General features: G+C 48.1%; 2 protein-coding genes across 6 annotated transcripts; one reads left to right on the top strand and one right to left on the bottom strand.

The window, feature by feature from the left end:
- Positions 1-187,260: 187,260 nt before the first annotated feature.
- Positions 187,261-536,532, top strand: spag17 (sperm associated antigen 17). 4 transcript variants are annotated; one of them, XM_038801962.1, is made up of 55 exons: positions 187,321-187,338; positions 218,564-218,681; positions 218,872-218,995; positions 221,104-221,244; positions 222,461-222,520; positions 222,869-223,000; positions 224,110-224,290; positions 232,779-232,970; positions 241,108-241,289; positions 247,946-248,080; positions 254,768-254,828; positions 258,717-258,826; positions 260,454-260,591; positions 277,706-277,792; positions 278,451-278,579; positions 279,317-279,430; positions 292,371-292,521; positions 297,738-297,968; positions 309,841-309,924; positions 310,839-310,915; positions 315,527-315,637; positions 318,144-318,298; positions 324,595-324,794; positions 328,333-328,412; positions 334,525-334,773; positions 341,934-342,045; positions 345,043-345,177; positions 368,171-368,281; positions 371,805-372,016; positions 372,876-373,002; positions 374,877-375,055; positions 375,436-375,598; positions 380,190-380,386; positions 385,032-385,170; positions 392,423-392,577; positions 399,880-400,071; positions 413,221-413,348; positions 417,408-417,538; positions 419,686-419,819; positions 421,455-421,628; positions 429,329-429,442; positions 433,666-433,717; positions 444,396-444,492; positions 447,289-447,342; positions 453,902-454,004; positions 458,130-458,235; positions 464,469-464,594; positions 478,069-478,191; positions 484,770-484,889; positions 491,282-491,448; positions 506,961-507,157; positions 510,982-511,042; positions 526,713-526,857; positions 528,778-528,915; positions 536,272-536,532. In XM_038801962.1, exons 3-55 carry the CDS (start codon positions 218,897-218,899, stop codon positions 536,304-536,306), a joined length of 7,026 nt encoding a protein of 2,341 aa, XP_038657890.1. In that variant the 5' UTR covers positions 187,321-187,338; positions 218,564-218,681; positions 218,872-218,896; the 3' UTR covers positions 536,307-536,532. The 4 variants fall into 4 exon arrangements, with proteins under 4 accessions (XP_038657889.1, XP_038657890.1, XP_038657892.1 ...); XM_038801961.1 differs by lacking the exon at positions 218,564-218,681 and having other exon boundaries at positions 187,261-187,338; XM_038801964.1 differs by lacking the exon at positions 247,946-248,080 and having other exon boundaries at positions 218,564-218,995.
- A 21,210-nt stretch (positions 536,533-557,742) lies between these two features.
- Positions 557,743-569,717, bottom strand: hsd3b1 (hydroxy-delta-5-steroid dehydrogenase, 3 beta- and steroid delta-isomerase 1). 2 transcript variants are annotated; one of them, XM_038801230.1, is made up of 3 exons: positions 569,519-569,717; positions 562,549-562,716; positions 557,743-558,842 (listed from the first exon to the last, which is right to left on the bottom strand). In XM_038801230.1, the coding sequence occupies exons 1-3, from the start codon at positions 569,670-569,672 to the stop codon at positions 558,034-558,036; spliced, it is 1,131 nt and encodes a 376-aa protein (XP_038657158.1). In that variant the 5' UTR covers positions 569,673-569,717; the 3' UTR covers positions 557,743-558,033. The 2 variants fall into 2 exon arrangements, with proteins under 2 accessions (XP_038657158.1, XP_038657159.1); XM_038801231.1 differs by lacking the exon at positions 562,549-562,716.
- Positions 569,718-576,716: the final 6,999 nt, after the last annotated feature.

The following is a 576,716-nucleotide window of genomic DNA, read 5'->3' as shown; positions in this document are numbered from 1 at the left end:
ATAGCTTTGTCCCACTGAGACGAGGAAGGAATGGTAAGGTGAAGGAACCTTGGATGACAAGAGAAGTGGAGCTTCTAGTCAAGAGGAAGAAGGAAGCTTACGTAAGGTTGAGGAAGCAAGGATCTGATTTGGCTCTAAAGGGTTACAAGGTAGCCAGGAAGGAACTCAAAAATGGACTGAGGAGAGCTAGAAGGGGGCATGAAAAAGCCCTTGTGGGCAGGATTACAGAAAACCCCAAGGCGCTCTATACTTATGTGAGAAATAAGAGGATGATCAGAGTGAGAGTAGGGCCAATCAGGGGTAGTGGAGGGAACTTGTACCTAGAGTGTGAGGAGGTGGGGGAGGCCCTAAATGAACATTTTGCTTCAGTATTCAGTAGAGAGAGGCAACTTGTTGCTCTTGAGAACAGCGTGAACCAGGTTAATAGTCTCTAACAGGTTGATATTAAGAAGGAGGATGTGCTGGATATTTTGAAAAGCATCAGGATAGATAAGTCCCCTGGGCCTGATGGGATATACCCAAGATTACTGCAGGAAGCGAGGGAGTAGATTGCTGCACTGTTGGCAATGATCTTTGCATCCTCACTTTCCGCTGGAGTAGTATCAGATGATTGGAGGGAGGCGAATGCTGTTCCCCTATTCAAGAAAGGGAATAGGAAAATCCGTGGGAATTATAGACCCATCAGTCTTATGTCTGTGGTGAGCAAAATATTGGAAAGGATTCTCCGCAAGGCCCGACGCCGTCATGAAACCCGGAGAGGTTCACGACGGCATCAGAGGCCGCTCCTGGCCCCCTATTCTCCACCCCCCCCCCCCCCCCGGGGGGGGCTAGGAGCGCAGTGCCGTAACTCTCAGCTGCCGGGCCTTGTCGCTGGCATCAAGGCCCGGCGCACCGAGAACGACGCGGCCAGCACACCTAATGACGTCTGCCACGCATGCGCAGGTTGGCCTGCTCAAACCGGGCATGTGCGGCTGATGTCACGCTGGCTGACGACTCAAACCCGCGCATGCGCGGTTGCCGTCTTCCCCTCCGCTGCCCCGCAAGACGTGGCGGCTTGATCTTGCGGGGCGGCGGAGGGGAAAGAGTGCGCCCCTTTGAGACGCCAGCCCGACGATCGGTGGGCACCGATCGTGGGCCAGTCCCCTCCCGAGCACTGTAGTGGTGCTCACTCCCCTCTCCACCCTCCACAAGCCACAAAACAGCTGCTGGTGCCATGTTCACACCAGCAGCGACCAGGTGTGGTTGCCGCTGGCGTGAACCGGTCGGGAATGGCAGACCACTCGGCCCTTCCGGGTCGGAGAATCGCGGGCCGGGAAACAGTAGAGCAGGGTTTCCAACTGCAGGTCGCAATCCCAGTGGGGTCATGGGACAAGCTATTGAGGTTATGTGCCCCAAGACAGCTATGATGACTGAGGAGCAGAGACTCAAATTTGACAGCTCTGGGATCGGCTGTGAGGCAATTTAAATGTGCACATTTTTCTTTGCTTGTGGGCGAGGCCGAATCCAATGAGTGCTGAGGCTTGACCGCTGACACCAATGGAGCCTGGTAAATGGTAGGTGCCTCAGTTGATTTTTCTGTCTATATCCATGCTGTTTAAACCCTCCCCCCTTTCAACAATTCTTCCCCCATACCCCAATTTTTGCTCTGGGGCTGCATAAAGTGTGCACATTAAAATGGGAGAACAGCAGAAAACAGTTTGGGGGACACCACTGCAATAGAGCAAACAGATTTGTTATTTACACATCTGTAAAGTAACTTGGGTCATTTTTCTGCAGTGAAGAAATGCAAATTGCTGTTATAGTTCACAATTAAAGGAGGCTATTCCATCATTCCTCGAAATGTGTACACATGTGTACACATACAAATGTGTATTTGTATTTGGTTTCTTCAATGGTACATGGAATATTTTCCATAGAGCACCAGCCTAAATTCCAATCTGAAAGATCACCTCCAACAGTGTCGCACTCACTTCAGTACTGAACTGAAATGTTAGTCTATACCATATACTCAAGTTGAGTGAATCTTGAACCAATTGTCTTTGGACTTAGGCGAACATCCATCCCATGCTGGCTAACCCAATACTACCATACAAACAGCGAACATTCACATTTTTAGATTTTCATTTTACTGAACCCGAATGAAATGGTGCTGTGGCCTGTAATTATCTTTTTCCATGGATGAGAAATATTGCTTTAAAGAGCAATGTATAGGTTGTATATGAAACACAAGCATATCATTTAAGCTGTAAGGTATTGGTAAAACAATGTCTCCCAGTGATCATTCCACCAGAAAAGGTTTTCTGAAACAAAATTCAAGTTAATCTCTATTTATTTGTATTTTTTTCTCTTTCAGTCTCCTCTCGGAAATAATCTTTACATTTGATCTCAGCTGGGATTTATTACAGATTCTTATAGTTCGATGTCAAGTCACTTTTTACCACACACTTTCCCTTGTGACAGCATGTGGGCTGTAAATCTGGGAACATCTGTTTTTTCTGACTTTTTGTAGAAGAGCGGGCTGGAGGGGGGGCATTCCTTCGAGCTCCTGGTAGTTGCATTTTCAGCTAATGACTGCTGAGACCACAGTACAGGAAAATGTCCCTCAAGGTCAACTGGACATCCTGCTGGCTCCTTGTTTGGTCCTGGATGTTTTCTGCATATTTGCTTTTCCGAATTGAAAACTGCATGTTTTTGTAATATAAATATATCAGTGAGGCAACAATGTCATTGCCAGTAACAACCCATGAACACCTAATGAGAATAAACACTGCTCCAGATTCCAAACACGAATTGCATAATTTAAGTCAGTTTAGTAAAACAAACAACCAAATATTAGAATTAGAACAGTACAGCACAGAACAGGCCCTTCGGCCCTCGATGTTGTGCCGAGCAATGATCACCCTACTCAAGCCCACCCTATACCAGTAACCCAACAACTCCCATCAACCTTACTTTTTAGGACACTACGGGCAATTTAACATGGCCAATCCACCTAACCCGCACATCTTTGGACTGTGGGAGGAAACCGGAGCACCTGGAGGAAACCCACGCAGACACGGGGAGGACGCGCAGACTCCGCACAGACAGTGACCCAGCCGGGAATCGAACCTGGGACCCTGGAGCTGTGAAGCATTTATGCTAACCACCATGCTACCGTGCTGCCCACTTTCTGGATATGGCCCACTTTCTGGACATTTTTGACGTAGCTGTCTAATTTTTTACTAATTATAAAGAATGATGCAAAGTTAAATAGAGCCCCGAATGTTCATGACAACATTTTTTCGGTTACGTGAACATGGTATTATCATCCTCTTGGGGGAACCATAAACAATTTTGTTTTTTAAATTTAGAGTGCCCAATCATTTTTCCAATTAAGGGGCAATTTAGCGTGGCGAATCCCCCTACCCTGCACATCTTTGGGTTGTGAGGGCGAAATCCACGCAACCACGGGGAGTATGTGAAAACTCCACGCGGACAGTGGCCCAGAGCCGGGGTCGAATCGGGTACCTCGGCGCCATGAGGCAGCAGTGCTAACCACTGCGCCACCGTGCTGCCCCTTAAAAAAATTAACCAAATTTAGCAAATGACTTGCGAAGAAGAGATTACTAAGAAAGCTCCACTTTTTGGAGCTTTCACTTTAACTTGAGTCAGAACCAATAAACAGGTGAATGATGCTTTGACTAAAAAGGTAAATTTCACTTTAAATGGTCAATACAACAAAGTAACATCTTACGCAATCAGAAGCAACCCCATCACTCCATGCACAAATGTGGCACGACGCAGCTACACTGTTCCACAATATGCTGTTCTTTATTAACGCAATTAAATCAAGAGTCCCCTATCTGACAATAGCTCTCACTTCCAGTTTTACTGGTATGATTATTATCAGCACAACACACTTCTATGAACCCTCTCTCCCTTGAATCACCACAGTCCTGATGGCATAACTTTCCAGAGTTCAACTAACCAACTAATAAAACCCTGATTCACGGTCTGGCCACTTCTGGGAAAAGACCCAATAGCGTTTTAGAACATAGAACAGTACAGTACAGAACAGGCCCTTCGGCCCTCGATGTTGTGCCGAGCAATGATCACCCTACTCAAACCCACGTATCGACCCTATACCCGTAACCCAACAACCCCCACTTTAACCTTACTCTTGAGGACACTACGGGCAATTTAGCATGGCCAATCCACCTAACCCGCACATCTTTGGACAGCTTTTTCACTGTTTTCACAGCTTTTAAAATTTTTGACCAGTTTGCACAGTAGAGTGCTCAATCATTTTTTCAAATTAAGAGGCAATTTAGCGTGGCCAATCCATCTACCCTGCACAACTTTGGGTTGTGGGGGCAAAACCCACGCAAACAAGAACCTCTGTCTCCTTTTCTGCCAAACAGAAAAGTTGATCTTTACTTGAGAGTGATTTTCTTCTCCTCCTCACAAGTATTCTTGGTTCCTCTTTATGTCTATGTCTAATCTCTCTTTGTGTCTGCATCTGTGTGCTGATCCCCTGCACCCTACAGCTCCTCTGCTTGTAGCTCTCTCTGTGTCTGCAGGTCTCCTTTCTGTCTGGCCACACAGTATCAGAATCTTCACTTTCTTCCTGTTTGTACTGCTTCCAGGTTGGGAGTTGCAGGTCACATGGACCAATATTCATTATTATTCAAGAACGGTCCTTTTGCAATTGACTCCTTTACAATTGATACAAACTCTTCAAATGTAAATTTTCAAATATCCTTGAAAAGCAATTACAGATTCCACAGACTTTATTTTACTTACAATTTTTCTTACTGTTCTGCTTCTGCGTCATTACATCAGTGATCGACATTTGAATATTGGTTGACAGCTCTTTAAACCACAGAGGTAATAGTAGTTGCTTAAGTAAAATAGTTTTTATTAAAAAATAATGGCCACAGAATTATAATGGGTGTGATCCTGCGACCATGCTGCACAGGAAAAGCATCTCGCTGCGGCACAGCATGGCCATTGAAAGCCGGGAGACTCTATTCCTGCTCGCAACGCCTCGTGAGATTCAATGTAATCTTGGGAGACGTTGTGATGTGAATCCTGCCTTCAATGGGCAAATCTGTAAATTAGAGCAAGGCAGTAAGCCTTACTCTAACGTGCAGATTCACGAGGGTACCTGAGACTTTGCATCCAACCCCTTCGCCTCAGTGACCTTAGCGAGTGCCGTTTGGTACTTGTGCCGACCAACGGTGATCAGATGGAACATCAGATGTGGGGGTCTCTCAGGTGATCCGAAGCCTCCAGCTGCATGCCCTTTGGGCAGGGAGGTGCCCTGGCACTGCTGGTGCCATCTGGGTGTACTGGCAATGCCAGATTGGCAAACTGGCAGTGCCACCTAGGTGCCAACCTGGCATTTTTTGCGCGCGCGCGATTGAGCCGGGGTTGCCTGCTTGGGGGGGGGGGGGGGGGGGGGGGGGGAGGTGGCGGAAACTCTCCCATATTACATTTGGGCCTGGAGGAGGTTGAGGATTGTTTCAGAAGACTCAGAGATCAGACACTTTTTTAAAATGGCATCCCGATCTCTCGCTACAATGGGGTGTTCCGGCGAGCGGAGCCAGAACTCACTGTACAAATCGGGGCTATGTGCAACCTTGACCGTGGGTTCCCCTTTCAGGCCCCTTATTTAACATGAGTCACGTTGAATAGCCATGTGTTTCTCAGCACTGCGAGTGCCGGGAAACGCGCAGCTGAACGCGCTCACTAGGGGACATTGTTCCCTTTTCAGAGAATCTCGCCCATGAACTTTGGGGATGATTTTACAGCCCTGCTGTGCCTGGTGCAAATCCCCCTGTGTTGGAAGAATAGTGGGAGAGGCCCTAAATGGGGTCTGTGCTGGGCGTCAAACAGTGCATGATGCTCCTGGCCCGCTGTGGCTGACGTAATCTGATTCTCGCTCTTGCTGGGCGTGAAATAAATTAACATATTTAAATGCTAATTTATACATGCTGAGACTATTTGAAGCCCGATTTTCCCCTTCCCAGTATTTGCCCATGCGCTAGTTGATGCGCGATCAATAACCACTGAAACAAAGGAGTAGTCCGAATTGAAGGCTTTAATCTACAAGATGTTTCCCCAGCAGCTTGAGTACAGAAAGAATGATGGCTGCTGGGAGACATGGGTTCTTATACCCCGCCTCATTGGGCGGAGCTACCTTCGTCTTGACCAGTGGGAAAGCAACACTTGGGCCAATGAGCAGCGAGCCTTCTCCACCAATAGTAGCTCACACTCCCAGGTACCGTAGTACCTCTAGTCATACTACCACACTGGTGTAATGTGAAGCTGACAGTAATCACTACTGGTCTCCACTGGAGATGGGATGTAATAACTACCCTAGGGGCTCTGAGGACATTGTAGCCCCAAGGTGGTCAGGGGCATGGCAGGGCAGTACCTTGACACTACCTTCTGGCACATGGGCAGTGTCAGGTTGGCACTGCCAAGGGGCGGGCCTGAGAGGGGGTGGGCCCTGAAAGAGTCAGCGCTTGAAATGGGGGCATGATAGGGGGCATGAGGAGGGGCCATTTGGCAACCCTATAACATTGTGTTGCTCACCTGAAGGGGGTACCAGCACTGGTACCAGCAATTAGGGGGGTGCCTAAACCCATTGTGAGGGCCCCGATGTCCGAATGTCAGCCATTCGTGGCAGGAGACTAGTGAGGGTGTTGTTGCTGGTGAGGAGAGTGGGGGGAGGGGTGTGGGGGGGGGGGGGGGGGGGGGGGGGGGGGGGGGCTCTGGAGCCTGAGGGCAACGATAGGATTGGGGTGGAATTCTGATGCTGGTGATTGTGGTGAGAGGCCCTGGTGGCAATGGCCGGGGATGGGGGGGGGGGGGCTTTACTGATACACTACTGAGATCAGGGTGCCCTTTAAAAATGGCATTCCGACCTCTGTGAAGCTGACCTTTGCAGTGAATTTATCCCCTCCCCTCTCAGTGCTGGTGCAACACTCGAAAATATTTCTAAGTGTGGCTGGGTTGCGATCTGGATCGCACTGACCCATCCGCCGGGAATTGCACCGCAGTTCCTGCTGGAAACTACACTTGGAAATGTTTTGAATGGCTTGAGAAAATGTTGTTTTTTTACCATTCATGATCTATCAATGAGACAGTTCTATGGTGCACTGGTTGTGTCCCTCCCTCTAAGCCAGACGCTCCGGGTTCAAGTCTCCCATCAGGTCTTGATGGTTATGGAAGTTGCATTCATGATGTGGTCAAACAGGTCGATTGTCAGCCTGTAAATCCTTCCAATACGCCTGATGGCAGGCAGTAAGAGTGGGAGGATTTCCTGCGCAGCCATAATGTACAAGGCAACAGCAAACCACTGCAGTACTTTGCCAGGCATAAACATTGACTAACCCAATGGAAGCCCATGGTTACCAAAACCCACCTAGGGCATGGTACCTGGAGGAGGAGGAATATCGAGAGAAGATGGGAGAGGTTTTCAATTCAATACTGCTCTGGTATAATATATGCACCAATGCATTTAGTACCACAAATACTATACATGTTGGCTGTGGCTCAGTTGATAGAAATCTTATCCCAGAATCACAAGTTTCCCACTTGAGTCCTTGAAGACAATTATCTACGTCGGCACAGTATTGAGGGAATGCTACACTGTCAGAGGTGCTGTCCTTTTGTTAAGCCAAGTTCCTGCCAGTAAAATAACCCATGGTGATATTTTGAACAGAAACATGGAAGGTTCCCCGAGTGTCCTGGCCAACACTTATTCCTCAATCAATAACAAAAAACATTGGGCAGAATTCTCAATTTGAGAGACTAAGTGCTGATGCTGGGACTGAATCGCGAGTGTTTTACGGCCCCGAAAGTGACGGTGGTCCTGGAGCAATTCAGGACACGTTAATGGACTAGCACCGGCACCACGTGGAACTAGTGGAATTCCAATGCATGTCGGCGTGTCACACTAGGGGGGGTCGGGATCAGAACTGGAGAGCTTGACAAGCAGGAGCACTCCACCCCCCACACACACTCATCCCAGCCAAGAAGATGGCACTAGTTATGCTGTAGCATGCCTATCCCATTGACGGGTCGGCTGAGGCCAGAGGATAATTAGCCAGATGGCCTGAGGGGGGCACCCATATGGTCCATGGTGCTAGGTTCACAGTGGGCAGTCAACAGTGTGCACAGCTGCATGGCTGCCTTGCAGGCTGCAAAAATGGTGCTCAATGCCCAGCCACCCCAACCCCACGGCCCACCACCTGGCCACCCCCTGCTACTCCCCCAGGCTCTGGCAGATGCCCCCCCCTGCGCCACCCCCCCCCCCCCACCCCCACCCCTCCCCCCGCCGCCGGCCAGCAACACATCTGTCTGCACACTATAGCGATGTTGGACACTTTTCGTATCCCCGCTCTCTCCCTCAGCAATCATGGCACCCAGTTCCCGAATTTCAATACCACAAGTGAACCTTGCTGTCGGTAATTCCGCCTGGCGGAGGTGGAGCATCGCGAGGGGCCTGGGGAACGCCAGGTGGGGCCCGTTAATGACACGCCAATGGCTTTTACAGTACAGTTTACATGCCCACACCGGCGTGCGGCATGGAACGCATTCACGCCACTGTCGAGGTAACAGGAGGATGCTCTTTATGTTTTTTTTAATTCATTCAAGGGACATGAGCGTTGCTGGCCGAGCCAATTATTGCCCATTCCTAATTGCTCTTGAACTGGATGGCTTGCTGGGCTATTTCAGAGGGCATCTAAGAATTAACCACATTGCTATTGATCTGGATTCACATGTAGGCCAGACCAGGTAAGGACAGCAGATTTCTTTCCCTAAAGGACATTAGTGAGCCAGATGGGTGTAGGACCCTGTATATCTCCGGATAACAAAATATATCATTGTGACAAATCTGATCACAACTCCACTCTTGTAACATCAGATCTTAGATTCTTACGATATAGAAGTGTATTGATACGCTGTCAGACAACATTTAGTGATTCTGTACCAGGTATAGTTTGAATTTGAATAAGAAACTGATCAAACCAGTCACCATGATTAACATGATGAGAGATGACTGCTGGAAAATGGAACTACTTTCCATCTGTTCAGTTTCTGTATCCAATATCCTGAGGGGGGGAATTAACTAAGATTAAATTAAGAGAAAAATTCCACATGCACAACAGCAGTACCGTGTCTAAGTATTTCCGTTGTGCCAAAGGGATGTTATTTCTTATTTTCCACATCAGAAATACTTATGTTTTCTCATTCTGATGAGTATGTTTGACACTTCGACAAACTGGGTGGTGGCTGATCAAATGCATTTCACTTAGTTTACAAAACAGATAAAGAATATTTTTGTCCTAACAGTCTGCATGTTGAACACTCATTGCTCATATGCAAGGGTCACATTGTGGGGGATCGAACAATTGGGGACACTTTTGCCTCCAGCAGCCTTGATGTCCTCCATTATAATAATTCCATAGCATAAGAATAAAGACAAGGATGTTATTGGCATCAAAACTACTGGGGCGGGATTCTCCCATCCCCCGCCGATAGGGGAAACACCGGGTTGGGGGGGGGGGGGGGTGGCGTAAATCCCGCCCCGACGCCACCCGCGATATCATCCGGCCCCCCCCAAAAAATCCCGTCAACATGAATTGCACCGTGGGAGGAGGATCACAGGAGGGGCTGGGGAGGGGGTGAGGGAGGGGCTGGGGAGGGGGGAGGGGTTGGGGTAAGGGGTGGAGGGGCTGGGGAGGGGGAGGAGGGGTTGGGGAGGGTGCGTGTCGGGGAGGAGGGGGGGCTGCATTGGGGAGGGTGCGTACCGGGAAGAAGGGAGGGGGTTGGGAACAGTGCATGCTGGGGAGGAGAGGCGGAGGTGGGTGTTGGGAGGGTGCATGACGGGGAGAGGGGTGTTGGGGAAGGTGCGTGCCGGGGAGGAAGGGGGGGTTGGGTAGGGTGCGTGCCGGGGGGGAGGGGGGGTTGGGGAGGGTGCGTGCCGGGGAGGAGGGGGGGGGGGGTTGGGGAGGGTGACGGGGAGGAGGGGGGGTTGGGGTGGGTGCATGATGGGGAGGGGGGCGGTTGGGGAGGGTGGGCGGTTGGGGAGGGTGCGAGTCGGGGAGGAGAGGGGGCGTGTTGAGGAGTGTGCGTGCCGGTGAAGGGGGGGTTGGGGTGGGTGCATGATGGGGAGGGGGGGTGGTTGGGAGGGTGCGTGTCGGGGTGGGTGGGGTAGGGGGTTGGGGTGGGTGCATGATGGGGGGGGGTTGGGGAGGGTGCGTGCCGGGGAGGAGGGGAGGGGGGTTGCTGAGGGTGGGTGCCAGGGAGGAGGCGGGGGGGGGGGGGGGGGGGGTTGGGGAGGGTGCCGGGAAGGGGAGGGGGAGGTGGGTGTTGGGGTGGCGGGGGTTGGGGAGAGTGTGTGGTGAACCCCTGTGTACACCTGTATTAGGCGATGTAAGGTAGGACCTGAACTACAGGTTCACCGGTAGCCCCTGCCGGCTGGCTCTGCCCAGTAGGTGTATAAATATGCCTTGGACTGTGAGAGTGACCGTGCAGAACCCTCGGATCGGGACCTGAGAGGCCAGGGAGATCCGTTGATTGGCGGGATGGACCGCGAGGGAGCAACGCCTTACCGTATCCGGGTGTATGAAGCTTTCGGTTCTCCCGGAGTCCAGCAGGCAGGAGGTCACGTGGCCGTTGATTTTCACCGTTGTCGAAGCGGTGGCCAGGTTGTGTGGACGAGCTATCCCGGCAAACTCAACTAGCTCCCAGACGCCCTATCCCAAGGTACATGTGCCAGCGCACATGTAGATCGACTCGGGGCCCTACACGACAGCCTTTGTCACCTGGGGGTCACACGACTGTACCACCTTGTCAAGGCTTGCAACCTGCCCTACTCCGTCGAGGAGGTATGGACAGTCACCAGGGATTGCCAGGTCTGTGCGGAGTGCAAGCCGCACTTCTACCAGCCGGACCGTGCGCACCTGGTGAAGGCCTCCCGCCCCTTTGAACGCCTCAGCGTGGATTTCAAAGGGCCCCTCCTCTCCACTGACCGAAACACATATATTCTCAGTGTGGTCGATGAATTCTCCAGATTCCCCTTCGCCATCCCATGCCCGGATATGACGTCTGCCACCCTCATCAAGGCCCTCGACTCCATATTCGCTCTGTTCGGTTTCCCCGACTACATCCACAGTGACAGGGGATCCTCATTCATGAATGATGAGCTGCGTCAGTTTCTGCTCAGCAGGGGTATAGCCTCCAGCAGAACAACAAGCTACAACCCCCGGGGAAACGGGCAGATAGAGAGGGAGAACGGAACGGTATGGAGGGCCGTCCAGCTGGCACTACGGTCTAGAAACCTCCCAGCCTCCCGCTGGCAGGAGGTCCTCCCTGATGCACTAAACTCCATCCGGTCACTACTGTGCACCACTATGAATAACACACGCCATGAATGTCTTTTTGCCTTCCCCAGGAAGTCCACATCCAGGGTGTCGCTTCCGAATTGGCTCACAGCTCCAGGACCGGTCCTGCTCCGTAGGCACGTCCAACCCCACAAGGCGGACCCGTTGGTGGACAGGGTACACTTGCTCCACGCCAACCCCCAGTATGCCTACCGAGTTCCCCGACGGCCGCCAAGATACTGTCTCCCTCAGGGACCAACCAAACACACTTCCCCGCCCAGGCACCATCCTCCACTCCCCCGGCGCACCCAACATTAACCCCACCAGGCCCATCCCTCCTTCCCCTGCCCACGCAAGAGGACAAAGAAGATTTTGGCACGGTCCCGGAGTAATCTGACAGCAGGCCAGCACCAGCACCGCCAGCACCGAAATCGCCGCCACCATTACGTCGCTCCCAGCGAATCGTCAAAGCACCGGATCGACTGAACCTCTAACGGGCACCGGACCGTCAAAATTGACATTTATTTTCTCCCCTACTTCTTTTCTATGACACGGTACATAACTCTCAACACTGTATATAGTTCCACACCACCCCCGCCGGACTCATTTTTAACAGGGGGTGAATGTGGTGAACCACTGTGTGCACCTGTATTAGGGGATGTAAGGTAGGACCTGTATTACAGGTTCGCCGGTAGCCCCTGCCGGCTGGCTCTGCCCACTAGGAGTTGTATAAATATGCGTGTCCTCCATTGATCAGCCATTTCACCAGCTGCAGCAGGAGGCCATGCATCTGACTGCAATAAAGCCACAGTTGTACCCAATCTGAGTCTTTGTGCAATTGATCGTGCATCAGGGTGCGTGCTGGGGAGGAGGGGCCGGGGGTTGGGGAGGGTACGTGCCGGGGAGGAGGGGTTGGGGAGGTTGCGTGCCGGGGAGGAGGGGTCGGGGGTTGGGGAGGGTGCGTGCCGGGGAGGAGGGGCCGGGGGTTGGGGAGGGTGCGTGCCGGGGAGGAGGGGCCGGGGGTTGGGGAGGGTGCGTGCCGGGGAGGAGGGGCCGGGGGTTGGGGAGGGTGCGTGCCGGGGAGGAGGGGCCGGGGGTTGGGGAGAGTGCGTGTCGGGGAGGAGGGGCCGGGAGTTGGGGAGGATGTGTGCCGGGGAGGGGAGGGGTTGGGAAGGGTGCTGGGGAGGGGGGGGGTGGGGGGGTTGGGGAGGGTGCGTGCCGGGGAGAGGGGGGGTTGGGGAGGGTGCTGGGGAGGGGAAGGGAGGTTGGGGAGGGCACGTACCGGGGAGGGGGGGGGGTTTGGGGAGGGTGCTGGGGAGGAGGGGGGATTGGAGAGGGTGCGTGCCGGGGAGGGGGGGTTGGGGAGGGTGCGTACTGGGGAGGGGGGGGGGGGTTGGGGAGGGTGCATGCTGGGGAGCAGGGGGTGGGTGTTGGGGAGTGTGCGTGCAGAGCAGGAGGAGGTGGGTGTTGGGGAGGTGCGTGCTGGGGAGGAGGAGGTGGGTGTTGGGGAGTGTGCGTGCTGGGGAGGAGAGGGTGGGTGTTGGGGAGTGTGCATGCAGGGGAGGAGGAGGTGGGTGTTGGGGAGGTGCGTGCTGGGGAGGAGGGGGTGGGTGTTGGGGAGTGTGCGTGCTGGGGAGGAGAGGGTGGGTGTTGGGGAGTGTGCATGCAGGGGAGGAGGAGGTGGGTGTTGGGGAGTGTGCCTGCAGGTGAGGACGGGGTGGGTGTTGGGGAGTGTGCATGGAGGGGAGGAGGGGGTGGGTGTTGGGGAGTGTGCGTGCTGGGGAGGAGAGGGTGGGTGTTGGGGAGTGTGCGTGCTGGGGAGGAGAGGGTGGGTGTTGGGGAGTGTGCGTGCTGGGGAGGAGGGGGTGGGTGTTGGGGAGTGTGCATGCTGGGGAGGAGGGGGTGGGTGTTGGGGAGTGTGCGTGCAGGGGAGGAGGGGTGGGTGTTGGGGAGTGTGCCTGCAGGGGAGGAGGGGGTGGGTGTTGGGGAGTGTGTGTGCTGGGGAGGAGGGGTGGGTGTTGGGGAGTGTGCCTGCAGGGGAGGAGGGGTGGGTGTTGGGGAGTGTGCCTGCAGGGGAGGAGGGGGTGGGTGTTGGGGAGTGTGCGTGCAGGGGAGGAGGGGGTGGGTGTTGGGGAGTGTGCGTGCTGGGGAGGAGGGGTGGGTGTTGGGGAGTGTGCCTGCAGGGGAGGAGGGGGTGGGTGTTGGGGAGTGTGCGTGCAGGGGCGGAGGGGGTGGGTGTTGGGGGGTGTGCGTGCAGGGGAGGAGGGGGGTGGGTGTTGGGGAGTGTGCGTGCTGGGGAGAAGAGGGTGGGTGTTGGGGAGTTTGCGTGCTGGGGAGGAGAGGGTGGGTGTTGGGGAGTGTGCATGCAGGGACGGAGGGGGTGGGTGTTGGGGAGTGTGCCTGCAGGGGAGGAGGGGGTGGGTGTTGGGGAGTCTGCATGCAGGTGAGGAGGGGGTGGGTGTTGGGGAGTGTGCGTGCTGGGGAGGAGGGGGTGGGTGTTGGGGAGTGTGCGTGCTGGGGAGGAGAGGGTGGGTGTGGGGAGTGTGCATGGAGGGGAGGAGGGGGTAGGTGTTGGGGAGTGTGCATGCAGGGGAGGAGGGGGTGGGTGTTGGGGAATCTGCATGCAGGTGAGGAGGGGGTGGGTGTTGGGGAGTGTGCGTGCAGGGGAGGAGGGGGTGGGTGTTGGGGAGTGTGCTTGCAGGGGAGGAGGGGGTGGGTGTTGGGGAGTGTGCGTGCAGGGGAGGAGGGGGTGGGTGTTGGGGAGTGTGCGTGCTGGGGAGGAGAGGGTGGGTGTTGGGGAGTGTGCATGGATGGGAGGAGGGGGTGGGTGTTGGGGAATGTGCGTGCAGGGGAGGAGGGGGTGGGTGTTGGGGAGTGTGCGTGCAGGGGAGGAGGGGGTGGGTGTTGGGGAGTGTGCGTGCTGGGGAGGAGAGGGTGGGTGTTGGGGAGTGTGCGTGCAGGGGAGGAGGGGGTGGGTGTTGGGGAGTGTGCGTCCTGGGGAGGAGGGGGTGGGTGTTGGGGAGTGTGCATGCAGGTGAGGACGGGGTGGGTGTTGGGGAGTGTGCGTGCAGGGGAGGAGGGGGTGGGTGTTGGGGAGTGTGCATGGATGGGAGGAGGGGGTGGATGTTGGGGAATGTGCGTACAGGGGAGGAGGGGGTGGGTGTTGGGGAGTGTGCATGGAGGGGAGGAGGGGGTGGGTGTTGGGGAGTGTGCGTGCTGGGGAGGAGGGGGTGGGTGTTGGGGAGTGTGCATGCAGGTGAGGACGGGGTGGGTGTTGGGGAGTGTGCGTGCAGGGGAGGAGGGGGTGGGTGTTGGGGAGTGTGCGTGCAGGGGCGGAGGAGGTGGGTGTTGGGGAGTGTGCGTGCAGGGGCGGAGGGGGTGGGTGTTGGGTAGTGTGCGTGCAGGGGAGGAGGGGGGTGGTTGCGGAAGGTGCGTGCCGGAGAGGAGGGGGGGGGGGGTTCGGGGAGGACGTGTGCCGGGGATGGGGGGGGGGGGGTGTTGTCCGCCTAGCCACGTGCAAGCTGGCAACAGTCGCGACCATGCAGCCCATGGCACCTGGCTGTGGGGGAGGGGGTATGGGCAGTGATGACGTGTCACCTATCCACACCCCCACCACCCCCACCCCCACCTCCTGCAGGCCGTTATGTTTGGTGTTTGGTGATCAGCCAGCGATGTTGGCTGCCGTGGCGGGAGCCGCACTTCTACATGTTGCCCGGGGGGAGGAGGAGGAGGAGCGTGCCGGGGAGGCGGCGGAGGCTGCCGCAGAGGAGTGTGCCGCGTGGAGGCAGGTGGTAGGCGCCCAGGCTGGAGGGCTGGGCGAAAGGGGTTTACCCATTGCGGTCGTGGCTGATGACGACTATAGGGAAGCCACCTGACAGGACGAGGAGGAGGAGGAGGTGCCACGGCGGCGTGACACCCGATGAGGCCCCGTGTGTACCGGCCCCGCTCGTCGTACCGGGACCTCACGGACCGGGCATGCAGGAGGAGACTCCGGATGAGCCGGGAAACCGTCGCCCATATCTGCCATCTGATCGCACACCTGGCACCGTGTGGCACTGGGGGAGGACACCCTCTCCCCATGTCCTTCAAGGTTACGGTGGCCCTGAACATTTATGCCCCGGGTCATTCCAGGCACCGAGTGGAGACCTGTCCGGCATCTTGCAGGCATCGGTGCACCGGTGCATCCGGGCAGTGACAGATGCCCTCTATGCCATTGCAGACCGTTACATCCCGTTCTCTGTGGACCGGGCCAGCCAGGATGCCCAGGCAGCGGGCTTCGCTGCCATTGCCAGGATGCCCATGGTCCAGGGGGCGATCGATAGGATGCATGTCGCTGTGTGGCCACCTGCGGATAACGGGGCCGTGTTCACCAATGGGAAGGGGACCTATTCCATGAATGTGCCGGTAGTCTGTGACCACCGCATGAGGATCCTGCACGTCTGCGCCCGGTATACCCGGGCAGTGTACATGACTCATTCGTATTGGCGCAATCTTTCATCCCCACCATGTTCGAGGAACCCCCCCCCCCGGCTAAGGGGCAGGTTGCTGGGCGAAAGGGGTTTACCCATTGCGGTCGTGGCTGATAACGACTATAGGGAAGCCACAGACTGGCAAGGAGAACCGCTACAACGATGCCCATGCAGCAACCAGGGGTGTGATGGAGAGGTGCTTTGGGCTGCTGAAGATGCACTTCAGGTGCACGGACCGCTCTGGAGGGGCCCTCTAGTACCCGTTAGATATGGTCGGCCGCATCGTTGTGGTGTGCTGCGTCCTGCACAACATAGCCCAGCAGAGGGGCGATGTGCTGCAGGCAGAGGAGGGGGAAGGGGGAGCTGAAGACGAGGTGCAGAACTCCCCAGATGTGGAGGATGGGAGCAATATTCAGGACAGACAGTCTGGACATGGATGGGAAGCTGTCCACCATTACCGGCTGGGCCAGCGGGCACTGAACAGGCTGATAGCCGCCCGGTACATGGACTAGGGGGGTGTGGGAATCACCGAGTATGGGCACAGACTGCACAATACGGCACCAGCCTACCACCCTCACCCCACCCACCCAACACAAACCAGCCTCATCCCACCTGCATGCACACCACCCCTCCATTGCACATCCACCTGGGGCACAAGGGGCAGGGCTCACATGGTCGCTGGTGGAAGCATGTCTATTGCAGGCCATGGAGGATGATGACAACCCACTCTGCGATGGGCTCCGGGCTCTACATCGTTAGACAATGTCTGACCCATGGCCACAGTACCACCCTCCACCCGGACCATCCCTGCATGCAGCCTTGACACTGCAGCGCACAGTCCTGTCGTCTGCGCGGGGGGATGGCGAGGGCAACCCGGGGGTAGGGGGGGCACACTAATCTGAGGCCGACGTTCTATCACCCCTCACACGCACACACTGGCACTCACCTCACATCACACCCCCACACGCATCGGACAGAACACAGAGGCAGCTTCTGTAAGTGTGAAAGTGATTTTAATAATAAACAGTTCATACACGCGCCTTAGCCCCTATAACTAATCTGTGCCCTGCACCCGTGCCAACTTACTCAGTGTCTAACTTTCTGGCTTTGCGGGCCCTATGACTATGTCTAGGTGGTTCCCCAGATGGTACAGCAGAACTGGAGATGGACTCCTGTGATTCCTGCCCTGTGACTGGGGCCCCTTTGGCGGCCGCTTCTTGTGGGGGCCCGGCCTGGATGGGCCTGGCTGTTGCCCGGGAAACTAGGATGGCGAGCTGCCAGCCTGTCCTGCCCATTGCCCACCAGATGCACCTGGGATGGAAGGGGGGAGTCCGAGGTATTGCAGTGATCCGGGACCGCCCCTGCAGGGGTAAGGGCCCCAGCACCTCCTTCTCCCTTGGGGTGCCCGATGGCCCCCGGGGCTCTACATGGGTCGGGGATGCGAATGGACCGAGCATCCAACGCCCCCCCGACACCTGGCGCTGCCAGTCCTGGAGGCCCATGCTGGTATCGACAAGGGTCTGCAAGTTTGCAGCCATGGAGCTCAGGGAGACAGCACATGGGCAATGGCACCGATGCCCTCCGCAATGGCCTGCTGAGACTGGGCTATGTCCTGCTGAGACTAGGCTATGGGTTGCTGAGACTGGGCTATGGGTTGCTGAGACTGGGCCATGTCCTGCTGAGACTGGGCCACGGTGTTGAGCACCTCTGCGATCTGCTGCTGAATCTGGCTCATGGCTGCCTGTGAGACGACAGCCATGTCCTGGGCCACAGACGCCGCCTGCATGGAAAGCCCCAGGCCTTGCATACTGCTCCCCATGTCTGACACCGTCGCACCCATTGCCTCCACCGCGGATGCCACCCGTGCGGTTTTGGCCTGGGTGGCACGCATGACCGGCAGCACTCCCAGCTCCTGGACCCGGGTGCATCCCTCCACCTGTGTCTGCAGCCGCCACAAGCCGGCCGTCACCCCCTTCGATCGTCCCTTAGTCCGTGACTGCATCGGGTCTATGGGTGGGTGTGGTAACTCCAGGAACCTGGGACCCGTCTGGGCCTGCGTCGGGCTGCCGTCCGACCGCCCGGCCCCTCGGCTGCTCCTGCCTCCACTTGCTGTAGTGGAACAGCTGTGTTGTGCGCACCAGTGAGTGTCCCAGATGCCTCATCATTAAAGTGCCCGACCGAGGTGAGTGTCTCTGTGATAGTGGAGGGTGTTGGAGAAAGCAGTGGCGTAATGTCGTGCTTCTCATCCGACCCGAAGTCCGGGGTCCCTGGAGTGGTGTTCATGTCCATCCGTTCCCTGTGTGTGGGTGTTGTTTGCATCAGTGTCCTGGGCGTCGGTGTCCTGTGTGTTAGGCTCCTGTGTGTCCTGGAGGCGGCGTCCGCCTGGTGCTCCGAGTCTGTCCCTGGCTCGTGGGCACCCGGGCACGTCCTGGGGCATTGTATGCCTGATGGGCCGGGTCTGTCCCTGTCTCGTGGCCGCCTTGGCACGCCCTGGAGGCGGTCGGCAGCCGCGGGGACCGTTGGGTCAACGTTTTGTCCTGTAATACACAATACAGCATGCATGGTTAGACACGCAGACGGGGGAATGGGGGATGGGGGAAAGGGGGGATATGGGGGAAGGGGGATATGGGGACAGGGGGGATATGGGAGAAGGGGGATATGGGGAAAGGGGGGATATGGGGGAAGGGGATATGGGGAAAGGAGGATATGGGGAAAGGGGGATATGGGGGAAAGGGGGGCAGGCATTGCGGGGTCTCACTTGGTGGTGCGCCCCCAACCTCTGCATCCGCAACCTGCCAGTCCTCGGGTCCGCCTTCAAGGTCCAGGGCCCTCTCTTCATGAATGGTGAGTGGTCGGAATTCGGATGGACCCCCTCCTGTCCTCTCACGTTCCTGGTTGTTGTGAGCGCGCTTCTCCTGTGGGGGGCGGGAGGGTGGCAGGGATAAAGGGCAACTGCATGAGGCAGACATATACATGTGGACCGGAAGTTGTGTGTATGTTGGCAGAGGTTCACAACCCATCCTGCCAATGCAGCCTGCATCGGTGGGTGCTGCCATGTCGGTTTTGCCTCGGTCTGTGACGCCCATAGGGGTGTGGTGGGGGGGGGGGGGGGGGGGGTACTCACCCTGGCTGCCCTCACAAGGTTATTGACCTTCTTATGGCTCTGGACGCCTGTCCTGGCTGTTATGACCACGGCACTGACAGCCTCTGCCACCTCCCTCCACAGGTGCCGGCTGAGGCATGGTGTGACCCTGCAGCCGTGTCCAGGGTACAGGGCCTCCCTCCTCTGCTCCACTGTGTCCAGGAGCACCTCAATGTCGCGCTCCTGGAACCTCGGAGTTGTGCGGCGGGTGGCCATTTTGGCAGGTCTCCGGGGAGAGCTGTCTTTTGTGCTGTGACACCGCACGGCATCAATGACGGCGCGCGCGTCCATGACAGGTAACACCATCGCGAATGGCGTTATGCCGCTGCTAGCCTATTCCCGGCCAGAGCATTCGCGACGTTCCGGGGGGCCCGATGCCGGAGTGTTTCGCGCTGTGTTTGGTGCCGGCGTCAGGCCATCGAGCCGATTCCCGGAGAATCCCGTCCCTGTTTCCTGGCTGTTCCCTACTATATCCAGGCTGATGAGAGAGGTCATAATATTACCGAGAATATGTTGCTTCCATTGGGTACTGATGGAGCCATCAATTCACGAGACACGTGCTTTTAGATATGAACAGTGGTTTTAATCTACTTACTACAGAGCCAGCCTGTTACCCATTGAACTCTCGATGAACTGCAGGCTGGCTCTGGACACGGTTATTTATACAGCAGTCTAGGGGGAGTAGTCGTGGGCGGAGCCAAGGGTGGAGCCCTGTACAATCTCCTGAGCATTCCCAGAGCTACTCCCCCTAGTGGTCGGATAACGCTACTGCGCTTACAATGGTATTGGTAAATACAGTGTGAATTACTAAATTACATTTACCACAGGTACATAAGAACATAAGAACATAAGAACTAGGAGCAGGAGTAGGCCATCTGGCCCCTCGAGCCTGCTCCGCCATTCAATGAGATCATGACTGATCTTTTGTGGGCTCAGCTCCACTTTCCGGCCCGAACACCATAACCCTTAATCCCTTTATTCTTCAAAAAACTATCTATCTTTACCTTAAAAACATTTAATGAAGGAGCCTCAACTGCTTCACTGGGCAAGGAATTCCATAGATTCACAACCCTTTGGGTGAAGAAGTTCCTCCTAAACTCAGTCCTAAATCTACTTCCCCTTATTTTGAGGCTATGCCCCCTAGTTCTGCTTTCACCCGCCAGTGGAAACAACCTGCCCGCATCTATCCTATCTATTCCCTTCATAATTTTATATGTTTCTATAAGATCCCCCATCATCCTTCTCAATTCCAACGAGTACAGCCCCAGTCTACTCAACCTCTCCTCGTAATCCAACCCCTTCAGCTCTAGGATTAACCTAGTGAATCTCCTCTGCATAACCCCCAGTGCCAGTACGTCGTTTCGCAAGTAAGGAGACCAAAACTGAACACAGTACTCCAGGTGCGGCCTCACTAACACCTTACACAATTGCAACATAACCTCCCTAGTCTTAAACGCCATCCCTCTAGCAATAGAACATAGAACAGTACAGCACAGAACAGGCCCTTTGGCCCTCGATGTTGTGCCGAGCAATGATCACCCTACTTAAACCCACGTAACCCGTATACCCGTAACCCAACAATCCCCCCATTAACCTTACACTACGGGCAATTTAGCATGGCCAATCCACCTAACCCACACATCTTTGGACTGTGGGAGGAAACCGGAGCACCCGGAGGAAACCCACGCACACACGGGGAGGACGTGCAGACTCCACACGGACAGTGACCCAGCCGGGAATCGAACCTGGGACCCTGGAGCTGTGAAGCATTGATGCTAACCACCATGCTACCGTGAGGCCCCAATGAAGGGCAAAATTCCATTTGCCTTCTTAATCGCCTGTTGCACCTGTAAACCAACTTCCTGTGACTCATGCACTAGCACACCCAGGTCTCTCTGCACAGCAGCATGTTTTAATATTTTATCATTCAAATAATAATCCCGTTTGCTGTTATTCCTACCAAAATGGATAACCTCACATTTGTCAATATTGTATTCCATCTGCCAGACCCTAGCCCATTCACTTAACCTATCCAAATCCCTCTGCAGACTTCCAGTATCCTCTGCACTTTTTGCTTTACCACTCATCTTAGTGTCATCCGCAAACTTGGACACATTGCCCTTGGTCCCCAACTCCAAATCATCTATGTAAATTGTGAACAATTGTGGTCCCAACACGGATCTCTGAGGGACACCACTAGCTACTGATTGACAACCAGAGAAACACCCATTAATCCCCACTCTTTGCTTTCTATTAATTAACCAATCCTCTATCCATGCTACTACTTTACCCTTAATGCCATGCATCTTTATCTTATGCAGCAACCTTTTGTGTGGCACCTTATAAAAGGCTTTCTGGAAATCCAGATGTACCACATCCATTGGCTTCCCATTATCTACTTCACTGGTAATGTCCTCAAAAAATTCCACTAAATTAGTTAGGCACGACCTGCCCTTTATGAACCCATGCTGCGTCGCCCAATGGGACAATTTCTATCCAGATGCCTCGCTATTTCTTCCTTGATGATAGATATCAGCATCTTCCCTACTCCCGAAGTTAAGCTCACTGGCCTATAATTACCCACTCTCTGCCTACATCCTTTTTTAAACAGTGGTGTCATGTTTGCTAATTTCCAATCCACCGGGACCAGCCCAGAGTCTAGTGAATTTTGGTAAATCATCACTAGTGCATCTGCAATTTCCCTAGCCATCTCCTTTAGCACTCTGGGATGCATTCCATCAGGGCCAGGAGATTTGTCTAACTTTAGCCCCATTAGCTTGTCCATCACTACCTCCTTAGTGATAACAATCCTCCCAAGGTCCTCACCTGTCATAGCTTCATTTCTATCAGTCACTGGCATGTTATTTGTGTCTTCCACTGTGAAGACCAACCCAAAAAACCTGTTCAGTTCCTCAGCCATTTCCTCATCTCCCATTATTAAAACTCCCTTCTCATCATCTAAAAGAACAATATTTACCTTACCCACTCTTTTTTGTTTTATATATTTGTAGAAACGTTTACTGTCTGTTTTTATATTCTGAGCAAGTTTACTCTCATACTCTATCTTACTCTTCTTTATAGATTTTTTAATAGCTTTCTGTTGCCCCCTAAAGATTTCCCATTCCTCTAGTCTACCACCAATCTTTGCCACTTTGTATGCTTTTTCCCTCAATTTGATACTCTCCCTTATTTCCTTAGATATCCACGGTCGATTTTCCCTTTCTACCGTCCTTCCTTTTTGTTGGTATAAACCTTTGCTGAGCACTGTGGAAAATCGCTTGGAAGGTTCTCCACTGTTCCTCAACTTTTCCACCATAAAGTCTTTGCTCCCAGTCTACCTTAGCTAGCTCTTCTCTCATCCCATTGTAATCTCCTTTGTTTAAACACAAAACACTAGTATTTGATTTTACCTTCTCACCCTCCATCTGTATTTTAAATTCCACCGTATTGTGATCGCTCCTTCCGAGAGGATCCCTAACTATGAGATCATGAATCAAATCTGTCTCATTACACAGAACAAGATCTAGGACCGCTTGTTCCCTCGTAGGTTCCATTACATACTGTTCTAGGAAACTATCACGGATACATTCTATAAACTCCTCCTCAAGGTTGCCTTGACCGACCTGGTTAAACCAATCGACATGTAGATTAAAATCCCCCATGATAACTGCTGTACCATTTCTACATGCATCAGTTATTTCTTTGTTTATTGCCTGCCCCACTATAATGTTACTATTTGGTGGCCGATAGACTACTCCTATCAGTGACTTTTTCGCCTTACTATTCCTGATTTCCACCCAAATGGATTCAACCTTATCCTCCATAGCACCGATGTCATCCCTTACTATTGCCCGGATGTCATCCTTAAATAACAGAGCTACACCACCTCCCTTACCATCCACTCTGTCCTTCCGAATAGTTTGATACCCTCGGATATTTAACTCCCAGTCGTGACCATTCTTTAACCATGTTTCAGTAATGGCCACTAAATCATAGTCATTCACGATGATTTGCGGCATCAATTAATTTACTTTATTCCGAATACTACGAGCATTCAGGTAAAGTACACTTATGTTTTTACCTCTGTTTTGAATCTTAACATCTCCAGTTTTATTCCTTTTAGTATTACTGGGCCTATTCACTAAGCTCCCCTCAGTCACTGTACCTTGTACTGTCGCCCTTTTAGATTTTTGACTATGTCTTCTCTGCCTTGCACTTTTCCCCTTACTTCCTTTTGCTTCTGTCCCTGTTTTACTACCTTCCAACTTCCTGCATCGGTTCCCACCCCCCTGCCACATTAGTTTAAACCCTCTCCAACAGCTCTAGCAAACACCCCCCCTAGGACATCGGTTCCAGTCCAGCCCAGGTGCAGACCATCCGGTTTGTACTGGTTCCACCACCCCCAGTACCGGTCCCAATGCCCCAGGAATTTGAATCCCTCCCTCTTGCACCATCTCTCAAGCCACGCATTCATCCTATCTATCCTGACATTCCTACTCTGACTAGCTCATGGCACAGGTGTGGTTGCTGCCGTGGTGAAACGGGCGTGAAGGGCCGGCCGCTCGGCCCATTGGGCTCGGAGAATCGGCGTTCGCCGTGAAAAACGACGAGCGCCGATTTTTCCGAGCCGGGGGAGGGGGAGAATTGCTAGGGGCGCCAGGGGGCATAAAAAATGTCGGGAGGCCCTCCCGCGATTCTCCCACGCCGCATGGGGAGCGTAGAATTCCACCCACTACCTTTGAGGTCCTACTCTTTAGTTTAACTCCTAACACCCTGAATTCAGCTTGTAGGACCTCATCCCGTTTTTTACCTATATCGTTGGTGCCTATGTGCACCACGACAGCTGGCTGTTCACCCTCCCCCCCCCCCCCCCCCCCCCCCAGAATGTCCTGCAGCCGCTCCGAGACATCCTTGACCCTTGCACCAGGGAGGCAACATACCATCCTGGAGTCTCGATTGCACCCACAGAACCGCCTGTCTATTCCCCTTATGATTGAGTCCCCTATCACTATAGCCCTGCCATTTTTCTTCCTGCCCTGCTGCGCAGCAGAGCCAGCCACGGTGCCATGAACCTGGCTGCTGCTGCCTTCCCCTGGTGAGCCATCTCCCTCAACAGTATCCAAAGCGGTATATCTGTTTTGCAGGGAGATGACCGCAGGGGACACCTGCACTGCCTTCCTACTCTTTTGGTCACCCATTTTCTATCTCCCTCAGTAACTTTCACCTGCGGTGTGACCAACTCGCTAAACGTGCTATCCATGACCTCCTCAGCATCGCGGATGCTCCAAAGTGAGTCCATCCGCAGCTCCAGAGCCGTCAAGCCGTCTAACAGGAGCTGCAACTGAACACACTTCTTGCACGTGAAAGAGCCAGGGACAGTGGATGTGTCCCTGAGCTCCCACATTGCACACGAGGAGCATGACACAGGTCTTGGATCTCCTGCCATGTTTTAAACCTTAGGTAAACTTATACAACTACAATTTCAAAAAACGAAAGAAAAATAAATAAATTAGACAATGAAAAGAAAAATTACTTACCAGTCACTTACCAGCGTTAAAAAGCACCTCCTCCCAACCTAGCTTCAAATTCCCAAACTAACTCTTGGTTGTGCCTCACTCTGGCTGTGTCTTCTCTGGCTCACTGGGAGAACTCACCCAGGGTCTCAGATGCTCTCTGGTTCTCTCCCTTTTCTGATTACCTCACTGCACCAAATTACCAAGTTCCAACTTCCCACTCTGGATGTGCTTCACTCCGGCTGTGTCTTCTCGACTACCCCCATTGCCTCTCTAATGCTCACAGTCCTTTGTGGACTATGGCTAATTAATTATTTACTTACTTAGCGCAAATCAAATCACAAAATTCGGATCAGCTTGAATCTTGCTTTCTGCTCAATACTCAGACGTTTGAACTGTTACTATCAGTGAGCCAGCAGGACCCTGAAATTATTCCAACTCCTCAACACAGATGCATTAGAATTGTCACATTAGAGTTAGGAACCTTAACAATAATGGTAAAGTTGAGTGGCAGGAGAGCTGAGGCAGCCGTTGAAGTTTTGAAGTGTAAATTCAAACATTGAATTCTAAGGCAAGAGTATTCATTTTCATTGAAGATAATTAAAAGAAAAACAAGGAGGATAAACTCTCGCCACAGGCCACAAAGGACCAAAAGCATGAGAGACTTGGGGGTAGCCATTATCCAGAAGAAGCAACAAATTCTTGGTAATATGACCCCTATCATCAAGAATTGAAACAAGAGGGAGAACTTTGCTTGGGATTGAAGGGAATCCACTGGTAACATCATGGAGGTATGTAGGAAGTTTTCCAAATGAATCAGGCAGTCACCTCGGTCTCTTACACCTGTGTGAAAATAATGAACGTTCCTTGCAGGGTTATGGAAGAAGGCAGCAATGAGGACTAAGTGAGTGTTAGGTCAGCCAAGATCCTATTAAATAAATAAGTGTGTCATAATATACACCAGTATATCATGGTGCAGAACACACACACTGATTGACACACAGCAAGACCAATCAACACACGCAACACCGCAGCCAATCACCAGTTAGAGCACACTCACTATAGAGACAGAGGGCATCAGTTTTCCCGCTCATTCGGGATTCAGCCTCTCAGAAGGGCAGAGCTCACAGCTTGCAGCACAGATCTTCACCATGTGCTGAGTGCATAGACTGGTTAGGATAGGCATAGGTCTTTAGTTTAATCTAACATAGTGTCGACCCACAGTGAAAGTATGTTCAACAGTTTCTAGCTTAACAAAATAGTGTTGTACAATTTCAAGTGTTGGTAGCCTGTATGTGTTACTGCTGAGGTAAACGCAGTCTCCACGGATCCAGAGTACCCAACACATCATGGTGGAGCAGACTCGAAGGGCTGAATGGTTTACTCCTGATCCTATTTCTTATGGTCTTAAAATCCTGTCGGCCATAGCAGTAAGTAAGTCATCACAGTAAGTCCTCATTTTAAGGTGCCCCAATTTAAGTGGATTCTCTATATAGTGGTGTTTGTTTTATGTCCCGTCTCCTCATTTAAGTGCCGATTTCCATTATAATGTCTTCTCCTGATGCTCACATCATCGTCTCGTGCCCCATCAAGTCCTGTTGGGTTGGAGCCATTTTACTGTTTCTCCTGGATAATGGCAACATTGATTTTTTTTTTTAAACAGAGGTATCCAAAGCCAGAGTTCTGGGTGAAACTTTTCAATCATTTTTGAAGTTGTTCTTTCTTCAAACAAAAATTTTGAAGATTAAAATTTGATTTAAATTTGGGAGTTTTGCTGTAATTGAGACTTGTAAATCATTTTTAGACATGAGTGGTGATGGTATGCTTGCTGCTGCAAAGAAGTCAAAAAAAGTCATCCATTTAACAATGAAATTGGTTGTTTTAAAACGTCTTGAGGCTGGGGAATGACCATTGGATATTGCCAGAGTGCTTGGTCTACCCCGTAAGGTGCAACAGCCAAGTCTTCCGCCAAGCCAAGTGTAATGATGCACCCTCACAGACTTTGTCAGGAACACAAAGGTATTTATTAACAGGGAAAGGCTTCACTGAAGTCGCAGCTCCCCCGACCGCCCTGGAGCAGCCCACTGGCTGCCCTCAGTTCCTCCATGTCTTCTATATTTCTTCGCAATGCTTTCTGCCTAAGCGAGGATTCCACCTCTGGGGCACCGATTGGTTCCTCAAGCCAGGTAATCCTCATCTGCTGTGTTGCCCTTAAAGGGGCATTCGCTACAAATCACCACACCAACATTCTCAGCATCAAGGCTCTAAATCACTCAAAGCCAGTTCCACTGAAACGATTCAGGGATGTCCTCAAAGCATCCCTGAAAAAGTAAAACATCTGCCCAACCCATTGAGCCAGAGTGGAAGTAAATCATCCCTAAACCCGAGGGATTACCTGAAAGAGAGATAGATTGATCAGTGTTATCTAATTTGAATGTTTACTAGATTAATTCCATATTTAGTGATTTATTTTATTTTGCAAGTTCAACTAGGTGCTGCACAGGTATTTCAACATATTTCATTTATTTTTTCCAGGTGGGAAATATCTGACAGAACCTCAGTCCAGCTTCAACATTGATTTGTAAAAATTCATTTTACAGGCATGAGTATTGCTGGCTGGGCCAGCATTGGTTGCCTACCACGAGCCGCCCTCCATTTCAAAGTTAACCAGATTGCTCTGGATCTGGAGTTATCCTTAGGCCAGACCAGATAAGAATGGCAGCTTTCCTTCCCTAAAGGACATTGGTGATTTTTTTTTAATGACAATCAACAATGGTTTCATGGTCACAATTAGACATTTTTAATTTCAAATTTTTTAGTTGAATTCGAATTTCACCAACGTGGGGCGCGATTCTCCGATCGCGGGACAGAGTGTCCGTGCCGTCGTGAACACCGTTGCATTTCACGACGGCGCGAAACGGGCGCGGGCACGAGCGATTCTGGCCCCCACAGGGGGCCAACACGGCACTGGAGCTGGCAATGATTGTGACTCATCTGAGCCGACAATGAGAGAAAGAAAGACTAAACATGGGTAATCTTAAAAATAAATAGTTTATTCAAGAAAATCCAGAACGCAAAGAAAACCCCAAACTCAGATCACACCACACAATACCCCACGACTATGGGATGGGAACAAGAAACTAAAGGCGGCACAACATAAATTCTTACTTTTACACAATGTTACATCCAAACCATCCCACCTCAACAACCTGACCTAATTGGGGGTTTCTAAAGGCTGAGAAAGTATACTCACTGCTCCCGGAGCTGCATTAAGAAGCACAAAAAACATCTTCCCTGCTCCTTCTTAAACATGGCTTGACTTTTATACCAGTCTATTCCTGTAGTTTCATGTTTGTCTCAATTCTGTTGAATTTTTCTTGGAGTTTCGTGCAGTCTTTCCTTCCTTGATGCCTGTCCTGGTAGCCCCGGACTCTCTCTCAATTAAATCTCTGTGATTGAATCTCCTGAATGAATGTCTTGCATGAATCTCCTTCCAATTCTGTCCTGAGTTGAAGATTTTAAAGGTAAAATACTGAATGAAGTTGGCTGGCCCCTCCTATTGGTACGTTTCAGGACAAAAGTGCACTAATTGATCAGTTCCAACACAAAGGTCCCAAAATGTTTTAGGAGTCAATTGGGGTGAGATTCCAGGGGTCCCTCCAGGTGCCGAGTGGGGACCTGTCTGGGATCTCGCAGTCATCGGTGCACAGGTGCCTCCGTGCCATCTTGGATGCCCCATATACATACGTGGGCCAGTACATCCTGTTCCATGTGGACTGGTCCCACCAGGACTCACTGCCATCGTGGGATGTTCGGGCCAGAGGGTGATCGATGGCATCGCCCTATGCCCACCTGCGGATAAAAGGCTGCTCTACGCTAATAGAAAGACGTTCCACTCCATGAACGTCCAGCTGGTGTGCGACCAACAGATATGCGTCATGCACGTCTGCGCCCGGTACCCGGCAGCGTGCTTCACTCTTTCATATTGGCACACTCACTGGTCCCAACAGGGCTGCGGGGTTGGCTGCTAGGCGACAGGGGTTACCCGCTGTGGCCGTGACTGATGACGCTTATCGGAGGCCTCTGACCGACTCGGAGACATGATACCACGACGCCCTTACATCGACCAGGAGTGTGGTCAAGTGGTACTTCGGCATCCTAAAGATGCGCTTCAGTTGCCTGGACCGTTCTGGAGGGCCCCTCCAGTACGACGCTGTGAGGATCATCCGCATAGTGGTGGTCTGGTGCGTCCTCCACAATATAGCTCGGCAGAGGGACCATGTGCTGGAGGAAGAGGCTGATGAGGAGAAAGGGAAGGTCACGTCTGACGAGGGCCATGCGGTGGAGGGGGACAATGAGTGGGACATGGGACCCAGGCAGGCACCATCACAGACCCATACCCCTCGCAACACACACACCACCAAACCGCCTGCATGCACACCCACTCCATGACACACACCAGCGGCGCTACGACCTGGGAGCACTGGGTTGGCAGTGACAGCGGGTCTGGTCCATGGGGTGGAGGATGATGACAACTGTCTCTGCGATGAGCTCCACATCGTATGGCAATGTCTGACTCAGCAGTAGCACCTTCCACCTGGGTGATCCCTGCATGCGAGCTGGCCAGTCCATCACATGGTCCTGTTGAATCCCTGGGGTGGGGGTGCTGGGGACGGTCAGGGCAGGGGGGGGGGGGGGGGGGGGGAAGGGAGAGTGGGGAGCACGGTCCAGTGAAGGATCCAACACCGTATTAAAGTCCCCCCCTATGATCAGACCTCTCGCCTCCAGATCCGGGATCCGTCCCAACACAGACGTGGCCTGCACTCGTCACCAATGGTGTTAACAGGTGTTTATTGTGGAGAAATATATACAGTCTGTGCCCTAGCCCCAATTAAACAACTATGCCCTGCCCCCGTGCCAACTTAACATACGGGCCCTAACACAACGCCCAGGTGGTTCCCCAGATGGTACAGCAGGAGTGGAGGTGGTCTGCTGTAACTCCTGCCTGCGACAAGTGTCCCCGTTGGTGTATGTCTCCTGGAGCTATCCGGCCTGGATGGGCCCGGCCGCTGCTCGGGTGTCCCGGGTCATGTGGTGCTGCCCTGGTCTGCCCGCTGCCCACCAGATGCACCAGGGATAGGAGGGGAGGGGGGGGGGGGAGTCCGAAATGGTGCGCTGTTCCGGAACCACCTGTGGTGATATAACCACTGTAGTTATGTGTACTTGCAGTAGGGATGTGGTGATATAACCACTGTAGTTATGTGTACTTGCAGTAGGGATGTGGTGATATAACCACTGTAGTTATGTGTACTTGCAGTAGGGGGATGTATGCCTGTACCTGTAATACAGGTTCCTCCTGTAAGCCCCTGCTGGCTAGCTCCGCCCACAGGGAGCTTGTGTATAAATATGCATGTGAGTCACTCATACCTTAGTCTACAGTTGCAGATGGAGGAATAGCATCGCACAGCAATAAAGCCTCTATTGCATTAGTCTTTCGTCTTTGAGTATAATTGTTAGCGCTACACCTCCCCTGTGGGGGTCACCGGCATGGGCCCCTGCACCTCCTCCTCCCTCGGGGTTTCCGATGGCCACCGGGCTACTTCATGGGACGGAGGTGCAACCGGAGCCATCCCCTGAGGCTCCACTGCCACCAGGCACTGCCAGTCCTGGAGGCCCGCTCTGGTCGTGACCAGGGTCTGCACATTTGCGGCCATGGAGCACAGGGAGTGGACCATCTTCGTCTCTGACTGTACCACCACCCTGTGGGTCTGTGCCACATCAGCCAGTGACTAGGCCATGTCCCTCAGGGTGTGGGCCACGTCCCTCTGGGACTGGGACACCTCCCTCTGGGACTGCCTCTGGGACTGGGACACTTCCCTCTGGGACTGGGACACCTCCCTCTGGGACTGGGACACCTCCCTCTGGGACTGCCTCTGGGACTGGGACACCTCCCTCTGGGACTGCCTCTGGGACTGGGACACTTTCCTCTGGGACTGCCTCTGGGACTGGGACACTTTCCTCTGGGACTGGGACACTTCCCTCTGGGACTGCCTCTGGGACTGGGACACTTCCCTCTGGGACTGGGACACCTCCCTTTGGGACTGGGACACCTCCCTCTGGGACTGCCTCTGGGACTGGGACACCTCCCTCTGGGACTGCCTCTGGGACTGGGACACTTTCCTCTGGGACCGGGACACTTTCCTCTGGGACTGCGACATTTCCCTCTGGGACTGCCTCTGGGACTGGGACACTTTCCTCTGGGACTGGGACACTTTCCTCTGGGACTGGGACACTTCCCTCTGGGACTGCCTCTGGGACTGGGACACTTTCCTCTGGGACTGGGACATTTCCCTCTGGGACTGCCTCTGGGACTGGGACACTTTCCTCTGGGACTGGGACACTTTCCTCTGGGACTGGGACACTTCCCTCTGGGACTGCCTCTGGGACTGGGACACTTTCCTCTGGGACTGGGACACTTCCCTCTGGGACTGGGACACCTCCCCCTGGGACTGCCTCTGGGACTGGGACACCTCCCTCTGGGACTGCCTCTGGGACTGGGACACTTTCCTCTGGGACTGCCTCTGGGACAGGGACACTTTCCTCTGGGACTGGGACACTTCCCTCTGGGACTGGGACACTTTCCTCTGGGACTGCCTCTGGGACTGGGACACTTTCCTCTGGGACTGCCTCTGGGACTGGGACACTTTCCTCTGGGACTGGGACACTTCCCTCTGGGACTGCCTCTGGGACTGGGACACTTTCCTCTGGGACTGGGACATTTCCCTCTGGGACTGCCTCTGGGACTGGGACACTTTCCTCTGGGACTGGGACACTTCCCTCTGGGACTGCCTCTGGGACTGGGACACTTTCCTCTGGGACCGGGACACTTTCCTCTGGGACTGGGACACTTTCCTCTGGGACTGCCTCTGGGACTGGGACACTTTCCTCTGGGACTGGGACACCTCCCTCTTTGACTGAGACACCTCCCTCTGGGACTGCCTCTGGGACTGGGACACTTCCCCCTGGGACTGGGCCAACCTGCCCAGTGTTTGCACCACGCCGGCTAGCACCTGGGCAATGCCGCTGACATTCTCAGCCATGGCCTGCCGTGACTGGGCCACGCTGAGGAGTGCCGCTGCTATGTCCAGGAGTTTCTGGCGCGTGGCTGCCTGTGAGAGGGCAGCCCTGTCCTGGGCCTTTGACCCAGCCTTCATAGAATGCCGCAGCCCTTGCACACTCTGACCCATCCGACATCGTCGCCCCCAATGCCTCCACTGTGGACTCCACCCGTGTGGTATCTGCCTGGGTGGCATGCTTGACCGGCACCACCTCTGCTCCTGCACATGGATAGACTCCTCCACCTGCGTCCGCAAGTGCTGGAAGCTGGCTGTCATCCCCTCCTGTAGGCCCTGGCTCTCTGACTGCACCTGCACTATGGCTGGGACTGGATTTTCCAGGAGCCCGAGAACCTTCTGGATTGCAGCTGGTTCCTGGGGCCGACCTGCCCTCCAAACGTCCGGCCCCTCCATTGCTCCTACCTCCACTTATTGTACTGGATGCGATGTGTGGTGCGCACCTGAGAGTGTCCCAGGAGCCTCTTCACTAATGTGTCCAACCGAGGTGATAGTCTCTGAGATGGTGGAGATAACTGTGACGGAAAATCAATATCCTCTTCTGACCCGAGCTCTGAGGTCTCCTGAGTCTCGGGCAGAGGGCTGGTGTGCATGCTCTCCCTGTCAATGCTCGGCCGTCTGGGGGGCACTGGCTAGGCACTGCCTGGGGGCGGGGATTTCCGGTTGGACCGGACCTATCTCCGGCTGGTCCTGTAAGACGCAAGACAACATGTATGATTAGAGAGTGGGCAGGGTGTGTGTGTGTGTGGGGATGTTGTCCACACATGTGTCATGGGGATCCGCAACTAAGCAGGGTCTCACTTGCTCGCCTGCCGCCGACCTCCATTTCATCGACCTCCCTTTCCTCTGCTCGGGCACGGTGAGGGGCCACAGGTCTGGTGGTTTCCCTCCTCCCCCCCCCCCCCCCCCCCCCCAACCCGGTCTTCTTCCGCTCTCGTCGGTTGTGCACGGCCTTCACCTGAGGGGGGGAGAGGGGCGGCAAACACAAACAACGCCAATATTAGACATTCCAACACATGCAGCCAAGGGGTTGGGTAGATGATGGCATCAGTGGCCAGGGCACCCGGCCATTGCGGCTGGCATGGGTGCTGCCATGTGGGGCAGGGTGGGGGTTTGGCTGTCCCCAGGGGGGAGGGGCCGGGTTACGTATGTGTGGGGTGGGCAGGGTTAGTGCCAGGTCCATAGTGCTGCCTACTCACCCCCCTGTGAGTATGTGAGCCAATCACGGACCCGGCGAATCGGGCGGCGTTTCACATGGAACCGGTTGCGTTCCACGTGGCGATGGTGCTGGCCCACTTAGAGTTGCTGAATCAGTGCAGCTGTTGCGCCGTTTGTCCTGACCTAGAACACCACTGTTCCCAAGCCGGCGTCAGCACTTAGTCTCAGAAACGGAGAATCCAGCCTTTGATTGTTTCAAGCCAGTTGCTGGGAGCTGTTTTCCCATTAGTGGAGACAACATTTGTAAAGCTGGGGCAAAATGCCTTTGCCATACTCATTGTCTCACCTGCAGTTGATCAGGGCTATCAAAACCCTTCAGCATATTGTCAGTTAGATTTGCTTTGACTCATGGCTCCTTTTGTCTACGTCCTAGATGGGTCTGAGGGAGATGTCGGCCTTCTTGCAGCCATCTTGCCAGATTGTCTTGAGAAAGTTTCTGCCCCTTTTTCCTTAAAAATGTCAGTGTGCTTTATATAATATTGTCCAGGTGATGGATTGCTGTAAAATACACCCTGCATGTTCTTGATATTCTACAGGCAATATTAACTTGCCTGGCAGCTTTCAGACTCTATTTGATTTATTTGCGGAATATATGATAGTGGCAAACATGCAAGTGATCACAAACAAAACAGACCAAGCAAGCACGTCCATCGGTCAATCATTCCAAGCAAGATCTCTTTGCTTAAGTTAAACTGGATAGATTTAACCACCACACTGTATTTGGTGTGGATCTGGATTAAATATCAGGAAAGGCCAGAAGCGAGAGTCACGTCATGCATGAATCAGTTTGCTATCTAACTGGCCTGTTCCCGATGATGAGTTCCGGATCTCTCCCAAGTATGGTGTGCATATCATTAACCCTGATTTGCAATCATTTCCATCTCATTAGCGAGATTGAAGTCGAATGTAATGGCCTCTGGGGAATTAACTGGCTCCTCAGAAGGAATGCAGAAGTGGACGCCCGCGACAGCCAAGGTGTACAGCCATCGTTAGTCTTTCGTGGAGATGGTGGACTGCATGCGCCGCAAGAGACTGCGTCTCAACAAAGAGACAGTGCGGCACCTGTGCCACGTCCTCGCGGATTGGCATGCCAGGAAGGAAGTGGACACCTGTTCCCAGTGGCCTGAAGGTCATCGCAGCCCTGAACTTTTACGCAACCGGATCATTCCAGGGCTCCAGCGGGGATTTGTGCAGCATATCACAAGCGAGAGCCCGCAAGTGCATCCATGTGGTCACGGATACCCTGTCTGCCTGGGCACCAGACTATACCCCATCCCCGAAGTGCCAACCCTTCAACATGGGTGGCCCAGGTTCAGAGAGCAAGAGATGGCATGCACGCGCCATACGCACACCGAGGAATCATGAGTGCCCTTTATCATCAGGAAAGGATTCCACTTCCTGAACGTTTAACTCATGTGCAACCACCGCCTCTGTATCACGCACATGTGTGCATGCTACCCAGGAAACATGCATGACAGCATGGGGCACTCGGAGATCCCCGGCATAATCAAGGACTACCCCAGGTGGTCAAGGACCATCAGCCAGGATCTAAGCTGGTACTCATTGGCTCTTGGGAGATGAGCACCAGCTTAGATCGTGGCTGATGATGCCACTGCGGAGGCCAGAGACCGAGGCTGAGACCTGGTATAACAACACCCATGTTTCCACCCATGCTGTCATTGAGCGGCGCATCGGGCTGCTCAAGATGCGGTTCTGATACATGGACCACTCTGGTGGTGCACTGTAGTTCTCCTCCCCAGAGGGTCTCCCGCTTGGTGGTGGTCTGCTGTGCCCTCCACAACACACCCAGCAACAGGGCGACATGCTGGAGAAGGAGAGGAGGGACATGTGGCCCCCTCTGAGGAGGAAGCGGAAGAGGTGGACCAGGAGGGGATGGAGAATGAGCCCAGAGAGGACCCGCAGGAATAGCCAGACGATGGTGGACTGGCGATGGCAAGGATCTGGCATGCCCGAGGGACCAGGGAGGCCATCATCCTCACCCAATTCTCATTGGACAAGGGGTTTTATTCCTTAGTTCATCCCTTCCCCCATCCCTCATTCCCCCAATCCCGTCCTTCCCTTCATTCCCCTCCTTCCCAACTATTTCCTCATTATCCCCAATCCCTCCTTCCCCATCCCTCCCACCCCATCGCCCCCCATTACCCACCTCTCCCACACTCTCCCCCCGCCCCCCCTTCCATCCCAACAACCCTGTTCCATCTCCTTGGTGGCAGGTTCTGGGTTGGCCTCCAGCACTTCCTCCACTCTGATGATGCCCATAGGGCCTTAACGTCTCCATGGGATGGAGGGCAGCTGGAGTGAGCTCCACAGGCCTCATACATACGTACATAGAAACATACATAGAAAATAGAAACAGGAGCAGACCATTTGGCCCTAAAAGCCTGCTCTGCCATTCGTTATGATCATGGTTGATCATCAAGTTCAATACCCTGATCCTACCTTCCCCCCTATCCTTTGATCCCTTCAGCCCCAAGAGCCATTTCCAAATCCTTCTTGAAATTACATGTTTTGGCCTCAACTACTTTTGTGGGAGCGAATTCCACAGATTCACTATTTTCTGGGTGAAGACATTTCTTCTCATTTAGGTCTTGAAAGGTCTTATCCTCAAACTATGACCCCTAGTTCTGGACCTCCCCAACATCAGGAACATTCTTTCTGAATCTATCCTGTGTAATTCTGTTGGAACTTTATAGGTTTCTAGAAGATCCTCTCTCGACTCGTCAATGTGGCAGTCGAGAAGCATCCCGTCAATCGTTCCCAAAATGATACTTAGAAACATTTCCATTAAATCGCACCCTTAGAAATGTTTTGGTTAAATTGCACCCATTGTCATCTTTGTTAATTTTAATGCACGATTTGGAAACAGACTTCCTCCTTTGTAAGTTTACTGACAGTAGAGTTTTCTCGGCACATCTGGCGGTTTTTAAAAAAGCATGTATTACATCACTACACTCACTGGATTGAGAAAGTCTTCCCTTTTGGTGTCAAAAACAGTGGTGCAGTTATCCTGGTGATGCTTTACCTGTTGTTGGAGCTGTTAGTGTGGTAGTCACCACTGATGTATATATTGTATATAGAGGATGTCAATGTAGGTGCTTTATGGTAAGGCCCTGTACTACAGGTACGGGGGTAGTTCCCTGCCTGCTGGCTCAACCCAGTAGACGGAGTATAAATGTGTGTGCTCCCCATACAGCAGCCATTTCGTCAGCTGCTGTAGGAGGCCACACATCTTAGTGTAATAAAGCCTTGATTGCATCCAACTCTTGTCTTTGTGCAATTGATCGTGCATCAGTTAGTCATTAGTCAGGGGAATAAAACACCCTGAGTAAATCCTGACTTCCAGAGCCATTGCTTTAGGCAAGAACCTTCCAACTCAGCAGTGGCTCATTAAAGCTGTGTGACAAGGGCATGAAGTCACCAAGCTGGATATTTTACTGCATGTGAAAGCCACATGAAATGAATGGCAGGTGCATTACCATGAATCAACGACAGAAATTAATGCTAATTTAAACTTTATTTTTGTTTTACATTCTGTTCTGCATACTTATTCTGATAAAGGTCCATTAACCTTGCACCAGAATTACAGAGCTAACCCAAATCTATGCTAGTTTCTGCTACTTGGAATTGAACATATAACCTGAATTAACACGTTAGGGGTGGATATTTTAGGCCCCAATCGGGCTGAGTACAGAGAAAGGTAGGGGGCGGTGTAAATTTGTGCTGGCTTGCCAGTTTGCCGACTGCTCTCCTCTCTGGAACTATTGTCCTGCAGATCGTATGCGGGGAGAGGGAGTGGACAACAGGGGTGCACCCCTGCAAGTGTCAGGCTCAGAGGCCCTCTCCCACTGACTGGCTTAAACTGCAACTGCAGGCACTCTGTGGTTAGGTTTTTTCTCCACAATGCTGGCTGGTTACTGTGAGTATTTCTTACTATCAAGAAATTGTCTACCACTGCCTTAAAGATATCCAAAGACTGCCTCAACCCATCTTTTGAGGAAGAGAATTCCAAAGTCTCGCAACCCTCATCTCTGTCTCTAAAAGGCAACCTGTTATTACACTGACCCACTACTTTTGGATTCTCCTGCAAGAAGTAACATGCTTTCCAAAACGACTTGTCAAGACCCATCAGGATCTTATGGGAGGGATTCTACGCTCCCGTTTATAGGGGGGGGGCTGGAATGGCAGAGCGAGTGGATAATCACGTGGGAATCCCAAAACAGCTTTTCTTTTTTTTTAAATTTAGAATATCCAATTAATTTTTTCCAACTAAGGGGCAATTTAACGTGGCCAATCCACCTAACCTGCACATCTTTGGGTTGTGGGGGTGAAACCCACGCAGACACGGGGAGAATGTGCAAACTCCTCAAAGACAATGACCCCGGGCCAGGATTCGAACCCGGGTCCTCAGCGCCGTAGGCAGCAATGCTAACCACTATGCCACCGTGCCGCCCTTCAAAACAGCTTTTCTGCCAGCAGGATTCCCACCGATCAAATGCCCCCCCTCAATCCTGACTTTGAAAGTCGGAATCCCAATTTGCATCAATTTAAATATTATCAGGCTTTCACACCCGATAGTCCTCCCTCATTAAACTGTCCATTCACATTGGCATACCTGACGAGCACATCCTGCCAGAGGCGCAAAGGTTAGTACAGACCTCGGGGGGCATGAAGGGGAAGAGGGCGAACCGAGGAAGTATCCTGGCACTGCCCTGGCAGGGTTGGTGCAAGTGCCAATGGGGCAGTGTCAGGCATAGAGTCAGGCAGTACTGCTTGGGCCAGTGCCATAGTGCAGTGTCTGGGCAGTACCAAGGTGCAATGCCATTGGGGCAATGCCAGGGAGTGTTGCATTTCAGCAGGGGGGTTCCATTTCTGTGGGGGGGGGTGGTTTTGAGTTGATGGTGGGAGTGGTGTTTTGTGGGGGATGTGCTGGTCGGGGGTGGGGGGTCTTCCATGGTCGGGAGTATTCCATGGTTGGGAGGGGTGGGTGAGGAGTTCAGTGGTTGCAGGGGGCGGTGCCTAGATCTTTTAAATACCTAAGTTGCTGAGGTGGGGGGGCCTCAATCAGAGCCTGCCCCACCAGAATAATGTTGTGGGACATCCCCTTTAATTTTCTTGGCAAAGTGTTTGAAAATACAACGGGAAAACCCACCAGCGCCGTTGACAGGCTACCCTCTGATTTTCCCACTCGGACTGACACTTTGCCAAAAATTTAAAAACTACGCCCTCTATGTTTCAGTCAAGTAATTTCTTACTCTTCTAAACTCCAGGGGATATGTCCAACCTTTCCTTATGAGACGATCCACCCATTCCAGACATTAATCTCGTCAACCATCTCTAAACTGCTTCCAATCCATGTACATCTTTCCTTAAATAAGGAGACAAATAATGTAGTATAAAACACAGTACTTCAGGATAAACTTGGCCTTGGAGTACTGTAAAATATTGAGGATATATGACACAGTTAGAACGCATGAGGGCAGCAGGGTGGCACAGTGGTTAGCTCTTCTGCCTCACAGAGCCAGGGATCCGGGTTCAATTCCGGCCTTGGGTGACTGTCTGTGTGGAGTTTGCACTTTCCCCGGTGTCTGTGTGGACTTCCTCCATGTGCTCCGATATCCTCCCACAGTCCAACGATGTGCAGGTTAGTTGGATTGGCCATGATAAATTGTCCCTTAGTGTCCAGGGATATGTAAGTCAGGTTAAGGGGTTATTGGGAAAGGGTGGAGAAGTGGGCTTGGGTAGAGTGCTCTTTCAGAGGCTCAGTGCAGACACGATGGGCTGAATGGCCTCTTTCTGCACTGTAGAGATTCGATGATTCAAAGACATACCATACTTCTGATGAGAGGAAGAATTGAGCCCCTGATTATCTGTTCTGGTTCTTTTACTGGGAGTTAAAGATACCAAAACATTAAGTGAAAGGGAAATCAGAATGATGGTCCAACATTCATTCTTTCGTCAATGCTACTAAAAATCACATCATCTGATCATTCAATTTATTGCCGTATTCAGAATGACTGCCACATTTACCCACAATTTCCCTCCAAGTTAAAACTGTTACATGAATTCTCCATTCATATGCTGCCCTGGGAATTAAAAGCATTCCGAAAATGAGTGTGCAGGATTTGCACAATGTCATCCACCGTGGTCCCGTGAGGGTTTATCAGCCTCTCACCATCACTCCAGAAGGCCAGTGGTGAAGCCTCCTGCGTAATGACTGAAAGTAGCCATTCACAACATTCTGAAAGAAAATGATCCTCACGGCATAGAACTAACAAACTGGAGATCAATTCCTGGAATGCACATAAGCATCTCCTCCATTTACCCATATGTGACCCAGCACTGGATATAGCTAGGGCGCTGCACCCACACCATACCAAAGCAACATGCTAAGCTCAACATTATCCTCCTCGCCATGAAGACACTCAAACATGTGATATAAAAATACTAGGCTGTTCAAGAAAGAGTAGCCATTAAATATCAGAGCGGCCAACCAGACAAACCCATTTCCTGCAAGGCCAAAATAGCGAGGAACAGGATCAAAACAGGCTCAAAATAGAAAGATCTTTAAAATGACTTGATTTGGGCAGCACGGTGGCGCAGTGGGTTAGCCCTGTTGCCTCACGGCGCCGAGGTCCCCGGTTCGATCCAGGCTCTGGGTCACTGTCCGTGAGGGGTTTGCACATTCTCCCCGTGTTTGCTTGGGTTTCGCCCCCACAACCCAAAGATAGAACATAGAACATAGAACAGTACAGCACAGAACAGGCCCTTCAGCCCTCGATGTTGTGCCGAGCCATGATCACCCTACTCAAACCCACGTATCCACCCTATACCCGTAACCCAACAACCCCCCCCCCCCCCAACCTTACTTTTTAGGACACTAAGGGCAATTTAGCATGGCCAATCCACCTAACCCGCACATCTTTGGACTGTGGGAGGAAACCGGAGCACCCGGAGGAAACCCACGCACACACGGGGAGGACGTGCAGACTCCGCACAGACAGTGACCCAGCCGGGAATCGAACCTGGGACCCAGCCGGGAATCGAAGATGTGCAGGCTAGGTGGATTGGCTATGCTAAAATGCCACTTAATTGGAAAAAATTGATTGGGTACTCTAAATTTTTTTTTTAAATGACTTGATTTATTTCCTAGTGGGACAAAGGTGAGCAGGATTGTCTCTCTGGGCCCCACAGGAGAGCTCAGTCTTGCCCTGTTGCAGATTCCCATCGCAGCCGACTTCCCAATTATGAGACCTCGGCTGGATGGTCCTGCCGGACATTCCTGCATTTGTTGTTCACACTGAATGCTTTCTGCTTTGGAGATTTTCCATGGGTTCATCGGACTGGCGGCTAGAAAATCAGTTGACATCATTTAAACCGGACCCAACAATTTTCTTTTTCCAAATTAAGGGTCAATTTAGCGTGGCCAATCTACCTACCCTGCACATCTTTGAGTTGTGTGAATGAGACCCAGGCAGACACTGGGAGAATGTGCAAACTCCACACAGACAGTGACCCGGTGCCGGGATCGAACCTGGGTCCTCGGTGTCGTGATGCAGCAGTGCTAACCACTGCCCCACCACCCCAGGATCTAACAACTGAGAAGTCTCATCTGCTACAGGCTGGTGTGATGTTAACCTGCCAGCGCAATTTCCAGCCATAAACTCGGGAGCATCTAGAATCCAGCTCTGCTAGGAAAAGAATTGTATTAAGGTTCCAGCACCTAATAACATTGTGCTTTCAAGTTACAAGAAATGTAACAACGTTTGATGGCACATAGTCAGCTTATATCACAGAATTATTACAGTGCACAAGGAGGCCATTTGGCCCAATATGTCTACACCCGCTTGGTTAAAAAAGGGATAGGACTGGCAGTTAAATATTCCAGGATATAGGTGTTTTAGGTGAGACAAGGAGGAAGGTAAAAGAGGCGGTGAGTTGCGATACTGGTTAGAGAATATATTACAGGTGTACAGAGGGAGGACACCATGGAAAAATCAAGTAACGAGGCACTGTGGGTAGAACTCAGAAACAGGAAGGGGGCAGTCATTATGATGGGGGTATACTACAGGCCTCTCACTAGCCCATGGGAAGTTGAAGTACAGATACGTAAGCAGATTCTGGATAGATGTAGAAATAATAGGGTTGTTGTATTGGGACACTTTAATATTCCTCACATTAACTGGAAATCCCTTAGGGCTAGGGGTCTGGATGGTGAGGAATTTGTTAAGTGTGTCCAAGAAGGTTTTTTGGAACAATATGTGGATAGTCCGACTAGATACTGGTCCCAGTACTAATGAAGGAGACCGGCTGGGTCATCAAAGTTGCAATGGGGGAAGATGTGGCGAACAGTGACCACAATGCCGTAAGCTTTCGGATACTCATGGAAAAGGACAAGTATTGACGGAGGGTTAAGTTGCTAAATTGGGGGAAGGCTAAGTACAACCAGATTAGGCAGGATTTGAAGGCTGTTATTTGGGAGAGGCTGTTTGAGGGTAAATCCACATTTGGCTTGTGGAAGTCTTTTAAGGAGCAGTTGACGGGAGTGCAGGACAGGCATGAGCCGGTAAAAAGGAAGGACAGGAAAGGCAGGATTCAGGAACCATGGATGACCAGGTAAATTGCAAATCTTGTCAAAAGGAAAAATGATGCATATGTGAGGTACAATCAACTAAAAACAGATGAAGCACTTGAAGAATACAAGGAAAATAGAAAAGAGCTCAAGCAGGGAGTTAGGAGGGCAAAAAGGGGTCACAAAATGTCCTTGGCAGACAGGATTAAGGAGAATCCCAAGACATTTTATACGTATATTAAGAACAAGAGGGCAGCTAGAGAAAGAATTGGTCCACTCAAGGACAAAGGAGGGAAATTATGTGTAGAACCAAGGAAGTAGGTGAGTTCCTCAATGAACATTTTGCATCGCTATTCACAAAGGAGAGGGACACGTTAATGAGTGGTGTCTCAGAGCAGAGGGGTGAGTACACACTTTAGAACAGGTTGAAATTATGAGGGAGGAAGTGTTAGGTGTATTAAAAAGCATTAAGACAAGTCCCCAGGGCCAGATGGTATCTATCCCAGATTACCGAGAGAGACAAGAGATGAAATCGCTGGGCCTCTAACAGAAATCTTTGTATCCTCATTGGCCACAGGTGAGATCCCAGATGATTGGAGGATAGCCAATGTTGTACCATTATTTAAGAAGGGTTGCAAGGATAACCCGGGTAATTATAGGCCAGTGAGCTTGACGTCAGTGATCGTGAAATTTTTGGAACAAATTCTCAGAGATAGGATCTATGCACATTTGGAAGTGAATGGTCTTATTAGCGACAGACAGCATGGTTTTGCACGAGGGAGGTCATGTCTCAATAATTAATTGAGTTTTTTGAGGAGGTGACAAAAATGATTGGGGAGGGAAGGGCTGTGGATGTTGTCTACATGGACTTTAGTAAAGCATTTGATAAGGTCCCTCATGGCAGACTGGTGCAAAAGATTAAATCACATGGGGTCAGGGGTGAACTAGCTGGATGGATTCAGAACTGGCTTGGCCATAGAAGACAGAGGGTAGCAGTGGAAGGGTGTTTTTCCGAATGGAGGTCTGTAACTAGTCGTGTTCCACAGTACTGGGACCTCTGCTCTTTGTAATAAATTACTTGGAATAAAATGTAGCGGGTCTGATTAGCAAGTTTGCGGATGATACTAAGATCGCAGGAGTTGCGGATAGTGATGAAGATTGTCAGAGAATATAACAGGATATAGATAGGCTGCAAAATTGGGCAGAGAAATGGCAGATGGAATTTAACCCGGACAAATGCGAGGTGATGCATTTTGGTAGATCCAAATCAGGTGGGAACTATAAAAACAATGGCAGAACCATCAGGAGCACAGAGACACAGAGATATCTGGGTGTGCAGATCTACAGATCCTTAAACGTGGCAGCACAGGTGGAAATGGTGGTAAAGAAAGCATATGGCATGCTTGCCTTCATAGAACAGGGTATATAGTATAAAAGCTCGAAAATTATGTTACAGTTATATAGAACGTTGGTTAGGCTGTTCAATTCTGCTCATTGCACTACCAGAAGGACATGGAGGCTTTGGAAACTATACAGAAAAAGTTTACCAGGATGTTCCCTGGGATGGAGGGTATTAGCTATGAGGAGAGATTGAATAAACTGAGATTGTTATCCTTGGAGAGACGGAGGCTGAGGGGCGACCGGATAGAAGTTTATAAAATTATTAGGGGTATAGATAGGGTGAACAGTTGGAAGCTTTTCCCAGGGCAGAATTGAAAATTACAAGGGGGTACAAGTTCAAGGTGAGAGGGGAAAGGTTCAGTGGAGGTGTGCGGGGGGGGATGATTTTTACACAGAGGATGGTGGTGGCCTGGAATGCACTGTCAAGTGAGGTGGTGGAGGCAGATACGTCAGTGACCTTTAAAACGTATGATAGGCACATGAACAGACTGGGTAGAGAAGGATACAGGTGGGTAGTCCAGATCGGACATGTAATTGGTGCAGGCTTGGAGGGCCGAAGGGCCTTTTCCTGTGCCGTATTGCTCTTTGTTCTTCGTTCTTTGTTCAAATGAGTAATTCACCTGGTGCCATCCTCCTGCATTCTCACTGTAAACCTGCACATTTTTCCTTTTCAAATAACAGTATAAATGCCCTCTGAATGCCTTGATTGAATGCACTCCTCGGCGCCAGGAATCCGTACATTTGCTTGAATTTTCACTTTCGAATTTTCTGCACACCTGACGCGGCAGAAAGTGCCCTGCATGGTCTGATTTTTGTTCTGGTGGGGATTGGGGGGGGGGGGGGGGGGGTTAATGCAATCAAGTGACTGACCCCAGAAAGAGTGTGGATGCAGCCACAGAAGCTTCTGGATGTGGAGATGGGCTCTCTGAAAGGCCTGCCTTTTGTACTCTGGCACTTTGATCCAGTTAATAAACAAAGGAAAGCCCTCTAGCCCTCACTCCTCACACTCCCTCACCTCTACACATTCCCCTGTCACCCCATGTCTTACCCAACCACTCCCCTGGCCCATCATATCTCCCATGCTAATCTATGCAATTCTAGCCACCCCATGGCCCTTTATAATTCCTATACCAATTTGGTGCTAAATTATACCAACCCATGTTCCCCCACCCACTACCCTTTGCCCTTACACCCTCCATGCAAACGCACCCAATATTCACCATTGCAAGGCCTCAGGATTCATGCTGAGATGAAAATAAATTAGATTCTAAGTGTCTGTTGATTATTTAAAAGACTTTTCAGTGATAAAAACCCATTCACTACATGTAATTTCCTTCAACTACTTAGGGCATGATCTTCCCAAAAGGGAACAACATCCCCGAGCAAGCGCGTTTAGCCGCCTGCTTCCCGGCACTCGCGTTACCAAGAAACACATAGCTATTCAACAAGGCTTGCTTTGAGTAAGGGGCCTGAACAGGGAACGCATGGCTGAGGCCGCACGTAGCCCCATTTTGTACAATGGGGAGCTTATCTCGCCGGAATTCCCCATTGTAGCGAGAGATTGGGAGGCCGTTTTTAAATCCCAATCTCTGAGACCCAAGAAACCACCCCCGACCTCCCCCCCCCGCCCCCCCCGCCCCCATCCTCCCAGCCTGGACACAACATGGGAGGGGATTTCCCCCTCCACGACACCCACACTGAGCAATGCTAGCCTGATCGCGCTCGCACAAAAAATGCCAGCTTGGCAATGCCAACCCAAGTAGATCCCGGGAGCGGGGTCTGCCGGCTTTCACCAGCCATTCTGCGCCGCGGCAAGCTGCTTCTCTGGCGCAGCGTGGTTGGTGATCTTGCCCACTTTCTCTAACGAAAACAAGCAGTTGTACTTATAGCTCCACATTAAGGATGTTGGGCATGTTGGCCAACAAATGAATACACAGCCACACGTCCACCGCACCTCCCACCCCCACCCCGCCTGCCCCCAACCATCCCTCTCCATAGCAGCGACATATGCAGTTCAGTAATGCATTTGATCTTCGACCACTTATAATTACAATGTCAAAAAAATGAATCTGAGGCAGAATTTAATGTAATTGGGTTAAATTAGTTGATTATAAATTAAATTGCAGCAATTGATTCTAAGAGGATTTAATTTAATGAAAATTGTTTTTAAAGGTTTTTTTTATTACATTAGGAATGCTAAGACCGAACATCATTGAAAGAAAAAAGTAATGAACAAATATCTGCCCAAGTGCCAGCCATATGTTCCTCAGACTCCAGATACGTACCTCGTCTTCCAAAGGGTCTGTTTAACATATAAAAATCCATAATTGTAGGAATGTTCCAACTCTGCAAAAATGTGGAAAGCAACAGGAAATGAAAAAGCAGTAGATACTGTGCAGACCCCTATCCCCCGAAGCTGATGCTGCCACCAAAGGTCTGTATGCTGCTAGCTGATTTACACCCCCTCATATAGGTTTTATAGCACACCCTCCATTCTCTGGAGAATGGATTTACTTATTATAGGCTTTTCAGACCCTCTGCTCTCCCATCTGCCTGCTGTAATTTGTACCTTTTTTTTGTCTTTAGTAGAATCATAAAACACTCCAGTTTATTAGAAAGATTGTTTAGTAATAAAATTCAAACTACGATTTAATGTGAATTTCTGCACCCCCCCCCCCCCCCCCCCCCCCCCCCCCCGACCGCCGCCACACACGCCTTCGTTTTACTTTCCTGTGCATGTGCACTTAATTATCAACTAGTAATTAAATGTTAAAATTGTTTTTTGGTGCAGTTTATAGTTATAAGGATATCAGTGTGCATTTTAATGAAGTTAAATCTGATAAACGCTTACACGTCAAATTTAATATTGTGTGTGTGATTTTCTTTCCTCCTGGTATCTCACCCTATCCCAAAGGGTTTTTCCCAAAGGGTTTTCTCCAAGGCCAGTGGGGTTACATTTCCCCAGACACTCCAAATGTCTTGCAAGAGTTACCTCATCTTTTTATTAAAGTTCTTTCCCCTCCATTATCTTGCAGATCATTAATTCCTGTTAAATCACTTTTCCACTTTTAGAGACATGCAAAGAGAGTGAAGAATCTGGTAATTCTATTCTGGGTTTTAAAACATGAAAACAGTGCTTAATAGAGTGTCATTACAGTCAAGGTGCTTCAGAGAAGCTCAAGTCGGAAGAGGCTCACTTGTCATAAGTGGTTCCCATTGATGTTTGTAATATTGTAATGTCTGTAATGTTCTTGCTCTCGAGAGAGTACAGCGAAGGTTTACCAGACCGATTCCAGGGATGGCGGGACTGTCATATGAGGAGAAATTGACTAGGTTGGGATTGTTCTCGCTGGAGTTCAGAAGAATGAGGGGGGATCTCATAGAGATTTATAAAGACAGGGTAGATTCAGGGAAGATGTTACCAATGATGAGTGTGTCCAAATGCAGGGGTCACAGTCTGAGGATTCAGGGTAAACCATTTTGGACAGAGATAAGGAGACATTTCTTCATCCCAAGAGTGGTGAGCTTGTGGAACTCATTACCACAGGAAGTAGTTGATGCTGAAACATTGCATATATTCAAGAGGCGGCTGGATATAGCACTTGGGGAGAATGGCATCAAAGGCTATGGGGAGAAAGCAAGATTAGGCTATTGAGTTGGATGATCAGCCATGATCGTGATGCATGGTGGAGCAGGCATGAAGGGCCAAAAGGCCTCCTCCTGCTCCTATCTTCTATTTATCTCTGTAGCAAGCAACCAGCAAGTTGGCAATTAGCTTGGATATTTACATTAGGAATGTACTCAACCACAATTGATATCTACACAGCACCTATAATGTAGGAAATGTCCCAACGTGCTTCAGGAATATCAGCAATCAAAAATTGACACCAGGCTACAGGAAGAGATATCAGGGCAGGTGAGTAAAAGTAAGTTGAGAAGATTTTATGGAAGGTCTTAAAATAAGACATAGAGATGGAGAGACTAAAGTTTAAGGAGATAATTCCAGAGCTTAAAGCTGAACGTATAGCCATCAAGGTGGGTGAAACTTTGGTGGAGGTATCGAGAGCAACACTCCCCAAACATTTTCCTGTTGTGATCCGATTTTAATCCGATTTGGTGTCACCTCTGTCCCCACACACCGCCAGGATCGTCCAGTCCTGACGAAAGTCAATGAACTTTTGGCTGGGCCGCCACATCCCCCTGCGGAGGTCCCTGCCACGACGGGACTGGCAAAACGCAGCCTTGAGGCTGCCTGTGGGAAGCTTGTTCATTCTCCTCCTCTCCTAGTGAACTGCAAGAAGGGAACAAACATCGGCTGCATGTGTCATGCGACCTCGGAGCCAGGACTTTCCTGACTGAGACTACATTCCATGGCCTCCATTATGGCCTCCGGGCTCGCAACCCCAAAATCTCAATCCATAACTATATCGCGATCCACAGCTGATCTGGAGGACTCAACGGGCTAAGGGTTGGAGGTGATTGATGGAGGTCAAGGAGAGATTTGTGCACAAGAGTAAGAATTTGAAAATGGAGGGTTCGGTAGGCCGACAGCCTATGTCAATTTATAGCAGGGGAAATGAGAGGTTGACTAGACGAGCATTGGAATATTCAAATCTTACTCAAAAGACAGGTAGAAATGCCTTCTCTAAGACTATAGAGTTGTGTATAGAAGAAACAATGATAAATAGCGGATAAAACAAGATTACAATATTATTTTGAAAACACATATATATCTGTTTCAGAAATATGGTGCAAATATGAGTGTATGTCCAGCATCCGATGGTTATTGAAAGGGCAGGGCTAACTGAATAATGTACAAGCAGGCCAGTTTCAAATACTTCATCATAATTGGTACTGCCTGGGGGACATATATCACATTTCACATGTTCCTGATATTTTCAGTTCATACAATATTTACAAGCATAAAAGGAGCATTAAAAGTTGCAAAAAAAAATGAAAAGGTTCACCTTGAGGAGGTTATTTTTACTGTAGCCTCATAAACATCATTTTCTTTCTCAAGAAATGTTCAGAGCCCATGTCACTAAAATTTTGACCAGTGCTGAGAAACCATTATCTTTGCTCACTCCGATATTTCACTGAAGTCAGTGAACTTCAATCCTTTCTATCACCTCACGGGAGACTAACAAGTGGCAATATGCTTAGAGAAATATTGGATGCTGCAAGTAATGATTGAGAGAGATTGTGTATATCATACATTTCCATAGGCAGGAAATTCTCAGTTTAGTACAGTCTGCTGCCGGAACAAAGCAGGGGAGTTAAGTAAAAGTTGTAGCACCACGTTAAAAAAAGCAATAGTGAGTGGAAGGCAGCATTTTCCTGGCTAGATCCTGTGAGCCTGCATTCAGTTGTTGCAGTGCGATCCTGGGCTCCAATAACCACTTGATCAATATTGGCAATAATAATTGTATTCACTGAGTATATCATAGCCCTGCATATTACATCACTTGGACCCCACACAGACAACAATAGCTAGTTTCATGTAAGTTGTTGGTTTGTAATTGATAGCGTTTGTGAGTATTTGAACCAATCAGGTATGTATGATATACACTTTCTATGTGTGACACATATCAGACACTGGGCACAATCTTCCCAAAAGGGAACAAAGACCCCTAGCAAGCGCGTTTAGCCACGTGGATTCTGGCAGTGCCAGTCTGGCACTGCCAGGGTACCCAGGTGGCACCAGCAGTGCCAGGGCACTACCTTGCCCAAAGGGCATGTAGCTGGGGGTCTCCAAGGGGATTGAGGATTCAATCCCTTTGCCTTGGAGACCTCGGGCGAGCGCCGTTTGGTACTGGTCCCCACAATCCCCTTGGAGACCCCCATGGGTGTTGTTCCGTCTGGTCCCCGTTTGTGGGGACCAGTACCAAACGGCGCTCGCCCGAGGTCTCCAAGGCAAAGGGATTGAATCCCAAAATCTCAGGTACCTTGGGAATCTGCACATTAGAGTGAGGCTTACTGCCTCGCTCTGATATGCAGATTTGCCAAATACTGATCCCACCCATTGTGGGCGGGATTCACCTTGCACCGTCTCGCGAGATTCAACGCAATCTCGCAAAGCATTGTAAGGTGGGTGGATTCCCAAAGCGGGGTCTCCCGACTTTCGCCAGGCATGCTGCGCCACGGAGAGCTGTTTTCCGGCACAGTGCCAGGATTATATAGGTCAGGATTCTGCCACCCCCCCCCCCCCCCCCCCCCCCGCCCCCTGCCACCCATTGTCCGCTAACAGGATCTTCCGTTCTCACCAAATTCTGTGGCTTTTGTGTGGCTTGCCCGCTTTGGGGGGGGGGGGGGGGGGGGGGGGGGGAAGAGGGGGGGGGGGGGGGGGCACTGAAAGACCCCGCCTATAAGCCGGGCTGGAAAATCTTGCGCGCAGTTAATAAAAATTGATTTATATTTTGATGTTTTTTGGTTTAATAGTTGAAAATAAGCTATCTGAGACTTTATAATCACAAAAAAAATCACTAATTGAAGTAAATAATTTTCATATTAATTTTGTATCGTTCAGTGCCCAGGTCTTTCAGACATCAGAATTATTTGATTGGTTAACAGTGAATAATAATAATCATCTTTATTATTGTCACAAGCAGGCTTACATTAACACTGCAATGAAGTTACTGTGAAAAGCACCTAGTTGCCACACTCCAGCGCTTGTTCGGATAGGCAGAGGGAGAATTCAGAATGTCCAATTCACCTAACAAGCACATCTTTCAGGACTTGTGGGAGGAAACTGGAGCACCCGGAGGAAACCCACGCAGACACAGGGAGAACGTACAGACTTCGCCCAGACAGTGATCCAAGCCAGGAATCGAATCTGGGAGCATGACGCTGTGAAGCAACAGTGCTACCCACTGTGCTACCGTGCTGCCCCAATACAACACACTCCTCAATTCCGTTTGGAAGTTATGCAATTGGGAGAATTGTCACCAATAACATCATGTTGCCCATTGCACAGTTCTCACATCACTTCTCTATGGCTGTAAGGCACGGGCAGCCTACTGACATCACATAAGGGGCAGTTAGATGCACTTCGCCACTGCTGCTATATACATAATCAAGTGTCAGGACAAAATCCCTCATACCAAAGGTCTTGGGTGGTGCCACATACCTGATATCCTGAGCACGCTCATTAGAGCTCAGCTTTGCTCGATTGGCTATGTGGCTTGCGCAAAGGATTCCCATACGCCAAAAGTGGCATTTTACAACTCGCTGAACAATGGAACCTGCACCGCAGGATGTCCAAAACTTAAATACTAAGACATCCTGAAAGTCAATCTCAGAGTCTGCAGACTGGACCACACTACATAGGTAAAAACAAAACAACTTTGGATCAAAGTCTCTCTCATGAAGCAATCTCAACATTTCAGCAGAGCAGAGGCAAGTGCCTGTCGGGCAAGCAAAAACACCCTAATGCCAATGCGTTCACCCACCCCACCAGCAGTAACTTCATATGTAATATTTGTAATTGATGCTGCACATCAAGATTTGGATAAACATCACATATGAGATGACACCAACCTAGATGGTGAACAGATAGTCCCCTTACTGAACATTCATCTGTCCAAGAAACAGGAAAATCCATCAAACAACTTACACATTCAAATTGATGTAACACAATTCTAAAAGTGTTAAGCATTAATAATTTTTACTGTAAAACATGTTAAATACATAAAATGTGGTTACTCGTATGTCACTGTACACCATTTCTATTAAGAGAAATTTCTCTAATATATTTCCTGACAGTTTAAGTTACAAACTGAGACCTCTTTGTCACATCGCCCCACATACGCACCCTGCTGCTCTGGCAGTGAAGTCAAACAATAAATTCATGGTCACATATAAATACACCTTCTTCATCAAGAAAACACTGCTCTTACACTCTGTATTTCTAGACCATCTTTCTGCATATTCCACAACAGAAAATTATAATCTCATTGAATAATCCAATATCGAGCACCTGGATCTGATTTACAATGTGCTTGAGGACTCTTGACTTACTAAGTGACAGAAATATAATCTAACTTAGCGCATTCACATTCTTGAAGATGTACTTTAATTTATAGATTAGAATTAAATTCTGTGAAAAGTTAGTGGTCATATGTGTAATCGATGTGCAGAAGAAATTGGCTTTCGTGGCATTGAAGCATTGCAAATGGAAAGCTGCAGAAACATCGACAATAGGAGCAGGAGTGGGCCATTCAGCCCTTCGAACCTGCTCCGCTATTCAGTATGATCATGGCTGATCATCCAGCTCACTAACCTGTTACCGCTTTCCCTCCATATCCTTTGATCCCTTCAGGCCCAAGAGCTGTATCCTTCTTGAAAACATACATAGAAAACAGAGGATGTTGTGCTGCAATGCAGTTATAAAAGTAATGAACATGGAATAGTTGTGTTGGCTACATAATGGTGGGATTTTGAAGGAGTGCTTCTCCCCTTCCATGTACCTCAGCCAAGTGTTGTGGAATTCTCACTTGTACAACTTAAGCAATGTGTTTGACTGCAATAAATAAAAGTCTTCTGAGCACATTCATCGCCTCACAACTGTGTCTGCATGTGCCCAATCCATTCTTTCAGCTCTGGCACCAGCACTCTGAAACAAGAGCAGCTGTTGATTGATGATTCTGTGATAAGAAATTAATTCTGCTCGTGGCGCAGGTGAGTTAAATCGCAACCAAAAGTGGAATTTGAAATGTGGGGACCTTTGGAAAATGAGTTCAACACACTAGCACTGAGACCCACAGAGCAAGGAATGAATGAAGGTGCACAAAATCACAACATAATGACTGATTAGGAAGGCCATTTGGTTTTGAGTTATCTATCAACCACTCTATCTGGAAGTTTATTCTACAAGTTAATCACTCCTTTAGGGATGAAGCCATTTTTGATGTGTGATAGTTCCTAAGGCATCCAAAAGTACCCCTTTCTAATTTGAACCTGCGTCTCATGTTCTAACCCTGTAATTTAATTTAAAATAATATTCGGAGCTCTTTTTATTCATTCATGATATGTGGGCATCACTGCTAATCCAGCATTTATTGCCCATCCCTAATTGCCCTTGAGAAGGTGGTGGTAGGATGCCTTCTAGAATTCTGCTGTCCATGTGAATGTTTGTAGATGGGGTGCCAATCAAGCAAACCGGAATGGTATTGAGCTTATTGAATGTTGTCATCCAGGCAAGTTGAGAGTGTTCCATCACACACCTGACTTGGGGGACAGACTTTGGGGAGTAAGGAGATGAGTTACTTGTTGCAGGGTTCCGACCCTCTGACCCATTCTTGCAGCCACAGTATTTATATGGCTAGCCCAGTTCAGTTTTTGGTCAACGGTAACACCAGAATGTTGATAGTGGGGGATTCAGTGATGCCCCAATGTCAAGGGGCGATGGTTAGATTCGCTCTTGTAGGAGTTGATCATTGCCTGGCACTTTCATGGCATGAATGTTAGTTGCCACTTGTTATCCAGATCTTGCTGCCTTTGGATATTGACTGCTTCTGCATCTGAAGAGTCACAAATGGTGCTGAACATTATGAAATCATCAGCGAACATCCCACGTCTGACCTTATGATGGTAGGGTGGTCATTGATGAAGCAGCTGAAGAGGGCACTATTCTGGGAACTCATCCAGTGATGTTCTGGAACTGAGATGATTGACCTCCAAACATCAGAACCATCTTTCTTTGTGCCATGTATGTCTTCCCCCTGATTGCCATTGCCTCCACTTTTGCTAAGGTTCCTTGATGTCACACTCGGTCAAATACTGCCTTGATATCAAGGACATTCACTCTCACCATGTCTGGAATTCAGTCCTTTTGCCCATGTTTGAACCAAGGCTGCAATGAGGTCAGGAGCTGAGTGACTCTGGTGGAACCCAAACTGAGTGTCTGTGAGCAAATTATTGACAAGTAAGTGCCACTTTATAGCACTGTTGATGACACCTTCCATCACTCTACTGATAATGGAGAGTAGATTGATGGGGTGGTAATTGGCAGGGTTGGATTTTACCTGCTTTTTGTGTTCAGGACTTTCCTGGGCTATTTTCCACATCCCCGGGTAGATGCCAGTGTTGTAGCTGTACTGGAACAACTCAGCTCGTGGCAGAAAGTTCTGGAGCACACGTCTTCAGTACTATTGCCGAAATATTGCTGAGACCCGTAGCCTTTGCAGTATGTGATGCTGGTGACCTTCTCTGCACTGCTTCCAGCTTCTTGGTGACCAGAAATGGATGCTGTTACCAAGGTGTAGTTTTACATGAGAACTATATAGCTTGAGTGTTACTTCCTCTGTTTAGGCTATATAGTTCAACATTCTGTTAGCTCCATTGATTGCAGTTCCACATTCATTGAACATGTTTAATGTTGAATCCATTAAGATTCCTTGATTTCTTTAATCTTTTTATGAGCTATTTCTTCACCATTCATAGAGTTTGTGTGATGTCTATATTTTATTCGTTTGCATCTACTAATTACTTTGCACGTGCCCACATATCTGCCATTTGTTATTATTCATCCCACCTCACGAGCTCCAATATCCAAAAAAATATGCCATTCTGAGGTATTTGGAAAAACGGGAGGGCTGATGAAAGGACGCTGGGTAGGTCGTTGAATCATAGAATCTCTACAGTGCAGAAGGAGGCCATTTGGCCCATTGAGTCTGAACCAGACCCCTCAAAGAGCACCCTACCTAGGCCCAAGCCCCACCTATCCCTTTATCCCAGTAACCCCACCTAAAGTTTTGAACATTAAGGGGCAATTTAGCATGGCCAATCCACCTAACCTGTACATCTTTGGACTGTGGGAGGAAATCGGAGAACCTGGAGGAAACCCATGCAGACACAGAAATGAAATGAAATGAAATGAAAATCGCTTATTGTCTGTTGACCGTTCTGGGTTAGTGTGCTTAACACTCAATTTGGCTCTGTTTCTTTACTTAGCTCTGGAGCTGCCAGGTATCGTTAAGATACCGCCACAAGTTTCAAGGTGAAGTTCAAAGCAATAAAACCATACACCAATTAGTATGTTCAAACAACTGAGTTTATTATAATACAATTATAAAACTACCCATGCACACGCTAAGAGGATTAAACTATTCCTACCGCTAAATAAACAAATACTTATCTCGAAGGAGCTGCTGGATCGGGGGGGGCAAGGCCTCTTGCTCTGCTCTGGTCTGCAGACTTCAGGTTGGTATAGGTTAAAAAGGGGTCAGGAGTGTCTATCTCTGGAAGCGATCGTTGTGAGACACTTACTTGCTGGCGGCTGCTGTCCCACTTTCTCTCCTCTCTCTCGTTCAAGGTCTTCTTGGCCAAAGCTGGTCGAGGTGCTGGTCCACAGAGGAGGGCTGGTCAAGGAGAGAGGAGGGCTGGACAAGAAGAACAAACTAAGTGTGGGACCTGTCTTTTATAGGTCCCAGGGATCCCCGCCCCTTTGGGCGGACCCCTTTACCTGCTCGGAATCGATTGGGTCTCTTCCCAATCGATATGTTTGAATCCCCCCAATACTGAGGCTGTTCCTTGGCTACTGGGTGGGCTTTCAGGTGCTTTGTTTTTGGACCCCGCTGGTGCAGGGATGTCTGGTATCCTATACAATGTTGCAGTTACTTCCCCATTTGTGTCCATTGTCTCTGGGATCGTTCCATTACTATGTTAACTATCCCGGAGATTGCCTCATTAGTATGCGGAATGTTCGTTTCGGTGCTGTCTGCTCTCTTAGCAGACAGAATCCACATTTGCTTGGTGCAGCCTGCTGGTGCTGCAAACATTGTCCATTTTAACCTGTATGCTTTGCTTTCCTCCATTTTGTATTTAGGGAATGGCCAACCTCAGTGGCTACATGTCACAAGTAGGCTTCAATGAAGTTACTGTGAAAAGCCCCTAGTCGCCACATTCCGGCGCCTGTTTGGGGAGGCTGGTGCGGGAATTGAACCGTGCTGCTGGCCTGCCTTGGTCTGCTTTAAAAGCCATCGATTTAGCCCAGTGTGCTAAACCAGCCCCTGGTAAACAGGGAAAACATGTAAACTCCACACGGTCACCCTAGGTCGGAATTGAATCTGGGTCCCTGGAGCTGTAAGGCAGCAGTGCTAACCAATGTGCCACCGTGCTGCCCACATGGTCACATATGAGAAATACTTTGTGCCACAGTATCAACACTCATTTTTAGAGGCAAAGATTAAGGTAATTCTCATGCAAAGCCTCTGAGGCATGTGGATGGCTGACTAATGCTTCCATGAAGGCATTCCTATCAGTATGCCATGCTTTTAGTAGTACTGGATGTAAGTCAGTAGCAAGAGTGAAATGCATAATAGGACTATTAATGAATCATATTGAGTAACTAAAGGAAAATCGAGCCACCTGAAGTAATAGAAAAGTGGTTGAATTTAAATTTCTACCCGCCCTTCAGTAGACTGAAATCCTTACTGAAAATTGGAGTATAAAGTAATTACGAGTGTACTTAGTAATTGTTTCAGTAGAGATATAAGTAGATGGAAACAACCAATTTTTAATATGTTACTAAAAAAAAAGCACCAGTTATTTATCAGAATTTGCACTTTCAGAACAGAAAGTGCAGTACCTGATGTAACGACATTGAGATTCAAGGCAAACTGAAATCCAAAATGACATTTCACATTAGAAAGGTTTATAATATTCAACTGTGCAGAAATCAAGAGAAACAATTGATCAAAGTATAACTGATTTAAGATCTATTACATCGACTAGTCTTGTATTCAATTGAATTTAGAAGTTAATTTGTGATCAAATTGATGTGCTTAGGATGAGCATTAAGTAGCTGCAGGCAGGATGTCTGCCCCTCACTCAGGAGGAAGCCGCACCTTAGAAAGCTGCCAGACTCTCTGATTATCCGAACAGCTCTCCAGTCACTGCATGGACAGCGCTGCAGTGGACAGAAGAAATGCAAGAGGGTGTCTGAGACTAAGCACGGGAACCGGAGGCCCAGGTAACTTTAAGCTATTCCAGGGGACAGGAGGGGGTAGAAAAAGCTTGGGTAGGGGACACAAAGGAGGGCGATCGGAGTCCCAGGAGAGGTGCCGGGGGGAGGAAAGTCCTGAGGCCACTGGAACTGAAAGGAGCAGCACAGTGGCACAGTGGTTAGCACAGCTGCCTCACAACAGGAACCTGGGTTCAATTCCAGCCTTGGGTGACTGTGGGGAGTTTGCACTTTCCTCCGGGTGCTCTGGGTTAGGTGGATTAGCCATGCTAAATTGTCCCTTAGTATCCAAAGATTTGCAGGTTTGGTAGGATTATGGAGGTTGCGGGACTAGGGAAGAGGATTGGGTCTAAGTAGAGTGCTCTTTCAGAGGGTCAGTGCAGGCTCGATGGGCCGAATGGCCTCCTTCCGCACTGTAGGAATTCTATGATTCTATGGGGTCAGAGAGCCTGTGTTTTGAAGGGGGCTTCCGATGCATGTATCTCACCCTCTTCAGCCCCTTCGTGCCCGAGACATAACTCTGCCGGTTTTCGGCCTTCTCCCAGGCAAGTTCAATCCTCCCACCAGCCAATAATTGGCCACTGAAGGACATCAAATGGGGGAAGGCTGGATTTCCCATCTGAGGCCTGCCCGCCCCAGTGTAAAATCACTGTAAAGATTGAATGGGTGGGAACTGGAGGGAATCCAGTCCCTTCAATTTCCAACTCCATTCTCACACTGCCTAAAATTCTGCCAGTTCAGTGTGGAAAATGTTTACTGTGGAATAAGATGGCTTTCAGATGATATGCTTGAAATTAAAAGTAATTTGATATTGAGCCGCATGTCTATGACATTCCGAGGCACTCTTTATAATTGACCACCCAACCTGGTATACTAAGCAAAGTCTGGAGTTGTACACTAGGAATGGCAAATCCTAGTGCCACTAGGAATGGCAAATCTTCCACCTAGCCCCAGATAACCCGAACCCAGGGTGGCCTTAACTGAACAAACAGCATGGAACTTACCAGTGAACTTTGCTCTTGTGGCTCTGTAGGTAGCACTCTCACTTCTGAGTTGCAAGGTACAAGTTACACTCCAGCACAGCAGTCTAAGCTGACACTCCAGTGCAGTACTGAAGGAGTGCTGCCTTATTGGAGGTGCTGTCTTCTGGATGAGGTGTTTAAACATGGAGGTGTTTTTGCTCTCATGTGCAAAGCAGCAGGAGTCATCCCCAGTGTCCTGGCCAATATTTATCACCCAATTAACATTTCAAAAACTGATAATCTGGTCATTGTCACATTTGCTATCTGTGACAGCTTGCTGCTTTGCAAATCGGTTGCCATGTTTTCTACACTACAACAATGAACGCACTTCAAAAAGCGCTTCATTGACTCAAAAGCACTTTGAGATCATGGGTGATTGTGGTAAGCATTCCTAAATGCAAGTCTTGCTTTCTTTGCCAATCTGCATCAAAAGTCACTCGATTTAGTTGTGTGTGGAGGGTTTGGGGCGATGGTGATGAAACTCTAGCTGTATGTTTTTTTTTTAATAGGTTGATGTGATGAGTTTTAAAGATGGTGACAAAGTTGTCTGTGTTTCATACACTGGCTGACCAAAAAAAGATTTAAAAGTTCTACCTCCCTCACAGAATTCTTTTGCTTCAATCAGCCAGTATATTGGATCTTGGCACTTCATAAATCTGTTTTGTTAACGGTTCTTTCTTGCTAACCCTAGTAATCTCTATTGTGCATTGCAAGACAGGATGCTTGATGTGGTAAAACAATTAGTAAAACGCCTGGGAGACCGCGAGGCATTCCTAATAGGGGCAACGAGAGCAGAAGCCAAAAGCTGGGCAACTGTTTTCTTAACTAATTGGCAAGTGCTGCCCCTGTGGTGGGTTGTCGGGAATCCCAGCATGATTCTGATACGGGGTCATTCTGTTGACAAGTAGAAGCAAACAGCATCTGCATTCTAAATACAGTATCAGCATGAAGAGTGGTTCTAACATCTGATGGAGCATGGGGGTCCACAATCTGAACTTTAACCTTTGTCTAACTTTAATGACCATTTGACTGAGTGGAGGTAGTAAATGCATCAGGGTTACAGGCTATAGGTCATCAGACATTTCAATTCTGAAAATCAGCGGTTTTTGATTGCAAACTAAAGAGTTCTAAAACCCATTTGAAATCTATGTCAATAAATCTGACCGAACCCCACCTTGAATTTATTTGAAGAAAACTACGCTTGGGCCAAGTGAAGAAAATTATATTTTCATTGGACTTGCTTGCTTTAAGAAAAGTCCATGTGTATCTGGAATATCAAATTCGACCAGAAAAGGGCAAATAATTTTGAAATCTTTCATCTAATTCTCAGAAATCACTACATGCTGACATATTTGAAAGTATTTCAGCAATATCCACTATTTTCTCTCAGTTGCAAGCATTATGTCAACGGATACTCATACTGTTGGAATATTGTGCACCGCCAGGGTCCTGTTGAGGGGTGGGGTAGGGAGGGTAGAGTTGGAGCGCAACTCCTTATTGGGCTTCGGAGGGCAGATTTAGATCTTACTTAATTGAGAATGAAGCACACGAGTTAGGAAAAAGGGGCAAAAGCAACTGAAAGAAAGATAGATTTATTCATGTCCTCCGTGTTGGTGGGGGGGGGGGGGGGGGGGTTGTGGAGCACGCCATAGAGTTCAGAAATTAGCAATAGGTTTATTTCCACGGCCTCCGACTCTGTGAACAGTCACAGAAATCATAGAATCATAAAGTTCAATCACAGAATCGTTATAACATAGAAGTAGACCACTTGGCCCATTGAGTCTGTGCTAGCTCTCTGCAGGAGCAATTTAGCTAGTCCCACACCCCATAAATGAGCATAAATGCTTATCCAATTCCCTTTTGAAAGCTAGCACTGAATTTGCCGCCACTGCCTAAACAGGCAATGTCTTCCAGATCACAGCCACTTCCCACATTTATATGTTTTCCCCCATTGCCACTTTTGTGCCAATTACTTTCAGTCTATGAGCTCATCTTTCTGCCAATGGGAATGTTTTTTCTCTATCCACTCGGTCTCAATCCCCAGGATTTTTATCACCTCTACCAAATCTCCTCTCAATCAACTCTGTTCTATCGAGAGCACTACCAGCTTTTCCAATCTTTCTTTCCAGGTTATATTTTAATTTTGATCAAGCAATTGAAACTAGAAGGAACATGATACAGGTTTATAAAATGCTGAAAGGATTGTGTGAAGTCCATACAAGTGAGTTATTTAACGTGAACTATGAGTAGCGACCTGAGCAAAACATTAACAAGCATCATGCAACACTTGAAATTAGAAAGATTTGTTTCCACAGAGAACTGTACATGCAAAATATAGTTGAGCAATAACAATAAATTTTCTGTCAATTATGATTTTATAAAAGGTAGGTCACTCTATGTTTAGGAAGGTGATTGAAGGAGTCTCTCTCCAATCTTCATTGGATATGTGAATGTATCTTCTCTCATTATAACAACTCCAATCACATACATCTTCTTATCACTTGGGTGGGTTTTTACCATGACCTTATAAATGGCACTAAACACTTTGGGCTGGATTCTCTGTCAACGGGATCCTCCATTTCACTGGCAGCGCACTCACGTCCACGGATTTCCCGACGTTGTGGGGGTGGCCACAATGGGAAACCCCATTGGCCGGCTGCCGGAACGGAGGATTCCGCTGCGGGCGGAGAATTCCGCTATATGTTTTATGCCGTGTGTATCATTGCTCTTTGCTCTGTCTTGCTTTTCAATTATTTTGCTACTAACATCAATCCTAAGCAAACTAAACCTTGTCCAAAGAGCATTTTTAAACAATTGCTCATAAGATGAAGAACCTGTTGTAGACTGTAGGGTTATTGTTTAGCCTTTGTTAAAGTCAAACATGGAAATTACTGCCGAGTAGAAAATACTTCTGTAAAGACATCTTCAGAATCTGTACACTTCTTTCTGCGACATCATTCAATGTTGGGTGATATGGTGATATTAGACTGTATTTTACTCCACTCTTCCTCAGCAATATTTCAAACTCTTCTGATGTAAATGATAGACCATCACCTGACACCAATACCTCTGGCATCCCATGAATGGCAATTCAACTTGTCAGAACCTCAATAGGTTTGACACTTGTGGTATTTGACATAGACTCAGCATTTTTACACTTGCTAACGTTATCAAACAAAACAAGGTACTCTTTCCACCTCAAAGAAATCAGCACGTACTCATTCCCATGGTTTTCTTGTGTTTGACCATGGAATGAAAGGAATCTCGGTCGAGTCTTTTCTCATTCTGAGACACACTTCACAACCTTTCACTTTCTTAATTGGCCCTGATTTTATAATGCATTCAGTTCTTTATTTACTGCTCCTAACCATGCATAAGGCATTGGTCTGGCCTTGCAAAACATCTGATGGTACATTGTAACTTATCTTAACTTTGACCTTGTGATACCTAATTTTATCATTTGGACCTCCTTGCTCAAAGGCTACTTTGTGCTCTATTAGCAATTGCTTATTGACACAGTACGTGCTCTTACTGATCCCTACTATAAATAACTCAACCCAGTTTAACCTACCTTCTTAAGCCAATTCTTTCTCATCAGGGAGACTTAATTCCCTCCTAATACAACCAATAGCAAATATAAGGAAGCAGCACCGTATTCCAGCCGAATGCTAACTTCACCTAGCACTGGAATGCTGTTATTGGAATAACCAGTCAGTTTCACACCAAAATGTACTTGCTGTTCCCACCTTCTGGGCTAACAGCCATAGCTGCAGCTGGAACAGATGATGAAGTAGATTGTGAATCTCTGACTTTCATTTCTACTGTGCACGCTGGAATTTTATCTTCAGCCTTATAACTCTCATCTTCCATGTGCTGTTTTTCTTGCTTTCTGACTGAACATAATTGATCTTCCTGCTTGATAACACCAACTTCTGTTTCCACATCTATTAAATGCACATTTAAGGTTTTCTATACTCCTCACCTAGCTTTAGATCTATCACAACCGTGACCTGGCAGCAACCTGGAGTTTTACCACGACCTGGAGCATTAATGTTTTGTCTACTGCTGCATGCTGTCTGGATACGACTAACTTTTTCACTTTGACTAGAAATGGGGCATTTAAATAGTTGCGAGCGAACATGGCCATGGTAACATCTAAATTTCTGACTCTGAGACTGAACTTGGCTGCAGTGGTCTGGACATCCATGAAATGCAGTGAACCTCCCCTGCTGCCTCAGTAAAAGAACCTCTGTTGCAATTTGCAACAAACTTTCTGCCACTTCCATGGCTGTAGCCTTATCACAGGCCTCCTTCCAGCTCAGTTTATTACCTTTGCTCAAAAGCTTGGCCAGCTGGATTTTATTGTTCTTTAGGCCGCTTTCCATGTCTAAGGTTAATTTCTAAGGTTGCGACATACCCCAGTGACAAGAAAGTTTCTTTAATTCAAGAATGTAATCTGCAACAGTCTCACTTGGCAACTGCTGCTTTTCACAGGAAGCAACTCTCAGTGCAATCTCATTCTCAGTTATGCCATAATATGAGTCCAGAATGTCATTAATTTCAGCATATTCCATCAAACTGGGATCGCTCAGACAACATTGGTGTAAAAACCAAATCCTCCAGTCTCCAAATCATCAGAGACCAGGCATGCGCCCCAAGATCAAGGTGAGACCCCGTGGATGTCCTGACACGTTGACCTCCGTGGGAATTACCTGGGATGTTTCAACTTCCAATAGGAAATTTCCATGCTCCCCACAAACCTCTAGAAATGATTCTGACTCGAAGCTAGATTCAGAAGGCTGAATTGTCCCAGAAATTGGCAAAGTCCGTTTACGGGTGGGTAAAGTGGCGTTTGATCCGTCAATGCCAATGGCGGCTTTTTCCACTGTATTGTGCGGGACTTTGATTAAAAATTGCAGAAGCAGGGGTTTAACGTTGGATTGCTGACACGTAGGTTTGTCCATTCTGCCGTGACCTCAGGCCTTCAGTAATCAAGGCGCCATATTGAAAGGGTGCCCCTACACAGAGCTAGCACTCTGCAAAGGATAGGAAACTTCGAGAGAAATACCCAATCTGCAGTTCAATTGAGGCTTGGTGAAAACCCCACCACATGACAGATCAATGCAGCTGAGGGTGCTAAATTGTATATTGTGCTCTCAGCACAAGGGCAGGCATTAGCTTAACCTGCACTCCCAGGCTGAACGGTTTGCTTGGACTATGAGGGTTAATATTCCACACCTATATAACTACCCTGCTGGGTGTTCGCAGTGCCATCCTCAGTGAGTGATCCATGCCCACCTACCAGTTGCCCAATGGAGAATAGCCAATGTTGTTCCTTTGTTTAAGAAGGATAGCAAGGATAATCCATGGAACTACAGGCCGGTGAGCCTTACATCATTGGTAGGGAAATTACTGGAGAGAATTCTTCAAGACAGTATCTACTCCCATTTGGAAGCAAGTAGTCGTATTAGCGAGAGGCAGCACTGTTTTGTGAAGGGGAGGTCGTGTCTCACTAACTTGATAGAGTTTTTCGAGGAAGTCACAAAGATGATTGATGCAGGTAGGGCAATGGATGTTGTCTATATGGACTTCAGTAAGGCCTTTGACAAGGTCCCTCATGGTAGACTGGTACAAAAGGTGAAGTCACACGGGATCAGGGGTGAGCTGGCAAGATGGATACAGAACTGGCTAGGTCATAAAAGGCAGAGAGTAGCAATGGAAGGGTGCTTTTCTAATTGGAGGGCTCTGACTAGTGCTGTTCCTCAGGCATCAGTGCTGAGACCTTTGCTGTTTGTAGTATATATAAATGATTTGGAAGAAAATGTAACTGGCCTGATTAGTATGTTTGCGGACGACATAAAGGTTGGTGGAATTGCGGATAGCAATGAGGACTGTCAGAGGTTACAGCAGGATTTAGATCATCTGAAGACTTGGGCGGCGAGATGGCAGATGGAGTTTAATCCGGACAAATGTGAGGTAATGCATTTTGGAAGGTCTAATACAGGTAGGGAATATACAGTGAATGGTAGAACCCTCAAGAGTATTGATAGTCAGAGAGATCTTGGTGTACAGGTCCACAGGTCACTGAAAGGGCAACACAGGTGGAGAAGGTAGTCAAGAAAGCATACAGCATGCTTGCCTTCATTGGCCAGGGCATTGAATATAAAAATTGGCAAGTCACGTTGCAGCTGTATAGAACCTTAGTTAGGCCACACTTGGAGTATAGTGTTCAATTCTGGTCGCCACACTACCAGAAGGATGTGGAGGCTTTAGAGCGGGTGCAGAAGTGATTTGCCAGGATGTTGCCTGGTATGGAGGGCATTAGCTATGAGGAGCAGTTGAATAAACTTGGTTTGTTCTCACTGGAATGAAGGAGGTTGAGGGGCGACCTGATAGAGGCCTACAAAACTATGAGGGGCATAGACAGAATGGATAGTCGGAGACTTTTTCCCAGGGTAGTGGGGTCAATTACTAGGGGGCATAGGTTTAAGGTGCGAGTGGCAATGTTTAGAGGAGATGTACGAGGTAAGTTTTTTACACAGAGGGTAGTGGGTGCCTGGAACTTGCTGCCGGAGGAGGTGGTGGAAGCAGGGACAATAGTGACGTTTAAGGGGCATCTTGACAAATACATGAATAGGATGGGATTAGAGGGATACAGACCCCGGAAGTGTAGAAGATTTTAGTTTGGACGGGCAGCATAGTCGGCGCAGGCTTGGAGGACCGAAGGGCCTGTTCCTGTGCTGTACTTTTCAAGGTTAACATTGCAGGAGCAACCATTGGCACTGTCAGTAATTAGTGTTGGGTGAGTGGGCATAATTGCTTCAGAAGTCAGATTCCAAGCACGTCACTGCATCCAATATGGAATTGTTTCAGCTTTGGTGAAATGCTTAATCTTGGAATGTTCTGCCAATTGCATGGCCTCGACAGCTCTGTGATGGAGGGATGTAGCATTCTGCCCTTCCTGTGAAGCCGGGCTCAGAAGGCCCGGCCAGAAATGTGGAGCAGCAGGAGAACATTCAAATGGAGCAGCAGTCCAATGATAACAGCCCTTCCACAATGTTCTGGGCTTTAATTAAAAGCATCTGGCCCCATTATAGAGATGAAAATATTTACTTTATCCTCACCTTCTATATTTTTCAACCAATGTGCAACCTTCATTCCTAATTGCACCAGTTCTCTTTGTTCGGAATGAGTTCCCCCAATTGCCCCCAAACTTGCCTTTAATGCTATTTTTTTCAATTGCACACCACGTTGACTCACTGTGTACCTGAACACAATGTACACATGGAACAATCTTTCTCATTGCTCAAAAATCCTCCAAATCAAGTTCAAATGGTCCAAATATCTGCCACAATGCTCTTCAGTCCTTTATTTCTCAAAAGAAGTGCAAAAGAAAATTCCATCCCAGCCTCATCGTCAGCTTCCAATTGTGTATTGCACTGAGAAAAGATTAACGTGTGGCAGTTATTATTGAACTAAATTTATTTACACTTCCTCAAAAAGAGAGGGCAGTAGAAAAAATTGCTCAGATCTTGCAATATACTACAACATTTACCTTCTCATTCACATCACAATCACATCCACAATCAACTTAACCTTCAGTTGTTGGGTGGTATTGAATGTTCTTGCTGCAGGCGAGTCAAGGGCCTAATATACATAAATGGGAGTCCTATTATAAATGGGGCCCAACACTGGCAGTGGCTTGGAAACTCCCAAACACCAACCAGACAGTGATTCCTGTCTATATTGAATGGGATACTCTCCTCCAATATTGAAGTGAGGTCCAAAAGTTAAAATTTCTCAGCCCTCTCGTCGCACTGGATGTGACCTTCAGCACCTTTGCAATGCATGAAAATTGGAGCTTTAGTGCAGATCAGAAAAGGACTTCAGGTTAATGAAAATAGAATTTTATCACAATTAAATCCTTGAATCGGGTTGGAATCACGGAATCTCAACAGTGCAGAAGGAGGTCATTCGGCCCCGGTCCCTGGCACTGTGAAGCAGTAGTGCTAACCACTGTGCCACCGTCCCGTCCCGTCCTGTGTTGTCTTTTTTCTATAATATGAGTACTTTGATATATTTTTGTTGCTATCGTTGTGAGATTGACGAAGCAACATGAAAACAGCAGTCATCCACAAGCTGCACGCGTTTGGTTCCCAGTAAATGAAAACAAATCCATTGGCACACCTCTGAATTTAGCTCAATATAACATTCAACATTCAAAAAACACATTGGGACACTGTCATATAGAATTAAGATTATCATCTTGAAGTTTCCAATGAATGGGAACTTGCAAACCAGTGCTTTAAACAAAGATTAAACTATACCTCCTGTGTTTTAATACGAAGAAATTGTTCCATTTTGATGCTAAATAAATTATGGCGCCACATTTGTTGTTCAAACAAATCCCAATTGTAAGAGAATCTACAAGAGTGAAGCTGAAAAAACACATTAGTAAACTTCTGAGGAAACAGTTGAAATAACCCTTTTAGACGAGGTTCAAGTAATTTCAAATCGCTAACCTTGAGCTGCAAGGGTATGGCTTTCTAATTGTAACCAAGGGGATCTAGGGTGCAAATGGAGCAGCTAATGAAGTTATCATTCACTCACACAAGGCAGTAAATTCTGGCCAGTAGATCAACTCCAGTACGCACAAGCACAGCACAGATTTCTCCCTTGCCAGAACTCTCATTACCAGCAGGGAGGGCATTGGGAAGGATGAACATATTTCAATCATGCGATGCCCAAACCAACTCTTCTGATTCTGATTCGTCAGACGGTATCCAATGAACATCATTGCTTCAACCCCTCCAACAAATTCTATTAGCGGATTATGTCTCCATATTTCCATCACAGACTTCAAACAAGTGAAAAATTGTAAATAATTTAAGAGTCACAAATTTGATTAAATGTTTTCAAAACGTAGATCGCTGATCCAGTAATATTTCATGATACAAATGCAAGGCATTGTCGCACAAGTTTAGTGATAAAATCTAAGAGTGTTTCAATGCTACAGCTGTAACATTAATGCAGCACTTCATTCTTCCATGAACATGCTTGACGATGGCGTGAGTGGAACTAAAGTCGAATTGAAATTTTGTTGAAGATGAGTGCAAACAGGTACATCAAATTTGCTCATTTACTTTTATTAGTTTGTGATGTTTCACTTCTATCTCCTTGGAACTTTTTCATGTAGGTATATAAGGACTGCAGAACATTGAATAATAACTACATGAAACAGGCTGGCAGATTTTGCTGAAAAATGAATGAGGTTTGAAAAATAAACACCACAATGAGTCTCATGAAAGCAAAATACTGCAGATGCGGGAAATCTGAAATAAAAATAGAAACAGCTGAAAATACGGAGCAGGCCTCGCAGAATCTATGGAGAAAGAAACAGAATTAATGCTTCAAATCAAATATGGCGCTCCTATAGCAGCATAATTAATGTACAATTGCAGCGAGGAGGAGATAGTTTGTATACTGTGAGTCGCTGGTTGGTTTGTGCTGCTCCACCAGTAACCTTGTGAAAACACCAGGTGGAATTCTCTGTCGCGCCAGCCCCATTTTCAGATGCGGCATGGTCCCTCCAACAGGAGGATTCTCCCTCCGTTCCTGCAGCTGGCCAGTGGGGTTTCCCATTGTGGCCACCCCCATGCCGTCGGGAAACCCACGGGTGTGGGTGAGCTACCGGCAAAGCGGAGGATCCCGCCGATGGAAAATCCCGCAGAACATCTTAAGCTCCCACAAATTTCTTGAAGTTGCCATATTTGCACCTTAGTTATCCATCAAATTCACCACACATAGTTAAGCCAAGTAATTAACAACTAAGTATCCATGCTTTTAATGGCCTAATAACTGTTAATTACTCATTATTAACCTCCCTTGCCCAGAAAGTAAACAACTACAAGTATGGGCTCTCATTCCTTCAGGTTGTGTATTGCTTTCAGAGAATTTAATCATGTCAAACTTCTACAATGAAAGCAAAATAATTTTAGCTTTTCATTTCTGTCTCTTATTTCTCTCTATGAATCCAATCTTCTCTCTCCAAGAGGAAGTTTAGTGGAGACGTTCAAAATCGTGAGGGGGCTGGGCAGAGGAGATAGGGAGAAACTGTTCACACGCATAGAAGGATTGAGAATGAGAGGGTACAGATTTAAAGTGATTTACGAAAGAAGCAACTGTGATGTGGGGGAATATCTTTCTCACACAGTGAGTAGTTCGGCTCAGGAATGTACTGCCTGGAATTGTGATGGAGATTAGTTCAAATGAGGTATTCAGGAGGGCATTAGATGATTACTTGAATAGTAACAACATGCAGGGGTCCATGGAAATGGCCAGGGAAGTGGCACTAAGCCATAATACTTGTTTGCAGAGCTGGTGCAGACACAATGGGCCAAATGGCCTCCTTCTGCGCTGTAACAATTCTGTGATTCTGTTTATTTCTTTCTGTATCTGATTTAAAATGAAATTCGCCTTCTCCAATTCGCTGTCTCCCTCAGCATTTCCTGTTTGTTTCTCAATCTTTTAACATTACCAGTTAAGGAGACATATTATTAGTTCCATTGTTCCGCAAGGTTTCACATAACCCACTGTCTTCAATACATCATTATTAACTGTCACTATCCAGTTACTTTGTGAATATAAAGTTGTCAAACCCAAACACGCATGAACAAGTCTAATTAACAGACACACTCGGGCAAAATCAGCCCATGTTTTCTTGGAATTCAACAGCATAATTTGATTGTCTGTCAGACGCAAGGGGGCAGCAGGACAGCCTCACAAAGGCAGAAAGAAGACAGGAGAAGCAGTAAATTAGTACAGGCAGGAATCCTGCAGGATCCCTGACTTATTCCCACCATTGGCTGATGTTTCCAAAGGCGGCCAGTATGGCAAATGGATGGTAAGCTGAAAGCAGGCGGGAGGCATTTTACATAATGAAGGGGGCAATAGACCAAGACTTTACTCGGGAACTTCAACCTAACCAAGGGCGCACAGGAAGCATGGAGGCTGGCCAGGCAAAACCAGACAGGAAATCAGCCAGCACTGGCATGAGGGAAGGGCCAGTGTTAGCTGCTTCTGGAAAGGTGTCTGCAAGATCCTAAGAACTGACTGTAGGCTGGCTGAAGGTCAGTAGGAGCACCAAAGCAGTGGGTGAGCGTGGTGTTGGGGTGGGGGTGGTGTTGGGGTGAGAGTGGTGTGGGGGTGAGGGTGGTGTAGGGGTGAGGGTGGTGGGGGAGGGCATTGGCGCACGTGTCACGGGGAACTCTACAGGGTCTCACTTCCTCCTCCGTGACCGAGTTCCACCTCGGGGTCCTCCCTTTCCTCCGGGCCGCCAACCATGTCCAGAGCCCTCTGCTCTGCCACGATGAGGGGCCGTAGGTCCGGCTGTCCCCCTCCTGTCTTTTCCCATTCGACAGAACAGAAAAGGACAGTGTTAGACAGTCTGATGTATGTAACCCAGGGGGTTGGTAGCTGGTGCCCTCAGTGGCCAGGGCACCTGGCCATGGTGGCTGGTATGGGTACTTGCATAGGGGCAAGGTGGGGGTTTGGCAGCCCTCTGGGTAGGGGGTGTGTGGGATGTGGGTTAGTGCCAGGGGCACAGTGCTGCCTACTCACTCTGGCCACCCTGAGGAGGTCGTACAGTTTCTTCCAGCACTGCTGGCCCGTCCGGATGGCGTTACTGATGGCGGTGACCACGTCTGCTACCTGCGCCCAGGCGTGGAAAACGGTGGCAGCTGGCAGCCCCCTTCCCGAGCCGGGATACAGGGTCACCCTCCTCTACTCTACGGCATCCAGGAGGGTCTCCAGCTCAGCATCGGTGAAGTGTGGAGCTACTCTCCTTGCTGCCATCTTGTTGGCTAGGATGGTGTGTGCGGGGAGTGAAGTGTGTATATGAGGCTGCTGCTTGACAGCCTCCTGAGTGTCAATTGCGAAACCGGCGAATCCTGCACTGTTTTGCATTAGAATCGACTGTGTACCACCTGACGCCGGTGCTAGCCCCTTAACAGTAGCAGAATCGGTCCAGGTGTGGTGCCCATTTTGCTGTCATGAAAGTCCACGAATTCTGCATTGGCATCAATATTTTGTCTCAGAAACGAAGAGTCCAGCCGTTTGTCTGTACAGAGCATTTTGTCAATGGTTTAAACCTCTGTATTATGCAGATGGGTATCTCCTTGCCAAATACATCTGTCCACTGTTGCCTTCATCGAATGCATTTTGGAAATTAGTACAGAGTGTCATTTTGAGTACAGAGTGTTCTTTGAGCCTTTCTCCTATGTAATTGTTTTCCTGGCATTTGTTGGGAGTTCTGAGCAAGCGTGGGTTTTGGTGGATTTTCCGGTCTGCCACAGGGTGACCTGTAAGCAAGACCTGTTTTACTAGAGCTCCTGTTTTCATAATTATTACTGTTACTACAATTCTACTGAGTTACAGTTATTGCTAAACTTAGTTATTTATTTATACAATGAACTTCCCAATGAACCCGCAAGAGGGAGAGGCAGAGCTGGAAGGGCTGCCATTTGAACAGGCCTGACACAAATTCCGCTACCTGGGGATCCAAATCGCCCATGACAGGACAGGGATCCATAAATGGAACCACCTCGGGAAGGGGGCTGTGGCATTGGGAGTTGGTTTTACTTTCGCTTTGGTTTGGAGCTGGTTTATGACTCTGAGTTTTCACTTGCGTTTTCACATTTGGCTGCTGTACTCAGACAGAGAAGTATCTTGGCCTGTCTCTCTATTTTCAATTTTAAAGAGTTATTCCAAGGAAGAAACCCAATGATTATACTTACCTGCTGTTTTTGGTAAAAAGGGGTTTTTGGTTTACGGGATCTTGTTATTAAATTGGAACAGTTGAAGTGGGAATTTATTAAGGGTTATACATAGAGTACTGTAACTGTGTAGGGTCTTTATGTTTGTAGTTGATAATAATTCTTACTGTGTGTGTTTATACAAATGTTAACTAAATTCATAGAATAAAGCTTGTTTTTTGATTAAAAGCGTGTAAGACCTCTGTTGGATAACACCTGAAAGGCAGGCTTTTGAGCTCATCATAACCAAAATCTATAAGCAGTTATAGGTCAGGTGGACTCCATGACATACTTTGGAGTTTTCCAAACCCTGGCCCATAACACATTCATCAAGCCCAGTGGTGATGGCAACACTCTGGTCGTGGAACCAACTATGACAGCACTTTGGATCAACCAAAATGTCCATTAAGGCCCCCATCTGTAACAGCCACAGGTTCACACCCGTGACAAAGGATGCCACTTTCAAAAGGTGGAGACAGGACGGACGGACAGCGACAGTTAGGGACTTCTACAGTGACAACAGACTGACAATGCTCGAGGAACTAACAGAGATGTTCCAGCTGATGGGGGGAAAGGAGCTAAGATATAAGCAGGCCAAAAACGTCTTACGTAAGGAAACAAGGACATATCCATGACCACCGCAACAATCGTTGTTAGAGGACCCACTGGATGTGGGCATCTTAGGGTGGAGAATCACTCCCAAAGCTGAAATCACGGTAGGCGACCGATTTGACCCCAGGTCGTGATGCTCCTCCCCCTCCAAATCGGCGTTATTGCGACGCGCGACGCAAGTATCTCATTAGCAGGCCCACCTGCAATGCTCCATCTCCAGTTAGCCGAGTTCCTGACGTCGCAGGCCATGTGTGGTCTCAAAAGTCGTGAACCTGGCGTGGTGGCTACGGAGAGACAGAGGGAGTACGGACAGTGTCCAGCACCTCTATACTTCGCCGACAGTCATGCCGCTGGCCAGGGGGCTTCTGCCAGGGCTGGAGGGAGTAGTAGGGGGTGGCCAGGAGGTGGGCTGTGGGGTCGGGGTGGATGAGTATGTGGCGCGATCGGTGCGATTGTGGGAGGGTGTATAGTGTATGCGTGAGTGTCCATCATGGACCCGGCGATGCCCCCACCATTTTCTGCGGGAGTTCCACATGGCGGCCGTGCTAGCCCCTCATTGGTAGCGGAAGAGGTGCGGGTGTGGCACTGATTTTTCTGTCGTGGAACTCCACGGATCCTCCGTTGACGTCAGCGCAGAACAGAGAATCCAGCCCATTAAGTCTATTCAGATTTTTCATTCGCCTGCTCCACTCATTCCTGTCCTTATAAATAGTGGTGCAGTGGGCATATGTGGTGACTACAAGCTCACCATTAATCAGGTTTCCAAGTTAGATGCTTATCCCTTACCAAGGGTGGAAGATTTGTTTGTAACTCTTATGGGACGCAAGATGGACGTCAGCCGGGTATATTAACAATTTTTTCTAGAGGAGGATTTGAATCAGTACGTGACCATCAACACGCATAAAGTGTTCAAATACAATCATTTGTTTTTTTGGCGTATCCTCCAGTCCAGGAATTGCTGGCCAATTGGTTTGGATTGTGCATCATTGAGCATTGCTGGGACTGCAACTCGGAACAAGAAGAAGGCCCATGGATTCCAATAGCGGATAACACCATGGTCTTGGGCATAGAGGGTTTGTGCAGCATAGGGAGGGAGGGCGGCGGGGTGAGGGGGTGTGTTTTATGGGTAGGAAGAAGTGTCTTGGGAGAGGGGGCTGCTCACCAATTTGAAAAGTGCACCCATGGGAAATACCCCCTCCCTTCTCGCCCTTTGAAAAGGTTTTTTTTTAGAAAAGCAGATTGCCCACTTCTGCCACACTGCCCATGCCAACCATGTTATGGCACAGGCAGCATATTATCTGGATAAATTGGCTTTAACATGACCATGGCCCTTGACTATTTACTTGAATATGGCATGGAGGTTGCCAAATTTGACACCTGCCCAGTCCCAGGATTATGAAGGTGGGCAGAAAAGATGATTGGGTGAATATGACAGTGCAATATGGAGGGAGTGCTGCACTGTTGGAAGCATTACCTTTCAGATGGGATGAGAAATGAAGGCTCCATTGTCGCTCTTTAATCGATGTAAAAGATCCCAAGGGCTAAATTTTACATGTGGTGGGGGAAGGGGGGGGGGGGGGGGGGGGGGGGGGGGGGGGCAAGAAAGGATAGTGACGCAGTGATCAACACTCAACAAATCCTCCCTCCAGCAGTAACGTGATGCGGCTGGTCTTAAGCACTCCTCAGTGGGAGGAAGTCCTGCCCTCGGGAGCTGCCTGCCAATCCGATTGATCAACACCTCTAGCAGTCCCAGCAACTCCAGAACTCAGACGTGGATGCGCCTGGGACTCCAAACAGGCCAATGGTGTCTGAAAAGAGGAGCGTCCTGTGGTTTTAGGGCAGGAAGGGATCGGGCAGCCTAGGGGAGCCCAGGGGTTGGGGTTTGGAGGCAAGGTGGGAATGAACAAAGAGGGAATAACATGTTGGAGGGGAGTTTTCCCTGATGCGTACAGGACACTCCCAAAGTTACTTCTTCCCCCCCTTCTTTCCCACCTTTTAACCAGTTAAGTTTAAAGAACTGCCTTCCCACTGGCCCACACTAACCATATTATAGTGTGGGCAGAGGAATACATGAGTCAACTGGCTTGTTAACAATCTCAATTACCTGTTAATCATCCTTTTTAAACTGGCGGGCAGGCAGCCAATTCCAGCACCTGCCCACCTACTGTATTATGGGAAACGCTCGTAGATGGATGGGAAGGCGGTGGGCAACCCACCCATCATGCTTTATGCAGCGCCATCTCACACCCCCCCCCCCACCAAAACCACGGCCCATGGGGCTGTAAAATCTAGCCACATATCACTATTTTGAAGAGGAGCAGGGGATTTGTCTCGAGTGTCCTGACCAATTTTTATCCCTCAATCAACATCACAAAAACAGGCCATCTGGTCAATATCACATTGGTGGTTGTTAAAGCTTGCTATGCACAAATTTTGCTGTTATATTTCTACATTACAGCAGTGGTTGCACATCGGAAAAAGTAATTCATTGGCTACAATGTACTTTGGAACATCCTATGGTGTGAAAGGTGGTGTTTGATTTCTTTCTTGGAGGCTTTAGTGTGCTTTTCTTGAACAGCTGTATCAATGATCATAACAGTCTTCCTCAATCTGACAACAGCATCTTCAGGATCAAAGGCCGAGCAGATGGACAAGGACAAGTCACCTGGAGAGATAAAATAAAGGATTTCTGTTCATTGACTCTAATATGCTTTACAAAATTGTTCAAAGAAACATAAAAGCAAAAATGTACACAGTTATTAATTATTTATAATTAACATTGTACATCCACATGTATGTAAATAGTCCTGTATCCGAAAGGCGATTGAGCAAGTAATATTGATCCATTTACCCTGTTCTACTGCTTGTAAGATAATACCCAAATTCGTCTGCATCATAGAAATTATGTACTGGAATACATTTGACCATTGCAGTTAGCACTTGTCCCTCGCACTAATCCCAATCCCAGCGAGATATTTATCCAGCTATTTTTTAAATGGAATCTCTCATCTGATTAAAGGCTTGTTAATCTTCAATCTTTGTTGACTATTTCTGTACTTAAATCAAATGGCCTGCTTACATCTATGCCTCTTGGCATTTTAAATATTTGAGTCCTGTCAACCTGCAATCTCCATTTTTGCAATAAAAATACGTTCAGTAAAGCGAGACTTTCTTCAAAAGTTCGAGCTCTAAGTTCCTGAGACAACTTTGTAACTCTTTTAACCTTCCCCAATGCAATATGTCCTTTTGAAGTTTGGACATCTGCAATCGTCAACGCTATTTTGAATGGACCATTAATCCAGGCTAGAATAACTTTTTGGGTTTATGGTAAATGCCCTTGAGATGGGTTCTAATATTTAACGATAAAGTAAAACTTTATATTGTTTGCATATATAGGTTCTATGATAATCATTGCTTCCCAGAACCTGAAGTGCGGGGGCAGGTGTTGGTTTACTTGCACAGAAAGTGAAAGAGTTTCAGGATGTTTTGTTTGGCAGACGTGTTATCAGCAATACATGTAAGGATGTTTATGGGGCAATTTTTCAACTGTACAACTTCCATGTGATCTACACACTTAAAATTGTTGATGCGTGTAGACCGGGTCATCACGTGACTACGTGATGATATGGTCACAACTCGTGTCACATGGCGGGAAGGTGCCAGATTTTCCCTGCATAGTTAAATAAACTTGCTGTCACTACAGTCCTTGTTGAAGTCAGTGTTACAGTGAACAACAGTGAACTACAATGTGGCTTCTTTGCTCCTGTCATCCCAAACAAGTTGTAAAGTGTGAGCAGCTGTCAACTTGCAGAGAAGGGAGCAGAATGTGAAACCCCATTTTCTTGCTCACAATGCAGCACCATTGCTGTCAGCACCAATGCCAGGATGCGCAGTTTCAAAACTGCTAGAATGCAAGAAACTGGACTATTTCATCCATTTGCAGGAACAAGGGTTCTATACAGCAGGACAAACACAGAAGTATAAAGGAATTAGATAGGCTTGGCTATGACTGAATCATTTTAGAGTTCACTGAAAATGTGATTTAAAATAATACTGCCATGGAGAACTAAAACAGGAATTTCCTGTGAGAAATTAGGGTTTTCTAAACATTTCTGACGGCATTTTACAAATTACAGATGGATCCTTTGCCCATTAAAGTCACCACTAAAATGTTACATTAGAGAGGAAATGACAGCTATAAAATATCAGCTTGGAAATGTTTTCAACAGGAATTTACATTTCCAACATGAGAATTTTGATCTTAATTTTTTTCTTGTTCCAAAGAGATATAGTTTTCTGCTTGTCGAGTGAAATAAATCTGAAACATTTATCGACGATATGTGATATTTTCCTTATCAGTGGGAAACGTTTCAGCGGTGCTATCCCAGAAACCACAAGGATGTCAACACTCCATGGATGTCAATTTAACACATTTGAGAAGACACCATAGACTGAGACACATGCTCAGGCAAAAACATAAGCAACGGTTAAAGTGTCTCACGTTTATTCATGGAACGGTAACCTTTGAGCATTGTTGTTTCTTTGCAAAAGTGCACATCTTTTAAAATTATTGTCTGAAAATATTTCTATGCAATTACTGAGATGAGATTTTGCAGAGTAGCATCATGGATTGTATATAAGTCAAGAATATCTCTGAAATCCAAGCCTGTTTGCAGTAAAATGGGGATTAAAACATTTGCTTATTTTTATTCGGACATTAGTTTTGAAATGCTGCAGCAATGCTCATGCTGCAAATACTCCCAGTTATTCCGTGCAGAATTTATTAGTATTCTTCAGGTTTCCATCTTGGGTCTCTCTGGTCTTGGCACTAAACCCTTGGCCGTGAGCGAACCAGTGTTGCTTAGTTTCCTGTGCCTTGCCCACGTGAGCTGTAACTCAAACTTCAATGTTCTCCTCCAGCACTGTGGTGTGAGTTTCTTCCTTTGTTAAATGCAATTCATGCTGTTCTGAGGAAATCCCTTCGGTCAATTTCTTGCTGTTTTCTTCAAAGTCAGCCTCAGTCGCTTCAGAAGTGATTGATTTGCATCACAGGAGCAAATACTCGGAAGAATATATCTTTGCTTCAAGATAGGTTTTCTCAAAACAAAAATATCCTCAGAAATTGAAATGTATTTAGTCATAAAAAATAATCTGTTACGTGGCTGGAATTCTAACTCTTCTAATATTATTCTATATTTTGTTTAGAGGCGGTTTTAAGTAAGGCCGTAAACAATTCTGCAGAATTAAGTCTTGTATTTCCGTGGTCAAATGTCTCTACAATGTCAGGTTTGTACAGTCCATTGAAGGCATTGGATTTGCTGAAAATTCTGCATCTCCAATAGCAGGACACAGAATTATAAAGAAATACAATTTGATACCCCAGCATTGTACTATGCCCCTCCCTCTCATAAGAATACCTTCTATTGCACTAGTTGGATGGTGTTACTTATTACCTGACTGTAGAGCAAAAGAGCACAGATGTATGAAAGCCACCGTCAGATCAAATAAAGAAATGGGAAGGAACTGCTTTGCAGAGAGCAGTGAGAATGTAGGACTCAGTGGAGTGATTGAAGTAGATTGCGTCGATGCATTCAAGGGAGGCTTGAATCACACATGAGGGTAAAGAGAATTGCAGCATGTGAGGGCAGGGTGGGAAGAGGTCATTCGAATGAGTCTTGTGTGCAGTAAAAATGCTGACATAGTTCAGATGGACCGAACTGCTTGGCCCGGTCTCTGTACTGTAAAACCTATTCAAAGAACTAATTCCATGTGGCTTCGAGGTATCGCCTTTGTGTATTTTGTATTTTGGACCCACTGTAATTCAGTTTAGACTATTTAAGTCATGTTACATGGGGCCCTCACAATTAAAAGACTGCAAAAGCATTCATCCAACAATATTGATTGGATTTTATTAAACGCCAGAGGTGAACTGGCTTTTACTGAAAGTTTTTCTGCAAGGTGTCAAGCCCCCAACCCACTGGCCCTGATTTTAAATGCCTTTCCCAGCAGAAACTGGACAGGAGACATCTAAACTAAGAAAAGGCACTTACCTCCTCAGATGCCACTGTCTTCCCACCATCTCTGATTTTTACCTGCTCTTTTGAGCAAGCAAGGACACCCACAGATAGGAAGTGGCATTCTACCCTGGTATGCAGATTTTGTTCAATGATGGTCTGAAGACGTGACCTGCAATTTGAGTTGAAGGCCCTTAGTAAGTTTCAGCTTCCCTGACAGAAGAAAAACAGCGTGAGCCAGAAGTGGCCCAGAGGTGACATTTAATCGGCCCTTTTATGTTTCCTTGTGGGCCAAAAGGCAGGAAGTTACCTCAGAAGGAAGCTTGGGGCCTCCCTTGCACCAGACCCCCCCTCTGATTTTTTTCAGTAACCCCTCCCTATTCCCGGATCACTAAACAATATTCTCCCCCCCCCATGATCTTTGACAGAAACTAGCACACCTCCCCTGCCAGCAGTAGCCCCCCACCCGCCCTCCCCCGATCCAACAATCTTTAATAAAGACTCGCAATCCACTGACCTCTGAGCACCATTCCGAAGAGTTCCTGGTTGTACCCTCCTGCCCAGGTTCACCCTCACACACCAACTAACCAAGTGGTCAATCTGGTTGGATGTCGAAGAAGACTATCCAAAAATGTATTCAAATGAGACTCTGTCACTTAGCTCAGCAAGGCCTGCATCTCTCTGACCATGCCAGATCCATTGCTTGCCCATGACCCATGCAACTTTCACAAGGTACCACAAAAATCAACAATCATGTCAAAGAAAGGAGAGATGCTCCCATAAGTGAGTGACAGAAGTCAATGGAAGCGACAGAAGGGCCAGGAAAACCGATGCACAAAAGCATATGCTGTCTTAATAAAAGGATGTTCGTTCAATGTATATGTTAGTAAATAACTTTCTTCAAAAAACTCTATATATAAATGGGAGGAAGGAAGTGATATCCAGGTGTGGTTAATCAGCAGGTAATATGTTTGAAAGAATATGATCAGTTCTGATACAATACACTGGAGGGCACTCCTCAGGTCCAGCTCTATTGCTCAGACCAGGTTTTGCATAATTTTGTCATTTTTAGATTACCCCTTCTGTGAACGGTTAGAACACGATAATAACTCTGAAAACCAAAGGGTCTGCCGAAAGATTGTGACTGCATGAGTTAATGAGTCTTTTTAAGGTGAAGCTACTTAGTGAAAGAGAATTAACTTACTTACAATTATTCATAGGGAAAACAATGCCACCTTTTTGAGTTAGCAAACTGGATTAAATATTTAAATTGTAATTTATTGTCTAACCCTTAGATGTAATGTACACTCGACTTAAATACAATGTTTTGTAAATGCAGTGAAATCCTGTTTTATGCAATAAGCTGGAATATGCAAACTGTTTTTCGGGCTTGCACATTACAGAGAGGCAAATGTAAATCCTTGTTAACAACAGCAAATATTACTAATTATACAAACCAATGCAAATCAATTTATCCACTTGCGTTTTCGTTTTGTGCCATGCGGAGTATCACATATTGGAGTATAATAATTTTGACTTAATGGACTAGCTATACTATTATCCATAACATACTCATAAACATCAAGGCATGTCAGGTCACTGTCAGGAATTTGTATTTTTACAGATTGAATGCAGCATTTAAGTATGAATGTGTTATTTTGAATCAGGTCATTTCCAAATGTTTATCTTTTCACTTTATTAATTGTCATTAGACTGTTGTGGTCTGCGGGGAGGTGGGAGTCGGCATTGATTTAATTGGGTGCTGGAGAAAACCAATTTGGTGTACTGAGTTGTAATCGAAAGCTGCTGTAATCCTTATTATTGTATTTTTGAAAGGTGCACAACTGGAAACTTCATTTGTAAACTTGATTTATGGAAATTAAAGGTTCAGCACCACTTTTTAATGCAAGATCATTTGCAGTTCACCAAACTGAGTGATTTATTTAAAACAATAAATGTTGATTTGTAAGTTTGCAACTTGTGGAGATGTTGCAGCTTTCACAAAGAGCACCGGAACGTTACATGATATTTTTAGAACATGTCCTTTGTTTGCCATGGATTAAAAGTATCCCAATTAAATTTACACGGTGCTTCTTGAAACTCCACTGCTCAAAACGGGAAATGAGTGTGATTAGTGCAGTAAAAGTTATGGCTATCATCCTATATTTATTGTAATGTTGTGAGTGCCTTTCCACTTTAATAATTCATTAAAGCGTCAAATTCAATCATCTGCAAAGCATAACCTTCAAGCACATTACGTGACCAACAATCTGCACGTAAGATCCTTTTTTAAAGAGGCAGATGGAGCAATTTCCTCCGCAATATTGCTGTTGATTCGTTTGTCTGGGGATGTATAGGATTTGCTTCAACAGTGCAAAACACCAGTGAACTGTAATCCTGCAATGTTAATTACTTAGGGTAAAGTTGTCATTAAAGTTTTAATGTGACCACCAAATTAAATGGGGCCAATTGCATTGTTATCAGGATTTATTTATTATGCTGAATACTAGAGATGAGAAACACAGCTTTGATATGGTCATGAGAAAGATCACCATAATACAGTGGAATAGTCACCATTTTATCCGAGATAAGACATCATCCCTTAAACCTAATGTAATTAATTTCCAGACTTCAGCTAAATTTAAGAATCACCGGGCGCAATTCAACAGAATCATTTCCAAGTGTCATTTTGGGCGCGTTTGGTGGGGTGATTCTCGATGGCTCCATTGGCGAGATCACGGCCCGTATTCAACTGCACTTTGTGCCGAAAATGAGCCCCTATGTGAATCTCATCATTACTGGCTGTCTCACCGTCTGTTCGCCTGGGGGATCGCCATCCAATGTCATAAGAAGACCAATCACCTCCACCGAGCTGCAAGGGTAAGTTACCACCTCTCTCCTGGAATCAGTTCCGCCTGCCATCCCTCAAATTGCCAAACCGCCTTGCCCACTGATCACTAGCTGACACCTCGCACCCTCCCAATACCGATCGCTGTGCTTGTTCCTCAGCACCCCCTGGCACACACCAGCACAACTCCTTCATGTCCCTCACCCACCTCCCACAGCCCACGGGAATCTCCCGACCTGGAACGTTTCATTCAGCACCCCCAACAAGACCCAGTACCTCTGAGGAGTTCCCCCTCCCCCCCCCCCCCCCCCCCCCCCCAAGCACTGGGGCAGCAGCTCCGGTGCCCTTAAGCTGCATTCCAGAAAATGGAAATGGCCACTCACCTCCTCACTTCCCCTCAGCAGCCATTGCTCCAGCTTCACATTTTAAAGAAGAGTACGAAACGGCGCCCGCGTGATTTCTCGCTGGCAAGTTGAGTAATTTCTGGGAGGTCGCTGCACTCGACTTCAATCTCGCTAATGAGATTCAAATAAATGCCACTGAGGGTTAACAATATTCTCGCCACCTTTGGGTGACATGCTGAAGTTGTCAGCGGGAGCAGGCTGCATGAATTGCCAACTAGTTCACGCCCGACACAAATCTCGATTTTGGCCTTTCTTGCAATTAACCCAGCGTGCCCAGGTCCGCGCTGACACAACGCGATGGTTGAATCATGGCCACCATCTCAAATTGCAGAAACAAAAAGATTGATATTACAGGTAGAAAAGTAGAGGGTCATTTGCACCTTCCCCAGAGAGAATCCAGGCCATATTCTCTACTGAGTAGCAATACACTCTGTATCCTCCACCCGATGTCTATGTATTTACATTGTGTATCAATTATATGTCCGATGTTTTTCATGTATGGGACGAATTGTCTGGTCTGTACGCAGAACAATACTTTTCACTGTGGCTCGGTGTGCGTGACAATAAACCCAATTCTAAATCCACAAAATTCAGCTCTATAGCGCTCCTCGTTGGAGGGTGATGACATCCAGTTTGATAAAAATATGGCGGGGTGCTGAACCCACCTGCTTTGGCAGTCGTATTGAAAAGAACATTAGCTCAGGCATCCAGTGCATGTGCTGGAAATATGCAGTCGGTGATGGTGAGGTCAGCACCGAACGCTGACTTGCTGCACAGGCAGCCATTTTGACCTTGCCTCGCTTATTAATGTTCTCATGGAAATACTCACAACTAGAAATGTATTCAGCCTCATGGACAATGCTGCCCCACTCCACCACAACCACCCCCCCCCCCCCCCCCCCACCCTACACCACCCCAACAACAGCATTATTAAAGGAATCCTGAGGTAACCTTGAAAACATGCTTGAATCCATTATTAAGGAAGTCTTAACAATGCACTGAGAAAATCATAGTGAACAGACAGTCTGCGTGTCTTTACGAAAGGAAAATTTGTTAAAGTTAGTAAATTAGTAAAGTAGATAAAAAGGTTTCCATCTGGCGGGATCTTCCAGTCCTGCTGATGGCGACCCCCTGCGGTGGGTTCCCCGGCGGCACAGCCGAAAAACAACGCAAAACGCCGTTGGCATCAGCGGGACTGAAATGTCAAGCTGACTCCGCAATCGGAAAACATGCCAGTGGGGTGGGGGGCGGGGGGGGGGGGGGGGGGGGGGGGGGGGGCAGGGGGTTCGACGCGGCACGGTCGACTGGCTGAATTCCCGCCAGCGTGGTTCACATATGGTTCCACCCGGTGGGAGCTCGGCGTCGCGGTTGCGGTGGCTGTCCTGGTGGAGTGGGGGGGGGGGCGGCAGGATCACTCTCCAGGCGGGGGCCCCAACGATGGCCAGGCCTGCGATCGAGGGCCACCGATCGGCGGGCTTGCGCAATCTGGAGGGGCCTACCTTCTTCCACGCCGGCCAACTGTGTGGATCCGCCATATCACAAGGTGCCGGCGCAGAAGCGGCTGCCGCACGCCTGCATGGGCCCACGGCCAGCAGTGCAGGGCTGTATATCGGCGGCTGGAGCAGCGCTAAGCACTCTGGCGCTGTGCTGGCACCCTGTGGGCCACGGAATCGCTGGGCCAAGAGGCCCGTTGACCCTGGCGTGAAACACTCCGGTGTGTACACCGGCGTCAACACTTAGCCAGGATTTTGAAGAATTCAGGCCACGATCTCTGAAGATTGCCTGATTTTCTCTTTTTTCTCTCTGGGTAAATTCTTGTTGCAATACAGTGTATGACCACATGAGGTTGATATAGAGGCCAGTGCCGTGGATTTTCTTGCTTCCCTAGAGGCCACTGTTACAGTCACAGCCAATGACACAGCCTCCAGCAGCGACTCCTGTTTCTACAGCACCCGTTCGGCCAGGTTAGTCAGCACCTGCATTTAGAACTAACGAGTTTAAAAGAAAAATCAATTCTCTTTCAATTTCTTTGCTGCAGATACTCCTTCTCGACAGTTAGTTTCCTGTCGCATTTCACGCTCATTTCTTCCAGGCTTGAATCTCCCACCCAAAACCAAATGACTATTTACTGGAATTTTCTTTTTATTCGTCGCTGGCTGGGCCAGCATTTATTGCCCAACTTGGCAGCATTTAAGAGTCCGCCGGCCATGCCCCTAGTCAGGGAACCAGGAAGCTATAAGACCTCCGTGCACGATGACCCAGGCGCAAACTTTGTGTGGCCTCCTGTGGCTGTCCGGGCCCCAAGCCCTGCCCACCTTGGCCCTTCTCCCCATCCTTTTCGTCGGGCATGGCCTGGAGTTCGTCCTTCCCCTCCAGTATATCGCGCCTCAGCCTCAGTGTTGTGGAGGACACAGCAGGCCAACAAGATGTGCAAGACTCTCCTGCGGCTCTCCTGGAGGGCCCTGTTCTGTTCTTGTACAGAGGCAATTACTGAGTCGGCGTACTAAAGAACATTTAGTTCAAGATGAGTTAAATTTATTATAGTATAATAAACTGTGGGCAGGAAACTAATGCTATAAAACTGGAACTAATATAAACCTGACTGACCATGATGGTTTCCCCTCAAGACTCCCCCCAGGCCATAGTTTCACATGCTACTACGTACCTGACACCTACTGGTTGGAGGCTATACATATTTACACATACACTTGTTAATGCTTATCACTACATGCCCCTCCAGAGCGGTCAAGGCACTTGAACTGCATCTTCAGGATGCCAATGCACCGCTCTATCATGCACCTGGTCATGGCATGCGTTTTATTTTAATGGGTCTCTGCATTGATCTGTGGTCTCTGGATAGGCATCATCAGCCACAACCGCGGTGGATAGCCCCTGCCGCCTAATAGCCAACCTCTCACCCGGGTGAACACCTCGAAAGTGTCGGGTACCGTCGAGTGTGCCAGGAAAAAGGCATTGTTGTTGCTACCTGGATAGCGGGCGCAGTTGTGCATCTCATGGTCACACACCAACTTCACATTCATGGAGTGGTATCCCTTGCGGTTCCTGAAGTGCACCCCCGAATGCACCGGTGCCCGTAGGGGGTCATCCTGTCAATCACCCCTAGACCTGGGGCATCACGGCGATGGCGGCAAACTCTGCTGCCCGGGCAACCTGGTGCACTCGGTCCATAGTCAGCCTGATGTATTTCACTGCCCGGACATACAGGGTTTGCTTGATGCTGTGGATCCACCTATGCACCGAATTCTGGGAGAACCCAGAGAGGACCCCACTCGGTGCCTGGAAGGACCCCATTGCATAAGCGTTCAGGGCGACTGTCACCTTGACAGCCACCAGAAGCAGGTGTCCTGATCCACACCACTGCTGTTCCAGGTGCGCCATGATGTGACAGATATGCCATACGCTCTCCCTGGTTAGCTCGGTCCGGGGGGGTCCTTGAATTAAAGACGCTGCAGGTACACACGGGGCCTGATGCAGCACCACCTTCCCTCCTCTTCCTCGACCTGTTGGACGGCCAGCTCTCCATCTTCTCCAGCTGGTCCCTGTTTCTCGGCAACAGACTCGGCTGCTGCAGGGCCCTCCCTGACCTGCTTCTGCTTGTGCAGCCTCATGGCATCCGCCAGGGCTGCGGCTAGACAGATGCCAGCAACTCCTGGTTGGATACTGAATTCCATTGCCTGTAGGGGTGAAGGATGGACTTATTAGCATGGCTGCTACCGCCATGCCCAACCGCATCCATCAAGCTGCACAGTGGCCCCAGCCTGAATTGCAGCCCCTGCCCCCATGTGTCCCACCATTCCCATCCCCACCCTTGGCTAATCCCCCTGATGCACTGCCCTCCGCGTCACACCCCTGGTCCCTTAGGTGCCTGACACTTGGGGGAGGGGGTGCTTCTGACTCCGGCACCCATTCCTGCCAGCAGGGGTACCAGTGGCTGGCGTAGCCTATGCCATTGGTACTCGCCGCAGCCCCTGTCCTGTGCCCTCCTGTGGGGTCTACTGTGGACATCCTCCTCGGGTGGGCCCGCGATGCCCCACCAGCAGGGTGGCACCCGGTTGTGGGGTAGGGGGCAGTTACGGCCTGTGGGCGGTCAGTGGGGTGTGCAGCCGAATGGCTGCCTTGCAGGCTGAGGCAATGGTGATCCGTGCCTGGACACCGGGGGGGGGGGGGGGGGGGGGGACCCCACACCGCAGCCAATGAAATGAAAATCCCTTATTGTCTCAAGTAGGCTTCAAATGAAGTTACTGTGAAAATCCCCTAGTCGCCAATGCCCTGGTCATCCCTACTACACTGATTGATGCACCGCAAAGCAGACCCCCCACCCCTGCATTGCCTGGGTGTCCCTCCTTCCCTCAAGTATGGAGATGCCCAGACACCCCCCCCAGACTCCCTGATGTGAGAGAGCCCCCCAGACTCCAGTAATAGGAAGATCCCTCAGAGGGACCCCTGTAATAAGGAGAACCCCTACAGGGACCTCCTGACGAAAGAGACCCCCCATAGGGACCCCCAGGCTACACAGATCCCCCCCCCCCCATACAAGGACCCCCCCACCCACACACACACACACACACACACACACAGAACAGCGACCACTGTCTGGAAGCTAGAGGGTAGCCCAGAGCAGTGAAAAAAATTACAACTGCAAAACTTACCTTGATGCTCCACGTGGTTTGATCCCGGCCACGGGTCACTATCCATGTGGAGTTTGCACATTTTCCCCGTGTGTGCATGGGTCTCACACCCACAACCCAAAGATGTGCAAGGTAGGTGGATTGGCCATGCTAAATTGTTACTTAATTGGGAAAAGTTGGAAAAAAATTAAAAACTGAAAGCAATTAAGACAAGCCAGGGTAAGCTGAAAAACTAGAGTATGAAAATGTAGAGGATGAAATATCATATATGTCTCCTCATTCAAATCTAGGCTATTGATCTCCCTAATGAGGCTGCCATATGGGGATTCCCAATCACAGCTGGATAAATTGTAGAGAAAAAACAAATAGAAATAGTCAATTATGTCTGGTTCCACAATTCTGTAACATGTTCAGCTATGTATGTTTGAACTTCGTATGCTTGAACTTTAACAAACTGTGAAGATGATGTGTGAAAGCGACTGCCAACTTTTCAGTATTGTAAACAGGTTTTGTTAATCTTGTGCCCTGCTCTGTGCTATTGGATTGTTTCATACTTGGGCATTTGTATTGTCTTTTCTTTATTTGCTACATGTTTAACATGGAAAACATCTTTAATAGTTAAGCCTTAACAAAGAGTAAAGCTGAATCTCGACAGGAGGGGAATTCCTGGAGCCCACAAGAGCGTGTGAGCTGGAATTTATTTAGGTGGGATGTGAAATTTCCATTTTCCAATGGCAAGTTGTGATAGTGATAAAGTCAGCAGAGTGTTTGTGACAAGTCGAGCATTATGCCAGCCTGTGATGAGGGGGGGTTCCCACATGCAAAGCAATTGAATGCCATGAATAGTCATTAGAATCCGTAGAATCCCTTCAGTGCAGAAGGAGACCATTGGGCCCATCGAGTCTGCACTGACCCTCTGAAACTGTCCTGTCTGCACTGCACAAGACCCACTGCACTGTCCTCTTCCCCATAACGCCACCTAACCTGCACATCTGTGAACTGCAGTAAACAGTTTTTAATAACCTGACTTCAGGTTAAAGACAGCGACACATGCAGTGATATGCATCACTGTATATACACAATGGGTTAATGTAAATACACTACAACTAAGTAACCACTAGAGGGAGCACCATAGATGCATTTAATAGACAAACAGGAAGTCAAGGGGCACTCTTCACAGGAACAGCAGCTAGTGAGCAGGACACAGACAGACAGCTCGCATGTAACATCTAGTATAAGATTTGGAGAGAGAATGAACTTACACAACAAAGCATCTACTTCAACTGTAAGGCTACGAGCTTTTTTCAGACACAAGGAATAATACGTGGTACGAGAACTGGCTTCAGAACGCTTACTAGAAGATTACACAAGATTCAGACAAAAGAGAAGAAAACTCGTAACGACATTCGACGTGGGGAGACTTCACTGATTTGATGGAGCTCATTGGAACTCCACCGCAGCTGAAAACAATCAGTAATTTAAAGTCATGGATGGAAAATTATTAAACAAATGTTTGAAATATATATCATAGCTAATGATTTGAGCATGGCCTCTGAAGAAACAAAAATAGCACTGCTACTAGCAGGACATGAAGCTAGAGAAATCTATAACTGCTTTAATTACTTGAAAGGTGAAGACAGCACCAAATTAGAAGTAATACTCAAAAACTTGAAGATCACTGCAACACCAGTAACTATACTGCTTTAAGACATTCAATGCTTGGAGACCAAATTGCACAGGGACTGAGTGATGCAAAACTCAAACAATCATTATCAGAACAGAAAGGTTTAACGCTGGAAATCGCGATTGAAAAGTGCAGATAGCAAGAAAAAAATAATAATAGGTTTTTACCAAGAAAGAACGGCGAAAAGGTTCTTCGCCATGGGTCTAAAGAAGTTAAAATGGTGTTTGAGCACATTTTAAACTGCCCGGGGAACAAACGATGCAAATCTGCTTCTGCGCATGTGCAGGAAACCGCAGCCACACATGCTCAGTTGAAAAAAGACGTTTTGGATGCAGATCATTCTGTGCATGCGCAAGTCGCTCATGCGCAGTCAGAAGCAAATCAAACACCGTTCGAAGATGGATCTGTGCATGTGCGAGCTGCATATGCGCAGTTGAACAAAAAGAGCACACCATTCGAAGACGGATCTGTGCATGTGCAAGCTGCGCATGCGCAGTTGAAGAATAAGCACACAGTAAGGAAAAAACGATGTACGTATGCGCCATCAGTTCCTACGCTTTACAACACAAGCGTCATGACGTCGGAGGACTCAGAACACGGCCACTTAAAGGGGAAATGCCCGAAAATCACAAACAAGACTCGTAAAGGGACAAAACCAAAAAATTCAACCTCAAAAGGCACAACATTGCCTGAACTTCTACCATAGTGAAGAGCACAATAACAAATTCGAAACCAAAGAAGATGATTTGTTTATCGAAAAATACTACTCAGACATTCGGATATGATGATCATAAAAGCATCAGCGACGTGGTTGAAAAGCTCAACACGACTCTACTCATGGTAGATGAATCCAATACCATGATGCAATGGCAGATCGTCGATACATTGGATGACAGCAACCTGTCAAATACCCAAGAAGAAAACGCTGCCACACAGCGAGTACTGACCGACTCCGTTGAGAGAGCACAGATTGACTCCACAGCAAGAACACTGCACAACTCCAAACAGAGAGCAATGAAAGGCTCCACAAATTGAGTGCGCAAGCCTCCACAGAGAGCTCGTTGACAGACTCAAGAATGGAAGCAATTAAAGACACCAGAGCAAAATCCATGCATGAAGAAGACTATGAAGGTCTATCCACCTTATCTGAGCAACCAGAAGCAGACTATGAAAGTCTACCAAGCTCACTGCGCTAATCCCCCTTTCCCACAACGCAAATGTTGATCCCCCCACTGACAATGGGATCGTCCCCAAATCATCATCAAGGAGGGGTATCCTCCCCCTCCACCACGGATTAACAGGTTATCCCCTCCCCCCCTCCACCAAGCACGCATGAGGATGAGCCGACCTCCCCCACCCGAACCGCCCAGTCCCCACTCCCCCTTCAGCCACCTCCTCCTCCCTCAGCCATTCCCCCTAGGGCCTCCCTCCAGGCCCCCATTCAGGCCCTGCCCCTGGCAGTGCTAATGGGGCGTTGCTCCCTGGCACCCTGGCAATGATACCCTGAAGGTAGATTGGGATCAGTAATCTGGTCAAAGACAATCTACCAACTGTGCAGAGGCCACACAATTGTCCTATTTTGTGTGAGACATTGAAGAGCAATCTGGAGTCAGGGCATAGATGAAGAGCAGTCCAGGTCTGAATGGGCTGAAGATTAATCCAGAGTCTGCATGGAGGTTGAAGAGCCAGTGATCTGTGCAATGGCTGGAAAGACCGTGGTTGTTGGATAAACCAGAGAAGTCGCAGTAGGAGATAGAGGGCAGGATGTTCACTTTGCCATGTTCCACGAATCTTGGACGGTAGTTGTAATTTACTATTTTCGTTCTCCAGCCCAAGCAATCCAGTTACCTTATCTTATTTGTAGCCAATAGTACCCAGAACCACAGTGTGGTCATTCTATAAGGTATAACATCAGTTTGTCCAGCAGAAGTAAAGGCACCTGCATAAATGGGGATGCCAAGGATATGGCCATACCGAGGGAGTTTTGGGCTCTGATCCATGAGTGTATTCTCAATAGTTTCGCCTTTCTGAGGCATCATCTGGGCACACCTCACACATGTACAGGTAGACGAGGGTAGAGCAGTTGATGTGGTGTATATGGATTTCAGTAAAGCGTTTGAAAAGGTTCCCGACGGTCGGCTATTGCAGAAAATACGGAGGCTGGGGATTGAGGGTGATTTAGAGATGTGGATCAGAAATTGGCTAGTTGAAAGAAGACAGAGAGTGGTAGTTGATGGGAAATGTTCAGAATGGAGTTCAGTTACGAGTGGCGTACCACAAGGATCTGTTCTGGGGCCGTTGCTGTTTGTCATTTTTATAAATGACCTAGAGGAGGGCGCAGAAGGATGGGTGAGTAAATTTGCAGACGACACTAAAGTCGGTGGAGTTGTAGACAGTGCGGAAGGATGTTGCAGGTTACAGAGTGACATAGATAAGCTGCAGAGCTGGGCTGAGAAGTGGCAAATGGAGTTTAATGTGGAGAAGTGTGAGGTGATTCACTTTGGAAAGAATAACAGGAATGCGGAATATTTGGCTAATGGTAAAATTCTTGGTAGTGTGGATGAGCAGAGGGATCTCGGTGTCCATGTACATAGATCCCTGAAAGTTGCCACCCAGGTTGATAGGGTTGTGAAGAAGGCCTATGGTGTGTTGGCCTTTATTGGTAGAGGGATTGAGTTCCGGAGCCATGAGGCCATGTTGCAGTTGTACAAAACTCTAGTACGGCCGCATTTGGAGTATTGCGTACAGTTCTGGTCGCCTCATTATAGGAAGGACGTGGAAGCCTTGGAACGGGTGCAGAGGAGATTTACCAGGATGTTGCCTGGTATGGAGGGAAAATCTTATGAGGAAAGGCTGATGGACTTGAGGTTGTTTTCGTTAGAGAGAAGAAGGTTAAGAGGTGACTTAATAGAGGCATACAAAATGATCAGAGGGTTAGATAGGGTGGACAGCGAGAGCCTTCTCCCGCGGATGGAGGTGGCTAGCACGAGGGGACATAGCCTTAAATTGAGGGGTAATAGATATAGGACAGAGGTCAGAGGTGGGTTTTTTACGCAAAGAGTGGTGAGGCCGTGGAATGCCCTACCTGCAACAGTAGTGAACTCGCCAACATTGAGGGCATTTAAAAGTTTATTGGATAAGCATATGGATGATAAGGGCATAGTGTAGGTTAGATGGCCTTTAGTTTTTTTCCATGTCGGTGCAACATCGAGGGCCGAAGGGCCTGTACTGCGCTGTATCGTTCTATGTTCTATGTTCTATGGTATCCGCAATCTGAAATGAAAAAATGAAAGTCGCTTATTGTCACAAGTAGGCTTCAAATGAAGTTACTGTGAAAAGCCCCTAGTCGCCACATTCCGGCGCCTGTTCGGGGAGGCTGTTACGGGAATTGAACTGTGCAGCTGACCTGCCTTGGTCTGCTTTCAAAGCCAGCAAATTAGCCCTGTGCTAAACAGCCCCTCAAAGTAGCTCTGTCATCTATCCTGATACAGATGGCTATTTATGGTGAGAAAGAGCCTAGTATTAAGGGCATGATAGGAAGCGTCCCCAAGTTGTGGATTTGGGTTACGCAAATGCATGTCGCTCTCCGGTGGGAGCTACAGAATGACATCCCATGTGACAAGCAGGGGGTAACTGCTGGCTTCCAGCCATCCCATCAAATCTTTTGTCTTGCATGAACTTCTTCAGATTTTGAGGTTGAAGGCTCCTCCAGATTTCATAAAGAAACGCATGCCCTCCTACCCTGGACTCCCCTTTCCTTCCTTCCCATGATACCATCCTGAAACTGTTCCCCACAACCCACCTTCATATTGGCAGGTAGCCATTGCCCATCTTGTTTCCTGGAGGCCAGCAGTTGCCTCCTGCTTGTCACATTAATGAGGCTCGGGAGTCAGAAAAGCCCACATCACACATTTTCTCTGGTAAATGCATTTCACACTTGCTCGATCTCCATCCAAAACCCATTCCAAATTAAAACTGATCTCTATGTTCTTGAAAGAAATGTACAAGAAATGTGCAAATGGTTTTAGTTTTGAATTACAAATTAGCCCTTGGCAAGAGAAAAAGGGTGACATTAGGACCAAAGTAGCTTTCAGAATATGAGCACAGTTGAAATGAACATGAATAAATGTAATGAGTAACTACAGTGATTAAAGTGCAGATGTGATTCAGGAATGTAGCCCCTGAATAGTTCAGTCTGTCATTTGCCTTTAATAGCATTCTAGCAAATTAAGCTTAAAATCTCAGTGCCGTGTAAAAAGTTGGAATATTGACTTCTGATGGGATTTCTGACATTCACCTTCCCATTCAGCATCTGAAATCTAACAACAGTCATTAGTAATTTCACTCAGCACATGGCCTATCAGATTCAGCTGTTTAGACTAATTACTCGACATTTCCAAACTGCTTTCCTCACAGCTCAGATTTCACTTAATGATTAGTTTCTTGAATATATCAGTCAACAGAGAGCGGACATGAAAACCACATAGCAGGAGGCAGTCAATCGGTCAGGCTCTCTGACTGGAAACAAATTCAAAACAAAACCAAAGCGGTCCCATATTATAGCATGCTTGTCAGCTTTTATAATTCTGAACAATCTGCGGATAGTCGTGCTATTCTGAAGCATTGCTTAATGGGGCATATGGAGCTGGATTCTCCTTTGCGGGACACTGAAATCGTGTTCGGCAATTGAACGGAGAATGGGCTGCCAATGCTGAAATCGGGGCCGGCGCCAGTTTGACACCAGTCAGCCATGCGGCATCGGGACGTGTGGCATTGCAACGGTGCTGGATCATCCACCTACGAGGCTCCGCCCCGATAGCCCAGGTTCCCGACGGCGCAGGACACATGTGGTCTCAGCCGTGTGGGAACCTGGCATGGTGGCAGCGGTGTCCAGCACCGTCACACTCGGCCGTGATCCATACCGCTGGCCGGAGGGGAGGGGCTTCTGAAGGGTTGGGGGGACTGGTGGAGGGTGGCCAGGGGTGGCGAGGGAGTGGGCTGTGGGGTCGCGAATGGCGGGTCGGGTCCGCGCACAGGCGGCGCCATGTTGTGCGGTGCAACCGCTGAAGGTCATCAGCCTTGCGCATGCACAGCCCAGGACCCAGCCATTCTCCAGCCGTTTTCAGCGTGGGAGTTTCATCCGGTGCCTGTGCTAGCCCCTCACCGGTCCCGGGATCGGTGAGGGTTTACAGCCGATTTTTTGGTCGTAAAAGACCACACATGCTCCGCTGGTGGCGGCACTTAGCCACTGAAGCCAAGAATCCAACCCCCGATGTTTATTATATTAATGTTTGTACCATCACTGTTGCTTGTTTTGCTCTCTTCTTAAATGTGTAAGTGAACAGAACATTTTATGCGAACTAATCAAGAAAAATTTCCTAATTGGTAACTACATTTTGTTGGCTTGCAAAGACTGCATATGTGATACACTGGGACACAGCAGTAGAATATATTGAAAGTCAGTTACTGGTTGTACAGAGAAGGGATGGAATGGCAAAGTGTTGTTCTGCATTGAACCATGCAGATGTTAGTTGTGGTATTGCAGCCAATCTCACACAGGGCAAATGGCTAACCTCAGCTATATTTTTGAGGAAATAGCAATTGATTACCAAGTCCTTTCCTACAGTGAAGGAGGCAAATTCAAAGATAGAATCAACCAGAAACCAATCTTCTGTATCTTAAAGTATTTAGTTCAAGCACAAATATTGGAAAGAATTCACTTGCCCTTTCTCTCAACCAATGAAGAGCTCAAAATAATAAAGCAAGTTACAGGTGAGAGGAGAAACAATAATTGGTTTTTTTTCTCGAAACTCTCAATACTATCCACTGCACTGGTCTATGATCTGGTAATGATCAAATATTTCAATTTTTCTAATTACTATTCAAATGTCATTCCTTAACAGATTTTTCACTGCTCATTTCCAAGCACTTTGCCATTAGAATGATCAAGATCTAATGTACTGCGAGTCTTCAGAATAAACGTTTTAATTTTCTGAAGTAAGGCATTTTGTCGAAGCTTTTCATCGAACACTCATCAGGACAATCGCAAGAATACCAATGTCAGGGGAAATTACAACTTTATATTGTATGAGAAGAGAGTGCTGAGTGGTTGGCAAGTCCACTCTGATTGAGAAAGGCCTTGCCATAGAGTTAATGGTGACTGACAGTGATCTGCCAAGCATGGAACCCAAGAAAGATGTTTGTGAGAGTTGGGCCGAGCAGGGATCCCATGGAAAAACCATTTATTTGAGCAGACCTGGTCTTTTTTCAACAATACTCAAATTCTTTGCTATCTATTGACTATTTTTAATTTTCATCATGGGGAAGCATTTACCTGGCAGTGATATGGCTGTGTCTGACTAATACTACATTGTCACCAGGGATGCTTCATTTTCTACCTTTATTTCTTTTTACTTCATTCATGGGATCTGGGCTTCATTGGCTGGGCCAGCATTTATTGCCCATCTCTATGGGGCTGTGGATCTGGAATCACATGCAAGCCAAACCATGGCAGATTTCCTTCCCTAAAAGACATTAGTGAACAAGATGGGTTTTCACAACAATCAACAATGGTTTCATGGAAATCATTAGACTTTTAATTCCAGTTTTCTTAATTCAAATTTTACCATCGGCAATGGTGGGATTTGAACTTGGGTCCCCAGAGCATTACCCTGGGTATCTGGTTTACTAGTCCAGTGACAATACAACTATGCCACTGCCTCCCCATTTACATGAGAACTTACTTACATCAGAAAAAAGCGTGCAATATTAATATAAATATTGTTCAAATTAAAACCAATCCTTGTCTTGGCAAAGACCCATAACTTGAATAAACGTTCTTTGCAAGGGAGCAAATGTCTAAAACCTAGAATAATTTCATCAATATTACAGTTTCCAATCTGCATTCTCGGCAGAATTATGTCCTGAATCCAAAGTAAATTTTGAAATAACGATCATAATTATAGAAAACATTTATACACATTGTCGTTCACAGCATTTGTCATAAGTAGTCAGGCCCAGTTTTATATCAGAATAATCTGACTGAAGGACGGAATCTCATTTAAAACAAGTCTATTTGAACACTCTTGTGCAATGATACTGTTTATTTAATGACACACAATCCTGCATTAACATTTTGTTTCTGCAATGAAATCCTCAACACTGATTGTTTCAGAATCAACAAAGTTCACGAGTTTGACTTTTGGGTTTCAGCATCAAAGAAATGAAATCTATCGTGTGTGTTTCGAAAGACTAATTGGATTTCAGATTCCCCAGACGTTCATTGTCCTCTCTGTCCATTGTTGGGTCAGACTCCTCAAACAAGCCCAAAACAGCCAATGATCTGTGTGTGCTAGAATAGCAAACTCTTTGGGGAATAATTGTTTAAAATGCATTTATTTTTAATTAAAGAACAAAAATTGAAAGCTAAGGTCACAAAATGGTGAGAAGGGCAAAGGGATAAGACAAAGCAGAAAATGGCGATTAGGTAACGCCAGATTTGGGTCATGAATGTCTAAAGACTGAAGGAGGGAAGAAGTTTAATTTCAAGATGCTTTGAAATAAAAGTTGAAGGAAAATAATGCAATGGGCATCTATTTCAACATAGTGAGGATCTAGGGAAGAGAAAGTGTACGTATAACAGAGTAGTTTCAATTTAAAACCATATTTTAATTAAACAAATGTGCAGGGGCGAAATTCTCCGACCCCACGCAGGGGCCGCCGAGAATCCCGCTCCCGCCATGTCCAGAATTCTCCAACCCGCCAGAAATCGGCGTGCCGCCAATCCCGCCGCCCGCCTCGGAGAATGGCTGGGGCCGGCGGGATGCAACGGTTTTATGTGCTGCCGTTATTCTCCGGCCCGGATGGGCCGAAGTCCCGCCGGCGTGGCCATGGGTCATGTCGGCGTTAATCAAAGTAGGTATTTAACGGCGTCAACCAGTGCTGGTGGTTGACGCCGTTCAGCGTGGAGGTGGGTGACAGGCCGGGGAGAGAGAGAGAACTGACAAACTGCGAGTGCCGGTGGGGTGGGTGGGGGGGGGGGGGGGGGGGAGAGAGAGAGAACTGACAAACTGCGAGTGCCGGTGGGTTGGGGCGTTGGGGGGGGGGGGGGGGGGGGGGGGCGAGAAGAGAGAGAGAACTGACAAGCTGCGAGTGCCGATGGGGTGGGGGGGGGTGACAGCTCAGGACACAATCCTATTCTGGTTTGAACTGGTTTACACTTGTAGGGAGCCCTAGTAGGGCGGCAGGTAGCACAGTGGTTAGCACTGTTGCTTCACTGCGCAAGGGTCCCAGGTTCAATTCCCGGTGGTCACTGTCTGTGTGGCGTCTGAATGTTCTCCCCGTGTCTGTGCGGATTTCCTCCGAGTGCTCCGCTTTTCTCCCACAAGTCTCGAAAGACATGCTGTTAGGTAATTTGGACATTCTGAAATCTACCTCCCACCCGAACAGGCGCCGGAATGTGGCGACTAGGGGCTTTTCACGGTAACTTCATTGCAGCGGTAATGTAAGCCTACTTGTGGCAATGAAAAGATTATTATCATTACCTATTCCAGGTAATACTAAATTGGACTCATTTGTGACATAGAACATAGAACATACAGTGCAGAAGGAGGCCATTCGTGCCATTGAGTCTGCACCGACCCACTTAAGTCCTCACTTCCGCCCTATCCCCGTAACCCAATAACCCCTCCTGACCTTTTTTGGTCACGAAGGGCAATTTATCATGGCCAATCCACCTAACCTGCACGTCTTTGGACTGTGGGAGGAAACTGGAGCAAACCCACGCAGACACGGGGAGAACGTGCAGACTTCGCACAGACAGTGACCCAGCAAGGAATCGAACCTGGAACCCTGGCGCTGTGAGGCCAAAGTGCTAATCACTTGTGCTACCGTGCTGCCCGAATGGTATTGATGTCCATTCTGCCTTATGCTGCTCACATTGATGTTTGATTTTTTAAAAAATAATTTTTATTGAAAAATTTTGTATTTATATAACAACAACGAACGGCAATAAAATACCAACAATAACAATAATGATAGCAGTCATAAACATTCGCCCATTTGATGTTTGATTTTGGGTGCAGCAAGCATCAAATGGTCAGAACAGTGATTTATTTTGTAGTTCTTTCGCTTCACCAATTACCCTTTTAGCAGTCCCTTTATGGAGAAATGAGCACATCTATATATACACCCACATGTGCTATTTATTTATATGAACTCCACGTCAGTTCTCTGTCCCACTCCTGCTGTGACTGAAGTATCATTTTTCGGCCTAGGTACAGCTCAGGTACATTCCTGTATCCTGACACTGGTATGGATTAGTAACATATTCCGAGCTCATATTTTGCCACATCGTAGTAATTATACCCAGTGAGTCAGAACTTCAAAGGGAAGAGAATTTCAGTTTTCTTTTATATTGTTGTTTGCAGGAATTAAGCAGGATTGTGCTTTCTCTAGCATGAGATCAATACTGTGAAATACTGTAGTTGTCAATAGTCTAATTTACAGAGATGTGCAGACAGGTGGCGAGAGGCACTGCGCACCATTTCAAAGAGAAGCCAGATTATTTTGAAACAAAAATTTGTGGTGGAGGAAACAATCAATGTAGATTTGATGACGTAATCTCTGTTTATATTAGTCGTTAATGAGTGTCTCAAGCCAGGTATTGGGAATGTGGTTTGCCTAATGAGTATCATAATTTCTGCCCCTGGTGCATTGAAGCCAGTTCAAGAAATCAGCACAAACTACATTATTGGGTGAGTGAAAGGGTTGCGGTTAGAAAGAATGAATGCAGATTTAGCAACAAGGAATAAGACCAGTGCTTACGCACACATTCTATGATCTGCACACCCGCACTTTGTCAGGACCAATCATAGATTTTAACGCTGTAGGATTCCCAGTGATGCTTTATGAGATTTATTTATTTTTACTTACCTTTTCCTGGCCTTGAACTGCTTGCTCCACCTGGCATGCTTCTTCTTTCAGCACAGAGTGCGAGGTAATCCATTCTCTTGGGAGGAAGCACTCTACATTTCAGTGCTCCAGCCACCCTGGGCAACAAAGGCTGAACCCTGGCTGGTAAAGGCAAATAAATTGAACCGTCAGTCAAGATTGAGAATGGAACTGGCATCTCTCTGGACTGTAAGTCTGACATTATGGTGGTTAGGTTTTCATTTTTCATTCCAGCTGCTCCTCTCTATTCTACTATCAAAGTACCAAATATTGCATCTCCATTCACAAGTCAAACCACCCTAAATATATTTTTTCTACAATTTCACAGTCTGTTGACTGTCCACGTTTGAGCTTCCAATGCAGATTTATTTCTGCCCATTGCTTTTTGTACTTCACTGATAATGTTTTACATGTTTCTCCTCCTCCTCCAGCTCGTTTTCCACAGGACAGGAAAAGCTAGATGTTTGGATCACAGGTCTATAGGTTGCAGGCTGCCGACACCACAGTTGTGAGTATTCCCCATGGGTGCTACTTGTTGAGAACAATCGTCAACACAGATGAAGCTAACACAGATTACAGTGACTAATTACATGGTTTGAAAAGAATACAAAACTGCACTTAAAGGGGTTGTATTCTTGAGAGCTTTGCACTTGTACAAAAGAGCTGGGTGTGGAATGGGCATAGTTGCAGTGCTTTCCAGTTGTATCACCCAGTGGTAGAATGTTGATGCTATCATTGGGATGTGCTAATGAGTATCTGTAACTCTGGATCCTCTCCGTAGACTTCAAGAGGGATATTACTGATTCAAGAGCCACTCTGGTAAAGGCCTGGATGATAATTTGCCTGCCCCCCCCCCTCCCCCCTCCCCCCACACCACCGCATCTTCACCAAGGAATGTTATTTGCTGCAGGTAGAGCCAGATGGGGTGAATAACAACATAAAGAGGAGAAATTGTGAAACATTGGGCGTGATCTTCTGGCCATGCCGGAAAAGCATCTTGCTGCGGCGCAGCATGGGTGATGAAAGCCGGGAGACCCCACACCCGGGATCTACCTGGCTCGCAGCGCCTCGTGAGATTCAACGCAATCTCGTGAGACGTTGCAAGGAGAATCCCGCCCACAGTCGGCAGGATCGCATTTTGGATAATCCGCATATTAGAGTGAGGCAGCAAGCCTTACTCAAATGTGCAGATTCTGGAGGTACCTGAAGCTTTGGGATTCAATCTCTTTGCCTTGGGGACCTTGGGCGAGTGTTCTGGTCCCCACAAACAGACAGCAGATAGTATGGCACTTGTGGAGGTTCCAAAGGGAGCGGAGACCCCCAGCTGCATGCCCTTTGGTAGGGTGGAGCCCTGGCACTGCTGATGTCATCTGGGTACCCTGGCAGTGCCAGCCTGGCACCCTGGAAGTGCCACCTGGTGCCATCCTGGCACTGCCTTGGTGGCACTGCCAACTGGTGGAGAACTGCCATGGTGCCAAGATGGCATTTTTTGTGCATATGTGATTGGGCAAGGGTTGCCCACTGTGGGTGTTGGGGGGTGCGAGGGGGGGGAGGCTGGGGGCCACTCCCATGTTGCGTTCTTGCTGGAGGAGGTCGGGGATTTTATTTGTGGGTCTCGGAGATCAGGATGCCATTTAAAAATGGCCTCCCGATCTCTCGCTACAACGGGCAGTTCCGCCAAGCGGCGCTCCCCGTTGTAAAAAAAGGGTCTATGTGCGACCTTGGCCACTCGTTTCCTGTTTCGGCCCCTTATTCAAGACGAGTAGAATTGAATCGCCATGTGTTTCTCAGCACTGTGAGCGCCGGGAAACACGCGGCTAAACACGCTCGCTAGGGGTCTTTGTTCATTTTTGGGAAGATCGCGCCCATTGTGTACCTGATGACTTTATCTTAAAGTGTCAGCTTTGTTATTGCTGAAAATATTACCTGATCGTTCCTAACAAAGGTAGACAGCTTAAAATGGAGGTCCAATGGTTTCTGTTATATGAGAGATATTTTGAAACATTCGCAAAGGAGCAGATTCCAGTCAATCTTTGGCACAGCCATTAAAGTAAAGAACTGGCGATGACAATAATCCATCCATCAGAAATCTTGGAGATAAATCATTTTTATTAATTTACATGTACAAAACACATTGACATACTTCTCCTGGTGATCTGCTTTGTATTGCGCTGAACAAATAACAAAGAAAGAACAAAGAAAAGTACAGCACAGGAACAGGCCCTTTGGCCCTCCAAGCCTATGCCGACCATGCTGCCCGCTGAACAGAAATAATTCTAGACCCTGAGATTGTTCCCTGTCCTAGAGCAGCCCATTAAAGTATTGTTTGTAAGTAGATGTACAGGTTTATTAAAACTAGAATGGTAACGAGAGTAACGTCAAACAGCAGTTGTAGTTCCACATATTGACCTTACAGCTTCATTATATTTAAAAGAAAGGTGACCCCTGAAAGAGGAGATGTCATTCCATTGAAAATGTCTAACTTTGCCCTGAATAATTGTTTTATTCAGAGGTCAGGCATTTAATATTATTACAGGATTGCTACCCGCTTCATGGCTTCTCAACCACAGCTGGTCAGACCTGTCCGTCAATAAAACTATTACAGTCTGCTGCCCAGCCTGATTGAGAAACACATGTCCTTGACCTGAAACTCACCACATAACATCTTCTTTTCCATGTTAAAGCACAATGAACGCATTTGACAGAGGAATGGAATGGCACTCAAATAGTGACCGAATATTTCAAATGTCCCCAGGAACCTTAAATAAATTATAATCATGAATAAGTTACCGAGAGGATCTTTTGTTTCCCTGTAATACACTGCTGGGAAAAACCCGATGTAACAGTATGTGTCACATAATGCATTCCCATCACACACTTTCAGTTCCTGTACTACTGTTATCTGCCATATTCCTAATACTCACGTCATCTGTACTCTGCACAATGTCCTCTGCATAATTATAAGAAAAATAAAATATAATGCTTCATAAGTTGTACGGCGTATAAGTAACGAAAAACTGGTGATTAATTTAAGGCAGTAATATGATCTGAGGCTTATGCTGACATTCATAAAACAGCCAGATGTCAGTCAGTCTTGTGGTTTATGATGTGATTAGACTGTTGAACTGAATTGCTGTTTTGTTAGTCAATGCACTAGCTATTAACCTATGTTTATTAAACATATAATATTGTTATGTTCACAACCAGAATGCAGGTGTGGATCAGTGGAAAACAGAAAGACTTTCACATATGTTTGAGATTAGGGGCTAATGCTGACTGCTGGATACAGTGGTTCACTGATAACATGTGACCACTCGGAAGCAAATCAGAGAGATGAAAGTCATTCACAGGAGAATGTTTCCCGTATACCACAAACATATCCATTTACTGCAGGGTATAGGTATCCTAATAATTACTGCAGAACAAAGGTGATGTGACTTGAGATTTTTCCACGTCCATTAGTGTGCACGTTCTGGTTGTCATTCCCATGTCCATCACTTCAATCTCCACATTTTTCTACATTTTTTACCTATTTTCTGTTTACCTTTTGTAGATACCTCTCTCTTGTCATTATGTCTCCTTTAATTTCTTCCTTGTAGGTCACCCTGTCTTCCCTAATCCCTACCCAAAGGCTTCAGCATTCCTCACACCTCCAACTCTCCTGCCACCTTCCTGGACTTGACCCCTCTTATATAAGTTTTCAGATTCCTTCTGGGTCTCTCTTGATAGTGTCCGAAGGCATTGAGGCACTCATGATTGTCCCCTTTTGAACATCAACCTTGAAGTGCCCTATTCTCCTGTCTTGCTGACCTTTCTGCCCAGTGCAGAGGGTTAATCTTTCCAAACTTCCCCTCGCCCAATTCTCTATGCCTTGTACTAACACTGTGGACCATGCCAGAAGATCAACTATCACTACCTCTCTCCTCGTCTCCCTCCCAAATATTTGTTCACCTGTGAACAAAGGTGGCTTATTGCACTTGATGACATCAACATAATGGCGGCCTTGACAGACACCTGGCTAAGGGTGATGATCCTTTTTGCCTCCCCCCACCTGACTTTAAGTTTTACCACTTGCTTTCTGTTTTTTTGAAGTAATGATATGACACTCATCACTAAATCACACCTTGGCTTGAATCCCTACTCCACTGCACTTTTTCCTCCTTCGAGCTTCTTACCTTTTATCCCCTCACTTAAAATCATCATCCTCCACCACCCACCTAAGTACCATAAAAATGCTCTCACTGAGATATCTTCACTGATTTTCTACCTCAGGCTCCACACCAAGCAATTTCTCAACCTCAGTGATTTCAACCTCCTTCTCAACTCATAACACTACCTCCCCCCTTATCTACTCTCCAATATTTCCACATCGCAACTCTATATCTTTTTGTGTCCACCGCTGGAAAGAATCCTCTCCCAATTCCCTCACCACTTACATGATTTTCTTGGGTATACTTTAAACTCTAATTCTACAATTTTGCTTTGCTTGTTCATATGAGACTTGAAACCATTAGGCAACAGCCGGCAGTCTGGTGAAGTAACTCAGGCAACTTGACTTAAGTTATAAAGTAATACTTAACAATATAGGGCAGTGACTTTAGGAGCATACGGTTCTTGCTTCCCGATTTGCTTAGGGCATGGGTCAACCCTCGGACTTCCTTTGATCAGTCCAGGCGATGCGTGATTGGACTCTGATTGGCTAGGTTATGCACATACAGTGCATGGGGCAGCATTGTGGCACATGGTTAGCACTGCTGCCTCACAGCACCAGGGACCCAGGTTCCTTTCCAGCCTTGGGTGACTGTGTGGAGTTTGTGCATTCTCCCCATGTTTGCGTGGGTTTCCTCCCACAGTCCAAAGATGTGCGGTTTTGGTGAATTGGCCATGATAAATTGCCCTTAGTGTCCAGGGATGCGCAGGTTAGGTTATGGGGTTACAGGGAAAGGGCAGAATGGACATGGTAAAAAATGTCCTTTCGAAGGATCGGCGCAAACTCGATGCACCGAATGGCCTTCTTCTGCACTGTAGGGATTGTATGATTCTATGGTCGCTTACTGAATACTTTGAGCTCATTGTCTCAGATTTTTAAAAATTGTATGACTTCCTATTCAGACATTTACCTTATTGTGTCTGATAATTAAATCAGCAACTTATAAATGACTGTGATGTGACTTTGTATTCGGAATAAGCGTTTTAACTTTGAAAACAAATTGCAAAGTTACTTATAAATTTAAGCAAAACAATGTTGAACTAATGAAAAATGAAAATCACTTATCGTCACAAGTAGGCTTCAAATGAAGTTACTGTGAAAAGCCCCTAGTCGCCACATTCCAGCGCCTGTTCGGGGAGGCTGATACGGGAATCGAACCGTGCTGCTGGCCTGCCTTGGTCTGCTTTCAAAGCCAGCGATTTAGCCCTGTGCTAAACAGCCCCTGCAGGGGTTTACACAATAGATAATGCTTAAAAATCTATATAGAGTGTGCATTGCAATAATCTGTGTTTAAGAGGCGAGGTAGTGAAATATCCATGTACATTCAGTTAATACAGCCAAGAATAGCAATAATCAGCATAGTGACCAAATATTGCTCATTTAAACTTGAACGATTGCACGCCTCACACTGATAGAGCAGCAATCTGCACTGTCTGCTTATAAAATAAGAGTCATGTGATACGAGGTTACGAAAGTTTAATCGATTAATACACTTTGATTGTGTAATTATAGCTAAACTAAACTAAGCATTAAGCATCACTTTCCCTGCAAATTATGCTTTCAAAATATCTGGCCTTTGACCCTCCATTCATCCCGACATTTCCACGACTCTCTCTCTCACCCTGGCTGTTCTCTCTGCTACAGGTCCTCATCTTCACTTTCTTAAATCCAAGGGACGCAGCTTTAACGGACTTGGCAGAGAACTGGTTTAGTCATTCACTGTCAAATATAGCCAGACCTCAGAAAACTTCTAAAGTCCTGCTCTGAGCTGCCACAACTGTTCACTATTCCAGGAAAAATTGGATAAAACTAATCCTCAGATACTCTTTTTCCTCTGCTCCCTATTATCATCCCCTCTTCTGCACCTTCCTTTTTTTCTTTCCTGCTTTAAGCCATTCCTTAAAACCTACTTGTTTGTGCCATTTTCCTTCATAGCTTTGTGCCATTCTGTCTCAAATGTTGTTTGATAACGCAGCTGTTAAATGCCTGGGGATATTTAAGTACATTGAAGGTACTTTCTGAATGCACGTTGTTGTTAAGTTAAATAGTAGTAAGTAGATCGTAAATTTAACACTCAAACAAATACACAATGTTATTAAACACTGATGAGAACTGATTGTATAAACTGACGCAGAACACAGATTTGGGCTCGTGCCAGATGTTTCACTAGTGGGTGCACCTCTGGTGCTCCCTGCTGACCTTGTTCTATAATGCAAGATAAGCACACTAGAATGAATACACGGTATTCCGGATGGACAGGACATGGCACGTTGGCAATGTTACAGGGACAGGAAGTGGTTTATCAGCACTTTGGCACTTTGAAGCTGCCTTTAAGGAATCGCTGGTTGTTTCTAAAGATGCCCTGCAATCAAACAACAGGCCTGACAGTGAAGAGTCGCTCTCTCTGGAAGTGAGGGTGATCCTAAAGTAAAAAACAGGCTCAGTGTTGGCAGGATTTCTTTATTAGTTTAGGGGATGTGGGTGTCGCTGGCCGAGTCAGCAATTATTGCCCATTTCAGAGGGCACTTAAGAGTCAACCACATTGTTGTGGATCTGGAGTCCGGTGTAAGGGTATGTATTCTGTCAGCAGGTAAGGGTAACAGATTTCCATAGTGTAGTAATCCAGGAGGCATGAAGATAGAGGTTAATCTAAAATTATTTTTACCTCAAAAGTAAATACACACCCGCGACATACAACACTAGTGTCCCAGCCAGGGCTAACAGGAACTCTCAATCCGGGTCTAGGATGGTATTTAAAAGGTTTGATAACGAGTACCAGCTGGACGGGTGTCCGCCCATTACCATGGGAACTCATACTCAACAAGGGGGGGTTTATACTAATTAAGCAGGGGGATAGGAACCTAAATTGTAGTCCCAGTGTACAGGATGTTGAGAGTAGTGAGGTCAGGGATAGGGTTAAAAGTTCGAAAGAGGGCACTGGCAAGGAAGACGCTGGTTTGAAGTGTGTCTATTTCAACTCCAGGAGCATCCGGAATAAGGTGGGTGAGCTTGCAGCATGGGTTGGTACCTGGGATCTCGATGTTGTGGCGATTTCGGAGACATGGGTAGAGCAGGGACAGGAATGGTTGTTGCAGGTTCCAGGATTTAGATGTTTCTGTAAGAACAGAGAAGATGGTAAAAGAGGGGGGGTGTGGCATTGTTAATCAAGGAAAGTATTACGGCGGTAGAAAGGACGTTTGAGGACTCATCTACTGAGGTAGTATGGGCTGAGGTTAGGAACAAGAGAGGAGAGGTCACCCTGTTGGGAGTTGTCTACAGACCTCCAAATAGTTCCAGAGATGTAGAGGAAAGGATTGCAAAGATGATTCTCGACAGGAGCGAGAGTAACAGGGTAGTTGTTATGGGGGACTTTAACTTTCCAAATATTGACTGGAAATACTATAGTTCGAGTACTATAGATGGGTCAGTTTTTGTGCAGTGTGTGCAGGAGGGTTTTCTGACACAGTATGTAGACAGGCCAACAAGGGGCGAGGCCACATTGGACTTGGTACTGGGTAATGAACCCTGCCAGGTGTTAGATTTAGATGTAGGTGAGCACTTTGGTGATAGTGATCACAATTCGGTTATGTTTACTTTAGCAATGGGCAGGGATAGGTATATACCGCAAGGCAAGAATTATAGCTGGGGGAAAGGCAATTATGATGCTATTCGGCAAGATTTAGGATGTATAGGATGGGGAAGGAAACTGCAGGGGATGGGTACAATTGAAATGTGGAGCTTTTTCAAGGAACAGCTACTGCGTGTCCTTGATAAGTATGTACCTGTCAGGCAGGGAGGAAGTTGTCGAGCAAGGGAACCGTGGTTTACTAAGGAAGTTGAAGCACTTGTCAAGAGGAAGAAGAAGGCTTATGTTAGGATGAGACATGAAGGCTCAGTTAGGGCACTTGAGAGTTACAAGTTAGCCAGGAAGGACCTAAAGGGAAAGTTAAGAAGAGCGAGGAGAGGACACGAAAAGTTGTTGGCGGATAGGATCAAGGAAAACCCTAAGGCTTTCTATAGGTATATCAGGAACAAATGAATGACTAGAGTAAGATTAGGGCCAATCAAGGATAGTAGTGGAAAGTTGTGTGTGGAATCAGAGGAGATTGGGGAAGCGTTAAATGGATATTTTTCGTCAGTGTTTACACTGGAGAAAGACAATGTTGTCGAGGAGAATACTCAGGTTCAGTCGACCAGGCTAGATGGAATTGAGGTTCACAAGGAGGAGGTGTTAGCAATTTTGGAAAGTGTAAAAATAGATAAGTCCCCTGAGCCTGATGGGATTTATCCTAGGATTCTCTGGGAAGCCAGGGAGGAGATTGCAGAGCCTTTGTCCTTGATCTTTATGTCGTCTTTGTCGACAGGAATAGTGCCGGAAGACTGGAGGATAGCAAATGTTGTCCCCTTGTTCAAGAAGGAGAGTAGAGACAACCCTGGTAATTATAGACCTGTGAGCCTTACTTCGGTTGTGGGTAAAATGTTGGAAAGGTTATAAGAGATAGGGTTTATAATCATCTTGAAAAGAACACGTTGATTAGCGATAGTCAACACGGTTTTGTGAAGGGTAGGTCATGCCTCACAAACCTTATTGAGTTTTTTGAGAAGGTGACCAAATAGGTGTATGAGGGTAAAGCGATTGATGTGGTGTATATGGATTTCAGTAAGGCGTTTGATAAGGTTCCACACGGTAGGCTATTGCAGAAAATAAGGAAGTATGGGATTGAAGGTGATTTAGCGGTTTGGATCAGTAATTGGCTAGCTGAAAGACAGAGGGTGGTGGTTGATGGCAAATGTTCATCCTGGAGTTCAGTTACTAGTGGTGTACCGCAAGGATCTGTTTTGGGGCCACTGCTGTTTGTCATTTTTAGAAATGACCTGGAAGAGGATGTAGAAGGATGGGTTAGTAAATTTGCAGATGACACAAAGGTCGGTGGAGTTGTGGATAGTGCTGAAGGATGTTATAGGATACAGAGGGACATAGATAAGCTGCAGAGCTGGGCTGAGAGGTGGCAGATGGAGTTTAATGCGGAAAAGTGTGAGGTGGTTCACTTTGGAAGGAGTAACAGGAATGCAGAGTACTGGGCTAATGGCAAGATTCTTGGTAGTGTAGATGAACAGAGAGATCTCAGCATCCAGGTACATAAATCCCTGAAAGTTGCCACCCAGGTTAATAGGGCTGTTAAGAAGGCATATGGTGGGCTAGCCTTTATCAGTAGGGGGATTGAGTTTCAGAGCCACAAGGTCATGCTGCAGCTGTACATAACTCTGGTGCGGCCGCTCCTGGAGTACTGCGTGCAGTTCTGGTCACCACATTATCGGAAGGATGTGGAAGCTTTGGAAAGGGTTCAGAGGAGACTTACTAGGATGTTGCCTGGTATGGAGGGAAGGTCTTACGAGGAAAGGCTCAGGGACTTGAGGTTGTTTTCGTTAGAGAGGAGAAGGCTGAGAGGTGACTTAATAGAGACATATAAGATAGTCAGAGGGTTAGATAGGGTGGACAGTGAGAGTCTCTTTCCTCGGATGGTGATGACCAACATGAGGGGACATAGCTTTAAATTGAGGGGTAGTAGATATAGGACAGATGTCAGAGGCAGTTTCTTTACTCAGAGAGTAGTAGGGGTGTAGAACGCCCTGCCTGCAACAGTAGTAGACTCGCCAACTTTAAGGGCATTTAAGTGGTCGCTGGATAGGCATATGGATGAAAATGGAATTGTGTAGGTCAGATAGGCTTCAGATGGTTTCACAGGTCGGCGCAACATCGAGGGCCGAAGGGCCCGTACTGCGCTGTAATGTTCTATGTTCTATGTTCTATAAGCCCCACAGGGAGACCAATGAGTGATCACGAAGCTTATGACAGAATCCCTAAAGGGCATATTAATAAACCAGATGGGTTTTACAATAATGGTTTAATGGTTATCATTTGACTTTTAATTCCAGATTTTTATTGAATTCAAATTTCATAATCAGCTGTGGTGGGATTTAAACCCTTATCACCAGATCATTACCCTGGATCTCTGGAGTACAAGTCCAGTGGCAATATTGCTGTACTACTGCCTCCCCTGCATGCAGGATACAGGTTACAGAACAAACACATAAAGCAAATATTGTTCCACCTGAGGTCTAGTTGAACTCAGGAGCAGGAAGATGAAGTTTGCGTTCATGCAAGGTCATTGAAGTAAATGGTATTAATTGCTCATTGTTGGCTTCCAATGTAATTTTGTTGTCCTTTGATCAGAGTGGGCAAATTAAAACATAGGAAGAATGCACTACAATTTGTTAACTGTTTACCTTTCTCAAAATACATGGCCATTTTACTTGAGCGAGCTGTGTAATTTTGCCACATTAATGTTCTAGCCCATAGCCCTTTAAATGTAGTAAACATACATACCAAGCAGAAGGAAATGGAATGCTGCACATTTGCATATTTTCACAAGGTGGTTCGTGGCCCGGTGAGTTGGAAGATAGGACAGACTTTTCTGTGAATCGGTAAGGAGGGGAAGACAGGACCCACCATCCCGAGGAAGTGGGTGGCACGGTCCATTCCATGTCTGTGGTAGTCACCACTGATGTATATATTGTATACAGAGGATGTTGGTGTAGGTGTTTTGTGGTAAGGCCCTAAACTGCAAGTAGTGGGGTAGTTCCCTGCCTGCTGGCTCCGCCCAGTAGGCGGAGTATAAATATGTGTGCTCCCCATACAGCAGCCATTTCGCCAACTGCTGTAGGAGGTCACACATCTTAGTGTAATAAAGCCTCGATTGCACCAAACTCTCGTCTTTGTGTAATTGATCGTGCATCAATTTATTACACTAAGTTTTCAGAAAATGGACCTCCAACTTTGGACTTTCAACATTGGCTAGCCTGTTTCGAAGCATACATCGGGTCTGTGCCAGACCCAATTCCTGAGGCTCAGAAGATTCAGATCCTCTACACGCGACTGAGCTCCAACGTCTTTCCGCTTATCCAGGACGTGCCGACCTATGCAGAAGCCATTGCGCTACTGAAAGAAAACTATGCTCAGCAGACTAACACGCTCTACTCCAGGCACATCCTCTCCACTCATTTTCAACTTCCCAGTGAGTCAGTGGAAGGTTTCTGGCATGCCCTGATTCCCCTAGTTAGAGACTGTGACTGTCAGGCCATCATGGCCACGGAACACTCGAACTTGCTCATGAGAGACGCTTTTGTCACAGGGATAGAGTCCGATTACATCCGACAGCGCCTCTTAGAAGGGGCCATGCTCGACCTCGCGGAGACTAAAAAGCTAGCGCTCTTGCTTATGGTCGCTTCACGCAACATCCAGGCCTACGCCCCCAGCCGCACGGCGCACCCCACCTGCGCATCGTGGACTCCACAGACGGCCGCCCCATAGTGGACCTCACCAGCGACCCCCCTCAGCCAACCCCACGCCTGTGCCGCGCGGCTGCCAACCAATCCCGGGGGACCCAAATGTTACTTATGTGGGCAGCCTAAACACCCCCGACAGCGCTGCTCGGCCCTTTGCAAGGCCTGCGGCAAAAAGGTACACTTTGCTGCAGTGTGCCAGGCCCGCGTAGTCACCGCTATTGTTCCGACTCCCTCCACGTGCGACCAGTGGGCGCCGCCATCGTCCCCTCCTCGGACCACGTGCGACCAGTGGGCGCCCCCATCGTCCCCTCCTTGGACCACGTGTGGCCCGTGGGCGCCGCAATCTTGTTCAACCCCCACCACGTGCAGTCCGTGGGCGCCGCCATCTTGTTCTCCCCAGGATCATCAGGCGCCGCCATCTTTCCTTCCTCATGACACATGTGGCCCGTGGGCGCCGCCATCTTACCAGGACCCATGCCACCCGGGCACCTCATCGTCTGCCACGATCGGCAACCAGCCGCGTCTCACCTTGGTCACGATTGACCAGTCTCGCCCACACAACCTAGCAACTGCTTCCACCAATGTGAAAATCGATGGGCACGAGATGTCCTGTCTGCTGGACTCCGGGAGCACCGAGAGCTTCATACATCCCGATACGGTAAGGCACTGCTCCCTTGCGGTACACCCCGCCCACCAGAGAATCTCCCTGGCCTCCGGGTCCCACTCCGTGGCGATCCGGGGGTACTGCATAGCCCCTCTCACCTGTCCAGGGCGTGGAGTTCAGCAGCTTCCGCCTCTACGTCGTCCCCAACCTCTACGCTGCCCTGCTACTCGGCCTAGACTTCCAGTGCAACCTCCAAAGCCTAACACTGAAATTCGGCGGGCCCCTACCACCCCTTACTGTGTGCGGCCTCGCGACCCAAAAGGTCGACCCACCTTCCCTATTTGCAAACTTAACTCTGGATTGCAAACCCGTCGCCACCAGGAGCAGACGGTACAGCGCCCAGGACAGGACCTTTATCAGGTCCGAAGTCCAGCGACTGCTGCGGGAAGGTATTTTCGAGGCCAGCAACAGCTCCTGGAGAGTCCAAGTGGTAGTGGTGAAAACTGGGGATAAACGCAGGATGGTCGTGGACTACAGCCAGACCATCAACATCAACAGGTACACGCAGCTCGACGCATACCCCCTCCCACGCATATCTGATATGGTCAATCAGATTGCACAGTACCGGGTCTTCTCAACTGTGGACCTGAAATCCGCCTACCACCAGCTCCCCATCCATAAGGCGGACCGCCCATACACTGCCTTCGAAGCAGACGGCCGCCTTTACCACTTTCTCAGGGTTCCCTTTGGCGTCACCAACGGGATCTCGGTTTTCCAACGGAAAATGGACCGAATGGTTGACCAGTACGCACTGCGGGCCACCTTCCCGTACCTGGACAATGTCACCATCTGCGTCCACGATCAGCAGGACCATGACGCCAACCTTGCCAGATTTCTCCACACCGCCACTCTCCTCAACCTAACTTATAACAAGAAGTGTGTATTCAGCACGAACCGCTTAGCCATCCTCGGCTATGTGGTCCAGAACAGAGTTCTGGAGCCCGATCCCGACCGCCTGCCCCCCTCATGGAACTCCCCCTCCCCCACTGCCCCAAGGCCTTCAAACGATGCCTGGGGTTCTTCTCTTATCACGCCCAGTGGGTCCCAACCTATGCAGACAAGGCCCGTCCACTCATTCAATCCACTCTGTTTCCCCTGACGGCCGAGGCTCACCAGGCCTTCAACCGTATTAAGGCTGACATTGCCAAGGCCACAATGCACGCAGTCGATGAGACGTTACCATTTCAAGTCGAGAGCGACGCATCAGACGTCGCTCTAGCCGCCACCCGCAACCAGGCAGGCAGGCCCGTGGCATTTTCTCACAAACCCTACACGCCTCTGAAATTCGGCATTCCTCCGTCGAAAAGGAGGCCCAAGCCATCGTTGAAGCTGTGCGGCATTGGAGGCATTACCTGGCCGGCAGGAGATTGACTCTCCTCACTGACCAACGGTCGGTAGCCTTCATGTTCAACAACACACAGCGGGGAAAGATCAAAAATGATAAAATCTTGAGGTGGAGGATCGAGCTCTCCACCTACAACTATGAGATTTTGTATCGTCCTGGTAAGCTCAATCCCGAGGTACATGTGCCAGCGCACAAGTGGACCGACTCTGGACTCTGCACGACAACCTCTGTAACCCGGGGGTCACACGTTTTTACCATTTCATCAAGGCTCGCAATCGACTCCATCAAGGAAGTCAGGGCTATCTCCAGAGACTGCCAGGTGTGTGCGGAGTGCAAACCGCACTTCTACCGGCCAGACTGTGCCCGCCTGGTGAAGGCCTCCCACCCCATTGAACACCTCAGCGTGGACTTCAAAGGGCCCCTCCCCTCCATCAACCATAACACGTACTTCCTCAGTGTGGTCGATGAATATTCCAGATTCCCCTTCGCCATCCCATGCCCCGACATGACGTCTGCCACAGTCATCAAGGCCCTCAACACCATCTTTGCTCTGTTCGGCTTCCCCGCCTACGTCCACAGCAACCGGGGATCCTCATTCATGAGCGATGAGCTGCATCAGTTCCTGCTCAACAGGGGCATTGCCTCGAGCAGGACGACCAGCTATAACCCCCGGGGAAACGGACAGGTGGAGATGGAGAATGGGACGGTGTGGAGGGCCGTCCAGCTGGCCCTATGGTCCAGAGATCTCCCGGCCTCCCGCTGGCAGAAGGTCCTTCCCGACGCCCTGCACTCCATTTGGTCGCTCCTGTGCACCGCGACTAATGAAACACCCCAGGAACGTCTCTTTGCCTTCCCTAGGAAGTCCACCTCTGGGGTGTCGCTCCCGACTAGGCTCGCAGCTCCAGGACCCATACTCCTCCGTAAGCACGTACGACTCCATGAGGCGGACCAGTTGGTTGAGAGGGTACAACTACTTCACGCCAACCCAAAGTACGCCTATGAAGCATACCCTGACGGTATTATCGAGGCTAGCAACAGTCCCTGGAGAGCTCAAGTAGTGGTTGTAAAGACCGGGGAGAAGCATAGGATGGTCATCGATTATAGTCAGACCACCAACAGGTATATGCAGCTCAACGCGTACTCTCGTCCCCGCATATCTGATTTGGTCAATTAGATTGCACAATACAAGGTCTTTTCCACGGTGGATCTAAAATCCGCCTACCACCAGCTCCCCATCTGCCCTAGCAACCGCAAATACAGATGGGTGGCTCTACCATTTCCTAAGGGTTCCCTTCGGTGCCACAAATGGAGTCTCGGTCTTCCAATGGGAGATGGACCGAATGGTTGACCTGTACGGTTTGCGGGCCACATTTCCGTACCTCGATAACGTCACCATCTGCCACCACGGACAGCAGGACCACGACACCGACCTCCGAAAATTCCTCCATACCGCAAAAATCCTTAATCTAACCTACAACAAGGACAAATGGGTGTTCAGCACCGACCGTCTAGCCATCCTCGGCTACGTAGTGCATGATGGAGTTATAGGCCCAGATCCCGAACGCATGCGCCCCCTCATGGAGTTTGCCCTCCCCCACTGCCCCAAGGCCCTGAAATGCTGCCTGGGATTTTTTTCATATTATGCCCGGTGGGTCCCCAACTATGCGGACACTTCCCGCCCACTAATTCAATCCATGGTTTTGCCCCTGTTGCAGAGGCCCGCCAGGCCTTCAGCCGCATCGAAGCGGACATTGCAAAGGCCACGATGCACGTAATCGATGAATCCCTTCCCTTCCAAGTTGAGAGTGATGCGTCCGACGTAGCTCTGGCGGCCACCCTCAACCAAGCGGGCAGACCCGTGGCCTTCTTCTCAAGTACCCTCCATGCTTCAGAAATCCGCCATTCCTCAGTTGAAAAGGAGGCCCAGGCCCTAGTAGAAGCTGTGCGGCACTGGAGGCATTACCTGGCCGGCAGGAGATTCACTCTCCTCACTGACCAACGGTCGGGTGCTTTTGTGTTCAATAATGCACAGCGGGGCAAGATAAAGAACGATAAGATCTTATGGTGGAGGATCAAGCTCTCCACCAACAACTATGAGATCTTGTATCGTCCCGGGAAGCTAAACGAGCTTCCTGATGCCCTATCCCGTGGCACATGTGCCAACACACAAGTGGACCGACACCGGGCCCTCCACAAGGACCTCTGCCACCCGGGAGTCACTCGATTCTTCCATTTCATCAAGACCCGCAACCTGCCCTACTCCATCGAGGAGGTCAGGACCGCCACCAGAAACTGCCAAATCTGCGCGGAGTGCAAGCCGCACTTTTACAGGCCAGAGAAAGCGCACCTGATAAAGGCTTCCCGTCCCTTTGAACGCCTCAGCATGGACTTCAAAAGGCTCCTCCCCTCCACCGACTGCAACACGTACTTCCTGAACGTGATTGACAAGTACTCCCGGTTCCCATTCGCCGTCCCCTGCTCCAACATGACCGCAGCCACCGTCATAAAAGCCCTCCACAGTATCTTTACACTGTTCGGTTTCCCCGCCTACATACACAGCGATAGGGGGTCCTCCTTTATGAGCGACGAACTGCGTTAATTCCTGCTCAGCAAGGGCATTGCCTCAAGCAGGACGACCAGTTACAAGCCCGGGGAAACGGACAGGTAGAGAGGGAGAACGGAACGGTCCAGAAGACTGTCCTGCTGGCCCTATGGTCCAGGAATCTCCCAGTCTCCTGCTGGCAGGAGGTCCTTCCGGATCCTCTCCACTCCATCCAATCACTGCTGTGCACCACGACCAACCAAACACCTCACAAACATCTCCTTGTCTTCCCTGGGATGTCCTCCTCCGGGATCTCGCTCCCAACCTGGCTGGCAGCTCCTGAACCCATCCTGCTCCGCAAACATGTGCGTGTGCACAAGTCAGACCCATTGGTTGAGAGGGTACACCTCCTTCACGCTAATCCTCAATACGCCTACGTGGCGTACCCCGACGGCCGACAGGATACGGTCTCCCTACTGGACCTGGCGCCCGCTGGATCCCCACCCACACCCTCACCACCAACCCCACCCTCCCACCCACCGGCGCACACCACAGCCGCCCTTTCCCAGGTGGATCGGTCCTCCCACCGGTCCCATCTAGGGGTGATGAAGCTGCCGAAGAAGCCGAAGCCATGCTCCCGGAGCAACGGATGCCCGAGCCAGCGCCTGCATCACTGCCGAAACTGCGACGATCGCAGAAGACGACCAGGGCCTCCGATCGACTAATTGCTTCATTTTGAATGTAAATAAATACTGTAAATAGTTGCGACATGTAATGAGGCAAAACACTGTACTAATATATACCGGGTACCACCATAACCTCAACCTCTACCACTCTATAACGCGAGACCACCACCCCCGCCGGACTCTTTCTTTTAAACAGGGGGTGAATGTGGTAGTCGGTATTAGGGGTATTACGGTACCCAGGTTGGTGCTGTAAGACCATTGGTGTGGGAAGTACCTGAGACAGCAATATCATTGGTGAAGCCTGCCAGCTGGTTCCGCCCAGTAAGGCGGAGTATAAGAGCCTGTGTCTCCCTAGCAGCTGTATTCTGTACCTGCGCTGCTGGGAGAGACATTTAGTCCATTACAGCCTTCAATCGTCATCCAATCTCGCTTCTGGAGTCATTGATCGAGCTTCACCTCCATCAGGCCCCTCAATTCCAGTTGCTGCAGATGGTTATCTGCTTCTTCATCATCCTCCTTGTGATGGGATTCCTTGCATTCCACAAGACCTACTCCCTCTTTGAAAAGTGGAGCAGGTAATCACAACGCAGGAGATACTCTTTGGGGCCTCCGCCCTAAGATTCTTCCCTGGGATCAGAAGCAATCTCTTTAATGGGTAACCCTTATCATCAAGAATCCATCCGTAAAGATGTGGGAGGGGGTGTGGGGGGGATAGAAATGCTTGGGCACTGGGGAGTGCCTAACTATGTAGTGAGTAGAGTAGTGAGCAGCCACCTACAGAATCCATTGGCAGTTATTGCAGATCAGAGCCTTGATGGCCACCTACATGCCATCTATGAGACGTTGGGAGATCCAGCGATGGTATAGAATCCTCTGGCTCTCCCAGCCTGACTGTCCACATCAGTTTATTGACGTATTAACTGGCCCTCTTGGAGACAACATCTGTTACTTCTTTGATGCAGTGATGTGTGGCTGTTTGGTAAATGCTGCACGTATCTCCAGTTGCCACGGTAATCTGAAGTGGCACTGACATCAGATGCAACTGGAGCTCACGTCCTTCACCATCATGACACACAGATCAGTCAGGCCTCTCAGGAGGTGCACATTCTTCAGTGACACTGCTTTACCAATATCTGGAGCGAGCTCATTTTCTGTCTGTTCAACCTTGCTTCAAAGTTATCATCTCCTCCATGCTGGTGCTTCTCACGGTCCCCCTCTGACTTTCACATCCTGAGGTTGCCGCTGCAGGTGGCCAGAAGATTGCTGTTGTTTGGATCCCTGTGCCCACACTACCCTCCCTCTCAGCTTCTCCTCACTGGAATACCCGCCTCCTGAATGGACAATGCTTAAGGCACTTGGGAACTGGTGGCCTGAAGGGCCACTCTGCCAGCGATTTCCACAATTTAGCCCACACCAACCCTCTCTCATTCTCCTCTGGATTGATCCACATGCCAGGAACTAAATGGCATGATGGAACCCGAAACCAAAATCCTTGGCTCAGTAGCTCCCCCTCCTCAATGGAAGTCACTCTGGCAGCATTGCCACAGCTTTCCTGTGAAGATAAACTGATCCCTTGGCTGCCCATTGCAGAAATGTCATCACCTTCCACACTATTACTGCCTTTAAATACCTGCTGGAACGCTGATCCCCTCCCCATGTAGAATTCCCATGAAATTTCAACCAGGCCTATAAAATGCCATTCAATTGGATGTGTTATCAGCTTAACAAGCTCTCAGGTGTGATTCTAACCAAAAACAAATGTCCGTTCTGGCTGGAATTAAAGGGGTCATTCCTGGAGCTCATAGTACCGCGAATGATGCCGCTATCGAATGGCACTCTGTTTTATCTTTGAGTTTTTAAGCTCACTGAATTCTGTGCCCCACCCATTGTTAGATCGCGCGAGGCGTAACAAAGGTCAGGATCTATCGGGATCATCCTGTCCCGATTCCGGCGAGACTTGGCCGGTAAATTGCGTCCCTCAACTGCTGTTTTCTGAAAATGCTGCAATTCACAGTTGGCTTGCCATCCATCACTGGTAAAGTGTGGACTAGCATCATAGTGTCGGCACTGCACCACGCAATTTTACTTCCCTCACCCTGTCTCTAAAGCCATCGTTACAGGACCGGAAAATTCCAGTTATATATTCTTCTTTACAACAATTGTCCCTTTTCTAAGGAGGCTGGATGTAACAGAGTGAAGCGCGTGCAAACCTGTGTGTGACTCTTGTATCTTTATGAGGAGAGGGACATGTGAGTTCCTGAGTGTGAGGGAAATTAAAAGCTAGGGCAGGGGTAGGAGAAGAGCTCAGAGGCAAACGCTAAGTCCTTAGCTTGTATCTTTTGCTTCTTTATTCTTTCTGTGTTTGTTCAAAAATGCACTCTTTTACACATTCTGAGGCCAATTAACACTGACTTTACTGTGAAGGCCTTTTGACCATCTCAGAAATCTCACCACTACCTTCTGAAGGGCAACTAGGGATGTACAATAAATGCTGGCCTAACCAGCGACGCCCACATCCCGTAAATTAATATTTTTAAAAATCATCCCATGGAACTGAAAATCACCTTCGAAGCCAAAAGTGACAGTGCTGCCAACACAATTGTGTTGGGGATAAAACCCAATAACAGAAAGGTTGAAGCAGCCGTGACCTTCAGCTACCCACACATTTCCTGATTTATCAAGATGGCATGTCCCAGGCTCAGCACTATCAGCAGGTGGCAAGCTCATGGAGATTTCACAGCTGCTGTGACCGCTGAACAGCCAAACTCTCACTTTCACATTTTATCCCAGCTATAACCTCAGCTCAACCATGGAGCTGGCTTGACTCGGGCTATCCAATCTCACTACCTGGAATTCAAGAGGCGATAGCGTTACAACGACATATCCCCTTCAAGTTTCAGGAATTTATGTCCATTGGTGCCGGAGACGATATTTTTGATTGCGTTTATGTGTTGGCGCCCTGGTGTGAAGAGTTTGCCATCAACTGCATATTAATCTTGTCAACATTTTCTGCGAGTAATTTACGCTCTCATCAGCTTTTGTTTTTTAAGAGCAAAATCCAAACTGGCACCAGAGGCCCTTGCTGTACTAAACCTTTGCACCCTGAATAGCCAGCTGAAATTTCACACATTCAAATTATATTTAAACACCGCATGACAACTTTGAGGTGGTGGAAGGCCTACTGTCATCTGAATTTTTAATTACAACAAGCTGCTATTTAAAAGTTCACTCTGCTCCATGATCAGCCTGCTGTCTGAAACCGTCAGCCAAAAGTCAATAATAAACAAAGATTCAAGTCAGACATAGACCTGGCATAATAAAGTCATACTGATGGATCAAAAATCACTGAATAGATTGGAGAATATGCCTGACTTCAGGTTACATTGCTCTGATGAGAGTCAAATAAGGACTCCATGTTTCTTCAGTTGGCAGCAGTTTGTAGGTACAAAGTCATATCTGTCACTTTATTTCCCCTTTCCTACTCTCTTCGTCCCAGTTATTAATCTTTATCTACCTTTTTCTACTTTTTTCCATTGTGTTTGTCACTTCTTCATTCAGTGTTTCCTCCAGTTGCTTCTTCATTCCTGTTTCATTATTTTCCTACATTTCATTTTTCTCTGTTCATTACCTTTAATGTTTCCAATTTTAATCCATGCTTTTTGTCAGCGTTTGTTTTTTTTTCGCAAACTTTTCTTTCCATTTTCATTCCAGTTTGCTGCATTTTTTTGTTTAGCTCAAGTCAGAAGGTTTTCCATCAATTCCATAAAAATACACAACTGAAGTGTGTGGAAGCGGACTCAGACTAATACACAAATCAAAACAAAATTAAAAACTGATTGGAACATTTTAGAGCAAATTAACAATTCAGAAAAGAAGTAAATCACAAATTTTAAATAATGAGATTTTATTGCGTGTCCCAATTCTCAATATATCCAAAATGCTATAGAATAGAATATAGATAGCTTGGTGGGTTAGCATATTGCATTTTGTCACCTGGATTCCAGGTATGAATCCAATCCAAACTGATGTGCACCTCTTTCTGTCACTACAGGCGTTTCAATATTTAAGAGTCTAAGTGTTGCATCTCTTCCCATTATTTCAGCTTGTATCGAAAACACAAAATCCACGCTCTTATTCATTCTGGATCCCGTTATGTTGTGGTGTTAATATTTTGAATAATATGGCCAAGGCCTATAGTGCTGAATACCGCAATGTGGAATTAGATTAATAGTCCTAACTGGTACAAGTCCAGAGAACACAAAAGAAAACAATCCATTATTCACTGCAAGTTGGCAGTTACTCTTAAAGTTCAGGGTGAGATGGCTGACCTTCCCAACACTTCCATTGTCTTTGCTACATTTCTAAAAGCTAGGAGTAGAAATGTGGTGTGTTTTTTCCTGACATGTGCTTTCGACACTTCTCCTGCCCTGCTGTTTGGCTACAAACAATGAGAAGCAGCTGCCTAAAGACTTGTTATGTTTCAACACCTGCAAAAGATGGCAAGCCTGATCAAGGGTACCACATGTTAAATTTTAAAACGGCTTCAAAGTAATCTTTTTTTTAAAATGCGTTAAATGGAGCTCATGTAATTTTGTTTAAGTCATGTTTTAAAGGCAAATCATTTGAATGAGTTTAGCAAAAAAAACATGTCAAATGTAAGTGTCTCGTAGTGTCAAATCCTAACAGTTGGTCCTGCCAATCTACTGTGCAGGAACGTTATCCTCAGATAGATTCTGGATCAGAAATAGTTGATGTCAACTTTGACATTATGCTGTAATTTAATTATTAACTAATTACCTTATTCGATGTTCCCAACACATCACAGCCATGGGCATGAATTTGAGAAGGAAGAGGAAACTGGCTTTGAAGCATTTGAGTTCAGTGCATTAAGGAAGGAAAATAAAGAAAGGGGAAGTAATTTGTTACAAATATCCAGTGGGGGTGGAATGGATAGCACACTCCATAAGGGCAATATTCTTTGATCTTCGAGATCTGGATTCAGATCCAACAGATTACTCATCCTTGATAATTATTCACTGGCAGATGGAGCTGAAGTTATTCTTGTTCACCACAATGCATTTTCAAGTTTGCAACATTAAATCAATTCAATTTAACAGTTGAGCTTGTTATAATCAGTGTAAGAAATTAAAAATTGTCACCATCACATTAGAAAAGGAAAATATAGCTTCCCAGAAACGAAAAACTCAGAAAATCTTTTCAATGAGGAATAATTCCCAGTGGATAAGCAGAGAAAAGTATGCTTTCTGTAACATGCAGAAATTGACAGGTGAATGGCATATAGATTTGCACACCAGCCTTTTGCTTTTAGTATCTGGAACAGGCCCCCGTGGTGATTCTCCAGCCTAGCAAATGGAGCGAAGACTCCTTTGTTCGTTTGGTTGGAAGGATCCAATGTGAAATGCGTTTGACCAGTTTCAGCCCAGTTCCTAACTAACATGAATCCATTGCAGAAAGCCACCCTAATTTGGCAATGCCTGGCACAAAAGTGACACTGACGTGTCAAACTGGTACAGTATAGTGATATCCCGAGTGTCGGGTTAAATTATATTCTTGGGGCAATTCAAGTGGCATTTGCTCTGCGTGTAATTGCACCATACATGGACTGAAAAACATGCTTCTGACAATAGTTGCTTAAAAGGAGATGTGTTTAGTTTCTCATTATTTGTATTCTGCAATTGATCACCATGTTTTTGATAAAATACAAATTGTGGAGAGTTTTGCCGATGTATGATATAGGTGTCTGTTTCCTAACTGCAGCGCTTAAAGAACCTAGATATTAGGGGTGGGATTCTCCCTTCTGGGGACTAAGTCCCCATGCCCGACGGAAAACGAGCACGAATCACTCCAGACTTTTTCCACGAAGGTCCGGGGTGATTCTCCATTTTCCAGGAGGCTAGCAGAGCCCCAGCATGGATCCTGCAGCTCTGGCTGCTGGTGGGGCCCAGCTAGCCAGACCGTGTGGCTGCCCGCGCATGCGCACAGCAGTCGTAAGCGAGTCCGCGCATGCGTGCGGTGGCCCACCTCGGCGCGGGCGCCGCCAACATGGCGCAGCCACACGGAGGAAGGTAGGTCTCTCCCAGATTGCGAAGGCCCGCTGATCGGTGGCCCCCGATCCGGGCCTGGCCACCGCTGAGGCCCTCCCCTGGAGTCAGATACCTCCTGTCCCCCACCAGGACCCCCACCATGGCCATGGGTCCCAGCTCCCGCTGGGTGGTCGACATGTTAACCACACTGGCGGGAGTTCGGCTGGTCGACTGCAGAGAATCGCCACGGGGGCCTGTTCCAACAGCTCCCGACCGGCGCCACGTTGTCCGCGTGCGCCGGAGTTCGCGGAAGAGCCATCGCGCTGGATTTCCAGCGTGAACAGCTATTCTCCGCCCCCGCGCCGGGTGCGATTGCGATGCGGAGGGTCGGAGAATATCGACCTAGATGTTCCAAACACATAGGCACTTTGGTGATATAAGCACCCATCTGTTCAGTTAACTGCATGATGGGGGCTGGTTTAGTTCAGTCAGCTAGAGAGCTGGTTTGTGATGCAGAGCAACGCCAATAGCATAGGTTCAATTCCCGTACCGGCTGAGGTTAGTCATGAATAATAATAATAATAATAATAAAAATAATTGCTTATTGTCACAAGTAGGCTTCAATGAAGTTACTGTGAAAAGCTTCTAGTCGCCACATTCCGGCCCCTGTTCAGGGAGGCCAGTACGGGAATTGAACCCGCGCTGCTGGCATTGATCTGCATTACATGCCAGCTGTTTAGTCCACTGTGCTAAACCAGCCCCTGAGAAGGCCGTGCCTTCTCTTTTTTTTTAATACACATTTTATTGAGGTATATTTGGTATTATAGCAACAACAAAATAAAAAATGTACATGAAACTATAAACATAGTGCAAAAGCTATCTCCCTCCCTTACAGGTCCCACCTTTATTAACCCCCTACTCAAAGCTAAACTCATACCCCACCTTTTGCTGACGATTAATTTTCCGCGAAGAAGTCAATTAACGGTTGCCACTTCCGGGCGAACCCGAACAGTGACCCTCTCAAGGCAAACTTGATTTTGCCCTCTTGACCGGCCCATTTAACCCTCGAACATTTCAGGTGATCAACCTAGTTGGGGGGTTCATTTCCCCCCCCCCTCGCCGATCAGCCACCCCCTTTATTGGGCCCGCCTCCAGCCCATGCTTTGTGCCTCCACCGGCACGCCCCTGGGCAGCCTTCACCCCCAACCTCCTCTCTGTCCCTTATACCAAGCCCCTCCCTCATCAGCAGAACATTTACCCACCTCCCCACCCTAGTCACAACACTCTGTAATCCAACCCCTTTACTAAACCTAACATATGCACACACCCCGCTTCCGTGAGCTCGCCCGCCCAGCTAGTTTGGTGATCCCATCCCTGGCACCGGATAGTCTCCCACCTATTATTCCCTCCCTATCATCCCCCCCCCCCCGTTCATACAAACATACTCCAACATCAAACAATCCCCACACAATTGCCCGAAAGAAAAACACCAAGATCTAAACAAGCACACCTCCATCCCCCAACAGTGCAAATGAAAATCTTAACTCACTCAGCTCTACCGCTTGTCCCAAATCAATACAAAAGGCATTACAAACAGCTTCCACAAAACGAAAAACGAGAAACTTTTTTTACAAGAACAGAAAAACAAAAAAAAAGCATGAAGGTTGTAGCAAATTTCAAAAGTTCTCAGCCCACCACCAGTCCTTTCCTTTTCGCAAAGTCCAACGCGTCCTCAGGCGACTCAAAATAAAAGTGCTGTTCCTCGTGCGTGACCCAGAGATGGGCCGGATACAACAGTCCGAACTTCACCTTTTTCTTTGAAAGGATCAACCTAATCCGGTTGAAGCCTGCTCTTCTCCTGGCCACCTCCACACTCAGGTCTTTGTAAACCCGCAGGATACTGTTGTCCCACTTACAGCTCTGTGTCTGCTTGGCCCACTGTAGAATGCGGTCCGTATCCAAGTACCTGTGGAATCTCACAACCACTGCCCTGGTCTCCCAGCATCCCCACCTCCAACTCCACCGCAGTTTGATGTTCCTCCTGCTCAGCCAACACCTTCTCCACCTTCTGATCGCTCGATCTTGGGCGTCCAATCTAAGCTCCAACCGCTCAATTGACTCTTTTATCGGGTCCAAGCAGTCCTGTTTCTGCTTAGCAAAGCTTTCCTGAATAACTTGCACCAGCTGCTCCATTAACCACTGGGTCGACAAACCAGAGGTCGGGTCCTCCGCCATGCTATCTCCTGCTGCAGCTTCTGTCTTTCTGTTTCTGCCTTTATGAACACTTCTAGTCCTTCTCTCCATGCACCGATGTGGGAATTCAGTACACAATTGCCTCTGTCATCAGTTTTACAATTCAAGCCGGTAGAAAATCGGGGGGGAAAGGTCCAAATGTCCGACCTGAGCAAGAGCCACCAAATGTGCGACTTACTCCTTCATAGCCGCCACCAGAAGTCAGGCCTTGCCTTCTCAATCTTGTCCCTCACCCAGGTGATCCTCAGGTTAAATCACCATCAGTGACAACTTATGGTCACCTGGGATTTACTTTTCAGGTTTACTTTTCCTTTTAACTGTGTGGCGGGTAGGAAATAGATCAAGAATAAAATGGTCAAAACTGCATGATAGATTTTGATTGTAAGAGGCAGGAAACAATTACCTGGGGACGACATCCATTATGAATCATTTGAGCCAGCCTACATCATATTAAGTGAAAAATATTGTCTGCGAATGTGTTCCGGGGCTGGTTTAGCTCACTGAGCTAAATCGCTGGCTTTTAAAGCATACCAAGCAGGCCAGCAGCACGGTTCGATTCCCGTACCAGCCTCCCCGGACAGGCGCCGGAATGTGGCGACTAGGGGCTTTTCACAGTAACTTCATTGAAGCCTACTCGTGACAATAAGCGATTTTTATTTCATTAAAATCATGGCTAGATTTTTGTGGTGTCGTGAAGACTCTGAGGATGTTTAAAATGGCAGATGGGATCCAAATCCACAAGTTCCTCCCCCATTTGTGGTAGATCCCATTTTTGCTGGTAGGGGAAAGGTGCATAGGTGCAAATTATGAATCAGCGGGGTTATTTGTCTGAGAGAGCAAAATAATCTGATCCAGTAGTTTCAATAGATGTTTATTGACATAACCCATAGATGCTAACACTCCTTGTCCATTAATGCTTCTTGACTGTTTCCACAACATGTCATTATCAGAGTGGGAGCTGTAAATTCACTGATTGATTAGCAGCTCCAATTGGCTATTAAAGGATTAGTTGGCTTTGATGTGGAGATATGAATACAGATTTTTTTTTTGTACAAAGGATTAATTGGTGAGGGCATTTAAATATATTGAATGAGCCATCATAAATGATAGTTTTATTTTTATAAAAGTAATAGGTACTTAGAACTTTATTTTATTTAATCTCTGTGTGGCTCCTGAGATCTGCCCATGGTGCATGCTGGGTGAGTTGACATGGAGGGTATAAAGATAAAGGGTGGTTAATGGAGGGGGAAACATGAATCAGCACTAATTTTGATAAATGCCATAAAGGGCTATGGGGATAAGTTGGGGGCTTAGTTTGGAATGGATGGAGAATGGGTAGTGGATAAGGGGGGTGTGGGGGATGAGTGCTGGAGAGCCTAATATTTATATGGGTGGCATAATGGTACTGTCACTGGACTAGTAATCCAGAGACCTACGTTAATGCTCTGGGCATCAGGGTTCAAATCCCACTCTGGCACATGATGAAATTTGAATTCAATAAATTCAATCATGCAAATTTGAATTAAAAGTCTTCCATTGTTGATTGTCATAAAAATTCAACTGGTTCACAAATGCCCTTTAGGGAGGAAAATCTGTCACCTTTACCTGGTCTGCCTTATATGTGACTTCAGATCCACAGCAATATAGTTGACTCTTAAATACCCTCAAGGATGGGCAATAAATGCTGGTCCAGCCAGCGGTCCTGCTTCCCATGAAGAAATAAAAAAGAAACTGGACAAGATTCCAGAGAACTTTTAAACTAGACAACCTCGACTGCCCCTGTTGCCATCTCTGGTCTCCATCTGGGGGCATTGGGCCCAAATCCGTCCTGTACACGGCTCCCCCAGAATGAAAATTGTGCCATTGGGGGCACTTTTTCCAGAGGTTCCCAACTCTGCGCACTACCTCTAAGATAAAATAACCCAGCCTTAATCTCAGATTTCACAAACTCTGGCAATGAATTATTATTAGCTGCCCTCTAAAATTAGATCATTTCAAGACAGGCCTTGAATTGTATCAGAAATCTTTGTTGTTTGTAAAACTAAGTTGGACCGAATATAACATGAGCGAGGCAGTGGCATAGTGGTATTGTCGCTGGACTAGTACTCCAGAGACCCAGGGTAATTGGTAAATTTGAACTGAATAAAAAATCTGGAATTAAAAGTCTAATGATAACCATGAAACCACATTGTGGATTGTTGTAAAAACCTATCTGGTTCATTAATGCTTTTTTAGGGAAGGAAATCTGTTCTCCTTACCTGGTCCTACATGTGACTCCAGATCCACAGCAAGGTGGTTGAATCTTAAATGCCCTCAGTGATGGGCAATAAATGCTGGCTCAGCCAGTGACCCCCACATCCTATGAACTAATTTTAAAAAAAATAGAAAGCCAAACAGCTCTCGACTGGTTTGTGCTGCCATTGTAGGTGACCGTACCCCACTATAAGTTGTCAGGCTGCAAGCACAGAAGCAACTAAAATTCTGAGGACCTGGATATTACAGTACAGTCAACTCCTGTTGTAAAATTTAATTGAACCGAATATAATATGAAGGAGGCAGTGGCATAGTGGTATTCGCGCTAGACTAGTACTCCGTTCCCACGAAATGTCACAAAGGGTGGAATTGCAAGTGGTGAAGTCATGCAAGCACAGAGACGATGCACGAGCAGTGCGGCTATGTGGGAAGGACACAGGAAAGGTGAGGGTTTAACATGGGAGTCTAAATCATGGACGAGCAAAGTTTTGGGACCATGACCACATTTTGGTGTAAGTACACATTCGAGCAGAGAAACAAATTTGCGATAGAGGTAGTTGAGAATGATAGGAGTTGACTGTACATTCTTGGTCACTTAGTTAATTCTCACTTCACCAGTTTTCCACCACTACTCTTGATTGCCATCAAAATTCTTCCATTATTCTTTTATATTTGTGTAATGCAACAAACACTAGTTATCCACAGCAAGGTTAACCTGTTCATTCACAAAATGCCTCCCCATTTATACAAACCAGCTCAGACACACACAACATGGCACTTCGCAGAAGCTGCATCCACACTTGTGCTGGAAGAGATTTGCACTTCTTTGCTGAAAGATTATGTGAATTCTCCCAGCCCAAGTGATAGCCAAAACAGATTTGTTAAAGAGTTGGAAAGATCTGTTTAGCACAGACTGGAGTTTATCACCAGCTAAACCTACACACCATTCTCTTTTAAATGCCCAAGGCTTGTCAAAGTGGCACTATATATTTACATCCATAATAAGTAAAAGAAGATGACAGTTCTGTGGCAGGAACACCTTTCATCTTTAGTGGGGCTCTCTGTGCTTGTAAAATAAAGAGGAATCAAATCACTTGCACTTAATTGAATGAATCAAATTCATTTTGTGAGAATGGAACAAGTCAGACTGTTGGACTAGTAAACACAGTGATAGAGAAAAATAATCAACAAAAACAAAAATGTGAAATGTTGGGAATACAAAGCAGGTCTGTTAACATCTGAGGGGAAGTAGCAACCCTTCATTAGACCTAGAAAACAAAGTCAAAGCCGATTTTATTTTCAAACAGGGGATCACTGCCCTACCTCTCCAAACCATTAATCCTAGGTTTGATTGATATTTAGGTTCATTAAGCCAAACAAGCCTACAGTGCTTAGCCTGGCTGCAAAATGAAAGCCTGCACGGTACCTCTGATCTGCTGAATAGATTAAGGGAGGAAGCATGGTATCTGGGAGAACCTATTAAGAGGACAAATACTTTGGAAGTTTAATTTTCAAAGCAGGTGCAATGTCACACAACCATTTATACCAGCCAAAGTCATGCAGATCAAACTCTTTCAGTGGTAACCCAAATCTCCAAAACAAGGGAACAGAGACTTGTATCATGTAGGATGCGATAAACTTGCCTGTTTCAGCACAAGTCAGAACACCCGCTACCAATTTTTCAACAATTGTGATCTGTTTTGCAAATGAATTTAGTTGCTTCAGAACAAATTGCCAACGTACACAATCACAGCTATAGCCCAAGGGGGCTCACTTGTGGTCCAAATTGAGCAGTTTGCTTGTGGAAAACCATCTATGGCTTTGGTGATAATTCAACAAGGAAATGGTTAAGCACGTGATTGAAAAAGGCTTAAAATTTTGTGGTTATGGAAAGGAAAAATATTGTTTGATTGAATTCTGAACTGGATAGGTAAATGAGAAAGGCTAGTTTCATAATTGTCTCGCCGATGTCTGGGACTTCTGGAGGCTGACTGTTCGGAGGGATGTCGGTAGAGGTGAGTAGAAATGGAAACCTCAGTTGGCCATAAAGAAGACTCAGAGCAAAGAAAGGCCATGGAATCCTGCACCTTCTCAGGTCACTACCATCATCTGTAGCAATGTATGGCATGCAGAGACTGTTATGCCAAAATGTAACAGATGAACCATACCAGGCAATGTTTAAACACAGAGTTGACCTCAAAGGAGCAAACCATCATCTCATGACATGGAAGGCTGCCAGAATTGTCTTTTAATTTTACCATCAGTAGCAGAGAATGGTTTTCTAAGAAGGATATAGGGCGGGATTCACCCCTACTGGAATCTATGATTAAGGAAGTGTTAAGAATACGCTTAGGATGTGAGTGAACAACCTTATCGCGCCGGACTTGGTCATGCTTTGAGGCCATTAAATCTCACGAGAGGCCTCTCATGAAATGTCCGACACTCAGAATGCCTCACGATCTGGATCTCGCCCTCGCTGGGTGAGATCCAGATTTATATACTGCTCACTTAAATATGTTGGGACCCAATGCTCCCAATGCCCAGGAATGAATGCCACACCTGGGAGACCTCAACCGTGGCGCCATTTAGCATTGGTCTACACAAAGGTGGGCCAAGCATAATGGCACCTGTGGGGTCTCCCAAGGCCTTAGAGGCCCCCGGTGGTCGGACTTTAGGCAGGGTCGTACCCTGGCACTCCTGCTGCCACCCTAGCACGTTGGCACTGGCAGTCTGGCACCTTGGCACTGCCACCTGCTCATCCTGGCAGTGCCACCCTGCCTGGGTATGTCTGGCAGGGGCACTGCCAGAACGACAGCCTGGCAGTGCCAAGGTGTCCAGGTGCCAGGTTGCCTTTTTCAGGGATTGGGACTGGCGATGCTCTGCCCTTATGTGGTGGGGTGAGGAGGAGGCTTAACGACTCCCTAATAGATACGTTAGGACATTGGGGGAGGGGGGGCGGGGTGGTGGTGAAGGTTGTGGTGGTAATGCCGATGTGTAAAGGTGCCCAAAACGTGACTCTGTGTTTTGAGCCCATAGAAAAGCATAGTATTATCAGAGCAAGTCACTGAATCATACAATCCCTACAGCGCAGAAGGAGGCCATTTGGCCCATTGAGTCTGCACTGACCCCTTGAAAGAGCAACCTACCTAGGTCCACTCACCCGTTCACCTTGTCCTATCTCTGTAACCCCATAGCCTAACCTGCACATTCCTGGACACTAAGGGGCAATTTAGCATGGCCAATCCACCTAACCCGCGCATCTTGGGACTGTGGGAGAAAACCGGAGCACCCGGAGGAAACCCACACAGATATGGGGAGAACGTGCAAACTCCACACAGACAGTGACCCAAGGCCGGAATTGAACCCAGGTCACTGGCGCTGTGAGGAAGCAGTGCTAACCACTGTGCCACCATGTCACCCATGAGTTTACTAAAGGGAAATCCTGTTTGACAAATGTACTAGAATTTTTGAGAATGTAAGCGGCAAGATAGATAAAGGGGAACCAGTAGATGTGGTATACCCAGATTGCCAAAAGACTAATAGGCAAGATATGTGCTCATAGAGTTGGAGGTACTATGTTCGCATGAGTAGTGGATTGATTAACATATATTAAGCAGAGAGTGGGCATTAATGTGACTTTTTCAAGTTGGTATGTAGTGAATAGTGGAATACTATATGAGTCAGCTATTTACAATCTATAATAGATTAAGAGACAAAAAGTAACATCTATGTTTGCTGATTATAAAAATATAGGTGGAGAGGTTAGCTGTAGAGAACACAGAGAGGTTGAAAACTGATATAGACAGGTTGAGTGAGTGGACAACAGGATGGCAGATGGAGTATAATGTTGGGATTGTGAAATTATTCACTGGTCAAAATAATAGAAGAGTTGAATATTTTTAAAAGGTTCAAAGAGTCTTGCATGTGCTTGTGCAAGGAACACAGGCACTTTACAGCCACAGCAAGCAATTAGGAAGACAAATAGCTTCATTAACATTTATGGCACGGGGATTGGAATACGAGAATAATACTTGATAAAGTTGTACAGTGTTTTGGTGAGACCACATCTAGAGTACGTTGTGCAGTTTTTGGTTTCACATTTAAGATATATTTGCATTGGAGGCAGTACCACTTCACTAAATTGCCCCCTGGGATGACTGGGTTGTCCTATGATGAGAGGCTGAGCAAAATGGGTTCATTTTCTCTGGCATTTAGAAGACTGAGACGTGATCTCATTGAAACATGGAAGATTCTGAAGGAGCTTGAAAGGATGGATGCTGAGCGATTATATCTGCTGGTCAGGGAATATAAAACTCTAACAGACTCTGGATAATGGGCTGATTATTTAGGACTGAGATGAGGAGACATTGCCTCACTAAAAGGATTGTGAATCTTTGGAATTCTCTACCCCAGAGGTTGTGGGTGCTCCATCATTGAATACATTTAAGGCTTGGGACAGACAGATTTTTGGTCTCTCAGGGAATTAAGGGCAATGCAGAAAGAACAGGGAAGTGGAGTTGAAGCCCATGGTCAGCCATGGTCATATTAAATAGTAAAGCAGGCTCAAAGAGCCATATGGTCTACTTCTATCTTTTGTGCTCTTGTATTCTATTTCCCTGTAACACAATTAAATTTTTCTCTAAACAAGTAAACAGGCTTCCAATTTCTACAACGAATAGCACATTTTTCACAGGCTAATAGAACACTGCAGTTCACCATGTCTTTAACTGTCAAATCCAATGGAGTTGAAATTATAATTTATTGATACAAATAATCCTCCATTGCTAATAAAACATAGAAGCTCTGGGTAAATGTAAAAAAATGCCATTTTTCTGAGATATACAGATTAAACCGCTTCTAATTGGCTTCTTCATTTATTCTGAGTTAGCTATCTCCAGCTGGAGTTGAACAATTGGCTTTAAAAAAGGGGGTAATCAGGCAGCTCCTCGTCAGTGTGTTATGCTGGGCCATTCTCATAAGTGGGCATCACATCAGGGAGAATTAGACTTAACTATGATGTCCCTCCCCCATGATTAGGTAGTTCACTGATGTTCAGTATTATTGTGTCCATATTTTACGCATTAAATCAAGATTGGGGGATTGACTGCGGGTTCCGATCTCCAGTTCTTGATCATTCTGGAAATGGGTTAGTTGTAAATTGGAATCCAGTGACTTCTAGATGTGCAGGGCATTAGATGTCCAATTAGAAACCCAGCTCTCCAGTTTAATACAAATGAGAGGCCTACGACCTAATTTTGATCAGACTTCAGATCAATACCCTCAGATGTTCGTTCCAATTGCATTGACCATTTGAATTTCTCCACTGTGTAGATTCACGCATGAGGAAAGGGTATTTGGATAAAATCCCAGAGGCTTCTGAGAGTCTCAAAACTGTGCCCAGCATGTGTCTCTGACTTCACTAGGAAAACAGTATTAAAATCTGGGAAAATCTGCAATAGGCAAACCGTATCCACATGCTTTATACTTTACATCTGGCTCTTTGGAATTATTGCCTCTTCTGTTCTATAAATCTTTGAGTTCCTCCACCCCCCCCCCCCCCAACCCCCCCCCCCCCCCCCCCCCCCCCCCCCCCCCCCCCTCCAAATCAGCACAAAATTTAATTAGAGTGTGAAAAAAAATCAGCATTTGTGATTTGTTTTGTGTGAACTATTGACCATTAAGTCTTTAAACGATGGAAATGATTCACCTATTGCTACTTTGATTCATAGTTTCTTTAAGGTACCCAGATTCAAGCATGCCAATCAGGATCTTATTTTAGGGCAGTTCTGGGGTCCGATTCATCAATTACAAAGCAGTCAGAATGATGGGTAAACAGTCTCGAGCTTATCATTTCTACTAATATTTAATGACATTTTCACTTACGCTCAATTAAATCTTTGCTCAGTTTATTTGGCCAACTGGTCTGCTTTTGAGCTTTTTGAATACACCTTCGATACTGGAACTGGTGATAATCATTTGTAAGGGTTACTTTGTGAGTCGAGAAACCTGCTTTTGCTTCCAATGGGTTTGGTGCTTGCACTGTCATTGAGTGGAGGATAAGAACGGGAATCAAGTTGGACTCCAGGGAGCTGCAACTTGAGAAAGAAGAGAGAGTAAAAGGCAGCTGTCAAGAGACCAGGCCTCACTCATGTGCCCTTGCTGACAACTCTTTATGTGCAGACTCACACTTTGCCAAAGCCCAATTACTTCATCCTCTTCCCCATGGACACTATGAAGAGGAAGATAGGCTGTGGAGTTGCCAGGATTACAGATCTCCTCTGCTCGCACTATTTTGCTGATTGCTCCGAGAGGCTGATTTAGCACAGCAAGAGGCTGGTTTAGCACAGGGCTAAATTGCTGGCTTTGAAAGCAGACCAAGACAGGCCAGCAGCACGGTTCTATTCTGTACCAGTCTCCCCAAACAGGCGCCGGAATGTGGCGACTAGGGGCTTTTCACAGTAACTTCATTTGAAGCCTACTTGTGACAATAAGCGATTTTCATTTCATTTCATTTCACATAATCTTGAATACTGGGAGCTGGTATGATACCTTCATCCTGCTCCAGTTCTCAAGCCCACCCTCTCTTTTACCCTGATCACTGGATCAGAGGCTGGTGGCTTGGACAAAAGACCACCCTCCCCAAAACTGGCTAATCGATTGGGCACAGATACACAACTAGTTCCATGGGCGCGATTCTCCGCTCCCCACGCCAGGTGGGAGAATCGCGGGAGGGCCGGGCGACTCATTTCAGGCCCCCCTGATGCCCTCCCGCGATTCTCCCACCCCCCGCTTGGAAGAATCGCCGCTCGCCGTTTTTCACGGCAACGCGCGATTCTCCGGCCTGGATGGCTCCACATCTGGTCGCTGCCGTCGTGAACATGGGCGCCAAAGGCCCGTTTGAAGCTTGTGGGGGGCGGAGAGGGGAGTGAGCGCCACGGCCATGCGCGGGAGGGGACTGGCCCGCGATCGGTGCCCACCGATCGTCGGGCCGGTGTCTCAAAGGGATGCACTCTTTCCCCTCCGCCGCCCCGCAAGATCAAGCCGCCATGTCTTGCGGGGCAGCGGAGGGGAAGACGGCAACTGCGCATGCGTGGGTTTGACCCGTCAGCCGTCGTGCCGTCAGCCGTGCATGCGCGGGTTGGAGCCGGCCAACCTGCGCATGCGCAGCTGATGTCACATAGGCGCCGCCATCGCGTCACTCTCGGCGCGCTGCCTGGTGGCCGAGAATTACGGAGCGCCGCTCCTAGCCCTCCTGGTGCGGGTGAATAAGGTGAGAGGAGCGGCCTTCGAGTCCATCGTGAAACTCGGCCGAGATCATGACGGCCTTCCCGATTTTTCCCGGGAACACCAGGCCTGCCGTCTAGGATCATTTCCCTCCCACCATCCCTGCCCACAACAATCCCCCAAATCACAGAGCCCCCAGAAGTAACAAGAAATGTCCTTCCATCCATCCCATGTCACTGCACCCTGGCTTTCCCTCACTGCCTCCCTCCCTTCCTCTTGTAGTCTGTCTTCATTCCCCAGACAGCTTCTCCCCCTTCGACCCTTCTCCTGCATCCTGTCTTCAGCTATTGTCAGCCCCTCCATCCCCCGCCTGTTTCTCTTGTCCAGCCTTCACTCTACCCTACCCCATCCTTCACCTGCCTCTCATGTCCAGCCTTACACCACCCTTCATCCTTTAGCTTGCTTCCCGTGTCCAGCCTTTGTACAACTTGTGCTACCAGCCACCAATATGAGTCAAGCTGTGAGCGGCCCCCAAGGAGGCCATGGCACCATCTACAAAAGTCCTGGAAGAACTGAAGCTCATCAGATGCACACCACTTATGAAGAGCCGTAAATGTGAATATTTTAGTTTCATGCTGGAGAGGAACTTACTTCCGGCGAGGCGGCCTTTTAATGAACATGCATGACATGCTAATGCATGAAAAAAGACTTCCAAACATTATTCGTTTTAACCCACCTTTAACCTATTTTTAAAGTTCCGGGAACAAATGCCAATGTTCGTTGGGAAACTGCGGTGGGATTTTCTAATCCCGCAGCAGAGTGTCTACGCCATCATAAACGCCGTTGCTTTTTACGACGGCGTGAATGGGCCGGCCCGATGACTAATTCTGGCCCGAAAAAAGGGGTCAGCACGGGCGCAACAAGAAGCGTGGGGGGGGGAGTGGCGCCAGACTGGCGTCATTCGCACAATGCCCCAGCGCCGCATCAGGTCGAGGAGAGGAGGGCGATCCAGCGGCGTCCGACGGAATTGGCGTGAGGTGGGCAATGCCGTAAGCGTGGTGAGGCACACCGCACTGACGGGCGAACAGTGCCGCAAGAAGATCCACGACCTGACGAGGACACCAGGGTGAGTACACCGAGACGTGCCCCAGGCACCACCCAACCCCTACTACCCACCCACACATGAGGCAGTAGCCCCCCACCACCCCAGGGAGGGGTGCCAAACCACCAAACCCCCCACCGGACCCACATGGGCTGAACACACCCCTGAGGGCCGCCGTGGCCGGGTGTACAGTGCACCCATGCCATCATCTAGCCAACATCTGCGCAGGATGCTGCGTACCGCCTAATTCTGATGCTTTGCAGGAGAAGAACGCCCACAACCACAGGGAGCGTGCGAGAACTGGAGGGGGTTCACCTGTACTGCAGCCCTCACAGTACACAAGCAGAGGGCACTGGACCTCGTTGGTGGATCCGGGGACTGGGAGGTTGCCCCTTGCCAAATCGGAGGCACACCAGCGCCTGCGCCGCCCGGCAGCCAACCAACCCCGGGGAACCCAAATGCTACTTCTGCGGACAGTCAAAACACCCCGGCAGCGCAGCCAAGCACGTAGCATGCTCTGCAAGGCCTGTGGCAAGAAGGGACATTTTGCCGCGGTGCGCCAAGCCCGCTCAATCGCCGCTATTGTCCCGGAAACCACTACGTGCGGCCAATGGGCACCGTCATCTTGCTCTACTCACAATACGTGAGGCCTGTGGGCACCGCCACCTTGCCTGCCTCAGAACCAATGGGCGCCGCCGTCTTGCCTGCCCCAGGACACGTGCAGCCTGAGGGCGCCGCCATCATGCCTGTCTCAGGACATGTGCGGCCCGTGGGTGCTGCCATCTTACCTGCCTCAGGACCCCTGCCCGTCGGGCACCTCATCAGGCCGCTCATCGCCTGCAACCGCCGACGACCAGCCGCGTCTCCCCTCGGTCACGATTGACCAGTCTCGACCGCACAACCTCGCAACCGCTTTGACAAAGGTGAAGGTCGATGGGCACAAGATATCCTGCCTTCTGGACTCCGGGAGCACTGAGAGCTTCATCCCCCCCGATACGCTAAGGTGCTGCTCCCTCGCGGTACACCCCACTAACCAAAGAATCTCCCTGGCCTCCGGATCCCACTCTGTGGCGATCCGGGGGTACTGCATCGCCACTCTCACCATCCAGGGCGTAGAGTTCAGCGGCTTCCGCCTCTACATCCTCCCGAAGCTCTGCGCTGCCTTTCTACTCGGCCTGGACTTCCAGTGCAACCTCCAGAGCCTAACCCTGAAATTTGGCGGGCCCTTACCACCCCTTACTGTTTGCGGCCTCGTGATCCTTAAGGTTGACCCGCCTTCCGTTTTTGCAAAGCTAACCCCGGATTGTAAACCCGTCGCCACCAGGAGCAGGCGATACAGCACCCAGGACAGGACCTTCATCAGATCTGAGGTCCAGCAACTGCTGCGGGAAGGTATTAACGAGGCCAGCAACAGCCCCTGGAGAGCCCAAGTGGTAGTGGTGAAAACCGGGGAGAAAAACAGGATGGTCGTGGACTACAGCCAGGTAAACGCAGCTCGACGCGTACCCCCTCCCACGCATATCTGATTTGGTCAATCAGATTGCACAATATCGGGTCTTCTCGACAGTGGACCTGAAATTTGCCTACCACCAGCTCCCCATCTGTAAGGCGGACCGCCTTACACTGCGTTCGAAACAGACAGCCCCCTTTACCATTTCCTTAAGGTTCCCTCCGGCGTCACCAACGGGCTCTTGGTCTTCCAATGGGGGAATGGACCGAATGGTTGATCGGTACGGACTGCGGGCCACTTTCCCGTACCTGGACAACATCACGTATAACAAGGAGAAGTGTGTTCAGCACGAACCGATTAGCCATCCTCAGCTGTGTGGTTCAGAACGGAGTTCCAGGACCCGACCCTGATCGCATGCGCCCCCTCATGGAATCATGGAACTCCCCCTCCCCCACTGCCCCAAGGACCTCAAACGATGTTTGGGGTTCTTTTTGTGTTATGCCCAGTGGGTCCCAAACTATGCGGACAAGGCCCGCCCACTCATTCAATCCACCGTTTTCCCACTGAAGGCCGAGGCTCATCAAGCCTTCGACTGTATCAAGGCCGACATCGCCAAGGCTGCGATGCACACGGTCGACGAGATGCTCCCCTTCAAAGTCGAGAGCGATGCATCAGACGTCGCTCTGGCCGCCACCCTCAACCAGGCAGGCAGGCCCGTAGTATTCTTTTCCCGCACCCTTCCATGCCTCCGAAATTCGGCACTCTTCCGTCGAAAAGGAGGCCCAAGCCATCATTGAAGCTGTGCGACATTGGAGGCATTACCTGGCCGGCAGGAGATTCACTCTCCTCATCGACCAATGGTCGGTTGCCTTCATGTTCAACAACACACAGCGGGGCAAGATCAAAAATGATAAAATCTTGAGGTGGAGGATCGAGCTCTCCACCTACAATTACGAGATTTTGTAAGCTCAACAAGCCCCCGATGCCCTATCCTGAGGTACATTTGCCAACGCACAAGGGACCGACTCCGGACCCTGCATGACAACCTCTATCACCCGGGCTCACCCGTTTTTACCACTTCATTAAGGCCCGCAATCTGCCCTACCTCATCGAGGAAGTCAGGGCTATCACCAGAGACAGCCAGGTCTGTGCGGAGTGTAAGCCACACTTCTACCAGCCAGACCGTGCGCGCCTGGTGAAGGTCTCCCGCCTCTTTGAACGCCTCAGCGTAGACTTCAAAGGGCCCCTCCCCTCCACTGACCGAAACACGTACTTTCTCAGTGTGGTCGATGAATATTTCCGATTCCCCTTTGCTGTCCCATTCCCCGATATGACGATATGACGTCTGCCACCGTCATCAAAGCCCTCAACACCATCTTCGCCCTGTTCGGTTTCCGCGCCTACGTCCACAGCGACCAGGGATCCTCATTTATGAGCGATGAACTGCGCCAGTACCTGCTCAACAGGGGCATTGCCTCGAGCAGGACAACCAGCTACAACCCCAGGGGAAACGGGCAGGTGGAGATGGAGAATGGAACGGTCTGGAAGGCCGTCCAGCTAGCCCTACGGTCCAGAAATCTCCCGACCTCTCGCTGGCAGGAGGTTCTCCCCGACGCACGTCACTCCATTCGGTCACTCCTGTGCACCGCGACTAACGAAAACCCCATGAACGTCTCTTTGCCTTCCCCAGGAGGTCCACCTCCGGGGTTTCGCTCCCAACCTGGCTGGCAGCCCCAGGACCCGTTCTGCTCCGTAAACATGTGCGACTCCACAAGGCGGACCCGTTGGTTGAGAGGGTACAGCTACTCCAAGCCAACCCGCAGTACGCTTACGTAGCGTACCCCGACGGCTGCCAAGACACAGTCTCACTCAGGGACCTTTCACCAGCTGGTTCCCCACACACCGCCCCCCCCCCCCCCCCCCGCCCCAGCGCCACCCTCCCTTCCCCTGGCGCACCCCACCGCAGTCCCCGCTCCAGTTCAATCCGTCCTCCCCTTGCTCCCACCCGGGGATGAAGAGGATTTCAACACGTTCCCGGAGTCACCGAAGACCAAGCCAACGCCGGAGTCGCCACCAGCATTGCGGCGCTCTTGACGACAGATCAAGGCACTGGACCGCTTTAATTTGTAACATTCTCTGTGATTTTTAAAAAGCAATTTGTATGTATATAGTTCTCCACCACCCCCGCTGGACTCATTTTTAACAGGGGGTGAATATGGTTGTCACCACTGATATATTATATGGTATATATGGGTTTTACAGTAAGGCCCCTGTACTACAGGTACGGGGGTAGATCCCTGCCTGCTGGCTCCGCCCAATAGGCGGAGTATAAATATGTGTACTCCCCGTACAGCAGCCATTTCGTCAGCTGCTGTAGGAGGCCCCACATCTCTGTGTAATAAAGCCTCGAATACATCCTTCTCTCGTCTCGTCGTAATTGATCGTGCTTCACAGCCGTACCGGTACAGCAGGTGGAGGTAGGAGCAGCTGAGGGGCCAAACAGTTGGAGGGCAGCCCAGCCCCAGCAACCAGCTGCCGCCCAGACAGTTCCTGGGTTCCTGGACTTTCCAGACCCGCCCATAGACCCGATGCAGTTAGAAACCCAGGGACTAGACAACGGGATGACGACCAGTTTCCAGCAGCTGCAGGCGCAGGTGGAGGAGTCCATCCGCTTCCAGGAGCAGGGAGTGGAGCCGGTCATGGCTGCCACCCAGGCCGACACCGTACGGGTGGTGTCCGCGTTGGAGGCAATGGGTGCAACGGCTTCGGCCATGGGTCAGGTTATGCAAGGCGTGGGGCTTCATGTGCATGCGTCATCCATGGCCCTGGACAGGACTGCCCTCTCACAGGCAGCTATGTGCCAGAGCCAGCTGAACATCTCAGCCGCGCTACGCAGTCTGGCCGTGTCTCAGCAGGCCATGGCCCAGTCTCAGCAGGCCATCGCTGATAGCATCGGCGGCATTGCCCAGGCGATGGCTCAGTCTCAGCAGGCCATCGCTGAGAATATCGGTGGCATTGCCCAGGCAATGGCTCAGTCTCAGCAGGCCATCGCTGAGAGCATCGGCGGCATTGCCCAGGCGATCGCCCAGTCTCAGCAGGCCATCGCAGAGAACATCGGTGGCATTGTCCAGGCGATGGCCCAGTCTCAGCAGGCCATCGCTGAGAATATCGGTGGCATTGCCCAGGTGATGGCTCAGTCTCAGCAGGCCATCGCTGATAGCATCGGCGGCATTGCCCAGGCAATGGCTCAGTCTCAGCAGGCCATCGCTGAGAATATCGGTGGCATTGCCCAGGTGATGGCTCAGTCTCAGCAGGCCATCGCTGAGAGCTTTGGCGGCATTGCCCGGATGCTGGATGGCGTCGCACAAGCCCAGAGGGCGGTAGCGTAGTCCCAGACAGGGATGGCCCACTCCCTGAGCTCCGTCGCTGCTAACGTTCAGACCCTGGTCGATACCACAGCGGGCCTCCAGGATGGCGGCGCCAGGTGACAGTGATGCCTCGGGGCTTGTCTCCGCTTGCACCCCCGTCCCATAGAGAGGCCCAGGGACCATCGGGCATCCCGAGGGAGTAGGAGGTTCTGGGGCCCGTCCTGATGACTCCTGCAAAGGATGTCCCAGAAAACCGTGGATCCTCGGACTCCCCCCGTTCCATCCCTGGTGCATCGGGTGGGCAGCGGGCAGAACAGGTGGCACCACACCATCCAGCACACCCGCGGAGCAGCCTGGCCCATCCAAACTGGGCTGCCCCAGGAAACGTGAGCCAATGGGAAGCCAAGTCGCAGGGCAGGAATGTCAGCAGTCCGCCTCCACTCATGCTGTACCATCTGAGGAAACACCGAGACGTCCATATCCAGCCCCCATGTCGCGTCTGTTGCCCCCCTCGTCCCCATCCTCCTCATCTGGGGAGGCATCCCCTTCCGTAGGCCCACCCTCTGCCTCCTCCTCCAGCACATTGCCCCTCTGCTGGGCAATATTGTGGAGGACGCAGCAGACAACAACGATGCGGCCGACCCACTCCGAATGGTGCTGGAGGGCCCCTCCAGAGCGGTCCAGGCACCTGAAGCGCATCTTCAACAGGCCGAAGCACCTCTCGATCACACCCCTGGTCGCTGCATGGGCCTCATTGTATCGGGTTTCCGGGTCGGTCTTTGGCCCCGTATAGGTGTCATCAGCCATGACCGCAACGGGTAATACTTGTCACCCAGCAACCAGCACCTCAGCTGGGGGCGGGCGTTCCTTGAACATGGCGGGGATAAAAGATTGTGCCAGGACAAACACGTCATGTACATTGCCCGGGTACTGGGCACAGACATGCATGATGTTCATGCGGTGATAACAGACCACCTGAATGTTCATGGAGGAGGACACCCTCCTGTTTATGAACGCGTCCCTGTTCTCCGCTGGTGGCCGCATGGTGATGTGAACCCCATCAATCGCCCCCTGTACCGTGGGTATCCTAGCCACGGCTGCGAATCCCGCTGCCTGGGCATTCTGGTGGGCGTGGTCCACTGGGAACTGTATGTACCTGTCCGCGATGTCATACAGGGCGTCAGTCACTGCACGGATGCACCTGTGCACCGATGGCTGGGAGATGCCACACAGCTCCCCACCCGGAGACTGGAACGACCCCGTTGCATAAAGGTTCAGAGCCACCATAGCCTTGATGGCCACCGGGAGAGCATGTCCTCCCCCAGTGCCACACGGTGCCAGGTGTGCCATCAGGTGGCATAATGGGCGATGGTTTCCCGACTCACCCTGAGTCTCCTCCTGCATGACATGTCTGACAGGTCCTTGAAGGACATGCGCCGCCGGTAGACACGTGGTCTCATGGTGTGCCTCTGGCGTCTTGGCACCACCACCACCTGCTCCTCCTCCTCATTCACATCAGTATTGTCATCCTGTGCATCCCCCTCGTTGTTCTAGTCCTCGTCCTCTTCCGCCTCCTGCGCCAGTCGTGCGGGCGGCCCTGCAGCCTGAGCGGGTGCCACCTGGTCTGCTGCAGCCTGTCCCTCTGCTGCAGCCGCCACTGCCACAGCCGCTCTGAGCCGCCTACGCCGACGCTGCCCCAGGGCCACATGCAGGGCAGCGGCTCCCGCCACGGCGGCCAACATTGCTGGCTGGTGCCCAAACATTGTGATCTTCAGGGGGTGGTGGGGTGTATAAAACACCCCACCACCCCCTGAACATGGAGGCCCTGCCCCCCTGAACATGGAGTGACCCACCCCAACATGGAGTCCCCCCCCCAACATGGAGACCCCCCACAACATAGAGGCACCCGCCCCAACATGGAGGCCCCCGAACATGGAGGCCCTGCCTCCCCAAACATGGAGGCTCCCCCCAAACAAGGAGGCAACCCCCTTGCCCCCTCGCCCCCAGCCCCGGCCGTGACCGTCCCAAGAGACTCAGAAGCGCAAAACGCCGGCCGCTCACCTCCTCTCCCGCATCGTCAGCCAGCACGACTGGGACCCCGGTGAATCACGGGCCCCCTCGGCTGATTCTCCTGGGCATCGCAGCGCTGTTCACGATGATGCAGTTCACGCAGGTTCAGAGAATGGCAGAACGGCGTCGGACCGGTGTCACGTACAAAAACGGCGCAATCGCCGATCCTCCGAGGCGGCTCTGCCTGAGAGAATCCCGCCCCTCATTTTTGGACACTCAGCAAATTATCCTTCTTGCTACTGGAGGAACTGGAAAAGTCCACCCTTGAACTCTAAAGCTACCCATTATTGTGTATAATACTTCACAGATATCTGATCGTGCAAATATTCATTCACGTTACATGCTTGTGATTTTCATTTTCAGGAAAAAAAGGTTTCCTGAATCCAGAAGAAAGCTGAAATAACAAACAAAAAAGTCCTGGAAACACACAAACGGACCATTGACGTTTGCAAATAAAAAAGACAGGTCAAGATATTTTTTATTTGAAACACTGTCAGAACTGATTCAGGGAGGAAGGAAAATCTTTTTATAGGATGGACCAGCACAAAAAAAGAGAAGAGCATCAGGTAAAATGCAAAGAGTAATGTAATCATTGAGGGCAATGAAGTATCCATGAAGGCTGTTCCTCACAGTGATGGGTGTATACATTTCTCTGGAAAAAGATTACTCCAGCAAAATTTACCTTTTAAAAGACTATCGTATGTCTGCTTATGTGAACGTGCTTGGGCATTTTTTTTTACTAATTGTTAATTATAGCAGAGCGGGCTTGGAGAGTGTCCTGAAACAGTGAAACCTGATCACAGGAGATTTATCGTTCAGAGGGAGATTGATTTGTGGCAGGCAACAGCTGACAAGAAAACAGGGTGCCTGGCATGCAGCTGTTTTTAAATGCTTGACTTTTTCCATAATACCAGGGTGAAGGGCAATCAGATGAACTCAGGAAATAATGTTGCGTGCCGACAACACATACCATAATTAATTGGAAAACTGGGATAGTCTGCAATGAGTTCCTGGGATTTGGGTCTACACAAGTAGGATTTGCAGGGATGTTAAATTTAGGAGAGGGATCTAGGGCCTGGACGGGGCCTGTGACCTAACAGTTATATTATGCAGCTCCCTGCTTATGCCATCACTCTGTAGCAGAGAGAGTGTTAAATCTCATTGCTCTGCACATTTTGCAATCTTTTTTACATTAAAAAGGTGCTTTCAAACTTCTGAATTGTTCATTTCGGTTCTGTTATCTTTCACCTAGTTTATTTTTCTTAATTCAGTTACTACAACCACTGCTGTTTCAGTTCCTTGGCTTTTGTTTGAAGAAAAAAAACAGGTTTCCCTGAATTATGACGGCTGGCCCCGATCACGGGCCAGGCCACCATGGCCCCCCCCCGGGATCGGATCCCCCCGCACCCCCCTGAGGACCACCACTGCACACTCACCTGCCAGGTCCTGTCATGCGTGAGGTGAGTAATTCACGCCAGCGGGACTGGCCAAAAATGGACGGACGCTCGGCACATCAGGGCCCGGAGAATCGCCCGGGGGGGGGGGGGGGGGGGGGGGGGGGCGCTGTCAACGGCCCCTAACCAGCGTGGCGGGAATCCCGCCGCTGCCCAAAAAATGGCCCGGCATTGGGGCGGGGCTTGCGCCTTCCCCCAGGGATTCTCCGGAGAATCCCGGCCCTAGTCTCTACATTCCGGTATCTGTTCAGGTCACAGAGGGAGAATTCAGAATGTCCAATTCACCTAACAGCACGTCTTTCAGGATCTGTGAGAGGAAACCGGAGCTCCCGGAGGAAATACACGCAGACGCGGGGAGAATGTGCAAACTCTGCACAGACAGTGATGCAAGGGGGAATCGAACCTGGGACCCTGGCGCTGTGAAGCAACAGTGCTAACCACTGTGCTACGGTGCCACCCAAATACCTGCATATGTAACTTTGGAACTAACTGTCATATTTATGATGATAATTGAATGGTTGAAAAAACATTTTATTATTAAGAATCATATTTGTAATACAGTGATCCATTATATATGTGTGTTATACAGAAAAAAGAGAATATCAAAGTTTGTTCTTTGTAGAGTTTCTTGTGCATGGAAGATCTCCCTGAATGTGTTATAAAAAGCTCACCAATCTTGTGCAGAGTTTTAACACTGGCTACAAGTTACTCTCCCTAACAAAATTCCATATTTGTTGTTGACAACAGCTGCATTTATATCGTTGCCTTTCATGTGAAAAAATGTTTGAATCTATCTCATGGAGGAGTAATCAGACAAAAATGGAAGCGGAGGCAAAAGAAGAGACATCAGGACAAGTGGCAAAAATGTTAGTTAACGGGGGCTTTAAGGACGGAGAGTGAGGTAGCGAACAGAAGGGGTTTTTGACAGGAATTTGACAGCATACATACTGGACAGCCATAAGTGATGGTGCAAAGGCAGGAGGGACAAAAGGCTGGAGTTAGATGAATGGAGAGTTTGGAGGGGGCAATGTAGATTTGTAAAAGGATACAGGCGTAGCGAGGGGTGAGGCCATGATGAGATTTAATTACAAGGATGAGAATTTTAAAAATTAATTGACAGGAATAGGGCATCAAAGCCAACATTTATTGCCCTCAATTGAATGGCGTGCTGGGTTCCTTCAAAGGGTTCAATCACATTGCTGGCAAAGAGATCATACCAGATAAGATTGGCAGATTTTCTTCCTTAAAATCATCAATGAACTCAGTGGATTTTTATGGCAATCTAGTCGTTGCATCACCATTATTGTATTTATTTGCTCCAAATTTACCAAATTTTAAGACTACCTGCTGCTTTGTTATCAGCAGTCCACAATGAAATCTAAATTCCCCAGCTGCCATGGTGACTCTGGGTCATTAATCCAGATCTCTGAATTAGTGGCTCAGTAACATAATCAATCTGCTGCTGAGAAGAGTTGGGGGACCCGGAACCAGCAAGAACAGAACTAAGAGGTGAGTGAAACCTGCCGGGGGATTTTTTTTTTCATTATTCTTTCATTTAATATGAATGTTATTGGCAATTAAGGCCAGCATTGATTGCACATCCCTCATTGCCCTCGAGAAGGTGGTGGTGAGTTGTCTTCTTGAACTGCTGCAGCCCATCAAGTAACAGCTTGCAACAAGTGAGTGACTGGCTCGGCCATTTCAGGGGGCAGTTAAAATTCAACCACATTGCTGTGAGTCTGGAGTCCCATGTAGGCCAGACCAGGTAAGGGTGGCAGATCTCCTTCCCTAGAGGGGGTGAGTGAGCCAGATGGGTTTTAATGACAATCAGCGATAGTTTCATGGTTACCATTAGTGAGGCTAGCTTTCAATTTCAGATTTTATTAATTGCAATGGTGGGATTTGAACCCATGTCCCCAGAGCATAAACCTGGGCCTCTGGATAATGACTGTAAATAGAATGCAGACTGAGATGGTGTTTTTTTATGTTGTGCAGTAAATGTCTTGGGGGCTCACCCGAAGGCTGAAGAGGGCACTGACACTGAGGCAGGTGCTAAAGGTAAAAACTTCAGATTTCTTAATATTTAATTGGAGGAAATTGCAGCTGAATATGAGACAAGCAACCTAACAATATACAATCGAGGAGTCAAGAATGGTGGTGGATAGGTAGAGCTGGCTGTCACTAGCAATATTCTGTCAACAAAGGCCCTATTCTTCCAAATGCACAGACCATTTAATTTCTTTGTGCGGTTGCGCATGCATATATTAAAAAAGGTTAATTTGTGCTTGGCCTGCACAGTAAACTATAAAGGTTATAAAGGTCACAGCACTAAATCGCTGGCTTTTAAAGCAGACCAAGCAGGCCAGCAGCATGGTTCGATTCCCGTATCAGCCTCCCCGGACAGGCGCCGGAATGTGGCGACTAGGGGCTTTTCACAGTAACTTAATTGAAGCCTACTCGTGACAATAAGCGATTTTCATTTTTTTCATTTTCAATAAAAACTTTTCTATCAACAATCATAGAATCATAGAACCCCTACAGTGCTGAAGGAGGCCGTTCGGCCCATTGAGTCTACGCTGGCCCTCTGAAACATCACCTATCTAGGCCCAAACCTCACCGTAACCTTACCTATGGCCAATTTAGCAAAGCCAATCCACCTAACCTGCACATCTTTGGGCACACCCAATGACAACAATATTCTGTTTGGAGTAGTAGATATGTTTCTGGAAACAAAGAACCAAAGTGAAGAGGTTTTGTTTTTTCCTGATTGATCTAAAATAAAGCTACAAAATACATCCTCAAGATATTGTCAGCATATTTTTGCAAGATCGATTTCTCTTATGTTAATCTGTTTCATTCTTTAACCTGGTTGCCTGTGCTAGTTCGCCTCATGGTCACAGATGTTACTAGACAGCTTCCTGCCCTTGGCCCTCTTCGTCCTGTGCAGCCAGTGACTGCCCTCCAGGTCATGGAGATTTGGCCGCCTCCATCTTTCTCACAGCATTTTGATTCAGGGTGATCGGGCTCAGCAGCCAGAATCCTGATCAACCTCTTGGGGCAAGTGAGTATGTGTGAATGGCCATGGTCCACTCTTCCGCCTGCGCCTCTGCTGTCATGAAGAACATGTTATTGGCCATCAATAGGAGAAGTGTGTTCCAAGATGGAGGGAGGCGGCGATAGGTGGGAGGTGGGAAAGGGGATGGGGACAAAACACTGAGCTAAAAGTTCCAGAAAATGGTTAAACAGTAGTTTTATTGATTCACCCAGCCAGTACCTAGGAAGATGAATATACTCACATACCGACATAGGAATGAGGGGCAGGAGTAGGCCATTTGGCCCATCACGTTTTCTCTGCCATTTGACTGTGATGTGCTGATCTGATTGTGGCCTTAACTCTATTTTGCTGCCAACCCCCATAACCTCTGAATCCCTTGTTAATCTAACTCAGCCTAAAAAGTATTCAATAACCCTGCCTCCACTGTTCTTTGGAGAAGATAATTCCACAGACTAATCCGTCTTAAATGGGAGACTTTGACCCTAGCTGTAGATCCACCCCACCAAGGGAAACATCCTCTTGGCATCTACCCTTGAGATTCTTAAATGTTTCAATACGATCACCTCTTATTCTTATAAACTCCAGTGGAAACAGGTCTAATCTGCCCAAACTCTCCTCACAAGATAATCCCTTTATCCCAGGCATCATCAAGCATGCGGCTCGCAATGCCCTATCTTTGTCCCTGCAGGACAAGATAGCCCGTAATAAACGGGAAAGGGACCAGATGGGGAGATAGTTAAAAAAATCTGAGTCCTCACTCCCCTATGAGGAATGGGCCCTGGAGACCATGGGGTTGCCTGAGGAGAGAGCAGTGAGCAGCACCAAGGTTGGCCAGCACCAGAGAGATGAGGAACCCCTTCAACCAGATGACCTGTCTCAAGTGAGTTGTTGAAGTCCCACAAAATTATCCTTCCCTCTCATTGATCACATGTCCATTATCTCGCAGGTTCACCATCTGATGAGGCCTGCCCACCCGGAGTAGTTCCCGCCTCATCACCCAAGAGAACACCTTGGAGGAGAGCTCCGAGAAGAACACCGGTGATGCGTCACGCCTTTCACTCGCGCCCTCCACCAGCGCAGAGACACACACCTCGGTGGGTGACATTAGTGGACTGGTTTCAGGGCACTGTCTGGTGAGCACCACACAGTTGCTGATGCTCATCAGGAGGAGGCAGAAACATCCAGGGGAGGCAGCAGTCAGAGGTCTACTGGGCCACAGTTAGATGCCGAGCCTCTGGACAAGATTCTCCCAGAGCTGATGCAGATGATAGGACAGAGCCGGTAGATTCAGGAGGGATCATCAGCAACATTCCAGCGACTGCAAGGCCGATTGGAGGTGTCCCAAATCGTCCAGGCGCAGGAGGTGGTGTTGACAATGTGTGGCACTGAGGCCAACACTGCTGGGTGGCGACCGCAGTGGAAAACTTGGAGCACGACATCTGTGCCTTGAGTTCAAGGCATGGTTGCATCCATGACGACCACGGCTGAAGACTTCAACATCATGCCCCAGTCGATGTCCCAGACACAGATGGACATTGCCAAGGCACTGCAGAGCATGGCTCAGTTGCTGAGAAACATTGTTGAGGGTTTCAACACCACGGTACTGAAAATTGGGAGCCGCCAGGATTGACGGAACCAGATTATTGAGGGGCCTCTGGAGCTCAATACAGCTGCCTCTCCATTCTGTGGAGGCACCCAGAGTCCTACGGGCATTGTCAGGGAGGAGGAAATGCCGGAGGCCAACCCGGGGCTTGCCACCAAGGAGATTACGGTGGTCTCCAGTTCTTCTAATTCCCCACCTACTGACACTAGTATATCAAGGGCAGAGCAGGGTGCCATGGTGATGCCTGTCGGCCGAGGTCCTCCGGCTCCAGGCCTACCAGACGGTGTCCCCCAAGGGTATCAAAGGCCACAGGGTCTAGAAATAAGCAAGCTGCAGGATCTCTGATATGCATCCTGGGCATACACCTAGACGTAACACTAGACCACAGAAGATCAAGATGAATGAGGAACATTGAGTGGACACTGGTGAGGTTGCTATCTGTAGCTAGGGGGAATGTTAATCTTTCACATTAAAATGTTCACTATTAAACCTCAATAAAGGTAACTGTGGTGATATGAGAGCTGGCGCTGATGGACTGGAAAACATTACTGAAAGGAAGGACAGTGGACAGGCAATGGCAGGCATTCAAGGAACGAATAGGTGTACTCCAAAAGTTGTTAATTCCTATTTGGGTTAAGAGTAGAAAGGCAACTGTGGCCCAACCATGGTTTAGAAGGGAAATTAGAGATAGTATTAAATTCAAAGAGGCATACAAATTAGCAAGAAAAAGAAATAGACCTAAGAATTGGGAACAGTTTAAAATTGAGCAAAGGTGGACCAAGGGATTGATTGAGAAGGGGAAAATACAATTTGAAAGTAAACTGCTGGGGAGCATAAAAACTGATTGTAAAAGTTTCTATAGGTATGCAAAGAGAAAAAGATAGATAAAAATTAATATCAGCCCCTTACAGTCGGAAACGGGTGAATTCATAAGAGGGAACAATGAAATGGCTGAACAACAAAATTCGTAGTTTGCTTCTGTCTTCACAAAGGAAGACATGAATAATGTACCAGAAGTTCTGAGAAACATAAGTTTCAATGAGGAGCTCAAGGAAATTAGTATGAGTAAGTAAATGGTTTGAGGAAAATTAATGCATTGAAGGCAGATAAATCTCCAGGGCCTGATAATCTTCATCCCAGAGTACTGAAGGAAATAGCCCGAGAAATAGTAGATCCATTGGTGGATTTTTTCCAAAATCCTTTGGATTCTGCATCAGTCACTGAAAGTAAGCGTGCAGGTACACAGGTAGTGAAGAAGGAAAATGGTATGATGGCCTTCATAGCGAGAGGATTTGTGTGTAGGTTTAGAGATGTTTTACTGCAATTGTATACAGCATTGGTGAGGCCACACCTGGGGCGGGATTCTCCGCCCCGCCGTGCCACATTCCTGCCCCGAACCGCCGCCGGGATTCACCGTTACGCCAGCCGGTCAAAGGGGTTTTCCATTGTGGGGTAGCCCCATCCCGTCGGGAAACCCCCGGGCGCCGGCAAAACGGAGATTCAAGCCAGTGGAGAATCCCACCCCTGGAGTATTGTGTGCAGTTTTGGTGTCCTTATTTGAGGAAGGATGTTCTTGCTATGGAGGGAGTGCATGTTTCATGGAATTACCCCACCTAACCTGCATATCCTTGGACACTAAGGGGGAATTTAGCATGCCCAATCCACTTAACCTGCGCATCTTTGGACTGTGGGAGGAAACCGGAGCACCCAAAGGAAATCCACGCAGACACGGGGAGAAAGAGCAAACTCCACACAGACAGTAACCCAAGGACGAAATTGAACCTGGGTCCCTGGCACTCTGAAGCAGCAGTGCTAACCACTGTGTCACCATTCCGCCCCTTTGCCTCATCAGTATTTACTTCATCAATATACTTCATCAGTTTACTTCATCAGTAAATTGATGGAAGGAGTCGTTAACAATGCTATCAAGCAATACTTACTCAGCAATAATCTGCTAACTGGTGCTCAATTTGGGTTCCACCAGGGTCACTCAGCTCCTGACCTCATTATAACCTTTGTTCAAACATGGACAAAAGAGCTGAACTCCAGAGGTGTGGTGAAAGTGACTACCTACAAAGCAACATTTCAACAAGTATGGCATCAAGGAGCCCTAACAAAACTGGAGGCAATGGGGATCAGGAGAAACATTCTCCACTAGTTGGAGTCATACCTGGCACAAAGGAAGATGGTTGTGGTTGTTGGAGGTCAATCATCTCAGTCCCAGAACATCACTGCAGGAGTTCTTCAGGGTAGTGCCCCAGGCCCAACCATCTTCTGCTGCTTCATCAATGATCTTCCCTCTTCCTATCAACAAGATGCATCACAGGAAATCACCAAGGCATCTTAGACATCACCTTCCAAACCCACGAGCAGCTAGAAGGACAAGAGCAGCAGACAAATGGGAACACCATCAACTGGAAATTGCCCTCCAAACCACTCACCATGCTGACTTGGAATATATATCGCAGTTTGTTCACTGTCACGGTCACTTAGTTAAAATCCTGGAACTCCCTCCCTAACAGCACCACATGGACAGCAGTGATTCAAGATGGCAGCTCGACGCCACCTTCTCAAGGGCAATTAGGGATGGACAATAAATGCCAGCGACACCCAGATCCCATGAATGAATTTTCTTTTTAAAAACCTTTCCCAAGTGATTGGAATGTTTTAAGTTACCTTTCATAAGATCCAGGAGCAGGATTAAGCAATTCAGCCCTCAGGCCTGCTCCACCATTCGATACAACCATGGCTGATATTCTGCAGCTATCACTGTAACAGTCACAAACCATTTCTGTCAATCTTTTTTTTATTCTTAAGAGAGATTTAAGGTGGGATAAAACTTGGAGCAGTCTCTCCCCAACAGTGTTAAAAGTGGTACTATTTGTATTGTCTCTGGCCTGTTAGTCAAATCTGTTGCATCCCATAGTTTTGCCATTGCAAGTGGAAAACAGCCAGTTCTGCCAAATATCGTCTTTAATTTTGACAGGAACTGTAAGAGGAACATTAAAAGTCATTTTGAATAATCCAGTTTATTTGCTTTCCTATTCAGTGGTCTTTTCTATCTACTTTCTACAGCTCTGAATATTTCTGTATTCCTCTTTCAGGCACTGTGGCTTACCTCCAGCTCTTCAAAACTCGATCTCCATTCTACTTGTTGCAAGCTGAAATAGTACAGTGCTTCCAATAATGATATAATAATGTAATCTCTATTATTGTCACAAGGAGGCTTACATTAACACTGCAATGAAGTTACTGTGAGTACAATTTATTTATTAGAACTGAATGCAACATGACTCCCCGGTCTGTGCCTCATGGCAGCAGTCACATGACTGTGGCAAGCCAGGTAGGACATTTAGTACATGATTGCATTTCAATCCAAACAATATGCCTGTTCATCAGCATTCTCTTGTATGCCTCCCCGTTGATGTTCCCAGCTGAGTCCCCTGCAGCAGAACCCTCCTGTGATTTAGCCTAAGAGGAGCTGGCTGAGAGAGAAACTACCCTTTCCCCTAACCTGGTAACAGTGCCCGAATGTTTGGTGACTCACCAAGTGCAGAACCCAACTTTGCACTACCCTCAAAATTTTGAAGACAATGGTGTCTAAGCTGGTGTGTAGGAGTGTCAGATCAAGTGATAGTACTTCTTTCTCAGAGATTAGTGTAGGTCTCTCTGTTCCTTCTCTGGTTGAGCAGGTATCTGAGAGCATAACTCAGAAGTTTGGTGGGAGAAGATGGTGGTACATATGTTGTGATGCAGAAAGGAATGAGGTGGGAAGCAAGTGTTTGATGGTTACACCATCAGCAGCTTGCACTTCATGTGTCATAGCAGACGAGGGTGAGGCATGAGTTGAGGAAGGGCATAAGGCAGGGACTGAATATTGAACATTGTCCTGAATATTCACACTGACGCCAAATGCTATAGACTATGGGTGGACTTTACTAGCTATTCACAACGGTAGGATATTCCAGTCCAATCCCGCGACGGCACATGGGACTGGACCAAAAATTCCCGCTAGCAGGCCACCTCCGCCGCCAAAATACATGTGGCAGGTTGCAGGGTCAATAACACCTAAATTTCAGTCAGCTCCATGATGCAGAGCACTACCTCCTCGATCAGGTTCACAGGATGGTGTGCTTGGCCTCCCTCTGCTCCTTTATATTTATAGCCAATTTATCCTGCAAGAGAGAAAGCAGAATTTCAGTGACTGTGTAGCAATGCATTCAAGGGATGTACCCGCCACAGTTAAATAGCTGCAGGCCATGGTGGATTAGAGGGGCCCCGTGCTCTGCATCGTTTTGCCTCCCCCCCCACCCCCATTCCCCTTATCCAATGGGGACCACCCCCTGCAATCTCGAGCAATGAAATAATTTAATTGGATAAAACTGATTAATAAGTTACCAAGGGAATCAAAAATCCCCAAGACAGCCCACAGGATGGAATGAAAGTATCATATTTAGAATTTGTTAAACTCCCTGAAGTTTGGTTAATTTTTGAAGTTATTGCTCGGTGATACATTGAGAGATGAGGAGGAATTGGAAAGCCTGTGGAGTAGGTTGACTGAAGCACCAACTTCTGGGGCAATGAAGGTTTTAATAAATCACACAAATATAAACATCCTTCCCATATCTTTACAATACTTAGATCAGCAAATTACCAATTTGTAGCTGGGCTGCCTGCCCTATTAAACTTCCAAGCTAAAGTGTATGAAAAGGTTTAACAATTTGAGACTAAGGGCAGCACGGTGGCGCAGAAGGTTAGCCCTGCTGCCTCACGGCGCTGAGGTCCCAGGTTCGATCCCGGCTCTGGGTCACTGTCCGTGTGGAGTTTGCACATTCTCCCCGTGTTTGCGTGGGTTTCGCCCCCACAACCCAAAGATGTGCAGGTTAGGTGGATTGGCCACGCTAAATTGCCCCCTAATTGGAAAAAATTAATTGGGTACTCTAAATTTATTTAAAAAAAAACAATTTGAGACTAGTTCACCTGTGATTTTAATTTTGAACTTATACTCATGGCCACATCCCTGACACATTCAGTCACATGTTCACAATCACACACAGATACTAGGAATTCACAACTCTTAAAAATCTTGCGACATTGAACCGAGTACAAGATTAAAGTGTATGAGCCTGACACCACAACTCTATTTTTGCTATTTTTCCCTGAATCCCCAGCCACCAGCTGGTAAAACGATCAGACCGTGAGGGACACACAGAGAGGGATAGAGGGACAGAGAGCCAGGGACTATGTTAGAGAGGGACACAGAGAGAGAGAGGGACACAGGGAAAGAGAGAGAGGGACAGGGAGAGAGTGCGACATGGAGAGAGGGGGACACAGTGAGAGTGACACAAAGAGAAAGGCAGGGAGAGATGAACACTGAAGAAGAGGGACACTGATGGAGAGGAACTCTGAGAGAGAGGGACACTGAGAGAGAGGGACACAGGGAGAGGGACACTGAAAGAGAGGGACCCGGAAGGAGAGGGGCACTGAGAGAGAGTGACACTGAGAGAGTTAAAGACAGGTCAAATTGAGTGGTTAGCACTGTTGCTTCACAGCGCCAGGGTCCCAAGTTCGATTCCCAGCTTGGGTCACTGTCTGTGCGGAGTCTGCACGTTCTCCCCGTGTCTGCGTGGGTTTCCTCCGGGCGCTCCGCTTTCCTCCCACAAGTCCCGAAAGACGTGCTGTTAGGTGAATTGGACATTCTGAATTCTCCCTGTGTGTACCCGAACAGGCGCCGGAGTGTGGCGAGGAGGGGATTTTCACAGTAACTTCATTGCAGTGTTAATGTAAGCCTTCTTGTGACAATAATAAAGATTATTATTATTATTACAATGAACAGATACGCTCCTCTCACTGTGACTTTAATCACTGACACTTTAATCGTTAATGTTAAACAAGAGTGTGTGCCTTGAATGTTACATTAACTGGTGATCATACCCAATTATTGCTGCTTTCCTGAACAATTGCGTGGTGATACTGAATGGCAGACAAATCCAGCAGGATCTACTTCCACACACCCCAACGGGTTGGATTTGACAGGTCCGGCCTTTTAGAAATCCTGATCCTCAGTCTTCCTCTCATGGATAGAGAAATCCAGGATCCACCAATAGGAACAGTATTGTGAAGAAATAATTACCATGCAATCTGCTAGACTGGGAGGGAGATGCACAGTTTAATGCAATGGGATCCCTGAGGCAGTCCAGTCCGATACATTCCTGGTGAAGAGATCTAAAATTAGCAGAAGCGATCAGAAGGGAAAATTGTCTCTTAGATATCATGGTTGTAATCCAATGATGTGTAGATACATTTAGAAAGAACCACTCGACTTCCAGCAGTATGTGCAACTCTTGAACAGATAAAACAACATTCTTACAAATGCAAATATATAATAGTCTCATTGAGAACTACTCCCCACCCCCTCCGATATGCAGCCATACACATAGATATCCGCTGATTAACACATAAGCAGAGGCTAATCTTTGGTTCAAATTAATAAACAGCAGATCAGAAAGGGGTGAATTTGGCCTGACTCTGTACGATCTTCCTCCACAATTTCCCACTGTTAGGTGACAGTGCCCAGAGCAGCTGAAACCTCAGCACAACTTTGGTTCTATTTACTTATCACACAGGAAGGTACCATGGGAAGCTGATAGGTGGAGAGACAGGCCGGTCGGAGGCAGGGTTAACCCCCAGAACCAGGCAATCAAATGCCTTTACCAAGGGTGTGAGGTCATTAAACTTCTTCCAGCATTGCTGTCAGGTCTTTGTGGCCACACTCTAGAAGTCCCATTCCCTTCGAATGCAGTCCTTGACAGCACCATGTGGAAACATGGCATTTCTGTTCTCCTTGACTATGGCCTCCAGTGCTGTATTTCTGAACTGCAATTTTATCTCTCTGCCATGGTGCTATATTTCCCTTCTCTTCATTTGTAGCATTGAAAACCATCAGCAGCCTCCTTCCAGGCAGTGCAGCATCCCTTCAAGAGGGATACATTCCTTCTAGAGCAGGACACCATTGAAACACATGCTAGCCTTATGTGCTGTTAGGCTCCATGATGTGAGTGCAGCCTGCCAGAAATGTGGAGCATGTTGGCCACACACAGATATTATTGAAATGAAGAGGCAGCACAAAATTTATGAGCTATCTACTTCAAGGGTCCAAGTTGAATTTTTCCTCCCATATCATTTAATAATCTAATCTAAATGAACTCTATGATGCACGATCAATTGCACAAAGACTAAGGTTGGGTACAACTGTGGCTTTATTGCAGTAAGATGTGTGACCTCCTGCTGCAGCTGGCGAAATGGCAGATCAATGGAGGACACGCATATTTATGCCCCTCCTACTGGGCGGAGCCAGCCGGCAGGGGCTACCGGTGAACCTGTAATACAGGTCCTACCTTACATCGCCTAATACAGGTGTACACAGTGGTTCACCACATTCACCCCCTGTTAAAAATGAGTCCGTTGGGGGTGGTGTGGAACTATATACAGTGTTGAGAATTATGTACAGTGTCTTAGAAAAGAAGTGGGGGAGGAAAGAAATGTCAATTTTGACGGTCCGGTGCCCGTTAGAGGTTCAGTCGATCCGGTGCTTTGACGATCCGCTGGGAGCGACGTAACGGAGGCGGCGATGTCGGTGCTGGCGGTGCCAGTGTCACCGATGTCGGTGCTCGTGGTGCTGGTGCTGGCCTGCTGTCGGGTGACTCCAGGAGCGTGCCAAAATCCTCTTCGTCCTCTTGCGTGGGCAGAGGAAGGAGGGATGGGCCTGATGGGGTTAATGTTGGGAGCGCCGGGGGAGTGGAGGATGGTGCCTGGGCGGGGAAGTGTGTTTGGTTGGAACCTGAGGGAGACAGTACCTTGGCGGCCGTCAGAGAACTCCACGTAGGCATACTGTGGGTTGGCGTGGAGCAAGTGTACCCTGTCCACCAACAAGACCGCCTTGTGGAGTCGGACATGCCTACAGAGCAGGACCGGTCCTGGAGCTGCGAGCCAAGTCGGGAGCGACACCCCAGATGTAGACTTCCTGGGGAAGGTAAAAAGACGTTCATGGGGTGTGTTATTTGTAGCAGTGCACAGTAGCACTGTACCTCCTGCCAGCGGGAGGCTGGGAGGTTCCTGGACCGTAGGGCCAGTTGGACGGCCCTCCAAACCGTCCCGTTCTCCCTCTCTACCTGCCCGTTTCCCCGGGGGTTGTAGCTGGTCGTTCTGCTGGAGGCGATACCCCTGCTGAGCAGGATCTGACGCAGCTCATCACTCATGAATGAGGATCCCCTGTCACTGTGGATGTAGGTGCGGAAACCGAACAGCGCAAAGATTGTGTTGAGGACTCTGATGACGATAGCAGACATCATATCAGGGCATGGGATGGCGAAGGGGAATCTGGGGTACTCATCGACCACACTGAGGATATACGTGTTGCGGTTGGTGGAGGGGAGGGGTCCTTTGAAATCAACGCTGAGGCGCTCAAAGGGACGGGAGGCCTTCACCATGCGCATATGGTCCGGCCGGTGGAAGTGCGGCTTGCACTCCGCACAGAACGGCAGTCCCTGGTGACTGTCCATACTTCCTCGACAGAGTAGGGCAGGTTGCGAGCCTTGACGAGATGGTACAGTCGAGTGACCCCCGGGTGACAAAGACTGTCATGCAGGGCCCGGAGTTGGTCTACTTGTGCGCTGGCACATGTACCTCGGGAGGGCATCTGGAGGCTCGTTGAGCTTGCCGGGGTGATACAAAATCTCACCATTATAGGTGGAGAGCTTGATTCTCCACCGCAAGATTTTATCGTTTTTGGTCTTGCCCCGCTGTGTGTTATTGAACATGAAGGCTACCGACCGTTGGTCAGTGAGGAGAGTGAATCTCCTGCCGTCCAGGTAATGCCTCCAATGCCGCACAGCTTCAACGATAGCTTGGGCCTCCTTTTCGACGGATGAGTGCCGAATTTCAGAGGCATGAAGGATGCGGGAAAAGAGCGCCACGGGTCTGCCTGTCTGATTGAGGGTGGCGGCATCCCGGCCTTGGCTATGTCTGCTCTAATACGGGCGAAGGCGTGCTGTGCTTTGGCCGTGAGGGGTAATGTTGTCGTTCCTGCCCCGTGGGGAAGACAAGGTGGCGGCGCCCATGGGCCGCACGTTAGTGGAGCTGGACAAGATGGGTCACACATGGACTGAGGGGAAGAAGATGGCGGCGCCCACTGGCCGCATGTGGCCCGGGAGGAGAAGATGGCGGCAGCCATTGTGCATTTGGCAGAGGGGAAGAGGCAATAGCGGCGACTGCGCGGGCCTGGCACACTGCGGCGAAGTGGCCCTTTTTGCTACAAGACTTCCAAGTGGCGGCGCGGGCCGGGCAGCGTTGGCGGGGGTGCTTCTATTGGCCGCAGAAGTAGCAGCGGGGACCCCCGGGGTGCGTAGATTGGCATGTGGCGCAGGCGTATTGGCTAGGCAGGGCCCCAACTGGGGGGGACGTTTGCGGGGTCCAGGACGGATAGGAGGGGCGGGCCGCACGGTGAGAGGGATAGGTCTGAACATTACGGGAGGCGACCATCATGGAGAGCGCTAATGTTTTTGTTTCCACTAGGTCGAGCGTAGTCCCTTCCAGCAGTCATTGTCGGATGAGGTCCAACCCAATCCTTATTACGAATGCATCGCGCATGAGGAGATTAGAATGTTCGGTGGCTGTAACAGCCTGACAGTCACAGTCCCGGATGAGTGGGATTAGGGCCCGCCAGAAGTCTTCGATGGACTCACCAGGGAGTTGAGAGCGAGTGGCGAGTACGTTCCTGGCGAAGAGCGTGTTCGCTTTCTGCGCGTAGTTCTCTTTTAGGAGTGCCATGGCTTCCGCGTAAGTCGGGGCGTCCTGGATCAACGGGAACACGCTTGAGCTCAACCTGGAATACAGGACCTGTATCTTCTGAGCCTCCGTCGGTGTGGGGTTCATTGCATTGATGTAAGCCTCGAAGCAAGCTAGCCAGTGATTAAAGTCCTTTCTGGCGTCGGGCGAGTGCGGATCCAGCTGCAGGTGATCTGGTTTGATTCTAATATCCATCTTGTTGAAAATCTGACTGCAATAAATTGATGCATGATCAATTGCACAAAGACTAAGGTTGGGTACAACTGTGGCTTTATTGCAGTCAGATGCGTGGCTGCCTGCTGGAGCTGGCGAAATGGCAGATCAATGGAGGACACGCATAATTATACTCCTCCTACTGGGCGGAGCCAGCCGGCATGGGCTACCGGTGAACCTGTAATACAGGTCCTACCTTACATCGCCTAATACAGGTGTACGGTGGTTCACCACACTCTATGTTAGTTAATAATCCTCCCTCATCAGCCACTATCCCATTTAGTAATACTGCCCCATCTAGCTCCTTAGCACATTCGATAGTGGTCCATACTTTTCCCTGTGGAAAGTCAAAGCCTTTTTATTTGTTCAGTCACAATCCTGTTGCAATTTTCAAAATGTAAGGAACTCAGAACTAGACAAAATATTGTGTGTCTCATATTGAGATTGGAGCAGGTGTGGGCATTTGGCAGTTAAATGGAGAATTGGAAAAAAACTTACTTTGGCTTTGCTAAACAAAATAGTATTTGGGAGCAGAAATGGGTTTGATGGACCTCAGTTATTTTTAACAGCTGGAATAAATCAACAGAAATCCCTGAGCTTGATGGCTTTTTTGTCGTCATAAATCTGAAATCAGATGTAATTTCCTATTTTATCATGGTCAATTTGTTTCAACCATCAACAGCAAGTAACCAAATGATAACATTTTACATAATCACCACAGATGTACGAATTCAGCATTCCTCAGGGGATAGTGTGGAGGATGTATTTTAACTTGTACAGAGGTAGACTGATCTTATTAATTGTGAGACGTAGCTCTGTGATCGTTCTAGAATTAGCTCGGTGATATTAATGACCAAACTGGAGGTTAAATTATTAATTTCCATAGAATTAGATGATACAGAATTATTAAATTATGCTTCAGCTCCTTGCCTTGGATTTGAATGCCGCTCAAACTGATGGAAAGAAAGTGGGCTGGATTCTCCTCCGACGGGATCCTCCATTTCGCCAGCATGGGACTCATGCCTGCAGATTTCCCAATGGCGTGGGGGTGCCCACAATGGGAAACCCCATTGGCCGGCTGCTGGGACGGAGGATCCGCTGCCGGTGGAGGCACACCACACCAGAAAATGGGTGTGGCTGGACAGAGAATCCCACCCAGTACTTTTTGTTGATGTGACCATAAACCCAGAGCACTAGATTGCCCCTATTTCATTATCAAATCCATTACTGGATTTCATGTCGTCCAATAGCATGTTAGTAAACTCTTCAGAATACCATTTAGGACAACCATAGGCAAACATGCCAACTCCACTGTCTCCTAAAAAAAGAGACAAACTCTTAACAAGAGATTTGGTGTAAAAATCATGAGGCACGTTTTTCAAGGTGGTGCTGGAGGGAGGCTTTAGATTCTTGGGACTTTGGCTCTGGAGGAGATGGAACCTGCACAGACCAGATGGGTTGTGCCTTAATCGAACCGGGAATGAGTTCTTTTGCGAGGAGTTTTGCAGGTGCTATTGGGACAGTGTAAACGAACTTAGCATTGGGTGTGGGAACCAGGAAATAATATCACAGAGGAATACAAGACACACAAAATACCATGAAAGACAGATTCCATGAATGAGGAATAATGGGCGAAATTCTCCAACCCCCCCACCGGGTCAGAGAATCAGCACGGTGCCGCGGGAATCGCGCCACGATGCACCGCGCCGGGACACAATTCTCTGCAATGAGGAGAATCGGCGCCATCGGTGCTGGCATGTTCGGGGTATGCGCTGACTCTCCGGCCCGGGTCGGCATGGGCCGGCGCGCTGATTCTTCGGGCCGGATGGGCCGGGCGGCCATCAACAAAAAGCCGTGTACCGCCGGCGCCGTTCTAACATCCTCTGAGCTGGCAGGACCTCAGCGTTGAAGGGTCCGGCTGCGGCCTGTGTGGGGGGAGGGGGGGGGTCCAACCCCGGGGGTGTGCCTCCGTAGTGGCCTGGCCCGCGATCGGGGTGCACCAATCGGCAGGCTGGCCTCTCTGCCCCCCGGCCTCCTTACCTCCGCGCCGGCTCCTGTAGCCCTGCGGCATTTGGTGGCGGGGCCGCCGCGGGGAAGAAGGCCACTGCACATGCGCTAGTTGGTGCTGGCTCAACTGCGCATGCATGGCCCCCGCGGTGCCAGGATCGGCAGCTGGGCGGCGGAGGCCGCTCCAGCACCATCCTAGCCCTCTGTGGGCCGCAGAATGCGGTCCCGAAACGGGCACCGACGCCGGAGTAAAACACTCCATTTTTACTCCGGCGTCGGCACTTCGCCGCCTGTTGGGAAAATCCCACCGAATTACTTTTTAAAAATAAAATTAAAGTGCCCAATTCGTTTCTTTCCAATTAAGGGCCAATCCACCTACCCTGCACATCTTTGGGTTGTGAGGGTGAGACCCACGCAAACACAGGAGAATGTGCAAACTCTACATGGATGGTGACCAGGGATCAAGCCTGGAGGAATAGAAACTTGATCGGTGAGATCAGGGTAAGGGAGAAAGCAATAAAGTCTAAATCAGGGTTACTGGGCATGTGGAGTGTTGTACATAATATTATTGAGTTACAGGTGCAAACTACTGTGTGAAGAAAAAATGTTATAGCTCTTACAGAGATGTAGCTCAAAGTAAGGCAGCACTGGGTGTTAAATATTCCTGGACATGAGGTGTTCAAGAGAAATAGGAATGGAAGAAAAGGAGATGGGTGATGGGAGTGATAAAGGAAAGAATTGCAGTGTTGGAGAAAAACGATGTCCTAGAGGGGTAAAGGACAAAATTGATTTGGTGAGAGTGACGGAATAGAAAAGGTGAAATTACATTGTTTGGTGTAGTCTGTAGACCACCAACTCATGGGAAGGATAGAGAAGAACTAATATAGGAGACTTTTATTATCCAAATATAGACTGGGATGATAGTAGTGTAAAGGGCAAAGAGGAACAAGATTATTTGGAGTATGGTCTGGACAATTTTCTCCAGCAGTCTGCTCCAGTCCAATGATAAAGGGGACACTGCTAGATCGGGCTCTTAGGAATGAGTTAAACCAAGTGGATCAAATGTCAGTAGGAGAACATTTATGGGACAGTGATCGTTGTATCGTACGTTTTAATCTGACTGTGGAAAGGGGCAAAGAACAAAGAGTAAAAATAATTAACTCGGGGAAAAGCCAACTTCAATGGAGTAAGAATGGATCTGGGCCAAAGTCTCCTAATAGGTACATAAATAATAAGAGTGGTAAAAGGAGGAGCAGGGTTGATAGGGGACAAAAAGGGGGAATTGTGCATGGTGACGAAGACATAGCTGAAGTATTAAATCAATGCATTGCACATGTCTTTACCAAGGAAAAATATGTTGTCCAGGTAATGGTGAAAGAGGAGGCAATTTGGACACCAGAAGGGTTTGAAATTTATAATGAGGACGTGTTGGATAACCTGGATGAGATGCATCCAAGGATACAAAGGGAAGTGCAGAGATTGCAGGTGCACTGACCATAGCCTTAGACTCACGGGTGGTTCCAGGGAACTGGAAAATTGCTCACAAATGGGTGTTAAGATCAACTCAGTAACCACAGGCCTGTCAATTTAACTTTGGTGGGTAGAGAAACCTCTATTAATAAGGCTCCACAAATTTCCCCATCCTCAATGATGGAGGAGCCCAGCACATATGTGCAAAAGACAAGGCTGAAGCATTTACAACAGTCCCCAGTCAGAAGTGCTGAGTGGATGATCCACCTTGCTCTCCTCCTGAAGTCCCCAGCATCACAGATGCCAGTCTTCAGGCAATTTGATTCACTAGAAATGATATTAAGAAAAGGTAGGAGGCACTCAAAACTGGAAAGGCTATGGGCCCTGACAAAATTTCAGCCATAGTACTGAATATTTGTGCACCAGAATTAGTTGTGCGTACAGCCAGGCTGTTCCAGTACAGCTACAATGCAGACATTTACCCGACAATGTGGAAAATTGTCCAGGTATGTCCTGTGGATAAAAAGCAGGACAAATCCAACAACCTCAATTTCCGCCCCATCAGTCTACCCTTCATCATCAGCGAAGTGATAGAAAGTGTCACAGACAGGGCTATCAAGTGGCACTTACTGAGCATAACCTGCTCACTAATGCTCGGTTTGGGTTACCCAGATCACACAGCTCCTGACCTCATTACAGCCTTGGCCCAAAGATGGACAAAAGAGCTGAACTCCAGAGATGAGGTGAGAATGACTGTCCTTGATAGCGAGGCAGCATTTGACTGAGTGAGGCATTGAGAAACCCAAGCAAAACAGGAGTCAATATGAATCAGGGAGGAAATTCTTCAGTGGTTGGAGTAATACCTGGCACAAAAGATGATGGTTGTGGTTGCTGGAGATCAAACATCTCAGTTCCAGGCCATCACTGCAGGAGTTCCTCAGGGTAGTGTCCTCGGCCTAGCCATCATCAGATGCTTTGTCAATGACGTTACCTCCATCATAAGGTCAGAAGTGGAGATGTTCGATGCACAATATTCGGGACCAGCCGCACCTCCTCAGATACTGAAGCAGCATGTGTCCTATGCAGCAAGAACTGGATAACATTTAAGCTTGGGCTGACAACTGGCAAGTAACATTCATACCACACAAGTGCTAGGCAGTGACCATCTCCAACAAAAACAATTCTAATCATCTCCCCATGATGTTCAAAGGCATTACTTTCACTGAATCCTTCACTATCATCTTCCTGGGGGGTTACTATTGACTAGAAATTGAACTGGGCCAGCCATATAAATACTGTGGTACAAGAGCGGGTAAGAGGTTGGAATTCTGCGGAGACTAACTCCCCTCTTGATTCCCCAAAGCCTATCCACCATCTACAAGGCACAAGTCAGGCACATGATGGAAAATTCTCCACTTGCCTGTAATCACTGTTTTAATCTCTAGCAGATCAAAGCTCTTCATAAAAGCATGAAAAGAATCCTACCTGTTATCCCCATGTCCATGTTAAGAAAGTATCTGCTCTCCCAACTGCCTCTCTGTGTGATGAAACCTAATCCATGAGACCCAGCAATGCATTAATGCATAAAAATACCTCTATCTACCCTGGAGTAACTATTATCACCACTAAATTTGAATTATTCAAACTAAAATACTACTACTAATAATAATAATCTTTATTAGTGTCACAAGTAGGCTCATATTAACACCGCAATGAAGTTACGGTGAAAAGCCCCAGAGGAGTTCAATCACGCAAACTTAAGAATGATAACTGACTGGTAAAGCATCTCTGATTCATTCAGTCTAACCCCACACAATTGCAAAATCTTGTACGGTTATATATAAATTCCCCACACGTGACATAAAGATTCACTGGTCCATTTTAATGATTTTTATTTGCAATGCCTTGATATAACTTAATATAATGAATTGACATGGTGATTTCAAGTAATAGATAATTAATGGACAATATCGTGAGGTCTGTCGTTTAATACCAATAGGCAACAATTTGCAATTCTATGATTTGAAATCAAGGAGCACATCCCAAAGTGCTTTGAACTGTGCAAAATAGTAAATGTGAAGCAGAAGGGGAAAGATTAACAATAAAGAGTAAGTTGAAAATTTAAGGCACAACAGAAAGAAAGTGTTTTATGAGGCATTTTCAAAGCAAAGATGGTGGGAGAAACTGAATAGGGAGAACAAGGCTGTAGTGGCTAAATGAGGGGTCATCGGACTTCTGGTGCCATCCTGTAGGTGAAGGTCACACGTTAGGTGTCCCCTGCTAGAGTCTCTGGTTTTTGGACTTTTATGCCGGTTTCAGGGGTAGCTTTTAGATGAGTTGGTGTGGAAGCCATAAAGAGGTTGGAGAATGTCAAAGTCCCAGAAGAAAGGTGCTGGAAATAAGGGGCGAGTGTAAGTCCGCCGGCGAGTGAGGATGTGAGTCCTGCAGGAAGAAAGATAGTGGGGGCTGGGTCGTCGGGTGAGGCCGCTCCCCTCACGGTGGAAACTCTGAACGAGGTGATGCCAGTGGAGTTTGAAAGGCTGTTTGCCAAGCATTTGGAAGTGCTTCAGAGGGAAATGATGGCTTCACTGAAGAGTGGGTGGAGGAGGCAATTGCCCCGGTGGAGCAGGCAATTGCCCCGGTGGAAGAGGCAATTGCCCCAGTGGAAGAGGCAATTGCCCCGGTGAAAGCAGCAGTGATGAATACGTCGGTCAAGGAGGCAATTAACCGGGTAAAGGAGGCAGTGATGAAGATGTCAGTCGAGGTACGGGAGCAAGGAGAGAAGTTGAAGGGGGAGGAGGAGGCTCTGTCGGCACAGTGACCAGTTCACCTCAATGGTTTTGGAGCTGTGGAAGGTGGTGGCGATCAACAAAAGGCTCAGAGCAATGGTGCTGGACCTGGACAACAGGTCGAGGAGGCAAAATTTGAGGATTGTGGGCTTGCCCGAGGGGATGGAGAGGCCAAGGCCAATCGAGTACTTTGCAAAGATATTTGCTGAGTTGGTTGGAGGGGGGGGAAGAACCCTCCTGCTACGAGTTGGTCAGGGCACATCAGCCACTCAGGCCAAAGCTTAAAGCAAATGAGCCACCAAGCGGGTTACAGTCTGCTTTCACAGCTACCAAGTGAAGGAGAAGATTTTGAGTTGGGCAAAGCAGAGAGATGTGAGGTGGGAAGGCGTTGGTATATGAATATACCAAGATCTGATGGCGGATCTGGCGAGATGGCGGGCGGCCTTTGGACTGGTGAAGGTAGCATTGTATGGCAGCGGAGTGAGATTCGGAGCGGTCTACCCAGCAAAGCTGAGAGTGACTCACAATTCAAGGGACTTTTATTTTGAGACGGGGAGGCGGCAGAGGCGTTTGTTAAGACTGAAAGACTGGGACTGAGATGGGAGTTCGGGTTTAGACTTGGCTGGTGGGGGTGGGAATTGTTTTTCTTATTGAGGGTTTTCTATTTGGATTGGGGTTTTGTTTCGGTCTCTTAAATGGGGGGGGTTATTTACATGTGTTTTGGGTTTTTTCCTTAAGGGTGCGTTTCATTTTTGTTTCTTGACTCGAGGGAGGTGGGTTTTGGGTACGTGGGTTACTGAGAAGGGGCTGGGGAGGAGCGGGGGCTCTAGCAGGGGTCACCACGCAAGCAAACAAAGGTTGGCTAATGAACGGGAGTATGGTGGGGGGAGGGGCCACAGTGATTGAAGCCTGGTCGAGCAGATTACGATGGACCCGAGAGGAGTAAATGGTGGGTGAGGGGCTCGATAGCGTGAGGTGTTGCCAAGAGGAAGTGGATAGGGGAATTTTGGGAGGGAGGAGGGGGTCGACGGTAACTAAAGGATGGGGCGGTTCCAGCCGGATGGGTGGGGACTGGGATAATGATAATGACGGTTGGGAGGGGCGTGGTGTGGGTGAGACTCCCGGTCAGAATAATGACGTGGAACATGAGGGAGTTAGGGGATCAGTGAAGAGAGTGAGACGTTTTGTGCATTTGAAGAGTTTAAAAACCGATGTGATTATGCTGCAGGAGACCGATCTGAGGGTGAAGGATCAGGTGAGGCTGAGGAAGGGGTAGGTGAATCAGGTGTTTCATTCTGGGGTCGATAGTAGGACTTGAGGGTTGTGATCTTGGTGGGCAAGCAGCTGAGGTTTCAGATGGAGAAGGTGGTGGCGAATCACAGGGGTAGGTACGTGATTGTTACGGGTACATGGAGGGAAGGCTGGTGGCACTGGTAAATGTATATGCCCCCAATTTAGATGATCTGGAATTTGTGAAGAGAATGTTGGGTGCCATCCAGGATCTGGATACCCATGAGTTGATAGTAGGGGGGGATTGGAACACAGTACTGGAGACGACCCAGCCACGTTCACTTGAAGTTTATGCTGTCCCTAACCTCTTTAGTTGTCCATAGCTGTTCCTTTTTTGTGAAGTGGTGCCTTTTCCTCTCAGGGGTATATCGTTAAATGTTTCTTTAAATATTTTCCACTGTTCGGTTGACCCATTAACAGAACTTCCCTGTTTACTGTGGATGGTCTCTGTCACATCCTGTTAAAGTCAGCCTTACCCAAGCCTAAAATTCTAGTAGCTCCAATGAATTCAATCATGTAGTGATCACTATTTGATCAATGTTCATGCACAGTTAGGTTACTAATTACATTTGGCTCATTACCCATAGCTAAAGCTAATATTCCCTGTTCCCTTGTTACATCTGGAACATATTGTTGCAGGACACTATCCTGGACACATTCCAGAAATTCACTACCTTTCTAACAGGTGCTTGTCTGCCTCTCCCAATCTGTGTGTAGGTTGAAATCCCCCATTAATACTACTCTGCCTTTGCTACACACTTGATTAGTTTCTGCATATATAAGTTCATAAGATATAGGAGCAAAATTAGGTATTTGGTCCATCGTGAATACTCCGCCATTCTATCATGGCTAATATGTTCCTCATTTGCTACCTACAATGTTACAGTCCAAGAGCTGGATTGCAAAATCAGCCAGACCACCTCCTCCCCATGAACACATGAGCAGGAGTAAGCAATTTAGCCTCCCAAGCCTAACACCCTCAATGTGATCATGGCTGATCCCATCCTAGCCTAAACTCCACCGTCCTGCCCGTTCTCCATAACGCTTCAACCCCATACTGATTAAGAATCTGTCTATCTCCTTCTTAAATTTACTGACTGTCCCAGCATCCACCGCACTCTGGGGTAGCGAATTCCACAGATTCACAACCCTTTGGGAGAAGTAGGGCGCGATTCTCCGCAAATGCGGCGAGTCGTAAAGGCTGCCGTGAAACTGGCCGTGTTTCACGGCAGCCTCCGCGCCCCCTCCCGGGACCCGATTCTCCCCCCCGGGGCGGGGCTAGCAGCGGGGCCCCGTGAACCACGGCATCGCGGCCTTAGCGACCATCGCTAAGTCCGCGCGCCAAGCGTCACGCCGGCTTACGCGCACGATGACGCCAGCCGCGCATGCGCGGATTGGACGGCTCCAACCCGCGCATGCGCGGGGCCATCATCTCCCTCGGCCGCCCCGCCGACTGATCCTGTGGGGCGGCGGAGGGAGAAAGAGTGCGTCCGTAACGGACGCACTTCCCGCGATCGGTGGGCACCGATCGCGGGCCCATGTCCCCCTTGGCATGGCCGTGGTACTGCCGTGCCAATCGGGGCCCTGGATGCCCAGAACGGGCATGTTGCGGCCGTTTTTACGACGGCAGCAAGCAGGTGTGTTTGCTGCCATAAAAATGGCCATAAAGGCCTGGGAACTCGGCCCATCGGCCTGGGGAGAATCGCTGTTCGCCGTAAAAAATGGCGAGCAGCGATTCGTGTCGTGGGGCGGCTGTGGGGGGGGGGGGGGAGAATAGCGGGAGGGCGGGAAAAATGTCAGGGACGCCCTCCCGCTATTCTCCGACCCGTCGTGGGCAGCAGAGAATCGCGCCCATAGTGTTTCCTCAACTCTGTTTTAAATTTGCTACCTTTTATTCTACGATTATGACCTCTCGTTTTAAATGCCCCACAATCTAACAACTCAGAACTGCGACCAGGGGTTGATACGCCATACCCATTACAGGTTTAGATCATTTTCTGTTCCTCAGTTCTACCCATATGGGGCGCGATCCTCCCAGCCCTGTGGCGGGCCGGAGAATCGCCGCAACTGCGCCATGCCACCCTGACACCGACTCACGATTCTCCAAGGTGCGGAGAATCGGCGCCATTAGCGCCGGCGCGTTTGGCGCGGCCCCGGTCGTGGGCTGCCGAGCGGCCGCGCGGAAACGGCAGAGTCCCACCAGCGGCGTTCACCCAGGTCGCTGCTGGCAGGAACTCTGTGCGAAGGGTCGGGGGCGGCCTGTGGGGCGGGGAAAAGCGATCCTTCACCGGGGGAGGGGCCTCCGATGGGGTCTGGCCCGCGATTGGGGCTCACCGATCGGGCCGGCCTCTCACCCCCCCAGGCCTATTTTGTTTTGCTTCCGGCCCCAGAAACCCCGCGGCATGTTGCGTCGGGGCCGGAGCGTTGATGAAGTCCCCCACACATGCACGGGTTGGCGCGGCCCAACTACGCATGCGCGGGTGGCGCGTCGCCCCTTTGGCGCCGGGAAGGGTGGCTGGAGCGGCGTGAACTGCTCCAGCGCTGTCCTGGCCCCCTGTGGAGGCCAGAATCGGTAGTCCCAGCACACATTTCACGCCGTTGTGAAACGCGACGGTGTTCACGATTGCGCGAACACTTAGTCTCCATTTTGGAGAATCGCGCCCAATGTCTCTGCTGGATGCTTTCCCTTCATTATATCCTCCCTCACCATTGAGGTGATAATATTTCTAATCAGTAAGGCTACTCCACACCCATTGCCGCCTTCCCTGTCCCTCCTTTATAACCGGATATATTTAGCACCCAGCCCCGACCATCCTGCAACCATGTTTCTGTAAAAGCTACTACATCATAATCCTCAACTTGAATTTGTGTCTGCAGCTCATCTAGTTTTTTTCCTTACACTCAGTGCATTAGTATATAGAACTCTGACTTGGGCTATACCCACCTGTACCTCAGCACTGATGCTTTGTTCACTTGTTTATTATTTTTCTCCTCTGGTTTAACCAGTATATTTCTTGTAGTTTTGCCCTTACCTGCAGATCCTGAAGTTAGATTCTTGAATATGTCTTCACTCTCTGCCCTGCTACTTGTTTTTGGAACTGCATCGACCTGCCCTGAGACCTCACCTCCCCCCACACCCTCTCCCTCATTTAATAGTTTAAAGTTCTTATGGTCACCCGATTTATCCTTTCCTCTAGGACACTGGTCCTAGATAGGTTTAGATGGAGACTGTCCCAAAGGTATAGTTTCCTCCTGTCCCAATACTGATGTCAGTGCCCAATGAAATGGAACTCCTCTTTCCCACACCACTCCTTTAGCCACGTGTTTACTTTCTTGATTTTCTCATGCCTATGCCAATTTGCACATGGCTCGGGTAATAATGCAGTGATTATAAACCTTGAGGACCTGTTGTTTAATCATTAATTTTGTTCCTAGTTCCTGATATTCCCCAAGCAAGTCCATAAGCATTGCTTATGGTGTTTGTCCCAACAAGGACCACAACAGTTATGTTTCCACAGGGCATCTCTCTCTTCCTTTTTCTGCGCTCTCTCATGCCCTCTGTCCTCCAGTGTAGGTGCCAGCCTCATAAAGGAGGCCAGAGGTCAAGATGGCAGAGTGGGCTGGGGAGGCCATGAGGAAAAGCAGAGTAACAGCAACAGCGATGTCCAACCACCAGCCCAACCCCATGCATCTGAAGTTCCAGGCAGCTTGGAGTAAGGAAATGCGCCCCTTCTCAGTGTCCTGATTACCTCCTCAATAAAGAAGGAATCAAAGGTTGTTGACTCTGTGCTGCAGGCCATTGGAGCAGTAGCGTTCTGCTCTATGCAGCTGAAGATCTGAAGTTGTACCTGTATTTGGTGTTTAAGTATAAACTTCAGAATCCAGCGGAATGGAATCTCAGAAGATAAGATTGAAACCCTGAGAGGTGAGCCATTGTTGTTGCCCCCAAGGCTGGTCAAGAAAAGACCTAAAGACCCAAGAAGGCAGCTGATGAGTGGTGACTCTGTGCTGTGGGCCATTGGGACAAAGGTGCCCCTTTGGAGCAGTAGTGTTCTGCTTGGCACAACTAAAAAGCTAAAATTGTTCTTACAAGTTGATGCATGAGTGTGGACCTGGGAATCCAGGGAAACAGGATCTTTGGAAACCTGATTGAAACAAATTGTGAGGTGTGCCATTGTGAGGGCATCCGAGTTAGAGTGCCTTTTAGAGAGTATTCCAAGGGAAAATATTCAATGGTGAAGATCAGAAACCCTTGTGAGAGAGACTAAGTTTCAAGGAGATTGATTAACACAAAGTGTTACGGACATCTGGATGGGTTGTTGAGAAATCCATGGAATCTGCTTCGGTTGCATTTTCCATTTATTATGCAAAGTGGTGCGTTCGACCACAGTTAGTCTATTAATACACATGTACTTCACACTTACCCTGAGTGCTAGAGTATAATAAGATGGATATGTAAATTGGTTAATCTCACTGGCTTTGTATAGTAAAGTTTATTTTTGCTTGTTTTTTTGACTGAGCAAATGTCTTGAATCTCAAACTTTTTCTACTTTAAACAAAATGTAATTGATCATTAAACAGATAGTACCAACAAATTAGGTGTCTACCCAAGGATCATAACACAGTTCACAGTTTGATTGACAACTTCAAGTGCGTATTAAGTCTTTGAAGTGGGATCTGAATATGAATGCTTGTTTTTGTATATAGTTAATTAGAGTTTTTCCATTTTTACAAATAACGCAACAAACTCTCAAAACAGTACAAATGCTTCTGTGTAAATGAAAACAGAAAAAGACAGGAGAACACCAACGCAGTTGGTTCAGCTTAATCATTAAACTTGGTGCCTCCGTTTATACCTGGAGAAACAGTGAACAGATCAGCCAGAGAATGGGAAGAAGATAAAACCATGAAAACATGGTAAAATGGTGCACACCTCCACTTGTAATGATTGTTCACACAGCCAAAGACAATATAGGATAGGATTTTCACTCCTCATTCAAGGATGCACCAAAACATACCTTCTCCAACTCCAGTTATACCAGAGGCACCAGAGACACAATGTAATATATTTTTCTCGGTTATGCGACCTGCCTGTACCTTTGCAGGAGTCAGTCTCACCTTGCTGCTGGAATTCTACTCATGTATCCATGCTTGGACAAAGAAGCTGCACTCCGAAAGCTAGTGATTCCAAATAAACTTGGTGGGCTTTAACCTGGTGTTGTAAGACTTCTTACTGTGCTCACCCCAGTCCAACGCCGGCATCGCCACATCATGGACAAAGGATGTAATGAATTCTGGATGCGAGTGACCATGATGGGACACAACTGGACATTGATGAGCAGTTCATAGCCAGGTGTCACTTGATAGCACTGTCAATGATGACTGAGTGGTCTGATGAGGAGTAATTGGCTGGATTGAATCTGCCCTCCTTTTTGTGAACAGGATATACCTGGGCTATTTTTGACTTTGTAAGATAGATGGCAGTATTGTAGCTGTACTGGAACAGCTTGGTGAGAGGCACAGCTGGTTCTGGAGCACAATTCTTCAGCACTACAGTGGGGATGTTGCCAGGACCCATAGCATTTCAGTATCCAGTGCCTTCAGCCATTTCTTGATATCACATGGAGCGAATTGAATTGGCTGAAGACTGACATCTGTGATGTTGGGGACCTCCAGAAGCAGCTGAGATGAATCATCCTCATGACACTTCTGGCACAAATGGTTTCACATACTTTTATCCTTTGTGATGGAATCACCTAACTCTATCACGTGCTTCCTCCACTGTTTATCATGCATCTGATCCTCTGTTGTAAGTTTACCAGTTTGGCATTTCATTTTTTGGTATGCCAGGCATTGCTCTTGGCATGAACTTCTACACTCCTTGTTGAACCACAGTTGATCACCTGGCTTGATGGTAAAGGTAGAGTGGGGGATATGCAGAGCCATGAGGTTACATATTTTGGTTGTATACAATCCTAGTGATGCTGATGGCCCTCAGCACTGCCTAGATCCCCAGTTTTAAACTTCAAGATCTGATCTGAATCTATCCTATTTAGCACCCATGTCATACAAGAAAATGAAGGGTGACCTCAGAATGAAGGCAGGACTTCATCTTCTATAGGATTCCTACCAATACTGAGATACATCTACTACAGGTAGATCGGTGAGAATGACTTTTTCCCTCTTGTAGTTCTCCCACCACTTGCCGTAAACCACTTCTGGTTGCTATGTCCTTCAAATCCTGGCCAGCTCAGTAAGAAATAGTGCTACCAAACCACTCTTAGTGATAAACATTGAAATCCCCCATTCAGGGTATATTCTCTGTCCCTGTTACCCTCAGTGGTTCTTCCAAATGAGGTTCAAAATTGAGGATTACTGATTCATTGACTACTGAAGAGCAGAAGGTGGTAATCAGCAAGAGGTTTCCATGTTTGACCTGATGCCATGAGACTTCATTGGGACCAGTATTAATGTAGAGGACTCCCAGGGCCACTCAAGGAGCCAAATGAAGTACTCTTGCTGCTAATTTAGAAGTGCAAATGTTCACTCTCACCAGAATCTACAGCATTGTGTTGCCTGCTCTGATGGATCTGTCTTCCCACTGGGTCAGAACAGACTCGGAGATGATGATGGAATCTGGGACGTTGACTATACAGTATGATTTGATTAGTATGAGTATGTCAGGCTGATACTTGATTAGCCTGTGGGACAGCTTTCTCAACTTTGGCTCAAGTACCCAGATATCAATGAGAAGAACTTTGCAACCTGACTGGGTAGAATGTGTTTTTGTGGTTTCCAGTACCTAGGTTGATGCCAGATAGATTGTTCAGTTTTATTCATATTCAACTTTTTTCAGTTTGACACAACTGAATGATTTCCTAGGCCATTTCAGAGGACATTTAAGAGTCAACCATATTGCTCTCCAGTCATATGTAGACCAGACCAGTTAAGGATAGCAGATTTCCTTTGCTAAAGGACATTAATGAACGGGATGGGCTTTCAGTGACAATATGGTTATTTCATGGTCACCATTACTAATACAATGTTTTAGTCCAGATTAATTTCATTATTTGAGTTTTAATTCCCCAGCAAACATTAGTTCAGGCCTCTGAACTATTAGTCCAGTAATGTAACCTTTCCCTGGTGTGTGTGATTATGAGGAAAAGATGTTGGAGTGAAGTGCTTGTGCTGATTGTAGGCGAGTGAACTAAAGCTGGAGGGAATATTGTGAGTATTGAGGCCATAAGCAGTGAAGATATGAGGAGACAATAATTGAGGTGAGAGTAAGACTCTTACCTTCACAATTCTGATAAGGTTATTGAATCCTTTCCTGCATTACATCCATATGTCCGTTGAGCCAGGCTCCTGACATTGACCTTACCAGCAATCCATTTCCATTGGTGGTGGAGGTATTTTCAGGAGGGCTTTCTGTCTCCTAGGAGCAACAGTGTTCATAGAATCAATCATCATAGAATTTACAGAGCAGAAGGAGGCCATTCGGCCCATCGAGGCCATTTGGCCTCACGGTTAGCATCAATGCTTCACAGCTCCAGGGTCCCAGGTTCGATTCCCGGCTGGGTCACTGTCTGTGTGGAGTCTGCACGTCCTCCCCGTGTGTGCGTGGGTTTCCTCCGGGTGCTCCGGTTTCCTCCCACAGTCCAAAGATGTGCGGGTTAGGTGGATTGGCCATGCTAAATTGCCCGTAGTGTAAGGTTAATGGGGGGATTGTTGGGTTATGGGTATACGGGTTACGTGGGTTTAAGTAGAGTGATCATTGTTCGGCACAACATCGAGGGCCAAAGGGCCTGTTCTGTGCTGTACTGTTCTATGTTCTATGTTCTATGAGTCTGCACCAGCTCTTTGAAAGAGCACCCTACCCAAGGTCAACACCTCCACCCTATCCCCATAACCCAGTTACCCCACCCAACACTAAAGGCAATTTTGGACACTAAGGGCAATTTATCATGGCCAATCCACATAACCTGCACATCTTTGGACTGTGGGAGGAAACCGGAGCACCCGGAGGAAACCCACGCACACACGGGGAGAACGTGCAGACTCTGCACAGTGACCCAAGCCGGGAATCGAACCTGGGACCCTGGAGCTGTGAAGCAATTGTGCTAACCACTATGCTACCATGCTCCCCATACTGTACTCTTCCTCCTGACCATCACATGGACCAGAACCTGCAAAGTGGCAGGGGAATATTTAGGGACCTGATCATGCAGCCCTTGCAGCTATTTCTTTCTTTACAAGCAATCCCTGCTATCGCTAGCCTGACTGCACGTCCCTTTAAGAAATGTTGAATACCTTTAAGTAGTGTCAGTGAATTCCATTTTCTCACATGTCTAAAACAGACATAACCAATGAATAATGAGAGCAGCTGGTTGCGTGGCTGAGTCATGATGGTGAGCGAGCAGCACTCTGACCAAGCAGTCACATTTCTTGGCTGCTACATTAACCATGTGACATGTCTGTGCATTTGATCAAAAAATATCCTTGAGGTTTCAGATGCTGAACAGGTTATCATGCACCTGTCAAAAATAACCAAAACAATTATTTGAACTGCTGTAACATAACCCCCAAAATTGAGCTCACCTTCTGCAAGCAGTAAAAGTTCCAGATTGTTTACAGTCATTTATCTTTTTCCTCTCTTGTTCTGCCTCTCTCAGTTCACAGACACGTCATTCACAAACATGATGAATTGAGTAGCTGTCTTATCCTGTCTGGAAATTTCTTTGTCAGAATTTCCACACAGCATGAAACCTAAAGGATAACAACCTAATCCATCAACTATTGGTGAATCAAACTCGCTTAACCAAAAATAGGTTTTAACTAGCTGAGCAGCAACTCACATTTCAAATTGTAAAGTTATTGGCACTGGTAATTTTCAGTTCCTTTGGCTATAGATTTACCTCCTCTAAGGCCTGTGATGTGTATATGGCCAGATTCTCCATTCCTGAGACTAAATATTGACGCCAATGCAGGATTTGTGGAATTCTACGACAGCAAAACTGGTGCCCCGCCTGGACTAATTACCCAACCGTTGATGGGCTAGCACTGGCCACGTCTTGAACACGATCAATTCCAATGGAAAAGTGTGTCGGACTTGCCAGTGTTGGGATTGACACTCGAGAGGCTGACAACCTGCAGCCACATAATAGCACTCCATTCCCCACACACACTCATTGCAGCCAGCAAGATGGCACTAGTTGCGCTGGAGTGCACCCAGCCCATTGATGGGTCGGCTGGGGCCGGAGGGTACCTAGGAGGAGTGGCCTGGGAGGGCACCCATACGACCCATGGCGCTAGGCTGACAGGCAGTCAGATGCTTGCGCAGCTGCATGGCTGTCTGGCAGGCTGCGGCAATGATGTTCCATGCCTGTCCACCCCGACCCCAGAGCCCACCTCCTGGCCACCCCCGCTACCCCTGCCCCCCCCCCCCCCCCCCCCTTACCCCGGCCGTGGCAGAAGCCCCCTGGCAAGCGGCACAACTGTCAGCAAACTATGGACACTTTCCGTACCCCCTCTGTCTCCCTCAGCAATCAAGATGCTGGTTTCACCATTTGTGAAAGCACAATCTTGCCGTCGGGAATTCCCCCCAGTGGAGGCGGGGGATTGTGGAGGCTGGAGAATACGGATCAGACCTGCTAATGATGTGTGTGCGGAGTGGAATGCATTGACACCGCTGTCAAGGCAGCAGAGAATTGCGATTTGGCGTGAACCTGGCGCCAGCCACGATTCCGGCATCAAAACTGATTCTCTGCCCAATCGCATTTCCCAATTTCAGCATCGGCCGACGAAGAATCCTGCCCATGATTTTTATCTAACATGATACAATTAGAAATCCATTAACTTCAAATGATCAGAAACTCAAGGGCAATGTGTAAATTAATTTTTAAAATGGTTCAAACCCATCTTCAGACACAACCCCATTGGCAACATGAATCGCCACACCAAAACTGATGAGCAAGAGGACCAAGTCAATCTGATCATGAGGACGACAAAGAGTAAGCTAGGCTACCGAAGGGGTTTGGGAGGGTATGATGTCTGGTAGATGCTCATTGTTTTAATGTGGCACGAAGAGAAACATTGCTTCTATTACTCCATATTCAAGTGGATTTTTTTATTCATGTTCAAGATTGTTGAGAAATGAAGGAGGAATAAAGCACTGTGGTTGCAGTCATATGGAGACTATTTGCGAATGTGGTGAGGTTGACTTAAGAGACGGTAAATGGAAGCTTTAAAGTCTGGTCATTGTGAAAGTACAATTGCAAACGAGCTGGAGGAGTGCTTTATCCAGGGGTGAAAACAAGTGGACGTGAGGTGGGGAAGAGGTTGAGGATGTGGGCGATGATGGATCAATGGTAATGTTCGGAGTTAACTTTTCAGTGATTGAGTCATCAGAATGGAGAGGTCACAGGAGCTGGGAAGCTCAAAGGTGGCCTGAAATATGGTTCGAAGATTTTGACTACGGAATGAGATTTAATGAGGACAGAGGACATGAGTACAGAGAAGAAAGGGCAAGTTGAGCTGAGATGCAGATTGAAATAAGGATGAGGAGAAACTCAATTCCGGGACTGAGGAAAGAAAGGAGAAAGGCTTTCTTTGAGATAAAGTTACATTGAGGCTTGAGGAATGGCAAACAATGATAATGTTATAGGAAATTTTTAAATGGTGGAAAGAGGGGGTTCCTTACAGGTGGAAGATGTGCCAGGGTTGTACAAGAAAGGTTCCTCTTTTCAAAAATGTGATGAGTGTCTTAATGGACCCCAGAGAATTCCAAGTGGGGCATTTGAACTTATTCTGATATGAGCTCATTCAAGGGCTATTGATGCCAGGGATAACTGCAAGGAAGTACGAAGGCAGTGGAGGAAGTGGCATTTGGGAGGGTTTGACAGGAGTGCCGAAGAGAAGAGAAGTGAAAGGTGGTATGACAGGGTGAAAAGAAGGAGCAGGACGCAGGACAGAAGCAGATCCAAGACAAATATAAGGGAAATTGAAACAGTGGGATGGCATCCGAAGCACAAGTACAGTCTTCGACTTTAGCAGAATTAAGGTGCATCTTCATTTCAACAGGACGTCCACCTTCCATAAAGAGACACCACTAAGCCCAATCAATGTTACAGTGTCATAGAGATCATAGAACAGTACAGCACAGAACAGGCCCTTCGGCCCTCGATGTTGTGCCGAGCAATGATCACCCTACTCAAACCCACGTATCCACTCTATACCCGTAACCCAACAACCCCCCCCCCCCCCTTAACCTTACTTTTTAGGACACTACGGGCAATTTAGCATGGCCAATCCACCTAACCCGTACATCTTTGGACTGTGGGAGGAAACCGGAGCACCCGGGGAAAACCCACGCACACACGGGGAGGACGTGCAGACTCCACACAGACAGTGACCCAGCCGGGAATAGTTAGTTGTTCAATAAAATCGAGTTACATTTTTTCAAGTGTTGGAAGCCTGTCCCTCTCACCACTGCAGTAAACGCAGTCCTCGCGGACCCAGCTTACCCAATACATCAACATCAAAACGAAATGATTTTATGTCCAAAGCAAGATAACTGGAGAAGGAGTAGAGAGAAACAGCTATCATCATAGACACACCCAGCTGTAGAAAGCAGACTCTCCCTGAAACAAGTTATTGCTAAAAGGCTGCTGTTTAAAATCCAAAACTTGAACAGAGAGGATTATTCCTTGGTTGAAACTGAAGCCAGCTTTCCCAAGCATGAACAAATAATCTGCGGGTAGAAACTATCTGCTGGATTTAACTCGTAGAGTTCTATAATATTGGATGTTCTTTGGGGGAAAGGGGGTGTTTCTCAGAGTTCATGAGTTGGAGGTAGTTGAGAACAAGAGGTAACCTCATGAGATGCTGTGTGTAAAACCATAATTGTAGTTAAGTGTACTGTTGTAGTGTATTGTGGTCCTTCCTGTTGTGTGTTTTCTTTTAAGTTAATAAATATTCTTTATTAACAAATCACAAAATAACTGTTCTATTTCTTCCTGGTTTACACATCTTTTCTCACATTATACCAAATTGAAAATATACACCACTGTCTTGTGAGAGTAGCTTTAAGATATGGGTGTTTAGCAAATAGCTGCTGTGATGTCAGAGTGTGTGGAGTGGGGCTGTCTGTCTGTTTTTACTTTTGTTTTTGAGCTGGCAGCTACAGTGTGTGTTTAGTTTCGTTTTCAGAGTTGGAGCTGCATCCAGCCGAACAAGGTATAATTTTGATCTCTCTCTGCATGAAAAGAATGTTTTCAGATCACTTGCTAATTTAAAAGTGTTAACTGCTCTCAATAGAGAATTCAACCTGCTGTCTTTGTTAAAGAGGATATTTGTCTCATGGATGTTACTAGGAATGATTAAGGGTTACTTATAGAGTACGGTATTCTTTGGGGGAAGTATTTGAGTTGATAGTTGCTAAGATATTTACTGTGTGTTTATAAAATGTAAACTGGATTCATAGAATAAACATTGTTTTGTTTTAAAGGTACTTTAGATATCTGTTGCATCACACCTGTAGAGTGGGCCCTTGTGCTCCCCATAACCAAAATCTATTAAAGGTCGTGGGCCAGGTGAACTCCATGATACACTTTGGGGCTCTCTAAACCCTGGCCCATAATACCACTAAGAGCTAATATTCCAAGTCACCCTTCTGGGTTTTGGAATATCCTCAAATTTAACATCAGCGGGGTTCTTAACAAATCCCTTCAGCTTAGTGATATGTTTCTCTCATTTGGTGATTATAACAACACACTTGCCTACTTTCATCAAGAAAACCTGGGAGTATGAGGTACTAGCAGGTTGTCAACCAATTAGACCATGGCATCACATTTCCTGTCTGTGTTACCCCAGGGAGTCAACATAACTAAAGTGGAATATCTATTAAAGTCATAAATGTATTAGTTATGTATTAATTTATTTATGTGTGTATATAGTTTATATAAATATTTTTCCAATGCTTGTATATTAAGGGATAGTTTCAGTATATATTTGAATGAATCCAATCCCATTCCATGCCTGTTCTATATCCAGTAATCTGTTGAGCTGGTTGTTAACTAGTGTTAAATATTCCTTGGAATTCAATAACATCCGCAGACTGTTTCAAAATAACTGGAATGTATTGACAACAAATTTCCTGTTCATCCTGTCTCAGAGCCACAACATCCTCTCCCCCCGGGCATACAGAAAATCTCTGAGTGCGAAAGTTGTCAGCTGTAATAACTAATGGTCTGGTGCTGACACTTTGTGAGGTGTGAGGTGATCTACAGATGAATTATTAGTTAATCAGAGCAGTGAGCCCAAGGGAGTAATCATAATTTACCTTACTCTGCGAGAATAAGGGTATTGGATTGGTTGTATACACCCTTCCCAGTTTTACTTTGCTTTGAAGTCAATGGGGTTAAAATTTGTTTGCATTTTGCTGCAGATTCTGCAGTCTGTGTTTCTTCTTGGGCATAAAAATTGGGAGAAATGTAAAATAGGCTGCCAATTTATTTTACACTGCTGCATAAAGCCAAAGTTATCAACTTTGTGTGTGAGTGTTAGCACATATCCCACGTTACAGCCTTATATGTTTACCAACTTCATGCAAAGTACAGACATGGATATCATTGGCTGATCTGTGCCTTTTCTACCATAAAGATGTAACCTTCAGTGGCAGTGAGGGCCATATACGCTCTCAACTTTCTTTCTGGCATTTTCCTGAATCCTACACTGGTCTATTTTGGGAAGGTTTCTCTTGGCTGTGAAACAGAGTAAGCTTTTGTCAGCTATGTGTTATGAAAAGGAGGGGGATTAATTTAAACAGCCTCTTACTACACATTTGTAAACAAAACAGTATTTTTGATAATTGATTTTCCCCTTTATAAATAGTGGCGTATCTTCCCCAGCCTTTAAATTTGGAATGTTCCAGTCCTGTATGAATACCTCGCACAGCAAACTCGAGATAAGATAAAATAAATAGTTTGGTTTATTTCACAGAAACCCGACATTGCAGGAGGCCATTCAGCCGATCTAGTCTGCACCGACCCTCTGAAGGAGCACCTCACCCAGGCTCACGCCCCTGCCCTTTCCCCACCAAACCTTTTTTTTGGACACTAAGGGGGAATTTAGCTCGGTTAATCCACCTAACCTGTGCATCTTTGGACTGTGGGACGAAATCGGAGCGCCCGGAGGAAACCTAACCAGACACGGGAAGGATGTGCAAACTCCACACAGACAGTTACCTGAGGCCGGAATTGAACCTAGGTCCCTGTGGTTGTGAGGCAGCAGTGCTACCCACTGTGCCACTGCGTCGCGGGCACACACAAAATGCAGGAATGGGGTTTCATAGCATCCGCCCCTTTTTGCACTCACAATAAAAGAGGGATAAGGGACAGAAATGGGTACAGAGCCAAACCACAATAAAAATACAATTGATGGTTTTATATGAGCCCAGAATCTGGAATTAAAAGTTTTCAGCGGGTACATTGTCACAGGGTAATTCATCTTTCTGGAGGTAAGGAGGGAAGATAGAGTTGAATTAGTCTTAAAGGCACCAGCTCCAACGTTCCAGTATTTCTCAGTTTAAATGAGGGCCAAACAATTGTACTTGCAGCAACTTCTGCTACTACTTGTTTGATGGTAAAATGATCGACAGTGACCAATTATTTACCTGGATTCCTGTTCACTTCGCAGGTCAAAAAAGTGGCTGAGGATAACATCGAACAGCTTATTAATTATAGAAACTCAGCTCAAGTCTCGGTCATCTGATAGTATATTTTTGGGTTGACTAACAATTCTCCTGGTTGAAACCCAATGTGTTTGGGAGCAGTTAACGGCTGGGCCATTAACCCCACATTGGATATTAAAAGTCACAAATGGTTGCCGCAGTTGGCAATCTGAAATCAGAAAATAAGCTTTGTGCAGCTCCAGGAACGGGGCATTGGCACCTGGTTTAAAGATAACGGGACTCTGCAGTAATGGATAATTTTGCACTTCCCATCCAATCTGCTGCACTTTGCACTGAGCCAAAGCAACAAAATCCCCAAGCAGGGAAAAAGGAATGAAAATACAGATTTGTCTGAAGGTTAGAAATTTGAGTCGTGGCTGGTCAGGGTAAAGCCTTGCCACATTTTTTTTAATTATACTTTTACGGTGTAGCCCAATGGATGTAAATATGTATTTATAGTTTCTGTCCTGCCAGAACCAGTGCACGTTGCTGGTTTGTACAGGGGAAAGTACTTACATCCTTTTTAATGCTTAAACTCGTCCCCCATGGACTCCATCACTCCCTAATATGTGTTCAATTTACTGAGGTGACAGCCTCTATTATATGTGCAAAATGTGCTTTCCTGAGCCTTTGACAGTATGAATCTGGAGGTCACCATAAATAGTTAATATGAATCAATCTTGGAAAATTGTAAAACATTATCCTTGGTGGAAAATCAGTGGTATTATACCAGCTATGTATTTATGTTTCTGGTGTATGGTTTATGTGGTGCTGTGTCACAGAAAGTTATCAGCAAGCAATAAGGAAGGTAAATTATATGTTAGACTTTATTGCAGGGGGTTGGAGTATGAGTGAAGTCTTACTGCAGATACACAGAGCTATGGTGAGACCAAACCTGGAGTACTGTGTACAGTTTAGGTCTCCTTACCTGTGGAAGATTATACATGTCTTACAAAGGTTCACTCGGTCGATTCCTGGGATGAGAGGATTGTTCTGTGAGGAATGATTGAGTTAAAAGAGCGTATATTCTCTGGAGATTGAAAGAATGAGGCTTGACAGGAGCTAGGGGTTATAGTCTCAGAATAAGAAATTGGCTATTTAGGATTGAGATGAGAAGAAATCTCTCTCCTCAACGGGTTATGAATCTTTGGAATTCTCTACCCCAGGGGGGCTGTGAATCTTCAGTTATATTCAAGCTGAGATCAATAGATTTTTGGACTCTAATGGAAATCAAGAGAGTTGGGGATGGGGGACTTGGAGTTAAGGTCGAAAAACAACTATGATCTTAAGACTGAGCACGTGCAAGGGGCTGCCTGGCATACTCCTCCTCCTATGGCTAATGTTTTTTACCAAATCTATACACACACAGGTACACAAAGTCAAAGATGTGGGATTAATGGATATAGAAATAAGTTATGAATGGCTGCTTCCAATTGGTGCACAGAGGCATACTGATTCCTAAATTATGTGTTACTTGGATAACTTACTCCTAGATCACTACCCTCTCACAAACCTCAAATTTATAGTGCGTCCGTCTTCCATCCCCAATGTGACTTCCTTTTCTTCTCCTCCTCTATGAAGTTATGTGGACTCAGGCTATCTATATTTAGCCTTGTATTTCATAAATAACAAATGGAAAAAGCCATAAATCAACATTTAAAAAAAAAAGAGTACATGTTGTGCATTGTCAAATGTGGCTGGAGTGTTCTGATAAAAAGCCTTAGACACTGTCAACTGTCAAGTGCCTCTGCATTCCTCTGAGACCTGTGATGGAACATTTACTAATGATCAAAAGGTGGCCTGCAAGGGAGGCTGCTTTCTTCATTAAACATGTGTATAACAAATTCTTTACATTGGCAACCTTCCCTTTTCTTTCTCAGCCAATATACTGTCTGGATCAGCTTGCATGTGGTTGAGCTGTCAGTGAGGCCTAGGAAATGGCTGCACCTGCCCAGGCGTACAGAGCTCTGAACAGCAGGTAATCAGGATGATGTCATGTCCCTCTCCACAATGTGCACTGTATATGAGTTAAAACATTGGTCTTGTGGGAGACATTGCGAAACAACACATAGCCAAAGAAGGAGTTTTTAATTTACTTTATAACCAACTTAAAAATTATTTTGTTGCGAATCAAGAACTTGAACTTATTCATTTGAGGAAAAGCAGCACATATGTAAACCATAACAGGTCTTATATTGAATCAGAATAGGCACTGTGAAAATTGGATCATGATTTACACACACAAACTTACACACAAAACTAAACACATGAAAGATTCCTACCCATTGGTTGTCAAAGCCGACTTGTCTTCATTTTTGAGTGGGTCACAGAGAAACAGATACTGCTCTTGTACAAACAGGAGAAACAGTTTAAAGTATTTGAATTAGGGTCCCCTGGACTCGCAACATGATTTTTGTGGAGCAATAGGATTATGCATGCCATTGGACCCTGGCCTGACCAATGGTCCTCATTAGGACACTAACATGCTGCTCCAAAAACATCGAGGATTTTTCCCTCTGCTATTTTTGCTGGTCCAGGAGTAGACCCTCATGCCCTAAGGTCAGTCCTGCAGGTCATCTCAGTGTAGGAACCAGATCATTTTAAACCCTCCCTGGTGATCGAGCGATCACAAAATGCCCATCTGATGCGAACAGCAATTTGGCTGCATGTTAGTTAGGTTTGACCATGAAGGTGATTTGGGTATCTCAGGTGGCTGGAGCTAGAGAAAAAGAAACAGTCACAAAGGCCCAGATCGAACCAGCAAAGGGCAGTGGGTAAGTATCCATCCCCTCCCCTCCCCCCACCCCTCCATCCCACCCCCAGGACAGGGCAGTGGGTAAGTATCCATCCTCCCCCCCCCCACTCCCACTCCAACTCTCTGACAACCCCTCCATGACCAAATCTCAAACCCATCTCTGGAAGTTTAAACTCTCAGGCAAACTTTTGTTTGCTGCCTGTCGACAGTTGCTTAGAACAGAAAGAACCAGCTGTCCATTGGGTGGGAACATTATACCAGATGGCAGAAATCAGCAGCAACAGAAGCCAAACTTACCTTAAATGGCACCTTCTGGTAGCAGAAACTTTTCCCATTGTCTTCTCCTGGCAGGAAACCAACAAAAGCTTCATAGATCAAAGTTAAAATTGCAGTTATTGTCCAATGATGTAATTGGACCATGATTTCCAGCTAGCTTCATGTATAGGCGGCACGGTAGCACAGTGGTTAGCACTGTTGCTTAACAGCGCCAGCGACCCGGGTTCGATTCCCGGCTTGGGTCACTGTCGGTGTGGAGCCTGCACATTCTCCCTATGTCTGTGTGCGTTTCCTCTGGGTGCTCCAGTTTCCTCCCGCAAGTCCTGAAAGACGTGCTGTTAGGTGAATTGTACGTTCTGAATTCTCCCTTTGTGTACCCGAACAGGTGCTGTAGTGTGGCAACCAGGGGATTTTCACAGTAACTTAATTGCAGTGTTAATGTAAGCCTACTTGTGACATAATAAAGATTATTATTATATTTTTGTTATTATTAACCACCTGCTCAGAAAACCAGGTTAAAACTGGTGGGTGAGATCCATGCCAGACTTGGCAGCTAAGTCACCTGGCTGATTTTAACTGGTCATTCGTCTGGTTTGTGCCAGGATGGTAGGATTAAAGTTGCCTCTGGAGGAACTCATACACATAGACACGCAGAAACATACACCGCCATGAACTCACAATCACAAGGATACACATTCAGATTGTTGACATAACGTCTCACAATTACATGGCCCAAAGGTTTTATTGAAATATGTGAAACACCACTTTTGTGCACACCAAAGACTGCTTGCAACCAGCCATCCGAGCAGGTCTGCTGTGTCCGATTGCTGATTTAATGCCAATTGATATTGATAGCTCTGTGCTGCCATTTCATGCTTATTACAATTAGGTTACGACTGAGCTAAACTTATATGTATGTATATATATTTGCATTCATAGTATAATTTGCCTTGATGGACTAAACTTTACTTGTGCATACATCATTGAGAATAATGGGCGTGATTCTCCGCACCCAGGAGAAATTGTGAAGCTGGCGTCAAAAACGGGCGGGTTTGACGCCAGCCTCCGCCTCCCCGACCGGGAACCGATTCTGGTCCCCGGTCGGGGCTAGCATCCCGCGGCCGTGAACCCCGGCATCGCGGGCTTAACGAATTTCGTTAAGCCCGCTAGCCAGAGTTAGCGACGGCTGACATGTCAGATGACGTCAGCCGCGCATGCGCGGATTGGACGACTCCAACCCGCGTATGCGCAGATGACATCATCACGCATTTGCGTGAAACCCGCGCATCCACGGGCCGGTATGCCCCTCAGCCACCCCGCGAATGGATACAGCGGGGCGGCGGAAGGATAAAGAGTGCGCGGGGTAAGTACCCGCTGCCCGCGATCGGTGCCCATGGCACCCTCGGCACGGCCGTGGTACTGCCGTGCCAATCGGTGCCATGGTTCCCCAGATTGGGACTTTACGGCCGTTTTTACGAACGGTCAGACCAGGTGTGTTTGACATTCATAAAAATGGTCGTAAAGGTCTTGGAATTCGGCCCATCGGCCAGCTGAGAATCGCTGCTCGCCGTAAAAAAACAGCGGGCAGCGATTCATGTCGGGAGGCGGGCGTGGGGGGGGGGGGAGAATAGCGGGAGGGCGTCGGACCAGCGTGGACGTAAAAATTTACGCCGCCCGCTATTCTCCGCACCGTCGTGAGTGCGGAGAATTGCGCCCAATGAGTCAATTGCAAAGGGTCTTGCAAAGAACCCAGTGATGGTGTCATTCTTTTTCCTCAATTTAGGAGTTGGTTATTTTGCTCCCTCCATCTTCACAACGTCAAAGCAAAATACCGAGGATGCTAGAAATCCGAAATAAAAACAGAAAATGCTGGAAAAATGCAGCGGGTTTGGCAGCATCTGTCGAGTGAGAAACGGAGTTAATGTTTCGAAGTGAAGAGTCATGGGGACTTGAAACGTTTACTCTGTTGCTCTCGCCACGGATGCTGCCAGGCCTGCTGAGCTTTTTTCAGCATTTTCTGTTTTCATTTCACAAAGTCAAGTTTGATTTTTATAATTCAAATTACCTCAGAATTAGGATGGATAGTGAATCCATATTGCATCACTAGTGACCGTGAATGCTTCCCTTTAATACCACTTGGCCTTTTCAGGCAATGACTGTTAGCTCTCAACTCAACATTAATGGCATGACATACCCTTTGAATATGCACATGGATACATGCATTTTGGCAGCAATCATTATCAGCAGCAAGCACTTCACCACATAACTCGCCAAGAGGCAGGGCATCATTGATTATGCATAGTCAACAATCAGTAAATGATTAGAAAGGCACATTTAATGATTTTGCTATGGGTATTCAACTCATAGCTTCTGATTCCTTTTTGAAAAAATATATTTAGCGTACCCAATTCATTTTTTCCAATTAAGGGACAATTTAGCGTGGCCAATCCACCTCCCCTGCACATCTTTGGGTTGTGGGGGTGAAACCCATGCAGACACGTGGACAATGTGCAAAGTCCACACGGACAGTGACCCAGAGCCGGTGCTGAACCTGGGACCTCAGCGCCATAAGGCAGCAGTGCTAACCACTGTGCCACCATGCTGTTCTAGCTTCTGTTTCCTTTTAACATAAAATATACCTAATATACAAGTTAGGCTTCAGAATTTTACACGTATGATAGGTGTGCCTGATCTGTGCTAACAGTACACTAGATAGTGTGTGCTTTAGATCTCGGTACAAACTTCAGCTGGAGATCAGTGCAAGTCACACCTCTAGTGATATGGTTGTGTTGTAATTCACCGAATGACCACTAGGAGACCCCTCAGACTGGGTGGAAGCTGAAGGGACAGGTTACTTGTGGTTGTTCTTCCTGTTACTCAGCTGTAGTTTTGTACATAGTTTACCCACAGTTAATGTTAATAAATCATTTATAGCTTTAGCTACATGTGTTCTTGTAATATAACATTTAACATATACATGTGTTCTTGTAATATAACATTTAACATATATATAACATTTAACATATAACATATAACATATATAACATGGGTCCCAGGTTCGATTCCCGGCTGGGTCACTGTCTGTGCGGAGTCTGCACGTCCTCCCCGTGTGTGCGTGGGTTTCCTCCGGGTGCTCCGGTTTCCTCCCACAGTCCAAAGATGTGCGGGTTAGGTGGATTGGCCATGCTAAATTGCCCGTAGTGTCCTTAAAAACTAAGGGGGGGGGTTGTTGGGTTACGGGTATAGGTGGATACGTGGGTTTGAGTAGGGTGATCATTGCTCGGCACAACATCGAGGGCCGAAGGGCCTGTTCTGTGCTGTACTGTTCTATGTTCTATGTTCTATGTTCTATAAATCCGGCCATCCGACAAGAACATTACATGGTACCAGGGTTGGGTGGTATTAAACACTGAGAAAAAACTATCAGCCTGCCACGAGGTGCACAGAGATTTAAAGATTTTGCAGGCTACCAGAATGAACCACATGGAGTCATTGAAGACACTAATGAGTCTCAGATTTCATGGTAATGTTAACAGCAACTGGCATGTTTAAAATAACAATTTAATCTGTTTCTTACTGCAGTAAATTTAGAAGATCAATCAAATTTGCGTACTGTAGCGATGCTCCTAATAGTGGCTGGGCCTAAAACAATTGTTGTGTCTAATACGTTTAAATTTGCAAACGATGAAGGTAGTAAAATTTTTAATGAAATAATTCAAAGATTTGTTGCCCATTGGAGTTCAGAAAGAATGAAATTTATGAACGCTATGTGTTTAGATCACGTTTACAGCAGACATGGGAGTCCTCGTCCTGGGATCCATTGCATTGCATTGCATTTGTCTACCGGATGGAGGGGGATAGAACATAAGGGGAGGTAGCACAGGGTGTCCTTAAATGTGGATCATCTGTTATTTAATATTACGGACCCAGGCTGCACATGGTGCAGTGGTTAGCACTGGGACTACGGCGCTGAGGACCCGGGTTCGAATCCCGGCCCTGAATCACTATCCATGTGGAGTTTGCACATTCTCCCTGTGTCTGTGTCGGCTTCACCCCCATAACCCAAAGATGTGCAGGTTAGGTGGTTTGGCCACGCTAAATTGCCCCTTAATTGGAAAAAAAATAATTAGGTACACTAAATTTATAATAAAAAAAGAAAAAATATATATTACTGACCCTCTCTCCAACATGGGGGAGATAATGGAGCTGCTCAGAAAGTTTGGCTCCCTTTTGGGGTACAAGCCAAATCTGGGAAAGAGACTCCTCAGGTTTGTAGGATGTTTTTACAAAGTGATTGGAGTTGGGGGTGGGGGGTGGGGTTTGGCACTACCCAATCTTTTATGCAATTACTGGGCGGCAAATAATGATCAGGTGAGGGGGTGGTTCAAAGATCTGGACACCATATGGGGGTGGATGTGTAGGGCCGAGTCTGAGGGCCCTGGTCACCTCCTTTTTCCCTGCTAGATTCTAGTCTAGCCCGTGGTGATAGCCACTTTGAGGATTTGGAATCAGTTTAAACAGCATTTTAATCTGGGCTCCATGTCTCTGTTGGCTCCGATTCGCAGAAACCTTTGTGCCAGCTGGCTTCGATTCATCGTTTAGGGCATGGGAGAGGGAGGGGTTGGGATGTTCAGAGACATGTTTCTGGAGGGTATGTTCGCCAGCCTGGATGAGTTGTTAGAGAAGTTCCAGCTCCCAAAGGTGAATGTATTTAGGTGCTTTCAGGTGCATGATTTTGTCCATAAAGAACTACCTTAATTTCCTCTGGTCTCATCACCTTCGCTTATGATCATGTTCTGTCTGTGGCTGCGTTAGGGGAGGGTAAGATTTCGGACGTTTATGAGCAGATGTTGGTGACAGAGCAGACGCCGTTGGAGGAGGTAAAGAGGAAGTGGGAAGATGAGCTGGGTTTGGTCTTTGAGGGGGTAGTATGGAGTGAGGCTCTTCACAGGGTCAACATCCTCTTGTGTGAGGTTAAGCCTGATCCAGTTACAGGTGGGGCATGGAGTGCACCTTACTAGGGCACCTATGAGTGGGTTCTTCTTGGCAGCATGGTGGCACAGTGGTTAGCACTGGGACTGCAGCACTGAAGACCCGGGTTCGAATCCCAGCCCTGGGTCACTATCCTTGTGGCGTTTGCACATTCTCCCCGTGTTTGCGTGGGTTTCACTCCCACAACCTGAAAGATGTGCAGCTGAGGTGGATTGCCCATGCTAAATTGCCCCTTAATTAGAAAAATAAATAATTGGGTACTTTAAACTTTAAAAAAATGAGTGGGTCTTCTTGAGAGTGGAGGATAAGTGTGAATAGTGCTCTAGGGGGCCAGCAAATCACAAGCACATGTTTTGGTCTTGCCTCAAGCTTCTCAGTTTCTAGTCCCCTTTTTCGATACAATGCGAGGGATTTTTGGCATTCAGCTGGAGCTGTGCCCCTTGGTTTCTATTTTTGGAGTATCGGACTCACCGGTGGTGCAGACAGGGATAAAGGGAAACATCTTAGCCTTCACCCCGCTTATAGCCCAGAGGCGAGTTCTGCTTGGGTGGAGGTCCCCATTACCGCCTAGGGCCTCAGCTTGGTTGGGGGACCAGATGGAATTTTTGCACCAATAAAAGATTAAGTATACCATGAGGAAGGTCGATGGGAATGTTCTACTGGAGGTGACAGCCTTTCATCTCCTTTTCCAGGGAAGTGGTCACTGTCAGCCTCTGGGGTGTGGTCATCTTTTTAGTTGGGTTTAGGGTTTTGTTTTCTTTATGGGGGGTGAGGAGGGCTTGTGGGGATTGGGCGGGTGCATTTTGGGAATAACATGGGTTTGGGGTTGATTGTATTGTTGTGTTTGTTGTAATGAAAATTTTGTTTGAATAATAATAAAAATATTTTTAACAAAGTGATATGGGGGAAGGCAGGATTAGGCTATTGAGTTGGATGATCAGCCATGGTCACAATGAATGGCGAAGCAGGCTCGAAGGGCCAATTAGCCACTGCCTGCTCCTAGCATAAATGCTTCACAGCTCCAGGGTCCCAGGTTCGATTCCCGGCTGGGTCACTGTCTGTGTGGAGTCTGCACGTCCTCCCCCTGTGTGCGTGGGTTTCCTCCGGGTGCTCCGGTTTCCTCCCACAGTCCAAAGATGTGCGGGTTAGGTGGATTGGCCATGCTAAATTGCCCGTAGTGTCCTAATAAAAGTAAGATTAAGGGGGGGGAGTTGTTGGGTTACGGGTATAGGGTGGATACGTGGGTTTGAGTAGGGTGATCATGGCTCGGCACAACGTTGAGGGCTGAAGGGCCTGTTCTGTGCTGTACTGTTCTATGTTCTATCTATTTCTATGATTCTATTGCACTATTTTCTGGCCAACCACCCTATCTTGCTCCATTGGTCATTCAAATTGCCCATACCCTAACTCGCACCAGGTCCCTACGCTTTCAGGCCTACATTGGCTCCTGGTGTGACAATGTTCTGATTTTAAAATTTGTATCACTGTTTTGAAATCCCTCTATGACTTTGCCCATCTCTATCTCTTTAACCTCCACCAGCCCTACAACAGAGTTCTCTGTGTCCCTTAATCCTGGCCTTGCATATCCCTGATTTCCATTGCTGGACCATTGGCAGCTGTGTTTTTGAAGAATTCTCTTCCTAAACAACTCACTCCTGTTTTAAATCACTCCATAAAATCTACAGAAGATCCAGCTTTCCATCGTGTCTTAATATCTGTTTAGCACAGGGCTAAATCGCTGGCTTTGAAAGCAGACCAATGCAGGCCAGCAGCACGGTTCGATTCCCATAACAGCCTCCCCAAACAAGTGCCGGAATGTGGCGACTAGGGGCTTTTCACAGTAACTTAATTGAAGCCTACTGGTGACAATAAGCAATTTTCATTTTATAATGCTCTTCATGACCATAGGATTGTCTCAGATGCTTTGCAGCTAATGAAGGATTATTGAAGTGTGATCACAATCATGTTGCTGTATTTATTCTGTCTGGATGGCTGACTCACATGTTTCCAGCCCCACAGACACAATGCTTTGAACAGGGAAATATTTCATTGTTCAGAACTTTCTCCGTGTAATATATCCTGCTCGCCGCTGGGGGGCGCGGCTCGGCGGCTGGAAACCGGCGGAGAGCGAGCGGCCGCCGGGTGGCGCTGCGGGCGGAGGACCGCGCCGCTGGCGGCCTTTACACCGAGAGTCTGATTGACAGCGAGAGGCAGGACTGAGAGCGAAAGGCGGGGCTCAGAGCGGGAGGCGGGACTGAGAGCAGGGGGCGGGGCTGTGAGCAGGGGACGGAGCTGAGAGCGGGAGGCGGGGCTGAGAGCATGGGCGGGGCTGATAGCCGGGGCGGGTCTGAGAGCAGGGGGCGGAGCTGAGAGCAGGGGGCGGAGCTGAGAGCGGGAGGCGGGGCTGAGAGCAGGAGGCGGGGCTGAGAGTGGGTTGTTATGATGGTTGCCGGGGTAACTGAAACAGCCAAACAGCGAGAGTGAGGAGTAGCCGAGAAGAGGTAGGGAGAGACCGCAGAGAGGGAGACATGGGGGGGGGTCGTGCAGCTTGGGGAAGAACGGGGGCTATGAAGGACAGAGTGGTGGGGGCTGGGGGGAGAGAAGTGGTGAAAGGTCACCCAGGGAAGGTGGGGGTGGTGCTGGTGCTGCGACTGGATCAATAATCCAGACGTTTTGACATGGCGGACACATCACCTGAGGGTTCCCAGACATGCGCGCACATTAAAGGAATGTGTTTCCTTCTTAGGAAATACAGATGAATGGTTGTTCTTCATAATCTTTATTATTGTCACAAAGTAGTCTTACATTAACACCGCAATGAAGTTACTGTGAAAAGCCCCTAGTCGCCACATTCCAGCACCTGTTCGGGTACACGGAGGGAGAATTCAGAATGCCCAATTCACCCAACAGTACGGCTTTAGGGAGTTGTGGGAGGAAACCGGAGCACCCGGAGGAAACCCACCCAGACATGGGGAGAACGTGCAGACTCCGCACAGGCAGTGACCCAAGCCGGGAATCGAAACTGGGGACTCTGGCACTGTGAAGCAACAGTGTTAAAGTGACCACTATGCTACCGTGCCGCCCCACGCTTCAGCCTTAATGATTATCAGGTTGTCAGGTCTGTTGCAGTTGTATGTTGGAATTTTAAACACTTTCCGGAAGCAAAAGCTAATGAAATCCAACTGGCATAGATATCCTATTTTGAAATAGTTGTTTGTTTGGAGGACATTACAAAGTATCAACACATTTTGTAATTTGGGGCAGAATTTTATGTGCACTATTCAGAAGGCTATTCCTCCCGCTTTAGCGGGGAGGGCGGTGGCACAGCGATATTGTCGCTGGACTAGTAATCCAGACACCCAGGATAATGATCTGGGGTCCTGGGCCCGAATCCCACCATGGCAGGTGGTAGAATTTAGATTTCAATAGAATATTTGGAATTAAAAGTCCATGAAACCATAGTCCATTGTTGTAAAAATCCATCTGGTTCACTTCATGTCCTTTATGGAAGGAAATCTGTCGTCCTTACCTGGCATTTGACTACACGTGATTCCAGATCTGCACCAATGTGCTTGACTCTGAATGCCCTCTGAAATGGCCAAGCAAACTACTCAGTCGTATCCAATCGCTACAAAACACGGAAAAGGGATGAAACTGGCCAGACCATGCGGCATGGACCCAGGCTCTGGAAATGACAACGGCAAACTGAGCCCTGTCAACCCTGCAAAATCCTCCTTTCTAACATCTGGGGGCTGGTGTCAAAGTTGGAGAGCTGTCTCACAGATGAGTCAAGCAACAGCCGTATCATACCGTATACACAATGTCCCAGACATCACGATCACCATTCTTGGATTAGTCCTGTCTCACCAGCAAGACAGACCCAGCAGAGATGGTGGCACAGTGGTATACAGTCGGGAGGGAGTTGCCCTGGGAGTCCTCAGCATCGACTCTGGACCCCATAAAGTCTCATGGCTTCAGGTTAAACTTGGGCAAGGAAACCTCTTGCTGATTACCGCGTACCATCCATCATCAGCTGATGAATGAAAAATGAAAATCGCTTATTGTCACGAGTAGGCTTCAATGAAGTTACTGTGAAAAGCCCCTAGTCGCCACATTCCGGCGCCTGTTCGTGGAGGCTGTTACGGGAATCAAACCGTGCTAACAGCCCCTGTACTCCAGTACTCCACCATGTTGAACACCACTTGGAGGAAGCACTGAGGGTGACAAGGGCGCAAACTATACTCTGGGTGGGGGACTTCAATGTCCTTCACCAAGAGTGGCTCAGTAGTACCACCACAGACTGAGTTGGCCAGGTCCTAAAGGACATAGCTGCCATACTGGGACTGCAGCAGGTGTGAGGGAACAACAAGAGGGAAAAAGAGACTTGACCTCATCCTCACCAACCTGCCTGCTGCAGATGCATCTGTCCATGATAGTATTGGTAGAAGTGACCACTGCTCAGTCCTTGAATTCAAATTTCACCATCTGTCATGGTGGATTCGAACCTAGGTATCCAGAACATTGCCTTTGGTCTCTGGATCACTAATCCAGTGACAATACCGTTACGCCACTGCCGTCCAGCCAACTGTCTTGTAGATTCTTCCTTTCAGTTTCAGCTGCAGTCTTCTATCACATAACTCTCCACTGCACTTTTTCCAATTACTCCCAACAAGAGCTAATCCATTGCTTTACTTGCATTTCTATACTTTGCACTTCTGCCAGCATGATCACAGAATCATAGAATTTACAGTGCAGAAGGAGGCCATTCGGCCCATCAAGTCGGCACTGGCTCTTGGAAAGAGCACACTACTTAAGCCCACACCTCCACCCTATCCCCGTGTCCCAGTCACCCACCTACCCTTTTTGGACACGCTGGGCAATTTATCATGGCTAATCCACCTAACTTGCACATCTTTGGACTGTGGGAAGAAATCGGAGCACCCGGAGGAAACCCACGCAGACACGGGGAGAACATTAAACTCCACGCAGGCAGTGATCCAAGCCGGGAATTGAACCTGGGAGCCTGGAGCTGTGAAACAACTGTGCTAATCACTGTGCTGCTTTGCTGCCCGTGCTGATCATAGGTACCTGAAACTACTTACTTTCTCCAAGTCTTAACCTATAATCTTTACACCTTCACTTTGATCCTGTTCCCTAAGATCAAACTGGCAGTCCATAAATTGGGTATTTATACTCTGGCCTACTGACCTTCATGTCTCTGCCTTCTTGTGCTTTTCTCCAGTTCTCCAGATACTCAGTCATGTTCTCAATATCCCTTCCACATAGCTCAATCCCATCTACAAACATCGTTGGCCATGGAGCTTCCTGTCTCACTTGCTCAGTTAGAACATATACGACAATCAGGAAGCAGAGGGGGCTCAAAGTCAATCCTTGGTGCAATCCAACTTTGGCTTTGAAATTCTCACTCTCCCCGACACTGCTTGTTACTTTTATCTGCCATTCCTCCTACATGTCCTGTAACAGTTGTACGTACTTCTCGGGCAATTCTAGCACATCTCCAGACTTCCACCCCAGGCACCCAGTCGTAAGCCTTCTCTAGATCGCTAAATACAAATTTCATGTTGCATTGGATTTTGATATTTCATGTATATTATATAGTTCCTGATATTTCTCATCACTCTCTCAAAACAGAATTGGCTTAGATATTGGTGCTTCTTTCAGGCATGACTCTGAACTGACCTTCATGGATTCCCACTATTTTTCTCAGTCTCTGGTCCTTGATTCTATCTAATATCTTGAAGGTATGCGGTAGATGTTTAATTCCTCGGTAGGTTTTGCAATTTTGAATGTTTCCCTTCCTTTTGAATATTTGGACTAAACTACTTTGCCTCCATATCCTTGGGATTTTCTCTCATTTCATAACATAATTGAGTAGCTTGTTGACAGCCTGGTCCCCATATTCACCTGGGCAGGTCCATACTTCCGCTGGTATCTCATCCAGTCCTACAATTTATTTCCCCCCATTCCCTTCCCGTACCAGCCTTCTCGAACAGGTGCAGGAATGTGACGACTCGGGGATTTTCACAGTAACTTCATTTGAAGCCTACTTTTGACAATAAGCGATTTTCATTTCATTCAGTACTGTTCTGAATTCTTCCAGGTAAATGCTAATCATCACTCCTTGTTTTGCAGCTACCACTTCTGTCTTTGTTCTCAGGTTTTCTCCATCCATAAGCCAGTTAAAGTATTGACCCCAGCTCTCTGCGTTTTCATCCTTCTACACGGTTAATCCACCTGCATCCTTTAGTGTATGTATATTTTCCGCAATGTTTGTTAACCTTTCTAAAAAGATATCCTGAAGATATCTTTTTGTTTCCTTTGGTATTCAGGTTTTCATATATTTCTTTCATGAGATTTTTCTCGAACAAACTCTTTCTTTGCATTCCTATTTGCGTTTTTGTACTGTTCTTTATCTTTTAGCCCCGATTGTTCCCACTACTTTAACAGCTCCTTCCTATCTTTTACTGCGTTTTGTGAGTTAAGTCCACCATCTTTTTTCCTCCCGGCCTTTCTCTTTCTGATGATCTTTCACACACTTCTTCACTGATTTTCCCAAACAAGTTTGCCACCGAGTTCCAACGGTCTTCCACGGTGTCTGCTGTAATTTCTCCTATTTCTCTTACCTCTCCCTCCATCTGCTCTCTGAATTTCTCCTCACTTTTGGGCTTCCACCACCTGATGATCTGTCTACACCTTGGCTTCTGCCATTTTGTTCTTTTTCAAACAACTCTGCCATCAGCATTCTAATTTGGCTGGTCAATGTCTCACTTGGGCACAGTAAGAAGTCTTACAACACCAGGTTAAAGTCCAACAGGTTTGTTTCAAACACGAGCTTTCGGAGCTCAGGTGAATCACCTGAGGAAGGAGCTGAGCTCCGAAAGCTCGTGTTTGAAACAAACCTGTTGGACTTTAACCTGGTGTTGTAAGACTTCTTACTGTGCTCGCCCCAGTCCAACACCGGCATCTCCACATCATCACTTGGGCAGACTTTGCAGTTTTTTTTGGCTTCCTTTACATGTTCTTTTCTAATCACGGAGGCGTCCAGTTGGGCTTCCTTACCACTGTTATAGGTTATAAGATGGTTTCTTCTGCATTTTTGGTATTATCAGTTGGTATGACACCAACTCCGGGATGTTGCTTCATCATTTGCCTCTCCAAAATCAAATCCACCATGATAACCTCATTTCCTATTCTTTCTCTCCCACATGTCCATCTAGGTCACCACTATTCTGTCACTCGTTGGTATTGTTTTGAATTATGTTGTCCATCAATTCCCAGAATTCTTCTTTCTCCTTTGGTCCACCCCACCCTGCGATGCATAACAACTAACTCTGCCCCACATTTCACCCCCGGATTTCAAGCTTTATTTTGACCTTGCTGTTAGTAATCCTGTCCACTGCTAGCACCTTATTTTTTTATTTCTGTATTTCCCGGTGGTCAAATTTCTTTCCACTACCAGTTTCTCTGTTTTGCTGCCCTTCCACTGGAGACCAATAATTTGTATTTCTTCTCTCACCATCAGGTCAGATACTTCATTGCTTCTCCCTATCAGGCTATCAGCATATACACTTGTTATTTGGAGTTCGGTAACCTTTTCACCTCCTTCTGGCTTTTTACATTAGCCATCCTTCTGTATTGGATGGTAACCCTTGCTCATTCCTCACAGGGATTGGGCAGGACCCCTGTGCATCGTTTGCATGGTTAGCCCTGTCAAGGGTGCCATTTCCATTCATATCAACCATCATTTGGATTTGGCAGGGGTTTTACAGCTGGATGCCCCTCCTGCTGCTAAATCTCCCGTTTATCCAGGCTGGGGACTGGCACTGATGCACACTGACTTGCCTCCACCAGAGGCCGGATTTCTGACCAGTAATGTCTATTGTTGAAAATAATTCCGGGGGCCTCACGGTAGCATGGTGGTTAGCATCAATGCTTCACAGCTCCAGGGTCCCAGGTTCGATTCCCGGCTGGGTCACTGTCTGTGTGGAGTCTGCACGTCCTCCCTGTGTGTGCGTGGGTTTCCTCCGGGTGCTCCGGTTTCCTCCCACAGTCCAAAGATGTGCGGGTTAGGTGGATTGGCCATGCTAAATTGCCCGTAGTGTAAGGTTAATGGGGGGATTGTTGGGTTACGGGTATACGGGTTACGTGGGTTTAAAGTAGGGTGATCATTGTTCGGCACAACATTGAGGGCTGAAGGGCCTGTTCTGTGCTGTACTGTTCTATGTTCTATGTTCTAATTCTATCAGTAATGAATATAGAAACAAATCAAATGACAGATATCTTCACATCCTTGTGAACCACAGGCGTGGTTCCAGGGGATTGGAGAATAGCCAATGTTATTCCCTTGTTTCAGAAAGGAAGCAAGGGCAATCCAGCAAATTATAGGCTGGTGAGACTGACATCAGTGGGGAAACTTTTGGAAAAGATACCGAGGGACAGGATGTATGCTCATTTGGAGGAAAATGGACTCGTTACTGACAGGCAACATGGTTTTGTACGGGGAGGTCATGTTTCGCCAACTTGATTGAGTTTTTTGAAGAGGTGACAAATAAAATTATTGAGGGAAGGGCTGTGGATGTAGTTTATGTGGTCTTTAATAAGGCGCTTGACAAGGTCTCCCATAACAGACTGATACAAAAACTAAAATCACATGGGATTCGGGGTGGGCTGGCTAGATTCATACAGAACTGGCTTGGTTATAGAAGACAGAGAGGAGTGGCGGAAGAGTGTTTTTCAGAATGAGATCTGTAGCTAATGATTTTCCGAAGGGATCAGTGCTGGGACCTCTGTTGTTTGTAGTATATATAAATGATCTGGAGGAAGATGTGAATGGTCTGATTAGTAAGTTTGTGGATGACAGAAAGATTGGCGGAGTTGCTGATAGTGCTGAGAATTATCAGAGGATACAATAGTATATAGATAGATTGGAGACTTGGGCAGAGAAATGGCGGATGGAATTTAATCCGGACAAATGCAAGGTGATGCATTTTGGAGGATCAAATCTAGGTATGAATTATGCTGTAAATGGCAGAACACTGAGGAACATTAACATACAGAGGGATCTGGGCGTGCATGTTCACAGTTCCTGAAAAGTGGCAACAGAGATGGCCAAGGTGATTAAGAAGTCATACGGCATGCTTGCCTTCATCAGCCAGGGCATTGAATACAAGAGTTGGGAAATCATGTTGCAGCTATATAAAACCTTGGTTAGGCTGCATTTGTAGTATCGCGTGCATTTCTGGTCACCACATTATCAGAAGGAAGTAGAAGCTTTGGAGAGAATGCAAAAAGGTTCACCAGGATGTTGCCTGGACTCGAGGGTGTTGGGTATGAGGAGAGGTTGAATAATCTAGGATTGTTTGCACTGGAAAGACGGAGGGTGAAGGGAGATCTGATAGAGGTCTACAAAATTATGACAGGCATAGGCAGGGTGGATAGTCAGAGGCTTTTTCCAAGGGTGGAAGTGTCAATTACAGGAGGCACAGGTTCAAGGTGAGAGGGGGAAAGTTTAAGGGAGATGTGCGAGGTAAGTATTTCACGCAGTGAGTGGTGGGTGCCTGGAATGCGTTGCCAGAGGATGTGGTGGAAGCAGGCACATTAGCAACATTTAAGAGGTATCTGGATGGGTACATGAATCGGGAGGAAATAAAGGGTTACGGACCGAATAAGGGCAGAAGATTTGTTTTTTAGTTGGGGCATCATGATCGGCACAGGCTTGGAGGGCAGAAGAGTCTGTTCCTGTGCTGCACTTTTCTTTGTTCTTTTTACCATGTATAATTTTTTAAAATATACAAAATACAAAAGGACGACCCACTGTCCGAGACTAATCTTTTCTACAGATGGGACAAATAGAACATAGAACAGTACAGCACAGAACAGGCCCTTCGGCCCTCAATGTTGTGCCGAGCCATGATCACCCTACTCAACCCACGTATCCACCCTATACCCGTAACCCAACAACCCCTCCCTTAACCTTACTTTTTAGGACACTACGGGCAATTTAGCATGGCCAATCCACCTAACCCGCACATCTTTGGACTGTGGGAGGAAACCGGAGCACCCGGAGGAAACCCACGCACAAAGGGGGAGGACGTGCAGACTCCACACAGACAGTGATCCAGCCGGGAATCGAACCTGGGACCCTGGAGCTGTGAAGCATTTATGCTAACCACCATGCTACCCTGCTGCCCCAATGTTCATGTACATCTTGTCCTGGCTTCACACAGTAACTGCAGCAGGCGAGAGAGGAAAATTGTGTGGGTAGCTCCTTGATACCAGTTTTTGTTCTGTGATTTCCTGCTAGCAGTGAACAGTACATGTGGCTACATTGTATTGACAAACAGGACAGGAACTTGTTATTTGTGTCATGGCTACACTAGAAATGTTCGTGCATCCAATTGTGCATTATTGTTAAGGAAATGTGATATACCTTCAATTCACTGAGAGGCAGTGAGAACGAGTGAACAGTAGGCTTTATTAGTCATGAACTTCCCAAGCCATAACCAGTATTACAGATGAATGCCGCCCACAGGAGGCCGGCCTAGATATGGCCCCGGTGTGGGTGGAGTCAGACGCGGAGCCATACAGTACAGTACCTGGAAGCAGTTCATATGACGGGTGAAAACAGAACTAGGGGGCATAGCCTCAAAATAAGGGGAAGTAGATTAAGGACTGTGTTTAGGGGGAACTTCTTCACCCTGGGAATTCTTGCCCAGTGAAACAGTAGAGGCTCCATCATTAAATGTTTTTAAAATAAAGATTGATAGTTTTTTGAGGAATAAAGAGATTAAGGGTTATGGTGTTCAGGCCAGAAAGTGGAGCTGAGTCCACAAAAGATCAGCCATGATCTCATTGAATTAAGGAGCAGGCTCGAGGGGCCAGATGGCCTACTCCTGCCCCTAGTTCTTATGTTCTTATATCACCACTTCCAGGTCATAGGTCACAGGTTATGGTATTATGCATGCATTATGGTGAATACATTCACCACATTCACCCGCTGTTAAAAAAATCAAGTCCAGCGGGGGTGATGTGGGGTCATTACATATTCAGTCTATCTGGAGGCCGGATCGTTCTCTTCGACCTCCGCTGCTCTGGCGGTGCGGCGGGCACAGTTGTTGCAGGTGGTGACTCCAGGGGCGTTGTCTCTGGAGCTTGAGCCTCAGTCTGGGGTGTCGGAGACGGATGGGGTGCGGGGGTAGGGAGGGGGGTGATGGGTGGCGGCAGTGTCGGCGCGGGACAATACAGGAGACCCAGGGGAGCGTACGGGGCACTGTCGGTGGCGGCGGGAAGTGGGGAGGGGGGGATGTAGGCGGGGGGGGGGTGCGTTTGCGGGGGAACCAGCTGGCGCCAGGTCCCATAGGGAGACCGTATCTTGCCGTCCGTCCTGGTGCACGATGTAAGCATACTGGGGGTTAGCATGGAACAGCTGGACCCTCTTCACCAGGGGGTCGGTCTTATTTCTCCTCATCTGCCTCCAGGGAAGGACTGGTCCTGGAGTTTTCTGCCAGGATGGAAGCGAGACCCCGGAAATGGACTTCCTGGGGAAGATAAACAAACGATCGTGAGAGGTCTCGTTCGTGGACGTGCAGAGGAGTGATCTGATGGAGTGGAGGGCATCAGAGAGGACCTCCTGTCAGCGGGGGATTGGGAGACTTCTAGACCTAAGGGCCAGAAGAATGGCCTTCCATACCGTCGCGTTCTCCCTCTCCACTTGCCCGTTTCCCTGCGGGTTATAGCTGGTAGTCCTGCTCGAGGCGATGCCTATGTTGAGCAGGTACTGATGTAGCTCATTTCTCATGAACGATGTACCCCGGTCGCTGTGGACATAGTGAGGGAAACCGAACAGTGTGAAGATGCTGTGCAGTGCCTTTATTACGGTGGCTGAGGTCATGTCGGGGCAGGGGACGGCGAAGGGGAAGCGGGAGTACTCATCGATGACAGTGAGGGAAGTATATATTCCAGTTGGTGGAGGGGAAGGGCCCTTTGAAGTCGATGCTTAGACGCTCAAAGGGCCGGGAGGCCTTTACCAGGCGGGCCTTGTCTGGCCGGTAGAAGTGCGGTTTGCACTCCGTGCATTCTTGGCAGTCCCTTGTCATGGCCTTGACCTCCTCGGTGGAGAAGGGCAGATTGCGGGCCTTAATGAAGTGGGTAAGGCGGGTGACAGAGGTCATTGTGGATAGCTCAAAGTCGGTTATCTTGCACGCTGGCACATGTGCCACGGGGACAGGGCATCTGGGGGCTCGTTGAGCTTCCCAGGACGATACTTGATATTGTAATTGTAGGTGGAGAGTTCGCTCCTCCACCTCAAGATTTTATCATTTTTTTATCTCGCCCCGTTGTGCGTTGTCAAACATGAAGGCTACCTATCGTTGGCTGGTGACGAGGGTGAACCTCCTATCGGCTAGGTAGTGCCTCCACTGCCGCACGGCATCCACTGTGGCTTGTACTTCCTTCTCGAACGAGGGGTGTTGAATTTTGGAAGCGTGGAAGGTCTTGGAAAAGAATGCTACTGGCCTGCCCGCCTGGTTGAGTGTGGCGGCCAGTGCGACATCTGACGCATTGCTCTCTACCTGAAAAGGGATGGACTCATCCACCATGTGCATTGTGGCCTTGGTGATGTGGGCCTTGATGCGGCTGAAGGCCGCGCAGGCCTCATCCGTTAGGGGAAAAGTGGTTGTTTGAATAAGTGGGCGGACTTTGTCCGCATAGTTGGGAACCCACTGGGTGTAGTGGGAGAACAGCCCCAGGCTCCTGGTGGCGATGAGCTTACAGTCAGGGGTGAGATTCGCAAAGAGTGAAGGGGGGGAGACGTTGAGGGTCGCGAGGCTGCACACCGTGTGGGGGGGCAAGGGTTCGCCGAACTGTAGGGTCAGGCTTCGATGGTTACATTGAAAATCCAATCCAAGCTGTAGGGGTGCGCAGAGGTGGGGGAGGACGTAGAGCTTAAAACGAGCGTACTCTGCGTCCTGCATCACGCGATTGGCAATACAGTACCCCCAGATCTGAACCGAATGAGACCCGGACGCAAGGGAGTTTGTTTGAGAGGCTGGGTAGGTGTGGAGGGAACAGCTCCTTTCCGTGTCGGGGGGCAAAGCTCTCCGTGCTCCCAGAGTCGAAAAGACAGGGGGTCTCGTGCCCGTTGACCCTGACGACCATCATGGAGCTCTACAGCTGTTTTGGCTGCGAGTGGGCGAGGGTGACTGTGCCCAGCTTCGGGTAGTCTGTGTGGTCGGTGGAGTCACAAGATGGCGGCCCCCATGAGTCGCACGTGTCGGTCGGTGTTGGGTCTGGCGGCCAAGATGGCGGCCTCCACGAGTCGCATGATGCCGATGACGCATCTGACGGGAGCATTCCGGGCAGGCACGCAGCCGCATTGCGGGGTCTTTGGGGCTGCGAGTCCATGGGTCGACCTGGTGTGTTTTCGATTTCTGGGCCTTAGGTCGGCCCAGACAGACTCTGGCGAAGTGCCCCTTTTTCCCACAGTCGCTGCACGTTGCTGTACGGTGTGGGCAGCGCTGCCGGGGGTGTGGACCGTGGCTGCAGAAATAGCACTGCGGTTCCCCGGGCTGGGCTGGCAGACACGCGGCACAGGCCTGCGAGGTAGTCAGGTCCAACAGGGGCCGCGGCCAGGGTGTCCACGAGGGGTTCGCCAGGCCCACAGGGAACGCGCTGAGGTTCTGGTAGGCCACCTCTAGCGAGGTCGCTAGCTTTACCGTGTCCAGCAGCACGGAAGTCCAGTTTTCCAACAGGCGCTGCCTGATATATTTCGAGCGGACCCCCACCACGTAGGTATCGCAGATCTGTGAGTTCTTATGGTCCTCCGCCATCATATCTCGATAGCAGCAGTTCCTCACGAGTGGGGTCAGGGTTTCGAGATACTCGTCCAGCGATTCTCCGGCACGTTGACGGCGAATACTGAGGAGGTGTCTGGCGAACACCTCATTTACGGGCTTCACGAAGTGTGCCTTGAGAGTTGTGACCGCCGCCTCATACATGGCCGCTTTCTCGATCATTACTGAGAATCGATGGCTCACCCGAGCGTGGAGGAGTCGCAGCTTGAGAGTCTCTGTGGGAGGCGTTGTGGAGGAGTCGAGATAAGCATCGAAGCCAATGTTCGAATATTTCCTTGGCTTCGGATGAGCGGTCATCGAGTTCGAGCCTGTCTGGCTTTAGAGCGGCTTCCATAGTGCTGTCTATGACTAATAAATTGATATACCTTCAATTCACTGAGAGGCAGTGAGAACGAGTGAACAGTAGGCTTTATTAGTCATGAACTTGCCTAGCCAGAGTTAGTAGTACAGATGAATGCCGCCCACAGGAGGCCGGCCTATATATGGTCCCGGTGTGGGTGGAGCCAGAGGCGGAGCCATACCGGGGTTACAGTATAGTATCTGGAAGCAGTTCATATCACCACTTCCAGGTCATAGGTCACAGGTTACGGTTCCATGCATGCATTATGGTGAATACATTCACTACAAAATGGAAGAGAGATTTAAACTTGATATGGCCACATTGCCTTGTGCCCTTCAACTGATTGCGCATGTGGTATGACAGGAGGTTTAAAACATTTTTAAAAGAAGTCAAATTATTTTATTTCTGCATAGTTTGTCATCAAAGAAACAGATGTTACCGACAACCGTTTTCCTCTCCAAACCCCGTGCCACCACCATTTCAGACAAGTGCAACAAATCATTGGGACATAGTCACGTCCAAGCTTCCTCTTCAAGGCAAACAACATGCTAACTTGGACATAATCACCATTTACTTTTCATCACTGAGTCAAAATATTGGCTGCACCACGGTAACCGCAGCATTTATAGAACATTCACCACCGTTTACACAGGGAAAATGGAGGCACTGGAGATGTAGGACTTGCCAATGCCAAGAATGAATAAATAAAACTTATAAAATCAATTCAGTTCACGGGCATTTAGTTGTTGAAGATGATATTTACACTTTTATCTTGGACCTATCAGCAACACCTGAGGATATTGTGAAAGTGACTCTTTTATGAGTAATGAGTGATTTGTTTTAAAAGTGTAATTGTAAACCACTGCTTGATGTGTGCAGTGGATAATTAGTCAGTTTACAGCACCACCTAGTGGCAGAGTACAGTAACTCTTGGCTCAGGCTATTCAAGGGTACAACCAGCAATAAACATTTGCAGGAAAGAGGAACGCGATTCTCCGAATCTGCGCCGGGTCAGAGAATCGCCCGCGGCGCGGGAAATTGCCGCCACACCGCCCCGATGCCAGGCCGTCGATTCTCCGTCAATCCGGGAGAATCGGCACCAATCGTCCCCGCACGGTCGCCGTAGCGCTGGTAGGGGCCCGCTGAAATAGGCCCCCACGGAAATTCTATGCGGTCGACAGGCCGAACTCCCACCGGCGTGGTTTACATCTGGTTCCACCTGGTGGAAGCTCAGACCCGGGGCCACAATGGCGGTCCTGGTGGGGGGGCAGGGGAAATCTGACTCTGGAGGGGGGCCTCAGCAGTGGCCAGGCCCGCGTTCGGGGACCACCGATCAGGGGACCATCGCGATCTGGGGGGGACCTACCTTACTCCGCACGGGCCTGCTATGTCGATTCTGCTGAGGTGAGCCTGCTTGCGGCTGCCGTGCGCATGCGCGGACGCACAGTCTGAACAGCAGTGCCCTGCAGGCAGCCAGAGCTGCGGGGCGCACGCCGGGACCCATGCTAGCCCTCTGGAAAACAGAGAATCACCCCGGACTTTCGAGGAAAAAGTCTGGAGTGATTCTCGCCCGTTTTCCGACGGGCGTGGGGACTTAGTCCCCAAAAGGAAGAATCTCGGCCGAGAAGTGTAGTTGGCAGGATGGTTTGTTTCATGAAGAACATTTAGCATCATGTCTTTTTTAAAGTTAATAAGGATTTGGTGAACATTCACCTCTGCTTGCTTTACAAAATACTTTTATTCAATCAATACATTGAGGAAGTTAGCCAAATTTTAAAGAGTGAATTAAGATGAGAAATTAAGTCCTAAACCCACTGATGATTTTCTTCTGTCTCATTGTTCGACTCAACAGCTTCCATATCTGAGAATCAACACTTCCAGTGCTCACAGAAATACCCACCAAATCAAATAAATGGACATTTATTTGAACTATTTTTGAGGTGAAAAATATTCTGATGGGTACAATGGGCTGGATTCTCCGGTTGTCGACGCTGAAGTCGCGTTCGCGATCGGCCCGAGAATCAAAGTTCCCGAGCGAATCGGAGGCGGTGCCGCTTTCACGATGCTCTGCCCCCTCCAAAACGGCATACTCGTGACATATCGACAGCCTCAGGACATTGCCTGAGGACCATCCCCCGATGCTCCACCCCCGACTGGCCGAATTCCCGATGGCGTTGGTTGTGTGTGGTCTCATCCGTCAGGAACTCGGCGTGGCGGCTGCAGACTCAGTCCAGCGCCACCACAGTCAGGAGAGGACTGATCCGGGGGCAGGGGCAAATTTATCAGGGGCTGGGGGCACTGTGTGGGGTTGGTCCGGGGCACGTGAGCTGGCCAAATGTGGGGCACTATTTTGCGGCCGAGTCTGTGAGCGGCCTCCGCTGTACATTGCGGGCCATGGACCCAGCAATTCTCCGGGCCGTATCGGCAGCTACGCTGCTGGCATGCTAGCCCCCAGCCAAACGGAGGATCGGTGGCCGTTTTACGCCATTTTGTCTGGCGTAAAATGCTACCGTTCCCACGCCGGCGTGGGGACATAGTCTCAGAATCGGTGAATCCAGCCCAATATCTTTTAAATTGTAAACTGCAGTATTTGAATGGAAGATTAAAATATTTTTTCCATAGAATTAAAATAATTTCTCTGGAATGATTTTCATGAGGTTCCTTTCAAGTAATGTGCAGAAGATGAGCAGCTTAGATGGATTGGCCATGCTAAAATTGCCCCTTAGTGTCTAAAAGTCTACAGGTTAGGTGGGGTTACAGGGTTAAGAGTGGTGGAGTGAGCATAGGTAGAGTGCTCCTTCAGAGGGCCAGTTCAGACTTGATGGGCCGAATGGTCTCCTTCTGCACTGTATGGATTCTATGGTTCTTCTGGTAAACTGGATTATTGATATCAGTGTCCACCATTATTTAAAATTCTTTAATGGGATGAGAGCTTCTGGCAGGGCCTGAACAATGGTGCCCACTGTAATGGAATCTGTGATTTTAAAGCTTATATTCTTTGAGGCGGACCCAAATTGAAAAGGAAAACTGGGAAAGGAAACTTACTCTTACCAGTTTTTATGGAAACTATGACTGAAACGGAGGTTGGAAACCAAACTTCTGGGGAGACTGAATTTGGTTGTAACCATGTAAAAGGACAACCCCCCCCCATCAGAGCTCAGATAATGATCCCAGTGCTGCAGTGTAGGCAAGTACAACAAGATGGAGGCTAGATCCAGAAGCTGAGAATTGGCGAGTATACCATTGCTGCAGCTGTTTCCGTTACTTGAAGATACATTGATAGATTTATGTTATCCAGACCATCATAAGCAGAGTTGAGGAAGTGATGCAGATGTTTGCCATTTTTAATGAAGATGCAGCAGGGAAATAATGAATATAGTTTGTTACAAATTATTGGGGCTGATAAGGAATACGGTTTATTAAGGCAATGTTTTTCAAAATACAGGCACGACCCGCAGGTGAGTTGTGGAGCGATCGGTTGTGCCATTCCCGTGGTTGTCCCGATCGCGGGTGAAGCGCCCAATGGCTGCTACCAGCATTTAAATTGAGAATGTCAGCCACTACTGGCTTTTATATGAGATGAGGACTAAAGCAGTCTTCCAACCATAAGCAGCAGCAGTGGTCACCTGCCCTGCACGTACACTTGTCATCAAGCACCCTTTACGTATATGCTTTTGGTGCCAAATCATGGAGGAGAGCTTCTTCCAATTGTTAGCTGCTAGTAAGCAAGGCAAGAGGACTAGAAAGATGGATCATTTTGTTACAAAGAAGAGACAGCCAGAAACACAAATTGGAGGTACCTACCAGCCAGGATCTCACATTTGAATCTGCTGGAGAGAACTGCCAGGAGAATCTACAACAGGACAGAGCAGTGCCAGTGTTAGCTACGTACAGAGCTCCAGGCTCAGGTGAACTGCCTACGAAGAAGTACTTAACTTGGGAACAAAGATGATTGCTTGAGGTATGATTTTGTCAATTGTGCCAGTAGAAATGTGCTATATGTAAGGAAGTACTGGAAAATGAGAGGAGAATTTTCAGATTTTGAAAGAGAAGTGGGGGTGAAAATTTATTTTTGATGTTGAGAACCCAGAGTCAGTTATTTACTTACAGCTGACTCCAAATAAAAAGACTAAGCTTCTGTACCTGAACTGTGGCAGCACATTAAAAACACACCAAAAGTCCATGAAGCTGTCAGCATTCTGGAGTAGCATCTCCCAGTGCTGAGTAAAACAAGCATTTTGTTGCTACTGACCTTCGCGACCTACATGTGCGAGGTTGGATTTTCCATTCCCACAAAAATGAAGACAGCACACATGCTGAACTCTGCACCTGATATGCGCATTCCCCTCTCCCACTGTGAACCTGATTGGAGTGAGATCATGAGGACCAAGTATCTTTCGTATTAAAGGTAAGCAAATATGGCGTGGGACACGAAGGCCAGCTGGCGTTACAAGGGCCCTTTCTGTTGATTCCCTTATTTCCCATTTCTTTTATTTACCATTAACTTTTTTGATCCATGGATGTTTAATGGACATATACCTTTAAGTCGAGCAGAGGAAGTGAGGAACTCAAAAGTTACAAAACAACACACTGTGCTAGCTTTCAAACAGCAGAATCCAGACTTTTTGACACCCGAGAATTGGGAGGATTGGTTGGCTGGTGGTCAATGAATTGGCCAAAAGGCCATATTGCCCGACAACAGGAGGTGACTGGGTCCTACTCAAGTGGAATGGTTTTCAGGGAACCAAGGCAAGAATACTTGGAGACTTGGATGCTCAGAGAAGAAGCTGTGAGTCTCCCTTTCTACAGAAAAGCTGCATAGCTGCTGTATTTCTGAACCTGCAGAGAACCTGGATGAATCTACTGTGAAAATCATTACAGACTGAAAGCAGGAATCTCAAACTGAAAGCCTAGGCTGAAGGAAGGTGTGCTGGAAGACAACCATCTGAAACAAAGATTCTTATCCTTTTACTTTCATCATTATTTCTGCACCCCTTTTTTCCCCTCTGTGTTTGTTTGTGCGTGTGTGTAGAGGACAGAGGAGGGGCGGTGGGGGGGGGGGGGTTACATAGGGAGGGTAGGAATTAGAGAATAGTTAACCAGTTGTATTTGCTGCAAATGTAATTATATTTATTGTTATTAATAAAATTGATTGTGTTCAAATTTACAAACCTGATTACTGTAGTTATTGGGCAGCCAAGGGCCAAAGACTTTGGTGTGTTTCTGAGAGTTATTTGTTAATTTCAATTGTGTTTCGACTCCTGGTCAAGAGGGCCAGGAATTGACCACGCCGTAGCCTAGGGAGTCGTAACAGCATGGGTCACAAAGGTCAGCTGGCATGGTTTGCGAATGCCGGCCGGTGTGGGATGTGAAGGTCAGCTGATGTGGTTCGTAAAAAAATCCCGAAGGTTGGCAAAAGTGGGTCCCGGGAAAAAAAAGTTTTAAAAACTCTTTATTGAGGGATCATTATCGGGGTTAAGTGATCACACCATAAGGGACAAGGAAATCTACATAACTTACTGAAGAAACTTTTAGAGGGATTTGAAAACTATATAGTTGTATCAGAAAGATTAAGTATAATTCTACACTCAGGGTAAAAGTATACAGGCACCACTAACTGGATGCTTAAATAGTTAAACAACCAGCTAGTATCAATAAACCGCAGATGTCTTCAGGGGCCATATCAATACCTTGAGTGCCTAATTACCGTACTACCTGAAACACATGGGGCTGGATTCTCCGTCGGTGGGACCCTCTGTTTCTCCAGCAGCGCACTCATGCCCGAGGATTTCCCGAAGACATGGGGGTTCCCACAATGGGAAACTTCATTGGACAGTTGGCAGAACAGAGAATCCCGCTGCTGTTGGGGGCATGCCTCACCAGAAAATGGGTGAGACAGAATGGAGAATCCTGCCCTAGATTTAGCAGACAAAGCTAGCAGTACCAGGCCAGGCATGATAGCAACACAAGGTTAGGAGGAGCCTCTAAGAGATAGGGTACACAGGTAATCCTTGGGCTCCGGTTTCCTCCCACAGTGCGGGTTAGGTGGATTGGCCATGCTAAATTGCCCGTGGTGTCCTAAAACGTAAGGTTAAGGGGGGGGGGGGTTGTTGGGTTACGGGTATAGGGTGGATACGTGGGTTTGAGTAAGGTGATCATGGCTCGGCACAACATCGAGGGCCGAAGGGCCTGTTCTGTGCTGTACTGTTCTATGTTCTATGTTCTATAACAGCGACCCTGCTTCATGATAATCTGAAAATGATTTAATTTTAAAATAAAATAATAGATTAAATATAAGAGTTCTAAAATATTAGATATAAAATTAGATAATAAAATTATCTAATTTAACCGAAAACAAAATGTTGGAATTTAAACAATGTACTGCCTCCGTAACTCAATGTATAAATATCTCATGGTTTTTCAGTTGGGTGGTATCCTGCTTCAGAGACACTCTGAAGTAGTGCTCTCCCAATGCTTTGGTAAAACAAATGATTGTTCTGCACTTGATTCTCCTGAGATTATATCATCCAATAATCTGCTGCACAACAGACATTATTGTCCATGAAACTCAGGTTGGTTGTGTGCTGGTGTCAGCTGGGGATCAGGCTAATTCCCCGAAGAAGAGAAGCTGAAACTTGTGAGGTGAACAGTTTTGAAGAACTTTGTGTCATGTGGGAGTACATTTAAGAAATGGATGTTTAAGAAATGTACCTTTAAGAAATGGAGCAGCTCATATTACTGAAGAGATGTCAGAATGTGGGTGGAGCTGGGTTTTTAGCTCAGCCATTTTGCAGTGTTTAGGTTTCAGTTTGAGAGAGAGCAGCTGAAAAGTACCTGGCTGGTTTGCTGTGAGCTGTTTTGAAAGGAGAAAGCCAGTTTGAGGAGAAAGCTGGGAATGTCTGTGTGTTTTGCAAAAAGCTGCAAGAAGAAAACACAGAACTAGTCTGTTGATGTCTGAAAATCCAAAGACTATAAGTATATTGAATGTAACCTCACGTCTGTTGTTAAAGGTGAAGTCTTTTGGGGGTTTGAAGGAACATTTTGAGGGATTATTTAGTGTTGTATTATTTTCGGGGTTATATTTGAAGTAAGGGGTGTTAAGAGATCCAGTGTTTATTTTAAAAGGTTAATTTGAGTTCATGGAATAAACATTGTTTTGTGTTTAAAAACCCACGTGTCCATAATTGTAATACCACACCTGGGGAACAAGCCGTGTGCTTCGAAAGCAACAATACATTAAAGGGAGAGGTTGGTTGAACTCCATGATACATTTTGGGGTTCTGAAAATGCCGCTCCCATAACAATTGGGGGCTCAAGGAGGATAAAAGTCTGTCTATTGGATTGGCTTTTGTGAACTTAAAGACAGTGAAGGATTGTTGCTATTCCGGTGTGGTATTTTAGTTTAAGTGGGGAGAGTGTTGTGAACAATGGCTCATTCAGTACCTTACGGACAGAGACGAAAAGCAGACTGTTAGATTTGGCAAAAACATTGCAGTTAACATTACCTGACAAAATGCGAAAAGATGAGGTAATTATGGCGGTGGTTAAGCATTTAAAGTTGCCTGAGATAGAGTCAGACTCATTGCTAATGGCAAAAATTCAGTTGCAAATTAAACAAATGGAACATGAGAAAGAATTAAAGCGGCTTGAATACGAGAAAGAGGGGAAAGAAAAGGAGATCGAAGAAGGACAAAAGAATGAATAGCCCTAGCAGAACAAAAAGAAAAAGAAAGGGAGATATAGATCAGGGAAAAAGATAAAGAGAGGGAGTTTGAACTTCAGAAAATGGCCATGAAACATGAAAGTCAATTAAAATTGGCAGACATAAAGAGAAACGTACAGTTGGATGATAGTGAGGAGGATAGTGAGAAAGAGCATCATAGTCGAAGGCTTGGTGGGAATCTATTTAAATATGTCCAAGCATTGCCAAGGTTTGACAAGAAGGAAGTGGAAGTTTTTTTCATTTCATTTGAGAAGGTAGCTAAACAAATGAAATGGCCACAGGACATGTGGGTGTTACTGATTCAAACAAAGCTGGTAGGTAGAGCTTGTGAAGTGTTTGCATCACTACCGGAGGAGGTATCTGGAACGTATGAGGAGGTGAAGAAATCCATCTTAAGTGCATATGAGCTAGTGCCTGAAGCTTACAGACAAAGGTTTAGAAATTTAAGGAAAGAATTTGGTCAAACACACATGGAGTTTGAAAGGCTCAAACAGAGTAATTTTGATAGGTGGAAAAGGGCTTTGAAAATAGACCAAACGTATGAAGCTCTCAGAGAAATTATACTTTTGGAGGAGTTTAAAAATTCAATTCCTGATGTAGTGAGAACTCATGTGGAAGAACAGAGGGTTAGAACTGCGAGCTTAGCAGCAGAAATGGCAGATGATTATGAATTAGTTCATAAATCAAAGATTGGTTTCCGACATCAGTTTCAGCCGGCGAGGGATAGAAACTGGGGGCATGAGAAATACTTAAGTGGTAAAGGTAAAGATGATCTGATGGGAGACAATAAAGAGAATGTACCGTAGATTAAAAAAGAAATCCAGGAGGGTTGAAAAAAAATGAAAAGTTTCAAATGTTTTTACTGTAATAAACTAGGCCATGTAAAGTCACAGTGTTGGTGGTTGAAGAAAAGCACTGGAAAGGCTGATGTTGTAAAACAGGATAAGACAGTGGGATTTGTTAGAGTGGTGAAGGAAAGCCCAAGGGAAGCAAAGGAGGTGCAAACAAGGAGGGGCTGGTTTAGCTCACTCGGCTAAATCACTGGCTTTTAAAGCAGACCAAGCAGGCCAGTACCACGGTTCGATTCCCGTACCAGCCTCCCCGGACAGGCGCCGGAATGTGGTGACTAGGGGCTTTTCACAGTAACTTCATTGAAGCCTACTCGTGACAATAAGCGATTTTCATTTTTCATTTCATTTCAACAATTGTACAGCCTGTTCAAGAAGTAATTGTTAAGAAGGTGCCAGATGTCTTTAAAGAATTTACTTGTGTGGGTAAACTTTACTCATGTGTATTAGGAGGAGCAGGTAAAGAAGTCACAATTTTAAGAGTCAATCTTTAATGATAAGAGATGAGGAATTATGTAGTTTGGGAAGAATGTTGCCAGAAAAGGTGGTGATATGTGGAATTCAGGGTGAGAGGAGTAGCGTTCCATTCTATAACGTAAGGTTGGAAAGTCCAGTGAAGAGTGGTGAAGTGGTAGTAGGAGTAATAGAGAAACTATCTTGTCCAGGAAATGCAGTTTATCTTTGGTAATGATATAGCTGGATCGCAGGTGGGAGTGATGCCTACTGTGGTTGATAAGCCAGTGGAAAATCAGACAACTGAAGTGTTGAAGGACGAATATCCTGGGATTTTTCCAGATTGTGCAGTAACCCGGTCGCAAAGTCACAGGTTAAGACAAGAGGAGAAATCAAAGAGTGATGATGAAGTTGAAGTGCAATTATCAGAAACGATTTTGATCAGATGGTTGAAAAAGAACAAGAACAGGTGGAGGATGAGGCAGATATTTTTAGTTCAGGAAAATTGGTGGAGTTACAATAGAAGATGTAGAAATAAAACAGATATATCAGAAAGCATATGAGGAAGAGGAATCTGAGAGTAAACCAGAGTGTTATTACCGTAAAAGTGATTTCTTGATGAGAAAATGGAGACCTGTACATATGCAGGCGGATGAAAAGTAGCAGAAGTTCATCAAGTAGTATTGCCGGTAGGGTATAGAAAGGAGGTGTTGCGAGCTGCACATGAGGTACCAGTGGGAGGTCATTTGGGAATCAGAAAAACTCAAGCTAAAATCCAGAAACATTTTTATTGGCCTGGACTACATAAAGATGTAGTTAAATTTTGTCAATCATGTCACACATGTCAAGTGATAGGGAAACCTCAAGCAGTGATAAAACCAGTGCCCTTAATACCCATTCCAGCATTTAAGGAATCTTTTACGAGTGTCCTAATTGATTGTGTAGGACCGCTTCCTAAAACGAAAAGTGGGAATCAATATCTTTTGACTATAATGGATGTGTCTACTAGGTATCCAGAGGCCATTCCAGTACGTAATATTACAGCTAAAAGGATTGTGGAGGAGTTACTTAAATTCTTTACTAGATATGGACTAACCACAGAAATTCAGTCGGATCAAGGATCAAATATTATTTCAAAGTTATTCAAAGAAGTTATGGATAGCTTAGGAATAAAACAATTTAAATCAACTGCGTACCATCCAGAATCGCAGGGAGCGTTAGAAAGGTGGCATCAGACATTAAAGACAATGTTGAGGGCGTATTGTCAAGATTATCCAGAGGATTGGGATAAAGGAATTCCATTCGTATTGTTTGCAATTAGGGATGCACCTAATGAGTCTACCAAATTTAGTCCTTTTGAACTAATTTTTGGTCATGAGGTAAGAGGACCACTGAAATTGATTAAGGAAAAATTGGTGGGTAAGAAATCGGAAATTACACTATTGGAGTACGTGTCAAATTTTAGGGAACGATTAAATAGAGCAGGTGAATTGGCTAGACAACATTTGAAAGTTGCACAAAATGTTATGAAACGGGTAGCGGACAAGAAATCCAAAGTTCGTAGTTTTGTCAGTGGGGATAAAGTTTTAGTGTTGTTACCAGAGGTAGGTAAGCCTTTAAAAGCTAAGTTTTGTGGACCGTATCCGATTGAAAGGAAATTAAGTGAGGTGAATTATGTGGTAAAAACACCAGATAGAAGGAAGACTCACCGAGTGTGTCATGTGAATATGCTTAAAAGGTACTTTGAAAGGGAAGGAGAGCAAAAGGAAGTTTTAATGATTCTAACTCAAAGTGACAAACCAAATCAAGATGACTGTGAATTTGACATACCTCAAATTAAATTGTAAAATGAGGATGTTCTTCAAAATTGGGATGAATTGTTAAGTTACCTTCCAGAGGAAAAACGAACTGACCTGAAAGAGTTATTGATATCACATGGGCAAGTTTGTAGAGATACATTGGGAAGTACTAAAATGGCTATACATGATGTTGATGTGGGAAATGCTGTTCCTATCAAACAACATCCATATAGACTTAATCCTTTAAAATTGGCAGAGGTTAACAGAGAGATTGAAAGTATGCTGAAAATGGCATAATTGAAGTGGGTTACAGCCAATGGAGCTCACTCATAGTGATGGTACCTAAATCAGACGGTACCCAACGGTTTTGTGTGGACTATCGAAAGGTGAATGCAGTTACAAGAACGGACTCCTACCCTATCCCACATTTGAAGGATTGCATTGAGCAAGTGGGACTATCTGCTTTTATTTCCAACTTCCACACGTGGAAAGAACATTTAAAACATCATATGGAGTTCTTCAATCGACTTCAGGAGGCGGGTTTGATGATGAACCTAGCCGAAAGTGAATTTGGAGAAGCCCAAATCACTTTCCTTGAGGAGTTTCCGATACCCTCAAGACAAAGGGACATAATGCGATTTCTTAGCATGAGTGGATTTGATCGCACCTTTGTGCAAACGTTTTGTGGCATGATTACTCCACAGATGGACTTGCTAAAGAAACTGCATGTGACTGCCTGAAAGCTGTGATAACCGATGTTCCTGTATTGGAGAATTGCAAAGGACTCTGTGATCAGATTGAACTGAGATATCTAACTTTAAAGAGAATTGTCTAGGCGTAGAGGAATGGATGGATCGTGCATTGACTTTCTTGTTCAAAGGGACTGTCATTCAAGAAGAATTTTGGTTGGAGGAAGCAGAACGCCTGTTTGCGTGTGTTGTTTTTTTTTGTGAAACAAAAAAGTATATTTACTGTGTACATTTCTTAGTATATGGTGCAAAAGTGAAAAATTAAACCATCTTGAAGTTAATGGTTTATTTTTTTTTCTTGGGGGAGGGGTCATGTGAGAGTACCTTTAAGAAATGGATGTTTAAGCAATGTACCTTTAAGAAATGCAGCAGCTCATATTACTGAAGTGATGTCAGAGGGGGGAGCTGAGCTGAGATCACTTCTGCTTTTTGGGAGTTTTAGTTTCAGTTTTGAGGAAAAGAGCTTGGGTGTGTCTGTGTTTGCAGTGAGCTGGCTCTGCGGTGATCTCTGCCATGAAAGACTATCTCTGAATCATTTGCGTGATTTAAACTCATAATAGTAATATCTTTAACCTGATGTGTTTCTGTTTAAAGGTGTTAAGTATTTTGGGGGTTTGTAGGAACATTTTGAGGGATTATTCAGTGTTGTATTATTTTCGGGGTTATCTTTGAAGTAAGGGGTGTTAAGAGATCCAATGGTTATTTTAAAAGGTTAAGTTAAATTCATGGAATAAACATTGTTTTGTGTTTAAAAACCCACGTGTCCATAATTGTAATACCACACCTGGAGACCAAGCCGTGTGCTTCAAAAGCAACAATACATTAAAGGGAGAGGCTGGTTGAACTCCATGATACATTTTGGGGTTCTGAAAACGCCGCTCCCATAACACTGGGCAGGTGTTTACGGGAGGTGGGTTCAGTCTTTGGATCTCTAGATTGCTGGGATTCCTTTCTCAGGCTCCTTTTCTGGACCTTCTCTTAACGTTGGCTGTCCTTGAAGAATTGTGTCCCTTTAGCAGGAGGTCCGTCTCTTCTGAGCAAGGCCTCTCCCAGCCATTGACATTTATGTTGCATCTCTTGAGGTAAGCCTTCAGGGTGTCTTTGAAGCACTTTGCCCTCCTTTTGTTCTGAAGCTTTCCTTGAGCTGGGAAAAGAAGATTGGCTTTGGCAGTCGGAATTCTGACATCGGCCTAGCGGATTTGCTTTCGAAATCATGGCCTCAATGCTGGTGCTCTTGGCTCTTTCAAGGACATTGATTTTAGTACGCTTGCCCTCCCAGGTGAAGCAGATAATCCGTCTTAAACAGCATTGATGGTACCTCTCCAGGGCCTTGTGGTGCTGTCAGTACGTAGTCCAATTTTCTGAGCTGTATAGAAGAGTTGGAATACAGCTGCCTTGTACAGCACAGATATTGTCGTCGCCAATGACTCTCGTCCTTAGGCGTCCAAAGGAGTTGCTCGTGGATTGGATGCAATGTTGGATCGCTGCATCAATGTCAGCCTTAGATGAGAGGTGGCTCCCATGTATGGGAAATGTTCCATGTTTAGTCGGGCTTCTCCGTTGACCCGATCGTGTCCTGGAACAGGTTGGTAAAAGGCTTAATTCTTCTTGAGGTTGAGGTGAGACCGATTCATCCACAAAGGTGTCAAATATGGCTAATTAATTCTATTCTGAGAGAGTGGAGATGGCGATGTCATCTATACTGAAGTTCCACGAGCGATGTCAGTGTTACGTTCTTCTTGGATTTCAATGGTTGAGGTTGAAAAGATTTCCATCCATCCTGTAGACAATGTCCACTCCACTTGGAAGCTTGTTCTTGACAAGGTGAAGAATGGTCCCAGTGAAGATGGGGAAAAGAAAGGTGGCGACGACACATCTCTGCTTGACTCGAGTCTTGACCTCAAAGATTTTCTTATTTTCGTCAGTGAGGACTGTCTCCGATATCTTATCATGGAGGAGGAGGAGGATGTTGATGAATGTTCCTGGACAGCCGGCCTTTGACAGGGTCTTCCATAGCACTTCCCAATTGACTGAGTCAAAAACTTTGGTCAGATCAATAAAGACCATGTAGAGTGGTTGATGTTGCTCCTGGCATTTCTCTTAAAGGCGCTGAGCAGTGAAAATCATTTCAGCTGTTCTACAGTTTTGTCGGAAACCACACTGGCTTTCCAGAAAGAATTCTTCAGAGAGTGGGAGAAGGTGGCTAGCGAGGATTCATGCAATGATCTTCCTCAAAATGTAGTGCAAACGGTGTCTTTGAATATTTTTAGGAAGAGGTAGATAGATTCTTGATAAGCATGGGGTGAAAGGTTATCAGTGGTAGGCAGAAATGTGGAGTTGAGATTGTAATCAGATCAGCCATGATCTTATCGGATGTTGGAGCAGGCTTGAGGGGCTGAGTGGCCTACTCCCGCTCCGAATTCATATGTTCATATGTTGTTGAATCACTGCAATCCACCTGGTCTAGGTATACCTATTGATATACCTTCAATTCATAGTGAGGCAGAGAGAGCAAGTGAACAGTAGGTTTTATTAGTCATGAACTTGCCTAGCCAGAGTCAGTAATACAGATGAATGCTGCCCACAGGAGGCCGGCCTATATATGGCCCCGGTGTGGGCAGAGCCATACCGAGGTTCTAGTACAGTACCTGGAAACAGTTCATATCACCACTTCCAGGTCATAGGTCACAGGTTACGGTATTATGCATGCATTATGGTGAATACATTCACCACACCTATCCTGTTAGAAAGGGTGTTCCAGGACTTTGATTCAGTGACAGTCATGGAATAAATGGCTATAATTTTCCAAATCAGGATGATGTGTAGCTTGGAAAGGTGGAGTTTCCTTACATCTGCTGCCCATGTCCTTCTAGGTGGTGGTGTTGCAGGTTTAGAAGGTTCAGTGAATCTCGTATATTGTACAAAAGCAAAATACTGCGGATGCTGGAAATTTGAAACAAAAACAGAAAATGCTGGAGAAGCTCAGCAGGTCTGGCAGCACCAGGGTAGAGAGAAAAAGTTAATGTTTTGTATCTACTTGTTTTATGTGGTTAGATATTTGTGATGTTAAGTTTGTGTGAACTGATGTACACCAGAATAAAGAAGTCTTCACGGTTATGAGCTCCCCCTATTTTTCATGGTTATAAAGATATATTTCTTTCAAAGGGGTGAGGTATCAGAAAGCAGGGTCGTTTTAAGTGATCTGTGTTGTATTGTTGGATTTAAAAAATAAGGTATAGATTAAAATGAGTTTCATTTAGTTTTTCTGTGTATGAAACGGGAAGAACTTGAGTTAATTTTAAACAAAGATGTTTGCTTGTCTGTGTGTTTAGGTTTGATTTGAAACTGTGTCTGCATTGTGAGTTGAGAGTTTACAACATGAAAAGCAAACAAGAGCTTACAAAGGGATTGAGATGTTGATCAGCAACCGGGGCCACTTTTAAGTTAGAGAGACCTATTGGGTTTAGCTTTAACTAGACCTAAAGCATGGAGCTGGTAGCTGGAGAGTGAACAGCTCTCACAGCTGAGCCAGAAGCAGAACAATAGAGTTATGGGCAAAAAAGCAAACCACAGAAACTAAAGCACAGATGGTTCTAGAAATCAAGGAATATAAAGAGAACTCCCAAGAAAACCTGGGCAGCCTGGCACCTGGGCACCCTGGCAGTGTTCTTGCCAGCCCGACAGTGTCACCTTGGAAGTGGCAGTGCCACTGGAAGTGCCGAGGTGCTCGGGTGCCAGGGGAAAGCCAGGGTGCCACCATGCCCTGTTCCTGACCACACAACGGCGTCGAATGGCATGGGACACCCACCGGTTTGGCGTTCTGCGTGGTCCATATTTGCATCGACCAGTACTAAATGGCGCCCGGCTGGGGTCTCCCTGGGAAGGCCGATAGATTCCGGCAGCCAGTTAGATCTGGCAGCAGCACATTTAAATCGGTTCTTAAACCCACTTAGCTGTGCAAGATTGGTCCCCGCCTGCAATGTGAGCGACCCAGATCACAATGCCTCATGAGATTTGGTTAGACCTTGTGAGGTATAGTGGCTGTTGGGAAGCCGGAGGGAGGCCTATCCCTCTCCGATTCTGGTGAGAAGCGGCCGGTAGATCGTGCATGAAAAGTGCAAACCTGATGACGCTAGTGAGTGAAAAGCCAGATATCTGAAGTAATCAGTTGGTGATATTTTACTACAGCCGGTGAAGTAATTGGTAACTGGATACCTGAGAGATTGTGTGGACATTTGAATGCACGTGGCTATTCAAAACAAAGCAATACTGAAAGGAGGATTAGAAATCCTGGAAATGGATTCTTACTGGAAATAGCTGAGGGAAAGCATTGTTTGAGAGAAGATTCCAAGGCATGTCTTTATGAAAGGGGAGGTTTGAATCACTCATGTGGAACACGGATCCAGCGAGATCAGATGGCTCATAGTGTAATAATCATCAGGGCAGGGTGGGGGAGGGGAATTTGATGAAAAAGCCACAGAAGTTCATTTGGGTGGCAACAGACATTTGGGGCGCAATTCTCCGACCCCCACGCCGGGTGGGAGAATTGCGGGAATGCCGGGCGATTCCCGCCACACTGCCCTGGCACCCGCACGTGATTCTCCCCCCCCCTCCCAAAACGGCGTGCCCCGTTGCACGACAGGCCGCTCAGAGAATCGCTGCTCGCCGTTTGTAGCAGGCGAGCGGCGATTCTCCTGTCTGGATGGGCCAAGCGGCCTGCCCAATCTGACGGGTTCACGCTGGCGCCAACCACACCTGGTCGCTGCCGGCGTGAACAGCGCGCGAACGCTGCGTGTGCGGCCTGTGGGATGGGGGGGGGGGAGGATCGAGCACCAGGGGGGCACTCAGTAGGGGTCTGGCCCACGAACGGTGCCCACCGATCGGCGGGCCGGCTTCTCTAAAGGACGCACTATTTTCCTCCGCCGCCCCACAAGATCAATCCTCCATGTCTTGCGGGGTACCCGCAGGGAGGACGGCAACCTGCGCATGCGCGGGTGACGTCATTTACGCGGCGCCGCTCCTAGCCCCCTGGGGATCGGTGAATGGGGGGCGAGGAGCAGCCTCCGACGCCGGAGTGAAACACTCCGGTTTTCACTCCGGCGTCGGCACTTAGTCTCTCGATGGGAGAATTTCGCCCTGGGTTTCAGAGTGGGGTGTGCCTGACACAGTTAGCCTGTTGCTTTACAGGTACTGTATATTTACTGAGAAGATTGCAGCATAAGATATGTTTCATAACCTGTGTTCTCCTTAAAATCTGAGTACATCTGTGAAGAATAGTGGGAGTGAAGGAGTGTTGTATCATAGTCAAACTTTTTGGGGACGATTCTCTGAGCCCAACGACGGGCTGCCAATTCACCATTAACACTGGAAAGGATATATTGATTAAACAAAAAGGGGGTGATTCTCCAAAATGGAGCCCAAGTGTTCGCGCTGTCGTGAACGCCGTCGCGTAGGAAACGGGCACGGGGGCGACCGATTCTGGCCCCCACAGAGGTGGGGAGAATTGGCGCCATTTGCGCCGGCGCTTTTGCTGCGGAGCCGGCCATGGGCCGCTGGAATCGGCGGGGCCGCCGATTCTCCGGCCTAGATGGGCCGAGCGGCCGCACGGATACGACAGAGTCCCGCCGGCGCTGTTCACCCCTGGTCGCTGCTGGCAGGAACTCTGCACGAACGGTCTGGGGGCATGCGCAGGTTGGCGTGATGCCCATTTGGCGCTGGGAAGGGAGGCTGGAGCAGCGTGAACCACTCCAGCGCCGTGCTGGCCCTCTGTGGGGGCCAGAATCGGTCACCCCCGTGCCCGTTTCCTACGCGACGGCGTTCACGACAGCGAGAAAACTTGGGCTCCATTTTGGAGAATCACCCTCCTTTTGTTTAATCAATATATCCTTTCCAGTGTTAATGGTGAATTGGCAGCCCATCACTCTGTTCATGCACATTTTCTAAAAAAAAAGTAGTCATTTCGAGGCACAGTGTAATTATGGGACCATCCTATCCAATAGTAGCATCAACTGGGATCGTAACAAATGTTGTTGGAGATGCACTCACCCAGGCAAGTGGAGAGTATTCCATCACACTCCTGACTTGTGCATTGTAGATGGTGGACAGGTTTAGGGAGTCAGGAGGTGAGTTACTTGCCTCGGGATTTCTAGCCTCTAACCTGGTCTTGTAACCACAGTATTTATATGGTTAATCCAGTTAAAATTCTGGTCATTGAACACCCCCTGGATGTTGATGGTGGGGGATTAAAATTATGCTAATGCCATTGAATGCGAAAGGAAGATGTGACATTCTCTCTTGTTGGAAATAGTGATTGCCTGGCGCATCTGTAAGAAAATGTAACCTGCCACTCATCAGTCTAAATCTGAATACTGTGCAGATGTTTTTGCATAAAAGCATTGACTGCTTCAGTATATGAGGTGTCATGAATGATTCTAAACACTAGCAGTCATCATTGAGCACCTCCACCTCTGACCTTATGATGGAAAGAAGACCATTGATAAAGTAGCTGAAGATGGAAGGGGTTAGGATTCTACCCTGAGGAACTCCTGCAGCAATGTCTTAAGGCTGAGATGATTCACCGTCAAGAACTGCAACTATCTTCCTTCGTGCCGGATATGGCTATGATCCCAGGGGCAAGTTTCCGCACCCCCCCCCCTCCCCCCCCGATTCCCATTGACTTCATTATGCCAGCACTCCTTGATGCCACCCAAGTCAAATTTTGCCTTGATGTAAAGGGCAGTAACTGTCACCTCAACTCTGGAGTTCAGCTATTTTGTCCATGTTTGGACCAAGGCTGCAATGAGATCAGGAGTCAAGTGGCCCTGACAGAACCCAAGCTGAGGATTGGTGAACAGGTTATTGCTGCGTAAGTGCCGCCTGATAGTACTGTCAATATCACTTTTCTGATGATCAAGAGCAGACTGATGGAGTGATAATTGGATGTCCTGTTTTTGATGGACATGTTTGGTCAATATTCTGGGTTGTTAGGCAGAGGCCAGTGTTGCAGCAGTACTAGAACAGCTTGGTTAGGGCATGGCTCCATTACATCACCATTCATGGGATGTTGTTGGAGCCCATCGCCTTGCTATAAGTAATAAAATGAGATTTGTATCTTCCTGTCACAAATTTATACAGTAAGAAGTTTTACAACACCAGGGTAAAGTCCAACAGGTTTATTTACAATCACTAGCTTTCAGAGCGCAGCTCCTTCGTCAGATGGGTCATTGCTCCATATCCCTTGATAGGCCATTCAGGAATCAGCATCTTTCACACAAAGAGTAGTAGAAATTTCAAACAATTCTTCTCCCAAAAGATTGTGGGTGCTGGGACAACAAGAACTTTGAAGATCAAGATAATTTGGATTTTTGTTAGGTATCAAGGGATATGGAGCAAAGATGGAAATATGGAGTTGCAGTACAGATCAACCATGATCTAAATAAATGTTTGAGCAGGTCAAGGCATTGAATGACCTACTTCTGTTCTTAATGTTCCTCTAAGTAAGAAACTGATTAAGGATTGACTAAAGAAGGGAGGCACTTCTTGCTCATTGACCCACCGTTGGTCCACTGTAAACCACTCTGGAATGTTTACTCATAGCATTCAAATAGATAGGAACCTAGGAACAGGAGTAGGCCATTTGGCCCGTTGAGTCTGCTCTACCATTTAATTAGGTTATGTCTGATTATCTACCACAAAGTCACTTTACCACTCTAACTTCATATCCCTTGATGCCATTAGTATCCAGAAACCTATTGATTTCTGAATTGAACATCTTCAGCAATTAAAAGTAAATAAGTAAAACATTATATTCTGGTTGTTCAGTCAGGAAAAATCACCTGGTTCGTTCTAAGAACAAGTGATGTATTCTTGATTCTTCAGAACATCACAGCTCCTTGGGTACACTTTAGATAGAGACTAAAAGCATTTATTTTGATGTTTTTCAGTTTATTTTCTGCAGAAATAATTTGAAGAATAGACCATTTACCTGAGCCATTCCACTGCCCTTCCTCTTCATCACTGGGTCTCTCCTAATTATGAGCCACAACATGAACTTGAAAAAAGGTGCTTCTCGGTTTGAAATCTCAGAAAATACTTTTCAGGGGTAAACATCAGAAACTCTGCATGTGCATTAGAAAATGCTTCTAGAATATTTGAAATGACAGTGTTTGCCATTTGTGCGGCTTCAAATCACATAGACTTCTTGTAAAATCATTTTTTAAATTTATGTTGTACGAATTGCTGATGGACAAAGTCAAGATAACGTGAAAGAGTAAAAAATGGCGCCGAAGAAAGCAAAGGAAGCTAAAGTAGTTAAGGAGCCACAGGTTATCCCCAAACTCTGGGAGCCATTACTGTTGGAAACTCCGCTTGAAGAGGTGAGTTTAACATTCAAACTTTAACGTTAGTCACTGATGGAATAAAGCACCATATGATTGCTGGGAGTATCTAAGCATGACTGTTAATAACCATGTTTTTTTAATGACCAAAATTTTTCGATGTACCTGCTTTGAACTCTAGGTTATAGCGAATAGAAATCGGGCAAACAAATACGTAGCCACACTTGGGGGAATGATGATGTATTGGTGATGTCATCGGTGGCCTAGTAATCCAGAGACACTCAAACCTGCGTTTTTCATAGAATTTACAGTGCAGAAGGCGGCCATTTGGCCCATCGAGTCTGCACTGGCTCTTGGAAAGAGCACCCTACCCAAACCCACACCTCCACCCTATCCCCATAACCCAGTAACCCCACCCAACAGTAAGGGCAATTTTGGAAAATTGGCCAATCCACGTTGTGATTGCTTCAAAGAGCTTAGTGGACCAAGACCAGAAAGATCAGAGTGGGATGAAGAATTAAAAGTGACAGGTTACTGAAACTCAGGGTCACTCTTGCAAACTGAACAAAGATGCTCAGAAAATGATCGCCCAATCTCCATTTGGTTTCCCAAATGTAGTGGAGACTGCCCTGTGAGCAGAAGATAGAGTATACTAAATTGGATGAAGGACAAGTAAATAGCTGTATAACCCAGAAGGGTGTTTGGGGCCCTGGATGATGCAAAGGGAGGAAATGGAAAGGGAGGTGTTGCATTTCTTGGACTTGCATTGGAAGCTGCCAGCGGCGATGGGAAACTGGTATGAAAACAGAAAATGCTGGGTAAACTTAGCAGGTCTGGCAGCATCGGTGGAGAGAGAAACAGAATTAATGTTTTGAGTCTTTTGACCACTTTGGAAATGGGAGTCAAAGTTGACTGAAGACTGGGCCAGAATCTCATGGAAAGAATGGTCCACTTGGAAAGCTGGGGAGTATAGGGGAATATGTGTTTGGTGGTGGCATCACACAGCAGGCTGCAGAAATTATGATGGATGATGCATTAAATACTGTGATTTGATTTGATTTGATTTGAGTTATTATTGTCACATGTATACAGTGAAAAGTATTGTTTCTGACATGCTGTACAAACAATGCATATTGTACATAGGGAAGGAAGGAGAGACTGCAGAATATAATGTTACAGCCATAGCTAGGGTGCAGAGAAAAGATCAACTTAATACGAGGTAGGTCCATTCAAAAGTCTGATGGCAGTAGGGAAGAAGCTGTTCTTGAGTCGGTTGGTACCTGACGTCAAACTTTGGTATCTTTTTCCTGACTGAAGGAAGTGGAAGAAAGTATGGGGTGCATGGGGTCCTTAATTATGCTGCCTGCCTTTCTGAGGCAGTGGGAATTATAGATAGAGTCAATGGATGGGAGGCTGGTTTGCGTGATGGATTGAGCTACATTCACCACCTTTTGTAGTTTCCTGTGGTCTTGGGCAGAGCAGGATCAATACCAAGCTGTGATACAACCAGAAAGAATGCTTTCTATGGTGCAACTGTAAACGCTGGTGAGAGTCGTAGCTGACATGCCAAATTTTCTTAGTCGTCTGAGAAAGTAGAGTTGTTGGTGGGCTTTCTTAACTATAGTGTTGGCATGGGGGGACCAGGACAGGTTGTTGGTGATCTGGACACCGAAAAACTTGAAGCTCTCGACCCTTTCTACTTCATTCCCATTGATGTAGAGAGGGGCATGTTCTCTACTACACTTCCTGAAGTCGATGACAATCTCCTTCATTTTGTTGACATTGAAGGAGAGATTGTCGTCGCACCAGTTCACCAGATTCTCTATCTCATTCCTGTACTCTGTCTCGTCATTGTTTGAGATGCGACCCACTACGGTGGTGTCATCAGTAAATTTGAAAATCGAGTTGGAGGGGAATTTGGCCACACAGTCATAGGTGTATAAGGAGTATAGTAGGGGGCTGAAACTGATGAGGTGGAAAATGAAGATGAGAGATCCCTGGTGAATGGGAAATATAGTCCTCATGGAGTGAAATGCTCTGTCAGCTTAAAATAGGATAGATGGAAGAGGATAAGAAAATTAAATGTGGGGGGTAAATAATGACAACATTTAAACTTTATTTTGACACTGTTTTATGTGGTGTTGCAGGACCAATGGAGGCCAGGTATCTATTTTACAGTTGGTGAGAAGATAGAGAATGAGCTGTTCTTGGCTGCTCTGGCTGCAGCTATCAATGTACCACTGCGCAAGCTCTTCAGTGTAATTTCTTGGGAAGGAACAATGAAGCAGGTATGTGCAAGCGTAAAAAAGTAAAAGTAAATAATAAAAGAAAAAAGCTCAGGAGCTCAGAAACATCAGCAGTGCTGCACTTTCAGTTATAGGACTGCAGAACCGAATCCAAGTAACATTTGAACTTATCTGCTTTCAGGGTTCTGTTTAATAAGTTCTGACAACAGATGAATTGTCTTGGTGGTATAGTACTGCTCATTGGAGAGGAGAAGCATCAGGAACAAACTCAAAGAGTATTAATCCTACTCTGTAAAAAGGATGCTTCCTGCCAGATAAGCAAGAGTATAAATCAGTGAGGTTGTGGGTTTTAGTGGTGTAAAAAAAATCTGCCCTTTTAATTATGATTTGTATCCTGATCCAGTCTGGGCTGACAGTAAGAACACATTTTAAAAGAAGTTGTACCTGTCTCACCACAGTTCCCAGTGAGCATCAAAATCTTCACAATTTAGAGCCATTTGACAAGAAAACACAGAAGACATTGGGTGTGATTAGTGAAAGAAACTAATAGTGGGGTTGATGTTTTAGATCTTGCACAGTAAAGGGACTTTACTCATATGGGTTGTGCTATAAAACAAGATTTTGTGCCTTATAGACAGTAAATCAAGAAAAAAAAATACCATGTGAAGATTATAAGGAAAGTCCCCATAGTCCCAGGTGACCATAGGCTGCTTTCCCTTTTAGGGGTAGAACTGACTGGTGGTGATTTAACCTGAGGATCACCTCATCTCAGGGCAAGGTTGAGATGCGAGGACTTCATGAATAACCTCTTCTGATATAGGAATTGAACCCGCGCTGTTTGCCTTGCTGTGCATCACGAACCATCTGTCCAGCCAACTGAGCTAAAATGGCCCCTATAGTAAATAGTTTAGTCGTTGCCTGACTATAGAAACCTGGGGAAGGATTTTTTGGGATGTTGAGATCCCCCCCGCCCAAAGATTTGGTGAGGAATGCATCTGTGTGAGTGATGGTCATTTACAGGATTACAGGCAGTCTTTTGGTTCTAAGTACAAGGATCCCAGGATAAATGTGCGACTGGACATCTCGCAATGGGGCAAAAGGGGAGGGCCCTGGAAAGGGGAGGGGGTATGGGGGCCAAGGTAGCTGTATTCCAAAGGCTGGAGGCGAGGGGCTATTGGGATGGGGGGGCATGCAATTCTGTCCCTGGTATTAGCTTAAAAAAGAAGAAAAAACTTAAATTACTATTATATGTTTTCAGGTTGTTGAGCTTGGAAACCCAAAGGGAAAGAGGCCAAGTGATCTCCCTATGTTTTATGAGGTAATCATTCTACTTTTTCAATTTTAAATATTTTAAAACAAATTGAGTAGGGAGTAGTCTCTAAGGAGGACTGTAGCTGCTGTCCTGAGTACAATGAGTAATGATTCTATAATCCTATGTTTCTAAAATTATGTTTTCCAAATGCAAACTAGTGCTTCCTAAGCATCAGGTGACATCAATGGTGCCTTATAGCTGTTTTGTGTAAAACCTTCTCCACCAGTTTTACTCTGCAGATACTGGTAAATGCCTACTCTTATTCGTAAACTGTAAAGTAGCTGTAGCAGTTGTAAGTTATCATTTTTGCTCATGACAATCTCAGCTCTCTGTCTATCTTTTTGGACATTCTAGGTCACAGAAGTAGCATGGGAAACGCTGGCTAAAGGGGAAGAACTTTCATTGCTGCAGCTCACTGAAATAGTCAAGTTTCAGATACTGTGCCTCAAACAGAAAGACCTTCAAAAAAAAGGAAATGAAAACAAAGTAAGTTTAGTTAAGTGGCAGGCTTAGAAGCATTTAGAACAAGGACATTTAATAATTTGTTTTGATTATAAAAGCTTTTAATAGGAAATAGGATAAGTCTATATCCTCTAGTTTGGAAGTTGTGATAAGGGTTCATCAAATTGAAATTGTCAGCGAGAGAATAGGGAGAGAATAGTCATTCAAAACTCCACAACATTTGGGGAAATCCCAATTTACACGTTATCTATGCATTTCTGATTGATCTGCTCCCTGTGCATCAGTAAAAATTCTGCCCATAGTGCAGACGTTCACTGGCAGCTTTGCAGTGCACTAAACATTTGCTGATGTATGCTCATCAGTCTTCTTTGGTAGCTGTAGTGATTGTAGATCTGTGTAGATGCAATACAACTGAGCAAGCACTAGAGGGAGCACGGGAGAGCTATAAATACAAAGAGACATGAAGTAAGGACACTTCACAGAAGGGGGAACTGGTAGCAAGACACAGGGAGCAAGACACAGGCAGGCAGCATTTGAGGTAGCTATAAGTTAAGCTCTGAAGACAGAACAATCTCACAAGAAAGCATCTACTCCAACTTTGAGACTACAAGCTTTATTAAGACACAAGGAACAACACAGTAGCCTGGGCACTTAAAGTTCACACTGGATCCTTTGCATCAGAGCTAATGGGCTGTAATATTAAGCTTCCAGCCTCGGATTTGAGGGGTACCCCAAAGATGCACTGGTGAACCACTCTCGGAACTTCACATTTGGAATGCAAGTGCCCAGAAGAGCAAACATGTCCCTGTACTGTAAACCATCAAAAATGTGCTTTAAATCACTAAACGGAGATGTTTCCAACAGGTTTACATCAATAATTACTCAGACCACCTCCCCCTCACCCCAGGGGGTGCCCCCAAAAGCCTTAATCATCCTCCCCTTTCCAGGGGACTCCCCTTGTACATCGACTAATTGCCCCAGAGAGTATTCCCACCAGATGTGCAAGACTTCCCACCCAACCCCTTCTTGTCATTCCAAGGGAAACATCACGTGACTCCTTACAGATTTCAGATATTCGCAATAAAGTGCTGACTAGAATAGTTAAAAGTTCTATGTTGTGTTACTTGCTGAAGGTCACAGTGGGGGAAGAAGAAGCAACAATACTAGCGAATGCCAACAAGAAAAAAACAGACAAAAAATCTGCAGGCAAAGGAAAAGGCAAACCAGAAAGGAAATCTCCAGAACCACCAATTAGCAGAAGAAATACCAAGCTATTAAAGCGAGGCGAAGTGGAGTTTGTAGACAGAATCATAAGTAAGTCTACATTCATAATTTTCTGAAGAGTGGAAACCCATCAAAGGCAGAAAATAAAAATATTTCTGAAGTGCTCCATTCTTCAAGTTCAGAGCGTGGGTTTTTGTGGCTGCCTCCATCCTCTCTTGATCCTTGTGTTGCTTTGAGCTACATCACCTGTCATTTTTATTAGAAATACTGGATGTTAGGGCAGCATGGTGGCACAGTGGTTAGCATTGCTGCCTACGGCGCTGAGGACCCGGGTTCGAATCCCGGCCCTGGGTCACTGTCTGTGTGGAGTTTGCACATTCTCCCCGTGTCTGCGTGGGTTTCACCCCCACAACCCAAAGATGTGCAGGATAGGTAGATTGGCCACTCTAAATTGCCCCTTAATTGGAAAAAATAATTGGGTACTCTAAATTTATTTAAAAAAAGAAATACTGGATGATGAATGAAGTTAGAAAAGTATCCTCAGTGCACACAACTGATTTAAGTATGATTTGCAGTTGAACAACTGAAATTAACTATTTCTAAAACAAAAGGTAACAGATAAACCAAGGAGGCTGTTTATAATGTATGATAATGAATGTTCTTGAAAACATAGAGTATTTGACAATTGAATTATGTATTTTTCAGCCCAACTGGTCGATGCTAGTGTTTATGCCTCACAAACATTTGCCCATTCTCCCCAACATTTTTTCTCTATTTCCTCCTCCCGCATGCTTGCATTAAGCCTATTTTGAAATGCCACATTGCTATCTGGTATTACCATTCCATGTGGCAGTGAGATCTACATTTTCACCACTCTATGGGCAGGATTTTCCAACCATTCCCACTGACAAGATCTTGCAATCCTTCGCAGTCAGCCTCCCCCGCTGCCAGGGAGCCCGGCAGAAGAGCAGAGGGTGCAAACAATAGCAAACTCCACCACTGGCTGTTGGTGGGCCATCTTCACTGCCGCAAAACACACTGCGGGGGTGGGGGGGGGAATCTCACCCTATATAAAAAAACTCATCCTAAGTTCTATATATTTGTGCCCTCATATTCTGAACTCAGCAAACAGGTCGAAACAGTTTCCCCACGTCCACCCTATTTAATCCTCTCCCAATTTTCCACGCCTCTGACAGTTCTCCACCTCATCTTCTCTTTTCCAGAAACTTTAGTGATTGTTGCATCATCATAATTCTGGTAACTTCCTTTAAATCAGCGGGCGGCACAGTGGCACACTGCTGCCTCACGCCACCAAGGACCCGAGTTCGATCCCAGCCCCAGGTCACTGTCTGTGTGGAGTTTGCACATTCTTCCCGCGTCTGCATGGGTCTCGCCCCCACAACCCAAAGATGTGCAGTGTGGGCGGATTGGCCAGGCTAAATTATCCCTTAATTGGGAAAAAAAATATTGGGTACTCGAAATTTATTTTTTTTTAATTTTCCAGGGGCTGGTTTAGCTCACTGGGCTAAATCGCTGACTTTTAAAGCAGACCAAGCAGGCCAGCAGCACGGTTCAATTCCCATACCAGCCTCCCCGGACAGGTGCTGGAATGTGGCGACTAGGGGCTTTTCACAGTAACTTCATTAAAGCCTACTTGTGACAATAAGCGATTTTCATTCATTTCATTCATAAATCTTTCCTGAACTTTCTCCTCTGCTTCAGTATTCTTTTTGTCGTAGTGTTCACACCACTCCAAACTGGGCTCCCCCATGTCCTATATGAATTCAACATTGCCTCCCTGTTGCCTCACCTGTCCAGATGATCTCATAACTTCCCTAACCTTCTTTACTCGAAGAACATCCTCAGAGTCTCCAATTTTTCCACAGAACAAAAATCTCCAGCATCTGGCCAGCTGACCTGCCAGCAGCGGCACAACGGCAGCTCCCGCGGGGTCCAAGAGATCATCCATCTCGTGTAATATCTGTAAGGTATTCGATAGGGTGAGAGACAGACAACGAGCGGTGTCTTCCACTCCGGGACTCTCCAGTCCCCCATGGCTCTCTCCGCTCCAACCCCCTCCCCCAGCCCAGGGGCGCTGCTCTCCCTTCCCCCCCCCCCCCCCAACCGATGGCAGCTCGTCTTCAAGCATCCCCGAGCACCCCCAGCTGCCCCAGTGCGCTAGGCCTCACTGCCTGGGCCCAAAGATGGCTACTCACCTCCTTGGATCCCCACAGCAGCCATTCCGCCAGCTTCACGGTTTTAAAAAGGTGTATCGATCAGCGCTTGCGTGACCACTTGCTGGGGAGGTGGTTAGATCACGGGAGGCTGTTAAATAGGGGTTTGTTCCTGTTAATGGTATGAAAATTGGCTTTAATTGTTGATTATTGGTTTTTCGCCACGCAGGATTCGGTTCTAGCCTATGGAGACAGGCTGGTTAAATAGCAAACCAATTGGCACTTGCCGCATTTCTCAATTTTGGCCTCTCCCACGTTGTGCTTGAGCCAGAGCGCGACGCGGGTGTTAAATCTCACCCGTGGTCACAGTTTAACTCCCATCCAACAGATGGCACCTTTGCTGCACTGAAGTGTCACTTTCTAGCAATTTATAACTCTTCAATTTCTATGGGCCAGGATTCTCAGACCCCGCGCCGGGTCGGAGAATCCCGGGGGGGGGGGGGGGGGAACACAAGAATCCGTTGACAGTGCCACAACCCCCCCCCCCCCCCCCCCAGCAATTCTCCGGGCCCCGATGGGCCGAATGGCCAATGGGTTTGGCCGAGTCCCGCCGGCGTGGGTTACTCAGGTCCCACAGGGCGGGACCTGGAAGGTGAGTCTGCGGGGCCCGTCCTGGTGAGGGGCCGCAGTCCCCCACGGTGGCCTGGACCGCAAGCGGGGCCTACCGATCGGCAGGCGGGCTGGTTCCGTTGGGGCCTATTTTACTCTGTGCCAGGCCCCTGTAGGGCTCTGCCATATTGCCCGGGGGCTGGCGCGGAGAAGGGACCCCCGCGCATGCGCGAAAATACGCCTTCTGTAGCGTGCATGCGCGGAAATACGCCGGCTGTTCTGCTCATGCGCAAACTCGTGCCGCCGTTCCACACCAACTGGAGTTGCGTGGACCACTCCGGCGCCAAACTAGCCCCCTAGGAAGGGGGGCATTCCCCATTATTGGGGACCGTTGGTGCCAGAGTGGTTGGCTTCGCTTTTTATGCCGGCGTGGGAACAGCCCCATTATTGGAGAATCCCACCCATTAAGTCACAGGAGCTGGAGTTCTGAAAAGGGTCAATTTTCCTATCGTTTGCCTCCAAGGAAATGCCCATTTGTCCAGCTCCAAAGGTCAGGTATATTTCCTGGAGACCATTTAACCATTCTCCCCACTCTTTAGGATTTCTGGGGTGCAGCTTAGCCTGCACCTACCATTGACACAGATCTTTGGGAGATGCACAGATGAGGTGAGAGGAGGCAGAGACGACCTTCCACCTAATTTTCCTGTAGATATATTTTCTAGGATGCAGATTGGAACCAGGGACTTTAGCCTTCCCTGATTTTCAATCCAAGGATCTACAGAGGAAGCTGCCCGTGTTTCCTTTGGAGCTTTCAGTCGTCAGAATCCCAGACACAATTGCGAGAAGCCTCTACTGGAGCTCAAATTTCAATCTATTTGAAAGGTGCATGCCCTGGCCATGGGCAGAGCAGTGCCAGGTCTACTCTCGGACCCTGTTAAGAGAATGAGAAAAGTTAAGTGCACTCCATAAAATCAGCCCCAAAAGAAATCCACTGGAGATGAGTTGGGTAACACGTTTGCCGACGGATCATTGACCAATTTTGAGGCTGGTCAGAAGAGTTTGTGGCTTGGCTGTTGAGCCTTTGTAACTGAGAAAAAATACATGATATAAGAACATAAGAACTAGGAGCAGGAGTAGGCCATCTGGCCCCTCGAGCCTGCTCCGCCATTCAATGAGATCATGGCTGATCTTTTGTGGACTCAGCTCCACTTTCCGGCCCGAACACCATAACCCTAAATCCCTTTATTCTTCAAAAAACGATCTATCTTTACCTTAAAAACATGTAATGAAGGAGCCTCAACTGCTTCACTGGGCAAGGAATTCCATAGATTCACAACCCTTTGGGTGAAGAAGTTCCTCCTAAACTCAGTCCTAAATCTACTTCCCCTTATTTTGAGGCTATGTCACCTAGTTCTGCTTTCACCCGCCAGTGGAAACAACCTGCCCGCATCTATCCTATCTATTCCCTTCATAATTTTAAATGTTTCTATAAGATCCCCCCTCATCCTTCTAAATTCCAATGAGTACAGTCCCAGTCTACTCAACCTCTCCTCATAATCCAACCCCTTCAGCTCTGGGATTAACCTAGTGAATCTCCTCTGCACACCCTCCAGTGCCAGTACATCCTTTCTCAAGTAAGGAGACCAAAACTGAACACAATACTCCAGGTGTGGCCTCACTAACACCTTATACAATTGCAACATAACCTCCCTAGTCTTAAACTCCATCCCTCTAGCAATGAAGGACAAAATTCCATTTGCCTTCTTAATCACCTGTTGCACCTGTAAACCAACCTTCTGTGACTCATGCACTAGCACACCCAAGTCTCTCTGCACAGCGGCATGCTTTAGTATTTTATCGTTTAAATAATAATCCCGTTTGCTGTTATTCCTACCAAAATGGATAACCTCACATTTGTCAACATTGTATTCCATCTGCCAGACCCTTGCCCATTCATTTAACCTATCCAAATCCTTCTGCAGACTTCCAGTATCCTCTGCACTTTTCGCTTTACCACTCATCTTAGTGTCATCTGCAAACTTGGACACATTGCCCTTGGTCCCCAACTCCAAATCATCTATGTAAATTGTGAACAATTGTGGGCCCAACACAGATCCCTGAGGGACACCACTAGCTACTGATTGCCAACCAGAGAAACACCCATTAATCCCCATTCTTTGCTTTCTATTAATTAACCAATCCTCTATCCATGCTACTACTTTACCCTTAATGTCATGCATCTTTATCTTATGCAGCAACCTTTTGTGTGGCACCTTGTCAAACGCTTTCTGGAAATCCAGATATACCACATCCATTGGCTCCCCGTTATCTACTGCACTGGTAATGTCCTCAAAAAATTCCACTAAATTAGTTAGGCATGACCTGCCCTTTATGAACCCATGCTGCGTCTGCCCAATGGGAAAATTTCTATCCAGATGCCTCGCTATTTCTTCCTTGATGATAGATTCCAGCATCTTCCCTACTACCGAAGTTAAGCTCACTGGCCTATAATTTCCTGCTTTCTGCCTACCTCCTTTTTTAAACAGCGGTGTCACGTTTGCTAATTTCCAATCCACCGGGACCACCCCAGAGTCTAGTGAATTTTGGTAAATTATTACTAGTGAATCTGCAATTTCCCTAGCCATCTCCTTTAGCACTCTGGGATGCATTCCATCAGGGCCAGGAGACTTGTCTACCTTTAGCCCCATTAGCTTGCCCATCACTACCTCCTTAGTGATAACAATCCTCTCAAGGTCCTCACCTGTCATAGCCTCATTTCTATCAGTCGTTGGCATGTTATTTGTGTCTTCCACTGTGAAGACCGACCCAAAAAACCTATTCAGTTCCTCAGCCATTTCCTCATTTCCCATTATTAAAACTCCCTTCTCATCCTCTAAAGGGCCAATATTTACCTTAGCCACTCTTTTTTGTTTTATATATTTGTAAAAACTTTTACTGTCTGTTTTTATATTCTGAGCAAGCTTACTCTCATACTCTATCTTACTCTTCTTTATAGCTTTTTTAGTAGCTTTCTGTTCCCCCCTAAAGATTTCCCAGTCCTCTAATCTCCCAGCAATCTTTGCCACTTTATATGCTTTTTCCTTCAATTTGATACTCTCCCTTATTTCCTTAGATATCCATGGTCGATTTTCCCTCTTTCTACCGTCCTTCCTTTTTGTTGGTATAAACTCTTGCTGAGCACTGTGAAAAATCGCTTGGAAGGTTCTCCACTGTTCCTCAACTGTTCCACCATAAAGTCTTTGCTCCCAGTCTATCTTAGCTAGTTCTTCTCTCATCCTCTTGTAATCTCCTTTGTTTAAACACAAAACACTAATATTTGATTTTACTTTCTCACCCTCCATCTGTATTTTAAATTCCACCATATTGTGATTGCTCCTTCCGAGAGGACCCCTAACTATGAGATCATGAATCAATCCTGTCTCATTACACAGGACAAGATCTAGGACCGCTTGTTCCCTCGTAGGTTCCATTACATACTGTTCTAGGAAACTATCGCGGATACATTCTATAAACTCCTCCTCAAGGTTGCCTTGACCGACCTGGTTAAACCAATCGACATGTAGATTAAAATCCCCCATGATAACTGCTGTACCATTTCTACATGCATCAGTTATTTCTTTGTTTATTGCCTGCCCCACCATAACGTTACTATTTGGTGGCCGATAGACTACTCCTATCAGTGACTTTTTCGCCTTACTATTCCTGATTTCCACCCAAATGGATTCAACCTTATCCTCCATAGCACCGATGTCATCCCTTACTATTGCCCGGATGTCATCCTTAAATAACAGAGCAACACCACCTCCCTTACCATCCACTCTGTCCTTCCGAATAGTTTGATACCCTCGGATATTTAACTCCCAGTCGTGACCATCCTTTAACCATGTTTCAGTAATGGCCACTAAATCATAGCCATTTCCGATGATTTGTGCCATCAACTCATTTACTTTATTCCGAATACTACGAGCATTCAGGTAAAGTACACTTATGTTGGTATTTTTACCTCTGTTTTGAATCTTAACATATCTAGTTTTATTCCTTTTGTTATTACTGGGCCTATTCACTGAGCTCCCCTCAGTCACTGTAAATTGTACTGTCGCCCTTTTAGATTTTTGACTATGTCTTCTCTGCCTTGCACTTTTCCCCTTACTTCCTTTTGCTTCTGTCCCTGTTTTACTACTTTCCAACTTCCTGCATCGGTTCCCATCCCCCTGCCACATTAGTTTAAACCCTCCCCAACAGCTCTAGAAACGCCCCCCCCCCCCCACCCCCCCAGGACATTGGTTCCAGTCCTGCCCAGGTGCAGACCGTCCGGTTTGTACTGGTCCCACCTCCCCCAGAACCGGTCCCAATGCCCCAGGAATTTGAATCCCTCCCTCTTGCACCATCTCTCGAGCCACGCATTCATCCTATCTTTCCTGACATTCCTACTCTGACTAGCTCGTGGCACTGGTAGCAATCCTGAGATTACTACCTTTGAGGTCCTACTTTTTAGTTTAACTCCTAACTCCCTGAATTCCGCTTGTAGGACCTCATCCCGTTTTGTACCTATATCGTTGGTGCCTATGTGCACCACGACAGCTGGCTGTTCACCCTCCACCCCCCCCCCCCCCCCCCCCCCCCCCCCCCCCCCCAGAATGACCTGCAGCCGCTCCGAGACATATACACAAAAAAATAGATCTTCAGTAAGTAAACGATACTGGACCCTGTTTTAAATCTCTGCAAGTGGGAGGGTTTTGATTAGATTAAAATTGGAACATGAGAACAGGACTCAGCCATTCTGCTCCTCGAGCCTGTCCCACTATTCAATGAGATCATGGCTGTTCTGTGGCCGAACTCCATGGGCTGGATTCTCCAAACCCCGATGCTGAAATTGCGGCCAGCGCTCTGTTGGATAATCAGTTTGACGCAGAAATCGGAAATGAGAAGGGGAGTACGCCGCGGGGAGTATGCTGCGCCGCCTGCAGCCATTGCCAGAGGCCCGCTCCGACATCCTTCGCCCCTGACCGGCCGAAGTCCTGACAGTGTGGAACTAATGTGCTCCAGCCAGTCGGGATACTCGCATGGCAGCTGCAGACTCAGTCCGCGGACGCTCTGGTTGGGGCACGCTGATCAGAGGCCGGTGGGGCCTTATAGGTGCCTGGGGAACGATCGCGCGGGGTTGAAGGTCGGGCGCGCGGCCGATCGGGGGGGTCTCCTTTGTGGGCCTACCTCCGTGGTCCGAGTCCACCATGGAGCATGGCGCGAACGCTGGAGGCCGCCACCATGCTCATGCACAGCCTCTGACCCGGAAGTGCGGGGGTCCGTATCTGCAGCAAAAGCTGTGAAATTTATTCCGTGTCCCTGCTAGCCCACTGCAGGGCTGGGAATTTGCGTCCCTTTCATCCAGGATTTTCAGGAGTAAAACTATAACGTTTTGACGCCGGCGTGGGGCATAGTCCCAATAATTGAGTATTTAGCCCCATTTACCTACCTTTGGCCCATAACCCTTAATATTTTTGCTCAACAAAAATCTATCCCAGATTTAAAATTAACAATTGTTTTAGCTTCAACTGCTGTTTGTGGGAGAGAGTTCCAACCCTCTACCACCCTTTGAGTGAAGAAGTGCTTCCTAACATCTCTCCTGAATGGTCTTGCCCTAAATTTTAGACTGTGCCCCCAGCTTTAGAATTTGCAATCAGTGGAAATAGTTTATCTTTATCTACCCTGTCTTTCCTGCTAATATCTTGAATTGGATCCACTGTGTCATTGAAATGTTCTTTGTTTAACAACAGATGATGAACCTGACGATGGTCCTCAACGCTACATCATAATTCAAGGTTTCCAAAATCTTCAGTTTCTACTCATGTTGGGAAAACTAGGAATTAATATCTCTGCTGTAATAATGATCAGTTATGAAAAGAATGAGAGTTTCCTGAAAGTGGATGCTGTTGAACCTGAGGTGGACCACTCTGAGTCACTTGAAGGTCAGTTAGCTATTCTTTCACAAGTGAGTTGTAGTTAACATTAATTTGGTCACTAGGAACTCAACAGGTATATAATAGATTATTATGATTAAGTCCAAATGGTAATAAACAGGAGAGGAAATCAAGTTGAGTATTCCGGAATTTCCATTATACTGATCTCAACTTGGATTTTCAGGGCATAATTCCAAACTTTGCAAATTTCAAATAATTTTGATTTTATGCAGCAAGTTGTTATGATCTGGAATGCACTAGCAGTAAAGGTGGTGGAAGCAAGTTTAGTATAGCTTATAAAAGAAGAAACAATAAATACTTGTAGGACAAACATTTGCTGAACCATGGGGTAACAACAGGGGAATAGGACTAATCTTTCTATGAGCCTGAATGGCCTCCTTCCACAGCAGGGTTTCCCAAACGTTTCAAGCCCTAGTAACCTCCCAAGAACATCGGGGAAATCCAAATATTTTCAATACATTGATGCCCCTTTTTTGCTGTGAAATAGGTGCAAATAGAAAAATCAAATGTAAACAAGTTTTTTATAGCCATATCTCCGCATATATTGAGAATTAGGAAGAGACAGCAGTCACAAATACATTTGCCAGCTGCATGACCCCCTCTGTATAAGCCCTATGCAAGCTTTCCTCCCATGGCCTGTTCACATTACCCGCTGGAAATAGTACCCACTTTAGGAGTGGGTAATCTAAAAGGTTATCTTCTTAAAAAAATATTTAAGTCTCACCTCTTGTCATTTCTAACTGGAGGAGTGATGCCAGAAAGCTGATACTCATATCAGACATACACACATTTATCTCCCATACACACATTTATCTCCCATACACATCATCTCTCTGTCCCTCACACACTCACATCTCTCTCACACATACACACACAGATCTCTCTCAGATACACTAACATCTCCCTCTCTCTCACACACACTCACAACTCATTCTCTCACACACACATACATGCCTCCCTCTCCCTCGCATCTCCCTCTCACACACACTAACATCCCCCTTTCTCTCACACACACTCACATCTCACTCTCTCACACACTCAAGTCTCCCTCTCTGTCGCTCTCCCTCACACATACACTAACATCCCCCTCCCTCTCACACACACTCACAACTCGTTCTCTCACACACACATACATGCCTCCCTCTCCCTCGCATCTCCCTCTCACACACACTAACATCCCCCTTTCTCTCACACACACTCACATCTCACTCTCTCACACACTCAAGTCTCCCTCTCTGTCATCACCCTCACACATACACTAACATCTCGCTTTCTCTCTCACATGTACACACACACAAACACATATCTCCCTCTCCCTCACACTCACATCTCCCTCTCACACATACGCAGCTCCTGCTCTCACACATGCTCTCGTCTCCCTCTCTCTCACAGACACATTCATGTCTCCCCTCTCTCACACACTCATCTTCCTCTCTCACACGTGCTCACATCTCCCTCCCTCACACGCACTCACATCTCCCTCTGTCACACATTCACATCTCACTATGTCACACACATTTATGTCTCCCTCTCTCACACACATTCACATCTGTCTGTCACACAGATTCACATCTCCCTCTCACACACCACACTCACATCTCCCTCTCTCACACACGCTCACATCTCCCTCTCTCATACACGCTCACGTTTCCCTCTGTCACACACATTCACATCTCCCTCTCACACTCAAGTCTCCCTCTCTCACATACACACTCATAGCTCTCTCTCACACATCCCCACCTCTCCCTCTCTCACACACATTCACATCTGAACACGTGGAGTTGAACACGTGGCTACAGGGATGGTGCAGGAGGGAGAATTTTTAGTTTCCTGGATAATTGGGGCTCATTCTGGGGTAGGTGGGACCTCTACAAACAGGATGGTCTTCACCTGAACCAGAGGGGTACCAATATCCTGGGGGGGAGATTTGCTAGTGCTCTTCGGGGGGGTTTAAACTAATTCAGCAGGGGGATGGGAACCTAAATTGTAATCCCAGTGTACAGGATGTTGAGAGTAGTGAGGTCAGGGATAGGGTTAAAAGTTCGAAAGAGGGCACCGGCAAGCAAGACGCTGGTTTGAAGTGTGTCTACTTCAACGCCAGGAGCATCCGGAATAAGGTGGGTGAGCTTGCAGCATGGGTTGGTACCTGGGATCTCGATGTTGTGGCAATTTCGGAGACATGGGTAGAGCAGGGACAGGAATGGTTGTTGCAGGTTCCAGGATTTAGATGTTTCTGTAAGAACAGAGAAGATGGTAAAAGAACATAGAACATAGAACATAGAACGATACAACGCAGTACAGGCCCTTCGGCCCACGATGTTGCACCGACATGGGAAGTCAAAAACTAAAGGCCATCTAACCTACACTATGCCATTATCATTCATATGCTTATCCAATAAACTTTTAAATGCCCTCAATGTTGGCGAGTTCACTACTGTTGCAGGTAGGGCATTCCACGGCCTCACCACTCTTTGCGTAAAAAACATACCTCTCACGTCTGTCCTATATCTATTACCCCTCAATTTAAGGCTATGTCCCCTCGTGCTAGCCACCTCCATCCGCGAGAGAAGGCTCTCACTGTCCACCCTATCTAACCCTCTGATCATTTTGTATGCCTCTATTAAGTCACCTCTTAACCTTCTTCTCTCTAACGAAAACAACCTCAAGTCCATCAGCCTTTCCTCATAAGATTTTCCCTTCATACCAGGCAACATCCTGGTAAATTTCCTCTGCACCCGTTCCAAAGCTTCCACGTCCTTCCTATAATGAGGCGACCAGAACTGTACGCAATACTCCAAATGCGGCCGTACCAGTTTTGTACAGCTGCAACATCACCTCATGGTTCCGGAACTCAATCCCTCTACCAATAAAGGCCAACACACCATAGGCCTTCTTCACAACCCTATCAACCTGGGTGGCAACTTTCAGGGATCTATGTACATGGACACCGAGATCCCTCTGCTCATACACACTGCTAAGAATTTTACCATTAGCCAAATATTCCGCATTCCTGTTATTCTTTCCAAAGTGAATCACCTCACACTTCTCTACATTAAACTCCATTTGCCACCTCTCAGCCCAGCTCTGCAGCTTATCTAACCCTCTGATCATTTTGTATGCCTCTATTAAGTCACCTCTTAACCTTCTTCTCTCTAACGAAAACAACCTCAAGTCCATTAGCCAAATATTCCGCATTCCTGTTATTCTTTCCAAAGTGAATCACCTCACACTTCTCTACATTAAACTCCATTTGCCACCTCTCAGCCCAGCTCTGCAGCTTATCTAACCCTCTGATCATTTTGTATGCCTCTATTAAGTCACCTCTTAACCTTCTTCTCTCTAACGAAAACAACCTCAAGTCCATCAGCCTTTCCTCATAAGATTTTCCCTTCATACCAGGCAACATCCTGGTAAATTTCCTCTGCACCCAAATAGCCAAATATTCCGCATTCCTGTTATTCTTTCCAAAGTGAATCACCTCACACTTCTCTACATTAAACTCCATTTGCCACCTCTCAGTCCAGCTCCGCAGCTTATCTATGTCCCTCTGTGACCTGCAACATCCTTCCACACTGTCTACAACTCCACCGACTTTAGTGTCGTCTGCAGATTTACTCACCCAACCTTCTGTGCCCTCCTCTAAGTCATTTATAAAAATGACAAACAGCAACGGCCCCAGAACAGATCCTTGTGGTACGCCACTCGTAACTGAACTCCATTCTGAACATTTGCCATCAACCACCACCCTCTGTCTTCTTTCAACTAGCCAATTTCTGATCCACATCTCTAAATCACCCTCAATCCCCAGCCTCCGTATTTTCTGCAATAGACGACCGTGGGGAACCTTATCAAACGCTTTACTGAAATCCATATAAACCACATCAACTGCTCTACCCTCGTCTACCTGTTCAGTCACCTTCTCAAAGAACTCGATAAGGTTTGTGAGGCATGACTTACCCTTCACAAAACCATGCTGATTAAAGAGGGGGGGGGGTGTGGCATTGTTAATCAAGGAAAGTATTACGGCGGTAAAAAGGACGTTTGAGGACTCGTCTACTGAGGTAGTATGGGCCGAGGTTAGGAACAGGAGAGGAGAGGTCACCCTGTTGGGGGTTGTCTATAGACCTCCGAATAGTTCCAGAGATGTAGAGGAAAGGATTGCAAAGATGATTCTCAACAGGAGCGAGAGTAACAGGGTAGTTGTTATGGGGGACTTTAACTTTCCAAATATTGACTGGAAATACTATAGTTCGAGTGCTATAGATGGGTCAGTTTTTGTGCAGTGTGTGCAGGAGGGTTTTCTGACACAGTATGTAGACAGGCCAACAAGGGGCGATGCCACATTGGATTTGGTACTGGGTAATGAACCCGGCCAGGTGTTAGATTTAGATGTAGGTGAGCACTTTGGTGATAGTGATCACAATTCGGTTATGTTTACTTTAGCAATGGGCAGGGATAGGTATATACCGCAAGGCAAGAATTATAGCTGAGGGAAAGGCAATTATGATGCTATTCGGCAAGATTTAGGATGTATAGGATGGGGAAGGAAACTGCAGGGGATGGGTACAATCGAAATGTGGAGCTTTCTCGAGGAACAGCTACTGCGTGTCCTTGATAAGTATGTACCTGTCAGGCAGGGAGGAAGTTGTCGAGCAAGGGAACCGTGATTTACTAAGGAAGTTGAAGCACTTGTCAAGAGGAAGAAGAAGGCTTATGTTAGGATGAGACATGAAGGCTCAGTTAGGGCACTTGAGAGTTACAAGTTAGTCAGGAAGGGACCTAAAGGATCAAGGAAAACCCTAAGGCTTTCTATAGGTATATCAGGAACAAAAGAATGACTAGAGTAAGATTAGGGCCAATCAAGGATAGTAGTGGAAAGTTGTGTGTGGAATCAGAGGAGATAGGGGAAGAGTTAGCTGGATATTTTTCGTCAGTGTTTACACTGGTGAAAGACAATGTTGTCGAGGAGAATACTCAGGTTCAGTCGACCAGGCAAGATGGAATTGAGGTTCACAAGGAGGAGGTGTTAGCAATTTTGGAAAGTGTAAAAATAGATAAGTCCCCTGAGCCAGATGGGATTTATCCTAGGATTCTCTGGGAAGCCAGGGAGGAGATTGCAGAGCCTTTGTCCTTGATCTTTATGTCGTCTTTGTCGACAGGAATAGTGCCGGAAGACTGGAGGATAGCAAATGTTGTCCCCTTGTTCAAGAAGGGGAGTAGAGACAACCCTGGTAATTATAGACCTGTGAGCCTTACTTCGGTTGTGGGTAAAATGTTGAAAAAGGTTATAAGAGATAGGGTTTATAATCATCTTGAAAAGAACAAGTTGATTAGCGATAGTCAACACGGCTTTGTGAAGGATAGGTCATGCCTCACAAACCTTATTGAGTTTTTTGAGAAGTTGACCAAACAGGTGGATGAGGGTAAAGCGGTTGATGTGGTGTATATGGATTTCAGTAAGGCGTTTGATAAGGTTCCCCACGGTAGGCTATTGCAGAAAATACGGAAGTATGGGATTGAAGGTGATTTAGCGGTTTGGTTCAGTAATTGGCTAGCTGAAAGAAGACAGAGGGTGGTGGTTGATGGCAAATGTTCATCCTGGAGTTCAGTTACTAGTGGTGTACCGCAAGGAAAAGTTTTGGGGCCACTGCTGTTTGTCATTTTTATAAATGACCTGGAAGAGGGTGCAGAAAGATGGGTTAGTAAATTTGCAGATGACACAAAGGTCGGTGGAGTTGTGGATAGTGCTGAAGGATGTTATAGGATACAGAGGGACATAGATAAGCTGCAGAGTTGGGCTGAGAGGTGGCAGATGGGGTTTAATGCGGAAAAGTGTGAGCTGGTTCACTTTGGAAGGAGTAACAGGAATGCAGAGTACTGGGCTAATGGCAAGATTCTTGGTAGTGTAGATGAACAGAGAGATCTCGGTATCCAGGTACATAAATCCCTGAAAGTTGCCACCCAGGTTAATAGGGCTGTTAAGAAGGCATATAGTGTGCTAGCCTTTATCAGCAGGGGGATTGAGTTTCGGAGCCGCAAGGTCATGCTGCAGCTGTACATAACTCTGGTGCGGCCGCTCCTGGGGTACAGCGTGCAGTTCTGGTCACCACATTATAGGAAGGATGTGGAAGCTTTGGAAAGGGTTCAGAGGAGATTTACTAGGATGTTGCCTGGTATGGAGGGAAGGTCTTACGAGGAAAGTCTCAGGGATTTGAGGTTGTTTTCGTTAGAGAGGAGAAGGCTGAGAGGTGACTTAATAGAGACATATAAGATAGTCAGAGGGTTAGATAGGGTGGACAGTGAGAGTCTCTTTCCTCGGATGGTGATGACCAACATGAGGGGACATAGCTTTAAATTGAGGGGTGGTAGATATAGGACAGATGTCAGAGGCAGTTTCTTTACTCAGAGAGTAGTAGGGGTGTGGAACGCCCTGCCTGCAACAGTAGTAGACTCGCCAACTTTAAGGGCATTTAAGTGGTCACTGGATAGACATATGGATGAAAATGGAATAGTGTAGGTCAGATAGGCTTCAGAGAGAGAGATGTGGGGGGAGAGAGATGGGGGGGTGAGAGAGAGAGATGGGGGGAGAGAGAGAGAGATGGGGGAGAGAGAGAGAGATGGGGGGGAGAGAGAGAGATGGGGGAGAGAAAGAGATGGGGGAGAGGGAGAGATGGGGGGGTGAGAGAGAGAGATGGGGGGGATGAGCATGTACAGGGCTCTGCCCTAGGCTCCGCCCCCTTTAGGGAGTATAAGTGCTGCGGTCCTGCCAGACCGGCCTCAGTATCATGCAGTCACAGGCAGGCTCAGTTGTAAGCCGATCAAAGCCACAGTTTACTCCAACTCGTGTCTCAGAGTGAATTGATGGTCGCATCAATACACAACACAGAAAACCCTTCTCACACACACAAAACCTTCTCTCTCACACGAACACCCACAAAACATGGGCAGCATGGTAGCATGGTGGTTAGCATAAATGCTTCACAGCTCCAGGGTCCCAGGTTCGATTCCCGGCTGGGTCACTGTCTGTGTGGAGTCTGCACGTCCTCCCCGTGTGTGCGTGGGTTTCCTCCGGGTGCTCCGGTTTCCTCTCACAGTCCAAAGATGTGCGGGTTAGGTGGATTGGCCATGCTAAATTGCCCGTAGTGTCCTAAAAAGTAAGGTTAAGAGGGGGGGAGGTTGTTGGGTTACGGGTATAGGGTGGATACGTGGGTTTGAGTAGGGTGATCATTGCTCGGCACAACATCGAGGGCCGAAGGGCCTGTTCTGTGCTGTACTGTTCTATGTTCTTCTATGTTCTAAAACATTCTCTCAAGCACACACATACTGACACAAAACCTTCTCTCACACACCCAAAACCTCTCTCTCACACACACACATGCACGAAATCTCTCTTACACACACACATACATAAAATCTTCACACAACCTTCTGTTTCACACACACATACTTAAGCTTCTCTCACATGCACCCACAAAATCTTCTCTCTCTCTCACACACACACACGTGCACAAAACCTCTCTCTCACACATACAAATACACAAAACCTCTCTCTCTCTCAGACACACACAAATCATTCACACACACAATCTTCTCTTACTCTCACACACACAAAACCTTCTCACACACACTCACCCCTCTTTCAGGTTCTGAGGCCTGCTCTGCCCCACTGATCTGAGGCCTGCTCCACTCCACCGCTCTGATTCCTGCTCCGCTCCACCACTCTGATTCCTGCTCCGCTCCACCACTCTGAGGCATGCTCCACCCCACCGCTCTGAGGATCATTCTGCCCAAACGCTCCGAGGACCACTTTGCATGGCACTTTTCCCTCAGGATTCTCCAATTCTTCCCCATCTCACTGAATCAGTCTACGATCTCTTAATCATAATAGGCGCTCAAGGAAATGCAGCATTAAATATTACCAAATTTGCTCCTTTGGATTTTAGAATCCCTGAAATTTGGACCTCTACAGTTCATAGTCTCAGTTTATAAAAGAATGTTCCATATTTTGGTGTATATTTTTTGAAACAACATGAAAATGATGAATAGGGAACTCAACCGTACCAATGCCAAACATTACTTTTTTTCAAAGTAAACGTAATTATATTCCAAATTTTGCTGTTTGCAGCTGTTGAAGCAGAGAAAAAGCAAAAAGAGGATGCCAACAAGAGCCTGGAGAATTTTTGGAAGTACCTTGAGCCTGTTCTGAATAGTGGAAAACATGGATCCAAACTATTTGATATAGCCAGACTCCGGTATACAGTGAAGGAAGCCATCTTACCACAGGACTGGGACAATGATGATATGAAGGTCAGTACCAAGCCAAAACTTAAGGATTAACTTTATTAGAGTCAGATTGTCATTGTTATTTATTACACAGGAGGAGGCCAGTCAGCTCCACGTGGTACAATCCAATCTATCTCACTCACCCACTTGATCCCTAAAGTCCTGCAACTTTATTTCCTTCAAGTGTCCACCTAATTTCCTTTTGAAGTCATTGAATATTTCGGCTTCCACCATCCTTGTGGGCAGCAAGTTCCGGGTCATTTGTCTTGCTGTATTAGAAAAGTTCTTTCTCGCATTTCCCTTCCATCTCTTGCCCAGAATCTTAACTCTCCCGCCAATCTCCTTTTCCCCAAGGAGGACGACCCCAAATTTTCCAATCTAACTTGGTTGTTAAAACCCCCAATTCATGCAACCATTTTGGTTAAATCCCCACTGCATCTTCTCAAGGCATTCACATCTTTCCGAAAGTGTGGTAGCCAGAACTAAAACAATATCCTAGTTAGTGCGTAATCAGAGATTAATAATTAGCGACGGCGTGTTTGGCAAGGCGCCGGTCCGCCGATTCTCATTAAAACACTGAGTTCCGCTGGCGCTGTCCACACCTGCTCACAGCCGGCAGGAACTCTGTGTGCAAGGGTCAGGTGGCGGCTTGTGGTGGGGGAGGGGGGCGCCGACCCCAGGGGGGGCATCCGTGGCGGCCTGGCCCGCGATCGGGACCCCCCGATCAGCGGGTCGGTCTCTCTGTCCCCCGGCCTCTTTTCATACGCGCCGGTCCCTGTATTCCTGCACGTTTTGCGTCGAGGCCGGCGCGTTGAAGGAGGCCGCCACGCATGGTCGCGTTGGCGCCGGCGTTTACGATAGCGTGGTCACTCTGCCACGGGATGGGAGAATCCCACCCCATATACTTTGTAACCACTCTCTAAATATATCTTGTAACCTTCATAGGTTGAAGTGTGCTTTCAGGCATTTTACGATTTCACTAATAATTATTGATGCCCGTTTGTCTAATTCCCAGTGGTCTGAATAGGAGTCAACTGTGACCCCGATAATCCGTTTCTGTGAGAGTGGAGAGAGTTACTCCAAGTTCTACCCATGGTCTGCCTGGGATGTCATGGGTGGCTCCTTTCTCTTGCTTAGCTTGATGTTCATTACAAGCACTGTACTGACTGATGTGCTTCTCGATTTCATTGCTCTTGTTTGGCTAGTAGAACACCTCTGGTGCATTCCAGGTGCCAGTCTCAATTCCTTGAGGGTTGCATGGATGTACTTCAGCATCTCTTTTCTCATCCTTTTAGGGATTATAACTCCAGTTCCTTGGTACCATCTTTGGCAATCTTTTTATCTCTGTATGCCCGATACTCTCACATACCAATAGGTGTGTCTTTGATGATTTCAGGATATCCTTTCTTCACTTATCTCCTGCACCACTTGAAGAGTTCCATGTCATTGTGTAGTTTGCTTCATCTGAGCAGGACACTTGTCTCCATGACTCAATGTCTCTACTGGTTGATGGCTTCCAGAGTATGGCTTGCTTTTTGCTGAATCTGGAAGATTTCACACTCTCTACTAGCATCATTACATTTCTTCAAAGGCAGTGCATTTCTTGACTATGAGCAGCATGGTAGCATAGTGGTTAGCATCAATGCTTCACAGCTCCAGGGTCCCAGGTTCGGTTCCCGGCTGGGTCACTGTCTGTGCGGAGTCTGCACGTCCTCCCCGTGTGTGCGTGGGTTTCCTCCGGGTGCTCCGGTTTCCTCCCACAGTCCAAAGATGTGCGGGTTAAGTGGATTGGCCATGCTAAATTGCCCGTAGTGTCCTAAAAAAAAAAGTAAGGTTAAGGGGGAGTTGTTGGGTTACGGGTATAGGGTGGATACGTGAGTTTGAGTAGGGTGATCATTGCTCGGCACAACATCGAGGGCCGAAGGGCCTGTTCTGTGCTGTACAAAAAAATTTCTTTTTTTTTTGGGGCAGCAGGGTAGCATGGTGGTTAGCATAAATGCTTCACAGCTCCAGGGTCCCAGGTTCGATTCCCGGCTGGGTCACTGTCTGTGTGGAGTCTGCACGTCCTCCCCCTGTGTGCGTGGGTTTCCTCCGGGTGCTCCGGTTTCCTCCCACAGTCCAAAGATGTGCGGGTTAGGTGGACTGGCCATGCTAAATTGCCCGTAGTGTCCTAATAAAAGTAAGGTTAAGGGGGGGGTTGTTGGGTTACGGGTATAGGGTGGATACGTGGGTTTGAGTAGGGTGATCATGGCTCGGCACAACATTGAGGGCCGAAGGGCCTGTTCTGTGCTGTACCGTTCTATGTTCTATGTTCTATATGTCAGTGATACATATCTGCTTATCCTGTTTGTACCTAACTTCCAAATGCTGTCTCTTCAAACAGAGTAGTATCCTTTGCAAATGGTTTGGAGCCATAGAAGCAGTTTGAGGGAGATGCTTTGTACCTTGTAATTCTCTAGGGCCACCTTATCTGACCCAAGCAGGTACTGATTAACAAACACAAAAGCAAAGACAATAACCAGGTACTCTTTCTCAAACTGTGCCTGGCGTTCAGTTTGCATCAATGCTCTGAACGTAATTGCAACAGGCTGCCTTTGCTATATGAGGGTTGCTCCAAATCTTGTCTCGCTGGCATCACACTCCAGGGTGACTTCACCATTAACATTGGAGTACCTCAGCATAGTTATTGTTGTCACTTGTTGTTTGATGCATGTGAAAGTTGCTTCTTGTTCCGTGCCCCAATGCCTCTCAACACCCTTTGCAGTGTGGCGGTGCTGTTATTTAAGGATGAAATTAGTACAATAGTGAGAGAGGATATTGGCTCAGAAAATCTAGATATATAATCAGTCTGAGTGGAGCTAAGAAGCAACAACGGCTGGAAACCATTAGTGGGAGTTATCTATAGGCTCTCAACAGTAGTGGTAAGGTAGGGGACAGCATTAAGCAGGACATTTGCGATGCATGTAACAAGGGTGTTACAGCCAAATTAGTAGCACTATGGTTGGCTCTGCTGCACAGGGGAGGTGTAAAAAGCGTGGGAATGCAATAGTTACAGGAGATCCAATTTTAAGGAGAATGAATAGTTTCTCTGGCCGCAACGAGACTCCAGGATGGTATGTTGTCTCCCTGGTGCTAGGGTCAAGGATGTTTCAGAATGGCTACAGGATATTCTGGAGGAGAGGGTAAACAGCCAGTGGTCACGGTACACATTCGTACAAACAACATAGGTAGAGAAAAGGGATGACGTCCTAAAAGCAGAATGTACAGGGCTGGATTCTCTGTTTCAGCGACTAAGTGTTGATGCCAACGGAGCATGTGTGGTCTTTGACGACAAAAATTTTGGCATGTAACCCTCACCAATTCTGGGACCGGTGAGGGGCTAGCAGCGAAACCCCCGGCTCCCGCACCGAAAATAGCCGCAGAACAGCCGGGTTCGTGGCCGTGCATGTGCACAGCTGATGACCTGCAGTGGTGGAGCTGTACAACATGGCACCAGCCGCACGCAGACCTGACCCGCCATCTGCGGCCCACAGTCCACCACCTGGCCACCCACTCGCCATCCCCTACCAGCCCCTCAACCCTCTCAGACGCCCTCCCCGGCTAGCGGCATAGATCCCGGTCGAGTGTGTCACCGCTGGACACAGTCGGCAGCCGTCACGCCGGGTTCCCACATGGCTGAGACCACACTTGTCCTGCGCAGTCGGGAACTCGGCCCTTCAAGGCGGAGCATCACTGAAGAGCCGGCCGATGACGTGCCAACGCCGTTGCAATGGCATACGCCGCGCCAAGCAGGACCTCAAAAGTAGTGATCTCAGGATTACTACCAGTGACAAGTGCAAGTCAGAGCAGAAGTAGCAGGATGTATCAGATGAATATGTGGCTGAAACAATGGTGCAAGGGGGAGGGTTGCAGATTCCAATTCCTTCCTTCTGTTTGGGTCTGGTCCGGTCCTGAGGACTGTGCCTGGCTCTGGGCTGTGCTTGTTGATCCCGCCACGGACCTCGCATCCACACCAGCTCATACTTGGTTAATCTCCCGTTCAGCCACGCTTTGGAGCTCAGTGGTGCTTTTGTCGGCACACCCTATCACGTGAGCTATCTCAATCGCTATTTTCAATGTAATTGTGGTCCCTGCCGGAAGCTTCCTCTGCAAGCTGGTGAAGCTTGGCTATGAAGGCTGAGACAGGCTCTTCATGGTTCCTCACTGCTGAGTTAAACTTGTAACATTGGAGGATAATCGTGAGTCTTGGACTGTAATGTTCTTTAACCAATTTCATTATCTGATCAACGGTATTCGAGTTGGGGCAGCAGGGGACTTGAGGTTCTAATCAAATTATAGGTCTGGGGCCTGCAAACTGTCAGAAGTATCACCTTTTGCTTGTCCTAGCCTGTGATCTAATTCGCGGTAAAGAAGAAACGGAGTTTCCCAATGGTAGCCATATCTGCTCACGATTTAAATGGCTAAGTCGCTTGCTGGAGCTTCTCTGCCTTCTCAACTGTTCCTTCCTTCTCCCTTAATTCATAATTCATAATTCATTTGGGCCTCACGGTAGCATGGTGGTTAGCATCAATGCTTCACAGCTCCAGGGTCCCAGGTTCGATTCCCGGCTGGGTCACTGTCTGTGTGGAGTCTGCACGTCCTCCCCGTGTGTGCGTGGGTTTCCTCCGGGTGCTCCGGTTTCCTCCCACAGTCCAAAGATGTGCGGGTTAGGTGGATTGGCCATGCTAAATTGCCCGTAGTGTAAGGTTAATGGGGGGATTGTTGGGATACGGGTTACGTGGGTTTAAGTAGGGTGATCACTGTTCGGCACAACATCGAGGGCCGAAGGGCCTGTTCTGTGCTGTACTGTTCTATGTTCTATGTTCTATAACAACAGTCAGCTATGATTGTCATCAATGTGGTGGCTCGAGAAATACACTGAAGACTTCCAGTAGTAAACAAATGGAGTTTATTGATGAAAAGCAAAGGCAGTTTGATAACAGGCACAGAACACTATACCACAGGTCTTTACTCTTCAGCTTCCTGGTCCACATTGCCCGGGATCCTGCTTCCAGGTCCCCACACAAACTCCTCATTGGCTGGGGTTCGCGCACTCCTGCGCAATTGGCCCTGAACCAGTCACGTGGTCAGTGACCTTCAAGGGGCCACACTACTACACTTTATGTAGAGGACATGCAGCGAAGTTTCACCAGACTGATTCCTGAGATGGTTAGAGATTGGATCGACGGGGCATATATTCACTGAAGTTTAGAAGTATGAGAACGGATCTAATTGATGTATGTTAAATTCTGGCAGGGCTGGACAGACTGGATGCAGGGCTGTTTTTTCTTCTGGCTAGAGGGGTCTGGACAAGGGGCCACTGTCTTAGGACATTGGGCAGGCAATTTAGGACTGAGATGAGAAGAAACTTCTTCACTCAGAGGTTGCTGAACTTGCAAAATTCACTCCCACAGAAGCTGTGGAGGACAAGTCACTGAATATATTTAAGGAGGAAATAGAAGCATTTCTAGACTCGAAAGGTATCTTGGGGTTTGGGGAGAGTACTGGAGTATAGTGTTGAGATGAAGGGTGCGTTCGAACGGCCACGCTGTGCCCGAAAAGCAGCATGCCACGGTACAATGTGGCCGATAGAAGCCAGATGACCCCATTCCAGGATCGACCCGGTTCGCAACGCCTCGTTGCGATGTGAATCCCGCTCATTGTGGGCAGGTTTACTTTTTGGCAAATCTATACATTAGAGTGAGACAGCTAGTCTCACTCTAATATGCAGTTTCCTGAGGCCCCCAAGGCATAGGGATCTATTCCCTTTGCCTTGGAGACTTTGGGCAAGTGCCATTCAGTACAGGTCTCCACAAATGGGGACCAGACAGAACGGCGCATGTGAGGGTCTCTCGGGGGATCAGAAGGCCCCAGGTGCATGCCCTTTAGGCAGGGTGTTACCCTAGCACTGCTGGTGCCACTGGGCACCCTGGCAGTGCCACCTGGGTGCCAGCCTGACACTGCCATGGGTCAAATTGGAAGCTGGCCAGGCTGCATTGGATCAATCTTTCAAAATATTGTCTGTTACAATGTGAGATTAAATTTTTTAAACTATTAAAGTTGTGAACACTGTCGGTGTTCCAAGTTGGCACTGCCAAGGTGCCAAGCTGGTATTTTCCTTGTGGTGGTGATCGGACCTGGGTGGCCTGCGTGGGTATTGGTGGGGCTACAGGCGGTTCCGGGGACCCCCTCATAGTGAGTTGGGGCTCGGAGTGTGGCGGAGGGGTTGGATCAGAAGCCCCAGAGATTGGGACGGCATCCCAATCTCCCGCTACACTGAGGAATTCCAGTAAGTGCAGCTCCTCAGTGCAGAAAATGGGGCTATGTGTGGCCTCGGCCATGAGTTCCCCATTGAGAACGCCTATCTAACCCGGGTGAGCTTGCACCAAGGTTCATACGCTGTTGACAGATTAGACAAAAAATTAACTTGGTTGTTCACAATGTTTTAAACCATCTCACGTTTATGAAGGAAGGTAAATTGGAAGCTGGCCAGGCTGCATTGGATCAATCTTTCAAAATATTGTCTGTTACAATGTGAGATTAAATTTTTTAAACTATTAAAGTTGTGAAGTGATATTTTGTCACCTTGCCCTGCTGCATTTCCTGGACATGTTTCGGAGCACTTATTTCTTTGTTTTCAGCTGGAATTTGGTGCGGCAATATTTGATGATATCGCCAGCATGATTTACGACTGTGAAGACTGGAAAAGACAACATCAGAACTTTCTGCGCAATGTTAAGCTGATTACTGTGCCAATGATTTCAAAAAAGGAAGAGGTAAAGTAGCAGATTCTATCGACGAGATTCTCCATCAGTGGGATTCTCCGCTTTACCGGCAGTGCATCCATGCCCGTAGGTTTCCCGACGGCATGGAGCGACCACAAGGGGAAACCCCATTGGCTGGCTGTGGGAACAGAGAATCTGGCTGGCAGTGGGGGCGCGCCATGCTGGAAATAGGGGCTGGCGAAACGGAGAATCCTGCCCCATATTGTGATGTTCTATATTAACTGAATTGATTATAATTTATAATCTTAAAAATGGCCTGTTTTTCAATGTAATAAATTATATTAGATGAATATTTTATCTTTATAAGAAAATTGCTACCATATTCATAAAACAATTTATTGCATGGCAAACAGTGGAAGTATTCATTATATATCACAAAATACAATATAACGTCATTTTACTTTTTAAAGGATAGATAATGGCTGTGCTTCTGAATTTGGGGCCATTTTCCTCAGGAAAGGGTTGAAAAAATAGTTTTATTACTGGGATATATATGCAATGCAGTCTAATTTTGAAACAAGCATCTAGGCTGAAGGTGGATAATCGGCTAATTAAAAATAGATGAAGCAATTAGTGAATTGCTATTTTGTTTGTGCATTAGGAAAATGACAGGAGTAAATATTGACAGGGAATGTGAATACATGGGCCCTGATCTTGCCAAGCACTTACATTTTGCAAGGTCTCCTCTTCCGCAGCACCTTATTTTGGTAATGAACTAAACTTCCATTCCTATGTCCTTCATTTCATAATGACCATCTGCTTCCACTTTGACAACAATGAACATCTCAGCCCATCTGTAGCTGCAGGCCTCATCCATGCCTTGTTCACTATCCAGGCTCAACAATTCCAATGCTATCACATCTTCTTCCCTCAATAAACTGGGGCTAATCTAAAACTCTGCTGCATGTATCCTAAATCGCACTCAAACCTCATTTTCCCATCACTAACTAGTTTTGGCAAACACATTGGGCAGGATTCTCCGTTTCAGAAACTATGTATTGATGCTGAGACTGAACGGTGGACTTCTACAACAGCAAAATTGGCACCGCTCCCAGTCAAATTCATCAACCAGACTAGCACCTGCGCCACGTGGTGCATGATCGATTCCAATGAAAAACGGTGTCGCATTCACCGGGGTCGGGATTGACACTTGAGAGGCTGATGAGCTACAGCCGCAAATCAGCACTCCGCTATCCCAAACACACACATCCCAGTCAGCAAGATGACAGCATGAAGAGCAGCACCCAGGTCCGCAGATGCTGAGCTTGAGACCCTGCCAGACACCGTGGAGGCAAAGCAGGCTACCCTGTACCCTGGAATGAGAAAGAGATTGCCACCCACCGCTGTATGCTGGGTCTGGATACAGGGAACAGATGTTGTGAGTGCCATAGGCCCCACCACAAGGATGGGACAGCGGTGTAGGAAAGAAATTGCACAACCTCAGGGTGAAAGATGAGTAGGCATTACTATGCCCCTCACACTAGCCCCCATCCCACAAACTCGTAACCACCCCCCCCCCCCAAACTGGAGGGCGACCGACATCCTGCACCACCTGCTAGCACCCATACCAGCCGCCATGGCCGGGTGTCCTGGCCTCGAAGACCTCCAGCTACTCACCCTCTGTGCTGTATACATGTGACTGTCTAACATTGTGCATTTTCTGTCACCCCAGCCCCACCCCCCAGGAGAAGGCGTCCCACAACCGCTGGAAGATGGAAAAGACTGGAGGAGTATCGTCAGGCCTGCGACCCCTCACCGCAGCAGAGCTGCGGGAAATGGACCTGGTTGGTGGCTCCAAAGAGAGGGCAGTCGTCGGGGCGGAGGTCAGCATTGGGCAAGAAAGTGAGACCCCACTGTTGCAGCTCCCCATGGATCATATGTGTGGGATGAGGGTTAGTGCCAGGGACATAGTGCTGCCTACTCACCTTGGCCACCCTGAGGAGGTTGTGCTGTTTTTTCCCCACACAGCTGTCCCATCCTTGTGGTGGGGCCGATGGCACTCACAACGTCTGCCACCTGTGTCCAGGTACAGTGGTGGCTGGCAATCTCCTTCCCACTCTGGGGTACAGGTTAGCCTGCTTGCCTCCTTGGCACCTAGCATGGTCTCGAGTTCAGCATCTGTGGACCTGGGTGCTGCTCTTCTGGTGTCCTCCGTCCCCGGTCCCAACCATAACCCCAGCCCCAAGCGGATAGCAGCGAGGAAAAGGACACGGATAGCGATGGGAGCCCTTGAACCGAAGCCTGTGACACCTCGGAGCACCATTCCGATGACAAAACTGACTTCCCATCACAGCTATCTCCAACATCCTCCACCATCCCAGAGACACGCACCTGAATTGGGCACTTTAGCAAAGAAGTTCCTAGGGCACTATCTGGTGTGCACCATACAGGTGCTGTGGTACATCATATGGAGGTAGGAACCCCTGAGGGGGTGGACCGCCGTAGGATGGCCCGACCCTAGGGACTGGTTGCTGTCAGGGTGGGTTTCGGGCTTCTGGAAAGGGGGATACCATTGATAGTGGAGATGCAGTCACAAAGCCAGGGACTGCATGAGGGGTTGTCATCAACCATCCAGCGCCTGCAGGTGCAGTTGGAGGAGTCCAACCACCTGCAGGGGCAGGAAGTGGTGCTGATCATGCATGCCACCCAGACCAACACCGCATGAGTGGTGTCCGTGGTGGAGGCCTTGAGGCAAAGGTACCGGCCATGGGTCAGGATGCCTGGTGCACTCATGCCTGTCACAGGCAGCCATTTACCAGGGCTACCTGGATATCGCAGCGATGCTCCAGAATGTGGGTCAGCCACAGCGGGTCATGGTTGAGGGCATCAGCGGCATTGTCCGAGCTCTGGCTAACCTGAGCCAGGCACAGAGGGAAGTGGTACAATCATTGGCCGATGTGGCACTGACCAAGAGGAAGGTGGTACAGTCACTGGGCGATGTGGCATAGGCTTAGAGGGAGGCGGTCCACTTCCTGTGCTCCATTACTGTGAGCATCGAGACACTGGTCGAGATAGGAGCGGTCCTCCAGGATTGGCAGCACAAGGTGGTGGGTGAGCCTCAGGGGTTAGCTCACCTCGCACCTCCTCCCAAGGAGTAGCCCTGGGGCCAACTGGCACGCCGAGGAGGAGGAGATGATGGGCATGTGCCGTTGATTCCATCAGGAGTGGTGCCGGAACACCACAGCACCTTAAACTCCAAACCCCCCCCACCTCCTGTCCCTGGTGCATCTGATGGGCAGCAGGCAGATCAGGGTGGACCATGCCACCTGGGACACCCAAGCAGCAGCCGGGCTCATCCAGGCTCGGTCACCCCAGTAGACGGCTCCCAAAAGTAACCCAGGTCACAGGGCAGGAATCGCAGCAGGCTGCCTCCACTCCTGATGTACCATCTGGGAACCACCTACGCATAGCGTTAGGGCCCGTAAGGCCAGAAAGGTAGACACCAGTTAAGTTGGCACGGTTGCAGCATGCAGTATAGCGTTAGGGGCGAGGTCACAAACCTGTATATATATATATTATATATATATATGTGTGCGTTCACCATTTCACAATCAACACCTGTTCACAACATTTCAACTTGCCTCGGTGCTCTGTCCAATGGGTGTGAGGGGTGGGCTGGGCTGGCTGCAGAGGGGGCACAGGGCAGGGGGCAATGGGCTGATGGTAGGGGTAGGATTGGGCCAGGGACCCCAGTTCAACTAGCGTCACTACTCCGGTGCCCCACCCCCAGCCCTCTCCAACCTATAATCATTCCCACCTGCGTTTTCCCAAGGCTTCGGTGAGACCGTGTGATGGAATGACCAGCTCACATGCAGGGATCACCCTGGTGAATGGTGGAAAGTGCTACCATGGGCAGGAGTCAAACGTTGTGAAACAGCGAAGCACAAAAACGCATCGCAGAGCTCCACGGTAGCCCTCAATACCGGGGCCACGCAAGGCTGCGTACCTAGCCCCCTACTCTATTCCTTATACACACACGACTGTGTGGCAAAATTTGACTCCAATTGACCTCCAGGTTTGCTGATGACATGACATTAGTGGGTCAGATTCCGAACAACTGTGAGTCATAGTACAGGAGGGAGATAAAGAACCTAGTCAACAATCTCTCCCTTAATGTCAGCAAAGCTAAAGAGCTGGTCATTGACTTCAGGAAGCAAAGTATCGTACACACCCCTGTTTGTATCAATGGTGTTGAGGAGGAGATGGTTGACGGCTTCAAATTCCTAGGTATGTACATTAACAACTATCAATCCTGGTCCGACGACGCTAAGACCAAGAAAGCACAACAGTGACCATACTTTCGGATAGGTTTCATCAGCCACGACCATAGCAGATAACCCCAAGAGCCAATCGCTCAGCCGGAGTGCGCTTTGAAGAAGTGAGGAACCATCAAGTGTGCCAGGATGAAGGTGTCAGGCATACTGCCTGGGTATCGGGCGCAGATGCGCATGATATGAATCTCATGGTCACATCCGACCCTGGTCACTGACCATGTAGAGTTTGCACATTCTCCCTGTGTCTGCATAGGTCTCACATGCACAACCCAAAGATGTGCAGGGTAGGTGGATTGGACAAGCTAAATTGCTCCTTAATTTGAAAAAAAAATGAATTGAGTACTCTAAATTTATTTATTTCTTTAACCTCATGGTCAGACACCAGCTGCACGGCGATATAGTTCCAAATCAGTACTTTGTATGGTTCCAGTGTGTCTGCTGCCCTTGTCCTTCTTCGTGATAAGGTTTGCAAGTTTGGAAGGTGCTGTCCAAGGAGCATTGATGCGTTTCTGCAGTTCATTTTATAAATGGTATAAGCTGTTGTTACCGTGCATTGGTGATGGAAGAAGTGATTGTGTTAGGTGGTGAATGGAGTGCCGATCGAGAACACTGCTTTTTTCTCAATGGTGTTGAGCTTCTGGAGAGTTGTTGGAGCTACACTCATCCAGGCAAGTGGAGAATGTTCCACCGTACTTCTGACTTGTGCCACATAGATGATAAACAGGCATTTGAGAGTTGGGAGGCGAGTTGCTCACCATAGGATTCCAAGATTCTGACCAGCTCTTGTAGCCCCAGTATGTATGTGACTGTCCAGTTCAGTTTCTGGTCAATGGTAATCTCCAGGCTGTTTATAGTGGGGGATTCAATGATAGGAATGGCATTAATTGTAAAGAGGAAGGCGCTGGATTCTCGGTTTTTGGATATTGGTATTGCTTGGCACTTCGGTGGCACAAGTACTACTGGTCACTTATCATCCCAAGCCTGACTTTGTGCAGGCCATGCTGAATATGGATCAAACTGCTTCAGTATCCAAGGATTTGCAAATGTGTACATTGTGTTATCATCAGTGAGCATCCTCACTTCTGACCTTATGATGGACGGAAGATCATTGAAGCAGCTGAAGTTTGTTGGGGCTGGGACACTACATGCAGGTTTTGACATAAATTGCATTTGACAGTATTTATGTGGTACGGTGGCATAGTGATTAGCACTGCTGCCTCACAACACCAGAGACCCCGGTTTGATTCTGACCTCGGATGACTGTCTGGAGTTTGTATATTCTTCCTGTGTCTGCGTGGGTTTCCTCAGGATGCTCCAGTTTCCTCCCACAGTCCAAGACACACAGGTTAGGTGGATTGGCTACCTTAAATTGCCCCTAGATAGGATTACGGGAATAAGGTGGGGGATTGGCCTAGATAGGATTTTCTTTCAAACTGGATAGGCAGAGGGGCCTCCTTCTGCACTGTAGGGATTCTATGACTAAGCTCCTAATGGCTGTGCTGGAACCCAAACTGAGCATGAATGAGCGGGCTTTTGCTGTGTATGTGCTGCTTGTTTGCACTATTGATGACACCTTGCATTGCTTTCCTGATGATCAAGAGTAGGCTGATTGGTGGTAATTGACTGGATTGAATTTGTCCTGTTCTTTGTGGACAGGACGTAGCTGAGCAATTTTAGTCAAATACATTCCTGCCTGTTTTAAAAACACTCAAAATATTTCAAACTAATAATTTTCAGCCGGTGGTTTAGTTTGTTCCTCTTTGAGTGATATATACATTTTCTATATGGCATGAATAGCCATCTTTTGAACTTGTCAGTAGCACACATTTTGTTAGCTCTTTAACAAATCTGAAAAGGAGGAGTGTGCAGGGATGTGGGGAGAGGGCGGGAGAATGGTAGTACATGAATTGCTCCTTTGGAGAGCCAGCTTCTGGAACTCAAATCTTTAATATTGTTTACATGGACATTGTTGGGGCCCACAGCCTTTGCAGTATCCAGTGCCTCCAGCTATTTCTTTTATTTCGTGTGCAGTAAATTAAAATGGCCAATGATTTGAATCTGTAATGCCGGGGACCTCAGGAGAAGGCCAAGGTGGGACATCCACTGGCACTTCTGGCTGAAGAATTTTGCTAGATTGTTGAAAACGAGAAAGAGAAAGGAAAATAATCTTGAAGGCGGAATAGAGAGAAACTGTGAGGAAATTAGTGTGCACTGAGTGATATTAGGTTCAAAACTAAGCAATGCGTGAAAACCTTGCAGAAATATAATGGTAAAACATGGACATTAAGAGTGGGAAATGCAAAGTGGCAGGTATATACTTTATCTATCTACTTGATTGCTGGATGTGAAATTCAGCTTTAATTAATTCAAGTTTTAAAGTTCTTTTTGGATCATTCTTTTACAGATATTTTCAGTTCCAAGTCCGATTGGGAGGAGAAAGTCTACCGCACCTGCTCGTGAAAAAGGTACCTGATCCATAAAGCTCTATATTTGAACTGTTTTAACTGCTTCAAGATTTGTCCAATTCCAGATTTTTCTGAATTGGTAATTTTGCCAATAATTGTGGTACATTAGTCCATTGGCATCCCATGAATTTATGTTGCAGTTTGTTGTAAAACAAATTTAACTGCATCTTAACAAGAATAGTGGGCGCGATTCTCCGCCCCCCACGACGGGTCGGAGAATAGCGGGAGGGCCTTCCCGACATTTTTCCCGCCCTCCCGCTATTCTCCCCCCCCCCCCGCCCAACTCCCGACACGAATCGCTGCCGCCATTTTTTTACGGCCGGCAGCGATTCACAGCTGATAGATGGGCCGAAGTCCCAGCCCTTTACGCTGTTTTTACGAACGGCAAATACACCTGGTCTGGCCGTTCGTAAAAACGGCGGGAACAACTCGCTTTTTATAACCATGGCAGCGATTGGCACGGCAGTACCACGGCCGTGCCAAGGGTGCCATGGGCCCGCGATCGGTGGGCACCGATTGCGGGCAGCGGGCCCGATGCCCGCGCACTATTTGTCCTTCCGCCGCCCCGCAGTATCCATTCGCGGGGCGGCTGAGGGGCATCCCGGCCCGCGCATGCGCGGGTTTCGCGCAAATACGCGATGACGCCATCCGCGCATGCGCGGGTTGGAGTCTTCCAATCCGCGCATGCGCGGCTGACGTCATATGACGCGTCAGCCGGCGCTAACTCCGGCAAGCGGGCTTAACGAAATTCGTTAAGCCCGTGATGCCGGAGCTTACGGCGTCGGGCTGCTAGCCCCGACCGGGGACCAGAATCGGTTCCCGGTCGGGAAGGGGCGCGCTGGCGTCAAACCCGCCCGGGTTTGACGCCAGCCTTACGATTTCTCCCGTTTTGGGAGAATCGCGCCCAATGTAACTCAGACACTGCACAGTCAGTGGCCAATAAAAGAATGTAGTTTTATGGAAGAGACCTTCAATTTTCTTCAAGTGGAACTTGAGTTTTAAAAAAAAGTATGCAAAATGTGGTGAAGCAGAATTGAAATTTTCAAGTTTATAGATTCACGTCATCATAAATGGCTACAGCACTGACAGAGAATGTCATGTCTTCCCCGACTCTCTACGAGGAAAATTCACCTAACACCACTACCCCACCTTTTTCCCTTTGGCCTGCACTTTTTTTCTCTTCAAATAGTGTTGATATTGGAAGTTTAACTAACTGTTCACTGAGTTTGTTTTTAAAAGACACTTTTAACTAATATTTATCAGTTGCTGCAATTTTAGAGAAAATAAAAGTTTAAAATATTGAGCCTTGCATGAACTGTATTTCATCCAGTTAGTTTTAAGCTCCATTAAGTAGTTTTCTTGGTTGAGATGTAAACTATTCGGGAAAAAAGGACAGTTAAATAAAAAAGAAAAAGGGCGGCATGTGGCTAAGTGGTTAGCACTGCAGCCTACGGTGCTGTGGACCCGGGTTTGAATCCTGGCCCTGAGTCACTGACCGTGTGGAGTTTGCACATTCTCCCCATGTCTGCGTGGGTTTCACCCCCACAACCCAAAAGATGTCCAAGTTAGGTGGATTGGCCACGTTAAATTGCCCCTTAATTGGAGAAAAAAATAATTGGGTACTCTAAATTTTTTTTAAAAGAAAAACTTTACACAGTGGCCAGTTATAGATTGAACTCTGAAAAATGCACACAAGTTGAAGAAAACTAACTCTCTGATGGTCAATGGATGTTTATTTTTAACTGAAACAACACAATCTCGTTGCTTGACCATCAAGTGTTTTGCTGAGAGATCTTTCTTTTCTATGTCTTTCAGTCATAGAATATTGTTATTTTGCATTCTCGATAGGAGCTGACCCTTTCGGATCTCAAACTTCATATAAGAGTAAAAGTCTGTTTCAGCATACTATCAATTCAATAATGCCAGTTCCAGGTTGCTTTGGACATTATTTTTAAGTTTCAATGGTGGAGACATGGGGCAGGATTCTCCCCTACCCGGCGGGGCGGGGGGTCCCGGCGTAGCGGAGTGGCGCCAACCACTCCGGCATCGGGCCTCCCCAGAGGTGCGGAATTCTCCCGCACCTTTAGGGGCCAAGCCTTCACATTGAGGGGCTATGCCCGTGCCGGAGCGGTTGGCACCACACCGACTGGCGCCCAAACCGGCTCCAGCGGCCTTTGACGCCCGCCGCCGGGGCTGGCCAAAAAGGCCTTCGCCGGTTCACGCATGCGCCAGTGGTGACGTCAGCGGCAGCTGGTGGATTCTTTTCCGCCTCCGCCATGGTGGAGGCCGTGGCGGCAGCGGAAGAAAAAGAGTGCCCCCACAGCACTGGCCCGCCCGCCGATCGGTGGGCCCTGATCGCGGGCCTGGCCACCGTGGGGGCACCCCCCGGGGTCCGATTGCCTCACGCCCCCCCAGGACCCCGGGGGCCTGCTCGCGCCGCCGATCCCGCCGCCACCAGAGGTGGTTCAAACCATGGCGGCGGGAGAGGCCTCCCACCGGGGGACTTCGGCCCATCGCGGGCCGGAGAATCGCCGCAGGGGGCTCGCCGATTGGCGGGTGGTGTTTCCCGCCCCCGCCAATTCCCGGGTGGCGGAGAATTTCTGCCACAGCGGGGGCGGGATTTTCGGCGGTCCCGGGCGATTCTCCGACCCTGCGGGGGGTCGGAGAATTTCGCCCATGAAATCTGGATTAAATGCTGGAAAATGACAATCATTAATTTCAAAGGGGAAAGTAGCTATTACAAATGCTTTCTCATAGCATTTGGCAATGATAGCAAAACTGTAGAAGATGTGGAATTCCCGAATTAATGGATTTGCCACTGAAGGTGGGTGGCTGATATCCATCTCCTCCGCCACTGTGATTGCAGTGCATAGGATAATAGCAGTAACGTTGTGTGAGCACCATCACTGATCATTGTATTAGTATGACATATTTTCCCTTGCAAGTCATTTTGTAGCTTCCTTGTGTGAGATTGCCATTTTCTGCCACTACCCAACAGGAGCTAAATTGAGACAACTCCAATTAATTTCATTTGTCATCTGATTGATTGATATTCATTGTCACATGTACCAAGTACAGATAAAAGTATTTTTCTGAGGCCAAGGGAACCTACACAGTATGTACATAGGAGACAAAAGAATCATCGACAGAGTACCTTGACAGTGGTGCATCAACAAATAGTGATTGGTTACAGTGCAGAACAAGGCCAAACAAGAGCAGCATTGGGCGTCATGAATAGTGTTCTTACACGGAACAGATCAGTCCAAGGGAGAGTCGTTGAGAAGTCTAGTAACTGTGGAGAAGAAACTGTTCCTATGTCTGGATGTGCGGGTCTTCAAACTTCTGTATCTTTTGCCTGATGGAAGGGTCTGGAAGAGGGCAAAGCCTGGGTTTGAGGGGTCTCTGCCAATGCTGTCTGCCTTTCTGAGGTAGTGGGAGGTGTATACAGAATCAATAGGAGGATGGCAAGCTTGTGTGATGCGTTGGGATGTGTTCATCACACTCTGCACATTTGAAAACTTGACCAGTTGATATTCAGTTTCTGTATCTCGATCATTAAGCAGGTTAGATTAGGATTGTTAAACATTCCAACATCTAATGATCACCAACTTCCAGCCTAATATCATTCTCCTAACTTGTACCTGCTGCTTTCTTTCCTTGTCCACTTTGTTATCAAAAACAGGTTTTACCACGAATTTCCACTGATTTCATTTGCATTAATAGCATTTAATGAGGCAATTCATGATTGGATTTTTAGAGATCCACATACATACTATCTACCATATGGCTGTGATTGCCAGTTGAGTTGTTTTTTTCATTAGCTAATGATATAACCATGTAGTCCATAAGAAAAGATTTAACCATTGTATTTTATTGTTTTATTTAAAGTATCCACTTCTGCTCCACCGCTGGATATGAGATATTATAATGATCTGATGAGCCTTGTGCCCTTGGAGAGTCTCTCTGTGCCTTTAATATTACACTGTATACTGGAGCAGGTTTGTATGTTTGTCATGTATAAAAGACTTGATGACGTGGTCTTCTATTAGCTTATCTTTTCACATTTTACACAATACTATTTAATTTATTTCTGTCTTGGTATTCAGTTCAATAGCCAGCCATCGGTAGCTTTATTGTAAACCAAGATTTATTAATTATCGAATACTAAATTGCAGTAAACAAATGCAATATTAAACTTCATTTTGATCTGGTTGTGAAGGAACAAGAGTAGAGGAAAGGATTTTTAAGGGAATGCTGGCTGTGATACTGAATTATGCCCCTATATTTCACATGTAAAATCATGTAGAAAAAAAAGTCCTGTTTTTGTTATTAATCAGTGTTTTGTTTGATATAGAGACAGTACTCTGTAACACTGCACCGAACAGTTAGTGTTACTGTGAGTTACAACTTAGCAGCAGAGCCAACTGGAGGCTCAGAAGCATTATTTATTTTTTAGAACTGGCATTAGCACTTTGGTTTTGCATTAATGCCAGTGATCTCTTCATCCCTGAGTTACTAACCAATCATATAGTTAAATCCCTTCAAAAGCAACGGTGATATGTGTGCCTTGATATGTAATTGTTTTTTACTATACCAATCAGAACAATGCTGACAGGAGTTTAGTAGCAAACCAGAATGGTACAGTGCTAAACATGAGCACTCAAAACCATGCTTATTTACCTTGGTCCCAACAGAAGCACTGTGAGTGTACCTACACCAAACAGAGTGAAACAATTCACCACCTTCTCAATGGCAATTTGGAATAAACATGAAAGAAGTTTTTTTTAAATCCCACAGTGCTATCCTTGCTTTTTAATGTTGAGAAGAAACATTTTGTTGACACCATACAATTGTAAAATCCCCACAATTTTATTTGTTCATGGAATGTGAGCATCGCTGGCTCCTTGATTGTCCATCTCTAATTGCCCTTGAATTGAGTGGCTTGCTAGGCCATTTCAGAGGGCATTTAAGAGTCGATCACATTGCTGTGGGTCTGGAGCCACATGTAGACCAGATCAGGTAAGGACAGCACATTTCCTTCCCTCAAGGACATTAATGAACCAGATGGTTTCTTGATCATCATTAGAGTTTTAATTCCAGATTGTTTTAATTGAATTCAAATTTCACCATCTACCATAGTGGGATTCAAACCAGAGCATTACCCTGTGTGTCTAGATTTCTCATCCAGTGACAATACCATAATATCAATACCTACTGCCTCTCCTGTGGAAATATCGCTTAGGCATATTTGCCAATCTGAGAAACTGATACTGAGTGATGCATAAGTCTGAGGCGGCAGCAGGATACTTAGGACTAATTTCTGAAGCTCCTTTGAAACACTGCCCTAACTCCATTCCCAGCTTCAGAAATTTCATAACCATTGCTTGACCAGGTTTTGAATTACTGACATCAAAACACTACGGCAACAGTATTTGATCTCTTTAAGTGCAACAGAAATGCCTCCTATTATTGCTCTCATTTGATAACGTAGCACCAATGTTCATTATAATTGTTTTTCTGATAGTTTACTTCGACTAATGTAGAAGAAGGTAGCAAAAACAGCTAATGCTCTGAGATGGGATTCAACCACTTCATATCATCAGCGATCTCTGTTCTTACATGCAGGTTGTTGCAACAGCAGAAAGTTTAACTCCTCCAAGTGAACTTATTCCTAAACCGCGGAAAGATGGACTGGAGCAGAGTCTGGCTGAGCATATGATATCCACTGTGCTCAGTCTTTCAATGCCTGAAGTTAAGAAACAGGTACTGACAGATCCCATTGTACTACAATGCATATGAAAGGAGTATCTTCATTGTAAACAATAATGTCAACTTAAGATGCATTTTCATGTGACAGTAACAAAAGGAATAATTAAAATTGGGCAGCACAGTAGCACAGTGGTTAGCACTGTTGCTTCACAGTGCCAGGGTCCCAAGTTCAATTCCCAGCTTGGGTCACTGTCTGTGCAAGTCTGCACAATCTCCCCGTGTCTGTGTGGGTTTCCTCCGGGTGCTCCTGTTTTCTCCCACAAGTCCCGAGAGACGTGCTATTCGGTAATTTGAACATTCTGAATTCTCCCTCAGTGTACCCGAACAGGCGCTGGAATGTGCTGACTAGGGGCTATTCACAGTAACTTCATTGCAGTGTTAATGTAAGCCTACTTGTGACAAAAAAGATCATTATAAAAATATATACTTTGGTTGGAATGGGAAATGGCGAGATGGTGGGGCCGTTTGAATTGGGTCATTAAAGGAATGACCCAAAATGGTAAGCCAGTACAATTAAGGTCAGATTATATTATAAGTTTTTGCTTGGTCTATTGAACATTAAATTAGGCTCATATATTTTTATTTTTTTTGCAGAACTCTTTCTTTCCAGTGGTAATTAATGGAATAGGGCATTCTTCTATTGTATATATTTTTAGAAAATTTTATATTTTTAGCAAAATTTTTTAAAAGGAGATTGATAGATGTGTACAATATTATGACAAAGTTTAGATAAGGTTGACAAAGAAAGGCTATTCCTATTAGCTAATGGTGCGAGGACTAGCGGATACAGATTTAAGGCTTAAGGCAAGAGATATATGGGGAATGTGAGGGAGAAGGTTTTTTTCATGCAGTGAATGGTAATGATATGGCACTTGCTGCTTATGAAGGTATTGGAAGCAGAGATGATTATTACTATCCATTCAAATAGAAATTGAATGGACATGAGGGAAATGAACTAGCCGGGCTACAGAGATAGAGTGGGGGAGTTAGATGGGTTTGATTGTTTGACAAAGAGCCACCATAGATTTGATGGACCAATGTGCCACCTTCTGCGCTGTACATACTCTGTGTCCCCATGGCTGCATGATGGGTTACAAAGCTTAAGTCCAAATTTGCTAATGACACAACGATAGGCAGCATTTTTAAGCAATGTAGATGCAAGCATAAGATTACACAGAAATATTGCTGGAACAACTGCATGGGTAAAACTGTGCCAAATGCATTTCGGTTAACACAAATGTGAGGTCATCCACTTTGGACCTAAAAAGGATAGAACAAAGAACTTTTGAAATAAGAAAAGCTAGAAACAGCGGAGGTCCAAGAGACTTGCAAGTCCAGATAGATGGATCATTAAAATATCAGGAATAGGCACAATAAATAATGAAAAGTCTAATGTAATGCAGACGTTTATATCTAGAGGAACAGAATACAAAGGGGGCAGGGGTGAATTCAGGCTATTCAAAGTCCTAGTTAGGCCACATCCGGAAAACTGTGAGCAGATCGGGGCCACAGAACTTATGAAGAATATAATGGACTTGTAACGAGCACAGTGTAGTTTTACCAGAATTATATCTGACCTCCAAGGGTTAAATTGCAAGGAGAGATTGCACAAACTAGGATTGTATTCTTGAAATTTAAAAAGACAAGGAGTGATTTGATTGACATTTGTAAGATATTAGAGGGAATAGATAGGATAGGTAGCCCGAGATTAGGTGAGATTCTCTGGCCTCCCCGAGGCATGTTTCTGATGGCCTGCCATTGGGCGGTGGCGGGATATTCTGCTCCAACCACTGTCAATAGAATTTCTCATTGAATCTACCCCATGCTGCCAAGAAACCCACGGTGGGCGTGTGCCATCAGCAGGGCCGGAAGATCCCACTGGCGTGAACATCCGGACGCTCTCACCCAATTTTTCTGCTGGTTGGGAAATCTAGGGCTAAGAGCCTAGGTCTCAAGGTCTCGGCATTTCAGGAATGAAATTTCACACAAAGGCTGGTAAAAGTTTGGCATTCTCTTCCACAGTTAGTACTTGATCTTACATCAATTGCACATTTAAATCTGAGACGAATAGATTTTCGTTATCTAAAGGCTTGAAGTATTTGGGGTGAAGACGGATGTATGGAGATAGGCCATAGGTCAGCAGTGATTCCTTTGAATGGTGATTCATATACCCCAATGTTTCTATGAATTGGCATATCTTAGTGTATATGATGCTGAATTCCTAATTCTACAGGAACAACATTTTAAAAGATTCTCAGACAGTGTTTTGTATTCTCTGCATTATCACTGGTAGTTTATTTCTATTTTTAGCAATTTTTCTTCAATTCAACACACCCTTTGATATGCAGCTTGTGCAGAAAGTTTCTGCTACCAGCTTCAGGGAATGGGCAACATGGATATTCCATTGGGCTCTACAGATGTGCAGGCCACAAAGAACAGCCATCTCTCAAAATACTTTTTGAGTTAAAAGGTGTTGGTATGGTAAACTTCTATAAACTGATGTCTTTGTGGCAACTCACAAGAAAACAAGAATTCATTTACATTGTATCTTATTGCTGCATATTGAAAGAGTGTTATCCTTTAACAATAATGATACCAATCAATCCAGTCGAAACGGTAGATAAAAAGAACTGTGGTTTTAATCAGCTAGAATGTGCCCACCAGTAGCTCCTCCCACACTGAGCGGCTGTCCCGGATTGATGGGTTATATACCTTCTCAGAGGGACGGAGCCACAGGTGGAGCCAACAACAACATCAACACAACAACACTAACAGCCATACGTGGCTCACCACATTCACCCCCTGTTTAAAAAAACAGTCCGGCGGGGGTAAAGTGGACTCACAGGTTCAGTCTCACAGGAGGGTATATTATCAGCTGTGAACGTCGCAGTGTAGGCGCTGGCATTGAGACCTTCGACTCCGGGAGCACGTCGTCCCCACAACAGTGTCCCGGACAGGGTGATGGCGCACGGGCAGTGCAAATGGACCCAGGATGAGTTGATGGGTAGATGGGGAGGTAGAAGGAAGTGGTGAGGTGATGGTGGGTGCAGCGGTACCAGTTGATGGGGTACCCGCAGGGGCCAGGTCCCTGAGGGAGACTGTGTCCTGCCGCCCATCGAGGTGTGTCACGTATGCGTACTGAGGGTTTGCATGGAGGAGGTGAACCCTCTCGACCAAAGGGTCAGCCTTATGGCTCCTCACGTGCTTCTGGAGGTGTACCAGCCCAGGAGTCGTGAGCCAGGTAGGAAGCGAGACCCCGGAGAGCGACGTCCTGGGAAAGACAAATAGACGGTTGTGAGGGGTCTCGTTAGTGGCAGTACACAACAGTGACCGGATGGAGTGAAGCACGTCAGGGAGGACCTCCTGCCAGCGGGCGACTGGGAGACTTCTAGACCGTAGGGCCAGAAGAACTGCCTTCCAGACCGTAGCATTCTCCCTGTCCACCTGCCCATTTTCCCAGGGGTTGTAGCTGGTAGTCCTGCTCGAGGCGATGCCCTTATTGAGCAGGTAACAAAATCCATACTGAGGCGTTCAAAAGGGCGGGAGGCCTTCACCACATGGGCCTTGCCTGGCCGATAAAAGTGCGGCTTGCACTCCGCACAGACTTGGCAGTCCCTGGTCATGGCCTTGACCTCCTCTGTGGAGTAGGGCAGGTTGTGGGCCTTGCCAAAGTGGAGAAGCCGGTGGACCCCCGGGTGACAGAGGTCGTTGCGGATAGCCCATAACCGGTCAGCCTGCGCGGTGGCGCAGGTGCCACGGGACAGGGCATCTGGGGCTCATTGAGCTTCCCAGGACAATACAAGATGTCGTAGTTATAGGTGGAGAGCTCGATCCTCCACCGCAAAATCTTGTTGTTCTTAATTTTGCCCTGCTGCGAGTTGAACATGAAAGCAACTGACCGTTGGTCTGTGAGGAGAGTGAATCTCCTGCCGGCCAGGTAATGCCTCCAGTGCCGCACAATGGCTTGCGCCTCCTTTTTAACAGAGGAATGTCGAATTTCAGAGCCCTAGAGGGTACGGGAAAAAAAGGCGACAGGCCTCCCTGCCTGGTTAAGAATGGTGGCCAGGGCAAAGTCAGACGCATCGCTTTCCACCTGGAACGGGCTGGATTTGTCCACGGCATGCATCGTGGCCTTGGCAATTTCGGATCTGATGCGGTTGAAGGCCAGGCGGGACTCAGCCGTCAGGGAAAAAGTGGTGGACTTAATGAGTGGGCAGGCTTTGTCCGCGTAGTTGGGGACCCACTGGGCATAGAAGGAGAAGAACCCCAAGCACCTTTTCACTTGGGGCAGTGGGGAAGGGGGAATTGCAGGAGGGGGAGCATGCATTTGGGGTCAGGCCCTAGGACTCCATTTTCCACGACATAGCCGAAGATGGCTAGCTGGGTTGTGCGTGATGCACCATCAATTGGACACAAGGCGAAGATGCGATCCAAACAAAAAGCTTTAATACACAAGATGTGTGCCCAGCAGCAGACGTACAGAAGAATGGCCGACTGCCAGGGAACACGGGTTCTTATATCCTGCCCTGTAGGCAGAGCTACCTACCACTCAGCCATTCGGCTGACAGGCACATGACTTACCTGAGCCAATGGGCAGCGAGTCCTCTGCACCAATGGCAGCTCACCTCTGAAGGTACTGTAATACCTCTAGGTGGGGGGTGGGGGGGAAACGGGCATGGGGGGGGTGTCCCGTGAGTACTTGAGGCTGGTAGTATGACTAGAGATGTTTACACCATGCCGTTGCATCGATGGCTGCCCACTGACCCGTAACTACTATTCAAGAGGAGAACAGAACAAACAGATGTCCTGTTTGACCTGCGTAGTGGTGCTGGTGACGTCGGAGCAGTGGTCGTCCGTGACTCCGGGAGCGATGATCTTGTTTCTGTGTCCGTATCCCTAGTTGGAGCTAGCGGAGGCCAGGCCGGGGGCGGGGGTCCCTGTACGCTGAGCTGTGGGTGCGTCGTTGCTGGGGGCAATGGGTGTCGCGGGGGGGTGGCTGGTGCTGGGGGGTTTGGCCGAGATCCGGCGGGTGCCAGGTCCCGGAGGGAGACCGTGTCCTGTCGGCCGTCGGGATACTCCACATACGCATACTGAGGGTTCGCGTGGAGTAGCTGGACTCTGTTGACCAACGGGTCCGACTTGTGCACCCGCACGTGTTTCCGGAGCAGAATGGGCCCGGGGGTAGCCAGCCAGGTCGGGAGAGGGGTCCCTGAGGAAGACTTCCTGGGAAAAACAAGAAGACGTTCGTGAGGCGTTTGGTTAGTGGTGGTACAGAGAAGTGACCGGATGGAGTGGAGGGAGTCTGGGAGGACCTCTTCCCAGTGGGAGACTGGGAGATCTCTGGACCGTTGGGCCAGCAGGACGGTCTTCCAGACCGTACCGTTTTCCCTCCCGACCTGCCCGTTACCTCGGGGGTTATAACTGGTCGTCCTGCTGGAGGCAATGCCCCTGCTGAGCAGGAATTGAAGCAGTTCGTCCCTCATAAAGGAGGATCCACGATCGCTATGAATGTATGCGGGGTAACCGAAAGGGAGAAGATTGTATGCAGGGCTTTGATGATGGTAGTTGTGGTCATGTCGGGGCAAGGGAAGCGGGAGTACTCGTCAATCACGTTGAGGAAGTACGTGTTGCGGTTGTTGGAGGGGAGGGGACCCTTGAAGTCCATGCTGTGACGTTCAAAGGGGCGGGAAGCCTTTATCAGGTGCGCTCGTTCAGGGCGGTAGAAGTGCGGCTTGCACTCCGTGCAGATGTGGCAGTCCCTAGTGACTGTCCTGACCTCCTCGATGGAATAGGGCAGGTTGTGGGTCTTTATGAAATGGAAAAAGCGGGTGGCAGAGGTCCGCGCGGAGGGTTCGGAGGCGGTCCACTTGTGCGTTGGCACAGGTGCCGCGGGACAGGGCATCGGGAGGCTTGTTTAGCTTCCCAGGACGATACAAGATTATGTAGTTGTACGTGGACAACTCAATCCTCCACCGCAAGATTTTATCGTTCTTTATCTTGCCCCTCTGTGCATTATCGAACATGAAAGCTACTGACTGTTGGATTGTGAGGAGGGTAAACCTCCTGCCGGCCAGATAGTGCCTCCAATGTCGCACAGCTTCAACTATGGCCTGTGCTTCCTTCTCGACCGAGGAATGTCAGATTTCGGAAGCGTGGAGCGTCCGGGGGAAGAAGCCACGGGTCTGCCCACTTGGTTGAGGGTGCCCGCCAGAGCAACATCAGATGCGTCGCTCTCGACCTGAAAGGGGAGGGACTCGTCGATAGCGCGCATCATGGCCTTTGCAATGTCTGCTTTGATGTGGCTAAAGGTGTGGCGGGCCTCCATCGACAGGGGGAACGTGGTGGACTGGATGAGGGGACGGGCTTTGTCTGCGTAATTGGGGACCCATTGTGCGTAATACGAAAAGAAGCCCAAACAGCGCTTGAGGGCTTTGGGGATGTGGGGGAGGGGGAGCTCCATCAGGGGGCGCATGCGTTCGGGGTCGGGGCCTATCACTCCGTTACGCACTACGTAGCCAAGGATGGCTAGACGGTCGGTGCTAAACACGCACTTATCCTTATTATAGGTCAGGTTAAGGAGTTTTGCGGTACGGAGGAATTTGTGGAAGTTGGCGCCGTGGTCCTGCTGGTCATGGCCGCAGATGGTGACATTGTCGAGATAGGGGAAGGTTGCCCGTAAACCGTGTTGGTCGACCATTCGGTCCATTTCCCTTTGGAAGACCGAGACCCCATTCGTGACACCGAAAGGAACCCTTAAAAAGTGGTAGAGTCGCCCATCCGCTTCGAACGCAGTGTACTTTCGGTCACTCGTGCAGATGAGGAGCTGGTGGTAGGCGGACTTAAGGTCCACTGTGGAAAAAACCTTGTACTGCGTGATCCTGTTAACCAGGTCGGAGATACGTGGGAGAGGATACGCGTCCAGCTGCGTAAATCGGTTGATGGTCTGATTGTAATCTATGACCATTCGATTTTTCTCCCCAGTCTTGACCACCAACACTTGTGCTTGCCAGGGGCTGTTGCTAGCCTCGATAACTCCCTCCTTCAGGCGCCTTTGGACTTCGGACCTGATGAAGGTCCGGTCCTGGACACTGTACCGTCTGCTCCTGGTGGTGACGGGTTTGCAATCGGGATGAGGTTTGCAAACAAGGATGGGGGATCGACCTTGAGGGACGCGAGGCTGCAGACAGTAAGGGGGGGCATAGGGCCGCCGAATTTGAAAGTTAAGCTCTGGAGGTTGCACTGGAAATCTAACCCCAGGAGTGCTGCTGCGCAGAGGTGGGGAAGGACGAAGAGTTTATAATTTTTAAACACCCTCCCCTGGACCGTGAGGTCCGCTATGCAGCACCCTGTGATCTGGACCGACTGTGAACCGGAGGCCAGAGCGATTCTTTGTTTAACCGGATGAACGGGAAGTGCGCAGCGTCTTACCGTAGCAGGGTGGATGAAACTTTCCGTGCTCCCGGAGTCCAACAGGCAGCTTGTCTCGTGACCTTTGAGGAAAATCTTCGTGGTCGCCGTGGAAAGCATGCGGGGCCGTGACTGATCCAATGTTACTGAGGCGAGTCGTGGTAGGAACTCCGAGTCGTCATCCGGCAGCGAGTGGTCACTTGCAGGGTCCTCGGCGCCGATCCATGATGGCGCCGCCCGTCGGCCACACATGGTGGGGGGTGATCAAAATGGCGGCACCGTGGTATCGCACGTGGAGTCGGGGGCCCAGAATGGCGGCGCCCGGGGATCGCACGTGGCGTCGGGGGCCCAAAATGGCAGCACCCGGTGATCACTTGTGGCGGTGGGGGTTGGAGGCAGCGAGGTCTGCGCAGGGCGCATGAGGAGCACGGTGGGGAGACCCGCAGTCGCTGCTCGGGACTGCAGCGACCGCCTTGGACTGGCAAACAGTCGCGTAATGGCCCTTTTTTGCCACAGCCTTTACAGGTTGTGGCACGGGCCGGGCAGCGCTGGCGGGGCCGCAAAAGTAGCAGCGGGGCCCCGTGGGTTTATTGGGACGCCCTGCGGTGCAGGCCTGGGGGGGTCAGAGTCTGTGGAGGTGAGGGGGGTCGCGTTCCATGCCGCTGAGGGGGCCGCCGCGCGCTTGGGAGCGTACGCACGGGCGGTGCGGTTGGCGATATCGAGAGAGGAGGAGAGGGCCCGTGCCTCAGCAAGGCTTAAAGTTTCCTTCTCCAAGATTCTCTGGCGGATCTGGGTAGATTGAATACCCGCCACAAAAGCGTCTTGAATTAAAAGTTTGGTGTGCTCGGCCGCAGAAACTTGTGGGCAGGCACAGTTCCTCCCCAGAACAAGGAGGGTCTGGTAGAATTCATCTAAGGACTCACCAGGGAATTGCTGTCTCGTGGCCAGCAAGTGCCGTGCGTAGACTTGGTTCACCGGCCGGATTAAATGTCCTTTTAGTAAGTCCATAGCCGCGTCATAGTCTGGTTCGTCCTCTATGAGCGGGTACACGGCGGTGCCCACGCACAAGTGGAGGATATGAAGTTTTTGTTCCCTCGACGGGCGGTTTTCGGCTGTGCTTAAATAGCTGTTAAAACACGCCAGCCAGTGTTTAATTGCAGCTGTTGCATTTGCTGCGTGTGGGCTGAGTCGAAGGCACTCCGGCTTGATACCAAGGTCTATCTTTTTAAAACTTGTGTATGAAATTGATGGACCATCAATTGAACACAAGGCGAAGATGTGCTCCAAACAAAAGGCTTTAATACACAAGATGTGTGCCCGGCAGCAGACGTACAGAAGAATGGCCGACTGCCGGGGAACACCGGTTCTTATATCCCGCCCTGTGGGCGAAGCTACCTACCTCTCAGCCAATCGGATGAGAGGCACATGACTTACCTGGGCCAATGGGCAGCGAGTCCTCTGCATCAGTGGCCGCTCACCTCTGAAGGTACTGTAATATCCCTAGTCATACTACCACAGTGCGGAAAATGCATTTCTCCTTATTATATGGCAAATTAAGGAGTCGGGCGGAATTCTTGAAAGTTGGTCCTGCAGGTCATGGCCGCAGATGGTAACATTATTCAAGTACGGAAACGTGGCCTGCAGCCCATACTGGTCCACCATTCGGTACATCATTCGTTGGAAGACCGAAACCCCGTTGGTGACACCGAAGGGGACCCTGAGGAAATGGAAGAGGCAGCCATCTGCCACAAAGGCAGTGTATTGGCGGTCCTCCCGCCAGATAGGGAGCTGATGGTACGCGGACCTCAAGTCCACCGTAGAGAAGACTCGATACTGCGCAATCTGATTGACCATGTCAGATATGCGCGGGAGGGGGTACGCATCGAGCTGCGTGTACTGGTTGATCATCTGTCTGTAGTCGATGACCATCCGGTGTTTCTCCCCGGTTCTGACGAGCACAACTTGTGCTCTTCAGGGGCTATTACTGGCCTCAATGATCCCTACCCTCAGGAGTTGCTGGACCTCTGACCTGATGAAGGCCTTGTCATGAGCACTGTACTATCTGCTCCGGGTGGCGACGGGCTTACAGTCTGGGGTGAGATTCGCGAAGAGCGAGGGAGGGGCGACCTTCAGGGTCGCGAAGCTACAGACGGTGAGAGGGGGCAGGGGTCCCCCGAACTTCAGGGTTAGACTACGGAGGTTGCACTGAAAGTCTAAACCCAGTAGGAGAGGGGCGCAGATATGGGGGAGGACGTAGAGTTTGAAATTGAGGTATTTGACGCCCTGTATTGCCAGGGTGGTGGTGCAGTAGTGTGATCCAGAAGCTGGGGATATGACTTGTGAGACGGGGAGGACCCGGAGGGAACAGCGCCTTACCATGTCCAGGTGGACAAAGCTATCCGTGCTGCCGGAGTCGAAGAGGCAGGATGTCTCCTGCCTGTTGTGGCTGATGGCCATCATCGAGCTTTGAAGATGGCAAGTCCGGGACTGGTCAAGTTGAATGGAGCTGAGTTGATGGCGATGAGTGTCGTGTTGGTCGCAAAATGGCGGAGTCAACAAAGTCGAAAAAAATGGCGGCCCCCATGGATCGCACGCACCGTTCTGCGTCGATGACATCAGACAAGATGGTGGCCCCCATGGATCGCACGCGGCGAGTGACGCGTCAGCAGAGGGCGCTCCGGGCAGGCACGATGCCATGCTGCGGGGTCTGTGAATCTCAGATCGGGCTTGACAGGCATTTGGTTTTTGATTTTGATTTTGAGACTTAGCTAGCCATACTTTAGCGTAGTGCTCCTTCGTACCACACTCGTTACACGTGGAGTTGCAAGCTGGGCAACGCTGTCTGGGGTGCTGGCCCTGACTGCAGAAGTAACAGCATGGTCCTCCGGAGCTGGACGGCTGCTGCGTGGCGCAGGAATGAGGCACGCCGGGGTCGGTAATGGCTGCGCCTCCGACGCCCCCGAGGATGCCACGTGGTCGGATGGGAAGGCATTCAGGCTCTGGAAGGCCAATTCCAGCAAGGTAGCTAGCTTCACAGTCTCCTCAAGGTCGAGGGCCCCTTTTCTAGAAGCTGCTGCTGGATGTAGCTGGACTCGGATACCTGCCACATAGGTGTCCCGGACCATCAGCTCCACGTGCTCGACTGCTGTGACAGTCCTGCAGTTACATCTGCGGACGTGTACTCTCAGTTCACGCAGATATTCAGCCAGTGACTCACCCTGGCGCTGACGCCGCGTGGTCAGGAGGTGTCGAGCGAGTACCTTATTCACCGGCCTCACGAACTGTCGTTTGAGCAGCCCCACTGCCTCCATGTATGAGGCCACATCTCTGATGAGCTGGAAAATCCTGTGGCTCACCAGGGCATTGAAGAGACGCTGTTTAATTTCCGGGGAGGCCTCGGCGGCGAAGAAGCTGAGGTAAGACTCAAAGCAATTGAGCCAATGCTCAAATATTGCCGTAGCCTCCGGCGCCTGCGGGTCAAGATAGAGGCGGTGTGGTTTCAAAACGGCTTCCATCGTAAAAAAATCTAGCTGATTAAATTGATACCAATCAATCCAGTTTAAACGGTAGATAACAAGAACTGTGGTTTTAATCAGCTAGAATGTGCCCACCAGTAGCTCCTCCCACACTGAGAGGCTGTCCCGGATCGATGGGTTATATACCTTCTCAGAGGGGTAGAGCCACAGGCAGAGCCAACAACAACATCAACACAACAACAATAACAGTGAGTAAATACAATGATATATACAACAGCCATACGTGGCTCACCACAAATAAATCATGTGTGGAGCAAGGAAGCACCTAGGACAAAGTGGATGCAATTGGTGCCCCCTTGTACCTTCAGAAATCCTGCCTGTCTAAAATAACAGTGCGCTGTTACGCTGTTACTAATTGTTATGGTGAAAAAAATGAAATTACTTGTACAAGCATTCATGTATCCACCAACAGTGCATAACTGACCAGTGAATCTAGTGATATCTCCACTGGCAATGTGGAGAGGCCCAATAGCATGCTAGTTCATGGCAGTTAGAACCCCAACAGCTATTAAAACGTGTTGCCAAAGTAATGGAGATGGCTGACTGGTTCACTTGCATGAAAAACAGATTTGCCTCTTTAAAAAAAACCTTGCACGGTCTCTGCCAATTTGGGTTTGTTTTTTCCAGCCGATAACGATGGGCAAACAACATGTGCCTGCTGTCCTGCCTGATCAACCTGACATCCCTCCATTGCTGCTCACTTTTTTCCAAAAAATGGTTAATGGGGATTTTCTAATGGGAGATTCAATGTGTCCTATGTGAAATTGTCAGAGGAAAAAGTGGTATCCTAAGGGTGATTGGTGAAGACTGATGTCAAAGTAACAGCAACAAAAGATAAGTCCTAATATATCAGAAATAAAATGTATACAAGTGTCCAAATTGTTGCTGGGATTTTTGCCTTCTGCGTCAATGTAGGAGCCCTGGGTGCCAAGAAGATAAGGCAATGTAAATATGACATGATGGAAAATGGGGTTTATGATGATTTTAATTCCTCCTTTGCAGCCAATTGTTCAAGATTAGGTGGGTACTTGGTACAGTCACTGGAAAGCGAGAGAAGAAAATTAGTGGACAGGGATCCAGTGTAACATACTTTACTTAATTTTCTGTTTGACATCCGGGAATCAGATAAATCCAATTGTGATATGTAGTCTACAATATCTCATGGTTCCTTGCACATATTGACTGATGACTTTTCAGGAAATTGTCTTTTGAAATCAATCCTTAGTTGTATCTTGGGCCCAAAGACAGCCAATTAGGACGTCAGCTTCAGTAAAGTCACAGAACTGATCCCTATACCGGGTTTGTGGGGGTTTGTGTCCCAATTGCATCCCAAAGCACCAGATAAAATTAAGCCTTTTTTCTTACAGTAATACTGACATTATCATGCAAATATAGGAATAGCGATTTGGTTTTATTTATTAAGGAAAAATAGACTCTTTTGCTTTGTTTTGTTGCCTTGGCAACATTTGTTCAAACCAATTAGTAAGCGAGGAACTTGACCAGCTTACGACTTTTCAAAGACAATTTGAAACAACATTGAACATAAGGAGATTCTTTAGCACTTGCAGGAAATGACATCAGGGCAGGATCCCAACGTGATCCTGCATGCATTCTTCTGGCTTTCCTAGGGTCAGTTGGGAATGCAATGGGAGCATTGATAATTAAGGTGGAAAATCTATTGAACTACTTAAGAACAATTAGAAGCAATTTTGTGCAGAGAATCTCATTCCTGACAGTGCAGGAGTACCACACTGTGTCTGCAATCCAGCAGCCTGAAGAAGGTGAGCGCACAGCAGGAAGGATTTCTTAATAAAATCAACAAACTGAGAAGGCTTTGATCAGTCACACTAAAGAACTCCGAGGATGGCCAGGTGAGAGGCTGTTGTACAAAGTATTCCTCCTGTCAGATCACGCTAACACGGCTTGACAGTAGATTACCAACTGCTTGGAGAGCATCTCATCTGTCCAGCACTTTACACATACATTCTGCTGCATATCTCCCCTACCAGCCCAGCCTTCAGAGTAGCATGACATGTTGTTCCACCATCCACTCTGCTAAGGATCAAGTGCTGGCAGCAGCAGCCTTTTCCTCAGCCACTTGCCTCTCAACAAAGCAGAGGCGATGACCACTGCGATCCAATAGAAAGGCAATGAAATTCTCATTGCAGGGTCCACAGGTAGAGAACTAGCCTTCTCAACATGAACACCGTCAGGAAGCAGAGGTAGTTTTAAGTAATCCATAGTTGTATTGTTGGATATTAGAAATATGGTATAGATTTAAGTGAGTTTAGAGGGCAGCGTGGTGGTGCAGTGGTTAGCACTGCTGCCTCACGGCACCCCGGTCCCAGGTTCGATCCCGGCTCTGGGTCATTGTCCGTGTGGAGTTTGCACATTCTCCCCATGTTTGTGAGGGTTTCACTCCCACAACCCAAAGATGTGCAGGGTAGGTGGATTGGACATGCTAAATTGCCCCTTAATTGGAAAAAATGAATTGGGTACTCAAAATTATTTTTTTTTTAAAGTGAGTTTAAATTAGTGTTTCTCTGTAAGAAAGGGTGAAATTCTAGTTAGATTCATATTCATGAAAAGTTATCAAGTGCTTGAAGAAAAACTGAGCTGTGGCTCAGGGGCCACGTTTACGTCAGAAAGACCTTTTAAGTTTAGTTTTAGATGGCGATTGGGGTTCAGCAGCTAGAGAGGAAACAGCTCTCACAATTCTGCCATAAATAGAAACAGAAAAGCAGAACGATGGAGTAATGAGAAGAAAGCAAATCCCAGAAACTAAAGAACAGATAGTTCTAGAAATCAGGGAATAAAAAACATTGTTCCAGGAAAATTGAACTCAGAGGGACTAAAGGAACTGCAAGTTGAACAAGGCACTGTTTATTGAAGTTAAAAACACCATTGAAAAATATAGACCTGGTGAAGTTGGCTAACAAGAAACCAAAGATCTGCAGCAATTCTATGGTTGGTGACTGTAGTACACTCTGTGTAGCAGTCACGCTCTATTGGCATGGTTGAATACTTGAAAAATAGTGTGGAAGCTTGAATGGATGTGGCAATTCAAGGTAGAGGATAACTGAAAGGAAAGTTGGAAATCCTGGAAGTGAATCTTTGCTGAAAACAGCTCGAGAAAATGTTGTTTGGAAGAAGATTCTAAGAAGTGTCCTTCTGAGAGTGGAAGCCAGAGGTTCTGGTTGGCTCACAGTGTGATAATCATCAGGGCAGATTTTAGGAGAAATCCACAGACATTCAATTGGATGGTATCTGCCACTTGACCTCAGAGTGGGATGTGACTGATCTCAGTTAGCCTGTTGGCTTACAGGAACTGTGTATTTACTGAGAACATTATGGCATAATATATATTTTGTAACCTGTGTTATCCTTAACTGCTGCATATATTTGTGAAGAATAATGTGAGTGAAGGAGTATTGTATTATACTCAAACTGTTAATGTTTAATAAATGTGTTCTGAGGCAACACAATGATGCTGTGGTTAGCACTGCTGCCTCATGGCGCCAAGGACCCAATTTCGATCCTGGTCCAGGTCACTGTCCATGTGGCGTTTGCACATTCTTCCCATGTCTGCGTGGGTCTCACTCCCACAACCCAAAGATATGCAGGGTAGGTGGATTGGACACGCTAAATTGCCCCTTAATTGGGAAAAAAAGAATTGGGTACTTTAAATTTTATTTTTAATTAAATATTTTTTAAATAAAAAAAAAATAATAAATGTGTCCTTTTGTGTTGTTAAAAGCTAATTGGCAGCCCTGTGACTCTGGTCATGTACGTTTTCTAAAAACAAGTATAAATTACGGTCTTTTGAGCCAAGTTTTCATTCTGGGAGTTTCCCATCCAGTAGTAACATCAACTGGGAGCATCATCTCTTGAAGGAAACACATATCAGCTGATAACTTCCTCAGCCACTTCTATCCATGTCTCCTTATTTGGCCAAGCTGCTGTCTTCCTTCTGTCCTTGTGAAAGTTCACCTGGCTGCTGGACCTTCAAGTGACAGTGAGAGACAGGGTTGGGGCAGCCTTCCTCTCCATTCCTGACGTAGTCTGAAAAATCCAATTCCTTCTGAACTTTTCTGAAAAATGCCACTCCCTCTGATACAATGCCATCCTATCCACCCTCCCTAATTGGTTCCGAGGCCTGGAGGTGAGCTCTTAATTTATTTTCTCTGCAAAAGGGCAACCAGGAAATCAGTGCAGCCACCTAAAATAGCCACCTGCAAAAGACCATGGGAACTGTGGTCAGCTTGGACTCAGACAGGTACACAACCTCTGTATATTGTGCAAAGAAGCCAGACTTGACTGAAACTTGTATCCATTAGGAGTCAATCATCATTTCCCCCAGGACAATAGAGTTGGAATCAAGGAGTTACAACAGTAGCAGACTAACCGGCGCCATGTCCCCTTATTTGGAAAGGCCTACATGCATATGACAATGGTAGCTAGGACCCGCCCAGCCACCGAGGTACCGCCCCCTAATTGGCCAGGATCAATGAGGGTGATCGAAACCCTAGTGATCTATTGGATCTGGAGTTAGGACCGCCCCAAATGGCGCGAAAGCCCAGGGGGAAAAGAAGAACTGCAAACCAACAGGACAGCCTCTTTTGGACCAGCCTGTGTGCAACCAACTGTAGCATATCAACCAGCCAAGTTGAAGAATGCGCGATCTCTACCTGAAGGACGAGCCCAGCCGAGACGAACCTGAAGACTTCCAACCGACCCACGTGGACAAAGATAAAGGCCTTATCTCCCGCACAGAGCCGGTCACCCCTAAGTTAAGTAAAGGCCATCTTAGTTATTAGGTGTAGTTTAGTGCATAGTTGCGTGTGTTATTGCATATAGTAATAAATCTTGTGTTATTAGTAAACTGTCTTTGAACTAATATACTAGTTGTGTGGTCATTCGGTCAATATAAGAAACAGCTTGTGGTTCACATCAAAATATAGAAGTCAACATCAGTTCTTCACCCAAAATTGTTCCCACTATTATGCTGGAGACTAAGGTGTGTAAGGACCCTTCTTTCGTCCCCTTTCTTTATTTTTGCTGTTATCATTTTAATCCATGGGTGCTTAATGGACATATTTAAGTCGAGCAGGGGAAGGAACACTGTGCTAACTTTTGAACAGCAGAACTCAGACTTTTCGCAACCCGAGAGATCGGTCGGACCTGGTTCAATTGGTTGGTTGGTGGTCAATGAAATGGCCAAAAGGCCTTATTCTGCCCGAAAACAGACATTAAAAAAAAATGAAATGAAAATCGCTTACTGTCACGAGTAGGCTTCAATGAAATTAGTGTGAAAAGCCCCTAGTCACCACATTCTGGCGCCTGTTCAGGGAGGCTGGTACGGGAATTGAACCGTGCTGCTGGCCTGCCTTGGTCTGCTTTAAAAGCCAGCGATTTAGCCCAGTGTGCTAAACCAGTGATTGGATTATGCCAAGTGGGATGATTTTTCAGAGGACCAGGGAAGGACAGTTGAGCCCTGGATGCTCAGAGGAAAGGACCTGCTCTCTTTTCTCTCTCTCTTTCTCCAGGAAAACTACATAGCTGTACCGAGACCTGAATGAATCTGCAGTGAAAATCATTACAGACTAAAAGCAGAAATCTCGAACTGACAGCCAACTTTGAAGGAATGTGTGCCAGAAAACCACCATCTGAATCAAAGACTCTTTTAATTTGATCATTATTTTGCACCCCTCTATTCTCCTCTGTTTGTTTGTCTTGTGAATGTGTAGAGGGTGAGGCGAGTTCAAGTTGGGGGGGGGGGGGGGGGGGGATGTTAGGAATTAGATAATAGTTAACCTATTGTATTTGCTATATATTTAATTCCAGTTATTGTTATTAAGAAAATGAATTGTGTTTAAATTTACAAACCTGGTGACTGTATTTGTTGGGCAGCCAAGGGCCAAAAACTTTGGGTGTTTTTCCAAGAAACATTTCTTAATTTCAATTGTGTTGCAACTCCAGGTCAACTGGGGCTGGAATTGACACTAGCCCAGGGGATCATAACAGGTGCTTCAGGTTCCAACCTATGTCCTGGTAAATCTTTTAAACATCCTACTGTAATTAATGGTGCTCTGAGGTAGAAATAATGTGAAAATTAATCATCCTAATTGATGTATAATATTTTCCCCCTTTAAAACTTTTGTACAGGAATTAATTGAGGAGTTTATCGAGTTCCCAGAAAAGTCAATGAATAATCTTTTCACACAAAAATCAATGCAGTACATGAAAGCCCAGGCAAGTCACATTTGATTCTTTCATCATTTTGAACATTATTTGTTCCCTGCCTTACCTATTCCTTGTGTTTACCTTTTATTTTTTTATTATGTTTTGTATGGAACAAAACCCAACAGCTGAGATCGTCTTCCCAGTCAAATCTACTAAACAGCAGTAATTAGACTTCAAAAGTAATTGCAAAAGTAATAAGTGTGAATGGTGCATATATCCTCTTCTGCACAAGCCTATCATCTCTGTCTGTTTCATACCACCTTCTCTTTGTGAACTCCTTTAGGAGATGTTTTATGTTAAAGCTGCAATATCAATGTTAGTTGCTTAATGAAGAGCTTTTAGGAATTCTTAAGAAAAGTGAAAGGTGCTAAATAAGGGTATCTTCCTTCCATGAAATAGTAATCACATATTTTTAAGAATGTAATTGACCTAGAGAATGGACTCCCATCAGCATATCAATGCAAACAAAGGGACAATAAAGGCTATCAGACTAGTGGCACTTTTAAGATGCATGATTGTTATTTATTACTTTACTGCAGTATAAAAGGCAGGATGGGCGTTCAGAACTTTTTGTACTTGATTTTAAAATTCAATTAGAAATGATTAATGTAACCGGAGTTTAAAACCTACCTTTTAACATTAATTTATCTTGTTTTAATGTATACAGCTTTCTGCGACTGAAGAAAATAATCTGCAAAGTACATTTTCTGCCACTGAAGATATTTCTCATCCAAGTGAGGAAGCTCAAGAGCCACGAGCAAATGGACGGAAACGTGTAGTCGAGAATGAACGACAGGTACTACTCCCATTCCACTAAAGTAATAATAATAATAGCTTATTGTCACAAGTAGGCTTCAATGAAGTTACTGTAAAAAGCCCCCAGTCGACACATTCCAGCGCCTGTTCAGGGAGGCCGGTATGGGAATTGAACCCGCGCTGCTGGCCTTCTTCTGCATTACAAGCCAGCTGTTTAGCCCACTGTGCTAAACTGGCCCCTTAAAGATAGATAATCAGAAAAATCATTTCATGTTAATGCTATTCAGTTCCCGACTAATTTGACTCCCATTCAACATTTAATGGATTCCAAATGCCAGAATTTGCACATAAAAGTGACACCTGTAAAGGTACAATAAAATTTAGAAGAATGACAGACAAGAAAAGACACAGCTGTTCCTTCAGGCTTGTTCTGCTGAGGCATCATGACCTCTCAACCTTGTCACCACCACTCTCGTTGCCCCGGCCCCAGGGTTTTCTGCTGTGTACAGTATATTCTGGCAAAGAGTTTTAACAGTTTAGTTGTTTATCCACCTATCTGTACATTGCTGATATTTTCTATTCCGATTTCTATTATATGCAGTTTTTCCTTTCATATTCAAAAATGCAAATGTACCTTGAAACAGTAAAAATATGACTGGGAGATGTATTTTTGTTTACTAGTACATCCCATTTTACTCAACAGTACATGGAATTAGATCTTAAACAATTACTCCTGATATGACCATAATATTCTCTCTGATTGATACTATTATACAGATAATGATTGAAGAATTCAAAAAATATGAACAGAATAAACGACGTGAAGAGCCTAAGCAGCCCCTGCTTCTTAATCTCCATGATATCTTGACATGGCGGACACATCATCTGAAGGTACCCACACATGCGCGCACATCAAGGATATGCATTTCCTTCTTAAGAAATGCATATGAATGGTTGTTCTTCACGTTTCAGCCTTAATGGTTATCAGCAAGTTGTCAAGTCTGTTGCAGTTGTATGTTAGAATTTTAAATATTTTACAGAAGCGAAAGCTAATAAAATCCAACCTGCATAGGTATCCTGGGAGGGATTCTCGGCCCCGCCACGTCACATTTCCACCCCAACTGGCAGGCTGGATTCTCCGTTACGCCGGCCAGTCAATGGGGTTTCCCATTGTGAGGCAGCCCCACGCCGTCGGGAAACCCCGGGCGAATCCTGTCGGCGGAAAATCCCGGCCCCTATTTTGAAATAGTTGTTTGTTTGGAGGACATTGCAAAGTATCAACACATATTGTAATTTGGGGCAGAATTTTATGCGCACTATTCAGAAGGCTGTCCCTCCCATTACAGAAGGGGTGGCGGTGGCATAGCGGTATTGTCACTGGACTAGTAATCCAGAGACCCAGGATAATGATCTGGGGACCTGGGTTCAAATCCCACCATGGCAAGTGATGGAATTTAAACTCAATAGAATATCTGGAATTAAAAGTCTAATGATGACCATGAAACCACTGTTGATTGTCGTAAAAACCCATCTGGTTCACTAATATCCTTCAGAGAAGGAAATCTGCCATCCTTACCTGGACTGGCCTACATGTGATTCCCGATCCACAGCAATGCCCTCTGAAATGGCCTAGCAAGCCACTATTCAACCACTACAGAAACACAGAAAAGGAATAAAACTGGACAGACCCCCCGAAATTGAACCAGGCACTGGAAATGACAATGGATTGGATTCGATTTGTTTATTGTCACGTGTACCGAGGTACAGTGAAAAGTATTTTTCTGCGTGCAGCTCAACAGATCATTTAGTACATGAAAAGAAAATACGTAACGGGGCAAAACAAGGTCCACAACGTAAACACATAGACACAGGCATCGGGTGAAGCACACATGATTGTAGTATTAATCAGGTCAGTCCATAAGAGGGTCGTTAGGAGTCTGGTAACAGCGGGGTAGAAGCTGTTTTTGAATCTGTTAAGACCATAAGACCATAAGACATAGGAGTGGAAGTAAGGCCATTCGGCCCATCGAGTCCACTCCGCCATTCAATCATGGCTGATGGGCATTTCAACTCCACCTACCAGCATTCTCCCATAGCCCTTAATTCCTCGCAACATCAAGAATTTATCTATCTCTGCCTTGAAGCCATTTAGCGTCCCGGCCTCCACTGCACTCCGCGGCAATGAATTCCACAGGCCCACCACTCTCTGGCTGAAGAAATGTCTCCGCATTTCTGTTCTGAATTTACCCCCTCTAATTCTAAGGCTGTGCCCACGGGTCCTCGTCTCCTCGCCTAACGGAAACAGTTTCTTTGCGTCCACCCTTTCTAAGCCATGTATTATCTTGTAAGTTTCTATTAGATCTCCCCTTAACCTTCTAAACTCCAATGAATACAATCCCAGGATCCTCAGCCGTTCATCATATGTTAGACCCGCCATTCCAGGGATCATCCGTGTGAATCTCCGCTGGACACGCTCCAGTGCCAGTATGTCCTTCCTGAGATGTGGGGCCCAAAACTGGACACAGTACTCCAAATGGGGCCTAACCAGAGCCTTATAAAGGCTCAGTAGCACATCGCTGCTTTTATATTCCAACCCTCTTGAGATAAATGACAACATTGCATTCGCTTTCTTAATCACAGATTCAACCTGCATGTTTACCTTTAGGGAATCCTCGACTAGCACTCCCAGATCCTTTTGTACTTTGGCATTATGAATTTTCTCACCGTTTAGAAAGTAGTCTATGCTTGGATTCTTTTTTCCAAAGTGCAAGACCTCACATTTTCTCACGTTGAATTGCATCAGCCATTTCCTGCGCCACTCTCCCAAACTGTCTAGATCCTTCTGCAGCCTCCCCACTTCCTCAGCACTACCTGCCTGACCACCTAACTTTGTATCATCGGCAAACTTCGCTAGAATGCCCCCAGTCCCTTCATCCAGATCATTAATATATATGGTGAACAGCTGCGGCCCCAACGCTGAACCCTGTGGGACACCGCTGGTCACCGGCTGCCATTCCGAAAAAGAACCTTTTATCCCAACTCTCTGCCTTCTGTCAGACAGCCAATCCTCAATCCATGCCAGTAGTTCACCTCGAACACCATGGGCCCTCACCTTACTCAGCAGCCTCCTGCGTGGCACCTTATCAAAGGCCTTTTGGAAATCCAGATAGACCACATCCACTGGGTTTCCCTGGACTAACCTACTTGTCACCTCCTTAAAGAATTCTAACAGGTTCGTCAGGCACAACCTCCCCTTACTAAATCCATGTTGACTTGTTCTAATCCGACCCTGCTCTTCCAAGAATTTAGAAATCTCATCCTTAACGATCGATTCTAGAATTTTACCAACAACCGAGGTTAGGCTAATTGGCCTATAATTTTCCATCTTTTGTCTTGATCCTTTCTTGAACAAGGGGGTTACAACAGCGATCTTCCAATCGTTCGGGACTTTCCCTAACTCCAGTGATTTTTGAAAGATCTCAACCAACGCTTCCGCTATTTCTTCAGCCACCTCCCTCAGAACTCTAGGGTGTAGCCCATCGGGGCCAGGAGATTTGTCAATTTTAAGACCTTTTAGCTTTTTTAGCAACATCTCGTTTGTAATGGCAACCATACTCAACTCAGCCCCCTGACCCTCTATAATTTTTGGGATATTACTCATGTCTTCCACTGTGAAGACAGACGCAAAGTACTTATTAAGTTCTCCAGCCATTTCCTCGTCTCCCATCACTAGCCTTCCGGAATCAGTTTGTGTTTGTGCGTGTTCTCAGACTTTTGTACCTCCTGTCCTATGGAACAAGTTGGAAGAGTGAGTAAGCTGGGTGGGAGGGGTCCTTGAATATGCTGCCCGCTTTCCCAAGGCAGTGGGAGGTGTGGATAGAGTCAATGGGTGGGAGACAGATTCGTGTGATAGACTGGGCTGTGTTCACTACTCTCTGAAGTTTCTTGCAGTTTTGGGCCAAGCAGTTGCCATACCAGGCTGTGATGCAGCCAGATGGGCTGCTTTCTATGGTGCATCTGTAAAAGTTGATTAGAGTCCTGCCGAATTTCCTTAGTTTCCTGAAGAAGTATAGGTGCTGTTGTGCTTTCTTGGTCGTAGCGTTCACATGGGTGGACCAGGACAGATTTCTGGTGATGGAATTTGAAGCTGTCAATCATCTCTACCTCGGCCTGGTTGTTGCAGACAGGAGTGTGTATAACACTTTGCTTCCTGAAGTTTTGCTAGCATTGAGGGAGAGATTGTTGTCTTTACCCCACTCCACTAGGTTCTCTATCTCCCTCCTGTATGCTGACTTGTCGTTGTTCGAGATCCAACTCACTATGGTCGTGTCGTCAGCAAACTTGTAGATGGAGTTGGAGCCACATTTTGCCACACAGTCGTCTGTATATAGGGAGCATACTAGGGAGCTAAGTACACAGCCTTGCAGGGCCCCGGTATTAAGGGCTATCGTGGAGGAGGTGTTGTTGTTTATTCTTACTGATTATGGTCTATGTGTCAGAAAGTTGAGGATCCAATTGCAGAGTGGGGAGCCAAGTCCTAGGTTTTGGAGCTTTGTTATGAGCTTGGTGGAATTATAGTGTTGAAGGCGGAGCTGTAGTCAATAAATAGGAATCGGATGTAGGAGTCCTTGTTGTCGAGATGCTCCGGGGATGAGTGCAGGGCCAGGGATATGGTGTCTGCTGTGGATCGGTTTCGGCAGTATGCAAATTGCAGTGGATCAAGGCGTTCTGGGAGTATGGAGTTGATGTTCCACATGACCAACCACTCGAAGCACTTCAATACGATCAATGTTAGGGCCACCGAACGGTAGCCACTGAGGCACATTGCCCTGGTTCTTCTTTGGCATAATGGTGGTCTTCTTGAAGCAGATGGGGACCTCAGAATGGAGTAGGGGGAGGTTGAAGATGTCGGCGAACACATCTGCCAGCTGGTCCACGCAGGATCAGAGTGCACGACCAGGGACCCGGTCGGGCCCGTCACCTTCCAAGGGTTCACTTTCAGGAAGGCTGATCTGATTTCGGAAGCTGTGACAGTGGGTATGGCTGTGTCCGAGGCTGCAGGGGCAGTCGACAGCAGTTTGATGGTTTCCTGCTCGAAGCGAGCATAGAATGCATTGAGTTCATCTGGGAGGGGTGCACTGCTGCCGGAGATTCTACTTGGCTTCGCTTTGTAGCCCGTTATATTGTTTAGGCCTTGCCACAACCAACGAGAATCTGTAACCCTAGTCTTGGTCTGATATCGTTTCTTGGATCCCAGATAACTTTGCGGAGATCGTACCTGGATTTCTTATATAGGTCAGGGTCACCTGACTTGGAAGGCCTCAGACCTGGCCTTCAGTAGGGAGTCAATCTTCCGATTAAGCCATAGTTTCCGGTTGGGGAACGTATGTACTACTTCCGTTGGCACGCAGTCGCCCACACATTTGCTGATAAGGTTTGTGATGGTGGTGACATACTCGTTTAGGTTGGTCACTGAGTTCTTAACTATGGACCAGTCCACAGACTCCAAACAGTCACGTAGGAGCTCTTCTGTTTCCTCATACCAGCATTGCACAACCTACTTAACCGGATTCTCCTGCTTAAGTTTCTGTTAGTATGCCGGGAGAAGTAGCACCATCTTATGATCTGATTTTCCAAAGTGCGGTCGGGGGACGGAACGGTAGGAGCCCTATATTTTTATGTAGCAGTGGTCAAGAATGTTATCGCCCCTGGTGGGACAGGAGATATGTTGGTGGAATTTTGGCAGTACACTCTTGTGGTTGGCCTTGTTGAAATTCACGGCCAAGATGAACAAGGCCTCTGGGGGTTCTGTTTCATTGTTGATGTTTATAACTGTATACAATTTATCCTGCGCCTTCTTCACTTCTGCCTGGGGTGGGATGTCGGCCGCTGTGACAATGGCTGAAGTGAACTCACGTGGAAGGTAGTACGGTCGGCACTTCACGGTCAGGTATTCCAGGTCTAGGGAGCAGTAGGTCGCCGGGGTCACCACATCTGAGCATCTGATGAGGAGGCAAACCCTTCCACACTTTGCTTTACCTGATGACATGGTGCGATCTGTCTGCTGAATTGAGAAGCCTTCAGGTTGTATGGCACAGTCCGGTGAGGCGGGGGTGAGCCATGTCTCTGTGAAACAGAGCACACAGCAGTCTCTTTCTTCCCTCCGAGAGGTAAGTCTAGCATTAAGTTCGTCCAACTTGTTTTCGATCGCTTGAATGTTTGTCAAGCGTGTGCTGGGGAGAGCAGTGTTGAAACCGTGTTGCTTTAGTCTCATCTGCAAACCGCCGCGATTCCCTCGCTTCCTCGGTCAGCGCTGTGTCTGAATGGACCCGGGATCTGATGAGAGACGTCTGGCTTTGTGGAAGGTAGGTGGTTGAGTCTGGCGGGGGCAAGGGCGCTGGTTTTGTTTACGGGGTCACTTCTGGCAGGTTCCCGGGCACTGATTGCGGTTTTGGGGTGGCTGGCGGGGGCATATTTGCGATCCGGTCGAGGCCGGCATTCTACAAGTACGGGAATACCTTGCGGCGCTTTCGGATTCTCGCCCGGTGCCTCTGCCATTTCGGGGCTCTTGGGTCGCAGGGGCTTCCTGAGTCAGGTTGGGCTGGGTCCCGTGTTCTGCTCCATCCTTGGTGGTCAGGTCAGGCGCTCCTGGAGAGGGGCCTTGGAACAGGCCTGGTCGGGCCTCCACGTGTATTCTTCCTTCCATCCTTCGGTAAGTCGGGTTTCTTGGCGGGCCTCTCTGGGATGGGTCTCGTGGTCAGGGGCCGGGTTGGGTGCTCCGGTGGCTGGATCAGGCGATCCGGGGGCTGGCTTCGGTTCCTACGCCGGGTTAGGCACTCCAAGATCCGGGTTGGGTCGAAATCGAGGTCAGGGTCGCACTTCCGGTTTAGGCCTCTTCAACTTCGAAGTCGGATCGTTCGAGGACTTCTGTTGGGTCGGGTCGAGTCGGGTCATCAGATGAGCTTGGTACAGTTCAAAGTGGCGCATAGCGCTCACATGATGCGGGCTTGGATGAGTGGGTTATTTTCAGATGTAGAGGGTAAGTGTGAGAGGGGGAGTGGCAAATCATGTCCACTTGCTTTGGTCATGTCCGCAATTGTTGGTGTTCTGGGCCCCGATATTTAAAGCATTCTCAAAAATTGTGGGGGTGAGGATGTCGCCGGGCCCTCTGGTGCCGGATGTTGGGTGTCGGAGCTTCCGAAGCTGTTGGAGGGGGAGGAGGTTGATGTCTGGCCTTCGTCAATGATTGCTGAGCAGTGAAATCTACTGAAGTGGAGGTCGGTGGAGCCACTGAGGGTGTTGGTGTGGCTGGGTGATGTAGCAGAATTCCTTAAGTTGGAAAAATTAAGTTCGCCCTTGGGGCCTGCGGGGCGGGGCTGGGGCTGTTTCTGGGCGGGATGGAGGTTGTCCTTGTCCCTATTTGAGGACTTTTGTCAGTGGGTGGGGGGTGGTGTTACGGGATGAAAAAGAGAAAAATGTCAAATTGTAGTGATCATGTTATGTTTTTCAACAATTATGTATTTGTGTTTATTTTTTTTTTAAATAGTTTTTATTGAAGAGATTTTTTACATGAAAATATTTACCCCCCCTAACCATAGACTATTACACAAGATTCCCTCTTAACAGATATCCCCCCCCCCCGCCCGACCCCCCGCGCGCGCTGTTCCTCCCCCCCTCCCCCCCCCAAAAACAAACAAAGCAACAATTGACATCAAACATGAACTGCGAACAAATTTGTCCGCATTACAACCTTAAATAACCCACCACACCCGTTGTTGCCACCCCCCCTCCCCCCCCCTCCCCCCCCCTCCCCCCCCTCCCCTCCCCCCTCCCCTCCCCCCCCCCCCCCCCCCCCCCGGGTTGCTGCTGCTGCGACCTCTGCACCCTATCTTTGAGCCAAAAAGTCGAGGAAAGGCTGCCACCGCCTGAAGAACCCTTGTACCGACCCTCTCAGGGCGAATTTGACCCTTTCCAACTGGATAAAGCTTGCCATGTCATTAATCCAAGTTTCCACGCTTGGAGGCCTCGCGTCCTTCCACTGTATCAGTATCCTTCTCCGCGCAACTAGGGACGCAAAGGCCAGTATTCCGGCCTCTCTCGCCTCCTGTACCCCCGGCTCCACCCCAACCCCAAAGATCGCTAGTCCCCATCCTGGTTTGACCCTGGATCCCACCACCCTCGACACCGTCCTTGCCACCCCCTTCCAGAACTCCTCCAGTGCCGGACATGCCCAAAACATATGGACATGGTTCGCTGGGCTTCCCGAACACCTGACACATCTGTCCTCACCCCCAAAAAACCGACTCATCCTTGTCCCCGTCATATGGGCTCTATGTAGCACCTTAAATTGAATGAGGCTAAGCCTCGCACACGAGGAGGAAGAATTAACCCTCTCCAGGGCATCAGCCCATGTCCCATCCTCTATCTGCTCTCCCAGCTCCCCCTCCCACTTGGCTTTCAACTCCTCTACTGATGCCTCCTCAGCCTCCTGCATTACTTTGTATATGTCCGATATCCTCCCCCCTCCGACCCAGACCCCCGAGAGCACCCTATCGCTCGCCCCCCTGCTGGGGAGCAAGGGGAACCCTTCCACCTGGCGGCTAGCAAATGCCTTCACCTGCAAATGTCGAAACACGTTTCCCGGGGGGAGCCCGAATTTCTCCTCCAGCTCTCTCAGGCTCGCAAACCTCCCGTCTACAAACAGATCCTTCAGCTGCCTGATGCCCACCCTGTGCCAGCTCTGAAATCCCCCGTCCATGTTCCCCGAGATGAATCTATGGTTCCCTCTTAACGGTGCCTCCATCAGACCTCCCACTTCCCCCCTGTGTCGCCTCCACTGCCCCCAGATCTTGAGGGTGGCCGCCACCACCGGGCTCGTGGTGTACCTCGTGGGAGGGAGCGGCCATGGCGCCGTTACTAGGGCCCCCAGGCTTATGTTGCCACAGGACGCCCTCTCCATTCGTTTCCAAGCTGCCCCCTCCCCTTCCATCATCCACTTGCGCACCATCGACACATTAGCCGCCCAGTAATACCCCGAAAGGTTGGGTAATGCCAGCCCTCCACTCTCCCTACTCCGCTCCAAGAAGACCCTCCTCACCCTTGGGGTGCCGTGCGCCCACACGTAGCTCATGATGCTGCTCGTCACCTTTTTGAAGAAGGCCCTAGGGAGGAAGATGGGCAAGCACTGAAATAAAAACAAAAACCTTGGGAGGACCGTCATTTTAACGGACTGCACTCTGCCCGCCAGCGACAGCGGCACCATGTCCCACCTTTTAAATTCCTCCTCCATCTGTTCCACTAGCCTAGAGAAGTTCAACTTGTGGAGAGTCCCCCAGTTCCTTGCCACCTGCACCCCTAAATATCTAAAACTCTTTCCTGCTCTCTTCAACGGGAGTCTCCCGATTCCCTCTTCCTGGTCCCCTGGGTGTATCACAAAAACCTCACTCTTACCCAAGTTTAACTTATACCCCGAAAAGTCCCCGAATTCTGCTAGCAGTTCCATCACCTCCGGCATTCCCCCTTCTGGGTCTGCCACGTATAGCAGCAGGTCGTCCGCGTATAGCGATACCCGGTGCTCCTCCCCGCCCCTTGTCAGCCCTCTCCACCCCCCCTGAGCCCCTCAGTGCCATCGCCAACGGTTCAATTGCCAGTGCGAAGAGCAGGGGGGACAAGGGGCACCCCTGTCTGGTCCCCCGATGGAGCCCAAAATACTCCGATCTCCTACCATTCGTCACTACACTTGCCGTCGGGGCCGAATAGAGCAGCTTCACCCATTTAATAAATCCCTCCCCAAATCCAAACCGCTCCAGCGTCTCCCACAGGTACTTCCACTCCACCCTATCAAATGCTTTCTCCGCGTCCAATGCCACCACTATCTCCGCCTCCCCCTCCACTGCCGGCATCATGATGACGTTTAGCAGTCTCCGCACGTTCGTATTAAGCTGCCGCCCTTTCACAAAACCCGTCTGGTCCTCGTGTATCACCCCTGGCACACAATCCTCTATCCTGGTAGCCAGGATCTTTGCCAGCAGCTTGGCATCCACATTCAGGAGCGAGATAGGCCTATATGACCCACACTGCACGGGGTCCTTATCCCGCTTCAGGATCAGAGAGATCAGTGCCTGCGACATTGTCGGGGGCAGAGCCCCCCCCTCCCATGCCTCGTTGAAGGCTCGCACCAGCACAGGGCCCACCAGATCCGCATATTTTTTGTAAAATTCCACCGGGAACCCGTCTGGCCCCGGCGCCTTCCCCGACTGCATATGCCCAATCCCCTTGACTAGCTCCTCTAGCCCTATCTGCGCCCCCAGCCCCTCTACCAGCTCCTCTTGGACCTTGGGGAACCTCAGTTTGTTCAAGAAGCCCTCCATCCCCCCTCCCCTCGTCGACGGCTCTGACCGATACAGCTCCTTACAGAAGTCTCTGAAAACCCCATTTACTTCTGGCCCCTTCTGCACTATGTTCCCACCCCTCTCCCTCACTCCCCCAATTTCTCTAGCCGCATCCCGCTTGCGGAGCTGATGTGCCAGCATCCTACTCGCCTTCTCCCCATACTCATAAATCGCGCCCTGCGCCCTTCTCCACTGTGTCTCCGCCTTTCTGGTGGTCAACAGGTCAAACTTAGCCTGCAAACTACGCCGTTCCCCCAGCAGCCCCTCCTCTGGTGCCTCCGCATATTTCCTATCCACGTCCAGAAGCTCCCCCACCAGCCTCTCCCTCTCCTGTCTCTCCCTCCTTTCCCTATGTGCCCGTATGGAGATCAGCTCCCCCCGGATCACCGCCTTCAGGGCCTCCCATACCATCCCCACCTGCACCTCCCCCGTGTCATTAATGTCCAGATATCTCTCAATGCTCTTCCGGACCCTCTTATACACCTCCTCATCCGCCAGCAACCCCACATCCAGACGCCACAGCGGACGCTGGTCTCGCACCTCTCCCATTTCCAAATCTACCCAGTGTGGCGCGTGGTCTGAGACCGCTATGGCCGAGTACTCCACTTCCCGTACTTTCGGGATCAGTCCCCTGCTTAATACAAAAAAGTCAATTCTAGAATAGACTCTGTGGACATGGGAGAAAAAGGAATACTCCCTCGCCCTCGGCCTCCCAAACCTCCAGGGGTCCACCCCTCCCATCTGCTCCATAAACCCCTTTAACACTTCTGCCGCTGCCGGCCTCCTACTCGTCCGTGAACTCGATCTGTCCAACACAGGGTCCAGCACTGTGTTGAAGTCCCCCCCCATGATTAGGCCCCCTGCCTCCAGGTCCGGAATGAGGCCCAGTAGGCGCCTCATGAAGCCAGCGTCGTCCCAGTTCGGGGCATACACGTTAACCATCACCACTTTCTCCCCCTGCAGCCTACCCTTCACCATGACATATCTACCCTCTTTATCCGCCACCACCTCCGCCGCCACGAACGACACCCTCTTCCCTACCAGGATCGCCACCCCTCGGTTCTTTGCGTCCAGTCCTGAGTGGAACACTTGTCCCACCCACCCCCTTCTCAGGCGGACCTGGTCCGCCACCTTCAAATGGGTCTCTTGTAGCATTGCTACATCCGCCTTCAGCCCCTTCAAATGCGAGATTACTCTCGTTCTCTTGACCGGCCCATTCAGCCCCCTTACATTCCAAGTGATCAGCCGGGTCGAAGGGCAGCCCGCCCCTTTCCCCCGCCGACTAGCCATATCCTGTCACCTGCTCGCCCCGAGTCAGCCCTCCCTTTCTGACCCGCTCCCCATGGCGATGGCGCCCCCCCCCCCCCCCCCCCCCCCCCCCCCTCCAGTCCTCAACTTCTCCTCCCTGGCCTTTTCAGCAGCAACCCGGTGCCCCCCCCTCCCCCCCCCCAGGCTAGGAAATGAAATGAAATGAAAATCGCTTATTGTCACGAGTAGGCTTCAATGAAGTTACTGTGAAAAGCCCCTAGTCGCCACATTCCGGCGCCTGTCCGGGGAGGCTGGTACGGGAATTGAACCGTGCTGCTGGCCTGCTTGGTCTGCTTTAAAAACCAGCGGTTTAGCTGAGCGAGCTAAACCAGCCTCTTCAGGACCCTTCCTAGCCGCGACGCACCCTCCATAGTACTTCCGTGAGTCAGCTGGTTTACGCTGACCCGGCTGCCCCTGCCACACTCCGGCTCCTCCCGGCATGGGGGACGTCCCCCCCCTTACCACCCCTCCTTGACCCCGCTCCAGCGCGGGAAAGGGAGCCATTGCTGACCACGCCCCTTACTCCCACCCCCCTCCCTCCTCTGCCCCGTGCGCGGGAAACCAGAGGAAAGCCCGCGCTTTCGCCCTGCCCCTCCCCGCCCCTCCATCTTCAGTTCCACCCCCGTCCCCGATCTCCCACCGATAAATACAAAACAACCAAAAACCCCACAAGAAACACATACCCCCGGCATTCCCCCCCCCACCATAACATTATAAATAACAGGAAAAAGAGAGAAAAAACTGGTATAGAGAACAAAAAGGGTCCAAAAATACGGCCAAGTGAAAATCCAACCAACAGAAAGCCACGTGTCCAGCTTAAAGTACCAGAGCGGCAACGACCGCCACGTATCCCCTGGTTCTAGTTCGAGTCCAGCTTTTCTTCCTGGACAAAGGCCCACGCCTCCTCCGGGGACTCGAAATAGTGGTGCTGGTCCTTGTAGGTCACCCACAAGCGCGCTGGCTGCAGCATCCCGAATCTAATTCTCTTGGCATGCAGTACCGCCTTCGTCCGGTTGAACCGGGCCCGCCGCTTTGCCACCTCCGCACTCCAGTCCTGAAAGATCCTCACCGTCGAGTTCTCCCATTTGCTGCTCCTCTCTCTCTTGGCCCACCTCAGCACCCTCTCCCGGTCACTGAATCGCTGGAACCGAACGAGCACCGCCCTCGGGGGTTCGTTTGCTCTTGGCTTCCTGGCCATTACTCTGTAGGCCTCCTCCAATTCCAGGGGCGAAGGGACGGCCCCTGCCCCCATCAGTGAGCCCAGCATTTCTGCCACATACCCCTGGAGGTCCGACCCCTCCAGCCCTTCTGCCAGGCCCAGGATCCTCAGGTTTTTCCGCCTCATGCGGGTATCCATCTCCTCCAATCGGTTTTGCCATCTCAGGTGGAGTGCCTCGTGCACCTCCACCTTTCCCACGAGGACCGTGGCCTCCTCCTCCCTCACAGTCATCTCCTGCTGCAGCTCCCGAATTGACGCCTCTTGGGTCGCCTGTGCCCCCATCAGCCTGGTGGTCGTCGCGTTCATCGACTCCAGCAGCTCCACTTTCAGCTCCGTGAAGAAGCTCAGGAGAGCGGCCTGCTGCTCCTCCGCCCATTTCCTCCAGTCCTCGGGTGCGCCGCCGGCCGCCATTTTGGATTTCTTCCCCCTCTTTTTTCGGGGAGCTGCTGCCGCTTTTTTTCCTGCCCCACTTCGGGTGACGACCATAAATTTGACGGGGTTCTCCTCTGGGAACCTTCCCCCACCGGGAATTGCCGTTCCAGCGCCGTTAGGGGCCCTCCAATCGGCCCGAAAACACCTTCCTAACAGGAGCAGCCAAACGTGCGACTTAGCTGGTCATAGCCGCAACCGGAAGTCCCTATGTATTTGTGTTTATGTATGCTCTGCAAATGTTTTTTTTTTATAAATTGATATTGATCTATGCACCATAACATTTTTCTAAACCCCAATCTGTGCTCTAATACTTTCTTTTAAACCCTATCTATGCTATAAGCAGAATCTATACCTCATATTTTAGAAAGAAACAAAATTAATGAGTTCTGATTCCTTTGTCCTTTTCTCCAGTCCCAAGTCTTGGGTATTAAACAGTTCTACTAGAAATTGAATTATCTGATGTTTTTTTCTCCTATCTTAGATAATACAAGGCTTTGACCCTGCCAAAGTTGAACAGCAAATGATGAAGAAGTTGCCATTAGAGACGTTTCTTCAGTTTACTCCTCCTTTACCTGAGGTTGATGTGAAACGTTTGGCCAGTATCCAAGAGCTTATGTACCACTGCACCAATGGTAAGACATTGCAGTCCAGCTCTCTCATTACGATATTATTCTCGGGTGCTTACTGTATCTTGCATTTTATTTCGAATATACACGTGTGCTGCATCACGCCTTGAAATCACACTGCAGGATTCTACAACTATGAATGTTTAATCTGAAATCCTCTAATTTAGAGAAAACATTCCTCCTCTTAAATGGGTTACAGCTCCAATAAAATAATAGAAAAGACTTTCACATCTACATATTCTGCTCTCATTCTGAAAATTCCCAAAGCTTAATTTGAGACTCTGTTCTCAAAAACTGATTCACGTCTTTCCTGCCCTAGATTACATATGAAACAAATTCTCTGTGAAGATAGTTATCTGTAGGTTAAATATGTAGGCACCAAATAAAATATATTGCCCAAAATTGGTTGGGATTGTGATGAGGACTGTGGCACTGTTCAGGTGTTTACCTCCATGAGTCTGTCATTAACCTGCCTTCCCCACCCATCTCGTGCATGTAGTGGAATGTTCAGTGCTTGTGATGCTGCTGGATATACCTCACATCCACTACAGTTATCAGTGCTTCCCGAGCTGTGGTGTGCAAAGTGGCAATAGGACTGAGAACGTGGTATTATGAGCCCTATGTTCTCCCAATGGAGGGAAAATGTGTTGTACATAAGAACATAAGAACTAGGAGCAGGAGTAGGCCATCTGGCCCCTCGAGCCTGCTCCGCCATTCAATGAGATCATGGCTGATCTTTTGTGGACTCAGCTCCACTTTCCGGCCCGAACACCATAACCCTTAATCCCTTTATTCTTCAAAAAACTATCTATCTTTACCTTAAAAACATGGAATGAAGGAGCCTCAACTGCTTCACTGGGCAAGGAATTCCAAAGATTCACAACCCTTTGGGTGAAGAAGTTCCTCCTAAACTCAGTCCTAAATCTACTTCCCCTTATTTTGAGGCTATGTCCCCTAGTTCTGCTTTCACCCGCCAGTGGAAACAACCTGCCCGCATCTATCCTATCTATTCCCTTCATAATTTTAAATGTTTCTATAAGATCCCCCCTCATCCTTCTAAATTCCAACGAGTACAGTCCCAGTCTACTCAACCTCTCCTCATAATCCAACCCCTTCAGCTCTGGGATTAACCTAGTGAATCTCCTCTGCACACCCTCCAGTGCCAGTACGTCCTTTCTCAAGTAAGGAGACCAAAACTGAACACAATACTCCAGGTGTGGCCTCACTAACACCTTATACAATTGCAACATAACCTTCCTAGTCTTAAACTCCATCCCTCTAGCAATGAAGGACAAAATTCCATTTGCCTTCTTAATCACCTGTTGCACCTGTAAACCAACCTTCTGTGACTCATGCACTAGCACACCCAAGTCTCTCTGCACAGCGACATGCTTTAATATTTTATCATTTAAATAATAATCCATTAAATAATAATGTAGCCATATCGTCTCCCTTCATTAAACCCCAAATGTAGATCTGCTTGAATGCTTTGGGCTCAACTGCAGATTTGATGGAAGATTTCATTCTGATCTTTCAGGTGCATCGGTCTGTTCTGGCATGGCAGAAGTAAGTGCCAGGCTGCCCAAAGCCCAAAGGGAAACTTGAAACAGCTGCCAGAATGGTTTGGCAATTTGTGTATTATAAGGTTTTCTGAAGTCTATCTGTCTCTAATTCAGTTAAATTAGTCACACCCCACAAGCTTATTTCCCAGTGTATGACAATGTGATGGTGATTGCAAGAAAAAGAAATGTTAAGAATCTGGGGCTGGATTCTGCGCACCCTCATGCCGAAATCGTGGCTGGCGCAGGGACCAAGAATCCATATTCCTGCAAGAAATCGGGATCGGCGCCGGTTCACTGATTCTGCGGGCCCCAAAAAGTGGCGTAGTCGAAGAATACGCCGTGTCACCTGGGCCATTGCCAGAGGCCCGTTCAGCCATTATCCGCCCCCGACCGGTTAAAGTCCTGACGGTGTGGAACTAATATGCTCCAGCTGGTCGGGATACTCGCGTGGCAGCTGCAGACTCAGTCCAGGGCCGCCCTGGTCGGGGGCGGGCGAGGAATGTTCGTGCGGGGGTGAGGGCCGGGCACGCAGCTGATCGGGGGTCTCTTTTGTGGGTCTAGCTTCGCAGTCTAGCGACCCGGAAGTGTGAGGCCCCGTATCTGCAGCAAAAGCTGCGAGATCTACTCCGGGTCCCTGCTAGCCCCCTGCAGGGCTGGGAATTCGTGTCCCTTTCATCCAGGATTTTAAGGCATAAAACTCTACCGTTTTGACGCTGGCGTGGGGCATAGTCCCAATAATGGAGAATCCAGCTCCTGATTTTCCTGATTTTTCTTTGAGTTCCATTGCTGTTGATTCTTGTATGAGGTATCAGTTTATTCGTGATCTCTCTTTTTAATAGGAAACCCACCGGAAACCTCCTTTCACATCAGTTGAACCCAAGCAGGAAAATAGAAAAGGGTTCGGCAGGCAACGAAAGAAGGGGTAAAAATCTACCCTTCTCGAACCACCCAATCCTGCCTCAAAGAGAATTCCTCCAGTTTTGCCACTAAAGCATTCACAATTTTTACTATAATTTTGTATAGCTGCTCAATCTACAAATCCCCAAAACGGATTAGAATAGCAGACTTTGCCAAGACAGGTTAATTTATTAGGCATCTTTTTACATTAATTCCCATCACTGGATGATTCCTACCCATATAAGTATAATTAACATCAAACCTATTCTAGGTATTGAAGTTCACCTGATATTCTGGACTTCCACTCACCCAAAATCTTGACTGGTTATTTACTTCAAACTGTTTCCAGAACTTGAGAGAATTCTGGTGAAAATCAGGTTTATGTGAACAAATAAGAGGCGCGATTCTGTGCCCTTGTTACGCTCTCGCTCAAGTGAAACAATACCAGCGAATAGCGGAAGAGGCCAAAAACGAGAACCGTGCCAGGTGCCAAACGTTGCCATGCAACCAGCCCACTCCCGTAGGTGAATTCAGGATCTCAACATAATGTGGCGAGAAATTAATTACCACTTAAGCCTTATTTCCATACATTTAGCGAGAGCCACCTCTTATTCAACGGCCTCCCATCGTCCAGCGGTCTCCCCAGCAAGTGGTCACGTTGGTGCCACTTAGTACTCCTTTTGAACAATGTGAAACTGGCTGAAGGGCTTCTGTGGGGAGCTGAGGATGTGAGTAGCATCTTTGCGTGCAGGCAAAGAGCCTGGGGGCGCTGGGCTTGCCACCTCAGTGTTCGAGGGGGGTGACCCTTGACTGGGGGTGTGGGACGCTCGGCTGGGGGTGGGCTACCATGGAGGGTGGGGGGGGCAACCGTACATGGCAACACCATGCCAACCCCTGCATCATGTGTACTTATTTCAGGGGCAACTCCTCTCCCTGCCAACCCGCCCCACCAACCACCCATAACCCCCATAGACTGCTAAGGCCTCTGGCCCTGCAGTTGAAGGCCATTGTTAATAAGGAATTGGCAATCGTGGTTAAGTGAGCACTTCGCACAACCCAAGTGGATTCCCTTGGGTGGTTGGGTCATGTAGCATGTGCAGCTCATTACCCAGCATCCCAATCACACGTGAAACTTGGGGGGGCGGCGTTGGTGTCCACTCACTCGTGGTGCCTGGTGTAGGTAATTGACCTTTCATTGAACTTTTCCTGCACTGAAGGCCAGTCCTCCTGGTCACACTCCCAGCGTTCATAGCCGCTGCCCCCTTGTCCCAGGCAGCACTGGCTGCCCTATTGTTGACCCTCCTGGAATCTTGGTTGAACAGGACATCCCTCCTGGCCTCCACAACGCCTAACAGCCTCCCAAGGTCTGCGTCCCCAAATGTTGGGGCTGATCTCCTGGGCGCTATTGGTCCGAGCTGGCTGGGGTTGGCTGAGCAAGTGCAGCTTAAATGCTGCTCAACCTTGTTAAAGGGGGGGTCTGGCGAGCACGTTGCCGGCGAATCAGCTGACGAATCTTCATTTGCGGCGAAAATCTCGCGGGACCTCGTTAAGTGGACCAATTAATGTTGAATAGCGCTGCCGGATTCACTCAGCTGAGCGCTGGGAAGCTCGCGGCAGTTCCCGCTCGCGACAACACTTCAAAATCTTTCCAGCGAATCGCGCCCAAGGTTTCTGCTGTACTCCTGACAGTTACAGCCTAATGCATCCTAATAGAGATTTTCTTCTTCTCTGAACATTATGAACTTGTAAGCTCCTTTTGGAAAATTCTCTCATCTGTCTCATTTTCTACCTCACTTTGCTGCATTGAACTTTGGGAAAGTTTAAAAAATACATATATATGTTTTCATTTTAGGTGTTTAGCTCAGTTGGTGGCATTCTTACCTTCAGGTTAGAAGTTCTGCATTCTCTGTGTCAAGATTTGAACTTGCCTGTCAATTTTATGAATGACGAGAGAGTTGTGAACAGCGTGAACATGTTTTCCCAATAATGCTTCTAAAACTTATTTCACAAAGTCCTGTAAACAAAGCTTCTACTTCATCCCTGTACTGACCATGGGAAACATTGTCAAAGATGCTGTTCTTGAAATGAGGCAGAGGTCCTGTATACCTGTATTGATAGTTCAGGTGGACATCAATGACGTAATGACATTGCTCAAGTACTAGGAAGTTCCTATGATAGACAAGCATGCATTTCTCCCCCATCAAAATATATACTTATTAAATCAGGTTAATTTATCTTATTGATGGATATGATACATTGGTATCCTAGAATGACAATGGTGTTTGCATATGTAACAATAGCCATAATGCTTTAAAAAGTAATTGATTGCATGAATCACTGAAACATTTCATGTGATACTCTTGCACTATTGATCCCTAATTTTTGAGAATATTTGAGGACATTCATTTTTGTTTTTTTTATAAATTTAGAGTGCCCAATTCATTTTTTCCAATTAAGGGGCAATTTAGCATGGCCAATCCATCTACCCTGCACATCTTTGGGTTGTGGGGGCGAAACCCACTCAAACACGGGAGAATGTGCAAACTCCACACGGACAGTGACCCAGAGTCGGGATCGAACCTGAGACCTCGGCGCCGTGAGGCAGCAGGGCTAGCCCACTGCGCCACCGTGCTGTCCCATTTGAGGACATTCATGACGTTAATTCAAAGTAATCATATTTTTGTAGCTGAGATAATTATTCCAGTTTTTTTTTCTATGTGGATGATCTAATTGACAGGTTGCAATATATATTATTTCCCTTAGAAAATGTGACAAATTCTGAGGTGGAGAGAGCCTTCAAGCAGTTTGTGTTTGAGAGTATGAAGTTCACCAAAGTAAAAGAGAGTGGAGAATTAGGAGAGAAGACTGACATGTTGGGTGAAGTACTTGAGTCAAGGTACATACCATGGGATGACCCCGGCAAGTTTGCAAAAGAGATGAAACGGATTCATAGTGCCAAGAGGATACATAAAAAAAGCAATGATGTTTGTGCAGGTAATACACTGAATGGCTTTAAAGTCAATTAAATGAATCTGTATTTTTCAGACTGGTGTCAGCAATGATGAATAAAATACTGAGGACACAAGATGGAATTATTGCAGCAGATCTTTCTGACGACTAGTTGAATGTTTTATTTTGATGAGCCTTAGATCATTTCAATGATTATTCAATTAGATTTACAATTCTGGTAATACATATGTGATTGTGACGGTCAACTCATGTCTTAAATCCGTTAGTTAAATAAGCAAATATTATAAGAAAGAATTCATAAGATTTTGATTTCATGATGTTAGTTTTTAAAATTTGAAAAGTAATTACTGTTTTCTTTCAACGTATTAGACAGATGTCAGAATCCTAACTGGGATTCTTAGTTTATTAAGGGAATCACCAAGTCATGAGGTTTGACTGACAATGAAACTGGACAATCACAATTAGCGGTTGACTGTTCATTAAACAAATGGCCATTTGTTGGTTTCAAAACTTTAAAAAAGAAAAAATAGTTCGCAAAGAGTTTCCTCTCGTTTTAAAGCCTTTGGTATTGAATTTGCAAAGAAAGTTATTCTTTGCAAGAGAAGACCAGGATAAGTAGCTGTAAGTGCTTCTCCTATCACAGAACCTTGCCTGCCCAGGGTACAGATTGGAAAATGATGAGAGAACTTCCCACAATATTCCCAGACTGAAAATCTTAATGCGCACTGCATGATTTCACCAGAGTCGCCTTTGGCAGGCAAGGCCAAGAGTGTGTACTCCACAAATGAGCCCAAAAGCTGCGGTAATATTTACAGACAGGAGGGAGTGTTAATGAAATATCCCTAATTTATCCTCTCACCACCCACCTGGAAACAGAGGTGTTTTAATTTTGATTTCTCCTTTTATAAACAATGGCGTATTTCCCGACCCCTCAGTCTTGGTTCTATTAATAACCCCACAACAGACTTGAGTTGTGGTGAACTCAGAGGTTAGTTAGATCGATCGAACAGTACAGCACAGAACAGGCCCTTCGGCCCTCAGTGTTGTGCCGAGCAATGATCACCCTACTCAAACCCACGTATCCACCCTATACCCGTAACCCAACAACCCCCCCCTTAACCTTACTTTTTTTTTTAGGACACTACGGGCAATTTAGCATGGCCAATCCACCTAACCCGCACATCTTTGGATGTGCAGTTTGGAAGTTTGGAAGTTTATTCACATGCATTCAAAACGCAAGAGGGGTGTCACTACATGGCCCCCCTTAATTTCATACAATAAATAAGTAATAGAGAAAGCAAGATTTACAGAGGAAAGATGACAGAATAAAGAATTATTGTTTCGCGCAGGTCCAGAGTCCAGAATTAAGGTCCAAATGGTGCATTCCTTCATAGAGGTCAACAGTTCAAAACTGATGCTGAATATTTCACTTTTCTAGTAGTGATAACTTCCATGAGATAGGCGTGTAGATATCAATTAGTCTTGTAGGCGATGGGTATAGAAATTCAGATATTTTAGTAGAAACAGTATGGTTGGCATTCAAACCTGAACAGAGTCCTTTTTCTGTGTTACTGGTTGTTAAATGAAAGGTTGCAGACTCATTTGCAGTACTGCAAGACAGTATAACTGGTTCTTCCAGCTAAGTGACCATGTCACATGAAATGAAATAAAATGAAAATCGCTTATTGTCACGAGTAGGCTTCATGAAGTTACTGTGAAAAGCCCCTAGTCGCCACATTCCAGCGCCTGTTTGGGGAGGCTGTTACGGGAATCGAACCGTGCTGCTGGCTTGCCTTGGTCTGCTTTCAAAGCCAGCGATTTAGCACAGTGTGCACATGACTCCCATCTTTCCAATTTAGCTTTGATCTTTGCCTGGGTTCCTGAGATTGCTAATGTTCCAACCGTTAAGAATTTGTAAGGAACATTGCAAGGTTCTTTGTCCTAGCAGACTAGCCATAGCTGATGAAATAGTAACGACCGCTGTATAATTTCCTTTCAATTTGGTCTCTGTAGCCCACAGGGGTTGTTATCGTCTCTTCAGTGATAATGAGCCTCAAATTTATTTGTTACTGCCAGATTAGCTCCTAGTGTTCGACGGTCACAGTCAAACATGGGGTCAATCATTTTCCAGTTGTCCAGTTTTTAAATTTTAGGAACTAGCCACGAGGATATAGATTTTTTTCCCCCAAACCTATAGTGTGAGGTCTTTAGCCTGTTACAATTCAGTGTTTCGTCATTTTGGGAATTATGTAGTAACCGTCAACAGCAGCAGGAAAAGAGAGATTTAACTTTTTATATTGTGATAAATGAAGGTTTAGAATAGATACTTCCTACGAAAGGAGACAAGGATGTACCCACAACCGCCACGACAGACACTACTGGAAGACCTACTGGACGCAAGTATCCTAGAGAAAGGGAACTGTAGCGACATGTATGACCGACTGGTAGAAAGGGACGACACCGTACTGGACGCAACAAGAATGAAATGGGAGGACGACGTGGGGATGGAGATAGGGTGGGGACTTTGGAGCGAAGCACTGCATAGGGTCAACTCCACCTCCACGTGCGCAAGGTTCGGCCTGACGCAACTAAAAGTGGTACATAGAGCCCACTTAACAAGAAACCGTATGAGTAGGTTCTTCCCGGAGGTGGAGGACAGATGTGAACGGTGCCAAAGAGGCCCGGCCAACCACGCCCACATGTTCTGGTCTTGCCCCAGACTTGTGGAGTACTGGACAGCCTTCTTCGAGGCTATGTCCAAAGTGGTGGGGGTGAGGGTGGAGCCATGCCCGATAGTGGCGGTCTTCGGGGTTTCAGACCAGCCAGATCTATTCCTGGGGAGGAGGGCGGACGCCCTTGCCTTTGCCTCCCTGATCGCCCGCCTTAGAATCCTGTTTGGCTGGCGGTCAGCAGCACCGCCCAGAGCTGCAGACTGGCTGTCCGACCGCTCGGAATCTCTCCAAATGGAGAAAATCAAATTCGCCATCAGAGGGTCAGACGACGGCTTCCACAGAACGTGGGAGCCATTCATGCAATTGTTCCAGGACCTGTTTGTGGCCAACGAACAAGAGGAAGAATAGTCGGGTGGCCAAGAATCAGGGGAAAATGGACGGGAATCGGGGGGAGGTAGCCGGGGGGGGGGGGGGGGGGGGGGTGGGGGGGGGGGGGGTTCGTTATGGGTGTTTGACGGCAAGCTAAGGCCCAAAACCAAACTATAAATAAATGCCTATAAACATGTGCCTCGGCCATATTGGGGAATGTAAAATATGTATGCCGGCTAAAGGGGGCAGCCACAATTGTTATTATGAAGATGCTTACCTGTAAATATACATGTTAATTTTTGCGTGTGTTTTTTTTTCTTCTCTAATGATTTGTAATATGTTGTATATAAAATATGAAAACTCAATAAAAAAACATTTAAAAAAAAAGAATAGATTACCCAGGAAGCAGTGGAGGGAGACTTTGGGATCGCACTAAATGGATATTGGATAAATATTTGATGGTGATGCTTGTTGGCATGTAATGTTTTTGGAATGAACCAGATGGATTATCTAATTGTTTCTGAACCTAACCCTTCCGATATTTCTATGTGCTCAAGCACATTATTAACTCGGCTAAGATAAGATTATTGGTACAGAGCAAAATCTACCCTTTCCTTTTGTTCTTTCAGTTCCTACTACTATTCTGGGACTTCTGCATGTTCACATTAACTTGGAATATATATCTGAGGTTTACTTTAAATATATGCTGACATTTCAGAACTCTGCCACATATGTATTATTCTGCACCAAGATCCTTCTATCACCTTACATATTCCATCCACCCTGTCCTTCCATTGAAACATTACTTTTGTTCAGAGCAGCAAGATGTAGAATTAGTTTTGTAAGGACCCTTCCTGTTGATTCTCTTATTTTCCCTTTCTTTATTTTTGCTGTTATCATTTTGATCCATGGATGCTTAATGGACATATAACTTTAAGTCGAGCAGGGGAAATGAGAAACTCAAAAGTTACAACATAGAACACTCTGCTAAATTTTGGACAGCAGAACTCAGTCTTTTCGGCACCCGAGAAATTGGCAGGACTCGATTCGATTGGTAGGCTGGTGATCAATGAATTAGCCAAAAGACGGTATTCTGCTCTGTAACAGCCAATGATTGGGTCCTACCCGAGTGGGATGATTTTCAGAGAGCAAGGAAACTTTCTCACTCTCACTCTCCTCCCCCCCCCCCCCCCCCCTTCATTTCTCCCCTCTGCATCTGTCTGTTCTGTGTGTGTTGTGTACAGAGGGTGGGAGGAGTTTAAGTGGAGGGTTAGATCATAGATCATAGAATTTACAGTGCAGAAGGAGGCCATTTGGCCCATCGAGTCTGCACCGGCTCTTGGAAAGAGCACCCTACCCAAGTTCAACACCTCCACCCTATCCCAATAACCCAGTAACCCCATCCAACACTAAGGGCAATTTTGGACACTAAGGGCAATTTATCATGGCCAATCCACCTAACCTGAACATCTTTGGACTGTGGGAGGAAACCGGAGCACCCGGAGGAAACCCACGCACACACGGGGAGGATGTGCAGACTCCGCACAGACAGTGACCCAAGCCGGAATCGAACCTGGGACCCTGGAGCTGTGAAGCCATTGTGCTATCCACAATGCTACCGTGCTGCCCTTGTATTAAATATATGCTGACATTTCAGAACTCTGCCACATATGTATTATTCTGCACCAAGATCCTTCTATCACCTTACACATTCCATCCACCCTGTCCTTCCATTGAAACATTACTTTTGTTCAGAGCAGCAAGATGTAGAATTAGAATAGCCCTTAGGTATTGGGTAATGTTAACCTGTTGTATTTTCTGCATATTTAATTATAATTATTGTGATGAATAAACTTAATTGTGTTTAAATTTACAAACCTGGTGACTGTAGCCATTGGGCAGCTAAGGGCCAAAGACTTTGGATATTTTTCTGAGCAATATTTACTTTTTTCAATTGTGTTGTGACTCCGGGTCAAGTGGGTCAAATTGACTACACACTAGCCCAAGGGGTAGTAATAGTTTTGATGCAGCTAAGAAATAGCAAAGGAAAAAAAATCACTTATAGGAGTAGATATAAGCCTTCGAACAGTAGCTAAGCTATAGGACAGAGTATACAGATGAAATATGGGGCAGTATGAAAGATACTGCAATAATCATGGGTGATTTAATCTTCATATGAATCAAATTGGCAAAGGTAACTTGAAGATGAGTTCATAAGAGTGTCTTCAGGGCAATTTCTTAGAGCAATACATCTGGGAACCAACCAGGAACCACACTATTTTAGACCTGGTATTTTGTAATGAGACATGATTAATTAATTACCTGATAGTCAAGGATCTTCTGGCCAACAGTAACCATGATACGCCAGAATTTCACATTTAGTTTGAGGGTGAGAAACCCCGGGCCTAAGACCTAGGGCGGTATTCTCCGCCGGCTCCAAAAATCACGGAGGCCGTTGTGAACTCGGCTGAGGTTCACAACGGCCTCGGGGCCCACTCACCGCACCTAATTCACCCCCACCCGGGGGGCTAGGAGCGGGCCCCCGTCATTCCCGGCCGCAACCTCGGCCGCCGGAAATTACGCCCGAAATTACGCCCGAACGGCGCTTTGCGGATGTCATCCGCGCATGCACGGGTGACATCAGCGCGCAGACGACGCGAACCAGCGCATGCGCAGTGCCGTCTTTCTCCACCGCCGCCCGGCAAGACGAGGCGGCTTGATCTTGCCGGGCGGCAGAGGGGAAAGAGTGTGTCCGGTTTGGACGCAGGCCCGACGATCGGTGGGCACCGATTGCGGGCCTGTCCCCTCCGGAGCACAGTCGCGGTGCTCCCGTCCCAATCGGGCCCCTGGATGCTCCAAACGGGCATCCGGTGCCCGTTTCACGAATGCAGCGACCAGGTGTGGTTGCTGCCGTGGTGAAACGGGCGTGAAGGGCCGGCCGCTCGGCCCATCGGGCTGGAGAATCGCCGTTCGCCGTGAAAAACGGCAAGCGGCGATTTTTCCGAGAAGTAGGGGAGAGAATCGCTGGGGGTGCCGGGGGGGCATTAAAAATGTCGGGAGGCCCTCCACGATTCTCCCACGCCACGTGGGGAGCGGAGAATTCCGCCCCTAGTGTCTCAAACTTAAATAGAGACATATAAAAGCGTATGAAGATAGAGTTGGTTAACGTGGTTTGGGGGAGAAAATATTAAAAGTAGGACTGTGTGGAATTGGCCATTTAAGCAGTTATTTCATAATTCGCAACAAATATATATTCCATTGAAAAAGAAAGACTGCATTGGATCCATCATTTTTGGCTATAGTATCACATTGAAAGGAAACATGTACAATACTATGAAAATTAGTGGAGGGCGGCACGGTGACACACTGGTTAGCACGGTTGCTTCACAGTGCCGGAGTCCCAGAATCGATTCCCAGCTTGGGTTACTGTCTGCATGTTCTCCCCGTGCCTGCCTGGATTTCCTGCGGGTGCTCGGTCTCCTCCCACAAGTTCCGAAAGACGTGCTTGCTAGGTGAATTGGACATTCTGAATTCTCCCTCTGTGTATCCGAACAGGCACCGAAGTGTGACGACTAGGGTATTTTCACAGTAACTTCATTACAGTGTTAATGCAAGCCTACTTGTGACAATAATAAAAATTATTATTATTATTAAATCAGAAGACTGGGAAAATCTTAAAAACCTGCAAAGAATTGAAGTATGAGAAAAGCTAGCTAAAAATATAAAAACAGACGGTTGGGGTTTCTCCAAGTGTATAAAAAGGAAAAGAGTAGCTAAAGTGAGTGTTCATCCCTTGGCAGGTGAGACTGGGGTATTTATTGTGGTAAAAAAGGAAATAATGGAAGCATTGAATTCAGTATTTTATATCAGTCTTCACTGCAGAAGATTCAAAGCGTATCTGAAGAATGTTGAAAATCAAGAGGAAATAGAGAGAGAGGAGCTTAAAACAATCACAATCATGAGGGAAAAGGTACCGGGAAAACAAATGAGTAAAAGGCTGACAAGTCCCAGGATCTGATGGCCTGCATCCTAGGATTTAGAAAGAAATGACTGCAGAGGTAGTGCATGTATTGGTTGTAATCTTCCAAAATTCCATGGATTCTGGAAAGGTCACTGTAGATTGGAAAACCACAAATGTAGCATCTCTATTCAAGAGACAAGGATGACAGAAAGCAGGAAATTATAGGCCAGTTAGTTTGACCTCTTTCATAGGAGCTAATAGCAGGGCATTTAGAAAATCATAATACAACCAGGCAGAGTCCACATGGATTTGTGAAAGGAAAATTGTGTTTGACTGATTTATTAGAGTTATTTGAGAAAGTAGCAAACAATGTGGAGAATAGAGAACCTGTGATGTGGTGAATTTGGATTTCTAAAAGGCATTTGATAGAGTGCCACATTATAGGCTACTGTATAAGATAAGAGCTCATGGTGTTTGGGGTGATGAATTGGCATGGACAGAAGATTGGCTAATGAACAAGAAGCAGAAAATCATTACATGGGTAATATTCAGATTGACAACAGTGCCACAGGAATCGGTACTGGGGCCTCAACATTTACAGTCTATATTAATGCCTAGGATGAAGGGACTGAGTGTATATTTGCTGATGATACAAAGATAGATAGGAAAACAATTTGTGAAGAGAACACCAAGGGCAGGATTCTCCAACCCCACGCCGGGTCGGAGAATCGCTGGGGGGCGGCGTGAATCCCGCCCCGCTGCTCCAACACTGGCTGCCGAATTCTCCAGGTTTTCGGGCGGGGGCGGGATTCATGCCGCACTGGTCGGGGGCCGTTGGCAGCAGCCCTCCCCTGGCAATTCTCCGGGCCCCGATGGGCTAAGTGGCCACCCATTTTCGGTCAGTCCCACCGGCATGAAATGGACATGGTCCATCATGGCGGGACCTGGCTGGTAGGCCGTCTACCGGAGTCCTCGGGTAGCACGGGAGGATCCTACCCGGGGGAGTGGGGGGGGGGGGGCATGGTGGCCTGGCCCGTGATCGGGGCCCACGATCTGCGGGCAGGCCTGTGCCGTGGGAGCACTCTTTCCCTCTGCGCCGGCCTCTGTAGGGCTCCGCCATAGCCGGCGCGGAGAAGAAACCCCTGCGCATGCGCAAGAAGATACCAACGGTTCTGTGCATGCGCAGGACCACGGCGGCCCTTCGGTGCCGGTTGGCGCAGTGCCAACCCTTCCGCTGCCGGCCTAGCCCCCGGAAGTGCGAAGGATTCCGCAACTTCCTAGTGGCCCGACGCTGGAGTGTTTCGGGTCGTTCTTGGCACCAGCGTCGAGCCATCCCGCCGATTGCGGAAGAATCCTGCCCCCAGTGTCTTGCAAAGGGATATAGGTAGATTAAGTGATGGGACAAAATATTGGCAGATAGAGTGTAATGTGCAAAAATCTGAGCTTGCTTACTTTAGTGTGAAGAATAGAAAAGAAGAATATTATTTAAATGGAGAGAGAGTGGAAATCTGTGATACAGATGAATCTCTGTGACCGAGCACATAAATCACAGGTAAATGCAGGTGCGACATGTAATTCGGAAGACAAATGGAATTTTGGCCTTTAGTGCGAGGGAACTGTGTGTAAAAGTAACAAAGTGTTGCTAACATTCAACATACTAACATAACATACTAACATTCAACTGTACTGTGTACAGTTTTGGTCTCCTTACTGAAAGGGGGATATAATTGCATTGGAAAAAGTTCAAAGAAGATTCAGTTGGCTGCATCCTGGGATGAAGGGGTTGTCTTAGGAGGAAAGGTTGATCAGATTAGGCATGTACTCATTGGAGTTTAGAAGAATGAGCGTGATCTTATTGAAATATACAATTCTGGGTAGATTTGACAGAATGCTGGGAGAATGTTTCCCCTTGCGGGGGAGGATAGAACTAAGAGGCACAGTTGAAAAAGCAAGGGGATTCTTTTCTGTTTGACTTTGGAATTCTCATCACCAAAGAGCAGTGGAGGCTGGGTAATTAAATACATTCAAGGTTGAGATGGACAGGTTTTTGATAGACGAGGGATATGGGGCGGGATTCTCCCCCCCCGGCGTGCCACATTTCTGCCCCAACCGGCCGGCGGGATTCTCCGTTATGCCGGCCGGTCAATGGGGTTTCCCATTGTGGGTCAGCCCCATACCATCGGGAAAACCCCGGGCGCCGGCATAAAGGAGAATCACGGCGGCGGAGAATCCCGGCCATGGGGGACAGGCAGGAAAGGCTGCTGCAAGATCAGCTGTGATCTTATCAACTGGCGGAGCAGGCTCAAGGAGCTGAAAAGCCTACCCCTGCTTCTATTTCTTAAAATCTTATGATCTTATAATTTTATATCTGGATGTTCAAGCCCTTGAGGCCCCTGCCAAAGACCCATTTAGGGCAGAATGCTACCATCAGGAGACATGGCAATTCGTTGGGCACTGTTTGAAGGGGTGAGGGAATGTGAGAATGGAAAGTGAATTGAATGGAGTTGCCACTTCCATGTATCCTTTTGCCATCATCCAACATCACATCACTCTTCCCACAGTGTTGCAGACCTGATTAGTGAAGCTGTAATGCCACAGATACAATATTTATCGTTGTTTAAAGTGGCACAAAAATTAACATCCAAGGTCTGCTTGGTCATGATTTGCATGGACTCGTTTGAGAACCGCCATGAAGCTGGTCTCACTCCATGGGTTGCCAACCTTCCAGGTTTAGCCTAGAGTTTCCAGGAATTGGAGACTAATTTCCAAGATATTGCTGCTTGCAACCCTGGAGAAAAAAAATCACAGGAACATTGAAACAGATTTTTTTTTAAAAACATTCCTCTTTACCAATTCTAGAAATATTGAAAATTGGGGGGGGGGGGGGACAGCTGTTTGTTTGACAGTGATGCATCGTCCAATTGAATAAGGAGTGTTTTTTGCATTCCACTTAGCATAGGAAAGGGGTGTGTCATCAGAATGGATGTGTTTGACGTAGTCTACTTGGAGTTCAGCAGGGCTTATGATAAGGTCTCACATGGGAGACTGATAGTGAAGGAAAAAGCCCATTGGATCCAGGGAAATTGTGATTTAGGACTGAGATGTGGAGAAATTTCTTCAGTCCAGGGGTCGTGAATCTTTGAAATTCCCGACCACAGCGAGTTTGGATGTTCTATCATTTAATATTTCTAAGGCTGAATTGGACACATTTTAGTGTCCCATGGAAGAAAGGGATATGGGAGTGAGTGGGAAAGTGGAGTTGAAATCAAAGAGCAGCCAGGATTGTATTGAATGGCAGAGTGGGCTCAATGGGCTGCATGATCTACTCCTTCCTATTTTTTATGTTCTTATATTACTGTATTTTCTGATGTCAAGCATGTGGGAAGTTACTGAGACAAAATTGAGATTAAAAAAAAATAACAAACAAGTAACAAGATTAGCAGGAGTCCAGAGACATTGTGGTGCGAATGGCCACATCAGAAATATTGTTCACCAGAGATCAGTGGGGCTATCCAAATGGTAACATCTGAAGGCAAGGAATTTGAATGAGGTGGACAGCAGAATACACAAAGGAGAATATCAAAACATTAACAGTATAACTGTGGCCCCCTCATTGAAGAGGCAGGCTAGTTTTGTATCCAACAAGCATACAGGCAGTTCGAACTATGATCCAAGTCATGGTGGCCTGTTACCTATAACATTTAAAACCACAGCAGATTGAAGAGACTCTCCCCTAAAAGACACAGTTTTAGAACAAAGAATACAGCGCAGGAACAGGCCCTTTACTTTCCAAGCCTGCACCGGTCATGTTACCCACAGCATTTCCTTGTGCCGTATCCCTCTATACCCATCTTATCCATGTGTTTATCAAGATGCCTTTTGAATGCCGTTAATATATCTGCTTCTGCAACCTTCCCTTAGTTCTATCCTTCCCCGCAAGGGGAAACATTCTCCCAGCATTCTGTCAGAATGCCCCTCATAACCTTGTAGACCTCTATCAGGTCACCCCTCAACCTCGTCTCTCTAGTGAAAACAGTCCGAGTCAATTCAGCTTCTCCTCATAGCTAACACCCTCCACACCAGGCAACATCCTGGTAAACCTACTCTGCACTCTCTCAAAAAATCCTGGTAGCGTGGCGACCAGAATTGTGCGCAATATTCCAAGTGCGGCCGTACCAAGGTTCTATACAACTGTAGCATGACTTGCCAGTTTTTAAACTCGATGCCCCATCCAATGAAGGCAAGCATTCCGTTTCGTGCCTTTGCTGAGCCAGGAAGAGACATTTTCCCACTCTTGGTCTCCTAAATGGTATTGTGTGGTAACTAATAACTGGATTTAACCTATAGAGTTACTAAAGTTGGATGTTGTTTGAGGAAATGGGTGTCTCAAGTGAGTTCAGGGCACATGGGCATACTTTGGGAACAAAGAGCTAACTTCAGATAAAATGGTGCGTTTAGTTATTCATATACCTAAGTTTCATAGTGTATGTTAGTCTTTTGTCATGTGTTTTTTTCCTTTCTTTTACTTTAATAAATATTCTTTATTAATTATTTACACAATGACTGGACTGGTTCCTCACATTATTCCAAACAGAAATGCACCACAAAGAGCCAGTGTTTCAAGTTACTCTTCGAGATTTTGAGACAATCTTGCAGTTAACATCAGCGGGTTCTTAACACTGGGAACATTTGTAAATTTTCCAGTGTTTTTCAATTTTTTATTAATAAGTCTGCACCTATTTCCTCTGTATGATAATGGAATATTACTGGGTGTTGGAAATTAAAACACTCTGGGAAAACATTTTATGAGCAAATACCTTTTGAGATAACTGTTGAAAAAATACAATTTAAGGTTTTATACTCAATAGCAGAGTTATTCTGCTTTTCTTTTCAGAGGGAGCAGAAACTTGCCCTTTTAAGTTCAGTGGTAGCAGGCCAAGAAAAAACAGCACGTCTTCCATGGAACAACCCTGTTCAGGTATAAGTCACTCCTTGCACCTAATTTATGTGGCCCATTGAAAAGGAATAAAGGACTATTTCAAAGTCTGTGTTTAAAATAAAAAGATTGTGAGACACTTAGTAGTTTCTGTAGGTTTTGTAAAGTTGTCGTCTGAATTTGGTAGAGTTGAGGAGCATGATCTTCTCTCAGTAAAGCCCTGGTAGTAACTTTATTTTGAGTTCCTGAGCTAGATTCATATATTGAGCAGAATTGGGTACAATTTTCATGGGGGATTATCCCTTATCATATGCTCTAATTTGGTTAAGCTATTTGTTGCTTTGTCATTTTTATTAGTATAAAGAAGGTACACTTAGAGTAATATTGCAAACCCGTGCTGCCGGTCAACTACAAGTAGAGCATAATGGAAATTCATAGAATTTACAGTGCAGAAGGAGGCCATTCGGCCCATCGAGTCTGCACTGGCTCTTGGAAAGAGCACCCGACCCAAGCCCATACCTCCACCCTATCCTCATAACCCAGAAACCCCACCTAACACTAAGGGGCAATTTGGACCCTGAGGGCAATTTATCATGTCCAATCCACCTAACCTACACATCTTTGGACTGTGGGGGGAAACCGGAGCACCCGGAGGAAACCCACGCACACACGGGGAGAACGTGCAGACTCCACACAGACAGTGACCCAGCGGGGAATCGAACCTGGGACCCTGGCGCTGTGAAGCATTTGGGCTATCCACAATGCTACCGTGCTGCCCCTCACCACATTCAACCACATCATACCAATTAAATTACTGGAATATCATGAGCACTGTACACTGAATTTCTGACATGCACTGCCAACAGGTGAAACAACTTGGCACTAATGCATATTTGTTAATTATTTCTTCATGGTATCCAATGTTACAACAACTAACTTCTTAAATTAATTTTCAGTGCATTTTGAACATACTTCTGAAGTGGTTGGTGAGAAAAACAGGAAAGATAGTTTAACAGATGCGGAAGATAAAAAGGTACAATTATAAATAATATTAATATTAATGATGTAAATTAAAAACTGAAAGGAGTATCTAAAAAGTCTCAGGCTTTATTAGAAGAGTGGGGTGCTTCAACAAACCAGCATTTAAATCAGAGTAACATTCATATTGAGAGTATTTCAGGAGATCACAGGCATGTAAGGTGCGATCTAACGGCCATGTTAGGCCCGGCGAGGATCCGTCCAAGCTGGTTAGATCGCGGGAGAGGCCGAAATCGGGATCTGCGATCTGCGGCAGACTCCGACTAGTTTCCAATCCAACTGGCCCACTCACATGGGTGGGATCCGGTTCCCGCCGAGACGTGATAATAAATCAATAATCACCAATTCAGGCCAATGTCCATTCCATTAACATCCCTTTCGAACAGCCTCCCGTGATCTAACCCAGCGATTGCAGGAGGTAATTAGCCATATCCAAAATAGGGCAATCAGCCCTTGGGGCTCTGGAGCTGGGGAGGCAGGGCCTGGTTGGGGGGGGGGGGGGGGGGGTGGTTGAGCATCATCAGTGGGTTGGGGGGGGGAGGGGCTCAACATACACGGGTCCAACAGGCCACACCCCCAGATTGTGTGCACCTGTACCAGGGGCAACTCCAGCCGCTGCCTGTACATCCCCACCGAACAGCCTAGGACAAACCCCTACCGAGGTAATATGGTGAAGGTCATTGTAATCCCCTCTGACCGTGGTGGCTGCTGCCTGTACAGCTGAAGACTATTGCCAATTGGAAATTGGCCTGGTTAGTTATATGAGCACTTCACAGCTCTCAAGTGGATTCCCGTGGGTAGATGTGCCATGTCGCAGGCGAGTATTACTACTTTGCATCCCAATCAGACTGTGTGGCTTGAGCACCTTGTCTGAGCACTGGAGGGGTCAACACCAGAGAGGCATCAGCCAACAATCAAAAACCCAAGAGCTGGGTCTCAAGACAGAGGATATCCCCCCCGAACAGAGGGTGAGTGTGTCAAGCGGGGAGGGAACCTGAGCCCAGTCAAAGTAATGCTCCCTGCATGAGTCTGGGGTCCACTGCCCAGATGCCCCTGCTGTGGCCGGGGGTGCATGTGCAGGGCGGGGTCCTCCAGCACAACCGTTTTGTTGAATGGCACCCGGTGAAATGGCAGGGAACGTAAGGGTGGAGGAGGCCTGGGGGACCCAATGGTCCTGGGGCGGAAGTTCTGATGTTCGGTCTCTTACCCTCTCCAATTCCTTAGATATCAGATTGTGGGTGCACCACAATTATTGTGCACCCCACAGCACCTTCCCTCGCAACGCTGGTGGAAGGCCAGACGCCGGAGAAGACAGCAGCAGCAGTGTCGACGGAGGCGCGAGGCAGCAGTCCATGTGCAGAGTCCCGTCCCACACCCCGAGGACCCGGCTGCCCAACAGGCCAGGGAGGGACCCTAAAGGAGGAGAACAGCAATGGCCCAAGGTGTCAAAGCATCGCTGGTCATTCAAGGAGATGTCAGACAGCACGTACGACAGGAGGCTCCGCCTCAACAAAGGGATGATGCGGTACCTGTGCCATGTCCTAGTGGACTTGGCACCACGTGGAGGAGGAGGTTATCCACTCCTGCTAGCTGGGAAGTTTGCCGCAGCCCTGAGATTTTACGCTTCATGTTCATTCCAGAGCTCAAGCATGGACTTGCGCTGCATATCTCAACCTACAGCCCACCAATGCGTCCGTGAAGTCATGGATGACCTGTTTGGCTGGGCAGCTGACCGTATAAATTTTGACCTGGACCAAGCCCAATAAGATGCCCTTGCAGCAGGATTCTCTGCCATCACCAGGATGCCCCATGTCCAGGGGGTTATAGATGGCACGCATATCACCTTGCGCGCACCAGACGGTCCAGAAGTGCCCTTCATTAACAAGAAGGGGTTCCACTCCCTTTACGTCCAACTTGTATGTGACCACCACCTCAAGATCATGCACGTATGTGCGTACTTCCCAGGGAGCATCCACGACAACTACATCCGGGGGCACTTGGAGAACCTGGCATCTTCGAGGAGGGGTTGGCTCTTGGAGGATAAGGGGTACCCGCTGAGAACCTGGCTAATGATGCCAGTACGGAGGCAAGAGGCCAATGGAGAGACCCATGTATCGAGGCCCATGAGGCCACCTGGGCTGTCATTGAGCGGTGCATCTGACTGCTGATAATGGAGTTTTGATACCTCATCACTCTGGTGGTGCATTGCAGTACACTCCCCAAAGGGTCAGCCACTTTGTGGTGGTCTGTAGTACCCTCCGCAATCTGGCTCAGTAGTGGAGCAAAGGGCTGGAGGTGGGACATGCGGCCTCACCCGAGGAGGACAATGAGGAGGGGCTGGAGGACAATCCTGGGGAAGACCTGTGGGAGCAGCTGGAGGTTGGAGGATAGGGGGCAGCGACTAGGGTCCGGCTTGCCTGGTGGCCTCATCCTCACCCTCTTCTCATAGGACATAGCTTTGTCTGTCATCTCACCGCTCTCCTTTACCACCCACTACCTCTCCCCCCTCCCCACTCATCCTTCCCCATCCAACCCACCTCTCCATCACATGCCTCGCCGTGCCACCCTGTTCAGCCTGCTGACCTCACGACAAGCCTTCGTGGTTCTCAGCCATGGCCATCACTAACTGAGCAACGCCCTGGCTTTCCACTGCACTCGCCACCCTTGCAGTATTGGCCCAAGTGCCACGCATTGCCGGCACTCTTTCCTGCGCCTGTAACCTTTAAGACTCCTCCAATCATCTATGGACCCACTGGAGTGATGTTGACATCCCCTTTTGATCCTCAAGGCCGCAGCCTTGCATCTGGATCAGCTCCTGGATAACCTTGTCCAGAGGCTCGGCATCGGACTGGGACCCAGCAGGATCCTGGGATCCAACAGACCTCTGACTGCTGTCCTTCTCGGATGTTCCTGCCTCTACCTGATGTGCATCAGCATCTGTGTGGTGCTCACCAGGTTGTGCCCCAGAAACCTGTCCACTACTTTCGCCCACCGAGGTGTGTGTCTCTGCACTGGTGGAAAGTGGGGATGACAGCTATGATAACTCAATGGTGGCATCCTCCGAGGTATTCTCTTGTATGCAGGTGGTGGGGGTGGCAGCCCGGATGGGCCAGCACCAGGAATGGGATAACCCGGATGGGCCAGCACCATCGGATGGAGATCCTGCAGGAACATAGAACATACAGTGCAGGAGGCAATTCAGCCCATCAAGTCTGCACCGACCCACTTAAGCCTTCCACCCTATCCCCGTAACCCAACAACCCCTCCTAACATTTTTGGTCACAAAGAGCAATTTATCATGGCCAATCCACCTAACCTGCATGTCTTGGACTGTGGGAGGAAACCGGAGCACCCGGAAGAAACGCACGCAGACACGGGGAGAACGTGCAGACTCCGCACAGACAATGACCCAACGTGGAATCAAACCTGGGACAGTGGTGCTGTGAAGCCACAGTGCTATCACTTGTGCTACCGTGCTGCCCACAATGGAGAACGGACATGTGGTCAGTGGGAGAGAAGGATCATTATGTCTGGCATGAACAACTGATGTTTAACAGGTCACCTGGGTGGGGATTTGTGGATCCTCACCCCTGCGGCACAGACCGAGCTCTACTTTGGTGACCACTCTGTTCTCGGTCACTCCCACGACCTCCAGGGCCCATTCCTCATAGTGGGTGAGGACTGTGATGTCCAGCACCCCGCTGCCAGTCTGGGCCCCCTCCTGCTGATTGTGTACCAACCTCTTCTGCGGGGACAAAGAGAGGGCATTGTGAAAGACATGCTTCATACAATGGCGGGGGTCAGGCATGGGCACCGCTGCTGGGCATGGGTGGGGTGTGCCAGTGGGTGCACGAGTGAGCTGGGGCACAGTTTGCTGGGGAAAGGGGGTGCGCTGCCAACCACTCGGTCATCAGCGTGCAGTCCAGGGGTGGCAGGCTGGACCGGTGCCAGGGGGCCGATGCCAACTCACCCATGCGGACAGGTGAGGGCCGTTCAGCTTCTTTCAGCACTGGGTGGTGGTCCTCCTGTAACACTCCCAATGCTGGCGGCCACTGCCACTGCTTCCCAGGCAGCATTGGCTGACCCTCCGACCCCCTCTGGGGAACCAGTTGCGACTCCACCGCATTCAGCAGTCTGGCCAGGTCGGCACCTCTGAATCGTGGTGCAGATCTCCTTGGTGGCATGGGGTTTGTTCAGAGGGAGCGGTTTAAGAGCTATTCTCCCTCGTTAGCAGGGAGCTGCTGGGCGGGGTCCAGGAAAATCAGCTGGTAGGACAGCCATTTCGGACGTGAAGCCCATGGGGCATCATTACTGCGTTAGATTACGGTTGTGGTCTCGCCGGGTTGGCCGTCGGAAAACTTGCTGCTGCACTAAGTGCTTCTCCCGTTAGATCGCACCCACGGCCTAATTTCCAAGATACGCTGGCTGCCTGTCTCCATTGTGAGAACCAAATCACTGAATTATTCCCATTGTTAATAAGTCCATGTATGTTCCTGTTGTTCTATGCTGTTTATTATACTTTATTTTTAAATTGCAAGCAAGAGGAGTGATCTGCTGATCTCATACTCTTGAAGGATAAAAAAAATTGTGGTTTTTTTTCTTTTAGGATAATGCTGACCACCTAAAGATTGATATAAAATATATTAAAAATCTACAGCTCCGATCACTGGTGGAATGGTGTTTTGCTGAGCAGCATGATCCATTTGTATTGATACAGGTAACCCAAATGTCATATTGTTAAGCAGAACCTGAGGGTTACTTTCAAATTAACTTAATAATGAGATTTTATACAATTTTACTAAAGAGATCAACAAAGGCATTCAAAGAAAATTAGACATTACTAGAACTAGACTGTTCACACCTGTCATATGTGGCAACGCTACATAGAACATACAATCCAGAAGGAGGTCATTTGGCCCATCGAGTCTGCATCGACCCACTTAAGCCCTCACTTCCACCCTATCCCCGTAACCCAATAACTCCTCCTGATCTTTATTCGTCACTAAGGGAAATTTATCGTGGCCAATCCATCTAACCGGCATGTCTTTGGACTGTGGGAGGAAACCGGAGCACCCGGAGGAAACCCACGCAGACATGGGGAGAACGTGCAGACTCTGCACAAACAGTGATCCAGCAGGGAATCAAACCTGGGACCCTGGCGCTGTGAAGCTACCGTGCTAATCACCTGTGCTACATACTGTCATTGCTTTGGTTCACTGTTTAGAATGCACATCCAGATCACTATGATTTGGACGAGGAAACTAAATGTATTATATCCAAATTTGCAGATGATACAAAATTGGGTGGGAGGGCTAGCTGTGAAGAGGATGCAGAGATGCTTCAGCAGGATTTGGACAGGCTGACTGAGTGGACATAAACATGGCAGATGCGGTATAATGTGGATAAATGTGAGGTTATCCGCTTCAGTAGCAAAATAGGAAGACATTATTATTTGAATGGGTGTAAATTGAAAGAAGGTGGATACTCAGCGAGACCTTAGTGTTCTGACGCGTCAGTCGCCTCCCCCCCCCCCCCCCCCCCCCAGGCCACCACACGACCCTTCCACGCCGAAGTCCCGCCGGCTGAGAGCAGGTTAGAATGGCGCCGGCGGGCTCAGCGTTTCCACGATGGCCGCTCGGCCCATGCCGGCCCAAGAATCGGCGGGCTGGCCACGTAGAGCGGCCCGCGACCGGCGCCGCGCTACCCACACCGGTGTCAATGGTGCCGATTCTCCGCTCTGTGGAGAATCACGTGCCGGCATCGAGGCAGCGTGGCACGATTCGCGCCAGTCGCGGGGATTCTCCGGCCCGGCCCCGGGCTGAGAGAATCCCGCCCCTGGATTATTATATGCAGTTTTGGTGTCCTTATCTGAGGATGTTCTTGCTATGGAGGGAATGCAGCAAACGTTTACCAGGCTGATTCTTGGGATGGCAGGACTTTCTTATGAGGAGAGACTAAGACGGTTAGGATTATATTCATGGGAGTTTAGAAGAGTGAGAGGGAGGGCAGCATGGTGGCACAGTGGGTTAACCCTGCAATCTCACGGCGCCGATGTCTTAGGTTCGATCCTGGCTCTGGGTCACTGCCCGTGTGGAGTTTGCACATTCTCCCCGTGTTTGCGTGGGTTTCGCCCCCACAATCCAAAAAAAGTGAGTATGGTATGTGGATTGCCCCTTAATTGGAAAAAATGAATTGGGTACTCTAAATTTTAAAAAAAGAAGAGTGAGAGGGGATCTCATAGAAACTTACAACATTCTAACAGGATTAGACAGGGTAGATTCAGAGAGAATGTTCCCAATGGTGGGGGAGTCCAAGACTAGGGGTCATAGTTTGAGAATAAGGAGTAAGCCTTTTAGGACTGAGGTGAGGAGAAATTTCTTCACCCAGAGAGTGGTGAATCTGGAGAAATCACTACCACAGAAAGTAGTTTAGACCAAAACATTGTGTAATTTCAAGCTCTTGGGGCTAAAGGGATTGAGGGATATGGAACGGATATGGGGAGAGGCGGGATCAAGGAATTGAACTTGATGATCAGCCATGATCATAATGCAGGCTCGAAGGGCTGAATGGCCTCCTCATGCTTCTATTTTCTATATTTCTATGTAATTAGGTGTACCTCTGCAGAGGACAAAATAAGTACCACACAAAATTATGAAAAGATTCTAACCATCCTGTCATTTTGTCTCAAACCATTTTCAATACCAATAAGCTTTTAGGCCTGTATGATTAATTTTATCCATTGATTTATCCTTGCTTTGCCAAATGCTTACATCTTAATATAGTGAGTAGTTTTAACACATGTTCGATAGTCTGTCAACGTGGTGTCTTCCTTCCATTAAGTGTACACGATGACATTAGTACTACTTCTAGTGAATACTCAGCAGTTCACCATGCAAAATCAAAGCCACACATAAGGGGCTGGATTCTTCGGCTGCGCCCACCGCAAGATCGCCACGAACGGGACGCGGACCATGTAAAGGTCCATAACCCTGGATGGGAATTTCCGGTCGCCGGGAGGGCACGGCCGAAGAATCCTGCCCAAGGTTATGTTATGTGTCAGAAAGAATGCAGGCTTGCACATGGAAGTAAAATATTTCCATTGACTATGTATTAAGAGTATCTGGAAGTAGCGCAAATTGTTTGAATCTGGATCATCAGTAAAGAAAATTACAGCCAGTGTTCCCATTTTTATCAATATAAACATGCAGTATGTATTATTGCAGGTTCTTCAGGAAGCTATTCAGTTTTATAGGTGTGTGGATACATACTACTACAGCCAGGACAACTCTATATTATTGGTCTTACATAACCCCATGAATAGACGACGCCAGTGCAATCAATCCTGGGAAACTGCCCTTCATTCCAATGTTGGGTTCAGGTGTGTATTCCTGCAAACCTGAATTTCTGCTTAACTGAAAATAGCTCATTTTTTAAATTAACCCTCTTGGCTCAGTAATGTGTTAAGAGAGCATTATGTCTTTTATGTTTTGAACTCCGTTCGGAAGCAGCTTTAGAAGTGATGTAACCTAACATATTTTAAACTTGAGAAATGATTTTAAGCCAGTGACATTAATAATGTCAGCATGATTCTAAGTGAAAATCGTGAATTTAGTATACTAAACAATTTGTTCTGTTCCATCTGTGTTTTGTTCCAATGTGTTTTGTTAATGTGTGGATCAGGCAGAAATGCTCACTATCTTGAATGTATGCATTATCCAGCACTCCAACAGCAACTTGATATTTGGGCAAAGGTCCACCCATTATAAACAAGCATTAAAGGAAAACTGGTTAAAGTGTCAATTTAAATGTAAAGGGGGAAAGAATTTTAATGTTTTCCAAATAGCTTTCAACTAGTACTTAGATTATTAATGTATTTTTTTCTAACCCATTCTTCGAGCAGTTAGTGAGTAGAATCTTCTTGTGAAGGTTTTTAAAGGTGGAAGAACTGAAATGGGAGAAGTTGCAGAATCGTTCTTAACAGCACATAGAAACTAAGGGCTGGATTTTAACTACCGAGGCAGGACATTACTCGGGTGGCACAGTAGCACAGTGGTTAGCACAGTTGCTTCACAGCATCAGGGACCCGGGTTGGGTCACTGTGTGCAGAGTCTGCACATCCTCCCTGTGGCTTCGTGTGTTTCCTCGGGGTGCTCTGGTTTCCTCCCGAAATACATGCTTGTTAGGTGAATTGGACATTCTGAATTCTCCCTCAGTGTACCCGAACAGGTGTCGTAGTGTGGCGACTGGGAGATTTTCACAGTAACTTAATTGTAGTGTTAATGTAAGACTACTTGTGATACTAATAAAGATTATTATTATTGTTACATTTCCCAACTTGGTAGACCCGCTTGGATATGAAAGCCCCTTGCACACAATTTTCAGTCTAGTGGGAAAGGGGGTGGGGGACATGATTGAGTTAAGCCTGATGCTTTTGGAGGCAAGCCACAAAGACAGGTGACTACCGAGACATGGTGGTTAGAAGGCTGCCTCAGTTCCCTGAGACTTTTCCCAGTTTTACAAAAAGTTGTTAGGCCATCTAGCCCTCAGTCAATGCCAACATTTACTCCTCATGCACCTCATAGCTACTCAACCAGCATACATTATGGACAGATCTCATCATTAAACTTCGAAGAGATCTCACTCATAGATCAGTCAGAAGGTCAACAAGCCGGGGGACCAGGGAGTGGATGGGTAGGGAGCAGAAGGGTTGCCAAGCGGAATAGAGGGGGCTCGGCAGGTTGTGATGGCGGGGTGCTTGTCAAGTGGTGGTGGTGAGGGGGGCTTGTCAGGTGGTGGTGGTGAGGGGAGGGTTGTCAGATGATGGTGGAGGGGTGGTGGTGGCAGTGGAGCTTGTTAGGGGGTGGTGGTCGGACAGGTCTTGTTGGGTAGTGGTCGGGGCTTTTTTGGGGCCTTATTCGGATTTGCCCATGGGTAGTCATGTCAAGTTGGAAGTAGTTAAGTGATTGAGGGAGTGGGGTAGTTGGGTTGAGTCAGGAGTTGGCTGGGGGTTATCATTGGGTTGAGGGATGGTAGGGTGATCGAGGGGTAGTCAGGTCAGGAGGTTTATGGGGTCCGGAGGTAGTCACAAAGTGCTGGGGAATGATTAGGGGGTCAGGATATTGTAAGGAGTCAGTGCAAATGATTGAGGAGTTTGTTCTGGAGCTACACAGAAGATACACTAGGTTTTAATCTGTTTAATGTTTCAGAACTGTCCAGCATCTCTGATTCAGAGACATTAGTGGAGGGTCCTGTGAAGCAAGGAAATATCTTTGCCTCTGCCTCACTGATCGCTCGTCGGTGGGTTTTGTTGAGGTGGAGGTCAGCTTCTCCACCCTTTGCCTCAGTGTGCGGGGGAGATCTGCTGAAATTTGTGACCCTAGAAAAGGTGAGGGGTGAGCCGAGGGGGTTGAAGGGGGGTTCTACAATTGTTGGGTTTGTTCATCTTGCACTTTCGGGAATTGGTTACCGTTGACTGTTGAGGAAAGGAGTGTTTTTTTTGTTTGTTTGGAGTTGTTTTTGTACAATGAAAACTTTGAAAATGTGTTAATAAAAATAAAAATCCTGTTCAGATTTTTGAGATACCTTACCGTTATAAGGTAATCTGAGGTACACTGAGCACCTTCCAGGACTTAAGCCCATTCTTTCATCTTCGCAAACAATATGGAGGGGGGCAATTCTCCGTGGGCTGATGCCGAAATCAGGAAAGGGGATTGGGGGGAGAATCGGTCATGAAGATAAATTGTGGGGAGCGCCGGGCATATGGTAGATTGCTATGCTCCGGCACCTCGACAGTGGCGTCAATGCGTTCTACTCCACACATACAATAAACGCTGTTCGGATATCATTAGCGGGCCCAACCCGGTAATCTCCAGAGCCTCCGCCATGCTCCACCTCCACCAGGGGAATTACCGATGGCGAGTTTCACTTCTGGTTTTAAAAATCATGAAACAGGCACCATGATTGATCAGGGAGGGAGAGAGGAGGTACGACACGCAGAGCCTTCCGGTCCACCCGCTGGTGGGTGGGTGGAGGGAGGGGACCATGAGGCCTTCATCAAGCCTGGGGGGTGGCAGCAGGTGTGATGATATGCCTGTGAATAATATTGCATACACTCAGCAATGCGACCTCCCACTAGCAAGTGGCGTCAGACATCAGTCATGTGACACCCAGCTATCATCAGTTGGTAATAAGGCATACACAAGGACAGTCACACTCGGGTAGTTCCAGAGAAACCTAGTCTGTGTAGCATTCTGTATGCTATCCTTCCACATGTTAACTAATAAATCATCATTCCTAGTCAGTCATCAGCAGTTCTGTATGAATCGTTGCAAGGACAAGACACCATGGTACCAGGCGTCTTGAACATTTAAGGAAACAGCAGAAAAGATAAAGGACAACAGGGGGTGGGCTGTGGTGTCAGGGTGACCCCCCACGGGACTGGGGTGTCCAGGCACGGACAGCCACTGCCGCGGCCTGTAAGGCACCCATCTTGCTGCACACCCCGCCGCCCACCCACGGTGGCCCCTGTCGTGTAAACCGACACCGTACGTGTGAGTGCCCCCACCCTACCACCCCATTTCCCCCCCCACCAACCCGCACCCCAGTCCCCCCCCCCCCCCCCCCCCCCCCCCCCCCCCCCCACCGAAAACCACTCGTCCGTCAACCAGCCGCCAGCGGGGCACCACGAGGCCCACCCAAGGGCAACTCCCAAAGTAACCCCTGCAGGAGGGTGCCAGATAGGGCCGTGGTTCATACCGACAACATAGGAAGCGGCAGCTACCAGTACCCCTGGCAGCGGGGTCGGGCTCCAGAGCCAGAGGCCCCCACGCTGCCAGGGACCGATGGGCAAAGTGACGGGGGTGGGTATTGGGGAGGAGGGGGCAGAGCTGCAGTGCAGACCGGGGCCACCGTATAGCCCGATGGGCCTGGTTGGGCACAGGAATACGTACCATGCTAACATGTCTGAATTTGACCCCCTGCAGACAATGGATGTCTGAATTCAACCAGGAATGGTAACCTTCATCCTAGTCGCTGCAGCCCTGGAGGATGCACCAAGAATGTCCAAGCTGGAGCTGCTCGAGGAGGAGGATGCTGAATCAGCGGAGCCTTCCCCAGGGGAAAGGCAGGCAGCTGTTGAGGATGGAGAGCTGGCTGCCCAACAGGCAGAGGAGGAGGAGGTGGTGCAAGGGAGGTGCTACATGAGGCCTCGTGTGTACTGCATCGCCTGTCATTCAAGGACCTGCCAGACCGGGCATGCCGAAGACGCCGGTTGAGCAGGGAGACAGATCATGATGCACCTGGCAGTGAATGGGGGAGAACACCTGTTCCCGGTGGCCGTCAAGCTGACGGTCATCCTGAACCTGATCCTGAACAGCGTCCTTCCAGGTACCAATTGGGGACATGTCAGGGATCTCACAGGGCTTGGTGCACAGGTGCATCCGAGCTGTAACAGAGACCCCTATATGCCCGGTCACCACAATACATCAAATTCACTGTGCTTTCTACTGCGGGACGAGGGCTCCTGTCCGTGCCCTCCTCGCTGCTCTCCTCCTGGGGTTGAGGTTGTGGTTGGGGTCACGGGCAGGGGCACCAAAAGAGCCCACCTCATTGCCAGGTGATCCTGCAAGACACAAGATGAAACGCATGATTGGACTGCAGGTTGGGGTGGTGGGTGGAGTGGGCAGTATATGTGGGGAGGGGGTGGTATGGGGTTGACAGGTGGTGGTGGAGAGTCAATGCGGAAGAGTAGTTGTGGGTGTGGCAGATGGTGGTGGGAGTGTGTGGGGATGGAGGGGGCCATAGGACGGTGGGGGTGGTGACACAAGTGCCATGGGGAACCGAAACCCAGCGGGGTCTCACCTGCTCGCCTAATACTGTCATCTCCCCAGGCCCACCAATCAGGTCCAGTGCCTGCTGCTCGGCTGCGGTGATGGGCCGCAGGTCCGCAGTCCACCTCCAGTTTTCTCCCTTTCCTGGCGGTTGTGTGTGACAGCTGGATGCATGCAGCACAGGGTGTGGATAGCTGGTGGCCTTTGTGGTCAGGGCACCCAACCATGACGGCTGGTGTGGGTGCTGACAGGTAGTGTAGGGTGGGGTTCGGTCGCCCCCTGGGTAGGGGTGGGGTTACAGTGTGTTAGTGTCATGGCACAGTGCTGCCTATTCACCCTGTACTGCAGGCCGGTCTTGGCAGTGTGGCCCAGGGTGCTGACCACCTCTCCCACCTGCACCCTTGTCCGGTGCATGGGGCGGGTGCAACCACCTCCCTACCCTGGGTACAGGATGGTCCACCTCACCTCCACTGCATCGAGTAGGGTCTCCAGTTCAGTGTCCGTGAATCGGGTTGCCGCTCTCCTTGCTGCCATCTTGTTGGCTGGGATGAGTGTGTGGGGAAGTGGAGTGCTTATATGTGGCAGCAGCTTGTCAGCCTCTCGAGTGTCAATCCTAAATCCAGTGAATCAGACACTGCTTTTCATTGGGCATTTTCCATGTGGCGCCTGTGCTAGCCCCTTAATGGTCAGTGGATTGATCTGGGAACAGCGCCAATTTTGTTGTCGTATAACACCACCGATTCAATCGCGGCATCAACACTTTGGGTGGGTTTCTCCGTCCCACCGCACCAGATTTCTGGTGAAGCACGGCGTCAGGATTCTCCGCTGTATATGGGACATGCATATTGCTAGTTTCTGGCATGGAGAATCCAGAAAACCAGCGTGTATAAGACATGCATGTTGCTAGCATCCATTTGCATATTGTTCAACATTGTGATTCGGCTGTACCTGAGTATACATTTCTGACATTACGTTACCAAGTATAAAAGGCAGAGCAAATGAAACTTAAAATTGTGCTCAGTTGAGGAGAGGCTTCTAAATTCATCTTGTTCCATTCTCTATATTTGCTTATAATTTGTGATGGTCACAATGACTTCCTCGAAAGGTGTAAGCAATGTCAGGTTAATTGGTCTTCTCAGGTATGGGTTTGCCGACTTCTGTTATGAGTTCATTTGATCTGTAAATGGTGAAATATTTTTTAGATCTTGTAAGTTTGGAAAGTGTATAGATAGCGACAGTGTATGTATGCATGTATTGCTGTTATTTGTTATGAGAGCCTTAGAAAAAAAATGTCAGCAATGCAAAATGCATTGAATATAAGCAACAAGTGTGTACTTGTGTTATCTGAATACTTTGCATGGAGTCTGGAACCCAAAAAATGTGCCTCCCTGGCATGGTTCTCATGCAGCAGGACCTCTACTCTGCATCACAGAATCTACTAATGTTTCTGTTCAGAGTTCCACTACTTTGTGAGCTGCACTAATAAACTGTTTGGTCATTTTACTTTGCATGATTATATTATTGGTTCTGCTTCACCTTAACAGGCTGCATACCTGCATAGGTCCAGCCAGGGGGTGCAATCTCATCACCTCCTCTCACATTGTAAGGGAGAGATCCCCATTATTATATTCTGTGCAAGTTCAGACAGAAATCGTGCATAAATAGTGGTGTAGACCACTGCATTCCAACTCTATACCATTAACAGCACTGAAAAAGCAATCGTTTGAGAGCAAAATAGAGTGAGGATGAGAGGTTGAAGTTTTAAGTAGCTTTAAAATATTTCATTTATATTTCTAGATACTGTATGAATTTGTAATTTTGATACATCTGATACCATCCCCCACAGAAATTATTTGGAATATGTTGCCCACTCAATTTCAGACTGGGTGGACAAAGAGGAAGCTAAATATCAAGCTGAGCTGACAGCAAAAGAGTTGGAACCCTTGAAATTGCCCAAATCGTTATCTGAAATTTTTCAAGAATCCATATCATCTGGTTCTGACAAACAGAAGAAGGGAAAATCTGGTTCTGCAAGTAAAGCACGCAGTATGTAACTAATGATACTAATTTTTTACTAATTTTTTACTGCAAAAACATTAAATAAACAGTTAACTTCAATATAAGAACCCTCACTGTTCAGTGTCTGTTGGAAATTTTGGATCAAAATATTGCTCGAGGTACTTTCAGTACGCATATACATTAATCTTGTGCACGTCATGGTGGAGCTTCAGTGGCAGAATTGTGATTGTTGAGCAATTTTAAAGCCTAATAACTGCATTATTATCTGTGGAGCTCCCAGTGACAGAATGATTCTTATTTAGACTTAACATTTTGAAGGAAGTGGTGCAGTGCTGAAAGGGCAAGGTGGTTTCACAGTACTTTTAGCTGTAGAAAATAATGTCTGCAGAGATTTCTGAAACAGCGGCTTTAAGACTACTTTGCAGATTCCAGTATCGAAGTGCTGCTGTGGGAGTTTAAGTAGAGGAAGGAGACAATTTTTGGAATCAATAGGGTTGTGCTTCCAAGAAAGTCAGTCAGGGTTAGTGAAGGCACCCCAAACATTGCCACTCAATCCATGAAGTTAAATGAGGGGCAACCTCATCTTCTGTGAATACTCTTAAGCATGCCTGCTGCTAACACCTAAAGTGCATGATTATTTATCAGCAATGCTAGGAAGTAATACTGTGCCCTTCACACTCTGAATCTTCATTCAGATGCGATACAGACGGAAAACATCCTAAATGGCTCTCTCCCGCCAAAAGGCATGTGTTCAAGTCCCACTCCAGAAATTTGAGCATATAATCTAGGTTAACACTGTACTGCGGGAGGTAGTGTCCTTCAGCTGACACCACATCTACCCTCTCAGGCAGATATAAAGTTCCAATGCCACTTTTTGAAGATGAGCAAATTAATACTCTTAGTCCCCTGAGAGTATCTGTCATTCAACATTGCCAAATCACATTATCTGGTCACTATTGCATTACTGTTTGTCAATCTTTACCTCGCACAAATGGGTGCCACCATTTCTGCATTAAAACAGCGACTATACTACAAAAAGCACTCCATTGGCTGTAAAATATCTGAAGCAGGCAAAAGGCTATGAAAGACACTGTGCATGTTTAATTTCTTCTTATCTGTCCAACCTCCTGCTTGTCTAAATTTAGTGGACCAGGTCACTAATGTGCCCAGTCACACTTACAGTATAGGCCCACAACCTGGCAGGGCCTTGCGCTGGGGATTGGGGCAAAGAAACAAAAGTACAATTCTAGGCCGAAGGTGCCAGCTTCAAAATGTATTGCTGCTCTTGGACAACAACAGCAGTAAGGGTCTGATCGGAGTCATGTCCAGATACAAGCCATACTATATAGTACTTCTGGCAAAAACCACAAAGTTGAAACAGGAAAGCCAAGAACATGATATCCCATCTCACTATCATGTCACTGTTAGACTTGCACCTTATTGCAGGAAGGTCTGCTCTACTCCTTAAGGAAATCCCAAAGGCAATATAAAGGGACTGGACAGCCAGTGTAATAGATCTCCATTCCCTTATTCCTGTGCTTTTATAAGGAGAATTTCCCATGTGCTGCCCCCAGGTCACTCAATCCTACAATCATTTTGCTTATGTCTTTGGTTGTTTTAAATTTCCTTGTGCCTTTTCCCAGCATCTAGCCTACTTTACATTAGCCTGATTATTGACAACTGTAAATTACAGAAAATAATGTATGCGATCTAACTACACTATTATTGCCTCATTTAAAAATAATCCACCTATTTTAGGGCGTAGTGTTCCACTCTCTGTTGAAAATTATGACAGAAAATTGGGCGGAAGTGGGCTAGGATATGACATAACATCAATTTTATATTCCCATCCCTGATCCTCAGTAGGTGTCAAAATTAAATGGCTCATATTTATATTTTCAATGTGCAGAGCGGCAAGGTAGCACAGTGGTTAGCACTGTTGATTTACAGTGCCAGGGACCCAGATTCAATTCCCGGCTTGGACCACTATCTGTGCGGAGTCTGCACGTTCTCCCCGTGTCTGCGTGGGTTTCCTCCGGGTGCTCCGGTTTCCTCCCACAGTCCAAAGATCTGTGGCTGAGGTGGATTAGTCACGCTAAATTGCCCTGTAGCGTCCAAACGTTCGGTCGGATTGCTGGGTTACGGGGATAGAGTGGAGGTGTGGATTTAGATAGGGTGATCTTTCAGGGGCCGGTGTAGACGCGATGGGCCGAATGGCCTCCTTCTGCACTGTAAATTCTATGACCATCAGGAATTGGAGACCATGGGCAGGGTGATCTTTCAGGGGCCGGTGTAGACTCAATGGGCCGAATGGCCTCCTTCTGCACTGTAAATTCTATGACCATCAGGAATTGGAGACGATGGGCGGAATTCTCCGAATCGCCCGGGGTCGGCGTCAATCCCGCCTCCGCCGTGTCCCGAATTCTCCGCCCCCGAGCTTCGGCAGGGGCGGGAATCGTGCCGCGCTGGTCGGCCGGCCCCCCGCGCCGATTCTCTGGCCTGCGATGGCCGAAGTCCCGCGGCTGACAGGCCTTTCCCGCCGCCGTGGTTTAAACCACCTCTCTTAACGGCGGGGTTGGTGGCGCGGGCGGGCTCCGGGGTCCTGGGGGGGTGCGCGGAGCGATCTGACCCCGGGAGGTGCCCCCACGGTGGCCTGGCCCGCAATCAGGGCCCACCGATCCACGGGCTGGCCTGTGCCATGGGGGGCACTCTTTTTCTTCCGCCCCCGCCATGGCCTTCACCATTGCGGATGCGGAAGAGACCCCCTCCCCTGTGCAGCCGCTGACGTACCGGCGCATGCCCGGACTTACGCCGGCCAAGTCCTTTCGGCCCCAGCTGGCGTGGCGCCAAAGGCCGTTCACACCAGCCGGCGGAGTGGTAACCACTCCAGCGCGAGCCTAGTTCCTCAATGTGAGGGCTTGGCCCCTAAAGGAGAATTCCGCACCTTTGGGGCGGCCCGATGCCGGAGTGGTTCACGCCACTCCGACACGTCGGGAAACCTCGCCCCGCCGAGTAGGGGGGAATCCGGGCCCATGACAGCAATTATCTGACTTTGTCCTGCTAGGAGAGAACTTTGTCTGCCAGGATCACATTAGGCACACGTCACATAATTTTAAGATCGTTACTTAAATATGTGGTAAATCATAGCCATGCATGCATGTCTAAATTTCCATTATCTGCTCCAGATGTTTGGCTTCATTGGTAGTTAGTAAGTAGGTTATGGGTTCAAAGCTTCAATGCAGGCTGACAACTACACTGTTTTGCAGTCAAAACATTATAACAAGACACACACACCAAGATGGACGCAAAGATCCACAGCTCTTTTTGAAGTAGAACAGTGAGTTTTCTTGGTGCCTTGCCAAAAGGTCATGCCTCAACCAAAAACAATTTATCTGAATATTCACTAATTTGCTGTTCATTGGTTCTTGCTATCATGTTTGTCTACATAACTGCAATGACTCAACTTCAAAAGTAATTGGTTATGAAGCACTTGTCCCAAAATTCTTTCTTCTTAATTGTAGTCATGGTTGGTACTGTAATGTAATTTCATTTTTTTTTTCTCAAGTGAGCCTTACAGGACCACAAACCAAATTAGAAATTGAAGAAGAAGAGGATGGCACTTTCATTCGCGAGGGGACACTAAAAGTAAATATTTCAAATTTGAATCACGAAAGTATAACCTATTTCCCACTCTATTGTAACTTTGGTTAAGCATTTTATATGCTTAATGATGGTTAGTCATAATCTTGGGCACGATTATCCCAAAAAATGTGAAGTGTAATTTTGAGTGAGTTTGGTGGGGTATTTCCCACTGTCCTTTTGGGTGGGAGCCAGACCTGTATCCACGCACACTTAATCACTTTTCTGGGACTTGAGGAGTTTCTCACCGGTCAAGCCCACACTTCCTTTTTTCAGCAATGGGGAACTAAACTCGCCGGCCAGATTGGCTCCTGAGAGATCGGGCCCCATTTTGAAAGGGTACACCAATCTCAAAATGAGCTTGTGGGTCCCCCATACATCCCACCCATGGACAATATGACATCCCGTAGACATGGGCATCACATTCCCCCCCAAGTAAGAATATCCCAAAACACCGCTATGGGGTAGCTGAGAGCTACCCCCTTTCAGTCAGCCTTTCAGGACTCCCTCTTCACCCCTCCAACCTTCATCATGTCCCTTCATACCCCCCCCTTCACCCTGTCATACTTCAAAACCCCTTCACCCCTCCCCCCTTCCAAGGGCATGGCTCCCTTCAGGCCCTTACCCTTGGCAGTGTAAACCTGGAACCTGGGCAGTGCCCCTGACACACTATCAGTAGCACCCATGTAGTCCCAGGTTGGCACTCCCAGGGTGCCCAGGCATCAGGGGGAGTACCATGACACTGCCCTTCACTGTCCCTGACCACCGGGGGGGCTCCAGTGCCTCCGGTACCCTTGGAGTGACCATCATGCCTGATCTCCGCTTCTGGAGACCAGTACTAATCGGTGCCCGTGTGAGGCCCTGGTGGTGTAGCCTAATGGCTCATTAAATGTGATTATCTGGATCATGATCCAAATCAAGCTGCAGGTTGGGTGACTCCTGTGCATTTTGAGCCCAGTGCGAAACCCAATTTGGGCCTCTCCAACCATGTTTCCGGTGCAATGGATCGGCACTGGGTGCAATGCGGTGGGAAAATTGCGCCCCTTATCTTTGGTTTCAAAATAGATTATCAGTGCTGTCCACATCATATTACAAATGGAAACTAGAATCTTCCACTTTGTCAGAATTTTGGCAATCTTGATTAGGCAAGAGGTTCGTCTGCTCAAGTAACTAATCCCCAAATGTGGACCCTTTTCCAGTGAGGATATTTTCTCACCATCCAGGCAGGCCTTGGGCACAGTGCAGTGTGACTATGAGCTTTAGAATTATGTACAAAAAGGGCGTCACGGTGGCCCAGTGGTTAGCACTGCTGTCTCGTGGCGTTGAGGACCCGGGTTCAATCCTGGCCCTGGGTCACTATCCGTGTGCAGTTTGCACATTCTCCCCAGGTCTGCATGGGTCCCACCCTCACAACCCAAAGATGTGCAGATTAGGTGGATTGGCCACACTAAATTGCCTCTTAATTGGAAAAAAATAATTTGGTACTCTTTTTTAAAAAAAAAGAATTATGTACAAAAAAAAATCATTTTTTAAAGTAAAACAGCACTGTAACTTGTGAAGTTGGTTGCCCTGTGGTCAACTGCATACATGTGATTCTGAAACTTTCTCTTGAACCCTACAGTCATTTATGTCCCCTGCATTCATCTCCTTTTTATAAAGTTTCTAACCATAGTTCACAAAGGACCATAGGCATTAGATTATATATAGATGAGGGGCTCCACTCCATCAGTGTGGGACAAGGTGAAGAGGCAGGCCTTTATGAACTACCACAGCCGATAGAGGGATTGAACCCACCCACCATTTGCATCATTGTGCGTATTAGCCAACTAGCCAACAGAGCCTACAAACCCCTCCTTTGTTAAGAACAGCATTTTTACATAGAACAAAGAACAATACAGCACAGGAACAGGCCCTTCAGCCCTCCAAGCCTATACCAGTCATGATACCAACCTTTGCCAAAACCCTCAGCACGTCCTTGTGCCATATCCTCTATACCCATCCTATCTATGTATTTGTCAAGATGCCTTTTGAACGCTGTTAATGTATCTGCTTCCACAGCCTCCCCTGGCAACGCGTTCCAGGCACTCATTACCTGCCCTGCACATCTCCCTGCCTCGCACATCTCCTCTAAACTTTGCCCCACGGACCTTAAACCTATGCCCCCTGGCGACTGACCCCTCCACCCTGGGAAAGAGTATCTGCCCATCCACTCAATCCATGCCCCTCTTAATCTTGCAGACCTCTATCAGGTCACCCCTCTTTGTAGACCTCTATCAAGTCACCTTTCAACCTCCGTCTTTCTAATGAAAACAGTCGGAGTCTATTCAGCCTCTCCACATAGCTAACACAAGGCTGATTTTATTTTGTTGGCTAACTTACCATATTGTTTAAAACAAAAAGCAAAGTATAATTACTACTAAATAAACTTGAACATAAAACAACATTTGAGGGCTTATTCTTGTCTCAGTGAGCAGGATGGATAATCTATAGCCGATTAACAATTTGTGGAATCTCGGTTTTATTTTGAAGAGTTTCAAACACAAATATATCCCTACATTCAAGTTGCTTCTATTCTTATTTTACTTGCAAATCAGTGAAAAAAATCCTTCTCCTCATCATTATGTTGATACAAAGCAAACAAGTACTTTCGCTGTTCAGGACAAATTAGGGAACATTTTTTCAAATTGAAAGCTAAATTGATTAAGAATTATGGACTTAAAATAATTTCACAAAACGGTTACCAGCAATATTTATCAAATTCTATTTTCAGGTCACAGCAATCTTGCCATTTGTTATAACGTCCTCTGAAAACTGATCTCGAGCACTGAAAACATTACAGCATTTTGTGCAAATCTGAGACAAATATATCTTTAAGCTAGGACCAACATTTCTCACTCCATGATGACAGAAGGCATTGTTGGGAACATAGTTACAATGGCCCAAATCTTCTGAGGAGTAGCAATCATCGTTAAATTGCCAGTCCATCCAGAAATTGGCCCTTCCCAATGTTACTCTGCCAGGGTCTTCCAAACTGGCTGTCCCAGAAATTCAGACTGCAGTGTCCCTCGAAGAACTCCATCGGATCATAGGGGGAAAAAAAGACATCCCCCTCAAATAGAGTCATGCATATTGAATAAAAGCAAATTACAGCGGATGCTGGAATCTGAAACAAAAACAGAAAAGGGAGCTAATGTTTCGAGTCTGCCTGACAAAGAGTCATCCAGACTCGAAACGTTAGCTCTCTTTTCTCTCCACAGATACTGTCAGACCTGCTGAAATTGTCCAGTATTTTCTGTTTTTGTTTCATACATATTGAAGGTGGCAAGGCAGGCTGAGATGGTGGTTAAAAAGGATCCTAGCCTTTATAAAGAGAGACATAAAGTACAAAAACAAGTTAATTTGAAACATTTTAAATCATTGGTTCTGCTTCAAGTGGAATATTCTGTCCAATTCGAAGCACCACATTTTTGGAAAGATATGAAGGCTACAGAGTGGGTGCAGAAAATATTTAAGAGAATGATCCCAGGGATCATTTGGGCAGCATGGTAGCACAGTGATTAGCACAATTGCTTCACAGCTCCTGGGTCCCAGGTTCGATTCCCGGCTTGGGTCACTGTCTGTGCGGAGTCTGCACGTTCTCCCCGTGTGTGCGTGGGTTTCCTCCGGGTGCTCCGGTTTCCTCCCACATTCCAAAGATGTGCAGGTTAGGTGGATTGGCCATGCTAAATTACCATTAGTGTCCAAAATTGCCCTTAGTGTTGGGTGGGGTAACTGGGTTATGGGGATAGGGTGGAGGTGTGCGGTTGGGAAGGGTGCTCTTACCAAGAGCCGGTGTATACTCGATGGTCTGAATAGCCTCCTTCTGCACTGTAAATTCTATGGATGAAGAACTTCAGCTACATGGATATATTGGAGAAGCTGGCATTATTCTCCTTAGAGAAGAGAAGGCTGATAGGAGTTTGATAGAGGGGTCGAGACAGAGTATATAGAGCCAAACTGTTCCCATTGGTGGAAGGGTCAAGGACCAGCATTTAAAGTGATTGGCAAAAGAACCAAATGATATACAGAAAAACCTTCTTCTGGCTAAGACCTGGAATACTCTGCCAATGAGTGCAGTGGAGGGAGATTCAAATTTGACTTTCAAAAGGGAATTGTATAAGCCCTTGAAGGGGAAAAATTGATGGGCTACAGGGAAAGGGCAAAGGAGTAAGGTTAGCTAAATTGCTCTCTTGCAAGAGAGCTGGCATGGACTCAATGGGCTGAGTGGCCTTTTTCTGTGCTGTCATAATTATATGATTCTATTCTATTTCTCTTATATCTGACTCTACTTGTTCCTTTTCCAGGACAACACCCTGATATAATTCATAATTCTAGAATCCCAAATGCTCTACTCATGTTAGTTATATACTGTCTGAATTTTAACGTATTTATGGGTTAATGATTCGCCTATGCCATGATTTTGCACCTGCATTCGTCACAAGCGCAAACGATAACATGCGCTCCAAATATCACGAGTCTCGGTAAATGAGAATCCAGCTGGCGAGGTCTCGTTTTCCGAGTTCCCCCCACCCCACACTGGTGATGTAACGAGGCTCCTGCCCAGGAATGTCAGAATCTCATTTCAATACATTTAAATACATTTAGTAGGCTCCCCGCCATATCGCCAACCCTCAAATTTGGACTTCCGTCATTTCAGCGACGTTTACAACTGCTTTTTAAAAATGGGAACCAGGCAAAGGGAACTCACCAGGGCGCACAGGTTAATATAGCCCCCTGGAGGGTGTGGGGGGGGGGAAGAGTGACATGCCTGGACAGTAGCCCAACATTTCCCCCAGCATTGCCCAGTGCCAAGGTACCGGGGGCAGTGCTGGGAGGCCCTCTGGGGTGCTCCATTGAGTGGAGTCCCCTTGTGCATGGGGGGGGGGGGGGGGGGGGTGGTTCACCTTGTGCATGAGGGAGGTTCCCCAGTGTCCATGGGTGGGAAATCCCTCATGACCATGGGTTGGGGTGTCTCCATGTTTGGGGGGGGGGGGGGGGAGGGTGTTCCTGTATTGTCTATCAGAGATCATTGCGCTCTTGATCTCTGGGTTCCCAGCTGCTGGCTTTTTTCAGCCCTGCCCTGCCCGCTGTGGCCCATAACTCCAGATTTTTTCAACAGAGTGCTGGATTATCTGGGAAGAAAATCGGGCTGTGCAGTCTGCAAGCTGTATGGTTTTCTCGCCTCAGCCAGAATTCTATGCAAAGAATGGAAATTTCAGCCCTTAATCCTTTAATCAAGGTCATGTTTGAAGGAGAAATTTGTAGGGCTGGTATCCCGAGTTTGAACAAAATGCTTAATCATTGTTTCTGTAATCAGTAACATGACGAATTATTTTCCCATCGGTGTCTTTCCAATAATTAATATTAAAGTCTCTCACTGGCCCAGTTGATTTATGTGTTTGTGTCTAATTGTCTTGGATGATCCTCACACTGAAGAAGTTAAATTAATATTAGTATGTAGCTGGATTTTCATACGAGGTCCAGTATTATAATACGAACGTAACAGCTGAAAATTCTTCAGATCAAGTGATCAAGTGATCCCTCATCTTGCATTGCCAAACTTTACTTCACTGGAAGTGCAGTGGAATTTCCATTTCTGCAACGAAACTGAAATTTAATGGACTTCTTTGGACATGAAGTGTCAGGAGCATCCCAACTTTAAGAACAGCATTTTCATTTTCACTGGTACTTCCTCAGGGTTCCTCACCATCATTTTTAATTTTTGGTAACTGGCCAGTTGCTCATGAGAAATATACCTCTGTCCTGTCGAACAAGATTCAGATGAGCTGAATCCAGGCTTTCTGATAGGGCAAAGATTGGACAGACATGTGCTCCATTCTGCTGCAAGTATAGCATCAAAACTTTAGGGTCAAAGGTCTGACTTATTTGTGATCATTTACTTTAACCAGTGGTGAAGTTTCAAACATGTCACTTAAACAAAAATAAAAATTGCATTTTGGGTCATTTTCTAGTTGAAAATTGTTATATTATTACTCACTATAAAATAGTGCCAACCAGTTCAGAAGATGCAAACATCCTTATACATTTTTAATGTACTTACTATTTTCCTGCTTCACAGGCTTGGAAGAAGGACCAGAACAGGCTGAAAGAGGAAGAACAGAAAAAACAAGAAAAAAAAGGCAAGAAAGAAAGGCCAGCGAGCAAAAAGAAGGAAGAAAGTGTACATCCATTGGAGTCCAAGTCAAGTAGATTATCAAAAAAATCACTAAAACTGGAATATAAACTCACCAAAGAAGAGCAAGAAACAGTTTCAGAAACTGAGCCAGAAGTTCAGGAACCAGTTGAGCTAATCAAGAAATTCTACCAGGTTTCTGCATTTCTTTACATTTGCCAAAATTTTAACACCGTCACACCAAGTGATAAAATTACCAAAGTTGTTACAAATTAACAAAAGACAATGGGCTAGATCCAGCCAGGGTCAAGTCAGCATTGTGGATTGCAGATGGGATCTGATTTTCTGAATTCATCTGATTTTCCACCTAAAGCACTAGAGATTGTTTAAGGCATGGAAAGTACTTAATATTAACAAGCAGCCTGAATTTTCCTCAGATCACAGTCCATCTACAGAAATAAAGGGAGCCAAGATTTATGGTTTCCCATCAATTGCTCTGAGGGCTGAGTTGTTTCCTGGGATGTGGGTCATTTACAGGCTGTGCCTCGGGTAGGAGAACAAAGATTTTTATAGCACCTCTCTGCAGCAGTGTGCCTGGAAGTGTAAGTTGAAGGTACCAAAATTATTTTCAAGCTTTTCTCCCTCAAAGTTTAGAGATTCTCACTTTGCCTTCATAATGGCCTTGTCCATTTTATAGTTGGACAAACAAATCATTATAATTTAGAGCCTCTGCAGCTACAGTCTGAACATTCAAGAAGGGCACTTCCCCTACTCAGAAAGCCTTTTGTCATAAATGCTAGGAATGTAATAACAATAATGATCTTTATTAGTGTCACAAGTAGGCTTACATTAACACTGCAATGAAGTTACTGCAAAAATCCCCACTCTGGCACCTGTTCGGGTACACTGGGGGAGAATTCAGAATGGCCAATTCACCTAACAAGCACGTCTTTTGGGACCTGTGGGTGGAAACTGGAGCGCCCGGAGGAAACTCACACAGACACTGGGAGAACGTGCAGGCAGTGATTCAAGCCGGAATTGAACTTGGGACCGTGGCACTCTGAAGCAACAGTGCTAACCACTGTGCTACCATGCCGCTTTACATGTTCCATGATGTTTTTTTCTTTCTCTTTATTCTGACGAGGTTAGCATTTGTTGCCGATCCTGAAATGTGCTGCTCGACCATCTCAGAGGGCAGTTAAGAGTCAGCCACATTGCTGTGGGTCTGAAGTCATATATAGGTCAGACTCGGAAAGGATAGCAGATTTCCTTTCCTAAAGGAGCACAGTTGTCATGGCACCTTGAGACTAGCTTTATAATTTCAAATTCATTAATTTTTTTTTTTTTTTTTTTTTTTTTTTTTTTTTTTTTTTTTTTTTTTTTTTAATTTTTTTATTGGAATTTTTTGCAGAAAATATAACAAAAAGTATAGCAAAAAGCAGTAATATGCAACTAACAGCCCCATAACACCCACAATTCCCCCCATACCGTAACATCACATGTATCACATTCCCCCACCCCCCCCCCAAACAAGAGAACTTAACCATAAATTAAAATTAGATAAATCAAATTTAAATAAAATAAGCTAACATAATCAACGCCCCCCCCCCCCCCCCCCCCCACCCACCCCCCCCCCCCCCCCCCCCCCCCGGGTTGCTGCTGCTACTGTCCCAGTACCCTATCGTTGAGCCAGAAAGTCGAGGAAAGGTTGCCACCGTTTAAAGAACCCTTGCACCGATCCTCTCAGGGCGAATTTAACCTTCTCAAGCTTAATAAAGCCCGCCATGTCATTGATCCAGGTCTCCACGCTTGGGGGCCTCGCGTCCTTCCACTGTAGCAAAATCCTTCGCCGGGCTACTAGGGACGCAAAGGCCAGCACACCGGCCTCTTTCGCCTCCTGCACTCCCGGCTCTACCCCAACCCCAAAGATCGCGAGTCCCCATCCTGGCTTGACCCTGGATCCCACCACCCTTGACACCGTCCTCGCCACCCCCTTCCAGAACTCCTCCAATGCCGGGCATGCCCAGAACATATGGGCATGGTTCGCTGGACTCCCCAAGCACCTGGCACACCTATCTTCACCCCCAAAGAACCTATTCATCCTCGTCCCAGTCATGTGGGCCCTATGCAGCACCTTGAATTGGATGAGGCTAAGCCGCGCACACGAGGAGGAAGAATTTACCCTCTCCAGGGCATCAGCCCATGTCCCGTCTTCGATCTGTTCCCCCAGTTCCCCCTCCCACTTCGTTTTCAGCTCCTCTACTGACGCCTCTTCCTTCTCCTGCATAAGCTTGTAGATATCGGATATCTTCCCCTCCCCGACCCAGACCCCCGAGAGCACCCTGTCACTCACCCCCTTCGCGGGGAGCGCAGGGAATCCCTCCACCTGCCGTCTAGCAAATGCCTTTACCTGCAGATATCTAAACATGTTTCCCGGCGGGAGCCCAAATTTCTCTTCCAACTCCCCCAGGCTCGCAAACCTTCCGTCGATAAACAGGTCCTTCAGCTGTCTAATGCCCGCTCTATACCATCCCCGAAATCCCCCATCCATGTTCCCCGGGACGAACCTATGGTTCCCCCTTAACGGAGCCTCCATCGAGCCCCCCACTTCTCCCCTATGTCGCCTCCACTGCCCCCAAATCTTGAGGGTAGCCGCCACCACCGGACTCGTGGTATACCTCGTGGGAGGGAGCGGCCACGGCGCCGTTACCAGGGCCCCCAGGCTTGTATCCCCACAGGACGCTCTCTCCATCCGTTTCCATGCTGCCCCCCTCCCCCTCCATCACCCACTTACGCACCATCGACACGTTGGCCGCCCAGTAATACCCCGAGAGGTTGGGCAACGCCAGCCCCCCCCCATCCCTACTCCGCTCCAAGAAGACCCTCTTCACCCTTGGGGTGCCATGCGCCCAAACAAATCCCATGATGCTGCTGGTCACTCTTTTAAAAAAGGCCCTAGGGATAAAGATGGGCAAGCACTGGAAGAGGAACAAGAACCTCGGGAGAACCGTCATTTTGACGGATTGCACTCTGCCCGCCAGCGATAGCGGCACCATGTCCCACCTTTTAAATTCCTCCTCCATCTGTTCCACTAGTCTGGTGAAGTTAAGCTTATGAAGAGCCCCCCAACTCCTGGCCACCTGCACCCCCAGGTACCTGAAACTCTTCACTGCCCGCCTGAAGGGGAGCCTCCCAATTCCCTCCTCCTGATCTCCCGGGTGCACTACAAATACCTCGCTCTTTCCTAAGTTCAGCTTATAGCCCGAGAAGCCCCCAAATTCCGCTAACAGTTCCATCACCCCCGGCATTCCCCCCTCTGGGTCCGCCACATATAACAGCAGGTCATCTGCATACAGCGATACCCGGTGCTCCTCCCCCCCCCGCACCAGACCCCTCCACTTCCCTGACTCCCTCAACGCCATGGCCAGCGGTTCAATCGCCAGTGCAAAGAGCAGGGGGGACAGGGGACACCCCTGCCTGGTCCCACGATAAAGCCTAAAATACTCCGATCTCCTTCCATTTGTGACTACACTCGCCATCGGCGCCGCGTAAAGCAGCCTCACCCATTTGATGAATCCCTCCCCAAATCCAAACCTCTCCAGCACCTCCCATAGGTACCCCCATTCAACTCTATCAAACGCCTTCTCTGCATCCAGCGCCACCACTATCTCCGCCTCCCCCTCCACTGCCGGCATCATGATAACATTGAGCAGTCTCCGCACATTCGTGTTGAGCTGCCGCCCCTTGACAAACCCTGTCTGATCTTCATGAATTACCTCTGGCACACAATCCTCTATCCTGGTAGCCAGGATCTTCGCCAGCAACTTAGCGTCTACGTTAAGGAGTGAAATAGGCCTATATGATCCGCACTGCAAGGGGTCCTTATCCCGTTTTAGGATCAAAGAGATCAGTGCCCGCGACATCGTCGGGGGCAAAGCCCCCCCCTCCCACGCCTCATTGAAAGTTCGCACCAGCAGGGGACCCACCAGGTCCGCGTATTTTTTGTAAAATTCTGCCGGGAACCCGTCCGGCCCCGGGGCCTTACCTGACTGCATTTGCCCGATCCCCCTGACTAGCTCCTCCAACTCTATCGGCGCCCCCAGCCCCTCAACCAGCCTCTCTTGAACCCTTGGGAAACATAGCCTGTTCATGAAGCTCTCCATCCCCTCTCTCCCCCTCGGAGGTTCCGACCGGTACAATCCCTCGTAAAAGTCCCTAAAGACCCCGTTTACTTCTGTCCCCTTCTGCACTACATTTCCACCCCCATCCTTCACTCCCCCAATTTCCCTAGCCGCATCTCGCCTACGGAGCTGATGCGCCAACATCCTGCTCGCCTTCTCTCCATACTCATATACCGCACCCTGCGCCCTCCTCCACTGTGTCTCCGCCTTTCTGGTGGTCAGCAAGTCAAAATTGGCCTGCAACCTGCGCCGTTCTCCCAGCAACCCTTCCTCCGGTGCCTCCGCATATCTCCTGTCCACCTCCAGAAGCTCTCCCACCAGTCTCTCCCTCTCCTTCCTCTCCTTCCTTTCCCTGTGGGCCCGGATGGAGATCAGCTCCCCCCGGATCACTGCTTTCAGAGCCTCCCAGACCATCCCCACCTGGACCTCCCCCGTATCATTGGTAACCAGATACCCCTCAATGCTTCTCCGAACCCTCTTACACACCTCCTCCTCCGCCAGCATCCCCACATCCAGGCGCCAGAGCGGGCGCTGGTCCCGCGCCTCCCCCATCTCCAGATCAATCCAGTGCGGGGCATGGTCCGAAATCGCTATAGCCGAATACTCGGCATCCTGCACCCTCGGGATCAACCCCCTGCTCAGGACAAAAAAGTCTATCCGGGAATAAACCCTATGGACGTGAGAGAAAAAGGAATACTCCCGCGCTCTCGGTCTCCCAAACCTCCAGGGATCCACCCCTCCCATCTGGTCCATGTATCCCCTCAGCACTTTGGCCGCCGCCGGTCTCCTACCCGTCCTTGAACTGGACCGGTCCAGTGTGGGATCCAGCACTGTGTTAAAATCTCCCCCCATGATCAGGCCCCCTGCCTCCAGGTCCGGGACGCGGCCCAACAAGCGCCTCATGAAGCCAGCATCATCCCAATTCGGGGCATATACGTTCACCAGCACCACCTTCTCTCCCTGCAGCCTACCCCTCACCATGATATATCTGCCCTCCTTGTCCGACACCACCTCAGCCGCCTCAAACGCCACCCTCTTCCCCACTAGAATCGCCACCCCCCGGTTCTTTGCGTCCAATCCTGAATGATAAACCTGCCCCACCCACCCCTTCCTCAGACGGACCTGGTCCGCCACCTTCAGGTGGGTCTCCTGGAGCATAGCCACGTCCGCCTTCAACCCCCTTAGATGGGAGACCACCCTGGTTCTCTTAACCGGCCCGTTCAGCCCCCTCACGTTCCAGGTAATCAGCCGGATCAGAGGGCAACCCGCCCCCCTCCCCTGCCGACTAGCCATAGCTTGGCAGATGTTCGCCCCAGGCCAGCATACCCCGCTCGACCCGTTCCCCATGGCGATAGCGCCTCTCCTCTTCCCCCCCGGCCCTCATCGGCTCCTTCCTAGTCGTTCCAGCAGCAACCCGGTATCCCCCCCCACCCCCCTCCCCCCCCCAGGCTAGGACCCCTCCTAGCCGCGACGCACCCTCCATGGTACTTCCGTGAGTCAGCTGACTTCTGCTGACCCCGGCAGCTCCCGCCAAAACCTATCCCCTCCCGGCTTGGGGTCATCCCCCTCTTGCCACACCTCCTTGGCATTATTGCAGCGCGGGAAAAAAGACCCGTAGAGGCCCTTCCCCCATCGCAAGCTCCACCCCCCTGCCCCGCAGCGCGGGAAACCAGAGGAAAGCCCGCGCTTTCACAATGCCACACCCCATCCTTCTGACGCAGTTCCCCAAAATCCAGTTTCCCCTCAATCCCCAGCCCCGTACAGAAGAGAACATATAGAACACAAACCCCCAACACTCCCCACCTACCCCACAACCATACCCAACAGACAAACCCACCCGTAAACAGAGCAAAAAGAAAACCAGCATACATAACACACATTTCGAAGTTGAAAAAGTTGAAACAGTTGGAACAAAACAGCCACAGCGGAAACAACGCCGGCCAAAGTATGTTCCCAGGCCCTAGTTCAAGTCCAGCTTCTCCGCCTGTACAAAGGCCCACGCCTCCTCCGGGAACTCGAAGTAATGGTGCCGGTCCTTGTATGTCACCCACAGGCGCGCAGGCTGCAGCATTCCAAACCTGACCTGCTTAGCATGAAGCACCGCCTTCGTCCGGTTGAACCTGGCCCGCCGCTTAGCCACTTCCGCACTCCAGTCCTGGTAGATCCTCACTCCAAATTCATTAATTAAATTTAAATTCCACGAGCTGCCTTGATAGGATTTGAGCCAATGCCCTGGGGGTTAACCTGGTCTCTGGATTACTAGTCTAGTGATGTTGTCACTATGCCACCATCTCCAGTTTCAATAAGAATTGCTGCATGAATATGTGTGTTGAACTCTTCCATCAGCATCTTGCATGGTGCTTTACAAATCCCAAATAACTGCAAATAACAATTGTACTTGGATAGCAACCTTCTCCATGAATGTACAGACTTTTTAATGTATGAATAAAAGGGTTCAAGAACTGAGGAAAAGCATGCTGGACCTCCAATTTTAGTTAAAGTGGTAATTTAACTTCTAACTTCCCTCATGATGCATTTAACAGTGGATGCCAGCAATATGCCTGTGTTCTTTGTGCACTGTATTGCTTGGGCAGAAATGATGGATAATGCATTATGGAATCACTATACACCCAGCCATATTTAAGCAGACACGTTATACACCCAACATCACCTCTGGAAGATAGCTTTAGAAATGACATGGTGGGCAGCACGTGAAGTAGTGGTTAGCACTGCTGCCTACAGCACTGAGGACCAGGGTTCGAATCCCGACCCTGGGTCACTGTCCGTGTGGAGTTTGCACATTCACCCCCACAACCCATAAATGTGCAGCGTAGGTGGATTGGCCAAGCTAAATTGCCCCTTAATTGGAAAAAAATTATTCTGTACTCTAAATTTATTTTTAAAAAGGGGAAAAAAAGAAATGACGTGGTGACAGGGGAATTGCTGAATTACTTTCTGCCTGATTTTTCTTCCTGCAACCATCTAGATTATTGCAAACAAATAGAAAGGAAATTCTGGTCTCCAGTCTCAACGAAGGAAAGTCTTCACAGACCAGTATTTAAATCTTTTGCTTTGCCGAACGCAAATTTACCAGATTTATTTTTTATATTGAGAACTGCACAAGTGTTCTTTGTTCCAAATTCAGTGACTGTTACCTGCTCTGTTTATTTGCAGTTTACTGGCTACAATTTTGGAAATGATTTAATTCGAATTTCTGGTGAAGTCAAATCTCTATTCCCAGTTGATGGAGGGCACATTCGAGTGAAAATCATACAATTCTTGCATGGTAACTGCTTGATAAACCATGAATCATCCTGTAATGAAAGATAACTACAGAACCAAATATATTTCTTACTGCCTAGACAACTACAACACTGTTCAGCAGCTGAAGTAAATAACCTGCGAAATGCAAGGGACTAAGCCAATTAATTTTAACTTTTGAGTTAGCAAGTCTTTCAGATACTAAGATTGATATATTAATATCTGCAAACTTCTTCGTAGCCCCTGTGTTCTAAATCTTTTTTCTGGATGGTGGGGTGCCACAGTGTCCCGTCCTTGGGACCCAACCATTTAGAATCTATATTAATGACTTGGATACAGTGGTAGAAGGTTTTATAGCTAAATTGGCAGATGGCACTAAAATTAGTGGGACAGTAAGTTGCAAAGAGGAAATAAGAACCTTACAAATGGATATAGATAGGTGAGTGGGCCAAAATGTGACAGATGGAATTTAATGTGGATAAGTGAGGTTGCGCATTTAGGTTGGAAAAATAGAAAGGCAACTTATTATCTACATGGGGAGAGACTATGGGGTGCTCCAGTGCAAGGGATCTGGGTGCCCTCATACATGAGTCTCAGAAAACTAGCATGAGAGTACAGCAGGTAATAAAGAAAACAAATGGAATATTGGCATTTATAGCTAAAGGAATAAATTATAAAAGGTAAGGAAGTGGTTCTGCAATTGTACAAGGCATTGGTGAGACCACACCTGGAGTATTGTGCACAGTTTTGGTCGCCTTATTTGAGGAAAGATGTAGTGGCATTGAAGGGAGTTCAGAGGAGGGTCACTAGATTAATTCCAGAGATGAGGGATTTGAAGAGAGATTGAGCAGTTTAGGCCTATACACAAGTTTAGAAGAATGAGGAAAGATCATATTCAGGTATATAAGATGATAAAAGGTATGGATAAAGTAGACGTGGAGCCGGTTCCTCTTGTGGGGCATTCTAGAATGAGAGGTCATAGTCTCAGGATAAGGGATTGTAAATCTAAAATAGACCCTTCTCCCAAAGGGTCCTGAATCTGTGGAATTTGCTACCCCAGAGTGCGGTGGATGCTGAGACAGTGAGTAAATTTAAAGAGGAATTAGACAGATTTTTAATTAGTAATGGGTTTAAGTGTTACAGAGAAAGGGCAGAACGGTGAAGTTGAGGCTATGATGAGATCAGCCATGATCGTATTGAATGGTGAAGCAGGCTCGAGAGGCTAAATTGCCTACTCCTGCTCCTAGTTCTGATACTGTTATGTTCTAAGAAATAAGAAATAATTATTCTGTCTAATTCCACCTTCCAGCTTTTGTTCTGTAGCCCTGTAGGTAACAACACTTCAAGCACAAATCTGGTATTCTTGATTGATAAGGGGTTTTCTTGATTAATAAGGGGAGCATATCAGCCATGATCGAATGACGAGCAGACTCTATGTGCTGAATGGCCTAATTTTGTTCCTATATCTTATGGCCTTATGGTCTAAGTACTCCTATTTAATTACAGCCTAGATGTTATGACCTTCACCAACTCATTTGTTTAAAGCCATTCAATGTTTGTGTTAAAATTGATTAATATTTATGTTAAAATAACATTGATTGGAAAATACATTATCTCATGATATGTTAAGTATGGGCCACGATTTAAGGAAAAGAAATAGAGTCCGTTCTGAGCGGGAACAGAGGGATCATTCCTGGCACTTGTAGCACCGGGAATGATCCAGCTATGGACTGGCACTCTGTTTATTTTCAGGCCTCAGTGTGGAAGGCCCCACTGAGGCCATACTCAGTCGCATTTCCTGCACTCGCACCATTTTTAAATGGCGCCCCAATCTCTCAACCCCCGACTTGCCTGCAGACTCCCCTAATGCTCCAATGTATCTGTTGGGGGGTCCTTGAGTTCCCCACGCCCAACCTCATATGGGCAGTGCACCCTCGGGACCGTGCCTGACATGGGCAAAGTGCCACCAGGGCACCTTGGCACTGCCAGCACCCATACCAGCTTGGCAGTGCCCAGGTGCCATCAAGTGCATGGGTGCCACCATGCCCAGACACCAACCACTCAGGGGCTTCCGATCTCCTGGGAGATCCCCCCCCCCCCCCCCCAAGTGCCGTTCTGCCTGGTCCCCATTTGTGGAAACCAGTGCTAATAAACGGCACGCAGCTGTAGTCTCCTCAGTGAGCCTGGAGATCCTGAGCGCTGGTTCGATCTGGTGTAGGCAAAGTTAAAGTCTGGATCCTGCTCATTGTAGCGATACTGATTGCGGCATCTCGCGAGATCTAATAAGATCTTGCGAGGCGCAACAACAGCTGGGAATCCCATAAGAGGCCTCCCGCGGGTCCGGTCTCGATTCCGGAGGGATGCGGCCGTAAATCGTGCCCATGGTCTCAGCATTGTATTGGCTTGTGCATTTAATGAGACCAATAAGTTGCGCATACAGTAACTAATTACTGTATTTGTTAATCAATGTATTATGATATATCTTGGCTTCCTCCAAAGGTCTCCAGCATAAAAGATGCCAGTCTCCGTTTAATTTGGTTTATTCCACATAATATTAGGAAATGGCTAAGGCCATTTGTAATAAACGGCACGCAGCTGTAGTCTCCTCAGTGAGCCTGGAGATCCTGAGCGCTGGTTCGATCTGGTGAAATGACGAAGGCCACGAGCCTCAATAATGTCCCAGGTGTAACTGAGCTTCAGAGCTTCTAGCCAAGTTGTTCTAACGTGGCTACCACATTGGCATCTACCTGACAATCTTGAAAATTGATCCCACTGCCGATCTTAAAGCGTACTGATGTTGCTTCATCATAGCTATTCTTATCCATCGTGTTGTCATGGGAGGAGGAGATCATATGGAACAACTGCAGCAGGCAGCCAGTTTTCTACTGCAGATTAAATAGAGTGCCTACAATTCGAAGGATGTCTGTCTGTTTATTAAATATGTTTTTGGGACATTTGAATTTTATACAACTTTAATTTCTGCCAAAATGATTACAAAGTATCTTCTTGCTCGTTTCAACAGGTTCAACAATTATTCAGGTCTGTGTAATGAAAGACAGACATCAATTCTTTACCTATATTAAAGATCCTATAAAAATACTGGATGTCCATCAAGAAGTTCCATTAGAAAAAGCAGGGTCTGAAAATTATGAGACAGGTAAGAAATACATGTCATGGGTACAATTAATAATTTGTGTCCATTAAAAACTAAAGTAACTTCAATTGTATTAGAAGAAGATCAATTGCAACTAATTTATGATCTCACTTTTGTTGGTGTGCTGTCTTGCAGAAATGCAGATTTGATTCCAATGCAATTTCCCTACATTCTAAAAATGAATTTCTACCATGTTCCATATATGTCTATTGCTGTGAGTCGCCCTACTCTTCATAACTCTATTTTCCTGAATATCAGCAAGGGTAATTATTATTTCCGTCCCAATTAACAGAGGCAGAAGAGCATCATGAAAAGATAGATTATATTTTGAAGCGACTTTATATGTCATAAGCAGAATATTACTAGAAGATGAGGGAGTTTTCCTTAAGTACCCTTCATGAATTCCTTATAAAAAAAATTCTGTGCCAGTGAGAGAGAAAACCGCTTTAGTTATGATATTCTGAGCTATATAATGACAACAGTTTCAAATCAATATCTTTTTGTGAGATTTTTAAAAAAGTATCCTATGAGTATGTATGGACTTGCTGGTAGATGGATACAATCTACTGCCTTCCCTCAGCTTATGAATCAGTACTTTTCCATATTGTATACCACTTGAAAGGAGCACTGAAGGCAGCAAGGGCACAGAATGTAGTCTGGGGTGAGGATTTCAAAGTTGATTACCAAGAGTGGCTTAGTGGTAACCACTAACTGAATTAGCTGAGTGCAGAAGGGCATAGCTGCTACAACCGGTTTACGGCAAATAATGAGAGAACCAACACAAAGGAATAATCTACCTGGCCTTGGTGTCACCGATCCCTCCTGTGCACATGATATTATGACATTGGTCAACATAGCTAACAATCAGTTCTTCTTGGGACTAAGTCTTGTCTTGTCTTGATCCAAGGAGAGAAAGAGATGTTTCAGGTCGATGACTGTTCAGCAACATGATGAGAAGTCATCAGCCTGAAACATTGGGTGGGTGGGGGAGAGGGGGGAGTGTGGAGGCAGGGGGCCAGCACTGCTGCCTCACAGCGTCAGGGACCTGGGCTCAGTTCCAACCTTGGGTGACTGTGTGGAATTTGTACATTCTCCGCTTGTCTGGGTTTCCTCCAGGTGCTCCGGTTTCCTCTCTGAGTCCAAGATATACAGGTTCGGTGAATTGATCTTGCTAAATTGCCCATAGTGTCCAAAGGTTAGGTGGGGTTATGGGGCCACAGGGATGGGTTGGGGGAATGGGCCTAGGTAGGGTGCTCTTTCAGAAAGTTGGTGTCGACTCGATGGGCCGAATGGCCTCCTTCTGTGCTGTAGCAATTCTATGAAATGAAAGAGGACACTAATCTGTTAATTCTAACAAGAAGGACTTGGGGAGAAAAGTGGGGAGACACTGAAAAATATATAAAAATCTCGGGATTCATCTTAATATTCAGTCAGATTTGACCCCATTAACCAGACTAGTATAATTTAATTTACGAAGCGAGGCCCAATTGTACTCCGCCACCCGGTGAAAAGGTAACATCTCCAGGATGGAAGCCCATGCAGAAACAGAGCAAACTCCACACAGACATCACCCGAGGCTGGTATTGAACCTCCAACGCTGGAGCAGTGAGGCAGCAGTGCTAACCACTGTGCCATCATGTCAACGTGTTTTGGCTGACAAATGCCAACTCTTGACGAAGCGTACCTTGTCTTCCGAGATCGCCTCTAGGAGGCAGGGCTCCAAGCGCAGTGCCAGCACTTTTGCGAGTAACAGCGTTCGCATTCAAAAGCGAAATAAGTCGTTATGAAATGAAATGAGATGAAAATCGCTTATTGTCACAAATAGACTTCAAATGAAGTTACTGTGAAAAGATCCTAGTCGCCACAGTTCGGCGCGGAGAGGCTGACACGGGAATTGAACCTGCACTGCCGGCCTGCCTTGGTCTGCTTTAAAAGCCAGCTATGTAGCCCTGTGCTAAACCAGCCCTCATATGACCCTCATTCTGTAGGATCCTTGTCCTTAAGGACCAAGGAAATAGAGGCCTGTGCAAGTGTAACGAGCAACAAAACCCAGGACAAGGAGTCATTAAATATATCTAAAATTAGAGGGATCAATTGTTCTGCAAACTTCTTATAAAACACAATGGGGAATCCATCACGGCAGGGAACTTTACCCCTCTGCTTCAACCTAAACATTTCCTTTTTTTTTTATAAATTTAGAGTACCCAATTAATTTTTTCCAATTAAGGGGCAATTTAGCATGGCAAATCCACCTAACCTGCAAATCTTCGGGTTGTGGGGTGAGACCCACGCAGACACGGGGAGAATGTGCATATTCCACACAGACGGTAACCCGGAGCCGGGATTGAACCCAGGTCCTCAGCGGCGTAAGCAATAGTGCCAACCACTGTGCCTCCGTGCCGCCTAACCCAATACATTTCCTAATATCCTCTGGGCCCAACGGGGTTTCCAATCTTCCCACCTCTCCCTTTCCATCATTGGGATGGATAACCCATCCAAAAAATCCACCATGACCCAACTCTCCGCCAGGGGCTCCAATCAATAGAGAGCACAATAAAATGTTTCAAAAGCTGCCTTGATATGAAGCGGGGCAGAAACCAGACATCCACTGGAGTCCCATACCTGCACAGTCTCCCGGGAAGATGCCTGCCGCCTCAGTTGATGAGCTAAAGACGACTGGCCATCTCCCCGTATTCATAGAATACACCCCTTGAAACTCACAACTGGCCCACAGCCTTGGTCGTTAATAGTGATTCAAATTCTGCCTGCAGCTTTTTCTAACTCGCCAGCAACTCTGGGGTATTATTGAGTATTAGTGACTCTAATGCATAGAGTCCCCCAGTCCTTGCAGTTCCACCCTCGCAGTCCTTCCCATGTGCACTTTATTGGAAATTATCTCCCCCAACCCCCCACCCCCCACACACAATAACCACCTTAAGGGCTTCCCACAATGTAAAAGATGGATAAATGCACTCTTAGAAAATTTAATATATTCCCCGATTGCGGTGGACATACATTCGCAAAATCATTTATCTGCTACCAGCGCTGTATCCAACCTCCATGGCAGACATTGAGAGGGACCAGACTCTCTGCCAAACAAACAAAATCTGAGGCATGGTCTGAAATCACAATCACCGAGTAATCCACCCTCTACAACGAATGGAAGAGAGACCTGTCTCCAACAAAAAAAGTCAATAAGAGAATATACCTGGTGGGCATGTGATGGAACCATCAATTCACCAGACACGTGTTTCCGGTGTGAATCTAGGCTTTAATCGACTTACTTCAGAGCCAGCCTGTTACCTGTCGATGAACTCGTAGTGAACTCAGGCTGACTCTGGACAAGGGTATTTATACAGCTGTACTAGGGGGAGGAGTCATGGGCGGAGCCAAGGGTGGAGCCCAGTACAAGTTCCTGAGTGCTCCCAGCGCTTCTCCCCCTAGTGGTAGGATAGTGCTACTGCACTTACAAAGACAGTGTGAATTAACATATATACATCTATATTAGATTCACCACATTCACCCCCTGCAAAAAAATCAACTCCGGCGGGGATGATGGTCTAGTCTATAAAGTCAGTCTGTCCGGTGGTCGAATTGTCCGCTGAGATCTGCGGAGCACCGGGGTTGCAGCCTCTTGCGGCGGCTGGATGGGTGTAGTGTGCTGGGGTACGATGGCGGACTCCAGGGAGGGTTGTATCCGAGCTTCATACTCTCCTGGTTCGACCGGGGGCTGGCGCTGGGGGCTGGCCGGCGCAGGGGCGCGGAACTGGTGGAGCAAGATCGTGGGCTTGGGAGCGCAGGGGGGCGGCAGCATGGGGTGTAGAGTGAGAGGTTCTTCTGTGGGGGTAGAGGGGGCGCTGGATCCGGCGGGTGCCAGATCCCGGAGGGATACTGTGTCCTGACGGCCGTCAGGGAACTCGACGAATGCGTACTGGGGGTTGGAGTGGAGCAGGCGCACCTTCTCAACAAGGGGGTTGGTTTTGTGCACCTTGACGTGTTTCCTCAGAAGTACGGGGCCCGGCGTCCTCAGCCAAGCCGGAATTGAGACCCCCGTGGTAGTGCCCCTGGAAAAAATGAAGAGTCTCTCGTGTGGGGTCTGGTTGGTCGCCGTGCACAAAAGGGACCTAATAGCGTGGAGCGTGTCTGGGAGGACTTCCTGCCACTGGGAGACTTGGAGCTTTCTAGACCGGAGGGTCAGTAGGACGGTCTTCCAGACCGTCGCATTCTCCCTTTCCACCTGCCCGTTCCCCCTGGGGTTGTAGCTGGTAGTCCTGCTCGAGGCAATGCCCTTGTCGAGCAGGTACTGACGCAGCTCGTCGCTCATGAATGACGAACCCCGGTCGCTGTGTACGTAGCTGGGGAAACCAAACAGTGTGAAGATGCTATGCAGGGCCCTAATGACTGTGTGGGTGGTCATGTCGGGGCACGGGACAGCGAATGGGAACCGGGAGAACTCGTCTACGACGTTTAAGAAGTAAACGTTCGACTTCCGGTTGCGGCTATGACTAGCTAAGCCGCACATTTGGAAGCTCCTGCAACAAAGGTGTTTTTGGGCCAATTGGAGGGCCCCAACGGCGCTGAAAAAACGAATCCCGGTGGGGGAAGGTCCCCTGAGGAGAACTAGACCGATTTTATGGTCGGTACCCGGAGTGGAGCGGCAAGAAAAACGGCAGCAGCTCCCCAAAAAAAGCGGGGGAAGAAAATCAAAATGGCGGCCGGCGGTGCATCGGAGGAGTGGAAGAAATGGGTGGAGGAGCAGCAGGCCGCTCTCCTCCGTTTTTTCACGGAGATGAAAGTGGAACTCTTAGAGTCCATGAACGCGACGGCCACCAGGTTGGTGGGAGCCCAGGCGATCCAAGAGGCGTCGATTAAAGATCTGCAGCAGGAGATGACCGCGAGGGAGGAGGAGGCCACAGTCATCGGGGCAAAGGTGGAGGTGCACGAGGCACTCCACATGAAGTGGCAGAGCCGCTTCGAGGAGCTGGACACTCGGATGAGGAGGAAAAATTTGAGGATCCTGGGCCTGGAAGAAGGCCTGGAGGGGTCGGATCTCCCGGGATATGTGGCGGAGATGTTGAGCTCCCTGATGGGGGAAGGGGCCGGTCCGGCGCCCCTGGAATTGGAAGAGGCATACCGGGTCATGGCCAGGAGGCCTAGGGCAAACGAGCCCCCGAGGGCGGTGCTGGTGCGGTTCCAGCGGCTAAGTGATCAAGAGAAAGTCCTGAGGTGGGCAAAAAGGGAGAAAAGCAGCAAGTGGCAGAACTCGACGGTAAGGGTGTACCAGGACTGGAGTGCGGAGGTGGCAAAGCGGCGGGCCCGGTACAACCGGACAAAGGCGGTGCTACACGCGAAAAAGATCAAATTTGGAATGCTGCAACCGGCGCGCTTGTGGGTCACCTACAAGGACCAACATCATTATTTCGAGTCCCCAGAGGAGGCCTGGACCTTTGTACAAGAGGAAAAGTTGGACACGAACTAAAACCTGGAAGCACCGGCGGTCGTAGCCGCCGGGGGACTCTTGATTGAGCAAGTGGCCCTTTTCTTTTTCAGGCCAGGTCGGAACTGGGTAACAGTTTCGTGGATTGTTTGGGGTGTTTTTTCTCGAACGGTTGACTTTTCTGAATATTTTGAAGGTTTCGAGTTGTTGGGTGTTTCTGTATATTTGTACTGTTGAAATCTCTATTGTGGGTCGTTGGCTTCTTATGGGGTGTTTTTTTCCCGTTTCCAATTTCCCTTAGTTATTTACCCCTCTTACCCTTTTTCTTTGGGTGCTTGGGGGGGTTTTTTGTTCTTTTTTTCTTTTCGGGTTATGGTTATCTGCGGTTATTTATACTGTTTGATGGAGGGTGATGGTTGGGCACACTGTTAGTTGATAGTTAGTTAATTATTTTGTTATTTAAGTATGTAGTTAAGTATTTATGTATTTAGTTGCCATTGGGTATTTATATCGTTAAGTTGGGGAGACGGGACGGGGGGGGAGCGGGTTGATTATGCGGGTCTTTCTCGGGGGTTTTAAGGGGATCTTTCACGGGCGCAGATGGGGTGAACCGGGAGGAGTCGGAATGTGGCAGGAGCAGCCGGGTCAGCGGAGACCAGCTGACTCTCGGGAGTACGATGTGGGGTACATCGCGGCTAGGAGGGGTCCTAGCCAGGGGGGGGGGGGGGGGGGGGGGGGGGGAAGGGGGGGGGGGGCTGGGGGGGGACACCGGGTTGCTGCTGGAAAGACCAGGGACGAGAAGGGGAGAGCCGGGGGGTGGGGGGGGGCCATCGCTATGGGAAGCGGGTCAGAAAAGAAGGGATGACCCGGGGCGAGCAAGGGACAAGACATGGCTAATCGACAGGGAGTAGGGACGGGTCGCTCTGCGACCCGATTGATCACGTGGAACGTAAGGGGGCTGAATGGGCCGGTCAAAAGATCAAGGGTCTTCTCACACCTGAAGGGACTGAAGGCTGATGTAGCAATGCTGCAGGAGACTCATTTGAGGGTAGCAGATCAGGTCCGCCTGAGAAGGGGGTGGGTGGGACAGGTGTTCCACTCAGGCTTGGATATCAAGAACCGGGGGGTGGCGATTTTGGTGGGAAATAGGGTGTCGTTTGTGGCGGCAGAGGTGGTGGCAGACAAGGAGGGCAGGTACGTGATGGTGAGGGGTAGGCTGCAGGGAGAGAATGTGGTACTGGTAAATGTGTATGCCCCGAACTGGGACGACGCGGGTTTTATGAGGCGCCTGCTGGGCCTCATCCCGGGACTGGAGGCAGGGGGCCTGATCATGGGAGGGGACTTTAATACGGTGTTAGACCCTGGGCTGGATAGATCGAGTTCCAGGACGAATAGGAGGCCGGCAGCGGCAGAGGTGTTAAGGGGGTTCATGGAGCAGATGGGAGGGGTAGACCCATGGAGATTTGGTAGGCCTAGGGCGAGGGAGTATTCTTTTTTCTCCCACGTCCACAGAGTGTACTCTAGGATCGATTTTTTCGTATTGAACAGGGGGCTGATACCGAGAGTGCAGGACACGGAGTACTCGGCCATTGCGATATCGGACCATGCACCACATTGGGTGGACGTGGACATGGGGGAGGCGCGGGACCAACGCCCGTTGTGGCGCCTGGATGTAGGGCTGTTGGCGGATGAAGAGGTGTGCAGAAGGGTGAGAACGGGCATTGAGAACTATCTGGGTACAAATGACACAGGTGAGGTGCAGGTGGGGACGGTCTGGGAGGCCTTGAAAGCAGTGATTAGAGGAGAGCTGATCTCCATAAGGGCACACAGAGAGAGGAAGGAGAGGCAGGAAAGGGAGAGGCTGGTGGGGGAGCTCCTAGAAGTAGATAGGAAATATGCGGCGGCACCAGAGGAGGGGCTATTAAGGGAGCGGCGTAGCTTGCAGGCCAGGTTCGACCTACTGACCACTAGGAAGGCGGAAATGCAGTGGAGAAGGGCGCAGGGTGCGGCGTATGAGTACGGGGAAAAGGCGAGCAGGATGCTGGCACACCAGCTTCGTAAGCGAGATGCAGCCAGAGAGATTGGGGGAGTGAGAGAGAGGGGTGGGGATGTAGTGCAGAAGGGGCAAGAGGTGAATAGGGTCTTTAGGGACTTCTATAGGGAATTGTATAGGTCTGAACCGCCGAAGAGGAGAGGGGGAATGAAGAACTTTCTCGACAAATTGGGGTTCCCAAAGGTACAGGAGGAGCTGGTGGAAGGGTTGGGGGCGCCGATAGAGCTGCAGGAGCTAATTAAAGGGATAGGCCAGATGCAGGCGGGGAAGGCGCCGGGGCCGGATGGGTTCCCGGTGGAGTTTTACAGGAAATTTGTGGACTTGGTGGGTCCAGTGCTGGTGCGAGCCTTTAATGAGGCACGCGAGGGGGGGGGTTCTGCCCCCAACAATGTCGCAGGCCCTGATCTCCTTGATTTTGAAGCGGGACAAGGACCCGGTCCAGTGCGGGTCCTACAGGCCCATCTCCCTCCTGAATGTTGACGCCAAGCTGTTAGCAAAGGTCCTGGCAACCAGGATAGAGGACTGTGTGCCAGGGGTAGTCCATGAAGACCAGACGGGGTTCGTGAAGGGACGCCAACTTAACACAAATGTCCGGAGATTGTTAAATGTGATTATGATGCCAGCAGTGGAAGGGGAGGCGGAGATAGTGGTAGCGCTGGACGCGGAGAAGGCATTTGACAGGGTGGAGTGGGAATACTTGTGGGAGACGTTGGAAAGGTTTGGGTTTGGGGAGGGATTTATCAAGTGGGTAAAACAGCTCTATTCAGCTCCGATGGCAAGTGTGGTAACAAACGGGAGGAGGTCAGAATATTTTGGGCTCCATCGAGGTACTAGGCAGGGATGTCCCCTATCTCCCTTACTCTTTGCATTAGCGATTGAGCCGTTGGCGATGGCACTGAGGGGTTCAGGGGGGTGGAGAGGACTGACAAGGGGAGGGGAGGAACATCGGGTCTCGCTCTATGCGGATGATTTGCGGATGACATGGTATGTGGCAGACCCGGAGGGGGGAATGCCGGAGGTAATGGGGATACTAGCGGAGTTCGGGGACTTTTCGGGATATAAATTAAATCTGGGGAAAAGTGAGGTCTTTGTAATACACCCGGGAGACCAAGGGGAGGGAATTGGGAGGCTCCCCTTCAAAAGAGCAGTTAAAAGTTTTAGGTATTTGGGGGTGCAGGTGGCAAAGAACTGGGGGACCCTCCACAAGTTGAACTTTTCCAGACTGGTGGAACAGATGGAGGAGGAGTTTAAGAGGTGGGACATGGTGCCGCTGTCGCTGGCAGGGAGGGTGCAGTCAGTTAAAATGACGGTCCTCCCGAGGTTCTTGTTTTTGTTCCAGTGTCTGCCCATCTTCCTCCCTAGGGCCTTTTTCAAGAAGGTAACGAGTAGTATCATGGGGTATGTGTGGGCACATGGCACCCCGAGAGTTAGAAGGGTCTTTTTGGAGCGGAGTAGGGATAGTGGAGGGCTGGCGTTACCCAACCTTTCAGGATATTACTGGGCGGCAAATACATCGATGGTACGAAAGTGGATGATGGAAGGGGAGGGGGCAGCCTGGAAGCGCATGGAGAGGGCGTCCTGCGGCAACATAAGCTTAGGGGCACTGGTAACGGCACCATGGCCGCTCCCTCCCACGAGGTATACCACGAGCCCGGTGGTGGCGGCCACCCTCAAGATCTGGGGGCAGTGGAGGCGACACAGGGGGGAAGTGGGAGGTCTGATAGGGGCACCACTAAGAGGGAACCACAGATTTGCGCCGGGAAACACAGGAGGGGGATTCCAGAGCTGGCAGAGGGCGGGTATTAGACAACTGAGGGACTTTTTTATAGAGGGGAGGTTTGCGAGCCTGGGAGAGCTGGAGGAGAAATTTGGGCTCCCCCCGGGGAACACGTTCAGGTACCTCCAAGTGAAGGCATTTGCCAGACGACAGGTAGCGGGGTTCCTCGCGCTCCCCGACAGGGGGGTGAGTGATAGGGTGCTATCAGGGGTCTGGGTCGGGGAGGGGAAGATCTCGGACATCTATAAGATTATGCAGGAGGTGGAGGAGGTACCAGTAGAGGAGCTGAAAGATAAGTGGGAGTTAGAGCTGGGGGAACAGATAGAGGACGGGACATGGGCAGACGCCCTGGAGAGGGTCAACTCGTCGTCGTCATGTGCGAGACTAAGTCTCATTCAATTTAAGGTACTGCATAGAGCCCACATGACGGGGACAAGGATGAGTCGGTTTTTCGGGGGTGAAGACAGGTGTATTAGATGTTCGGGAAGCCCTGCGAATCATGCACATATGTTTTGGGCATGTCCGGCACTGGAGGAGTTCTGGAAGGGGGTGGCAGGGACGGTGTCGAGAGTGGTGGGGTCCAGGGTCAAGCCAGGATGGGGACTTGCGATCTTCGGGGTTGGGGTGGAACCGGGGGTACAGGAGGCGAGGGAGGCTGGAATATTAGCCTTTGCGTCCTTGGTGGCTCGGAGGAGGATCCTGATTCAGTGGAGGGACGAAAGGCCTCCGAGTGTTAACACCTGGTTAAACGACATGGCAAACTTCATCCAATTGGAAAGGATCAAATTCGCCCTGAGAGGGTCGGTGCAGGGGTTTTTCAGGCGATGGCAACCCTTCCTAGACCTCTTGGATCAGAGATAGAAACTGAGGCCGTGACAGCAGCAACCCGGGAGGGGAGGGGAGGGCGGGAGGGAGGGGGGGAGGAGGGGGGGGGGGGAGGGGGGACAAAGACGAAGGAAGTACGGTAGCGGTGGTGGCACGGGCAAGGCCTGCCCGAGGACGCTGCTAGAAATGATAAGTTGGTCTGACTGTCGGTTCGCCGGCGGGGGGGGGGGGGGGGGGGGGTGGGGGGGACGCGCGAGTGGGGGGGGGGGGGGTGGGGGGGACGCGCGAGTAGGGGGGGGGACTTTTTTCTTTTTCTTGTTAAGTAGGGGGGTTTGACTTTGTTTTGTGATAATTTAAATGTAAATGTAGGGGGGGTTAAAATGTTTGTATTTTGAAAAATTTCTTCAATAAAAATTATTTAAAAAAAAAAGAAGTAAACGTTCTTGTTAGTTGAGGGGAATGGCCCTTTGAAATCAATCGCGAGGCGTTCAAAGGGCCTAGAAGCCTTGACCAGGTGGGCCCTGTCTGGTCTATAGAAGTGCGGTTTGCACTCCGCACAGATCGGGCAGTCCCTGGTGACCGCTTTTACCTCCTCGTTGGAGAAAGGCAGGTTTCGGGCCCTGATGTAGTGGGCGAGCCGGGTGAACCCCGGGTGGCAGAGGTCATTGTGGATGACTTTTAATCGGTCGATCTGCGCGCTGGCGCATGTCCCGCGGGATAGGGCATCCGGAGGCTCGTTGAGCTTCCCGGGTCGATATTTGATATCGTAATTGTTGGTGGAGAGTTCGATCCTCCACCTCAGAATTTTGTCGTTTTTTATTTTGCCCCTTTGCGAGTTGTCGAACATGAAGGCAACCGATCTTTGGTCGGTGATGAGAGTGAACCTCCTACCTGCGAGGTAGTGCCTCCAGTGACGGATAGCCTCCACAATGGCTTGTGCTTCTTTCTCGACTGAAGAGCGTTGGAGTTCTGAAGCGGAGAGGGTACGGGAGAAAAATGCAACTGGTCTCCCTGCTTGATTTAACGTGGCTGCAAGAGCTACCTCTGAGGCGTCGCTCTCTACCTGAAATGGGGTGGATTCATCCACCGCCCGCATGGCCGCTTTGGCGATAGCCGTCGAAGGCCTGGTGTGCCTCGGCTGACAGGGGAAATCGTGTGGTCTTAAAGAGTGGGCGGGCTTTGTCCGCATATTGAGGGACCCACTGGGCATAGTAGGAAAAAAATCCCGAGCACCATTTGAGGGCCTTGGGACAATGAGGGGGGAGGGAGTTCTAAGCATACGGTCCGGGTCGGGGCCCAGGACTCCGTTTTCCACGACATAGCCGAGGATGGCTAGTCTGGATGTGCAGAAAACGCATTTCTCCTTGTTGTACGCGAGATTCAGTTTCTGTGCCGTCTGGAGAAAACGGTGGAGGTTGGCGTCGTGGTCCTGCTGGTCATAGCCGCAGATGGTGACATTGTCCAAGTACGGGAACGTGGCCCGCAGCCCGTACTGGTCCACCATTCGGTCCATTGCACGTTGGAACACCGAGACCCCATTAGTGACGCCGAAAGGGACCCAGAGGAAATGGAAGAGGCGGCCATCGGGCTCGAATGCCGTGTAGTGGCGGTCCTCCGGGTGGATTGGGAGCTGGTGGTATGCAGACTTCAGATCCACCGTAGAAAAGAGCCGGTACTGGGCGATCTGGTTTACCATGTCTGCAATCCTGGGGAGGGGATACACGTCGAGGAGCGTAGATCTATTTATAGTCTGACTGTAGTCGACCACCATACGGAACTTTTCCCCGGTCTTAATGACCACCACCTGAGCTCTCCAGGGACTATTGCTGGCCTCTATAACCCCCTCACTGAGTAGCCTTCGGACCTCTGCTCTGACAAATACCCTATCCTGTAGGCTATACCGCCTGCTACGAGTGGCTACGGGTTTACAGTCCTTAGTGAGATTGGCAAAGAGAGGAGGGGGGGGGGATTTGCAGCGTAGCGAGGCTGCAGATCGTGAGTAGGGGCAGGGGCCCTCCGAAGCTGAGGGTGAGGCTCTTGAGGTTACATTGGAAGTCTAGGCCTAATAGGAGTGGCGCGCAGAGTTCAGGCAAAACGTAGAGTTTGAATTTCGAGTAACTAGCGCCTCGGTTGTGAGTGCCGCGGCGGTGCGCCTCTGGATCTGGACCGAGTGGGAGCCTGAAGCGAGCGTGATAGTTTGCTGCGCGGGGAAAACGGGGAGCGAAACGTCTTACCAGGTCTGGATGTATGAAGCTCTCCGTGCTCCCGGAGTCGAAGAGGCATGGCGTTTTGTACCCGTTGATATGGACCTCTGCCATCGAGTTTCGTAGATTCTTTGGTCGTGATTGGCCCAGGGTGACCGCGCTGAGTTGCGGGTAGTCGGCGGCTCGATCAGCTGTGCTGGAGTGGCCCAGTGATGACTGCCCTCTGAGTTCATAGTCTAATTCGAATTCCTCCGCTGAGTTGTCCGAGCGCGGAGATGCCCATCGGGCCCGTGGATCGCACGTGGCGGGCAGCGAGGAAGATAGCGTCCAAGATGGCGGCCCCCATGAGTCGCACGTGGCGGGCGGCGAGGAAGATGGCGTCCAAGATGGCGGCCCCCATGAGTTACATGTGGCCGGCCGCATGGTGGAGGTTTTCCAAGATGGCGGCCCCCATGGATCGCACGTGGCTGGAGGGGGCACAGGCCGCAGCGTGGCGGGCCCTGCGGGGCTGCGAGTGAGGGGAGCGATTATTGCGAGTCGCTGGGGTCTTGGAAGCTGGGGCCCTTTTTGCAAGGCACACTCTTGCGTAATGCCCTTTTCGCCCTCAGCTGCTGCAGGTCACGTTGCGGGCCGGGCACTGCTGCCGTGGGTGATGGTTCTGGCCGCAGAAATGGTAGGCTGGAGCATAGTGGCTGGCTGGAACCACATAGTGGCTGGCTGGGGCAGCATGGTGGCTGGGCGGCTGAGTAGCACAGGCCTGGGGGAGTCGCTGGTCGGGGGCCCATGATTGGGTCGTGGGGTCCGCGGGGAACAAGTTAAGGCTGCGGAAGGAGACCTCCATCGTGGTAGCAGCTTCCACAGTCGTTTCTAAGTCCTGGGCCCCCTTTTCCAGCAGTCGTTGGCGCACATAGTTAGACCTGAGGCCCGCTACAAAAACATCGCGTACCGCCAATTCCCTGTGTTCAGCCGCGGTAACCGCTTGGTAATTACAGTCATTGGACAAATTTTTTTTTTTTTTTTTTTTTTATAAATTTAATGTACCCAATCATTTTTCCAATTAAGGGGCAATTTAGAGTGGCCAATCCACCTAGCTTGCACGTTTTTGGGTTGTGGGGGCGAAACCCACGCAAACACGGGGAGAACGTGCAAACTCCACACGGACAGTGACCCAGAGCCGGGATCGAACCTGGGACCTCAGCGCCGTGAGGCCACAGTGCTAACCCACTGCGCCACCGTGCTGCCCCCTATTGGACAAATTATTAAGTTCCCTTAGGAATTCGGCGAGTGATTCCATAGGCCGCTGGCGGCGAGTCGTGAACACATGGCGAGCGTAAACTTCATTAATGGGCCTTACATACATTTTTTCGAGAACTGCTAGCGCTGCAGTACATGATCTGGCCGAGTTTAGTTGCGTAGAGATTCTGTGGCTCATCCTCGTGTGCAGTAGACTTAGCTTCTGATCTTCTGTCGTTTCGGCTGTGCTCGCTTCGGCCAGGTAGGCCTTGAAGCACCGGATCCAGTGGGAGAAGATTTCTTTAGCTTCTGCATCCTACGGGTTGAGTTCCAGGCGTCCAGGTTTGAGGGCCGATTCCAGAATCGATCTTTACTGTTCTTAAGTCGATTAAATTGATGGAAACATCAATTCACCAGACACGTGTTTCCGATGTGAATCTAGGCTTTAATCAACTTACTTCAGAGCCAGCCTGTTACCTGTCGATGAACTCGTAGTGAACTCAGGCTGACTCTGGACAAGGATATTTATACAGCTGCACTAGGGGGAGGAGTCGTGGGCGGAGCCAAGGGTGGAGCCCAGTACAAGTTCCTGAGTGCTCCCAGCGCTACTCCCCCTAGTGGTAGGATAGCGCTACTGCACTTACAAAGACAGTGTGAATTAACATATATACATCTATATTACATTCACCACAGCATGTGAGAAAAAAGAAAAATCTTTTATCACCCAGATGCAAAAACACCATAGCCAGGATTCTCCAAGCTCGTGCCGGGTTGGAGAATCGCCGGGGGAGGGGGGGGGCGGGGGGGGGGGGGGGGGGGGGGGGGCGCACGAGTCCCGTCAGGCGGCTCCAACGCCGGGCTGCCGATTCTTCAACAACGGGAGAATCGGCACCAATCGCGCTAGTGCGGTCGCCGCGGTGCCGGTTGGGGGCCATTGAAAACGCCCCCCACAGCGATTCAGCGCACTCGACAGGCCGAGTACCCACCGACTCCCGCCACCATCGTTTGCGTATGGTGTACCCAGCAGGACCTCAGCGTTCTGGCTGCGTGGGCTGTCCTGGGAAAGGGGGGTACACCGACTCCGGGGAGGGACTCCACAGTGGCCAGGCCCGCGATTGGGAGCAACCGAACGGCGGGCACGTTAATTCCGAGGGTGCCTATGTTCCTCCGCGCCGGGCCTCTGTATAGCTCAGCCATGTTGTCCGTGGGCCGGCGCGGAGACAGCCGTGGTGCGCATGTGCGGACCCATGCCGGCCATGGCACGCATGCGTGGACCCGCGGTGGCCATAACAGGCCGGCTTTCAGCGCCGGAGCAGTGCACAGCACTCCGGCATTGTTCTAGCCCCCGAGGACGGGGGAGAATAACTGGGCCTGGAGGCCCTTTGACGCTGGCGCTACTCGTGCCGGTTTTGACGCCCGCGTCAAGACTTAGCCGGGATTTTGGAGAATCCTGGCTCATGGATCTTTCCCCCCCCCCAACACCCCCATCTGCTTCATGAAAACCAACAACGCCTTTCCCACCCCTGATGGATTCAGAGATTTGGGCATGAATCGATCCATTCTGGAACCAAGAACACAGTCAAATTTGAATCCAAATCTAAATTTTTAAAAAAGGGGTGGAGGCTAGCAGCTTGTTAATTAAACTTGCAACTTCCCAGTTTGGAGTGTTGACATTAACCAGGACCACCGAGCGTTCCGCCAAAGACCCACAAACAATAACATATCTACCATTGGTAGATCTTAACGATAGAAAACTAAATGCTTTCATTGATTAAAATTGATGCACCCCTTGCCCTACCATCAAAGCCAAAATGACAAATTTGGCTCACCACCCTTTCCGCAACCTTGCCTGGTCTCTGCAAATGAGTCTTCTGCAGAAACACCACATCAGCATTCAAACTTTTTAAAGTGGCGAAATACTCATGACCTTGTTACTGGGCTATTTAACTTACTGACATTCCAGGTGACCAAACAAATTGGGGGCCTTCCACACCCCTAGTTCGATAGTCAGCCATTTCCAACAGATGCATAGGAAGTACAGCAACGAGGCCCACCCAAGATGGTCGCCAAACCCACTAACAAAATTAAACAAAGAAAAATATGCAGTCACCATCAGCAAAGTACCCCTTTCCCACCCTAAACAATACCACACCCAAATATACATTTTGTGGTGAATGTATTCACCATAATGCATACATGATACCATACCTGTGACCTATGACCTGGAAGTGGTGATATGAACTGCTTCCAGGTACTGTACTGTAACCCCGGTATGGCTCCGCCTCTGGCTTTGCCCACACTGGGGCCATATATAGGCCGGCCTCTTTTGGGCGGCATTCATCTGTACTACTCACTCTGGCTAGGCAAGTTCATGACAAATAAAGCCAACCGTTCCCTCGCTCTCTCTGCCTCACTGAATTGAAGGTATATCAATTTATTAGTTATAGACAGCACTATGGAAGCCGCTCTAAAGCTAGACAGGCTCAAACTCGACGCCCGTGCGTCCGAAGCCAAGGAAATATTCAAACATTGGCTCCGATGCCTACCTCGACTCCTCCACACCACCCTCAGAGACTCTCAAGCTGCGACTCCTCCACGCCCGAGTGAGCCATCGAATCTCTGTAATGATCAAGAAAGCGGCCACGTACGAGGCGGCAGTCGCAACTCGCAAGGCACACTTCGTGAAGCCTGTAAACAAGGTGTTCACCAGACACCTCCTCACTACCCGCCGTCAACGCGATGGAGAATCGCTGGACGAGTATCTCGAAACCCTGACCCTACTCACGAGGAACTGCAGCTATCGAGATGTGACGGCGGAGGAACATATGAACTCACAGATCCGGGACAGCTACGTGGTGGGGGTCCGCTCGAACTATATCAGGCAGCGCCTGCTGGAAAACGGGACCTCCGACCTGTGGGACACGGTAAAGCTAGCGACCTCACTAGAGGTGGCCTACCAGAACCTCAGCGCGTTCCCCGCAAGCCTGCCGAACCCCTCGTGGACACCCTTGTCGCGACCCCTGTCGGACCCGACTACGTCGCAGGCTTGTGCTGCACGTCTGCCAGCCCAGCCCGGGAAACCACAGTGCTACTTCTGCGGCCAGGGCCAACAGCCCGGGCAGCGCTACCAGCCCGCACTGCAACGTGTAGCGATTGTGGGAAAAAGGGGCCAGAAATCAAAAACACACCAGGCCCGACCCATGGACTCGCTGCCCCATAGACCCGCAATGAGGCTGCGTGCCTGCCCGGAACACCCCCGTCAGATGCGTTATCGGCATCGTGCGACTCGCGGGGGCCGCCATCTTGGTCACCGGCCCCAATACCGACCGACACGTGCGACTCATGGGGGCCACCATCTTTGCCGCCGGCCCCGGCACCAACCAACACGTGTGACCGATGGGGGCAGCCATCTTGGTCGCCATCTTCGCCCCAGCCCAACACGTGCAACTCATGGGGGCCGCCATCTTGTGACTCCACCGACCACACAGGCTACCCGCAGCTGGGCGCAGTCACCCTCGACCAGTCACAGCCAAAACAGCTGAGGAACTCCATGATGGTCGTCAGGGTCAACCGGCACAAGACCCCCTGTCTTTTTTACTCCGGGAGCACAGAGAGCTTTGAGCACCCCGACACAGTAAGGCGCTGGTCCCTCCACACCTACCCAGCCTCCCAAACAATCTCCCTTGCCTCCGGGTCCCATTCAGTTCAGATCCGGGGGTGCTGTATCGCCAATCTCGCGATGCAGGTGCAGAGTACGCTCGTTTTAAGCTCTATGTCCTCCCCCACCTCTGCGCTCCACCACTGCTTTCAATGTAACCACTGAAGCCTGACCCTACAGTTCGGCGGACCCTTGTCCCCCTCACGGTTTGCAGCCTCGCGACCCTCAAGGTCTCCTCCCCCCCCCTTCACTCTTTGCAAATCTCACCCCTGACTGTAAGCCCATCGCCACCAGGAGCAGGTGGTACTGTTCACTGGACATGACGTTTATCAAGTCGGAGGTCCAGCGACTGTTGAGTGAAGGGATCATCGAGGCCAGCAACAGCCCCTGGAGAGCGCAAGTGGTGGTCGTCCGGACCGGGGAAAAGAATTGGATGGTTGTAGACTACAGCCAGACAATTAACCGATTCACGTAACTCAATGCGTACCCCCTCCCCCGCATAGCGGAGATGGTCAACCAGATCGCGCAGTACCCTGTGTTCTCCACAGTTGATCTGAAGTCGGCCTACCACCAGCTCCCAATCCGCCCGGAAGAGCGCCAGTACACTGCTTTTGAAGCAGCCGGCCGACTCTTCCACTTCCTCAGAGTCCCCTTCGGCGTCACGAACGGAGTCTCGGTCTTTCAGAGAACGATGGAACGAATGCTGGACCAGTACGGTTTGCGGGCTACATACCCGTACTTGGACAATGTGACCATCTGCGGCCATGACCAGCAGGACCATGATGCCACCTCCAGAGGTTCCTCCAGGCCGCCAAATCCCTCAATCTCACATTCAACAAAGAAAAATGCGTCTTCCGTACTACCCGACTAGCCATCCTCGGCTATGTCGTAGAGAACGGAGTCCTTGGGCCTGACCCCGACCGTAAACGCCCCCTCACAGAACTCCCCCCTCCCCACAGCCTCAGGCCCTAAAACGATGCCTGGGGCTGTTCTCCTACTACGCCCAGAGGGTCCCCAACTATGCGGACAAGGCCCGCCCACTTATTCAAACAACCACTTTTCCCCTAATGGATGAGGCCTGCGTGGCCTTCAGCCACATCAAGGCTAATATCACCAAGGCTGCAATGCACATGGTGGATGAGTCCATCCCTTTTCAGGTAGAGAGCGATGCGTCAGACGTCACACTGGCCGCCACACTCAACCAGGCAGTCAGGCCAGTAGCATTTTTCTCTCGGACCCACCACGCTTCGAAATTCGACACCCCTCGGTCGAGAAGGAAGCACAAGCCATAGTGGAAGTCGTGCGGCACTGGAGGCACTACTAGCCGGTAGGAGGTTCAACCTCGTCACCGACCAACGATCGGCAGCCTTCATGTTTGACAACACGCAACGGGGCAAAAGAAAAAATGATAAAATCTTGAGTTGGAGGATCAAATGCTTCACCTACAACTACGATATCAAGTATCGTCCTGGGAAGCTCAACGAACCCCCAGATGCCCTGTCCCGCGGCACATGCGCCAGCACGCAAGATGACCGAATTTGGCCTATCCACAATGACCTCTGCCACCCGGGGGTCACCCGACTTACCCACTTCATTAAGGACCGCAATCTGCGCTTCTCCTCCGAGGAGGTCAAGGCCATGACCAGGGACTGCCAAGTCTGCGCGGAGTGCAAACCACACTTCTACCGGCCAGACAAGGCCTACCTGTTAAAGGCCTCCCGGCCCTTTCAGCGCCTCAGTATTGACTTCAAACCACCAACCGGAATATATACTTTCTCACCGTCATCGATGAGTACTTAGCCGTCCCCTGCCCCAACATGACCTCAGCCACCGTAATAAAGGCACTGCACAGCATCTTCACGCTGTTCGGTTTCCCTGCCTACGTCAAAAGTGACCGGGGCACATCGTTCATCAGCGATGTGCTGCTTCAGTACCTGCTCAACCAAGGCATTGCCTCGAGCAGGATTACGAGCTATAACCCGTAGGGAAACGGGCAGGTGGAGAGGGAGAACGCGACGGTATGGAAGGCCATCCTTCTGGCCCTTAGGTCTAGAAGTCTCCCAATCCCCCACTGGCAAGATCATAGAACAGTACAGCACAGAACAGGCCCTTCGGCCCTCAATGTTGTGCCGAGCCATGATCACCCCATTTAAACCCACGTAACCCGCATACCCGTAACCCAACAATCCCCCCATTAACCTTACACTACGGGCAATTTAGCATGGCCAATCCACCTAACCCGCACATCTTTGGAGATGTCCTCCCTGAATCCCTCCACTCCATCAGCTCGCTCCTCTTCACGGCCACGAATGAGACCCCTCACGATCGTTTGTTTATCTTCCCCAGGAAGTCGATCTCCGGCTTCTCGCTTCCATCTTGGCTGAAAACTCCGGGACCAGTCCTTCTCAGGAGGCACATGAGGAGCCATAAGACCGGCCCCTGGTCGAGAGGGTCCAGCTGCTCCACGCTAACCCCCAGTACACTTACATCGCGAACCAGGACGGACGGCAAGATACGGTCTACCTACAGGACCTGGGGCCAACTGGTTCCCCCGCCAACGTGCCCCCCCGCCTACATCCCTCCCCTCCCCGCTGCCCGCCACCACTCACAGCGCCCCATACGCCCCGCTGGGTCTCCTGTATTGTCCCGTGCCTACACTGCCGCCACCCATCACCCCCTACCCTACGCCCAATCGTCTCCAACATCCCGGACTGAGGCTCAAGCTACAGACACAACGCCCCTGGAGTCACCACCAGCAACAACTGTGCCCGCCGCACCACCAGAGCTGCAGAGGTCAAAGAGAACGATCTGGCCTTCAGACAGACTGAATATGTAATGACCCCACATCACCCCCGCTGGACTTGATTTTTTTAACAGGGGGTGAATGTGGTGTATGTATTCACCATAATGCATGCATGATACCATAACCTGTGACCTATGACCTGGAAGTGGTGATATGAACTGCTTCCAGGCACTGTACTGTAACCCCGATATGGCTCCACCTCTGGCTCCGCCCACACCGTGGCCATATATATAGCCGGCCTCTTGTGGGCGTCATTCATCTGTACCACTGACTCTGGCTAGGCAAGTTCATGACTAATAAAGCCTACAGTTCACTCGCTCTCTCTGCCTCACTGTGAATTGAAGGTATATCACATATAAAAAACAGTACGGTGAATAAAAATCACAAAAACTTAATGCTAATAACCGTAACCCGGACAAAAACACTAAGCTCATTATCAAAAACAAAACTAATATGATGAGCTGCAATCAACTCTTCAACACCACTCTCATTAGCTAACTCTTCAGCGAGCAAGGCTGCTCCCACCCAGAGTGAAGAAAAATACTAACAGAAAAAGGAAACAAAATATAAAAACCCCTTAAAACATAGTACTCCAACATGGAGATATATATTTTTACAACAGTTATAAACAAATAGAGCAAAACGCCCCACAGAATTAAACCCCCCACCCAAGTCCAAGTAGCAAAACACTCAGCTCCCACAGAAGAAAAACAAAATGCAAAAATGAACATGAACAAGGAACCCTAACAACTCCCCATATCCACATTCCCACTCCCAACATCCAAAAAAGGCTCAAAAACCTCAATCAACCCATACCCAGCCCATGCTTTTTACAAAAGAATCTGCCTCCAGCGCATCAGAAAAATAGTCTTTCCCCTCAAAAACTGTGCCGGGTGCACCATCCCAAATCTGACTCCACTTATATACAGGGCGGCTTTGGCCTTCTTGAACGCTGCTGCTTCTTTGCCAATTTTGCTCCCACATCCTGATAAAGCCTGATGGCACGACCTTCCCATTTGTATTTGCCATGCTCCTTTGCCCATCTCAGGACCTGCTCTTATTCTTTGATGCTGTGAAACGTCATAATTACAGCTTGTGGTGGTTTGTTGGGCTGAGGCTTCTATCGCAGTGTACGTTGGGCTCGATCCACCTCAGGAGGGGACATGTGTCTGCCTTCCCCCATCATTTTCCCAAAATTCATCGCAAAATACTCTGTGGGAATTGGGCTTTCCACCCCCACTGGCAACTCCACAATGCGGATATTTTGTCTCCTTGAGCGTTTCTCCAAATCATTCACTTTGCCCGTCAGCACTTTATTCGCCTCAACCATCAGAGTCATCTCCAATTCCAGAGAGGCAATCTGGCCCTTACTCCTTGAAAGTGACACCTCCATGTCTTGTATCTCAATGCCATGCGCTTTTACCATTTTATTGGTCTTCTCCACACCAATCGAATGGGAGCCAGGGCCTCTTCCATTGTCTTGGGGAGGTCCCCCGACACTACCCGCCATTGTTTCTCAAATTCCACTGCCAAGTGTGGTGATATGCCTGTGAATAATATCGCATATACTCAGCAATGCGACCTCCCACTAGCAGGTGGCGTCAGACATCAGTCCTGTGACATCTGGCTACCGTCAGTTGGTAGTAAGGCGTACACAAGGGCAGCCGCACATCGGGTAATTCCAGAGCAACCTAGTCTGTATAGCATTCTATAGGTTAGCCTTCCATGTGTTAACTAATAAATCATCATTCTAAGTAAGTTATCAGCAGTTCTGTATGAATCATTACAAGCACAAGACAACAGAATACAACACCAAAGTGCTGTTCAGCATCTCGGCCATTAGTGGAGTGGTCGGAGTCACAGAAGCTCACTCCGCCATTTTCTCCACCGACGAGTCCCGAGAGGCCTGCGATACAGTTGACTAACCACTGTTTTGAGGTTTTTTTCCCCCCATTCCTGGGCATTTTCCCGATTAAACAAGTGGTTTTTTAAACAAAATTACCCCAGAAACTGGGTGAAAATGGCTAAAAGAACAGTATCCTACCAGGAGCCACCTCGTGAACGTCTTCCCCCTACGGAACTCCTCCAGAAATCCAATTTGATTATTTTTTAATGAAGTTTAATACCAAACAAGGCCTCTTTGAATGAAATAGAGAGAAGTTTGAGGTATGGAGGGCTAACTTTCCCAGAATATGTTTTAAAATATGATGCAACTGAATTATGTGATTCTGTGTTATTCTATGATTCTGTGAACTAAATATTAGATTTATTAGATTTAGTTATATGAAAGATAGATGCAATATTGGCTATTAATTTATTTAACCGCGGTTAACTGGCCACATTTTTATTTATTCTTGCTAATGTTGCCTACTTTGGCTTGGTGTTCATTTTTCCTTATGTGCAAGTTGTTACCGTAGTTGTAGTCATACCATCTTTCCTTGGTATATGGCCACCAAACAGAGGCCAACTTTTAGCTGTTGCCTGAAGTTCACCAGAATTTCTCCTGCTTCAGTGTAATTGAATGAACAGGGTTCCCTTTGCACCTCTGGTGAGGCTTCAGTGGCAGCTCCAAGAAAATTTCTGCCCTTGATTTCTAGTGGCCAATTGCTCAGTCAGCCTTTGGTCCTGAACACAGTGAAGAAAAAAATGCACTTTACTGGCTACCAAATTTCTAGTCCTCAGCATCCAAGTTTCTCCCAGCAACATATGGGATCAACCGAAAATGCCACAAAAATATTTGAATGAATTTTCTATTGTTGTGCAAAGTTAGCTCTGTTCAGTGATGTGTCTACAAACTGCAATCCCGACACCACTGCAAGCATTATCGCCTCATTATATCATGAGAAAATGGTACTACGATAATTATTTCGAAGTACAGCAGGATCATTTTATAAATAGTATCCAAGTATCTTGCAGGATAAAATGTTGGGCAACCAACATGGCAAAATCTGAACTATTCATTTTTCATGGTAAACATTTAATTGTATAATTATCTGATCCTTGCAGAGGAGGAAAAAACACAAGAATCCACCAGCAAGTTTCAATCATTCTCGGCTGTCCTCGATGATGGAATAACCATAACTCTCAGCAAACATCCTGTAAAAGAACAGAAAAAAGGTGAAGTGAGAAAAAATTAAAGTGCAAAATGCGATTGATTAATCAGTATACCAGATCAGAGATTGCAGGAGTGAAATTGGTAAGGTGACACATTTAATGAACAAACCTCTTCTGTGGAATTGAGATGTCAAATACCAGGGTTGGCATCTTGATCTCCCAGATCTATGAGTTTGGGCTCCGCTGTGAGGCTGTGTCAGCAACAGGCCAGTAGCATAGGTACGTGTGGCTTTCTGTTTACATGTGGGGGCTTTACAATATTTGTCCAGTATTAATCAGTTACATCTATAAGTCCACATGGAGAAAGAGGATTGAATAACAGAACTTGGCTTCAATGCTGCCTTCTTGATGGTCCAGATGCAAGTAAGGAAGAGAAGAAAGGTGTGGTGCCACCTAGCGCTACTTTGGGAGGTGCGGTGGAGGGCCAGCAAGAACCAAAGGATGAGATTAGACCCATCCCAAGGAAGTGACTCCCACGACCAATGGTCTACCAAAGAAGACTTTGTCTTCGTGCACTTATCCAAGGATGTAGTGGATCTTTTTTCGACCATATTCTGTGGGAAGATTTAATACCGCAGGACTGGGAGGCCATCCCCTGCCAATTACCAAGAAGCTCGCCGCCATGTTCAGTTTTTTTGCTTACAAATTGTTCCAGAGATGTGTAGGGGACCTATCCAGCATCTCGCAGTCCTGGGCACATAAATGTATCAAAGAGGTGACAGATACCTTCTACAGTAAGGCTCATCATTATGTGAAGTTCATGCTCAATGAAAATTGGCAGGCTGCTAGCTTTCATGGGTTTGCGGCTATCTCTGGTTTCCTCATGTACAGGATGCAACGACTGGATACATATGGCTTTGAGGGTTCAAAAGCAGCAGCCCCTGATAAACAAAGAACAAAGAAAAGTACAGCACAGGAACAGGCCCTTCGGCCCTCCAAGCCTCCGCCGACAATGCTGCCCGTCTAAACTAAAATCTTCTACACTTCCGGGGTCCGTATCCCTCTATTCCCATCCTATTCATGTATTTGTCAAGGTGCCCCTTAAACGTCACTATCGTCCCTGCTTCCATCAGGCACCACTACCCTTTGTGTAAAAAAACTTATCTCGTACATCTTCAGTAAACCTTTCCCCTCGCACCTTAAACCTAAGTCTCATAGTAATTGACCCCTCTACCCTGGGAAAAAGTTTCTGACTATCCACTCTGTCTATGCCCCTCATAAATTTGTAGATTCTACCAGGTCGCCCCTCAACCTCCTTTGTTTCAGTGAGAACAAACCAAGTTTATTCAATCTCTCCTCATAACTAATGCCCTCCATACCAGGCAACATCGTGGTAAATCTCTTTTGCACCCTTTCTAAAGCCTCCACATCCTTCTGGTAGTGTGGCGACCAGAATTGAACACTATACTCCAAGTGTGGCCTAAGGTTCTATACAGCTGCAACATGACTTGCCAATTTTAATACTCAATGTCCCGGCCAATGAAGGCAAGCATGCCGTATGCCTTCTTGACTACTTCTCCACCTGTGTTGCCCCTTTCAGTGACCTGTGGACCTGTACACCAAGATCTTTCTGACTGTCAATACTCATGAGGGTTCTACCATTCACTGTATACTCCCTACCTGTATTAGACCTAACAAAATGCATTACGTCACATTTGTCCGGATTAAACTCCAACTGCCATCTCACCGCCCAAGTTTCCAAACAATCTAAATCCTGCTGTATCCTCTGACAGTCCTCATCGTTATCCGCAATTCCACCAACCTTTGTGTCGTCTGCAAACTTACTGATCAGACCAGTTACATTTTCCTCCAAATCATTTATATATACTACGAACAGCAAAGGTCACAGCACTGATCCCTTCGGAACACCACTAGTCACAGCCCTCCAATCAGAAAAGCACCCTTCCATTGCTACTCTCTGCCTTCATTACCACAAAAGGGTTCCACTTGATGTTCATTACCACAAAAGGGTTCCACTTCCTCACCTTTCAACTTGTGTGTGATCATCAGAAATACACTCCTTGGTCACTGCCAGGTGCTTCACATATTCAAAGGCCCTCTGAATGCAGGGCTGGCTGATGAGGAAAAAGGGTACCTGCTCAAATAATGGCTCATGATCCCCTTGTGTCACCCTCAGTGTAGATGCAGAGCAGAGATACAATGTGGTGCATAGCTCCATGTGATCCATTATAAAGCAGTCTATTGAAATCCCAGAAGATGTGGTTCTGATGTTGGACCGCTCTGCGGTACTCCCCACAGAGGATAACCCACATCATCATGCCTGCTCCAAAGAGAAGATGGGGGTAGGGGGGGAGCATCCCTTGCCATAGGGAGACATGGAAGAGGCTCAGAGCTCCTCAGATGATAAAGCACAGGAAGCTAAAAGACTGAAGAGGGAGATGAAGGTCAGCTTCCATGTGACAGTGCTATTGAAGAAACATGACGTGGAAGACGTGCCCGTTCCACACTGATAGCCGTAAGATTCCAAGAGGAGCAAGATGCAAGCAAGGGGAGATGACCATAATTGTCCTGTCCCTTAATACCATGCCAGCGCACGAAAAGTCCTTTACAACCAGAAACATCGAGATCAGGTTCAACATTTAGACCTGCACATTCAATCTTCATGATACGCCAGGCCCTAATCTTTGGGATGATTGGGGGAAACTGCATCCATGCCCTCCGGTAAGTGGAAATCAGCAGAACAGCGCAAAGGCTGTGTCAAAGGACTTGAAGTCGTCACCAACTTGATGGGAAAGTTGAGCGTACGCACATGGTTGCAGAGATTACCATGGCCACAAATCATGTACTTTAGCACCACCAATGAAGTAATTGAGCACTTTTCAAACCTGTTAATACTTCGTGAATTTTTCATCCATGTGTTTAAACAGATAATATTGTTGGTGTAGGTGTCAGCATACGGTCATAATTTTGCAGTTTAGCAAGCCAATCCTTGGCACACGTGCAGGCAAGGGCGACATTAACCTTTACCTCATTAGCATTTTCTGAAGAAGTCAGTTTGAGGCAGCAAGAGAGATTTGTCATTTTAGTTAACAATAATATTATGACGCTCAAAGCTGAAGCGGTATGCATGCATGTGTTCAGTGAAGAAAAAGACTAGTGCCAGGTAAAGAACTATAACTTGGGCATGTTTTAGTCCATAATGGGGATAAAGCCATGTACCTTGTGCTATGATACAATGGTGGGGAATTGATTTAATGTCTCTATTAAAACTTTATTTGGTTTATTCATGTATTTGAACTAAAACAAACCAATTGTTTTGTGTAAATAGAGTACTTTTTAGTGCATGTTATAAACGGATATAAGAACATGCATGGCCAATTGTTACAATCCCTATGTCACAATCTAGTTTTCCAGATTGTAGAGAACATGCAGTCTGCTGTGATGTTGAACAATGTAGAATATGTGCTGTAGATCAATGAAATTTATCGTGTTCAGAACAAACAATGATATTGTGCATAGGGAACAGCATCATACACACAACCAATATTAAAAATTATTTTTATAGATATAAAAGAAGACCGGGTACTAGCTGAAATTTTTAAAATCCCACCCATCCACGTGCATCCATCAGTTCCTGAACCCACTCCACCAGCTACTGCTAAGTCGGATAAGACTGCCAAAAACAAAAATTCTCTCTCAGGAAAGGGCAAGCAGAAGAAAGAGTTTAATACACCTTTAACACTTGAGGAATCAGAACAACAAAAAGAAGAACAAAAGGTACATTTTACATGTCTTCCACTTCATGTCAGGGGCTGGTTTAGCACACTGGGCTAAATCGCTGGCTTTTAAAGCAGACCAAGGCAGGCCAACAGCACAGTTCAATTCCTGTACCAGCCTCTCCGAACAGGCGCCGGAATGTGGCGACTAGGGGCTTTTCACAGTAACTTCATTGAAGCCTACTCGTGAGAATAAGCGATTTTCATTTCATTTCATGTGTTATTGATATGTTATTCCAATCAACCAAACAAATCACGAGGATGTTTCTCTCTGTTAAGTGATCATTAAGCTGTTTCCTTTATCATTAATATTGTCAGTTCCATCTGGTATCATTACCAATAATCAGGTCCATTCCAACAGTTTATATAGAGGATGCTCCAAATTCAAAGAATAAAGGAGGCCCAATTGGGTAGGTAAACATAAACATTTTGACCAGCTACAGCAGCATGGCTGATAATAGTCAGCCCATTGCCCTTTTTTCATAGAATTCATAGAATTTTCAATGAAGAAGGAGGCCATTTGGCCCCTCGACTCTGCACCAGCTCTTGGAAAGAGCACCCTACTTAAACCCACACCTCAACCCTATTCCCTTAACCCAGTAACGCCACCTCACCTTTTTGGACGCTAAGGGCAATTTAGCATGGCCAATCCACCTAACCTGCACATTTTTGGACTGTGGGAGGAAACCGGAGCACCCGGAGGACACCCACACAGACATGGGGAGAAAGTGCAGACTCTGCACAGACAGTGACCCAAGCCGGGAATCGAACCTGGGACCCCAGAGCTGTGAAGCAACTGTGCAAACCACTGTGCTACCGTGCAGCCCTTCTGTGAATGTAATCCATGCTTCCTTGTACAGATGGAACTTGAAGAAACTGAACAAGGAGCCTCTTCAGAAGATGGTCTGGAACCTCCACCGTTCATGTGTCTGAATGCATGTTCTCCAGTTGGACTCTTAATAACATACTTCACTGAGGAGTCTATAGGTCTGACCTTTTTATGTTTTTTGAAATCTTAAGACAGTAACAATACTTCCCAAAATGTCCTAAATGCTGCAGCTTCAAATGTAATGCATAGCTTTCTACAAAACATGCTTTGGGTGGGATCTACCGGTCGAGTTGCGGCCGAAAAACAGCGCAGCGCGGTGCAACGTGACCGGTAGCTGTCGGGAGATCCCACTCCCAGGATCTACCCAACATGCCACACCTCGCGAGATCTAACCCGATCTCGCGTGATGCCGTGATGTGAATCCCGCCCATTGTGGGCCGGATCACTTTCAAGCAAACCTGCATGTTAGAGTGAAACAGCTAGTTTCCCTCTAATATGCATCCAGAGACCAAGCCAAGTCGTGGGATCTCACTCTCTCCCTCATTTGAAGTCCTCAAGCGAGCACCATTCAGTGCTGGTCTCCCCAAACAAGGGCCAGATGGAACAGCACTCATGGAGCTTTCCCAGAGGATCGGAGGCCCCCAGCTGCATGCTCACTGCGTAGAGTGGCACCCCAGCACTGCCAGCCTGGCACTGCCACCTGGGTGAAAGACTGGCACTGCCAAGGTGCCCAGGTGACACTGCCAGCTGGCAGGGGCACTGCCAGGGTGCCAGATTGCCATTTGTTGCGCGTCTGTGATTGGGCCGGGGTGCTATGCACGGGTGCGGGAGGGTGCAGAAAGGGGGGCCCGGAAACCTCCTTATAGTGAGTTAGGGGTTCAGGAATTGCGTTGTGGGCTAGAGAAATTGGGACGCCATTTGCACTGAGGAGTTTCAGCGAGCAGAGCTCCACCGTGTAGAAAATGGCACTATGTACGGCCTCGTAGGGCAGCACCCTGCTGAGGCCCCCAATCCACCCAGATGGGCATCAGACTCTGGGGTGTTTCTTGGTGTTTGAGTACCATTAAACACCCACTAATCCCACGCACTACGGGACTCTGTCCCCATTCCAGTAGATCGCGTCCTTTAACCTCAACTTTCCAAACACAGCCAAAATTTCTTAGCAGCTATGGTCAAAAAGAATAAATATTTAATCCCCCAAGAGTACAACTTTCAATGCATGGTTCTGAGAACACATAGGGCTGGATTCTCCAATTCTGAGTCTAAGTGCTGATGGCGGTGTGGGAACGGTGGCCTTTTACGACCGAATAAATGGCGCTAAATGCCCACCGATCCCCCGTCTGGTGGGGGGCTAGCAGGCATGCAGCATAGAGCACACAGCTCTAGCTGCAGATACGGCTGGAGAATTGTGCATGGCGGCGGCCTGCAGCGGCCGCAATGTGCAACATGCTGCTGGCCGCGCGCAGACCCGGCCTGCCAAATAGTGACCCTCTTTGGCCAGGCTCGCCACCCCCAGACCAACCCCCACCAGTGCCCCCAGCCCCCACCAAAGCCCCCCCTGCCCATGGATCTGCTCCTCCCCCGACTGTGGCGGTAATGGACTTAGTCCACAGCCACCACACCGAATTCCCGGAAAAAAACACCACACGCAACCGACGCTGTCAGAAACTTGGCCCATCGGGGGCAGAGATCAGGGGGAGAGCCTCAGGTAACGTCGTGAGGCCGGCCCAACGGTGTGGCGTCCTCCTAGAGTACGCAGATTTGTAGAGGGTGGAGCATCGCAAAAGCGGCACCGGACTGATTTCACTCCGGCTGATCGCCGAATGCAATTTCGCCGTCGGAGACCGGAGAATCCTGCCAATAACATTTATAACCAATTTTGCTGCACAAAATGTTGGTATAGTTTTCTCAAATACCCGACTTTAGTTTTCCTGTTCTCGGGCGAGAGTTGCTTTTGCATAAGTTTACTTGTACCTAAATATTTTCACATTGAAAAGTCGGGTTCATTTTCATTTTGATTTAATATTTCAAGGCATAAAAAGTGACGTTTTGACTGAGGAGAGGATATTGCTGCGTCAGAGTTATCCGACCAAAACTAAAGGCGTCCAACCTTGTGAGGCAGCACGGAAATGGCCTGCCATGCAGGAGGCATCAAGAGTCATTACACTCCAGGGAACTGTGGTGAAATACATGATGGATGGATCCACAGAGGTATTACAATATTGACTTATTCAATTGTATATTGGCTTGTTCAATTTTATCAGAAAAAGGGATCAAAAGAGATATCCCAATTTTTAATTATGCTCACTTGAGCACAAGTTGTGTTCAATAACTTATATTTATATTGCAACTTTAATGCAATAAAATTTTCCAAGTTTCTTCACAAAAGTGTTTTAAAATAAAATGTGACATTCAGCTACAGGATGGATGTTCCCAGAAAAGCATGTGTAAAAATAAAACATGTTGGTATAGAGAGGTGTGTAAATACATTAGAGGACAATTTCTAGTGAGTAAAGTAAATAGCGCTTCGTGAAAGTCAGGCACTTTCTGTACTGTATTTCTCAATGTCTTTTTTGCTAACTTTTTCCTAGATTCTGTTTGCTGATGGAACTGTGAGCAGAAGTCCAGATTCTGGACCTGTCTCCAGTCCTCAATCACCTACAGCAGTAAGCAACCAAAGTGATCTTGGTTATCAAGAATCAAAGAATGAAAATGAACTAAAAATAGACCACAGTGAAGAAGAAAGTAAGAAAGGTAACAAACAAAGTAGTTCACAGTTTGTGTGACATACGTCAATGCAAAGTATCAGGGGCTGGATTCTCCATTCCCCATGCCGATTTTGCAGTCAGCGATCGGCGGAGAATCCCTCTTTACGACAAAATCGGGGGCGGCGTCTGTTAGATGCAGTTTCACATGCTCCGCACCTCTGAAATGGCGTCACTGGGACGGCCTCAGCGCGTGACCTGAAGGCCCTCCCCCAAATGCTTCACCCCCAATTGCCCGTGTTCACAACGGCGCAGTTCATTCATGGTCTCAGTCATGCGGGAACCCAGTGTGGCAGCTGCGGACTGTGCCCAACGGCGCCACAGTCGGGCGGGAACTGTGCTGCTAGCAGGGGGGGGTCTTCCATGAGGGCTGGGGGGAATTGTGGGGGGTGCCCAGGGTGCGGCGAGGGGGTGTACTGGGAGGGTACTATCTGTCAGGTTGGATCCACGCACGGCCAGGCCATGCTGTACAGCGCAACCGCTGCAGTTCGTCGCGCTAGCATGGCCACGGACACAGAGACTCTCCGGACGTTTATTTCGTGGAGGCTGGGTGTTTTACATGGCGCGGCTGCTAGTCCCTCACCAGTCACAGCATTAGTGAGGGGGCGCCGCTAATTTTTTTCCATGTGAAACGCCACAGATCGTCCACACTTAGCATCAGAATCGGAAATCTGGCCCCAGGTTCTTAATTCACACATCTGGGCCGGGATTCTCCCCTACCCGGCAGGGCGGGGGGTCCCGGCGTAGCGGAGTGACGCCAACCACTCCGGCGTCGGGCCTAGCCCCTAAAGGTGCGGAGAATTCTGCACCTTTAGGGGCTAGGAGCCTCAGAATCGGAAATTTGGCCTCAGGTTTTTAATTCACACATCTGGGCTGGGATTATCCCCTACCCGGCGGGGTGGGGGGTCCCGGCGTAGAGGAGTGGCGCCAACCACTCCGGCGTCGGGCCTAGCCCCTAAAGGTGCGGACTTTAGGGGCTAGGCCCGCGCCGGAGTGGTTGACACCACGTCGACTGGCGGCAAAACCGGCGCCAACGGCCTTTGACGCCCGCAGCGCGGTAGGGGGTTCTCTTCCGCCTCCGCCATGGTGGAGGCCATGGCGGCAGCGGAAGAAAAAGAGTTCCCCCAGGCAACTGGCCCACCCGCCGATCGGTGGGCCCTGATCGCGGGCCAGGCCACCGTCCGATCGCCCCACACCCCCCCCCCCCCCCCCCCCCCCCCCCAGGATCCCGGGGGCCCGCTCGCGCCACCAATCCCGCCGCCACCAGAGGTGGTTGAAACCACGGCGGCGGGATTGGCCTCTCAGCGGCGGGACTTTGGCCCATCGCGGGCCGGAGAATCCCCACAGGGGGCTCGCCGATCAGCACGGAGGGCACGGCGATCGGCACGCCGCAATTCCCGCCCCCGCAATTCCCGGGTGGCGCAGAATTCCGGCCACGGCGGGGGCGGGATTTTCGCCGGTTCCAGGCGATTCTCCGACCCTGCAGGGGGGGTCGGAGAATTTCGCCCCTGATGCCTCATCAAATGCAACTGTGCTCCATGAGTAGTCGATATTTATTAAAAATATGTTACCGTATAATACTTGTCAACTCTCTCATTTATACAAATACAGAAAGTAAACTGTTCCATAAAGATGCCACTCAGTTCTAAAACACACATTAAGTTACTCATCAAGGATCGTAAAACGTTTCAAAAGAATGCCCATAAGTTCAAACTTTGTTTCTTGAATTTATACCAAAGTAAATTAATGTTATTCAGAAGTAAGTTAGCAAATTTAAGATTGAGGAACAAAAAGTCAGAAATCACCAAGAGAAAGATACAAGTTTATCACTTTGTTAGAAAAAAGTTGACAATTGCCCAACTATCTCAGGCATTAACGCTGCCGTGAAAGGAGCGTGCGACTCATATACCAAAGGAAGCCATAAAAGGAGCCAAAATCCTTGCAAGAGGGAAGAGCATGAGTTGATCTTCAGGGAGGGGAGGGGTCAGTTACGGTGGCATCGTCAGACGATCGGTAGAAAGCAGGAGGCTGCAGGAGGAGGTGGAGTGAGACTGAGTGGAGATATTCAACAGTGGGTGACGGGGAGAAAATATTTATGAATTAACTGAAACCTTTGAGGTCAAATACTGAGGGATTGGAGCTGAAAGGAATAAGTGAGCCAAGCTACAGCAAGAATTAAAACCTAAATAAATCAGAGGAATAGGTTTAATGTGTCTGAGAGAGATAAACAAGAACAGGAGCTAAAATTACTTCATATTATTTAATTAAATGGTTGAGGCGACATTTTGCTGTAACAATTTAAAATAAGAATTCATAATTTGGAACATTTTTTATTGTGAAGATTTTTAAAAATAGATGGTATTTCATTTTTTTAAATGCTGACTAAGATATACATTCAACAGACCCTGGTGAGTATGTTTAAACATAAAAGTGAGGAAATGGGGATTCTCAATCAATTAGATCAGCTACAAGTGAAGAAACTGACCTGAGAGTCATCCACAGGGAGAAAATGCTAACATTTTTTACACCTACATGTGAGCCATCATCAGAAAGAGAGGAGACAAATGGAATTATCGAATTGCTGGATAATCAAACTGAGACTCAACCACACATTCACCTTGAGGCATGCACAACAAGAACGCTGAGAGCAGTGAATTTAGCTGTTTGGGCCAACATGGAAGTTTCTACAAAGTTAGTTCAGGCATATATTCCAATGTTAAAGCTTTATTTTAGAGATATCCATGAAAATAAGTGTCTAGGAGTACGGGTGGGAAGGGAGGGTTCCCACATGGCCTGTGAGAGATTAAAGTTATTTTCACTCCCGGCCCTGGGACTCAGTTCTACATCAGCAAAGCAGTATTCAGCACAGAACCACAAAGCATTGACATGTATGCATTTGCCAGGCCGCATTTATTCTGTCTTTGAATTTTCTCTCCTCTGATGAAAGTGCTGACTGTTGCCGGGTGTGGTTCCACAGTGTCATTTTTCCAGTGCCTCACCTGCCTCATTCTTCATACTTGATCTGAGACAGAAACTGCAAAAATCTGAGGGCCTACTTGTGTAATTCTTGCTGTGAGACCCAGGCTGTGCAGAAAATATATACAATCACCTTGGTTAGAAACGCCAAGTGAGTGATTCATCTTCCTGGGGACCCAATAACCCAAATACTGGTCTTCAGCCAATTGATTTCACTCTGCCTGATATCAAATCTAGCACAAAGGCTGATAATTGTGATTGTTGGAAATCCATCATCTCAACCCCAGGACATCACTGCGGGAATTTCTCATGGCCTATGTCCTAGAAGCAACTATCTTCAGTTGCTTTGTCAGTGATCTTCCTTCTATTATAAGGTCAGAAAAGAGGATGTTTGTTGGCAGTTGCTCAATCCTCAATTCAAACCACAACTCATCAGATAATGAGGCCACTTATATCTGCATGCAACAAGATCTGGACTATATTCAAACTGTGAAGTGTAAATAATACTTATACCACAAAGTGTCAGGCAATGGCATCCCCAACAGAAGAGAATCACGCCATCTCCATGTGATATTCAGTGGCATTTCTATTGCTGAAGACCCAACCATTGATATCTTGGCTGTCTTCATTAGCCAGAAACGTAACTGGACCAGCTACAGAAGTACTGTGGCAACAAAGCATCAGAGGCTGGGAATCCTGCAATGAGTAACTCATCTCTTGACTTCCACCATTGATGTGGTGTAATGTGATCACTTTTCTGGATCAGTGTAGTTCCAACAAGAAACTCAACACCATCCAGCGCAAAGCAGCCTACTTAATTAGCACTTCCTCCACCACTGACGTCTTGTGGCATCAGCATATCCCCGCCAACAAGATGCACTGCAGCAACTCACCAACACTGTTATCATCACCTTCAAAACTCAACTCACTACTGCCTAGAAAAATAAGGGCAACAACATATTGGAATACTCACAATGACAAGTCACCATCCACACACCATTCTGACTTGGAAATATATCCTTCACTCTACTGGAACAAGTCAAAGTCCTGGAACTCATTTCCTAATACCAGTGTGGGGTACCTGTACCTTAAGGAATGGAATGATTAAAAAAGATGGCTCATCACCACCACCTTGAGGGAAACTTAGGATGGACATGAATGCTAGCCTTTCATTAATGCTCACATCCCATGAACAAATGAAAAACAGCACAATGTAACTGGTTAGCATGAAGAGCTCTGGAAAGGCTGCATACAATCTCGATGTTTATTAGGACTGTGAAAATTATTTCAAATTTAGGAACATTTGTGTGATGAAATTGGCCATAATTTGGCATATCTAACTGTTAAAACAAATTCTCTCTCCCCTTTATTCCTCGCTTTTGTTACCAATGCAATTGTTCTTACCAGAAAGTGAACAGGCAGCCAAAACCCCTTTGTGCACTCTTAGTCTGTGAAGTTATGTTTTCTTTCACCAGTTCTCCCAAATGTGGTGTAACATATCAGGAACAAAGAAATGTATTCAAATGAACTGATCTCCCATGATCAGAAATTATTGCTTCTGAACAGGTGTTTCTGGTTTTCACGCCATTTATTTGTTTCCAAAGGAAAACATGGTCATAGAGGAAATTCTGCAACAGTTATTAGTGAACGTCCTTCATTGCAAATGCAGCAACCAGATATTCGACTTGGCACTTGGATAACTACCACCCCGATAGGTTTAGCTATAGGAACAAAAGGCTTGGAAAAATTGAATATAAAACCCATCTTGGTCTATAAAGCCACAGATCCAGAAACTGGAGAAGTAAGTACACTATTTTTCTCTTGTGTATTTGCATCTGTAAAATTTCGGCTTTCCAAACCTGAGCTTCCTATTTCCTCCCTTACTGCTTATTTACTATTTCTTCTATACTTTATCAATATTATTTATATTTATTAAATGCAGAAGCAGATTATGTAGGCTACTGTAGCAACTTGTACGGTGTATAATGTTAGGAAATGTTCAACAGAATTTAAATAGTGCAAGCATTGTGTTCTGCTTTCAGTTACTTCTACAGGTACAGAAACAATTACTTACTGTAATTTAAATGTTATTCTATAGTTAGAGTGGATTCCTTATTAAGGATCTAAAAATTTATTTGACCACTTTTTCAAGGATAGGTGTCACATTTCGTGGCCTACCTGGGCTAGTTCTAGTGGAGGTGGACATGACGCAAATGTTGTGCTGCCACCCATTTCGATGAAAGGAACGTTCTACTATGCAGCTTCCATACTGTTGGCTTCTTCTGGGCTCTGAAGAGAGCCTAGCAGCGCTTTACATATGAGCATGCAAATTAGGAACAGGAATATGCCACCCGGTCCCTTGAGCCTCTTCCACTATTTGATAAGATCATGACTGATCTATTTTTAACCTCAAGTTCACAAGAACAAAGAGAACAAAGAACAATATAGCATAGGAACAGGCCCTTCAGCCCTCCAAGTCTGTACCGGTCATGTTACCACGCTTGGCCAAAACCTTCAGCACTTCCTAGTGCCGTGTCCCTCTATACCCATCCTATCCATGTATTTGTCAAGATGCCTTTTGAATGCCGTTAATATATCTGCTTCCACAACCTCGCCTGGCAACGCATTCCAGGCGCTCACCATCCTCTGCATTAAAAACCTGCCTCGCACATCTCCTCTAAACTTCTCTGCCCCCTGGTGACTGACCCCTCCACCTTGGGAAAGAGTGCCTCCTTATCCACTCTATCCACGCCCCTCAATAATCTTGTAAACCTCAGGTCACCCCTTAACCTCCGTCATTCTAATGAAGACAGTCCGAGTCTATTCAACCTCTCTGCATAGATAATACCCTCCAGACCAGGCAACATCCTGGTAAACCTCCTCTGCACCCTCTCCTAAGCCTCCACGTCCTTCTGGTAGTGTGGCGATCAGAATAGTGTGCAATATTCCAAGTGCGGCCTTCCCAAGGTTGTATACAACTGTAGTATGACTTGCCTGTTTTTATACTCTGACCTGTCCAATGAAGGCAAGCATTTCGTATGCTTTCTTGACTACCTTGTCCACTTGTATTGCCACTTTCAAAGATCTGTGGACCTGTATGCACAGATTTCTTTGACTTTCTATATTCCCAAGGGTTTTGCCATTTACTGTTTATTGTTAGACCTATGTTAGACCTACCAAAATGCATTGGGCGGTATTCTCTGCCGGCTCCAAAAATCGCGGAGGCCGTCGTGAACTCGGCCGAGGTTCACGACGGCCTCGGGGCCCGCTCCCCGCACCTAATTCATCCCCACCCGAGGGGCTAGGAGCGGGCCCCCGTCATTTCCGGCCGCGACCTCGGCCGCCGGAAATGACGCCCGAACGGCGCTTCGCGGATGTCATCAGCGCGCAGACGACGCGAACCCACGCATGCGCGGTGCCGTCTTTCTCCACCGCCGCCCGGAAAGATGTGGCAGCTTGATCTTGCTGGGCGACGGAGGGGAAAGAGTGCGTCCGTTTTGGACGCAGGCCCGACGATCGGTGGGCACCGATCGCGGGCCTGTCCCCTCCGGAGCACAGTCGCGGTGCTCCCATCCCAAATGGGGCCCCTGGATGCCCCAAACGGGCATCCGGCGCCCGTTTCATGAATGCAGCGACCAGGTGTGGTTTCTGCCGTGGTGAAACTGGTGTGAAGGGCCGGCCGTTCGGCCCATCGGGCTCGGAGAATCGGCGTTCGCCGTGAAAAACGGCGAGCGGCGATTTTTCCGAGAGGAGGGGGGAGAATCGCGGGGGCGCCAGGGGGGCGTAAAAAATGTCGGGAGGCCCTCCCACGATTCTCCCACGCCACGTGGGGAGCGGAGAATTCCGCCCATTACCTCACATTTGACTGGATCAAACTCAATTTGCCATTTCTCTGCGCAAGTCTGCAACCTATCTATGTCCTGCTCTATCCTCTGAGAATCCTCAACACTAGTTGCCACTCCATGAACCTTAATGTCATCCGTGAACCTACTAATCAGACCAGCTACATTTTCTTCCAAATCGTTTTATGTATACTACAAACAACAGAGGCCCCCGCACGGACCAAGAGAATATTTCACCCCTTTGCTTATCAAGAATATACCTGCTTCTGCCTTAAAGATATTCAAAGACTCTGGACGAGATTCTCTGGCAACGATGCGCTCTGACTCAAGCGTAACGAAGCCAGTGAATAGCGGGAGAGGCCAAAAATTAGATTCACGGCAGGCACCAAACAGTTTGTAATGCCACCGGCCTGTTCCCGTAGGCGAAATCAGGATCTCACCACTTAAGCCCCATTTCCATACAATTAACAAGAGCGACCCCGTAGTCAACGGCCTCCCGTCATTTAGCAGTCTCCCCAGCCAAGGATGGGTGAGTGCCACAGGGAGTGATTGGGGGGAGATGCATGGAGAGATGCACAAAGGGTCCGGGGGGTCAGCCCGCATTGATGACAGAGGCATCATAATGGTTGTGTGAAAAGGTGTCCAATATATTGTATGAACCCCGTTCCCGATGGTGCCGCCTCCCCCACCCCACTCCCCACAGTCTACCTATCCCCCCTCCCCATGCCCTCAGTGATCCTTGATGTGCTTTTCCTTCCTAGCTCTACCACTACATCTAGATGCCTCCCCAGGATGCACATCTGAGGTGGAGTTGGAGGCAGCCAGCTGTTTACCTCATCCCCAGTGGGCCTCCTCTGGGGACTCGGAGCCGGAGGGCCCCGGCTCACTTGCCAGCGGCACATGCACAGCCATACCGCCCCCTCCCATGTGCTGATCTCGAGATGCAGCCTAATAATAATAATCTTTATTAGTGTCAGAAGTAGGCTTACATTAACACTGCAATGAAGTTACTGTGAAAATTCCCCAGTCGCCACACTCCAGTGCCTGTTCAGATACACTGAGGGAGAATTCAGAATGTCCAGTTCACCTAACAAGCACGTCTTTCAGGATTTGTGGGGGGAAACTGGAGCACCCGGAGGAAACCCACGCAGACACAGGGAGAATGTGCAGTCTCCCCTATTCTTGTCTGGCATTCCTTGTCCACGTCCTGTAATTGCTGTATGTACTTCTCAGTGAATCCACAATTTCTAGAATATCTCCAGACTTCCACCCCAGGCACCCACTCATCAGCTTTCTTGAGATCGATATATACAATCTCCATGTTTCAGTTGGCCCTCCCAATATTTCTCAATCACTTGTCTCAAAGTAAAATTTACAGCAGTGGAAATGCTCCCTCCAGGCATGAATCCAAACTGACCTTCAGAGATTTCCACTAGTTTTCTTGGCCTCTGATGCATGATTCTTTCACATATCCGAAGTACATTTTGTAATTTTGAATGTCTGCCTTCCCTTTGAATATTTGTACAAAAATACTTTGCTTCCGTACCTTTGGAATTTTCTCTCTTATCAGAATAGAACAGAGTAGCTTGTTCAGAACCTGGACCCCATATTTACCTAAGCAGGTCTGTACTTTTGCTGGTTTCTCATCTTGTCTACTTTGTCATTTTTCATTCTTTTCACTGCTGTTTTGAGTCCTTGCTTCTTCTGTCTTTCTTCTCGGGTTTTCTTCATTAATAAAGCATTTCAAATGTCGGCCCCTCTCTTTGATTTCTTCTTTTACTAATGTTAGCCATGATGTGGAGATGCCGGCGGGTGGGCACAGTAAGAAGTCTCGCAACACCAGGTTAAAGTCCAACAGGTTTATTTGAAATCACAAGCTTTCGGAGCGCTGCTCATTCATCAGTGTTGTTCACCTGCACCCTTGAGAGTATGTATATTTCCCACATCATTTGTTAACCTATCCCTAGCAGCTGCTAATCTGAATATATATTTTTTCAAATGATTCAATCTCAATCTTTAATTAAAACTCATTATTTTACTCTGAAACTGACCATTGCTACGGAATTCTTTCTCACTTAATAGCCTAATGTTACTTTAAATTATCTTAAACTCCCCTGCTTAACACGTAAAACCTACAGGTTAACAATTCAACAAGAAAGAGAAATGAATAATGGTAGAACATTAATAGGCTTCACGATAGTCTGATCAATGCTTTTGTTACATTATCTGACAACAAAACATGGTTTTGGCTGACGCATATGCAAACGCACATGGATTATCTTAATAGTTGCATTAATTTATTTCTTATCTATTGCATAAATCAAATCATTGATCATTATGTTTAGTGTGCAGTTTAATTCCTATTATATGCTTTGTTAACGTTTTTCCTTCCACAAGGTAAGATATTTCTTGACTACTTAAAAAAGCTAACTGCAAGTGTAATATTTATTGCAGCCTCTTACAACCTTGTATTTCTCACATTCTTAATATTTCAAATTTATTCAGGCAACAGGCAGAATTAGTGTCAAATATCCTGTCTAATTTGTGGAAAAATGGTAATAGGGCATACAAATGCATTTCACAAACTATCAATTTACAATACAGGTGATGATTACAAGACAGGACAAGGTAGTTACTGTCTTTGGGAGTGATAGCACTATTGTGGAACATGCTGATGGAACCAGGATTACAACCTTCTTTCAGGATGTCCCAAACACAGATTATGAAATGGAATGTGAAACTGGTAAGAAAGTAGGATAGCTGACTTTTAACATTCTCTCAATTTTCCAGAAATTCCTTTTGTACCTTTACCCAACATTGACACATTACCTTGTCCGAATAAATATACATTTCTGCCATATTGTAGTATTTCCAGTTCAATCGCTTAGGTGCTTGGATATTGTGGGAGCAAGAATACTGTCATGCCGACTTGCTTTTTCGAGTGGATGGGTTCCTTCAACTCTTTGGCAACAAAATATTGTACTCTGCAATAGTGTAACATTTATCTTGAGAAATGGAAGAATTGATTTTGTTCAGCTTGCCCTTGTGGACCTCTGTTCCCTGTATTTATTTGGAAACCTGAGGACTACGATTTTCCATTTTCTCTAAAACAAAAAGGTCTTGTATAAATGATAAAGTTGGAAATTTGTTCTTAGTACATGCCATATTGGATGATTTGTTTTCTGCAAAATGATAAATTAACTCACAGTAGGTCAAGAAAAGCAAATATTAATGACTCAGTTTTCGCACTTTGTCAGTTAGACATGTTTGTGTATATTTAGGTTTTAAATTTTGATGACCTTGGTGAATAACAAGACAAACCGCATGTGCCGACTTTTCCCAGGTATGTTGCAAACTGAGTGATAGCTTCAGTTCCGGGTTGGGAGCCTGGAAATGGTCGTGGTGGGATGTTGGGTGTGTTCTTCCCAGAGACGGCCAATTTAAAAAGTTGTTTCTGGGAGCCCTGTCAAATTAGGGACAGTGGTCAGGCTCCAGTCTTCGGAGGTCCTTCAGCACTGCCCATGGGAAGGGCCGCCAGGCTCCTTTGCAGTGGTTTTGTTGAGGGCAAGCAGCAGGGGAAATAGTGGTGCCGTGGAGGCATCTTCAGTAAGAGGGCTGTGGCTTCCCCTGCAGCAAGAGCTACTTAAATGTAATTCTCCATAAAGAGGCTGTAATGCCATACCTTCTGCTTAGGAAGATTTGACTCCTGCAAATTATTGCCAGCAACTTAATTAAAAGGTCTCGCATGTATTTCAGCTTGAACTCTCCCCCCCACCCACCCCAACCCCCCGGCCGGGTTTGGAAAATTTGGCACCCTGTCTCCTTAACCAATGAGATTAAATGATTGAAAGAACCATGAAAGACTGGGGGTGAATTATATTGGAGGAATTCAATGTCAAATCAAGTGCAGAAGGAGAAGGAATCAAGACTGGATAATGTGATTGGGGATAAGGGAATAGAAGGAAATTGAAAGAAATGTTAAATTTAAACTTTGGCATTTTTAACAATAATTTGCAACTTGAAATAATGAGATTCCATACTAAATTGTTCACTTTCTGTCATGAAAGGTTGATAAACATTAACAATTATCATATCATTGAAAGGATGCTTGTAATGTTAATTATTCTATTTTCTGTTCACTTTTAATCAGCAATTAATATGCAAATACAGCAACTGAATGAAATGGTGATGTTAAAGGTGAGATTCTGTTTTTAAGAAGCTAAAGGCAGAATAACAGTAATGAGGAACTCCCGGTGATGGGGATGTGCCAAGTAGTCACAAATCAGGTGGCTCTCCTCCATAACACAGCAAAATAGACACTTATAGCCAAATTTAGCCCGAAAACCCAGACTCATTCAGCTGCTCAATTAAAAAGGCAAAGTAGAAGAGTAGAACACCAGCAAACAGTAGCTCGAGAGGCTGCAGGGAAGCCAGAAACGGACGAAAATGGCAAGTGAAGCGAGTGCGCGAGTCGGTGGGCCCACAAGATGAAAGGTCTCCGGCCACCCCCGAGAGAGGGAGACCAATAACCTGGAAGACGGGATCCCCCCCCAACATGGCGAGGGACGGAAGACATTCCTGACTAAGGAGCTGACCGCGATGAAGGATGAGTTAAAGATGGAGATCCAGGTGGCGGTCAGGGTGGCAGAGATGGAGGTGCTGGCTGCCATGCAGATGGCTCTCAACAGGATGGGAAAGAAGCTGGAGGCTCAGGGAAGAATGATCCAGGAGCTCAAAAAGGCATCGACCGACCAGAGCGTCAGCATACTCGCCCTAGAGACGGAGATAAAGAGGTTGGTGGTGACCCAAGGGAGCCTGAAGGGGAAGGTCAAGGACCAAGTGAACCGGTTCAGGCGACAGAATATGCGAATAGTGGACCTGCCAAAGGGGATTGCAGGCAGAGACCTGACTGACTACATGGCCCAACTTGGTTGGAAGGGCCAGCTTCCCAACCCACTGGAGATTGACAGGGCACACAGGTCACTCCAACCAAAGCCCAAGGCCGAGGAGGGAGCAACCAAGGCCGATAATCGCCAAGCCTCACAGGTAGCAGGATCGGGAGAGGATCCTGTGCAGGGCTCGGCAGACCAAAGCGAGCAGTTGGGAAGGACACAAATAAGGATGTATCAGGATATTGGGGCGGACTTGACAAAGCGCAGGGCCAAGTTCAACCACGCAAAGTCAGCCCTGTACAAGAACAGTATAACATTTTAGATGTTATTACCAACCAGACTCTGGGTAACATTCCAGAATAAAGAGCATATTTCACCATCCCGGTTGAGGCGGTCGCGTTCATGCGTGTGAGCGCCCTGGACAAAAGGCAAACAAAGCAGCAATGAGGAAGCCGAAGGGAGGGAAAAAAAGAAAGTGATGGACATAGACAATCCTTGGGCAGGACAACACTGCCTCGCTATGAGCAGGAGAACTAGCTCCTAGGAAGGAAGGGGCGAGGGCAGCGGAGCACTTGAGAGGGTGGGGAGGAGACAGAGAGGACAGCAAAGGAACGGGCAGAAGAGGGAGTCAGAGCAACCCTGAGGGGAGGGCAGAAGGGGGGTAGAGGAGCGAATTGGGACCAAACGGGGAACATAAGGAAGGGGAGGGTTCTAGACTGGCTTCAGCAAGTCAGGTTCGGGTTGGTGGAACAAGATGCCACCACAAGCAACCACTTTGGAGAGTCCCTGGGCATAGGAAACCCCAGAGTGCAGGGGCTCACCCACGTGGCGTACTCATAGTTGGCGGCCATGTTGGGTGGCCCGTGGACAAAGGGAAACCCCATAGTGCAGGGGCCCGGCCTCATGGTGAGAACGGTGACCCCGGCCATTTTGGATGGTCCCCTAACAAAGGGAAACTCCAGAATGCAGGTAAGTATGGTTGATACCGCAGGAAGGGGGGGGGGGGGGGGGGGGGGACACAGAAACCCCCTCACCTGGAACATAAGGGGACTTAACAGTCAAGTGAAAAGATCCAGGTTCTTCGCCCACCTGAAAAGTATGAAAGCTGATACAGTCTTGCTCCAAGAGATGCACCTGAGGGAGAAAGACCGACTGTGGGTAAAGATGGACTAGGTGGGACAGACCAGTCATTCCTGCTAGGGGATAAGGACTCGCAGGGCAGGTATTCTGATAAGTAAGAGGACAGTGTTCACGGCGACAAAGACAGTTCCAGACCCAGGGTGACGGTACGTCATGGTCAGTGGTGTCCTGGACGAGGCCATTCGGCCCATCACATCTGCACCAGCTCTTGGAAAGAGCACCTCTACCCAAGCCCACACCTTCATCCTATCCCCGTAACGCAGTAACCCCACCTAACCTTTTTGAACACTAAGGGCAATTTATCATGGCCAATCCACCTAACCTGCACATCTTTGGACTGCGGGAGGAAACCGGAGCATCCGTAGGAAACCCACACAGACACGGGGAGAACGTGCAGACTCCGCACAGACAATGACCCAAGCCGGGAATCGAACCTGGGTCTCTGAGGCCCTGACCTTAGAGCTGTTGACTGCTATCCACCAGAAAAGCAGTGGACCAACACTGGCAGACACGGGGGACCTTCTATGAAAATGGGGAGAAGGCTGGCTGCCTACTCGCTCACCAGCTAAAAAAGAAGGCAGCCACGAGGGAAATAGCACAGGTAAAGGATGGCAGAGGCAGACTGGCAGCAGAACAATAAGAGGTCAACCGGGCATTCAAGACCTTCTACCGAGGGCTGTACACCTCCGAGCCCCCCCGACGCAGGGATGACACAGTTTCTCGACGGACTGGAAATGCCAATTGTGGAGGAGGACAGGTGGGGGGAGCTGGAAGCTCCAATAGATCTGGGCGATATCATGGAGAGCATCAGCTCCATGCAGGCGGGGAAAGCACCAGGACCCGACGGGTTCCCAGCAGACTTCTACAAAAATTTGAGTCGGCCCTGGCCCCACATCTAAGGGACATGTTCACAGACTCGCTAACATGGGGCACCTTGCCTGCTACACTAGCGCAGGCCACGATCCCATTGATACCCAAAAAAAGATAAAGACCCGACGGAATGTGGCTCATATAGACCCATTTCGCTGCTAAATACTCGCAAATGTCCTGGCCAAAAGGCTGGGGGGCTGTGTACCAGAGGTGGTCGTAAAGGACCAGATGGGCTTTGTCAAAGATAGGCAATTCACTGCGAACATCAGACGGCTGATGAATATAATAATGGAAGTACTTCTTTGAGATACTGGAACAGTTTGGGTAAAACTCCTGTACCCAAAGGTGAGCGTGTGAACCAATACCATCAGCCCTGAATGCTTCCAGCTGCAAAGAGGCACAAGGCAGGGATGCCCACTGTCCCCGCTCTTGTTTGCCCTCGCAGTCGAACCCTTGGTGATAGTTGTGCGGGAAGTGAAAAGCTGGAAGGGCATTCAAAGAGGTGACAGAGAACACAAGAGTTTCACTCTATGCGGTTTACCTGCTTCTGTATGTCTCAAAGCTACATGAAGAACTGAAAGCAATCATGCAGATCCTGAAAGAGTTTGGAACCTTCGCTAGTTATAAGCTCAACCTGGGCAAGAGCGAGGCATTCCCAGTGAACCCAAATGAGGGAAGAACAGAGCTGGATTTCCCTTTTAAAATAGCCTAAAAATGATTCCGATACCTGGGGATCCAAATAGCCAGAGACTGGAGGCAAATCCACAAGTGGAACCTGACAAGCCTGGTGGAAGAAGTCAAAAAGGACCTGCAAAGGTGAGACGCACTCCCATTCTCTCTGGCGGGGAGAGTGCAGATAATCAAAATGAACCTGCTGCCGAGGTTCCTCGCCCTGTTTAGTCCATACCGATCTTCACCCCCAAGGCCTTTTTCTAAAGCATTAGTCAGCTTAATCATGGCGTTTGTGTGTGGGGGGGTAAGATTCCAAGAGTCCCCAAACCAACACTGCAAAGGACGAAAATCAAGGGTGGCCTGGCATTACCAAACCTGCAGTACTACCGCTGGGCAGCAAAGGCAGGCAGAGTGAGGGGATGGGTACACAAACCCAACTCAAAGCAGGTGCGGATGGAGGAGGCCTCCTGCAGTGGAACAGCCCTCCGGACCCTAGCCACACCAGCACTCCCATCCCCCTCAACAAAATACACATCCAGCCTCGTGGTAGCGGCCACACCGAAAACGTGGAACCAATTAAGGCAACACTTTGGACTGACCAAGATGTCCCCATGACACCCATCTGCAGAAACCACAGGTTACCACTGTAGTGATATTCAGATATCAATATACATGATCAATGTATGTAAATGTAGTACAGTCATTTCAATACTAGGTGGCTCACAGTCAGATACTATACGAACTGGATTCCCGCCTTTTCTAAATCACATGATGACGTGATTCAGAACAGTGAACAAGCAAGACATAGAATAGCTAGAGTGAGAGAAGTTAGAACTAGTTTGCTATAATAGTGTATAGTTATCTGTATTGTACTTTATTTCTTTATTGTCAGTTTAGTATTGAGTAAAAGGACTCACAGTTTATTCTTTTATTACTCATTAAATAGTTCATCTTTCAACAAGAAGACGATTGGTCATTTTATCATCCTGGTGGATCAAAGAGTAATATATATATTTTAGATAAGTCATTATTTAAAATATAACACCCACCAGCCATGCTAGACACCTCCTTTAAAAAATGGAGGCAGGATAAGGGAACACTGACATTTAGGGACTCCTACATAGGAAACAGACTAGCGACGCTGAATCAACTGATGGAGGAATGGGAACTACCAACAAGACAGGAAATGAGACATCTACAAATAAAACACTTCCTCCGCAAACAGACAGTAGGATACCCAGGGCCCCAGAGACCACGCTATTAGATGACCTGATGAATACGGGCAGTAAGGAAGGAGGGCTCTGTGGGAAAATATATGGACAGCTACTGGACAGGGCCCGAACGCCACTAAATGACACAAACTGGGGTCAAAGGTACGTTGGGGACTCTGGAGCGAAGCACTAAGCAGGGCCAACTCCACCTCCTCCTGTGCAAGACTCAGCCTCGTGCAGTTCAAAGCAATGCATAGAGCACACCTGACCAGAACCCAAATGAACAGGTGGAGGACAAATATGAACGGTGCCAGGGAGGCCCGGCCAACCACACCCACATGTTTTGGGCTTGCCCTAAGCTTGCTGGGTCTGGACAGCCTTCCCCGAGGCCATGTCCAAGGTTGTGGGGGTGAGGGTGGAGCCGAGCCCAAATGTGGCAATCTTCGGGGTATCAGAGCAGCCAGAACTACACATGGGGAAGAGGATCGATGCCCTAGCTTTCACTCCCCTAATCGCATGCCAGAGAATCCTGCTCGGCTGCCGATCAGCAGCACCACCCACAGCTGCAGACTGGCTGGCAGACCTATCTGAATTTCTCCACTTGGAGAAGATCAAATATACCATCCGAGGGTCGGAGGAGAGCTTCCTTAAAGCATGGGGGCAATTTGGCGGCCAGTTCCAGGACCTGTTCGAGGCCAACAACAAGTAGCAGAGAGGAAAATTTAAAGTAAAAGAGGAATGTCAGGAACACACAACCCAGGGCAAGCAGGGGAGGGAGAGAAGAGGGAGCCTGAGGGGGACAAAAGGAACAACATAAAGGGAGCGGGATGGGGTAGAAATCCCCCCATCCACAAGACAGACAAGGCCGAAATTGCAGGAAAGAAGGGAGGTGGGTGGAACCGAGATGGAGGGAGAACACCACCCCCGAACAAGCAGGGAGGGGCATTGGGAGGGGGGAGCTAGGGAGTGAGCTGTTAGGGAGAGCAGGAAGGAGGATAGCACACCTAGTCAGACGGTGACAAATTGTAAATAGACACAAGAAAATCTTTTGTACTGTACAGTAACAAACACAAACTGGAATGTATATGAAACTGAAAATGCCAATAAATACATTTTTAATAAAGATTATGAGAACAAGTGTAAAATTTTGTGTTGATGCATTTAAACAAAAAATTAACTAAACTCTTTAAATTGTGCATTTTATTCACAGAGTCAAACTCACATAAGGTGACTAGGCATATTAAATTTATACGGGTGGAGTGTGTGGGATTTGCCACTGTTATAATGAACTGGGAAGACTACACGTTTAGTGCAGTGTTTGGGAACGGTACAACAATTACCGCCAAACCACAGGGGATGTACCAGGTAATATAGCAATGATATTATTGTTTTTTTAATATGATCACTTAACCAAGGAAAAAATTTATATTCAGTCATGCAACTTGTTTTAGTTCCACTTTAGTGCCCTGAAAGTTTGTTATTTCTGAAAGGCATAGACAATGGTAATGTGCGCAGTGGTTGTGATGCTTTAAATAATTCATTCAGTTCATCTTAATTTTATGTTTACCTGTAAGAGCAAGTGGTTATGATATGCTTTATGTTTACCTGTAAGAGCAAGTGGTTATGATATGCTTTATGTTTACCTGTAAGAGCAAGTGGTTATGATATGCTTTATGTTTACCTGTAAGAGCAAGTGGTTATGATAGGCTTTACTTTGTTCCCAACTCTGCAAAAGAAGAGCAATGGGTGTATTGGAGCCAATCTTGAAATGTTTGCATAGTTGGGATAGTGTCATGGATGACACCATGATGGCTGCCCTTGGAGCTGCTTTTAGAGTAAAATCTTATCATTTGTTATGTGTGCAATAATATTTGTGTCAAAGGCAATAGAAGGGCTAACCAGGCTGTAGCCTAAAATTCATTGGCATTATACCCTTTATGTAGGCATAAAATGGCACCTAATCCTCCAATGTAGTGGATGTGTGCTTTTAAATTCTGCATTGTATTGTAGTTAATGAGGAGTCCCAAAAACATAAGTCAAACGTAATCTATTTCCCACTCACAGCTAGGAATTACAGCAACTAAGCAACAGTCCAAGCCCCAGGACTAGGACCATCCTGAGATGCCGGTTCCTTCCCGGGCCGGCTTTTATCTCGGTGAATGAACAAGCCCACTGTTGGGCCTCTGCCCCTCAGCTCATACTCCACAAGCCCTACGGGGACATCAATCAGTTCATCCCCATGGGTGGAGGTTATAACATCCCTCCCTCCCAAAGTCCGAAGGCCCTTCTTGCAGGGAGTGGAAGAGGTTGTTTTCCCCACTTTGCCGCGGCTGCGCCTCCGGCTGTTGTGGGGCTGGGTCGGGGGGGGCGGGGGGGTAGCGTGTTGGGAACTGTTTTGCGTCGACCGTCTGGGGGACACTATCAGCGACCATTCCCTGACGACGCCATCGTCCGAAAACCTGGATGTCTGAGTCTCTATGCTGGACCCCAAATCTTCCACCACACATTTCAGTGTCGAGGCACCCAGGGGGTGATGTCCCCAGGCCATCCTGTGCCGGGCCAGCAGGGCTGGATGATGGTTCCTCCGGTGGGGTTTGTTTGACAAGCAGAATTAGGCCACTCGGCCCATTGAGTCTGCTCCTCCATGCAATCACGGCTGAAATTCTTCTCATCCCCATTCTCCTGCCTTCTCCCCATAATCCCTGATCCCCTTATTAATCAAGAACCCATCTATCGCTGTCTTACAGACTCTCAGTGGTTTGGCCTCCACAGCCTTCTGCGGCAAAGGGTTCCGCAGATTCACCACTCTCGGGCTGAAGAAATTTCTCCTCATCTCTGTTTTAAAGGATCACCCCTTAAGTCTGAGATTGTGTCCTCTGGTTCTAGTTTTTCCTACAAGAAGAAACATCCTGTCCACATCCACTCTATCCTCGCAGTATCCTGTAAGTTTCAATAAGATCCCCCCTCATCCTACTAAACTTCAATGGGTACAGACCCAGAGTCCTCAACCGTTCCTCACATCACAAGCTCTTCATTCCAGGGACCATTCTTGTGAACCTCCTCTGGACCCTTTCCAAGACCAGCACATCCTTCCTTAGATACAGGGCCCAAAACTGCTCACAATACTACAAATGGGTCTGACCCCCATTTCACACTGACCCTCATTTAACGTTGCCTCCCGGTGGTCTAGTCAGCGCTGTCGTACCCATGTTTTTATCCAGTACGATACCGGACCAGTATGTTTCACCACAGTCCCTGGAATCCACCAGCCACTGTCTCTGAAATTTCAGACATATACTGCATCCCCTGATTGGATACCTCTGGCTTACATCCACCTGCTTCGGTACAGCCTCTAATGGTCTTGATTCCTTTCTACTTTTGCACTAATATCAGGGAACCTGAGGCTATGGTGGATTCTGAGACTGAGACCCATCAACAGTTCAACCGCTGCCACTCTGGTTGTAATGTGTGGTGTGGTGCTGTAGCTGAACAAAACATGCGCCAGCCTCATCTCCACAAATTCCATGGCCTGTTTTCTCACACCCTTCTTGAAAGTGTATATTGCGCGTTCAGAGAGATCATTTGAGGAAGGGTCATATGTGGTTGTCAAGATGTACTTCACCCCTTTTCTCTTTGTGAAGCATGCAAACTCCTCACTGGTGAACAGGGTACTGTTGTCCATGACTAATAGCACTGCAATGTCATGGGTATTGAAGAAGAGTTGTAGTTTCCCGCCGGTTGCCTTCAAAGTGAACATTCAATGGACGTCTTGCCACTTGGAATGGGCATCCACTGTCAGCAAGAACGTTGAGCCTTGAAATGGTCCGGCAAAATATGCATGCATGCACACCCAAGGCTGATCTAGCCATTCCCATGGATGGAGTGGTGCAGCTGATGGGAGCTTCTGATGCTCCGCGTATGCGGTGCATTGTTGGGCCAGTTGCTTGATCTCGCCATCCAAGCCTGGCCACCATATGTAGCTCCTGGCGAGCATTTTCATCTTTGACACCCTCCAGTGTCCATTGTGTAGGTCTTGGAGTATGACCTGTCTGCCCTGGCTTGGGATCATAACACAAGCTCCTATAGGAGGATGCCTTCCTCCTCGCTGAACCCTTGCTGCTTAGTCACAAAAGCCCACAGCTCCTTAGCCAATTTCCCTTTCTGGCCCCCGTGTAAGATGACTTGGCATAACTTTGCCAATTATGGGTCCTTCTGTGTCCAATTGCGTATTTGTGAAATGGTGACCAGCATGGTATCCAGAAAATGTAAGGTTGATATGACTTTGTCAGACTTTGATGAAGTATTGCCAATGGGAGCCAGCTCAGAGTGTCCACATTTATGATCTACATGCCTGTGCGATGCTCAAACACATAACTCTCAAGTCACAAACAATAGGGTCCAACGGTGTGTCCGGGCAGATGCAATTGATGGAATCGCCTTGTCCTCTTTAAGCAATCCGAGCAATGGTTATTGGTCCATTATGATGTTGACCGATGCCCATACGCGTATTGGTGAAATTTCTTCTCTGCGGCGTGTGCACGTTCTCCCCCTGTCTGTGTGGGTTTCCTCCGGGTGCTCCGGTTTCCTCCCACAAGTCCCGAAAGATGTGCTTGTTAGGTGAATTGGACATTTCTGAATTCTCTCTCTGTGTACCCGAACAGGATCCGGAGTGTGGCGACTAGGGGATTTTCACAGTAACTTCATTGCAGTGTTAATGTAAGCCTACTTGTGACAATAATAAATGGTGACCGGCATGGTATCCAGAAAATGTAAGGTTGATATGACCTCATCAGACTTTGGTGAAGATGGGGGGCATATTGCCAATGGGAGCCAGCTCAGAGTGTCCGCATTAATGATCGACATTATCATTATTATTATTATAGGAGGTACACACGACTCATATCGAGTTTAGAAAAAGAGTGTCCTCCAGCCAACTTTGACTAGAGGTCGTCTATTTTCAGCGGTATCTGTCCAAATGAAAGGTCTTGTTTACTGTTAGCTTATAATCCCTGCAAAGCGGATGTTTTTGTCTGGTTTCAGTACTAGGACTACAATCTGCAAATTGTAATGACCAGATAATTACTCGGCTTTCCAAGTGGTTGAGTTCATCCTCTATCTTTGTCAGCAATGTGTAGGGAACTGGGTGGGCCCTGAAGTACGTTGGTTGGGCCTTAGGGTCTACGTGTTTCTTGGCCTTGGCACCTTTGATTTTACCCAGGTCCTCCTGGAAAACGTCCAGGTACTTCCCCAGGACTTTGTATAATCCCCCAGTCCCAACATGAAAATATGCTGCCAGCCCAAATGAAGCCTTTGTAGCCAATCACGGTCCAGCAGACTCAGGCAGGGACCATGTACTATTATCAAGGGCGACATGACGGAATGCAGTCCGTAGGCAACTGAAGTCATTGTTCTACCTGCGATGGCTAATGGTTCCCCCATATATGTTGCCAATCTCACCTCAGTGTCCCTTAAGTTCAAATGCTGGATTCCCATCCTGATCTTTTCGAACATCTGCCATTCTACACTAAGATCACAGCCCCTATTTCCAGTTCCATTTCCAGTAGGTGACCATTAACTTGGATAGTGATTTTAATGGGGGCATCCTGCGGTGTGGTGTTGCAATTCAACTGAATGCTCTAGGGGAGAGTCCAAGGTTTAGGCAGGCACCTCCCTCAACCAAGGTGACGCGCTTGTTGGCTGACCCAATGTTGCCGATCCCTGCGGTTTCTCCAGCCACAGGTGCCGCACCTCTGTGAATCCTCCTCCAGTGGTTCTGGGGAGATGTCTCGCCTGACTGCAGTGGGCCTCGGCCAATGGGCCTGGCCCCGGCGGTATTCGGGAAAGCGCGGGGTCCCAGAGGTCCCACTCCTAGGGGGAGCTACTCGCCTCCGTCCCCAACATACCCTTGAGTTCCTGGACTCCCTTCTCCGCATTCTCCTACGAGAAGGCGATGTTGATGGCCCTTTTTAGGTCCAATAACGGTTGGGCTAGCAATTTCTGCTAGGTCGCCATATTGTTTACACCGCATACTGGGCGGTCTCTTTGCATCTCGGGTTGGGTAGCCTGTAGCTGCAGTGTACCATCAGTTTTCATAATAGTACCAAAAACTAGTAACACACTCCTCCGGGATTCTCTCAGCCGCATTAAATCGGTATCTTTGGACAATGACTGGCGGCTTGGGGTCATATTGGTTAGTCATGAGCGCTAACAATTCCTCAAACATCTTGGAGTCTGGGACCTCAGCGTAGGTTAGGCTCTTTATGATGCTGAAAGTGGAGGGCCCCACAGGCAGTCAAAAGAATCATCTCCTAGCAATCTTCCCCAGTAATAGCGTTCACATCTACACTCGCATGAAACGCATCGAGCCCAGCGAAGAGCGGCATTTTTGAAAAAGTGCAAACCTTATTCCTTTGCATTGAGAAGCAGCCATGGTCTGAGTGGCCTGCAATCTGTAGTTCTGTTTTATTCTTATCACCAATATTGTAGCCAATGAGGAGTTCCGAAAAGGTGATTCAAAAGTAATTTATTTATTACTCACAGCTAGGAAATACAGCAGCTAAGCAACAGTCCAAGCCCCAGCCGGGACCACCCTGAGATGCTGGCTTCTTCCTGGGCCAGCTTTATCTCGGGGATTTAACAAGCCCACTGTTGGGCCTCCGCCCCTCAGCGGGGGAACTCTTACTCTTACTTACTCCTAGGGGAGATCAATTGGGTCATCCTCTTGGCTCTCATGGAGGTTATAACACTGGAAATGCACCACCTACAATATTGAAAAAAACTTTTTGCATAACCATATGCAAATTGAAAATCTGACTCTTGGTTTTAGACCTCTTTTTAAAACCCTTCAGGACTGACTGCAACATGTACCTTGCGTGCTTCAGCCAGTATTCTCAGGCACTGGGCAGGAGCTGCAAAAGGGTTACTGGAGGCTGTCTCCTGAAAGACAAGTTGTAACATTTTACTGACCTCATTGTTGAGCTGGGATGAGTACAGATAAATGTACACGCCCTAACCAGTAACATCCTCTCCCAATTGCCTCCCCACCTTATTCAGCTCCTTTTGCCAAATTTGTTAGGAACTGGCTGCAGCATGTACCATGTATAATACTCTCAATCTTTCAGGAGCTTGGCAATCAAAGTCTTTTCATTTTTGGCCTTCGGTTCCACATTAAAACCAGAGTTGGTCACCACCTTGCTTCCACATATCAGCAAGCTGCCCCTGGAGCACATCTCGTATCCATAACTCACAAATAACAAACAAATAACAACACTCGGCAAATTTCCCTTGGTCCTGCCACTGGCTTCATTAAGTGCATGCAGCCTTTCTAGGTCTGCAGTTCAGTCAAACTGCTATGTCATGTTTAGGTGTAGCATAGTATCAGACATGATTCTGATAACAAGAGCAAAAATTACAACTGCCAAAGTTAGAAGGATATGAATTTTGATTTTCTTCTTTTCAAAGCATACGTTTTAGGGTCTTTCTACCTAACGATGTCTGTTCTCGGAAGTTTTAACTACATATCAGAGGATCCAATGCATCAGAATATTTTTTATTTCTCATTTAAAAATCAGTTGGAGCCATTGTACCCTTTTATTAACTATGGTTAAATTTGGTTATGATTGTAAATTGGGGTGCAGCATGGTGGCGCAGTGGTTAGCACTGCTGCCTCACGGCGCCGAGGTCGCAGGTTCGATCCCGGCTCTAGGTCACTGTCTGTGTGGAGTTTGCACATTCTCCCCATGTTTGCATGGGTTTTGCCCCCAGAACCCAAAGATGTGTACGTTAGGTGGATTGGTCACGCTAAATTGCTCCTTCATTGGAAAAATGAATTGGGTACTCTAAATTTGTATTTAAAAAAATGAATGTAAATTGTGTGCTCTTTGGATTGGGTAAGACAAAGGGCAGGACTCTCTGATACTGCGCCAGGTCGGAGAATCGGCGGGGGGGGGGGGGGGGATGGTGGAGGCGCGAATCCCGCAACGCCATTCCGACGCTGGGCCGCCGATTCTCCGGCGACTGGAGATTCGCCGCCAATGACGCCGCCGCAACCGCCACGGCGCCAGTCGGGGGCCACTCAACGCGGCCCCACCCGGCGATTCTCTGCGCTCGATGGCCCGAATGCCCACCGAGTTCGGCCAAGTCCCACCAGCTCGTTCGTATGTGGTCCTACCAGACGGGAACGCGGTGTTCTGGCTGCGAGACCTGTCCTGGTGCGGGGGAGGGGGGATCAACTCCTGGGGGGGCCTCCACGGTGGCCAGGCCCACAATTGGGGGCAACCGATCGGCACGCAGGCTAATTCTGGGGGGGGGGGGGGGGGGGGGGGGCTATGTTCCTCAATGTGGGTCCCTTTAGGGCTCTGCCATGTTGCCCGGGGGCTGGCAAGGAGACGACAACCCACACGCATGCGCGGACCCGCGCCGCCCATGCTGCCGCCCATACGCCCATATCGGCAGCTGGAGTTGCGTGAAGCTCTCCAGTGCCGTGCTGGCCCCCTGTGTGGTGCAAGATCACTGCTTCTAATGGCCAGGTGACGCCATCGTAAAACGTTCCGGTGTCATCACTTCGCCCCATTATCGGAGAATCCCGCCCAAAGCTCCTCATCGGTCAGAGATTTTAAATACCGTGATGTCTGCTGATCTTACTTTAATCTGCTGTTTGCATTTCAGATTTTCCCAGCAAGTTTTGGATGCCTTTTAATTGATCAGGATGGCTGTGCCGTGTACACATCAGAAATAAATTATGATATCCTAGAATATGCAACTGTTAATGATATGGAACTGCAAACTGGTGCCTATTTCATGAGAAAAACTTCACAGATCATTTGCGAAGTCATGGATCCTGAGGAAAATCATTTTCAGGTCCAGCAACATTCAATTTTCTTTGTGATATAGCTCCTTATTTGTCCTGGTATTACTGCACCAGCACTCAACACAGAAAATGAATATTGGCATCTAGTCCAGCTGATGATACAGATGTTCGTCCCTTTACAAGAATTTCACAGGCAAAATAATAAAATATCTGCGAAAAGCAGAAATATAATTCATTACAATGGGCGCAATCTAACCGAATGGGAACTGAGTCCCGTAAAGAGCATGTTTACTCGGTTACTACCCGGCGCTCGCAGCGCAGAGAAACACCACACTATCTATCGGGACTCTGGTTTAATTCGGGTCCTCAGTGTGGAATGCTCTGACGAGGCTGCACTTAGTCCTTTTCTTGCACTGAGGACCTCCGCTCGCTGGAACTCCTCAGTGCAGGAGGAGATCAGGACGCCATTTTTAAATAGTGTTCCAATCTCTCAACCCCTGAACCCCCAACTCACCTGTAAAGGAGTCCTTGGCCCCCTGCACCCCACTGCACAGGACACACCCGTGCCGAACCCCGTCACAAGGAAAATGCCAGCTTAGCACCTTGGTACAGCCACCCTCGCACTCTGGCACTGCACACAGGTGACGCTGCCAGAGTGGCAGGCTAGCAGTGCCAAGATGCTCAGGTGACACCAGCCATGCCAGGGTTCCACGCTGCCCAGAAAGAAAGCACCTGGGAGCCTGCGATTCCCTGGGGGAGACCCCCCCGGCGAGCCCCCCGCCCCAAGTGCCATTCCATCTCGTCCCCGTTTGTGGGGACCAGCACTGAACGGCGCTCGCCTGAGATCTCCAAAGCGAAGGGGTTAGATCACAGGGCCTTGGTAGATCATGGGAGAGCATATTAGCGTGAGACTAGCTGTCTGACTCAAATATGCAGATTGTAAAATAATGACGATGTCTCGCGAGATCGCTTTGGATCTAGGGAGGCGTGGTGAGCCGGTAGATCCCAGCATCCACTGGTTGCACCTCACTGCCTTTAGGGCACAACGCGGCTGGTAAATAGCATCCAATGAATCACAATTGAAGACTGACAGCTGTAGTGATCCTCGCCTGAGTGTGTACAGAAGGGGCTGATGGGAAATGGAAGTACCGCAGGGGACAGCACGGGGACATATAAGAGTGACGCCGAAGGCCCGCCGTCGCTCACTTTGGCTGGAGAGACGGTGGAGCAGGACAGGGACGGAAGTTGAGCTCAAGGTTGCAAGTGTGGTCAGGCCTAGTTGCAGAGCATAGAAAAGCAGCATCTTTACAAGTGCTATTCTGTAAGTAAAAGCTAACAAAGTCATTTATTGTGGAGCACAATAAACCATCCTTCAACTGCTGAACGACTTCTAGCATTCATTTAAGAAACATAACAACAGCATTTAACTAGTCTTGCATATTACTATGACAATGTTGCAATTCCCTGATATTTTCGTAGGTTGTATTTAATCACACATAAGAGGCAGAATCTAACGCCCCTGCTGCCCGGATTTCAGGCTGGGGAACCCATGAAATTGCCTGAGAGGCCTTCCTGTTGCTTTCCTGTTCACTCTGATCTGTCCACATTTTTAGAGAATGGGAGTGGCCTGGGTTAGTCCGTCTGACCGTGCCCCATTTATGGCCCTGAAATGGTTAAATAATGGTCATTTAAGGATCACTGCCTGCCTGGCCTCCATTTTGAGGCTGGCGGGAGGAAGTCAGCGACAGGAGTTAAGCCCGTCAGGTTATCTTACTTGAGCCTTGGACAAGCAAAGCTGTAGGGAGGAGAAGACCCTCAACCACTGACTCACTTTCCTAATTAGGCCTACCTCCAAGATCTGCTCCACCTTCCCCCCCTACCCTGGTTACTCCGTCCCACCTGATCACTCCATGTAAAGCCAACCTCCCTTCACCCATCCCCATTGTGATAGCCCCTATACTTATTTCCATCCTGTTCCTGCCTCGTCTCTGACACTTAGTCCCTGTGGTTCCATCTGCGGCCGCCACCCCTGATGGCATTGCTATGACTTACAGAGCTTCTGGCCAATCAGATTGGCTGGCATCTCTCTGAGGCAAAACATACTCCCGAGTGAGGGGAAGTCATCCTGCCTCCAGCAAATTCACGGTCCTCAGAGTGTTAAATGGCTGATGCAACTCTTTGGGCAGTGAGAGAAAAATACCACCACTCAAAAAGTTCTGACTGTTATTTAATATGACCATGTTACTGGCAGTAAGCCATGCCCACTATTAGTGTATATCAGAAAATCACTGTCTACTTTGTTCAATTAATGGTTGGAAAATCATGGGGAGTGGACATTGAAATTTATAAATCCGGTGCTAACAGCTGAGGCAGCATAAACTCAGAATTACGCTGATAATACAATCCAGTTTTTGGGTTCTCTACAATGAAATCCAAGTAGCTGAAGATGCTAATATATTCATTTGCCCTTTCTATAACATGATGTGGAGATGCCGGCGTTGGACTGGGGTGAGCACAGTAAGAAGTCTTACAACACCAGGTTAAAGTCCAACATTTTTGTTTCAAACACTAGCTTTCATAGCACTGCTCCTTCCTCAGGCGAATGAAGAGGTATGTTCCAGAAACATATGTTTCTGGAACAAACCTCTTCATTCACCTGAGGAAGGAGCAGTGCTCCGAAAGCTAGTGTTTGAAACAAACATGTTGGACTTTAACCTGGTGTTGTCAGACTTCTTTCTATAACATGAGGTTTAACTACTCATAAACATTATCTTGCATTTCTATTGTTTTCACCTCACACAGAAACATATCGTATCAGAAAGAAAAGAAACAGCAGATATTGAATTGGTAGAAAATGGGGGGGAAAGAAAGTAGGAAAAAAGCTTGGTTGCGGAGGTTTTCCAAACAGGGAAAGAGCAGGTTAGAGGAGAGAAACTAGGCAGGGATTCAAAGTGTACAAATGAATGAGCAAAAGGTACAGCTTTAAGTTTTTTAATAAATGAACATGTATGGTTAGGGAAAGCAGGAGAAGATCATGAGGATTCCCATTGATCATAAAATTAACTGGGCTCGTCGTATAAATACTTTGGCTACAAGAGCAGGTCAGAGGCTTGGAATCCTGTGGTGAGTAACTCACCTCCTGACTCCCGAAAGCCTGTCTACAATCTACAAGGCACATGTCAGGAATACTCTCTACTTCTCTGGATGAGTACCAACTCCAACAACATTCAAGAAGATTGACACCTTACAGGACAAACAGCCCATTTGACTGCCACCCCATCCACAAATGACATACAGTGGCAGCAGTGTATATCATCTACAAGATGCACTGCAGGAACTCACCAAAGTTCCTTGGACAGCACCTTCTAAATCCATGGCCATCTAGAAGGACAAGGGCAGCAGATACATGGGAACACCGCCACTTGGAAGTTCCCCTCTAAGCTACTCACACACCTGACCTGGAAATACATCGACGTTCCTTCCCTGTCGCTGGGTCAAAATCAAGGAGCTCCCTCTCTAACAACACTGTGGGTGTTCCTATACCACGTGGACTGCAGCAGTTCAAGAATGTAGTTCACCACCACCTTCTGAAGGGTAATAAAGGATGGGTAATGAATGCTGGCCTGGCAAGCAAAGCTGACATCCCATGCATGAATAAAGGAAAATGAAGGTTCTTCGCTGAAGGCCACAGAAGGATTCAAAGATGAGAACAAAAATTGTGACGTCAGCATGCTGGAACACAGGGACATAGTCAAGCATGACAATGGGAATTAATGTGAGTGAAGGTATAAACAGTGTGACATGGGATAATTTGAAGTTTGCATTAATTAAACAAGCTGGAAAAAATATGCACACTCATCTGCTGTAAGGCCCAGTTATTATTCAGGTTTAGCTAGACAAATTACATTTGTACCATATCAGGCGCCAGTAATGATCATCTGCGACAATACATAGGCCAAATATCTGCCCTTGCCACTCAGTGACATTACTGCTTGATTTTAGTGTCCCATCCATCCGTGAAAACATCCTTTCCCTCTAAAACTGATGCATCTTTGTGTGCTAGCTACTGAATGTGCAACAGAAACTCACCAAAGTATCATCAACAAATCCACAACCTCCACCAGAGGAATATGAACAGCAGCTTCAAAGGAGCTCCAAGTCACACACATTCTGATTTGTACAGATTTCAATGTTCCTTCATTGTCATGGAATCAAAATCCTGGAACTCCCTACCTAATAAATAGATTTTTTTTTAGATTTAGCTTTATTATCACGTGTACCGAGGTACAGTCAAAAGTATTGTTCTGTGTACAGTCCAAACAGATCATTCCATACATGAAAAACATAGGACATACAATATTACACAATGTAAATACATAGATACAGACATCGGGTGAAGCATATGGAATGTAGTACAACTCAATAAAGAAGATGCGTGGGGAGATCGGTTCAGCCCATAAGAGGGTCATTCAGGAGTCTGGTTAGAGCAGGGAAGCTGTTTTTGACTATGGTAGTGCGTGTTCTCAGACCCTTGTATCTCCTACCCGATTGAAGAGGTTGGAAGTGAGAATAACCCGGGGGAAGGGGTCTTTGATTATGCTGCCCATTTTCCCATTGCAGTGTGAGGTGTAAACAGAGTGAATAGATGGGAGGCAGGTTTGCGTGATGGACTGGGCTGTGTTCACAGCTCTCTGTAGTGAATTGTTCATAACTCGTGTTCACAACTCTCTGGAGTGAATTGTTCGTGACTCGTGTTCACGACTCTCTGTAGTGAATTGGTCACATCATGGACTGTTGTGTTTCAAGGTGATCCACAAATTCATAATAGGCTCCTCAAGAGCAACTAGGGATGGGCCATAAAATAGCAGCCTTGCCAGCGATGCCCTCACCTCAAGAACAGGGAAGGTAGGAAAACAGGAAGTTTATGATATTATCTAAAATTATATTAGCAGGAGCTTAGACCAGGGTGGAAGTAGGAAATATTACAGCAACCTTTCCAATGGAATAAATGTCAGCAATGAAGCTGAACAACACACCAACAGTCTACATATTTTCACAGTCTGGCAGTCAGATAAGTTGATAGAGTCAAGGTTAGAGACACAAGTATTGGAAGCATAGGTTAGGTCTTGCCAGCAATAAGCTGAGCAAAAATTTGACTCATTCAGGTCTAGCTATCAAACAGTCAGAGTGGAATGTGGGAATGACAGCTTGTATTTATAGCCCACTTTTAATATAAGCAACATCACAAAGAGATATGATACAATACAGGACAAGGAAAGAGGTGAAGGAATGGGGGCAAGAATTATGCACAAGGGATCAGAATCAGAGGAATGGAGAACTTATAAAAGCAAAATACTCCAGATGCTAGAAATCTGAAATGAAACAGAGTAAATGGGCTGAATTTACTGGGGCCCTCTGGAATGCTCATGCAGCAGGACGATCCTGAATAATCAGATGGGAGTACCAGCATTCGAATCCTGGCATCGGGAAAACTGTCCCCAAATTAGCTGGAGACAGGAAGGAGCCAATGTGGCAATCCTGTCCACTAGCAACAGGATGCCAACTAGGGTTCATGAATGAGCCACTTGAAACAACAGGATATAGATAGGCTGCAAAATTGGACAGAGAAATGGCAGATGGAATTTAACCTGGATAAATGCGAGGTGATGCATTTTGGAAGATCCAATTCAGATGGAACTGTAAACTAAATGGCAGAACCATCAGAAGCATAGAGACACAGAGAGATCTGGGCGTGCAGGTCCACAGATCCTTAAAAGTGGCAGCACAGGTGGAAATGGTGGTAAAGAAAGCATATGGTTTGCTTGCCTTCATAGGACGGGGTATTGAGTATAAAAGCTGGAAAATTGTTACAATTTTTTTTAAGAAATGTTTTTTATTGGGTTTTTGAATAAAGTATATTTACCGTTATGTACACAAAATAGAATATATATATACATAGAAGAGAAGGGAACACGCACAAAAAACAAAACAAACAACAAAAAAGTTAGAATAAAATAACTGGTAGGGTATTATGTGCTAGCTCAACAACAGCACGGTGGACGATCAGGGAGGCAAAGGCAAGGGTGTCCGCCCCCCGCCCCAGAAATAGATCTGGCTGGTCTGATACCCCGAAGACCGCCACTATCGGGCATGGCTCCACCCTCATCCCCACCACTTTGGACATTGCCTCGAAGAAGGCTGTCCAGTACCCCGCAAGTCTGGGGCAAGACCAGAACATGTGGGCGTGGTTGGCTGGGCCTCCTTGGCACCGTTCACATCCATCCTCTACCTCTGGGAAGAACCTACTCATATGAGTTCTTGTTAAGTGGGCTCTGTGTACCACTTTTAGTTGCGTCAGGCTGAGCCTTGCGCATGTGGAGGTGGAGTTGACCCTATGCAGTCCTTCGCTCCAGAGTCCCCACCCTATCTCAATCCCCAGGTCCTCCTCCCATTTCTTTCTTTTTGCATCCAGTACGGTGTCAGCCCTTTCTACCAGTCGCTACAGTTCCCTTTAGGATGCTTGCGTCCAATAACTCTTCCAGTAATGTCTGTCTTGGTGGTTGTGGATACGTCCTTGTCTCCTTTCGTAGGAGGTTTTTGAGTTTCAGGTGCCTTAGCTCGTTCCCCCTGGCCAGCTGGAATTTCTCTGTCAGTTCATCCATTGTTGCGACCCTGCTGCCCGTGTATAGGTCCCTGACTGTCAGTGTTCCTCCGTCCTGTCCCCACTTTTTAAAGGTGGCGTCAGTCAGCACTGGTGTGAAGCTAAGGTTGTTGCAGATGGGCGCTTTATCCGACATTTTGGTCAGGCCAAATTGCTGCCATAGTTGGTTCCAGGACTGGAGGGTGGCTATCACCATCAGGCTGCCGGAGTGTTTTTTGGTTGGGGATGGGAGTGCCGCCATGGTGAGGGCCCAGACGGAGGTCCATGTGCAGGAGGCCTTTTCCGCGCGCACGCACTCAGCTTCTGGCTCCTTGATCCATCCCCTTATTCGTTTGGCCATCGCCGCCCAGTGATAGAATTGTAGGTTTGGGAGGGCTAGCCCCCCCCCGGATTTTGTTTTTTTTTAGGATCTTCTTTGGATCCTAGTATTCTCCCCCCCCCCCCCCCCCCCCCCCATACGAACACCATGATTAGTTTGTCCAGCGCTTTGAAAAAGGCCTTGGGGATGTCGATCGGGATGGATCTAAGTAGGAAGAGGTACCTGGGCAGCACGTTCATTTTGATCGTCTGGACTCTCCCCGCGAGAGAGAGTTGGAGTGTGTTCCATCTTTGCAGGTCCGTTTTTACTTCCTCTGTGAGACTGGTGAGGTTCCATTTGTGGATCCCTTTCCAGTCATGGGCTATTTGGATCCCCAGGTAGTGGAATTTGTGTCGGGCTTTTTTAAACGGCAGTCCCGTTAGTGCTGCCCCCCTCCTTGTGGTGTACTGGGAAGATCTCGCTTTTGCTCATGTTGAGTTTGTAGCCCGAGAAGGCGCCAAACTCTTTCAGGAGCGCGATGATACCATCCATGCTGCTTTGTGGGTCCGAAATGTAGAGGAGCAGGTCATCTGCATAGAGTGAGACACTGTGCTTTCTGCCACCCCTTTGGATCCTCCTCCAGTTTTTGCTGCTCTGAGAGCAATTGCTAATGGTTCGAGAGTGAACAGCACCGGGAATAGTGGATGTCCTTGTCTGGTGCCCCTGTGCAGCTGGAAGTATCGGGAGTTGGTGTTGTTGGTCTGTACACTCGCCATGGGAGCATTGTACAGGGGTTTTACCCAAGAGATTAATCCTGTTCCAAGCCCCAACCGCTCCAGTACCTCTATGAGGTATTTCCATTCGACTCTATCGAAGGCCTTTTCTGCATCTAGGGAGACGATCACCTCTGGTATTCTCTCCCCGGATGCAGTCTTCTAGCCTTTTGGCTAGGATTCTGGCCAGTATTTTGGCATCTGCGTTCAGCAATGAGTTGGGTCTGTATGACCCACACTCCGTTGGATCTTTCTTGGGTATCAGCGAGATTGAAGCCTATGCTAGCGTAGGTGGCAGTGTTCACCTCGCTAGCGAGTCTGTGAACATCTCCCGCAGGTGCTGGGCCAGTGCTTTCGCAAATTTTTTGTAGAAGTCCGCCGTGAACCCATCTGGTCCCGGCGCCTTCCCTGCCTGCATGGAGCTAATGCTGTCCATGATCTCTCCCGGTGCTAGTGGTGCTTCCAGGCCCCATTTTCTGCCCTGCCTCATGACTGGTATGTCTAGTCCATCAAGGAACCGTTTCATCCCAGACTCCCCCATAGGAATCTCTGAGGTGTACAACCATTGGTAGAAGGCCTTGAAGGTTTTGTTAAACTTTTCCACTTCTGTTTCTAATGTGCCTCTGGTATCCCTGATTTGTGCAATTTCTCTGGTGGCTGCCTGCTTTCTCAGCTGGTCTTTGTCTCCATGTTCATACAGGGTCCCACGTGCCTGGCGGAGTTGGTTCACTGCTTTCCTGGTGGAGAGCAGATCAAAGTTCCTTTGTAGCTCTTTCCTCCCTGCCAGGAGCTCTATGGTCGGGGCCTAAGAGTATTTACAGCCCACCTCCAGTATGGAGTCGACCAGCTGCTGCCTAGCCGCCCTTTCCACCCTATCTCCTAGAGCTTTGAAAGTGATAATTTCCCCTCTTACTAAGGCCTTTAACACTTCCCAGAACGTGGAGGGTGAGACCTCCCCGTTTTGGATGTTCTCTGTGTACTCTGCTATGGCCTGTGATATTTTTTCGTTGAAGGCCTTGTCTGCTAGTAGGGCAATGTCCAACCGCTATGTGGGACGTTGGGCCCTGCCTGTCTCCAGCCTCACGTCCATGTAGTGTGGAGCGTGGTCGGATATTACAATTGCGGAGTATTCCACTTTGTCTATCCCTGGAAGCACTGTTTTTCCCACCACAAATAAGTCAAGTCTGGTGTGTACATTGTGCACTGGGGAGAAGAACGAGAACTCCTCCCCTGGGTGGGCGAACCTCCAGGGGTCCACCGCTCCCATCTGTTCCATAAAGTGACCGAGTTCCCTTGCCATGCTTGAAGTTTTCCCCGTTTTGGAGCTTGATCTGTCAGTCGTTGGGTCCTGTACATAGTTGAAGTCTCCCGCCCCCATGATTAATCGGTGTGCTGGGGATTTCTGCCATGGTTTTTTTGATCTGGCACATGTCGTCCCAGTTGGGCACATACACGTTAACTAGTACTACCGGTGCCCCATCCAGGGCCCCGCTGACCATGATGCACCATCTCACTGGGTCCGTAATCGGCTTCGTCGTGCTAAATATTGCCTTCTTCCCGATCAGTAGTGACATCCCCTTGGCCCTCGTCCCATAGCAGGAATGGTAGGTCTGCCCCACCCAGCCCTTTCTTACCCGCAGTCCTGCTCTCTCAGGTGTGTCTCTTGGAGGAAGACTATGTCGGCTTTCATATTTCTTAGGTGGGTGAGGACTCTGGATCTCTTCACTGGGCCGTTGAGTCCCCTTACATTCCAGGTGACTATCCTGGTGGGTGGCTTCTGTCCCCGCGTTCCTGTGGGATTAACCATACTTATCTGGTGGACGCGCCCCTGCCCTCCGGGGTTTCCCTTTGTTAGGGGGCCGTCCGGGATGGCCGCTGTCACTGCTCTTTCCATGCGGTTGGGTCCCTGCGCTCCGGGGTTTCCCTTTGTCCCGGAGGCACCCGCCATGGCTGCCCACTGTGCATCCGCCACGCGGGTAGTCCCCTGCACCCTGGGGTCTCCCTTCGCCCAGTGACCGTACTAACTCACTTCTCCCTCGCCCGACCTCTACGGTTTTCTGCCCGCTCTTCCCCCGTCCTACCCTGCACTCCTCTCGCTTGCTCTCCCTTCTCCGCTACTCTCGTTCCCTCATGGTGGGGCCTGGTCCCCCACCTGAAGCAGTTCCTTGGGTAGTGGTTTGCTTTTTGTTCAGGGTGCGCTTGTCGTGGCGGGGGATGGGACGGGGGGGCCTGGCGGTACCTGACCCTGACCCCCCACCCCATTGGCGTGCTGTTGCCCCTTGCCAGGGGCCCATTATTTCTACCTTTGCTGTCGGCTTTCCAGCCAGTGTTCCTCGACAAACTTGTTTGATTCGACAGGGGCTGTGTAGAAGTACTCTCTTTCTTGGTCTGTGACCCAGAGTTTCGCTGGGTGTAGCATACCAAAATGTACGTCCTTCTTGTGAAGAGCTGCTTTCGCTCTATTGAATTTGGCCCGTCTCCTGGCTAGGTCTGCCCCAATGTCCTCGTAGACACTAATGAAGTGTCCTTCCCATTTGCATGTTCTGTTTTTCCTGGCCCAGCGCAGGATTGTTTCCCTGTCCAGGTACCAGTGCAGTTTAGCTGTAACTGCCCTCGGGTGATCCCCTGCCTTGGGCTTCGGGCGCAGCGACCGGTGTGATCTGTCCATTTCTGGTGGGTTGGGGAAGGTTTTCCTCCCCACTAAGTTACCCAGCATCTCAGCCACGTATGCCGTGGGGTTTCTACCCTCGATCTCCTCTGGAAGGCCCACCATTCTTACATTTTGCCTTCTCAAGCGGTTTTCCTGATCATCCACTCTGCCCTTCAAGCTCCCCTGCGCTGTGACCAGTCTCATCACCTCCTTCTCCAGGGCCGTGATCTGGTCACTCTGGTCAGTCGTGGCTTTTTCCAGCTCCTTAATGGTCGCCTCTTGGGCTTCCAGTTTCTCCTCTTGGGCATCCAGTCTCTCCTCTGCTCTACCCAGGGAGAGCTGCACCTCCGCCAGGGCCTTGGCCATTGCTGCCTGCACCGCGGCCTCTATATCTGCCCTAGCCTCTGCCTTGTTTACTTGCTGATGTTCCCTCAGCGCCTCGGCAAAGGCTGCCTTCCAGTTCCAGTTCCCCCCCTGGCCCAAGGGGAAAAAGCTCCTGTCTTCTGTTCCGCCGCTTCGTTTGCCGGTTAGCTTGTCTGAGTGGGCTCGCCCATGGCACCTTCTGCTTCTGGTGCCTTTTCTCCCACTGCTTTGGCTACCTTCTGGCATTTTTTTCCCCTTTTTTTCTCCCCCCTTTCCCTTTTCCTTTCTCCCCCTTTTCTTTTCTTCTTCCCTTCTCTCCTTTAACATTTTTTTTCCCCTCTTAAACCCCTTTTTCAAAAAAAAAACTTTTTTTTATTTTTTCTTGTTAAGAAAAGGGGAACTAATTTTTTTTTTCTTGCTCTTTACAAGTTTCCTCTTCAAAAACTTTTTGGGGAAGATTTATTTTTCCTCTCACTCACCCACACGCCGGGTCAGGAGGGTCGAGAGAGGGGTGGGGGGGTGCGGTCCCCGCCACTGGCACTTGGTCCCCACGTTCTCCTGCTGTACAGGGGGGTCGATCCTTGCTGCTGGCTCGGTCTCTGCCGCTGGCTTGGTCCTCGCTCGGTCCCCACGTTCTCCTGTCGTGCGGGGGGTGGGGGGGGGGGGGGGGGGTTGGTCCCTGCCGCTGGCTCGGTCCCTGCCGCTGGCTTGGTCCTCGCTCGGTCCCCACGTTCTCCTGTCGGCGGGGGGGTGGGGGGTGGGGGGTCGGTCCCTGCCGCTGGCTCGGTCCCTGCCGCTGGCTTGGTCCTCGCTCGGTCCCCACGTTCTCCTGTTGTGCAGGGGGTGGGGGGGGGGGGGTCGGTCCCTGTCGCTGGCTCGGTCCTCGCTCGGTCCCCACATTCCCCTGTCGTGCGGGGGGTGGGGGGGTCGGTCCCTGCCACTGGCTCGGCCCTTGCTTGGTCCCCGCATTCCCCTGTCGTGCGGGGAGTGGGGGGGTCGGTCCCTGCCACTGGCTCGGTCCTCGCTCGGTCCAAAAGTTCCCCTGCCTCTCCTGTCGTGCGGGGGGTGGGGGGGTCGATCCCCGCCGTTGGCTTGGTCCTCGCTCGGTCCCCGCGTTCTCCTGCCTCTACTGCCGTGCGGGGGCTGGGGGGGGGGGGGGCGGGGGGGGGGGGTCGATCCCTGCCTATGGCTCGATCTCCGTCGCTTGGTACCTGCGTTTTCTCCTACCGTGCGCGAGGGGGATGGGGGCAGTCCGGCCGGTGCGTGCGTTTTGTTTTTTTTTGTCTCGCTACCGGGAACGGGACGCGACTGTCGAATCTCCGTTGCCCGCGACCGCTCTATGTTACAATTATATAGAATGTTGGTTAGGCCACATTTGGAATACTGTGTCCAATTCTGGTCAGCACATGACCAGAAGGACGTGAAGTCTTTGGAGAGTACAGAAAAGGTTTACCAGGATGTTGCCTGGTATGGAGGGTATTAGCTATGAGGAGAGATTGAATAAACTGGGATTGTTCTCCTTAGGGAGACGGAGGCTAAGGGGCGACCTTATAGAAGTTTATAGAATTATTAGGGGCGTAGATAGGGTGAACAGTTGGAGGTTTTTTTCCCTGCACGGAATTGAAAATCACAAGGGGGCACAAGTTCAAGGTGAGGGGGGACAGGTTCAGTGGAGATGTGCGGAAAAGGTTTTTACACAGAGGGTGGGGTGACCTAGAATGCACTGCCAAGTGAGGTGGTTGAGGCAGGAACACTAGTCACCTTTATGACTTATCTGGATAGGCACATGAACAGACGGGGTATAGAAGGATACAGGCGGTTGGTCGAGATATGACACGTAATCAGCGCAGGCTTGGAGGGCAGAAGGGTGTTCCTGTGCTGTATTGTTCTTTGTTCTTTTTGAAACCAATTATCCCTGAGCCTACTGAAATTCAAGAGTGCTTCATGGATTTATGGGACTAGCATAGGTCTTCCCTGATTCCTGAAGGCTGCCTAACAAATTTGGGTGGGAGGAACCTAGTCATTCAACTGCCTATCAAGGGTACTGGTATTGGGAAGGGGGCGGCCCTGAAAACCACTCCCATTCTCTTGCATCCACGCCTCTGCCACCACAAGGCAATTCTCTCATCAGCGATCCTCTCCTGTGACACTGATCCTGTTCCATCTCCTGTCTCCAATTATCATTCAGCATCAATCCTCTGAGTATTACTGGTGTTACTGACAGCAGCCAATGCTCCAGCCTTTGTTTGGCCTGCATCTCTTGGAGATGGGATTCCTACCCAATGGAGGCCTTAATTGCATGGGCATAATGAATGAACAGACCGTACATCAGGACAGAATGCGGATATGGTTAAGAGAAGAATTAAATTAGCTTTTTTTAAGATCAACAACAAGTACAAATCTATCTATGCTGGGAGTTTGCAAGGATGTTTCAAGTTTTTTTTTACATTATAGGTCATGGTGGATGGGAAAACACTTGTTTTCACTCCCAATGGAAATCAAGAGGGAGGGGAAGAAGATGCGTTACTCCAAGGTCACATGGCTAAACAGGAACCCATCACTTATAAAAAACATGCACCACGGTTAGTTAATCATTTACTATTATTCACAAAATCTATACATGAAACAATCAATCAGTGCTTGCTGGAACTGGCCCAATAATTCTGTGTAGGGTGACAGACTGGAAAGGTGGTGTGCAACCCGTCAACCACCGTGGCAGGTTTCCGTAACAAATTGTCCACTTTTCAGCTCACTATATATGCGTGAACATGATGCACGTTCTATTTTGTGACAGGGCAGGCTGGGATTCAGCTTCCCCATCATTACCTCATCACCGCATAAGATCATAAGACACAGGAGTAGAATTAGGCCACTCGGCCCATCGAGTCTGCTCCGCCATTCAATCATGCCTGATATTTTTCTCATCCCTATTCTCCTGCCTTCTCTCCATAACCCCTGATCTTCTTGTTGATCAAGAATCTATCTATCTCTGTCTTAAAGACACTCAGTGATTTGGCCTCCACAACCTTCTGCTGCAAAGAGGTCCACAGATTCACCACCCTCTGACTGAAGAAATTACTCCTCATCTCTGTTTTAAAGGATCGTTCCTTCAGTCTGAGACTGTGCCCTCTGGTTCCAGATTTTCTGACTAGTGGAAACACCCTCTCCATGTCTACTCTATCCAGACCTCGCATATCCTGTAAGTTTTAATAAGATCCCCCCCCCTCATCCTTCTAAACTCCAACAAGTGCATATTTCAGGGCACCATTTTTAAACACACATCACTGTAGCTCAGGACTTGGCATGCTGACCAGTAAAGTGGCTCCTAAGTGAACAAATTATGCGTGGAAGTTTAGCGACACTGCACCAGTGGTACTCCTCCAAGCAGTGGAAGACCATCAGGGCCTACTTTTCCCTTGAGTAAGGAGCCAGAGGTCCACCAACCTCACCATGCCAGCTTTGGAGCAGGTCACCGGTGCAGTCAGCGCTAATGCGCCCCAGAGGAGAGCCACTATCCAGTGCAGCAAGAGGATGAATGATCTCATCTTCTCCACAAAGGAAAGTCAACCTTCTCCCCACTCTCAACTCACACTCTTACAAGCCCATCAGGCAGCTTCAGTGTTACAGCCCACTGGGATCTCACACAAGGGATTTCACCACTGGTTCTCTCACCTGGACCGCAACATCCTCATCTCTTGTCATGTCCTGTTCTTCTCACATTCTCAGCCTTCACAGAGGTCCCTTCAGCACTTTGACATCTGTCCTTCTCACATACAATCCATATGTCTTTACACAAGAGAAGATTGCCTAGAACAACAAGGAGAGATTGCAGATTAGAGGCGGGATGCCTGAGCTAAGGCTAAGCAAATCAAGATTTGGGGAGCAGATGGCAGAGCTGGCAGTGAGTCCTGGGACCTTGCCAGCACTGAGGGTGATACTGGCAGCTTCCAATTCAGTAAGGACCCTTGGATACTGTCAGTGCTTTGCAATGTTGGTCACTATGCAGCCAATGATTCATTTATCGCTTTTCTCTTTAACCAGCACCAGCAGGAAAAGGAAGAGGGCCACCAGCAGCCAGTCCTTCAGCCATAGCCCCCTACCACCTTGGATGAGGATCCTGAGGACCCACTAGATGTAGAGCTGTCACCGCATTCACTCACACCCTCCACCAGCACAGAGACACCCACCTGACTGCTGGAGCAGGCTCGGGGTCACCATCTGTCAGCACAGCAGATTCAGGTCCACAGTAGGTAGAGGCAGGGACATTCAAGGTCACGGACACTTGGAGGACTGCTGAAGGCCAGGCTTCTGATGAGCCCAAGTCAGATGACAAGCCTGGGCCTCGACCCTTACAGACATGTTGGAGCTGCAAAGATAGGCATGGGCATATCACGCAGGATTGTCAGAAACTCAGCAGAGTAGAATGGAGGATGGAGGAATCTGTCAGCATTCAATCTGATGTTGTTGCAACACTATGCTGGTGCACTGAGGTCAACATTGGTAGGTTGGCAACTGCCATAGAGACTGTGGCCCAGGGCTTTGTACCTTATCTGCACCAAGACTTGCACTCCATTACTCTATGCACAGCTGGGATCCATCAGTAGCTAGGCGAGGAGGGCCGCACAGTAACACAGTGGTTCGCACAGTTGCTTCACAGCTCTCGGGTCCCAGGTTCGATTCCTGGCTTGGGTCACTGTCTGTGTGGAGTCTGCATGTTCTCCCCGTGTCTGTGTGGGTTTCCCCCGGGTGCTCCGGTTTCCTTCCACAGTCCAAAGACGTGCAAGTTAGGTGGATTGGCCGTGCTAAATTGCCCTTAGTGACCATAAAAGGTTAAGTGGGGTTACTGGGTTACGGGGATTGGATGGAAGTGTGGGTTAAGTGTGGGCATCCTTCTGCGCTGTAAATTCAATGATTCTATGAACTCACTCTAGGTGCCTGAAGGGACCCAGCTATTTCTGATAGGTTAAAGGGTCATCGATTTAGCCATTTTGATATAAATACTAAAACCCAGTTTGAAATCCATTTTAAAATAGATTTCATCATAAGACTTCAAGCATAACCTTAGATTACAAAAACACACAGCTTGCAAGAACAAAAGCACAGAATTTGAAACATCGACAGGCTCGCTAGAAACAAATGCAACATTTCTACTGAAAAGTTAAATTGACATTATAAACTGTCCATTGTTCTAATGAACAGAATTGCAGAAGTTCAAATAAGTTTCATTAAAAGTATTCAACAGTACCACAATCTGATCAAGGTCAAAATAAGCACCATGACAGCATGAATCCACCGTTGTTCAGAATATGAAAAGTATAGCAGTCAGCAGAAAAAAGTCAAAAGCAGAGCTGATTAAAAGTGTAGATCACATTCCAATACACAACAAACAACTAAAAATGCAACATATCCATAGCTATGTTGCATATTAATGATGACAACTAACCATCCAACCAAAAGCATTTGAGACTCATCCAAGCCGATCAGCACATTGCAGGGGTAGGGACAGATGGAGTCAAACTGATAACGTTTTCCTTCAAGATAGAGGTGCAGGCAGCCATTTTCCATCCAGGATCACTCTATACCTATTACCTAACTTCTCACCTTATTTTGAATTTTCATATTTCCACTCTAACTTTTTAAGTCTGCACAAGCTGTTTTGCTTTGAGCAAGAAAATGTTACTGTATTTTGAAAATTCAATTTGTTTGTAAAACCACTAAGTTAATTATATCCCTCAAAGTCTTCTGCTGGCAGGGGCTTTACTGAGAACATTTGATTTGTAACCATAAGAAGATCTCAAACTCTCAATTATAATCAACAGACACAATAAAATATTTCATTTCACACCCGAGACGTGTAACTTCAATTTCTACTGAGTACAAAGTGGATACGAGACTACACTTAAACCGCATGGTAGATTTCAACAGTGCCCCTTCTCTTCAAAAGATCAGAGAGGGGCCCTCAGGCAGCCAAAGTAAGGAGGCGCATCAGCTGGACACCCTGGGGTCATGCACTCAGGTGACTCGGAGAGTGTACAATCCTGTGCTGCCGTTGATGTGGCTCTGGCTGCACTCCCCAGATGAAGCATAACTTTCACCAGGAGTCAGAACTGAATATCAGTTGAAGAATGAGCTGTACTCAGGAGGCTCCTGCACAGCCTATCCCTTATTGACTGCCTCAAAATTGCCCATTCCATCTCTGCCTGCACACGCTGGAACTGAGGTGACCTGTAGAAATATGTTAACCACTCTCAGTATTGTAGATGCACTAGTATTGCCAGGTGCCACTCAAGGTCTGCAAACTAGGGACCAAGTTCCTCCAGGTGATGATATTTCTTGCATTTTTTCTTAATTCTTTCAAAGGATATAGGTGTCGCTGACTGGGTCAGCATGTATTGCCATCTCTAATGGCTCTTGAACCAACGACATGGAACAACACTGCTCACCAGCTATTAAAAATATTTGATATGCTAGTGATGTTTTTTCCTTCCATTTTGGCATCTCCTCACTGCTGTGGAATAAGATTTACAGTTCAATAATATTTAAATTGAATGTGTGACTCCAGCATTTCAAAACAGAAAATGGCTGAAGTACTCAGAGGGTCCATTGATATATGATACAACATTGTTTTATTTACCTGACAGATTTTTTGTTCTGCATGCTGATGGCTCAGGGACTGAACTACTTCGATCTAGCGAAGTAGAAGAATACCTTTATCAAGCATACTCAGGTCCAACTACTGCAGTTCTGAAGGAACAACTGCCAGAATTTCCAGGTCAGAAAGCAGGAACATAGGCTGGGTGACCCTTAAGGGTTGGTTTGAAACAGATTACAATAACAAAATAGCATGACCATGATTAACATTAGAGTCATTTTGACTGCAACATATTTTTGTACTTTGATTTCTCCTTCCCTGCATGTAGCAGATGCTTCTACAGGTTTCTGTTGATTTATGAATTGTGTTCTTATATAATTTTATACTTTTTTCATATTCATGAAGATGATTTCTCCTTTCCATTTTATTGTCTTCCCTCCACTATATACCTCCAGCATGTTAATTAATCATTTCATTACTCTTGACTAATATAAAGTATTTCGTGAGTTTCATGCCATAAATGTTAGGTCACATAACATATATTAAGTGGAGAGGGTGGGAGGGGTGAGAATTTTAAGAGACAACCCCTGTACATATGATGATCAGCCATTTTTATGGCGGCAGATTACGAGTGTGTCTTTGACCCATTCGCAAGTGTCAAGATGCTTCATTATAATATTTAAATTAGGCTCCCACAATGCAGTTGGGAGTCTGATTTAAATTTACCTGCAATACCAGAAACAATTACTTGAGGGGACAATGGTGGAGCTCATCTGTTTCTCTTGGGCCATAGGTAGTGCTCTAAAAAGCACTTACCTGCTTGAAGTGGCTGCTGTCAGCCTCATATTGCAGCAATGTATGCCAGTCTATGGAAGGTTATGGTTGAACAAAATGCTGCTACTATTTTTTTAAATAAATTTTTTTTGTTTAATTTTAGAGTACCCAATTATTTTTTCCAATTAAGGGGCAATTTAGTGTGGCCAATCCACCTACTCTGCACATTTTTGGGTTGTGGGGGCGAAACCCACGAGACACGGGGAGAATGTGCAAACTCCACACGGACAGTGACCCAGAGCAGGGATCGAACCTGGGACCTCAGCGCCGTGAGGCAGCTGTGCTAACCACTAGGCCACCGTGCTGCCCTAAATGCTGCTACAATTGATGGCCCACGGTACATTATCTATGCCCAGTTTTAAGATGTTACATCAGTATGTATTATTGACACAGCATCTTCAGCTTTGTGGAGCAGATAATTCCAAAGATTCACAACTCACTGAGTGGAACAAGTATCTCGTCACCTTAGTTCTAAATGACTAGCTCCTTATTCAATGACTATGACCACTGGTTCCAGACTTCATAGTCAGGGAAAACATATTCTCAACATCTACCCTATCAAACGCTCTGAAAATGTTACCTATTCCAATTAAATCACCTCTTTTCCATCTAAATTTTAGGGAATATAGGCCGAGAATAATCGACCTCTGCAATTTGGACATATCCTCATTTCTAGGAGTCAGTTTGGTGAACTTTTGTTGCACTAAAGCAAGTATATTCTTCCTTGGGTAACTGTACACAGTACTCGGGCAGCATGGTGGCGCAGTGCTTAGCATTGCTGCCTACGGCGCTGAGGACCCGGGTTCAAATCCCGGCCCTGGGTCACTGTCCGTGTGGAGTTTGCACATTCTCCCCGTGTCTGCGTGGGTTTCGCCCCCACAACCCAAAGATGTGCAGGTTAGGTGAATCGGCCACGCTAAATTGCCCCTTAATTGGAAAAAATAATTGGGTACTCTAAAAAAATTTTAAAAACTGTACACAGTACTCCATGTGTGGTCACAGCAGGTCCAAGTACGATTTATTTACTATTATATTCCGGCCCCTTTCAATAAAGGCTAACATACCATTTGCTTTCTTCATCGCTTTCTGTGATCCCTGTTCAAATTCACTGGATTCCTCTGAATCCCAACATTTTATAGATTCTTACTATTTAAAAAAAAAATTCTATTCTTCCAACAAAGGTGGATAACTTTACACTTCCTCACATCACTTTCCATCATTTAACTTGTCTGTATCCCTTAGAAACATATTGTCATCTTCAGAACAGCTAACTTTCCCACCTATCTTTGTATGATAGGCACTCGGAAATAAATAGTTAAGATCATCGTGGGAAATGATCGGAGAATATAATTTTAAAATAAAAATAATTATATTCTGGTATTCACAGAGTAATTTGAATGTTACATACAGATTTACATTCAATAATTTAAACAATATACTTTGATTCATTTTGTTATTTTGTTTTAAGCTTTTTCTATCTCTATTCCAAACAGGTGTCCTGGGTATCACTTTTCTCCAGCCATCCACTGAAGACATTGGATCACGCTGGTTAATAAAAAAGGATGTAGCTAACATCATCCCTCCCAACCTTCGATCAAGAAAGTGGGACACGTTTCCTCAAGTAGAGGTACCTCTAGTCCTTCAAAGGAATATATTAGTTGAAGACAGGACAAGGGTTGGGTTGTCATTTGTCATTCTTGTTCAGTATTCCTAATTACAGGGTTATTTATACTTCAGTATTGAAGAAACTTCAAGGACCAAAAATTGTACTGATATATTTGTTTTTGCGATGTCCTGTATAAAACATAAATACATGATTCTTTATATATGTTTCAATTTCCTTGCTGACTTCTGTATTTATGTAACTATTGTGGGCAATCAATGTATTGACAATGATGAAAGTTAGCAAGTAAAATCTGATCCCACAGGTGACTTAATGGTTAATTACATTGCATAATGTGAAGCTTTTGGGCGGAATTTACCAGCTGTTCACGCCGGCAGGCTATTCTGGTCCCACCGACAGTGGACGGGATTTCCGGCGACGAAGTGTGCAGGCAACAGGAAATCCCGTCGACAACAGCGGGACCAGAAAATTCCACCGCTGCCAGTCCGCCTCCGCCGCCAAAAACACGACAAAAGAACCAAGCAGATTTTGCATTTATATCAGAATATTTTCCAATCCCGCCCAATGTTGAGTTTGTGCTGTGCAAGTTCTGATCTAGTTCTTCAATAGGTTAGCGGATCTCAGCCATGGCAATAGTGGGCTCAGCGAGCAAAGGCATTCTCATTAATCATTATCATTAAAAAAAACCTTGCTGCAAATGTATCTATATCAATGCAGGGGTGTAAACACCCATGGTTTAGCAAAACTATTATGGCTCCCGTGATCATATAACGGGCTAACACTTGTCCTAGTTCATATACAAGGCTTTATGGGCAAGATATTCTCAGGCTGGCAGCATCTGTGAAATTGTGCTACAATAAGAGTTATTAAGAATTATTTTTACTCCTGGGTGGGAAAGCCTGGCCAATGAAGACCCAGGGCAGGGAGGCTCAGCTGATTTTAAGTTGAGCTTCCTTAACACACCCCTTGCTGACTTCTGATCAAAGCATCCGGGAAGTTAATGGGAAGCGGATGCCTGACTGTTAAAATTTGGCAACTCAGAGGTGACTCCTGGGACCAAAGAGAACCCTGGTCCAAGGCATTTACATTGGAAGGCTCATAGAAGTGAATCACGGTTGGGGGAAAGAAGGGAAACCCTCAGCCAGGGGAGACCCACGGTTTCATTGTGGGGCCCAGAAAAAAAGCTCCTGCTCCTTCTGGCTCATATCGAAACCCTTTTCAAAAAATCTTTACACTCTACTGTTAGGACCTGTATCCAAGGCCAGAAAGTTTAAATTGAACTCTGCTAAATTGGAGTGGGAAAGTCCCCCCAATCCATTTAAATTACTCCCATCCCTCTACAGTTTATGGCAGGCACGTTAGTTCAAATCAACCTCATTATTTTCTGGAGGGGTGAAAAGAGTTTGAGGGTAAAAAATATTCTGATATGAATGAAAAATCTGCTTGGTTCATTTGTGATGTTTTCATCCTCTCAATATGGGATTGTTTTAACATTTTAAAGTCTGCAGTAAAGATTTATAATCTAAACTTGTTACTATTAGTTCCTGTCATGTTGATTGTGGAAGTTATACATCTAGAAATCTTTACTTGTATGATCCAAAAAAAACTGATTTCTCTTTTCGTTTCTAATGTTTTCAGTACAAGAAACCAGGCCCTGCTGTTGGCGCACACCCCATGGATCTGAATATGGAGCAAGAGGATACTTCCTCTCCTCCTGTCTTAAAGTGTCCCACTGTTCTAGAAGTCCGTCAGCTCTTTCAATATGAGCCTATAAACACAGAAATGCGGCAACGATTGCAGAATTGTCTTAAGGTTTTTCATTTAAACTTCTTTGGGGGAGTGAGAATCTCAATACAGAACAAAATAATACATTTATTCATCTGGCCAAAATGTTTTTAATTGGTACTGCCAGAGCTCAAAATGCACGTGTGGAGAAAAAGATTTCAGTTATCTTTCCCAAAGTTGCCATGGGTCAGCCATGCTAATAAATGTTTTAAATTACAAATTAAATATATTACCAGTGTTTGGAGATAATTTAAGACCTTCACCATAAGAGCCATAATAACCAAGTGGGAGGTTGGGAGAATTGCTTTAAGCAAAGTTGTCAGGTTATGAAATGCCCTAACAGACATAGTGGTGAGAACAGAATCCATAAAACCTTTAAAAGAGAAATTGATAAATATTTGTAAAATAAGATCTTACAATTTATGGGTAAGGCATATGGCAATAGAATTTAGTAGATATTTTTTTCATAAAGCTATCATAAGCATAATCACAAAATTAGATTGCGGGGGGCCATTTGGCCCATTGTGTCTACACTGGTTCTCCAAACGAGCATCATGACTCAGTGCCATTCTCCTGTCTTTTCCATGTACCTTTGCCCATTGTTTCTATTCAAATAATCATCGAATACCCTCTTGAATGCCTTAATTGGACCTGCCTCCACCATATTTCCAGGCAGTGCTTTCCAGACCCAAACCACTAATTTTCTGAAAACCTTTTTTCTCACATCATGGGGGCGATTCTCCGAGCCCCAAGCTGGGCCAGAGAATCGCCACAACCGTGCCACGACGCCCCAACGCCGGCGCGCGATTCTCCGAGGTGAGAAGAATCGGTGCCATTTGCGCCGGCGCATTTGGCGTGGCGCTGGCCACGTGCCGCTGGAATCAGCGGGACCGCCGATTTTCCAGCCCGGATGGGCCAAGCGGCCGCGCGGACATGACAGAGGCCCGCCGGCGCCGTTCACCCCTGGTCGCTTCCGGCGGGAACTCTGCGCGGTCGGTGGGTGGCCTATGGGGGGGGGGGGAGGGGGGGGAGGGGGGTCTCCGACCCCAGGGGGGCCTTCGATGGGGTCTGGCCCGCGATCGGGGCCCACCGATCGGCGGGACGGCCTCTTGCCCCCCCGGCCTACCTTTCTGGCGGGCTGACCCCTGAACACCGACACCATGTTAAGTCGGGGCCGGCACGCTAAATAAGTCCCCCGCGCATGCGCAGGTTGGCGCGGCCCAACTGCACATGTGCGGGTTGGCGCGGCGCCCATTTGACGCCAAGAAGGGAGGCTGGAGCGGCGTGAACCACTCCAGGGCCGTTCTGGCCCCCTGTGGGGGAAAGAATCGGTTGTCCCTAGGCCCGTTTCGCGCCATCGTGAAACGTGACGGCGTTCACGACGGTGCGAACACTTGGGCTCCATTTGGGAGAATCGCCTCCATATTTGCTTCTTTTGCAAATCATTTTAAAGCTCTCTCCTCACTTTCTTGATCCTTTTACAAATGGAAACAGTTTCTCCACACCCACTCTGTCCAGCCCCCTCATAATTTTGAACGCCTCTAATAAGTCTCCTCTTAGCCTTCTCTCCAAGAAGAACAGTCCCAACATTTGGGATCCAGAATTATAAACAATACTCCAGCTGAGGTCTAACTGTTGTTCTTGTATAAATTCAGCATAACCTCTGTGTTCTTGTACCTATTATGTCACTATTACTAAAACCCAGAATACTATATGCGATATTAACAGTGGATTATTATACTTTATTAGCAGTGGTTAGCACAGCTGTTTCATAGGAGCAAGGACCTGTGTTCAGTTCTGACCTCGGAAGACTGTGTGGAGGTTGCACGTTCTCCCCATGTCTGCATGGGTTTCCTCAGAGTGCTCCGGTTTCCTCCCATAGTCCAAAGATGTGCAGCTTAGGTGGATTGGCTATGCTCAGTTGCCTCTTTGGTGTGCAGGAATAGAGTGAGGGCTTGGGCCTTGGTAGTGTGATTTTTTTGAAGAGTCGGTGCAGACTCGATGGGCTGAATGGTCTCCTTCTGTACTGTATGGATTCTAACTGCTCTTTCCACCTGTCCTGTTACCTTCAATGATCTATGCACATTTACAGCCAGGTCCCCGTGCTCAATGGTTACTTCTGTGGTGTACAATATCAGAATTCTGTGCCTATGAGCTTTATTAGGGAGATGGTAAGAAATAGTATGCTGATGCTGGATTTAAGTACATAAAGCAGATCAAAGGGCAAAATCATTATCGTTTTTGCTGAAGCAAAATTCCTGGAACAACAGTAAAAATGTTGTTCCAGGAAGGCAGGTTGCGTAAAGGAAGATCTCTGTGGCATAGTTATCACAATGCTGCGAGGAGAACTGCCCAAGGGGAGTAGAAGGAAATGGTCTAATAGTGAAATGTAACTACTCAAATCAATGCAGGAAAATGGCTAATAACTTTAGAGACTCATGAAAAGTAAGAGGGTAACTTCTGCAATTCACAATACTCAGCATGTCTACCACATATACCATTCTTTCCCTCACACAGGGCTGGATTCTTCGATTTTCAGGCTATGTCTTGATGCCAGCCAGAAACGGCCCTAGGGTTGCTGGCGCCCTGGGCAAGCTGAACTCCGGCGCCCTTACAAGTATAATTTTTAAATATAATTTGGCCCCTGACATCGCAGCAGGAGCTGCCCAGGTACAATATTACCTCTCCAGCAGTAATTTTCAACAGTGAATACTTGTGAGAATTTACTTGCAAAACATGACACCAGATATTGGTTCATAAGAGAAAAATTAAAGAGAACAAATAGCCAAGAACCTTGACCTACCTCTTTTTAGATTCAGGACCTCAGACGCCAATTGTCTGCTTCTTCATTGCTACTTAGTGAGAAGTGCAAAGGGTTTGGCAGCATACAACCCACATCTTTTTTAATCAAGGTTAACTCGGCAAGGAGTGCCCAGAAACTCCCTCCAATGCTATTTACGGCGGCAAAATCTGCCTTCCTTGTGTGTGTGTGTTTTTTTAAACAACACTTCGAGAGCACCAGAAGTATAATGAAATTTCGGGAAGCTTGCAATTAGACCCAGTTAATCTAAAATACCTGACTCTCGCTGGCCTAAGCTGCGCATTGCAAGGGGGCTAAATAGCAGCTCAGAAACTGCAGCGCTCCGAGGAGGAAAGATTCCGAGCCAGTCTCAGAGTGTGAGGCATTATTCTCCTAAAGTTTGCTTTCAGCCCACTTGTGGCTGTTCAGCTTATTGTAGCCCAAACTAAGATTGTGAGGGTTTAACTCACAATTTGTTTAGTCTCTCTCTCTCTTTCCTTCTTCTGGTTCCTTTTCTCTTCAAACAAGTTAGGTTTTTGTCTCATGATGGCGCCCGCTAGCACATGGCGCCAAGGGCGACTGCCCGAGTTGCCGGTACCTTGAGCCGGCCCTGATGCCAGCGTGGGAATGGGGGCGCTTTACGACTGAAAAATCGGCGCAAAACTGCCACCGATCCTCTGTTTGGTGGGGGGCTAGCAGGCAGAGTAGAGCACCCAGCTTTATTGCCAGGTTCGTGGCTGTGCATGCACACGACAGCGGCCTGCAGTGGCCGCGTCTTGCAACATGGCACTGGCCGCACCTGGAACCGGCCTGCCAAATAGTGCCCCCCCTTTGGCCAGGCTCGCGACCCCCGGACCGCCCCCCAACAGTGCCGCCAGCCCCTGCCAAAGTCCCCCCTGCCCGTGAATCAGCTCCCCCGACTGTGACTGAGCTGGACTGAGTCTGCAGCTGCCACACCGAGTTCCCAACACAAAATAGCACACGTGATTGACGCAGTCGGGAACTCAGCCAGTCGGGGGCGGAGCATCAGGGAGTGGACCTCAGGTAACATCCTGAGGCAGACCATATGGCGTGCGGCATACTCCTAGAGTATGGCGCTTTGGAGGGGGTGAAGCATTGTGAAAGCGGCGCCGCCCCCGATTTCGGTGCCACCGTTGATTCTCCAGCTGATCGCAGAACGCGATTTCAGTGTTGGCAACCGGAGAATCCCGCCCACTGTATTAAAGTACTTTAACTACTTACCATTACTGCCCATGGGATAGGACAATGTTTTTTCCACCCCCATCCATAAAATCATTGCTGAAGTTATCCATGCCCATGCAGGCACCTTTCCTTCCTTCACCATCTTCCTCGAATGAGGATTCATAGAAAAACTTCCTGGATCACTTTTGGCTTCTCGCTGAAATAAGATATTAAGAATCAGAATGGGTAAACGTTGCTGAGTATGAACATGTGAATAAGAGAGCTATGGGAGAAGCTGGGCAGCTAAGCCTTCATAGAATCATAGAATCCCTACAGTACAGAAGGAGGCCCTTTGGCCCATCGAGTCTGCACCTACCCTTTGAAAGAGTACCGTACCTAGGCCCACAACCTCTACCCTATCCCCGCAACCCCACCTAGCCTATACATCTTTGGACACTAAGGGGCAATTTAATAAAGCAAATCCTCCCAATCTGCACGTCTTTGTACAGTTTGAGGAAACCGGAAAACCCACGCAGACATGGGGTGCACATGCAAACTCCACACCCAAGGGCCAAATTGAACCAGGTTCCCTGGCGGTGTGAGGCAGCAGTGCTAACCAGTGTGCCTCCATGCCACTTCTGTACCTTAGATTGCATTGTTCCTCATGCCACACCTGATTCTCTAATACACTCATAGAGGTTAGTAGCATTCTCTTCCACGAGTGTTATATCTGGAGCCCTATGAGGGGGTGAGAACTAGTGAATTGCATCATTGAAACATTTGGCTTTGAATTCCACTCATTGCCTTGGCATAAAATAGGAGCATTCATTTGCTCATGGTGAATGAATGGGATCCATTCAGCCACTGATGAATGGCATCAATTGTTAACCTGTAACTCTCCTTCACTGAGGAGCTGGCAGAATTGATGCAGCTGTGCCCTCTTGACTCTGTAGCCTTCACTCCCCAAGACTGCAATTCTGTCTTTTCAAAATTTGCTGTGAACCTATTGAGTTGTGCCAATCCCTTTCAAACGGCTACATTAGAAATCTGGTTTGTTCTTGCTTCCTGGACAACAGGCTCGGAGTCATGTCTAATAGACTTGGACTCTGTCCACTGTAGCAACACCAATAAATGAGTGTGTGTTGCAAGAAGGAGCCCCAGAGGCTAGCTTCGTAGTTCCACCACATTTCATCAAACCCCTCCTGACAGAATCAATATTACTTTTCATTTTGGAAGACTCAGAGCATCGTGACAGTAGAGCCGCACCTTTACTGCAGGATGGAGATTGACCCTCCCTCCCTTAGTGTCTGCATGTCTCCAATTTTCCTGAAGCCTCAAAATATACAAGTAGAGATGCCACCTGTTATTCTCCAGCCTCCCCTGCAGTACTAGATCCTGTCGTGGTGGTGGTGAATATTGACACACACGCCACTCATGCCCCTCACCACCCCCCAAGCCCATCGCCTGCGAGGTGCCCATGCCGCACGTGTACCTGTATCCACCCATTTGGAGGCTGTGTGCGCCATCACTTACAGAGCCACCACTCCCCCCCCCCCCCCCCCCTCCGCAATGAGAGCTTCACATATTGTCCCCTTTCCCATATTATGTGTTCCCTATCTACATGCTGCAGATGCCCCCTGTGACCATCACCATATTGTCTGCAATCTAATGGCGACCCCACCGCACCCAGGCATATCGGGCGTGATTCTCCATCCAATGATGCCGGAATCAGGAAACGCAATTGGGCAGAGAAGTACGTGTGAGCCAAAAATCGTGGCCTGCGCAGGGACCCGATGGAATGCCATGCTCCGGTGCCTCGACATGAATGCTTGCGGCATTTAAAGTAAACACCGTTGGCATATCATGAACGGGCCAGACCTGGTCTTCTCAGGGCTCCTGCGATGCTGCGCTTCTGCCAGGAGGAGTTACCGACAGCAAGGCTCACTTGGAGTTTGAAAAAATCGGGAGGGCAACGTGGCTGCTGAGGAGGGGAGGGGTGCGGGGGGGCGGGGGGAGACCGGCCATATGGATACACACACCACTGCACTCCACTCCACCCCCCCCCCCCCTCACAACGGGTGCCACCTACTGGCAGGGCATCACCTGGTCCATCCAAGGGGAACACCCACAGTAGCCCCTACCGGAAAGCACTAGACGGGAGCCATAGAGCATACTCCTGCCTAACTAGGGTCAGCCATTGGTACCTCTGCCAGCAGGGATGGGTGCTGGGGCCAGGGGACCCACGGTGCCAGGCATCAATGGAGCCAGGGGTGCAGTGCGGAGAGCAGAGTTCCAGGAGAATGCGGGGATGGGACAGGAGGAGTGGGGGGTCATGCGGGGACAGGGGGTGCAGTGCAGGCCGGGGTCATCCTTCAGCCCGTTCTATCTGGTTGGGCACAGGGGTATGCACAATGCTAAGATGCCTGCCTTTACCCCCTGCAAACAATGGACTTTGGAATTCAACTCGGAAAGGTGGCCTTCACCCTAACCACCGCAGTCCTGGGGGATGCACTGAGGCTGTATGAGCAGGAGCAGCTCAGGAGGGACCCTGCAGGTGCTGAGCATGGCCCAGAGGAACATGAGGCAACTGGTGAGGACGGAGAGCCGGCCGGCCAACAGGCCAAGGAGGAGGTGGGAAGGAGGTGCCGCGTCAGGCCTCATGAGTACCGGCAGCACCTGTTATTCGCGGACCTGCCAAACTTGGGTATCGGGCATGCCATCGAAGACTCCGGCTGAGCAGGGGGACAGTGCGACATGGTGGCGGCACAATAACACAGTGATTAGCACTGTTGCTTCACAGCTCCAGGGTCCCAGGTTTGATTCCCGCTTGGTCGCTGTCTGTGCGGAGTCTGCACGTTCTCCCCATGTCTGCCTCCGGGTGCTCTAGTTTCCTCCGACAGTCCAAACATGTGCAGGTTAGGTGGATTGACCAAGCTAAATTGCCCCTTCTTGTCTAAAAAAGGTTGGGTGTGATTACTGGGTTACGGGGATAGGGTAGAGGTGTGGTGTTCTTTCCAAAGGCCGGTGCACTCGATGGGCCGAATGGCCTCCTTCTGCACTGTAAATTCGATTCACTCCAAAGTGATATAAGGTAATGGCTGAAGGCACTGGATACCGCAAAGGCCATGGGCCCTGACAATATTCCAGCAATAAAGACTTGTGCTCCAGAACTTGCTGTGCCACTAGCTAAGCTGCTCCAGTACAAATACAACACTGGCATCCACCTGGCAATATGGAAAATTGCTCAGGTATGTCCTGCACACAAGAAACAAGACAAATCCAACCTATTCAATTACTGCCCCATCAGTCTACTCTCGATCATCAGTAAAGTGATGGAAAGGATCATCAACAGTGGTTTCAAGTGGCACTTATTCAGCAATAACCTGCTAACTGACACTTTGTTTGGGTTCCGCCAGGGTCACTCAGCTCCTGACTTCATTACAGCCTCCCTTGACATCAAGGCAGCATTTGACTGAGAATGGAGACCAGAAGCTCTAGCTAAACAGAGCTGGGGCATGCTGCACCCACTCTGTGACCAATGAAGGGGGACGTCAACTAGTCACAGGCAAAGGTGTACCTGGTGCCAAAGCCAAATAAAATCGGTCTGATTGGTAGAATCATAGATATTTTAAACTGAGAAGTTTGTTTTCTGTCCAAGGTATTGAATCACATAAATCAAAGAATCATTACATTGTAGACATTCTATACATTTTCTGATGTTTGAGTAATATCTATTTAATTGTAGAAGTACATAGAACTCAACCTGCAGAAAGAGCAAGAGCGAATTGAAATGGTACCTAAGGAGCCACGCGATGAAAATGAACTTGAACATGCTGCTGATCTTCTCAAACAGGCTCTGGTAAGAAATCACTGTTACAACTGACACAAGGGTGTCTTGTGGCACAGCGGTAGCACCCCTACCTCTAGACCAGAAACTCCAGGATCAAGTCTAACACCAGGACTTGGTGGCTAAGAACATAGAACAGTACAGCACAGAACAGGCCCTTCGGCCCTCGATGTTGTGCCGAGCAATGATCACCCTACTCAAACCCACATATCCACCCTATACCCGTAACCCAACAACCCCCCTTTAACCTTACTTTTTAGGACACTACAGGCAATTTAGCATGACCAATCCACCTAACCCGCACATCTTTGGACTGTGGGAGGAAACCGGAGCACCCGGAGGAAACCCACGCACACAGGGGGAGGACGTGCAGACTCCGCACAGACAGTGACCCAGCCGGGAATCGAACCTGGGACCCTGGAGCTGTGAAGCATTTATGCTAACCACCATGCTACCGTGCTGCCCTATAAATTAGTATTTATAACGCAGTTCAACAGGCTGGTAATCAGCTCAGGAATCCTTCCATCACTTGGGACTCACTATTCCCCAAGTGAGAAACAGTCTGGGTGTGAAGATATGCAACAAAAGAAAATATTCCGCTGATATTGGACTGGTTTATGCAACTGGAAATTACATGGGGCAGTTTCACAAAGCAGCCCGTAACTAAAATTCACCATTTCTTTATGATGAACTCACTTCTGAGGATTGTGAATCACATCAGAAAATTAATTTTAGAATTGGCACTGATCCAGAACTCTGCCTCGTCTGCACCAAAACAATCAGACAAAATTTATATTCTAATTAACTGAAAACCATAATTTAAAAATTGAACTGTTATTGGGGGCAAACCTGCAGATTAAGGTGGGAAGTATTGAAAGAGGCACTTGGGACAATACTGCTAAAAAGCAAAGGCTGCACTTTTGAAGTTAAGAAACCATGATAAACAAATGAGTTAAGTTCAATATACAAACATATGGAAATGAAGGACAAGAAAGGACTGACTAGTGCATCCAGCCTGGTCCACACAGTTGTAATGCTTTATACATCATAATACAAACAATTCCTACCCATTGTGAGAGGCAAAAAAGCAGATAAAAACACTAAACCAATTAGGGTTTAATTCTTCTCTGATCCCAATCAAAAATGGCTTGTAGGATTACATTGCCCTGATTTAACCTACCTCTTATGCAAGATGATCGCCATCTTAGCCAGAAACAGATCTACTTTGCTTGGAGTAATACAGTGAATCAACTACCATTGCGTGAATTAGCAACTTGATCCACACGGTCACTGTTCTCCCAGATAAAAGGAACTGTCTAATACAAAACTAGGTCTGCCCTTAAAAAAACTTGTATGCAGGGCAGCACGGCGGCAGTGGTTAGCACTGCTTCCTCATGGCGCCGAGGTCCAGGTTCGCTTCCGGCTCTGGGTCACTGTCTGTGTGGAGTTTGTACATTCTCCCCATGTTTGTGTGGGTTTCGCTCCCACAACCCAAAAATGTGCAGAGTAGGTGGATTGGCAACACTAAAATGCCCCTTAATTGGAGAAAAATAATTGGATACTCTAAATCTATGTGTATATATAATCTCTTGCCTTTCCTAACCTATTCAGTTGTAAAAACTGGTCTAATAAACAGTCTAATTAACCTTTACCTGGTAGATGTTAATTCAAAAGTGAGGGCATGATATTTCACAAAGCCATGCTGAGAAACATTAGCGGCAAATGGACAGACCATCTCATGCCTGTAAAGAGTTTGGTTGGACCATCAGCATTCGGAAGGCAAATGTCATGGTCCAGAATATTCCCATACCACCGTCTATCAGTCTTGGCAATGTGACACTGAAAGTCGTTGACAGTTTCACAGATCTAGGCTCCAGCAATCTATTGCAATGCTGAAGTCAACACATGCATCACAAAAACTGTTATGTCCAAGCTGAATAAGAGAGTGTGAAACAACAGCAATCTGACTGAGAACATCAAAACTGTGAGTCTTCCAACTTGCATCCTCAGCACACTCCTCCACCGTAGTGAGGCCTCGACAACATTGACGAGGCAGGAGAAAAGGCTGATGGGTTTCCACCTTCACTGTTTGATGAGCCATCAATTGCACGAGAGACGAGTTGCTATACAAAAGTTAGGCTTTAATAAGCTAAAACTTAGCCCTGCGGTTGACTACAATAAAATGGACGACCGCCGGGCGTTCCGACTATTTATACCTCGGTATGGAGGCGTGGTTAACTCAGCCTCTCGACCAATCGGAGAGCATTCACATGACTGGTCTCAGCCAATCGGTCGAGAGGCACATGACCGACCAGGGCCAATGGTAAGCCGGTGTTCTGCACCAATGGCAGACAGCTATGCAAATCATACCACCACACTGTTTCAGATGTGTCGTCAGCATCTCTTGACAGGGCAAGGTCACCAACTCAGAAGCCTTGGAGGGTGCTAATTCCAGCAGTATATAATAAATGAATTTAAAATGATAAATGGATTTGATAGAGTATGTACAAATAAATGATTTCCCCTGACAAGGGAATCCAGAACATAAGGCCAAAATTTTAAAATTAGAACTAAGCCTTTGAGGAGTCAAATCAGGAAGCACTCCTCATTTAAAGGGTAGTGGAAACCTGAACACTCGCCCCTAAAAGGCTGTGAATGCTTGGGCAAGTGAAATTTTCAGCACTAAAATCAACAGATATTTTAAACAAGAATATCAAGATGTGGAGATAAGGCATATAAATAAAGCGATGCTGATCAGCCATGATCTAATTTAATAACAAAATAATCTTGATGGACTGAACTGACCTACCTCTGTTCTCATGTCAATCTATAGTTCAGTTTAGTCTCGTAGGGTACCATCTAGTGAGGAAACAGAGCCTGCTCTGGGCGGGATGCGCTGGGAACCGCCCTGCTATCTAACAGCACCCTGGGGGGGTTTTTTTGGGCCTCAGCAGGGAAAGCCCCGCCGCAGCCGCACTCAGTTGCATCTCCTGGACTGAGGATCTCCACTCGGTGCAGGAACAGATCATTTTTAAATGGCATTCTGATCTCTCGACACCCCCTACCCCCCCCCCCCCCCCAACCCCCAGCCCCCGACACAGCACTCAGCCCAGCCAGTCTCGCATTAGCAGAGTTCACTAAACGCTGCACAGTGATCCAGATCATGACATCCTGCGATATCTCGTTAGATCTTGCGAGCGTAACGACAATTGGGAAACCCGGAAGATGCCTCTCGCGGGATCTACTGGTCGCCTCCTGTCCCAATTCTGGCAGGACACAGACGGTAAATTGGGCCCGTAAATTATCATAATTTTCCCTGTCACAAACCTAACCTAAAGGAAATAATATCTATCATCGTGAAGCAGCACTGTGCAAATATAAACATTTTGACATTTAACAAAATCATATCAATGGTTTTGCTGCTTTAAAGGAGACATCTCCAATTTTGTTTAAACAGGTTAATGCCTGTGCTAAAATTGCAGACAAAGGGCATTTAAGCTGCCACAATATTTACATTTTATAATTTTGCACATTGCAATTTCAGGACAAATAGCTTAAAACGTCTTGTGCTACGCAATGGGGAAGAAACTTTGCTTGTTGCTTTCATTCACCAATGAGCCCATCCCAACTCCCAGAGATACTTTTACTTGTTGCACATTACTAATGAGCCACTCGGCACCCTTCCATTCTAAGAGGGGGAGGCAGATACCCATATCAGATTAAAGAACAAAATGAGAGCAAATATTGTTAAAAGGTCTCCTGTGCAGCCGTAATATTATTAAATCCATATTATTATTGGATGATCAATACGATTCTTTATTCAGCTATTTGGGCAGCACGGAAGCACAGTGGTTAACACTGTTGCTTCACAGCGCCAGGGTCTCGGGTTCAATTCCCGCTTGGGTCGCTGTCTGTGCTGAGTCTTCATGTTCTCCCCGTGTCTGCGTAGGTTTCCTCTGGGTGATCTGATTTCTTCCCACAAGTCCCAAATGACGTGCTTATTAGATGAATTGGACATTCTCAATTCTCCCTCCGTGTACCCGAACTGGCGCCGGAGTGTGGCAACTTGAGGATTTTCACCATAACTTCATTGCAGTGTTAATGTAAGCCTACTTGTGACCATAATAGATTATTATTATTATTTTACATCTATACTGTATATATTTTTGTCATTTATTTCTATTGGACTGTACTTCTAAAATTATCACAAAATCTATGTTATCATTCCTATGCAGTCCGCCCCTGATGATGACGTGTGTCAAATGGAAGAGAAAGAAGCAAACAAAGGTACATTCCCAAATTTTTACTTGACAAAAGCATGGCAATTTAAATAATTATCAATGTCTGTTTAGCTGTTTAGCTGTCAAGAGGCTGTTTAGCACAGGGCTAAATCGCTGGCTTTGAAAGCAGACCAAGCAGGCCAGCAGCATGGTTCGATTCCCGTAACAGCCTCCCCGAACAGGCGCCTGAATGTGGCTTCATTTGAAGCCTACTCATGACAATAAGCGATCTTCATTTCATGTCACCAAAACAAATCTAACACCTGATGCAATTCCAACATCATTTAAAAATAGACAGCGTTTTAGATCCTTCAACCAATTCAATCATTGGATAACTGGGATCTATCCACAATAGTTTTATGCTGAAGGCTTTATCAGAGTTTATTATTCAATCTAGCCTCAGGGTGAAATATTTCTTACGACTGAAAATTGAATATAACAATACAGAAGCATGAAATTTCCCAAGTGCTATGTAGCTGGGAGGTTCGCAAAATAGGGTGCAATTTTAAGTGTCAAATTTTGGGCTGGGTCCAATTATGTTCATATTCGCCCATTTTCCTCTTACTGATACTTTCTGCCTGAGTGAGAAGAACCAAAATTTGCCACTTTACCTGTAGTACCTGAAAATTATATATGGCCTCAGGTCTCCAGATGCCCCTGGGGCGGAATTCTCAGCCGGCGGGATTTTCTGTTTTGCCAACACCTGGGGGTTTCCCGACGGTGTAGGACTGCCCCACAATGGGAAACCCCATTGATCGGCTGGTGTAAGGGAGAATCCTGCCGGTGGGTTGGGGCAGAAAAGTGGCGCGGTGGGGCGGAGAATCCAACCCCTCATTTCTGCTTCGTCTTCAGACGTGTGTAGTGAAGTTTCCACATTGGCCACAATCAGCAGCCAGGGTTCAAATTGAGCTCGGAATGGTTTTCTGAACTGAAGATATGGGGCGGGATGCTCCGCCGGCAAGGTGCTCCGTTTTGCCAGCGCCCAGGGGTTTCCCGAAGGCGTGGGGCTGCCCCACAATGGGAAACCCCATTGACCGGCCAGCGTAACGGAGAATTCCGCCGGCGAGTCGAGGTAGAAATGTGGCGCGTCGGGGCAGAGAATCCAGCCCATGATTTCAAGTTTCCATTGAAACTTACATGCATAACAAATATAAAATCGTTCTTGAACCAGTATAAATGCCCGGGTTGCGGCTATGCAGAGCAAAGTCGCACGTTTGGCAGCTCCCGCAAGAAACAGACTTTTGGGCCCTTTTTAGAGCCCCCAACGGCATTTGTTCGACGATTCCAAGAGTGGGAAAGTGACAGTAATATTTCCCCGGCACTGTATGGATTGGACCAAGAGTAGAGCCGTGAAGAAAGTAGATTTGGAGCGGCGAAAAGTGCGAGGGAGGAAAACCAAGATGGCGGCGGGTGGAGACCAGGCAACGTGGGTGCCGTGGTCGCAGGAGCAGCAGGAGTTTCTCCAGCACTGCTTCACAGAGCTGAAGGCAGAGCTGTTGGAGCCGATGAAGGCTTCGATTGACAAGCTGCTCGAGACCCAGAAAGCCCAAGGGGCGGCGATCCGGGAGGTGCGGCAAAAGGCCTCGGAGAACGAGGACGAGATCTTGGGCCTGGCGGTGAAGGTAGAGGCGCACGAGGCGCTGCATAAGAAATGGCAGGCGAAGTTCGAGGACATGGAGAATCGGTCGAGGAGGAAGAACTTGCGGATCCTGGGTCTCCCGGAGGGGGTGGTGGGGTCGGATGTCGGAGCATACGTGTCACGATGCTGAACACGCTGATGGGCGCGGGGGCCTTCCCGGGGCCCCTGGAGCTGGAGGGGGCCCATCGAGTCCTGGCGAGGAGGCCCAAGCCCAACGAGCCGCCATGGGCGGTGCTGGTGCGGTTCCACCGCTTCATGGACAGGGAGTGTGTCCTAAGGTGGGCAAAGAAAGAGCAGAGTAGCAGGTGGGTGAATGCACAGGTCCGGATATACCAGGACTGGAGTGCGGAGGTGGCCAAGAAGAGGGCCAGGTACAATTGGGCTCAGGCAGCGCTGAATCGGAAGGGGGTGAAATTTGGAATGTTGCAGCCGGCGCGACTGTGGATCACCTTCAAGGACCGCCACCACTACTTCAAGACGCCAGAGGAGCCGTGGACCTTTATCCAGGCTGAAAAGTTGGACTCGGATTGAGGGTCGGTGGCGAGGGGATGTTGAGAGGGGATTGATGTGATTGTTGTGTTTTGGGGGTACTGCTTTTTCTCTTTTTTTTTTGGTTTGTAGTGGGGGTTTGGTGAGAGTGTGGGCGTTGGTGGTTGGAAGAGGGGGCCCCGTTGGGGGGGAAGGGAGAGGGGAGGCCCGAGGTGGGGGAGCTGGGATTAGGCCGTGAAAGGGAGCTGCACCAGAGGGGGCGGGGCCGGCTTGGTGGAAAGCGCGGGCTTTTTCCTGGGTTGCTGCTGCAATGGCCAAGGGGGAGCTGGAGTCTGTAGAGAGAGTCGGGGCGGGGGTCTGCCGCTGAGGGGAACGGAGAGTGCGGGAGGCGCGGACACGTGGCTGGTCTAGATAGGGTGATGGCTAATCGGCGGGGGGGGGTGGCGGGTAGCCCCCTGATCCGGTTGAGAACTTGGAATGTGAGAGGCCTGAACGGGCCGATCAAGAGGGCCCGTGTGTTCGCGCACCTGAAGGTACTGAAGGTGGATGTGGTCATGCTCCAGGAGACGCACCTGAGGGTGGCAGACCAGGTTAGGCTGAGAAAGGGGTGGGTAGGGCAGGTCTTCCATTCGGGGTTGGACGCAAAGAATCGAGGGGTGGCGATTTTGGTGGGGAAGCGGGTGTCGTTTGAGGCGCTGAGCATTGTGGCAGACAATGGAGGTAGGTACGTGATGGTGAGTGGTAAGCTGCAGGGGGGCGGGTGGTCTTGGTGAATGTGTATGCCCTGAACTGGGACGATGCCGGATTTATGTGGCGCATGTTGGGCCGGATCCCAGACTTGGAGGCAGGGAGCTTGATAATGGGGGGGACTTCAGTACGGTATTGGATCCAGCATTGGACCGCTCTAGGTCCAGGATGGGTAGGAGGCCGGCAGCGGCCAAGGTGCTGAGGGGGTTTATGGACCAGATGGACCATGGAGGGTTGTTAGGCCGGGGGCCAGGGAATTCTCATTCTTTTCCCACATCCATAGAGCCTACTCCCGGATTGACTTTTTCATGATGAGCAGGGCACTGATTCCGAGGGTGGAGGACACGGAGTATTCGGCCATAGCCATCTCTGACCATGCCCCGCACTGGGTGGACCTCGAGCTTGGGGAGGAGAGAGACCAGCGCCCGTTGTGGCGCCTGGAGGTGGGGTTGTTGGTGGATGAAGAGGCGAGCGAACAGATCCGGGGGTGCATAGAAATATACCTAGAAGCCAACGATAATGGGGAGGTGCAGGTAGGGGTGGTCTGGGAGGCGTTGAAGGCGGTGATCAGGGGAGAGCTAATCTCCATTAGGGCCCACAAGGAGGGGAAGGAAAGGAGAGAGAGGGAGTGGCTGGTGGGGGAGATGGTAAGGGTAGATAGGAGGTACGCAGAGGTCCCCGAGGAGGGACTACTCAAGGAGCGACAAAGCCTCCAGGCCGAGTTTGACTGTTGACTACCAAGAAGGCGGAGGTACAGTGGAGGAAGGCGCACGGGGCGATGTATGAATACAGGGAGAAGGCTAGCCGGATGCTGGCACACCAGCTTCGGAAGCGGGAGGCATTGGGGGAGTTAGAGATAAAGGGGGGGAACATGGTGCGGAGTGCGGTGGGAATAAATGGGGTATTTAGAGACTTTTATGAGGGGCTATATAGGTCGGAGCCCCCCGACGGAGGAGGGGGGGATGCGCCGGTTTCTGGACGGCTGAGGTTCCCGAGGGTAGAGGAGGGGCAGGTGACGGGGCTTGGGGCACCGGTAGGGCTGGAGGAACTGGCTAAGGGGCTGGAGAGTATGCAGGCGGGGAAGGCACCGGGGCCAAATGGGTTCCCGGTGGAATTTTACAGGAAGTATATGGACCTGCTGGGCCCTCTACTAGTGAGGACTTTCAATGAGGCGAGGGAGGGGGTGGTCATACCCCCGACGATGTCTAGGGCGCTGATCTCGTTGATCTTGAAGGGGGACAAGGACCCTTTACAGTGTGGGTCGTATAGGCCAATATCGCTCCTCAATGTGGATGCGAAACTGTTAGCGAAGATGTTGGCTACTAGAATTGAAGACTGTGTCCCGGGGGTCATCCACGAGTACCAGACGGGTTTCTTGAAAGGAAGGCAGCTAAACACCAACATGCGAAGGCTCCTAAATGTAATCAAGATGTCGGCAGTGTAGGGGGAGGCGGAGATAGTGGCGGCTATGGATGTGGAGAAGGCCTTTGATAGGTTGGAGTGGGGGTACCTCTGGGAGGAGGGGTTTGTCAGTTGGGTTAGGTTACTATACGAAACCCCGGTGGCGAGTATGGCCACGAATCGGAGGAGGTCGGAATACTTTTGGCTGTACCGGGGGACGAGGCAGGGGTGCCCCCTATCCCCCCTGCTATTTGCGTTGGCAATTGAGCCTTTGGCGATGGCTTTGAGTCCAGGAACTGGAGGGGGTTGGTGCGGGGGGGGGGGGGGGGGGGGGGGGGGGGGGGGACACTGGGTATCGCAGTATGCCGACGATCTGTTATTGTATGTGGCGGACCCGGTGGGGTGATGCCGGAGGTGATGCAGATTCTCAGGGAGTTTTGGGTATAAGCTCAACACGGGGAAGAGCGAGCTGTTCGTGGTACACCCAGGGGGCCAGGGAAGGGGGATAGATGAGCTTCCACTGAAAAGGGCGGAAAGGAGTTTTAGGTACCTGGGGATCCAGGTGGCCAGGAGCTGGGGGGCCCTACACAAGCTCAACTTGACGAGGCTGGTGGAGCAAATGGAGGAGGAGTTTAAAAGGTGGGATATGCTGCCGCTTTTACTGGCGGGTAGGGTGCAGTCGGTGAAGATGACGGTGCTCCCGAGGTTCCTTTTTATATTCCAGTGCCTCCCCATCCTGATCCCTAAGGCCTTTTTTAAGCGGGTCAGCAGGATCATCATGGGGTTTGTATGGGCGAAGAAGACCCCGAGGGTGCGAAGGGTGTTTCTGGAGCGGAGCAGGGACAGAGGAGGGCTGGCATTGCCTAATCTATGCGGGTACTACTGGGCTGCCAATGTGGCGATGATACATAAGTGGGTAATGGACGGGGAGGGGGCGGCGTGGAAGAGACTGGAGATGGCGTCCTGTGTTGGCATGTGCCTGAGAGCGCTGGTGACGGCACCGCTGCCGCTCCCGCCGACAAGGTACACCATGAGTCCAGTGGTGGCGGCGTCCCTCAAAATTTTGGGGCAATGGAGGCGCCACAGGGGGGAGGTAGAGGCTTCGGTGTGGTCCCCGATCCGAGAGAATCGTCGGTTTGTCCCAGGGAGAATGGATGGGGGTTTCCTGAGCTGGCACAGGGCAGGTATTAGAAGGATGGGAGACCTGTTTATAGACGGGACGTCGCGAGCCTTGGGGCGTTGGAGGAAAAATTCGGGCTCCCCCTCTGGAAATGCCTTCAGGTACATACAGGTAAGGGTGTTCGTAAGACGGCAGGTGAGGGCATTCCCGCTGTTGCCAGCACGCAGGATCCAGGATAGGGTGCTCTCGGGGGCGTGGGTTGGAGAGGGCAAGGTCTCGGCGATCTACCAGGAGATGCAGGAGGAGGAGGAGGCCTCGGTGGAGGAGCTAAAAGGTAAATGGGAGGAGGAGCTTGGGGAGGAGATAGACGAGGGTACGTGGGCAGACGTCCTGGGTAGGGTAAATTCTTCCTCCTCTTGCGCCAGGCTTAGCCTGATACAATTTAAGGTTCTGCACAGGGCACACTTGACTGGGGCAAGGCTGAGTCGGTTTTTTGGGGTAGAGGACAGGTGTGTGAGGTGCTCAGGGAGCCTGGCAAACCACACCCACATGTTCTGGGCATTCCCAGCGCTGGATGAGTTCTAGAGGGGCGTTGCGAGGACGGTGCCGAAGGTGGTGAACACCCAGGTTAAGCTGAGCTGAGGGCTCACAATATTTGAGGTATCGGATGAGCCGGGAGTGCAGGAGGCGAAAGAGGCTGGTATTCTGGCCTTTGCGTCCCTGGTAGCCCGGCGGAGGATTCTGTCGCAGTGGAAGGATGCGAGGCCCCCAAGTGTGGAAGCCTGGATCAGCGACATGGCGGGGTTTATTAAATTAGAGAAGGTAAAATTTGCCTTAAGAGGATCCGTGCAAGGGTTCTTCAGGCGGTGGCAACCGTTCCTAGACTTTCTAGCGGAGCGTCAGGAGATGGTCAGCAGCAGCAACCTGGGGGGGGGGGGGGGGGGGGGGGGGGGCTTTGTGTTTACTATTGTATTTATAATTGTTTATCGTTTAATGGGGGGGGCATGTAGTCTGGGGGAATGTGTGATACAGCTATAATCTGTTTATTTATGCGTTTTTTGTTGTTTCTCTTATTTTTGTAAGGGGGGGTTTGTATGTTGTTGAAAATATGTGAAAAATTTTGAATAAAAATTATTTTTAAAAAAGAACCAGTATAAATGGGCAACATTTTAAAAATTTATCTTTTTCTCACACATTAAAAAATCCTTAATGTATTTTAGAGTTAGTAACCTGGTGGAATTTTATTAATGCATCCTAAATGGGTTTATCAAATAAAAGTATTTTTCATTGAGGGTCTAGTCCACCAATTATGAATAACCTGGGGCTGGATTCTCCGACCCCCCGCCGGGTCAGAGAATCGCCGGGGGCCGACGTGAATCCCGCCCCCGCCGTCTCCCAAAGTCTCCGGCACCAGAGATTCGGCGGGGGCGGGAATCACGCTGCGCCTGTCGGCGGGTCCCCCCTCGGCGATTCTCTAGCCCGCAATGGACCAAAGTCCCGCCGTTGTCATGCCGGTCCCGCCGGCGGGAATCAAACCACCTATCTTACCGGCGGGACCAGGCTGTGTGGGCGGGCTCTAGGATCCTGGGGGGGGCGCGGGCTGATCTGGCCCCAGGGGGGTGCCTCCACGGTGGCCTGGCCCGCGATCAGAACCCACCGATCATCGGGCGGGCCTGTGCCGTGGGGGCATTCTTTTCCTTCCGCGTTCGCCATAGTCTTCACGATGGCGGACGCGGAAGTGACCCCCTCCCCTGCGCATGCGCGTGGACGACGTCAGCAGCCACTGACGCTCCGGGGCATGTGCGGACTTCCGCCGGCCAGCAAAGTCCCTTCGGCCCCGGCTGGCGTGGCGCCAAAGGCCGTTCCCGCCGGCTGGCATGGCACCAACCACTCCGGCGCAGGCCTCGCCCCTCAAGTTTAGGGCTTGGCCCCTAAAGGTGCGGAGAATTCCACACTTTTGGGGCGGCCCGACGCCGGAGTGGTTCACGCCAGTCCATCCCGCCGGGTCCCCCGGCCCCGCCAGGTAGGGGAGAATCCCGGCCCAGATTTCTTTTCACTGAAAATGACTAGTTAGTTTCTCAGGAAATTGAAATTTAACTGATATTTCAAATCTTCTAAAATGTTGTCAGGGAGGTCAGCGAGGGGCGGTTGCATTTTTATGACCTCTAATTCTGCTCATCTTGTTATAATCCAGGGTTTAGAAAACTCCAGAGTATATCATCAAGTTCACCAGACTTACAACTGTTTATTAATTTTGCTTGTGGGAAACACAAGGGTCTACCTTTCAGGTTGTTATTCAACAGAAGCCTTAAGCACTTTTAATCAAAAACAAAGTTTATTCTACAAATTTAGTTAACATTTTTATAAACACACACAGTAAGCATTTTTATCAACAACAAACATAAATATCCCACACCGCTACAGTAATCTATATATAACCCTTTTGAAATTCACCCTTTAAGCTGTTCCAATTTAGTAACAAGATCCCATAAACCAGAAACCCCTTTTCAAAGGTGTGGTCCAGCACATAGCACTCAGACCTGGTATACATTCTTGTTTCCCTTTCAAAACATCAGGTTTGAATTCCTTCCAGAAAACAATTATTTATTTTCAAGTTATCACGTAATCTGGAAACAGCTTTTAAAGTGCAGAGAGAGAGACTCCAAGATACTTGTCTGTCTGAATACAGCAGCCAAATATGAAAATGAAAGCAAAGAAACTCAGAGCCACAAAACCCAAACCAAAGCGAAAGTAAAACTCAGAGCCACAGCCCAACTCCACCCACACAATGACATCACTGAAGCCTTGTGATAAGACAAAACATTTCTTAAAGGGACACTCCCATGACAATCTTTTAATCCATCTTTTCATCCTGTTGCACATTTTGTATTTGTCTTTTCTTGGGTTACATGCCATGTGCTATGTCCCGAGAAGTGTTTGGTTCTTGCAAGAAAGAGCCGTGATAAAATGCTAAAATCGTTGTTTGTCTGACAGCTGGAATGGGCTGGGGTGGGTCCCTGCTTTCAGTGACAGAGTTGCTATTGAGTGGCCTCCCGTCTCAGAGATGTTGTGTGCATCAGGTGTTGGTTGCCAGTGGAGATGTTACCCTGGTTGAAAGTCTCGGTCCATCAGATCTCACTTCCAATAGTTGTGCGGTACTTTTATGATGGCATTGGAGGAGTACCAGGAGGTTTTTATACTTGAGAGAGCACTTTTCCTGGTGGAGGCCTGCCTCCGTACTGTTGAGATCCTGCTACATAGCTTGTCATCCATCCTGATGGGTTTGAGAGAAGCAGAGGGGTTCAGAGAGGCACACCGAGCCCAGCTCCTAACAAAAAGTGATGGAAGCATTCCCGAGTGAGTTCAAAATTGACTGCCATGTTTCGGTAATCTTGATTTGGAGGCTGGTATTTCAGTTTTAATGGAGTAAATCGTATCCCGTCTTCAATGCCAGGGGTCAGTTTGTCCTATCAATCACTGGCCCAGGATTAATCTATTCCTGATGCTTGTTGTGAGGGATTGGAGGTGGCCGAACTGGTCGAGTCATTGCCCCCTTCCGGCCATGGCCTAGGCTGTGATGACCTGAGTGTTGGTGAGACGACATGGTGAAAGTAATGTTGTCTCGTGCTTCAATCATTGGAATCCTTGGAAGATCATGAAGAGTGCTCATTGATCCTGTTTTATCCTTGACTTTTGCTTTCTTTGTGAAAATCTCTTTATCCTAAGGAGTGCCCTGCCACTCAGTTGTTATCCTGGATGTTGCTCCCTGTTGATCATGATATTGTTTGCTTGGTACTGTCTTTTTCCCTACAGGCGAGTGTGTAATGTGAGTGTGATGATCTGTACCATTGGGTATCCAGGTGTAGCAAGTTCATATTTAGTTGAAAATGGAAAATGGGATTTGTGGACAGTTTTAAACCTAAGTATAATCATGCTTTGTATTGTTTTATAATCCTTGCGGTTGAGGGAGAGGGGTGTTCTTCGTCATTACCCCTCTGCCTCATTTAGAAGTAAGATGAATGGAGTCGAAGCAGGGAAAGGGTGGAAGGTTGGGGCTGTTAGGGTTAGTTGCCCCCCATTACCACCCCCTCCCACCCCCTGCTGCCTCTGACCACAATAAAAATACAAGTTCCAGTTTTTACATGTGTCCAGAGTCTAGAATTAGAACTCAACTCTGTTACAATCCCAGTTGATGTTATAACTGGACGAGAAAATCCCAGATTGGAACACTGGCTCAGCAGTCCAGAACCTTTGCTTTTTAAATGTGGAGGAACAGAGTCAAGGACCACCAATTAGTTTTAACAATAAGAAAAGACATTTATTAAACATTAAAAAGTTGGATTATAATACAATACTGCTTTACACCCCTTTAGCTTAACAATTACACGCTGAATTTAGAATTGACAGGGATTGCAAAATACATCTTAAGCGGCAATGGTATCGTTAACATACAAAGTCCCTTTTAAGCACACAAGAGGGCTGTAGTCAAATGCACACTCTGCTCTGAACCCATGTTGATGTCTGTGGATTTCTCCTCAGAATCCCCCCAGATGATTGTCATGTGCCAGTTTCCAAACTCCACTCCCAAGAACATGCTTTAAAGTCTTCTCTCATAAGATTGGGGCGGTAAGGCGACACGGTGACTAGCACTGCTGCCTCACAGCTCCAGGCTCCCGAGTTCAATTCTGGCCTCGGGTTACTGTCTGTGTGGAGTTTGGAAAAGTCTGTTGCAGGTGTGACCGTGTGGGGCATTTTGCGAACCAGTGTTTATCGTATCCTGCAATGGACCAAGTGGGCCCAATCAATGCTGTTGAGGAGAGGACCCTTGATGACTGCTACCTTCAGGTTTAGCATGATACCTTCAGCATTAGAACATAGAACATAGAACAGTACAGCACAGAACAGGCCCTTCGGCCCTCGATGTTGTGCCGAGCAATGATCACCCTACTCAAACCCACGTATCCACCCTATACCCGTAACCCAACAACTCCCCCCCTTAACCTTACTATTAGGACACTACGGGCAATTTAGCATGGCCAATCCACCTAACCCGTACATCTTTGGACTGTGGGAGGAAACCGGAGCACCCGGAGGAAACCCACGCACACACGGGGAGGACGTGCAGACTCCACACAGACAGTGACCCAGCCGGGAATCGAACCTGGGACCCTGGAGCTGTGAAGCATTTATGCTAACCACCATGCTACCGTGCTGCCCCTAAGTGTGAGCTAATAAATCTGACAGTCTATATAGTTTCTACACACCTTCTAGTTTTGTTACTTGTTACAGTTGATGTAGCCTCAATCTATGAGGATGCTGTGGGATCCAGTTTCAAGAGCACAACAGAGATGTCGACCTGTGAATGGACTGAAGTAAGCTTGAAAAGGTACGGCAATCTAACTTTCACAGACCATTGGTATTCCTTTGCTTTTTGCGATATTCTCCATACCACAAAAGCCATTAAATGGTATCAAAACAGAGATTACTTGAATGGCCAACAGCATTTTCAAGAAGGAAAGAACTTTAATAATGCAGCCCAATTTTATGAAGCAGTTAGTTCCAATGTAACTCAAGCCAACTAATCAAAGAAATGTTTCCCAGTATTTGAGAAAATTTAAGTTAATTTCTGAAAAAGACTTGTATTTGTGTGGAGTTTGCACATTCTCCCTGTGTTTGTGTGAGTTTCGCCCCCACAACCCAAAGATGTGCAGGGTAGGTGGATAGGCCACGCTAAACTGCCCCTTAATTGGAAAAAATGAATTGGGTACTCTAAATTTATTTTTTAAAACTTGTATTTATATCATGACTTTAACAACCTCCAGATTTCCTAAAATGCTTTATCACCAATGAAGTACTTTTTGAAGCATACTGACTACATGTTATAATGTACGAAACACAGAGCCAATTTACATGAAGCAAGCTCCCACATATAATGATAATGACTAGATGCTCTGTTTTTGTGTTGATTGAGGGATAATTATTGGTTAGGATGCTAGGGCTAACTGGGATGGACAATAAATGCTGGTCAAGCCAGCAACGTCCACATGCCATGAAATAATAAAAGAAAGTCCCTTGCTCTCCTTCAAAATACTGCCATGGGGCCTTTAACATCCACCTTAGAAAGTAGATAGGACCTCAATTAAACATCTCACATTGACATTGTAGCAGTCCCCAGAGTGTCAGGTTAGATTTTGTGCTCTCAAGTCTGTGGAGTGGGACTTGAGCCCATAAGTGTGGAATATGCAGCTGAAGGCTGTTGTTTCACCCCCAATACTAACCAAATGCAAAATTGCTCCAGCCTTCTGGTGCTCCACCACAAAATTCAAGCAGCACTGTGGCAAAAGGATTCAGAACTTGGCACATTCTCCCCGTGTCTGTATGGGTCTCACTCCCACAAGCCAAAGATGTGCAGGGCAGGTGAATTGGCCACGCTAAATTGCCCTTAATTGGAAAAAATAATAATTAGGTACTCTTTTGAAAAAAAGGATTCGGAACTTGTCAGGGACCCAAATGCACAGGCTTCTTTCCTGTACTGCGAATTCGTATTGGGTCTTGTATCAAGCAGAATTTCTGCCCACTTCTTTAAAAGCCTGTGATGCCAATGGTTAAGGATGGGCTTAGGCTCAGATGGTTACCACAGAGAGGAGATGAAGTCAGAGCTATGGAATGAAGTTTTGGAATGGAGACTGAAAACAACGGCTACAGTCTTCCAAGTATGTAATTGTACAAAATTTCTGCTCACTTTGTACTGGATGTAGAATAAGCAGTCTGATAATTTAGCAACAGTGGAGGAGTCGAGAGAGGCGGTGGCAAATTAGAGCTCTGTGTTTGTTGTTAGCGCCCTTGTGAAATTAATGTTGTGCCTTTGGATTATATTGTCAGAGGTAGTATTAGATGAGAAGCAGGAGAGTGCCAAAGATAGGTCCTCAGTGGAACACAGTGTTATTGCAAGGGAGCAGGAAGAAAAGCTATTGCCAGTGATTCTTTGGCTAGTTAGCTGGATAAAGTATGGAACCAAGTGACAGAAATCGTACATAGATGGACAACTATGGAGAAGCATTGGAGGAGAATGGTGTGATCAACCATGTCAAAGGCTTCAAAAAGATTGAGATGGATAAGGAGAGAAAGTTTACCTTTGTCACAGTCACACAATGTCATTTGTGACTTTGATAAAAGTTATTTTGATACTATGGCATGGGAGAAAACCCAATGGGATGGATTCAGAGATGGAGCTCCAGGAAAGATGGAAATGGATTTTGAAGGCAACAACATGTTCAAGGACTTATAGAGAAAAGGAAAGTTCAAATGGGATGATAGCTTGCAGGGACGGTGGGGCCAAAGGTCATAATTGTGAGGCGAGGGCTGATTACAGCACAGTTAAAGAGAGGAACAAAACTGTTCTGGAGTTGAGGAGATCGGGAGTTGGGTATAAGAAGTCAATTTGCAGTAAGAAAAGAAACCGGAGTTTATCTTTGCATTCCAGGACGATCCTGGAATAGTGAACAGTTTTAGCAGACAAGAACAGAACTCAATTGTATTTTAAGTGATCCAGCTAGAGGGTGGATGGCTGAACCAGTTGTGCTCATATCCTTTCAGGTCTGCATCCGTTGAACTTAGGGGAGCAGTGATGAGGGCTATATCGTGGGAAATGGCATGGGTTAAAGAGAGTAATGGTGGTATTGAGAACTAGGACATCAAAGGTGGAGATGAGGGTGCAGTTGAGTAAATTGCCAAGCCAATATCTTTAGTCTAGAAAGATTGGAATATATAAATAGAAAGAAATGATAGGAAATCGTGAATATTTTGACACTAGTCTGATAACATACATTCAAATTTCATACGTAGTTTAGTTCTTTGTAATACTGTACCATCAAGATAATTCAGAAAACTATGGTATCCCCAAACAAAGCTAAATGTGTACTTCTACTTCTAATGAAAATTCCCAGTGTCCTATACATATTATAATTATAAACCTGGTACTTTAATCACAGTCCTAAATTTAAATAATTGTATTTGTTCATATTGCTCTACTTATTGCTTCATGCACTTGACCTTTTAGCATCAAAAACGTAAGCAACAATACATTTTGTTAAAGACAAACACTTTTTATTCCAAGTAAACCCAGAATAATTTTATATGAATATATCAATTCTGTACCTAATTTCTCTTATCTCTAATGCAGCAATAAAGAGCAAAACCAGATGTCTAAGTGGCCACAAAAATTAGAACAATACAGGTAACAATAAGTTAAGCAAGGAAAGACAAATGTGAAAAAATAAGGAAGCTTCTAATTTTAAAAAAATGATGGAAAACTAGGTGTGTTCCTTAGAAAGTGATTGCTTTCCAGGCAGCCAATTTATTGTATTGATTCATGTATAATACAATAAAAATGTCACATTTACAGTTCCTCCCAGAATGCTATGAATTCCAAAGCTGTTTGCACTACCTAACAGGAGATTTTTCCAGCCTATCCCAATATTCTGGTATATAAAGCCTAGTTAAATTCATTGGTCCTGAAAACAAGGGAGTCATCAATCCCAGCACAAATGCCAGAACCCAGGGCAGAACGGTGGCACAGTGGTTAGCATTGCTGCCTCACGGCGCCAAGGTCCCAGGTTCGATCCCGGCTCTGGGTCACTGTCCGTGTGGAATTTGCACATTCTCCCCGTGTTTGCGTGGGTTTCACCCCCACAACCCAAAGATGTGCAGGCTAGGTGGATTGGCCACGCTAAATTACCCCTTAATTGGAAAAAATGAATTGGGTACTCTAAATTTTTTATTTTTTTAAACAAATGCCAGAACCCACCACCCAGTAACCTCCAACATTGGCTCCACTAAAATTCACAAGGTCATGGGGAGATCATCTACTCTCTATAATGATGGTATGTACTTTGTATAACTAATAAGCTTCCTTGTGGAGGTCCTGATGAAGGAGGAAGATCCCCATGGAAGCAAAAGGACCAATCAGAGGTGCAGCAACAGTTTAAAGAGAATGTGGAGGACAACCACAGTTAGCTGCAAGAAGCTTTCATAAACTCTTATATAGGTGATGTATGTATTTATTGGAATCCATGACTAAAACTGAATTCCAGCAATTCACAGCTTGATTCTTCACTGACTTATCTAACCCTCGAATTAACATTTCTATATACAATCCACTCCTTCCCCGTGCAAAGATACCCTTATTTCTGCTACCAAGTGCAATCAACTTCTATATTTTTCCAAAAGCACACAACTGTCGTAGCATTTTCCTATTATACAAAATAATCAGAGGAAACTCAGGCCAATGCTTGGGAGAGCACAACCTCAGAGAAGGATTTCCAGAGCTGAATCCTGAGAAATCGAGTAATATTTATACATTGCAGGTCACATAGGCAAAGGCGTTATTTATATTTGAATATTGTCTGGTTCAAACTGTATATTAAAAAGTTGCAGATGCATGCCCAGGCAATGAGTGAGTATTTTCTACCCTTATCTTTCTATGGCTCTGTCCCTAATCTCTTTTCTTCTTGTTCGCACAGTTGGATGTGTCTGTGTCTTTAGAATAAACTAGAAAGACATATTGTGAGGGTCTCACAGGTGGTATCTTGAAACAAGTTGCTACGGTCACTAAGTACCAATTAGACTGATGGAAAACCATGTAGGGCGGGATTCTCCCCTACCCGGCGGGGCAGGGGGTCCCGGCGTAGCGGGGTGGCGCCAACCACTCCGGCGTCGGGCCTCCCCAAAGGTGCGGAATTCTCCGCACCTTTAGGGGCCAAGCCCTCACTTTGAGGGGCTAGGCCCGTGCCGGAGCGGTTGGCGCCACACCGCCTGGCGCCCAAACCGGCTCCAGCGGCCTTTGACGCTGCCGCTCGGCGCCGGGGCTGCCGCTGACGTCACCACCGGCGTATACGCGCTGGGGTATTCTCTTCCGCCTCCACCATGGTGGAGGCCGTGGCGGCGGCGGAAGAAAAAGAGTGCCCCCACAGCACTGGCCCGCCCACCGATCGGTGGGCCCCGATCGCGGGTCTGGCCACCGTGGGGGCACCCCCCGGGGTCCGTTGGCCCCGCGTCCCCCCAGGACCCCGGGGGCCCGCACACGCCGCCGATTCCGCCGCCACCAGAGGTGGTTCAAACCTCGGCGGCGGGAGAGGCCTTCCAGCGGCGGGACTTTGGCCCATCGCGGGCCGGAGAATCGGCGCAGGAGGCTCGCCGATTGGCGGGTGGTGTTTCCCGGGTGGCGGAGAATTTCTGCCACGGCGGGGGCGGGACTTTCGGCGGCCCGCAGGGTCGGAGAATTTCGCCCCTGGTGTCGAGAAAACAAGTTGCTATGGTCACTAGACTAAAAAAGATATTATTCAGGGTCTTGCTACTGTAAGCATTCAGTTAGCATCATTTGTGACTTTTTGCCACATAAGCATGTTGCTCGTTGGTATCCTTATCCTGATTATGGAATATTCCTCTATTGTTCTAATTATTCCTCACTATTACAAGTTCCAAAAAAATTATTAAGACCACTTTAATAGGCTATACTTATTAATTGCCCGAATAATTGGCGGGCATCCGGTAACGTCATGTAAGAGCAAGACGCACGAAGGGTGGCTCTCGGCAGGGTCTTTGTTTTTGATCTATTTTACCCGTTTTTTTCAGGCGGGTTTGGTGTCCAAACCCCGCTAGTTGATCTGGTGGACAGAGGCATGTCAGAAAAGTCGATGAAGAAGCACAATGCGAAGAAAGTTCAGGAGGGTAGTCTGTCGAAAGAACTTGAAGGAGGGAAGGTGACTGATGTGCCCATCACATTTGACAGGGTGGCTGTGGTGATGGTGAGGAGCTGGAAAATTCGGCAAATAGATGGATAAGCAGTTCGAGAAGCGGGGCAAGCAGATAAGCCTCGAGTGTGGTGAAAGCACAAAGTGAGATGTTGAAGGGTATTGAGGAGGTCTTGTCGCAGTATGAGGATCGGTTTGCCTCGCTGGAAGCAAAGTTGTTGCTTGTGGCAGAGAGAAACAAAGGCCTGAGGTTTAAGTGGAACATCTTGAATTGGTCGAGGCGGGTGAACCTCAGGTTGGTGGAGTTGTGGTCCCAGTTGGTGCTCCGGCCAAGGCCAAATGAACTGCCATGGGTGCTGATTATCCATTTTCACGGCTACTAAAGGAAGGAGAGGGTCTTAGAGTGGGCAAAACAACTCTGAAATATTGACTGGAATGGGCACACACGATGTGAATATATCTGGACATTGGGACTGAGCTTGCAAAGAGGCTTGCGGCCTTCAACAAGGCAGTGTTTTATAGCAAAAGTGTACAATTCAGGATGGTGTACCCGGCACAACCTGGAGTTACAATGGAATAGAAAGATTACTTCTTTCGAAGCTGGCAGAGGCCTTCATCAGAAAGAAGAAGCTAGAAGCGGTCTGAGGAGGACTGATTGGGAGGTGTTTGTGCAGTGTATTTATGCATCTTTTTGCTATATTTTTGTTCTCTTGGGGGTTGGGGCTGTAAGAGTCGGGAATTGAGATGTTTCTTGGTGGGGAGGGAAGCTTGTTAATGTTGTTGGGGTTTGTGCACATTGATGGTAGAAGTGGGTCAGGAGAGATTGGGTGGTTGTTATTATTGGGGGGTATTGGAGGAGAACCCTGGGTGAGGGCCACTTTGCTAGCAGCACGGTGGTGCAGTGGCTAGCACTGCTGCCTCACAGCGCTGAGGACCCCAGTTTGATCCAGGCCCCGGGTCACTGTCCATGTGGAGTGTGCACTTTCTTCCCATGTCTGCGTGGGTCTCACTACCACAGCCAGAAGATGAGCAAGGAAGAAGGTTTGGCCATGCTGAATTGCCCTTTAATTGAAAAATAAAATAATTGGGTACTCTAAATTTTTGGGCCGCACAGTGGCACAGTGGTTAGCACTGCTACCTCACAGGTCCAGGGACATAGGTTCAATTCCGGCCTCGGGTGACTGTGTGGAATTTGCACTTCCTCCGCATGTCTGCATGGGTTTCCTCCAGATGCTCTGATTTCCTCCTAAATTACCCCTCAGTGTCCAAAAGGTTCGGTTTACCCCAGTAACCCCACCGAAGCCGGAAGGGGCAGATACGTTCAGGTACTTCCAGGTACGGGACTTTGTTCGGCGGACATTTCCAACATTCCCAGTAGCGCCGCTGTCCGCTTTGGAGAGGATATTCTCCTGTGCAGGTTCAGAAGAGGGCAGCATGTCCAGGGTATATGGACGGATCTTGGGAGAAGAGCAAGTCTTGGTAGAAAAGGTGAAGGCCAAATGGAAGGAGGAGCTGGGACCCATTTTGGAGGAAGAGGTATGGAGTAAGTCCTTCCCCAGGGTGAATGCTGCATTATCCTTTGCAAGTTTGAGCTTGACCCAATTCAAGGTGGTGTTCAGGGCACACCTCATGAATGCCAGAATGAGTCGATTTATTGTGGGGGTTGAAGATAGGTGCAAATGGTATTCGAGAGGGACTGCGAACCACACGCTCATGTTTTGGTCCTGTCCCAAATTGGTGGGTTTTTGGGGGTCTTTCTTTACCACCATATCACCAATCATAAATGTTGATTTAGAGCACTGTCCGTTAATAGCTATATTAGGAATGTTGGCCAGCCAGAGTTGAGGACTGGTTGCAGGGGCAATGATGCCCTGGCATTCGCCTCGTTAATTGCTCGGTGGCAGATTCTGCTGAATTGGAGGCAGGCAACGCCACCTAGTGCCGCAGCGTGGCTCGGTGACTTGATGGAGTTTCTGTACCTCGAGAAGGTCAAGTTCACTGTAAGGGGGTTAATTAATGGGTTGTACTGTAGATGATGGCCGTTAATATTGTACTTTAAGCACTGTTAATGGAGGGGTGGGCGGAGGAGGGGTGAGGCGTTGTATCTTCGTTATCAGGGGGTATTGTTACTCTTGTCGTTTGGAATTTTTTGTTTTATTGATACATATGTTGGTTTTGATTTGCTTTGTAAATTTTTGATTAAAAATGTTTAAAGTTTTATTGAAATATTTTCAAAACAAATCGTTGTAAGTAAATCTTATTCCTTCGCCTCCTCCTTGCAACAACCCATAAAAATTTTTTGGTGACAGCAAGAGTCAAGTAATTATCTTACTGGGTAACCATATGGTTCTAACTGCAATGTTAAAAGAGACTGACTTGAAATGAGCCAGTTTGAACAAAATCACAAATTACTCCAATTTAGCCTTGTTCAGCCTCTTGCATTAAAATATGCACATTTACCTGAAGTAGGCACCACACCACTGTCTGCTCAAGGAAAATTATGGATGAGTATAAATGCCAGCTGTGACAATGATGTTCACATCCATGAATGAATAAAAACAGTTCAAGATGACTGTTCTCACCTATTTTCCTCTTGGGAAGAATTCTCTATAATGATGAAACTACTGAGGATCAAAAATAGCAACTACACTTTTTGAATTAGATATGGAATGTCTGTTCAAACCCCAACAGGACTAGTAAATGTCATTTTCCCCATTTGGCCAATGACTTACAATTTTGATCTTGAACCCAAGATATTCGGAGTTCAAACGATAAAAAAAATCAAACGCAAGCTGACACTGGAATTTCCCGAACATTCCTCTTGCAGCAGAATACTAAAGCAGCTAAAACTAAGCACTCATTTTAATATTTTTAGCAATACTACCACAAAGAGCTATAGACTATTGGCAGTCACTGTTTGCAATCCTATGTATTACTAAGTATTTATTGGTAAGTTTGCTTCAATTCAGTACTAATCATGGCTTCCAATATGTATATATGGTCATCTGTAGCAAAAAAGTAAATAAGGATGAACAAATTATTTCCATTAGTGAATGGATCATTAGCTGTCAGAAATTCTCATTATAAAACCATTTCAAGATTGCTTTGCCAAAAATACTGCAACAACTTCCAGAAATTCTAAAACATAGGTGTTTTCACGTGGTATTTTCACATTCTAACCACTGATAACCTTATATGTTGTCCAACTGAACACTGTCAGTGAGTGTATTTGGTATCAGATGTGACCATTGTGATGAATGTAGGAAATTATTATAAAATATGTTTTAATTTGTTGTAGTTATGTTGTTAAAAACCTGTGTTCAGATATATACAGGCAATATGTCTGCTAAAGCTGCGATTAATGGGTCATAAAGGTGAGGTAACCATTGTTTTTAACTATTTACTTGTTTACATATAGGTGGCTAATGGAATATTTTGTATGTTTAGGAGGTTTGCTGGGGTGTAGATAATTTATGAGGAATTGTGTTTAGTCCTAGCTAAGCAAGTCATGGGACATCTTAGTGGGAAGTGACTGGAGAATGCCTTATGTTTGGGATACAGATGATGTAATTAATGGGAGGAGCCAAGTCTTTCTGTAGTTTTGCAGTTTGCCATAGGATTTTAGTCTGACAAGACAGAAAGATTTCAGGTTGTTCCTGAAAGGGTCTCTCTCCAAAGATCTGCACAGAGAAGCAAGTAACCCTGATTGGTAACTTTATTTATAAGTGGCATTTGAACTGTATTGGGTTGCTTAATTGGAATATACAGTGGCAGGTGTAGATAAGAAATTAAAGGCTTTTTTTCCTTTTATTGAAGAACTGTTTTAACTGTTAATTGGAAAGCTAATACTATGTTGCTAATCTGATTGTGTTTAAATTAGTTTGTTTTAACATAAAAGATACCTATTGGCCAGTGTTATCACTCTTGTGGTTTAGTAGTCTTCCCCCACAGCCTTACAAAATGCAAATTGTTGGAATTCTCGTACTGGAGTCCTCCTAACACCATGCATTACAGTTCATAACTACTGTATCTTTTTACTGACAGGCAAGAGCTTGATGAAGCAAACGGAACCAAACTAGCTCTGAAGAACATGCTTCTCCCAGCATACTTTCAGTCTGACCTGAGCAAGGCCTTTGACTCAGCCCAGGTATTACTGCAGTTCTCCTTTTTGAAGTTTTTAAAAATAAATTTAGAGTACCCAATTATTTTTTTTCAATTAAGGGGCAATTTAGTGTGGCCAATCTACCTAAGCTTCACATCTTTGGGTTGTGGGTGTGAAACCCACGCAGACATGGGGAGAATGTGCAAACACCACACGGACAGTGACCCAGGGCTGGATTTTGAACCCGGGTCCTCAGTGCCACAGTCCCAGTGCTATTCACTGCGCCACATGCCGCCCTTCCTTTTTGAATTTTTGGTGATTTTTTTTTTAATTAATCAGAAGGGTGAACATCTTCATTTATTCAAACTAGAACAAGTTGAATGATTCTACACAAAAAAATACACATACCAAAATCCCCAACAACTGAAAACAAACCAATGGCCATTACTATTATCCGGGGAAGTCATCATTATTTTGGAAACAGCTTTAATGGCCGCGTTGCGCTTAAGCGAGAGCATGACGAGGCCGTTAGATTGCGGGAGAGGCCAAAAGCGAGAACTGTGCCAGGCACCGATCTGTTCGCCGACTGGCTGTCCCCTTTGGTGAAATCAGGACCCCGCCAGAGAGTGGCGAGAACCAATATTCACCACTTCAGGCCAATTTCCATGCAATTAATGGGAGTGACACCCTATCTAACAGCCTCCCCAGCAAATGGTCGCGCAAGCGCCGATTAGTATTCCTTTAACATGTGAAGCTGGCGGAAGGGCTACTGTGAGGCTCCAAGGAGGTGAGTAGCCATCTTTGCTCCCAGGCAATGACCCCGGGGGCACTGGGGTTGTTGCCTTGGTGCTCGGAGGGGGGCGGGGGAGACCCGGGGTGGGGGGGGGGGGGGGGGGGGGGGGGGGCAGCCTCGCTCAGGATGGGCTGCCATCAGGGTTTAGGGTTCCACAGAGGGGGGATAGCCACATGGCCTCAGCCGGGGTGTTGGGGGGGGGGGGGGGGGGGGGGGGGTTGGGTGTCTCAGCACTCTGGTTTGTGCGCCCCATTTCTGGGACAACCACAGCCCGCCATCCCCACTGACCACCCACAACTCCCAGTGACTGCGGAGGCCTCTGGACACGCGGCTGAAGGCTATTGCTAATTGAGAATTGGTAATCATAGTTAAGTGAGCACATCAGACCTCCCAAGTGGATCCCCGTGGGTAGGTATGCCATGTAGCGTGTGGGAGTTATCGCCTATCATCGTAGTCAGACCGGGATACCTGTACACTGTGTCTGAACACTGCGGGAGGCAACACCACGGATGCAGCAGCCAATATCCAAACATCCAGGGACTGAGCCACAGCACTGGGGACATTTCGGCAAACAGAACGTGGGCATGTGCACCGGGGAGGGAAACAGCACCCAGACGGACCAGTGCCCGGTCCTGGTAACATTATGTCTGGGTGTTTTGTGTACAGGTTGTGGGGTTCGGTGAGGAGGGGTCCCCACTGCAGCTGGGGGTGTGTGGGTGGGGCGAGTTGGATGGCAGGAGATGTGTAGGGGTGGAGAGCAATGGGGGGGGGGAGGGGAGCAATGGGGGAATAGGGGGGAAGGCAAGCAATTGGAAATGGGGAGGGGGTTGGAAGAAGCATCCAGGACCTCCTTTTCTGGGAGATGGTGCATGGGATTGGTGCTCAGCCCGAATTGTGGAAGAAAGTGCTTGATGCGTCGTATTGGTCAAGGCCAACTATTTTAAATAATTTATACATGTTCCCAACTGCCCCAATTCCCTGATGGTGCCAGCACATTCTCCCCACCCTTGCCAGACCCTCTCCAACCCCCTTTTCCCTCATGCCATACAATGCACCCAACCCAATGCATCCAGTCCAAAGATGTGCAGGTTAGGTGGATTGGCCGTGCTAAATTGTCCCTTAGTGTCCAAAAGGTGGTGGGGGTACTGGGTTATGGGGATAGAGTGCAGGGTGTGGGTTTAAGTAGGGTGCCCTTTCCAAGGGCTGGTGCAGCGTCAGTGGGCTGAATGGCCTCCTTCTGCACTGTAAATTCTATGATTTATGATCTATGAACCCCCCTGGGGTTCAGACCGGGATGGATGGGTAGCTGGATGGAATGTCAGCTGCCCCTGCATCATCTGGCTCTGCCAGCCCTGATAGCTCCCCAATGCCCACCTGCGACTGTGACACATCCCCCAGCGACCTGGACATGCTCTGCAGTGCCTCAGCTATGCTCACCTGAGACTGGGACATGTTCAGCCACGCATTGGCTACGCCCACATAGGACTAGGAGACCTGCGCTCATGACCTAGAAGTACTCTGGAGGGCCTCGGCAATGCCCAACTGAGACGAGGACATGCCCACTGCACCTCATCAAGGTCCACCTGGTATTGGGTCATGTCCCCCAGCGACTGGGAACTCAGTTGAGGTGCTCAGCCATGGCCGCCACCGACTGGGCGTGAACGGCGCTGGTCGATATGGGTGGCCCGGGATGGTGCCAGGCACATTCTCGTGGTGGGGAGAAGGGTGTCCAGTGCTGACGGCCACTGCCACCTCCTCCCAGGCAGCAGTGGCTGCCTTGTGGCTGACCCTCTGAGGCACTTGGGGAAACAGGGCATCTTGTCTGGCCTCGACCGCACCCAATAATCTGCCCAAGTCAACATCCCTGAATCGTGTGGCTGGTCTCCTTGGTGGCATGGCTGCGAGCTGAGTGGGGTTGGCTGTGCAGAAGTGCTGCTCTCCTTTGTTAGCGGGGAGGCTGTGAGCACGGACCCGGCGAATCAGCTGGCGGGACAGTCATTTGAGGTGTGAAGCCCGTGGAGCCTTAAGTGGACCAATTAACATTTTATAGAAGTGTCGTCCTCACTGGCCCGAACGTCAGGACACTCACAGCAGTTCCCGCTCACTTAGAAACCTTTTGGTTAAATAGCGCCGAATAAGCCATGCTTCACAAGCGCATTGGAATTTGTTGTGTTCTTCGTATTGTTCTTCAGGATGGTGAAGGTTGTAGTGTTGACAAAGAAAAGCAAGCAGTATTTAAGAAACAAAGCTAATTTATTGCACTATACTTAATTACTAGGAATAAGATAAGCAAAGAATACACTGCACTTCGACAATACTGAACTATGCTATCAGCTAACTATCTCACATCTACTCAGTCTGGCTTCCTTCCACTCTCTCCTGTGTCTCCCGTCTCTCTTCCAGAAGTCAAGGAAACATGTGATATTTGTATGGTTGCTCTCTAGCACCATCTAGGGACTAGTGTAGTAACATTACATTAACCCTTTATGTTCCTTACAATATCCACATGTTGTGTCAGAATTCTCTGAGAAACATAATACATTAATGGATGCAGGTCTTTTGGGAAATATAAAGGATATTTCTACATTTCCATTTGAGAACAGCAGAGTGCACATTGGACAATCAGCACTATGTCATTGGAAATCTATCTCTGAACCACATTTCCTGCCTGCACAGCTTGCTAACTAAACCCAGCAGCTTAGTATTGTAGCAAGGTGTATGCAATTGTAAATTCATTAATTGTCATGTGCTTTTATTTTCAAACATGAAAGCAAAATACTGCAGATGCTGGAAATCCTCAGCTAGTCAAGGAGCATCTGTGGCAAAAGAGTCTTTGTCCAGTTCTGTTGCATACGCAGATATCCAGCCAGAAGTGTACCATTTGATCTTCAGTATTAGGAAAGGACCTTTCGACCCAAAATGCAAGCTCTTCTCTCCTCCTGACCTCCGATCTCTTCCCTCCTCATGCCCCGACTTGTAATCTTTCTGCCCACACCTGCCTCAGCCTGACTTACAATTTCCACCATCCTGGTGGCCAATTCGGTGCTGAATTTCTTACCATTGCTGTTAATTCTAGTTAATCTTTGCACATCACCAAGTTAATGGAAATGCATCTGACGGCCCAATATTGGGCATCTCTAACCACAGTATTCAAGTACAGTATTTGTACTCTCTGTCCCCAACACAGCCAAAATTGTGTCTGTTCAAATTTCTCAGCTATTTTTCCTATAAAATGGGGAAATGTTTCAAATAGAATGTGCATTCCTTCATTTCCCATGTATTTGCAATATAATTTAAATTAGTGTTCCATTGCGCAATTCCAGTAATGAAGCCGAACAATGTAAAAGTCTTAGGTTATAAAAATTTATTTTGTGCAGGGGCTTGATCTGGACTGTTTAACAAAGTCTTTTCCAATGAGCCAAAAGATGAAAGTGCCAGAGCCATTTAATGATTTGGCTTCAACTGTCCCCACTAAAGATACAGGTAAGTGGTATAAAACTTTACAGTAACCAAGGGATCAAATCTACTCGAAGCTATTATCTCATGAGGAATCATGAAACCCTATACTTCTCATGAAAAAATTACAACTGAACAGCTTTGTTTCAAAGAGTAATTTAAAACCCTTAGACGCAGAGAGATGCTGAAAATACCTCAAGTGTTTGAGGTGAAACTCCCATGACACGTAAAGAAACTGTTTCATCGACGTACAGTCCATGATAATGCATACCTCAGTGGTAGACTGTGCTGCAAACCTTTGCACTGGCTCCCTTCCCCAATTTCAAAGTTACATTACTTCTGTCCCCAAGATCCCCTGTCTCTGATATCTTCCTTTCACTAAATAATAACAAATAACGACATGGTCGCACAGTGGTTAGCACTGTTACCTCACAGCTCCAGGGACCTAGGTTCAACTCCCGCTTGGGGTGACTGTGTTTAGTTTGCACTTTCTCCCTGTGTGTGCGTGGGTTTCCTCCGGATGTTCCAGTTTCCTCCCACAGTCCAAAGAAGCACAGGTGAGGTAGATTGGCCATGCTAAATTTCCCCTTAGTGTCCAAAAGGTTAGGTGGGTTATAGGGATACGGTGTAGGCGTGGGCTTAAGTAGGGTAGTCTTTCCAAGAGGTGGTGCACTTGATGGGCTGAATGTCCTCCTTCTGCACTGTAGGAATTCTATGAAAAAAATTGTTGGATGTCCATAATGTAGGAATCCATGAACTGTCATTTGTAATGTTTTGTAACAGAGAAGGATGCAATTGAAGTTTACTGTTTTCCCTTTGTATAAAGGGTCTTTCAGAGAACTAACAGAAAAATAATAAATAATGCAACTCATTTTTAAAAATAACAGTGTAACAACAAAAGCTTGAATGATTAGTTACCTCTGCACTCTGTTTTCTTATTTGAATTATTGCAATGTTTTGCCTTTTGGCCATAGATCTTAGTAGTGATGAATGCTCTCAGTAAAAAAATAACAACACAAATGTTGATATAATGGGTTACTTAAATATGCATGGAACAGCGCAGCAGAATAAAGTGTCTCTTATTCTGCTCTTTCAAGTGCTATGTAGCTGACTTTAAGCTGTCACCTTGAGGCGTGTGAATGCATGTATGCGGAAATGGCTGATTGAACGCGTTGTTATGAGAGTTGTTATACAACATGTGACAAAAGGCAAACAGGAAAAACAACAGCTGGATCAAGTTTGCCCCATGAACATGGCCTGGAACATCACAACACTTTGTCCTCCTGTGATGAATGTATTATGCTAATAATCCACCAGTGTATTTGTATCGGTGCTGTTGCCCTTTTATTTGTATCTGTGCTATGCTGTTGCCCTTGTTGGCTTGTCCTATGGGCCATTGTATGGCATTATCCATAGGGGAACATGTTGGGGCATGTATGGGCTCCGCCCATGGCTCCTCCCCTTGAAGGAAGGTATAAAGAGCAGTCGACCTGTAGGCGGTTCTCAGTATTGGTTCTGTCGCAGGCAGGCACTGTTCTAAGTTGATTAAAGCCACGGTTTACTTCTACTCTTGTCGCGAGTGAATTGATGGTCGCATCAATTTAATCAACTTAAACGCAACTATGGAATCGGCCCTCAAACCTGACCGACTGGAACTTGATCCGCAGGCCGCGGAGGCAAAATAGATTTTTTCGCACTGGCTCCGCTGCTTCAAGGCCTATCTCACAGCCTTCCCACGCCTTCCGTCACCGACGAACAGAAGCTGAGCCTCTTCCACGCACAGGTGAGCCATCGAATCTCTGTTCAACTCGATGAGGCCTCCTCCTATGCAGATGCTCTCGAGATGCTCGAACGCCTCTATGTACGGCCCGTGAACGACATCTACGCGCGACACATCCTCACCGCCAGCGTCCCGGGGAATCGCTAGAAGACTACCTATGCGACCTCAAAGTCCTCGCACGCAGCTGCAACTACCAGGCCGTTACGGCCACTCAACATATGGAACTCGCCGTCCGAGACGTCTACGTGGCGGGAGTCCAGTCGAATTATGTGAGACAGCGCCGGCTCGAAAAGGGGGCCCAGGACCTGGACGACACGGTAACGTTAGCCACCTCTCTGGAGGTTGCGTTTCAGAGCCTTTCTGCGTTCCCGGCTGACCACACGACCCCCTCGTGGACCCCCAACCAAAGGCTATCCCAGGCCTGTGCCGCGCGGCCACCCGCCCATCATGGGGGCCATATTTCTGCGGCCAGTCCCAACACCCCCGACAGCACTGCCCGGCCCATAACGCGAACTGCAGCAGCTGCGGGAGAAAAGGACATTTCGCCAAAGTTTGCCTGGCCAGGTCCAAGAACTCTAACTCACAGGCCCAATCCTCAGACTCACAGGCCCACAGACCCTGCAGTGTGGCAGCGTGTCTGCCAACTCCGCCCCTTGCAGACGCATCATCAGCCTTGTGCTATCTGTGGGGGCAGCCATCTTCCAGCCCTCACAGCACGTGCGACTCACAGGGCCGCCATCTTGGCCATCCTCCCCCACGCGGCCAGCTACGTGCGATCCATGGGGACCGCCATCTTGGACGCCATCTCCCTCACTGCCCGCCACGCTCGACCAATGGGGGCCACCATCTACACGCTACCCGCAGCTCAGCGCGGTCACCCTGGACCAGTCACGACCCAAGCACCTCCGGAGCTCTATGATGACCGTCCGGGTAAACGGGCACGAGACGCCTTGCCTTTTCGACTCCGGGAGCACAGAGAGCTTCATTCACCCTGACATGGTAAGTCACTGCTCGCTCATAATTTTCCCGGCACACCAAACCATCTCCCTCGCCTCTGGGTCGCACTGGGTGCAAATCCGAGGGCGCACTACCGCAACCTTAGCAATACAGGGCGCTGAGTACGCTAACTTTAAATTATATGTGCTCCCAGACCTCTGCGCTCCTCTCCTATTGGGACTAGATTTCCAATGCAACCTCAGGAGCCTAACCCTGAGGCTCGGGGGGCCCCTACCCCCACTCACCTTATGCAGCCTCGCGACCCTAAAAGTCGACCCTCCCCCATTCTTCGCAAACCTCACCACTGACTGCAAACCAGTCGCCACCAGAAGCAGGCGGTATAGTATACAGGACAGGACTTTTATCAGGGCCGAGGTCCAGCATCTCTTGCGGGAGGGTGTCAACGAGGGCAGCAATAGCCCCTGGAGAGCTCAGGTGGTGTTCGTCAAGACCGGGGAAAAGAACCGGATGGTTGTAGATTACAGCCAAACCATAAACCGGTACACGCACCGCGATGCATACCCCCTCCCCAGAATTGCAGACATGGGAAACCAGATCGCACACTACCGGGTATTCTCCACGGTGGATCTGAAGTCTGCTTACCACCAGCTCCCAATCCGCCCGGAGGACCGCCACTACACGGCTTTTGAGGCAGACGCCCGCCTTTCCCCTTCCTCCGGGTCCCCCGGCGTCACGAACGGGTTTTGGTGTTCCAAAGAACAATGAACCGAATGGTGGACCAGTACGGGCTGCGGGCCACATTTCCGTACTTGGACAATGTCACCATCTGTGGCCATGATCAGCAGGACCATGACGTCAACCTCCACAGATTTCTCCGAACCCTAAACCTCACGTTCAACAAGGCGAAATGCATTATCCGCACAACCAGACTAGCCATCCTCCGCTACGTCGTGGAAAACGGGGATCTAGGACCCGACCCTGACCGTATGTGCCCCCTCCTGCAACTTCCCCTCCCCCACTGCCCCAAGGCCCTCCAAGAGGTGCCTCGGGTTCTTTTCATATTATGCCCAGTAGGTCCCCAACTATGCGGACAAAGCCCGCCCACTAATCAAGGCCACCATCTTCCCACTGGCAACTGAGGCCCGCCAGGCCTTCAGCTGCATCAAGGCGGACATCGCCAAAGCCGCGATGCGCGTGGTGGACGAGTCTGTCCCCTTCCAGGTGGAGAGTGACGCATCAGAGGTCGCTCTCGCCGCTACCCTCAATCAAGCAGGCAGACCGGTAGTGTTTTTTCGCACACCCTCACCACCTCCAAAATTCGGCACTCAGTTGAGAAGGAAGCCCAAGCCATCGTGGAAGCCGTACGGCACTGGAGGCACTACCTCGCTGGTAGGAGGTTTACCCTCGTCACCGACCAATGATCGGTAGCCTTCATGTTCGACAATTCGCAGCGGGGCAAAATCAAGAACGATAAGATCTTGAGGTGGAGGATCGAACTCTCCACCTATAATTACGATATGGTATATCGCCCTGGGAAGCTCAACGAGCCTCCAGATGCTCTGACCCGCGGCACATGCGCCAGCACACAAGATGACTGACTACGGGCTATCCACGATGACCTCTGCCACCCGGGGTTCACCCGGCATTCCCACTATATCAAGGCCCCCAACCTGCCCTCCTCCACCAAGGAGGTCAGAGCCATGTCCAGGGACTGCCAGATCTGTGCGGAGTGTAAACGGCACTTCTATCGACCAGATAAGGCCCACCTGGTAAAGGCATCCCGGCCCTTTGAGCGCCTCAGTATCGATTTCAAGGGGCCCCTCCCCTCCAATAACAGCAATACATATTTCCTCAATATTATTGATGAATTCTTACACTTCCCCTTGGCAATCCCTTGCCCCGACATGACCACGCCCATGATCATTAAAGCCCTACATAGTGTATTCACCCTGTTTGGTTTCCCCAATTATGTCCACAGTGACCAGGGCTCGTCGTTCATTAGCGACGAACTGTGTCAGTGCCTGCTCAGTAAGGGCGTCACCTCGAGCAGGACTACCAGTTATAACCCCAGGGGAAACGAGCAGGTGGAGGGGGAGAACGTGACAGTCTGGAAGACCGTCCTACTGACCCTGCGGTCCAGGAATCTCCCAGTTTCCCACTGGCAGGAGGTCCTCCCCGATGCGCTCCACTCTATTAGGTTCCTACTTTCCACGGCCACAAACGAGACCCCTGATGACCGCCTATTTGTTTTCCCTGGAAGATCCACCTCAGGAGCCTCGCTTCCGTCCTGGCTGAAGACACCGGGGCCAGTCCTACTCAGAAAGCACGTCAGGAGCCATAAGTCCGATCCTCTGGTAGAGAGGGTCCAGCTCCTACACTGCAATCCCCAGTATGCTTATATCGAACACCCCGATGGCCGACAGGATACGGTCTCCCTCCGGGACCTGGCGCCCGCCGGTTCCACCACCACCACCACCGCCCCTCCACCATATCCCTCCCAACCTACCATGACCAGCGCCCCTGCCCCTATATGGCTCCCGCGCTCCCTCCCGCCCGCCATCCCCCCTTCACCGTTCCACTGGCGCCCTCACTACCGATGCCAGCACGGACGAGTTTGACACCCGGGCCAGCAACAATGCCAGACCTTCGGAGATCACAGCGCACAATCCGTGCGCCAGACTGGCTGAACTTATGAACCTGTCACCCCCGCCGGACTTCTTTTTTTAACAGGGGGTGAATGTATTATGCCATTAATCCACCATTGTATTTGTATCTGTGCTATGCTGTTGCCCTTGTGAGCTTCTCCTATGGACCATTGTATGGCATTATCCATAGGGGAACATGTTTGGGCATGTATAGGCTCCGCCCATGGCTCCTCCCCTTGAAGGGAGGTATAAAGAGCAGTCGACCTGTAGGCGGTTCTCAGTATTGGATCAGTCGCAGGCAGGCACTGTTCTAAGTTGATTAAAGCCAAGGTTTACTTCTACTCTTGTCTCCAGTGAATTGATGGTTGCATCACCTCCCACCCCCACTGCTCACACCTGTAGATCACTGAGAGAGGCAGAGACAAAATGCAAAACAACTCAAGGCCAGTAAAGGCTGTTAACTTGCCATGTTTGTAGGTTTGGTATATAGGTAAAGGGGAAAAAATTTGTTTTTTTTTGTGAGGGCCACGAAGAATCCAGCACGAGTTTGTAGAAGAGAAAGAAATAACTTTATTTACAATTGAATATGTACAACAGCAGCAGTACTCCCTTGCTGCTCACTCCTCTCTAGCTGGTTCCATACTGACCAGCTCTATTCATGCAGGGACTCTGCTAATGATTTCTCCGTCCCCCTCATTGGGGAAGCTCATACTTCCTAGGGATTATGGGATTAACATTAGCCCCCAGCCAGTGGTTAGCAGGCAGGTGATAACAGTTTTAAAACCAATGGTTCTCATCTCTGTAAACTGACATGTAGATCAGATAACAGTCTCGTCCTTCAGGAAAGCATTGGTAATTAACGTTTTTTATTTTGTCAGATGTTAGTAACAGATCAACATACCCAGTGTCAGATCACACAACAGGGCCAGACACACGCGACTTCAAAACATCAGATCATTCAACACAACAAGCAGAATTTTCTCAGTGTATACAATCCACAGAAGGTAATGTGTTTAGTAATTAATTTGCAAATCCACAATACCATTGATGAGAATGCACAAGACTACTGCCACTCACTGTTCACATTGTCATCAATAACAATGAAGTCTTGATTCTTTCCTTACCTACTTGAGGTCAGCAGTAAAGCAGCAATTCTCATTGCTGACCACGACCTGAAATGTCTACTTACTGGGCTCAATTTTATTTTCGGAACGGGGGTGCCCAGCAATGGGCCATTAAGCCAAGGTTGAGTAGCCTAAGCTATCTGTGGCACCCAGAGTCTCATTTTATGGTGTTCAGGCAACTAATTGTTTGACATTGGGGCTGCCATTCCCTTTAAAGGACAGCCACCCACCCCCAGAGCTGCCGACCAATTAGAAGAAGAGGACATTCTGGAAGGATGTTACCTGCCCCAACAGTAAAGTGGGATCTTGGCGTGCCTGGGTCAGTCAGGCAGGCCCTACCCAGGGAATGGGGTAGTTGGTGAGGGTAGGCAGTTCCATTACCACAAATGACACCATTCATTTGAAGAGGCCATGAACAACAAATACGAAGGCCCTCACCCTCTCTCACACACTCACCCCCTCTCTCAAATGCACGCACATTCCCTCACTCAAACAGACGCACATTCCCTCACTCAATCACGTGCTCACCCTTCTCTCATGCCTCTCCCACACATACTCACCACTCTCATTCACACACTCATCCCTTCTTCACACACACTGATCCCTTTCTGACATATACTCATTCCTCTCTCATAAACACACTCACCCCCTCACACACACTCACACTCACTCACACACTCACCCCCTCACTCACACACTCACCCCCTCACTCAACTCCTCACACCCCCTCACTCTCAAACTCACCCCCTCACTCACCCCCTCACTCACCCCCTCACACACACACTCACTCACACACTCACCCTTCCCACACCCCCTCACACACACTCACTCATACACTCACCCCCTCACTCACCCCCTCACACACATTCACTCACACACTCACCGCCTCACACACCCCCTCACACACACTCACTCACACAGTCACCCCCTCACAAACCCCCTCACACACACTCACTCAAACAGTCACCCCCTCACACACCCCTCACACACACTCACTCACTCACACACTCACCCCCTCACTCACACTCACCCCCTCACACACCCCCTCACACACTCACCCCTCATGCACACACCCCCCACGCATACTCACCCCCTCTCGCACACTCACACACTCTCTCAAGCACACACTCCCCCTTCTCTCGTACACGTACACAACCCTGTCTCTTACTCCCCTCTCTCTCACTCACTCACCCCTATGCACGTACACTTAGTGGGCCTCACGGTAGCAGTGGGCCTCACGGTAGCATGGTGGTTAGCATCAATGCTTCACAGCTCCAGGGTCCCAGGTTCGATTCCCGGCTGGGTCACTGTCTGTGTGGAGTCTGCACGTCCTCCCTGTGTGTGCGTGGGTTTCCTCCGGGTGCTCCGGTTTCCTCCCACAGTCCAAAGATGTGCGGGTTAGGTGGATTGGCCATGCTAAATTGCCCGTAGTGTAAGGTTAATGGGGGGATTGTTGGGTTACGGGTATACGGGTTACGTGGGTTTAAGTAGGGTGATCATTGCTCGGCACAACATTGAGGGCCGAAGGGCCTGTTCTGTGCTGTACTGTTCTATTCTACTTTGTGGTAGTATGACTAGAGGTACTACGGTACCTAGAAATGCCGAGACACCATTGGTGGAGAAGGCTCACTGCTCATTGGCCCAATGGTATGTAACACTAGTCACCCATTGGTTAGAATTGTAAGGTAGCTCCGCCCTGTAAGGCAGGGTATAAGAGCCCGTGTAACCCCCACAGCTTCCTTTCTGTACCTGAGCTGCTGGGGGAAACATCTTGTCTATTAAAGCCTTCAGTTTGGACTACAACCTCACTTCTGTGGTCATTGATGGTGCATCAATTTAATAGACAAGATTGTAAAGGATGGAGCTCCGCATCAAACCGGAGAGTCTACAACTCAGCCCCCATGCGGCTAACGCAGCAGCAACCTTTAAGCACTGGTTAGCATGTTTCAACAGCTACCTCAGTACGGCAGAAAGCACACCTATGAGGGAGCAGAAACTGCAGATCGTGCACTCGAGAGTGGGCCCGGACATCTACACGCTCATCGAGGACGCTACTGACTACGATTCCACAATGGAACTACTCAAAGGACATTATATCCGCCCAGTAAACCAAGTCTACGCCCGGCATCTACTGGCAACGAGATGGCAGAGCCCTGGTGAGTCACTAGACGAGTTCTATCGTGAGCTCCTCGTGCTAGGGAGGAACTGCAGCTGCCTAAAGTTTCGGCTAACAAACATACAGAACTATTGATCCAGGACGCTTTTGTTGCGGGTATGCAGTCCCCACAAATCCGCCAGAGACTGCTTGAGGAAGAAACTATGAGCCTCAAGGAGGCACGGGCCCTCGCCAACTCGCTGGACATTGCCTCCCGAAACGCCCGCGCCTATGCCCCCGACCGTGCTGTGACCCCCTGGGCAGTGTGGAATTCACCCTCAGTGGACTCTGAATTGCCTCAGGCCTGCGCTGCGAGACGCCTCGGCAACCCCGCTGGGCCCCGTTGTTATTTCTGCGGGCAGGCGAAACACCCCCGACAGTGCTGCCCAGCCCGTTCGGCAACGTGTAAGGGGTGCGGCAAAAAGGGCCATTTCATGGCGGTCTGCCAGGCCCGGGAGGTCTGCCAGGCCCGGGCGGTCGCTGCGGTCCCAGGTACGAGTGCAGATCGCCACTCCAAACCTCTCCACGGGTCCCGTGCGTCCCACGAACATCGCCATGTTCCTCCCCCAGTGCCACGTGGGGTCTCCGGGCGCCGCCATCTTGATCAGCCGACGCCAAGTGTGGGGGATGGGCGTTGCCATTTTGTCCAAACCTCAGCCATGTGCGACCAGTGTAACCTTCAGACTCTGTAATCTTCAGAGTCTGACGTTTAAATTCAGCGGCCCTATACCCCCTCTCACTGTCTGCAGCCTCGCGACCCTCAAGGTCAACCCCCCCTCCCTGTTTGCAAACCTCACCCCGGATTGCAAACCCGTCGCCACTAGGAGCAGACGGTACAGTGCCCAGGACCGAACGTTCATCAGGTCCAAGATCCAGCAGCTTCTGAGGGAAAGGGTCATCGAAGCTAGCAACAGCCCTTGGAGAGCTCAAGTTGTGGTGGTAAAGACCGGGGACAAGAACAGGATGGTCATCGATTACAGCCAGACCATCAACAGGTTTACGCAACTGGATGCGTACCCCCTACCCCGTATATCCGACCTGGTCAATAGGATCGCGGAGTACAAGGTCTTCTCCACGGTAGACCTAAAGTCCGCCTACCGCCAGCTCCCCATCCATACGAGTGATCGCAAGTACACTGCGTTCAAGGCGGATGGGCGACTCTACCACTTCTTAAGGGTTCCCTTTGGTGTCACAAACGGGGTCTCGGTCTTTCAGCGAGGCATGGACCGAATGGTCGACCGATACGGTTTACGGGCAACATTCCCGTATCTCGATAATGTCACCATCTGCAGCCACGACCAGCAGGACCACGACACCAACCTCCGCAAATTCCTCCAGACCTCAAAACTCTTGAACCTAACGGCTGACTTAGCTCACTGGGCTAAATCACTGGCTTTTAAAGCAGACCAAGCAGGCCAGCAGCACGGTTCGATTCCCGTATCAGCCTCCCCGGACAGGCGCCGGAATGTGGCGACTAGGGGCTTTTCACAGTAACTTCATTGAAGCCTACGCGTGACAATAAGCGATTTTCATTTCATTTCATAACAAGGATAAATGCGTGTTTAGCACCGACCGCCTAGCCATCCTCGGCTACGTAGTGCGAAATGGAGTGGTAGGCCCCAACCCGGAACGCATGCGCCCCCTTATGGAGTAGCCCCTCACCACACCGCTCCAAGGCCCTGAAGCGCGGCCTTGGGTTCTTCTCAGTGGGTCCCCAACTACGCCACCAAAACCCGTCCTCTTATCCAAACAACTACTTTCCCCCTGTCGAGGAGGCCCGCCAGGCCTTCAGCCGCATCAAAGTGGATATCACAAAGGCCACGATGCGTGCCATCGGCGAGTCCCTCCCCTTCCAGGTCGAGAGCGACGCATCCAACGTAGCTCTGGCGGCCAGCCTCAACCAAGCGGGCAGGCCCATGGCCTTCTTCTCGCGTACCCTCCATGCTTCCGAAATCCGCCACTCCTCGGTCGAGAAGGAAGTACAGGCCATAGAAGAAGCTGTGCGACATTGGAGGCATTACCTGGCCGGCAGGAGGTTTACCCTCCTCACGGACCAATGGTCGGTAGCTTTCATGTTCGACAATGCACAGCGGGGCAAGATAAAGAACGATAAAATCTTGCTGTGGAGGATCGAATTATCCACCTATAACTACGAGATCCTGTATCGTCCCGGGAAGCTAAACGAGCCTCCTGATGCCCTGGCCCACGGCACATGTGCCAATGCACAAGTGGACCGCCTCCGAGCCCTTCACGAGGGCCGCTGCCACCCGGGGGTCACTCGTTTCTTCCATTTCGTAAAGACCCGCAACCTGCCCTACTCCATTGAGGAGGTCAGGACAGTCACTGGAAACTGCCACATCTGCGCGGAGTGCAATCCGCACTTCTACCGTCCGGAAAAAGCACATCTGATAAAGGCTTCCCGTCCCTTTGAATGCCTCAGCATGGACTTCAAAGGTCCCTCCCCTCTACCAACCGCAACACGTATTTCCTCAATGTGATTGACGAGTACTCCCACTTCCCGTTCGCCATCCCCTGCCCCGGCATTACCACAACCACGATCATCAAAGCCTCCACAGCATTTGTTCCCTGTTCGGATTCCCCGCCTACATACACAGTGATAGGGGGTCCTCATTTATGAGTGACGAACTGCGTCAATTCCTGCTTAGCAAGGGCATTGCCTCGGGCAGAACGACCAGTTACAACCCCTGGGGTAATGGACAGGTTGAGAGGGAGAACGGTACGGTCTGGAAGACCGTTCTACTGGCCCTTTGTCCAGGAATCTCCCGGTCCCCCGCTGGCAGGAGGTCCTCCCAGACGCCCTCCACTCCATCCGGTCTCTGCTCTGCACTGCAACTAACCAAACACCTCACGAACGTCTCCTTGTCTTCCCTAGGAAGTCCTCCTCAGGGACCTTGCTCCCGACCCGGCTGGCAGCCCCCAGCCCATCCTGCTCCGGAAACACGTGCTGGCGCACATGTCGGACCCGTTGGTCGAGAGGGTCCATCTACTCCATGCTAACCCCCAGTACGCGTATGTGGAGTACCCTGACGGCCGACAAGACACGGTCTCACTACGGGACCTGGCTCCCGCCGGATCCCCTCCCTCGCCCCCGCCACCAGCCCCACCCTCCCCCCCACCGGCGCACCTCACTGTCGCCTCCTTCCCTGGACAACCGGTTTTCCCGCCGGCCCTACCTGGACCCCCCTGCCCACCGCTGCACTCTACAGACGCTCCCATCCCTGGTCAGTCAACCTCCCCACCAGCGCCATCTAGAGGTCGGGATGCCCCCTCCCCGGGTCGGCCACCCTCACTAGCGCCATCTAGGGGTGTTGAAGCCGCTATGGGGACTGGATCCACGCTCCCGGAGTCACAGACGCGTGCACCTCCACCGACGTCTCTGCCGAATCTCCGTCGATCGCAAAGGACAACCAAGGCCCCCGACCGTCTGATTGAGTCGCTGTGAACTGTATATAGACTTGTAATGTGACATGTACATGGCCAATTGTGAAATTGCAAAACTGTATTATGTCCTTGTAAATAGTTATGGGCCAGTGGGCAGACGTAGTACGAGAGTAGTGCAGTACCTCAACACTAGTCATACTACCAGTTATGCTATTTAACCTGTGCGGACCGCCAGTTTTGGTTGGGCGACCAAGCTGCTACCGCCCCCCACCCCCCCCCCCCCAACCCGCCGGATTCTTTTTTTCAGCAGGGGGTGAATGTGGTAGTATGACTAGAGGTACTATGGTACCTAGCAATGCCGAGATACCATTGATGGAGAAGGCTCACTGCTCATTGGCCCAATGGTATGTAACACTAGTCATCCATTGGTTAGAATTGTAAGGTAGCTCCGCCCAGTAAGGCGGGGTGTAAGAGCCCGTGTATCCCCACAGCTTCCTTTCTGTACCTGAGCTGCTGGGGGAAACATCTTGTCTATTAAAGCCTTCAGTTCGGACTACAACCTTGCTTCTGTGGTCATTGATAATGCATCACACTTCTCTCTCACCCCGTTCCCTCCCATACTCACCCCTCTCTCACCCATGCACTCGCTTCTCTCACACATACCCATCACCTCTCTCACACACACTACACCCTCTCACACACTCACCCCCTCGCACACATTCACCTTCATGCATACACTCACCCCTTTCTCATATTCTCATATACACACTCACTCCTCTTTCATACATACACTCACCCATCTCTCTTACACACATATACTTAGACCCTTCCCACCCACACACTCACCACTCTCTCTCACACACACTCATTCCCTTCTCACATATATATTCACCACTCTCTCTCGCATATTCATCCCTCTCTCATGCACCCATCTCTCAAACACGTGCTCCAAGGCCTGCAAACTCCATCGAAGTCCTGTCTGCTCCAAGACTCGCCCACTCCCGGGCCCACCCGCCTACTTTGAGGAAAGCCCACCCGCTCTAAGGCTGGCCCGCTCACTCCCGAGGCACGCCCACCTACCCTGAGGGCTGACCGCATGCTCTGATGCCCAACCACATGCTCTGAGGCCCAACTGCCTGCCCTGAGGCCCAACTGCCTGCCCTGAGGCCCAACTGCATGCCCTGAGGCCCAACCGCATGCTCTGATGCCCAACTGCATGCTCTGAGGCCCAACTGCCTGCCCTGAGGCCCACCTGCATGCCCTGAGGCCCAACTGCATGCTCTGAGGCCTGACCGCATGCACTGAGGCCCAACTGCATGCTCTGAGGTCCAACTGCATGCCCTGAGGCCTGACCGCATGCTCTGAGGCCCGACCGTATGCTCTGAGGCCCAACTGCATGCTCTAGGGCCTGACCACATGCTCTGAGGCCCGACTGCATGCTCTGAGGCCCAACTGCATGCTCTGAGGCCTGCCGCATGCTCTGAGGCCCAACTGCATGCCCTGAGGCCCGACCGCATGCTCTGAGGCGCGGCCGCATGCTCTGAGGCCCGCACATCCGCTCTGAGGCTGTCCACCCACTCCACCAGCCTGCCTCCTCTGTTCCGCGTGATCTTCGCCGTTGGCTGTGAGAATTTCTGCCCAGCAACAGTAACATTGAAGAAATAAAATGAGCCAATCAGAGAATCCTGGCCTCTTGGAATACCCAGTGCATCCGAAGCTGGTCCACCCATTCGGAAACTGCCTGCCACTCCATCCAGTGCTCCATGAGGCCTCGTTCTGATTGGCCTGTTTATTTTCTCTAATAATCCATTTGATATTCTGCGTGTTAGAACCGATGTCTATTGGTCATATGGCAGCCGCCAGTTTCATGGACCCCTTGCAGAGCCTTTGTGGATCCCCAGGGTTCCAAGGATCCCAGTTTGGGAACACCTGATTATAAAAATTAGATAAATTATCATAGAATTTACAGTGCAGAAGGAGGCCATTTGGCCCATCGAGTCTGCACCGGCTCTTGGAAAGAGCATCCTGCTTAAGCCCACGCTACCGCCCAATCTCAGTAACCCCACTTAATCTTTTTGGACACTAAGGGCAATTTAGCATGGCTAATCCACCTAACCTGCACATCTTTGGACTGTGGGAAGAAACCAGAGCACCCGGAGGAAATCCACGCAGACACGGGGAGAACATGCAGATTCCGCACAGACAGTGACGAAAGCCAGTAATCAAACCTGGAACCCTCGAGCTGTGAAGCAACTGTGCTAACCACTGTGCTACTGTGTTTCCCTTATATCAGAACCATGTGTAACAAATATATAAATTTCATTATTTAAAATATCCGATAAATATTCAGAATCACGTTGAAAAGGTAACTAAATTGAAGGAAAATTTGATTTTTTTTTTTTTTATTCCTTTACGGGACGTGGGCATCGCTGGTTAGGTCAGCATTTATTGCCCTAGTTACCCTTCAGAAGGTAGTGGTGAGATGTCTTCTTGAACTGCTGCAGTCCTTGAGGTGTAGGTACACCCACTATGCTGTTAGGGAGGGAGTTCCAGGATGTTGCCCCAGCAACAGTGACGATATATTATGAATCAGGGTGGTCTATGACTTGCAGGAAATCCTCCAGGGTGGTGGGGTTCCCAGGTATCTGCTGCTCTTGTCCTTCTAGATGGTAGTGGTCAGGGGCTGGTTTAGCACAGTGGGCCAAAGAGCTGACTTATAAAGTAGAACAAGGCCAGCAGCACGGGTTCAATTCCCGTACCAGCCTGCCCGAACAGGCGCTGGAATTTGGCGACTAGGGGCTTTTCACAGTAACTTCATTTGAAGCCTACTTGTGACAGTAAGTGATTTTCATTCATTTCATTTTCATGGGTTTGGAAGGTGCTTTCTAAGGAACCTTGGTGAGTTACTGCAGTGCACCTTGTAGATGGTACACACCGGCTGCCACTGTTTGTCAATGGTGGAGGGTTTGAATGTTTGTGGAAGGGGCAGCAATCAAGCGGGTTGTTTGTCCTGGATGGTGTTCATAGAATCATGGAAGTTATAGTGCAGAAGGAGGCCATTCAGCCACTCGGGTTTGTACTGGTCCTTAGAAAGAGCACCCCACTTAAGCCCCACTCTTCCACCCCATCCCCTTTATCCCCGTAACCCAGTAACCCCATCTAACCTTTTTGGACACAAAGGGCAATTTAGCATGGCCAATCCACCTAACCTGTACATCTTTGGACTGTGGGAGGAAACCAGAGCACCCAGAGGAAACCTACACAGACACGGGGAGAACGTGCAGACTCCACACAGACAGTGACCCAAGCCAGGAATCGAACCTGGAACCCTGGAGCTGTGACGCAACTGTGCTAACCACTATGCTACCGTGCTGCCCTGTTGGGCTTCTCATGGTGTTGTTGGAGCTGCACTCATACTGATACCCTCATTAAATATTTGCAGAATCGCAGAGAGGCCTTTTCCGCTTGGAAACCACATCCAAACCAAAGAAATGTTCGCTATAAGTTGGCAATTATCCTATATTCTCTTCAGTACAGTCCTTTCGCTGTTTGTATTGTAGATGCAAAAAATGAATCCTCCACAGCAGCAGGGAATGACCCACTGCAACTTTGGTATTTCTATGCCACATTGTGCACTTTCAAAGTTGCTGATGAGAATTCCTTCAGTTTCAAATTCCTAGGGGTGCACATCACCAAAAATCTATCCTGGTCCACTCACGTCGACGCTATCACCAAGAAAGCACAACAGCGCCTATACATCCTCAGGAAACTAAGGAAATTCGGCATGTCCACATTAACCCTTACCAACTTTTACAGATGCACTATAGAAAGCATCCTATCGGGCTGCATCACAGCCTGGTATGACAACTGCTCGGCCCAGGACCGCAAGGAACTTCAGAGAGTCATGAATACCGCCCAGTCCATCACACGAACCTGCCTCCCATCCATTGATTCCATCTACACGTCCCGCTGCCGGGGGAAAGCGGGCACCGTAATCAAGGATCCCTCCCACCCGGCTTACTCACTTTTCCAACTTCTTCCATCGGGCAGGAGATTCAGAAGTCTGAGAACACGCACGAACAGACTCAAAATCAGCTTCTTCCCCACTGTCACCAGACTCCTAAATAACCCTCTTATTGACTGACCTCATTAACACTACACCCTGTATGCTTCAACCGATGCCAATGCTTATGTAGTTACATTGTATATCTTGTGTTGCCCTATTGTGTATTCTCATGTATTTTCTTGAATTTTGTTTAATTCCCTTTTCTAATGATCTGTTGAGCTGCTTGCAGAAAAATACTTTTCACTGTACCTCGGTACACGTGACAATAAACAAATCCAATCCAATCCAAGAACACTGGTAAATGTGCTATCATTATCACTACTAAATTGACTTTTAAGTACTAGAACATAGGACATTACAGCGCAGTACAGGCCCTTCGGCCCACGATGTTGCACCGTCCTGTGAAACCCTTCTAAAGTCCCTCTACACTATTCCCTTATCGTCCATATGCCTATCCAATGACCATTTGAATGCGTTTAGTGTTGGCGAGTCCACTACTGTTGCAGGCAGGGCATTCCACGCCCTCACTACTCTCTGAGTAAAGAACCTACCTCTGACATCTGTCCTATATCTATCTCCCCTCAATTTAAAGCTATGTCCCCTCGTGCTGGACATCACCATCCGAGGAAAAAGGCTCTCGATGTCCACCCTATCTAATCCTCTGATCATCTTGTTTGCCTCAATTAAGTCCCCTCTTAACCTTCTTCTCTCTAATGAAAACAGCCTCAAGTCCTTCAGCCTTTCCTCATATGATCTTCCCTCCATACCAGGCAACATTCTTGTAAATCTCCTCTGTACCCTTTCCAATGCTTCCACATCCTTCCTATAATGTGGCGACCAGAACTGCACACAATACTACAAATGCGGCCGCACCAGAGTTTTGTACAACTGCAACATGACCTCATGGCTCCGAAACTTAATTCCTCTACCAATAAAAGCTAACACACCGTACGCCTTCTTAACAACCCTCTCAACCTGGGTGGCAACTTTCAGGGATCTATGGATATGGACACCGAGATCTCTCTGCTCGTCCACACTACCAAGAATCTTACCATTAGCCCAGTACTCTGCCTTTCTGTTATTCCTTCCAAAATGAATCACCTCACACTTTTCTGCATTAAACTCCATTTGCCACCTGTCAGCCCAGCTCTGCAGCATATCTATGTCCCTCTGTAACTTGTAACATCCTTCTGCACTGTATACAACTCCACCGACTTTAGTGTCATCTGAAAATTTACTCACCCATCCTTCTACGCCCTCCTCCAGGTCATTTATAAAAATGACAAACAGCAACGGCCCCAAAACAGATCCTTGTGGCACACCACTAGTAACTGGACACCAGTCAGAGCATTTCCCATCAACCACCACTCTTTGTCTTCTATCAGCTAGCCAATTTCTGATCCAAACTGCTAAATCACCCTGAATCCCATGCCTCTGTATTTTCTGCACTAGCCTACCGTGGGGAACCTTATCAAACGCTTTATTGAAATCCATATACATCACATCAACTGCTTTACCCTCATCCACCTGTTTGGTCACCTTCTCGAAGAACTCAGTGAGGTTTGTGAGGCACGACCTACCCTTCACAAAACTATGTTGACTATCTCTAATCAAATTATTCCTTTCCAGATGATTATACATCCTATCTCTTATAAACCTTTCCAAGACTTTTTCCACACAGAAGTAAGGCTCACTGGTCTATAGTTACCGGGGTTATCTCTACTCCCCTTCTTGTACAAGGGGACAACATTTGCTATCCTCCAGTCCTCTGGCACTATTCCTGTAGATAAAGATGACTTAAAGATCAAAACCAAAGGCTCAGCAATCTCCTCCCTAGCTTCCCAGAGAAGCCTAGGATAAATCCCATCCGGCCCAGGGGACTTATCTATTTTCACACTTTCCAGAATCGCTAACACCTCCTCCTTATGAACCTCAAGCCCTTCTAGTCTAGTAGCCTGTATCTCAGTATTCTCCTCGACAACTTTGTCTTTTTCCTGTGTGAATACTGACGAAAAATACTCATTTAGCACCTCTCCTATCTCCTCGGACTCTATGCACAACTTCCCACTACTGTCCTTGACTGGCCCTACTCTTACCTTAGTTATTCTTTTATTCCTGACATACCTATAGAAAGCTATAGGGTTATCCTTGATCCTACCTGCCAAAGACTTCTCATGTCCTCGCTTGGCTCTTCTTAGCTCTCTCTTTAGAGCCTTCCTAGCTAACTTGTAACTCTCAAGCGACGCAACTGAACTATCACGTCTCATCTTCACATAAGCCTCCTTCTTCCTCTTGACAAGTGATTCAACTGCTTTAGTAATCCATGGTTCCCTCACTCGACCACTTCCTCCCTGCCTAACAGGTACATACTTATCAAGGACACGCAGTAGCTGTTCCTTGAACATGCTCCACATTTCCATTGTGTCCATCCCCTGCAGTTTTCCTCTCCAGGCAATGCATCCTAAGTCTTGCCTCATCGCATCATAATTGCCTTTCCCCCAGCAATAACTCTTGCCCTGCGGTTTATACCTATCCCTTTCCATCGCTAAAGTAAACGTAATCGAATTGTGGTCACTATCACCAAAATGCTCACCTACCTCCAAATCTAACACGTGTCCTGGTTCATTACCCAGTACCAAATCCAATACGGCCTCGCCTCTTCTTGACCTATCTACATACTGCATCAGGAAACCCTCCTGCACACATTGGACAAAAACGGATCCATCTAAAGTACTCGAACTGTAGTGTTTCCAGTCAATATTTGGAAAGTTAAAGTCCCCCATAACAACTACCCTGTTATGTTCGCTCCTATCCAGAATCATCTTTGCAATCCTTTCTTCTACATCTCTGGAACTTTTCGGAGGCCTATAGAAAAGCCCTAACAGGGTGACCTCTCCTTTTCTGTTTCTTAACTCAGCTCATACTACCTCAGTATTCGAGTCCTCATCAAATGTCCTCTCAGCCACCGTAATACTGTCCTTGACTAACAATGCCACCCCTCCGCCTCTCTTACCACCTTCCCTGAACTTACTGAAATATCTAAACCCCGGCACCTGCAACAACCATTCCTCGCCCTGCTCTATCCATGTCTCCGAAATGGCCACAACATCGAAGTCCCAGGTACAAGCTCATCCACCTTATTCCGGATGCTCCTGGCATTGAAGTAGACGCACTTTAGACCACCTTCCTTCCTGCCGGTACACTCCTGCAACTTTGAAACCTTACTCATGACCTCACTACTCTCAGCTTCTTGTATACTGGAGCTACAATTCGGGTTCCCAATCCCCTGCTGAACTAGTTTAAACCCTCCCAAAGAGCATTAGCAAACCTTCCCCCGAGGATATTAGTACCCCTCTGGTCCAGGTGCAGACCATCCCGTTTGCAGAGGTCCCACCTACCCCAGAATGAGCCCCAATTGTCCAGGAATCTGAAACCCTCCCTCCTGCACCATCCCTGCAGCCACGTCTTCAACTGCTCTCTCTCCCTTCATTCTCCAATGAGCTACCTGGGCCTCCCATCGGTATTTCTGAACTGGACATAAATTGACTGTGTGTGCCATTTTGTATCTGGTTTTAGAATAGTAATTTGCCCCTGAAATTTTAAATCAATACTGATATTGCAGAAGGCAGCTTGAAATGTAAAGTAAGTTTTGGACGTATAATTAGCATTATAGGAAATAGGAAGATTGAAATAGACTAAATGATAAATGACTGTGTCTGTTTGCTCATTAGATGCTTGTAACAGACTTCATCATCCAACCTGGATTCATGAAACAGAGGCAAAGGCAACTTGTCCAATGAAACTTGATGTTCAACAGCCACAGACATTAACTCCCCAGTGTCAACGTTATACAAGTAATTGACTAGAATTGATTTATTATATTATTGGTGGCAGTTGATATTTTATGACATTGCCCACAGGAAAATCACTAAGTTGCTTCTTCTTGTATTTGTTTCTGACATTGTTTTCTATTTTTCTCATTATCACTCTATTCGTTCCTCATACTTCTTTTCTCTTCAGCCCCTGAGGTTTTTGTGGAGATACGCCTGTGAGCAATATTGTAGATAGCTGGTGGTGCGACCTCCAACCAGCAGGTGGTGGTACAGATCCACAGTGCGGTCTCGAGATAGTGGTCATGTGACCAGACACTTAGATATAAGTGCAGGCAAATCCGGTGATCCCCAGATAGTTATAAGACTTACATGAGAACTGTCATGCACTAGGGGTAGTTCCAGGAGAGTACAAAGAAACACTATGATAACTTGCTCTGTAACAGATCGCTATCTTACCACATGTGATTTAATAAAGATCCTGGTTTGGGCAAGTCACAAGTTGTTTGGTAGATTCCTTGTGAGACATTGAATGCCAACATAACATGGTACCAGATTGCTGAAGATTTGAAGGTAATGTCAGCAATACAAAGTCAAGAATTTGGCGGAAAGACCGATCTGGTGAACTGCGGCCTGTGATGACTCAATGTACTAGAAGACACTGAAGCTTGAGATGAAAGGACTGAAAGCACCCCCCTCTCCCCCCTCCCCCCACCAGCTTCAGATAACCGGTAATGTGGAGGAAAACTGGCGGCTCTTCAAACAGCAGTTCCAACTCTATGTTTCGGCCCTAGGCCTGCAGGCACTGCCTGATAAAAAGGGGAATAACGTTGCTGCTAACGGTAGCAGGTCCTCAAGCAATTGAACTGCATAGTACATGCATTTGACATGAGGAGGACAGTGAGAGATACGATGAAGTAATTGGGTACTTAGATCGCATTGCTCGCCCAAACGAATGAGACATTTCAGAGATAAACGTTCTGTACGCATACCCAGAAACCTGTTGAATCATTCGACAGTTTTGTCAATGACTTGAGGCTGAAGGCCCAGTCATGCAACTTCAGTAGCCTCACATCTTCTCCCATCCGCAACCATATTGTCTTTGGTGTAGCTAAAAATAAGCTCCGTGAGATGTTGCTGCAGGAAGAAGATTTGGTTCTGGAACATAGAACATAGAACATAGAAAAATACAGCACAGAACAGGCCCTTCGGCCCATGATGTTGTGCCAAACTTTTGTCCTAGATTAAGAACAAATTAATCTACACCCCATTATTCTACCGTAATCCATGTACCTATCCAATAGCCGCTTGAAGGTCCCTAATGTTTCCGACTCAACTACTTCCATAGGCAGTGTATTCCATGCCCCCACTACTCTTTGGGTAAAGAATCTACCTCTGACATCCCCTCTATATCTTCCACCATTCACTTTAAATTTATGTCCCCTTGTAATGGTTTGTTCCAACCGGGGAAAAAATCTCTGCTTGTTTACTCTATCTATTCCCCTGATCATCTTATAAACCTCTATCAAGTTGCCCCTCATCCTTCTCCGTTCTAAAGAGAAAAGACCTATTCCCTCAACCTTTCCTCATAAGACCTACTCTCCATTCCAGGCAACATCCTGGTAAATCTCCTTTGCACCTTTTCCAAAGCTTCCACATCTTCCTAAAATGAGGCGACCAGAACTGCACTCCAAATGTGGCCTTACCAAGGTTTTGTACAGCTGCAACATCACCTCACGGCTCTTAAATTCAATCCCTCTGCTAATGAACGCTAGTAATAAAGATTAAGCAATAAAGATTTGCCAGGCGAGCAAGGTAGCTGCACAGCTAATCAGCACAGTCTGCTGGAAAACATTTTGGCGCCAACTCAGAGGAAGACGCCAGCGCCATTAGTACTATGCTGCACGTCATTAAGAAACGTGGTCTCAGTGCGGGCAGCCATTTTAAGCAGTCGACAGGAGCTGCCATCTTGTGCCAAAAGTGTGGCATTCGACATGGCCGGTGCCATGGCCATCCTTTGGAAAAGTCTGTTCCAGGTGCAACCATGTTGGGCATTTTGCAAAACAATGTTTTGCACTTCCTTCAATGGACCATATAAGATCAGTAAGTGTGTTTGATGAGATAAATATCGACAAACAGCTCTTCATCGATCTAATTGCAACCAAGGACCGGAAGAGTCCGAACAAAACAGATAAAGACACAATTTCAAAAAAGACCAAAGCAAGTAAGAATTTTCTGGAAACCATCAAAACCAGATGGAAATCATGGTGTTCCTGAATAACTCATTATTGCGATGTGACTTTGACACTAAAACAAGAGCCAACCTCCTCAGTCAGTCTGCTTTGCATAAGGTGAATGCGCAGCTGAAAGTTGCTGATTGGCCGGGGCTGTCGGTGTATTATGGAACAAAAATGATGGAGACTTTCAGTGCATGTGAACTTGAGCTCTCCGTGGACGACATGAGGATACATGTCACTGTTTTATATTGCAGACATAGATATTGAGTCCATCAGAGGAACGGATTAATGTGAATCCCTGAACTTAGTTGAGCGACTGTGTGTCCCAGAAGACGGTTGGCCAGCTGAATACTATAGATCCCTACAAGATATTAGAGTGTGATAATGATAATGATCTTTATCGTCACAAGTAGGCTTCCATTAATACTGCAATGGAGTTACTGTGAAAAGCCCCTAGTCGCCACACTCTGGCGCCTGTTCGGGTACACAGAGGGAGAATTCAGAATGTCCAAATTACCTAACAGTACGTCTTTCGGGACTTGTGGGAGAAAACTGGAGCACCCGGAGGAAACCCACACAGACACGGGGAGAACATACAGACTCTGCACAGACTGTGACCCAAGCCGGGAATCAAACCTGGGACCCTGGCGCTGTGAAGCCATAGTGCTAACCACTATGGTACCATGCTGCCCATCTGTGCACGATTGATGAGGATTCAGAAGAAATCAGGTGGAGGACCACAAATCGGACAAAGAGATGGAACATCCAGCGAGCATTCCACAATTCTAGTTAACAGTCTTCAAGAACGTGCATGTGCTCAGTGGCATGATACAGGAGCATGACGACCCTGTGTTAAAGCATCTGCAAGATGTGGATGTTAAATGGACAGAACATGAGAAACCAGAGAGCTTCACTCTGGGATTTAAGTTCAAGCCCAATGAGTATTTCACAAATGAGGTGATCACGAAAGTATATCAAATGGATTCACAGCCGCTTGAATCATTCTTTGATGAACCAGAAATCATGTGGTGCACAAGCTGTAAGATCGACTGGAGTAAGGGCAAAAATGTCACGTTGAAAACAATTAAAACTAAACCGAAGCAAAAAGGTCGAAGCACTCGCAGAACAGTTAAGAAAACTACCAAATTAATCATTCCTTCATTTCTTCAGTCCTGCTGAAATTCCACAGCGTGACATGTTAAACAAAAGTTTGGCAGCCAAACTCAATGCTGACGTTGAACTTGGCAGCCTCCTGCGTGAACACATAATTCTGTGTACAATGTTGTATTATACAGGTGAAATCATTGCAGACGATGCTGAATCCGATGATGAGTACTACGAATATATGTTTGAAGACTTCGAAGAGGATGCAGAAAGAAATGGCATTGAAGGTAAGACAGATGAAGACCAGTATGAACTGCTCGTAGATCTTTTTTGCATGAGCATGGATGGGCTTAATGAGAAGGCCCAAGAATCGCTACTCCGGTGGTTTGGAAGGAATGAGGAAGTGGTCACAGGGGACGTCTAGACCGCGCTGGACACTGAGAAGAGCGGAAGCTCTGAGATGGCACACTCCAAAATAAAAACTGAGATAGAAGTTGCTAATTCCACAGAGGACCAGCCACTGAACAAGCTTGAAACAGACAACACCGTCCCAATCTTAGAGAAGCTTTCTCCAGAGGTACTGAGTGAATTGTTTAAGGCCTCTGAAATGATTCTGGTAGTCCACTCCCTAATCCTCCAGGACACTGAGATGAGTGTGAAGACATCCATGATGAATACGATGAAAACAACTCTGATGTTGAAGAGTTTGACAACTTGGAGAGTGAAACAGCGGAGGAGCTGATAACTATCTCGCTATGCAGCTCAACGGATCAATCATATATTCGCGAAAAAGACCATGATGTCCCAATACCTGGATTGTCACGACCTGAGAGTGTCAGCATCATTATTTCCAGTGAAGAGGAGCCATTGAGCGATGCTCCATCGAGCCAATAAGGGGCAGCACCTGCTGCCGTAGATCTATTTTTTAATAAATTTAGTGTACCCAATTCATTTTTTCCAATTAAGGGGCAATTTAGCAAGGCCAATCCACCTAGCCTACACATCTTTGGGTTGTGGGGGCCAAGCTCACGCAATCACGGGGAGAATGTGAAAACTCCACATGGACAGTAACCCAGAGCCGGGGTCGAACCTGGGACCTCGGTGCCGTGAGGCTGCAGGGCTAACCCACTGCGTCATCATGCTGCCCCTGCTGCTGCAGATCTAACCTCCGCCCAGGCACCAGAAAGCGAGGCGCTCCAACATCCCATTGAGGCCGCAGACGTGGGTGTAGTCACACAGCCCAGTGATGGCACGTTGGCGCCGCAGGATCCACCTGAGACTCCACAGGCCTCCAAGCGCAGGGTGCAGACCCGCACTGAACCAGGGGCTGCCAAACCCAAACATAAACACGAATGAATTTGCAAACCAAATGTCAAAACAAGAAGGAGGAGGAGGAGAAGACTGGGAAAGCTACTCATCCCGCTGACAAAAGTAAAACGGAAGAAGATGAGGTCATGACTGGCAAGCCAGAGACAGAAGAGACAGAAAACATACAGAGGAGCAGCAAACAGCGTCGTGGCAAGAAACAGAAAAGAAAGAAGCTGGTGATGCTTGCATGGCAATCACGGATACGTGTCTTCTAAAGGCACAGAGTGAAGAGGATACGAAGCAACAGGCCGGCACACAAACCAGTCTTCTAAAAGCCTGGCAGTAGCCCAACTGATCACAGGAGTGATCTGTTAAGGAGGCACAATGATCTTTGCGAAAGGGACGGACACTGACCAGGCATATCATGTTTATGGACACCCCAGTTAAAACCTATTCACCTTGTTTAAACATAGCACAAATATATAAAATTAAAATAGTAATAATGATTGTAAACAAACATCAATGTATTCTGAGGAAGGAAGATGTCGTGATATGCCTGTAAGCAATATTGTAGATAGCTGGTGGTGCGACCTCCAACCAGCAGGTGACGGTATAGATCCACCATGCGGTCGCGAGACACTGGTCATGTGACTAGGCACTCTGATTAACAGCGGGCACATCCGGTGATCCCCAGATGGTTATAAAATGTACATGAGGACAATCTCCAACGGAGTACAAAGAAGCTCCATGATAACTGGCTCTGTAACAGATTGCTATCTTACCACATGTGATTTAATAAAGATACTGATTTGGACAAGTCGTTTGGTAGATTCCTTGCTCGACATCGTACACCAAACACAACAGTTTTGTAATCTATTTCTGCCAGTTCTTCCCCTCTTCCTCCAACCAGAGGCCCTCATGACAGCCATGTTGACAACTGTGTAGTGTTCTTTATGAGGTTTCTGAAAACTTTAAAGTAGAATATTGCAGATTGGCAGCAATTTACGAACCAAAGACAGCTCCAAAAATTCCAACTGGATGAATAGCAGATTCCAATTACCTGACTACTTACGTGTCTTTCCCTTCAACTAACATTTCTAAATGGATTGCAGAGTAGCAAAGTGGTTAGCACTATGGCTTCACAGCGCCAGGGTCCCAGGTTCGATTCCCGGCTTGGGTCACTGTCTATGCGGAGTCTGCACATTCTCCACATGTCGGTGTGGGTTTCCTCCGGGTGCTCCGGTTTCCTCTCACTAGTCCCGAAAGACGTGCTATTGGTAATTTGGACATTCTGAATTCACCCTCCCCCCCTCCCTGTACCCGAACAGGTGACAGAAATGTGGCGACTAGGAGATTTTCACAGTAACTTCATTGCAGTGTTAATGTATCCCTACCTGTGACATTAAAAAAAAAGATTATGATCATTATAAATCCTATTTCCAGCATTTATTGCCCTGTGCTGTTGGATAACTGCAGCATTGCAAGATGCTGTCACTTTTTCCAGTGAAAATGGCATTGGTGCTACAGAACCTTGATTTTCAACACAGTAAAGAGGTTTCCATATGCTTCTAGTGCCCTCACAAAGACTCCATAGAAATGGCAACTTGTGGTCAGGAGCATGAATGGGACAGCTAATGCAACTTCTCAAATTTGGAGCTCTGCCACCCAGTTCTCATCCAGTAGAGGCCGTCACAATTGGCCCTCATCTTTCTGCATCTACACCTCTTATTTCTTTCACTCCATATATGCTTCTCCCTCTCTGCAACTATTCCCAACATATCCCACTATCCCCACCCAACCCGCTCTTTTATTCCACTGACCTTCAGGAGCAGGAGTACCAGCTCTTCTGCCTAGTTAGTCCCTCAGAACATTACAACAGATTAAGATGGAAAAGACTAATGAATTTAAGCAACAGAATTTAACCTGTAATGTTTTTACTTTATTAAATTGCAGCTAAGCCCCTTCTCCAAAGAGCTGATGAGCAAGATCTGTCATCTCAGAAGACAAGTAGCTGTTGTATCTTTCACAAACCACTTTCCATTCCTGTTGGTGTCTTGAAAGACATTGTGTCAAGTTAGTAACAAACTCTTGTAAATTCATATTTTAGTGAAAAGTAAGATTTGAATTAGATGTTAGCAAAATATGGGGAAGTTTTCTTTTTAATTTTAAATAATTACAGATATGGCAGAAGGAAGCTTGAAAGGTAAAGTAAATGTTGAACATATAATTAATATTGAAGGAGGAAGATTGAAAAAGGCCAAATGAGAAATGACTGTAAAAAAAAATCAGAATGCAATAAGCAGATTAAAAAATGACAGATCTTCTAAGCTAAATGGTACACGCAATGATTACAGTACAAGAGAAGGCCATAGGTATAATTAAGTTTACTTGGATGTAAAATCTTTCAGCAAAAATAAGGAGAAATGGAGCAGCTAAAGCAGTATTAATTACTGCAGCGTTGTCCAATATGTTAGCCACTGGGTATATTTGCCTCATTGGGAAGCAAGTTTGGTAACTGCATTTCTAAGAGAAATAATTAAAAGTAGTTGATACTGTCAATGGTCATGTGACCTTGATGGTTAATGCATCTGCACTTCAATTTTATTGTGTGTGTTTGTTACTAAAAAGGTCAAATAAAATGTAAGGTGTGCAAGTGTTTTTGGCCATTGTCAGTGCTTTCCTTGGTTATTTAATGATGGTAGCTTTATGCTAAGTAAACACACACAGGCAAAGTACATTTATTTATCCGGGTTTTGTGGATGAATGTAAAGCACTTTCCCCCAAAGTGAGCACATTAGTGCATCATTATTTAGACAGAAATTTCTACGACAGTATCATTGAACCAAACTGTAAGATTCAAAATAAAGGATGGTCCAAACTATTCTTTTGGATGAAGCTAAGGAGTTGGACACACTACTGGGAGTACATGAGACACCATCAAACAACGGAATTTGATTAAATGTGTAGACAAATTATAGAGGCATATATTAACAATAGATATAATTGTAGAGATTATAAATTCTAAAAACAGACTATGGTAGGAATTAACCTTGTGTTGGTAAAATAGAGGCCAGGATTCGCCCAGCCCGCGGAGGGTCGGAGAATTGCCGGGGGAACGGGAAATTCCCACCACACCGCTCCGATGCTGGGGCGCCAATTCTCCGGCGACCAGAGAATTGCCGACAATCGTGCCGACGGTCACCGAGTCACGGGCGACCTGCCGAACTCCCACCGGCGTAGTTTACATCTGGTGCCACCCGGCGAGAGCTCGTACCCGCGACCACAGTGGCTGTCCTGGTGGGGGGCAAGGGGAATCTGACTCAAGGGGGGGCCTCAGCGGTGGCCAGGCCCATGATCGGGGCCACCGATCGGCAGGCCATCGCGATCTGCGGGGGACCTATCTTACGCTGCGCAGGCTCGCTGTGTGGCTCCGCCATGTCGGTGACGCTCACGCCGAAGTGGGCCGCCGCGTGCATGCACAGGCCTGCTTGCTGCCGCCGTGCGCATGCGCGGCCACGCGGTCTGGACAGCAGGGCCCCGCTGGCAGCCAGAGCTGCGGGACGCACGCCGGGGCCCTGCTTGCCCCCTGGAAAACAGAGAATCATCCCGGACGTTCGAGGAAAAAGTCCCGAGTGATTCTCACCCATTTTCCGGCGGGTGTGGGGACTTAGTCAACAAAAGGGAGAATCCCGGCCAGAATGTTTCACCATGTATTTACAACTGATGTGGGGAATGTTTGGGAAGCAGTGAACATAATATAATTGTTTTTCGTGCATAACTAGGAAAGGAAGAAAAAAATATTTGAGTGCAAGGAATTGGAAAGTAAATAATGTTGAAAGAGACCATGCCAGATCAAATGAAAAGCAAAATTGGCAATTCCAACTGTATGTGGTAGTATGACTAGAGGTACTATGGTACCTGGGAGTGTGAGCTACCATTGGTGGAGAAGGCTCGCTGCTCATTAGCCCAAGTGTTTGCATTTCATTGGTCGGGATGTAAGGTAGCTCCGCCCAATGAGGCGGGGTATAAGAACCCGTGTTTCCCAGCAGCCAACATTCTTTCTGTACTCGAGCTGCTGGGGAAACATCTTGTTGATTAAAGCCTTCAATTCGGGCTACTCTTTTGTTTCAGTAGTTATTGATCGCGCATCACTGTAGATGATTGGGCAGCACAGTGGCGCAGTGGTTAGCACTGCTTCATAATGGTTTTGAGGATCCAGGTTCGATCCGGTCCCGGGTCACTGACCGTGTGGAGTTTGCAAATTCTCTCCGTGCCTGCGTGGGTCTCACCCCCACAACCCAAAGGTGTACAGGGTAGGTGGATTGGCCGCGCTAAATAGTAATAATAATCTTTATTGTCACAAGTAGGCTTACATTAACACTGCAATAAAGTTACTGTGAAAAGCCCCTAGTCGCCACATTCCGGCGCCTTTGGGTACACAGAGGGGGAATTCAGAATATCCAATTCACCTAACAGCACGTCTTTCGGGACTTGTGGGAGGAAACTGGAGGAAACCCACACAGACACAGGGAGACGTGCAGACTCCACACAGACAGTGACCTAATCAGGAATTGAACCTGGGACCCTGGAGCTGTGAAGCAACAGGGCTACCCACTGCGCTACCGTGATTGCCCCTCAATTGGAACAAAAAATAATTGGGTACTCTAAATTCTTTTAAAAACTGTAGATAATCATTGGAAAATAGTTGAAAGGGCTACAAAGCAAACATATTCCAAAATGGAAACAGGGAGTATATCATAGATTGAGATTCCTTAAATGAATTAAATTATTTGGCTGAATTCAAAAATTAATAAAAAAACTCCTTACAGATTAAACAAATACCAGAATAAAGAAAACTGAAAACCTGCAACAGTGAAATTTGAACTGTTATGAGGGAAGATGCGGGCAAAACGGCTAAAAAAAAAGATGGTGAAAAAGTTTTTTTATAGATGACGACAAACTGGCTAGGACTGCTAAGAAGTTAGAGAGACAAGTTTGCTGTAAAACACAAGGAATACAGAGATTTTAAATAAGTAATTGTGGCATGTTTGTGGCGGGCGGGAGCGGAGAATCTAGTGGGAGCCAAAAAGTTGGAAACCCGCTGACGTAAATCATGTTGCAATTCTCCTATTGGCAGATCAGCCTTCCCACTGGCTGGTGGAGTGAACACCATTTGCATTAATTAGCATCTCATTAATGCTCATTAAAACAGCTATCCGTCAGCATCCTATCAGGCCTTCCAATCTTGCATTACACCAGCTGAAATTACATTGGTCCAAAACCCGATTGCCAAAGAGTGGCATGCACCAGGCAGTCGTCAGTTTGCAAGAGACTTTTACTTAAGTGCAACAAAGCCTTTCTGCCATAGTGATGTGCTGTACACCACTCTGCTGGGGCAGATGGGTTCTTGTCCTACATCTCCATGTTGAGCTGATCTTCATAGACAGCACCATGTTGCTGACCCATGGACTCTCCCAGTCAGATCAGTCCAGTGCCTGGGATCGTGGAGTGCAGGGGCTCCTTGCTCCTGGTGCCACACATTAGCATCTATCTAGACAGCAGTGTCCTGCGGGATTTATGCAGCCACCGCAACAAAGGTCTGAAGTTTGACTGAGGGTGGAATGCGAGGTGAGGTCAGAGGGGGGGTTGACTAAGACAGAGGCAATATGGAAGGAGGGCTGTGCAAGGAGGTGGGGGGGGGGGGGGGTGAAGGGTGAGGGCTAACGATGGGAAAGGAGGTGGACGAAGAAGACGAACAATGGAAAGCTGATGGAATACTGAGGGGAGAGAAGCTGGACCGTACAAGTCTGCATGTAAAGCTCACAAAGGGTATCAAAAGGATACCTTATTGTTTACTGCAAGGGGATGCACAAAGGCTCAGTTGCAGTGGGTAAATGCCCAAAAGGGACATGGGCGTCACATAGATGATGGGCTTGGGAGGAGGGTGGTTTTCATTCCCGCCCACCCTCGACAATCTTTCCACCCCCTTGTTAATCAAGAATTTATCTAGCTCAGCCTTAAAATATTCAAAGACTCTGCTTCCACTGCCTTTTGAAGAAGCGAGTTCCAACTCTGAGAGAAATTCTCCTCACCTCATGTTGACTACAAAAGATGCGTAGACTAAATTCAGAAACCAAACCACAAATTCCAGTAATACTTTTGGAGATTTTAAATACTAAATTGGTGATTATTGGTTTCCCGCCACGCTCTGGCGGAATCCTGATTTCTCCAACAGCTGCAGTCCAGTTAGATTGCAAACAAATCAGCGCCTGCACAGTTCTCAATTTTGGCTTCTCCCACGATTTAACGGACTACTTGTGCTCTCATTTAAGCGCTACGCGACCATTAAATTGCGCCCTATAGTTACATAGTAAAAATTAGTCTTATAAAATACTCACTCAAAAGATTTCCCATTTACCCAGACTTACAAGTAAACACCCTTTTTGGCAACAATCCCTTCTGTTTAACCATAAAAATCCAGTACTATTACCACAAGACAAACCCACTGTTGCTGCCGGGAAGTTATGCCACAGGGTGCCTCACTCTGTCCCACTCTGCTGTGAAAATTCAAGGAACTTCAAGGCAAAGCCTGCTTTCTGAAAAACAGGCACTTCTCTGTTTGGCCAAAAAGCTGCCCCTCTTTGCCTCTTCATTCCTCTTTTCCCAGCTCATCGTTGCACCCCAGGTGATTTCACACCCAAGCACAGCTCTCAATATCTCCTCCGTATTCTTTTGCCACTTTCATGTTTGAATCCATTGTTCTTAAGCCCTCTTTGAAACTTTCACAGAATATATAATCCTTCATGTTCTCCCTAATTCCCCCACTACCATCTAGAAGGACAAGGGCAGCAGCTCCATGGTGGTTTCCACCATCTGGATGTTTCCCTTTAAACCACAAACCATCCTGACCTTGAAATAAAGCGCCGTTTCTTCACTGTCGCTGGGTTAAAATCCTAGAGCTCCCTCCCTGGCAGCACTGTGGGTATACTTACACCATATGGACTGCAAAGTTCAAGAAGGCAACTCATCACCACCTTCTCAAGATCGATTCAGGTGGGCAATAACTGCAGGTCTAGACTGAAGCCCACATTGGGGCTGGTTTAGCACACTGGGCTAAATCACTGGCTTTTAAAGCAGACCAAGGCAGGCCAGCAGCACGTTTCAATTCCCGTATCAGCCTCACCGAACAGGCGCCGGAATGTGGCGACTAGGGGCTTTTCACAGTAACTTCATTGAAGCCTACTCGTGACAATAAGCGATTTTCATTTCATTTCATTCACATCCCTCGAATGAGTAAAATAGAGAAATGATCCCAGAAGATCCTAGGTGGATAAGGCCTGCTGCTGAGATTCTATTTCCTCCTTCTCCTCCTCCTCTGAGCAGTTTGAGCTTTTCTTTGTGGCCTGTGCTCCATCATCCTCTCATCCAGCAGCATGAGTATGGTAACACAGTACACATAACTGGGAACAAGTCGTGTGACCAAAACTCTTGAAGTCATGACCAAGATTTTCTTCACATACAGCAATGTTGACGTCACCAATTTTAATAAATTTTGTAAACTACCAAACACTTCCCCAAACTCAAACAGAGATTAAGGAGCAACTAACCTGAAAAAGTAGTTGATGGTCCTTTTAAATAGCACTGGTGTGGGTGATGTCCTTCCTACTACTGAATACATGGTGAGCTGTACATGTTTAAGACAGGGCATAAGCTGGAGTGGTGAAGTTGAAAATGGCAGTGATGTCAAATCAATTTTACATGCCGACCGATGTTACAATTTTTTAGTCTATATGACGCAAGCATCCTAATATCCATGCTAATGTCCTCACTAAGATGGGGTCTGTCATGAACTATGTTCCATGGGCAGCACGGTAGCATAGTGGTTAGCACAGTTGCTTCGCAGCTCCAGGGTCCCAAGTTCGATTCCCGGTGGGTCACTGTCTGTGCAGAGTCTGCAAGTTCTCCCTGTGTCGGCGTCGGTTTTCTCTGGGTGCTCCGGTTTCCTCCCACAATCCAAAGATGTGCGGGTTAGGTGGATTAGCCATGCTAAAATTGCCCTTAGTGTCCAAAAAGGTTAAGCGGGGTTACTGGGTTACGGGGATAAGTTGAAAGCCTGGGCTTAAATGGGGTGTTCTTTCCAAGGGTTGGTGCATACTTGATGGGCAGAATGGCCTCCTTCTGCACTGTTAATTCTGTGATTCTATGTACGCACTTCGCAGATGTCAGTTTGCTAACAAAATGACAGCCTCCAAACTATGGGTGCTACACAATCAATTTTACAGTCACACTTTTAAAGATTCCTCTGTTGGATTATCCTGTTGCCTTGTATCTTTAAATATATAAAGATTAATTAAGCAGATATGTTTGTTTTAATTTCAATTACACATTATGCAATATATAAAAGTAAGAATGGAAAGCAATTTTCAAGTCTCTAATTGTGTCATGTAATTTTTTACTTCAATTAGGAAATGGAGTGGTGGAATACAGACCTGAGGAGCTACCAGCTGATGGAAGTAACATTATATTCAACAAAAGCCTGATAATTGATGCTGCCAACCAGCCAAGAAAGGAGAAAGTCAAACTCCCATCAGCCATTTTGAGCTCAAAGCCAGGTTCTCTACCCAATCAGAGGGTAAGTGTTTTACTGAATAACACTAACAGTGTTAATTAAATGATATCCTTATCATGACCTAGAACAGAAGGAGTCCATTCGACCCATCGAGTCTGCACCGACTCACTTTGGCCCTCACTTCCACCCTATCCCCCTAACCCAATAACCCCTCCTAACCTTTTTGGACACTAAAGGCAATTTATCATGGCCAATCCACCTAACTTGAATGTCTTTCGACTTTGTGAGGAAACCAGAGCACCTGGAGCAAACCCACACAGACACGGGGAGAATGTGCAGACTCCGCACAGACAGTAACCCAGCAGGGAATCGATCCTGGGACCCTGCCGCTGTGAAGCCACAGTGCTAACCACTATGCTACTGTGCTGCCCAACGAAGCCTGATTTCATGAAAAAAGAAACACCACCTGTGGAGAGAGAAATAGAGTTAACATTTCAGGTCGATGACTTTTCATCAGAATTTCCTTTTGTCCCTTTTCCCAACCAGCATTTGCTCAAAACCTATTACATTTTATCTTTTCCCAATTCTGGTGAAGATCATCGTCCTGAAACATTAATGCTGTTTCTCTCTCTCTCCACAGATCCTACCTAGCCTGCTGAATATTTCCAAAATTTTCTGTTTCTAGTTCAGATTTACAGCATCTGCAGTATTCTGCTTTTAATGTCATCTCATTTAAAACATCCCCATAAGGATTACATCCTGCCACAGCACTGAAACAGTCCCCATAGAAATCACAAATGATCTCTTATGTAACTGTGAGCTAACTTTCTTAGCCTGTCTACAGCATTTGACATGGATGACCACGCCATTCCTCACCTACTTACACTTCCATAACATCCTCCAGTGTTTCTCTTCCGTTGTGTAGTTCACTGGTCCTGCTGTTGTCTGACTCCATTCTTATCTGTCAAATCATAGCCAGTGAATCAGCTTCAATGATTTTATTTCCCTCTTCACATGTTTATGTGTGGAATTGCCCAATAATGCATCTTTGGCCACTTCTTATTTCTAATCTGCATGCTGACCCTCATCAACATCAGCATAGTGTATACCTCTTCTCTTGAGCAGTGTAGAGATCTACCGTGCGGTTCAGGTGCAGTCTCACACTTTAAAACTCGGTAGAAATTTGAGTTACTGATGTACCATCAATGGACGCGAGACACGATGAAGGTCCAAACTTAGGCTTTAATCAGCTAGATGTTAGCCCGGTGGTCGATTACAGTGAAAGGCCGACCGCCGGGAACTCTGGGTACTTAACGCCTCGGAGGCGGGGTCTACTTGCCTCTCGACCAATTGGTGAGCAGTCACATGACTAGTCCCAGCCAATCAGCCGAGAGGCACATGACCAGCCAGAGCCAATGGGAAACCAGTGCTCTGCACCAATGGCAGTGCTCCTATTCATACCACCACATTCACCCCTTGTGGAGAAAGAAGCCGGGGGGGGGGGGGGGGGTTGTTGTAAGGGGAGGAGAGGGGGGGGGCTGAGGACTGGTGGTATGAGTAGAGATAATCGAGAAGATGGAGGCTGCCCACTGGCTCGTGGCAAAAGTGAACAAAACCGAATACTGTTGGGTGCAAAAAAAAAATTACAATAGAGTCCAATAAAGTCCCATGGTGGCATCAGATGGACATGATCAGCCTGTCGGGTGCCCGTGGTGTTCTGGTGGACCGTCGCAGTGGAGCCGGTGATGTCGGGCCGGTGGTCGTCCTTGACTCCAGGAGCGTCGGTCGTAGATGTGTCTCCGTACCCCGGGCCGATGGTGGAGACGCTGTGATCGGGGAAGGGGGGGTCTGTGCACTGGGTCGTGGGGGCGCAGGTGGCGTTGGGGGGAATCGGGATGGGGGGGAGGTGTTGATGTGGAGGGGGAAGGCCGCACGCCGACGGCTGCCAGGTTCCGAAGCGAGACCATATCCTACCAACCGTCGGGATACTCCACGTACGCATACTGCGGGTTGGCGTGGAGTAACTGGACTTGCTCAACCAACGGGTCGGACTTGTGCACCCGCACATGCTTCCGAAGCAGGATGGGCCCGGGGGTGGCCTGCCAGGTCAGGAGAGGGGATCCTGAGGACGACTTCCTAGGGAAAACAAGAAGCCGTTCATGAGGTGTTTGATTAGTGGTGGTACAGAGGAGAGACCGGATTGAATGCAGGGCGTCGAGGATGACCTCTTGCCAATGGGGAATAGGGAGATCTCTGGACCGTAGGGCCAGCAGGATGGTCTTCCAGATGGTGCCATTCTCCCACTCGACCTGCCCGTTACCCCGAGGGTTATAACTGGTCGTCCTGCTAGAGGCTATGCCCCTGCTGAGCAGGAATTGACGCAGTGGATGTACGCGGGGTAACCGAACAGGGAGAAAATGGACAGGAGGGCCTTTATGACGGCTGTTGTGGTCATGTCAGGACAGAGAATGGCGAAAGGGAACCGGGAGTATTCGTCAATCACACTCAAGAAATATGTGTTGTGGTTGTAGGAGGGGAGGGGACCCTTGAAGTCTATACTGAGATGCTTGAAGGGGCGGGACGCCTTGATCAGATGCGTTTGCTCGGGGCGGTAGAAGTGCGGTTTGCAGTCTGCGCAGATGTGGCAGTCCCTGGTGACGGCCCTGACTTCCTCAATGGAGTAGGGCAGGTTGCGGGTCTTGATAAAGTGGTAAAAACGGGTTACCCCTGGATGGCAGAGGTCCGTGTGGAGGGAGCGGTGGCGGCCAATAGGGCATTGGGAGGCTCGTTGAGCTTCCCAGTCGATACAAGATACCGTAGTTGTACGTGGACAACTCGATCCGCCACCGCAAGATCTTGTCGTTCTTGATCTTGCCCCTCTGTGCATTATCGAACATGAAGGCTACTGACCATTGGTCCTTGAGGAGGGTAAACTTCCTGCCGGCCAGATAGTGCCTCAATATCGCACAGCTCCTACTATGGCCTGTGCCACCTTTTCCACCGAGGAATGGCGGAATTCGGAAGCGTGGAGGGTCCGGGAGAAGGAGGCCACAGGTCTGCCCGCTTGGCTCAGAGTGGTCGCTAGAGCAACTTCGGACGCGTCGCTCTTGACCTGGAATGGGAGGGTCTCGCCGATAGCATGCATCGTGGCCTTTGCGATATCTGCTTTGATGCGGCTAAAGGCCTGGCGGGCCTCCTTCGACAGGGGAAAGGAGGTGGACTGGATGAGGGGGCGGGCTTTGTCGGCATAGTTGGGGACCCACTGGGCGTAATAGGAGAAGAAGCCCAGGCAGCGTCTGAGGGATTTGAGGGAGTTGGGGAGAAGGAGTTCCATTAGGGGGCGCATGCGTTCGGGATCGGGGCCTATCACTCCGTTACGCACTACGTAGCCAAGGTTGGCTAGACGGTCGGTGCTAAACACGCACTTATCCTTATTGTAAGTTAAATTAAGGAGTTCTGCGGTTCGGAGGAATTTTTGGAGGTTGATGTCATGGTCCTGCTGGTCGTGGCCGCAGATGGTGACATTATCGAGATATGGGAAGGTAGCACATAAACCGTACTTGTCGACCATTCGGTCCATCTCCCGTTGGAAGACCGAGACCCCATTTGTGACACCGAATGGAACCCTGAGGAAGTGGTAGAGGCGCCTATCTGCCTCAAACGCGGTGTACTTGCGGTCACTCGCGCGGATAGGGAGCTGGTGGTAGGCAGACTTAAGGTCCACCGTGGAAAAGACTTTGTATTTCGCGATCCTGTTAACCAGGTCGGAAATACGGGGGAGAGGGTACACGTCCAGCTGCATAAACCTGTTGATGGTCTGACTGTAGTCAATGACCATCCGGTTATTCTCCCCAATCTGAACTACCAGCACTTGGGCTCACCAGGGACTGTTGCTGGCCTCGATGACTCCTTCCTTTATGAGCCTCTGGACCACGGACCCGATGAAGGTCCAGTCCTGGGCACTGTATCGTCTGCTCCTAGTGGTGACAGGTTTACAATCTGGGGTGAGATTAGCAAACAAGGAAGGGGGGTCCACTTTGAGGGACGCGAGGCTGCAGACAGTAAGGGGGGGATAGGGCCGCCGAATTGAAAGATCAAGCTCTGCAGGTTGCACTGGAAATCTAGGCCCAAGAGTGCCGGAGCGCATAGATGGGGGAGGATGAGGGGATTGTAGTTTTTGAAAACCCTCCCCTGGACCGTGAGGTCCGCTATGCAGCACCTGGTGATCTGAACGGAGTGCGAACCCGAGGCTAACTCGATCTTATGTTTGAATGGGTGGATGGGGAGCACGCAGCGTCTTACCGTGTCGGGGTGGACGAAACTTTCCGTGCTCCCGGAGTCCAGTAGGCATTTCGCCTCATGCCCATTGAACTGGATCGACGTCGTTGTCTTGGCGAACGTGCGTGGTCGCAACTGGTCGAGCATGATGGAAGCAAGTCCTGGCGAGAGTTCCAGATCATCCTCGGTGGCAGAGTAATCGTTGGCAGGGCCTTCCGTGTTGGCCCAAGATGGCGGCGCCCAGGACCCGCACATGGAGTCGGGGCCCCAAGGTGGTGGCGCCCAGGACCCGCATGTGGGGCCGGGGCCCCAAGGTGGCGGCGCCCAGGACCCGCACATGGAGTTGGAGCCCCAAAATGGTGGCGCCCGAGGCCCACACACGGCGTACGGGGCCCAAGATAGTGGCGCCCGTGGGACCCTCATGGCGGCTGGGGGCAGGATCAGCGGCATCTGCGGGCCTGTCAGGGCAGCTGGGAGCAGGGGTAGAGAGGACTGTGGGCCTGTTGTGGGGGCCTGTTGTGGGGGGGGGGGGGTCCGCGGTCGCTGCGCAGAACAGCAGCGACCGACTTGGTCTGGCAGACCACAGTGTAATGGCCCTTCTTCCTGCAGCTCTTACACAGAGCGGAGCGGGCCGGGCAGCGCGGGCGAGGGTGTTTAGAGAGGCTGCAAAAATAGCAGCGGGGCCTCGCTAGCTTGTCGGAGCGTCCCGCAGCGCAGGCCTGGGGGGGGGGTCGGGGTCAGCGGAGGACGGAGGTGGCGCGTGCCATGAAGTCCAGGGGGTTGCCCGCGGCTGGGGGCATAAGCGCGGGCGTTCAGGTCAGAGACCTCCAGGGAGGTTGAAAGGGTTCGTGCCTCAGCCAGGCTGAGGTCATCCTTCTCCAGCAATCGCTAGCGGATTGAGGAGGATTGCATACCGGCAACTCTGACTAGAAGTTCCATGTGCTCTGTCGTAGAAACTTGTGGACAGGCACAATTTCTTCCCAGAACTGCGAGGGCCCGGTAAAACTCGTCAAGGGACTGACCGGGGAACTGTTGTCTCGTAGCTAGGAGATGCCGAGCATAAACTTGGTTGACCGGCCGGAGAAAGTTTCCATTTAGAACATCCATGGCCGTGTCATAATCCCGTTCGTTCTCGATCATTGAGTATACCGCCGTGCCAACGCACGAGTGGAGGATGTGGAGTTTCTGCTCCTTGGTGGGCTTGCTGGCTGCAGTCGTCAGGTAACTGTTGAAACACGCCAGCCAATGTTTAAAGGTCGCCGGCGCGTTTGGAGTGTGCGGGCTGGTGCGGAGGCAGTCTGGCTTGATGCGCAGCTCCATCTCAAAATTCTAGCTGATTAAATTGACGCACCATCAATGGACACAAGACACGATGAAGGTCCAAACTTAGGCTTTAATCAGCTAGATGTTAGCCCGGTGGTCGACTACAGTGAAAGGCCGACTGCCGGGAACTCTGGGTACTTATACCCCGCCTCGGAGGTGGGGTCTACTTGCCTCTTGACCAATTGGTGAGCGGTCACATGACTAGTCCCAGCCAATCAGCCGAGAGGCACATGACCAGCCAGAGCCAATGGGAAACCAGTGCTCTGCACCAATGGCAGTGCTCCTATTCATACCACCACAGTTACACTTCTCGGATGCGAAGTAAGAATCTTTTATTGCTTCTATTGATTACAATTGAGAGAAACTCAAATCTATTCTCAATAAAGCCTTGCCAGCAAAAGACTTAAAGAGAAGTAATTTATAAAACAATTTTAACTTTCAAAAATAATACAGAAGTGGTTTCTTGCTGAAAGCAGACAGCTTGCACAGACTTCAAGAGTTTTAGAAAGGAAAATATGAAAATAAGGATAGCGAATAGTCAGGTAAAAGTAAAGATTGATCTGGATAGAAAATGGCTGTCCAAACTCTCATGTTTAAAGAAAATGTTATCAGTCTGAGGCCATCTGTCCCCACCTCTATGTCGTCCTGATTGGGTGAGTTTCAAATACATTTGATTGTACAGTTAACTGTCAATCCTCAATGTGCAACTTAAGTTTTAAATGTTTCATGTTTGAATTTTTGTGTGTGCTATGGAATGTGATCGAGTCCAGTTCTTACGGATTTTCTGCTGACTCACATTTTATCCATATTCTGAACAATGGTGGATTAATTTTGCTTTGGTGCTCATTCTGACCTTGATCTGATTACTGGTGGAGCTCATTTTTAGTATGAAACTAATTTTGAATTCTGTTCATTAGAACAATAGTCAGTTGTATTGGCAGTAAAAATGTTGCATTTATCTCCAGCTAGTTTGTGGGTGTGTCTAGTTCTGTACCTCTGTTCAACTTATGTGTTTTGTCATGACCTAAGGTTACGAATACTGAAATTCTTTCTTTAAAATAGGTTTTAAGAGTGGGCTTTAATATTTACATTAAAATGGTATTTTACCTATCACAAGTAGCTGATTTCCTTCAAGCAGGAACTGATTATCTTACTACTGTCGACTACCTTTTGGACTACCGGGACTTAGACTAGCTGACTTCAACAACAACAGAGGAAATAGTAGAATTCCTGAAAGCACACTTCAGTCATTACAGTATTTCAGACATTGTGATGAGTAACAATGTCCCTCAGTTCACGAGTTAAGAATTTGTCTGATTCACTCAAGTAGAAAGGCTGAGATGGCAGTGGAAATCACCAAAGGAATCATCAAGAAGTTGCGCAAATGGAGCACAGATATAAACAAGGCCATCCTCAAGTGGAGAAACACACTGACCAATGGCATGGAAAGTAGTCCAGTCCAAAGACTTATCACATGCAAACTACTCTTGCAGTAGAAAAAAAAGTTACTGAAACAGAAGTAGTTACAGGTGTAAGTAGAAATAAATCAAGGTGAAGTGGGAGAAAGCCAAATTTCATTTTCACAAGACTGCCAAACCATTGCCAGAGCTGAGTAATGGAGAGTCAGTCAGGATGCAAACCTTCGATGCTCGGGTGTCAGTCCACATGGAAACTTGTGAAATGCATAGAACAATTGTCACCTTGATTGTATGCAGTGGAAGAGAATAACCAAAAATATCATCACAACCGCAGGCATATGTAAATAATAAGTGAAGCTGTCCCTTCACAGAAATCGGCTAGTCAGGAAGAAGAGATCTCACCAGTCATACTTAGTGCAAAACTGCATTCAATCCCAGAAGTCCACGCTCCCCAAGAACAATAATAGGATCACAACTGTCACACTGCAGTAAGTGCAATGGGAACAACACTACCTGAAGAGGGAACTTCATCCAGACAAACAGCCAATGACAAAACGTCACGTACCATTAAACGGCCTGCGTGATTTAATGGCTCTGTGAACAATGCAGGTTCAGAGACTGACTAGTCGAACAAGCAATTGTTGATGCATGAGAACAGTAGGTGTATATTGAGTAATTTGGGTAACTCAGTTGCACATGATCATGCATGCAAATTTTATTCGTTAGGAAAAGGGGGAAGTTTGTGTCTCTTATTCGTAAGCTGCCATTTTAGAGATCATTTCAATAAGAGCTCTGATGTACCATCAATTCACTACAAGACGATAAGAGTGAGTGAACATAGGCTTTATTATCCAAGAACTTGCCTGCCTGTGACTGCTGTAACAACTGAGCGCCACCCCCAGGCGGCCGTCTATATACTGTCCGGGGGGGGGGGGGGGGGGGGGGGGGGGGGGGGGGGGGGGGGGGGGGGGAGCCAGAGGCGGACCGCACCAAGGTTCCGGTGCAATACATGGAAGGAGATCAAATTACCATTCCCTGGCCATAAGTCACAGTACAAAACACACAACTTATATTATGGTGAATACATTCACCCCCTGTTAAAAAAATGAAGTCCAGCGGGGGAGAAGTGGGGTCATCATATGTTCAGTCTGTCTGGAGGCCGAATTGTTCTTTTGGACCTCCTCAGCTCTGGTGGGGCGGTGGGTACGGGCGTTGTAGTTGTTGTCTCACAGAGCGTGTTGTCTGGAGCTTCGGTCCGGCATGTCAGCGATGGTTGAGGAGTAGGGGTAGGCAGGGGGGTGGTGGATGGCTGCAGGGGGGAGGTGGATAGAGGCAGGGGGATGGTGGATGGCGGCAGTGTAGGCTCGGGACAGTACAGGAGCCCCGAGGGGGGGTGGGGGGTGTAAGGGGTTGGTGGGGTGGTGGTAGGTGGTGGGGAGGGGGGCGTGTTGACATGGGAACCAGCGGGGGCCAGGTCCCGGAGGGAGACCGTATCTTGCCGTCCGTCTTGGTGCGTGATGTAGGAATATTGGGCGTTGGCGTGCAGCAGCTGGACCCTCTCGACCAGGAGGTCGGTCTCATGGCTCCTCGTATGCTTCCGGAGAAGGACAGGTCCCGGAGATGTCAGCCAGGATGGAAGTGAGGCCTCGGAGATGGACTTCCTGGGGAAGACAAACAAACGGTCGTGAGGGGTCTAGTTTGTGGCTGTGCAAAGGAGCGATCTAATGGAGTGGAGCGCTTCGGGGAGGACCTCCTGCCAGCGGGGAATCTGGAGACTTCTAGACGGAAGGGCCAGAAGAACGGCCTTCCATACCGTCGCGTTCTCCCTCTCCACCTGCTGTTCCCCTGCGGGTTGTAGCTCGTAGTCCTGCTCGAGGCAATGCCCTTACTGAGCAGGTACTGACGCCGCTCATCGCTCATGAAAGAGGTTCTTCAGTTACTGTGGACGTATGCAGGGAAACAGGGACGTATGCAGTAAAAATGCTGTGCAGTGCCTTTATAACAGTGGCTGAGGTCATGTTGGGACATGGGATAGCGAAAGGGAAGCGGGAGTACTCGTCAATGACAGTCAAGAAGTATATATTACAGTTGGTGGAAGGGAGGGCCCTTTGAAGTCAATGCTGAGGTGCTCAAAGGGCCGGGATGCCTTCACCAGGTGGGCCTTGTCTGGCCGGTAGAATGTACGGTTTGCACTCTGCGCAGAATTGGCAATCTGGTCATGGCCCTGACCTCCTCGGTGGACGAGGACTGGTTGAGAGCCTTAATAAAGCGGATAAGCTGAGTGACCTCCGGTTGATAGAGGTTATTATGGATAGCCCGAAGTCGGTCATCTTGCGCGCTGGCGCATGTGCCACGGGACAGGGCATCTGAGGGCTCGTTGAGCTCCCCAGGACGATACTTGATATCGTCAGTATAGATGGAGAGTTCGATTCTCCACCTCAAGATTTTGTCGTTTTTAATTTTGCCCCGTTGTCCGTTGTCGGCTTCCACTATGGCTTGTGCTTCCTTCTCGACAGCGGAGTGTCGAATCTCGGAGGCGGTGAGGGTTCTAGAAAAGAAGGCTACCGGCTTGCCCGTCTGGTTGAGGGTGGTGGCCAGTGCGACGTCTGACGCATCGCTCTCTACCTGGAAGGGGACGGACTCGTCCACCGCGTGCATCGCGGCTTTGGCAATATCTGCCTTGATGTGGCTGAAGGCCGCGCGGACCTCAGCCGTCAGGGGAATATAGTAGCTTTGATATGTGGGCGGGCTTTGCCCGAATAGTTGGGGACCCACTGGGCATAATAGGAGAATAGCCCCAGGCAGCGTTTGAGGGCCTTGGAGCTGTGGGGAAATGGAAGTTCGATGAGGGGGCGCATGCGGTCGGGGTCGGGCCCTAGGACCCCGTTTTCCACGACATAGCCGAGGATGGCTAGCTGGGTTGTGCGAAAAACGCACTTCTCTTTGCTATATGTGAGGTTGCGGCATTGGGCGGCCTGGAGGAACCTCTAGCCGAGGTGGTGGTCCTGCTAATCATGGCCGCAGATGGTAACATTGTCCAAGTACGGGTATTTAGCCCGCAACCCGTACTGGTCCACCATTCGGTCCATCGTTCTCTGGAAAACCAAGACCCCATCAGTGACGCCAAAAGGGACTCTGAGGAAGTGGACGAGTCGGCCGGCTGCTTCAAAAGCAGTGTAGTAGCACTCGTCCGGGCGGATCGGGAGCTGGTGGTAGGCAGACTTTAGATCTACCATGGAGAACACCCGGTACCGTGCGATCTGGTTCACCATCTCCACACTGCAGGGGAGGGGTATGCATCAAGTTGCGTGAACCGGTTAATGGTCTGGCTGTATTTCACAACCATCCGATTCTTTTCCACAGTCCTGACAACCACCATTTGTGCTGTCCAGGGGCTGTTGCTGGCCTCGATGACCCCCACCCGCAAGAGTTGCTGGACCTCTGACTTGATAAAAGACACGTCTTGTGCATTGTACCACTTGCTCCTGGTGGTGACGGACTTATAGTCGGGGGTGAGGTTTGCAAAGAGCGAAGGGGGGGGTGACCTTAAGGGTCGCGAGGCTACATACAGTGAGGGGGGGGTAGGTGTCTGCCGAATTTTAGGGTCAGGCTTCAGTGACTGCATTGGAAGTCGAGTCGAAGCAGTAGAGGGGTGCAGAGAAGAGGGAAGACAGACAGTTTAAAATGGGCATACTCAGCGCCCTGTATCGCGAGGTTCGCGACACTGTACCCCCAGATCTGTACCGAATGGGATCCGGAGGCAAGGGAGATTGTCTGGGACGCGGGGTAGATGTGGCGGGAGCAGCGCCTTACCGTGTCGGTGTGGACAAAGCACTCTGTGCTCCCGGAGTCGAAAAGACAGGGACCCATTGACCCGGACGGCCATCATCAAACTCTTCAGATGTTTAGGCCGCAACTGATCGAGGGTGACTGTAGGTAGTCTGCGTGGTCGGAGGTATCGGGGTCGCAAGATAGCGGCCCCCACGAGTCGCATGTGTCGGGCTGAGTTGAAGATGGCGACCAAGATCGCCGCCCCCATCGGTCGCACAGGTCGGCTGGTGTTGAAGATGGCAGCCAATATGGCCGCCCCCACAGGTCACACGTGTTGGGCTGAGTTAAAGATGGCGACCTCCACAAGCTGCACAAGGCCGATAACGCATCTGAAAGGGGCGGTACCGGTAGGCACGCAGCCACATTGTGGGGATCTGTGAGCCTGTGAGTCTGTGGATCGGGCCTGGTGAGCTTTCGACTTCGGGGCTTTGGATCGGGCCAGACAGACTCTGGCAAAATGTCCCTTTATGCCGCAATTGCTACATGTTGCGGTGCGGGCTGGGAAACGCTGCCGGGGTGTTGGCCCTGTCTGCAGAAGAAGCAATACGGTCCCCCAGGCTGTACGGGCAGCTGCGCGGCACAGGCCTGAGACGTAGTCGGGTTTGGTGAAGGCCATGTCTGTGGTGCCCACGAGAGGTTCACTGGATCTGCCGGGAACGCGCTGAGGCTCTGATAGGCCACCTCCAATGAGGTGGCTAGTTTTACCGTGTCCTGTAGATCAGTGGCCCCGTTTTCCAGCAGTCGCTGCCTGATGTAGTTAGACCGGATCCCAGCCAAGTAGGTGTCCCAGATCATCAGGTTCATGTGCTCATCGGCCTTCACATCCCTGTAGTTGCAGTTGTGGGCGAGTAGGGTCAAGTTCTCTAGATACTCGTCCAGCGATTCCCCGGCGCATTGTCGGGGAGTAGTGAGGAGGTGCCACGCGAACACTTCGTTCACGGGCTTCACGAACTGTCTCTTTAGAATCGCGACCGCCGCTTCGAATGGCTGCGTCCTCAATCGTACCCGAGATTCGGTAGCTCACCTGGGCGTGGAGGAAGCGCAGCTTGATGGCGTTGGAGGGAGGCGTTGCAGAGGAGTCGAGGTAGGCCTCAAAACAGTGGAGCCAGTGGGAGAAGATTTCCTTAGCTTCTGCTGCTTGTGCGTCGAGTTCCAGTTTATCAGGCTTCAGTGCGGCTTCCATAGTGATGTCTTTGGATAATAAATTGATGTACCATCAATTCACTACAAGACGATGAGAGTGAGGCTTTATTATCCGAGAACTTGCCTGCCTGAGATCACTGTAACAACTGAGCGCCGCCCCCAGGCGGCCGGTCTATATACCGTCCTAAGGGACCTGAGGGTTTACAGGTACAACAAAGAGAAGAAGGGTTCCTGCTTTACATATGCAGATCTATTCTGATGGTTTCATCAGGATACAATCTGTAATATGGCCAGAGGCCTGAACAAAGGATGACATGTAGTGCTGGCACCTCTGTCGGCAAACCTAGCAGTAACCAGATCCAGAGCCAGAAAAGTCCTCGTTGATGAGTCTTAAATTTATTTTCCCATTTTTGTGTGGGGCAGGTGAGCTCCTTGGAATTACCTTAAACTAGGTAAACCCCACCCTTTCCCCAATCACACATCCTGCTCAGGCCACCCTGGCCCCCGCCCCCCCCCCCCCCCCCCCCACCCCCCCTCTCGGGGCGGATCCTCCCGCGCCTCCCCAAGGACTCCACTAGACAGCCTCCCAGCCAGGTCCCACCGTGTGGTACCATGTCCGTTTCACGCTGGCGGGACTGGCCAGGAACTGACAGACATACGGCCCATCGGGGCCCGGAGAATTTCTGGGGAGGCCGCTGCCAATGGTCCCCAACCGGTGTGGTGTAAACCCCGCCCCAGCCCGAAAACCGGCGCTGGAGAATACGGCAGCCGTCGTCGGAGCGGCGCGGCGGGATTCACACCGCCCCCTGGGGATACTCCGACCCGGTGGAGAATCCCGCCCCCTATGTCTAAACATCTCTAACTCCCCTCTCATCGTTTTAATATGCTTCTTAAAACCTACTTCAATGACTAAGCTTTTAGTCACCTATCCCAATAAGTCCTCATGTGGCTTGGTTTCAAATTTTGTTTGCTCATTGCTCCTGTGAAGTGTTTTGGAAGCTTTTACAAGATAAAGGTGCTAAATAGATACATGTTTTTGTTCTTGTTGTGAATGAGGCAGCTTGTAAAAACTGAAAACTGTTCAAACATTTCAGCTGCCATTTGAAGAAACAAGTAATTTCCAACATAGTTACATTTAATTAACAGATTTTTATTTTAAAAAAGAGGATGAGATGTCAGTTATATGAATTTCATATGTATAGTAATCTGTTTGAAAGAATGGGCCAGAGTTTAATTGCCTCTGCTGACATAAAAGGGTGGGACAAGATGAAATAATAACTCTTTTCTTCCTCCACTGATCTTGCTTCCTTCACAGTGCATTCCATATTAACCACTTTTTAAGCAGGAAGAAAGAAGGTTCCTGCTTTACATATGCAGATCTATTCTGATGGTTTCATCAGGATACAATCTGTAATATGGCCAGAGGCCTGAACAAAGGATGACATGTAGTGCTGGCACCTCTGTCGGCAAACCTAGCAGTAACCAGATCCAGAGCCAGAAAAGTCCTCGTCGATGAGTCTTAAATTTATTTTCCCATTTTCGTGTGGGGCAGGTGAGCTCCTTGGAATTACCTTAAACTAGGTAAACCCCACCCTTTCCCCAATCACACATCCTGCTCCAACACACCACCCTTCTTCTCTTTGTTGTACCTGTAAACCCTCAGGTACTTCGACCAGTGTATTAATCAAAAGTTTCACCCAGATGCCCTTATTTTTGAGATGAACAAAGGACAAAACAGGTTCACAATTCTTTTACTCAACGAAGTATGACTCAGACTCACAGCTGAGCTTTAGGCTTTAGTGAAGGAGGCGGGCAGGCTACGATCGCTCAATGTGGATGTCTTCTCTGGGCTTCAAAACCCAGGGTCCTTTCTTCTTGTGATGGTTGTGCCTGGGGGATTCCCAGGTTATCGTTGAGGATCTGTTCTGATGTTCCTTTCTTTATACTTGTATGTTGGCATTGTCCCATCCAGACCCCAACTTATTAATGGAAAAAACAGGATACTCATGTTTATCCAGGACAGTTCAATCAAGACACATTGTCCTCTGAAACACCCTCGCCTGACCAGCTCATTATGGAGTCTAATGATTTATTTTGTCTGTTCTTCGTCCTGCTGCAAAGTTGATCATCTGTGTCTGGAAGTTTGTTACTCTTAGCATGGTCTTGTTCTTTTGGGTCGGGGCAGCAGGGTAGCATGGTGGTTAGCATAAATGCTTCACAGCTCCAGGGTCCCAGGTTCGATTCCCGCTGGGTCACTGTCTGTGTGGAGTCTGCACGTCCTCCCCCTGTGTGCGTGGGTTTCCTCCGGGTGCTCCGGTTTCCTCCCACAGTCCAAAGATGTGCGGGTTAGGTGGATTGGCCATGATAAATTGTCCGTAGTGTGCTAATAAAAGTAAGGTTAAGGGTTGGGTTACGGGTATAGGGTGGATACGTGGGTTTGAGTAGGGTGATCATGGCTCGGCACAACATTGAGGGCCGAAGGGCCTGTTCTGTGCTGTACTGTTCTATGTTCTATGTAAACGTGAGTAGGAATCACAAAGTCCATTTCGCGATAACGAGTTTATGCGTTGACTTGACTGCTCATGCAGGTGGCCAGACAGGGCCTCATGTGACAGTTTCAGTTCCTCACCTATGTGCCTTGTCAGCCTGTTCCCAGTTCCACACCTTCATCCATTGTAAACCTGCAGCTAATATTGACTTTTGAGTGACAGGGACTAGGCTGAAGTGTCCCTAGTTGTGTGTAGACTTTTGGGATAGTCTATTGGAAAGGAAGGATGAAGCACCAGAGACTGAGGTGGCTGACACATTCCTTGTGGGGTCATTGAGGAGCATTCCTGCTTTTCCTCAGCATTCCTGCTTTTCCTCTAGGGTTTACACCCCTCACAGATTGGCCAGGGGTCTACTGGAATCGGCATCTATTTCCTATGACCATTGAAAGCAATCTAGGCAATTTAGGATACAAAATGTTAATAGATATAGATAGAGTGAATGTGTAGATGTGCTTGGCCAGAGCTTTTGTCTGGCGGGGGGGCTGATGGCCAATTCTACTTCCTCGTAGAGGTGGTGGCATCTAGAGCTCTAGGCTTCACTGCTGTCAGGATGGCTAACAGACCAATGGCTGGAGTTAAGTGGAGGGCAGATGAAGGTAAGAGATTATGGCACTTTGCCTGGAATCTGTCCAGCCAAAGTTGGTAACCCCACAAGAAAAGGATTAAAAACTTAGATTAAACGGCTTCTTTTGGTCATGGATCTTCCTCTCATTGTCTTCACCTAGCTTCCCTACAATGCCCTGCCCCCCCCCCCCCTCCCCCCGCCCTCTCAGGCCACCATTAAAATTACAATTAGAGTTCAATGACATAACTGGATCCGAATATATATATTTAAAGAAGGACCCTACTGGTTTCAATTAGATACCATTGTTTCCTGTTCAGTAGAGCGGATTAAAATTAAAGATATCTGGATCCAGGAGAATTGTTATTTGTTAAGTCACCCGCCAATGTTAACTGGCCATCCAACTGATAATTTCTGCAGAGCAGATGACTTTAAAACTGCCCCTAAAAATTCTGTATTTATCCTTTACAGTTTGCTGTTGTTGAAGAGCCAGTCAGAAGAAAAGTCAATACAGTATCCATTGCTGGTCCCATAGCAGGTGGTATATTGACGAAACCAACGCGAGGCTTTGAGTTGTTTCCAGGAAAAGTGAATTTTGGTGTTCTCCAAGAGGGTTTTACTTATAGCTACAATGTCTTACTGAAGAATGTCGGAATAGACACCTGCAGGTATTTTATTCTGTATCTTATGTTCACTTTACAAATTAAATTGAGAATCAAATGTTTTTCCCTGTCTCTTTTTAATTGGAAAATGCCGCTCTTGAATAGGAAATATCATCACCAAGAGATGGAAGGGCTATTAAGCACATGCATAAATCTTAATGGGCAAGATAAAGACTAGGCCCTGGCACCAGCACTAACTTAAGCTATTTGGGTGATGCTGAACTCGAGTCTTGCTGGTGAAAGGACAGTATAATAGATTTATTCACGACGAGATTCCCAGGAACAGTGCTATTTTTTTCTTTATTCCTTCATGCTTTATCAGCTTTTGTTGCCCTTCAACTGAGTTGCAGAGGGCAGTTAAGATTCAATCAAATTTCTGTGGATCTGGAGTCACATGTAAGCCAGACCAGGTAAGGTTTAGGGATTTCCTTCCCTGAGGGGCATTGGTTAACAAGATGGCTTTTTTACAACATTTTATTAATTTAAATTAAATTCCACCAGCTGTTCTGGTGAGATTGAACCCAAGTCCCCAGAGGATTAACCTGGGCCTCTAGATTACTTGACCAGTGACATTACCACTACACCACCATCTTCCCCTGAGTTACCATCTAACCTTAATTATTGTTTGTGCATGGTTGACAGTAAACAGCTGATGCCAAGGATCGGTAAGGAAATACACAACCCAATTTTCCTTTTCCGTGTAGATGTTACTGATATGGGCAAGAAGAAGCTGATTTGAAGGGCAGCATGGTGGTGCAGTAGTTAGCACTACTGCCTCACGGTTCCGAGGTCCCAGGTTTGATACCAGCCCTGGGTCACTGTCCGTGTGAAGTTTGCACATTCTCCCCGTGTTTCCGTGTTTTGCCCCCACAGCCCAAAGATGTGCAGGATAGGTGGATTGGCCACGCTAAATTGCCCCTTAATTGGAAAAATAAATTGGGTACTCCAAATTTATTTTCAAAAGAAGCTGATTTGTAACATATTAAATGGCTGCTATCAGAGCCTTCAGATCCCTGGATTCATACTGGATCCCCTTTTGAAAACTCCCAGCTCCACCACTGCCCTGATTGCCTTTGACCCTTAAAAGCCACCTCTTTGATCCAGCTTTTAGTTGTTCCTCCTAATAGCTCCTTCATTGGATCAGCATTCATTTCTGTCTATGCATCTAGGAAATGCCTTGGAATGTTCGTCCATGCTAAAGGCATGGTATAAATGTAGGTTGTCATTTTACATTGCATCCTGCCATGAGTGGTTGAAAGTGTATTTCCTGTTTGTAATCCTAATTTCACTTGTGTTTTTGAGGGAGACACGAAGTAAAACTTAAGGGGCAGCACGGTAGCATTGTGGATAGCATAATTGCTTCACAGCTCCAGGGTTCCAGGTTCGATTCCAGCTTGGTTCACTGTCTGTGCGGAGTCTGCACATCCTCCCCGTGTGTGCGTGGGTTTCCTCCAGGTGCTTCGGTTTCCTCCCACAGTCCAAAGATGTGCAGGTTAGGTGGATTGGCCATGATAAATTGCCCTTAGTGTCCAAATTGCCCTTCATGTTGGGTGGGGTTATGGGGATAGGGTGGAGGTGTTGACCTTGGGTAGGGTGCTCTTTCCAAGAGCCGGTGCAGACTCGATAGGCTGAATTACCTCCTTCTGCACTGTAAATTCTATGATGATAAAACTGCAACGATTCCTAAAACAGCTTTCCACCTTCATACGATAGAGGGAAATCATTGTTAGCCGCTCTTGTGTAACTCAAGTGCAGCAGTAGGCTGGGGCACAAATCCACCTAATCATTCCAGAGTACCACCTGTTATGGCTTTTCAAAGTTCTCCAATAGCATTGGCTCTGGTCTCCCCCAAAGACCAGTCCTTTGTCCCCTCCAATTTCTCAGCTAAGTCTTGGCAACATCATCAGAAAACACAGCCTTCGTTTTCATATGTGTGTTGACGACACCCAGCTCGAGCTCACCAACACCTCCCTTAACTTCTCTATAGTTGCTAAATTATCATAATGCTTATCAGGTATCTAGTACTGGATGAGCAGCAATTTCCTCTGATTACTTGTTAAAAAAACTGAAGCCTTGCTTTCGGTCCCCACCACAAATTTTGTTCTGTAGCTACTTCCTCTTTTAATTCTCTCTGAAAAATCTCCAGGGCTGAACCAGACATATGAGATGAGCGTCAGAGCACAAATGCTGCCTATCATAAAAACTGTTTATTTCTACCTCCATAATGTAACCCAACTCACTGGAGTTTAGAAGGATGAGAGGGATCTGATCAAGGACAAAATATACTAAAAGGGATTGATAAAGTAAACGTAGATCAAATGCTCCCCCTTGTATGGCAATCTAGAATGAGAGCTCAGAGATATAGGTTGAGAGGTGGTAGATTTAAAACTGAGATGAGGAGGAACTACCTCTCGCAGAGGGAGGTGAATTTGTAGAACTCACTGCACCATAGCAGTGGAATCTGAGTCATTAAATGGTTTCAAGGAGAATAATGATATATTTATGATTACAAAATGGTTAAAGGGACATGGGAACAGATGGGGAGGTGGATTTGAGACCAGGAAGGGATCAGCCATGATCTGATAGAATAGTGGAGCAGGCTCGAAAGGCTGTATTGCCTACTTCTGTTCCTAATTCCTATATTCCAACGTTCTTAGTTTGTTTTAACTGAAAGCCAGAACAGTTGCAGCCAGCCATAGAAAAAACATTCCTCATCTCTACTTGAAGCAAGGTAAGCTGTAGAATGGAGTAATGTGCAAAAAAGCAAGCTCCAGAGAAAGAAAGGGGCTAGATTTCTAAAGTAATCCTTAAGTTTGTAATTTCTTACAACAGTCTGTGAAAAAAGTTTTAAAGTAATTAGGAAGACAGTATTAGATGGACATCATTCTGTGTAACAGTAGAAGTAAGTCGAGACAAATAAATCCTGTAAGGGGTTGGTGTAAAATCCTGGACTGAATTCACTGGTAAAAGTGGAGCAAATGCTCTGTTCACAAGGGGCTTTTAGAAAATGTGGATTGGATTTTGGAGTGCGAACCGTTAATGGAAAGCATGGCTATGAGAGAAGATTTTCAAGCATGTTTTTGAGATTAAAGTTTGGAAATTCTTATCTGACAATCATCTGGGGTATTCTTATTAGGCATCCATCGACATGCAGTTGGGGTTTCAGAATGGAGTGTTATTTGACCAATGGCATCTTGCATACATCAAAGGGACTTTGTGATTTGATAAGATCATTGTATCTTCAAATATATTTTGGCATCTGTGTTACTCGTAAAACCTGTGTGAAATTGTTACGGTAAAGGAGTATTGTATTATAATCCTTTTTTTTCATGTTTAATAAATGTCCTTTTTTTGTTGATAAAACTAATTAGTGGTACTGTGACTCTGTTCCTCCACATTTGATGAAGAAAAAGCAAAGGTTACGGTCATTTAAAGTGAGGTTCCCTTCTGGGATCTTCTGTCCAGTAAGAACATCAACTGGGATTGTAACACTCTGATGAAATGCCCACTTGTCCATCTACCGAAGGCATCATGAATCATTCCAGTCATCCAGAGGAAAGCCAGCAGTTGTCTGATCGATTTCTTTTTGGTAAACTAAATAATGGACATTGACACACAATTCAGTCCTGAGGGATGCAAGATCTACTCAGAGGAGTGGTTGGGGACAGTGAACTGAGTATATATCTTAAAACCTAATAAAAGTATTCTCCCTGTTTGCTAAATATTCTTCCCCATTTCTGTAAGAATGATTATACTTCTACATAATCTACAATGGGATACTCTAAGTGGTACACAATGAATCTTCAGTACAAATTATCATTTTTGTTTAGATTTCGAGTGAAGCAGCCTCCACCCAGCACTGGACTCAGAGTGTGGTTTAAACCAGGACCAGTAAGTAATCATTCCATTTAAACTGAAATAACTTAGTACAGTAATCATTGTTTAGCATTTTTTTAAAACAGTTTATTAGGTCAAATAACTCTTAATACTTTCAGTTGGAATTGTTTTAACACAGCTGGTATTTCATTAGATCATTACAATGAAGCAACACTATAACGTGTCCCCCTTTCTCGCCCAAATCCCATTGCAGCATCCAATTACATCTTGATTGAATCTGGGGATTTCACCTCTGCAACTCCATTTTGCTGCAAGCCTATTCCATGTATTAATCACATGTAAAGAAAAACGTGCTGATATTAGACATTAATCTGTCACTTTTGCGTTCAAACCTGTCTTCCTGTTCTACTCTTACAATGTACTTCAAAATATCTTTTGGGATTTACCTTGTTCCATACAATCTATTATAGAGAATTACGAGAAAAATATACAGACTCAACTGGTCTGTGCTAGTGTTTATATTGCACATGAATTTCCTGCCATTCCATCGAACTAATCTCAGCCTTTCAACATATCTTTCTATTCCCCTTTTTCTCATGTACCCCTCTAGCTTCCTTTTGAAGCTGTTTGCCTCAACCACTTCTAACCACTCTGAGTGAAGACTTTACTCCTTATTTCCCAATTGGATTTATCAGTAACTATCTTTCATTTATTGTCCCTAGTTTTGCCACAAGAGGAAGCATTCTCTCCTGATCCACCATGTCTCTTCCATTGACAATTTAAAGACCTAGGCTGTCGTGATCCTCCATGCTGTCGACAGTGGCAATCTCCCCTCTGCAACCCCCCCCCCCCCCCCCCCCCCCCCCCCGACAGTGGGATTCTCCATGGTTGTAGGGTGCATACAACAGGAAACTCTGTTGTCAACAGTGGGAACAAAAGATCCCGCTGCTGGCCAATGTTGAACAACCTCCGCCACCATGAAACATGATGTGTGGAAATTCCTGCCCCTAATTCTTCCATAATTTCTCAAACACTTTTGAAGACCAATGAGCTTTGGTTTCCTCTGTCACTAGGATTTTTTTGGCTCTTCTCTCCAGTGCCTCCAGTCCTTGAGTGTCTTCTTTGGAGCTCAGTGCTCATGATTGGACACAGCCCACAACCTATGATATAGCCAGAAAACAATATAATTTAGTGTTATACTTCTTTTAAATATGTAGATATCACTGGCAAACCTGTTACCTATCTATAGTTGGCCAAGAAAAGGTGGTGGTGGGCCTTTTCTTAAAATGCAGCAATATGGATGGTAAGGTTGCTTGTACAATATAACTAGTGTTGGGACATTGGTGGACACCAGTAAGGCAATTCATACTCACAGTTATTGACTAAAAGCGTCTTGCCACAATATTTCACATTTTAAACAAAAAACTTGCACTGTACAAGATTTAAACAATGCAAACACTACTAATTTAACACTATTTTATAAACACATATGTTACTCCCAAAAAAATCTCAATGGCATACTCCTTGTTTACTTTTATTTCCGCACAAGCTTCTCCCTCTGCTGCACGGGATCTTTAGCGTTACTTCACTTCTCCTGGGATCAAAGCAAGTTATGCCACAGCTTTCAAGAATTCACTGTTTTAATTTGTTATTCCTGCTATTCTCTGAGTTGTGCGATGTCTTGGCATCTTTCCACTAGAATCCACTGGCTATCTCCCCTTTTACTCCTCACAGTTGTGGACTCTCCAATTTAAGCATGGGTTTCACAGTTTCCTTGCTTATTGACTCCAAATCAGAAAACAATTCTTGGTTTCTGATAGCCCTCTGCTACCAGTCGACAGGAAGGTTCTTTCTCTCTGTTTGTCTCAAAGCTGCTCCTAGGTTTCTACTAACCACTTTCTTCTGTCCGACATCACATCCAGATAAAACCAAAACAAAAAACTTACAACCTATCTGCAAAGCAACTTGACAAACTGGGGTGTCCCAGACTGAGATTTAAATTAATTCTCTCCAATTCCCAAAAGTCCCTTTTTTCTGGGAAATAACATAAATAATTCAACCCCCTTATGGACACAGCTATAGACACTCCATCTCTGCCATGAGGATCAGCCATTATTTAGTGTTTTCCCGCTCCCAACTCTGACCTTATTAGATAAACATAGACCACCCTTAGGTGGGTGGGAGAATCGCGTTTTTTACGGCGGCCCGCGATTCTCCGACCCTGATGGGCCGAGTGGCCTGCCGTTCGCGACCGTTTCACGACGGCAGCAACCACACCTGGTCACTGCCGTCGAGAACACGGCGTGAGATGCCCATTTGGGGCTTGAGGGGGGCCTAGAGGGGACTGAGCACCACGACCATGCTCGGGAGGGGACAGGCCCGTAATCGGTGCCCACCAATCGTCGGGCCGGCGTCTCAATGGAACGCAGTCTTTCCCCTCTGCCACCCTGCAAGATCAAGCCATCACGTCTTGCGGGGCGGCGGAGGGGAAGATGGCAACCGCGCATACGCGGGTTGGCGCCGGCCAACCTGCGCATGCGCGGCTGACGTCATTAGGTGCGTCGGCTGCGTCATTTGCGGCGCGCCGGGCCTTGATGCCAGCGACAAGGCCCCGCAGCCGAGTTTCCCGTGCCGGCCCTCCTAGCCCCTCCCCCCCCCGGCGGGGGGAGAATAGGGGGCTAGGAGAGGCCTCCAATGCCGTCGTGAACCTCTCCGAGTTTCACGACGGCGTGGGGCCTTTGGGAGAATTCCGCCCTTAGAATTTCAATTACTCTCGACCTGTTTACCAGCTTCTCAAACCAGAGGCAGAATTTTATGGCCCTCCCAGTAAAAAGATATTTTCCGCCCACCAAAGGCGACTCCCCACAATAGGTTCCCTGATGGCGGGATGGGCAAGCCACGTAAATTATCATAGACATTGGTGTGACTTGCAATTCCTACTGGCAACCAATGGCAAGCCAGCCCATCACCAGAAACCAGCGGGGGGGGGGGGGGGGGGGGGGGCAGAAAATCCCACCCCAGCAGTTTTTATTTATCTTACATTTTTAATTTTCAGTTCCCAAACAAAAGTTATTCTCCTAAAACATATTAATCATGAAACTCATTTGAATCATGATATATTTTTAAGGGCAGCACAGTAGTACAAGTGGATAGCACTGTGGCTTCACAGCGCCAGGGTTCCAGGTTCGATTCCCCACTGGGTCACTGTCTGTGTGGAGTCTGCATGTTCTCCTCGTGTCTGCGTGGGTTTCCTCCGGGTTCTCCGGTTTCCTCCCACAGTCCAAAGACGTGCAGGTTGTAGTGATCTGCACATCTGTGTACATATATACACAAGGGGTCAATGTAAATGCACTACAACTAACCAATCACTAGAGGGAGCACGGGAGATGTATAAATACAGACAGGCAGGAAATCTGAGGCAATCTTCACAGGAACGGCAGCAGGTAAGCAGGACACAGACAGGCAGCTCATATGTAACATAGTATAAGCGCTGGAGTGAGATCGCACTCATAATAATACATGGTACCAGGATATTTCAGAACACTTACCGGAAGATTACACAAGATGCAGACACAGAAAGATCGAAATGACAAGAAAACTCGAACCGGACATTCGACGTGGGGAGACTTTGCTGATTCAATTAAACTCATTGGAATTCCACTGCAGCTGAAAACAACTGGTAATTTAAGTCACAGATGGAAAAGTTTTAAACAAATGTTCAAAATATATATCATAGCTAATGACTTGAGAACAGCCTCAGAAGAAATGAAAATAGCACTGCTGCTCGCAGGACATGAAGCTAGAGAAATCTATAATGGCTTTAAATACTTGAAAAGTGAAGACAAGCCCAAATTAGAAATAATACTCAAAAAATTTGAAGATGACTAACACCAGTAACAATATTGCTTTAAGACATTCAATGCTTGGAGACCAAATTGCACAGGGAATGGGTGATGCGAAACGCAAACAATCATTTCCAGAACAGAAAGGTTTAACGCTGGAAATCGCGAATGAAAAGTACAGATCGAAAGAAAAAAGTAACATTAACTTTTTACCAAGAAAAAACGCCGGAATCCACATTAAAATTGCGTCTCAGCACATTTTAAAGTCCCCGGGGAACAAAAGACGCAAATCTGGGCCTGCGCATGTGCAGGAAACCACAGTCGCGCATGCGCAGTTCAAAACATCCGTTTTGGATTCAGATCGTTCTGTGCATGTGCAAGCCATGCATACGTAATTTAACATAGAACATACAGTGCAGAAGGAGGCCACTCGGCCCATCGAATCTGCACCGACCCACTTAAGCCCTCACTTCCACCCTATCCCCGTAACCCAATAACCCCTCCTAACCTTTTTGGTGACTAAGGGCAATTTATCATGGCCAATCCACCTACGCTACACGTCTTTGGACTGTTGGACACAAAGAGTGCACAGTTCGAAGATGGATCGCGCGCATGCGCAGTTTACGAAAAAGCGCACAGTAAAGTTAAATCACTTCCCACATGCGCAATTGATTCATATGCTCTACGTCACGAGCATCATGATGTCAGAAGACTCAGATCACGCCCACTTAAAGGGGAAATGCCCGAAAATTAAAAATAAGAATTTTAAAGCTACAAAATCCAATTTTCTTACCTCGAAAGACAGAACAGTGCCTGACCTTCTACCACCAGTTGAAAATAACTTTTGCAGCACCTTGGAACAAGCGGTTTGCACCACCCAAAGTGAAGAGCACAATGACAAATCCGACACCAAAGAAGATGATTTGTTCATTGAACCTGAAGAGGACAATAACACATCTGAAACAAAAACAGATGATTTCTTTATTGAAAAATACTACTCAGACATGGCTGAGTTATTCGGAAATGCTAATCATAGCATCAGCAACACGGTTGCAAATCTCAACACGACTCTACTCATGATAGATGAATCCAATACCATGATGCAATGGCAGATTGTCGATACATTGGATGACAGCAACCTGTCACATACCCAAGGAGAACACGACGCCACTCAGAGACTGACTCCATTGAGGGAGCACAGATCAACTCCACAGAGAGAACACTGCACGACTCCCCAGAGAGCGATGAAAGACTCCACACAGAGAGTGACACAAGCCTCCACAGAGAGCTCGTTGACAGACTCTAAAATGGAAGCAATTAAAGACTCCATAGCGAACACCATGCATGATCAAGATCATGAAGGTCTGTCCACCTCACGTGAACAAGAAAAAGAAGACTATGAAAGTCTACCCAGCTCACATAATCAAGAAGAAGACAATGGAAGTCTATCCACTAAGTGAAAACAGTGACAATGTGATTACAATCGACAGACAGGATGTGCAGGATCAAGTGAGACTGACAGATCTCAGCTCATCTGTACAGAAGCACTCAACAATCAGAATAGGGCTACTCATGAGTCCAGTGAGACCGCGTCAATTGAAACCTCATCCGCTCTAAACTACCCACAAGAAAATGAAATCATGAAGATTTTGACTGCAGAAGAGGAGCACCAAGAAACCAAAGATGATTCAAATGAACCAGAAATGACTCCGGAAGAGGAGCACCAAGAGATCACAGATGAAGTTGATCAACCAGAAATGACTCCAGAAGAGGAGCACCAAGGAAGCAAAGAAGAGGAATCAAATCCACCACAAATGACTGAAGTTAACAAGATCAATGCAACATCAGATCATTCTCATAATCCTCAAGAAGAAAAGCTCAATGAAACATCAGATACCACAAAGGACACTGACACCAATAACTTTGAGAATGACTCAAATTATCCATACGGAACAGTCATTGAGCGCAACAAGAACAACAAAAACCACAAGAAGCATAACAGCAACAAGAACAACAAAGACCACAAAAGCACAACAGAAACAAGAACAACAACAACAAAAACTACAAGCACAACAACAAAAACAGCAAGAAGCATAACAAGCACGACAAAAACAAGAAGGACAACGAAAACAACAAAGACAGAAACGACCAAAACAACAACGAAACAGCAACCTGTACAACATGGTACAACTCTGCACATGAAGGACAATGCAACAGCACACTCCTAAACAATGACAAAAGTACAAACATACCATGGCATGGCAACGAATCTCACAAATTCACATTTGCTCCAGAACAAACAAGCACACCAGCAATCAAGGCAGATGGCACACTAAATCGATACCACAAACACAGAAAAAAGTCCACGTCAGTCAACATCAGTGGTTCGACCATTCAAACACCTCATGATGGCTTGTTGGTTAATCAAAAACAAGAACACTGACGACATTCACAAATAAATTACAATATCAATATCACCACGTCAACAACAGAAAAAAACTCAACTGAACAAATTCATAAAGTTTGGACTCATAAATTTTTTAAATTAAGATTGGACTCATAAATATTAATTGGCTTTGTATAATAATCAATATCATCACCACTTGTACAGATAGACATATCATAATTAATCTAACTGTTTTGTGCAATTTTCGTTAACACTGTACAGAAAATATGTAAAAGATAAAAGGGGGGATGTAGTGAGCTGCATATCTGTGTATATTTTCAAGGGGCCAATGTAAATGCACGACAACTAAGCAATCACTAGAGGGAGCATGGGAGATGTATAAATACAGACAGACAAGAAGTCAGAGGCACTCTTCACAGGAACGGCAGCTGGTGAGCAGGACACAGACAGGCAGGTCAGATGTAACATAGTATAATGCTGGAGAGAGAATTAACTTATACAAATAAAGCATCTACTTCAAATTTAAGACTACGAGCTTTCTTCAGACACAAGGAATAATACTCAGGTTAGGCGGATTTGCCATGCTAAATTGCCCTTAGTGACCAAAAAGGTTAGATGGGGTTATTGGGTTATGGGGTTAGGGTGGAAGTGATGGTTTAAGTGGATTGGTGCAGACTCGATGGGCCAAATGGCCTCCATCTGCGCTGTATGTTCTATGTTCTATATATTTGTAGGATCTGTCTGGGAAAAATGAAAGCTCATCACCATTGTGATGTGTTTTCATTCCTTCCATCTAAAATACAATGTAACAGCTGGGCAGGGGGGTGGGATGCATGTATTATCTAGCCCCACTACTCTGCAGGTCAATTCAATTTACTCACCAAAATGGCCAATTGTTTACCTCCTCTACTTAGAACCAGAATAAAAGAGACTTTTGTTTTAGAAAATATTTTATTGAAGCATTTGTCATTTTCGCAATTTAACATATTGACATTTCTAAAACAACCGCACGGGTCGACGCACAAAATCCCCCCTAAAATAACAGCAAACAATAGACCACGTGCCCCATTTCTCCCGCCCTATCCCCAATTACCCGTATACCAAATTCCCTGTCCTTATTTAACGTTACCTATTTTCCTCCCGCTACCCTTTTTCCCTCCCCTCTTATTGCTGACGTTCAGTTTTTGTTAAAGAAATCGATGAATGGCTGCCAACTCCGGGCGAAGCCCTGTATTGATCCTCTTAAAGCAAACTTGATTTCTTCCAGACTGAGAAACTCTACCATATCGCTGATCTACACTCCTGATTTTGGGGGCTCCGAGTCCCTCTATCTCAGCAAGATCCGTCTACAGGCTACCAGGGAGGAGAAGGCCAGGATATCGGCCTCCCTCCCTATGCCCCCAGATCCTCTGACATCCCAAATATTGCTAATTCTGGACTCGGAGTTACCTTACCTTCCAGGACTTCTGACATGACATCTGCAAATCCCTGCCAGGATTCCCTCAGTTTCAGACATGCCCAAAACATATGAACATGGTTGGCTGGGCGACCCCCACACCGCCCACATCTGTCCTCCACCTCCTCGAAGAACCTACTCATCCAAGCTACCGTCATGCGGGTCCTGTGGACTACCTTGAACTGAATCAAGCTAAGTCTAGCACAGGACAAGGATGCATTTACCCTTTTCGAGGCTTTTTCCACAGTTCAGTTTCCAGCTCCCCTCCTAGCTACTCTACCCACTTCCTCTTCACCTCTCTGATAGGGGCTCCGTCCCACTCTAACAATTCCCTGTATATGTCCGAAACCTTCCCATCTCCAACCCCTGTTTTTGACAGCACTTTACCCTGTAGTTCCCTCAAGGGGAGGCGAGGAAAACTTGGGACCTGTCTCCGTACAAAGTCCCGCACTTGAAGGTACCGAAACACGTTCCCACCCGGCAAATCAAACTCCTCCTCCAATGTCTCCAAGGTCGGGAAGCCCTCCTGGATGAATAGATCCCCAAACCTCTCAATCCCTGCCTGCTGCCATACCTTAAAGCCCTCATCCAGGCCCCCCCCCCCCCCCCCCCCCCCCCCGGGACAAACCGGTAATTGTCACAGATTAGTGACCACACTGACGCCCTTTCCAGTCTCATATGCTGCCTCCATTGCCCCCACACCCTCAGGGCTGCCACCACCACAGGACCTGTGGAGTACCAAGCTGGCGGGAATGGCAGGGGTGCCATTGGTAAAGCCTCCAGACTTGTACCTTTGCAGGATGCTGCCTCCATCCGCTCCCAGACCGACCCCTCCCCCACTACCCACTTCCTGACCATCGTTATGTTGGCAGCCCAGTAATAGTTAATAAAGCTCAGGAGAGCAAAACCCCTTCCCCGCGGGTCCGTTCCAGGAGTGCCCTCTTTACTCTCGGGGTTTTACCCCAACATATAAACCTCACTATCATTCATACTTCTAAAAAAAGCCTTTGGGACAAAAATCGGGAGACACTGAAAAAAGAAAAGCAGTCTCGGAAGGACAGTCATCTTCACCGTCTGAACCCTCCCCACCAGCGTCAGTGGGAGCATGTCCCATCTACAAAAATCCCTTCTCATTTGATCCACTGCTTTGCCCAAATTTAACTTGTGAAGCTGCCCCCAATCCTTGGCCACTTGAATCCCCAGATACCTAAAACTCTTCCCAACCACTTTGCCTGAATCAGGAACATCTCGCTTTTTCCCATATTTAATTTATAGTCTGAAAATCACCCAAATTTGCCTAATACCTCCATGATTTCGGTCATCCCCCCACCGGGTCCGTGATATAAAGTAGCAAATTGTCTGCATGGAGAGAGACCCTGTGCTCCACACCCCCCCCCCCCCCCCCCACCCCCCCCTCACGATACCCCTCCAAGTATTCGCTGCTCTCAGGGCCATTGCTAAGGATTCTAGTAATGGGGAGAGCGGGCATCCCTGCCTTGTTCCCCAACGAAGACTAAAGTATTCTGACCGAACTCGGTTAGTTCTTATATTTGCCACCGGGGCCTGGTACAGTAGCCGGACCCACTTCACGAATCCCTGCCCAAACCCAAAACGGCTTAAAATATTATAAAAGAGACTTTAAACAGGCTTCTTTCAATAAACTTAGAGCAATAGTTTATTCTCAGGACAATTATTTATGATAAAACAAAACATTTTTAACAAGCCACAAGAACTCGTTAACACACAATTGTACTCTGTAAGTTGGGTTAGGGTTATCTATCTCTTCTTTAAAATTCTGCCAGTGTACATACACACACACACACACACAAAGGACTAACAGATAGGGTTTCACTGCAGAGATAGTCATTATAAAATAAAGGATAAAGTTCACAGGGTCTCGACACTGTCGATCTGGAAATCCTTTATGTAAAGGTGGTATGATCAACGTCTGGAAGTTCTCACCAATGGGTCAACATAGAGGAGAATAGAGGGCTGGATCAATTCTTCTTGTCTCAGCTTGCAGGTCCAGTTGCAAACAAGTTGGACTCAGATGAGAATTCTCTGGCGGCAGGTTGAAAACCACACACAATTTCAGACAAGACAGAGCGAGAGATTATGGTAGGGTAGCATTCCTTTCTCAACTTATTCCTCATCAAGACTGACTTCAAAACCAGCAGGTTCAAAAGGTTTGCTCAGCCATGTGATTTCCAGTACATCACTAGGCTTTAAATTAAAGTGATTGCTGTTCAAACAAACAAACAGATCTTCCTCAAGTCCCATGGAAGTCAGGTTATTTCTTGGAAGAAGGCAGGCTTTTTCCCGGTCCAAGCTGAGCTTCTGACCCTCTTTACGTAAAAAAATCTCCTGGTCAGCATCCACGTGTCCAGATAATGAATTGTCCTTCCATTTTTGAAAAAAAACAATAATTATGGGGTGGATTCTCTGTCTGCGTGATGCTCCGCTTCGCCGGCAGCGCAAATCCGCGGGTGCCCACAATGGAAAACCTCATTGGACAGCTGCTGGGACGGAGGATCCGGCTGGCGGTGGGGGTGCACCGCACCAGAAAACATGTCCTGCGGGATGGAGAATCCTGCCCATGGTTTTCCCATGCTTACAACATGCTACACATTTTAACAACTACATCATCATTGAAATCATCTTAACGGTCCCCTCATGCTACACATGTCAGTCCGTCTTGACTACATTAGGTTAATGAATGTGTAACTAGGAGTTATAATACAACTAAAATTTTCAATTTCTTGTTATGTCTTATTTGTTCCTCTCATACATACAGAAATCAATTTTGCTGCTAGTTAGAGGAAAATCCTCACTGTTATTCACATGTGAAGTTTCAGCCAGTCTTTGAAATATTCTGTTCTGATTTCACCATCCAAACACTGCTTTCCTTTATATTTGTAGGTGCTTCATTGTTTAAGTCTAAAAAGAATGTCCCAGTTAATTTCACAGTTAAACTATTTTCCTCTTGCTTAACTGAAATGCCTCATAAGTGTCTCCCCTGATCATGTTCAGCACTCTTAGATTTCTAATCTATCTCTGGGGATTGATTTTAAGTTATTTCATCCTGTCCAGCACTTCCATCTCATTTATATCCAAATGATTAATATTGCCTAGGTTATCATAATAATGAGGAGAAGTTGTCACTCAAAGTATTTGTTATCTTCTGCTTATTCTTTGCTTTGTGTTTGTATCTTTTCAAGGGTGTATAGGTCAAGTGCCACCTCCTTGCATAATAATTATGGCACTTTTGTTTTCACTTGCACATTTTTTATAAACTGTTTAAAATCATACCCTTGCCTTCAGCTTTCTCAACAAATAGTTTTGTTTTCAGGTATTGCACTTAACAATTCATTCCAATCTTGTTTTCTTCTGTTTTCTGTGTTAGTTAAAACTTCTTTAAAACAAATCATTGCTACATGATTCACTGAGCATAGATTTCATCACATATTTTGTTATATACACCTATTGCATGTTGCACTGTAGATGTGATCAAAATGGAATGAAAATTGCTGAGCTGATACTATTGTACAATTGCTGACACAGTTATGAAATTTTACTTACTGCTATCCTAAACACATAACTAATTTCTATCCTACTATCAAGGTTGACTTGTATGTGTGAGAATGCTCAAACCATTCAAATAATTGAAGTTTTACCTATGGGGAGATATGACTAGTAGCTGTAATACTGATACGATTTAAGACTGGGGCTTCAATATTCCTGGGTATAAACATTTTTAGAATTGATCGGGAGGAGGAAAAATGGGAATAGGCCACAATGTTAGTGAAGGATTCTATCACGGCATTAGAATATAATGGTTCCCTGAAGGGTTATATTGAGGTGGAACTCATATTAAAAGAGTGAAGACGTTGGAAGAGGTGTACAATACAGGCCACAAAACAATGATGATGTTATGGAGGTGGAGAGCTGCAAATAACTCTAAGAGATATACAAGAATGGAAAGGAAATTATATTGGGTGATTTTAACTGTCCCAAGATAGACTAAAATAAAAGTAATCCAAGGACAAAATGAGGAATACTTTGAAGAATGCATGCTGGACAGCTTCCTAGATCAGATAGTTCTTGTCCAACAAAGAAATGAGCATTTCATAGAATTTACAGTGCAGAAGGAGGCCATTCGGCCCATCGAGTCTGCCTTTGGAAAGAGTACCCCCTTATCCCACACCTCCTCTCTAAACCCATAATCCCATTTTACGTTTTTGGACGCTAAGGGTAATTTAGCATGGCCAATCCATTCTCCGTTCTCAAGCATTGCTTGATTTAATTCCAGGAAATGAAGCAGGTAAATAACTAACAAAAGTAGGAGAGCAATGAGCATTTAGTGAGTGCAATGTAATTCAATGTAAAAATAGAAAAGGATGAGAGTCAAAGGTTGGGCTGGATTCTCCTTAGACCGACGCCAAAATCGTGATCGGCGATTGGGCGGAGAATGGATTCCGACACCGTAATCGGGGCTGGTGCCGGTTTGACGCCTGTCCGCCATGCACCGCTCCCTCCAAACCGCCATCACTTTGACACACGCCGCACGCCGTTTCAACGCCGTTAGCATATCATCGGCCAGCCCACACACGATGCACTGCCTCCAATGGGGCGAGTTTCCGACAGCATGGGCAACAGCGGTCGGGAACACGGCATACTGGCTGCGGACAGTGTTCAGCGCCGCCACACTCAGCTGGGATCTGTGCCGCTGGCCGGGGGCGGCTTCTACTAGGGCTGGGGGAACTGGTGAGAGGTGGCCAGGGGGTGGGCTGTGGTTGGCGGGTTAAAGTTAGCCCACAGCTCTATCACTCCTTAACCTGCCAGAGTGACAGCACTAGCTACACCCCAGATTTCCTGTGCACTATGTGACAGTAAATCTGGTCTGAAAACTCGGCTGTGTTTCTGGAGTGAAACACGCCTGTTTTCAGTCAGACAATGACACTGTCGTTTTTTGGAAAATTCCACTCAGTATGTCTGTCAATGCAGTATTGGTGACCCACATCCAGCCCAATGCACCCTTTGTAAGGCAAATCACCATACTGTTACACCTGAGATTTCCACAAGGCACAACTTGCTCAAAGAAAATGTTTTCTTTTGATTCTATGAAAGCCATTGTGTGGTGATTAAATCCTCCAAAAATGATTAACATAATTTACAAATGGTCTGGGATCGCGTTGCATGCCTCAGATGGTGCATCGCGTTTTGGTCTTTGAATGATGTCAAGGGTGAAACTTCCACAGGAAGAAGCCCATATTGTTCCGGAAATGAGATGGACGAAGAGGGTGGAATTTTCCATTTTCTGCAGAGTGCTGGATGGGTGAAAAAATCCGGCATGTCAGTCGCTGGCTGCACAGCCGGCTTCCTCATCAGATAATCGAGTACTCTGTGCAGAACAAAATCTGCAGTGGTGGACCCACTGTGCCACTGGTGGGGATGGCAACACAGGGAATCCCGAGACTGTGGGCCCAGATCTCCAATAGAAAAAACAGGAATCTCCCTTCATACCTGCACATGGAGACCCTCACCAATTGCACAAGGGAAACCCCTCCCAATGGGACTCCTCAGAGGGGGCCCAGCCACTTACCCTGTCACTAGGGGGTAGTGCAGGGTTCCCAGGGCAGTGTCAGGGTGCAGTGCCTGGGGGCAATGCCAGGGGTCAGTGCTGGGGTGCAGTACCATTGGGCAGTGCCAGGGCTACACACAGGCATGTCCCTCTCTCCTGGGGGCTTATACGTACCTGGACACCCTCACGAATTCCCTCTACCTGGTCCCCATTTTTAAAAACATGGACCAGAGCTGGGAGAGTTGCTGTTTAGGCTGCCCAGACCAAATTCCGATATCTGGGGATCCAAATAGCCCATGACTGGACACAGATCCATAGGTGAAACCTGTCGACACTGGTGGAGGGGTAAAGAAGGTCCTGCAAAGGTGGGACTCACTCCCGCTCTCCCTGGCGGAGAGAATGCAGGTGATCAAAATGAACATGCTTCCCAGGTTTCTCTTCCTGTTCAGATCTTCCCTGATCGTCATCCCCAAAGCCGCCTTCACTCAGCAAAACTAATCGATAAACCAATCATGGCATTTGTGGGTGTGTGGGGGGGGAGGGGCACTCCACTCCCTCCCAGCTCAAACACACAAAAAGACAAGTGATAGTGGCCACGCTGAAGACGTGAATCCAACTATGACAATATTTTGGTCTGATCACAATGTCCAACATGGCCTCCATCTGCAAAAATCACAGATTCATCCTTGCGGCAATGGACATCTCCTCCAAAGGGGGACAGGGAACACTGACTGTAGCAGACCTGTACATTGTCGACAGAGCAATGACCCTAGTGGAACTCACGGAAAAGCTCTAACTCCCAAAAGGGAACAAGCTAAACTATGGACAAATCAGAAACTTCCTTTGAAAAGAGACGACGACGTTCCTCCAGAAACCGGGACACTCATTGCTGGGCAGACCCCTGACCGTGGGCGAACGAGGGGATGGTAACTGTGCTGATATGTACGGGTGGATACTAGAAGAGGTTCACATACCTCTTGATGAGACATAGGAGAAAAAGGAGGAGGGTTTGGGCATGGAGATAGGGGAAGGATCAAAGCACTGCATAGTGCAAACTCCACCTCCTAATGCACAAGGCTGAGCCTAACGCAACTGAAGGTAGTGCACAGGTACTTAACCAGAACACGCATGAGTGGGTTCTTCCCGGAGGCGGAGGAAAAATGTGAATGGTGCCAAGGATACCCAAGCACACCCACATGTTCTGGTCTTGCCCCCAGGCTTATCGAAGAAACCTGGACAACCTTTTTTGAGGCTATGTCCAAGGTTGTGGAAGTGGGTGGAGCCATGCCCATTAGTGGCGGTCTTCTGGGTATCAGAACAGCCAGAGCTCTTTATGGGATCAGAGGCATATGTCCTAGCCTTTGCCTCCTTTTTGCCTGCCAAAGACTCCTGTTTGGCTGGTGATCGGCAGCGCCACCCAAGGGAACAAACAGTTGGGACGCACACAACCACAATAGTAATGCCAAGGCAGTCTCCAAACACGTCCCTCCCCCAGTATGTTCTAGTCCAAGAAGGCAGCAGGTACACAACCAAAATATTGCTTTTGTGGCAACTGACCACCGGGGACCCAAAAACAGGGCCCCCCACACATGTACATAGATTACCTTTGAATACTTATGAGTGTATGCTGCTTCATTTGCTGTGTAAATATGTTTCCTTTTGTTTGTTTTCCTTCCTGTATACCCACTTTATTTATTGAAACTGTTTTGTAGTATATTGTGATAATACTGGAGAAGGGCACAATGTATAAATATAAAACCAATAAAAATATTTTTTTTAAAAAGGAAGACCGAGGATTCAAATATTAAAAGTACAAATGCATGTAGCTAGAACCATAAAAAACGTCAATAAGATTTGGAGTTTTATAACTGGGGGCGTACAATACAAGAGTAAAGAACTAAAATATATTAATACGAAACATTGGTTAGGTCACGATTAGGATGCTGTGTACAGTATTTAATGTCCCATTTTAGAAAGCACATTAGAACTGAATGATACCAGACATGGGAGTCTATAAGTATCAGCAGAGATTTCTACAAGAACAGAGAAAGCAAAGAGCTTTTCAACATTATGAAGTGTTTTAATTGTGGATAGGGAAAGGCTAGTTCCTCTATTTGGGAGATCCGTGATAAGTAGGCATCATTTTAAAATAATTAATCAGTCAGAAGACTTGTTGAGGGAAATTTCTTTACACCGAGGTTTGTTGATTAATGGATTGTTTGCTGAGAAACTTATTCATTTTGCTTTACGATATGGAAAAATAATTTACTTTACTCCAAAAAAGGAAACATTGCTACATATGTTTAAACGGATTCACAGTGCATCTCACTCTGTATTCACTTAATCTCACTCTTAGCAAAACCGGCCTGCTGTTGAAATGGTGAAAGAAATGTTCCAAAGACCTGATCCCAACCAGCTAAACTTTTTCTTTCCTGCAGGTGGCAGCAGGGTTGGCGACTGAGTTGGAAATAGAGCTTTATGCCATTGCGATTGGGTTGGAAAGTACTGAAGGAGCAGGGTACCTTTGTCATCACCTTGAAATCCAGACTGAAGCAGAAGAAATGTTCCTCCCCATTATTGCAAATATCTTTTTCAAATTTCACTTGTCATTATTTTCCTAGGATAGGCTTGATGGACAACTTAAGTTCCTAAAAGGTCTTAATTTTGAGCGAAGAGATAGGGTAAAAACTGTGTTGATACACCTTTCAGCATTACTAACACATAGAATCCATTATGTGGAGAAGCCAGCGTTGGACTGGGGTGAGCACAGTAAGAAGTCTTACAACACCAGGTTAAAGTCCAACATGTTCGTTTCAAACACTAGCTTTCGGAGCACTGCTCCTTCCTCAGGTGAATAAAGAGGTATGTTCCAGAAACATATATATAGGCAAATTTAAAGATGCCAGATAATGCTATGAATGCGAGCATTTGCAGGTAATTAAGTCTTTACAGATCCTGGACCTTCTCCTTCACTGAAATTGAATGCCAACATATTCCATGGATTTTGTATTCCTGCACAGCCAGCAACCTCTTTTCAGTTCTGTGCTCACTGAGACTGAAAATAATATCCGACTCATAATTCTAAATTGGAGCCGCTGAGATCTCTACCATTGTTCGCTGAGGTGGGCGGCGGCAGGGGGGGGGGGGGGGGGGGGGGGGTGTTCCTAATGTGTGGTGAGCCCACTTGTTCTTGATAATAGACAGGTTAAGCGGGATTCCCTCAGGTGCCCGGTGGTATATAGCCACTTTCCAATATTTTCCAAGATGTAATTTTAAAATTGCAGGGAAAGGAAACTTTCAGGTGTTCTAATCTTTCATTATTTCTTAGGTTATTGACATCTATAGAAACTGTTTTCTGCATATGGATTTGAAGAAACTCGGAATTGCTACTCACTGTTTATCTTGGATAAAAATTCCCATAAATCTAAAGGTGAAAATATTCCAATTATGAACATAACAAATATTTCTGGGCAGGGAGTGATATTGGCATTGGTTTGTTAACACCCAGTGATTTAAGTTCTAAATAAAATATATTTTATTAGAACCTTTCAATGGAAATTAGAACAGGTGAAGTCTGCGAATAAGGAACTGAAATCACAGAAGTAACAACACAAATTACAAGTGAAAATGAACTTGATACTTTTTATTTGTTTATGGGATTTGAGCGTCGCCAGCAAGACTAGCATTTAATACCCATCCCTATTTGCCTTCAAGAAAGTAGTGGTGAGCTGCCTGGTTTAGCAGTTATAGTTCTTGTGATGTAGGTACACCCACGTGAAGGAAAGGAATTCCAAGACTTTGACTCAGCAACAGTGAAGGGAATGATGTATTTCCACATCAGGATGGTGTGTGACCTGGAGGGGAACTCCAAGTTTCCGCGTGTCTGCTGCCCTTGTTCTTCTTGGTGGAAGAGGTCACAGGTTTGGAAGGTGCTGTCAAAGGAGGTTTGATGCGTTGCTGGATTGTATCTTGTGGATGGTACATGTTTGGCACTCTGCACTGATGGTGGAGTAAGTGAATGTTTAAAATGTTCAATGGGGCAGCACGGTAGCATGGTGGTTAGCATAAATGCTTCACAGCTCCAGGGTCCCAGGTTCGGTTCCCGGCTGGGTCACTGTCTGTGCGGAGTCTGCACGTCCTCCCCATGTGTGCGTGGGTTTCCTCCGGGTGCTCCGGTTTCCTCCCACAGTCCAAAGATGTGCGGGTTAGGTGGATTGGCCATGTTAAATTGCCCGTAGTGTCCTAAAAAGTAAGGTTAAGGGGGGGGGGGGGGGGGGGGGGTTGTTGGGTTACGGGTATAGGGTGGATACGTGGGTTTGAGTAGGGTGACCATTGCTCGGCACAACATCGAGGGCCGAAGGGCCTGTTCTGTGCTGTACTGTTCTATGTTCTATGAGTGACAGTCAAGTAGGCTACTTTGTCCTGGATGGTGCCAAGTTTCTTGAGTTGTTGTTGCTCCAACATACCTCATGACAAGACAATTAAAACCTTAACCAAATTCACCAGTTTTAACAGAAAATATTTACAAGGACAGACCAGAGGAGTTTCCAAAAGGTGGAAAAGCTGGAGGAGTGCGACTGACAAGCACTGACCCCACCACCCGCATGGACATTATACGGCATCGCAAACCTCCAACGGAAGGTAAAAATTATGTATAAGTTAACACCCTCCTGGTGATCTAAAAGCATAATTGTTCAAGGATTCAGCCTCGGGCTATGTTCAGTCAAATCAAATCCATTAAGCAAAGCCTTTGTCAGTTCACTGCGAGATTCAAAATTTTAAATCTATATTTCAGTATCAACAATCCTGCATAATTGATGATCACAGTACAGAATTTGTGAGGCTTGTGGCGATATCACTAAGCTAAACAGTTCCACTCTACAAACAACAACATTTTAGAAGTCTTGCTGACAGAAAAGGGGAATGGGGAATGGCATGAAGGACCACCAGATTTCAGTTAAACATTCAGGTGTGTCGGGTGCTCTGGATTCAAATAGACTAGTTTTAACCAGAGATGAAAAGAAACTTAGAACAAGTGGAGTCTGAGAATAAGGAACTGAAATCACAGAAGAAATGTTCTCAAAAGATCCAAATGAGGAATAAGTAAGAAAAGGTTTTCAACAGTTAAAAGAAGAATGAAACTCCAGGCTGGAGTTTTCTCTTCTGCTTTGCTTTAAATCAGGTGGAATTGCAGCAGGAAAAGCAGCAAAATTGACAGCAATGTGTATTGCCTCCTCAGCCACTCCAACCTAAATTTCCCTCCTCATCCACCCAACTGGAAAAGCTTGGACCCATTCCTTCTCTGCCCACCACATGCAAATTTCGGAATCACAGAAGTGTTACAGCACAGAATTAGGCCTTTTGGCCTGTCTCGCCTGGATCAGCTCTCCAAATGAACAATTCACTTAATTCTCTTAACCCGGCACATCCTTTTCAGATTATACCCCAATTCTTTCTTGAATGCTTTAATTGACCCTACCTCCACCACACTACCAGGCAATACATTCCAGACCTTAATTACTTGCTGCATGAAAAGGTTTCTCCTCACTTTCATTGCTTCTTTTTCCAATTATCTTAATTCTGTGCCTTTTGTTCTTGATCCTTCCATCAACACTTTTTCCCTATCTACTCAGTCCAGACCCCTCATGATTTGGAATACCTCAATCAGTTTTTTGTAACCCTTTCATGGGATGTGGATATCCTGGCTAGGCCATCATTTATTGCCCACTCTTATTGCCTTGGAGAAGGTGGTGGGTTTTTTTGTTCAATCAAGGGATGTGAGTTTTGCTGGCTAGGTCAGCATTCATTGTCCATCCCTAATTGCCTTTGAGAAGGCAGTTGAGCTGCCTCCTTGAACTGATGCAGTCCATGTGGTGTAAAGAAAGAGAAAATGCTGGAAAATCTCAGCAGGTCTGGCAGCATCTGTAGGGAGAGAAAAGAGCTAATGTTTCGAGTCCGATTACTCTTTATCAAAGTAGGTATATTTACACCACATCAAATGTGGTGTAAATATACCCACAGTGCTGTTAGGAAGGGAGTTCCAGGATTTTGACACAGCGACAGTGAAGGAACGGTGATACAGATACAGTCAAGATGGCCAGTGACTTGGAGGACAACTTACAGGTGGTGGTGTTCCCGTGCACCTGCTGCTCTTAGTCTTTTAGGTTGTAGATGTCACAGGTCCCGAAAGTGCTATCTAAGGAGCTCTGGTGTGTTGCTGCAGTGCATCTTGTAGATGGTACACATTGGTCTCAACTTTCTGTACTCCATGGAAAACAGTCCCAACTTCTCCAGGCTATCTATGTAACTGAAGTTCCTCATCAACAGCACTTCCGAAAATCTTTTCTGCATTCTCTCTAATGCCTTTCCTAAAGTTTGGTATCCAGAACTGGATGTAATACTCCAGTTGAGACCGAACCAATGTTTTTCAGGATTAATATAACCCCCTTGCTCTTGTATTCTAAGCGGCTATTAATAAAGCCGAGGATACTGTATGCTTTATTAACTGCACTCTCAACTTGTCCTACTACCTTCAAGTGACTTATTCACATATACACCAGATCTCTCTGCCCCATACTCTATATTTTATATTGTCTCTCAGTGTTCTTCCTCCCAAAACGAATCACCTCACACTTCTCTATGTTGAACATCATCCACCACTTGGCTGTTCACTCCATGTCAATGGCATTTTCAGCTTGGATTTCATCTGGTTGAGAATGAAAGGTTTTCCATCCATCCTATAGACCATGTCCACTCCACTAGGAAACTTCTTAGGGTAAAGGATGGGAGCGATGAAGATGGGGAAAGGGTAGTAGCAATGACACATTCCTGCTTGGCTCCCGTCTTGACCTTGAAGGTTTCTGTCTTATATATTTCTGTTGGTGAGGACTGTTGCTGACATCGTGGAAGAATTGGAGGACGTTGATGAATTTCCCTGGACAACCAGCTTTGACATGGTCTTCCATAGCACTTCCCAATTGACTGAGTCAAAAGCATTGGTCAGATCGATGAAGGCCATGTAAAGTGGTTAATGTTGCTCCTGGCATTTCTTTTGATGTTGCTGAGCAGTGAAAATCATGTACGCTGTTCCATAGTTTGGTCGGAAGCCACACTGGTTTCCTGAAAGGATTTCTTCAGAGACTGGGAGAAGGTGGTGTGCGAGGATTTGAGCGATGATGTTCCCATTGATGGAGAGTAGGGAGATTCTTCAGTAGTTCCCACAGTCCTCATTGTCTCCTTTCTTGAAGATGGTGGCCATGACCCCAACCCTGTGGTTGGCAGGAATTTCTTCTCTGTCCCAGATTTTCAGCAACAGCAGGTGAAGATGACGGTTGTCTCCAAGTTTGAAAATCTCCACCAGAATCTTGTCCACTCCTGAAGCTTTTTCATGTGTTTATTTGCGGCTTCGACTTCGTCCAGGCTTGGTGGGAGTCCATGATCATCTTTGATGGGGAGTTCAGGGATTTCCTCAAACACATCCTCACCCCTAGATGTATTATAGTTTTTTTTTTTAAATGTTTTTTTATTGAGTTTTCATATTTTATATATGACAAATTACAAGTTATTAGAGAGAAAAGAAAAAAAAAAAGGAAAACACAAAATTTTTTTACATGAATATTTACAGGTAAGCATCTTCATTACAATAATTGTGGCCGCCCCCTTTAGCCAGCATACATATTTTACATTCCTCAATATGGCCGAGGCACATGTTTATAGGCATTTATTTATAGTTTGGTTTTGGGCCTTGGCTTGCCATCAAACCCCCATACCGAGCCCGTAGCCCCCCCCCCCCCCCCCCCCCCCCCCTCCCCCCTCCCCCCGGCTACCTTCCCCCGATTCCCGCCCATTTTCCCCTGGTTCTTGGCCACCCGACGATTCTTCCTCATGTACGTTGGCCACAAACAGGTCCCGGAACAGTTGCATGAATGGCTCCCACGTTCTGTGGAAGCCGTCGTCCGACCCTCGGATGGCGAATTTGATTTTCTCCATTTGGAGAGATTCCGAGAGGTCGGACATCCAGTCTGCAGCTCTGGGTGGTGCTGCTGACCGCCAGCCAAACAGGATTCTACGGCGGGCAATCAGGGAGGCAAAGGCAAGGGCGTCCGCCCTCCTCCCCAGGAATAGATCTGGCTGGTCTGAAACCCCGAAGACCGCCACTATCGGGCATGGCTCCACCCTCACCCCCACCACTTTGGACATAGCCTCGAAGAAGGCTGTCCAGTACTCCACAAGTCTGGGGCAAGACCAGAACATGTGGGCGTGGTTGGCCGGGCCTCTCTGGCACCGCTCACATTTGTCCTCCACCTCCGGGAAGAACCTACTCATACGGTTTCTCGTTAAGTGGGCTCTATGTACCACTTTTAGTTGCGTCAGGCTGAGCCTTGCGCACGTGGAGGTGGAGTTGACCCTATGCAGTGCCTCGCTCCAGAGTCCCCACCCTATCTCCATCCCCAGGTCGTCCTCCCATTTCCTTCTTGTTGCGTCCAGTACGGTGTCGTCCCTGTCTACCAGTCGGTCATACATGTCACTACAGTTCCCTTTCTCTAGGATACTTGCGTCCAGTAGGTCTTCCAATAGTGTCTGTCGTGGCGGTTTGTGGGTACGTCCTTGTCTCCTTTCGTAGGAAGTTTTTGAGCTGCAGGTACCGTAGCTCGTTCCCCCCAGCTAGCTGAAATTTCTCTGTCAGTTCGTCCAGTGTGATGTATTATAGTTTAGGAGTTCTTTGTATTCTCTCCATCGATATCAATGTTATCTATGTCTCTCAAGAGGGTTCGTCCTTACTCCACACCAACTTTAAGCCTAGGGTATTGAATCCATATATTGCCTTGGTGGCACTGAAGAAGCCCGGATGTCATGCTTGTCAGCGAGGAATTGCAGAGCCTTAGCTTCCTCAGTCCACCATTGGTTATTGATTCCCCATGTTCTTCTTTTTACTTCCACCTTGGCTAATTGATGACCTCTCCTCATTGCCTTGCTGGATATGTTGTTTTGCCAACTGCGGAAAGCTTTCCTATTCTTGTTGATGAGGTCTTGGAAGCTGTGGCCATTCCCGTCAAACCCGTCTTGGTGTTTCTTGGTCTTGTAGCTGATCGTTTCTTCACAGTTTGAGGTGATGGCTGTCTTCAGCTCTTTCCAGTTTTCCTCCACTCCATTAGAGTGGACACTTTGAAGATTTTGGAGAAGACCTTGTTGGAAGTTCACGAGCATGTTTGGCTCTTGAAACTGCTCAATGATGATCTTTTTTTCTGGTCTGTTCCTTCATCTTCTGCTTTTTCTGGTGGAGTTTAATGGACATAGAGGAATGGATGAGCCGGTGGGCTAGTCATCGTTTTGGTGATGAGGGCATCCTTTTGACCTTGGTGGCGGATGATGACAAAGTCAATCATATGCCAGTGTTTTAATTCTGGATGTCTCCTGGAGTTCTTAAACTTGTCTTTTTGGTGGAACAGTGTGTTAGTGATGACAAGCAGGTGTTCTGTGCACCTGGCGAGCAGGGGAACCCCAGTGGAACTGCAATTCCCAACTCCTTCCTTTCTGATGATTCCTTTCCAGATTTGGGAGACCTTTCCAACCCTGGTGTTGAAATCCCCAAGGAGAATAAACTTATCATCCTTTGGAATGTTGGACAGTATGGCGTCCAGGTTGGAGTAGAAGTCTTCTTTGGACTCATCATTGGCATCAAGGGTTGGAGTGTAGGCACTCACGCCCATTGCTTGTTGGTTCTTGGTAAGACGGAGGGTCTAGAGTCGCTCGTTGATGTCGACAAGGTGCTCCAAAAGTTGGTTGACAAGTTTGTTCTTGATGGCAAAACCAATTTCATGCATCGTGGGATGATCCTTGGGTTTTCTTTTCCAGAAGACAGTTTAACCTCCGTCATCTTCCCTCAGCTGCACTTTTCCTACTCTTCGGGTCTCTTGAAAGGCAGCGACGTCAGTGTTGAAGTGCCTGAGTTCACGGGCGAATAAGGGCAATTCTCCATTCCAGTAAATTGTTTTGCTCATCATCCATGAGCATTTGTACATTCCAGGTTCCAAAATTCAGTTTAACTTTGATTTTCTGACCACAGGTAGCTGAGCCTGCTGGATGCAGTTTTCCAGATAGGTTGTGGATGGAAAAGACTATTTTTAGGGCACCTTTTCTATCCCTTTTCCCCATGCGGGCTACATAGCCTGAAATGGGCAGCTCAGTCATGAAGAAATCTAACAAAACACTCGACTGTTCCTATTCCAAGAGCAAGATCACTGAATCAAATTCCAGTCCAAAGCTTGGGACTTCCAGATTTTATGGTCCTGTCCCCCTCACCTCTTGCCGATCACCACAGAGCGTGTCTGTGTGGGGGGTTGTGCTTGGTTCTTCTAGATAGATACCTGGTGCTGGACATCTTTTAACGTGGGTAAGCCGTTGCACATCGGCAGACACACGGTCCGTGACAGAGGGTAGGTCCAGTTCCAGTGGCAAGGGAACCTCGATGACTGGGGATCTCCGTACTGCTGCAGCCTTTACCTGCCATTGCAGTTATTGATATCATACGAGTAACCTCTGCCTGATGTGCCGTTGAGGACTTGCCTGGATGAGTGCAGCTCCAACAATGCTCAAGAGGCTCAACACCGCCCAGGACAAATCAGCCTCCTTGATTGTTCCCTCCTTCCACAAACACTGAATCCCCATCACTGACAAACATTGGCAGCCATGTGTGCCATCTACAAGATGTACTGCAGGAACTCACCAAGGTTCCTTTGGCAGCACCTTCCAAACCCACAACTGCTACCACCTAAAAGGTCAAGAGCACCAGATACCTGGGAACCCCATCACCTGACGGTTCCCCTCCAAGTCACTCACCATCCTGACGTGGAAATATATAGCCATTCCTTCACTGTCGCTGGGTCAAAATCCTGGAACCCCCTCCCTAACAGCACAGTGGGTGAACCCACACCTTAGGGACTGCAGCAGTTTAAGAAGACAACTCATCACCACCTGCTGAAGGGCAACTAGGGATGGGCAATAAATGCTGGCCGAACCAACAACACGCACATCCTGTAAATGAATTTTTAAAAACATGTTTTGGATTGCACTTTGGTTCCTTCCCTCCAACCGTACCACCATGGGTGCCCCTGCCAGGAGCTTGAGACTCTCGACGGCGTTGCTCTTGGGTTCAACAGAATGTTCAAGACTCTCCACGGCAAGGTGGCAATCCAAGGAAAGGTGAAGTAGTAAAATAAATCCAAAATGCTCTAAATAGAGTGGATAGCCTTGTAAAGGCCTTAACGGTTTATTTAGTAAAGGCTTTGATCTCAGCCCCTTTCAACTTTCTTTCCACATTTCTTGGTATGCTATTGGAGCACCATCCTGGACCTTTCTGGCAACATGCTTCTGCTAACTGACAAGAATTACACAACAAACCCACCATGAGTTTACCTTGACCAGTGTAGCGGGCAGTAGTTCAGTAACTAAGATCAGAAAAAGGAAAGACAAGCTCTGAATCTGGAACAGCAGGAATAGTAACTTAGAGGGGCAGGCAAGCTCAAGATTGAAAATGTTCTTTGTTCCATTGATGTGTCAAAATCTACCAATGGAGAATTAGCAATATATTGTGCTTAAATCTATTTATCTTATCCTGGGCTCTTTGGCAAATGCTGCATGCCCTACAAATGTTGATAGTCTTAATCTTGCCAATGCGTTAATATGAGGTAAAACATCACTCTGCCATTATCTACTTGGTGGGATGATCCCACTTCTATCTGCGCAGATGGTTCGGGTGTCTGGCAGAAGTGAAGCCAAGAAGACCCTAGATGTGAAAATGGAAGGTTCCATTGTATGACATTCTTGCCAGTATTCTACCTGCATTCCTGCACTGCAGGTAAACTGGTGGAAAATACTGCTGAGTATCTGCAATTGGAGATTTTATTATACTATCAGCATTTGTATATGCTTATTCTATAACTACTTCATGTGTCAACCACTAATTCAATAAAAAGTACTTTTCCTTTTGTTTTACAGGTCCAGATGGTGCCTACGTCCTGTGTGGAACTTAGATCCTATACCATCATGCAGTGGATCAGTCAGACAATAGTCCAGCTTTCTTTGTTTTTTACTAGTTATTATCATTGATTCATATCAAGCATTTTTTTGTTATTTTTGGTAAAAATTTTCTTGATGTATGAACAAAGAAATCTGCTTTTACACCAAACACATTACTGAAGAATTGATTTTGTAGACTTTATGTTGTAGCAATTGATAATAAAACCAACACATCTTACTGAGCCATTAACTTTGTTTTAAAGATAGCCAAAGCTTTAATTTGGTTTGACAGATGCCCTTCATGTTTAATGTGTGATTTAACTGATGAGTTACCTATAAGGAGAGATTGAAATCTTCCAGCTGTCATATTCTCCAACTCATTCCATCCTTATTCTATCTTGCAATAAATTCTGCACCACTACACCCTCCTGAATCCTCCATCCTACAGATCTTGATCAGAATGAATTAAACTTTTTGTGCTCATATTCAAATCTCCCAATGGCTTTGCAATTTCCTCCCACTTGAGATGTCTGCCCTGTAACAACATTCGGTCCTTGACTCTGCCTTTGTTCATTCCATCATCCTAACATTCATTGCAAAGCCTTTAGCTGCGTCACCTCTGTCAATGTATCAGCAAGTGCATGCGGTAACAAATACATTGTTAAGCTAACTGCCTTATTAAACATAGGTAATGATTACTGGTTCAACTCTCAAAAGAGTACAAATGGACACAGCTGGAACAGTTGCTGTGGGGTAATTATATAGAGTTTGTATCTCTGCCGAGTTGGATGCAGAATAAACTTGCTGAAGGTAAAAGACACGGTGCTATATTATTCCCCAATTATAGACTAACAGTTAGTACTAACATAGTAGCAGAGGATGAACTTGGCTGTTTTTTTAATTCACTTTTACAGGATGTGGGCTTTGCTAGCTAGGCTAGCATTTGTTGACCATCCCCAATTGCCCTTGTGAAGGTGGTGGTGAACTAGCTTCTTCAGCCACTGCAGTCCATGTATTGTAGATACACTTGCGTCCCCTCCAGATCTAGAAAGGGCCCATCAGACACTCCGACAAAAGCCCCGGCCGAACGAACCACCACAGGCAGACATTGTTCAATTTCAGAGCTTTCAGTAGAAGAAGCAGATCCTGAAGTGGACAAAGGAACATCGAGATTGGAAGTGGGAAGGTAGCCTCTTCAGGATTTACCAGGATTTCAGAACGGACCTGGTGAGGAAACAGGCGGCCTTCAATAAGGCAAAGGCCACCTTATACAAGAAAGGAGTTTGGTTATGTATATATATTTAATCCGTTGGTATTTCTTTGTTCTTGGGTGGGATGGTTTTTCACATAAGAACATAAGAACATAAGAACTAGGAGCAGGAGTAGGCCATCTGGCCCCTCGAGCCTGCTCCACCATTCAATTAGATCATGGCTGATCTTTTGTGGACTCAGCTCCACTTTCCGGTCCGAACACCATAACCCTTAATCCCTTTATTCTTCAAAAAACTATCTATAAGAACATGTTGTATGTTTGTTAGTGGGAGGCTTATTGTTCTGGAGGATTTGGTTTTATGTAATATTGTTGGAAATATAAAGCTCCTGCTGAGAATTTGGTCTTGGTAGGGGTGCTGGATTATGTTTTACTTTTTGAACCTGGGTTGGGCAGTAGTGTTTTCTTTTTCTTTCTTCTACCCTGGGTGGGGGCTGCCCTGCCAGCAGTAAATTTAGGTAGCAAATGGGAGTGGTGGAAGGAGAAGCTGCAGCTTGTTAAACAAGTTTTACTTGATTCAATTAACCTAGCGTCTTTGTTATGTTGGGAATTGGGGTTGGTTAAGAGGGGTGTGGTGAATGTATAGTACTAGTAAGTCAGCAGTGTATTAGTGTCATGTTCTGCCATTGTGTGACAGCTATGTTGTGTTGTTGACCTTGTGGGCTCCACTAATGGGCCATTGTGTGGCTTCGCCCACAGGAGGATATGTTGGGCATGTACGGGCTCCGCCCATGGCTCCTCCCCTTGAAAGGAAGTATAAAAAGCAGTTGACCTGTAGGCGGTCCACAGTATCGTACTAGTTGCAGGTAAGCTCTGTTCTAAGCTGATTAAAACCTCGGTTTGCTGCTACTCGTGTCTTTGAGTGAATTGACGGTCGCATCAATTTAATCAGTTTAAACACAACTATGGAATCAGCCCTCAAACCTGATCGACTGTAACTCGATCCGCAGGCTGCGGAGGCAAAAGAAATTTTTTCGCACTGGCTTTGATGCTTCAAGGCCTATCTCACTGCCGCTTCCACGCTTTCCGTCACCGATGAACAGAAGCTCACCCTCCTCCACGCATGGGTGAGCCATCGCATTTCCATTCAGCTCGACGAGGCTTCCTCATACGCAGACGCCCTCGCGACGCTCGAACGCCTCTACGTACGGCCCGTGAACGAGGTATACACGCGACACATCTTCACCACTCGCCGCCAGCGCCCCGGCGAGTCGCTAGATGACTACCTGCACCTCAAAGCCCTCGCATGCAACTGTAATTACCAGGCCGTTATGGCGACTCAGCACATGGAACTCGCCGTCCGAGACACCTACGTGGCGGGAGTCCGGTCGAATTATGTGAGACAGCGCCTGCTGACGACACGGTAACGTTAGCCACCTCTCTGGAGGTTGCATTTCAGAGCCTTACTGCGTTCCCAGCTGACCACGCAACCCCCTCGTGGGCCCCCAACCAAAGACTACCCCAGGCCTGTGCCACGCGGCCTCCCGCCCATAATGTGGGGGCTATCCTGTTATTTGTGTGGCCAGTCTCAACACCCCCGACAGCACTGCCCAGCCCGCAATGCAAACTGCAGCAGCTGCGGAAAAAAAGGACATTTCGCCAAAGTTTGCCTGGCCAGGTCTAAGAACTCGAACTCACAGGCTCGATCCTCAGACTCAGAGGCCCGCAGACCCCACAGTGTGGCAGCGTGACTGCCGACTCCGCCCCCTGCAGACGAGTCATCAGCCTCGTGCTATCAGTGGGGGCGGCCATTTCCCAGCCCTCGCAGCACATGCGACGCACGGGGGCCATCATCTTGGCCATCCTCCCCCATGCGGCCGGCCACGTGCGACCCATGGGGACCGCCATCTTGGACATCATCTTCCTCACCGCCCGCCATGCTTGACCAACAGGGGCCGCCATCTTGTCCGCCATCTGCTACGCCGCTCGGCACGTATGATCAATATGGACAATCATCGCGGGGCCGCCCCAACACCTCCAACCAGGCCCCTGGCTACCCGCAGCTCAGTGCGGTCACCCTGGACCAGTTGCGACCCAAGTACCTCCGGAGCTCCATGATGGCCGTCCGGGTTAACGGGCACAAGACGCCTTGCCTCTTCGACTCCGGGAGCACAGAGAGCTTCATTCATCCTGACATGGTAAGACGCTGCTCGCTCCCAATTTTCCCGCCGCAACAAACCATCTCCCTCGCCTCTGGGTCGCACTCGGTGCAAATCCAAGGGTGCACTACTGCAACCCTAGCAATACTGGGCGCTGAGTACGCTAACTTTAAATTATATGTGCTCCCAGACCTCTGCGCTCCTCTCCTATTGGGACTTGACTTCCAATGTAACCTCGGGAGCCTAACCCTGAAGTTCTGGGAGCCCGTGCCCCCACTCACCATATGCAGCCTCGCGACCCTAAAAGTCGACCCTCCCCCTCTCTTCGCAAACCTCACCGCCAACTGCAAGCGAGTCGCCACCAGAAGCAGGCGGTATAGCATACAGGACAGGACTTTTATCAGGTCCGAGGTCCAGCATCTCTTGCGGGAGGGTGTCAACGAGGGCAGCAATAGCCCCTGGAGAGCTCAGGTGGTGGTCGTCAAGACCAGGGAAAAGTTCCGGATGCTGGTCGATTACAGCCAAACCATTAACCGGTATACGCAACTCGATGCGTACCCCTTTCCTCGGATTGCAGACATGGTAAACCAGATTGCACGCTACCGGGTGTTCTCCATGGTGGATCTGAAGTCTGCATACCATCAGCTCTCAATCTGCCTGGAGGACTACCACTACACGGCTTTTGAGGCAGACGGCCGCCTTTTCCATTTCCTCCGGGTCCCCCGGCGTCACGAACGGGGTTTCGGCGTTACAAAGAGCAATGGACCGAATAGTGGCCCAGTACGGGCTGCGGGCCACGTTTCCATACTTGGACAATGTCACCATCTGCGCCCATGATCAGCAGGACCACGACGCCAACCTCCACCGATTTCTTCAAACCCTCAATCTCACCTACAACAAGCAGAAATGAGTTTTCCGCACAACCAGGCTAGCCATCCTCGGCTACGTCATGGAGAACAGGGTCCTAGGGCCCGACCCTGACCGTATGTGCCCCCTCCTGCAACTCCCTCTCCCTCACTGTCCCAAGGCCCTGAAGGTTCTTTTCATATTACGCCCAGTGGGTCCCCAATTATGCGGACAAAGCCCGCCCACTAATCAAGGCAACCATCTTTCCACTGGCAACTGAGGCCCGCCAAGCCTTCAGCTGCATCAAGGCGGACATCGCCAAAGCCGCAATGCGCGCGGTGGACAAGTCCGTCCCCTTCCAGATGGAGAGCAACGCATCAGAAGTCGCTCTCGCCGCCACCCTCAACCAAGCAGGCAGACCGGTAGCGTTCTTTTCGTGTACCCTCACCACCTCTGAAATTCGACACTCCTCGGTCGAAAAAGAAACCCAAGCCATCGTGGAAGCCGTGCGGCACTGGAGGCACTACCTCGCGGGTAGGAGGTTTACCCTCGTCACCAACCAACGATCGGTAGCCATCATGTTCGACAATACGCAGCGGGGTAAAATCAAGAACGATAAGATCTTGAGGTGGAGGATCGAACTCTCCATCTATAACTACGATATAGTATATCGTCCTGGGAAGCTCAATGAGCCCCCAGATGCCCTGTCCCGCGGCACATGCGCCAGCGCGCAAGATTGCCGAGTACTGGCTATCCACGATGAACTCTGCCACCCGGGAGCACCCGGCTCGTCCATTATATCAAGGCCCGCAACCTGCCCTACTCCACCGAGGAGGTCAGAGCTAAGACCAGGGACTGCCAAATCTGTGCAGAGTGTAAACAGCACTTCTATCGACCGGATAAGGCCCACCTGGTAAAGGCATCCCGGCCCTTTGAATGCCTCAGTATTGATTTCAAAGGGGCCCCTCCCCTCCAATAACCGCAATACATAATTCCTCAACATCATAGATGATTTCTCCCGCTTCCCGTTTGTAATCCCCTACCCCGATATCACCACGCCCACTGTCATTAGAGCCCTGCATAGTCTTCACCCTGTTTGGTTTTCCCAGTTATGTCCACAGCGACCGGGGCTTGTTTTTCATGAGCTCCAACTGCGACAGTACCTGCTCAGTAAGGGCATTGCCTTGAATAGGACTACCAGTTACAACCCCAGGGGAAACGGGCAGGTGGAGAGTGAGAACGCGACGGTCTGGAAGACCGTCCTACTAACCCTGCGGTCCAGGAATCTCCCAGTTTCACACTGGCAGGAGGTCCTCCCCGATGCGCTCCACTCCATCAGGTCCCTCCTTTGCACGGCCACGAACAAGACTCCTCATGACCGCTTGTTTGCTTTCCCTAGGAGAGCTACCTCAGGGGCCTCGCTTCTGTCATGGCTGAAGACACCGGGACCAGTCCTCCTCAGAAAACACATCAGGAGCCATGAGACCGATCCTCTGGTAGAGAGGTTCCAGCTCCTGCACTCCAACCCCCAGTATGCTTATGTCGAGCACCCCGATGGCCGACAAGATACCGTCTCCCTCCAGGAACTGGGGCCCGCAGGCTGCACCACCACCACCACCTCAGCCCCCCCACTATATCCCGCCCAACCTACCATGTCCAGCGCCCCCGCCCCTATATGGCTCCTGCGCTCCCTCCCGCCCGCCACACTGGTCCACAGGAATGAAGCTCCAGAAGAGACACCTCCGGAGTCCACGCCTGTGCCCGCACCGGCCCCATTTCTGATGCCAGCACGGATGATCCTGTCACCCGGACCACCAACAAAGGCAGTGCTTCGCCGATCGCAACGCACAATCCGTGCGCCGGACCGGCTGAACTTATCAGCCCATCACCCCTGCCGGACTTAATTTTTTAACCTTGAAAGGAAGTATAAAGAGCAGTTGACCTGTAGGCGGTCCACAGTATTGTACTAGTCGCAGGCAGGCTCTGTTCTAAGCTGATTAAAACTTCTACTCGTGTCTTTGAGTGAATTGATTGTCGCATCAAGGGGTATTCTTAATTTTCATATAATCAGTATGGTATATTTGGGAGGGGTGTTATTTGGGGGTGGGGAGCAGGATGGGGGGAACGATTAGCTCGCTGATGGTGACTATAGTTCGCTGATGGTGATGATAGAATTTTTTTTGTTTCATTCTGTGGGTGGATTTGGTGGTCATCTCGGGTGGGCCATGGGCCTACGTTACCTGGGCAGGTGCTTGATAATCCCTTTTGGTGGAAATGACTGACTCAATTGAGTATCCAATTTCTTTTCCAATTAAGGGGCAATTTAGCATTGCCAATCCACTTACACTGCACATCTTTTTGGGTTGTGGGGGTGAGACCCATGCAGACACATGGAGAATGTGCGAATTCCACACGGACGGTGACCCAGGGCCTGGTTGGAACCCAGGTCCTCAGAGCCATAAGGCAGCAGTGCTAACCTAGCCACTGCGCCCAGTGAAAATGTGAAGAGTATTTGCTCACCTAAAGAATTGGAGGGTGAATGTGGCGTTTTTGCAGGAGACTCATTTACGTGTAAGGGATTGCGGAAGTGGTGGTTGAGCCAATATTTCATTTGGGCTATGACGGCAGGCTCTGGGGAGGGAGGGGGGGGCGGCGAGGGGGGCAGCGGGGGGCGATTTGGATTAACAAAATTGTTATTTTTTGAAATGAAATGAAATGAAAATTGCTTATTGCCACAAGTAGGCTTCAAATGAAGTTACTGTGAAAAGCCCCTAGTCGCCACATTCTGGCACCTGTTCGGGGAGGCTGGTACGGGAATTGAACCGTGCTGCTGGCCTGCCTTGGTCTGCTTTAAAAGCCAGCGATTTAGCCCTGTGCTAAACCAACCCCTGTCTTGGCTACCAAGACAGTGGCAGACCCTTATGCCAGGGGCTGGTTTAGCTCACTCGGCTAAATCGCTGGCTTTTAAAGTAGACCAAGCAGGCCAGCAGCACGGTTCGATTCCTGTACTAGCCTCCCCGGACAGGCGCCGGAATGTGGCGACTAGGGGCTTTTCGCAGTAACTTCATTGAAGCCTACTCGTGACAATAAGCGATTTTCATTTCATTTCATTTTCATTTTCATATGATGGTCACCGGGTCATTAGCGGGCAGGTTGGTGGCATTGGTCAATATCTGTTTGCTGAATTGGGAGAATTATAGCATTTATTAGGAAGTTGTTCTTCTATTCCTGATCTGGACATACATCAACTGGTGTTTGGAGGAGATTTAAACTATGTACTTTATCCTAGGCTGGATCGCCAATGTCAGGGGTAGCAAAGGTGCATTTAGCTTTTGTGGAGCAGATGGTGGGCAGATACATGGCAGTTTTTACATGCAAGAGATAAGGAATTCTCATTAAGTGAGAAAGGCGGAATACTCAGTAATCTTGGACCATGTTCCGCATTTGGTAGACTTAGTTTTGGACCCACTCAGCGCCCACCGTGGAGATTGGATGCAGCATTATTAATGGATTTGTGGTTTTGTGGGCATATGTCTTAAGTCATTGGGCGGCACATTCGCACAGTGGTTAGCACTGTTGCTTCACAGCTCCAGGGTCCCAGGTTCGATTCCCAGCTGGGTCACTGTCTTTGTGGAGTCTGCCCGTTCCCCCTGTGTCTGCGTGGGTTTCCTCCGGGTGCTCCGGTTTCCCCCCACAGTCCAAAGATGTGCAGGTTAGGTGGATTGGCCATGCTAAATTTCCCTTAGTGTTCAAAAAGGTTAGATAGGGTTACTGGGTTACGGGAATAGGGAGGAGGTGTGGGCTTAGGTAGGGTGATCTTTCCATGGGCCGGTGCAGACTTGATAGGCCTAATGGCCTCCTTCTGCACTGTAAATTCTATGATCTATGATCTATGAGTAAGTCAGGTTCAATAAGAATGAGACTGTCTCAACCTCCACATTTTGGGAAGCCCAGAAGACAGTTATTAGGGGTGAGATAACCTATAAGGCACATATGGATATGGAGTTAAGGGTAGAGCGGCAGAGGCTGGTTAATGTTAACCTTGAGGGGGATCGCAGGGATCCCAGTGATCCCACCTCAGATCTCCTGGAGAACAAGGTTCAAGGGCAAAGCGGTAAGCCAGCTGCAGTGCAGGAGGGGAGCATTTTACAAATACGGTGAGAAGACCAGACCTCTTTTGACCCATTAGCTAAGGTGGCAGGTGGCTTCCTGGGAGATCATACAGATTAGGGATTTGAGTGGCTGCTTGGTCTCCACCCCGGGTAAGGTTAATGCGCCTTTTCATGCATTTTACAAGAGTCTCATTCCCGGCGGGGGGTTCAGACATGGCAATATTCTTAGACGGATTATCCTTTCTGGTGCTGGAAAGAGGTAGGAGGTGTTAGTGGTCCCATTAAGCCCTGAAGAGATACTAAGAGGTATCAGGTTAATGCAAACAGGTAAAGTTCCCAGCCCTGATGTGTTTCCTGTCGAGTTTTACAAGATGTTTGCAGGGCAGTTGACTCCACTGATAGTTCAACGATTGTTTGTTCCAGGATCTTTACCTGCTATACTTTCCCAGGCTTCCATCTCTCTTATATTGAGGAAAGGCAACAACCCCATGGAATGTGGGTCATATTGAACTATATCGCTTCCGAACATGGACGCCAAACTACTTGCCATGGAATTGGCGCTGCAGCTGGAGCCCTGTCTCCCAGAGGTGAATGAGGAAGTCCAGACAGGCTTCATTAAGAGTCGGCAATTGTCGGCCAATATTCAGCAGCTCTTGAATATGGTTCTTTCCCCCTCTTACGGGCCTGAGCTGGAGGTGATTGTGTCTATGGATGCCAAAAAAGCATTTGATAGGATGGAATGGAGGTATTCTTTTGAGGTTCTTGGGAGGTTTGGTGTGTGGCAAACATTTATCTCTTAGGTTTGGTTATTGTATGGGGCTCCCACGGCTAGCATCCTTACCAATGCCTTGAGTTTGGGATACTTGCGATTGAACGAGGAGACATAACAGGTGTGTCTGCTGTCCCCCCTCCTGTTTGCTTTCGCAATTAAGCCTTTGACCATTCCCTGAGATCTTTGTGTTTGTGTGTGTGTGTGGGGGGGGGGGGGGGGGGGGGGGGGGGTGGACATAGGGTGTCCTTGTGTGCTGATAACCTGCTGCTTTATATTACGGATCCAGTCTCCACTATGGATGAAATAATGAAGCTACTGAGGAGCCTCGGCTCCTTGGGATACAAGTTGAATCTAGAGAAGAATGAATACTTTCTGGTTAATACCATGGGGAGGAGAGCCAATCTGAAGGGAGGGTTATCTTTTTGTCTTGCCAGTTCTAGCTACCATTATCTGGGTATTTATGATTGGGCCCTGATCCATAAATTGAACTTCACTAATCTGGTGAGCAAGGTTAAGTCTGACTTGTACAAAATGGTATAACCTTCCCCTGTCCTTAGCGGGCAGAATCCAGTCTATTAAAATGAATATCCTCCCGAGATTTTTGTTTCTTTTCCAGTGTCTCCCCACTTTTCTCCCTAAATCTTTTTTGTTGAGGTTAATAAGATGATAACATCCTTTACATGGGCGGGTAGGGCTCCAAGGATCCGTAGGGCAGTTCTTCAGAAGGACAGACAGTCAGGGGAGGCTAGCGCTGCCCAATTTGCTTTTCTACTACTGGGCTGTCAACATTGAGAGGGTGCTGGGGTGATTCAGTGATCCGAGTTCCATATGGAGACAGATGGAGGTGAGTTTGTGCAGGGGCTCTTGCTTAGAAGCATTGGTAATGGCCTCGTTGCCATTCTCACCGGCGAGGTATTCTTCGAACCCGATGGTTGTGTTCAGTCTAGAGATATAGGGCAGGATTCTCTAAGAATGGGGCTATGTCCGCACGCCGGCGTGAAAACCTGCGCCAACCACTCCGGCGTCAGCTGTTCCTGTAAGTAAGGAATTCTCCTCTTCCTAGGGGGCTAGGTTGGCGCCGGAGTGGTTCCCGCAGCTTCAGCCGGCGCGGAACGGCCGACGTGAGTTCGTGCATGCGCAGAACGGCCGGCGTATTTCCGCACATGCGCGCTACGGCTGGCGTATTTCCGCACATGCGCCGGGGTTCCCTTCTCCGTGCTGGCCCCCGGGCAATATCGCGGAGGCCTACAGTGGCCTGGTGCAGAGTAAAGTAGGCCCCCACAGAACCAGCCCGCCCGCCGATCGGTAGGCCCCAATAGCGGGCCAGGCCACCATGACCCCCCCCCCCCCACCCACCCACCGAAGTCGGATCTCCCAATCCTCCTCCAGGACGCATCCTGCACACTCACCTTCACTAACACTAACCCACGCCGGCGTCACTCGGCCAAACCTGGATAATCACAGGGGCCCGGAGAATCACTGGGGGGGGGGGGGCGCTGTCAATGGCCCCCGACTGGCGCGGCAGGAGTTCCACGGGCGCCGGAGAATCGGCGCCGGAGAATGGGGAAGCTGGCATCAGGGTGGTGGGACGTGAATCGGCGCCAGGTCGGAGAATCCCGGCCATAGAATCAATTTAGGGAGCATTTTAATCTTGACTCCATGTCATTGCTGGCCCCTATCTGCGATAACCACCTATTTGAACCATTGAGATTAGACACTACATTTAGATCTTGGGGCGAAAAGGGGCTTGAGAGATTTGGGGATTTATTCGCCCGGGGATGTTTTACCAGCCTGGTGGATCTGTCGGTAAGTTTGGACTTTCTGGAACAAATTTGTTCAGATACCCCCAGATTCGTAACCTAATGCGAAAGGCCTTTCTGTCATTTGCCTTGGCACCGTCGTCCCTGCTCGAGAGCATTCTTGCTCCAGCAGGGTCTGGGAGGAGAGTGTTTCAGGAAGCTAAGGGCAGATTCTGTCGTGGAGTCGGCCCCAGTGGATGAGGTGAAAGCAAAGTGGGAGTGGGAATTGGGACTTATTTTGGATGAGGAAGTGTGGAGTGAAGCACTTCACAGGGTAAATTTCACGCCTTCCTGTGCACGACTAAGCCTGATCCAGCTTAAGATGGTACATAGGGCTCACCTGTTTACGGCTAAGATGAGTGTTTTTTTGTCCCGGTAGGTAGAATACAATTGAGCATTGTTCCCCGGGGACTGGCCAACCACGCTCATATTTTCTGGTCATGTCCCAAGCTGGTAGGTTTTTGGGTTTCCTTCTTTAGCACCATGCCTGAGATTCTTAACATTGATCTGGAGCCTTGTCCTTTGGTGGTCATTTTCGGGTGATGGACGCGACGGAACTGCAAATGGGGATGAAGGCCAACATCCTCGCCTCATTGATAGCCCGGAGGCGAGTTCTGCTGGGGTGGAGAACTCCTACTCTGCCTCGCGCCTCGGTTTGGTTGGGTGACTTCATGGAATTTTTGCATTTGTAGAAGATCAAAGACACCATCAGAGGGTCGGTCGAAGGGTTCGACCTGAGATAGCAACCATTTGTTTCTTTCTATAAGGAGTTAGTTACTATCCGTTTTTAGGGGTAGGGGGGTCAGGGCTTGTTTTCCTTTTTCTTTTGGATGAGAGTTATATGGTTGGCTGTGCTTTCGTTACACTGTTTTATGCTACATCCGTTGTTTCTGATATTAGTATTGTTATAAATTTATTATCATTAATGAAAAATCTTCAATAAAAATATTTTTTCAAAAAGACATCAGCAAGAAAATTTGTCTTAATTCAATTTGATCTGTCAGTTTTGATCATTGTTTTATTAATTAAAATTGAAATGTGCTGAAGGCATAAATGACACAATTACTTGAAAGCTAAGTTTAATTTTAATGGTTTAATTGCATTCAAATTATTCATAATGCTGTGGTACATATTGAGAATTATAGAAAAGCAGATATATTTCAAACATCTTCAGAATCACAATGTAGGTGTCCCTTTTAATGATCTGAAGTTTGCTGGCCATTTTCTCTTGATATTTCTAGTTGTATTAAATTCTAATTCTCCATGTCCATATAAACAACGTAAATCATCTGTTTTCAATCTCTGCAGTCCATCCACATGGGGAGCATAATTTTCAGTTACTTGGGGGGGGGGGGGGGGGGGGGGTGTTGTAACTATGAGATCACAGCAAATCCCCATCACTGAGCTGAAAATATACGAGGCCAGCCGGACTTACGGCAGATGATGTGCTAAATTTTATATTTTTAGCGAACTTTTGATTCGCTGTATATTTGGTTTTGCAAATTAATTCCCCCTTCTGAATACTTTTCATAGTGCAGTAGTTATCGTGTTTTTAACAATTTACCATGTATGTTTATTAACCCTTTTATATGTAAGGCATGAGGGTTAATGTGGAAAGCCTCCAGAAACAGGGGGCGTGATTCTCCGACCCCGCACCGGGTCAGAGAATCGCTGGGGGGGGGGGGGGGGGAGAACGCGAATCACGCAACGCCGCTCCGACGCCGCTCCACCGACCAGAGAATCAGCTCCATTGCCGCTGGCCAGTCGGGGGCACCCCGGCGATTCTCCCCGCGCGATGGTCCAATCGAGGCCTACCGATTGGCGGGTGGGCTTATCCCGGTTGGGGCCTTTGTTCCTCCGTGCCGGGCCCCTGTAGGTCTCCGCCATGTTGCTTCGGGGCCGGCACAAAGAAGGCAACCCACACGCGCGAAGTCGCACCGGCCGTGGCGCGAATGTGCGAACTTGCGCCGGCCGCGGCACGCATGCGTGGATCCGTGCTGTCCGTGCTGATGCAAGTATCGGCAGCTGGAGCAGCGTGAGGCTCTCTAGTGCCGTGCTGGCCACCTGTGCGGCGCACGCATTGCTCATCGTAGGAGCCAGATGATGCTGTCGTAAAATCCGGCATTTACGACTGCGTCAACACTTACCCCAGGGAACACGATGTGCAGTTCACACATGCTTGTTCATTGTTCTACAGGCAGCATGCTAACTTGCTGCCTGCCCATTTGAATTATAGCTGTGTGCAGCCAGCACTAACTGTTAAAGTGGCTGCATGCATCAGCGACGATCCTAAAATCATAACTTCCTAGGATCACTAGCCGACACCTTTTAAATGGGAGTTGTGATGTGGTTGGGACAGTTGTTGGCAGTCGTGCAGGAACTGAATCAGACCTGGGAAAGAGTGAATAATGGTGCACCTTGGGATACAGCAAGCTCCAAGGTTTTCAAATGCTGCCCTGGAGCAAATGGGAGGTTAAAAATAGGATAAATGTCCTGAATCGAAAGAGAGCAAGAAGATCCTCCAAACTCAAGTTCAAAACAAAGTGGGAACAGGTAGTCTTGGTGGCCTATGCCCGAATTCATGCCTAGATCACCTGGGTATACTGCTACAAGCGGTTAAATGGACTCAAGAGGTCAAGGTTGAGTTGCAGTGGATTTGAGGCATGAAAATAAAAATGAAATGAAAATCGCTTATTGTCACAAGTAGGCTTCAAATGAAGTTACTGTGAAAAGCCCCTAGTCGCCACATTCCGGCGCCTGTTTGGGGAGGCTGTTACGGGAATTGAACCGTGCTGCCGGCCTGCCTTGGTCTGCTTTCAAAGCCAGCGATTTAGCCCTGTGCTAAACAGCCCCTAATCATGATCAGATCAGTCATGATCGTACTGAACAGTGGAGCAGGCTCAAGAGCCTAAATTGCCTAAGAAATGTTATGTTCTAAGAAATAACTATTCTGCCTAATTCTATCTTCCAGCTATTGGTCTGTAGCCCTGTAGGTGACAACACCTCAAGCACAAATCTGGTGTTCTTGATTAATAAGGGGGTCAGGAGTTATGGGGAGAAGGCAGGAGAATGGGGATGAGGCACATTTCAGCCATGATTGAATGGCGGAGCAGACTGGATGGACCGAATGGCCTAATTCTGCTCTTATGTCTTATGGTTAGTGAATGGATCTTCAAATGGTCCTGCCAGCTGCATCGTGAACCTTAGCCACTGCTCAATTCATTACACCTCCATCACTACCAACCAACAATGTCCATCAATCAGCATCCATACGTGAGATTAACAGCTTCACATTCCCTCAATCGCTGAGCACTTCTCCAAGTCTCACACCGACACCTCACAGCTTGCACATTGCTAGCTATTGTGCCACTACGGAACTTCCGGTTGCGGCTATGACCAGCTAAGTCGCACATTTGGCAGCTCCTGCGACAAAGGTGTTTAAGGGCCGATTGGAGGGCCCCGACGGTACTGTAAAGACGAATCCCGGTGGGGGAAGGCTCCCTGAGGAGAGTGAGACCAACTTTATGGTCGGTACTCGGAGAGGGGCGACAAAAAAAGCGGCAGCAGCTCCCCAAAAAAAGCGGGGGAAGAGGACCAAAATGGCGGCCGGTGGCGCACTAGAAGATTGGAGAAAATGGGCGGAGGAGCAGCAGGCCGCTCTCCTCCGGTGTTTTACGGAGCTGAAAGTGGAACTCTTAGAGTCCATGAACGCGACGACCACAAGGCTGATGGGGGCCCAGGCGACCCAAGAGGCGTCGATAAGAGAGCTGCAGCAGGAGATGGCGGTGAGGGAGGAGGAAGCCACGGTCCTCGTGGGAAAGGTGGAGGTGCACGAGGCACTCCACCTGAAATGGCAGAGCCGCTTTGAGGAGCTGGACACGCGAATGAGGCGGAAGAACTTGAGGATCCTGGGCCTAGCAGAAGGCCTGGAGGGGCCTGATCTCCCAAAATATGTAGCGGAGATGTTGAGCTCCCTGATGGGAGAGGGGGCCGGTCCATCGCCCCTGGAGCTGGAAGAAGCATATCGGGTCATGGCTAGGCGGCCCAGGGCAAACGAGCCCCCGAGGGCGGTGCTGGTGCGGTTCCAGCGTTTCTGCGATCGGGAGAAAGTGCTGAGGTGGGCCAAGAGGGAGAAAAGCAGCAAATGGGAGAATTCGACGGTGCGGATATATCAGGACTGGAGTGCGGAGGTGGCAAAGCGGCGGGCCCGGTTTAACCGAACGAAGGCGGTGCTGCACGCAAAAAGGATCAAGTTTGGAATGCTGCAGCCAGCGCGATTGTGGGTCACCTACAAGGACCAGCACCATTACTTTGAGACCCCAGAGGAGGCATGGACTTTTGTGCGGGAGGAAAAGCTGGACCTGAACTAGAACTTGGGAACGCCGGCGGTCGAGGCCGCCCGAGTACCCTTGACTGATCAAGTGGCCCATGTCTTTCTTAGGCCAGGTCGGAACTTGGTTAAAGTTGATGGATCGTTTGGTTTCTTTGAAACTTGTGTTATGGGGGGTTTCTTTGTTCCTTTTTGTGTGTCTCTTCCCGTTGCCAACTTCCCTTAATTATTGTTGTTGTAGGGGGGGCTTTTTTACTGTTTTTTGATCTGTTCTTTAAGGGTTATGGTTACTGTTGGTTAAGTACGTTATTATTGGGTAGTTATTTAGTTATTTAGTTATGCAGGCATAGTTATGTATTTATGTATTTATTTGCGATTTGTTATTTATATTGTTATATTGTTAAGTTGGGGAGGCGGGACGGGGGGGGGAGCAAGTGGGTTATGCGTGTTTTCTTTTTCTCTTTTTTCTTCCTCTCGTTTTAAGGGGGCTTTGTTATCGGTGGGGGTGGGGACGGGGGTGGAATTGAAGATGGCGGGGTAGGGTGTGGCCGGGCGAAAGCGCGGGCTCTCCCCTGTTTCCCGCGCGCGGGACGGAGGAAGGGGGAGGAGAGAAGAGTGGGGTGTGGCCAGCAATGGCGGCTTTTTCCGCGCTGAAGCGGAGTCAGAGAGGGATGGCAAGGGGGGGGGGGAGGCCCCTCCCCCCCCACATCGGGAGGAGTCGGAGTGTGGCAGGGGCAGCCGGGTCAGCGAAAACCAGCTGACTCTCGGGAGTACGATGGTGGATACACTGCGGCTAGGAGGGGTCCTAGCCAGGGGGGGGGGGGGGGGGGGGGGGGGGTTAGGGGGGGATACCGGGTTGCTGCTGGAAAGGCTGAGGACGGGAAGGGAAGAACGGGAGGAGAGAGGGGGGGGGGCCATCGCCATGGGGAACGGGTCAGAAGGGGAGGGTCGACCCGGGGCAAACAGGGGACAGAACATGGCTAATAGACAGGGGAAAGGGACGGGTCGCTCCGCGACCCGGTTGATTACTTGGAATGTGAGGGGGCTGAACGGACCGGTCAAGAGATCAAGGGTTTTTTCACACCTAAAGGGACTGCAGGCGGATGTGGCAATGTTGCAGGAGACTCACTTGAGAGTAGTAGACCAGGTGCGCCTGAGAAGGGGGTGGGTGGGACAGGTGTTCCACTCAGGCTTGGACGCAAAGAACCGGGGGGTGGCGATTTTGGTGGGAAAGAGGGTGTCGTTCGTGGCGGCGCAGGTGGTAGCAGATAAGGAGGGTAGGTACGTGATGGTGAAGGGTAGGCTGCAGGGAGAGAATGTGGTGCTGGTAAATGTATATGCCCCGAATTGGGATGACGCGGGTTTTATGAGGCGCCTGTTGGGCCTCATTCCGGGTCTGGAGGCAGGAGGCCTGATCATGGGGGGGGACTTCAACACAGTGCTCGACCCTGGGCTGGACAGATCGAGTTCCAGGACGAATAGGAGGCCGGCAGCGGCGGAGGTGCTAAGGGGGTTCATGGAGCAGATGGGGGGGGTAGACCCTTGGAGATTTGGCAGGCCAAGGGCGAGGGAGTATTCTTTTTTCTCCCACGTCCACAGGGTGTACTCCAGAATAGACTTTTTTGTACTGAGCAGGGGGCTGATTTCGAGAGTGCAGGACACGGAGTACTCGGCCATTGCGATTTCGGACCATGCACCACACTGGGTAGAGGTAGAACTGGGGGAAGCACGGGACCAGCGCCCGCTGTGGCGCCTGGATGTGGGGCTGCTGGCGGACGATGAGGTGTGCGGAAGGGTCCGGAAGGGCATTGAGAGATATCTGGGCACGAACGACACGGGCGAGGTGAAGGTGGGGGTAGTCTGGGAGGCCCTGAAAGCAGTGATCAGAGGAGAGCTGATCTCCATAAGGGCACACAGAGAAAGGAAGGAGAGGCAGGAGAGGGAGAGACTGGTGGGGGAACTTATAGAAGTGGACAGGAGATATGCGGAGATACCAGAGGAGGGGCTGTTGAGGGAGCGGCGCAGTTTACAGGCCCAGTTTGACCTACTGACCACTAGGAAGGCGGAGACGCAATGGAGAAGGGCACAGGGTGCGGTCTATGAGTACGGGGAAAAGGCGAGCAGGATGCTAGCACACCAGCTGCGCAAGCGAGATGCAGCCAGAGAGATTGGGGGAGTGAGAGAGAAGGGAGGGAACGTAGTGCAGAAGGGGCAAGAGGTGAACGGGGTCTTCAGGGATTTCTACAGGGAATTGTACCGGTCTGAGCCGCCCAGGAGGAGGGGGGGAATGGAGAACTTCCTCGATAGATTGAGGTTCCCAAAGGTCCAGGAGGAACGGGTGGAGGGGCTGGGGGCGCCGATAGAGCTGCAGGAACTAGTTAAAGGGATAGGCCAGATGCAGGCGGGGAAGGCGCCGGGGCCGGATGGGTTCCCGGTGGAATTTTATAAGAAGTATGTGGACTTGGTGGGTCCAGTGCTGGTGCGAGCCTTCAATGAGGCGCGAGAGGGGGGGGCTCTGCCCCCGACAATGTCACAGGCCCTGATCTCCTTGATCCTGAAGCGGGACAAAGACCCTGTACAGTGCGGGTCCTATAGGCCTATCTCCCTCTTGAATGTAGATGCCAAACTGTTGGCAAAGGTCCTGGCAACCAGAATAGAGGATTGTGTGCCAGGGGTAATCCATGAGGACCAGACGGGTTTCGTAAAGGGACGACAACTTAATACAAATGTCCGGAGGCTGTTGAATGTAATTATGATGCCTGCAGTGGAGGGGGAGGCTGAGATAGTGGTAGCACTGGATGCGGAGAAGCCATTCGATAGGGTGGAGTGGGAATACCTGTGGGAGACGCTGGAACGGTTTGGGTTTGGGGAGGGATTTATCAAGTGGGTGAAGCTGCTGTATTCGGCCCCGATGGCGAGTGTGGTTACAAACGGGAGGAGGTCGGAGTATTTTGGGCTCCATCGAGGTACCAGGCAGGGATGCCCCCTATCCCCCTTACTATTTGCATTAGCGATCGAACCGTTGGCGATGGCACTGAGGGGTTCAGGGGGGTGGAGAGGACTGACAAGGGGAGGGGAGGAACATCGGGTATCACTCTATGCGGATGATTTGTTGTTGTATGTGGCGGATCCGGAAGGGGGAATGCCGGAGGTAATGGAAATACTAGCGGAGTATGGAGACTTTTCGGGATATAAATTAAATGTGGGTAAAAGTGAGGTCTTTGTGATACACCCGGGAGATCAGGGGGAGGGAATTGGGCGGCTCCCCTTTAGGAGAGCAGTAAAGAGCTTCAGGTACTTGGGGGTGCAGGTGGCAAGGAACTGGGGGACCCTCCACAAGCTGAACTTTTCAAGGCTGGTGGAGCAGATGGAGGAGGAGTTCAAGAGGTGGGACATGGTACCGCTGTCGCTAGCAGGGAGGGTGCAGTCAGTCAAAATGACGGTCCTCCCGAGGTTCTTGTTTCTGTTCCAGTGCTTGCCCATCTTCCTCCCCAGGGCCTTCTTCAAGAAGGTAACTAGCAGCATTATGGGCTATGTGTGGGCGCATGGCACCCCTAGAGTGAGAAGGATTTTCTTGGAACGGAGTAGGGACAGTGGAGGATTAGCGCTACCCAATCTTTCCGGATACTACTGGGCGGCGAACGCATCGATGGTGCGCAAGTGGGTGATGGAGGGGGAGGGGGCAGCTTGGAAACGTATGGAGAGGGCGTCCTGCGGCAATACAAGCCTGGGGGCGCTAGTAACGGCACCATGGCCGCTCCCCCCCACAAGGTATACCACGAGTCCGGTAGTGGCGGCCACCCTCAAAATCTGGGGGCAGTGGAGGCGACACAGGGGGGAAGTGGGGGGTCTGATGGCGGCGCCACTGAGAGGGAACCACAGATTTGTCCCGGGGAACACTGGCGGGGGATTCCAGAGCTGGCACAGGGCGGGCATCAGGCAACTGAGGGACATGTTCATAGAGGGGAGGTTTGCGAGCCTGGGAGAGCTGGAGGAGAAATTTGAGCTCCCCCCGGGGAACACGTTTAGATACCTGCAGGTGAAGGCATTTGCCAGACGACAGGTGGAAGGATTCCCCTTGCTTCCCGATGGAGGGGCGAGTGATAGGGTGCTGTCAGGGGCCTGGGTCGGAGAAGGGAAGGTCTCGGACATCTACAAAATAATGCAGGAGGTGGAGGAGGTACCGATAGAGGAGCTGAAAGACAAGTGGGAAGCGGAGCTGGGAGAGCAGATAGAAGATGGGACATGGGCGGATGCCCTAGAGAGGGTCAATTCGTCGTCGTCGTGCGCAAGGTTGGGCCTCATCCAATTTAAGGTGCTGCACAGAGCCCATATGACGGGGACTAGGATGAGTCGGTTCTTCGGGGGGGAGGACAGGTGTGTTAGGTGTTCGGGAAGCCCTGCGAACCATGTACATATGTTCTGGATGTGTCCGGCACTGGAAGAGTTCTGGGAGGGGGTGGCGGGGACGGTATCGAGAGTGGTGGGAACCAGGGTCAAACCAGGGTGGGGGCTAGCGATTTTTGGGGTTGGGGTGGAGCCAGGAGTACAGGAGACAAGGGAGGCCGGAATATTGGCCTTTGCGTCCTTGGTAGCTCGGAGAAGGATCTTGATTCAGTGGAGGGACACAAGGCCACCAAGCGTTAACACCTGGTTAAACGACATGGCAAGCTTCATCCAATTGGAAAGAATCAAATTCGCCCTGAGAGGGTCGGTACAGGGGTTCTTCCGGCGGTGGCAGCCCTTCCTTGACTTTCTGGATCAGAGATAGGAACCGGAGGCCGGAACAGCAGCAACCCGGGGAGAAAAGGGGGGGGGGGGGGGGATAGCAACGAAGGGAGCACGTCAGCGGGGGGTCGCGGGCAATGACTGCCCGAGGCCATCGGCAGAAAGGGAAAAACGGTTTGGTTGCTAGACTGATAGCGCGGGGGGGGGGGGGGGGGGGGGGGGAGGGAGGGTGGGGGGGTGCGCGCGGGGGAGGGCGTGGGGAGGTTTTTTCCAGGGGGGACTTGTGGTGTTATAATTTAAAATGTAATAGGGGTAAATGTTTGTATCGAAAAATTTCAATAAAAATTATTTTTAAAAAAAAAGCTATTGTGCCACTACCGCTATGTTACCAACAGATTGCATCACCCTACGCTAAGGAAGAAATTAAATGTAGTAATAAGGAGCACCAGTGACTTCCCTTATGCAGCAGTGGATAACAAATTGCAAAATGGTGCAAACGTGTCCAGGTGAAGACTGGAAGGAGTCAGGTTCATTGCTAGTTACTCTCATAGCCACTGCCCTCTCCCTGCTACAAGATTACAGTTGTGGCTGCAGTAGTTGCCAGATTTTAGTGAGTACCCACTGATTGAAGCAGAGCTGTTTAACGCTATGTTCCTCACTAAGGTTCAGGGAACAAAATTGCTCCCTGACATCTTAGGCTGATATGGCTTTATGTTAGATAACCCTCAACACTTCCCCGCCCCCTGCCCCCACCACCCCGCACCCCCCCCCCCCCTTTTTTCCAGCAGCCTGTCCTGCTCTGCATGACCTCTTCATTCTTCAAGTCATACTGTATTTAAAAGACATATCTGGAACAAGAGAAATCCAAAAAAGTCTGTCAGCACCATTCCATCCCATGGTAACTATCAGAGCTTGAATCAGTTATAGAAATCGCAAAACATTTGTAGAATCGAAGCAACAATAAGAGGTAATCACCCAGCAACTAACCTGTAAGTAGTTGGTGATCCCTGGATATACTTCTGGTGAAGGGATCCTTCCTGTTATTAACTATTTGTTCAATTATGTGAGGTTAAAGGATATTAGCTGGAGCAGTGAGCTGAAAATGGCCCCGTTGAGGTAAAATCAGTATGAAACACTGATTGACATAATCGGCCCATGCTGCATACTTCAGTGAACCTAGTGAGCTAAAATAAAATCCCTGCATTCCAGAAGGAGGCCATTTGGCTTGATGAGTCTACACCGACCCTCCGATAAAGCACCCTATGTAGACCCACTCCCCCACCCTATCCCCGCAACCCAGTAACTCCAGCTAACCTTTTGGACACTAAGGGGCAATTTAATATGGCCAATCCACATAACCTGCACATCTTTGGACTCATGTCCAAGGTGGATTGGCCATGATAAATTGCCCTTAGTGTCCAAAATTTCCCTTAGTGTTGGGTGGGGTTACTGGGTTATTGGGATAGGGAGGAGGTGTTGACCTTGGTAGGGTGCTCTTTCCAAGAGCCAGTGCAGACTTGATGGGCCGAATGGCCCCCTTCTGCACTGTAAATTCTATGATCTATGTCCAAAATCCTCAACTGCATGGCATTTCACTAATTCACAAGTGTGTGTACACAGTGTGGACCCCATTTTGGAGCTCTACAAGTACTTGTCATGCCCAGAAATAGGTGCTAATGAGCCCAATTTCTCACCCATGAATTTTATATAAAAACAATAACTACTGCACCAAAATCAGAATTTCAAATGTAATTCTCCAAGGCTTTTGCTCCTGTAGTTCTAGTGTTATTTTTTATTTAAAATGTCTCGCCGATCTTGTACAATTGAAGCCAACCAGGTGGTGGTCTGCTTTTTTGCTACGTCCCAACTGTAACGTGGTATGTAGTCAAAATCATTGCGGGCTTTGTGGCTGACAAAGGTGAATTTTGTGTTGAGCATTGTAATAAGGTGTCGGTTTGTCTTGGGAATATATCTGATAAATGGCTTGAGCAAAATCTGAATCATCTCCAGTGTGAAAGCAATGAAGTACATGAGCAGCAGAGGCTTGTTAAGCTTTTCTGGAATTTTAAACCCCAGAGGGCCCATCACCTCATGGTTAAAATCTGAGTAGCTCATGTGTGGGGTATCATCTGTGATGTAATAGAACTTTCCACCAACAATTTTCTTCTTGTCCTTGTCTTTCATAGCTTTGGCTGCTAAAAGATGAGCCCAAGCTACATTGCCAACGTAAACTGGGTTTACGAGAGCTTGCTTCTTGGAAGTTCTCTGCAGAACATCTCCATTGATGATTCCTTCATCCAAGTGCGTTACCATAAAGCGGCAATTTTCTCCATAGATATACATGGGACGCAAGGCACAGGTTATTATCTGCTCACCGTTAGGTAGGAGGCATTCATTTGTTGCCAGGACTAATTGTTCTGCGGCATACTTTGTTCTGCTGTACAGAAACTTTAGTTTGCCAGGGTAGACCATATCTTCATCGCCATTACAGATTGGATCACCTCTTACATTTGGTCCCACCACCTCCACACTACTGGTGTAGATGAAACATTCCACGTTCTGCTGAATACAGATTTCTAACAAAAGACGAGTTCCTGCCAAATTGAAATGAAAAAATATCATTCAAGGCCAATAAAAAAGAAACAAAAAACATTCAAGCATGCAATAAAAAAGAGAAAGAAATACACTATTTATCATGGGGAGAACAGAAGAGTGCAAGAAACTTTTATCATCATTTTAAACGTGGATAATTGATATAGAAACATAATATTGTTAGAATTTAAGGGGCTGTCAAATCTAGCGTACAATTTGTTCAGATATATGTTGTATTCACACTCTTAAATACTTTTGTAATAAAGCTGTACTGTACAAGTTGCTATCCCACAGCTGTTTTTCAGATTGGATGAAAGTACACAATAGGGTTCGCCATAGATCCTTATCAGGACCACTGCTTTTCTTTAACTATATTCATGTCTTAGACTTGGGGGAACAGGGCACCATTTCAAAATTTGTAGATAACAGAAAATTTGGAAGTATTACAAATGATGAGCAAGATAATGATATATTTCAAGGGGCCATAAACAGGCTGATGGAAGGGATGGGCAGCACACTGACAGGAGGGATAGAGGACATTGGGGAGAGGATACATTTGAGGATATTTGATGAATAAGGGGATCAAGGGTTTTGGGGAGAAGGCAGGGTTGTGGGGATGAGAAACGTCTCAGTCATGATTGAATGACAGAACAGACCTGATGGACCGAATGGCCTAATTCTGGTTGTATGTCTTATGGTCTTATGGACACATGGGGCGCGATTCTCCGCTGCCCACGACGGGTCAGAGAATAGCGGGAGGGCCTTCCCGACATTTTTCCCGACCTCCCGCTATTCTCCCCCCCCCCAACACCACGACTGCCCCACGACACGAAATTGCTGCTCACCGTTTTTTACGGCAAACAGCGATTCTCCCCAGGCCGATGGGCCGAGTTCCCAGGCCTTTACAGCCGTTTTCACGAACGCAAACACACCTGCTCTCACCGTTCATGAAAACGGCAGCAAAGTGCCGTCCCGGACAACCATGACACTGATTGGCACGGCCGTGTATTTGTTCCTCCGTCGCCCCGCAGGATCAGTCCGCGGGGCGGCTGAGGGGCATGACGGCCCGCGCATGCACGGGTTTGACGCATATGCGTGATGGCATCATCCGCGCATGCGCGGGTTGAAGCCATCCAACCCGCGCATGCGCGGCTGACGTCATCGTGCGTGTCAGCCGCCGTGACGCTTGGCACGCGGGCTTAGCGACGGTCGCTAAGCCCGCAATGCCGTGCTTCATGGGGACGCGCTGCTAGCCCCGCCCGGGGGGGGGAGAATCGGGTCACGGAAGGGGGCGCGGAGGCTGCCGTGAAACACGGCCAGTTTCACGGCAGCCTTTACGACTCGCCGCATTTGCGGAGAATCGCGCCCAAGGCATCTGAAATTGAATGCAGAGTAGTGTGAAATGGGGCATTTTGGTAGGAAGTATTGGAAGGTTACATCTGAAATAAATATGGAACTACTCTATAAGGTGCAGGAGCAGAGGTATGTACGCAAATTGTTAATTTTAATAATCTTTATGGTCACAAGTAGGCTTACATTAATACTGCCATGAAGTTACTGTGGAAAACCCCTGGTGCCTGTTCAGGTACACAGAGAGAATTCAGAATGTCCAATTTGCCTAACAAGTACGTCTTTCGGGACTTGTGGGAGGAAACCGGAGCACCCGGAGGAAACCCATGCAGACACAGGGAGAACTTGCAGACTCCGCACAGACAGTGACCCAAGCCGGGAATCGAACCTGGGACTCTGGGACTGTGAAGCCACAGTGCTAACCATTGTGCTACCGTGCCGGCCTAAATTTGGCAGGGCAGATTGAGGAAGTAGTTAATAAAGCATACAGAATCCTTGGCTTTATAAATAGAGGCAAGAACACAAAAGCAAGGAAGTTATGATGAATCTTAACACTGAACTGCTTTAAATTTAATCTGCTACATGTTCGCCCATTGCTCCCGCCAGATTCGGATCCCTAACGCACTACCTCAGAGTGTAGTGGAGACAGACTCAGTTCCACCTTGAAAAGGAAATTGGGTGATCTCCTGAAGATAAGCAAAGTACAGGGCTGCAGAGAAAGGGCAGGGAAATGGGATTAGCTGATTGCTCTTGCAGGAAGCCAGCATGGACAAATGGACTGAATGGCCTCCTTCTGTGCTGGAGCCATTTTATATTTCTATGATATATAGAGCAGTTAAATTAGCTCTAACATAAAGATTCATGGCTCAGATTCTACAATGCTTATATATTAACCTCCCAAAATGGGTGGGCTTGGTTCAGATGGGAGGTTAAAAAGACAAAAATCTGAAACAGGAAACCCAACCAAACAATTTCCAAGTTTAACAGAGGTAGGATGAGGGACAGGGCAATCTGCTCTCAACAAGTGGGTCAGCTTATTTAAATATTTTAATTTCAACAGTGATTTTATTTTTAACTATAGTCAACCTGGTTCCCCTGACTCACATAACACAGCTAGTGCAAAGAGGCAACAAGATGGGCAGCAGGGTAGCATGGTGGTTAGCATAAATGCTTCACAGCTCCAGGGTCCCAGGTTCGATTCCCGGCTGGGTCACTGTCTGTGTGGAGTCTGCACGTCCTCCCCCTGTGTGCGTGGGTTTCCTCCGGGTGCTCCGGTTTCCTCCCACAGTCCAAAGATGTGCGGGTTAGGTGGATTGGCCATGCTAAATTGCCCGTAGTGTCCTAATAAAGGTAAGATTAAGGGGGGGGGTTGTTGGGTTACGGGTATATGGTGGATACGTGGGTTTGAGTAGGGTGATCATGGCTCGGCACAACATTGAGGGCCGAAGGGCCTGTTCTGTGCTGTACTGTTCTATGTTCTAAGAGCTAAGGTAAGTGTCTTTACACATGCTGTGGGCTAGAAGGAGCAGAAGTGTTTCTCTGGGCACAACACACTTACCAGAAAGTACACCCAGTGTCCCCAACCCCGTGATCTATCTGCTCCCCACAGCCACTATCTCTGAGATAGTGCTTGCTTAGGTCAAGGTCAATTGATGCTTCACCTTCTGGAGTTGGAGATTCAGTTGCAGGTGACAACTGGGTTACGTGACTGCATCCCAGTAGAGACACAGCTCCTCGGGCATCTTCAGGAGCCTGTGGCAAGATCTACACTCAGATTTGGTGAGTCTCCCGCAGGCACACCTGCCTCTGTTCCTGGCTGTAAAATCCCTTTTCTGCTGGAGAATGGGAATTCCCAAGAGAGAACCAACAGGATGCATGTAGCTGTCTCAAACTAATTTAAATGGGAAGAAGTAAAACTTAAATGCCAGCAAACAGAAAGGCAACAAACTAATTATTCAATCCAAAGAAGATCTCAGGACAAAAAAGCAATTTAAACAGCACAACAAAAGTCCAAGTATGAAGCTGCATACAATTTCAAAAGAGTTGGGCTTTAAGAGTACTTCTGGTGGGCTGCAGCACTGAGCTGCACTCCAGGTTTTATAAGTTAACAGCGATGGTATCATCTAATGATGAAAACCATCCAATTTTTGCAATTCCTCCCAAGTATATAAAATTAGTGTCAGGCTGAGAGTAAACCCGGAGCAGACACAAATCTGGTGCAAGGCCTCGGGGCCAAATATGTGTTGCTTCTTTGCGCCCTTTATCACCTGAGCACAGGAATTAAATTTGAACTAATTTTCCTGTGCAGTCACATCCTGCACTCTTCAATGCTTTGCTCTTCTTTAACTCAAGTTGTACCTTCAATATTGATAGCTTCTAGTTCTTCGTTGCTCATGTAGCCCCAGATGTCAATCACAGAAGCAGCGTGAATAACACAGGTCACCCCTTGGCAGGCTTTCTGCAGGACCTCTTTATCTCTCACATCTCCTTTGAAAACCGTCAGCTGAATTCTGCCTCCAGCCAATGCTGAGAAACAAATGTTATTAAGGAAATATGAAGAATATTATTAGATTTATTGAATGCATATTCACGCTTTATTTTCCGGACAACAGAACCTGATTTTCTTCTAGCTGCTCCAAAAGCCAACACCAAAAGTAATGAACATCGCCAGCTTTATTCTAACCTTGTTTGTCATTGACTTCCTCGTCCATGGCCTGCATGTGCACATGACCTTTCCCCCAAATGCTTCAGCCCTGGCCATCTGTCCCCTGACCCCGCCACCAACACTCCCTGCTCCAGCCTTGCCTCCTGACCTTGCTGCTTGCCCTCTATTGTTACATAAGTCCCCAGGGTCTATTTTGCAGCAACTTCATTCCCCTAGCTCCCATTCTGAACTCAAACTGAAGCCCTGGGCTCTATTCAGTGGGAGAGGCTGGTGGTTGCAAGTAGTCCTGGGACTTAATTTACTACCTGCACCAACCAGTTCTGCCACTAGATGGGGCCTGGTCAATCTAATACTGGCATTGTCAAACTCGGGGGCGCAACCCACAGGTGGGTCGTGGGCGGGTGTCGGGAAGGTCGCGGAGCCGTCCATCACGGCGCTCCCGATCACGCAAATCCGCGCACAACAGCCGCAGCAACTTTCAAAATGACTGCGAACATGTAAAAAAGCGACCGCACTGCCCATGTGTGCCAGATCATCGGCATGCATGCGCAAGACATTGCGCATTCATGCCAATGATCGGGCACGCATGCGCAGTGCGGATGCTTTTTTTTTAAACGGTCGCAGCTTTTTGTTTTACAAGTTTGGAGGAGCTTTATTCATTTATTTTACTCATTTAAAAATTTTTTACAAGTTCGGGGGGGGTTTATTTGATAAAGTTTTACAGGAAAAAAATGCAGAATTTTGGACAGATGGAGACTCCCTACTTTCCGACACCGGAAGGCTTCACCTTCATCCAACAGGTTCCATTGGAGGAGCGTGTACGAGGGCCAAAGGGACCCAAAACCATTTCCTCCATTTTTGTCAGCAGCAAACAAGGTAAGAGGACATGGTGGGTCGTAAAGGTCGGCCGGCGTGGGTCGCGAAGGTTGGCCGGTTGGTAAAAATGGGTCCTCGGAAAAAAGTTTGAAGAACACTGATCTAAAAGTACTGTACTGTTCAAATTCCAATTCCCTTCCCACACCTAGTGGTACATTAAGGCAGACTTTTGATTGTTCTCATAGCTAGTAATTCCTGGAGCAGGTCACCAATCTGTCACCAGGGGCTTATAGCTCAAGGGGCATCATTCCACATTAAACGCTGACCAGGAGTCTTTCCCTTTTGTGTGTTGGTGTTTGCAGGATTGAGCGGGGGGAGCCACAAGAGGTTCAACAAACTAAGAAGCTTTATTAAGGAGATGTGTTCAGTACAGGCCGAAGACTACTCTGCGCAGTTACCCACGCAAACAGTCGATAACGTCATCACCAATTATATCATGTATGCATTATCTTAAAGTGCCTTGTTCAGCTTCAAAGCTGAAGTCACTATAAAACCACAACACTCCCCACTCTTACTGCCAGTCATTAGCATGTTTGGAAGGACTTACAGGTTAACGCATTCAACCTGTTTGACTGCACCCTCCTTGGTCATCAAGTCCTGGGGCGGGTCTCGACCACAGAGATTCTAGCTCAGAGGCAAGGATGCTACCACTGCGCCACAAGACTTCCTACTGTACTGTATTTAGTTTATATTCAGTGATGTACTTTATTTTACAAGTTATTTCACCTCGGAATGCTCAGTGCTGCACACGTATGGTACAGTATTTCAACTTATGCATTGGTTATTCTGGGCAACAACTGTCCAAAGGAATCTATCTGTGGCTTTAACCCTAATTCTAATGGGAGCCTATGATTCACTTCTAATCATTTCACTCAAAGTTATGATTTTCAGGACCGCAGCCACAGCTTTAGGTAAGGACTCCGTGTAGCTGAGTTGGTGGTTGCGAGTGGGAAAATGAGAGACAGTGTGTCTTTGTCATCACTATATTCTTGCTCGTTCCCCATTACCTGGCCAGACTGCTGTTATTGGCTATTTAAAAGGAGGAAGGCAGAAGACCAAAAAGTAAGAGGTCCACTTCTCTGCATCCTGTGCCACTACCACCTCCGTTTCCTTTCCTTCCGCCGGAGACATGGTCACATTTTAACAACTTTCTCACATTCGAAAACACCTGGCTTCCTTTCAGGAACCCCGTCTGATCCTCTCCTGTCACCTTCGGGAGACACCCTCCAACCTTGCCGCCAGAACCTTTGCCAATATCTTGGCATCTACATTCAATAGGGATGTGGGCCTATAGAACCCAAAATCCACTGGGTCCTTATCCTTCTTTAACAGCAGGGAAATCGAAGCCTGCCCCAACGACTCTGGCAAGGCACCCCTCCTCATCGTATCCTCAAATATTCCCACCATCAGCAGCACCAACTTAACCTGAAACTTCTTAGAATATTCCACTAGGAACCCATCTGGGCCCGCCACCTTCCCTGACTGCATTCTCCCAATTGCCTCCTTCACCGCCTACTCCCTCACCTCCAAACCTGTCCTGTCCTCTTCACCCAATTTCGGGTACTCCAATCCATCCAGGAACTCTGTCATCTCTCAATCCTCTCCCGGTGGCTCCAACCTAAAAAAATCTCTTTTTGAACTCTTCAAAAACTTTTTTGATATGCTCCAGGGCCACTACCAGCTTCCCCATCTTATCCCACACCTAAACTATCTCCCTTGCCATGGCTCCCTCCGGAGCTGGCCAGCCAACATATGCTCTGCCTTCTCCCCATGTTCTCAGACCACCTCCCCCTTACTACTGGCTTCAGAGCCTCACAAACCACCCGACTGCGAAACTTCCCCTGTGCAATTAAACCCCATATATATCCCTCCATCACCTTCCCAACCTTATCGCAAAATCACCGGTCCCCTAAAAGCTCCACATACATTCTCCACCCCAGCCTCTGAGCCATCCCCTTCTCCAGAGCCACATCCTCCCAATGTGGCACATGGTCCAAAATCATTATCACCGAATACACCGACATAAAAATGTCTATTCTTGAGTACACTTTATGTACCGGGGAGAAAAACGAATACTCCCGCTCCCGTGAGTGCAGGAACTTCCACCAGTCCCCTCCTCCCATCTCTCTCAGGAGCCCAGCCCTCTTCACAAACCTTGCATCATCCCAATTGGCGCCAATACCACCAACCTCCCCTCTAATGCCCTGTCACAATCATGTTCCTACACCCCCCCCCCCCCCCCCCCACAGTCCGCCACCACCTTCTCCATCTGGAACCTCACCCTCTTACCCACCAACATCGCTACCCCCCGAGCCCAACTATTGAACCCCGAATGGAACACCTGGCTCACCCAGTCCTTCCTAAGCCTCACCTGATCCTTCACCCTCAGATGGGTCGCCTGCAGCATCATTGGCCTTTAGACTCTTTAAATGTGCAAATATCCTCGATCTCTTCACCGGTCCCCCTAACCCCCTCACGATCCATGTTACTATTCTGATGGGGGTCTCTCACCTCACCCCCACCCCTCCTATCCATCATCATCATAACCCCAAGTCCTGCCTACTGGGCCTGACCCATCCCGTCCCTTTGTTGTGTCAAATCTCTCCCCCCACCACCCAAGAATCCCGCATCCACTTCCTCTTGAAAACATCTCTCCTAGTATTGATCCCATCCCCCCACCTTTCACACCTCCCAGGCCCATTGAAACCTGTTCAACCAGGTTCGAATGGCCGTTTCCCCTCTCCCCCATCATACTCCCGTTCACTATCCAACCTTTGCTTGCTAGGGTGGAGGGCCCTGCACAGTCCCGCCCCCTTCCAGTCCCCTCCCCCATGACCCAATCTCTGAAAATAAAAACACTCGAGCATTACGAGTGCACAAAGACTGTGTCCCAGAAAAAACGCCATTGCCCCAAAAGCTCAATATTTTCATACCCACTGTAACCCATAGCAGCGAGTACACTACCCTTCCCCATCGAGCAACCCAAAAACCAAACCCTAAACTGTTCTCCCCCCCCCCCCCTCCCCTCCACACACAAATACAAAATAAATTAACATCCTGAAACAAGTGTGGTGGTATGGATATGAGCTCTGCCATTGGTGCAGAGCATTGGCTTCCCATTGGCTCTGGCTGGTCATGTGCCTCTCGTCCGATTGGTTGGGACTAGTCATGTGACTGCTCTCCAATTGGTCGAGGGGCAAGTAGGCCCCGCCTCTGAGGTGGGGTATAAGTACCCAGCGTTCCCGGCGGTCGGCCATTCTCTGTAGTCGACCACCGGACTAACAACTATCTGATTAAAGCCACAGTTCGGATCCTAAATGTGTCTTGAGTCGAATTGATGGTACATCAACAAGAAATAAGCTTTTTCACAGCATTTCACCCCCCGCTTCTTTCAGTCCGGGCCCAAACCCCAGTCCCTTCACACATTTTAACCCCAGTCCATCAGCCGTCACGAACGCCTTTGCCGCCTCCACCATCTCAAAGTAGGGGCACCTCGAATTATGACCGCGTTGTCAGCTCGTTTGTCTTCGGTTTAGGCCTGAGCGACCAATGAGTCCTGTCCAGTTCATACCGGGAGGGTTCTTCACCCTCCCCTAACAACCCCACCAACATCTTCTACTCAGTCGGCCTCAGGCCCTCCACCCCCTCCATCAAGCTCACATTTCTCAAATTCTGCTGCCTCGACCTGTTATCCAGGTCCTCCACCTTGGCTCTAAGTCCTTTATTGGTCTCCGCCCCCCCCCCCCCCCCCCCCCCCCCCTCCACATCTCCTCACCCAGCAAGGTGAACTGGTCACTATGTTGCAACAGAACTTCCTTAACCGCCTTTAACTTCTCTCCTTGCCCCTGTACCTCAGCCGATGTCTTCAACACTGCTGCCGTCACCAGGGCCATCGCCTCCTCCACCAGCTCCTTCATCGCAGCCATCATCTCCTTACGCATCACCTCTATTGTTTGGCGAACTGCCTCTCAAACTCTCCAGCCATCACCTCGGTCAAAGTCTCTACTGTGAACAGCTCTGCCCCACCCAGCAACCCAACCTCTGCCATATTTCCTGCTGCTGGGCTGAACCGTTCACTCGACGGCAAACTTTCGCTCGCCCCCTTCTTCACAGAGTTTTTTTTCTGGGTCTTCAACATTCCCCACCTTCCTTATGTCTTCCTGCCCCAGCTATCCAAAAATTGCCCCTGGAACCCGGCATTAAACTCCAAAAACAAGACCCTCGAGCAGGAGCCACCCGGCGTGCGACTTCCACCTGCATGCCACCACCGGAGGTCTCCCACCCAATATATGACTGTACTAGCGGGGAGGAAAATTCTGAACAACCAGACATTACAAACCAGCAACATTATTAGATAATGAATAGAATGGTATATAACAGTACCAGATTTGCTGCAATATCAGACTTGGAAAGTTCTGGCAAGTGAAAAAAATGTTTTTGTACTTGTTTGAACTGATACATATTTGCCTGTATTGTTGACTGATGCATATTCTCTGTTCAGTGAAAAGCAGCGAGTTAAGACCTATTTCTTGGGTTCAGGGCTGGCTTAGGAATTGTAACTTTTCAGGAATGCGAATACAAGATTGAATAGAATACTACAGACAAGCTTCGATTGAAATACGCTTACTAACCAAACTCAATTCCGCACAGAAACATTTCTTTACAGATTTTCCCCCCTGCCTCTCCCATCCTCTCGTGAAGGCACAAACTCATGTTGGACTACGGTTCCACATTAAAGAAATATAGAAAACACTAGGGTCAGAATTCATGGCCATTGCGATTCCCTTTTCCCACCAGCAGCGCATCCCCACCCACAGGTTTCCCAGCTGGATGGGGTGGCTTTAATGGGAAATCCCATTGAAAAGCAGCGGAAGTATAGAATCCCACCGTCAGCGAACGGCACGCCATCAAGAAATACGCAGCTTGGGAACCGGAGAATCCAGTCCTAGGCCCAGAAAGGGAGTCATTCAGCCTATTACACCCAATCCTACAGCGATTCAACATGTATAGACTCAGTTCATGAGTTTCAGCAGGTTATTGTAAGTCCAATGCCCATGCTTACCAAACATCGACATAACAACCACCTGCACTTGGCATACTCAGATCAGGAACAAGAACCCTGCATGATTTTCCCCTCTAAAGCCCAGGGTTGCCTCTAAAGCATGCTGCCTAAGCTGAGATGAGCTCACTGGTGATGACTGGGGCTTCTCTCAGTTGCAGGGCATTTACTAATAACCGTCATAGGAACAACAGTTTTAGGATCCGCACAGTAGCTGATTGATTTCTTTATATCCGTAAAATCAAGCAATATGCAATGCAAATCTGGCAAAAACACAATTGTTCTTACTCAAATTTTAAAGTATTTTTTGTTTACAATAAATAAATGATTCAAGCTTTCCAAGTATACTTCTTTTTTTGGGATGGTTTGAAAGTATCTCTCAAGTCCGTCCAATGCTAAAACACTGGTTGGTTTATACTGCACAGTTCCAAAGCATCAGCAGAATTCTCAAGAAAGCATAACTTAAACAAGAACTGAAAACCTTGAGACGTTAGAAAAGTACAGCAAAGCCTGAGATTTCAATTCTGGTCTTGAATTATTTTTAGTTTGTCTCATACGAGAGAACATTTGTGTGTGTGTGTGTGTTTAAATTAAATAATCTGATATTCATGTTGTACAATTTTAAAGTGGTTTGCATATTGATGAATTTGCACATTTTTGTATAAACAAGCAATGAATAATAATTGTATTTACTGGAATAGCAGTGTTGCATACTTCATGATACATACCTTGCAATCTTTCCAAAAGGTCCTGTTGTATCACCTTGTCCAATATCCTGACTTCTGAGACACCACTATTTTCTTCAATGAGAATCTTTATTACTTCCTGTCCAAGAAATCCATTGCCTCCAGTAACTAGGTAGATCTCTCCAACCACGGGCATCGTGTTGATCTAGAATGTACTGTCAGCGATGTGAACTAACTCAAAACTGCACTGCCTCTACTGTGTGATGGTTGCTAACTATGTTTTATATGCCTGTGTTAACCTTGAAATACATCCCTTAACTGATACTTGAATGGAAGTAATTCCAACTGTGTCCAGCTATTCAAGGATTGTTACATCTATTACCGTTTATTCATTCGGGGCTATCAGCAAGGACAAATTACTTAATTATTTTGCAAAAATCCGTCAAATTCATGGCCACAAAAGATGCCGCATAAAACTTGCCCAATAAAGAAAACGAGTCCAAAGTAAATAATTTAGATCCAGTACTTTTATTCAGAAATATACCAGCAGAAATTGGTTAGGTCTAGGCATGAAAGCAATCAGGCCTTGGAAATCTCCAACTCCTCTTGGTTCCACAGCAATGATTATTTTAAACTTAACATTTAGTTTAACCTTCTGGTCCCCAGTCGCCACTGAAGAATATTCAATGATTAGATTTTAAAGCCAACAAATTACTTAGCTGTGCTTTGTTAACAGTTCTGTTAACATCAATGGTCACAGCTAAAACAAAGGGCCAATTTCTTCTTTTTAATAAATTTAGTGTACACAATTATTTTTTTTTGCAATTAGCGTGGCCAATCCACCTAATCTTCACATCTTTGGGTTGTGGGGGCGAAACCCATGCAGACATGGGGAGAATGTGCAAACTCCACACGGACAGTGACCAGGGCTGGGATTCGAACCTGGGTCTGCAGCGCCGCAGTCCCAGTGCTATCCACTGCGCCACATGCCGCCCCTCAAAGGGTCAATTACAACAGCTGGCCCACCCATTTTTCACCTGAAAAACAGGTAATTACCAATCGAAACTGGGGAGGATACCCCAGCTGCTCCACTGACACACATTGTTTCCCCAATGTAATATTCTGGTACTCCCCATGCAACACCATTTCCCAGTGTCTATTTCTCCCCATGCAACACCATTCCCCAGTGTCTATTTCTCCCCATGCAACACCATTCCCCAGTGTCTATTTCTCCCCATGCAACACCATTCCCCAGTGTCTATTTCCCCCTGTGCAACACCATTTCCCAGTGTCTATTTCCCCCTGTGCAACACCATTTCCCAGTGTCTATTTCTCCCCATGCAACACCATTCCCCAGTGTCTATTTCTCCCCATGCAACACCATTCCCCAGTGTCTATTTCTCCCTGTGCAACACCATTTCCCAGTGTCTATTTCTCCCCATGCAACACCATTCCCCAGTGTCTATTTCTCCCCATGCAACACCATTCCCCAGTGTCTATTTCCCCCTGTGCAACACCATTCCCCAGTGTCTATTTCTCCCCATGCAACACCATTCCCCAGTGTCTATTTCCCCCTGTGCAACACCATTTCCCAGTGTCTATTTCCCCCTGTGCAACACCATTACCCAGTGACTATTTCTCCCCATGCAACACCATTCCCCAGTGTCTATTTCCCCCTGTGCAACACCATTCCCCAGTGTCTATTTCTCCCGATGCAACACCATTCCCCAGTGTCTATTTCTCCCCATGCAACACCATTCCCCAGTGTCTATTTCTCCCTATGCAACACCATTCCCCAGTGTCTATTTCACACTGTGCAACACCATTCCCCAGTGTCTATTTCTCCCTGTGCAACACCATTTCCCAGTGTCTATTTCCCCCTGTGCAACACCATTCCCCAGTGTCTATTTCTCCCCATGCAACACCATTCCCCAGTGTCTATTTCTCCCTATGCAACACCATTTCCCAGTGTCTATTTCTCCCTGTGCAACACCATTCCCCAGTGTCTATTTCTCCCCATGCAACACCATTCCCCAGTGTCTATTTCTCCCTGTGCAACACAATTTCCCAGTGTCTATTTCTCCCCATGCAACACCATTCCCCAGTGTCTATTTCCCCCTGTGCAACACCATTCCCCAGTGTCTATTTCTCCCCATGCAACACCATTTCCCAGTGTCTATTTCTCCCTATGCAACACCATTCCCCAGTGTCTATTTCTCCCCATGCAACACCTTTCCCCAGTGTCTATTTCTCCCCATGCAACACCGTTCCCCAGTGTCTATTTCTCCCTATGCAACACCATTTCCCAGTGTCTATTTCTCCCTATGCAATACCATTCCCCAATCCACCTCTTTTCCTCATTCCTCAGTGTCCTTTCCCCCCAACCTTGCATGATGATCTCTCCTCCCAAGTTCAATTTCCTCAGTCCCCAGCTTACCTCCGGAGCTCCTATTCCTCAGTCCCCCCCCAAACCTCCAATCCCACTGTTATTTCTCCCCAACCCCTTATTCCCCAGCCTGGAGTCTTGATTCCAGGGAAAAGCCCACCAGTGGCTTTGCCATTGCCTGATTGGCTTGAGGTTCAGTAGCCCTACCCAAAAAGAGAGCAATGCAAGTCTCTCGCTGGCTCTCCAGCCAGCATGTGACATCCTTGACACCTCAACAGGAGTTCACCTCGTTTACCTTTCGCCAAGCCCCATTCCCCAGTTTCCCTTTCTCCTCATCTGAGACTTTGTTCTCCACACTGCCTTCCACTCTCGAGCCACTGATTGCTGACTCCTTCATTTGTAAGTTCCATTGATTTCATGTCTCCCCCACTCCAGTTCCAAACTTTTCAACTTTTGCCATTGACCAAAAACGTAACTGGACCAGCCATATAAATACTATTGGCTTCAAGAGGATTGGAATTCTAAGGTGAGTACCTCACCTTCTGCCTCCCCAAAGTCTTACCACCAACTACAATGGATGAGTGCAGCTCCAATTAATACTCAATAAGCTTGACATCATCCAGGATAAAGCAGCTCACTTGATCAGCACCACATCTAACACCTTACACCTCCACCATCAATGCAGCGTTCCTGCAGTATGTATCATCTACAAGATGCACTGCAACAATTCACCAAGCCTCCTTCAACAGCACCTTCCAAAATCGCAACCTCTGCCAGCTAGAGGTCCCAGACCCTGAGGGTCCGGCCACCCATCAGGCCAGGGAGGGACCCAGAGGGGGCGACCGGCAACAGCCAAGGTATACAGGCGTCGCTGGTCTTTTGAACTGATGGTGGACAGCTTATGCTGCAGGAGACTCCGCCTCAACAAGGAGACAGTGTGGACCTGTGCCATGTCCTTGCCATGCCACGCATTGCCGGCGCAACCACCTGCGCCTTTAGACTCTGGGATTCCTCTAATTGGCTGTGTACCCGCTGGTGTGTCACTGACATCCTCCTCTGGATCTCACGGTCACACTCGACCGCAACAGCTCGGGATAGCCTGATCCAGAGGCTCTGCATCTGGGTCCTGGGGTCCAGCAGCCCTCTGACTGCAGTCTTGTCTGGGCGTTCCTGCCTCCAGCTCATGTGCATCAGCAGCTGTGTGGCCCAGTCCACTAACATTTCCTACTGAGGAAACAGTGCGCTGGTGGAGGGTGGGGATGACAGCTGTGGTGCATCGACTGTGGCATCCTTGGAGCGCTCCCATGGTCTCATGGGAGGCAGGGGAGAGGAGCACCCTGGATGGGCCGGCGGCGTTGGCTGGAGGATCTGCAGGAGAATGAACACCTCGAAGGTCATGAGATTTCTAATGTCCGGCACCCCTCAACTGGTGGGATCCCATCCCGGCGATTGTGAGAGAACTTCTCCTGTCGAAACATTAGGGAGTATCATTGGCCACACACTTGGATCACAGTGAGGAGGGTATGAAGGGAGAGTTAGGGTGATGGGAGGGTTGGCATGATGGGAGTGAGGGGTGAAGGGTGGGTTGGGGGCCAGATGGAGGGTTGAGGGGGGGGGGGGTTTGGTCGCTTTGGGGCGGGGGGGTGAGAAGATTTTGGGGGTGCGGGGAGTTGGTGTCAACTCACCCGAGCTGCCCAGTATAGATAGTTGACCTTCTTACGGCACGGAGGCAAGTTCTCCTGGTCACAGTGCCCGAGCTTATGGCCGCTGCCACTTCATTTCCGGCAGCACTGGCTGCCCTGTGGCTCACCCTCTGGGACCCTCAGGGGAACAGGACATCTCCCCACCGCACCTAGCAGCCTCCCAGTTTTGTGTCTCCAAACCTTGAGGCCAGTCATCTGGGCATCATGGCTCGAGCTGACAGGGGTTGGTTGTGCAAGTGTTGGTTAAGTGCTGCTCAACCTTGTAGGATTCAACCTTCCCATTAAAAGGTGGAGGCAGGGGGAGTTGGGTAATGTGGAAGCGGGTCGGTGGGGTATTTTGTAGAGCTGGTTATGTACAGTCTCTTGGTTGGATTTGGGTTGTGTTTATGTCTATTGTGTTAGTATATGAATGCCGCAATAAAATATTTTTTTAAAAACGTGAAGCTGACGGAAGGGCTGCTGCGAGGGCCTGAGGAAGTGAGTAGCCATCTTGCTCACTGGCAAAGAGGCCGGGCCACTGGGGTTGTTGTCCTGGTGCGCAAAGGGGGAATGGGGGAGCCTCGGTCAGGGCGGACCACCATCAGGGTGGGTGGGGTGGGGGGGGGGAGTGGCCGCCCATAGCCTCAGCTGGGGTGTTGGTGGGGTGTCTCAGCACTCACGGGTCCACCATGCCAATCCCTGTGCTGTGTGGTCCCATTCCAGGGACAACCCAGCTTGCCTGCCCCACCGACCATTCATAACACCCACTGACTGTGGAGGCCTCTGGTTGTCTGGCTATTGCTAATTGGGAATTGGCAATCATAGTTAAAGTGAGCACATTACATTTCCCAAGTGGATACCTGTGAGTAGGTGTGCCATGTAGCATATGGGGGTTATTGGCTAGCATCCCAATCAGACCGTGATGCCTGAACACTGCGGGAGGCAACACCATGGACTCAGCATCCAACATCCAAATCCAAATACCCAGGATATTTGCACGGCTGGAGGGTGGGTGTGTGCATTGGGGTGGGGGCAGCACCCGGTCCAGGTAATGTTACGTGCAGGTGTCTGGGGTGCAGGATGTGGGGTCCAGTGACCAGGGGCCGCCGCTGCTGCCAGGGGCAAGTCAGATGGCAGGGGATGGAAGAGAGTGATGAGGGACATGAAGGGTCCCGGGGTGGAAGACACCGCTGGTTGTCAGTGTCAACCCTCTCCAAATTCCTTACAGATATTACATGGCAATGGAACTGTGTTGGCACTGTCAGCGGGTCACTGTTGAGGGGCAGAGGGGTGATGATAACCTGCAGAGAGCTGAGCGTTGGTGCTCCTCAATCTATAACATAGTCTGACCCCTGCCTGTCTGCTGAGTTCTTGCTCACGGTGTGTCGGGTGGGTGGCTGGGTGGCTGGGGGGGTGGGGGGGGGGGGGGGGGGAGAAAGGAGAGAAGAGACCAGGACCTCTGTCATGTCTGGGGAGATGGGACATGAGGTTGGTGCCTGGCTCGCATTGCGGAAGAAAGTGCTTCCAGGTTGACACCATAGGACCTTGTGGTTCACCTCGGATCTAGACCCAGCTGCCCTGCAGTATCTGGCTCTGCCAGTCCTGGCAGCTCCCCAATGTCTGCAGTATGGTGGCGACGCGCTCCACGATGCTCCTCAGTGACTGGGACATGCCCTGCAGCACCTCATCAAGGTCCACTGTGACTACGACATGCTGTTGAGGCGCTCAGCCATGGCCATCACTAACTGAGTCACGCCTTGGACACCTCCACTCATCCTACCAACACTGTGCATCAGCCTCTCCAATGCAGTCACTACCCGAGCAATGCTGGCCTCGGTGCCACTCATTGCCACTGCCATTTCCTGCGGCAGTAGCCTCTGGGACTCCTCCAATCAGCTGCGGACCTGACATCCCCCTCTGAATCTCAAGGTCTCACCCTATTGTCTGCATCAGCTCGGGGTAAACCTGTTCCAGAGGCTCAGGATCTGACTGGGACCGAGCTGGGTCCTGGAATCCAGCAGTCCTCTGACTGCTGTTTCATCTGGGTGTTTCTGCCTCCACCTGTTGATGTGTATCATCAACTTTGGTGCTCACCAGAATGTGGCCCAGAAGCCTCACCGCTACCATTGCCCACCAAGGTGTGTGTCTCTGTGCTGGTGGAGGGTGGGGTTGACAGCTGTGCCACGAAAACGGTGGCATCCTTGGGGCTCTCCTCTGAGGTCTCCTCTTGGGAGGCAGGGAGGGTGACCACACCGGATGGGCCGGCACCATTGGCTGAAGGTCCTGCGGGACAATGGACACGTGGTCAGTGGGGGCACGAATAACTCACGTTTGACAATTCATCTGTGTGTGGGCCAGTGGATCCTCAACTCTGCACCTCAACCTCTACAGTGGTCACTGATCTGTCCTCGATCATCCCCGCAAACTCCAGGGCCCTATTCTCAGTGGGTGAGGGCTCTGGGGCAGGATTCTCCTGTACCCGGTGGGGTGGGGGGTCCCTGCAGGACAGAGTGGCGTGAACCACTCCGGCGTCGGGCTGCCGCAAAGCTGCGGAATCCTCCCCACCTTCAGGGGCTAGGCCCGCCCCGGAGTGGTTGGCGCCCTGCCGGCCGGCGGGATAGGGGCCTGGCGCCACGCCAACTGGCGCCAAAGGGCATCCGCCGGCCAGCGCGAGTCAGCGCATGCTCAGGAGCGTCAGTGTGTGTTGGTGTCATCCCCGCAATTGCGCACAGGGATTCACTTCGCATCGGCCATCGCGGAGGACCACAACGGCCGATGCGAAAGGAATAGAGTGTCCCCACGGCACAGGCCCGCCCATGGATCGGTGGGCCCCGGCCGCGTGCCAGGCCACCGTGGAGGCACCTCCCGGGGCAAGATCCCCCCGTAACTCCCCAGGAACCCCGGAGCCCACCAGGTCCCGCCGGTATGGGACCTACTCTGATTTACGCAGGCGGGACCAGCTACAGGCGGACGGGACTTCGGCCCATCGCGGGCCGGAGAATTCAGGCGGCCCCGGTGCTGATTGAGTCGCGCCGGTCACCGCCATTCTCCAAAGCAGGCGGCGCGACTCACGCAGGGCCGTTTTTTGGGAGGGCGGGAGAATTGGGAGGACGCGGGGTGCGGGATTTATGCCGACCCCCGGTGATTCTCCCACCCAGCGGTGGGTCCGAGA

The sequence above is a fragment of the Scyliorhinus canicula genome, chromosome 7 (assembly GCF_902713615.1).
Source record: "Scyliorhinus canicula chromosome 7, sScyCan1.1, whole genome shotgun sequence".
NCBI lineage: Eukaryota > Metazoa > Chordata > Chondrichthyes > Carcharhiniformes > Scyliorhinidae > Scyliorhinus > Scyliorhinus canicula.
This window is presented reverse-complemented; position numbering and strand designations above follow the sequence as displayed.

Coding starts and splice junctions, on each gene's coding strand:
- spag17 (XM_038801961.1), top strand. CDS start 218,897: ATGGCGCCGAAGAAAGCAAAGGAAGCTAAAGTAGTTAAGGAGCCACAG. Junction 392,578..399,879: donor AACCACAGGGGATGTACCAG/GTAATATAGCAA, acceptor TTTGCATTTCAG/ATTTTCCCAGCAAGTTTTGG. Junction 400,072..413,220: donor CTGAGGAAAATCATTTTCAG/GTCCAGCAACAT, acceptor TTTACATTATAG/GTCATGGTGGATGGGAAAAC.
- hsd3b1 (XM_038801230.1), bottom strand. CDS start 569,672: ATGCCCGTGGTTGGAGAGATCTACCTAGTTACTGGAGGCAATGGATTT. Junction 562,717..569,518: donor CCTTTTGGAAAGATTGCAAG/GTATGTATCATG, acceptor TTTGTTTCTCAG/CATTGGCTGGAGGCAGAATT. Junction 558,843..562,548: donor AGAAGCTATCAATATTGAAG/GTACAACTTGAG, acceptor TCAATTTGGCAG/GAACTCGTCTTTTGTTAGAA.